General features: G+C 38.1%; 6 protein-coding genes and 1 non-coding gene across 7 annotated transcripts; 3 read left to right on the forward strand and 4 right to left on the reverse strand.

Annotated features, from left to right (window-relative positions):
* Positions 1–8003: 8003 nt before the first annotated feature.
* Positions 8004–12765, reverse strand: LOC134654212 (F-actin-capping protein subunit beta). Its single transcript, XM_063509679.1, has 5 exons — positions 12630–12765; positions 12124–12508; positions 10187–10386; positions 8804–8915; positions 8004–8148 (listed from the first exon to the last, which is right to left on the reverse strand). The coding sequence occupies exons 1-5, from the start codon at positions 12630–12632 to the stop codon at positions 8021–8023; spliced, it is 828 nt and encodes a 275-aa protein (XP_063365749.1). The 5' UTR covers positions 12633–12765; the 3' UTR covers positions 8004–8020.
* Positions 12766–163757: 150992 nt separating this feature from the next.
* Positions 163758–356763, forward strand: LOC134654187 (atypical protein kinase C). Its single transcript, XM_063509639.1, has 12 exons — positions 163758–163942; positions 185597–186236; positions 341847–341897; positions 344601–344686; positions 345185–345384; positions 346245–346395; positions 346752–346972; positions 347556–347736; positions 348191–348403; positions 351658–351825; positions 353634–353749; positions 356632–356763. The coding sequence occupies exons 2-12, from the start codon at positions 185663–185665 to the stop codon at positions 356717–356719; spliced, it is 2049 nt and encodes a 682-aa protein (XP_063365709.1). The 5' UTR covers positions 163758–163942; positions 185597–185662; the 3' UTR covers positions 356720–356763.
* On the forward strand, positions 205141–205213 carry Trnav-cac (transfer RNA valine (anticodon CAC)). The gene has a single exon. It is a non-coding gene; the product is annotated as a tRNA-Val (tRNA).
* A 10523-nt stretch (positions 356764–367286) lies between the features above and the next one.
* Positions 367287–384403, reverse strand: LOC134654191 (inositol-3-phosphate synthase). Its single transcript, XM_063509646.1, has 12 exons — positions 384094–384403; positions 383557–383729; positions 382958–383070; positions 381265–381422; positions 378782–378883; positions 377769–377800; positions 374148–374268; positions 373388–373538; positions 371444–371644; positions 370398–370574; positions 368341–368516; positions 367287–367414 (listed from the first exon to the last, which is right to left on the reverse strand). Exons 1-12 carry the CDS (start codon positions 384211–384213, stop codon positions 367313–367315), a joined length of 1626 nt encoding a protein of 541 aa, XP_063365716.1. The 5' UTR covers positions 384214–384403; the 3' UTR covers positions 367287–367312.
* A 1366-nt stretch (positions 384404–385769) lies between these two features.
* On the forward strand, positions 385770–428447 carry LOC134654232 (uncharacterized). Its single transcript, XM_063509702.1, has 14 exons — positions 385770–386081; positions 386391–386584; positions 387091–387388; positions 400199–400388; positions 402500–402648; positions 403621–403633; positions 411282–411383; positions 413255–413375; positions 414674–414806; positions 415338–415516; positions 421703–421848; positions 423942–424100; positions 426535–426582; positions 427883–428447. Exons 2-14 carry the CDS (start codon positions 386391–386393, stop codon positions 428338–428340), a joined length of 2190 nt encoding a protein of 729 aa, XP_063365772.1. The 5' UTR covers positions 385770–386081; the 3' UTR covers positions 428341–428447.
* Positions 428448–434853: 6406 nt separating this feature from the next.
* LOC134654162 (H/ACA ribonucleoprotein complex non-core subunit NAF1) lies at positions 434854–444581 on the reverse strand. Its single transcript, XM_063509608.1, has 6 exons — positions 443988–444581; positions 442216–442376; positions 440798–440904; positions 438463–438599; positions 436888–437049; positions 434854–435321 (listed from the first exon to the last, which is right to left on the reverse strand). The coding sequence occupies exons 1-6, from the start codon at positions 444365–444367 to the stop codon at positions 434961–434963; spliced, it is 1308 nt and encodes a 435-aa protein (XP_063365678.1). The 5' UTR covers positions 444368–444581; the 3' UTR covers positions 434854–434960.
* Positions 444582–445124: 543 nt separating this feature from the next.
* LOC134654363 (zinc finger protein 14-like) lies at positions 445125–462596 on the reverse strand. Its single transcript, XM_063509827.1, has 14 exons — positions 462456–462596; positions 461948–462122; positions 461309–461434; positions 460717–460854; positions 460090–460455; positions 459107–459259; positions 454622–454759; positions 453478–453608; positions 452138–452354; positions 450727–450872; positions 449715–449883; positions 447748–447873; positions 445903–446097; positions 445125–445286 (listed from the first exon to the last, which is right to left on the reverse strand). The coding sequence occupies exons 1-14, from the start codon at positions 462539–462541 to the stop codon at positions 445164–445166; spliced, it is 2289 nt and encodes a 762-aa protein (XP_063365897.1). The 5' UTR covers positions 462542–462596; the 3' UTR covers positions 445125–445163.
* Between the last annotated feature and the right edge of the window lie 1242 nt (positions 462597–463838).

Raw genomic sequence — 463838 nt, forward strand, 5'->3', positions numbered from 1 at the left:
AATTATAGTGGTAGGGGGCTTTGGACCTTGGGCAGGAGAGAAGGTCGCAATAATTTTAGGGTAGCATCGAGAAGATTGATCGAGAATAAATTCAATAAGCGCGCGATACTCGTAATTTATACGTAACAAACATAATAATGCCCAACAGTGGTGCTTTCCTGACTGTATTGTTTTAACCTTTTCGACGCCGCGTCAAACACAAAAGCTGTCACGCTGACGCCACGTCACCGAAGTGTCAAAACTGAAATTGAACTTTATGCATATGCACGTAGGTCTATGTTGCTCTGTGATATGTGACCGATTAATCGGTAAAATGAACCTACGGTGCGGATATATCGGTCATTGGCGTCCAAAAGGTTAATCTATCTTACCTACTGCGTAGCCAATGTCTGTTATAATTATTTTTATATAAATATTATATTGTTTAAATTAAAGGCTGAGCCATGTTTGGTTGACGGTAAACTGGGGTTACTTTGAATGGAAACATATTGATCATAATTTTTACCTATTTAAACTAATATAAGGAATTGGTTTCTGAACGCTTTCATCATGCAATGCAAATGCAACACGTCGGAAGGGTACGGTGGGCGCAGTGGCGTAACTAGGGGGGGGCTGGGGGGGGCACGTGCCCCGGGCGCCGTCCAAGGGGGGGCGCCAAAATGGGCAAAAGACCTCCCATAGAAAATGGACCAGCCGAAATGTAGGAAACAGTCAAATTTACACTGATGTGATCAGTATTTGCACTGATAACATGAAATAGCGATGGGGAAGTGACCCCATAAAATAATAGTAGAAATAAGAAAAGAGGATTTTTGTAAAGAGTTACTAATTTGGAAGCTTTCCACCTCAGTTCCTTTGACCAGCGACTCTGACAAATTATGACTACTAAGTATCACATTCTTGACCTTTTAAAAAAACGTAGGGTCTAGCATTTTCTAAAATAACCAAAAGTCCTTGAAATCGCTTGTATTTTTATTTATTTAGGTAAGGGCAACATCTAAGCTTGACATGCTTGAACGTAAAAATTTGTTTTATTTTCCCAACTCAGCCAAGTGAGGATGCTGATTTTTTTTTAGCAACTGCGCCGTTTGTGAAGGATTATGTTACAAAAAGAATATTCAAAAAAGTTCAATAGTTTTTTTAAATAAATAATGGTTGCGATGACGGCCGAAAGGATTGCTTCACCCCGGAATTTCTCAACAAAAGTTAAAAGTAATAAAATTAAAAATCATAATTCGAAAACTACGAAAAGTCGGCTAACATACATATTCTGATAGCCCACAGCGTGAGGAATCTAAAAAAAATTTTTGGACGGCAAGGTTTGGACCAACCTGTATAACACATGCCGTGCTAACATCGCTCGTTCTGTGATACTAGAATGCCGTGAAAAACCTGTGTCAGGTATTGAGAGCATTCTATCCAGAGTTTCGGTGTGAGATCGGGAGAATTTAGTCCAATTCAATCCCACCAAGGCTCAATTTTGCGCGTTTACCGCTAAGAAAACCTCATCTTTCATGTCAGGGAGTATTGGGAGCCTCGGTGTTGACATGTCCATCAGTGACGTCCAATAATTTCGTAGCCACCTTGCTGCGCTCGTATCCAAAAAACTCGGTGTGCTCAATAAAGGGAGGCGATACTTTACTCTGGGGCAGACAGATCCATAGGCGGTGGGGCAAGGTGAGGCAGTTGTCCCACCCTGGTCTCTGACCATAAGATAAGAATCTCTATTTCAACCGTACCCTGTTACAACGTCCCCAGCCTCCCCTACTTCTGCCCCACCCCTTAAAAAATGCTGCGTACGACCATGAACAGATCCCATATAATGAGTACTGCTGTCACCTTTGGGCAGGAGCACCTAGATGCCACCTTGGTCCCTTCAAATCAGTCCAAAGGCTCGCTATAAATAGTCTACGATCCCAAACTTACAAGCGATATTGAATCTTCAAGTCTAAGGAGATCTCCAAAAAAGAAGCGTATAAGTTTTAAAATGGTCGGCAACGCGCATGTAACGCCCCTGGAATGTAGACGTCCATAGGATGCGGTGACCGCTTACCATCAGGTGAGTCGTAAGCTTGTTAGCCACCGATGGACTAAAAAACCACTTATTTGTCTAAATCAAAAGTAAACTTTAATAAGTAAAAAGTAACCCTTTCGTTAGTTCATTTCGTTTGGGGGGGGGGGGGGGCGCAAATTTGGTGCCTGCCCCGGGCGCCATATCCTCTAGCTACGCCACTGGGTGGGCGAGTCACAACACACGCAGTGCTAAAGTGTCATTCTATGGAACTTGCTAACTATGTAAACAATAGTCACTAATAAATTCATATTTTTTGACAGTTTCAATATGGCGGTTTGTGTAAATAGTTAGCAAGTTCCATAGAACGTTCACTTTAGTTGTGTGCATGCACAGTTGGGCATGTGATTCGGCTTCGGCAGAGGGGAAACAGTGCGAATGCACACTCCCTTCCTGGTCTAGCTCGAAATTTATTATTTTTAAATACTAAGGTTGCCCACCATATACAATTCTTAAGCATGCATTTTGAAATAGACTCCGTTTCTCAAATATCGATGATCAGTGTTTCCCGGCGATTCAAAGTAACCCCAATGAACGTCCTAAAGTTATTCAAATTATGTCGTTAGAATATTTTATTGTGATTAATACTTATCTTTAATTAAGTTTCGTATTAACTACAAATTATGATATTTTTGGATGTTCTATAAGTCTACTATTTAACTCAGGCGGTTGGTAAAAAAGTTGTGGGATGTTTTTCTAGTCTAGTAGAAAAAAGATATGTAGCAGTTATTTGAGATTAAAACTAGTTTATTGACCGAAGCGTTAGCGAAGGTCTCCGTTTTAACTCGGGCATTTTGCTTTCGTATGACCGGATGTTCTTTCCTACAGGTCATTGCCAACCGACTCAGTTAAACGGTAGTAAAAAATATAACGTCTGTAAATACAAAGTAGACAATAAATGTTTTGTTTTGTACTGTCGTTTCTTTTTCAAGGACATCTGTCCAGGTTTTTCTAACCCTTTAATCGGTCATGGCATTAAGAGATTAATAAGTAGGTACATACAATTCCCACCGAGAGGGCAGAGTCGGAGCGCATTTCACATTTGGGGCATTCTCTATGAAAAGGGACCTTATTGTCGATGGCGCTTACGCCGCTCAGCGTCGCGCGGCGTTGTATTTAAATCGGAGCATCGCTAATAGTGGCGTATGCGCCATCGATAATAAGGTCCCTTTTCATAGATAACGTCACATTTGTACGGGCTTCTCGCGGACGCGGACGAACTCCTTCGCTTCTGCCATGTATATGGAATCCAGCCGATCGGTGGGAATCGTACATTACCGGCGTCATAACTCACTACTCGTAAGGGCTCATTTAGACGGTGCGGAACTCGCATGCGAGTTTCATTACATTGCATCATTTGATCAGTCGGCTGAATTGTGGTAACCTCAGTGTTCCGCAATGTATTATGTAACTAAAAACGTATACGAGTTCGCGCGCCGTCTAAATGAGCCCTAATGTGTTGGTTGGCCGTTCGATAGTAGTCACGCTCCCAGATTCTTACGCCATTTAGGGTTCTAGCTAAATTGGACATTCCATAGCGTAAGTATGGAACAACCAATTTAGCCATGACCGTAAATGGCGTAACAATCCCGTGTGGTGACTGTACATTGTGCAACGAGGGGGGAAAGTGAAATATTGGAAACGAGGGTGTTAATTCACGACATCCCATCATGATGCCCTAATATAGGGGCTTTGAAACAAATTCAACCACTCTATTTTCAAGTAAATATTTGTTTTATTTCGAGAGGCCAATATGATAATTAGTGTATTAAATCGCAACATAAAAGAAATGGTTATTTGTTACAATAATAAATTTATTTCAATAATAATAATATTGAATCTCTTATAGTTACAAAGAATAAAATACTATTAGAATGTCAGTCTGGACTTGAACAAATACTTACAAATCTTACAATCATTCAATGATTTTTAAATGCATTATTTCAATTATTAAATGCGAAATGAACATTGTTTTATATAATTTACATCCAAACCAACATCCTGCTTTAAATAAAAAAAACTAAGCTATAAAAATGCTAAGTAAATCGAGATGGATGACATATTGGGTGAAGTTTAACTAATTTACATCAAATTATTATATACATGTAAAACATAAACTCGACAGTCATTGTGTTCTTAATTTAGATTTTTACAGTATATTTAAATAACTATTTTTATATATTACGAATTACATCTTGAAATATGGACTAATATTTTTCAAAGCACCATTGTGGTTGCATTGAACTAACACCGCTGCTAGTTTTCTTTATTTATAAATATATTATAGCATTGAAGTAATATGTTATTAATAGAACATTCTGATGACAATATTAGAAACAAGGTCTCCTCAGTTTAGCGTTCCGAAAATACCACGTTTTAATATGATTCATGAAATTTTAGGGTTATTCCCAACTAATGGGAATAACCCAAATTGTATAACTTGTAATACTAGCTAAAAGCTGTATTAGCTATTAACCCTTCGTATGTTTAAGCACTGATCTGTTCGAACGAATTTAAACCTATTGTATTAAACAATGGATTTAAATTCGTGCGCACTGATCAGTGCTTAGACATACGAAGGGTTAAAGACTTTCGCTTTTCTTATTCTAATTAATGTATTACTTCAATGCATCGTAAATTACGATAATAGCTAACAAGTTTCGAGCAGTAACCTTGTGCAGTCTAGGATTAGTAAGAAGAGAAATGTTGAGTTTAGATTGTTTGTAACTGCTACGGGAGACTTTTGAGCTTGTCCTAACGTCGTTGTTAATATCTACTATTAATTCACCCAGTATCCACCTCACCTGGAACAATAGTTACTTGTTATTGAAATAGTAAAACCGCCCACAATCTTTCTGCTTTGCCTTAGGGTAGGGCGTCCGTAAGCGAACGCTAAGGGCTCATTTAGACGGCGCGCGAACTCGTATACGATTTTAGTTACATTGCGGACCATTGTGGTTACATCAATTCAGCCGACCGATCAAATGACGCAATGTAATGCTAATGAAACTCGCATGCGAGTTCTAGTACCGTCTAAATGACGCTAGCGGACGCCCTTAAGGTTGATTGGTAGAGAATGCCATAAGGCACGTATTCAGAGCAGATAGAATTTAGTACCTGTATCACCAGTCAGCGTAAAAATAGGGCTTCTATTAGCCCGCCCGCAATTTTCACTAAGTATATTCATTAGTTAGAGGGACAGGTAATCATTTCTCTCGCGGGCGAAATACTGTCTCGCCACTCCTGTGCTAGGCCTACAGACCAGGGGCCCGTTTCTCCAAAGCTTGTAACTTGTAATACAAGCGGATGTCACTTTATGACAGCTGTTAGAAAGGGGCTTTCGGCACATAATAAATAATAGTACGATACCTTGTGCAGTCGTATTTGCGTCATTTGACACATGACACTGACAACAGCAATAGAACGTAAAATATCTTGCACATCGAAATCACAAAGGAAGATAATTGCACTGCGAACGTTTACGTTTTACGTCTTTTTTTTAAATTTAGGGTTGGCCGGACACCACCGTTATGAATCGTTATGAATCGGTAGTCGTCTAAGTAAATCGATATAAATTTTTCATTTTAGGTCGCGACAATTCAATTCAATTCAATGTTTTATTCATAAAATAATCATTATCAACTTTTTAATCATTATTAAATCTAGGTAAATGTTGTTATAAATCATTCATATTACAATAGTTATTCGATATTTATAACAAATGATTATTAAATTTATTATATCGTCTTATTATTACTTATTAACCATATAATTCTAGCTTTATTTAAATCTCAAATAAAAATTCATTAAACATCACAATTCGATACCTCAGTCTAGGTGCCATCCAATCGTAATCGCTTGCTGTGACAATCGATTTGGGTTAGTTACATCTCTATATACGTCAGTCATAATGTGTCAAAAGACGCAAATAAAAATAATTCCAGTATAGGTACAGAAGACTCACTCTAACAAAACGCGTCTGTTACGATCAGGACAGATATGCGCCACGCGCGGCTTATGGCTAGCCACATGGTATAATAATATACAACCTAATGTACTCCGCCTGGTACTTTCTTCCGACCACGTGACTGACAAACCTACGTCATCATGCGACAGCGCTATATAATCTTAGAATAAATTCCAGAGACCGTGAGTTCAAGTCTCACCCAAGACAGTAATTTTTCCACTTTTAAATTTATTCTAAGCTTAATAGCATCGTTCGCAGACGTTTCTGCTTGTTAAAAATTAAAATTAGCGCTATATAATAATATGCAATAGCGCTATATAAAGTGGCAATGTTATTGTGACGTAGGCTTGTGTCACTCTGGGAAGCGAAGGCCATGTTTTATTAGACTATATTAGCTAGCCATCAAAATTGGTGTGGAACGGATGTACTTTTAGCTACCTGTAGCAAAGCGACGAAATCGCGGAGTGAGCCACGCCTGCTTTCGGTTGGATTACAAGTTACAAGCTTTTGAGAGACGGGCCCCAGACTATAATATACAGGGTGCTTTCTGTAACAGGAGCAATAAATTAAACTGTAGGATGTACTCCTCAAACTGACCAACATTTGTTCAGCAACTTTTAAAAACAACTCATGTTTTGATTTTTTATTACACTTTTAAGTTTATTCTAAGACGCAATGTATTGCAAATTTTGTTATGTTTAAAGCGTGACAAGCAACGTCAAACACACTGATGTCAGCGTACATTGAAGGCAATATTTATTTTGTATGAAAAAGAGGAAGTCTAAAGGATTCATAATTTCGCTGTCGCTGAATAAATGTTGCTCAGTTTGAGGAGTACAGCCTTTAGTTTAATTTATTGCTCCTGTTACAGGAAGCACCCTGTAGATAGACGTTTGTTTGGTGCGATCTGTATGGTTTTGGAACTTACTCGGCGGGCAGTCAGTCGGCGCGGCCCTGGTGCCGGCGCTGCAGCGCGACGGCCAGGTCGTGGCGCAGCGCCTGCGTGCGCCGCTCCACCTCCGCGGGCACCACGGACCGGAGCCCGTTCACTATGTCCTTGGTGTTGTCAGTACTCACTCGGCGGGCAGTCAGTCGGCGCGGCCCTGGTGCCGGCGCTGCAGCGCGACGGCCAGGTCGTGGCGCAGCGCCTGCGTGCGCCGCTCCACCTCCGCGGGCACCACGGACCGGAGCCCGTTCACTATGTCCTTGGTGTTGTCAGTACTCACTCGGCGGGCAGTCAGTCGGCGCGGCCCTGGTGCCGGCGCTGCAGCGCGACGGCCAGGTCGTGGCGCAGCGCCTGCGTGCGCCGCTCCACCTCCGCGGGCACCACGGACCGGAGCCCGTTCACTATGTCCTTGGTGTTGTCAGTACTCACTCGGCGGGCAGTCAGTCGGCGCGGCCCTGGTGCCGGCGCTGCAGCGCGACGGCCAGGTCGTGGCGCAGCGCCTGCGTGCGCCGCTCCACCTCCGCGGGCACCACGGACCGGAGCCCGTTCACTATGTCCTTGGTGTTGTCAGTACTCACTCGGCGGGCAGTCAGTCGGCGCGGCCCTGGTGCCGGCGCTGCAGCGCGACGGCCAGGTCGTGGCGCAGCGCCTGCGTGCGCCGCTCCACCTCCGCGGGCACCACGGACCGGAGCCCGTTCACTATGTCCTTGGTGTTGTCAGTACTCACTCGGCGGGCAGTCAGTCGGCGCGGCCCTGGTGCCGGCGCTGCAGCGCGACGGCCAGGTCGTGGCGCAGCGCCTGCGTGCGCCGCTCCACCTCCGCGGGCACCACGGACCGGAGCCCGTTCACTATGTCCTTGGTGTTGTCAGTACTCACTCGGCGGGCAGTCAGTCGGCGCGGCCCTGGTGCCGGCGCTGCAGCGCGACGGCCAGGTCGTGGCGCAGCGCCTGCGTGCGCCGCTCCACCTCCGCGGGCACCACGGACCGGAGCCCGTTCACTATGTCCTTGGTGTTGTCAGTACTCACTCGGCGGGCAGTCAGTCGGCGCGGCCCTGGTGCCGGCGCTGCAGCGCGACGGCCAGGTCGTGGCGCAGCGCCTGCGTGCGCCGCTCCACCTCCGCGGGCACCACGGACCGGAGCCCGTTCACTATGTCCTTGGTTTTACCTGGAAACACGATAATTGTGTTGGCAACTATCAAAGGTTTGCATAGGCGCCATCATAGCTTTCCCCTCTTTCTATTAAAAAAATACAAAAATTTGACACAATTCTAGGGACCGACAGGGCAAGCTATGATGGCGCCATCTGCTAAATACATCGACCGGCCAACCCCATTGTGTGATACAAGAAGTGTCTACCGCAAATCACATTCGACGTGTTGCCTCTGTCGCAATTGTAAATTCGTACGTAAGTATGACAGGGAGGCAACACGTCGAACGTGGTTTGCGGTAAAGTCTATTTTTTTATTCGGTAGACTAAAATGACATTTCATAGTATGAACATCATGTGTTATTTCATACTATGAAATGCCATTTTAGTCTATCGATTAAAAAATAGACTAGGCCCTCTGAACGTGTGTTGATATCGTAAAACAAGATCGAATTCGAGCTTTTCCGCCGGAATATCGCACGTTTTACAACTTTTATACCTACAAGGAAATTAAACGAATTGTCCACATGTACAGTCAGCTGCAAAGATAAAAGGCCCCCCCCTGCATAGACGTTTGTATGCAGGGGGGTACCTATTCTCTGCAGCTGACCGTACCTACTCATACAATAGGCCTAGAAGATATGACAGTAATATAAAAGTGAGTAAATCTTACCGAAATAAATGTCATTGAGGGTATTTCTGATTTTGTTCTCCATGTCCTCGACCATGCGGCCGATGTTGGCTATGTGCGGGGTCACGTCGCTTACCGCCGAATCTTGCTCCGCCTAAAATAAATATAAACTTTTACGAATCTATATCGCCAATTCGCATCCTGGACCCAAACAAAATGTACGAAAATAGCAGTATTTTCTACAGTTAATCATAACCATGAACAACAGGAAAATAAGGGAAATGCGTGTGTAACAAAAATTGTATTGGGACCTAACTTCTAAGTTTGTATATTTATTGCTCAATAGCCGAGTTCAGAGAGAGCCAGCCGCCTCGCAAAAAAAAGTTGTTGCGCGAATCATCACAATCAGTGTAGATTTGCCTGGGCCAGGCGTGGCTCACGATTTTGTCGCGTCGCTACATACATAAGTACATGCGGTCCACACCAATTTTAGTTTCTAGCCATAGTAGTTGCCGCGCACCGCTACGGAACGGATGCCTCCTCACGCTTGCGCCACCTAGCGGTCATATCTGTCGTAATAGACGCGTTTTGTTAGAGAGTGAATCTTCTGTACCTAGTACTATTATTTATTTTGTGTCTAGGCCAAATACGCGCGGCCGCAAAGCCTTGGCCTTAATAACGCATAAACAACTAACCGGGTTGGTTGAAATTTGTAACACATATAGTGTAAAACCTGAAGTTAGATATGAAAACCCTATATCCCAAAATGTATTTTCCTTATATATAAGGGAAATACAGAAAATTCGAAATGAAATAATACGCCAAAAGATGAAACAAGAACAAATGAAGTTTAATAATAATAAATATCGATCGATCGCAGCGCCGGGCCGTGCTCGTTGACATCACCATCCCCCATGATGAGAATCTCGTGAAAGCCGAGAAGGACAAGTCAAGTAAGTACCTAGACTTGGCTCACGAGATAACCGCCATGTGGGATGTTGATTCGACGATCATTGTCCCGATAGTTGTTTCAGCGAACGGTCTAATAGCGAAGAGTCTCGACCAACATCTTGAGAGACTCTCGCTAGGTGGTTGGATCAAGGGCCAGATGCAGAAGGCGGTGATCTTGGACACGGCGCGGATAGTCCGTCGGTTCCTCTCTCTGCAGCCCTGACCACCGGCAGCTTGGGCCTTGCCCCGCTGCTGGCGGCACCCTAGGTTAGGTTTTTTTATAATATGTTTATAAGTATTTTGTATTGTTTTTGTAAGTGTTTTTGTATTTTATTTTTATATCCATATTATAAATTAACCTAACTTAAGATGATAAATAAATAAAGAGAATAATAAATATCCCAAAATGTATCTCCTAAAATTCGAATTCGAAGTCTACAGAAGAGATAGAGTGACCAAATAATGCAAGCCCACCTGTCTAGTAAGACTTCCACCGAGGTTCATTGTCCCGCTGCCTTCCTTGTTGGTCTGTAGCCAAAGCATGGCAGTGGACGTTAGCTTGTAATGCGCATTGCGACCGGAGCTCTTCTCAACCACCTCCACAACGTGTATGGAGTCCCAGCAACCTTTGATTTTCTGTGAGCCGTCTCCGGCTTTCTTTATCAATATTACTCCTGAAATTAAAAGGATATGTCAATGGGATCCACACGGAAAGAGCTGTCTCTCAGGGTTGTATTGCTATTTGATTGAATATATGACTAGTAATATTTCAATATATGACTGGTAACATAAGGTAGCTTTTAAAATAGGAAAAGCTCTATGAAACATATTAAACTATGTCACACTATATTAATGAAGTGATAAGGATAGTTTTGCCTTCAAACTGAGTCAGTGGTTAATACAGTTACTGTATGAGGAAAACATAGTTTGTTTTTGAATTGCTAGAATTCAGTTACTCAAAAATCCTCAATATGCTCAATTTATTATTAATTATAAATATTTACTATTATTTCTGCCCTGCTTATCGCAAACGCAGTACTTTGTATAAGGGTTTTCATGCAAGTATTGCACCCGCGATAAGCAGGGCAGATTTGCCAACCAACAAAATATATAAAGTATAATTTTTTTGTTGGTTAAATATTAGATTTTAAAAACTAGTGCAATGAAGATGTGTTTTATTACACTTTAAACTCTCGCGTTTTGTACACATATTTAATTACACAAACGGGTCTAACGCGATATAATTTCATTGTTTTTACCTTTAATTCCGACGTTTCAGCTGAGTTGCACCAGCTGTGGTCACGGAAAAACTGACGTCTCAACAAATGTCAACGGAGATATTAATAAAAAAGCACCAAACTACCCGAAATTAGTTAATAAAAATGTTCGGGGTAGACAAAGAAATTGCAGCTACCCATCAAAGTTTAATGTTTATTGTCCACGGCACGACACACAACACACACACATTAAACTTTGACGGGTAGCTGCAATTTCTCTGTCTACCCCGAACATTTTTATTAACTAATTTCGGGTAGTTTGGTGCTGTTTTATTAATATCTCCATTGAGATTTGTTGAGACGTCAGTCTTTCCGTGACCACAGCTGGTGCAACTCAGCTGAAACGTCGGAATTAAAGGTAAAAACAATGAAATTATATCACGTTAGACCCGTTTGTGTAATTAAATATGTGTTTTGACAATAAAGAATTTGTAATGCTTCAGTGAATCAACAATTTCTTTTCTTCTGTCTTATCAGCCAGGGCAAAGTAGCACAAGTTGTTAGAAAAATTGTAGTGCCGCGGCAGCGGCCGGCGAAGCGCCAGAACCGACTTTTTTATAATAATAACATTTTACAAGTCCCAGCTCCCTTTAAAACATCAATCTTTGGTCACGTCTAACTCGGCCATTTTTAATTTTAGAGAAAAGTTTATTAAGAAAAAAGTGATTATTTCATCAAAATCTTGTAAATTATTCTAAGTGTTTTGAAACCCCTATGTTTTTTCATTTTCTCAAAAAAAAATCTTAGTCCCAGAAACGGCCCCCCTTTGGTACAGTCTGACCGAATGTACAGGCAGCTGCTACGTGCACATCAATGTCCACTTGTGTTTAGTAGTCTACAAAGTGTTCATCAAGTTTGTTTTTAAAAGAGTGTATCAAGGGTGCACTGATCACTGGGCGATGTATGGTGACAAATAAATGTTAATTCAGCACCCTTGTACATGTTTCTGTAATTTAATTTAAATTTGGCTTTGAATATAAACTGCTCAAATGTCAAATGTTGAGTAGGTATTTTTTTTAATGAATGCTCCACTATTATAAAAGCTCACTAGTCATAACAATGCTTTGTTTTTAGCAGGTACATTCTCATCAATACAAGCTTCCATTTTTTTATCAGCAAAGTTACAATACAAACCTGCAAAACCATGGTCCATGTCCCACAAATATACTGAGCTCACACCACCTTCAAAATACATTTCTCGGTACTGGTCGAACGCGTGATTGGCGTCGATTTCTAGCTTTCTTAGTCTTTCTGATGGCATAGAGCCATCCTCTAGAGGAGGGTCGTACGTATTCGACCACGGCGACCTGTACGAGTCACCGTCCCTGTTGTAATCGCAGAGCAAATAGTCCTTTCCGTTGCTACGGTCTTTAGCAATCTTCAATGGCTGATCCACGGAAGACAGAAGGTCCTCACATAAACTTGGCACGAGATCTATTAAATCTGTTAAATTCTTCTCAATCTGCTGAGGCGGCAGCCTCCGCATCAAGTCCAAAGCACAATCCATTTGCTGCTCCGTCTGAAACAACCGAAACGATAAACGATCTGGCGAGCCTTCGCTAAATCCAGGCATTAGTCATCACAACAAAACTATTAAATTTGACCTATTTACAAAAGTAATTAAGCAAAACATGTCTCACCATCGTAAACTTATTTTTTACAGAAATCAACAACTAAAATAAAATAACAAAAAATACCAATGCACTTTGGAAATGTTCAATTACAAAAATTACCAAACCAAACCCAAAAGACTCCAATCCAATTGATTGACAGTAAACTACGTAATGTTTTTTTTTGGTACCGTAACCGCAACTAGTTCAAGCTAATTTTAACGAATCAGCGAACGACTAAATTGACAGCAGTACTTTTGAATGGTTGATTTCATTTATAATATATGAAGTGCTAGAAATGAGAATAGGCTTATGATTCGTTTAGAAATAAGGACTCGTGATTAGAAATATTAAAATATGACATTCTTCTCTCTAAATTTCTAATAAAAATAACACTTGAACGTTATTTGTATGTATGTTATGCATGGAAAAAGAGATAAACATTAGTTTTTGGATCAATAAATCTAACGAAAGCCTCAATTTCAAAAGTAATAGATTGTAAATCATCATACGATAATAAGCTGGCAATACTTTGTGCCAACAGGCCGGTATATCTCTTCCTGTCGCACTCTATTATAGTAGCCCTGGTGAAAAAGAGACAATTGCGGGACTGAATTACAGTTTTTATGTTTCTATTGTTGCCTACCTGCAACTTCCCATGGAATGTCAGGAAGTAGCGGTGTGTCAGTTGCAAATGTCAAACTTTTGTTGATGTTTTATAACTGGAATTAATTGATAAAGTTCTGTGAGCTTCTTCCTTTTAGTAAATCTTCAATGAGACTGTAATCCCACACATCATTTCACTTCAGTGCCTTATTCGTGTTCATATAACGCATCTTTAAAGGTTATATCGCGTAAGTATCAAAGTGATTCATGTTATGGGAATGTTTGTCAGGTTATTATGGTAAAGTAGCTATTATAATTGTCGAAACAGGAAGCGAAGCGTGAATGGGCACTTATTGTATAACCACCAACAAACAAATAATGCAATTTTATTATGTTAATACCTGTAGAAGGTAGGTAATGAAGCCTTACAGTAGGCCTTATTAGAAAGTGCATAATACTTGCATTTTATAAAATATACGTTATCGTAAGTATGTCTTAAAGAAATAACTTAATCATCTATCCCTGCACCCAGGTTAAGCATCACCTTATAAGTATATTACGGGCTAAATTTTGAAGTGTTTATTCTGATACACTTACGTGTGAGGTTAATTATGTTTTTACAGCCTCTAAGTGTGATAAAACTTGTATAGCTGACATAATTATAGTATGTAATGTCAGTACCTACTTAGCTATTACACCAGTACTATTAGCACCAGTAGACCAGGATACATAGAGGAAATGTAACACACTGTTTAGGTCTAGCACTGCAGGACATTCAAGGTCTTCCTTATAATCCTAGGCATCTAAGAGGAATGGGCCAAGTAGGCTTGCATTAGACTTTACATTTAAATTGCCAAATCTTTCAGATAATGGGCACTTTCCTGGGGATAATACAATAGTTAATAATTTGGGTAAATTTTACTAAGGCTTTTACTATAAGGTCAATTGGAGTAAGTGTGGCATACGGGTTAGTGTCGCTGACCTTCAAATTGGGGCCAGTTTACACATTGACAGTGTTTATTACGTTTGTACATTAGCTATTAGCTACTTGTGTCTAGTGGAAAATGTATGAACTCTCAATAAACAATAATTAATGTGTAAACAGGCCAAGTGAACCCTGGCCACACTTACCCGTATGCCACACATCCATATTGACCTTATAGCATTTAAGAAGTAAAAACTAAAAAGTTTGAACATGCCAGCATGACAATTATTCTAAAATTATTTCACGACTCTAACTCATACCTAATAAGATTTTTGACTTAAACCTCTAATTGCAAATGACAAATAATAAACAAAGGCAACTTTTTACATAAAAACTTCATTAATTTCCAGATAACCCGGTGGTTGTGTAATGATGCCGACCCAAATGGTGAACCAGGACAACCACGATAATGATGTGAAGGTGAAGACAGTGTATAACGGCGATGTGATGATCACGTACATCAACCATAGCATCACGCTGGACGATTTTACGCAGGAGATGGTTGCTATCTGCCGCTTTACACCTGATCAGGTACACAATCAATTTCAGTCCTTATAGAAGGTTAAAGATAAAATAGTAGATAATACTATATGTTTATGATGATGTAACATTGCTTGCATAATATGGCTAAAATGGATGTAACTTCAATAGTCTGCCCGCTGATAGGCGGGGGGGGGGGGGGGTTATAAAATAAATCAATCACAATTATAACCATAATAATTAAATTATGTATATTTCAAGATCAACTAAACATCATTATAAAATAATATTGACACAGAATGACTTCTGGCCCCCCTTGGCGGACGCCAATGTCAGGACTCATGATTAACTTTTTGATGATTAGTGTTTGACTTAGGTAGGGTAGGTCACAAGGTGGCAAAGTGGCATTCAAACACGCACAATGCCTGTAGCTTAGACCTGAAGGTAACCTTATCAACCACTAAGCGTATAATTCTATAAACAATCTGAGTCAAAGTGACAGACGTTTGTAACACAAGACAGCAAGGTCAGTAGATTCATATTTTACATAATACTTATTTCCATTTATGTAAGTACATATCCATAAAAACTATAAATTCTGCAGGTGTTCAATGATTAATGCTCATTAGCCATCTGTAGTAACTATTAACACTCTGACACTTAGGGTTGTCAACTGCATGAAATTATTTTTTACATAAGTAACAAAGGGAACAGTCGAAAAAATATGGACATAATGCGTATCATCGGTTGGTCTACACTTGTAAGTTTTACTTACATACATTAGACGAATTTATTTGGTAGGATAAGACAGTGATACTTATCTCTCTTTTTTTTTTAAATATAGTTGTAGACTATTTCTTATTAAACTTTCCTTTTATCAACATATGGAATTGACGATGACGCTAAAATCTTGCTTTGTCTGATTGAACATACTGTAGTAGGTATTGAACACAAAACAAGTAGAATGGCGATGCGAGCAGGGTACGTGTCGCCGCGGGGTTTTGAGCAAACGCTCGCATGCTACTCGCCCGCGCTGACCGAAAATGAAGTAAACATGCCTTTTTGCGCCACAATAACGTTCAGATTAAGAAGCCAGACGTCAAATCTGTTTAAAGGAGGCGTATCCATTCACCACGCACACAAGGCGCTAGTTAGTTTTTACTACCGTTGCGCGAGTGTTAGTAAATGTGGAGAGGAACGAGCGGCGACACCGGTTCCGATACTAACTGTGAGCGATAGCCATTCTAACCTCTTTAATATGTTCTGTGGTATTGAAACATCTACGATAAGCATGAAAATCCAAAAATGGCAATGATTCATAATTATAATTTATAACCTACTCTGTGTATACATGGGATATTACTATACCATATCTCTCGGTTCACAGTTTGCCACTTCACAATATTTTTGTTTCCTCTCCACACATCGTGCATTGCTAATATCTGAAACAATCTGTATGCATTATGCATATAATCGGTCCAGTAATGACGGAGGTATGGAGAAACATACAACCGAATTCATAACCTCCTCCTTTTAGCTTTTGAGATTTGGAAATCGGTTAAAAAGTTGCCATCCCTGCACACTGTCATGTGCGAGTGTGCGTAAAGCCTTGTCTCGTTGTGTTATCATTGTTTACATGCGTTAGCGCATGTGTGTTTAACTGATACTTTTGTGTTCACAATGCTGTTCCACTTTAAAAGTTATAACCTGAATGAAATAAACATACGTGAGAACAGCTAAACTGGGATAAACTGGGCTGTAACCGCGAAAATTGAAATTCGCAGATTGTGGGGATCTTTCTCTTTTACTCCAATGATGGCGTAATAAGAGTGACAGTGAAAGATGCCCGCAATTTGCGAATTTCGGTTTTCTTATGTGATAGAACATTTTTTGCTACGGGCCACCGTTTTTTAAGAGTTATTTACGAAAAACTATAAAAAGCATATAAAAAGGGATCTTAAAACCCTCCCCTACCCGTTAGCTTCACCCCCACCCCCCGGTATTTTTAGTATCTTGTTTAATACACCATTACCTACATCCATGCTAAAATTGGCTTACACATGTATTATTTCCGCTGTAATTCCTTCGTTTGGTGGCCTATATATGAAAAAATATTTTCTAGATTCACCTACTATTTACTATTTAATCTCATATCTCGTTGAATAAACGAAAATTTATGGGCCTGATGTGTTTCATGCATGAGATTACTTTTGAGGTCACGTTATTAGGGTTCCGTACCTCAAAAGGAAAAAAACGGAACCCTTATAGGATTACTCGTGCGTCTGTCTGTCCGACCATTCGCCCCCCTTTATCCGTATGTGTATCTGTAAATGTATGTGTTCTTGGTTTCAAAGTCGGTACCTAAGTTCCAGACAAACTGTAATTGTTGCACCTTACAACAGTACAATAATAAAACCCGTTATTTATCCAGCTTATTGTTCATTTTTAATGTACGACGCGCCCTGGAGGGCACTATGGCGGCGAGTAAATCATAGTGATGGAGCGTCTGAACTGAATCACGGCACACACATCTTTGCCAGTATTGATGGGCTCGTTATACAGGCTAATATTGTTTTGTTTGATAATAATATGCACTTTGAAAGGTGAATATATAGGTATAGGTCATACTGAACAACTATGCGAAACATTAATTAGGTCTTCATACAAAAAAATACGATGTTTTCTCTGAAATAGTTGATTATTCGCGGTTTCGGGGTTGGTCCAATGCTAAAAGTTGATCAGTATGAAAGTTGTATAAAACTTCAATCCTCAGAGTTAGACGTACAACTTATTGTATAGTTGTTAATCCATTAAAGTACCTAAAGCATTTTTGAGAATATAGATTTACAGTTTAAAATATGTCTCACGAAAGTTTAATATCGAATATAGATTTGAATTAAAATCGAAGCGAAGCGGAGCTTGCCAATGAATGCTGACTTACCTTTTTAAAAATCCAGGCTATAAAGTTTTAATGAAGTTAAATTACTGACTGCAGCATATATATTTACCGTGACCTCTGCGTATTGGGAACGCGATTTCATGTTGTTGAAAATATTTTAAAACTGCGCCGAAAATTCCCACATTAATTATTGAGGGGATTACGAATCTGTAAATTCTGAAGTATCATGAAAAGGCTTTAAGTCTTTATAAAGCTGGGGAGCTTTAGTGTGCCAGTTGTTTTAAAACCATAGATTTATGTTTTTTATTGATTTTTTAAATTTTTTTTACTATTATATTTAACACTAGCGACCCGCCCCGGCTTCACACGGGTTAACAAATTATACATAAACCTTCCTCTTGAATCACTCTATCTATTAAAAAAACCGCATCAAAATCCGTTGCGTAGTTTTAAAGATGTAAGCATACATACAGACAGCGGGAAATGACTTTGTTTTATACTATGTAGTGACTTTCAATTTGTTCATCAGGTGTTCACCATGAAATGGGTGGATGAAGAAGGCGACCCCTGCACCATCTCCACCCAACTCGAGCTGGACGAGGCGCTGCGGCTGTACGAGCTAAACCGGGACTCGGAGCTGACTGTACACGGTGAGTCGACCTTATCACATACACGTTAAGGTCTATAATGGTTCACCAAGTGGTCGGACGAGTTAGTCGGCCCGAATTTATAAGAAAGCTCTGGACTGTCTTGTTACCCAACAGTCCTGATGTATTAAGTAGTACTGTACGAGCTGAATCGGGACTGAGAGCTGACTGTACACGGTGAGTCGACCTTATCACATACACGTTAAGGTCTATAATGGTTCACCAAGTGGTCGGACGAGTTAGTCGGCCCGAATTTATAAGAAAGCTCTGGACTGTCTTGTTACCCAACAGTCCTGATGTATTAAGTAGTACTGTACGAGCTGAATCGGGACTGAGAGCTGACTGTACACGGTGAGTCGACCTTATCACATACACGTTAAGGTCTATAATGGTTCACCAAGTGGTTGGACGAGTTAGTCGGCCAGAATTTATAAGAAAACTCTGGACTGTCCTATTATCTAACTGTCCAACTGTGTATATAAAGTCGCGTCAACAACATTTGGAACACGTCGCCCGATGAGCAACTTCTGCTGCTGACTATACATGAATTAATATATAATGAGACTGAGTCGACCTTATCACATACACGTTAAGGTCTATAACGGTTCACCAAGTGTTCGGACGAGTTACTCGACATAAGAAAACTCTGGACTGTCCTATTACCTACCCAACTGTCCATGTATTAAGTAGTACCCAATAACAAAGCCGCAAATTTGACAGGCTGGCAGCTGAAGTTGATATACCTGAGTACAATTAGCAATAGAAGTTGCTAAGCGAGCGAGGTGTTCAATATTACCTTGACACGCTGTTATTTTCTTATGGTACGTTTACACGCTTGGCAAATCTCGACAAGCTTCCACAAACACAAGCGTGTGAACGGGGTTGTTTGGCTTGGCTTGCGTGAGCTTGCAAGAGCTTGTCGCGATCTGGGCTAGTGTCGGTTTTTGGAGACAGATCAAAGGGAGCTTGCTGCAAGCGCTTGCGACATTTTTACACGTTGGCGCGTGTTTAGTGTTTACTTAGAGCAATTGGCGACACATCTTCAACGTCGACGTCTGCCATGCTTGCTTGTCCGGAACACAGTAACGCACTCGCAAGCATGTAAATGGCATCCAAGCGTTTGTAAAGGCTTGAAGCTTGTACACGCTTGCCAAGCCTCGGCAAGCGTGTAAACGTACCATTAACAATAAAGTCGCGTCAAGATCTTTGGAACACCTCGCCCGCTTAGCAACTTCTGTTGCTTACTGTACATGAATTGAATGCTACTGCGCTTTAAGATTGTGTACTACTTTACACACCAGTTAGGATAGTTAAGAAGGTAATAGGATAGTCTAGAGTTTTCTTATGAGTTCGGGTAGGTAAGGTGTATATTTCAGACCTGAATTCCTTTCAAAAAAACTAGACGACATTTCTAGAAGGACGTATAACTTACAGTTACGTAAAGCCACATTTGTGACATTAAAATTCTTACTTCAGCTCACGGCGGCTCACGTATACCGCGAATGAATAATTTATACCCAAATAGATCACTACGGCACTCGGTTCCTTCCATTCCTTTTTGTCCTAAAAACTGCGGTGTTATTTTGATTGCCTACCGAGCAGGGGCTACTATACTTCCAAATTATTTCTATCGTCAAGACCGTATGAGGAATGTCCATATCCAATGCCGCACCAGTGGTATATATAACTCAGTCGGTTCGCCACTACTCTGAGCCGTAATTGTGTAAGTGAGAAAGGAACTTGTGCACTAGGGAGGTACAATATGATTCGTGACGTCACAGTGGGAACTATGTACATAAGATCTATTAATTAGCTACTTTGTACCACGTACCAAGGTGCAAGACGTGAGATACGTTGTTAATAAACTAGAAAGAAGTTGGGTTGGGTTGGGCACATGGGCAGAGTGATGGTCAAATTTAACGGAGTGATTGTCGCTTTCTGATGAAAAGTTAGTTTTAGTTTTAAGTTTATCACGAATAAAATACGTTTTTCTGATTCTGATTCTGAAAAGAAAGCTCGATCGATCTCGATGTCATTCATTGCATTTGGAAGATAACGGGTAAAAAAATCTCAAATTTTACATAGCAACTGAGGATTCAAAATACCTAAAGCCAATTTCTCGCGAATTCATGGCTCCAATATGACGTATATTTGCCTCGTGAACAGTGGCTGAGGGTTGAAAAAGCGCCTTGTATATTTTTATTTATTTAGAAATTTAAATCAGGCAACAAGGCCCATATTACAAATACCTTACAGACTAAAATAATATATATATGCATTTTATAAACTTAAAAACTAAAGACAATTTCGGAGACAAAACGGCGTGGCTCCGTTGAATCGTCTGGTCTTTGTCGGATTCGGCATTTTGCCTCAGAACCTCCGAAACACGACACCCTTCGGCCAGAAGTATAGTGTTCCTGTCTTTTACTAAACACTATTTCGGAGACAAAACGGCGTGGCTCCGTTGAATCGTCTGGTCTTGTGTCGGATTCGGCATTTTGCCTCAGAACCTCCGAAACACGACACTCTTCGGCCAGAAGTATAGTGTTCCTGTCTTTTACTGGTCTGCCTGAGACTTCGACTCGCTCAACGCTTACATATTTGCAATTCAAGCCTTGACTTTGGCTCCATTGCCAAAATAATGCGACGAGCTTAATTCTAAACCTTTATTATTTGCTTCGGTCCGACGCTAATGTTTAAAGCACCGCGAAATAGACAATTCAAAACTTAAGGGGCTTTGAATTGAAGTGTATTTTATATTTAATAAGGCTATGTTTAAAATGTCATTCAATAGAACTTGCTAACTATGTAAACAAAAGTTACTAGTTAACTGACATTCAGTGTCAATTTTAGTATGGCGGTTTGTTTACATAGTTAGCAAGTTCTATTGAATGACAGTTTAAATAGTAGATGACTCTTGCGCTTTGCATAGCTCAAGAGTAAATTGTATGGGGTATTACCTATGAAAAGGGACCTTATTGTCGATGGCGCTTACGCCGCACGGCATTGTATTTATATCGGAGCATCGTTAATAATGGCGTAACCGCCATCGACAATAAGGTCCCTTTTTATAGATAACGTCACATATAACTTCTCGTCTTTGGAGAAAACTAAGCATAACTAGTATTAATTATTGGCCGCGACCAATGTCTAGGTTTACAATTACTACAACTACATACTTACTTTCCAAGGTTCCTTAAAAAATTTAGAAGTGTTTTGGGGCTAGACCACTAGCGGTAAGACGTGCGACTTGAAACTTTAGGTCTCGGGTTCGATCCCCGGCGCGAAACTTAATTACGAAATTTTACATTCTTTACCAACCGCTTTTCGATAAAGAACAACATCGTGAGAATGAGAAAACTGGAGTGATTAGTGACTAGTGAGTAATAATAATGTACGTTATGTACATATTGGGTCGCATAATAATTGATTGTCCTAATGTAATGTTACGCATAAAACTCTTTTCACATAATTGTTATTGTGCTGAAACTATTAACATTTCTGAAAAATTATAAAAGAAACCTAACCTAACTTACCCTGTTCTATACAAGTTACACAACATGCAAAATATTTTCGTAAATACTTTCTGTTTCAGCTATCAAATTATGCGAAAAGAGTTTTATGCGTAACATTACATTATGACAATCAATTATTATGCGACGAGATACGACCCCGAAAAAACACATGGCAGCCTTTTTGAAGTGAAAACTTCTTTAGCGGCGCTGTGCACTTTTTGTGATGGGGAAAAAATGTTAAACTCGCGAGAGCGTAAGACGTAAGACGGACACGTGACCTGATCGAAAAACTGTTCATTATTGATTTAAATGCCATCTAGTGAGTTTCCCTCTAACTAGTACTTATATAACTCGACTACTAACAGTGATGTGCTTAGGGGTTTCAAGTAATGCGACAAAATAACGCTAGATGGCGTTAACCTCAATTATACATAGTGCTGCAGACATTTTGCACTAGTCATTGAGTTTTCACTTCTGCCGGCACTCCCTGAGTGCATCCCGTTGTTTTTTTATTATTGTTGTAGTAATTTGTGGGACAAAAGCTGCACCGGCCCCTTATCGAGCTCGTGCTCCACTTATCGGCAGCATTTCCTTCTGCTGCCCGGCACTACCTACATTTTGGAGAGACGAGTTATTAATAGAGACCGGGGTCCCGTTGTGTCCCATAAACTTTAAGTCATACATTATGACTTAAAACTTTGTATGTCATATTATCATTAGTCATAAATCTGAAACCGTTAACATTTCAGGATTTCCGTTAGGTTATCCTATAGATAGGTTAGGTTAGGTTTGTTTTATGGCAATCCTGAAAAGTGACGCGTTTCTGAACCAAATGAATTATGACTAACGAAAATACGGGCAAACAATACATTATAGCTTAAAATTATTTGGGAAACAATAGAGACCCATAGTAAAGACCGTCACTCTTGAGTAGAGCTGCGTACTTTGGTGTAAGGTGCATAGGTACCACTTTAGGTGCAAAGACATGAATATAGTTACAGTTGATCAATCTTTTTAGGGTTCCGTAGCCAAATGGCAAAAAACGGAACCCTTATAGATTCGTCATGTCTGTCTGTCTGTCTGTCTGTCCGTCTGTCCGTCTGTCTGTCCGTCCGTATGTCACAGCCACTTTTCTCCGAAACTATAAGAACTATACTATTGAAACTTGGTAAATAGATGTATTCTGTGAACCGCATTAAGATTTTCACACAAAAATAGAAAAAAAACAATAAATTATTGGGGTTCCCCATACTTCGAACTGAAACTCAAAAATTTTTTTTTCATCAAACCCATACGTGTGGGGTATCTATGGATAGGTCTTCAAAAATGATATTGAGGTTTCTAATATCATTTTTTTCTAAACTGAATAGTTTGCGCGAGAGACACTTCCAAAGTGGTAAAATGTGTGTTCCCCCCCCTGTAACTTCTAAAATAAGAGAATGATAAAACTAAAAAAAATATATGATGTACATTACCATGTAAACTTCCACCGAAAATTGGTTTGAACGAGATCTAGTAAGTAGTTTTTTTTTATACGTCATAAATCGCCTAAATACGGAACCCTTCATGGGCGAGTCCGACTCGCACTTGGCCGCTTTTTTGCTTCGCCCTACAGGTGTGTTACCTATCAGATATTAGGATGGGATTTAACAAACTTTTTTAGGACGCCAAAATGGGGCGTTGTGACATAAAAAGTGGTGTGATGCACTGAATTCCTTACTTTACAAGCATGTATTCTAATCAGATTTAAAGACAAGCGGACAGGCTCTTTTTTACCCCGATTTTTTTTATTAAACCGAATCATTACAAATACATATACGGACTAGCTAGAAGACAAAATACATACTATAACAATGTTTTGAGCATTTTTTTGTTAATAAATCTTGCTATTTGACTAGGAGTTCCTAAAAAATTGGCATCTATCATAAAGTAAGTATAGTATAGAGTAATCGGCCCATACAAGCCTCGCTTAGTTCCACAAAAATTCAAGAGATGTCACTCAGAGCACCATTGGGCCTAAATATATATTTGTGTTATTTCAAATCTTGCCAATTTTTAAATTAACATGTATAGTTCTAATTTATTTAGCATATTACAACAAAAACCTTTTAAAACATCCATTTACACATAGTAAATCGACGCAGAAAAAAATAAATAAATAATGGCATGAACTATTCTAAGCGCCATCTATCGCATTACTAGACAGTTAGTTTCTTGCCGTTGTAACACACTAAATAGCTCGATTGTTTGAGAAAGACTATCAATAGATGTCACTGTAGTAAATCCTCATACTTTATGATCATATCACAGACAACATATCAACATTATTAAGTAATAAATAATATAATTTTTCTCAAAAATGGACGGCAAAGTCGACGTTGCCGGTTAAAAAATAGGTCGCGAAGTGTGTAGTTTATGGTCATTCTAAAAATTAAAAAGTTAAAAACATTGCAGTCTCGATTTCGGGACTGCAATGTTGCATACAAATTCCATTATTAAACGAGTTCCAAACTTTTTAAAACTTTAAATGGCCATATCAAATGAAGGCATAGGTCCATTAAACAGCCAAACAGATGATCAGCACTTATTATTAATATAATGTTGGTACCGCGACTATTTAGGTGTCTCAAATACGTTGGCGTATTTTCAGCAGAAAAATACACTTCTATTTTTTTTAAAGGTGGCAAGCAAATCTTTTTAATGGTTTTACTTTTCTCTGTGAAAATTAGAACGTTGCTTCTGTAAAATATCTCTTGCACCATTTTTGAGAAAAGCACTATATATGACTCGGCTGGAAGGCTACTTGCTGGCTTCGGATTCAATTAAACGGACTCCCAAGGTCGTCCGTTTAAAACGAATCCTCAGCTTGCAAGTAGCTACTTCCGAACCTCGACAATAATGTACTATTGTTCTTAGAAACGTGATAATAATTAAAATATATTAAACCTACATGGTATCATCAGCCACACTGTTAAGTGTTAACTGTACCGATGTACAGTTAGGAGTGTTGCTGTTTGTATATTAATTTACTTAACCTTACGCATTACAAAATTGTCCTCATATAGCTATACATATATTTTAGGACAGTCTTACACTAATCGACCTACTTGGTAACAAAACATTGTAAATTCTTGAGCAGTTTGAATAGCAGGGCAGGTGACAAAAACTTGCTCAAAAGCATAGAAGGTAGCATCCTATAGAAGTGGTGTACGCGTGCCTCCGTGAGGGACAAAACATATAAATTCGACCAATCATAGCGTCGCATTGCGCCGCTATGATTGGTCGAATTTATTTGTTATGGTGGGCAACAAATGAATTCGACCAATCACGGTGGTCAATTTACGGTGGGGAATAAAACAAGATGTGAGACTGTGACAAGGACAAACAATAATAGCGCTTTCGCTGCTACTCCTACTGAAAGATACATAAGACTATCCCGTTCTGACAGTTATCCCCTGCTTCTATTCATGCTCAAAAGAGAAGAGACATCCGACATTTAAAAAAATATCCCTATATGTATGAAAGCAATAATACAATGTGTAAATGTAAATACATACATATCTTATATTTTATGATCATATCAAAGCTGGAAGTCCTAGGTTCGGATCCCCCTAAAAGTGTATTAATATGGTGTCCCATTTGTCCCCGCCGCCATACAAGAGGTGTGGACAGATGGGAATAGATATAGACCATTAATATATACACACACAATTAAAAAACAAATAAATGTCCTATGAGGATTTGAACCCAGGACCTCCTACTTCATAGGCAGAACAGGGTCACTGTCACTACTGACTAGCTAGGAGGCCGTAGAAATAATATACAATTTATATATATTTAAATTAAGTACAGTCAGCGTCGTATAGTAGGTCGCATCCAAAGTATTCAAATAGTTCAGTACGCCATACAAATAATATGGTGTACCGAACTATTTGAATACTTTGGATGCTACCTACTATATGACGCTGACTGTACTTATATAACAATTAACAAATCAGACTGGTAGCCACAGTTTAATGGCTAATCTAGGATTAAAACTTTTTAGTGGCTTGCCATTATGTTCAAAACATTTAGCTTCATGCTACATCAAATATTTAAGTTTACCGCCATTGCCCGCCAACATTGAACAAATTGGTTGTTAGTGGGTAGACAAAATAAAGTCACTATCATGTTAAACATTGAATTTATTAATTGTATTTTATTATTTTTAAGAGAATCTTCATAGCATGTGTCTGTCCGTTGAAACAGGAATCAATCTCAACCATCTTCCACTCAAAATATTTTACTTGTCGTACAGTCGCCATCAGATATATCGGAGCGGCCAAGGCGCTCACAAATATCTGAACACGCCTCTATTGTCAGGGCGTTAGAGTGCGTGTTCAGATATTGTGAACACCTTGGCCGTTCCGATATATCTGATGGCGACTGTACAGAGATGCATTGACTATTTCATCTTCACTCTCTTGTTGCATACATTGTAACTTCTAGTGGCTAGAGGCTGGGTCCTGAAATCAGAAACATATTTTTTATATATAAAATGTAATAATATCACAATAAAGTTTAATACACATTGCCTTCACATTGGAGTCTGTTTGCAAACACTAACCATTGTATAGATTTAGACCAAGAAAAGTATGCAGCGATATTGATCGCCTGCGCAGTACATGTGTTATTTTAAATGTCAAACATCTTTGAAATTATGACGTACCTTTCTTCTTTCTTGCTCTAACTCTAAATACTTTGGAATCTTTTGCTTGCTCGGGTATCAATATTAGCATGGGGGGTTAAAATAAAACTTGACAATAGTTATTAGTGGGCAAGGGGGCAAAGCAGTTGTTTAACCGCTCATGCTAATGTTGATTCCAGGGCAAGCAGAAGATTTGAACTATGAGCGTAGCGAGTGGTTCGAGAAGTGGAATCTTGAGCGTTGTGAGAATTCAAGGCACGAGGGTTAAACAAACATTGCCACCTAATGAAACACAGAATTTATCACCATGCCAACGCAGGGAAAATACCAACTATAAAATACCAAAAAAATCAAATCCACATGAACATTATAAAGAATTTATAATTCAAAATCATCATTTAAAAGTAAATTCTACCAGCTAACATAAGGAAACTCAAAATTTAGATCTGATTACTTTGCCCCACATGTGGGAAAAATGCCATTTTCTCATTAGTATTTGAACAATCAAGGGGGCCTTTACCAGTTGGTGTGGTGATAAATTATTTAATTAACCTTTGTATTCAAAACAAACTTACCTGAAGTGTTATTTTTTTATCATTTATTGGCAAACAGTAGACACTGTCAGATTAATATGTAGGTTTTACCATTAGTAGTGTTCCGTTACTACATCGGCAATTCACGTCATCATCACAGGTCTTTTCGTCTATTGCAGACGATTTATGCATTGCTGTTTAGACAACGGGTTTGGTGATTGTGGAGGCCGATGCGTGAGCGGCACGACCTCCCACATTTTGGGCACATGTCACGCTTAGCACAGTCTTTAAAGCGCCACATCGGTCTTCCAACTTTCCTTTTAGCATACCTACGCAACTGCACCAAGCAAGACACGTCTAGGTATTCTATTCACGTACTTGTACTATAGTTCAAATGAAGCTATAATATGAAATTAATAAGTTTGTATAAACAGAAACAGCAAAGGCAACAAACGCGGTGCCGCTTTGTGGCGACTTGACTATTTGACAGTTTATTTTTAGTGTTGCCGTTGAAAGTTCTTTCTTGTCCCTAAATAGAGCTTTTATGATTTATTATTATACAATATTATTAGTTCAAATAAAATATGATATTCCAAAAGACTACAAATAATATTATATAGTACTTAAATTCCAAAATAATGATAATTATGCCTCAGTGTCCATTTCTGAGGGCCTACCGCGAACCACGTTCGACGTGTTGCCTCTCTGTCGCACTTGTAAATTCGTACGTAAGTGTGACAGGGAGGCAACACGTCGAACGTGGTTCGCGGTAGGCCCTCAGCTGTTTTAAGGAACAGGCGTATAACATTACCCTGAAGTAGGGGACTAATTTTAAAATAGCAATAATCATTACTTGATGCCGTTTTTGACGTTTCTGTGCACGCTGTTGTCTGTCTATACTTATAGGTCACATAATTAGTGATACAAACACCTGCCTGGTCAATATACGCAAAATTAGATATATTTATTCTAATTATAACAGAAAAAGTTTATTAAAACAAACATTAAATGCTTTTGTATAATAATTTCAGGTTTGATAGGTACGGGTTTTGCCATGGGAGAAGTTGAAAAGGAACGTTATGAAAACATATCTTTGTATGTATAGGTACTAAGATGGTACAAATCATGTACAAATCTGTTGCTTAAAAATAAAAGCACGACGCGACGTTGCCAAACTGCTATGAGTTACTGCGAAGCGAGTCCAGTTTAACTCGACAACGTCGCATCGTATTGTTACAATAGGGTATTTTCGTACTAGTCAAATCAGTTACTTTTTTATAGTTATTGAAATGCAACTTGTATCGTAAATTTTTAGAAGGCACGATAAGAGTGAATTGAGCATGAATTGAGGTATTTTATCTCATTAGGATCGAAAGAGCTCGTGAATTTGAGTACAAATAACACAAAAGTGGCAAAAAAGATCACAATATAAAAAGCGGCCAAGTGCGAGTCGGACTCGCCCATGAAGGGTTCCGTATTTAGGCGATTTATGACGTATAAAAAAAAATACTTACTAGATCTCGTTTAAACCAATTTTCGGTGGAAGTTTACATGGTAATGTACATCATATATTTTTTTTAGTTTTATCATTCTCTTATTTTAGAAGTTACAGGGGGGGGGACACACATTTTACCACTTTGGAAGTGTCTCTCGCGCAAACTATTCAGTTTAGAAGAAAATGATATTAGAAACCTCAATATCATTTTTGAAGACCTATCCATAGATACCCCACACGTATGGGTTTGATGAAAAAAAATTTTTTGAGTTTCAGTTCGAAGTATGGGGAACCCCAAAAATTTATTGTTTTTTTTTTCTATTTTTGTGTGAAAATCTTAATGCGGTTTACAGAATACATCTACTTACCAAGTTTCAACAGTATAGTTCTTATAGTTTCGGAGAAAAGTGGCTGTGACATACGGACGGACAGACAGACGGACAGACGGACAGACAGACAGACAGACATGACGAATCTATAAGGGTTCCGTTTTTTTCCATTTGGCTACGGAACCCTAAAAATGGCAAAAAATAGTAGTTTTCGATATAAGTGCGAGAAGTATGTCATTTTGCACGAGTACCGAGCTTTCGATTTTTCCGGTAATATACTGAGGGGCTACCGCCAAAACCGAAATTCGCAAATTGCGGGGATCTTTCTCTTTTACTCCAATGCAGGCGTAATTAGAGTGACAGAGAAAAATGCCCGCAATTTGCGAAATTCGATTTTCGCGGTTATAGCCCTGTCACTTACAACGGATGCCTTTGCGTTGATATCTGGTGGCGTTAAATTAACTCCAAAATCGTCTGAATCACTCATTTTTATTTAATAACTTATGCTTTCTTGGCAATTACTTACAAACATAAATCACTTTAAATGTTGAATAAAAAAGGCGGGAAGGGAATAAAAAAAGATTTACTTTTAATTGCCATTTTTTTCAATGTGGATTCTGTTGTCACTGTTGTCAGCATTATGCCAATTGAAGAGAAATTGTATTATTAAAATTAATAAAATTAATTTTCAGAACATATAATTATACATGGTCAACCAGATCTTGACAGTAGAAAAAGGCGGCAAATTTGAAAAATGTAGGCGCGAAAGGATATCGTCCCATAGAAAATTTGAATTTCGCGCCTTTATTTTACTGACAAGATTTGGTTGACCAGCTATATGTAAAAAAACATGAATCTTTTGTTATTTCATTATATTGATATATATCTAATTAATTACATTTATATTAAGTGTATAAAGTGTATTGTACGAACGTCAGCTTCATTCTGTCGCGCGTTGTTCAAGTAATACTATTGGGTCTCGAATAATACTCCTTTATGCCCAATCGCGCGTTGTTCAGGTGGGTCATTTATAAGCGGGTCTCGCATAATACTCATTTATTTAAAATGTATCAATCAGATTACTTTTTAGCACTAGTGTAAAAAAATCAAACTTTACGCACGATTTGCAGCTACAAAAACTAAACTTTTTGAGCAATTGGATTAAAAAAATATAAAGAAACGCTCAAGTACCAGTGGCATGGTGGCATATAGACGGACTTACGCCAGTAGTAATGTCTAATCCTTTTGCCATGCACCAATGGTAGCATGCGCAAAATTATTATGACAGGTATTTATTTTCAGCCGGTTTAAATAGTTTCGGCAAGACTTATGTAGCATTCTTATAATATATAAATATTATCATCACCACAGTATCGTTTTCCGAAATTACTTTATGGTTATACCGTTTGGCTACGCTATTTCTCTGTACCCTGCCTCTCCCTTCCCTCCCTGTACTCCTTAAGTGCCCGAACTCTCTTTACTCATACTGAAAGATACATAAGACTATCCTGTTCGGTCATTTCCTTCCACCCCTCATGCTTGATGCTTGATCCAGTTTTAAACTAGATTCATGATTTATTCAATACGCTATAAAGCGACATCTGTTGATTACTTCTAATCGTTGGCAACGACATATGTCTACTAACTTTCAATGAAGACGTATAGATGTCGTTAGGAATTCTATGATTTGGATGTGACACAGCGCCATCTTGTATCCATGATAGGCAACAGTGCATTTTCAGTGACGCCATCTGGTAATGATGCGCTTTTAGGCGGTCACATTTGAATGTATGGGATAGCAGCGTCTGTATATATGTAGTCTGTGCATCTATCAACGTTATTTCTATTTTTCTCTTGTTCGGTACACTGTAGTCTTTACTACTGGCTGGTCTCTGATTTTCGCTATAAAACCCTTATCTGCCCGCATTGCGAATCCGGTTGGCAGCCATTTCCATATTCAGATTGGTCCGTCGACGTTATTCCAGTTTTTTTCGTGCTCGTTCGACGCGGATTTAGTTTGAGTTATAGCATTGTTTCTATTTTCAACAGTACTGTCAGCGTCAAATAGATGGTGACAGCCGACGTGGCCAAATATATCCTAACATATTGTGATAGGTACCAAAATTAATATGTGTTATGGCATAGGTGTGTTGCAGTATTTTTGCTATTCTAATTCTTCTCTGCCTATAACACATCTTTCCAAACTAAATATTTTAACTATTTCAGCATGTTAGTACATTAGAATTCTTGTCTATGAATTTAGACACAGTAGTGTAGTAGACAAAATACATTAATTAGGTGTTCGCTCCTGTCACCTTTGCGGTCTTGGGAGAGTTGGTAGTGAACAACGGGATTTATTTACAAGTTCCAAGTTTCCAACCTCGGCCTGCATGTAGCGACATTAAATTAAATTCAAATTCATTTAATACCAATGTCTTTCTAGTGTTATCGCGGCTTTTACCACGGCTCATGGGAGCCTGAGGTCCACTTGACAACTAAACCGATTGCACCGACTTTGACAGGACAATGTGTGGACATTTTACGTGTGTCAGTCTTTCAGTGTGCAAGGAAGACAAGGAAAACAAAATCACACAAAAGTTCAGCGATTTTGTAACTCCGACAGAAAGTAATTAGTTCGCAGGCCGTAAGTATTAAACGAATAGCCGTAAGCAACACAGATCCCACTCACCAGGCCACGTATTCAATTAACGGAATGGGAATCGGAATCGCTCATAACGCTCACAAAGTTAATTAAAATATCCCTAATTGCGCAGTGACATCGCCGGAATTATCTTGTTTGGGCGCCAAAACGCACAATGTTCGTGTTTTGTTTGAATAAGGTTTGTTTGAAGCAAGTTTTGCTGCGACTGTATTTAACTTTATTGGACAAAATACAAACATAATGTACAAATGGCGGACTGCCTAATGGCATTCTCTGCCAGTCAACCATCGAGCTACACAGTGACATGTAAAAATGGCGCAAGGAGAAAAGCAAATAGTTATTTTTTACCCACCTGTCGTAGCAAAAAACTAGTAGATTCCATACAAGAGTGATATGTTAGAAAGAGTCATATTGCTAAACCCTACTAGCCATTCATCCTTTTAGACGTGACAACTGAGGATTGACTGACAGCAATAATGAACATGTTCTAGATGTGTTTTTTTTTTTTCAAGGAAATAAAAACGTGAAAAGTATAAATCTGGTCTTCTGTTTAATATCTTATCCAGAGGATATGTTAAAGGTGCTTTGGGATAATTTCGAAACCGGGATAATTTTGAAAATTGCTAATATCTACTAAACTAGAAGCACTTTGTACTGTAGCAACAGTAAAGCAAGATGCCTTGGTAAGCGTTGCAGTACCGTGTTGGCAAAGTGAAGTTCTTCGAGTTTAGACTATTCAAAATTATCCCGTTGTCGAACTCATCCCAATGCACCTTTATGTACTTTTGCGCATTGATTTCAAAGAAAAGCCTTTCCAAGCTGTTGAGGTGAAACGTAAATTAAAATATCCGTAATTACCCGACAGTCGCAGCCCCAAACTCGGCCGGTTCCAAAGCCGCAGTGTTTGTACTTTATTAGGACAAGTTTCGCTGTTTGCATGCAAGTTTGTCCGCTTCTGTTTTATTTGCAGTTGCCAACTTGGAAGTAAAGGGTAACTCACGATACATCGTACCGTGCCACGTACAGCGAGCTGCAAAATAGCATAGACGTTATGAACGAATTCGTTCATAAATTGGGAATGTAATTTTTCGGTTGTGTACACAGTTCGGCGCTCGGTCACCTAATTCAGCCCATAAGTAGAGATGGGCCGAATATTTGGTAATTATTCGGTATTCGGAATATGCGGCTAGTTTATTGTTCAGTTAAAGTCACAGACAAGACATCCTCTAGACTAAGCATAGTAACGCTACCTCCTCTGCCACAAATATACGGTAGTTTTATTCCATCTTCGAGTCAAGTGTCAGAATCCCCTGCCGTGATTGGTCCGTGTCTTTGAACGGACCAATCACGGCACGCGATTCGCTCACCTCGTCCCCCGCACCCCAGTATTTTTGGTATCATCGGTTTCATGAAATAATTGCTCTAAACTCCGTCTAGAGGATTCCTAGTCTATGGTTAAAGTGCTGGATAATCGCTTAACTCGTAACAAAAATTATACTAGGTGGAATCGACCCCGTGCCGTAGTAAATCTATTTATAGTACCAGAGGATTGCAAGTTTAAGATGGGAGTACACTCTTTTCTTCAATGTTTGAAGTTCGTATGGGTCGGGAAATACCGCGGGCGACAATCCATTCCACAGTTTAGCTGCGGAGGTATCATGGTCGCGTTTTCATCGCCTGTCACCATGCCTGTCACGTTCTAAAAAGTATGTAAGTGCAAAAGTGACGCATGACACGACAGGCGATAAAAACTTGACCATGTAACCGCTGCTGGTCGGGACAGAAAGTTTCCGGAGATATGAACAGTTAAGGACTGCCAAGTGCCAACCATCTTGTCATGTGTTAACGAGCTAAGATTTAATCTTTTGAAAACCGCCCCAACATAAGCGGCTCGGTCGCGGACTATTCTCGGTACTAGCGTCCTTAAATCCGCAGATGCGGTTGCACGGAGTAACAGCTACAATAACGGTGATAACGCGACTGAATACACGCTTAAAACCGGCCGTTTGTTTCCTCTAAATCCTGTTCAGGGTTACCAAATGCACAGGCAATATCCTGTCAAAATCCCGGACCGTGTCCTGTTCAAACCACTTAAAACAATGCAGCAATAAATGTTTATCAAAAGACCTAAGCGACTTTTTCATAAAGAAGGCCAGGGGGACGCAAAAAGCGTTACATACAGATAACCAAAATACGTGGATTTTCTAGGTTTCTGACCGAGACAAAATTTAAAGAGTATTGAGGAAAAAGAATGTCATCAAGCCAAGGGCGGCAAAAACGTACTGTTGTGGTAAATATTTATCTCATACATTTGGTTCTATAAAAATATTGGATGCCCCACACTATTTAAAATTCTCTCCGCACTAATGTAAACATAATTTATTTTAAGAATAATACAGTATTAATGAATTAATAATAACTGTAAATTAAATTACATGGTATACATCTTCATTATTTCACTCCTTTCGAAAATCGCAATGCGGTCTTGTCAAATGAGCAAAACAAATGGTAAATATTTATCTCCTACATTTGGTTCTATAAAAATATTGGATGCCCCACACTATTTAAAATTCTCTCCGCACTAATGTAAACATAATTTATTTTAAGAATAATACAGTATTAATGAATTAATAATAACTGTAAATTAAATTACATGGTATTACTCGTATATCTTCATTATTTCACTCCTTTCGAAAATCGCAATGCGGTCTTGTCAAATGAGCAAAACTCCAGAAAAATGATATAAGTATGAAAAATGTTATATTCCAAGTTTTAGGAACCCTGCACTAGTGCTGAAAATAGAAACAAAGGTATTACTCAAACTGAATCCGCGTTGGACGTGACTGAATGCAAAAATTTCATTTTAATTTCACAAACCTTCAGCATTTTTGTCATAAAATTTAGTCACCTTTTACCTTAAAGTTTTCCGACCTGACCTACATTGGTATAGGTACATTATAATGTATTGTGAAATTAATCAATAATATTTTATAAATAATACATTGCTGACCTAGTTTATGATATTAAAAATAAGACTAAAATAATAATTTCACGCAACTTGGGCTAAAACAAACTTTTGGCAGATGATAAAATAAGATTCTGTAGCTAAAACGATATTAATTAGAACAATAAATTGTATATAAGGTTCTGGCAAAGTTCTCGGTAGTCCTCGTAGTTCTAGCGAAAGAATAGATATTTTCGCAGTGATTTATACCACTTTGTTAGGAGTTTGTATTTGTACTCGTACGTAAATTACGTTTTGTTCTTTGGGATTTAAGTAAAAATAGCGCTACTTACCTAAGTATCAAACTATATTCAGCAAGCAATCTTTTTTTCTCAAATACCCGCAGATATACGAGTATGTACAGGTATCGTCTATACCTATGTCATGTGTATGTAACAAACTACTCTGATCAGAAGAGGGATTACCTGCCTTGTGTCACTAAATAGCCTCGTCTGCTTTTTCCTTCTTATATCACTCACGGCCGGTAAACGTTGTTTCCCGGGTTTTAAAGACATAATTTGTGTCATTTATTGGAAAATGTTGTCATACCTACTTTGCAATATCTGATTCAAATATACCCATACATTTTTCGGCTTCACGCTATCATGACTCGTATGAATATCATTACTTACAAATCCTATTTCTTTCCTGTTTGCTTTTCGTCTTAATTCAACTGAACGTTCAATATGTAGGGCAAATGTTTGTTCGAGTTAGTGGGTATTGCGATTAATCATTGATGGCCATCGATATAGCTCAGAGAATTCCTGCTTCGCACTGCTAAATTGTGGAATGAACTGTCGCCTACGGTATCCCGGACCGACATGACCTTCAAACCTCCAAGAAAAGAGCGTTCTCTCATTTAAAAGGCCGGCAAAGTACTTACAACCCCTCTGGTGTCGCGGGTGTCCAATGTGTCCATGGACGACGGTAATTGCTTACCATCAGGCATTCGTCTGCTCGTTTACCTTCTTTATTATAAAAAAAAAAACAGACTTATGTGGTACTTATTGCTCGTAGAACCGGCTTATTTTAAATATTTCTTTTTTTTTGTAAATAAAAGTTTCGTTTATTAAAGCTTTTGACAAAGTTTCTTGTGTTTTAAAGTTTATGTTTTCGGTTTTAGGTAAGTAAAGCACTGGTTCGATTCTACAACTAAAGGATGACAACACATATAGTAGTAAGTATCTTATTATAATCATTATTTACGACAATATCAAAACAACAACCTTTATTTTCACCACACCAGCTAGTAAAGGCTCTCTTTCTCATGTTAAAACCGATGAGAAAGTTGCATTTTATCCACAAGAGTGGCAAAGTAATTAGATGATAATTTTGAGCTGTTTACTCATGTTGATTCCTCATGCAACATGAGGCTCATGTCAATTTTAGCATCTTTCGCTTACTCAGATATATATTAACACGAAGGACAAAACAACAACTTTGTCCGCTTATAAAACAAATAACTAATTTCACGCGCTGGCAAATAATGGACCTAATACCTAATACTTTCCGTCCTATACATTACCTAATAGCGCTAGGCGTCGGCAACTGATTGATAATTATTATCTCGGTTTGAGAAATTGCGACTAGCGAGGCTTGTTCTGATTGTAATAACTGGTTATGAGGTCGATCTGGATTTGTTGATGGATAATGGCAGCTATTAACAGTGACATTTTTGATTGAAGACAACTGACAGATCAAAAACAAATCTAGACCAGATTTTTTATGGATTGGTAAGGATATTATCTGTCAGCTGTTAACAGAGACAGATCATATCAACTCCTGGTCGGGTTGACAGCTGATAGTTCATATAAAAAAGAAAGATCATCTTTATAACCAGTTATTGCAATCAGAATAACCCTCTTTACTTGCCGACATTGTTTTCCCTAATGTATCGATAGCGATGTTTGATGTCGTTAAAGATCTGTAATTTTTTTTCATTACGAGTAGATATGTGATGTTTTACTATGCAAACTTTGTAGCTTAGTCCTAATAAACAAATCATGTGGGTAAATTATAACGCAATCCACGATAATACATATAATCAACGTATGTAGGTACTTACCTACTTTTCGGGTAGGTTTGTTTTGGTAAAAATATTTGACCCGAAAACAATACATTGATTGATCTTCTCATCATAATTTACGAGTAGCGTCTAAATATCTTTTCTGGAACACGCTATAAAAACCTAATAAAGTTTGTTTAGACCTACTATGTTCGTCCTAATTCCAATAATATTGCATGCAAGTTTCAACCTTACTCCAAAGACATAAGTTCAACGAAGTGTGTAGAAGGCCGGGCAACGGCCGCGCGGGCGCAGCTCCCGTCGTGTGACGTCACGTCGCCAATTTCATCTCATCATAAAAATTACGATCCGGTGTGCACTCGATATGATTACTGGCGACCAATCGCCGTAAATGTGACGATGTTGTTTCATATGGTTCGAGAGCTGGGATTTGACGGAAAACAAACTGGGATACCTACGGTTACATAGAAAGAACAAAAAGTAACTTTTACATGTCTATTTTACAAGCATAGTTGTTTTATTACTTTTTTCATGTTTTATTGTATTGTTAAGAGAAGTATCAGCGATAAATCAATAACAACAACCATGACATGACTAATTAAACTGCAGTAAATATATATGTACCTAGGTACAATAAGAATAGGTACGTAATACTTATGAAGTTTATAGCTTCAGTTGAAGCGTAGGTAATGTTTTCACCTTTTTCACTTCGACACATGTCGGAAAGTGAATTAAACGTTAACAATGGCGACAAACGCTGCTATTGTACACATTCTGAGCAGATAACACAGATATACCAACTTACCACCTTTATACTTGTATCCAGATTTCGCAACGAGACCATAGCCTCGGCTAAGTTATGTAAATTTTTAAAGCATCATAATTTGGTTCATTGTTCGCGCACCGATGATTGTCACCGCCGCGCGGGAAACAGTGGCGTCGAGAAAACCGGCGCGCGCGCGCGTGTACTAACCGCGCGCCGTTCCAAATACGAAAGTCGAATTTCGAAATGTCCGCGCGCACCGGTGAACGGAACGGTGGTGTTGTGGACCGGCCTCGCCACTGGCAAAGGTCGTTTAGGTGGTTATGTGTTTGTTTTTGTTTGCTGCTAATGATAATGATAACGTGTGACCCACATTCGGAGGTTCTTTCGAATTTCGCAGTGTACTCGTACGTGTTTGCTGCGGGCCGTGCATCCAATTTGTATCTGCGAAATCAGAGCGATACGGGTTTGATAGCAAATAAAGGATTGTTGTGTTCGGGAGAAATGATATGAATTTGCGTGAGCGGAATAGGATAGAGAATGAGCGCAATGAGACCGGCCTTCGCGAAAAAGTGCAAAAAACTAATGTGAACGTCCACTGCTTTTGTCAGAACGTGTCTGCGGCTAACAACAAAGAAGTTAAACTAGTAACTATTAAAAAAAACACTTGCTGACGGCATTCTTACAATATAACAGATGGAATCTTCACTGCAAATTTGGTTAGAACGTAATAACAATGCAATATCGCGCCCGAGCTTTATATGATTAGTTTATTGTTCAGTTTCAATCTAAATTCGACTTTAACTCTAAAGGGATAGAGATGTAATTCGGTAGAAGCTTTAAGCATTTAGCTAGGCCAATATCCTCCCTTCGGAGCAACCTTGATCTCAGTACGCGGAATATTTGATATGATTCATTTAATGTATATAATTGTAACTACCTTATTTGCATGTATAAAGTTGTAGGTTACATGAGGTGCTTATTTGCGAAGAGTAATGAACCTTACTGTTTTTTTTTCAAGCAGTTTTCTTAACTATTGCCATTTATGTATATAGGTACGTTAATCCAAAGTGTAATACGTTTTCAACTTTTCATACATCACCACTCAATGTGCACAGGCGTTTTTTAGTTGTTAACTCGTGCCTCGCGTAAATAACTCTGTAAAACTAAAAAAAAAAGTAGCAATGCGGCGCCCCTTATAAAGAACTCATTTTAAGTACTAGCCCACTTGGCACAGTGTATAATCACGTACGATATTATTTTCTGAGCCCCCGTAGTGTTGCAGACATTTTTATTCTGCACATTCGCACGTTATTTTTTGCTTATAAAATTGGCCGTCACGCTTAACGGCCAGCTACTTAAGATTTAAGTTTTATTAGACATCTTTTAGGTTTTAAAGCATTTATTTCTCCTACTTAATAACTCCTTTAAGTAGGAGAAATAAACAAAATGCTTTTTTCTACTCCAGCACTTAAATGTGTCAATGAAATGACTGACAGTGATATCTAAAGCAATGTCATTTGAATGCTTTGTCTATAGGCTCATAAGATGACTGCTAGCAGTCATCTTATGAGTATAATACAACTGCTTTATTTTTTTGAAAGATACAAGTTCCGATCATCTTGATTGAAAGAGGTATGTTTTCATTTACAATAATAACTCTTTTTTTTTTAAAATAATAACTCAATTTTTTTTAAATAATAACTCTTTTTTTTTTAATAATAACTCTTTTTTTTTAATAATAACTCTTTTTGCTGCAGCTGTCATAGAAAAAGTAATGTATGCAACAGCTCATAATTGGTTCTTAAAATTCAAGGGTTTTTTTTTTTTTTTTTGCTGCAGCTGTCATAGAAAAAGTAATGTATGCAACAGCTCATAATTGGTTCTTAAAATTCAAGGGTTTTTTTTTTTTTTTTGCTGCAGCTGTCATAGAAAAAGTAATGTATGCAACAGCTCATAATTGGTTCTTAAAATTCTCGGGTCTTTTTTTACAAAACTCGACTACGTCTCGTTTTGTAACTTCGACCCTTGAATTTTAAGAACCCTTATTATATCACTGTTGCATAAACTACTATAGAGTCCCCTAAACTACCTACTACGTCAGACATGACCATACATCGGGGTTTTCGGTGCGGGAATGATTTCCTGTATTTATAACTGTGTTTATTGTAAAATAATTACCAAACTATGAATTAAACGTAGGTAGTAAGGTCCAAATGTGCTTAGAAATGTTAAATTAGTATCGTTTTTTACAGTTTTTACCTGTTATTTGGCTAGTGTAAAACATTCCCGCACCGAAAACCCCGATGTATAAACATGACATGATCTTGTCTTGGTAGTTCTGAATAATCAAAGGTTAAATATGGTTAAGTGTTGATGAACAAACTGCCGAAGAGTTCCAAAGGGGTAATAGGATTTAGTAAATTTATTATTGTTTTATTTTATGTACAGTCAAGTGTAAAAATATACACACACATCATACTCAAAAAATATGTCCCATAGTTCTTATGTCAGCGAATTAAGAACTACCTATGCCCCATGTTTTTGAGTAAGTTACATGGACCCATATTTTTACACTTGACTGTAAGTACCTGTTATTGTATGTTATTACCTACTCTATGTGCAACTCGATCGCACTTATACATAAGCATGGGTGAGTGATATCAAATTAACACCAATTAAGTAGGACAAAAGAGCTGGCAGCTTCCTCGCTCAGCGAATAAGCGTTGCAATTCAGCGAGGAAATGCTGCCAGTATCTTTGGTACTATGCCCCAGGGACCTTTTTAGATATAGAATTTTAGTAGTAGTTTTAGTTTAGTAGGTAGTTTAAATTTTATTTAGGTTTCTTTATTGATACTTATGTTGTTGTTCAATAAAGATCCCTAATAATATAAGTAATATTAAAAGTTCGAATTGGAATCCCAGTCCCAGAGTTTTTCACGTCTAAATATGATATTTGTATGACTAACTAGCGACCCGCCCCGGATTCGCACGGGTTAACAAATTATGTATAAACCTTCCTCTTGAATCACTCTATCTATTAAAAAAGCGGCCAAGTGCGAGTCGGACTCGCCCATGAAGGGTTCCGTATTCCGTATCAGTTCCGTAGGCGATTTATGACGTATAAAAAAAAAACTACTTACTAGATCTCGTTCAAACCAATTTTCGGTGGAAGTTTACATGGTAATGTACATCATATATTTTTTTTAGTTTTATCATTCTCTTATTTTAGAAGTTACAGGGGGGGGGGGACACATTTTACCACTTTGGAAGTGTCTCTCGCGCAAACTATTCAGTTTAGAAAAAAATGATATTAGAAACCTCAATATAATTTTTGAAGACCTATCCATAGATACCCCACACGTATGGGTTTGATGAAAAAAAATTTTTTGAGTTTCAGTTCGAAGTATGGGGAACCCCAAAAATTTATTGTTTTTGTGTGAAAATCTTAATGCGGTTCACAGAATACATCTACTTACCAAGTTTCAACAGTATGGTTCTTATAGTTTCGGAGAAAAGTGGCTGTGACATACGGACGGACAGACAGACAGACAGACAGACATGACGAATCTATAAGGGTTCCGTTTTTTGCCATTTGGCTATGGAACCCTAAAAACCGCATCAAAATCAGTTGCGTAGTGTTAAAGATCTAAGCATACAGACAGACAGACAGACAGGGAAGCGACTTTGTTTTATACCATGTAGTGATAATTAGATACCTACCTATAAATACTACACTTAAGTTTAATTATTGCATCCGCGTCAAAATAATAGATCTCAACATGTACTTAATTGTATTTAAATTTAATTTAGTCATCTTTTGTTTCTCGTAATATATTCATTGTCATTTTTTAGGGTTCCGTACCCAAAGGGTAAAAACGGGACCCTATTACTAAGACTCCGCTGTCCGTCCGTCCGTCCGTCCGTCCGTCCGTGAACCGTGATAGCTAGACAGTTGAAATTTTCACAGATGATGTATTTCTGTTGCCGCTATAACAACAAATACTAAAAACAGAATAAAATAAAGATTTAAGTGGGGCTTAAGTTAAGCAACGTCGGGCGGGGTCAGTACTTGGATGGGTGACCGTTTTTTTGCTTGTTTTTTTGCTTGTTTTGCTCTATTTTTTGTTGATGGTGCGGAACCCTCCGTGCGCGAGTCCGACTCGCACTTGGCCGGTTTTTTATTTAATTCGCTGCGTTCATTATATTGTTCTCTAGACCATTTCAAAGCTTATTCTGAGGCATTTACATACATATAGCTTAAGATAAGGTATCATCAAGCCCATTAGTGACATTTACGATTCAATTTTCTATTAGGCATTTGAAGTTGAAGGCTACAAACCACTAAATTATAGCTGTATTATAAAATCGCTCGATAGAAAATCGAATCCAAATTATCACGAATCCGTATCATGCCTCGACATAAATTGTAAGTTACACTTGATATGTTACGCCACATTCTTCAACGGTTCGATAGAGAACTATAAAATTTATATAACCTTATAATATTTAGTTTCAATTTTTTTTCCTTAACACTCTTTAAACATACAGGAAAATGATAATCTAAATCACATATCGTTTTGTTGTATGTTTTGTTCCTTATACGGAACATTGAAATGGTCGTCGCTAACGCGCAAAAATATCAAGGACTAAAAAGTTAGATGATAATTAAGATTCTGGCTAGACTTATGGCGTGAATCTTGTTTGATTTCTAGATGTTTACAATTCACCAACCTATATGCTATCTGCATGACCTGCTGATGAGATCATGCTATTACATATTGATTTTTGATTTTATACATAACTAGTTTCCCGCCTCGGCTTAGCACGGGTTAACAAATTATACACCTAAACCTTACTCAAGAATCACTCTATCGATATGTGAAAACAGTTCAGTAGTTTTTGAGTTTATCGCTAACATACAGACAGACGCGGCGGGGGACTTTGTTTACAAGTTGTAGTGATAACATGATGTCTGTCTGACAGTCTCTAATAGTAGTTTATGCAACAGTGATATAATAAGGGTCGGGTCTTTTTTTACAAAACTCGACTACGTCTCGTTTTGTAACTTCGACCCTTGAATTTTAAGAACCAATTATGAGCTGTTGCATACATTACTTTTTCTATGACAGCTGCAGCAAAAAAAAAAAAAAAGAGTTATTATTAAAAAAAAAGAGTTATTATTAAAAAAAAAAGTTATTATTTAAAAAAAATTGAGTTATTATTTAAAAAAAAAGAGTTATTATTTAAAAAAAAAAAGAGTTATTATTGTAAATGAAAACATACCTCTTTCAATCAAGATGATCGGAACTTGTATCTTTAAAAAAAATAAAGCAGTTGTATTATACTCATAAGATGACTGCTAGCAGTCATCTTATGAGCCTATAGACAAAGCATTCAAATGACATTGCTTTAGATATCACTGTCAGTCATTTAATTGACACATTTAAGTGCTGGAGTAGAAAAAGTACTTTTTTAAATTTAAGATACCCCTTAATATTTAAAATTAGAAACGATTAAATTGCAAAATGACTGATTTTTGTTCAAAACTTGTTATTCAATTCGCAAACGAGAAAAAAATGTTTTTACTATAACTTCGCAAAAAATGTCTTTCCCAAATCTTTTACCAGTCGCCAAAAAAAACGGTGTTCGTCTCTGGAAAATATTGAAGTTGAAAACATTAAAAGAAAACCAGGAGTGTTTATTCAGAACTTAAACGCGATTCCAAACTCGCAAGTATACTCGAAGACGAAGTTTTCAGATAGTGACAATTGTTATCGCTTAGCGAATCGAAGGCTAAATAAAAACCAGTATATTTAAGCCTTCGAACTATCCCGTACTCTTACCACGAGTCACTGACAGTGTCAATAATGACATATTATTCACTAGCGTGTGCGTAACTTTCTTTCTATGCATCTCGCTCGTACGGTATAATATTCTATTTATGTTAAATAGCTGGGAGACCGAGCTTTGCTCGGAAAACATATAAAATCTCAAAAATTTGCGTTTTCCCACAGATAAGACCTAGCTAGATCGATTTTACGCCCCCGAAAGCCCCCATATACCAAATTTCATCGAAATCGTTAGAGCCGATTCCGAGATCCCCGAAATATATATAAATAAATAAATAAATATACAAGAATTGCTCGTTTAATGGTATTAGATAGATAGATAGGTAGATAGATGATAGATGATATAGTTAAGGCTTAACCTTAAGTATATCATTCTATTCTATTTATACAATTGTTTATTAGCAAGTGTAATTGGTGTACTGTAACCGTTCTTGTGGAATTAAATCAATTAAATCACCTTACAGACAAACATACATACATATATATTCGCCCGCGCCAGGCTCACTCCGCGATTTCGTCGCTTTGCTACAGGTAGCTAAAAGTACATCCGTTCCGCCCCAATTTTGGGGAAAGCCATAAGCCGCGCGTGGCGCTGTCGCCACCTAGCGGCCAAATCTGTGCTGATCGTAACAGACGCGTTTTGTTAGAGAGTGAGTCTTCTGTACCTAGTACTATTATTTATTCTGTGCCCGCGCTCGTCGACCAATGGGAACAAGATCTAGAGTCTTGCCTTGGAACCGCTGTTTATTTGCCTTGCCTTCGCTAGGGAATCGTGTAAATAGCAAAAGTTGTTATTTAAAGAATGAAATATAGGTTCTATCTAGAATTACAAGCTGGTTTGGATTTTGTAATCATATGTAACTAATGTATCAAAGAAAACAGAAATACGTACGATTATTGTAACCAAACACTCAACTGGTTTCCTTTTACTAATAAATTAAATTACTTATACAAATAAGCTACGGTGAACTTTAAGGCGAGGTACCCATCAGTGGCGGCGCGTCCATAAAAGCCGATTCCCACCGGCTTGCCTGTTTTGGACGTTTGAGCAGAGTTGTAAAGGAAATATGTAAGCCTAATTAGCCTCGGCTTGCCTATGGATATGTTTGACGCGCCGCCATTGGTACCCATATTTAGAATTGTCAAAGTTATATAATATACTCATGGACAAATTTAGAAAAAGAGGTGCCGACCCTACATAATGTGGGCAGGAAGAAGAAGATAAGGGTAAATATAGAAAAACGCAAAAAAAGGTTTAATTAAGTACTGGATTACAGTAATTTAATAATTAGTAATTAACTTTTTTTTGCGTTCCTCTAAATTTGTGTTTGTTTGTGTGTATTTTTGGTAACATTTCTTTTAAATTGACATGTTTAAGAAAGTATTTGACTGTAGACTTAGTCGAACTCCGAGCACCGTTGCGATTAATCACTAAAATTAACAAACCTATATATTTACTTTAAAAAAAAACATACTGTAACGTGCAAATTGCAGTTCCAATTTTAAAATGACGCCCAACGGCTTCATCTTACCGTATCTCACGTGAGACAACAATATCGCATTACATGCGTTCATTATCGGCGACTTGACACGTTTCGTAATGGACTTTCACTCAAGGCCGAAATAACCTATTATTGCATACATACCACGGATTACTTACCGCTAGATTGAGTATGTGTCTCGAATTCATTACGCAAAGGCCCTCGTGTGCTTACTAAAATGTGTAATCATTAACGACCAGTTACATCCGTGTATGATTTGTTAACTTGCGCAAAATTTAACCAATAAAGTATCCAAGCCCTCTCGCATGAGGCCTGTGCCCAGTAGTGGGCTGTATACCTATAGGCTTAATTATAATATTATTACTATTTCAAAAAGCTAGCAGACCAGAGACCACAGAACAAGTAGAATGGCGATGCGAGCAGGGTACGTGTCGCCGCCGGTTATGAGCAAACGCTCGCATGCTAGTACTCCCCGCGCTGACCGAAAAACGTAAACATGCCTTTTGCGCCACAATAACGTTCAGATTAAGAAGCCAGACATCAAATCTGTCTAAAGGAGGCGTATCCATTCACCAGGCACACAAGTTTTTACTACCATTGCGCGAGAAATGTGGAAATGTGGAGAGGAACGAGCGGCGACACCGGTTCCGATACTAACTGCGCGCGATAGCCGTTCTAACCTCTTTAATATGTTCTGTGCCAGAGACTTTAAAAAATCTCGCTTTTTCTCAAACATAATATTGTTTTTTTTGTACACTTCAGTATGTGTATAACGTAACCTAGAATTCACTGAGCTTTTAACCCACACGGCAGACTAATACTTCTGCGGATTAGTCAGGAATAAACACAGGACTTTGCTGTGTAAAGAAAGATTTTATTTTTTATTTATTTAGAACATAATGAGTCATAATGCGCTGATACTTACATTCTAATGTATAACATCTATTATGTACGTGCATTTTTAGCAAATAAATATTTGAACTTTTGAACTTTGTATAATCAATCAATCAATCAATAATCATTTATTTCAAATAACAAAGATTCATAATACATGGTTAGTAACATAATAAATATCTAACTTATTGTCTACGTTAGTATTCTTATATCTAAGGTATTTGTACATTAATAACTAAATACATACTCCATTGCAACAGTGCGCACATCACTCGACTACTTGAGCATAGTTAGTGATGTGCAAACTGCAGCAATGCCGTATAAAAGGACAATCAATCCAGCTTAATAATATGCAGCTTCGATTAAATGGCGCATCGCGGCGCAGTTCCTATAGTCATGCTTGTTATGAAAAAAAGCGGCCAAGTGCGAGTCGGACTCGCCCATGAAGGGTTCCGTATTTAGGCGATTTATGACGTATAAAAAAAAAACTACTTACTAGATCTCGTTCAAACCAATTTTCGGTGGAAGTTTACATGGTAATGTACATCATATATTTTTTTTAGTTTTATCATTCTCTTATTTTAGAAGTTACGGGGGGGGGGGGGGGGGGGACACACATTTTACCACTTTGGAAGTGTCTCTCGCGCAAACTATTCAGTTTAGAAAAAAATGATATTAGAAACCTCAATATCATTTTTGAAGACCTATCCATAGATACCCCACACGTATGGGTTTGATGAAAAAAAAAAATTTGAGTTTCAGTTCGAAGTATGGGGAACCTCAAAAATTTATTGTTTTTTTTCTATTTTTGTGTGAAAATCTTAATGCGGTTCACAGAATACATCTACTTACCAAGTTTCAACAGTATAGTTCTTATAGTTTCGGAGAAAAGTGGCTGTGACATACGGACGGACAGACGGACAGACGGACAGACGGACAGACAGACAGACATGACGAATCTATAAGGGTTCCGTTTTTTGCCATTTGGCTACGGAACCCTAAAAAGCTGCACTTTTGGAGGAAAGCAAGCCGCTTTGCACGATGATAGTGGATGCCCATTAAAACATTTTTTTTCGAGGAACCCGTAATTTCGTCCCTTAGAGGCCGAGGTGAAGCGAGGTCTGTTAAAAACAGAAAAAAAATCCTACCAGTTTCACGGATCATCCAATTTCGTTAAATTTGGTGTCAATTGAAAGAAAATTACATTCTTAATTATAAAAAAAATAAAAACAAAATATTATTAAAGAAAAATAGTGTGAAAAGATTGAAAACCTATTTTTTCCTTTTACGGTTTATTTGTGCAAATAGTGTCTTCCACATTGAATAATGTTTAGAAAAAGTACTATACCATAAAATTAAACACATTTTTCATCATATACTGAAAACCGCATCAAAATCGGTTAAGCAGTTTATGAGATCCATGTTTCAGAAGTTGGCTTAGTTTTATTTATTTATTTTATAGACCAAGAAGCATGTAAATCATAGTAAATTTTAAGTATTTTGTGGGTATTTACTTTATCTATTTTAAAAATATGTGTATATATTCACAAAAAACTGGACAAGTGCGAGTCGGACTCGCGCACGAAAGGTTCCGTACCATTACGCAAAGACGGCAAAAAATGTACGTTTGTTGTATGGGAGCCCCACTTAAATATTTATTTTATTCTATTTTTAGTATTTGTTGTTATAGCGGCAACAGAAATACATCATGTGTGAAAATTTCATTTGCCTAGCTATCACGGTTCATGAGATACAGTCGGATGTTTACCAGTTCTGTTCCGTTTGGACAGACGGACGGACAGACGGACAAACGGACAGCGGAGTCTTAGTAATAGGGTCCCGTTTTTACCCTTTGATTACGGAACCCTGAAAAGGTCTATTCGCCTTCATTCGTACTTAGCTCACATGGTACGCTGCACGCAACGTATGTTTGTGAAGTGCAGCTTGAGTTGAGGGAAGGTTAGTTACAAGTTTGTTCTTTAAGTACTGTAAAAAACCGTTCTGTGCTCTGCATGTGCATAATACAATTTAATAAAATGGTTTCTAGGGAACCAAATAAGCTTACTTAGGTATAAAGGCAGGAGGTACTTCAGAATGCTACTGGACGCTGGACGTATTGGAGTCTCAGGGCCTAAATAGGGCTGACGGAAAAAGGCCAGATTGTTTGACACTGCTGAAAACGCAGCCCCGTTTGGGATGCGACGTGTGTAAGTACACTTGCCCCTTCACACCTACCACAGGCCGCGTCGGAGCAGCCGCCGAAAATACAGCAAAACTTAAACGAGCGAAATATTCTAATTCTAATTTGGAGCCTGCCTACGAATTTGTACATAGGTACCAGTAGCCGTAGAGACAAGCGGCTCTTAGTGTGCTGAGGCAAAAAAAAAAACTATCAATAAGTTAGGACAATGATGCCTACGTGAAAAAAGGGGCGACCCCAGGTCCGGCGCATATTTAGTGTAAGACACGTCGTTAGCCACACAGCGAAGCAACGCGAGCAGCGTTATAGGCACAAGCTCATCGGAACCATCTACCGCAAAAGTACTGCAAGTTCCCGGCCCTAATTCTGCATCCAAAAAGGAGTCAAACAGGATGATCGACCCACTATCTCCAAAGCTGTTTACCTCTTGCCTACAGGAAATCGTCCAGAAGCTGGTGGCTAAATGGGAAACAATGGGCATTGACGTCGGCGAAATAAGGTTGAAAAACCTGCGTTCTTCCGATGGCATAGTCTTGTTTTCCCACACTGCACCTCATTTAGAGAAAATGTTAGACCTTAGACCACCAAGTCTTGAAGTCGGATTCGAAATGAACACGACAAAAACCCAGTTAATGGTCAATGGAGTGAAACGTAGGGTCACGGTAGATGGGCAGGATATACAATTTTGTTGACGAATACACCTGCATGGGCCAGATAGAATCATTCGATAATATGCAGTCCAAGGAAATCGATCGACGCATCGAAAACGCCTGGAAGACCTTCTGGTCCACGAAGGGCCATCTTCCACTGGCATCAAAACACAAACACTTCAACATGTGTATCCTTGCTTATCCTAACAACCTACAGCGCATAAACTTGGTCATTAACAGAAGCCCAATAATAGTCCCAACTCAAGAATATGACAGTAATAAAAATAGCCATGTAAATAAAACTTAGCCAAATTTGAAAACTTGAATCTCATAAACGGCTTAACCGATTTTGATGCGGTTTTCAATATACGATAAGAAATAAGTTTGATTTTATCATTTAGTGCTTTTTGTAGACTTTTTCTATATGGAACACACTATTTGCAAAAATAAAGTGTAAAAGGAAAAAATAAGTTTTCAATTTTTTATACATTATTTTTGTATTGACATATTTTGTTTTAATTTTTTTGACGATAAAGAAAGTCATTTTCTTACAATTGATACCAAATTTAACGAAATCGGATGATCTGTAAAATTTGTAGGATTTTTTTTTCTGTTTATAACAGACCTCGCTTCACCTCGGCTCCTAAGGGACGAAATTACCGGTTCTTCGAAAAAAATCGTTTTATTGAGCCTCCACTATCATCGTGCAAAGCGGCTTGCTTTCCTCTCAAAATGCAGCTTTCGGGCAAAAAAGCTTCATAACCAGTAAGACTACTAAATTATAGTCGACAAACGCCCTGAATGAGTCTTTGTTTATATTTCATAAGCGACATCTATATAGGGTAATCTTCGATCCACGGTACATTCGACCGGCACTGCATCACTCTCCCACCTTCACCCGATCGTATAAGGATGAAAGTGACAGCACTTTCAACATCTGTCCAAGAGAAAGTGATCTTTAAATATGGCTCGCTGTCGTGCGAATTAATTCTTTGTTGAAGTGAAAACTTCTTTAGCGGCGCTGTGCACTTTTTGAGGTGGGGAAAAATGTTAAACTCGCGACAGATCACGTGACCGTAAGACGGTCACGTGACCGTAAGACGGACACGTGACCTGATCGAAATGTCATTGAGTTTTTCTTTATTGATTTAAATGCCATCTAGTGAGTTTCCCTCTAACTGGTATAAATATAAGTCGAGTACTAACAGTGATGGGCTTAGGGGTTTCAAGTAATGCGACGAAATAACGCTAGGTGGCGTTAACCTCAATTATACATAGTGCTGCAGACATTTTGCACAAGTCATTGAGTTTTCACTTCCGCCGGCACTCCCGGAGTGCAACCCGTTGTTTTTTTTATTCGAGTTTGAATAGTAACAAGACTAACAAGGATTTCACCTTAAGATTTACGATTACATTTTATCGTGATATGAATTCGTCTTTTCTTATTTCCCTTGTGGATAGAGAGTGGGCCCGATTAGGATTTTGTAATAGACATCTATTAGATATCTTTTAGACATCGCCAAGATACGATAACGATATGTTCAAGATATAACCTGTCAAATTTGACATTTCCGCGATTCTGGAGATACTCTTGAACGTTTCCACAAGATTAATTACTTAGAGATCTAATTCACATCTAATAGATATCTAACACGATCTATCGTAAAAGTGACATTGGTCGCCCGAATTGCGCTGCAAAAGAGAACTAGTTGAAATCTAAACTATAACGTATCTAGAATGGATCTAGTACGTGTCGTCTCTTGTGAATATCTTGAAGTTCGAATACGGCAGTATGGCGACAGATCTTTTGTTAGCGTTATCGGTTTTATTGCGTTGTGTTTTGGGTCGTATAAGGAGTACTTTATTTTGTACAATGAGCTGATTTTTTCTTTAATGATAAAAGATAATGTAAAAGCTTCTTATTTAATTTGACAAAATTAATTACAAATACAGGGTGGTCCAAACCTTGACTTCCAAAAATTTTTTTTAGATTCCTCACGTCGTGGGCTATCAGAATATACCCCATGTATGTTAGCCGATTTTTCGTAGTTTTCGAGTTATGATTTTTTAAACTTTTAACTTTTGTTATGAAATTCCCCCTTCCATAAAAAATTTACCCTTCCATAGAAAATGGACCACAACCAAAATGTATGAAAACCAAAATTTTTTTCGTGATTTCGGGGTTGGTCCCATAGTAAAATTTGCTCAGTATAATCCCAAAACCTCCCTGGCAACGGGAATGCGGTTATTTTTTAGCCACCCTGTATGGGAACCCCGGAATTTCATAATAAAAGTTAAAAGTTTAAAAAAACATAACTCAAAAACTACGAAAAATCGGCTAACATACATGAGGTATATTCTGATAGCCCACGACGTGAGGAAACTAAAAAAAAATTTTGGACGTCAAGGTTTGGACCACCCGTATAGTATGTTGATTCGGTAAAATCCTCCAGTAATTAAGGGCTCTTAGTTCAGATTTTACCGTTGTTGTTGTTGTTGTTGTTAATACCTACTAACCCATTTAGTTTTAGTATCTTAGTTTTTAGTATATAGTAGTTTAGTTTTACTGTTTGTTTAAGTACTAACAAAACAATGCTATGGACCTAAAAGTAGTCTGAAAATAAACGCATTTTATTTATTTTTATTTATTAATGCTCCAGAGCTTCTTAAATGTTAAAGTTTTAATCTTAGGACGAGGTAAACAGATCAATCAAAGGTTCGCAAACTGTTGGGAGTCATGAATGTCAATGACATGACATAGCGTAAAAGTTGTAAAGTGGCATTCTATGGAACTTGCCAACTATGTAAACAAACCGCCATATTAAAATTGTCTCTGAATGTCAATTTACTAGTGACTTTTGTTTAAATAGTTAGCAAGTACCATATAATGACACTCTAAATCGCACGGCCATATCATTGACCCCCATTTGACCCCCTCAGGGTTCAATTTGTACACTGAAAATTTAATTAAAATCCTCCGTACAACTTGTAAAATGATTTGCGTTTATTTCGCGTCGAATACACACTGTATTATATGTCACATTCAATATCTTAACATGTCGAGATCAATATTCGACTCAAATATCGTCCACGGTCACTAACAACAACAACTGACCATTGGTGAATCTTATCTGTTTGCTATAAGGTTGAAAATCAGTTGACAATGTGGACGGTACATTAGAATAACTGCCAAAACATAACAAGGACACTTCGCAACTAAATCAGCGTACAGTTAGCTCAGATAACATCGGAACATATACCATGACCCTTGAGTATTCTGATTGTAATGATATTTCTGGTTCAGGTTAATGACACTTTTCACACTGACAAATCATATCATATATGTATATATATGTATAATGATGTACATATGTGTAAGGCCCTTGTCGGCCTCATCCATTATATTCCTGCAAGCTTTACAAGATTGTCGGCCCACCTCAAGAGAGGCCTGCGAGGCCTACCCATGCATTATACCTAACTACAATCACGAAATAATAATTCATAAATATAATCAGCCAATATACGATCCATTTACGCTAATAAAAAATGGCTTGACAACTACTCTAAAATAATTGCGTCCTAGCTTTTATTGCAAACCTCTATTATATAGATAATAAGAGCGTGTGTTGTATGTAGGCCCTATTGCCATGTTAATGAACTGGACTGTACTCGCCTTGGTCAATTGCCTTCAATTATCTCTACCAATGAAGAGTGTTGTAGTTAAATGGATACATTAGTCACAAGTATTATTCTTCATACTTGTATGAGAAGAGATGGTGACGTCATGGGTTTTTGTGATTTGAGACCTTAAAGTTATAGAGCTAAAGTTGATATTGATGAAAGCATATCAACTTCAGCTGAGCAAGTTTGAATATCAGTTCAAACTGATATCTTATTTGAAAAATATTAGGTTGAATTTCCTTTAACAATCTCCTGAAACGTTGCTAAGAAATTGCAATATTAGTGCAGCATTTATGATAATAAATGTCTGGTAGTTTACCTATAGCATATGCAATCGTATTGGCTACTGGTATTCAAATAAGTGACGTTTTGCGCTAGGAATACGGTATTGTTTTGAACGTGAAAATATGTGACGTAGCAGTGTTATCACTAATATTCATTTGATGCTGGGTTATGGTATTATTACTGTAGTTTTATTTCAATTACTTTATATGTAGGCACCTATTTGCGTATTAAATTCAGAAGTTTATGGGTTTTTTGGCATTTTCAATTTAAATTATTCCTACCTCATGTCTAATTGATACTAAGATATCTCAGTGAATAGTCTGGACAGTGTGAACGATGTTTGTGTTGTTAAAAGTAAACCCATGGCCATTATTCATAAACGTCTGTCAAAACAACGGTTTGTTACGTTGATAATCTGTTGTCCCTATAAGTCTTTTTGACATTTCTGTTTTTTGGAAAGGACACAAAAGAAGAACAAAATGGATGCTACTTCAATTCTACAGACAAAACGAATTAGCCTGCTAGACTGCAAAAATATGTGTAGAATAAACAGCAATTCAGAGAAATTAATAGCACTATCGTCCCATTCGTTACAAAAAAAATATGGGCCTAAATCCCGAGTGCAGGAAACGCGTTATTAATGAGTCGGTGAGTGCCAGATTTTTTTGGCGAGCGCCAGGTACCGATAGGCTGCGGAAACAATAAATTTGATGTAGTGCCGAGAGCGGTGATCAATTTGTGTAACGCGATATTGGTTTGAGTAACACTTAGAACTAACGCTTTGTCTTCTAGAGGCAAAATAGGCACAGAGAAACCCAAATTTCTAAAGTGTTGGTCGAGATTATGAAAAGCGAATGGTTCAAAACCAAACCAAATTTTGACATTGAATCCAAAATTTAGCTACCTTCCAGCGTCTCTGTGAAATACACACGCGATAGATGAAAATATAAACACCATAAAGTGATTCCATGTCATAAAATATTATAGAACTATTGTAAGTAGTAGTCGTGTGAAATATGTTGGGAGTTTTAGCGAGAACCATAAAAAGGCAGTCTGCGCGAAGTTCAACCGTCTGGCATCGATTGTACCTACGGTGGGCGTCAAAGATATCTTCCCAATTTTGCACTTTATCCCATTGCAATAAGACCCATGACACCTATGTATACATATTTTTGCTGTCGACTGTAAAACACATATACAATTTGGTTGGCAAACAAGTCGCTGTGTATATAATATAAGAGTGATTAGCGAGTAACGATGCTAATACACTAAGTGCTGTTACAGCATACAGACTATACAGTAGCTACCCGATGTTATAGCTGACATTTCTGGATAAATGGCACGAAAACAGAATTCGACGAATTAAGTCGGTATGAGCCATAACTCACAGAATTAGCATTAATTATTTAAAAAAATATATGATACGTAAATGCCGATTCAGAGTTAACAAATTGTTATCGATGTTATTGGCATCTCGCGCGCACCAATAAGTGAGCGAGATATAAGGGCGCAATAAGTGCCCAAGCTGTCGGTAGTCAGGGAAGAGGAACCCACAGCTATAGGTACGCGCCGTGTCCATGATTATCTACCGTTTTCTGCATCTGATCGAGCCACCTAGCGAGAGTCTCTAAACTAATTTAAATTATTATTAATATTTATTCGTGAGTAGGTACTGTTTCTTGTTTGTTTACCGTGATTCTTGTCAGTTATAATTCTACTCGTATTTACTCCATACACACTTAAAGCCTGACTTGTTGCCGGCTGCTTATTTATTCAGAGAGATTATAACGTATACGGCCGAATGAGAAATATTTAAAGCTAAGTGACTTGTGAATTTAACAAAAACAATATTAAAGGACCATGGGCAACTTTGTATGGAGCCTGGACCCAACGCCAACAGAAATGAGAGTAAGGTCATTAGATAGGTATTTCTATGTACTTCATTTTGTTCTATGGGCACCAAGCGGAATTCCATTGCAGAACTGATATATTGGTATTTTAGCCAAAATGTCCTTATTACCTAGGCAATAGAGTCCAAGTGAAGGTGAACCTAGAAACAAAAATTAGTAGTAATGTAATAACAGATAGACTTAAGTACATAGTTTACACAATTGTTAAAATTAGATTTATGTATCTTTCTCCTCGTTAACTTGCATGACATACAATGTACATCTGGTCTCCCGCGATAAAGGCCTAGCCTAGTGCGGGGACTCGTGCGGGGACAACTCTTACCAGTAACTCGTGTTGTAACCACTGTTGTATCCTTTCCGTGCAATAAAATATATTTTTATCTTATCTTATCTTAAGTAAGTAAATTAATTGCTCCAGGGTAGATGTTCGCGAATGATTTGCCGAGCTCGCCCGGCGGCGGTGGACTCTATTGCCTAGGGTAATAAGGGTGACGACATTTTGACTAAAATACCAATATCTCAGTTCTGCAATGGAATTCCGCTTGGTGCCCATAGAACGAAATGAAGTACAGAGAAATACCTATCTAATGACCTAACTCTCATTTCTGTTGGCGTTGGGTCCAGGCTCCATACAAAGTTGCCCATGGTCCTCTGTTGGTTTCGGGACCATTTTGACGCATAGTCCTTAATAACAATGTAATTTATTCATGTCGAACATATTATTTTGTTAAGAAATATAAATTGATATTTCGCATACCTATTTAAGGAACAGTGTTAAGATTAGTTAATAAAATAGAATGTTGCTGGGAAGCTTGGCGAATGGCACTTGAGTTTTGTGAGCATCTTCATACAAATAACTGATGATAATGATGATGAAATCATTGTTTAAAACTGCATAGTCAAAATAAATCTAAGAAACGTCGCTATCGCTCCAACCGGCGTCAAACCGTTTACAATAGTTAGCAATAATTATATTAATGATAACTTTCCTAGTCATATTTTATGTCGAAAACTTGTAGAATGTAGGTTTAGTTAAGCTCGTTGTTCATTTGACCTTTCGATGTGTATTCGGTTACCAAGTCCCTAATAAATTAAAAAATACTTGGTCATAAATGTTGCAATACGAATTTATCACATTTACGATTCAACGTTACGACATATGAGCGAATACGTACTGTCGTATTCGAACTTCAAGATATTCACAAGAGACGACACGTAGATCCATTCTAGATACGTTATAGTTTAGATATCAACTAGTTCACTTTTGCAGCGCAATTCGGGCAACCAATGTCACTTTTACGTTAGATAGAGTTAGATATCTATTAGATGTGAATTGGATCTCTAAATCATATCTCCAGAATCGCGCAAATGTCAAATTTGACAGGTTAGATCTTAAACATATCGTTATCGTATCTTGGTGATGTCTAAAAGATATCTAATAGATGTCTATTTCATAATCCGAATCGGGCCCGTAAGCTCGTATCGAGCAAAAAGCTTCCGCCGTTGACTATAAACGTTTCGTGTGCGAATTTATAGAGTAATCGAAAAATTGTGTTTGAATCCAGGGTACAGCCGTGGCCTTAGTGCGAGCGGGCTGACAAGTTGAAATATTGGTTATCGAGAATCCAAGCCAAATATATCGAGAAAGAACTAAGGTTATTCCGCTAAAATTTGACGGTGGAAAATGTATAGAATGTCTTTACTTGTTTTGGTACGGAAAATGTCCTAATTATTTCCTTGTTATTTCTATTACGCAGATTCTTTAAAATATTTGTAGAGGATAATTGACAATGAAGTCAGGTATAAACGGATGTTTGATCACAAATATTTGGCCAATTGGTATTAAATTATAGCCAAATGCTTGGCTTCCTCGGAGGTACCGGCTAAAAACCACAAAAGAACATATGTTCATCAAGGCCTGTGACAAAGCAGCTACGATCGGGTTAAGATCGTATCAAAAAACTTTTCATAAGGGCAGCGCACCGCCAGACGCTGTGGAGATACCTACAGCATATCACAGATGTTATAACGATATTGATTCGCCTGTAGTCTTAGCACAGGCACCTGTGCAGCTGTGCTAGCCGGCCGTGGCGTAAACACTAATCGCTGTCGCTGTAACGTGTCCTATATGTGACCGTGTTTTGTTTATGCATTTCATCTAGAATCCCCAACGCTGTCATCGCATAAAATTGATTCTGTTCCATGGCATTCGTGTTAGCTACAAGCGTTAACTGTCAATTGTTTTTTCATGGAGCTGGAGGAGGACTTTTATTCAAATTGAATATTTGTTTAGTTAATAATTAATTTCTTGTTACTTTTTGTCCTGTTAGCCAGGCGACAATAGTAGCACAGTTTGTTACAACTGTTGTACCACTTTATACTATCGTGTTTGGTTGATAGTCCAAGGATTTATAACTAGGTACCTACTACAAAAATGCATGATTAATTAATTTAAATGCCATAAAACCAGGATGTAAAGAGTGACCCAGCAGACCGTAACCATGGCAACGAGTCACAAGAAAAAGTTGATTCACTAATATATAATTCAAAATGTCCTTCCTCTGTTTTTTCATTTATTTATAAGTGGATTTCACCCAATCGAGTTATAATTTCCGAATAAGTCCTCAAACGAAATACGTACGAGTATACGGGCGAGCGTCAATTTGAGATGAGGGGACACAAATTAGTGGTGACATACGGGAAAAACAACTCAACTGAACTGGGACCTGGGACATTGGGAATTATATAATCATTCTACGTAATATGGTTGTCTGTACCTAAAAATACGCGATTTAATCTTTTTACTGTAATTGAGCAAACGGATTATATCGGAGCGGCCAAATTGTGCACAAGTATCTGAACGAAGAACATTATCAAGACTTTAAAGTGTATGATAAGATATTTTTGCGTCGCTTGGACGCTCTGGTATATCTGATGGCGACTGAATTTAGTAACTTTGTCATTGTGAGAGTCCCTAAAACAATTAACAATTTTTCATTTTTTAAATACAAAGGGAGATTAGGGAGACTTCTTTTAGGCTGAAAAATAAAGATCGAGAAAGACTAGATTCACCATCGTATTTAAGTTAGATTTAAGATTTTAGATATTTTCACTCGTAAGTGTGTAAGTTAAGTGCTAGATGAACGAATATTTTATGTTGTAGGTACATGAACATAATCATGCTACAGCTACACGCACTATTCAATAAATACAATAATTACTATTCGATTTATAAATATTATAGAAAACCCGGTATTAAACAAAAGTATTTTTATTTAAATCAACAAACTGAAGTCATATAGGTATTTTAGAGGAATAAAAAACTTATATCTCTGAAACGTGTCCTTTCTGTAGCTCCCCAGCAAAGTACATACACATTTTGTGGGAATCAGAAAACTTAGTAGATAGTACATACACGTATGTTAAACAAGATTAGGGCAAAAAGCCGGTGGCCGGCGTAAGCCACTGCATAATGGACGTAGGTACACCGCGCCTTCGGTCGCGGTCCTACTATATGTCTGTCTACTCTTAGTTTATTGACTAATGATTCGGTAAAATTCTGCTTAAAAAACCGTTTTAAAACGAATGTAGTATAATACCGGGGGTTGCTTCAGGGGTACGGTGGAGAACGGTAGCGTGCTATCACCTTCACCATACCCGAAGGTATCGCATGCTAGATTCGTTTCAAAACGGTATTAATTAGTTTTGTTTTCCCCATACATTGGAACATAATTTGAACGAATCATTTGTGTGATGATGTGTACGTGTACAGATTTCGTATTGTATCTTCTTCATGAAAAAAAAATGACGCAGCCAAGGGCGTGAAGCGCGTGGTATAGACATTAAAAGCGTTGATGACGGTCAACGTGCCAAAAATGTTATCTATCGTGGGCTCAATTTTCATACTGTTTACTGCCAAATAAATCATGTGTGTAGCACAGTTCTGCGCAAACTTTATTTAGAAAGAAGCTTAAATAGCAGAATCTGATCTATTAATCTTGTAGGATTGAGCTTAACCCTAGTTACTTCCACGATTAAGGCAGGATACAATAATTGTACAACTAGTAGTAAATACACCACGACAAGGTCAGACATTGTGAAAAAACAATACGCATTGTGCGATAAATCGCATACCCATAAAGCAAATATGTTCAGTACGGCGGAACAAAACAGCCCGTATGAAACAAATACATTTACATTTATTTCCGCGCCGCGCGTCATAAGCCCTCGGTAGCGGAAAACTTCCCTACGGAAACCTACGGCCGAAAAGGACAATGCTTATAAGAAGTCATAGCGGTACGATACCGAGCTTTCAGTGTTAAAAGTGACATTTCTGCCACCAAAAAACGTCAGTTTTGACACTGACAGAACGGTATCGTATCGCTGTGACTTCTTATAAGCTTGTTCGAATTCTTAGATATTTAAGCGGAATGCGGAAGACTTGAACCATAATTCGAAATCAAATTGATCATTGCTCATCTGGGGAAGACCGTTTAAGTGATTCATGGCGGGTGTCTTTGGATTCATTTGTGGAAATTCTAATTAATATTAGAAAGTTGGGCAAGGCTCCTTGGCCCACCTATCAAACCTACCTACTCTTCACCAAAATTTGATTTCAAAATATTTACGTCCATATTTAGAATGGATAAAAGAACTACTTACATAATCGTCTTCAGTCTATTCTAGTTCACTACTGGGGGCCTAACCATAAAAATCGTTGATAGACAACGCCAATCGAAATTTAAATGTTGTATGAAAATATTTAGTCTTTTCGTACTATCATCCCGATTCAATTATACTTTTTGTTGGACGTTTGTCGATGTCCAATTGTCATCTTGGCTAGATCATTTGGACTTCTCGTCTTACTCCAATGAGCACGATCCTCGGATACTACTCTCATCCAGATCTTGCAAGCCATTTTGTGTAGACTGTCAATCAAAATAATAGTAGTTCAACATTGCTATCGACTATAATATAACACTCTATACCACGATATTATTCTAAGATATTCATAGTCTCATTCGATATTTTGGATTAAACTGAATAATTCATAGCACATTCTGTTATAACAAGGACGGCAGGCTTGTTAGCGAATTATCTTTACTATTAGTGCGTTTACATCAGTCTAAACTAAAAGCTGACTTGTAAACAATTAAAAATCGTTTGGTTATTTAAGAGACACACGACCCTATCCGCTCCCATAAAAATCTAAGTTTCGTTTTCATTGTAAAACGACGATTACGTAAATGTTTATGCCAATTTTCATGTAATTTAAGATTGTATGGGAGCGGTTTTTTGGCGGCGGGTTTCTGTGACTCTTCATTTTACCTAAAAACACATTACATTTTGGTTCGATGTTCCATAGTAACGCCGTCACCTGCGGTATTCCAAAACAGTCCACGTATGTTTTTGCATTACTAACGACATCGGAGTGCAGTGTTAAAAATTAATTGTGCATTAATTTTCGCTGTTGGGACGAGAACAAGGAAAATGGAAGCTATTTGTTAGTATTATAAATTTATCTATGATTGTTCTAATTATAAAATGGTGGTGCCTCTTTAACTTTGCTCACCCGTTACCATCAAGATGTTCTCTCTTTGACTCCCCAATCCAAGTGAACGAGTCTGCACAACTGTCCGTTTAACTCCCACTTACCCCTACCACTTGCTAACTCAAGTGTTGCCAGGTAAGTCATTAAACATTACCCATTACCCTAATATTAAATTCAGGTATGTTCAGAAAGTTGCCAAGTAAAATTCATATTTGCTTACACTTTTTGATATAATTACCAAAAATCATGACATTCGGCCATCCTACTTCGTGCATGACTCCGGCGCACGAAACTCAATTTAAGGTTGAAAAGAAAATAGCTAAGAAAGCGCCTTTAGAAACACTTATAAAACATTTCTTATACACTGAAATAAATCGTACCTACTCCATGAAATTCCTCTGAGATCGAAATGCTTATTCAGCTTCTTATACCTAGTTGTAAACAATAACATTAAATGTGTAAACTTTGTTTTAAATCAATATGTTTGAGCTCGCGTCTATCATGACATTCGGCCTTCAGTTCTTTCCTTTCTTTATGTTTACTGTCAATTGCATATGTTTAGCTTTATGAGAATTTGACTTGTAGTTAATTATTTACTTGATGTTTACTACGTGTCTTACAAACGCTTAAAACATTTTTCATCATACAGCGATATAAGTTTATGCAATAAATAGATTTTATTCAATGAATTCGATAGTCTTCAAGTAAAATATGATATTGTACCTTTAAAAGTTTAAATTTTAATATTATGAACACAAACTATTTTTTTTATTGTATTTCTCTGAAACAGACCTGACAAATAAATCAGATTTTGGTACCTCTCTAGGAAGAAACTTGGCCTGTTACAATCCCCTTTATGCTTTATAGTATCAACGAGTATGTATGTACTAGGGTACTCTTGAGTGTAAATCCATATTGGTATGTTTATTTCCGAATAGGTACCCAAAAAAAAAATGGGATAAAAACAATTCTCAAACTTACAAAAGCGTAGCTGCTACATTTATAGTAAAAAAAATGTTTTCATTATTTATCGTTTATGATTTTTAACTGTAATACTATTTTCAGCTCGTACGTTACAGGTCTTTAGCTATTGGTGTTACTTAAGATATACATATTTTCTTTATTTTATTAGCATATAACCTTGCTAACCTGTTTCCGAATATTAAACTCAAAGTCGACAGAAACACTTGAGACAGGTTTCAGTAGCAAAACGCAGACTTTATCAATTTTATCATGCATAATTGTAGATTTTTATTTTTGCAAATAATATTAAATAATTGTATAATGTCCAATATTTTGATGCATTTTCTAAATTTCAAAGTCTATTTGACACCCAATATATCTAATAATTTACCAGTTTTTCTTGAAGATTTATTTTATTTCATCTATTGTAACAGAAATAAATCAACTGGTCGGACCAAACGGAAGATTTGCATTTTGTACACACCCTTTTGATATCATTCGTTACAGCAGTCTTCTAAAGATGGCAATTTAATCAAAGTAAGCTTTCCAAAAAAAAAACATGTTTCTTCACACACTTTCAATATTATTTCTCACAGCAATCATGCAAAGATAGCAGATTTTTCAAATCAATGCAAACATTTCTGACGAAACCAATCTTATTGGTGCAATTGGTTTCTTCTTTCATACTAACTTAATTGATTTTAAGTACCTATCTATAGTGCATATAAAGCCATTTATGGCAATTATAATATTCAACTCTATTGACAGTATTAAAATTCAATTTGAAGTAAACAATTTTATGTGACATACATTTTTTAAGCGTACCGACATATGTTAAGTACCTAATCAATAACCGTTTCAATATTATTTTATTACCTCTGTTAAGATGAACTTCAAAATGTAAGTGTTTCATTAATAAATAAATGAACAAACGACACAATGACACGAAATTAACTTTTTGAAAATAGAACGTAAATAATACAGAAACTAGATATTAAAAGCGGAAATGTGGAAAGTCATGTGATATACCAACTACAACTTATGAAAATTATGAATTTTGAATTACATTTTTTTTTTATCCTGATCCTGATACGAATGAAACATCACAATCATAACTTTGAATACGAGAGAGATAGGATGGTTTTAATTTTGGATGTCTCGATCATTGATGTATATGTTACCCTATATAACCCTTTCTAGATATGCTAGAACAGTTATTAACAACTACTAATGCTATCCCATCATTTAGATAAACTATTCTTCTAGACACTGTTTTTTAAATCGATTAACAAATCAATAATAATCAAGCAGAGTATGTTTAGAGTTAGACACTGGCATAAATACGACTAATCTCACAATTCGCATAATTTAAAAGCAAATCAGTTACTGAAATCACGCATAGGCAATGAATGTTACCTATTTCATGTCTCTAACCAAAATCTAAGTCAAATACCTAATTCAAATATTATTTTTTTAATTTACGACTATACATGTACTTTATTATTTCTATGCTTCAAACATATTATTACGTATCTAGAGGCTGTAGCTCTAAACTTCTTCACAAACTCAGCCATTTCTACAATTTCGCTTTTATAACGTGATTTGTAACTGTATATAACCCTAAATATTCTTCATATAGACGTACAGACAACTAAAAATAAAATACCTTTTGACATTGATATCTAATTTACTAGAGCTTTTTTTTCATTTGGATATTCTAAGTTTCAAAAATAAACTCGCATCAAACTTTCAATCATAGAGAAAGTACATTTTTATTTCAAAATATTTCGAGACCGCATGTAACGATACTTAAATACTATTTTGTAAGAGAGGAAATCAAGCCCAACCCCTACATGACACCAAACTCGATCGCACCTTATCGTCATCGAGATCACCACTAATACTTACATCAAGACCTCTGAGTCAATTGCATATAGGTAACTCTCTCAATTTAATAATCCTGCTAGCTATAAAGCTATAATCGTATCAAACTTCACAAAGATCAGAATAACGTTGTATGTATAGGTATTAGGTACCAAAGTTATTGCGGAACAGATACTAAAAAATGTTCCTTATGTTTCCATAGGTAACGCAACTTAAAGAAAAAAAAAACAACTGCATACAGTATAAACGGGCTGCACCCAGGGAGCGCCAGCAGCGAAAACTCAATGACCAGTGCAAAATGACAATTGTCTCAATTGAGGCCAACGCCATCCAGCGTTATTACGTCTCATCACTTGAAACCCCCAAACACATCGCTGTCAGTACTCGAGCCATACCAGTACCAGCTAGAGGGAAAGTCACCAGATGGCATTCAATTCAAATCAACAAAGAAGAACTCAATGACATTGTAACAGTCCCTCGACCAGGCCACGTGCCCGTCCCACGTTTTACGAATCTTACGTCTTACGCTCTCGCGAGTTTAACATTTTTTTTTTTCATCACAAAAAATGCTCGGCGCCGCCAAAGAAGTTTTTACTTTAAAAATTACATTCATTATCACCACTAATTTTGAAACGACTATTTCGTAATGTTAAAAAAAAATGTTTACTTATAGTTAGTTTTTGAACATTTACTGCTTCATAGTTCATTAAAATGGGTTTGAAATATTTTAACTACCACTCACTTATGGCATGTACATATACTAATTTAATTTATACAATAAGTTATTGCCAATTGCGTTAGTGTGAAAAATTCTAAATCAAACAGTTTTCTGACATCAATCAGTCAACTATAGCTTCAAAAAGATCATTGTATTTAATATTCAACACAGATATTATTTTATTGAATTCATTTCATAGTCAAAATATATTCATTAGAAAAACCCGATGAGGTAAAAACCAACTACTCTTTTCAATCTTCCGCCAATGACAAGAGTTCTCTGGTATAAAAAAAATATTCTCTGACCTTTGTTATAAAGTTAGCACAAATGTGACATTTTAACTAACTCTGTAAATTTTCATTGACCCCATTTCACAATTCATTCAACAATTCTCAGTCACCTTGACCCCTCACTGCTATTTGAGCAGGTCAAAACCAATATCAACTTCCTTTGATGCTTTCAACGTTTCTCGTATCTCGTTTGTTCCACCTCGTACTCCAGCACATGATCATTTCAATACATTTAATATGACTTTGCAAAACACGTTAATGAAAACATAACTACATTTCCGTGCAAACAGATCACTCGCACAAGACAGGGATCAAAAAATCAACTCCGAACTCATCCTATTAGACTGACCAAGTCATATGGTTGGTAAAGTTTTACTTGTCATTAACTTCTGTCCTTTTTAAGAGAATTACTCCCATACTGTTCTTAATGTTATTTCAATTTGTTCATTATGTTGAAACTATTTGCAGTATCTCTCATTAACCACGTCGACATTTTAAAAGAGGAATAAGACATTAACATTTATTGCGCAACCCGATCGAAATAATACACGTACTTATCCGTGAAATATTTAAAATACTTGAAATGTAAGTACTCAAACCCTTTTCATGTCTTTACATTACAACCTTCCAGACTCAGTCTTACATAGATTCAAAATGCTTGTTATCACAAAAACACAACAAGAACTACCAGAATATTAATAAAAAAATCTGTGGAGCTGTCGCTAGTACAACATAAATCCTCTGCACTCTCACGATATCTATGCCTACTTTTTTCCACTATAAACATTTTAACATGATCTGCAATAAATGATCAACATTAGCATGTCAGATCCACATCAGTTTATTTTTTAACTTTCAATAACGTACACGCGCGCTATACTATGTATTTTACTTGTTCCAAACATCTCTAAATTTTCAAATTTAAATAAAAAGTCATCTTCATCAGACGCATACCCGCGTTACACAAAACGAAACTCCAATAACGCATGCTTAAGTAGTACAAATGACGCACTTTCGTGTCATATAGAACTTAACCTCAATGACGCCCCAACGTCAAAAAATCAGCTTCAATGACGTCTCCACGTCATACAAAACAACATCAATGACGCCACAACGTCACACAAATGACAATGCCATGTCATACAAGTGACGCTTCCACGTCACACAAATGACGCCTCCACGTCACACACAAATGACACCTCCATGTCATACAAATGACGCCTCCACGTCACACAAAAGACGCCTCCACGTCACACAAAAGACGCCTCCACGTCACACAAAAGACGCCTCCACGTCACACAAAAGACGCCTCCACGTCACACAAAAGACGCCTCCACGTCACACAAAAGACGCCTCCACGTCACACAAAAGACGCCTCCACGTCACACAAAAGACGCCTCCACGTCACATAAAAGACGCCTCCACGTCAAACACAAAAGACGCCTCCACGTCACACAAAAGACGCCTCCGCGTCACACAAAAGACGCCTCCACGTCACACAAAAGACGCCTCCACGTCACACAAAAGACGCCTCCACGTCACACAAAAGACGCCTCCACGTCACACAAAAGACGCCTCCACGTCACACAAAAGACGCCTTCACGTCAAACACAAATGACACAAGCTGGCCTAGCCAAGGTTACATTCGCTATCGCTTCGACAACGAAACGCTTTGTGTCTCTCTATCACTCTTCCATATTAGTGCGACAGTGACAGTTGCGTTTCGATCGCTACGAAGCGTAAGCGATTGGCATTTTGGCTACGCGGCAAGCTCATATTAACGTCGATTTAAAGTATCAGGATCCCTGTGCTATTGTTATCTTACTAATGTCATATTTATTTCGTAAATGCACTGCATTGCACAATACTACTTATACGGTACTCATTTAAATTAATTGTAATGATTATATTGTATCATAAAATATTATTAGTTTGCATATGACAAAAAAAAATCAAATAGGCTTTAACCGAGAGGAACAAAGTACCGTTGTCACTAAAAATTGCTGGACAAAAACTATAGGTTATAGTTAATCAGTTCAGTTTCAATGAACAAGGCTTATTCCGTCCCAATTAACCGCGATATGCTACACATGTACTATATTTTATGAAATAAATAAGACATAATTCAATAGCACAAATTTCCGATCACTGATCACCAGCACAAGCCCACACATCAATCTGTAAAACACAAAAAGATCAAAATAATAGGCATTTCAAATATGTACTTATCTACTCATAAATGTATCAATTTTCTTACGACGTTGCAATTTGATGACAATAATTTTGATCATTTATAGTAGATAATAGGTACATATAAAACAATAATCTGTGCTAAATAGCCATTAAATCGACGGGTACATAACTATTAACTTATGAACTCATTCCAAAATCAAAAGTCTGCCGCTTTAATACTAATACAATAATTATAATTTCATTGTAGGTAGATGTCGTAATAGCAACCGACTAAAATAATTGTACCATTCAAATGATATCGAAAATTATGGTTATATTCCAAATACTTTTGCAAAGAACACGTACCTAGATCAGATACTCTAATTACTCATCCATCTAAGAGTATATAATTAAATATATAACTTTTTACCGTTAGCAAAATGTAGGTTACCTACCTTCATTAAAACAAACCAAACTAAACTCAACACTTTTACAATGAATTGATGTAAAATTTTACTTTGTCGCTGATTATACAACTACCACTCATGTATAATAAAACTACCTTATATTTTTTTTTTGCATTAAAATATCTTGATAATTTAAAACAACACTACAAAGCAACAATGTAAAGAAAGTCTAAGCTTCTTACAGCTACAAAACTGCATTCGAAACACATAAACTACTCGAGGTTTATAAAATCAATCCATTATGTAGGTACTTAGGTACCTACTATTGAAATAAAATAAAGACAACTTACGTTTTTATTCTACCGATCGAATCTAAAAATCTTATTGTGGGTTAGTGGTACGTTAACACTTCTGAAATATTATAAATTTATCTATGATTGTTCTAATTATAAAATGGTGGTGCCTCTTTAACTTTGCTCACCCGTTACCATCAAGATGTTCTCTCTTTGACTCCCCAATCCAAGTGAACGAGTCTGCACAACTGTCCGTTTAACTCCCACTTACCCCTACCACTTGCTAACTCAAGTGTTGCCAGGTAAGTCATTAAACATTACCCATTACCCTAATATTAAATTCAGGTATGTTCAGAAAGTTGCCAAGTAAAATTCATATTTGCTTACACTTTTTGATATAATTACCAAAAATCATGACATTAGCTATGTCATTTCTGTCTGGTATAGAAACTTTGTTTGAAAACAAACTAGACAAAATTGTAATGTAGAATAGACTGTGATAGCGAAACTTATTCTGACCACGTGAATTCGAACGTGTTTTAATGTGAATTCAATAACCAGAGTTGGATATAAAAACAATAGTAAAGTCTGTTCGGAAAGAGAAGAGTCGTGGAATGTATTGGGTTCCATACATTCCACGACTTTTCTCTTTCCGCACATACTCTACCTAATCAATTTCTTTTTTTTTTTATTTGGAATAGTACCTAATAGTTACATTTGGTATAAAATTTCTATACAATTAACTAATTTCATGCTCTTGGTTGCAGACATTTGTCAATTTGCACATTTTGTTTCAAATAGGCTACACACACAGCCTACAAATATGTCTTAATTATAAATGCATTAGGTTGTGTATCAACCTATAGTACAAGAAACGGCAATGAATGCATGTTTCAAGCTGACAAATAACTACAATTTTAACTGAAAAATAAATGTAGTTCTATCTTAAGATGACAATCGTCAAGATTCACTTATTATCCTTTATCTTTTAGTTACTAGAATACACAGTTCAGTAAAGGATATAGGGTATTCTTTATTCAGAATCATTTCAGAATAAATGAAAATGGCTGTTCGCATTTCCCCGGGGAAATTTCCATTTACCCGCGATAGTGTTGCATAATTTTCTAGTTGTAGTTGACACTGCAGACCGGGCTGAGATTATGCGAAACTCATGACACAAGTAGCCTCTGTATTCTACTTACCTAATACTCTGAAAAAAGTTTGTGTATAAAGTGAGCTGTGGTGTCTAAAGAGCCCCGCCGGTAGTGTTTTGTTTTTAACTCAAACCCTGTTGGTTAAAACTTTTTTAGTATTAGTTAAGGTTATGCGTCTTTTCTGCGGACATCATAAAATAGGTGGACTTTAAAACCTGTTTTTCTTACTTTATCCTTACGGGCATGTTTACACTTTTTACTTCTTACAAGTCGTATAACGAAAGTTTTAGGAAAATGTATCCAAACCGTTAACTTTTAATGTCCACCAGAAAACCGGTTTCCTCGAACGTTTTTGAGCCAAGTGCCGTTTTTCCTGCGTCCACATATTCGCGTTCGCTATTCGCCTTATCAACTGCCTTGCGATTAGTTGCATACGTTAATGCGGCAATGTTACGTTCCTTTTAAAAGACATTACCTACATTTTGAACTCGACAAGTCAATGTGCTTGTTATAAGAAGTTTCGTACATTCGCTCTTTGGTATCAATATAGGTACGTTCCAATTGGCATTCAACCGTTATAAAAATCAGACCCCGATATTTATTTTTGGTTGTAGTTTTCTGAAACCGTTCGTAACACGTTTAGTTATCGATACTGGTAAATATGAATCACTGCCCTTGGCCACATGAACAATGAAATGATTAGCCGAATTACGTATACGCCGCTAATAGATTTATGGCAGAATTTTCCAGCACTAAATTCTCTAGCTCTACTAAAAAAGGGCACAAGTCTCGCGCAGCGCACGTCAAAAAGGGCATAAATTTTCTACAAGTTATATGGAACCTGTGCCATTTTTTACCTGATCTGTGCGAGACTTGTGCCCTTCTTCATTAGAACTGTATTATAGCCGATATGTCATGCTTAGGTACGTCCAGCTCAGTACTTAGCCATTAATCATCGTAGTTAAAGTCAAATGATTGATTGCAATTGGAAATAATGACAGCGAGTCATTGTAATAATCTGATATGTCCATTACTTAGTGTTTGTGAATTAATGAAAAATTTGCTTTTTCTCAGATATTATGGATTAAAAAACCGTATCAAAGAATTAAAGGTAATATTGAGAGAAGCAGGAAAATACATTTTAATATCAAATGTGTTAGAAAACAGAAAGGACTTTTGTTGACCATTTTAAATATTTTAATGACAGCTAACTTTTAACCAAAACAAAAAAGTTTTTCTACATTACACGACATTAGCAATGTCAAGCTGTTAAAACTATCTCTAATACTGATCCCGGACAAAGGAAAACTGAAAATTTCGAATTTAATTTTAAACATTAGCCAAAGTCCCAAATCCTATTAAATACTGCACCATCTAAATAGATCTTGGTCCCGATTCAGATTTAAAAACTTGTTACGGTTTTGACCAAATTTTGATACGACTTCGAAAACGCTCACATTGATTAGTGCATGCGAAATGAAGTGAAACTCGTGCGTGAGACGCGCGCCAATCACCAAAGGTCGTATCAAAACCAGTTCAGAACCATAACACGCTGTCAAATCAGAATCGATCTTCAGGTTTTACGGCATTAAACAGGACTGACAAGTGACGTCACGGTATAACCTCAAACGACGTATCTAAGGCAACGAGATTCAGTCGATTAGCATCGAGGGAGAACTTTGACAGAGACGGATGGCGTGGCGCCGAATCACATCTTGCCAGGGTTGCCATTGTCACCTAGCAAAAAGTCCCTGATATTGGGTCAAACTAGTATGTACTGGGTATGGCAGTACTATATACTTTGGGATTTGTACATTGAAAAAATAATTATCCAAACTATAATGAGTTTACAATTACAATTAGAAAACATAACAGAAAAAGAAAAGAAAGAATAGGTATTCTTTATTGGCACACTTCAGTAAAAGATACAGTTTAAAGAAAAACAGTTGATTAATAAAAGGTTAAACCTGGACTATGGTTACCAGTACAATTTGACACTGGGTTAACCCCGGGTTAGTGGGTTGGTGCAAGTGGCCCTAAAGAACAGAACTTAAGTAATAAGGAAATAAATTTTGATCAATATCCTAAAATCGATTTTGTTGTTACAAACCGACATAATGGCCGGTGTATTTAACACATAGTCTCAACTTTTGTGTAAGTAGGTAGTAACAAGATATGTGGTTACGATACGATACGATTTTTTATTGATAAAAAATATTTTTTGCTATGCAAGTATTTATTTCAGGTGCATTTTACATACTAATTAAGTTATCACTTTATAGTAGAGATTGGCCCGGACAAATAACTGTTTTCTCTTTTCATATATCGCTGCAGCTGACTGTACTAGTCAAGCTAATGGGAAATTTCAATAATTCCATCAAGATCTTACTTTTACCTAAATAACATTGCAACCTAAATATTTGTACACAGACTTCACGGTGGAATATAATGGAACTTGCATTAAATACATTTCATACAAATAAATACATTTCATTTCAACCTTACAGCCATTCTTTCTTCTCACTGTAGCGAGAAAATTAAACACGCCAGGATTCCCTTCACAAATTCACATCGATTTAAGGCAGTTATACCAACGCTATCGCTCCTCTAACAAGCTCAGTCTTATTAAACCAGAATTGGGAAACTTCAATCCTACATACTACTTCTAAAACCTCCTTTTCAATATCCCTCCCTTTTTACTTTAAACCTTATCACCTAAGAGTAAGGTTTGTGGTTCTGTAACCTTTCTAGTGATATAAGAGGTTGTGTAGGTTATGTCCTCTTGCCTCCGGGCCTCAGTCACGGCGAAACGATCTCATTTAGATCCTTATGTAATCTCATTATGTTCACCTTAGAGTTCTGAAGATTTTGCGTTCTCGTATCAGTCCATACAGACGGAAAGAATTATCGTGTGTTTTCATGTGGCTTTTCGGCGTGTTTGTTTTGTACGAGTATTTGGATTTAGGTTTCTACGGTTTTCAAATTTTCTGGAATATGTAATTAAAATAAATACAAGTATCAAAAACATATTTTTTTATACCTAAAGAAACCTTTAAATTAAGCGAACTTACTCTTACTCACTGAATTTAAAGGTTTTTTTATATATTAGGTACAGTGAAATAGAAAAATGTTATATACCTAACTTTAATCAGATTCGTCTTAGCAATCCTATTCCACCGTAATTCAGCAGTCTTTGTTTTGTTATTCAATTTGAAAATGCCAGCTATGATTTATGGGCGAAGCAATCCCGTCATCTGATTTAATATTAAAATTACGAATGTAAATTGAACTGCACAAAAAAGCGAATTGTTTCACCGCCATTTTATTTATTCAGAGCTGTCGCGTCCGTAGTCGCAAAGAATACGCGGTCACCAGAATATTCTATACGCTTGAATAATGCTCAGACTGTTGTTGCCTTTACCCTATCGCCTTAGTCAAACCAGTTTAAGTTTGACCCTTGAGTAACACTTTTTCATGATCCAGAAGACGAAGGCTGGCATTACGCAGACTGACATAAACTTGAACTTGCCGCATCATAATACCACCTATTATGTCAAAGATTTCTTTTGGCTTGCTGCAGGATGTATTTAATTTCTGACAATGGAGGAATGACGAAAGATTTTCTACCGCCACTTGTCGTCACATAAATATGTATCAGAATTATGGATTGTTTTTCTTAAAACACAGAATAGCCCAATAAGTTATACATGAATGAAAAAAATACGGTTTTCCTGGATTCACACAGGTTTCATGGCAGGGAGTATGATACACGGCTTGCAATACCTAATATTAGCAGTGGCAACGTAAACTTGTGTCACCATAGTGACAGTCATGTCCAAGACTGCCATGCCCGGCGCACTTATGGTACCATTTTATGTGTATATAAAGTTCATATTTAGACTAGATTGAGGCGATGCACTCGGTGAAAGTGAACAGCCTTGATCCTATAAAGAATGCACCCGCATACCCACAACAGGCAGGCTCAAAATGCAATATCGCACTCCACGGATATCTGAACACAAAAGATATGGTTTATTTCATATAAGTAGAGAAGATGTTTGCTTTTTTCAGAAATAACATAAAATAAAATTTAAATTTAAAAATAAAATAAACAAACTTTTAAAATTAGGTATGTCTGATTATTGATTCGTTATTAGGAAAGGTTTAGGCTGTCTTTCCATTGAGGCGGAGATGAGAGGAGCTGAGAATCAATCAATAGAATTGTTTATAATCCAGCAGAGCGGAGAAGATTTGGATTACAACCAATGCTATTGGTCGATTCCCGCACGTCTCCTCTTATCTCCGCCTTAGTGAAAAAGCAGCCGAAATATGTCACTAACCACATTTTCGTAATGTTATAATGCGGTCGCCTCACGCTTCTGATTAAATACCACAGGCGCAATTTTTATTTGGTATGAAATGATGAGCAGCATATCACCAACGTTCTCCTTCGACGCCATAACCTACCCCTCCTACCTTCCAATATTGGCTTTAGGCTGCATAGCCGGCTGATTATAACTATCCCTCCCCCATCCCAGAGCGTATCACTCCCCTAAAATTTCGTCCCCTGGTATGCCGGCTGGTCCGGAGCAGGCATGTCCCCGACTGGGTGTGGCGCATTCTTGTCTTGTCTTGGTATACAGAGGTACGGTAGACGGCACATCTCAAACATAAAACCACCTAACTCATGTGTTACCCACAGTGAAGGAATGCAGTGATGGAATATCTTAAAAGTGTGAACACGCTGAAAACGGTGAAAATGCTCGTGCTATCCAACATATTCCGCGGCCAACCGCAAAAAATGGCGCACGATATTACCCTAGAGAAATCCGTGGAGCCGAAATTATCACATTCATTCCGAGTCAAACAACGGACAAAAACCATAGAGAACATCTCGAACGAGACGGACGCAAAAAGCGTGAGACAGTTTTCTATAAGCGTAGACGCGATAGCTACTCATACAGCTGAAAGCAAAGTGATATGTAGTGCCAAAGGTTTGTTAGAAACAAATTTAGACGATTTGTTTGACGATGAGTGGGGGACGAAGAGTTTGGGCGCCAGTGAGCCAGCTTTAAGTTATAGTGATGGGAAATGCAGTGTTCGTGAGTCGATGTCGGAGGATAGTGAGGATAGTGACAGTGACTGTTTGGATGAAGTGGTTCGGGAGCAGCGGCGGTGCATGGGCGCGCGCCGGTTCGGCCATTTGCTGAGGAGGGTTATATCACGAAACGGTGAGTTTTGTTACGTTAGATATCCTGTCATCATATATCAAACTTTTTAATGTTATAAAAGTAAAGTGCCATTGGCATTTATTTAATATGTTAATGAGCGGACATCCTGATGTCATGTCATCTGGTTGTTGTGAACTCTGATCAAGTTCAAGTAACTATAATCAACGTGTAAGTTACCAAAGTCAATTATTTAAAATCTATCATCACACCACTAATTTTCGTTATTTAAAAAATACGGTTATTTTTTCAACGACGTCTCTAAACAACAAAATGGACATCGCAATTCGCAAATGTAGACACCGCTCCATACCTCTACAACCGGAACAAGGATTGCATGACTGTCATTTCTATTACACACTCGTTGGACAATTGCGACAATCCTCTACTTCCTGGCCACTAGTAATGTACCTACTATAACACTATAGTAGGTAACATTCGCACGCATATAGTTATGTGGGTCACATAAAACAGTGCAGGATGTATAAATAGGCATTGCGAGATATATTTATACGTCCGCGAAAAGTCGGTTAGGGGACAAGCAATTAACATTAACTTTACTTTTTTAAAGTTTTATTTCTTTGACGGCCGTTCTTTGACATTAAACCTTGCTTAAGATAACTTAAGGTTTAATGTACAATGCAGTTATGGTAGGCATAAGCCGTTATGAAAATGCAATCCTAATTAATCTGAGCTCGCAATGCGTACGAGTTCTTATAGGTACTGACCGGGTGCGCACCTTAAATGGTTTGTTTGATTGAACTAATTTCAACTACTTTCGGTCCTCTATATCAGGGGTCAGTTCCAGTGGGTTCCCGAGCTAAGGCAGGTTAATACTTTGTAGAACCAGTGTAGGGAAGATCTCTGATTACACTTATTTAATAAGGACCTTGAGGTAGCGTGTTATTGGTTTATCATGTAGCACATATTAAAAACGCCGGCACATTCAAAATAATAGACGCCTTAACTAGGTTAAATAAATATTTAGCTTGTCTCCCATTTGAGGATCTTTCTGTAAACTTGGGACGTTAAAGATATGCCGTAACATTAATAATTTAAACAATATATCTATTAACACTGATTTAAACTTTCACGATTTTTACACATTATTAAATTGTACAATTGTTGTTGTTGTATTGTATTGTTGTGTTGTGTGTTGTACTTAGATACGCGATTAAGTCCCGTTGTACAATTTAATAATATATCTATTGTCAAGAAATCGCTTTACGTACCCTCAAATTGTCAAAAATACGGTAGTACGGTACTTACACTGATGATCCCATAACTTCCGTTTTCATCAAATTTTGTATAGAACAAACAAGATAATCTTTGACAACGTTTATGGGTTGTGTAATAAATCTTTATAGGATACAGGATACTATTTAATTTACCTAATCGGAAATACGATACCATCGATACTATGCCATTATGTGACGGTATTTGGTTACATCACTAAATATGTAACCATATTAATTGTCCTACATCGATTCAGATTTATAGCTAACATTTGTAATAGTTAAACGGACAATTTTAGCATACTAATTAATATCATAATAAATTACTTTATGTTTTGTCATTTAAACCAGTTAAGTAAGGAGTTATTCCCTAAACATTCCTAACTTCAGAACATCAAGGAAAACGATCTTCCTTTAGGAAGATATCTCAAATTAAATTAATGCCAGTGATTACAAAGTTTAAACTCTTGGAGTTCAAATTTTAAAAATAAGATCTTGATTGTGGTATGGCATTACTTTAAGAGCTTTTCTATTAATCACTCTTTTTGACTCCCTACCATCCCCATGATCTTTGTGATAGTTTTCCCAAAAAAGTCAAAATTATCTCACGCGCACCTTTATCCAGGTTTTAGTCGCTACAGTTGTCGGTACTGGAGAATCGAATGATAAAAATGCGTCATCTTCCATAGAACAAGTGCAAGTCCAAGATGCCACTGTCACGACATCCAAAAAGTTAATTAAGCAGCAACGCTTCACTTCCACACCAATGTGTGGAAGTGAAGCAATCTCCACAACATGATAGCCAAGATAAACCAATACGGATTACGGTATTGCCAGAAAGTATATGGTGTATACTACCAGGGGGAATGCGAAGTTTACCCATCTCATCATCATTATTGCAAGCGATAAACATATTCGCGGTTACGGCCTAGCCTTATCTACTCGTCTCAATTACTGTCAATATAATCACGTGGCGAAACTAGTTGTCGGTAATCGACTCTCGCCTGTTTAGTGACATAGAAAGCCAGTCGTCGTGTCTAGCGACATCGATGCTTTGACGAAAAGACTTAAGCGGCGTAGTTTAATTTCACGACGACTGTATGCCATTACGTTGTGGTCGTCAAAAGGCACTCAAATAATAGTACTTCTAGTTACTCTTTAGGTATATAGTTATCTGTATGGTGGCAAGAAAGGTTTACACAGCTCCCGAGTATGTACTGTAGGTATATTGGTTGTGTGGCCACTGGCCACCGCTGACACCATTGAAGTAACAAGTGGCCATTTGCTGAGTTGTCAATTTACAATAGGCATTAGGTATGGTAGGTACGATAAGATGATATAAATACCTACCATAACATAGGGTGGTAGCTCTCGCTCTAGCGGACAGCTGCCTCTTACTCTTGGTAGTCGTAACAAAACAGTGATGCTCACAATGAACCAAACACTCCCAAAAAGCCTACCATTATGTTACCGTTGAAATATGGAAGCCACTTTATAAGCTCCACAAAATTAGTCTAATTTGTACAATGTCGACACCGACGACGCATATAAACGACTTGTTTTGATGCAAAATGTCACTTACAACATTTCACGCTCGGATCGGTGGTATGATAACGCACGTCAAGGCGATATGTGGAACGTTGTTTGACAACCGATACACCGATCAAGAAGGCAGTTTGTTTAATTGAAAAATTTCCCGTATGAAAAGAAATATTTGAATGATTGAAAATTTGTAAATTCCTCAATAAATATATGTACAAGCTTTTCCGAGAGGATCCTTATAAATATATCGTTATATTTCATTATTTTGTGTGATAGTGGGTATACCTAACAGTATTCTATTGCATATAACGGTTTTGGTAGTATTTGGTTAGCATGAAAGCCTCATTAAAAAATACGGAATTACAGACCTCTAAACAGGACGATTTTGAGAGGTGTATCCGCAACAGTGAGCGCACCTCGCTGAAGATTAATAGATGGTTATCTACTAGACTGGTGTGATTACACCACCTGTTAAAGACTCTCTTGATTGTTCAAAAACTGACGAGAAAGTTGCATTTTATCCACATGTGTGGCAAAGTAATCAAATGCAAATGTTGAGTTGTTTCCTCTTCTTGCAGTTGGATTATAGGCTTTGGTTCCAGAGAAACAAGGTAAAATCACTTGAAACGATTTATTTCACATAGACCGATGCACATACAAGAATACTTGTTCGCCATGTTCTCTCAACGAAACGCATAGAAAGAGGCGCCATCTCTTGGTGGCAATATTGAAACCTAAAACTAGACAAATAGGTATTTGTGTGGCCAGTGTTTAATTTTCTAATTATTTCAACACTCCCACTAAAATTTAACACTCTAAAATAACAATAAGAACTGTTCAACCAAACCAGTATAGCAAAAATATAAACATCAGTCTGGTTTAGTTCAACACTTTAAAAGGACCAAAAAAAACTTAACTAGACAAAATGTTATCTCTTAGATAGGTAAAAGTTTGAGTGGGCAAAGCTTTTGTTAAAATATCTGCTAATTGACTTTTACTTGGTATATAATTAATTTTAATTATGCCCAGCTCTACTTTTTCCCTTATGAAGTTATATTTTACATCAATATGTTTTGTTCTCTTATGATAAACAGGATTATTAATAAGCTTAATTGCTGATTGATTATCAACATGTAACACGACATGGTCAATTTTTTCACCCAATTCTGTCACAAGAAGCTTCAGCCACAGAATCTCCTTTGCGGCTTCACAAGCTGCGACAAATTCTGCCTCGGTTGTGGAGAGAGAAATGGTTTTTTGTTTTTGACTAGACCACGTTATTGGACCATTATTCATTTTAAATATATATCCTGTAGTTGACTTGCGTGTATCTACGTCACTTGCATAATCAGAGTCTGAAAAACCAACAAGATCTTCACTTTCTCCATACTTTATACACAAATCCTGAGTGTTGATCAGATATCTAATTATGCGTTTAACAGCGTTTACATGCTGTTGATTTGGATTATTTACATATCTGCTTAGTACATTCACAGCGTATGAAATGTCAGGCCTCGAGACTGAACACAAAAACAACAAGGAGCCTATAGCTTCCCTATATGGAAAATCCACAGTATTTTCATCTATATTTTTAGTTATAATCACATTAACATCTGCAGGGGTACTAACCGGATTTGCAGAGCTCATACAAAACTTATCAATTATTTGCCTAATATACTCTTTTTGATGAATACATATACAGTCATCAGTTCTTTCAATTTCCATGCCAACAAAGTATTTCAAATTTAATTCTTTAATTTTGAAAGCTTGCTTTAAATAGTTTATTATTTCTTGTATAATCTTTTTGTTGGAGGAAATTACAAGGGCATCATCAACATAAATGATTAGAAACACTTTAATCCCATTAAAAATCCCTATATATATACAATTATCTGCCTGCGATTGTACAAATCCATATTTAGTTAAGAAATGGGTAAACCTTTTGTTCCAGCAACGAGAGGCCTGCTTCAGACCATACAGAGATTTATTTAATTTTAATACATATTTTTTATTTAATGGAACACCGTCAGGAATTTCTATAAAAATATCTTCATCAAGGTACCCATTAAGGAAAGCAGTTTTTACATCAAATTGCTGAATTTCTAATTTATATTTTGCTGCAATAGACAGAAGTATTCTAATAGAGTCATACCTTGTTGTCGGAGAGAATATTTCCTGATAGTCTACATCTTTGATCTGGTTAAATCCTCGAGCACACAAACGAGCCTTATAACGTGTTTGATCATTTTCAGTTTTCTTTATAGCAAAAACCCATTTTGTAGTTAGAGTGCGTTGACCGGACCTTTCAACTGGACTCCATGTATTATTTTCTTTGTGTGCCGACAGTTCTTCTTTAATAGCTTCTGACCATTCTTTTCTTTGCGGGCTCTGCAAGGCTTCAGCATATGTTTGAGGCAATGACAGCTCGACGAAATTAGCTTCCAAGTTTCTGTTATTTCGTGGTCTTAGAAGTATATCTCTACGTGGCACGAGTTCTATGTCTTCAGACTGCTCATACGTTTGATCATCACTGTTACAACTTAGTATGCTGTCTGACCCTGATGTAGAGGCTTCTACCAGTGTATCATCCACTAGACTTACTTCCTCTTCAGTCTCATCACAGTTCTTCTCTTCACTATCATCCTCAAGACACATTTGCACTATATTTTTTCTTATTTCTGGTACTTGATTCTCATCAAATATGACATTTCTAGATATTTTTACTGTCTTTGTATTTATGTCATACATTCTGTAGTTGGTGTTATCATAACCAACTAATATCATTTTCTCACTCTTCTTTTCCAGCTTCGTTCTTAACTGATCGGGAATATGGACATAGCCGACACTACCAAATACCTTCACATGGCCTAGCTGAGGTTTGGTGCCATTCCACAGCTCGAATGGTGTTTTCATTGGAGTTTGGCTAGAGGATGTTCTGTTTAATATGTACACTGCACAGTTTACAGCTTCTGCCCATAGATTTAGTGGCACATCTCTTGCGTACAGCATTGAACGAGCAGCTTGAACAATTGTACGTAGCTCGCGTTCGGCCCGACCGTTCTGTTGAGATGTGTAGGGGGCAGTGCGCTCATGAACTATCCCCTCCTTGTCCATATAATCTTGAAGAACTTTATTTACATACTCTCCACCATTATCAGTATGCAAATATCTAACACTGTGCATGTATTTATTTTTCACAATATTATTATACTTCTTGAACATTTCTATGACATCACTTTTATTTTTAATGAAATATACATGCCTGTAACTTGTAGCTGCATCTTTGAATAACACAAAGTATCTCATTCCTTGGACTGAAGTGTGGCTCATGGGTCCACAGACATCGCTGTATACTAAGTCACCAGGCTGTAGTTCTCCTCTTACAGATTTGTGAAATGGAAACTTGCATTGTTTCCCATATGCACATGCCTCACAAACAAAGTCAGTTTTTTCATTGTCTTTTATTTTTAGACCTTCAACAACACTATTCGCACACATTGTTTTAATTTCTTTTAGATTAATATGACATAAGCGTTCATGCCACTTTTTAATGTCATTTTGGTCTTTTAGCACTAAATTACAAGTCTCTGGAACCACTGTTTTTATATTTAACACATATAAATTATTTTCTGTGATTTTAGCGCTCATAACTACTTGATTGTCTTTATAAATTAACGCACTCAAGTTTTTCTTTATAATAGTGTAAGATTTTCTTATTATCACACCCTCAGAAAATAAGTTTCTATGAAAACTTGGTACATACAGCACACCTTGCAGTTCACTATTCTCCCACTGTCCATTGACAAGTCTGTTTATTAACACTTTGCCGATACCACACACTTCGACAGTTTGTTTGTTTCCTAATGTCAATGATTTCTGGTCGCACTCATAAAGTTCAGAGAAGTAGTCCTTCCTATAAGTAATGTGAGCCGATGACCCACTGTCTAAGATCCAAGTGTTTTCTTCCGCATGAAAAGAGCTATCTTCTATATTAAATGCCATCATGTCTGTAGCTTCCTTCTGCGATTTCCCATTCTTGGATTTTCTTGGAAAGCGACACTCTTTTGAAAAATGACCCCGCTTTCCACAATTATAACATTCAAAACGATGTTTTGAGTTTCTATTTTGGTTTGTACCACTCCCAGATGATTGTGACTGATTTTGTGACGGTATATCTCGATTCTGTTTAGGTTGATTCTTCCATGACTTCCCAGCTACTAGAAGAGCTGTCTCTTGTTCTTCTACAGATGCCAAGCTTGCTTCTTCATCTAATAGACGAGCGGTTAAGTTATTAAGAGTTTGTTTATCAGAAGATAATGACATCCAGGCTTGACGCAGCGATCTATATTTAAGAGGCAGTGTCCCAAGTATTTTGGTAATTATTGCCATATCGCTAACAGTTTCGCCGCTTTCTTTCAATTGTTTTGCTAAGGTCTCCACTTTCGAAATATGTTGTGCCACACTATCACCCGGTGACATTTTATACTGATAAAACTTCTCGTGGATTAACATTTTGCAAAGTTCACTCTTTTGTTCATAAATTGATTCAAGTTTTGACATAATTTCTGAAGCAGTTTCGCAGTTTTCTATGAGTGTAATTTGCTTGAAGTCCATCGAAGACGTAATTATATACATGGCCATGCCATCATTTTTTAACCACTCCTTCAACTCCTTGGATTCTGTAGTTGGTTTTGGAGTTGAAATGTCGATCCCCTTCGCCTTTAATGCACATTTGACTTGAAATCTCCATTGTCTAAAGTTATTTCCGTCAAACTTTTCCAAATTCGTTGACCTCATGGGATCCATTTTGAGGTTATGTCGCTGATAATGAGTAACACTTTTTGGAACTTTTCTTTGTAGTTTTCTTCGGTTTTTCTATTTTCAGAGTTTCCTGGGCCCATAACCAGTTGGATTATAGGCTTTGGTTCCAGAGAAACAAGGTAAAATCACTTGAAACGATTTATTTCACATAGACCGATGCACATACAAGAATACTTGTTCGCCATGTTCTCTCAACGAAACGCATAGAAAGAGGCGCCATCTCTTGGTGGCAATATTGAAACCTAAAACTAGACAAATAGGTATTTGTGTGGCCAGTGTTTAATTTTCTAATTATTTCAACACTTGCTACGCTCGTGGTTTATTTAATTTTGGAATCATTCGCTTGATCAATAGCACGAGAGGTTAAACAACAACTTTGCCCCCTTGTAAAACAATAGTTATTTTACAAGGGGGCAAAGTTGTTGTTTAACCGCTCGTGCTAATATTGATACCCAAAGCACGTGTTTCAAAGCACGAGGGTTAAACAAAATTTGCCCCCGAGTGAAACACAAAATTTTTCACCACACCAACCCGAAGCAAATATTAAATGAAAAATATCAAACAAAATCAAACCAAATCAAATCCAAATGAATGTTATTAAATATTTATCATCCAAAATCATCATTTAAAAGTAAATTCTACCAGCAAACATAGGAAAACAACTCAAAATTGGCATTTGATTACTTTGCTTCACATGTGAATAAAATGCAACTTTGCTATCAGTTTTTGAAGTGCAAAGTTAGCCTTTCCGAGCTGGTGTGGTGAAAAAAACTATAATTACTTACAAAGTATTTAACGACAAACACTGAATACATTTACTTCCATAACAAGACCGTACCGCTTGAAATTGTGCAATAGCGTAAAAATAAAAAAGTGCAAGTACAGTATGAAGCTACTGACACGAAATGGGATTGGCTATAAAATAAGTGTGCCGCGTCGAATCGTGGCCGGTCGTTTTATTGTTTCCAATTGGTTCCGCTAACGATGCATACAAAATTTAAAGATGTTTATATAATTCATGCTTTTATAAATAAACTGGCGTCCCGCCCCGGTTTCGCACGGGTTAACAAATTATACTTAAACCTTCCTCTTGAATCACTCTATTTAAAAAAAAGCGGCCAAGTGCGAGTCGGACTCGCCCATGAAGGGTTCCGTATTTAGGCGATTTATGACGTATAAAAAAAACTACTTACTAGATCTCGTTCAAACCAATTTTCGATGGAAGTTTACATGGTAATGTACATCATATATTTTTTTTTAGTTTTATCATTCTCTTATTTTAGAAGTTACAGGGGGGACACACATTTTACCACTTTGGAAGTGTCTCTCGCGCAAACTATTCAGTTTAGAAAAAAATGATATTAGAAACCTCAATATCATTTTTGAAGACCTATCCATAGATACCCCACACGTATAGGTTTGATGAAAAAAAAATTTTTGAGTTTCAGTTCGAAGTATGGGAAACCCCAAAAATTTATTGTTTTTTTTTCTATTTTTGTGTGAAAATCTTAATGCGGTTCACAGAATACATCTACTTACCAAGTTTCAACAGTATAGTTCTTATAGTTTCGGAGAAAAGTGGCTGTGACATACGGACGGACAGACAGACAGACATGACGAATCTATAAGGGTTCCGTTTTTTCATACGGACGGACAGACAGACGGACGGACAGACAGACAGACATGACGAATCTATAAGGGTTCCGTTTTTTGCCATTTGGCTACGGAACCCTAAAAACGCATCAAAATCCGTTGCGTAGTTTTAAAGATCTAAGCATACATAGGGACAGACAGCGGGAAGCGACTTTGTTTTAATACTATGTGGTGATAACTCAACGTTTACACTTACAGGAAGTCAATAAATAATTTTAGCTGTTTACTCGCTCCACAGTTCCAGGCAGTGACATACTGACTGAAGTTTATATTTAATCACTGTTGCGCTTAATATTTAATCACCGAATGAACATTTTGAAAAGTAGTTGATTTCATTTCGTGCTCAAAATTACGTATTTGGCCAGGTATTGATGATGACTACCGCGCCGGCAAAATTTTCTATGTATGTATGGCGAATGGGCATAGGGTGACTGCTATTGGCCACTACATACTATTGATCACTCTTAACAATAAGACTTATTTTGGCTTGTTTCTTTTTAATTTATTAGGAAAGGCCAATTACTATGTACCACTACCTATAGCAGTCACCCTATATACCCTCAGCTCGCTGCTTAGACTTGGCCGACTGCAAGGCTATTAGGATAAAACTGAGATTCATTGAGAAAACATTAAAACTTACAATAAACATTAACTTCACTTTTATAACCGTCAGTACAAAATCATGACCAATGTAAACTTGCTAATCGACTCACATGTGCTACCACATCCCGGCCCGTTCTGTGACGTCATTAGTGAGCCGATCGGAGTTCACCGTAACGAGTTGAATCAGAGCGCGAGAAATTTGTCGCAAATGGAGGCAAACACGGCTCTGGTAACACAGACTGACGAGGCGACGTTATCGCGGCCATTTTATATTTATACTATAGGAAATTCATAGTAGTGTCTAGGTTTTAGGTTTGAACTTTTTACTTATAACTGCCGATATTTGACAACATCTTGACCAATATAAATTTGCTAATCGACTCACATGTGTAAGCATCACAGTAATGAGTATCCTGTACGTGGCCTTATACTGGTGAAACCGTGTAGTATGCGCCCGGCTTTATAATCTGTGGTTGTTGTGTTTATGACTATGTTTAGTTTTTTATGGAGAACTGTCACATATGTTTTTCGGAGGGAATACGATTGTGTTACTGGAGATACATGAATAAGCTCATCAAAACAAGAGTAATTAATAAAACTGCATTAATATTCATAGAAATTGAAGTTTGATTTTATACATGTGCTACCACATCCCGGTCCGTTCTCTGACGTCATTATAGTGAGCCGATCGGAGATCACCGTAACGAGTGGAATCAGAGCGCGAGCCATTTGTCGCAATTAGAGACAAACACGGCTCAGCCGGGCTAGCACATGATTGGCGCCACAGTATCCCGCGGCGAGATAGACTACCCGTCCCTCTTTTATTAACATAGAAAAAGACGCCGCGAGATATTGTCGCGCCAATCAATGTGCTAGGGGTGCTGGTAACACCTGGGTAACACAGACTGACGAGGCGACGTTATCGCGGCCATTTTATACTATAGAAAATTCATAGTATGTATGTACTTATGTAGTAGGCTAGACGTAACCTAACAAGCACGTTACGCGCAGGGAAGACGAAGCCATGGAGAGGCTTGTTGTTCAGGGCAGAGTGGGTGGCACAAGACCCAAATTGCGGCGCCCAATGCGATGGACCGACCAAGTTAAAAATCTCAACGGGTCACCTTTAAATCTGTGCGTGCGGAATGCAGGAAATAGGGAAGCATGACGGGAAATAACGAAAACGGCCGTACAACGACCCCAATGTCGTGGTCCTGCTCTGACAAGAGTATCCGACTGAGAAGAAGAACCTAACAAGCACCGGCACCGCACCGCCGGCGGCACCGACTTGTACAGAACAAAGTGAGGCAGAATCATTATAAACGTCATTATTATTTTCATAGAATTTTGACACATATGATGACATGACCACACTTTGTCGTTGCAAATACCACGCAGAGCTTGGTCCGACTTTATATACATTTTAGGTTTGACATTTTAGCACATGAAAGTAAAATTAAGTAAACATCTCATAGACTAGGAATCCTCTAGACGGAGTTTAGAGCAATTATTTCATGAAACCGATGCTGCCAAAAATACTGGGGTGCGGGGGACGAGGTGAGCGAGTCCCGTGCCGTGATTGGTCCGTTTAAAGACACGGACGTCACACAAAGACACTCTGACTCGAAAATGGAGTAAAACTACCGTATATTTGTGGCAGAGGGGGTAGCGCTACTGTGCTCAGTCTAGAAGATGTCTTGTCGGTGAAACATCTTGTATCATTGATCCAAATTTAAAACGAGTTGATTGCTTCGGCTCACTGATTTAAGTTTTTGGTTGCCTTCTTCTCATTTTTAAGAATTAAAGATAGGGCAATGTACAATGTCCATTAATACGCGTTAGTCATACTTTTTACGTGGTCATTGGCAAACCGACTTTCGTAATAAGTTCTCATATAAGTTGCAATAATTTTTATACCTCATAAAGTTTTATCGCAGTTCTTCAGAAGTCGGTCGTCGTAAATTTATAAGTTAATAATAGTCGCTGAACAAGACGTCCGATAAGAATCTCTCTAGATACTCCCGAGATGCTGATTCTGATTTCACAATTTGATATAGTTTTCATATTGATACTACCTTGAGCAGTGTTAGGTATCCTGGGTCTCCAGGTATCTCACGTGCACCAATAAGTGCGAGCGAAACGCCCAGTCTTTTATGCAACTTTAAGGAACTCGAGCCTTCGGATAAAAACTTCGTGAAAAAATTTTTAGGTTTTATCTAAATGAACACTAAGGAAATAGGCGTTATTGAATGATGTGTGTAGTGTGTACCTTACCCTTGAATTTCATGTGAAGACACACACACATGCGTTTTCACAATTTTTTATAAATTCTCGAAAGAAAGAGATTTATACATTTTTAATAATCTAAGTGAGATTTTTAGTGCGCTTACCTATAAGGGGGAATAAAATATATGTAAGTATCAAATTGTTAAAAGAGAATCGCCCTGCCAAGTTTCCTTATAGAAGCAAGTTTTACAAGCGAAATATTCCAAATTGAGGCGAAATTTCCGTATTTCTAATTCCATGCCGTTGCCTCTCGACTCGAGCAGGAATTCTGTGGAACCTCTGAAATCCCCGGAAAACCAGTCTCCTCTTAGAATAAAATTATTTTCTAGTGCACTATCGACTTGGCATGTTTATCTATGAAGTAATAACCTTATTCCGTGTAAAGGTTGCAAGACAGTGATGTTAAAACAGTACTATCATGCAGAATTAAACTGTTAAAGTTGTCTGTTATGTTATTTATAGACTACCGTCGGCCGTAAGGGATGAAATGACGAAATTGAGAATTGATTGAATTGAATGAATGCAGATATAATCAGTTTTATTTTCTCTTTCAATTGGCATAATATTTAACGACCCGATACTTTGCATGTTCCTTAGACCCTCGAAAAAAAACTGATTGAACCAAACTTTCTAACGGATTATACGAGTACCGTCGAAACGTTGATACTCTCACTGACGTAACTTTCATTAGCTTCATGCACCCTTTTACATCTCAGTTCTATAGCTGCAAAGCACATTTCGTTTGTGCTTTTATTTGCCTCTCTATCGCTCTTCCCCATTCGAGTGATAGAGAGACCAAAAGACTGTTTCGATTCACAATAGTCCTTAGAACATTACCGTCCTAGTTACGTCATATGCTCTAGACTGCACTTGCGACTTGCGTGTTTACCTACCACATGAACCTTCGGTTGTCTGGCCTGTGCCGCAGCGATCGTACGACGACCCTAGTTTTTGTGGTGTCGGTGCACGGCACAACCTACAAAAACTTTACTTGCAGACACATTTTATTATTAAACTGGAAATAAAAAAATTTAAACGTTTTAAATAGGTTAGTTAAAGTGTAAATTCCGAGAATGATCCAATTGTTCAGCTTAGTATTTTTAAACTTTTTCAACTAAATGCGGCTTGCATAACAACTTAGGCCCTGTCTGGATTCGATTGATTGACTGAGCGATAAAACTTTTTTTAATCCTTAATTGCTAATTGGGCATAGGCAGACCAAACGAGATGCACCAAATCGTGATGAGTGGTAGAACAAAAAGGAGTCCACTGCCCAGCAGTAGGACTTAAAATGGTCCATAGAAAAAAAAAACAAGTTTAAAATGAAAAAAGTGTGTCCATAAACGGTATAAAACCCATAACTAACTTAAATAATTTAGAAAAGTAAGCAAAACGAATACCTAATACGCACATAATCCAGTCACGTTTTGTCAGGTCAGTCACGATATTTGAATTATACGCCTAAATAAATAAATAAAAAATCATATTAAAAAAAATAAGAATCGTCAATTTAAAACTTGCTAGTTTGCACTATTCACAAGTTTAAAACCAATTTCGCCACTGTTCGCATATCCACTGCGAACCGATCTCACTTGGGAAGTTAATGTGCTCACACTCCCAACTCACACCCAGATCCAGAGAGACCTAGGTAGTCTGGATTAGAACTGGAATATGCCATTTTAGTATTTAAAAGTAGGCGGGATATGCATTACCGGCGGAGGCTGTGAGCATTATTAGATGAATTAGCAAACATGCTGGATTCCTGTTTATGGTCTAAGTTTTTGTTAGGCGGGACTAGCCCCCTTATTCATTCGACTTTACAAGCCTCAATTATTTAATCTTTAGTTCATTATTTCATTTATTTGTTAATTAAGTGATTTTCATAACATAAATATTTTTGTAACAAACATGATAATCAGAAAGCGTCTGTAATCATCAAACGCTTGTTTGATGAGTGCTTTTGCTAGTTGTCAGCCGACGATATACCTACATTTATTGTGATACCTACACGAAACTTTCCCATAACGCATGTTGGTAATCGTTCCTGGCACTCCCGAGTCCCGACACGGCCGGCCGCACGGGCGCGGCCAAATGGCCCGTATATTCATGTCTTTGTGAAAGTATTATTATGTTGCGTATTTGTAATGATAATGGCTGGTTTAATGGCGAAATTGGGACGGCTTAGCATGTTATCATTAATTTATTTTGTACATTGAAAACGATGCTAATATTGCTTCGTATACGGCGGTATGACATAAAAACAAAATCCCTAACATTTTAAATTATTGGACATATTTATGTTGCACAGTTTGATGGCATTCATTTTACACTTTTCGTAACAAGGCAGCAGTCATTTCGATGACGTCATTACTAAGTCGACTGTCTCCGACAATACTGTCTTAGCATTTTGGGTTCTAGTACCCTAAAAACATACACCAACGTCACCAACAGTAAAGTAGTTGCGCAGTTGTTTTATAGTAGGAAATACATACTTTTTTTTTAAACTGATTAGTCGCATCGCACGCAGCCTAGTTTTCTTAAATTAATACATGTACAGTATATAATATACGAAACTAGTGGGTCTGTAAGCAGCACACCACGCAAACCCCCCAAGGACCCGTAATTTTGAAAATTTCCCAAAGCCTGAATCGACAAACATATGTGTAATTATTGAACCAGCTCACCAAATTTCACAAGAATCGGTTGAAAAATGCGATTTGTAGACTAGAACATCCGGACATATGAAAGAAATGTTGCTCAAGCAGAAACGGAGACTTTCACTTTTGTTCGGTCAATAAAGCCGTTGGCTTTATTTATATTGTTTCAATTAACTAATACGGTTTTAGTATTATTCAGATGCGAAAAGATGGGAATTTCCCGCCCTTGCATATATACAGATAATCCCACAGGATAAGTTAATAGTGAAGCGGAATATATGTAGGTACTTAGTTCAAAAATAACTAACCTTCGGTATTGCGTTGCAGATCTAGTCGAAACAAAACTACTTGCAGTCCGTGAAATTGCTGCGGTCTCACGAGACCGGTAGTATGGAAGTATAGGCACCCCAGTCAATGAAGCTTGAATCTTAACCTGAATGTTTGTTATTTATTTATTACACGAAAGAAAACTGGACTTACGGCCTTTAGACAATCTAAGTACCAGTCAATTTTAAGCGAAAGCAGATTTTGCTACTAACGTGCGAGAACAAAAAAAGTTTACGATCTTGAGTTAGAACTAAAAATACATTTTCACCTCAGCAGCTCGAACAAGGGTACTTTGTTACTTAAAAACAGTGAGCAAAATCGCATTTTGCTCACTGAGTGAGACAAAATGAACAAAATGCGATTTTGCTCACTGTTTTTAAGTAGCAAAGTACCCTTGTTCGAGCTGCTGAGGTGAAAACTTAATTGTTTGTATATCTTAAGAAAACAAGAGTTGAAGAGTTAAGTGATGAAGAAGGATTACATTTTTCAAGTTGTCTAATAGGTATGTTCTCACTGCTCAGGTGAAAAATGTTGTGTACTACACGAGATCATAGTTATTTACATCTCGTGCGCTTTTGAGTCCCTTACCACGCTCAAGATTCTAAATTAGATTCACTCGCTACGCTCATGAATCTATTATAGAATCTTTCGCTTGCGCGGGACTCAAAATAAACACTCGAAGAAATATCAAACTTTGATCTCTTGTTGTACAAATAACTATTCTTATTTTTGGCAACGTTAACATCGTTTGACGCACGGGTTCATATATAAACAACAAGTTTTTTGAGCATATAATTTTTTTCATGATACCAATATCCTGACAATACAGAATTATGGAACAGAATATACAGAATTAAAAATGTGTTTTTATCGCTTGTCGCTCAGTTTGGTTTACCACCAGTACCACCACTCAGAGGTAGGCTAAAGTTATTATTATTATAGCATTTTCATACCGAATGTCACAGTTTTCGACGATCGTCGTTCCGTCGCCTTCGTTGCGTACAAGAGACGTACGTAACGACGGCGACGTGGAAAGACAGCCTTAAGCAATTAAAACTGTCATTCGGTATGAAAATGCTCTTCATATCTCATCTCCGCTTATCTCCGTCTCAGTGGAAAGGCCTTGAAAACCTTAGTGTCGATTTGTCGAGATCACCAAACAACCTGAAAGGATATTTTACCTTTTAGTGCTGTGATGCAAAGACCATTAATTCCGACCTGGAAGGTAATCATGTCCTCATTGACTAGATTACGCTCTCTGAAAGCCATCGCAGTTTTAATGTAAACTGCACGTTTGTTCTCCTTATAATGTTTGCGCTAGCTGTGTCTAGTCTAGACAATATTTACGGAATATAATATGTAGACCTGGGAATATTTCGAGTCCGGATAATTTCCTGCACCAGGGAGTTCTTTATTGCGAATTCGGTGCTTTCGTCTACGAAGTGGATCTAATTATATAGCAACAGCAAGACAATAATGTATGCAAATTTACTTCTGTATTGTATGTGTTATTGTGTATGTTGGTGGTTCCGAGAGCACAGTTTCAGTTTGAGGTTTGTTTAGTTAGTATGACATTAATTTGACATTTCAAATTAATTATCATACCGCGGTATTCGGAAAACAAGATCCGTTCTAGAGAAGAGAACGATACGATATGTACTAGATACCTGGTAGTTTAGATTTCAACCAGATATCTTTTGCAGCTCAATTCGGGCAATCAATGTCACTTTTACGTTAAATTATCATATTAAGATCGTTTCAAAATCATTTTGAGATCTAAAAATACATAACGAACGAGACGTTTTAGACATTGTGGAAATCGTTCAAGAGTATCTCCAGAATCGCGGAAATGTGTCAAATTTGACAGGTTAGATCTTAAAAATATCGTTGTCGTATCTTGGTGATGTCTAATAGATATCTAATAGATGTCTAGTTCAAAATCCGAATCGGGCCCATAGTCATAGCGTACGGAATGGAACAACGCGAGATTATCAAGAGTTAAACTAGTATAGCTTAAATTATCATTTAAAAAGGACGAAGCGTGTTGCGGATATCATCATTGGTTGGTTTGGGACTTGGGACGAAGCATGTTGCTAGGTTGCATTTGTGGCCACCGGAAGAAGCCTAAACCTTACATAAAAAAACCGGCCAAGTACGAGTCGGACTCGCGCACGGAGGGTTCCGCACCATCAACAAAAAATAGAGCAAAATAATCGTGTTTGTTGTATGGGAGCCCCCTTAAATATTTATTTTATTTTATTTTGAGTATTTGTTGTTATAGCGGCAACAGAGATACATCATTTGTGAAAATTTCAACTTCAACGTCAAATTTCTGGTGACAGACGGACGGACGGACAGCGAAGTCTTAGTAATAGGGTCACGTTTTTTACCCTTTGGGTACGGAACCCTAAAAATGACTATTTTAAGGTTTTGTTCTGTTCATTTAAATGTTGCATGGGCCATATTTATAAATATTATAATGATTTATGTTTTTATTAATAAATGTGTTTATTATTTATTATTATGATTTAGCACTTTGGTGGTGCACTGTTTAGGAGTTTTAGAGGAACCTCGACACGAAAGAAGAAGAAGAAGCACTTTGGTGATGCCAGAATCTAGAATCTGTCACTGCGATTTTTTTTACTTCAGGATCACTATCAGCCATTGTACATTTTTCACAGCCAGACAAGAGGGTTTGTTGTATTTCTGTGTCTATCGTCTATAACTACATAATACAAACATAGCTGAATTTGTAGCTTTCATTTACGTAGCAATAGTACAAAATGGCACCCTAACCTAAAGCGAACCCGAATCCAACGCGTTCTATCCCAAAACAATAACTATAACAAATACATTCCAACCGTCCTCTCCACATTTGAAATATCGAATTCCTGCCAATAATTTCCTCCATTGTTACCCTGCGATCGATTCACGATGTAATTGGAAGCGTCTTTGGCAATCACCCTACTATACCGCAAGAATGGCACGCTCTGGAATAATCCTTAATACCTCATGTTAAGGTTTAGCTGGTTGTATTAGGAATATTAGGATGTCATCTTGGGACACAAAATATACTGAGACAGTGGCGCAATGATACAAATACGTTGTTAATATTGAAAGTTTAACTATTATTACTACTACTACTACTACTATTATATAACTAATAAGAACTTTTATTTTTACAAATTATGCTACGGAACCTAATATAAAGGAGGAATACTTCTTTGAGCTAGTGAGGTGGAAGGTTGGATAGTCGAAATCCAGTACTTACTGTGAGAGAGAAGAGAGTCAAGGTCTATCGACATTTTAGTGCCGCTATCCGCGGATCAATAGTGGAGTTATAATACTAGGGCACAGATTGGAATATTTCTAAATAAATAAAAAATGTTTCTTATAAGATAATTAAGAAATATGTCCATCTGTTTTATATTATACTTATTTGAGTAATACATAAATAAATAAATTATCACTTAGTTCTTTCTCACTTTTCTTTTTCTCACTTTCACAAGAAAGACGAAACCATGGCAACAGCGAGCTTACATTAGACCTATAAGCGGCATTAAAACCAATACCGTTTCTGATTTATTACCTTGATTCATTAAAATCGGTGCGGCGCACCTACTGCGTCTATACGCACTGTTGAAATGTGCCGACGCGGAACCAATACTGTCTATTTGCAGTGCCGACTATTTACCTATGAATTAAGTGTATTGGAAGTAGATTAATGTCAAATTTGTGGTGTGCTGCTGAGCGTTGATTAATCAACAAGTTTATGTATGCATGGTTTGTTATTAATTATTTACTATGTTGTAATTACAGTTATTCGGCTTAAATAAGTAAAGTTAATAACCATCAAAATAAGTTTAATTTTTGAAGTGAAAACTTCTTTAGCGGCGCTGTGCACTTTTTGTGATGGGGAAAAAATGTTAAACTCGCGACAGGTCACGTGACCGACAGATTCGAGACATTGAAAATTCGTGACCTGATCGAAAAACTGTTACAACGTCATTGAGTTTTCACTTCTGCCGGCACTCCCTTTTTTTTGTATACTTATATTAGCATTTTGTGCAAAATCTATTTACCAGCACTACGCAAAGTCCAATTTCTAAATAGCTCTGTATCTTTTGTTATCTTATATAATTATATTTTGTCATTTTATATCTTACTTATAATTATATTGATTAAATGCAAAAAGTTCTACTTGTTCTATTCTTACCCTGCATTCACTCGTCTTCCAAACCTGATCACCTTCTCATATACGAGCACTATTGTCACACCTATGACTTATGAATATTTAGCATCATACACGGGAGCAAATTGAGTGTGGCATCACCGATATCAGGTTAGCGACCACAACTCCATTACCGGAAACAAGCTGCATGCCGTACATTCTGGCTTAAACTTTCCTATATCCGCTAAAGGACGTTATCGTGATTGCATGTTTTAATTTTGTGCATTTTGTCGTGGGTGGTTCTTATATTGTGACTTTATAAACGAGTACAATGTTACCAACGTTTTGAACAGCATAGATCGCTTGGATATGATTGATATTAATTATGTATGACACCGATACACGCTTGCTAATTGTAATCCGGAGCAAGTATAGTCTCTCTCTTCGCTTATCAAACTCTCTTTTCTACCCATAAGTTGCGCGGAACGTTCATAGTACTCTCTTTAGGGTTCCGTACCCAAAGGGTAAAAACGGGACCCTATTACTAAGACTCCGCTGTCCGTCCGTCCGTCCATCCGTCTGTCACCAGGCTGTATCTCACGAACCGTGATAGCTAGACAGTTCAAATTTTGACAGATGATGTATTTCTGTTGCCGCTATAACAACAAATACTAAAAACAGAATAAAATAAAGATTTAAGTGGGGCTCCCATACAACAAACGTGATTTTTGACCGAAGTTAAGCAACGTCGGGCGGGGTCAGTACCTACTTGGATGGGTGACCGTTTCTTTGCTTGTTTTTTGTTGATGGTGCGGAACCCTCCGTGCGCGTGAAACTGACTTAAGATATCAACACAAAATGAAAATCGGCCTCCTTATTTTCAAACGGTTTAACATTTTCCGTGCAGCTCATTTATTTATCGTATGGCATTATACACTGTGTTATTAAGCTCATGAAGAGAAGAAAAACCAAATCAGCTTTGCCTTACTACGAATATTTTATACGCGCCGCCGCGGCTACCTATATCTATCATCACTTTCCATACCAAACAATACTTCAATCACATGTCGTCCAGTTTCCCAAAATAATTTGGCAGATATTTTTACATTTTCGAACCCCACCCAACCTAGTCTGTCGTCACATTCGTCATATCGTCTAGCCATTACTCCTCGTAAAGCGACCATCCATTCTATGGTATCATCGCGTTCCATAACAATCGGGAACTCGATTCGATTAGTCAATTAAGGCTCGCTTAGCAAGAATTAAGTTGTTGCTCAATTCGTTATGCGGCTAGAGACGGGCGACGAAACATCGATAAACACCTAGATCTATTTAAAAAACGTTCTAATTTTTATTAGTAACTCGTTTGATTAAATTGTGAATAAATAGAATAGAAACGTCAACGTTTTTAATGTACCACTCGCCTGATTAACTTTCACCCGTTTATGTTATAAATTTACTCGTTGGAAGATCTTGTGCAGATAATATGACACTGCAAATTCAGGGTTCTAGCTTTAGCCAGCACAAAATTACAGGACGTCGAAAATGGCCTGAACCGCTTCGAGAAAAGGATGGTACGGCCATCCCTCTTTGTTTTGCTCGACTTGGCGGGGGCGCTGCCGTGCCCCCAGATGTAAGTATTTAGTTGTATGTAACATTAATGTGTGATTTAAACCCTCAAAAGTAAAAAATATATATTAAAATCATCAAACATCACGAGCACTAGTCGCTAGTCAGATTAAATCGGAGGGGCGATATCGACCTTGTCGCAATAAAATGTATTTCAGCCCTGATTTATAACCCACGATAAATACAAGTTATGGAATTAATGCTTATTGCAAATCGACGTTTCAGATGCTTTTAGGTTAAGTCGTTTTCTGGATTGAGCTTTTTATATTAGCTATTTGATTGATACTATTTCGTAGCAATAAACGAGTGAGCGACTATTACAATAAGTATTAGGTAAGTGTATTTAGTGGCAATGGTATAATTATAAACTATTGACTAACTTATCAACGAAATTTGAGCAAACTTCAAGTAACTTAAAGTTTCTCTACGTATATTGTAACATACACATTACTAAAACAATGAAGTTTACATCGTTGAATAATTTTACGCTTTAGACTCGGTAATACCGTAACTGTGAAACTATTCAATGTTAGTATGTCAGTAATTCAGTCATTAATGTATGTTAGTAATTGAAATTGTCTCACACCAGTTTAAATTCGAAGTTTACATCGCTCATTTATTCAAAATAAAATTAATGTGCTCAAATTCTCGCAAAACCTTTTTTACAAAGTGTAAGAAAAAACATGACCCTTGATATCATCGCTAACGAAATTGCCATAATGCCCCTATCTAACATATTTTTTACAACCCAATCAGCCCGAAGCCATTTGTAACCCTAGCCTTAGCCCTTTGATCCTCGGTTAGACAAAGCCTAAGTAGCCTGTATGCCCTATTCTCTTTGTTGCGCGAACGCGGGCGTGTCAAATTCACCAGGAATCTAGTGTTACATGCCTTGGAGAATGACCCAACCACCTTTCTCGGATCATACTTAGTTTACCTTATGAGATATTTTAGGGTTCTGTATCTAATATGTATATTAATTAATTAATATCATCGACTAGCTGGAAGTAATTGTAAGACACGCATGAAATTGCTATATTTTAAGCTCGTTGTAAGTGAACTTTTGTTCTTTATGAGTAATAAATAAATCTTTAAACCCAATATGAAAATATCTAAACCTCTGTCTGTCCGTATGTCAGAGCCATTTTTCTTTCTGCTTTTCTTCATTTGAATGTAAGTTGGAACATTTTGTGAACCCGTGTATTTTGTGAATCATTACTTTAGACCTTAGAGGCTACATACTACATACTTTAGAGGCTAAAAATAGTTTTACAAGGTGGATTACATGGTGTATTATCCATACATGTGTTTCCTAATCCCATGATCTTGAATGAATCCCGTGTTCGTTAAGTGAGTGCGATGGCACCCTGGTATCGGCAGCCTAGATTCAGACAATAGTCGCCATCTTTGAATAGTTACGCTGAGTGCTCGATTGTGTGACCGAAAATTACTCCAAGTGATAGTTTGAGTGATTGCTTCTGAATAGCCATTAGAAAATATTTGTGAGTTATTTTAATTATATGAAATTAAACATATAATAATAGTAACCCAATATATAGATGTTCATACTTTTTGGAGGCAAGTTTTATAATGTTTAAAGTTGTATAGGTACAAAATAAAAAAAATACCAAGGTAACCCGGGCCAAAGTGTTTGTATACTTAATATATGTGTCCTCAAAATAATAGAAATCAAAATATTTTAATAATATGAATTGTTTCCTAATTGAAAGTCAGATTCTGATATTTTTACACGTAAAATTGGAAGATAAACGGTAGTCTCAAATAATAGTTAGTCTTGCAATAATGACAGTAAGTGTACGTTGGATTTGATGTCAACATATATATTCCAAGGACGCATATAGCATTATTTTCTACTCAACTTCCAAGACACAAGGACATTATTATTGTCCATTTTCAAGTCATTTTGGTAGCAACTTGTGTTTGTTTATGTTTAACGTGTTCATTCAAGCACGCAACAGTAATCCCCTTTTTACCACACGGTAACAAAGCACGCTCTCCATATCAATAGCGTATTATAATATCTAAATACGCCTGTTAATCGCCTCCTTTGTGCCTAAGTGAACTAAGGAACAATTCCCATTAAGCTGTGACCAATTATAACTTTCACTGCCGTTTAATATTGTCTTATCTCGCATTGTACTTTAAAGGATCTGTTTTAGATATTGTTTTTTAATTAATTTTGTAATTATAACTTTGCTTTATTGGACTTTTGTTGCTGTGACACGTTAACGTATTTTTTCTACTCCCGTACTTTTATTTGTCATTTAAAGGGTCGTGCACACACCTTTAAAACCCTACCTTATAGTTGTCAAGACAAGTCTTTAGTCTATTCCCCAAAAAAGAATTTGTGCATACACGCAGTATCTTTGGCGATTTTACGATACTTCGTGTAATGGCCACTTAAAAAATATTGAATTAAATACAGTGTTGCCAACCTTATTTTAAATGTCATATCTGACAAATAAGTGAACCATCGACATGTTTTTTTTTTAATTTTATTCATTCATTCATTCTTTTCCCGCCCGTACCCTCCATTTTTGCTACTTCTTGAATTAAAAATATTTGTTTTTACAATTTTATTTCAAAGTAAGTGCTTGGTCGTAGAAAAAGTATTGTATGCAACGTTGTTTAACTGAGTCAAAAAATACTCGTGGCGTCTTTATTAACAATTTTCGGCTTCGCCTCAAATTGTTACTCACGCCACTCGCCTTTTTTGACCTCTCTTAAACAACGGTTGCATAAAATACTATAATGGTTTTGTTGTTGGTTTCAGGTAAGTCCACAGGAGAAAGGATGCCATTATACAAATGAAGGTTGAAAATGTAAGTCCCTAGTTAGCACCTATTCATGACAGCGGCGCCGCCACATAAGTTGTATGACAGTAAACATATATTATGGGCCCGATTCGGATTTTGAAATAGACATCTACTAGATATCTTTTAGACGTCACCAAGATACCATAACGATATGTTTAAGATGTAACCTGTCAAATTTGACATTTCTGCGATTCTGGAGATACTCTTGAACGATTTCCACAAGATATGACTTAGAGATCCAAATCACATCTAATAGATATCTAACACTATCTAACGTAAAAGTGACATTGGTTGCCCGAATTGAGCTGCAAAAGAGAACTAGTAGAAATCTAAACTATAACGTATCTAGAATGAATCTAGTACGTGTCGTCTCTTGTGAATATCTTGAAGTTCGAATACGGCAGTATCAGCGCGATTCGGGAAATGAATTAGAGACTCACTACACTAGATATGACATAGTAAAGATATGTGACGTTCCACCGCAAAAGGTACCTTATGGCGGCTGGCGCTTACGCTATTATTAACGCCGCTCCAATATTCAGCCGGGGCAATGGTACCTTTTGCCGTGGAACGTCACATATCTATACTATTTCATATCTAGTGAATCTCAAAATCATTTCCCGAATCGGGCCGATAGTCTATTTTTTTACAAAGATAGATCTGTCTTATTGTATGAAAATACAATCCCACGATTTTTTTTGGTTTTTACACGACCACAATTAACATTGTCGTCGTTTAAAAAAAAAGCGGCCAAGTGCGAGTCGGACTCGCCCATGAAGGGTTCCATATTTAGGCGATTTATGACGTATAAAAAAAAACTACTTACTAGATCTCGTTCAAACCAATTTTCGGTGGAAGTTTACATGGTAATGTACATCATATATTTTTTTTAGTTTTATCATTCTCTTATTTTAGAAGTTACAGGGGGGGGGGGGGGACACACATTTTACCACTTTGGAAGTATCTCTCGCGCAAACTATTCAGTTTAGAAAAAAATGATATTAGAAACCTCAATATCATTTTTGAAGACCTATCCATAGATACCCCACACGTATGGGTTTGATGAAAAATAATTTTTGAGTTTCAGTTCGAAGTATGGGGAACCCCAAAAATTTATTGTTTTTTTTATATTCTTGTGTGAAAATCTTAATGCGGTTCACAGAATACATCTACTTACCAAGTTTCAACAGTATAGTTCTTATAGTTTCGGAGAAAAGTGGCTGTGACATACGGACGGACAGACAGACGGACAGACGGACAGACGGACAGACGGACAGACGGACAGACAGACAGACATGACGAATCTTATAGATTCGTCATGTCTGTCTGTCTGTCTGTCTGTGGGTTCCGTTTTTTGCCATTTGGCTACGGAACCCTAAAAACAGAAACAAAAAAAAACTTCGGTTAAAGTTTTTCAAACGCTTCGCTTATTATAAAGCTATTGTAATCCTCGATAGGCTATATGGGTTGGAAACAAAAGGCATCCCGATCCTAGGCCGCCTCAATTATCTGGCGATCCCAATGGAGCGCGATTTATCACGAGCGTAACGAACGATGTGCTGTCGTCCACATGTTTAATTGACTATTTTTAAACCTACTCAAAAGGCATAAGGTCCACCAATACACACATTCAATGCCAGCGCGTGCTACGCGCTACGAGCGTAGCCAATTGGCTACGCTCCTAGTTTTTCCCATGTTATTACATGGGAAAAACTGTATGTAGCGAAAAGCGACAACGGACTGAGCACCCGCCTGGCGGGCTGCTGGCAGTGAATGCGTTAAGAGTGTTGCTGTTAGTTTTTACTTCATTACGTTGTACTGTCGGTATCAAGCACATGTTTTTGTGCTACCAAATATATGACGAAAATGTAACGATAGTAACATTGAAACGTTTTAAATATGCGAGAAAAACATGTCAAACATGCACGTCACGATCACGACTGAAAACAGATTGAAACGATTAATCCCACGGGAGTTTTAAATAAAATACTCATATTGGTAAGTAATACCTACGTTAATTTCAAGATATTAATAATAGCTTCCAATTCAAATTACGACTTCCATAGCCTTTCGCGTTTTTGAAGTGAAAACTTCTTTAGCGGCGCTGGGCACTTTTTGAGGTGGGGAAGAAATGATAAACTCGAAACAGCGTAATGCGATCACGTGACCGTAAGGGGCGTAAGGTTTAGATGGCCACTCATAATGTAGATGGCATTTAAATCAATAAAGAAAAACTCAATGTTATTTGACATTTATGTTGCGGACTCCTTTTCAAGACTCTTTACCTATGTTCAAATAATTTGACGTTGTCATGGCAGTATGTAAATAAACATGTCAATGAAAAAGTGTGATCTTATTTGAGAATGATAATAATACATAATAAATAAATAGAATACCTCCGCTAAACGTATGTATCGTGTTACCGGGCGTCGGTAACATAGTGAGGTGAGTTTTCACTTCTATCGGCACTCCCGAAGTGCAACCGTTGTTGCTTGTTATTCTTACAGTAGGTAATTGAGTATGCACCAGACGCCTTTAATCCCGTCCTTACTAATTAAATGGCCGCCACGATTTAAATTGTTAATGTACACGTTTTACTGATTTAACTGCAATTAGCATGGGTGATATTCCTAAAGCTTACTTAACGAATTAATTCAGTTGAGCTAGTATGCGAGATTCAAAACTATGATCGTGTTGTGTGATTCTTGGGATTAGTTGCCAAGCGGACTCCAGGCTCCCATGAGCCGTAGCAAAACCCGAGACAACACGAAGATCATGATGATTACTGGCAATTTAAGTAGCTTACGTATCTTTCGCCCTCTCCTATTTCCCATTAGATAAGATAAGGTCAAATTCGGAGGTAAAAAAATCGGAATCTTATACCTTTAAACAAGCAATTCTTTTTTATTTATTTACATTTCGGGGATCTCGGGAACGACTCTAACGATTTCGATGAAAATTTTTTTCGGGGGCGTAGAATTGATCTGGCTAGGTCTTATTTCTGGGAAAACGCTGATTTTTGAGTTTTTACGTGTTTTCCGAACAAAGCTCGGTCTCCCAGATATTTACACTAATACTGGCTTGCTTGAGGCTGTGCGCTCTACCAGCGATAGGGAATACATAACAGGTGGGAATTAGTTTGGATAATGGCGACCATTTGGTGGAGCTTGTAACGGTGCACGTTTTTGTTAATGTGGCTTTTAAAAATTTACGTGCCTTTATTAGCTTCTCGACTTAGTGCAAAAAAGGGTCCTAATTTAAATGCTAAATTAACTTTATGCTCATTTTAACCGGGACTATGAAATATATCTACTGAACGTTTGTATGCACGGTATGGAATTAGAATCCCGATAAGAGCAAATACTTGCCTGATAAGCATACAAGTGATGTTTGTTCTTGCATAAAGACGGTTCCTTTACTTTATGTACCTATAATGCAGTATAAGTTTAGCTGCGTTTTCTATAAATGTTTAAGACTGTGATCAATTATTCATATAGAATTATAGGTATTAGCAATAGCACGAGAATCAATGCCATTTTTACCTCGCACCTTTTCGCCTCCTTGGTTCCTATCTTTTTTGCAAAATACGTAAATTCAATATCTGTCCAAGACTTAAATTTTTCATTAACGACTAACGCTTTTTCATTTACATTTTATGCCTAAACAGTTTAACATAACCAGCGCTAAGTAATATTAAAATTACCGCCACCGTGCAGTCGTAAAACGGTTTTATAACTTGTACGGTTTAGTTTTAAGCTGTTTTTATGCCAGTTTCATTAAGGAAAGCCTAATTAACCGCCGCAGTTCATTCTTGCAGTTTCACGTTTATTCCATGAACATCAAGAAATAAAAAAATAATAAGAGAAATATCCGATCGGATAAGGAACACAGAGCTGCGCTCCAAAACTGGTATCGCAGATGTGGGTGTGAAGGCCGCCAAGCTCAAGTGGGATTGGGCGGGACATATCTGTCGGATGCACCCGGACAGATGGGCCAAAATAGCGACCGACTGGGCACCACAGATCACCCGAGGCAGAGGCAGACCAAAAATGAGATGGCGAAACGACCTGGACTCATTCTGTGGCGACTGGCGGGAACATGCACAAAGCCGTGACGAGTGGCGAAAGACAGGGGAGGCCTTTGCCCAGCAGTGGGACACAATATAGGCTATACAAAAAAAAAGAGATATATTTGTGATTGAACTTGAAATTCAAAATTTATAATTTATTCATTAAATCTAGATCCTATATAAGCACGTTTACGAAATAACGCCAATCCAATACGCCTGTACCTACCTATTTATATAACACCTATATGGACTCCGGTCTGGTAGGTAGGGAGAGCAGTGTATCCTAGGAACATCTCAGTGACATTTACAACCATTATCTACAGGGACGCTGTAAAATCGCGGAGCGAAGTACCTCGTAAATCCACTGTAAAAGATAAACCTTGAGTACTAAAGTTTCAGACGCCATGTGAAATGGTAGTTGCCAGTACAAATATTATGCAGCTAAGTTTTGTTTATATTTCTAAGTTATTTCACAGTTCTAGTTCTACCCTGATACCAACATTAGTAAAATAGTCATTTCCAATCATTCGAAAAAATCTCACTCAATTCTCGTGTGTCGTTTCACACAACCTCTGACTGATACTTTTAAGCATCTACCAAAAAAGAAAAATTAAATTATGTCCAATTAAAAAAAAAAAAACTATAAAACACTTTAAACTCTCGCGTTTTGTACACATATTTAATTACACAACACACATACACATACATACACATCCATACATACATATTACACATGCATACATACATACATATAATGTACATATTTTATTTCATATTTATTTATATCGCGGTAGACCCGTTTGTGTAATTAAAAATGCGTATAAACATTTTGCGTGCTTAATCCCAAATTTGTCACGAGCCCACACAATTTCACATTCACATACACATTTAGAAAATTTTATTAAACCTCCGAGATAAACCAGCGCCGGCCATTTTTTTTACTCTCATAACTCATTTGAGTAAGGTCATTATTCAGCTCTGAATCACGTGAATACTCGCGGACCAGGCCGCAGCCACAGACTGCCCGGATATTACGTTTGTAATGAAAATATCGTAAGGATACATTGTAACGTCGACCCGTGTGTCGCGCATTTTTTGTATTTTTAGGTTTATATCGTGTCACAGATACGATATAAATCGAGTTTTATAGGTTATGAGTTTTTTAGGAAACTGCAGGCTAATTACATACCAGGCCATACGTCATACGTCAGGATTTTCAGGATTTTGGCCGGGATTGCGGGAGGATTTGGCGGATGTCAGGGGTGTTAGAAACCTTAACTAACCACTTAGAAGCTAGTTAATAATTCAGAGTTGGGCAGAGGAAAGGGAAGGTTATGCTACCTATTACTAGACACACGTATGGATTTGGAATAGCAAGATTTTTTGGCTGAGGTCCGGACATTTTTATCAAGATATTCAATTTTTTCATATGGCAATCCTAATTATATGAGTTAAGATAGTTGACATGCATGGGTGACAGGTCGTGACGTTGCCACTAATTACATAAATATACACAAAATGGATATATGATCGCAATGTTACATTCTGTCAAGTGGCTAATACTCTCTTTTCAATCAAATATTTTCGTTACTACAATATTTTAATACTTTGTCTCACTCTCTAGCCGCTTAAAGATGTCAAAAAAAGTTAGCTTTCAATTTCACTTTTTTCTCGCTCATTAGCATACCGGACAGAGGTTCCCGACAAAGTAAAAGCGTTTCTACGTCAACTGAAACCGTGACAAACAAACAATAGAACAAATTAAAAGTACCTACCAATTGTGTGAAGAAAAAACGGGAAGCTCAAACAAGCCGGGAAATGGCACAATCGACTTTCACGGCGTTTCCCTCTTATATCAAGTTCGGAAAGTAATAATATGCTTTTGAATGTGATAATTTTGTTCTGTAAACGGCGCAGAGCGCCACTTGGCCTTTGTGAGGCACGATTGTTCAGCCGGCTTTGTCCCTTACTCGTTTTAATTATTATGCATTTTAGATTGAGCAGGTAGTCCATTATATTTTACGCTACCGTTCTAGCTTTAAAATGGGGCAATTGGGACATCACCCAAGTAACACACAAGCAGGATAATAGAGTAAAATTATCATCTTATTCAAATTAAGATTGCATACATTTTGTGTATAAGCGGTGGAAATGACTAAATTCGGAATAAAAAAATATGTGGGCCTATATACCAATTTATGCTGAATACATTTTGTATAGTATCGGTTTTGCGTATTAAAGCTGAATAATACTTATTTCTTACACGGTTAGTCAGACATTATTCAGCTTAAAGCATTTGTGGTTACTAATAGCTGCATAATAGCAGCATTAGCAGCAATAAGCTGTGTATATTCTGTGTTGTGATATATTAAGCAGACAATATTAAGAAAAATGTGATAGTGGCTACTAAATGCTGAAAAGAAGCGTCGGTGGAGACTTTTAACTGTACAAAAGCGGTTGTAGTTTCTGTTTTAAAGCTAGTTTTTGAATAAAGGTTGACGCTATTACTGGAAGCTGTAATGAAATCCACTTCTTATTTGTTATTCAGTAGCTGCATATATGGTTTAAATGTGGCACTTATAGACATAACGTCTGAATAATAAATACTAGAACAACATTTATACTTAAGTTATAGCGATTTTAGTACACATGTACTATCTTTTCTCGCTAAAAGCTGCAAAATGAATGCAATGAGAAGCGCTATTCAAACTACTGCTTAGTATCAACAAGTGCGCGGTGGAGAGGGTTCCGTAGCTTTATACACGGTGCTACTTGAGCCAGATTGCCTTGAGCTTGAGCTTGTTTTTTTTTTAATTTTGAACGCATCGTGCGTATTTATTCTTAAATCCGATAATTATTAAAAAAAATCGAGGTTTAATTTTCTTAACAGTTCTCTTCGATTAGTAATTTTACACAAGATACTTTGTCGTTTTAGTGACGTAGAATAATTGCTAGCTACCATAGTAAAAACTGTTAACTGACCAATGTTTCTCATCAAACTAGTGAGGATCGATGTGGTTTTTACTATTTGTGTATAGAACCCTAATAGGCTTTAAGATTGAGAAAACAATTACTATTATACTGATGTTATTCAAAACTTGTTGTTCTAAAACCATTATTATCTAAAATGTAGCTTAGTAACGCGACTAATGTGAATGCTTATTCAGAAATTTAGTACAATAATAGCTGTGGCAGCAGCTTATATTCAGCACAGTCGGACGCCATTACGGTTGCTCATATTCTAACCTCTACAATTAAATAGGAATTCAAAATGAACTGAAAAACCCATTTATATTCATTTATAAAACTAGTTTTATCGTAGCATAACTTGTTAAAGTACATTTTCTATCACTAAAACATCTACACACCGCAAAAAAATTACAAATTTAAAAGTGGACTAGTACAATTTCTATATTTACTTTTTAAACAGTGCATCATTTACGCGGCGCTTTAAATTTTTAAATAAAATGTATATATATATTTACAGTAAAGTCGCATGCGCAATGAAATTGAAGTTATGTAAACATCAAATCAATATCAATATGTCCTCTTTATTTTGTATTCACTTCAGAAACTACACTTTGACACGAGTTCACAAATTAAAATGGAAGACAAATCATTGATTAAACACACATTTTCTGTATTTTAGTGCTTATATCTGAATATATTTTCTGTAAAAATGCACTTTTGAACCAAAAGTTGAATAACGTGTAAATAACTGATTCATTGTGTACAAAGCTGGATAACTTTGGTTTAAAAGCGGAATAGAAGCTTTCTACAGCCTCTATACAAGTGTTATTCCGCTGATTCACCACTATGCACACATTATACAGCTATTACATTGCTGTTATTCAGTTGTAAGCGGTTTAATTTGTGCCCAAATCTTCTGTATAACGTCTGTAACAGCGCTGTTGCAGACATTATGCAGCTACCTTATTCAGCTTACAGTACGGCATGCTCTATTATTCAAACAATATTCAGCTGCCTTGTGTTACTTGGGCATACTCTCCAAAAGGATAGTAGTAATAGTAAGTAACATACGCAATCAACATATCAGACTTCGATTTTGAATAATTATACGGTTTAGACTCACTTGTCTTAAGTCACTCGCGCGACATGTTTCGGAGAGCCTATAGGTCTCCTTTCTCAAGCACTAACAGTGCGAGCAGCGTTCACGACGGCCGTGTATCGCATTATAGACATCTTAGTTCCTATTGCCTAGAAAAGATATTCAGATTTGTTATAATACTTCTAATATTAGTATTAGCCTCACAGCAATCCAATTACGGATAGAATGTTCAGTAGGAGCTTGTAAAACTGCGGGCCGCGGTACTTCTGCATATCTGATGCGAATACTAGGGTTGGCAGGCCTCTTCATAGTTTCTTTAGTGTTTCGTAACTAAATGACTTTTGGACCAAACAGAACGTAACTTTTAAGTATTTAAGATATTATGCTTTCACTGAATAGTTAGCGGAAGAAATTAATTGTATTTTGACTTCTTTGATTTAATTGAATTAACCGTGTCCATTACACTTCGGACGCTTCGCCGCTCGCGCTTAACAGGGTTCAATATTATCCGCTTATATATATATATGGTTGATGATTTAGAGGAGTAGAACTTGACAATTAGCGTGATGCCGCACCTTGTTAATATAAATTTAAATATTCTCTTCGAGGAATGTTACATCGCATGAGCAACGAGCAAAAGGGTTCAGCCCTACGCCCCATAGTAAGACAAAGCGCCTACTTTACCCCAGTATAACATTCAATTAGTATTCAGCACGCGTTGCAAACTATTCACGATATCGCCGAGGGCTTGTTACAGCAAAAACTGACAGACGCACGTTACGTGCAAGCTTTTGATCCGTCTCGTACTTGAAACTACATATCCAACTTTTATTCTGAGGTTTTAAGTTTAGTTTATGGTCTACTAGCGACCCGCCCCGGCTCCGCACGTGTTAACAAATCATACATAAACCTTCCTCTTGAATCACTATATCTATATAAAAAAAACGCATCAAAATCCGTTGCGTAGTTTTAAAGATCTAAGCATACATACAGACAGACAGACAGCGGGAAACGACTTTGTTTTATACTATGTAGTGATAAATTGTATATACAGATGTCTATATCAATGAAAAAACTGTTTATTCAGAGACCATACTTTTATATCCGCAACGCAGGCTTCGTCAGGTAAACACAAATTTACAATCAGCTACAGACATCGTCACAAAAAACTACAGCGATAAAATCCGCAACAGGCTTCGTCAACTCACTTACTCTAAAAACACACATTAATAAGAAACAAAAAAAAACTAAGTGTGAACATTGAACAACTCTGGTCAACGTGGGGTTCGATCTTTGGATTGCCGGCCCAACGCCCAATTCCGCCAGCTGACCATCCGTCATTCACAGTTAATTTTAAGATTGTAATCGTGATACGTCATTAGTGGTTTTGTGGTAATGGAAACAAGCGTTGGCACAGCTGCCATATGCTAGCCGGGTACCGCAGTTATGGATGCTTGTTACTCTAGAAGTGTTAGATGACATGAGCATGGTGACTATTTAAAACCGTGTACTTGTACTCTCATTTTAAAAATCGTGTATTCTGCTAGTAAATGTCTGCCAAGTTTTAGCGAGACCTTATGCATCCCAGCTTCTAATGCAACGCCATTTTCTGGTCTAGTTCTAGTTAAAGCCATCTCCGAAATTTCGGAGTTAAGACAGCGACGGCTAAGTCGCAGGCTCCCTTTTAATTAAAGCCTCTTTGAGGCTCCAAAAAGCTCTATGCAATACGGGGAACCCGCATATTTTGTAATTACTTTTATGCAACGATGCATCGTGTTCAGCTGAAAGCATTTTGTGAATATGCATAAGATAATGTAGAAAAAATTGACAAGATAATGTTTGTACATAGTGGCGTCACGAATCCGCCGCCACAAAGACGCTAAGAAAGAAAATAGAGCGAGTAGAAGTTTTGGATGTAAAACTTGTACTTGCTTTAATTTCTTTGTATTACAATTTATATCAGCAGTATAATAAAATAATATCTTAGAAAAACTCGAAAATGTGCGTTTTTCCAGAGATAAGACCTAGCTAGGTCGATTTTTCGCCCCCGAAAACCCCCATATAGCAAATTTCATCGAAATCGTTAGAGCCGTTTCCGAGATCGCCGAAATATATATATATATATAAATAAATAAATAAATAAATAAACAAGAATTGCTCGTTTAAAGGTATTAAATAACTGTAGGTATACCTACACACATGTTTAATTAAAAATTCGTCGTTGTTTCCAAAACAAACTAAAATACATTAGTTAGTGAGGGTTAGAATATACGGGTAGATACATAAATATAACTTGAACAAATACATTTCCATTCCATAATTTTCCTATTTGCGAAAGTCCCGATATCCTGTTTGATTTTCATAATAGAAACTTAACTTTTATCTAAGTAACCATACATATTCATATGCATGAGATACGAGGTGCTCTCATTTGCATACATGGATATAAAAGTACGGGCCGGAACCGGGATTTCCTCTACTTTAGCTCCCGGAAAAATCCGGTGAGAGATAATACCATTATCTCACATTTCTCTCCAATTTAGAAGAACATTCAAAATGAAGAGAAAAATGTATGGTTATTTCAGCTCAATTTTTGAAGCTATTACAACTCGTACATATAGTTTAAATTACGGATACGCTTATTGAATTATTATAAATATTTAGCCTCTAAAATATTGTAGGAAAATGTTTTTTTTTAATGTCGTCGTTGTCACGTCAAATTCACACTATACAATTCATTAAAAACTACGAGTACCTAACTTAAGTTACAAATGTGGAAGTAATAAATCTTAGAATATCATTACTTTTAAAAAATCTTGAATTTCATTGAGTACAGTATAATTTTCTACAAAACAAGCTAAATCTTTTAGTTTATAATGTCATATTGTTTTCAACAATAATTATGATGATATCTATCTGTCAATTTATTATTGCCTAAACTTACTGAGCTGTCATTGTGAAGTAAAATTTATCGTACCAGGGCCGAAAAACTTTTCACTCTTGTCTATAATGATCAATGGTAGTTTTGTAGACTGACAGTTTATGTTATGATCGGATAGATGATTAATCGATTTTATAAAATGTTAGTGGTCATTTGTTTTTTTTTAGGTTTGATTTCGTTACTATTGTTGTTGTTTTGCATATATCTTATCTTATACCTATAAACGAGCAATTCTTGTTTATTTATTTATATATATATATTTCGGGGATCTCGGGAGCAAATTTCATCGAAATCGTTAGAGCCGTTTTCTAACGATTTCGATGAAATTTGCTATATGGGAGTTTTCGGGGGCGAAAAATCGATCTAGCTATTAGGTCGTATCTTTGGGAAAACGCTAATTTTTGAGTTTTTATACGTCTCCCAGATATTAATAGTTTAACACTTAAAAATAGTGAAAATGTATAGTAAATTGAGTGTTTACTACACCGACCTGTAGGACAATAAAGTATAAAGCCCTTGCTAATTATCAGATGCATGACTATTATAACCTACATTTATTAACTTAAAATATGAACGAGATTGTCATCAAAGCCCAAAACGTAAATGAAGACTATCTCAAAACCTCATTCCAGTTTAAACTCCTAAATCATTACCTAACTTTAGACCCAGTATGTTCCTAGGACAATTCCCAACTCTGGAATTACTAAAATACGTCCCCATATTTTAGACCGGCAAGTCCGACAACTAGCCGCGCCGGCCCTGCAGTACTATAAATATCTAGTATTTAGTGCGTACTCGGTATATTCAGTTCCAAGTATGATTAAATTTTCACATACCAGGTATTTATAATCCGTTCTTAGTAATTAGTTGTGGTGTGATTTATATTTTGGGGGCTGCTTTGAAATATTTATCTGTTTTGTGAACTCACTGAATGTTTCAGTAGTGGTTGTTTGGTGTTGGAGTGAGTTATGTTAGTGTGGTGTGGTGGTTAAGGTTACACTTAGAACCTTTTATCATTGTCAACACGACTACCTGTCCTGAATATTTATTTTTTTATTCGCCTACGTGTGACAGTTTACTTGAAACATGTTTTTATAATGTTTTATCTACTTTTTAAGTATAACCTTTTTATGTAAATAATGCACAAATGTTAGTTTTTTTTTCTGATTGATAAATATATATGTCGTCTATGTTTAAATCGTCAGAAAGTGTTAATCGTGTTATAAGAGTTCCAATTTGATGATCAAATTATCTTAAAGTCATCGTATCTAAATAAACATATTACTGTCTGCTTGCCCTAACTAGATTACTGTCATGTGTGCGCTATGCACATAATATTCCCATTGAATTAATATCAGATTGTTATAGAACATTCGTTTCTGAATAAGTTCCGAGACCTGAGGATGCTATCAGATCAGCAACTAATCACTGCTTCCCGATCACGCCGTGCATGCTCACTGGTTGTTGTTGCGATCGAGTCTCACTCGGACAAACCAGAATAACCTGATCTCGAGATCTTTAACGATCAATGCATAATACGTAGTAGAACCAGTGGGGAGACACTCCCCCTTTTGGGCAAACTCGGCTCCATTCGGCTCAGCATTGCTCCGAGCAATTATTAGGGTTGGCACCACTCGGAGTCCTTTTGCGTGCACGACCACAGATAAAATAAAGGCTTGAATTTTGATAACCCTAAATAGCCTAAAGGGATAGTGCCATACATTAGAAAGGGATAGCATGATTCGTCCCTGAATCGCTGTCAGACTTCGGTTTTGTAGGAAGTGTCCTTACTGTATACTATTATTTATTCTGTATCTGTATACTACTATTATTTACTATATCGTGCGCCCTCATCCTCCTCTTCCTCAGGCAGTCACTATTGACAGAGTGGTTGTGGTTGTATGATGAGACGTACCTATCTATTGTAGATAACCCAGCCGTCGCAATGCGCCTCCACTTGCCACGGTCTTTAGCGTTACGGAAACATTTGACTGTGTTGGTCTGTGTCGCAGCTTTTATCAGGTCTGTCCGACGCGTAGGTGCCCGACCTCGTGATCGCTTGCCTTCCACTTTCCACTCGTCCTTAGACGACAAGTGGGTCCATGGACTGTTGGTTTCGTGTAAAACATTGATTTAAACAAATGTATGGCGTTGTATGTGGTGTCATGCACGCCCGGAGCGTGCGTTTAGTGTTATACTGGTTTTGTTAAAAGTTTGTCTTAGTGAGGGATGGGAATGATGTTCCAACGCGCGAGTGATAGTCGGTAATTAGGTCACCGGACAAGCATTATACAATTAGGACTGACCAGATAGATCGGGATGCTTAGTTCGCTAACGACAGGTGCTCATCAGGACTTATTGTTCATCATCTGATGGGATATAACATTTTTGACCTAGTTAAACTTTCGTGTGGCAAGATGTCAGGGAACAATCAAATAAGGCAAACAAAACGGTCAAATAATTCATTATCATTCCGACGATTCTATAATTATGTAGGTACACCTGAAGGGTTATTTCAATGTTTGGTTAGGATGGCTTAGTTTAAATTCTATCCTATCAAATTGTATTATCAGTGCGTGTTCTTTTTAAAGTACAGCTAAATATATGAGAGCGAGTGAAGTATACTCGGATCTATACTGTATTTTAGTTGCTGAATGCAACAGATGAAAACTTGTATAATATATGCTTTTAACTACTAGATACTTCGAACATGTAAACCATATAAATAACGCTAAACTACGGATCCTTACGGTCCAAGCATGATTTAATATCTGCCTCAAAGCTGGAACTCCTTTGGTTGGGATGTACCTGAATTCATCAGACGGGCACAGACTGCATCGGGACACCTCAAATTACAGCTATTACGGCCACGGAGATATTATGCTAAGACATGTCGGCTAGGCTGCAACTATTCTGTTGGAGGCTGTTAGTATGATGGAGGTAAATCTTACTAAGCAAGTCAAATGCGCCAGCGCCACGCATTTTAAATACATATAGTTTCATTACGTGATATTTACGGTTGCATTTTACAAGACGTACTTACTACACTATTGGTGCAAGGCATCGTCATTTCTTGAAACCTAACTTGGATACACCCAGCGCAATTGTCCGCAGAATCCTGGCTCCCTCCGGAACGCAGAAAGTCACGTTTCTGGTGTATCACATATCCAGATCAAATTCACCTCCTGAACAGATCAGAATACGCCTCCTGGGCTAATACAAGTTACAAGTGCAAGTCCAAGTAATACAAGTTACAAGTGGAAGTCCCTTTCTAACAATAGCTGTCAAAAAGTGACATCCGCTTGTATTACAAGTTACAAGCTTTTGAGAAACGGGCCCCTGGTGTCCCGATGGCCCGCTCGCTCGGAGTCTGCAGTGGCGCAGCCGCCCCGTAGCCTGCGACGGCGGCGTGGGCGGTGCACCTGATTACGCTCCGACTGTGCTGGCTCTAATCAAGCCGCATTATTTTACACGGTCCCGGCGCGGAGACTTTTGCGACGCTCCGATAGACTTGCGACTACGACGGCGATAAAGAAAATTATGAATACTTCTGCACTTTTAAATCTGCCGTTTAAGAGGTTTAAAAGGCTTTCGTCCCGAGTCATCGTCGAGTTTTATGACCTGGGTATGAATAAATCTTTGCTTTGCGACACATTGCAAATGCTTCTCCCAAGAATCCTGTCAAGTCCGTTTGTCGTGCTATCAATGCATATCGCAAAACGTCTTCTATACATATAATAAAGCTGAAGAGGGTCGAAAGTCTGTACATGGAAGATATTCGAAAAAAAGTTGGTTGGGGATACTTAGAATCGATAACAGAACACGTTCCAACAGTTTTTAGAATTTTTGTCTGTTTGTCTGTTTGTCTGTTTATCTGTTTATTTGACCGCGCATCACGTGAAAACGGCTGAACGGATTTTGATGCAAACTTTACTAATCTGTCAAGAAACTCCCTGGCCCTATTTTAGGCTAGAAAAATTCAACCCCTAAAAGGGGGGTGGCCACTACACTCAATTAAGTTATGTTTGCACCTGAATCTTATGGCGCTAACTTAAGAAAGTGGTGTAAACTTTTTTTTTGTGTAGGTATGTACTTTGTAAAAAAACAACATTTTTCTTAGTCAATGTCAAACGTCTTTGCAAATACATATTAAATCACATTTATAGACGGGTCTATCGCGGGTTTATTGACAATAATTAACATTATGTGAAGTGGGTGGTTTAAAATATGATGTCTACCCCAAACTTTTTCATACACTTTTCGTCGGGTAGTTGCACAAATCTCTGTTTTGACATTTTGTTGGGACATCAGTTAGCCGCGACCATGACCAGTGAAACCTGTGTCGAAACGTCGGTAAATAAAGGTAATAAAATAAATTTCGAGATAGGCCCGTCTATAAATGTGAGTTAATATGTGTTCGAAACGCGAAAGTTTTTAAATTTTAAATAGGTATTAAGTCTTTGTAAATGTCAAACAATTTGGGACTTGCATTTTAAACGCATTACCATACCTTTCCGAAAAAAAACGAATTTTTCGCGAAATTCTCGCAACGTATTGAGGTTACAAGGTAGCACGGTCTCAGGAATCTGAGGAAGAATCGGAGACGTTCACGCAGTGCGAAGAGCGGTTGACCGCTCAGCGGATTCGCACGACAGACGCGCTCGACGGTAAGTACTGTGGTGCATCAGCGGATACTGGAGAGCCCAGCACACACATTAACCTACATTAATACTATTGTTCTGTGTTTAAGCACTGACAGCCTGGACGCTTCGGCCTTCCGCCCTACGCGGAGCTCGGCCTTCGGCCTTCGCACTTAGACACTTATACTATTGTTCTGTGATTAAGCACTGACATCCAGGACGCTTCGGGCCTTCGGCCCTACGAGGAGCTCGGCCTTCGGCTTTCGCATTAGATATCCACACCAAAATTCAACCATTGCGGCGGTGTCCCTGACATAGCCTCTCTCAATTTTTTCTATCAAAAAAATTCGCGCTCGCTACGCTCGCGTTTTTAACTTTTAAAGTTAAGCCTACTTTGATAAAGGTGGCATTCTGGGCACCCTACCGAGCGACTACTACTACGACGGACGCTTCGGGCCTTCGGCCCTAAGCGGAGCTCGGCCTTCGGCTTTCGCATTTAGACACTGATACCATTGTTCTGTGATTAAGCACTGACATCCTGGACGCTTCGGGCCTTCGGCCCTACATGGAGCTCGGCCTTCGGCTTTCGCATTAGATATCCACACCAAAATTTCACGTAAACCACTGCGGCTATGTCCATGACATAGCCTCTCTAATTTTTTTTGTATAAAAAAAAAATTCGCGCTCGCTACGCTCGCGTTTTTAATACGATTTTAAGGGTTAAGCCCACTTTGATAAAGGTGGCATTCTGGGCACCCTACCGAGCGACTACTACTACGACTTAAGCATTGACATTCTGGACGCTTCGGGCCTTCGACCCTACATGAAGCTCGGCCTTCAGCTTTCGCATTAGATATCCACACCAAAATTTCACGTAAACCACTGCGGCTATGTCCCTGACATAGCATCTCTAATTTTTTTTCTATCAAAAAAAATTCGCGCTCGCTACGCTCGCGTTTTTAATACGATTTTAAAGGTTAAGTCTAATTTGATAAAGGTGGCATTCTGGGCACCCTACCGAGCGACTACTACTACGACTTAAGCACTGACATCCTGGACGCTTCGGGCCTTTGGCCCTACGCGGAGTTCGGCCTTCGGCCTTCGCATTTAGACACTGATACTATTGTTCTGTGCTTAAGCACTGACAGCCTGGAAGCTTCGGGCCTTCGGCCCTACATGGAGCTCGGCCTTCGGCTTTCGCGTTAGATATCCACACCAACGTTTCACGTAAACCATTGCGGCTGTGTCCCTGACAACATTTCTCTCATCTCTCAATTTTTTTTTTATCAAAAAAAAATTCGCGCTCACTACGCTCGCGTTTTTAACTTTTAAAGTTAAGCCTACTTTGATAAAGGTGGCATTCTGGGCACCCTACCAAGCGACTACAACTTAGGCCAATTTATAATTAAACATTTTTTTACACTCTTAAAAGTAATCCCCGGTACATACATATATGTAGATATTTAGTTATGCATACATAAACAACTGTAAATAAAGTGTAAATACTCGGCCTCAAGTTTTTGATATCTATAATATTCTCCTTTCCTCTAATCTTACTTCTAACTAATATAATATTAGACCTAAATTCGAAAGTTTGTTAGGAAGTATGGATTTCTATGTGTATAATTCTTAATTTTTCATGCTCAGAATGATTTGACTGGAGGACAGAATTGGATGATATTTGCCATGGACATGATTTGGATAGGTACAGTCAAGAACGTAAAAATACAAAAGTAGTACTGTATTGTCCGTTATACACCTACTATAACTCTGTGTCGTTTAAATCACGTCTAATATTGGAATAAGGGCGAAAAAAAACTATTGGTTTTGAAGTGTAGTTTTGTTTAGTGGTAAGTACCTACCTATTAATTGTAAAATATTTTATCTGGACTTCAGTCCCCTAATCGTATCCATCTGTCAACTTTACTTCAAGTTCCGCCTCCAGGGGAAAGAGAAATTAGGGATGAATTAGCTTACTGACACAGACCGAATTCCACGCGGGCGGAGCCGCGGGCACAGCTAGTTATTAATATGTCGGAACCTAGGTTTTGAGTAAATCTGTGAATTTTGGCGACTTATATTTTACGCTGCATGCAAGTAATGTTATGGCCTAACTTTATGATGCATTGGTCAAAAAAAGTCGGGTTTCAGCGGAGACAGCACGGTATCTTCCAACCTCCACTTATACCGAGACTATTTTATAACTTCCATGAAACTTCAATGGCCGCTATTAATAAAAAGTTGGATGGATAAAATAATGGCGGCGAGGTTTAGCTGCTAAACTAACGGCTGGATGAATCGTGCAATTACTTTCGAACTTGCTTGTTAACTACTTTTTGCGTTGCGGATATTCTTTCCCTACCTACCCTACATTTTGTAGTCCCGTAGAGGCGTTTGTATATGCATATCACTACATAGTATAAAACAAAGTCGCCTCCCGCTGTCTGTCTGTCCCTATGTATGCTTAGGTCTTTAAAACTACGCAACGGATTTTGATGTCGTTTTTTTTTATAGATTGAGTGATTCAATAGGAAGGTTTATGTATAATTTGTTAACCCGTACGAAGCCGGGGCCGGTCGCTAGTTATGTATAAATAGAGCTAGGTATAGTACATTGCTGAAGAGGCTAGAAAGTCACTAATAGGTGGACGAGGTAGGTTTAGGGCCGGTCCGTCGTTCTTTGTTTACTAGACTCTGTTTGTCCTAAATCTTTACTTATGTATTCCAAGTTGGAATTTCCAACAACATAATATGCATAGCAACTAGCTTCCAAATGCTTTAATCCATTAGAATTATTAGAAGTTTCCCAGAACATAACACGCTATTATTAGAAAGAACATAAGTCGCCGCAGCACGCCACTCTGAAATTCAATACCCCTAAATGGTACTCTGGCGAATACGCCCGCTGGTGCATTTTTGGTTCAGAGCGCGGCATAAATTCGATGTTAGTAATGCATGCGGTCTCACGCGAACGTCATTCGCATTGCCGTATTGGAGACGTTTTATACTCGTGTTTATTTTGTTTTAAGTTAGAATGGTTTACGTAAACGCGACTAAAGTTAAAAAAGCATTCTTTATTGACCCTTTCACCGCCAAAGACGTCAAATGACGCGCGCGGTTACGGCCCAATACAACCTTCGTGCATTCGGACAAGGTTCACGATGACGCGCCGCGCACGATAGGGGTGGCGTTCAAAGTCGAATTAAATACCTTCTTATTTAGTGACTCTGTCTACCCTATTTCGTTCTGAAAATTCTTACGTTTAATTCCTTAAAATCATTCACCAAAAAAATATGTTACGTTAGAACCTATTAACCTAATCACACTCACCGCTAATCACAACACATTGTCACTTTAGGCCTCTACGCAACACTGTCACTACGTAGCGTTATCATGCTATCGACTAAGACGTAACGCTACGAGCGTAGAATATAGCAGTGAATGAGTGAAGCCTGCACAAATTTCCTGCTAGATAAATACTATGCCTTAGCCCGTTGCATTGTGAGTAAACTTTAAACAAACAAAAAAACACATTTTTAAATACCTTTGTTTGTTTTCAGACTGAAGCAAGTGAAATAAAATCTTGTAAAAACCACAAAGCTTTGTTTAAAACTAGAACCTAAGCTAACACAGACGGTCATTGTTAACTTCAACATTTATCTTTTTACCGACTGTTTGTGTAAAGAAAAGTTTGATTCCTTTGTTTCGTCGGATCGATTCGCTAGAAAAGTTTACACTTTGAAAACTCGGTGAATGCACACGATATATTTCTGTAGCTGAATTTTGACGGTTTAGACTTTAGACGAATTAATTTAAAAAATACATTTATTCTCAAGTTAATAGTATAGCTTGCGGACGTTTCTGCTAAAACAAAACAAATGCATGAATTAAACTCATAAGGATTACTCGTATCATTGATGTTTTAGATTTTGTGACATTTTATTATTTTATTTTTCTTATTTTGAATTTTATTGCTGATTTTTAAATCAGCATTTTAGGGAAACCCCGCAAAAATTTTAATTATTATCAAATCAAGTTTAGTACGTTTAGTGTAATAAAAGTTGCTTTTATAATAGAAATAAAGAAAACGTCGAAATCCTCTTAGAAGTCACAACTGAATTTTCAACTACCTACGTTTCAACACGTTATTATTATCTTAAAAGGATAATCCTGGCCATTCTTTTCTAAGGGCAAAATGAAATAAGCAATTTAAAAAAAGTTCAGCAAAAACAGAAAATCGATCATGCCAATAAAAGCGACAACGTGTACCTATAATATGTTTTAGATAGATTCTAATATTGAACAAACCAAAACTAATTGGAAGAAATAAATTAGGTTATACTAACAAAGCAAAAACTGGTCACGTTCCAATACAAAAACGTCAAATTTGATGTCCATATAATTGACAACGCATTATATATATATATGTAACTATAACGAAACGAGTGACAGCTAAAATATTCGGGTTTTGCACGAATATTCGTATTGGGTAATTTTATTGTCACAGTGTTTTTATTCCAAACAAATTGTGGCGAAATTGCCGAATGTAGGTTTAAATTACTTATCAGACTATAACAAAGTGTAGGATTAGAAAAAGATTCAATCAATTAGGTACATACTTAATTAGAATGTGTTTTGCATTCTATCATAGTTCAATAACAGACCTACCTTGCTACCGTTTTTATTTATGATATACATAGATACCGTTTTTATTTAGATACTTTTTGTTGTTATAAAATTCCGATATTAGGTAATGGACCAGCTTTAGCTTGGGCAAAGTTTTCTTATGTCCGGCTGTTCTCTTCACATAACCACTTCTCGAGTAATTTTGTGAGCGGGTTCATTTTTTTCAGTTTTCGGTTCAGTTTTTGGTAATTAGAATAGTGGAGCCAGGGGTGTTCGTGTGGTCTAAAACTCGCAGAGACACGATCCACTTTAGTTGCATTGCATCTGTTTTCAGTATGGTCGACGAAGCTATTCAGAATGATTATGTTTACCAATTTTCATTATTTTAGTTTTTCATTTAAAACTCATTTACACATAAATATTTACATCTAACAAAATAGTGAGATATACCTATCGTCCAATTTAAACCGTTTGCTACTGCCAAAACAGAAATCTGATATCAGATCGTATTTTATTCTCACTTTGCCAAACATCAGTTGAAAGATATAGCCCAGTAAAGTTTGGCACCGCTTTGCAACGAATCGCTTGGCCGACTCCGAAATTCTGGAATTCCACTTATTTGAGGAGGCGTCATGGCGTTCCGTTTCAATTCTAAATTCAAAACTGTGTTTGGTTTATAGATAGGTAGGTACTTTGAAGGAGTCCTATTGAAAACATCAGAGCGTTGCTCATTTCATAATTTAAATGAATTATGTTTTTGAGTTTTAGGTACATACCACTGATTTTGTGTTTATTTTTAATTGAAGTTAAACTTAAATTCAGTTTAAGATTTAATGTACAAAATTCTGTGAGCTCTGTTTAAAATACATAATTAAATCTGTATATCATATCATATGCATCCTCTAGCAGATCAGTGGTCTGTAAAAAGAGTATTTGTTTTCATTATATTCCAATCTTTATTTTGATAAATAGAAATTGTATTTGTCTTGGCTAGTTTAGTGTTGTGGACGGTTACTATAAGCTGTTCTAATTTCATAATTATTCGGGGGTTCTGAACTTTGTTAAATAAGAAATAACACATTTCACTTCGTCTTTGGCACTTGTCGGGAAAGTCAAAGTAGATCACGAAGTAATAATTCCGCAGTCCAATTTCTCGGCAAACTTTAGGTATATGTTACGTTGTGGTTGTGGCCCATTATTGCTAATAGTAATAAGCACTTGGCATGCGCCGCGCGATGTGTCGCGTGGTCTAGCGCCGTTCTACGCCACTTGGCTTATGGTTGTAACTGCACTTTCAACCTGATTAAAACATTTGAGTACCTAAACAATTTTTGCCTACAGTTCGTCTGTTTTCTTCCAATTGAATGACTAATCAACTGATTTCAATAACTTGGGTCCTATTTTTAAACACAATACTATTGGTTCAGAGCTGCATCTATACCTCTCAGGCCCTAAAATACCGTTTCTCTCAATTGAACCAGTGACTAGACTGGTTCTATTGGACACATTTCAGTATACATATTTATTAGAAGGGTACGGTTTCTCGTGTTGTCGGAAGACTATGATTCATTTTTATGACAAAAAGTCTATTTTATTAGACCTTAATTTGATGTATAGCCTCTTAGGCCGTGAGGCTTGAAGTAATAAGTACTATTGGTATGACTGTGAAGTCATACCCATAGTACTTATTACTTCAATGTTATTTAAAACATTATTAATTGGAACAGAGTTCCATTTATTTTTTATCGTTCAATTTTAAACCAAAATAAATTAAACCATATTTACTTCCTTATTGATTTCAAATTCAAGTGGCATTTTGTTTGTATGGTGGGCCTTAGGAAGATACGGGAGACCAGAATGTACTAGATAAAATTCAGCATACCTACATATTGTATAGATATGATATCGTAGCATACCGATGCTGCACTAGTCTGGCGCAGTCAGCACATAAATCATTTCGCCGCACCAAACCACCGCCGAGTACCACACGGATCAATTACCGTAGAACGTTCGTATTATCCAGATACGAGCATGATTAATTATTATCACACAAACCGTTCACTACTCTTTGATTGTGCGTACCTATACAACTAAAATAATTTTATCCCAGTTCTGCATACGTGTAAGATAGGTAGCAACGCTCCATTAGCCGCTCTTGCAGTCGGCACCATACATCATTTCGACTTACCAAACCAGTGCCTAGACCCACACTCGTACGCATCAATTACCCTAGAATGTTCGTATTCTTGTGTCTTGAGATACGAGTATGATTGTTTTTTGATAATTATCACAACAATTTTAAGTAACTAGACACATTGATTTTATGTAGCCGTGGGGTATAGGTATATAATGATCTATTGTACCCACGTATTAGATACGGTCAGATCAGATGGCAATCACTCGCATGAGCCGGGGCGCAGCAAAAAGCTGAGACAACGCTAAGAAGAAGAATACATAACCTACCCATTTCTTAGATGCCTCAAACTAAACTAACTACATACTTTAACAGTAGGACAAGAAACGCATATTATGAATAACATTGAGAGCAGAGTAATACGATAAGATTCACACACATTCAGCGTAATATATCCAATAATCGCATATAAACTGCATCCGTAGCGATCGTATAAATCATATCGGCGCGACCACAAAAGGCGACCTATTTGGAACCCGACCAGACATCGACCGTTAAAAATTTCATTATAGAATTTAAAAGCGATGGAATTGATAAGCCCCAGTGGAAGATTTTAAAATAGGAATGTACTTTTTTTGAAGGCAAAGCAATTAAAATAGTATTTTATGCAACCGTTGTTTAAGAGGGGTCAAAAAAGGCGAGTGGCGTGAGTAACAATTTGAGGCGAAGCCGAAAATTGTTAATAAAGACACCACGAGTATTTTTTGACTCAGTTAAACAACGTTGCATACAATACTTTTTCTACGACCAAGCACTTACTTTGAAAAAAAATTGTAAATTTAACAAATATTTTTCATTCAACAAAAATAATACTTAATAAGTGGAATCATATAGGACATATATGTAGGTAAACAAACCAAACCCGGCCACCGCGCCCCGCGCCCCACGGCCGACTGGTCAGCGACACCTTGTAACTCATGAGGCCCTGGTACTTGCTCTTAGTTATAGTGTGTCAAAGGACTGTCTTATTTCAAACATAGACTGAGATAATCATACTATCTTTGTCTTACACTAGTACTAGCACCCAAAATAATAGGATAAAAATAGTTTTTTTTTGTTCCTATTTACTGACAAATTGGTTTGACCAACTATAAATTATAATTTTGGAGTTTTTTTTCTCGATTTTGGCCAACCGCGCCCCGCGCCCCACGGCCGGTTGGTCAGCGACACCTTCTTGTAACTCATGAGGCCCTGGTACTTGCTCTTAGTTAAATTACAATTTTGGATAGTTTTTTTCCCGATTTTGGCCGCAGTAGCCTATGGAGACTAACAAGCAACGCTAAGCGGTGTTCGTAGTCTATGGATCTTGCTTTACGGGTGTCACACAAATGCACTTAGTACTCATCTGTCAGAGATGACAATTAAAATAAGGTTGGCAACAATGTATTTCATACAATATTTTTTAAGTGGTGATTACACGAAGTATCGTAAAAGTACCAACAAGATACTGCGTGTATGCACAAATACTTTTTTGGGGAATAGACTAAAGACTTGTCTTGACAACTATAACATAGGGGTTTAAAGGTGTGTGTACGACCTTTTAAATGACAAATAAAGGTACGGGAGTAGAAAAAAGATAGTTAAGTGTTCTTTTGTTTTTTGGCTGTGTTAGTTTTTAAACTGAAGTTAATAATTGAAACACACCGTTGCATACCAATTCAATCACAATGTAATACTTAGATATTTAAATCAATAACGAATCCAGTACAGCATCAATCATTTTTGCATTTACCTACTGTGATTTGATCCTGTAATAAAATGTTTTAACCACTTTTAAACAAAAATATTAAAGTGGTTAAAACATTTTAACGGATGCCCAGTTGGAAACTTGCAAAAATTGCGAAACGTGGAAAATCTTCGGAAATATCTCGTATTTTTTAATGGGATTCGAAATTTTCCATTTCCAAAATGAAAGTTTTCCGCGAACTTTTCAAACTTTTCTGAAAATTTCCGCTTCAACCGCCGAAAAATCAAACTTCGGTCTACGCCGTGCCCTGTAGCTAGTTCAAGAGCCCTTTCAGACACGCTATCAGATAGGGCGGGAAAATAAACATGATAACGATCTTAAAGAGCAATATTATGATGCCAAGCGACGCTTAAAGTTAACTTGTCTGGAATTAATCGCTTCTGAAGATCAAACTGTTTCGTTTTAGAGGGGTACACTGTTTGGTATTTAAAAAAGTTTGGGGGTTCCAAACGTACATTTTATTGGTATTTAAAAGTTGCAAATAAAGAAAGTTGAAATGGAGATATTTATAAGGAATACAATAAACTAAATATGAGTACCTACTGAATGTGAGAATGAAAGAATTTATCCGGTATGTCAATATTCGGATAGTCATAAGGACTGAAAAAATAATTATGTTTTCGTTGAGGCTTTCAATTGAAAGGCAGGTTCAATCTCCTGCCCGTATCCATGCGTTTTCTAAACTAACCTATCACCGCAATAAAATCATGAAGTACGCTTTAGCTATTCAAAATACTCCGTGAAACCTAACATAATTTTAACGTAAACCGACATCCGTACTTTAGTACTTGACTGTGTAAATATTAGTGTCCGACCGAAGGTTCGGTTTCGGTTTCGGCCAGTTACGGCCAAAAAATCATGTTTCGGCTGTAGTTTCGGTTTCGGCCAAAAAACGGCCGAACCTTTCGGCCGGGCCGAAACTTACGAAATGGTACTTCGGACAAAGACCAAAAGTTGGGGAATAAGTAGGACAACAATATTAATACCTACATATACTGATTCATGTATAATTAGGTACAGACATTAATTGGTTTATTATAAAACACAATTCCACTAATGAGGGCGCCACTGGACGGTTGACGCAGTCTTAAGAGGCTGTCAATACATAAGTGAATGAGATAGCACTGTCGCATGTTACTGGGCCCTGGGCAAGATAATAATAAGAAAACTAGCCTCACTTTTTACCTCAATTTACCATTGGTTTGTGTTCCACATGTCCTCTACTTCAGCTTAGCCTTTGGCCTCGCTGCGCCATGCTCGGCCTGCGGTCTCGCTTTTGAATCCAATGGACATTGGTTGGAGTCTGTGCTCAACTACTTATCCTGAAGCCTTAAGCACGGCTAGGGCTTTGACTTCGCATGAAAGTTCGCCTCAATGGGGCACTTCGGACTTTTCGGCCCAGGTGAAGATCGGTACCCGGCCTTGCGATATTGTTAACAAAAAATTTCGCGCTCGCTGCGCTCGCGTTTTTGGTTGACCCTGTGTCTACATGTTAGCTTGACTGGTGAATGAATAGAGTTAGACCAAGAAAATTCTGCAATGATTTTGATAGTATACGGAGTGCAACTAGTGCAAATGTTATTTATACGTCATAATTTCATAGAAGTTTTGACGTTTAAAATAACACTTGCACTGCGTGTGTTATCAACTTATCAAAATCATTGCAGAATTATCTTGGTCTAACTCTAGTAATTTTCATAAAAAACTGCTTAAGTAACATCAATTTCAAGGACATTGGGTGTTGACAGCCCCATAATATGTGTGTAAAAGCGGTTTTATAACATTTTTTCAACGATTTTAACAAGTCTACAAAAGTTTCGGTTTCGGTTTCGGCCGAAACTAGAGCCAAAGCCGAACATTCGGTTTCGGTTTCGGTTTCGGCAAAAAAACATGTTTCGGTCGGACACTAGTAAATATACAAAAAGTCCCATCCGAGTGGGGCTCGATCTCGCCGTATTTTCTCGTCGATATGAAATATGTAGCGCCGCCTCTGACTGTACTTACCCTTAGGGGCAGAACACATGATGCATCAGTTTTTAAGTCTCACGGAAAGGCCGTCAAAATAAAAAAAAATAAAAAAATAAAAATCGTTTATTTCAGATCTTAAAAACCCATATTTCATTTACAAAATAAAAATAAATCAAAAATAAAATAAAATTTAAATAAAATTTAAAACAAAAAGCCGCTCTCATATAATCAAATTACGCTCCTATTTTAAAAGTACATGCTTAAAATATGCTTTTCGTTAATTTACATAATTATTGTCATAGAGAAATATAGTAAGACAAGAGAGCTCACTCCATACATCAATTTTGGTACCATAAAAACTATTATTTTCATAGTCGACATCTAGCACCGAGTAGCGGAATTATCAGTACTGCTACTTGACAATAGATGTATCACCGACCGGAAAGTCTTATTGGTCTAAGAGCTAGCCACGGAAATAGGTATGCAATTTATAGAGCAACGAAATCCCTCTAGTTAGTATGCCATACTATAATTATTAATTAATCCGGGCGCCTGGCAGCTGTCTAGCGGTGGGTGTGGGAGTGGATGGGCAACAAAGTGGTTGTAAAATCAATTGAAGGTGTGCAATTTATAGAGCTCTGTGTTTGGTGTGATATAATAGCTAATTATGTATTTAATTCAAATATAACAATGCCAGGCGTTTTATTTGGAGAAAAAGTAGTGCCAGGTGATGAAAATACACAATCACTTTGTGCGCCTGCTGGAAGTACTCACAATTGCTTTACGCATAGATTGTGAGTCAGGTTCAATTTGCTCGTGATCTTCCTACAGGCGCACAAGTAATTGTGTATTTTTATCACCTGGCACTACTTTTCCCCCAAATAAAACGCCTGGCATTGTTATATTTGAATTAAATACATAATTAGCTATTATATCACACCAAACACAGAGCTCTATAAATTGCACATCTTCAATTGATTTTACAACCACTTTGTTGCCCATCCACTCCGCTAGACAGCTGCCAGGCGCCCGGATTAATTAATAATTATAGTATGGCATACTAACTAGAGGGATTTCGATGCTCTATAAATTGCATACCTATTGCCGTGGCTAGCTCTACGGCTATATGTTGTTGAGCATTAGACTTTCCGGTAGGTGCTACATCTATTGTCAAGTAGCAGTACTGATAATTCCGCTACTCGATGCTAGATGTCGGCTATGAAAATAATAGTCTTTTTGGTACCAAAACTGATGTATGGAGTGAGCAATTTATGTATTTTTTTCTCTATGATATTGTATACTGGCCATGAACATTTACTCGTACGTTACATATATCTATACCTACATTACAATTCTGAACATCTTTCTCGTTACATTCAGATTCAGATATTTAAAGCGGCTCAATCGACCTTCAATTCAACTGAGTGACGGTGGTAGACTGATAGTAATTTACCTTTAATTGTGTCGAATTAAATTATTTTGTTTGTCTCGTTTGATTTTGTTTTTCATTGTTGGTATACTAACATTTTGTTTTATGTTACCTATTTGTACCTAAACTAACAATTTTAAGGGCAATATTCGGTCTGTGTGTTTTACCCCTACCTTTTATATTCGGCATCTGCACCCCAGCGCCATTGGCTTAGCAGATCGCAACTTTTACCGTATTGCTTTTAGGAATAAAACTTGTCGGTTCTTACGAGTTTGGCTAAGGCTTTGGCTGGCTTTTTCGGTGGGTAGGCATAGAAACTCAAACACACATCATCATATATTAATATTTATTTTAAATAGTAAAAGTATATTTTATTGCCTAAATTTTGAATTTAATTAATGACTTGTTGATCAGTCCTACCTACCAGCAGTTATCTTCTTCCATCTCACTTTCTTTGATTAAATAACACTGTTACTAGTTTTGTTAACTGTCACTTCACCACAAAATTACAATGGAATCCATCAAGACCTCAATAGCGGAGTTGGGAGCCTCATTCAACGCAAGGATGGCAGAGTTTCAGGGCCAGATTGAGAAGGCTAACCCGGAGAGTCCCACAGTGTCATCTGTTGCTGCACAGTTCAGTGCTTTCCGAGCATTTATACTGAAGGCTATCGAGACCCTGCAGCAACAGGTTGAGTTCCTGATCCAGCAAGTGGACAGCATGGAGATGCGGTCCAGGCGCAAGATCCTACTATTTCATGGGGTGGCAGAGGCGGACAACGAGGACTCTTCAGCGCGGATTCTGGACCTGCTAAAGGTGCATCTCAAAATAGATTTGATTGCTGACAAGATTGCTCGAAGTCACCGTTTGGGTCGTCCACGTAGCAATAAGACCAGATGCATTCTGGTAGAGTTCAGAAACCTTTCTGACCGCAATGCCATCTGGGCTGCAAAAACTGCTTTGAAAGGGACTGGTGTCGTCATCTCCGAATTCCTGACCAAGCCGCGGCACGACGTCTTCATGATGGCCAGGGAGCGTTTCGGAGTTCGAAACTGCTACACGCGAGAAGGCAGCGTGTTCGTCCTGGTCGGGGATGGCGATCGTCGCTGTGTTACATCTCGAGCCGACCTCGACAAGATCCAGGTCACACAACCGCCTAAAGCCGGGCCTGCTGCTGGAGTTGACGGTGCAGTCGGGCTTGCGATAGATCAACAACCAGGTGAGCCGGGCAAGAGGTCGAGAAAACCGGCAAATCGTTATTAATATATTTTTCTATAAATGTCTTGTTTTAACTTCTGTCCTTGGTCGTGTAATCTTTTGTAATGTATTATACCCTCGTCTATTGTTTATGTACCTAACGAATTCCTCAAATTAGTCGGTTTATATCTATTTTTGCTGTTAACTTCACTTCAATTTAATTAGATTAACCATAACAAACTGTCAATGTCACTTACTTGTAGGACTGACGTGTGACGCTTGAATGATCAGTGTTACCAGTGTTATAATTACGTTCCGTTTTTGCTAAGTATATTTTTAATTTTTGTGCTAAAAATTGTATAAGATACTGCTGGCGGGTAGCCGGATTTTCAAAAGTAGTATTTTAAGCGTTATATATTTATTTATAATAATAATAATTATTTTTATTTATTTATAAAAGGTAATGTCCTGTATGTCTATCAATGATCAAAGTGATCTTAGCGATTTTGTTTCTGTTTCATCTAACGATAGTTTTCATAGTCTTCCTCCCTCTCTTTATGACCAACTCAACCAACAACTTTCTGACTTTCCAAAAAACTTTAATATTGTACACTTCAACGCGCAAAGCATCCCCGCTCATTTCAATGACTTTTTATTAACTTTCGAGGACAGCAAGATCGATGCTATTCTTGTGTCCGAGTCTTGGCTCAAGCCTTGCTTACCCTCCACCAGTTACTCCCTTCCTGGTTTTTGTCTCGTACGCAATGATCGCTCTGGCAGGGGCGGTGGTGGGGTTGCGATCTATCTACGTTCGCACATTCCGTATTCCATTGTGGGCATGTCCACTGAATCATTATCTTCTGATGCCGCAGAGTATTTATTTCTTGAATTGAGCTTATCTCACTCTAAAATTCTTCTCGGTGTTTTTTACTCACCCTCTCTGCACGTTAACTATTTTGCTTCTTTTGAGAAATTTCTGGAGGACCTAATGCCATCTTACGATCATCATATTATAATGGGCGATTTCAACACGTGCTTGCTCAAAAATGATTTTCGCTCTAATTCTCTCAAAGCACTTGTTGAGGCCTGTAATATGGTTATCTTGCCGTCAGGTCCAACACATTATTTTCCAAATTGTTCTCCATCGCTTCTAGATCTCGCCCTCGTTTCTTCCCCCGATCATGTTGGGGGATTTACTCAATTTTGTGCTGATGCTTTTTCCTACCACGATTTGTTATTTCTATCTTATAAAATTCGTCCACCTAAACATAAGCCGAAAGTTCTTCTGCAGCGCAATTTTGGTAGGATGAGTCTCGATAAGCTCCGTGAAGATGCCTTGCTTATTGACTGGAGCTCGATACTGCTTTCTGGTAGGGTTAATGATAAGGTGGCTCTCTTTAACGATACCTTAATTAAGCTTTATGATATACACGCTCCTATACGCCCAGTCAAGATGAAGCACGTCCCCGCCCCCTGGCTTACCGAAGACATCAGGCGTCTTATAGCTAGGAAAAACTTGGCCAAATCGAAGTGTAAGGGGAACCCCTGTGAAAAGAATAAAGCTAGGTACCATGCTCTTCGAAATAGATGCAGTACTGTGTGTCGTGATGCCCAAAGGCGTCACTTTCACAGTGCAGTAGAGAATGGGGAGCCAGCTAAAGTCTGGAAGTTCCTAAGGTCAGTAGGAGTTGGGAAGTCTTCTCAAACTTCCGTTAGCAAACATCTAGACTTACTTCAGCTTAACCAACACTTCTCAACTTCTGCTACCTTCTCCGGGCCAGTTAAAACTAAAACTCTCGACCATCTTTCAAGTTTCTCTGCTCCTGACTATCCTCCTTTTGCACTTACTCAATTGACTGAGGGAGATGTTAAGAAAAACGTATTAGCCATTTCGTCCAATGCCGTAGGAGTTGATAGTATTAGCCGGAAAATGATTCTTCCTCTTCTTGATTTATTGGTCCCTATCATTACTCATATCCTTAATAGCTCTATTTCCTCTGGCATTTTTCCTTCTGCTTGGAAAGATGCTGATATCATCCCCCTTCCCAAAAAGTCCAATCCATCTTCTTTCTCAGACTATAGACCCATATCTATTCTTCCTTTTCTCTCTAAGGTTCTTGAGCGGCTGGTACATCAGCAGCTTACGTCCTTCTTAAACAGGTATGAGCTCATGAATCCTTACCAGTCTGGTTTTCGTTCCGGTCACAGTACAGTCACAGCCCTTGTCAAGATTACTGATGATATTCGGGCCGGAATGGACAACCGTAGACTCACTGTACTATCGCTGTTAGATTTCAGCAATGCATTTAACACAGTTGATTTTGATGTTTTACTTGGCGTAATGCGTTCTCTTAACATTTCTCCTTCAGTCATTGATTGGTTTCATAGCTATCTTGAAGGCCGTCGGCAACGCGTGAAAGTAGATTCCTCTTGTTCTTCGTGGTGCAGCACGTTGGCCGGTGTACCGCAAGGCGGCGTGTTGTCTCCTCTCCTATTTTCAATATTTATTAATAAAATTACTAGTGATATTTCCTCTTCATACCACCTCTATGCCGACGACCTCCAAATTTACTCGCAGTGTGCAATTAGTGATCTCTCTCAAACTATTAGCTCCACGAACCGGGACTTGGAATCCATCTCCAGTTGGAGTAAATGCTATGGACTGAAAGTGAATCCGGTTAAAACGCAGGCCATAATTTTAGGTAGTCCTCAACTCACCTCTCGGATTGACTTGCACAGCTTACCAGCCATAGTGTTTGATGGCGTCCAGGTTCCTTATTCGAGTCAAGTAAAGAATCTCGGTATTCTAATAGATCGTACACTTTCGTGGATACCACAGATCAGTGAGACCAGTAGGAAATTGTTTGCTTCCTTGGGGTCACTTCGTAGAGTTCGTAACTTTTTGCCGCTTGCCACCAAAATTGCGCTTGCACAATCTCTTCTTCTTCCCATACTAGATTACGCCGATATTTGTTACCTGGATATTACGGAGGACCAGCTAAACAAACTAGAACGATTACAAAATGCTTGTATTAGATTCATATATGGCCTGCGCAAATTTGACCACGTCTCGGAATTTCGAACCAAGCTCAGGTGGTTGCCAATTCGTCTGCGTCGCAACTCTCACATTCTCACCCTTCTTTATAACATTCTCTTCAACCCCACTACCCCCCCTTACCTTAAAGAACGTTTTAAATATCTCTCTTCTGCGCGGTGTGCGGAGAAGCATCTCCTTGCTCCTCCTTCTTCTTCTTCTAAATTTTATAATACCTCCTTCACTTTTCGGGCTGTTCGATTGTGGAATGCTTTGCCGTCGGATATAAGATGCGCCAAATCCCTTTCCATATTTAAAAATCTTTTAAAATCCCATTACCTGTCACTGCCTTAATTTGCTTTTATTTATTTATGTATGTGTATATATATATATATATATATATGTATTTTATATATTTATTGTATTTACTTAAAATAATTCTTCAATATATCTTTTTATATTTATTCTTGATATGTGAGGCTATTCTATTAGTACTCTACGTAATCTCGTATCAGCACTACCCGTTCATTGTTGTAAGTTATTGGTTTCCTGCTACCCAAAGGTTGTCTGGAAGAGATCGCTTTTGAGCGATAAGACCGCCTGTTGTTACCTAATGTAATGTCTGTTCTTTCTCTGTATTCTTTTTCATCATGTGGTGCACAATAAAGAATATATTATTATTATTCTCTTTATTTACTTGAACTCTCTAGGCTAGGTGATTTATAATATGAATATAAAAGTAAAATATAAAAACACTTACAAAACAATAAAAAATACATATAAACACATTATAAAAAACCTAACCTAGGGTGCCGCCAGCAGCGGGGCAAGGCCCAAGCTGCCGGTGGTCAGGGCCGCAGAGAGAGGAACCGGCGGACTATCCGCGCCGTGTCCAAGATCACCGCCTTCTGCATCTGGCCCTTGATCCAACCACCTAGCGAGAGTCTCTCAAGATGTTGGTCGAGAGTTATTATTATTATTATTATTTTTATTAAGTGTGACTAAGTTGGTGGCGTAAACTGTGTCGTGTTTGGTTTAGGATAAACATGTATTTTAAAATAGTATCATGGCTGTTTAATTAAGGTTAGTCGGATGGTATATTCAAAGATAACAAATACATCGATTTACCGTAAAACCACCCAAAGCTATAGTCCCAAAGCTGCCAACTATAGTTCAAAATTAACTTGAACATCTTCGTTCACGTGTGACTATTATTTGTGGCAAAATATGTTTATAAATGGAGGAAAAACGCAGATAAAACCAACTTACGCATTGGACTTGAAGAACATAGTTGTAATAGCGACACTTATCCGTATTGACCTTACCAACTTTCCATTTTCAAAATGCTACACTGAGCTAACATGATGGTCGCTATTAAAAAAAAGTAGAAACACTCCATCGAACTAACGTTTCCCCGTCGGCTCTCGTAACCCGTCTGAAAAAACAGCTGAACGCGTTTAAATCCCCGACGCTAAACTAAATGGATGGACGGCGATGCACTCCGCACGTTTAAGTGCACTCGCATATGTTCACTGGTACAGTTTCATGTTAGGATATTGGCTATCGGGTTTGGTTAAACCAGTTTATTAATTTTTTACAGGGAGTTTACTAATGTTTGTAAACTCCCTGTACACACAAAATACAAAACTTCTACTTTTTTTGTAACAATTTTAGCAACGAAAACTATTACCAGACGAGAAATATATGTTACTTTAATATTGATGCCAAGTTACATGTAATTTAAGCATGTCGTTTTAAAACAAGAGAGTACTTCTGTTGTATGAGAGCGGCTTTTTGGTGAATGGTTCGTGTGACTACTAATAACATTGTATGTCGACCGTTTTTAACGAAAGTCTATAAGTACTTATAGTTAAACTCTTATTTAAATTTGTCGCTGTGTCATAGTTAAACCATTATCGACTTCTGAACTTCGGATTACTTAATGATAGTTTCTTAAATTCCATCAGGTTTTAAAATAGATGACAGAGTGCCTTTCAGTATTTGATAATGACGGTGGTTTGGTTGCAAAATGAGACTAAATTTTCTTATGACCGATGGCATACCATATCGCAATTGAAGCTGAACGTGTTTTTTGTTCCAAAGTTCAAGGAGTAAGAGAGAGGTGTTTTAAAAATATAGAGCATTAAAAATATTCCTTAGGTACTTAGAGCTACCTATATGTGACGTTCCACGGGAAAAGGTACCTTATGGCACTTGGCGCTTACGTCGCATAGCACCGCAATTGTATTGGAGCGGCGTTAATAATAGCGTAGGCGCCAACCGCCATAAGGTACCTTTACCCGACGTCACATATATTGGCGAAGTTCGTAATACAAAATCCAACAAAATACAACAACAAGAACCCAAAGTAGGTATCTTTACATATGCAACAGACTTGGACATAGTTTAAAGGACGCGCTAATTTATCAGAGCTTTACAAAACTACGCCCCCTAGCGACAAAAAGTTGGCGCAGTCGCGGCGACAAATTCGCACTGTCCTCAACAACCTTACTCAAACCAAATGTCGTATGTCAATGCGACGTTTAAAGCGGTTAAGTTTGGGACTTGGAAGATTCGACAGTTCTGAGACCAAATGGCGTTATTAGGTGAGAGATTCTTGGGAGTTAATATGTAGTGTTTAAAGTTCGGGTGTTTACTGAGCAGGCTGCATCTAAGATAGGTTAACAACAGTTTGGTTAAAGTTAGGTTCCAACGTAAGGTTCTACCACGATGATGACATACAAGAGTACGATCGGTTAAGTCTATTTTTTTAATGTATATTTGAAATATTTCATAGGCAATGCAATAAAAAACAGTTGATGTTGACATAATGGATTACAAAATTGTAATGTCTAAGAGGTGTCACGGAATAGGCAATGAACTGCCATATTCGAACTTTAAGATACGTCAAATACTAGATATTGAAACGATATGGATTGGATATGTCAGTGTCAAACAAGTGTCAATAATGACGTTTCTTCAAACAATCACGTCACTTTTGACACTTGTTTGACACTGACATATCCAATCCATTGTATTGATCTAGTTCTGTGGTATTGATCTAGTTCAAAATCGGAATCGGGCCCATGGCTATCATTAAAGCATCGTTAATACGGCCCCATTACATGACGTCTGTGCTCCCAGCCCTTCCCACTGCACTGCTCACTGCCTTGCCTACTCGTGCAAACTTTAATTCACAACTTTACCTAGAACTAGAACTTAACCGTTAAAATCTGTGCGGTGTGAAGAGCCGTGGAATATAAGGGAGCCCATACATTTTACGACTCTTCTCTTTCCGCACAGACTCTACCTATTATTCATGCTGCATAAGTAATCGCCTACGTTGGAATAAGTAACCTTATTTACATTTTTGATGCTTCACAAAACTTTAAGTTGTTAGAGAAGTGAATTTCCTAAATTGACTCGACCGGCATCGAACCCGGAACCGGCCAGCAATCAGCTCAATTGCCAGCGATCGTCATGTTTGAACTACCCTTAAATACTGAGACCGTAGACTATATAATACTTGAACAGATATACACGTGTATGTAACTCTTATTTACTGATACCTAACATTTATCGGTTGAGTTGATATTTTTCACCACACCAGCGGGCTCAGCACGGTTCCATTTTTATCGACTATCACTATGCCCGTCACTTTCGCACTTACATACTTGAGAACGTGACAGGCATGGTGATAAACGATAAAAATGCTACCGTGCTACTAGGGCAGCTCGTAAAGACGCTTTTCATTGTTATAAAACTTAATAAAAAGGTTAATTTGTGACGTTCCACGGGAAAAGGTACCTTATGGCACTTGGCGCTTACGTAGCATAGCACCGCAATTGTATTGGAGCGGCGTTAATAATAGCGTAGGCGTCAACCGCCATAAGGTACCTTTACCCGTGGGACGTCACATTTTATCCAAAAGAGTGGCGAAGTTGAAGTAGAGAATTGTCTTTTGAGTAATGATATTGAATGATAAATATTCAATGACGTTTATTTGGATTTCATTAGTAATATTTTCAGTTAGTATATATTCTCCTCTTTCCTCGACTCGAGTTGATGTGGTGAAAATTATATGTTTTACTCGGTTGCAAAGTTTGTTTAACTCTCATGCATTGAAACCAACAGTATCAACATTAGCGCGAGAAGTTAAACATCAACTTTGCCCCCTTGCGAAACCAATAACTTTTTCTACTTACCCAAATGTCTATTGGTTTATCCCTTATAAGACAGAACTCCAGAATTGCGTTTAATTATGTCCGCCACCGCGCGGTAATAGGGTATTAGACTGTATTAATAATAAATGATTTTACACCATGCACGAAATAAAGCACCAGAAGTGTAATAGAGAAACGTACGAGCAGTAATTTTTAGACAGAATTTATATTTTAAAACCCGTATAAAACTATTAAGAGTAGGTTATTTGATCGTGACCTCACATGCTATAGTGTTTCATAAAAATTCCATAGTAGTAAAATCGTTTTGACAGTTCGAAAAAAGAAACTCATTTGACTTGGTAGTTGTCAAATACCCTATTATTGATGTATTTTTAGTGGCGTATCTACTATAGTATTTTTTAATCTGTGTAAAGAGTGCGGCCAGCACTTGTGCCGTTTGCTTTCCTGTTTTGCCGACGAACACATTTAAATCGAATATAAACCTAGTTGCACCGAGATAAGGTCTACTATTTAACTGTTGAATTCGTCTTGGTTTTGTTGCTACAATTTGTGGGATTGCTGTGAGAAGTTTTGGCTTCGGTCCTTTTGATTTAAAATTGTTATTTTATTTGAAAAAAAAAAAATGCTTGGAGGAAAAGTCATACTACCCTCCTTTCCGCGGTTACAACTCATCACTACATAGTATGAAACATAGTCGCTTCCCGCTGTCTGTCTCTCTGTATGTATTCTTAGATCTTTAACACTACGCAACGGATTTTGATGCTGTTTTTTTTTTAATAGATAGAGTGATTCAAGAGGAAGGTTTATGTATAATTTGTTAACCTGTGCGAAGACGGGGCGGGTCGCTAGTGTAGCATAAAGATTAGCCTTGGTGTATCTTACCTGCTATGTCTGCAGGAAAGATGCGAACAATTTAAGCATAAAATTAAATGGGTAGAAAAATGAGGTGATTTCTTTACATGCCGATCTTATAGTTCGTTTTTTTAGCATTAGAAAGAAGTTGAAAGAAGGTAAGCGAGTTTGACATGTCTTTTAATTGAAAATCAATTTTTAAAAACCAATAACTATTACTTATGAAAGCAGAAGACTATAAAAGATCGTATTAGATTCATAATTGTTACATATTTACCGTAACTTATTTTTAAAATGTGTTTTTCAATTAAAAGACACATCAAGATTGTTTACCTTATTTCTAATGCTAAAAAAACGAACTATAGTTCAGATAAATGTTACTTATCCGCTGATCAAAGATAGATATGGCAATGTTCTGTCTGTTATTTTAATATAATGTTATTAATCTAGCTTGTTGTTTAGTGAAAACCGTATCAAACATTACCTAAAATGCGTACGTTAATTAATTACCTATAAGGTCTAAAACTTGAACATATTTAGCTGTCTTTTGATAAAATATGTTTACATACACCAACACATCCACCACAATACTATAAATTATCATCCTCTGAATATAACTTGGAACTAATAACTAGAACTCTATTTCCTTTCTCTCCATTCATGTGCAAACAATCGTTCCGCAGACATTCATTATTGTTATAGCTTATTCCAATGTTTATTACACTGGCACTAGTTTAAAAGCTATGTTTAATAGTTTGGCTCGTAGAAGGCGAGGTAACTTGTTTTTTTTTACATTTAAACCCAGTAGTCGCGGAGATAAAGAGGGGGGGGGGGGGATGGGACAGAAAGACAGACAGACGCACGAGTGACCCTATAAGGGTTCCGTTTTTTCCTTTTGAGGTACGGAACCCTAAAAAAGTGACCAATCGAAAGCCAGTGGCTTCAGTAGCACTGTTGTAGTACGTAATAGATTCGTTTAGGATAAGTGTAAGCGCGTCCTGGGGCCCGTTTCTCAAAAGCTTGTAACTTGTAATATGTTCAAGCGGATGTCACTTTTTGACTTCCACTTGTATTACAAGTTACAAGCTATTGAGTAACGGACCCCTGTGCCCTGTTTATCAAAATAACTTGTAATACTGGTGTAAGTCCCTTTCTAACAAAAGCTGTCAAAAAGGGACTTCCACTTGTATTACAACTTACAAGCTTTTGATAAACAGGGCACAGCTCGCATTAGAGTTGGTCAAAGGCGCCTAGCATTTCAAAGATTGCATTGAGAATTTGGGACGGGTACCGCCGTGGCCTAGAGGCCGTAGTGAAGATACCGGTTCGTACTAAGTATATGACATCTACTTATTTCAGTTTATAATTTATAAGTACTTAGTGTGATTAGGTAGGACAACATGTTTTATTTAATGAAATATAATTTTTCCCTAGTTCAATTAATTAATATTTCAGAATGTTTTTCGTTGTCGCCTACATATTGTAAATGGTGTCAAATGTCAAATAACAATCCAGAATTGGTACCGTTCCCGCACAAAAACAATGACAGCGATTAATTCCCTAAAATTATCCTGAAGGCTATTCTCTTCGCTTACCAAACACGCCGCTTCAGCCAACCAAGTATTAATTTAGTATTACACCTCTTACAGTAATCCAGTAAACTGGTCCAAGCTAAGATGACAATCTGAAATAAATGTCTAATACTAAGAAAAATTGACCCAGACCTCCAGTGCCCCAGGCTGGAATCGAACTAGCGTCCTCTGCTATCGCGACAGATGACAATTGTTGATATAAAACCCCAATCGAACCTTAATAAATGTATGGACAATGGACATGGTCACATGATTTTCCTACATTATTGGTACATTATTAGCCCTTCTGGTAAAAATATAGGTTTTTAATTGAGTCAAAAGCTCTTTAAACGATGACAATACAGTCCCAGGATTATCCACTATCCGTCATATCGATCCGCAGACAGATCGGCAACCTCTATTGAAATGAATTCATTAGTCAGAGAGAGGCGTAATATTTTACCGGATGAATAGAAGAAATTATTTCGCATTGGGGCCAAGCATTCATCAAATGGGACGGGGAATTAGAGACAAACGAAAAGAGACTTAAAGGGTTTAGAATAAGATTTGAATTAGTGTTTGGCTAGCATTGAATTGGGTTTAATGCCTTATTTTGTTAACGTTTGACGTTTTTAAGAGGATTCGCGTTAAGAGGCCTTAGTCGATTTTGTTTGTAGCTAAAATCGGTGCAACTGTTAATATTATTAACTGTAACCTAATTTAAAGTCACGGCACTGACCGGGCGAGCCGAAGTGTTTATAAAATAATTATGCTGGAAGCTAAGTTTAAGTAGTGACAGACTGAAAATTGATTCGAACTTACAATATAATGTTAGTCTGATTTCATTTTGACATCATTCGACAGTGCATTTGACTGCGATTAAGTAGAAAATTACAAGTCCGATTTTAATGCGTGTTTTACTGATGTATAACGGCGTTATTCATAAACGTCTGCTAAGTTAATCAGCTGAAGGTCGTCGTTTGTCCCTCTCTATGGCATAACAACAGATAGGGACAAACGACGATCATCAACTGATTAAGTCAGCAGACGTTTATGAATAATGTCATAAATGTTTATGTAAGGTTATAGTTCAAATATAGAACTTCAATTTTATGTTGAAAAGTTATTGGCACTCATAACCACATTTCAACAAAATCGACATGGTGTTTTGGTATGCGGCCTCTTAAATTATGAACACATTTATTAAAAGCCATTTAATTGAATGCTCTATTATCATCGGATCGTTAACGCCATTTTGTTGCGGTTTAACTTATTTGCTGAATACGAAATAAATGAACGACAAATATAGGTTTTATTTTATGTGTGCATTTAATTAACTACGCAATTAATTACTTAGCTACTCGTACGGAATTAAAATGTTTCTGTGTATTGTACACTAGTATTTACGGCTATAATAAAAGTGCCAACGATATCGTGTCCATTTAGCTCAACTTTTGAAAAACTAAAAGAATACCTATAGATACTTAACAGGGTATTATGTATGCTTTCATTTGGAATGTATAAGTGGTATAACTGTAGTTTTTTTTAATTAGGTAAGTTTAATTTTCCTTCATTCGATAGTTGTTTTACCTTATTTTTAAGCAAAGAAAATCTGCTTTTTATACCTAAAAAATATCGTAAAAATATACCCAGTTCAGTTCTATTTATCCGAAATATATTTTAACACTGGAAGTTGTGAACCGGCTTTGTGAATACAACACGATTTTCCAATATTTCAGTTTAATTTGATTTGTCAAGCTGCGGGTTAAATTTAACTGTGTCAACGTGTGGCGTGGCAATGCTTTTACGCGTTTGTCAGTCCTAATTTAGTTATGTTTGGTAATAGCATAAGGCCCACTTGCACCATCCCACTAACCCGGGGTTAAGCGGTTAACCTGGTACTGGTAACCATGGTAACTCCATGTTTAACCGGTTAACCCCGGGTTAGTGGAATGGTGCAAGTGGGCCTAAGTAGTCTAATATAGGTACCTATAGCTTATGCCGGCGTGACGTCCACTGTGTAGAAGTAGGATTTTTATCTACCACTTACATAATAAAATTGAACCCTCTGTCCTTCTATTTTAAGGGATGATTTCCGGGATAAAACTATCACATGCCCTTTCCTAGGATTCAGACATTCTCCTATTTATAAATCGGTTCAGCAGTTAAAGCGTGAAGAGATTACAGATAGACTGACAGACAAACAGTGTTACTCTCGCATTTTATAACATAAGTATTATTTCATTATTTATTTTTTTATGCACTAGGTCTTCACGACTACATATGCACTGGAAAAACTTATACTCAAGTTAAATATATGTAAATATGTAGGCAACTAGAACTAGCCTTTGTTGCGCGCAACATCTTTTGCAGTAACATGCACTTGTAATACGAACTAGAGTTTATAGGCCTGTGCTACTTTGTACACTTGGGACCGAAAGATATTATCAACTATTTGTGCCGACGGAAAGTTTCCTAAATTGCGAAATTTTTCAAGAAATTTTCAATTTCCAAAATGAAAGTTTCCTTTGCATTCTGTGAAAATCTCTTTTTAAAATTTCGAGAGCTTTTCCAACTTTGGAGAACTTTCCGCACCTTGGTCATCTGTATTATCAACTCCTGGCCAGGTGAAGATTTGCTTTAATAATTTTATCGCTGCCGATATCTTGTAAAGTAGTTAGGGGAGATTTATTATGAAGCCACGTTAACTGCAGCTGACACTCCTTCTGTAGCTGACTTCTAATCCGTGAAGAGTGGAGTCCCAAAACAAATTAATCTTATTTTGACATTGTACTTTGTGTAAATTTCAAAGGCCGCTCTAGTGGCTCCAGTTGATCAATTTGTAGAACTTGACAAAAACAAAAATAAACTAAATCGTTTTCAAAAACAGCAGCAAATTGACTTGACTTTGTTCTTTATCCGCGGTTCGTTCAGTTGTTTTAATTATGTATATTATGCACAACAAAATGCAGGTTGTTGATGTGTTTTTAATGGTGTTTACGTTACATTGCGTGTTAAACGGTTACACACAATGTGGCCTAAGTACAGGTGTATGTTTATGCTATTTCATGGCTTAAGTTTTTAACAATTAGCTGTAGAATCCAGTGAATAGAAATGCCCACGTTGGTCGCTCTTAATATTGGGCATGGGAGGTATTATTTGTTATTAGCGTCCCGTGCAATGTAGTAAGAAATAATTATACCACGAGTGTAAAGTTCGTGATATAATTTTTTTTGTTATTTTCCAGGTTAAATCTTCAAAAGGCAAATCTTCCAAATTAATTTCTCTTTTGTTTTTTTTAGATAGTTAAAAACTAAACAGAACTATCAAGTGCCAAAAACCATCAACACTTGCGAGTACAAGCAACTACGAGACAATTATCGCGTCAGGCATGCCTCGTGCTTCGGCGCCTCACAATGCCTGTAATTGCCCCATCGGGTTTTAGGGTTGACAAAATAGAGCTTTGTTCACGCCACGCTGTCTCTTACGTAACGATTACAAATAGGTGTATCTACCTAAGAATACAGCTTGCAGTCGTAACATTGTCTTGAGTATGAATAAATAAAGTACCTAGTATGGAACATTCTTACTTGTCCCATAGTAAATAAATTCAATAAAGTTATTATTCTGGATACATATTTATTATATTATAAATAGGTAAATGTAGGTAAATACATAAACACACCAATACATGCTTACCAGCATAAGCAGCATTTTATAAGCAGCTCATGCTGAATACTCATGTATTTAGACATTCAATTCAATTATTTTGCAAACTAAAATTATGCTCATAAGCATACCCACAGGAAAGTTATATATTTTTTATTAATAATTGACTTTTTAGGAATATGTTCATGATTACAAAGTATTTTGTCTTATTTAAGCTGACCTACTTCTCTGCAAATATTTTAAAACTACGAGTACCCTGCTCTTTTCAACGTTATCATTAAGTCACCGTAAACGTAATATTTCTCCTCCCCTTTCAATTACCTGTTATGTAACACCATCATTATTTTTGGGCGTGAGCCACCCCTACGTTGTAAAGTGCTCTCATTTCCCTGTCGAAACCGCCACTTAATACTCTCGTCTTTTTGCAGGTAAGTGACTCGCCGCACACTCGACGTGCCTCGCAAGCCGGTAAGTTGCCGAATCTAAGTCTGACCGCACGAGAGTGAGTAGTACAGTCGCCGTCAGATATATGGGAGCGGCCAAGGTGCTCAAAAATATCTGAACACGCACTCTAACGCCTTGACAACAGACACACCTTGACCGCTCCGATATATCTGCATGATGGCGACTGTACAAAAGGTAATGTATACACGTTTCTCTTATCTTTGATCTTAGGGTTCCGTACCCAAAGGGTAAAAACGGGACCCTATTATTAAGACTCCGCGCGCTGTCTGGCTGTAATTTATGAATCGTGATAGCTAGACAGTTGACATTTTCACAGATGATATAAGGTAAACGTACTGGTGCTCGACGCGGTCCCAGTGCATGTCATCTTGAAACTTAAGTCATTGTCAATAGAGGTGACAGCAGGGTGTCATCTATTGGGCATTAGCATGTCGACCTTATTTCCGTTTTCCGCTATAACAACAAATAAATTATTTTATTTCACCTATTTTATGGATAGAATGGAACATACCAAAACAAATTCATAAAATATTAAACAACTACTGTAATTTCACCAAAACTTTAAAAGCAGAAATTCTCCGAACCGAAAACCTCACAATTCGCATTTCACCATTTAGCAAACCGCTCTATTTCAGGCTTCCATTTCAATATCCACAAATCCACACACATATTGAGAAGACATGTTTACAATTCATCTGGGAACCTCGATCTAAAATATTCCGCGTTGGATTACTAACGCTGAGCATTCATCGCTTCTAGCGAAAATGTTTCAACTAATTTTTTTAAAGTTTGACTTTTAACACTGGGCATACTGCTGTAGGCCTCAGCCTCACTATTAGCCCATCATCATTATCAGCCTGTCAGTCCACTGCTGGACTGCTGGGCGTCTTGGCACGCCGCTGACCTCGGCCCTCAGCTCTCCACCAACAACTGCCTGCTACCTTCCGGATATCATCGCCACCTAGTGACAGTACTTCTTTATATTATATACGCCAGATTGAGAAGCACCAGAGACAAATAAATATCAAATCTAGAAAATATTTTAAAAATATAAAGGTCGCTCCTAGTAAAGTATACATCATTTTATTTATAATGTCATACTATCAAAACTATTCCCGTAAAGACGTGTCTTGATTAGGTACATAAGTCTCGTCTAGACAGCGTACGACTTTAGTGACTTTTGAACTCTTATTGAATAAAAGAATTCGAAATTAGAACACACAAAAATCTCCCTGAGAGTTTTTGTACAAATGACGAGTGCTCTAAAATATGCCCGGGCCAAAAGACACTCTGAATGCTGAATCCGTTTCGGAGTGGAAACTTCGTCGGCCGCCGTCTGCCCTAGTTATGTGTCGGGTTAACTTATATTTTTCATAAATATTGCCGGCAGATTTTTGAAGTGAAAACTTCTTTAGCGGCGCTGTGCACTTTTTGAGGTGGGGAAAAAATGTTAAACTCGCGAGAGATCACGTGATCGTAAGACGTATCTGATCGAAAAACTGTTACATGTCAAATGTCATTGAGTTTTGCTTTATTGATATAAATGCCATCTAATGTGTTTTGCTCTAACTGGTATTAATATAACTCGAGTACTAACAGTGATGTGCTTAGGGGTTTCAAGTAATGCGACGAAATAACGGTAGATGGCGTTAACCTCAATTATACATAGTGCATTTTGCACTAGTCATTGAGTTTTCACTTCTGCCCTCCCTGAGTGCAACCCGTTGTTTTTTTTTATTTAAGTAATCACTTCGCCTAATAGTGATAAACCGGACACCATGTACCATAAGCATTAACTTATATCTAGGCGGTAGTTTATATCAGGCAGAAACGTCGCGAGTCACCAGAAGTATGCTGGTAAGCCTCCGCAGCTAAGTACTAGCAGCGATTGGACCGGTTGGTGTTCCAGTCACAGGTTCGAGTCTTGCCAGAGGTGGTGATTTTATCCTTTAATTTAAAAAAATGTCGGTATTGTCCTTTTCGGGAGGTCCCGGGTGCGAATCCTGGTAAGGGCATTTATTTGTGTGTTAAAATATTTGTTTCCGCGTTATGGATGTTTTCTATGTTTACATTATAAAGTACTAGCGACCCGCCCCGGCTTCGCACGGGTTAACAAATTATACATAAACCTTCCTCTTGAATCACTCTATCTACTAATAAAAACCGCATCGAAATCCGTTGCGTAGTTTTAAAGATTTAAGCAGACAGACAGACAGCGGGAAGCGACTTTGTTTTATACTATGTAGTGATAGTGTGCATATTATGTGCCCACTTCGAACATTATTGCCGCTTCTCTTGACCGCAATAAATATTGCCGAGAATGTCACATCACTATTGAAGCCCGCCTTTAATAATATTTTCATCTGTGAACTTGCCCTATTGTTTTACTTACTGCTTGACTTTATATTAAGCAAGTGGTATTAAATCTAGACTGTAGTAAAATGATCTCAGTTTTTTAGTAAAGCTCAACTTCTATACGTAATTATGTAGGAAACTAATCGCCGTATAATTTTGGTGTATTCAAATAATAGTCTCACTTAATCTAAGAATATCTGGGAGACCGAGCTATGCACGGAAAACATTTAAATACGCAAAAATACGCGATTTCCCAGAGATAAGGCTAGGCCTAGATCGATTTTTCGCCCCGGAAAACCCTCATATATAGCAAATTTCCGAGCCGTTTCCGAGATCCCCGAAATATTATACAAGAATTGCTCGTTTAAAGATAAGATATTATCATTTTTAAATCTGAAAAGGTCCGCGATAAATTACTGCCATTTAATAAATTTAACGGTAAGGTATAAAGTCGCTACTCGCTAATGTGACTCGTGTGAATTTTAAAATATTCAATTACAATTAAAAAAGGGTCTAAAGGTTACGTTGATTGGACTACTAACCCGACTCCCCAGCGCAAATTACGTAACCTTGTCATGTATGAAAACAAAAACACATGATACTTTCACTCGCCTAATTTAAATTTAACCTCAAAAATGTTCAAAGTATTCAACATTAGTCTTTATTCGTTTGTGTTAAGGGCCAGGGGTTGGGAACCTGTGGTGATGGAGAAGTTTTAATGAGAGCGGTCACAAGAGCGGTTAATTGCAACAGAAGCCGCGCTCTGAAGTTGTGCGGTGTAGGGATGCTTCGGTTATTTTTTGGCGTCGATATCAGGGGTTTTTTGACGATTCAGGTAACGTAGGATCATTTTTACCTACGTACTGTGTATATCGGGGCGGCCAAGGTGTTCACAATATCTGAACACGCACTCTAACGCCCTGACAACAGAGGCGTGTTCAGATATTTGTGAGCGCTTTAGCCGCTCCGATATATCTGATGTACTGTCGTGTGTACAAGTAGGTCTGTAAGTATTCTTGATGCAAGCACCGGTGTGCGTGCGTACTTACGTATAAATATTGGACAGGCAGCATTAATGTGTAACCTTTGTACTGTTATTAATAAAAAATCTGTTAATCTTTCAAGATGTTGGATACATCAGGGATTTTTCATACCATAAAACTGATACAGCAACAGGCTGGTAGGTACTTGTCGATACTAAATGCATTCATGTAATAAACGCTATAAACAAAATAAGGGACAACGAATGTCCTAATCGGGCGTAAAACACATTTTTACTCAGCTGTCTTTATAATCACAACATACCGTCATTTTCCCCACATTGACATACATCAAGTATGAAAGTTTATGTGGAAATACATCCCTTTTATACGGCCACAATAACTTTTTGCGGTTTGGTCATGAATAAATCAAGTGCAATCCGTTTTGTTTCGAGTTTATTTAGCTGTGAGTATGTAGAGAATTACGTACGGAATTGGTGAATAAATTCAAAAATAGATTTCAAAACAGATTCTAGACCAAAATATGTACGAGTTTGAAACTAGGAAAATTACTCATGAATAGCAAATTAGGTTTTGACTGTTGTTGTATAAATTAGTATAGGTAATTGATGTCACAATTAGTACGAATCGTCGTGAGTCTAAAAAGTTCAACATAGTTGCGAGTTGACTAGCCCTGGAAACCCACACTGGAGCGATATACTAGATACATAGATGCATACTGGAGTAATTCCTAGATGGAGCTTAAAGCTGCCCTTCCACTGAGGAAGATGAGCGGGAGACATGTGAGAATCAACCAATAGCATTGGTTGTAATCCACATCTCTTCTTCGCTCCACTAGATTGCAACCAACGCTATTGGTTGATTCCAGTACGTTTCCTCTCATCTCCGCATTAACCTCTTACAAACATCTGTTAAATTTTGTCTCTTTCTAACAAATAGAAATGTCTAAATGACGAATAGCGACAAACGATTATCAACAATTTGTAAGATTTGGCAGACGTTAATGAATAACGCCATTACTCTTGGGGTAACAACTGCCACCACCCTATCTAACGTTACGATTTATCGCGAACATCCGAAGATAGATCCTTTGCTTTAACTTCTGGACAAATCGCGTAAGACCAGATAAAATAATGTTTTAGGTACTAATATTTGACCACAAGTCTCCCTAAGTCCCTACATTCTCCATGATGCGGATTCTATCCGAGGTGTTCTGTTTGTGAAAAGCCTGCAGCACGTACGTTTGCGGCATGCAGCTTTTTCCCCGCATCCGTCATTGTCAAACTCTTACACGGCTTTGCTTTCCTGGTGCAAAAACCGTGGCGATATGCAATATGCGGCCGGCTCAGGCCCATGTTTGCGGAGCTCCGTTGCACATTAGTTATAGTTCTACATATACGTTGATTTTGTCCGGCAAATAAGTACCTAAGTAAGCCGTTTAAAAAATGTATTGTAGGACAGCGATTGCATTACGTTTCAAATCCTCTGGAGACATGATAGACGCGGTTGTCTAGATGATAAGAATGTGAAGAATGTCATAATTCGAATGACCCCCTTTCCTCCTACGTCATGCTACCATCATCCGATGTCCAGAAAAAAATTGAAATGACGTAATTTATGAATAGCCCCTTATTATCATGTCGATAATCGCGTGCGTCATACGCCCACGGATTATTTAAAAGTTGATAAAAAATCAAGGAGATGGAATACTGCTGTATCGGTACCATGTACCGTTTGCAAGTATTATCTAATCACACAAATCTTGAAACGTACTGGTATACATACACACTATACACAAAAGGCCCTGCACCAATGTTACGCGATCCTTTGTCACGATTCCCTCCGCTTGTCTTCACAATGCAATCTATCCAGTTGAAAGCGGATCTCATCACAATCCGTCCACATTCATACCATTTGATCGAACGGCAACATATCCATAGGCTTTTGTCTTATATGGCAGCTCGGGAATGCAATGGACCCCGATGGCAATTAAAACGGGCTTTGAGGTTGCATTCGGACTGGTGGCTAAGAGCTGGCCCCAGAAAAGGGCATCATTTAATTAATACATATAATAAAAAAATGTAATGTCGTGGAACACTCGGTTGAAACTAAGTTTCGCCTAGCCCCCATCCGCTAACCGTCCGATAAGGAACTTCGTTCCAATAAAAATTTAGCCAATATGCGTCCCTCTCTTGGGCACAGGCCTCCTCTTATGCGCGAGAGAGCTTGAGTTACTTATAGTTCCCATGCTAGCCCAATGCGGGTTAGAAACTTCACATACACGGTTGAATTTCTTCGCGGATTTATACAGGTTGTTGAATTAATAGTACATCTAAATTTTTCTACTCTCAAACTGTATTTGAGCATTTTCAGTTAACTGTGTACCATTAACGGCCGGTTAGCAATCGTCACTAAACTGACGGTCAGTGTCAAATCCCATACATACTCGTATTGTCAGGAATGTGACGGTTAGATGTTACTGAAACACGACTTAAGTCGCGCTGTAAAGTACTAAGTTAAAATTGAATTGCCCATTTACGACACATTGTAAAAGAAAATGCCGAAGACCGTGCGAAACAGAGTTGTCGAAAAGGTACTGAGGATTGCAGAGTCGTTTTTAAATTAATATAATATCTGATAAACAGCTGTCAGATGCGCGGATTAAGAAAGTTACTAGAGGGGATACGGTACGTTTACGTTAATCTCAAAATTATCCATCTTTGCCGGGGCTAACTCTCCGACTATGAGGACATGTTCCGAGGTTTACCGAATGGTATAGATTTCGTTTTCATATGGGTGGACGTATGAATGCTGAAATTATCGGCGTCTCATGGGTGCGAATGGTCAAATCGTCAGGTGACAAGCAAAAATCACTAATTACTATAAAATATTTAAACAAAAATCAACCTTCTTTTCGTACTAATATGGTTCACTATGGCTATGAACTTGTGGAGGTACTTAGTGACTTTTGCTTGTCACCTGACGAAATATCAACAAGAAGTAACGCACAGCATAAGCAATTGTCATTAGTAATTAATCTGAGACAGTTCATTGTTTAATACACATTGACATATTTGAAACAATCAATTTCATTACCAATTGTCAATCATTTCCCATTCTCATCGCGCAAACAGAAGACTGTTGCAATCCAATTGCAATTGTTTATCCATTAGAATTACTAAGTGCACTGTTAGTACAAAAGCAGCCTTAACCAGACATTATATGGCTGAAAATAGTTATACGTTTTAGACGTAGCACTCGCATGTGTGTTTAACTATAGAAACATACCTTATTGTGAAGTGATAGGGTTTAAAGTGGAGTAGGGCCATTACACGTGCCACACTGCACGTGCCTGGAACGGTTGACTGCAAACTTAAATGGACTGAGCTGACCGCTTGCGGAACAATTCACAACTTCATCTGCCGTTCTATGCGGGTGTAGGTAATAGCTAGTTCTGGACAGTATTTACAAGCTTATTCAACTGCTTATGAGGAAAGCCGAAAAAAATGAGAAAGGTGAACGAAATTTTGAATGAAAATTTGTGCATAATTTCAGAAAAAAAAGAGAAAGAATGTATGTTAAGACCAATATACGTAATGACCTTGGGTTTAATAGTAAGTATTAAAGTGGCGAGATATAAAGTACTACGGGTATTTTATGGGTATCAATATTCGATATTAAACTTTCGTGAGACATATTTTAAACTGTTTATACGACAACGGTTTCACTCACTTGGGGCCCGAAGGGCCCGAAACATGTCGTCAATGGCGACTAAAAATTCAAGTGAGTGAAACCGTTGTCGTATAAACGGGTATTAATATTCTTTAAAAAAACTCCTTCAGTAAATTTTCTGACACTGTAGAAGTTTTCGTCTTTAGAATTATATTTCCGTGGTTTGCTTTTGCTTGAATAGAACTTGGTTTTAAAATATTATTCACTACCCGTCCCTTTCTAATCAAAACAGCAAAAGATGCGTAGTATATTTCGCGCGCGAGATCAGTATCTCGCGCCACTTCGGGGCGCACTCGTGCTAAGCATACATCCCGTTCTTTTCGTATTTTTGACTGCCGAGCGCTGCTAATATTTTTGTAGAACAGATTGTGATAAATTATACAGTGTGTAAATCCAATACGGGCGAATATTTAAACGGTGGTTAGCATAGGACCTAAGAAGTATATTGAGATAGATTTTGCTTAGAAATGCAATGAAATTTTTAACCATACAAAATAATTCGGCCCGCAATGTAATAAGTACACCACACAAGTTACGTAATGTCATGTCATCTTGTTTCTTATTGTTTGCAGTACATTGCTGGTCGTTAAATGTAGAAAATAATAACTACGGGGGCGAAATCCTGACATCGGCACCTAAATGTGACTTGTTTGCTTGGAGATGGGCGACTGTATGCCGTGAATGTCTAAGGTTCTGCGAGTTGATGGATGACAGGCTTTCTAACTTGTGTTTAATCTATTTGTTTTTTTTGTGTTGTATTTAGAGTAAGAAAAAAAATTCAATCCCCGATACGATTTTTTTTAAACTGTCTTCTCTGAAGGTTCCTTCCTTGTAGGCCTTAATTTGCACACGCTTCTCCGCTGCCTGTTATTCGAAAGTTTAATAATACCGTTGTGTACAGATAATTATGAATAATTTCGCTCAGTAACTTCTCCTGCAAATGTTCATATATAACATCTATGCTACCGAGAGAAGTTTCTGCAGGTAAAGGCAAATTTGTCTGTCAGAGTGTTTCGGACAGGATCTTTTACACTTTACTGAGTTCCGCTGTTCTGAAAATGTATGTACATGCATTAGACATGTTATTCTCTGGGCAATGCATTGCACAGTCGGCGGTTATATGCACGACTGGCCACCTTAAACGTACAGATTAAAATTTACGACATTGCACACTTTTTAGGGTTCCGTAGCCAAATGGCAAAAAACGGAACCCTTATAGATTCGTCATGTCTGTCTGTCTGTCTGTCTGTCTGTCTGTCTGTCCGTCTGTCTGTCCGTCCGTATGTCACAGCCACTTTTCTCCGAAACTATAAGAACTATACTGTTGAAACTTGCTAAGTAGATGTATTCTGTGAACCGCATTAAGATTTTCACACAAAAATAGAAAAAAAACAATAAATTTTTGGGGTTCCCCATACTTCGAACTGAAACTCAAAAATTTTTTTTTCATCAAACCCATACGTGTGGGGTATCTATGGATAGGTCTTCAAAAATGATATTGGGGTTTCTAATATCATTTTTTTCTAAACTGAATAGTTTGCGCGAGAGACACTTCCAAAGTGGTAAAATGTGTGTCCCCCCCCCCCCTAACTTCTAAAATAAGAGAATGATAAAACTAAAAAAAATATATGATGTACATTACCATGTAAACTTCCACCGAAAATTGGTTTGAACGAGATCTAGCAAGTAGTTTTTTTTTAATACGTCATAAATCGCCTAAATACGGAACCCTTCATGGGCGAGTCCGACTCGCACTTGGCCGCTTTTTTAAATATGTGGTATAGTCTCCTTAACAGAACTAAATGTGATCAGAATCACCGGCAATACCTTGCAGAAGGTTGAGTAGTTTAGATATTTATTTATCTATAGCTGTCGTTGGTTTAGTGGAAAATTGGAAATAACTATTTGACCGATAATTAATGATGAACAAGTATCCGCAGGCTAAATGGACACGAGATTGGCCTATATCTGGCGGTCTAGCATGAGTTTCGTTCTCGCGCGCGACTCCATACATCTGGCGCGACTTCAAATATGTCAGATCAGAGTCAGATGCGATTATTTTAAGGGGCACATATAATATCACCGGTTGTTTATCACTGATCCGGTAAGACAAAACAAAAGTGGTCTATACAAGCCAATGCGGTCAGTGCTATCAACCGAAATCCCCTACCAAAACATTCTGTTTATCACCGACTTTACCGCTTAAAAGAGTCGTAAAATTAGGTCCCTGATTTAGTCTGCCTGATGAGTACACAAACATCAGTACCATTCCAAACTTCCGGCAACTAGGGCAACTTGATCGCTAGGGGTTATTACGAAGTATGCTTGTAGTTATTTTTAGGGTTCCGTACCCAAAGGGTAAAAACGAGACCCTATTACTAAGACTCCGCTGTCCGTCCGTCCGGCCGTCCGTCCGTCCGTCCGTCTGTCACCAGGCTGTATCTCACGAACCGTGATAGCTAGACAGTTGAAATTTTCACAGATGATGTATTTCTCTTGCCGCTATAACAACAAATACTAAAAACAGAATAAAATAAAGATTTAAGTGGGGCTCCCATACAACAAACGTGATTTTTGACCGAAGTTAAGCAACGTCGGGCGGGGTCAGTACTTGGATGGGTGACCGTTTTTTTGCTTGTTTTGCTCTATTTTTTGTTGATGGTGCGGAACCCTCCGTGCGCGAGTCCGACTTGCACTTGGCCGGTTTTTTAACCTTCAGTACTTGTCTACTGCTGTGTACATACATAGATGTGTCTGTCTCGTTTTACATCACACTCAGACCAATCAACATCGAGACCATTTCTTATCACCTGTCTACAGAACCGTGGCGTTGTCATCGAACATATTAACACGATTTGCCAAGTTCCGTTTATTTATTACTGTTAATTTTAGAACATTTAGAAATAAACATTAATGACTCGTTCGTTGTAGCTTCAATACTAGTACACGGCTTTGAATAACCTCGCATTTACTTTAAAAGAGAATAATTACTGTTCATAAAAACCTAAAGACAAGCAATCCTCAGAGGTGCCATCATATTTCAGTAGCATCAGGTGTTAAGCCCGTTCATAATTATGACTCAACCAACCCCCCACCATAACTCTACCTCTCCTCATTACGTACCAGTTTCATTAACAAGGTTCAACATAATCTGGTTGTTCGAGTTCGTTAGCTAGTCCCGAGAGACGATGAAGGCAATCCTAAAGAGTTTTTCATCTATTCACTAGTTCACCGGCTATTCATTTTGCACTTTAACGCGATGGCAAAAGTGTTGGCGTGAAATCGCAAGAGCTGTCTTGATTATACAGTTCATACTGGTATTTATATTAAAGTTGGGGATCTTTTTACTGAGTTGGCTCGGTTTATAACTTTTGTAAGTTGAAAATCCTTTGAGAGAAGTTTTTAATTTATAGATATAGGTACTTACTTAAACCGTTGACATATAGCACTTGTTAATATAGTTGTATTTATAGTCGTATATGTATACCTACTAAAGCTTTGTGTTGGTATCGAGTAATGGGTATTAGACAAATCTTTTTAGCTTTTTGAAAGCAGTTTTTTTTAATCTTGCCGTTTCATAGTCTTAGACAAAACAAAATATTATCGTGATTGAAAAACATGATGCCTCTCTAGAAAAAATCAAGTGATTTAAATTTGAAACGCTGCTTTTAGTTGTGTAAATCGCAAATTTCTGTTTGACTAATTTGGTACTGCATAATTTAGTGCCAGCATCGACGGGTAGATATTTACGCTTAATGTATTGTGAATGATTTATCCGCGCTTAGCAAAGCAATCGGATAAAAAATATCGGCACAGACGAATTTTTCTTTACCTACCGCTTTGCGAGTTAACGAACGATGGTCCAAACGTAATATAATCTCGGATTATCTTCCAGACGAAAAGTCAACTGAGGGATGCTTTTTAAATATGCCCTTAAAGCCCTTAAGCTTTTTGCCTTAAAACTTTTGTAAGGTGCAGTTCCTTTGGTGTTTAATCCTGTTTAATGCCGCCTTTTATTTGCCGCTTGCCGCACAAGTGGGCAAAGTAAATGTTTGGAAAAAAATGTGGAAACGTAACTCGGCCCGTGTAAAGAAGTGTGGTTTCCTTGTGTTGGGCCAACACTGTTGGTGTTTCTTATTACGAGTCGTTACATGCGGGTTTTGTTTATTTTCGGGTCTGGATTTTGCTTTATTTTTATAAATATTCAAGAATCATTTATATTGTTATGTCAAATACATATTTAATGGTTTTTTTTTTGCGATACAAAAGCTTAGTTTTATTGGAACGCTGATTTTGAGTCCCGGGCATGCGAAAGATTTTATAATAGAATCACAAGCGTACCCAGTGATTTGAAAAATATAATGTTTAATGTAGTTAGAGACTTAATACGTACAAATAAAATAATAAGTGCAAATAACTTTGGTCACCGTGTGGCAGCAACCTGCTCCCTTCGAGAATAATTCGATGGAAAAATATTAATGTTACATTGTAAAAAGTTTTTTTTTATATATATTCAAGGTCTCTCTGTAAGAAAATTGGAATTATCTATTCAAAAACTAGGTTTTCCGAAACATGTCACGGGCAGTGTAAAAATACATAAAGATATCCGTCCCTATCTAATTAAAAAAAAGAGCAGATGCAGCAATGTGGCTAAAATATATTTTTTAAAGAGTTTTATTTTATTCTTTCTAATCTCTACAATACTTTAGACTAAAAATCAGGTCGAAGGATTTTCATTCAGCCAGTACAAAGCGGATTGTCAACCCTTTTCTTGCGGATAAAGCCAATCTCCTCGTTTCTAACGGCGCAATGATAACGTGGTCAGTACTTTACATACGGTTCTGTAGGTACTAAGAGCTAGGACTATTTTTTAAGACTTAAAAGTAACATAAAACAGAATACAACTAATAACAAAAAACAAAAATGCTAAAGTTACATGTTCAATAACAGATTTATTATATGTAATGGATTACTAATATGGAAAGAAATAAAATGGTTATCCAAATCATTTTTACTATTTAATAAAATATGATCAAAGAAAACAATGTAAGCGGATACAGTTACTCTTACTTAACTTAATTAATTGCATTCTCATATTCCTTAAAGGAAGTAAATGTGTATATCGTCACCTTGTGTCCATAAAACACTTACTTAGTTTGTGGCTAGCGGCCCAGTTCGAAAAATACGTGTCAAAAGTGACATTTCTTCAACCAAAAATGTTGGGCCGTAAGTAGATCTGTTTAAAATTGACCCCAAATATTGAAGTAAAACCCTGTTTATGTAAAATAAATATCTATTGATTAATTGCTAGTTGGTACCTACTACTTCTAACCCTAGCTCCTGGACTACTTGGACAATGCGAGTGCGCAGTTAGCCGCCGCAAGGAAATGGACGACGTTATGCAATCTTGGTTCATTTCGTATGGACCACGTAATCACAACATCAAGTATTTTAGTCTGACAACATTTTGTCTGGACAAAACGCTGTATTCAAACTATTATTTAAGTAAGTAATAAAATCTGGAGAGGAAAGGACACACAAATATACTGTTATATTTGTACGGTATATACAGGGTGGCCAAAAAGTCGTGGATCAAACGAAACAGGGAGATAAAGGAGGTAATTTCCAACAAAAAATCTTTCTACAGCATGGCCATAACTTCATTGCACGAAAAGTTATGATTTTTTTAATGAAACTACCGAGTTTTTTTACAATTTACACAATAAAAAAATAAATTTATTAAAAGCAATAAAACAAAAGATGTTGTATTGTGACTACATATCAATAATATGTATCAATACTACAAAAAGTGTATTCATTGAAGAAAAAACAAAAATTCATAACTTTTCGTGCAATGAAGTTATGGCCATGCTGTAGAAAGATTTTTTGTTGGAAACTACCTCCTTTATCTCCCTGTTTCGTTTGATCCACGACTTTTTGGCCACCCTGTATATACTAGGTAGCAGTGAATCCGAGGTAAATTATCGAGGGTTCCCTAAAGTTGGTGCTTGCGTACTTTAAACACTTCGTAGTTTGTTTCTTGTAGACCTAACTTGAAATGTTTATAGTTTAGACTTTAGATCTATACGAGTACTTACAGTTCAGCGTGTCTAGAACCTCTTTATCATTGTATACATATTTCTGAGAAATGTTTAATAAGTGTTTTTATTTGTTAAGTTACTTTTACTCATTCTTAGGTTTATTTTAGTTTATAATTTGTATGTTTAATCAGTTAACTACCTATATTTTTGAAGTGTTTTAACCTAAATTAAGGTTAAAAACTAACATTTAATTCATAAATATTTTTCTTGTAACAAAACACATCTATTATATTTATTTCTATACTATTCTATTCTATTTGTAAATAATACTGTAGTGGTTGGTTTCGAGTTGTATTACATTGTATCCTGTGGGTTATGTTTCAACGTTGTCTCTCAAATCTCAAGAATTGCAACATAATAACTTTATTGTCACCGACGCGGAAATATCAATTTCTAACTTTTATTCCACCCTAATAAAAGCGGTACTTTAAGCTTACTATTTTATATGGCGGTCCATCTAGAGCTATAAAATGAAGTGTAGTATCCAGTATATTGCATTAAAACATTGATGACTGCAGTAATCTAAGCAAACCTCATATTTCCTTCCACACTTCACTCCAATCTCAACCATATTCCGCTGCTTGAAAGACTAAATTTATTTAGAGAAATCTTTTTATAAAGACTTTTTCAAAGTTACCCTCGAGACCGTAGCCGTGGCTACGGCGTAGCACCTACGTGCTACGCGTGGCATTCGTAGCACGTCTACGGCCGCTTAGGAGCAATCGTTGCTGAATTTATATAGGATCGATCGGCTTAATATCTATTTATGTTTCAATAGAGGGTTTTGGTTTAAAGTTCGGTAGAGTTACTGAGCTTGAAGCTCAATTTCTTATAGTTTAGACACGTACCTAAGACTAAGTAAGACACCTAAGTACGTTTTTGCTTTTGCGATATTACTTCAGAATAGTAGAGCCAAAGAGATTGATTGTAGAGAGGTAAATACTAAAAAAGAAACAACGGGTTGCACTCCGGGAGTGCCGGCAGAAGTGAAAACTCAATGACGTGCAAAATGTCTGTATAATTGAGGTTAACGCCATCTAGCGTCATTTCGTCGCATTACTTGAAACCCCTAAGCACATCACTGTTAGTACTCGAGTTATATTAATACCAGTTAGAGCGAAACTCGCTAGATCAATAAAGAAAAACTCAATGACATTGTTCGATCAGGTCACGTGTTTGACATCCAAAACAGATGGTGCTGTACTGCGCCATATGTTTTGCGGTCTCTGAATTGTCAGACGTCAACTTTTGACAATCAAAGTTACCGCAAAATGTATGGACCCGTCAGCCGTCAGCGCCATCTCGTTTACCTGTCAAATTCGAAGCACGAAATTGTCTTTTTACGCATCTTACTCAATGTAACTTTGGTAGAACTGAATGAAAGCTATGATGTATTGCATACAGGATGATTCAGGAGACGTGAGCAGGATCAAGCCTACGCATACAGTAAGTTATAAACAACTGTTTCGTACCAGTATTTATGGGATTAACTTTAATTTATTTTAATACTGTTTAAAAAAATGTTTTAATTTATTTACGACATTTATGGTCACCCTCTTTGATATATCCATAACAAGTGTCAAACTGAATGTCATCGGAGTCCGGTTACTTTTGAAAAATTGTATCTCACTCAAGTGTGACATTTTATTTTCTTCATATTCAAAGTGCTGTCATAACGCTTAAAAAGGTTTTATCTTTGCTAATTAAATGTTGTAAGGTATCCATGATTGTAGATAATGAAATTTGTCGTTACCAAAAAGTATAACAACATAAAAAAAGCGTGATTGTTTTACTTAAATTTTGTGGTGAACGATACTTTTACATTTACTGATTGTGTAGGCTTAGTCCTGCTCACGTCTCATGAATCACCCTGTATTGTTGCTAATTCTTTTTTTCCCAACCGCGCGGCGTCAAGAAGGGTAATTTAAAAATAAACATGCTTGATCATCATCTTCCTCGCGTTGTCCCGGCATTTTGCCACGGCTCATGGGAGCCTGGAGTCTGCTTGGCAACTAATCCAAATTGAATGTGAAGTGAGCTTTAATATTAAACAACAGGCCAAATCCCATGTCAAGAACCATCGCCCACCCTGTTAACTGACAACTCGTAAACCTTATTACAAGAGGCATAAGGTCCACCGATGGACAGTTAAGAGTGTTGCTGTTTGTATTCGCAGCGTCTGTTTAATCTTCCCTGTTTTTGTTTAGCCGCTGAAATTTGCAGATTATCGTCTCATCTTGTAATGTTAGTTTTAGTATTAAGAGCAATTCTGGGTTAACAAATGGTGGTCTAGTTATATTTAAGTTAACAAATGTTATGGTAAATATCGGCCTCTTAGCTTTAACAGAAGAATTTAAGAAATAGGTTCAGCTATCCGATGGACTTGTTCTGTGGATTGCCACCTATCAGAATTAACTATATATAATTTACCAAAGCTCTTCATAACAAAAGTTCTGCATTCATCATCATCATCATCATATCAGCCTTTTATCGCCCACTGCTGAGCATAGGCCTCTCTTCGAGTACGCCACTTGTCCCGGTCCTGAGCCATTTTGATTTGAATTTATCTGTTACTTATTTCTTCCCTTATTGATCGACATCTATCTATATATATAAATGCAAGTGTCCTGACTGACTGACTGACTGACTGACTGACTGACTGATTCATCAACGCAGAGCCGAAACTACAAAAGCTAGAAAATTGAAATTTGCACACTAGATTGCATTTGTAAAGTGTACAAGAGATAAGAAGCGATTTTGAAAAATTCAACCCCCAAGGGGGTTAAAAAGGGGATGAAAGGTTGTATGGGGTTCAAGTTTTAGTTTAAGCTAGAAATTTGAAACTTTGTGAAAATGTATTATATTAAAAAACAAGAAAACTAATTTCAGCGTTTTCGAAAATTCATCCCCCAAGGTGGTGAAAAAGGGGTTGAAAGTTTGTATGGAGATCAAATATTTTTGTGAGTGTGTGACTTTAAACTTTGTATATGGGTATATTATTATAAGATAGGAAAAGTAATTTCAGCGTTTTTGAAAATTCATCCCCTAACAGGGTTAAAAAGGGGTTGAAAGTTTGAATCCATTACAAATGCTTTGAAACTTCTTAGAAAGGCATAATAGCCGATTACAAAAAAAAGTAATTGCGACGTTTTAGGAAATTCAACCCCTAAGGGGGTAAAAAAGGGGATGAAACTTTGTCTTGGGGTGCAAATTTTATTTTAAGCTAGGACCTTGAAACTTTGCAAAAAGGTATTAAATTAAAAAACAAGAAAACTAATTTCAGCGTTTTTAAAAATTCATCCCCCGAGGTGGTGAAAATGGGGTTGAAAGTTTGTACGGAGATCAAATATTATTGAGAGTGCGGGACTTGAGTCTTTGTATAAAGCCATATCATTAAAACTCAAGAAAAGTAATTTCAGCGTTTTTAAAAATTCATCCCTTAAAAGGGTTAAAAAGGGGATGAAAGGTTGTATGGGGTTCAAGATTTATTTTAAGCTAGGAATTTGAAACTCTGTAAAAATGTATTATATTAAAAAATAAGAAAACTAATTTCAGCGTTTTTGAAAATTCATCCCCCAAGGTGGTAAAAAAGGGGTTGAAAGTTTGTATGGAGATCAAATATTTTTGTGAGTGTGTGACTTTAAACTTTGTATATGGATATATTATTATAGGACAGGAAAAGTAATTTCAGCGTTTTTGAAAATTCATCCCTTAACAGGGTTAAAAAGGGGTTGGAAGTTTGAATCCATTACAAATGCTTTGAAACTTCTTAGAAACGCATAATAGCCGATTACAAAAAAAAGTAATTGCGACGTTTTAGAAAATTCAACCCTTAGGGGTTAAAAAGGGTATGAAACTTTGTCTTGGGGTGCAAATTTTATTTTAAGCTAGGACCTTGAAACTTTTGCAAAAAGGTATTAAATTAAAAAACAAAGAAAACTAATTTCAGCGTTTTTAAAAATTCATCCCCCGAGGTGGTGAAAAAGGGGTTGAAAGTTTGTACGGAGATCAAATATTATTGAGAGTGCGGGACTTGAGTCTTTGTATAAAGCCATATTTATTAAAACTCAAGAAAAGTAATTTCAGCGTTTTTAAAAATTCATCCCTTAAAAGGGTTAAAAAGGGGATGAAAAGTTGTATGGGGTTCAAGATTTATTTTAAGCTAGGAATTTGAAACTCTGTAAAAATGTATTATATTAAAAAATAAGAAAACTAATTTCAGCGTTTTCGAAAATTCATCCCCCAAGGTGGTGAAAAAGGGGTTGAAAATTTGTATGGAGATCAAATATTTTTGTGAGTGTGTGACTTTAAACTTTGTATATGGGTATATTATTATAAGACAGGAAAAGTGATTTCAGCGTTTTTAAAAATTTATCCCCTAACAGGGTTAAAAAGGGGTTGAAAGTTTAAATCCATTACAAATGCTTTGAAACCTTTTAGAAAGGCATAATATCCGATTGCAAAAAAAAGGGATTGCGACGTTTTAGGAAATTCAACTCCTAAGGGAGTAAAAAAGGGGATGAAACTTTGTCTTGGGGTGCAAATTTTATTTTAAGCTAAGACCTTGAAACTTCGCAAAAAGGTATTAAATTAAAAAACAACAAAACAAACTTCAGTGTTTTTAAAAATTCATCCCCCGAGTTGGTGAAAAAGGGGTTGAAAGTTTGTACGGAGATCAAATATTTTTTGGATTGCGGGACTTGAATCTTTGTATAAAGCCATATTATTAATTCTCAAGAAAAGTCATTTCAGCGTTTTCAAAAATTCAGCCCTTAAAAGGGTTAAAAACGGGGTTGAAAGATTGTATAGGGTTTATATTTTATTTTAACCTACGAATTTGTAACTTCGTAAAAAGTTATTTCATTAAAAGAGAAGAAAACCATTGTTAGCGTTTTTCAAAATTCAACATTTAAGGTGGTGAAAAAGGGGTTGAAAATTTGTATGGAGGTCAATATTTTTTGTAAGTACGGGACTTGAATCTTTGTATACTGACATATTATTAGAATACGAGAAAAGTAATTTCAGCGTTTTTAAAAATTCATACCCTATAAGGGTCCAAAAGGGGTTGAAATTTTGTATAGGGTTCAAATTTTATTTAAAGCTAGGAACTTGAAACTTCGTAGAAAGGTATTCTATTAAAAAACAAAAAAACCTATTCAGCGTTTTTAAAAATTCATCCCCCGTGGAGGTGAAAAAGGGGTTGAAAGTTTGTATGGAGATCAAATATTTTTGAGAGTGCGAGACTTAAATCTTTGTATAAAGCCATAGTATTAGAACACAAGAAAACTTATTTCGGCGTTTTTAAAAATTCATCCCATAACAGGGTTAAAAAGGGGTTGAAAGATTGTATAGGTTATAATTTTATTTAAAGCTAGGAACTTGAAGCTTTGTAAAAAGGTATTTTATTAAGAGAAAAGAAAACTAATTTTAGAGTTTTTGATAATTCATCCCCCAAGGTGGTGAAGGGGGTCGAAAATTTGTATGGAACCCAAATATTTATCGGAGTGCGGGACTTTAATCGTTGTATAAAGGCATATTATTACAATACAAGAAAAGTAATTTCAGCGTTTTTAAAAATTCATCCCCTAAAAGTTTAAACAGGGGTTGAGAGTTGGTAGAGGGTTCAAATTTTATTTAAAGCTAGGAACTTCAAACTTCGTAAATAGGTAGTTAGGTAGTAGGTTTTATTACATAGTGGACTTGAAAATCTTCTGGCGGTTGAGAAAGATTATATCGAGATTATCGAGAACAATTTTATTCAGTTAGGGGCTTGAAACTTCGTAGCCAGGTTGTGAAAGACAAATCTCATGCGTTGTATACTTAATAATTAACAAATGAATAACCGTCCCTACTGCTATCTTTTGCTGCATAATGTTCTAAGCTAATGTAGAATTTATAACCACCAATATACAAATCCACGCGTACGAAGTCGCGGGCAACAGCTAGTGAGACTATAAACGTTTGTAATTCCACCCTTTAACGTATTTTAAAATAAAATACTAGTAAGTGTAATAGTTTTCTGGTGTACATTTTCAATTGAATTCTAACCCTGCCACGCTCCGGGCGGATAGTTCGCTTATTTGTGGTGCTATCGACAGCGCGGCGAAGTGTTGACGCTCGAATACTGTCCGCTGTTTCAATATTTCGTTGTACCTGCATTTAGGTGGCTTATAATATGCTGTTATATTTAAACTTATACAGGTTGGAACATTTCTAATAACTAAGCTGAAAGAATAGTGTTATCTAAGTGATCTACTGCCGTATTCGAACTTCAATATATTCAAGAGACGACACGTACTAGATCCATTCTAGATACGTTATAGTTTAGATTTCAACTAGTTCCCTTTTGCAGCGCAATTCGGACAACCAATGTCACTTTTACGATAGATCGTGTTAGATATCTATTAGATGTGAATTAGATCTCTAAGTAATATCTTGTGGAAATCGTTCAAGAGTATCTCCAGAATCGCGGAAATGTCAAATTTGACAGGTTAGATCTTAAACATATCGTTATCGTATCTTGGCGATGTCTACAAGATATCTAATAGATGTCTATTACAAAATCCGAATCGGGCCCCTACAATCGAGTTATTTTAATCGTAAAGGTGGATTAAAAAGAAAAACAAAATCATTACAATGAAATATTTTTATATTAGTGACAACCCTACAAAGTTATTTGCGTTTTAAATTGACACATGTCATAATATGTCATTCAATAGTATCTACTTGCTAGGGTTAAAACATAAAGATTTTTGTTCTGGTGTTTAACAAACTGTATCTCAAAAACGGTTAGAAATAACGTGATCAATTAAGTAATTCCCCGCGTAAAATAATTCCTTCATTCTGTTCTACCCGATATTTATGTACAATTAAATACTTTACAAACCGTACAGCTTTTTAAAGAGCTTATTTTGTTTTTATATTAAGTAGGTACTTTTATTCTCTATTTTCTAAATTCAAGTTATGTTATACTGTGACATATTTGTACGCTTAACTTAAGCATTGGTATGTAGCATATTAGTTGGATCCTGAGCCACAGAATAAATAATAGTACTAAGCACAGATATGGCCGCTAGGTGGCGACAGCGCCACGCGCGGCTTATGGCTTTCCCCAAAATTGGGGCCGAACGGATGTACTTTTAGCTACCTGTAGCAAAGCGACGAAATCGCGAAGTGAGCCACGCCCGCCTGAGCGCGATAATGTATTCCTGTGGCCAGCGACAGTATCTAATTGTGTGTTAATACCATCTGCTATTTTTATTTAAATGTTTTATTGTAGGTAGTCTGCACTTAAATAGCTATAAATTCAGGTAAATTTCACAAAAAATTATACATTAATTTGTTACTACAGACGAGTTCTTTTGAAATAAATGAAGGACATGTCATAACTTTTTAGGGTTCCGTACCCAAAGGGTAAAAACGGGACCCTATTACTAAGACTCCGCTGTCCGTCCGTCCGTCCGTCCGTCTGTCACCAGGCTGTATCTCACAAACCGTGATTGAAATTTTCACAGATGATTGTATTTCTGTTGCCGCTATAACAACAAATACTAAAAACAGAATAAAATAAAGATTTAAGTGGGGCTCCCATACAACAAACGTGATTTTTGACCGAAGTTAAGCAACGTCGGGCGGGGTCAGTACTTGGATGGGTGACCGTTTTTTTGCTTGTTTTGCTCTATTTTTTGTTGATGGTGCGGAACCCTCCGTGCACGAGTCCGACTCGCACTTGGCCGGTTTTTTTCGCTAAACTTCTATCCGACATTTCTTGCTGTCAATACGTGTATAAATGTTGGAACAAGTACGTGTTGTGTCACTCCTTATACGTATAAAATTCCCTGAACGCGGCACAATTTATTCCCGGGCCTTTAGTTTTCTCTCGAATAAGTATTTTACTCTCTTCTCTGTTCGATTGTTGATATGAAATGAAAGTTTCTGTACTTTTTTCATTTCTCATGCTCTGAAAGAGGGTCATTGTTGTTCTAAAAGGTGTGCAGAAAGTGATACGTTTCTGCACTAGAGCATTTAACTTTCCAGGTACAATTTTTTATTCCTTTTTTTTACGATAAACAATTGAAATATGGTTTTAAATGGATTTGTTACACAATTTCCATTCTGACTTTTAACACCCCGTTACATAAATAACTCTTCTTTTACATAAATTGTTAATTGAAAGTACCCTCGAGAAACAATATACAAATTTATATTCAGTCATGTTTTTAAAAATCACATAAATTTTATTTTCCTCGTATTCGAAATGAAAAGTAGAGTGTTTAACTCGGGTGAAAGGCATCATTTCAGCCTCGGTCTATTGGCGTTGTCACTCCGTTCGAGCACCAAACTATCTCGGCGGAAATGAGTGCCTTTCACCCCTTGGTTAACAATCTACTATTAAAATCAAGTATGTTATGTTAATGTTCATGCCACGTTTCATGTAATTTAAGCGTGTCGTTTTAAAATGACAGCGTTAAATACTTCGACTGTATGGAGATCGCTATTTCGCAATTTTTTAGCTGAACTCCTGATCGGTTACATTTAGGGTTGCCAGATGGTCGGGATTTGGCGGGATTCTCCCGATTATTAGCATGGGTTCCCGATTCCCGACAAAGTGAAAACTGTCCCGAAAAACAGCTTCACGTTATAAAATAATAATTTCAAGTTCCTAACTGTCGTCGAGCGAGCGAGCGACCTGCGTCGACGTCAGCGCGACATGGCGAGATTGGGCATGGGAGAACAGCTGACGTAGTGCCAATAATGTAAAATATCGTTGTTTTTAATGCAATTCTTTAATTTGAATGTTTTTTTTTCCCGACTTAAGTCCCAAAATCCCGAAAAATTTATATTTTTTCCCGATAATAGCGCCTTTCAATCTGGCAACCCTAGTTACATTGCGCACTATAAAATGTCTATAAACTGTCGTGTCGAATGTTGCTTCTCCGTGTTGTGTCACTGTAACAAATGTCCTGAGACACAATATATTCCCGGGGCCAGCGACGGCATTTATAAACGTGTGAATACCATCTGCTATTTGTTTCCAGTGCCGTTATGTGAGCGGACTGTTTGTTATATTGTAGAGGCTTTTTATGACACAATGCTATGCAGTAATTCTTTAAAAGCGGTTTAGACTCTCGCGCGAGCCACGAGACGAGCCGCGAGCCGAGCCACGAGACGAGAGTGTAAGCGGTGGGCTCGCGGCTCGTCTCGTGGCTCGCAAGCTCGTCGAGCTAATATAATTTAAACACTAACGACACGGCATAAGGTTTATAACCGAATGACAAGCCGAACGCGAGTGTAAGCGGTGGACTCGCGTTTCGTGGCGCTGCTCGCGGTTCGTCTCGTGGCTCGCGCGAGAGTCTAAATCGACTATTATAGCCATCGTCAAACAACAACAAATTAAACGGACTATAATATATACAGATTATTACACATAGTATGTAACAACAGAGACGTTAAACAACAGTACGGCTACCATCAGTTTGGCACTGACATAGACGCCACCGAGAACGTAATTTACTTTCTATACATCTCGCTCGTACTCGCATATTAGTGCGAACGAGATGTTAAGAAAGTAAAGTACGTTCTCGATAGCGTATATGTCCGTTTTGACACTGTCAGTGACTCATGGTATGGGCTCAAGAGGTAATGATTGATTCACGGTAGTTTTTGTTGAATATCTATGAACCTATTTAGAATAGAATAGAATAGAATAGAGTAATTTTTTATTCGTAAACACACAGACAAAAGACATACATAGAAATAACAAAGTGAAAAATAAAGTGTCACGAAATGGCCCCAAAATAATATATATATATATTTCAATTTATAAAATAGCTTCGCGTTATGTAGTTGCTTACGGACAACAAAAGAAAACGTACTCCCATCTTAGCCGGAAACGCACTTGCATCGCCCATGGTGTGCAGGTGTCTATGGGCGATGGTAATTGCTTACCGTCAGGCGATCGTCTGTTCGTTTGCATCCTATATCACGAAAAAAAAACACAGCTCAAAAGCCATTGAAAGTTTTGAAACATAATATGTTCTTTAAATATTTTAGAACTCCATTAATGCAGGATTTTTGGAATTCCATCCCTAGGTAGACGAAAATCGGGTTGAAAGTTTTTGACGACTTTTAAGCGGATGACGCTAATAATAAAAAATGTAACGGAATTTTCAGTGCACGGGCCCAACTCACGTTCAGCTGACTTTTAACTCGGATGCCAGAATTAAAATGTTTTTCGTAACTCCGACTCGAATCCGAAACAATTAACGAATTGACTCCAAATTACAAACTTTGATACCCTGCCAACTTCACAATTTGTTTAATTTTATTGGAGTTCCGTAACAGGTTTATGCTAGGAATTAATATTTTAGCCTGATTTGGCTAGCATAATACCCACCATTGGAGAAAAACCTTAGAGTTAATATAAAAACAACGAGTTTTAACCATACATATATCTTCCATCTACCATCTATCGTAATCTTATAGCCAGATACATCCATGGTCGGCAACACACTATTATACCTACTTAAGAACTTCTAAAAATAATGATTCGTCACGTGTATAATGATTCGAACTGTTTGAGTTCAATATTGTATGTATTTTGTGTAGTATAATCGTCGGCAATCTAATATTAGGGTTAGTCTTTGGTAAATTGTTAATGGCGTTATTCATAAACGGCTGCTAACTTAATCAGTTAATGATCGTCGTTTGTCCCTATCTGACGTTATGCCATAGAGAGGGACAAACGACGATCATCAGCTGATTAACTTAGCAGACGTTTATGAATAAGGGGTTAGTGTATAACGTCCTGATATTGCACAAATGCACATGTATAAACAATCAGTGAGGATCAAGTTTAAACGTGAACGCATACTATTCGTCCTACTGATAAAACGTGTGACACTACACCGAACTCTACCATTTCCTCTAGTCGTGAACACCGAGCTTATAGCAGATATGTCATAACCAAATAACGAGCTAACCCACATATCGGCAGCAAATGTGACAAAATCGAACAGAGATCGCGCAAACTAACCGCAGCCAATTTCAGCGGCAATCGGCGGAAACGTCATAATCATATGATAGGTGCGCAGTGCGCCCACCTGTCGGGGCGCTTGCGTCGTTGTGTCGTCACACGAGCACGCCCGAGCGACCCCGAGCACGAACGATTGATCCGGCCGAGGCCTCCACAGCTTAGATGCTACTCACAAAAACTATCCAGACAAAATGATCTGAAATTTCCAAAAGGATCAGACTGTTGTATACCTAAATACACCGAGCGCGCGCTCGCCTCTTATCCAGTTCTTAATCCAAGATAAATATTACATCAATCGGGGGTGTCGCAGGACGCAGGCGCGGGCGGCTCGTCGGCCCAGTCCCGCACCGGCCGCGCCGCTGGCCGCACGTCGCGCGACACGGCCGCGACACGCGCCTCACCTACACAGACACAGCCACGTGTGTCCAACACATTGCGTAAGAACGCGTCTCCTTTGACACCGATAAAACAAATCACTATCACTCGGTACAAATGTGTGTAAAATTTGTAAATAGTGCGAGGTTAGAACGCCCCGCCCGCGCTTTAACCCTAGCAACGCGAGTGCTGGTTGACCTTAAAAGATTTCGGTTTGTTTATGAGTCAGGTATCGCATTAAAAGCAGCCCTCGCTGAAACTTGAGGGTTAATGTTGCGAACAGAGGCCAATATATAAGCCGCCTTTAATATTGTAAGCTAAACGTTTTAGTATGTTCTAAAGAGCCCGGGCGCTGCGAAACTTATTAGCTTAATAATTGTATTTCTACCTTCATCAGCTAAAAATAACCTAGAATACCTAGAAAAACCTAAAAATACCTAGGTACAAACGCAAATGTGAGTACATATATAGAAATATTTAGCCCTTAATGTTTTACAGCTACAGAATTTTCCTAAATTTAACGAAGTTTTGGAATGACCTTTATTCTTATTAGGTACGTTATAGTATAACAAAAATGATATTCTTATGTTTTCCCTTATATAAGTGTTTAGATATATCTTTTTTTTTAGAGAAAATTGTAAAGGCAGTTTAAGCCTTAATTCCACGGAACAAAGTCGTATTTCCAACTACAACTTTCAAAGAAACGCTAAAATAATATTTCCGCAATTTTTATATTCCAAACAGGCTCAAGTTTTTTTTTAATCGCGTCTAATGACTTTCCCTAATTAACGTAGCCTGACGTTTAAGTAATGGGGCCTTCTGGGGAAACGTTGGCGCCTAATTTTTTTAAGGGGCGCTAATTTTACATGTTTCTGTAGACAGCTTTGACAGCTCGGTTGTAAATGGTTCTTGACCTTAAAAGAATTACCCCCACATTCAATTAGGAACCTATTTCCAAGGTAACAAAAACAAAAAAAAACATACGGCTATTATTTTTAATAACGAGCCGATGCCAACTGTTAAGATGATGTAGTTTTATATTTTAAATCATGTGGGTGTAATATAGGTAGGTATTCGGCATTATTTTAGAAAAATATTTACGCCAGCCTCTTTAACCTCTTATGTAACCGAAATAGAATACGTTTTGCATATTTTATACTAACAACCTGACCCATTTCATCAATTACTCAATATTTTATATTTATTTATCCATCCTTTTGTTCTCCGTTTTATATTAATTTAAATTTTGGCCCAGTATTTTATTATATAAAGACAAATTATATTCATTTTTGGCGGATAAGCCGCAAGCCATTCATATTTTGATAAAAAAAAAAAAAAAAATTATGTCTACTATAATATAAAATAAACTGTTTATGTTAACTATAATATATTAGGCTCCTATGTTGAATAGCAAAACAGTATCTACGAAGTCTGAAAATGCGTCTAGGGGCTCGATTCGGATTTTGAAATAGACGTCTGTTAGATATCTTTAAGACATCGCCAAGATACCATAACGATATGTTTAAGATTTAACCTGTCAAATTTGTCATTTCCGCGATTCTGGAGATACTCTTGAACGATTTCCACAAGATATTACTTAGAGATCTAATTCACATCTAATAGATATCTAACACGATTTATCGTAAAAGTAACATTGGTTGCCCGAATTGCGCTGCAAAAGAGAACTAGTTGAAATCTAAACTATAACGTATCTAGAATGGATCTAGTACGTGTCGTCTCTTGTGAATAACTTGAAGTTCGAATACGGCAGTAGCTATTTTCTACGCTATTCGTAGCACATGCTACGAAACTTGCTACGCCGTAGCCTCGTAGCACAGCTGTAAACAAGGTACTTGTAGTACAAATGATACTCTACGATATGGGCGGGAGATATCTTGAAGGTATCGTGTTGAGTTCTTGGTTTTAAACGATATAAATAATAAATAAATAAATAAATATCATAGGACATTATTACACAAATTGACTAAGCCCCACGGTAAGCTCAAGAAAGCTTGTGTTGTGGGTACTCAGACAACGATATATATAATATACAAATACTTAAATACATAGAAAACAACCAAGACTCAGGAACAAATATCTGTGCTCACACAAATAAATGCCCTTACTGGGATTCGAACCCAGGACCGCGGCTTCACAGGCAGGGTCACTACCCACTAGGCCAGACCGGTCGTCACCGGATATATTCGGCTGTATTCGAACTTTAAGATACGTCAAATACTAGAGATTGAAACGATATGGATTGGATATGTCAGTGTCAAAAGCGACGCGTTTGTTTGAAGAAACGTCACTTTTGACACTTGTTTGACACTGACATATACATTCCATATCGTTTCAATCTCCAGTATTTGACGCATCTTAAAGTTCGAATACAGCCGATTACGACTGGTCTGGCCTAGTGGGTAGTGACCCTGCCTGTTAAGCCGCGGTCCTGGGTTCGAATCCTGGTAAGGGCATTTATTTGTGTGATTAACACAGATATTTGTTCCTGAGTCTTGGGTGTTTCCTATGTATTTATGTATTTGTATATTATATATATCGTTGTCTGAGTACCCACAACACAAGCCTTCTTGAGCTTACTGTGGGTCTTATAGTCAATCTGTGTAAGATTGTCCTATAATATTTATTTATATATTTATTATTTATATGCTTACATATTGTTCTAAATATGGTAATGTATGTAATAGAATACGCTCCACTCATCAGCATGGTTTTCTAAGTAGTCGCCGCTTAACACATTAACTGCCAGCGACTCGCTAGGGGAGTTCACTGTTCGTAGGCGCTTTTCGCTACATACGGTTTTTCCCGTGTTATCGGCTACGCTCGTAGCGCGTAGCTCGCGCTGGCACTGAATGTGTTAAGAAGTTTTATTAATCTTATCTTAATAAATGAAATATCTCCTATAATTTTAATGATTAATATTTAGAAATTAATCATTACCAATAATAGGGTTCTTACTTATTTTTCAGTATTAACTATGAAAATCTAACAGTAATTTCATTTTAATTAATATGCTTGTACGGCTACCATCAGTTTGGCACTGACATAAACGCCGTCGAGAACGTATTTTACTTTCTAATTTCTATACATCTCGCTTGTACTCGCATATTAGTGCAAACGAGATGTATAGAAACACTGACTTAATATAAAAGAAATAGACACACAAAGCAGAACAAAAACGTCAAGAAATGTGGATCCCAATGACGTTTCGCACCATTTGCATTGATGATAAAAACGCTTACGTAAATTTTGAGTCAAGATAAATGTTTCGTACAGAAAAGAGCTTAATGTCGTAAGCATTAAGTGTTAAATTTGCAAACATAAGTACCAACACTGTAAAAAATTTTAGTCCGATGGCACTAAACGTAACGTATTTACGTGAAACAACGTCAAACGAGAATAATGAACGAATGGAGTCACTTTGGTACACTTTAATATGTATTACTGTACAGGAAAACCAATTGAAGTAATAAATAAAACAAATTTAATTTAATCGGGAGCTCAAATAAAATTAATTCGTGGTTCAAATAAAAACAAATTAAATTTTTAATTCGTAAGTATACGTCTTTAAATGCTAATTTCCTTGAAATAAATTCTACTTATTAAATAACTGTGTATTTAAGATCTACATTTACTCATAGCACGGGTGCACGGGGACATTTAGGTACTGATTGGATTTTTTTTATAAAGTCTAAAAGTATAAAAAAAATCCTGTGGTTGTCACTGTGTGCAGACAGGTTTTGCATTTACAGTTAGTCGATATAAGCCCTTATTGGTGGTGTATATGTCGGAAACAGGGAAATGGGCCGAACACACAAGTGCCGTTTTGCCTTGTTTAAAACTGCATCACCCCTATCTCTTGCTATAATTAAATAGCAGTCCACTTTGCACGTCGCACAGGTTTTCTTGGAAATCTTGAATTTAAACATAATATTATTCCTTATGAATTCCATATAAAAATATAAAAAAATATTGACCTCACATCGACTCATTAGATTTTTGTTCCTTGACATCCCTTCTTTGGTACTAACAAATTAATTTATTCAAAACCATAAAATTACCACCAGATTACATAAATTATGTAATGCTATCCAAAGAACTAACCGAAACAAATACATTCCATCCTTTTTCCTTGTTTTATCATTGTTATTTTTACATATTTTAACGGCACATTTCGTAATTGTTGACAATTTCACATTTGAGCGTTTCAAACAAGACTAAACGAAAAAGTAACGCATGATCTGTTTTGACATTACTTTTGTGGGGCCATTTTTGGCGGCTGATTGGGTATCCAGTTCTTTATACTACATCAATGTATAGAAAGCAAATTACGTTCTCGATAGCGTAAATGTCAGTTTTTACACTGTCAGTGACTCATGGTACGGGCTCTGTAGTTAAGTGTTAAAGTGAAAAAAAAATACGCGTCGACTTGAGAACCTCCTCCGTTTTTTCCGTCGGTTAAAAAATACAACACACATCACTACAGTTTGAATCGTTTTAGTACCATCGTCCATACAGTTAACTGAGAATTTGTAAATCCTATTACAAAAAACATAAGGTGTACATTAGGTCAGTAAGAGTGTTGCTGACCTAATAGTACCTGTTAAATATATGACACACAAAATGCCGTGTAGTACATATGCGAAAATTACCTTTAACTCCGTGAATTTCATCGTAAATCAACAAATTGCCTTAAAATTCCTTTTGAACATAATCACGCGTGATCCCCGTAAGCCTCCTCGCGGCGCAGAAATCACACACTCTTTGATCTCCTAATTAATTATAGCCTCAAACGTTTCCTTTCGAAACGATCATATGTGACGTTATCTATGAAAAGGGACCTTATTGTCGATGGCGCTTAACCATTATTAACGATGCTCCCATATAAATACAATGCCGCGCGACGCTGTGCGGCGTAAGCGCCATCGACATAAGGTCCCTTTTCATAGATAATGCCCCATATAACAACCTGTACCCCCGGTGTAAATTTCATTCGATAGCGTGACGGACGTACGCGTTTACGTTAAGTCTCATTTTGTATGGGATTTTGAGTTTCCAAAACGTCCCGCTTGGCGCGTGTTCGAAATCCCATACAAAATGACACTTGAGGCGAAACAGGAGCCGAGATTTAAATATTTGAAGACGTGGCCTACGATGTAGCGAGCCTGCCCAGAAGGTGCCTGTTAACCCTTGATTTGAAGCTTGCCGGGTTATATGAGCTCGGAAATATAGACGCCGGCAAGGAACCGCTTCTTTTTTTACCGCGCTGAAAAATCCGAATTAAAGTGCGAGTATAACCTTTTGTATCATCTAAATTTGTGAATAACAAGGCACTATCAAACCATTATTTACTCAGCCGCGAGATAACGAGTTTAGTCGGGATCCCCATCGAGAACTTTAATTTCGAATATCACGCAGCGCGACCCGTGTCATACTTATATTATTACTGCATACGTTATTTCTAGTAACCGTTCATTTGCCTATAAATACTTCAGCGTGATTTACAGCCAGCAGATTGCTCTTTCACTTGCTCTATGGGCAACAAATCATAGATGGTATCAACTGACAGGGATAATATAGTTGGCTGTAATAAAATAGGAGCCTTCCGCCTGTGCGTATATCTTTGTTTAATCGATTATTTTGTTTTGTATGAACTTCGATAGAATTTTCTGCATGTTATTTTTGAGAATAGTAACTTTTTTCTAGGAAAAGGGTCCAAAATGTGCATAAAAGCGTGTGAAAGAGTAAAAAAACGCTTGCGTGGAAAAAACTTCAAAATAACACAGTCACATATATAATATATGCACTTATTCCACAGTGAAAGTACACACTCGTGCGAGTGCGTTAATTACAAGACGAATAGGAAACCCACTGATTATTCTTCGTTCAAACAATCGCTTGCGCTATTCGACCCAGCGAGTAAAATGCAAACGATATAGTTCAATATAGGTATTTGGCGTAGTGAGCTCTGACGTCTGTCATAGTCTTTCATCCCAAACGGGCGTTACATCTGTACCATTGCAGAAGGCTTAGGGCCACCCCACATCTAGCGTCTTTCGAGCGTCGGCGTCTACAACTCTATGGCCGCTGCTCGACGCAACGTCGACGCAAAGTACTGCGCAGCGACGTCATTTTCCATAGCGCTGACCAGACGCCGGTAGACGCCGACGCTCGAAAGACGCTATATGTGGGGTGGCCCTTATAACAATCTAGCCAAAGGGCTAATTTAGACGGTGCGAGAACTCGCATGCGAGTTTCATTACATTGCGTTATTTGGTCGGTCGGTTGAATAGTTGTAACTTCAATGGTCCGCAATGTAACTAAAATTGCATGCGAGTCTAAATGCCCTACAAGTAAGTTAAGCTACTATCAAGTATACAGACTATCGTTATGTTTTATTCAACTTTACGAGATCCCAGTGCCGCTTCCGCCACTCCCGTAATTCTAAAGGCATAATTCTATAAGTGGCCATTAGAGCAAGGCTCATTTCCTGCCCAAAATAACTCCTATACGCTCCCGCTTGTTATTACGTGAACTTGTGTTCATGTTAAGAAAGCTAGTAAATGTACAGGTCTTTTGTCTTTAACTGAGGCGTGTCTTAATGCACTTATGAGTGCCAATTAACAACTACTGAGTTAGCAGCGGCACTAGTGCCTTTGTCTCTAGCAGAACCGTTTAGAAACTACTAAAAACTTATGTCATAATGTTTTTCCCCGGTAAGGGTTATTTTATAACACTAATGATGATTCCACACATACTGTTATACATTTAACATTGTGTGACAGGGACTACATAATAAAACACTATCAATCCTAATTACGTTGTCCATCTCACACGATGGAATAAAACTTTATATAACGGCCAGTGTTGGACCACCATTTCTTTCGCCCGCGATTTCGTCTGCGTAAATATCTCTACGATTTGTTCTCAGTCGGTATCTAAGGGCCCGATTCGGATTTTGTATTAGACATCTATTAGATATCTTGTAGACATCGCCAAGATACGATAACGATATGTTTAAGACCTAACCTGTCAAATTGGACATTTCCGCGATTCTGGAGATACTCTTGAACGATTTCCACAAAATATTACTTAGAGATCTAATTCGCATCTAATAGATATCTAACACGATCTATCGTAAAAGTGACATTGGTTGCCCGAATTGCGCTGCAAAAGAGAACTAGTTGAAATCTAAACTATAACGTATCTAGAATGGATCTAGTACGTGTCGTCCCTTGTGAATATCTTGAAGTTCGAATACGGCGGTATGTAACGAGACTGTTTTGTATATAGACTAATATTATAATTTACTTATGTACAGTCTAAAGTTTTAATTTATGACCCATTTTGTACCCTGTCACAGTGAAAATAGTTTAAGGTCTCTAGCGACTTTCATATTGATTGTCACTGTGACAAGGTTAGAAATGGGCCATGAATTAATACTTTTAACCGTACATAACTCCTAAAGACATCATGGCACGTAAAACTAGTGGCTCTGTGAGCCGTGGATCTCGCGATAAGCTTCGTAGCCTTTTTTTTATATTTACGTTGAGACATTATCACAGTTGCGGGTTCGCCTATTAGTTTTAAGTGCCATACCTAGACCCTACTGGCACTTAAGTCTTATTCCAATTTTCACCATTTTGAACATTTTCCAAACAAAGAAACGAGAGAAACATTATAGCTAACTACCGAACCTGATGGTCACAAAATTTCATGAGAATCGGTTGAAAAATCCGACCTGCAGAGGAGAACATCCGGACATACGAAAGCATTTTTGCCCAAGCTGCAACGGAGACCTTCGCTAACGCTCGGTCAACAAAAACAATATACTTATAACCCATAACTTAGACGTTGAAAACCGACGTCGTGACTAAACCCTACCGCTGAGCAGTGGCCTGTCAGTGCAAGTAGTAATTTGTGAGCCCATTTAAGGCCGTTCATTTTCCGAGCCTTAATACTGCCGTTGACCCCTAGTTAACCCTGCACGCTCCACTGTGGCTCACGTTTAGTTTAAGCCGAGAAAAATAACGTTGAATGAATCTTAGAAGTTACTAGAGATTTTTACAAACAAGGGCGGGCTATTTTTCCGTTTACGTCGTTTTTAGGGTCCCGTACCCAAAGGGTAAAAACGTGACCGACACGTATACCTAGGTAGATTTATAGATCGCATCGTGTGTCGTCTAGACTTTATTAGTCAGGATAAGAATTTTTACCCGTATAGGCATTGAAAGCCCTCAGTATTGATTCCATTTCCCTTTCATATATCTCTAGAGAGTTATGGCTCTCGTTAAGTTAACGAAATACGTTTGGTTCGTCCATAAATATAAAATATTGTTCGCTATCCCGCCGGCTTTTGTTGCGCAGCATTTCGGGAAATAATTACTTGTGTTATGGACGCAAATAAGGAGGATCTTAGTCTGCTAGAAATAACATAAAATTGGAAGAAAAAATGCAAGAAAAAATAAAAATCATGATTTTTTTTCTATAGTGCGAAAGTTGTATTATCAGGTTTAAAATCGATGAAGTTATTGGAGAGTAGCCTCAAGATTGCTATTTATAGTTTTTGGCAACCGTACGATCTACAAAAAGGAAGCAATTTAAAAAGTTACTAAGTCGCAACACTATCCAATTCCCACACAGAATCTGTTGCGTTCATGAAACTGAACAAAGACAATTTTCAGTTTAAATTTTTATGGCAGAAATGGACAGATACTCGACAAAGGAAGTGTTAAATCTGTTCAAAGGACTGAGACACACTTATTGGTGCCTGTCTCACAACTGTGGGAATTTAATTTCACCTCCGCTCGCAACGGATGCCTTACGAACTAAAGGACTTAAGTGCCGCAGTATTTGTATTATAATACGTCACATTGTATTAAGAGGGAGTTATCCCTAGTGAAAGGTCGTAAGCGTACCGGTACTTGTATTAAAATATGTCCTTTAGTCGAATAAGAGATGTACGATTGCAGCTTCGATTGCATTCTTACGGGAATACTCATTCAAGTAGCGGAGTCGATTCCCTGCCCTTTTGTAAAGAGTTTTATCTTGATTGGAAGTACGATAATTGAATCATGGTAACGTAGAAAAATTAAACTATTTTGTGGTTAGTTCAAAAATAGCTCTTTCATTATTAACGAGTCCTTAAATAACGTAAATATATTGAAATGCGCTCCAAAAGGTAAAATACCGAGGGTATTCGACATAACTTCGTGAAAAGACCAAATATATCTCGAGGAATATCTCATCCTTTCTTTCGAGGGCCAACTGTGTGACAACCCTCTTCGGGGCTTTCAGTATTACCTGAAGTTTGACAACTGAAGGGCCCGAAGGGAAAGGTAGCTTCAAGATGGTATGTGTTGTATAATGAGTTTGAGTAGACGTTTTCACAGAGTTTTATTTGATTTTGCGTTGAAGGGTAATCACGAAAGTTTGAGCAGACGTCCATTTCCCTGATGATGTTTGGTCCATTTTATCATCGGGTTTGCAGCAATAGTGTTCTCAATAATGTGTATTAAAATTTGGCGCACAATATTCCTTCAAACAGCATTTTCATGTCGAAAAATCGCATTAAAAACTCCAGCGCCTTTTCAATAAAAACAAAACTCGGTATTTGCTTCGTCATAATTGATGTATAGCTTATGATAGTTTTATAGGGCTCATTTAGACGGGGCGAGAACTCGCATGCGAGTTTCATTACATTGCGTCATTTGATCGGTCGGCTGCATTGATGTAACCTCAATGGTCCGCAATGTAACTAAAATCGTATACGAGTTCGCGCGCCGCCTAAATGAGCCCTTAGTGTGCAAGTTTTCCGTCGAATGCAATATAAAAGCGAAAATGCCAAAGTTACTAAATTATTAACCATAACCAAATCCTCTTTCAATACCACAATTCACAAAAGTTCGGTTAAACATTGAAGTGTATTCGTTTTCGGTTCGTGGCCACTTAAGAACAGATTGACCTATTTAAAGCACCTGCCGTTCGTACCTGGAACGTACTATGAGCAGGCTCGTAGGGGAGTCTTTGGCGTTTTAAGGGTTGGGTTACACTTTCGGAGCACGCAACCACATCTTGAGTCATTGAGTCGCGGAGGGGAAAGTAATATATGTTCTTGCGGTAGATGGCGGTACGGGGTTCTGTAGGTATAAGATTTAGGACGTTTTCACGGGGATAATAGAGTACAATTAAATATTTACGATAATATAATAAAAAAATAAAAAAAATAATGCCTCTTGTTTTTGAATGTAATGGTTTGTAGTTAGGAGACTTGAGAATAGCTTGAAGCCTTTTCTTGGCAATTTATTAAATGTAACACATTAAATATGTAAGTATATCGTCTACTATTTTTTTTTTTGCATTTGTTGCTTTGTGATGGCTATTTACAGCGTACGTTCGTGGTTCAAAATTAAATAGTAAATTCGTAATTTTTTTCGGGGTCTAGTGTAAGCTATTGTGATAAACAACTACTAAAATATTTAAATTAATAACGTCACAAATATAATAACAACAATGATTTCACCTAATGCCTAAACCTAGATCATGCTGAGACGTACATTGCGATAGCATTAAATCGGCAATATCTTCTTAATTCGATTAAACCCAAGGCTTATCGAATTCGAAAAACTATTGCCGCATAGTTTTAATTTATTAAATAGTAATTTCATCTTGCGTGCACTAAAACTTTCTGACACCAGACACCAGACACCAGATTACACAATTTATTTTGCGTTTTGCGGAGCAGCAGTTGCTTAATGCAATTTAAAGGTGATGCAGTAAGATACACCCTGTAGGTATTGTCAATATAGATGACATTAATACGGGATACATTAGTAAATCGACAGCTTAAGGTGACGGTAGAGGTGGGTAAATTTTCAGATTCTGTCAATTTACCCCATTTCACACACAAGCGCACTTCACGCACACTACCTCACTTTACTGGGACAGGTCACTGACCCATCAAGTTTTTTTTAAGATAGCGTTTTGAGTTTAGTGGCCTCCTTTTAGGAAAAGCGTTCCATTGAAAGAAGAAAGAGAAACAATACATTTAATCTTGCTTTCCTTGTCTGTTCATGTCACACGTGACGTATTTAAATTCTAATAATTCATTTGGTTGTTGACAATTTTCTACATTATGGCTTTGTCGAGATACGCGTTTTCTAAAGTTAAACCGAATAAAACCAGATGTCATTAAGTCAGATGTAAAATTTTATTTACTACTCTATACGACTTTTCATAAGGCTCAAAATCAATTAAATGAGAATTTAAATAAATAAAGTTCCGGCAGGGTGCAAAATTTAATTAAGGCGGACAAAATAAAATTTGAAAATATATGGAAACAGTGTTGGCTAATGTACCCCTTTTGTTTCACTATTAAAATAATACAATTAAAATAAAAAATATTATACCGGTATTCCACCGGTATTATTTCAGTGCTGAAGCGATTATCTTCGATCGTAGCCTTGATAATGTAGGTGTTGATAGTTACTTACGGCGGTAGGAGCGGCAATGAACCCCGTGCAGAGTAGAACGTGAGGTGCGTTGGGATAAGTGCACATATCTACTTATAATTCTTTGGCTGGTTGGTAACCCTCTATATTTTATTTTTTGTTTTACTGTTATTAGGTTAAGGGAGTTTTAGGGAGTGAAAAAAAAATGATTTTCGTTTTATGCGCTCGCGTGATTGCCGATGGATTATAATTAGACAAAAGAACTTGTTTTTCACGCATCGAATGTAGATCCCTATGACACTTCCTCCAAGTCTTCTCCAATAATGTTTATACCGTATTTTAATTACCTACCTTAAATGTTACATTTCTAAATATTTTTTTTGTGCTATACATACTTCAAAAAAATCGCTGGAGCGTGCGAATTGCAATTCCGGCTCGTACCAATGAGTTTTTCGGAACTTATGTACGAAATATCATTTGATATTTACCAGTCGCTTTTCGGTGAAGGAAAACATCGTGAGAAAACCGGACTAATCCCAATAAGAGCCTAGTTTACCCCCTATGGGTTGGAAGGTCAGATGGCAGTCGCTTTCATAAAAATTAGTGCCCACGCCAATTTATGGGATTAATTGCCAAGCGGACCCCAGGCTTCCATGAGCCGTGTCAAAATGCCGGGACAACGCGAGGAAGATGATGATGATGTGACACATACTTCCAAAAAAATCTACAAATATTTTACGTGACAACTGCTTATAAGTAAATATTATGTAGGTACACTTATAAAGTATAAAGTAGAAAATATCTTATAGGTACATAATATAAAAACCGATCATGTACGAGTAGGATTCACTATGGGTTCCACAGTTACACATTTTTATTGCATATTTTTTGTTTAAGACCAACTCACCTATTATAGGACATAGGTCTTCCATTAATCTTTTGGCGTTGAACTATTTTTTGTATATGTATTTATGTAATACAATTCTGAGTTAGGTTATGGTACATTTTTGCTCACCTACTTATAATTATGTATTATATCTGATATGTCACATGATACCAAAAATCGCCGCAAAGTTAAAAGTTCATTTATTTACGTTACTCATCTTCGGATCACCGACTTACTACTTCCTTACTTGACATATGTGTACTAAATTTCAATTGAACTAGTCCAGTAGTTACGGTGAAAATTGGCTTTAACAAAATGGCAGACACACGAGTGATCTTATAAGGGAGATTATTTTCCTTGAGTGAATGGTATGCATTTACCCCAATGCACCTCACGTTCCACGCGGCGCGGCGTAATCTGGCCCCTATTTCACCACGGTGACAGGTACGACAAAACATCGCTGTTATTGACGCCATAGGCATCCATGGACTACAGTTACCGCTAACACTGATTTAAACTTTCACGATTTTTACACATTATTAAATTGTACAACGGAACCGCAAAACGTTCAAGCGGATAAACAAGACCAAGTGCGGGTAGTTCGAAAAACTCGCGCGGTTAGAAGATGCTGATGTCAACTTAAGCCAGTCTTCTCCGAGACCACGGGGACAACGCCGTCCTCGAAACGTCGGAGGTAAATCTTAAAACTTAGATACGCGATTAAGTCCCGTTGTACAATTTAATAATACAGTTACCGCTTACCATCGGGCGGGCCGTATTCGTGTTTGCCACCGTCATTGTACCTATTATTAAAAAAAAACTTTATTATATCGGATAAAACAGACATTTCTCTCGCAAAAAAATCTTGTGACAATTGTCACAAGATTTTTCAAAGAATTTTCGGTAAGTCTTGACAGGAAATGAGTTCTGTGTCGCAATTTCGATACAGTTGCCGTGTTTCTTGTGACAATTGTCATTAGCTTCGCAAAATAAGAATTTTTTAGTGGCAATATAATGGAGTTTATTTATTTATTAAAATGTTGGTGGCAAACAAGCACATCGCCCGTCCGATGGTAAGCGGTTACCGTAGCCTATGGAGGCCTGTGACGTCAGCAACAGTGATGTCGACAACTGTCGCACCTGTCACCGTGGTCGTGGTGAAATAGGGGCCAGTAAGTACCTAATAATCGCAGTGATCTTAAGTGTCACAGACCCTACTGGCGCTTAAGTCCTTTTTGAGACAGTTTCTGCCTATTTTAAATTGTTCAAAAAAAAAAGAAACCGAATAATTATATCGGACTACCGAATTTTCACGAGAATCAGTTGAGAAATGTGATATGCAAAGGAGAAGAATTCGGACATACGAAAGCATTTTTGCCCAAGTTGAAACGGAGACCTTCGCCAACGCTCGGTCAATGATGGTTTAGGTAGAGCTAGCTGCAGAGAAAAGGTACCACCCCTGCATACAATTATCTATCTGGTCGGACCTTTTCTCTGCAGCTGACTGTACACCTATAAAAATGGTTGTCCCTGCTGTAATTTTATACCGGTACCGTACTTTGTATTTCAACCGGTATAGTTTTACCTTCAAAACGAACCGGTATTGATAAATAATAACGGTACTGACGGCGCAACGCCAGCGTACCTTTGTAAACAGGTGCGCCGGGTCGAACATCACGCCACCTGCACCACCTGCGCCTCCATCGCGTCATCCCCACTACCCTCCAGTAGACTTGTTTGCACAAGGTTATAAAATTTGGTACGCAGGTAAAAAAGGGTCAGTATGGCGGTGGCTTCGGCCCGACGCACTTGTACTTAGCTTGTTTGTGTTTTGTGAAATGAAATTAAGTGTAAGTGAAAGTGATCAATAAAATCGATTAATTTGTCAAAGTAATTCCTGGTTTTCTTATCGCAATGGCAACCCCTACTAAGACTCCGCCTACATCAGAAGTGACGGATCCACCTCCACAAACGCCTGTTAATAACACGGATGGTAGTTTACTTACCATGTTTTCTGCCGGAATTGAAATGATTCTCAAAAAAATATCTGATAATATGACTGCTGCCCCTACTGTGGATACACGGACCAGGTTGTTGCCTTTTGATCCAGACACAACAGATGCTGATATAGAAAACTGGTGTACACTGAGTGAGATAATCATCCAAAAAAGGAAACTTGAAGGAGTGGATTTGATCTTGGCTCTTACGCACTCTCTGAAGGGCCGAGCTGCTACGTGCCTTACTAAAATTAAACCGGATGAGCTCTCCTGGACTACCATCAAAGAAATGTTGATATCGGCATTTGCGAAACCAATGATGATGCAAGACTATTTCGACCAAGTAATAAAATTTCGACTAAAAGACAAAGAGAGTCCAGCTGAAGCAGGTGCGCGTCTCTGGCAACTTATGGAGAAAATACCTGATGCTGACTTACCTGAGAAGGTTCTTACTGGATTTGCCATCTCCATCTTATCTCAGTGTGATGACAAAATTCGTCGGGAGCTGAATTCAGTCGTGATAAATAAGAAGAATCAATTGTTTCGCATTCTACGTGGATTTACTCTGAAGCGAAAATTTGAAGAACCACCCAGTCTTGATAATGACTCAAAGAGACAACGCCTATCTACACCATTTCGCGGCGTATGTCACTTTTGCGGAAGAATAGGTCACCGTGGTAGTGAATGCAGAGATAAACAGCGCCTCGTGTCTAAAAATCAACCTTTATCCAATAAAACGGAACCTAAATCTACTACAACGTGCTACATCTGCAATGAACCTGGACACGTGGCCACCGCTTGTCCTATGCGTTGGAAGAAGAAAGAAGACTCCACAGCCAGCACCAGCGGCGCTGGCAGCAGACAGGTTAACCTGTGTTCGAGGACGGCGCGAGGTGTGTTACAGATAAGTGGTTTACAATTACCTTTTATGTTTGATTCTGGTGCAGAATGTAGCCTTGCAAAAAAAAGTATTAGCCATCTTCTTAAAGGTGAAAAGTTTCATGAACCCTATGTTTTCAATAGTGTAGGTCCCAATAATTTTATATGTTCGTTACAAATCAAATGCCCGACGGTTGTAGGAGATACTAAATTAGATGTTACATATTATATTCTGCCAGACGAATACTTAAGCGAAGATTTGTTGTTAGGTCGTGACATTGTGAAGGAGGGAGTTTCGGTTGAAATTACAGAAGATAATCTAATCATTTCCAAATCCAAAAATGTAAACACTTGTTCTAAATCCGAATCTTTTGACGTGTCATCGATTGATACAGACCTTACAGGTGAAGAAAAAGAGCATTTAATAAAAATACTAACCAAGTATTCTTCAAATTTCATCCAAAAGTTTCCCTCCTCTCGTGTTACGACAGGTGAACTTAAAATTGATTTACTAGACCCTAACAAAACCGTGCACAGGCGACCATATAGACTATCTCCAACTGAATCTGAGATTGTAAATAACAAAGTCCAAGAGTTATTAGATGCAGGCATCATTCGCGAGAGTTCTTCACCATACGCTAGCCCAATTTTATTAGTGAAAAAAAAGGATGGTTCAGAACGCTTAGTTGTTGATTACAGGGAACTCAATAGTAATACTCGTTCAGATAGTTACCCCTTACCAATAATTAGTGACCAAATAGACAAATTGAATGGAGCTCATTATTTTTCGACCATAGATATGGCATCTGGTTTTCATCAGATCAAAGTGCATCAGGATTCTATAGACAAAATTTCATTTGTAACACCCTCGGGGCAGTATTCGTGGTTAGCTATGCCATTTGGGCTCAGAAATGCGTCCCAAGTTTTTCAAAGAGCTATTAATACGGCCCTAAAGCCTCTTAATGATGACAGCATTTTGGTTTATATGGATGATGTCCTTGCTGCTTCGAAAACTGTTCAAGAGGGATTAGCTCGCCTTGATAAATTGCTTGATACTTTATCTAAAGCTGGGTTTTCTTTTAACTTCAAAAAATGTTCATTCATGAAAAAGAAAATAGACTATCTAGGTTTTGTTGTATCAGCAGGAGAGGTCAGGCCAAACCCTCGTAAAATTGAAGCCCTCAAAAATGTTCGCCCCCCGAAAACCGCTACGCAAGTTAGACAGTTTATTGGGTTAGCTACGTACTTCCGCCGTTTCATTCCCAACTTCTCAAAAATCATGAAACCGCTATACCCTCTCACGGCCATCAATAAAGGGAAAATAACGTGGAGCGAAGAGTATGACAAAATTCACAAAAAAATTGTTGATCATTTAATAAACGAACCTGTATTAAAGATTTTTGATCCCTTGTTGCCCATTGAGCTCCATACTGACGCTAGTAGTGACGGATATGGTGCTATTCTCATTCAGAAGGAAAATAATGTTCCCCATGTGGTAGCTTATTACAGTCAAAAAACTACTGATGCAGAGAGTCGCTACCACTCTTACGAGTTAGAAACATTAGCGGTCGTCAAATCGATTGAGCATTTTAGGCATTATCTATATGGTCGTAAGTTCACAGTCTTCACAGATTGCAATGCACTAAAGTCCTCACATACAAAAAAGGATTTAACTCCAAGAGTTCACAGGTGGTGGGCTGTATTGCAATCATATGATTTTGATATAGTCTATAAAGAGGGAAAAACCATGGCCCACGCAGACTTTCTTTCTCGCAACCCTGTTGAAAAGTGTGAGTTAAAAGCGTGTCTTACAAAATCAAATCGAGTGAAAATTGTGAACTTATCTGAACTAGAAACTGGCTGGTTATCTGTAGAGCAATTACGAGACTCTGAAATATCTGATATTATGTCTAAATTACGAGCAAACGAACTTCCCCCTGATGTGACACATACCTATGATATCCGGCAGGGTATCTTATTCCGAAAAATTGAGCGAGGTAAAATCACAAAATGGCTACCGATTCTGCCACGTTCATTGATTTGGTCTGTCATTAACCTGGTTCATAACGAAATAAAACATCTCGGTTTTGAAAAAACCCTTGACAAGTTATACGATCTCTATTGGTTCCAAAACATGTCAAAATTCGTGAAAAAATTTGTTGAGTCATGTGTAGTTTGTAAAGCATCCAAGGGTTCCTCAGGAGCCCAACAAGTCCGTTTGCACCCAATCCCAAAATTAGCTATACCTTGGCACACAATCCATCTCGACTTGACTGGTAAACTTAGCGGGAAAAGCGAGCGTAAGGAGTATTGCTCTGTCATCATAGATGCCTTTACCAAGTATGTTATTCTTGAACACACCGCAACTTTGAACTCTACAGACGCTATCAATGCTATCAAAAATTCTGTACATTTATTTGGCGCTCCGAAGCGAATAATTGCCGATAGGGGTAGATCTTACGACAACATCAATTTTAAAAACTTTTGCAAAGATAACAATATTGAACTTCATCTCATAGCAACCGGTGCTAGTCGAGCTAACGGACAAGTTGAAAGGGTTATGCGAACTCTTAAAAGTCTGCTTACTATAGTAGAATGTGATTCCGAAGTCCGATGGCAGGACCAACTGGGAGAAATCCAATTAGCTTTAAATAGCACCCGTTGCAGAGTCACAGGTTACACGCCCTTAGAATTAATGTTTGGAATCCAAGCTAATTCCTTAGATCTTTCAAAAATATCGATGAACTTAAATGACACTTCGAGAATTGATTTAGATTCAGCTAGGTTGAATGCATCAACGAATATTCAGAAACAATCGCACACTGATACCATTCGATTTAATAGAGGAAAAGCTCAAGTACGGCCCTTTTCGGTAGGAGATTTTGTTTTTGCAAAATGTGAAGAAAGGCATCAAACTAAATTGGACCGCAAATATAAGGGACCTTTTAAAGTCACTGCTGTTTTAGATAATGATAGGTATGAGTTGATGCACATTAATGGAACGAATAGGGTTTTTAAGTATTCCCACGAAAAATTACGGGAAGTACCTCGTGGGCTGCCGGGCTTAATAGAAGTTGCAGAAAATCTTGGTCATGATGACGTGACGGCGGTCAATGAGTGTAACGATATTGAAGTTCATGAAACTTGCCCGATGCAAGATAATTTTGCAGTTAATAGTAATAGTGACAAAATGTCTGCTCATCCCAGCACATTAACAATCGATACTGATGATATTTTACAAAGTCGTAATTATTCCCGCTCATCCTCAGAGGAGTCTGTACAGTGTGAGCCTTCTCTTGTAATCACAGATGCTATGGTACATAGGGAAACGTAAAAAAAAAAGAGTGTTATGTAAAAAAATTAAATAAAAAAAGGGGTATAAAAAATGTTTGTAAGAAAAGGGGGTAAATTAGCTAAAGGGGCTAACTTAGTCCGGGCTAGCAAATTCCGGGCCAGTTTGAACAAACTGAAGGGATGCTGCAGGATCAATGTTGATCGGACCAGTGGTAGCAACCCTGAAGAGTCAGTCGACTGGGCCAGGCTTGCACTGGAGGGCCGAGAAGGCTGGACCAGTTACATATCTCTGCGTGAAAGTCTTCTTAGATCGATCGTTATTACATAAATAAAAAAAAAAACACATATTAATAAAGTTACTGTGTCAGGATGGGCGAACGTTAACTTAAGTTATTCTTTCCCAGATGAGTAAAGGTGAACGTACGAAGACGTACGCCTGTCAGCATGGCCGTGACGGCGCAACGCCAGCGTACCTTTGTAAACAGGTGCGCCGGGTCGAACATCACGCCACCTGCACCACCTGCGCCTCCATCGCGTCATCCCCACTACCCTCCAGTAGACTTGTTTGCACAAGGTTATAAAATTTGGTACGCAGGTAAAAAAGGGTCAGTATGGCGGTGGCTTCGGCCCGACGCACTTGTACTTAGCTTGTTTGTGTTTTGTGAAATGAAATTAAGTGTAAGTGAAAGTGATCAATAAAATCGATTAATTTGTCAAAGTAATTCCTGGTTTTCTTATCGCAATGGCAACCCCTACTAAGACTCCGCCTACAGTACCATACCGCTTATACCGTAAAGAAAGCATGATGCAGTCTCTGCTTTGCACAATTATTGTGTGGACAAAATTCTTATAATCACCGAAACATACATACCTACGCACATAATGTCATTGAAATAAAACATTGTTATTTTATAGTAAATTTATATAATACTCGATATATACACATAACAATAACCAGACCGCAGCGGTATTAGCCTGTAAGCTTCATCTCTTGTCTCCAAATCCGCAAAAACTAGTTAGTACTAAATGCTGGTCTTGCTGTTATTTTATTCTTGAAGATTATGGCTTGTTTCTTGATTATTGAGAACAGCACGTAATCGCACACATATAGACGGAACGAACGGCAACAAAGTAGGTGTAGACACTAAGACTTTCAGGTATTAAACGAATTACGCTTCGTATTAATAGGTAAGTAATATTTAAATGAATATATAATATTCTCTAACGTAAATACAAGATTACAATTGACATCAAATGTCATTGACGTACAGAAGTCATATACTTTTTTTTAATGACGCAAAATTGATACCAGCATAATGAAAATCAATCCCAATCAGTAAAACGAGTCTTTAAACTTTTTTCATTTTAAGCGGGTTTTGAAGGAACAAGTTACTTAAATTCAATTGTAATCGTATTGTTTTAGGATAGTTTACTGCTGTTTTCGATCGTTACGACCTGTAAATAACAACAAATCAAATTTTAAATAAATTAATTTACCCTATTTTTTGAAATACAATTTATCTACTGGTATACATTTTCGTATGCGTATATGATGAAATGTCTAAATAATGTCAAAAACGAGCTACGACGAAGTACACGTCTGCTTCGATCCAAGGCCAGCGGCCATCTGACTCGAAGAAGAATTTTGAGTGATGTCGTCAATGTATGGAAATTGTACGAAAGTTTACATTTGGGATTGAATTTCTGTGTTGTATTTGTGAGTAAAAATATAAGTAGATAATAATTTGTTAGTTTAGTTATCTAGCTTTCAAAATCACACAACAACTCAATTACTGTTAAAGGCAAAACTGTAATGCGTGTTGCTCAAACGGAACTCCATATTTTGATTTTTGGATACTTTTAGTGTCGATTTGTAGAGAATTACAGCAAATAAAAAATATTATGCCGTGAAGAGCCGGTACACGGCTTCTTCGTGAACAAATTTACGTATAATTTAATGCAGTTATTAAACATTTCTTGAACAAATTGATTGCACAAAGTGAGCTCTAAATCGAAAACGTCATATACCGTCCCCTTAAAGATATCACATAATAGGTAGGGCTCATTTAGACGGCGCGCGAACTCGTATAGGATTTTAGTTACATTGCGGACTCTTGAGGTTACAACAATTCAGCCGACCGATCAAATGACGCAAAGTAATGAAACTCGCATGCGAGTTCTCGCACCGTCTAAATGAGCCCTTTTAACGTTGGCGCTCCACGCACGTCGCACAGCATAGAGCCAATACTCGTGCGCCGGGATAATCGGTTTCACGAACATTCACGACCAGGCATTGAAATACGCGTTGCGGAAAATCGTTATAGGCGATAATTTTGGCTTAGTTCCTTTCCATTGCTCGCGACATAATTTGTTTCATTGCACATCAAACGGGCGTGGTGTCTAGTATCGCGATTCCGCCTCATTACCCTCAATGTCACGAAGGGTTTATATAACTCTTGCCCAAAACATAACAATTTGTAATTTTCCCCATTCGGGTTTTTCCGTGATATTGGGTTGGTCTTAATGGGGTTAATTTTCGTTGCTGGTGTCACATTAATTTTAATGTTGCATGAGTTACTTATTAAGCAGAACGTTTTGACACGACACTTAAGACTTACACGATTTCAAACTAAGGCAAGTTTTATGTACCTAGGTATAAAATGGTAACTAGCACAAACTCTCAACAGAGTTAACAAGCTGAGAAAATCTCATTAGCATACGTACAAAGATGGATCCAACAGAAAGATTAATGTTCTATCCATCAAGTACATTCGTTCCGTGATGTATGCGCGGCCGGTCTACATTTGTCCAGCGTGCTGCTCATAAACTTGTGCCCACTGCCCCTATTTATCGCTATTTATCAGCCAAGTTTCCATCTCATTTACCGCCTGCCGACTGGCCTCGAATACTCCCGAATAAACCCGAATTAGCAAAACGACGCGACACCGCGATCCTATCTACGCAATGAGGTATGAAATGAAACTCGCTGGTCTAAATACGACGAATAAATGTTTAGAAATGTACATTTTTAGCTAAATATTTGTGCACGTGCGGCCACGATGCTTTGTCTCGGCGTCGGCGTCAAAGGAGATTAGGTTCGTTTACACAATTGTCGCCCCCTCGGCACGCGACCTGGGCTCGGATTACGACACTCCGACACACTAAAACCCACTCCACGCTGTGTCACTCTAGGATCAACGGTCTTCCGAGTGTTTATAACTGTGATTGTATTAGTGCGGTGAACTAACCTATATAAAAATGGCGTGGGGATATTGGTCGGCGTCGTCGGTGATGCCCGATCGCGGGCGCAGCCCACGCCGCGCTGGGACTTCCGCTTCACACGCTCATCCTAATCCACCGACCGCGCGGGAAGTGTTAGAGACGCACGATGAAAGCATCATCCACACGGCATCTACGTCACGGGATAGTCGCGAGCACTCCGCGTCGCCGCATTCTTCATCGAACGGCGGACACTCGCACCACCAACATGAGGTGCGGCACGCGGTGCCGGCGAGCGCGCTGTTCGGAGAGAGCTACGAGATGTCGCGGCGGCCATCTTTGGATCTCGGCTCGGTGCGAAGCGCGTTAGGTTCCTGTGGAGGTGGAGGCACGTTAAGCGCGGGATCCACATTAACGCGCGGGGGCACGCTCGCCGATTATCTACCGCCCGCGCCATGCCCGCACCACCACCGCGTCTACGTCGACCACCACAAACACTATGAGCAACCCATTCAGCCCGTGCACGTGGGAGTGGCGCACCATTCCCACTCGCACGCCTCCAGCCGCCACCACACCGATGACGAGGACGACCTCGAGCCGGCCTATGCTACAGGTACGTTGACATTCTATTTCCTTGCTTGTTACGTAACCTATACCACCTTTTACTAGCTCGCCGACTCTGTAAATTACGCGAAAACAAATCAAATCATTGATGATATAGAATCGATTCGATTGCTCGTTTCTGCTTGACTGGTTCCTATCATTTATAACGTTGTGAACTCCCGAGTTTGCTTTTTCCGTCGGAAATTTCTTATTTTACCGCTTGGAACTATTTTCTGAAAAGATATGCCTTGTAAAACGAAATGGTATTGCGGGCAGCGGTCGGCGTATTTTTGCCGATTTGCAGCTACAATTTCGCTATGATTTTGTCACCTCGTGTGTGTTCTGGAAAAATTGTGAAACTTATTAGTTATTTTATTAGAGCAATTCGCTCGTTCAATGCAAGGTACTTTAATGGCGAATATACAAACTATTGTAATTAAATTAAATTTGAAGGTTGAGATATTTTAAATCAAGAGGTGTATCAATCAGAATACGCCAACGTGTTCAAGTTTTTCGATATGACATATTCATAAAAAAACGTTTATAATTTATAAAATATATCTAGTATAAGCACTTTGGCAGTCCAAGCACTAATTTCAACAAACATAAATTAAATTACAAACAGCTATTTACTGTAAATACGACGGTTAAAAACATAAAACTTAGTTTAAGTTCTTTAAAATTTCGTCGAATTGAGAGTTAATACCTAATTTGCGTATCAAAAAGCACTTAAACTTTGTAAATATGCTCTGGAGTAACATTATTACGAAGGCTATTTGAGTTAAATAAAACTTTGGTCTGGCGTTTACAGTCACGCAATAAAAACTAAGCATAACGAGTTAAAATTCAGCGGAATCTTGAAAGGGTACCTATGTTAAACAGTAACAACAGCTAAATGCAGAATTAGGTCTGAAAGGTTAATATCGTGTCGTATGCAAAAGCCTAGACATGCCTAGACCGATTAGTCGCATGTGTTTTGTTACGTTTATATCTTACAATTAGTAGATTACAATTACGAGTATATAATCTCTATTCTTTTTCACAAAGCATATATTCGTAAATGACTTGCAAATTTGACGTGTAAATCGTGTCATATACGTAATAAAAATGCGAGTCACTTTCAGACCACGCAAAATGGTCGGTTTCGTATTTTCATGCAATACTTGCGTGTTTCTTGCGTGACCCTTTTTCAACGACTATCTATCATAGCCTGCTGACATACAGAAGGACAGACGGACAGCTGAGGCTTAGATATAGCTGTTTGTCACCCTTCGGGTGTTCTAAAAAAGGGGTGACCCCGGGCAAAACAAACGCTTAGCAGCAAGTGTAGTCATTATAACGACATTGTGTAAAGTAGGGCGTGTGAACTCCACCCGCCGGCACGTCGATGGCTCGATTAATAGCACTTGTTGTTATTGTCAGTAGGTCGATTTATAACTTTAATGTAATAAAGTGTTTCAATACAATTTTTATTTAAAAAATGCGGCATTGTAAACTGCCGGCCGATAGATAACTTAATGTAGTTTATGAATTAAACTATTTGAACGGATGAGATCGCTTATTTAAAATACATCCTAACTTTCCTAACCCTTTGCAGTATACCTACAAGGTATCAAATCGATACGAAGTTGGTTTAAATTGACTTACTACAGTGTCAGTTGGTATTTTACTTATTTATAGGTAGTTAGGTACAAGTGAAACTAATAAAAATGTCTTGATAAATGTAGCAAATGTGTGATGAACCCAATAGGGCATACGCGTATTCAGATAGATATTTCTTGTTATCAATTTGAAACACAACAATATCACACGTGAACGTTTTTGATAATAAGACATTATTATATTTGTCGAGGACGAAATAGGTTTTATATGATTATACCTTTTTGTCTATTAATATTTGTCACGTTTTTTATAAAATACTTTTGTTTTTTAGTTGTCAGTAAAATGCTCTGTGTGAATGCCGGCTTTTTCGTTGCTCCCGTATTTTAGCTATCGAATTGTGTAAATTGTCCTGGATTCCGGGACATTTTGGTCCTTCGCGGAACATGATCACGCGTTCTAAAACGAAACAGCTGAGCACACCAGCAAAAAGTGCTGGCAAGACGCGCTCGGACTCAGGAGCGTTGGCTGCGGGTGGGGCCGGCCGGTCCTCGAGATTGGACACCGTTTCGGCCGGTGCCACTGTTATGCCCGCACCCCACGTTTTCAAAGGTCCCGAGGAGCCCGGAGCGTCGGCTGCGGGTGGGTCCGGTCAGCCCACAAAGTTGGACACCGTTACGACCGGTACCACTGATACGCCCGCACCCTACGTCTCCAAAGGCCCCGAGGCCCCCGAGACGCCTCGCCAGTGTCGTGTAAATAGTGCGGAACACATTAATCTTGTTTCTCCCAGTAACAGGTCGCGTGTGTCGTCTTCTCGTTCATCAGCCACAATAAAGGCACTGAGGTTGAACGAGAAGGCCCAATTGGCGCGTCGCAGCCTGGAGCGTGAACAGCAGCTATTTGAACGTGAGCAGGCGCTACTGCAACTACAACGCGACCAGGAGGTCGCACGCCAGCGGCTTGACTTCGAACGTAAGCTCTTCGAACAAGCTAAGCAAGTGGAAGAGCTCGAAATAGAGGCAAGACTGGCAACCCAAGAAGTGGATGGACGATCCAACACTCATACGGTCAGTCAATCTTATTCACGTACTGCATCGTGGGTCCGCGACGTCAGCCATAGTGGCTCTCGTCCCGCTGACAACAACGCCGATGCGGCCCTAATAAATATTCCGCCTACGGGCGCAGACTCTACTACGGTTCACGTTCGCGAGAGAAACTTAGGTTTAGAACCTTGTTATATACAACAAAATAATGTAAACAACTGTATCAACCCATATTTCTCTCAAGAACGAGATACCACACGTCAAAAGCCTAACACAAATGATATGATTGCGTCGCATCGCAATCATGATAATTCAGTGGTACGTCATAATCCTGAAAATCATGAAATGCATCGCGATGTCTACAGAAAACCTGTGACATTTCAAATACCAATAAATGACAATTCAAATTTATTGCAAACCTCTACGAGCAATAATAATAAGGTATTGACATCAATGCCGTTGCTTGACAACTCAAATAACAAAGGATGTCAGTTACCGTCAAATCGGCCCGAGCCTTATTTTATTTCTCAAAGGTGCTCGCATAAATTACAGCTTACTCCTTTTAGCGGTAAGACAACAGAATGGTTAATGCTTAAACGTATTTACCGCGATACTCAACATTTGTTTACGCCTACAGAAAATCTTGTGCGTTTGAGCGGTGCGCTGCGCGGCCAGGCCCTGGAGAGTGTGTCGTCGTTGCTGTACACGGCGGAGCGGCCCGAGCAAGTGCTCGACGTGCTGGAGCAGACGTTCGCACTCCCTGAAATGATCGTGCTACACGAGATTACTCTCGTGCGGAATCTCCCAAAGCTAAGCTTTGATCAAAAAGACCTTAACAACATTGCTTGTAGATTGCGCAATTGTATAGCAGTAATTAGAAACTTAGATCAGATAGAGCATATTTATTCGGTAGAGCTGTTTCATAGTGTGTTAGCCAAACTGACACCGATATTGTACAGTCAGTGGAAAGAATTTGCGTACAAAAGTGACCGATCTGTGCCTAAAATTCAATTACTGTCTGAGTTTCTTGATATTGAGGCTATAAAACACAATCGTTACGGTTTAGTACCTGATTACGCCCGACGACCTGGCACTGTTATGCCTGATTTAGGTAGGCGGTCTGGCACATTTATGCCAGAGTTAGGTAGGCAAACCGGCACCTTTACTTCAGGTTTAGGTAGGCGAAATGGTGCCATTATTTCAGAGTCAGGTAGGCGACATGGTACAGTCGGCAACAATAATTTTGGACACAAACCTACACAAAGTGAAAACATACATGTGACATCTGTCCGTAACACAAATAGCGAACTATGTCGTTACTGTAACAATAAACATAAACTTACGGAGTGTGAGGAATTTAAGTCGCTAACTTTAGATGACAAATGGATTTGGTTGCGTGAAGCAAAGATATGTTCTAAGTGTCTGGTATCTAAATCACATCGGTGGAAGTCATGCAGAATCGGTCGATGTGGTGTCGACGGGTGCGAGCGTTTTCATCACCCATTGCTACATTCAGCAGCGACGCCTCACGTAGTCAATGCTGCCAGAGAGTCTCCGTCTTCCTCCTACGATGTTATTGAACACAAAAACATTGATAAAACTGTTACAATTTCTAACGTCACTGGATCACACTCAAACGATGAAATGTCAAGTCCAGAATCTCAAGTGTTTTTAAGAGTCATTCCGGTTGAAATAAGTGGACCTCATGGAAAATATGACACATATGCGTTACTTGATGATGGTTCCATGTCAACTATGATCGACTGGGAGGTGGCACGCCACATTGGAGCGACTGGCCCCATGCAGTCAATCAAAGTTGACGGAGCCTGTGGAATGTCAGTACACAGACCCATCCAACATGTTAGCTTTTCTATAAAAGGTAAACAATGTTCTGAAACATTCACGGTTAACAACGCTAAGGCCGTAAACTCGTTGTCACTGTTCACACAAACTGTCAACCAAGGCGACATTACGAAATATTCACACTTGGCTGATTTAGCGGACGTTCTTTCAATATCGGAAGCTACACCTAAAGTCTTGCTTGGTGCAGAACATTGGTACCTCACTATCTGCCGCGAGCTTAGGGAAGGTGCCCAAACCGATCCGATTGCCACACGTACAGTTTTAGGTTGGGTATTACACGGCAAATCCAACATTTGGTCTAAACCCGTCTATTTTATAAATCACATTTCAAGCAAAAATAGTGCTAGTGACACCACCATGGACGAACTTGTGAAAGATTATTTTCGCCTTGATGCCATAGGTATTTCTAAGTCTGAAAATGTGTACTCTAATGAAGATAAACACGCTTTAGAGGTTTTAGAATCCACGGCCAAACGTTTGCCATCAGGTAGGTTCGAAGCAGGTCTATTATGGCGTGATGATATTCCAAACACACCTGACAGTTATCCTCAAGCGCTTTCAAGGTTCTACGGTTTGGAAAGGCGCATGGCTCGAGAGTCTAACCTCAAAAAAGATTATTGTGCCTTTATCGATAACATGATGTCAAAAGGTTACACTGAAGAGTGTCCAAAGGAAACATACCATGATAAAATAAACACAAGCGTTACACACAAATGTTTACGTTGGTATTTACCCCATTTTCCTGTAATACACCCTCAAAAACGAAAACTGCGCGTAGTCCATGACGCAGCCGCAAAGACTTCGGGAGTCAGTTTGAATTCACTCCTGCTCCCGGGGCCTGATCTCCTGCAATCACTGCTACACATATTGTTCCGTTTTCGTGAAGGTCATGTTGCAATGACAGCTGACGTGAAAGAAATGTTTCCACAAATTAGGATTAGGCAGGAAGATCGTGACGCTTTACGTTTTCTTTGGAGGAATGACCCTCACTGTCAATTAAAAGAATACAGAATGACTTCCGTTATCTTCGGTGCTGTATGCAGCCCCTGTACTGCTTTATACATAAAAAATCGTAACGCTCAGGAATTGCAAAGGTCTTACCCGGCCGCCGCAAAGGCTATTGTTCGTGATCATTACATGGATGATTATTTAGGAAGTCTTGACAGTGTCCAAGAAGCTGCGCAACTTGCAGCTGACATAGTAACAGTTCACAAAGCGGCAGGCATGGAGATGCGTGGTTGGGTCTCTAACGTACCCGCTGCACTTGCGGCGGTACCAGAAAACTTACGAGCTCCTTCCTGTAGTTGAAGATATACATGTAGGGCCTGAAGCTTTTGTTAGAACTTTAGGACTTATATGGCATCCAAAGAGCGATACCTTTAGTTTTCGTACTGGTTCTCCCATACCTGACCAAGGCAAATTAACAAAACGAAAGGTATTGTCTTACCTGATGTGCGTGTACGACCCCCTCGGTCTCTTGACTCTTCTGGTTATTCAAGGTCGTATTTTATTCCAGCAGACATGGCGAACTGGTATTGATTGGGACACTGAGCTGCAATCACATGCCGTTCAAAAGTGGCGAGCTTGGTCTCAACAACTTGCTACGATTACATGCATCAAAATTCCGCGCTGGTACAGATGTGGGTTTCCAGATGATATCATTCGTGACAGACAGCTCCATATGTTTGCAGACGCCAGCGAGGAGGCATACGCGTGCGTCGCATATTGGCGCTTTACATTAACGAGCGGTTCCGTAAAGCTGTCTCTCATTGGTGGAAAGGCCCGACTGAGTCCTTTGAAACCTACGTCTATACCACGACTTGAACTCCAAGCTAGCCTGATAGCCTCCCGCTTCGCCAATACGGTATGCATCGGTCACGATATAAAACCCGATGCGATCTACTTTTGGTATGATTCGACCACAGTACTCAGTTGGATCCGTAGTGATGCACGGACATTCAAACCATTTGTCGCGAACCGTGTAGGAGAAATCACCGAAATCACCAAAGTTACCAACTGGAAATACGTCCCAAGTGGTTTGAATGGAGCGGATGACGCGACTAGATTAAAAGATCGTGACGTCGATTTATCACGGTGGTTCTCTGGACCGGATTTCTTGTTACTGCCGCTCAGTGAATGGCCCAAAGAACCATCGACACCTGAAACTACATCCGTCTTGGAGGAGTTAAAATCCTCTAAAACGCATGTAGGACTCGTCAATCTGGACAAACCTTCATCGGTTGTGCCAGATCCCTCACGTTTTAGTGAATGGTTGCGCCTGGTTCGTACAACTGCACGTATATTTCAGTGCATCGATAAGTTCCGTTCCCTTTTGGCACATGACAATCCAAATTCCAAAACCAAAACTAACCCTTCTTCTAAGCTTCCACCACTGTCCGCCGTAGAGATGCAGAAGGCCGAAATTGCCATTCTTCGTCAGACGCAGATCGATTTTTTCGGCGAAGAATTTGCCTTGCTTCGAGAAGCTAAGCCCTTGCCCAAGTCGAGCAAATTGAATCCTCTCTGCCCGATTATTGATGAAGATGGCCTCCTCAGACTGGACAGTCGTATAAAGCACATGAAGAACGTTGACTATGCCACTACATCACCCATTATTCTTGATGGCCGTCACCCAGCTGTTCGTCTACTCATAAGGCACTACCACGTCGAAGCTGCACACGCCTTCAACGAGCTGGTGATTAACGAACTTAAACAAAGATTTTGGATACTTCGATGCCGTAGCGAAGTGCGCATGGTTGCCCGAAAATGTGCCTACTGTTTAAAGCGAAAGGCAACGCCCCACATCCCACCAACTGGCGACATACCAGATGTGCGCCTAGAGCACCACAAACGTCCATTCACAAACACCGGACTAGATTATTTCGGCCCGGTAGAAGTAACAATCGGCCGACGTCGGGAAAAGCGATGGATAGCCCTATTTACGTGCATGACTACGCGAGCAGCGCACCTGGAAATTGTAGCAAGTCTATCAGCAAATTCTGCAATAATGAGCATACGTCGCTTTACTGCACGTCGAGGACTTCCGAATAAGATACTTTCCGATAACGGAACATCCTTTGTTGGAGCCAACAGACAGCTGTGCGAATTTTACAGCGACGCCGTGCAAGACTTTGCTGCCAATAAACACATAGAATGGTGCTTCATTCCTCCGGCGTCACCATTCATGGGTGGTTGTTGGGAGAGACTTGTTAAGACAGTTAAGACAGCACTCCTTGTGACTCTAAAAGAAAGGGCTCCCAGAGAGGAACTACTCCATACTCTTCTCCTAGAGGCAGAGGCGCTAGTAAACTCTCGGCCATTAACCTACGTTACTGAGAACAGAGAGTATGAAAGCCTGACTCCGTCCCATTTCTTGATAGGTACCTCTTCACCGCAGCAGCTACCGGCCGTTTTAGACGATGGTGTATTTTCGTCAAGAAAGGAGTGGCAAAAGGTTCTACGACTGTCCGAGCACTTTTGGACCAGGTGGCTTAAAGAATACCTGCCCAGTCTAAAGCCGAGAAGAAACGACGGAAGGCAGTGTCACAATTTAAAATTAGACGACGTCGTCCTCGTAGTTGACCCTGACCTGCCTAGAGGTGTCTGGCCTATAGGCCGTATAGTGGAAGTGTTCCCGGGCAGAGATGGAATTGTAAGAGTGGCTGACGTGGCGACCAAAGGGGGCATATTAAGGAGGCCCGCCAGAAAGCTAGCTCGACTGAACGAAGAATTTGTGTAGCTTTGCTACACGGGGGGGATGATGTCGAGGACGAAATAGGTTTTATATGATTATACCTTTTTGTCTATTAATATTTGTCACGTTTTTTATAAAATACTTTTGTTTTTTAGTTGTCAGTAAAATGCTCTGTGTGAATGCCGGCTTTTTCGTTGCTCCCGTATTTTAGCTATCGAATTGTGTAAATTGTCCTGGATTCCGGGACAATATTACTACTCTACGGCGTAGCAAACGTAGGATTGGTTAGGTTAGACATGAAGACCGTGGATCTTGTCCATCACACAAAGATAAGACAGGAAAGGACAGATGAGTGATTTGATGACAATACAATTTTCCCGATGAATTTAAAAAGCATAAAAAAGCTTTAGAGAAAACAACGCTCCTATCAGGCCTCTCAATTTATGTAGCGACTCTTCGTCGTGCTGTCAGTGGAACAAAACAAAAGCGAAAGCATCCTCGACCTCAGTTCCTCTTAACGACCAAATCCCTTATAATGAACTGATGAATGAATAGACCGACCTGCAGCGAATGTAATTACTCGTCCCATTCACCCGCTCACTCGCGAGTGAAGGTCCGGGGCTTTGTTGCAATCGCTATCCGAGACTCGAAATCCCAGGCTAACCAGTTTATAGGCGTGCACCGATTAAGCATAATTGTAAGAGCGTTTTCACATTATCCGATCCGATATATATCGGATGATCGATGACCTTTGAAAAAAAAACCAGCTACTTGAGGAGTGCCCTTTCTATCTATCTAGTCATTTTATTTTTGCATTAACGCTTTCTTTTGAACAACGAACAATAATTAAATGAATAAATAAATGTAAAAATGTAAGGCATTAAGTCCGCCATTGTTTTTGAGTTTTGTGTAATAAACTTATAAAATAAATTGATAAAAAGGTACCTTTTATTATTTTTGCTTGTGAAAACGCTCTTATGTGTTTGAGATAATAGTGTGCGTGCACGGCTCCATCATTTTAGCGCACGCGTACATACACGTCTATGTATACGCAGCCACTTCAATAGGCCTCGTTACACTGGCACCTCTGACCGTTCGACGACAAGCAACCGTAACACAGGGCCAGCGCAGCGCTCGTCCGGAAATATCGTCCCATTTTAAACTGAATGTAGCCGTATTCTTGCTTTTAGCATAAAAAAGAACTTTTTATTTTTTCACGTTGAAACACTTACGTGGTTTTAAATTAGTGTTTTTTACGTTCGTGCCCGGGAATATTTTACTATGTATGCAGTTTAAGCTTTTTGCTAGCACGTGCTGCAGGATTAATTATTTTAAAGCACGCACATTTCACAGTTTTGTCCGTCTTGGACTGAGTTTGGCGCCATTTTGAACGCGAAGAATCCTCAACCCCCGCTTCCCCACTTTCCCACAGTTTCAGTATCGGGTAAGCAAATACAATCAAGGTGTTTTGTGTTTTCATGCCCATTGCGACAAGAACCTACCTACCTACGGCTTACGCTCTCGTATAAAGTATATGTAGGTACCAATGATGTAACTTACAAACTTACAAATTATGTGTTGACCATCTTGCCACAAACTATTTAAAAAGTTAATAAATATTTCAAGCTATACTTCTCAATCTCTTCTGAGTGTCTTGTAAATGAATCATCAAAGTGTTTTCGAGTTTATTGGTTTTGTGTTCAATTAAAATGTTATTTTACCTAAAACGCAAGTTAAAATCACCTAACTATGTCTGAGGGCAAAGTAAAAGCATAGATAGAGATACCTAATACCTACGACACAAAGGCACCTCGCATCGCGACACGGCCGCCCCTACGGCCTAGATTCGTTCACTCATTCACCCATTCACCTAACAGATTATAAATAAAAGTGCAGCGACGTGCGACTTACACGGTTTAAAAGCCGTTTGACGTTTAAATGATAAGCTTGAACTTTTTGCGAGTGAATTGAATGAATGTCGGTGTCATTTGAAAAAGATGGATATTTAATAAATGATATGTTTTGGCGGTATTTATTACAGGAATTTAATATTTTATGACAAATAGGTAGTACTTATGAATTTACAACGGGACAAGTATTTACTTCATTGCAATCTGCATTTGCAAATGTCAGCAAAAACACCAGTGAAAAGACCTACTAGCCTTTTATAAAATTAAGGTTTAATGTATAATAATTATAGATTTAATTACATGTAATAAGTTCGTGTGTTAAAAAAATTAAACTGCCTCCTGTAGCGTTATGTTATTAAAAAGCGTGTAGCGTGCTTATCCAAAAACACCCTCCGCAAACTCACATGTTCTCATCACGTTTGGTGAACACGCGACCTTTCTGCGTTGTTGTAAAGTCCAATTCCGCGCAAAATTAAATTCATGTTACGACTAAATGAAAGTTACCGTTTATAGTTAAATTAATCTTAGTGGGCCATTAACATGAACTTGTCACTGGACTACTTCTGTCTGTACTTGGTTTTTAGGTAGTTTAAGGCGCTTGTAAAATATGAATAAAGTAAGTTATGAACTGAAAGCACGGCCGTATGATAGGTACTATAAAGATAACCAGAACCAGGGCCCTTGGTTTGTGTTAGTTAATGTTAGGTTTTTGTTTTTACCCCTTTTGATAAATGCCACGGCATTTGTAATTGCGTGGCACATGATTTAATCACTTTGAAAGATTTGTACTGTAATAAGCCGAATTCTTCCAAGATTGTATACAATTTACATTTACCATAATGTTTGTTTAAGCATTTTAAACTGCCGAGCACGGATTGAAAATTAAGACGCCTGATGAAAGTTTTTTTATTGGTTGTAATGTACAGTGACGCTCCGTGACTGTTACGCCATTTAGTGGACATTCCATAGCGTAAGTAGGAACAACCAATTTTGCCGGGACCCTAAATGGCGTAACAATCCCCTGTGGTGACTGTACATAATGGAAATAACTAATACTTAATTATAAATAAAGTAACTCATTTTGAGCTCGTTTATTCCCGTATGGCATAATTTATTCCCGGTGATTTATTTGTGCAACTGACCATCCTTTCACCCGACGGGGTCAACCAACTACGACATTGCCAATGTGCCTTTCTTTGTGACCTTTACATAAACTTGCGCTTTGCGCTAATATTGCCTCGAAATAAATTACACTTTTCTAGACATTTATTCGGGACTATTTTTTTAGAAGATATGAATCAAGTATTTAAGATCGTTTAATTTAAAATTTAAAGTGCTTTCCCCTTTAAGCGAGAAAGAATCTTGACAAATAGTAGGTATAATTTCCCGAGCCGAAGCGAGTAGCTGTCGGCCGGTTTATTCAATCCACCCCTATAATATTTCATCGTTAGGGGTGGCGCGTAAATAATTAGGTAAATATAACATTTCATTTTAAGGCTTTTTATGGGTTTGGGTGTAAGGGTTTATGAATTGGTGGTTGATATACGTTTATGGGTTACAGCAATTACTGAAAGGGTTCACTGCACTGCCCCATATTTAATTTGATTTTTTTTATCTGTTATGATATGCGCAGAATCAGGTTTTTCTATATACTAATCTTATTTCAAAAGTCAACTTCGCTCTCATATAAATATTGACTGGTTTTATAGACCCAGAATAAAAACAACTAATTACAACAAGTATAATTATAAAGAAGTCCAATATTTTCTGATTCAAAATGTTCTCTTCTCCCGATGATATTTCAAATTTTCTTATAAATATCATATTTAATCTGTAGTGAGTCATAGTCATACTACAATATACGTGTAAATACATGAGTTAAACAATAAAATTGGCTTAATAATAATAAAAACTATATAATTCGATTTCACAATTAATCTATATCCTGTGAAAATAAATACGTTTTCATTGTTTTCAAGTGCATTATGTTATTACACATGCTATTGCTCACGATGTTATTCAGCGGGCTATAAAATTCAACTTCACGTCGCCAGTACTCCGGTACTCGACCTAATTCGACATCGGCCATTAAGGGCTCCCAATTATTGCATAAACATCGATTTCTTGACTCCAAGATACTCCCTCGTACAAAATTACAAAGTTTGTAAAGAACGTATACAGGGTGCTTCCTGTAACAGGAGCAATAAATTAAACTAAAGTTTGTACTCCTCAAACTGACCAACATTTGTTCAGCAACTTTTGAAAATAACTCATGTTTTGATTTTTATTACACTTTTAAGTTTATTCTAAGACGCAATGTATCGCAAATTTTGTTATGTTTAAAGCGTGACAAGCAATGTCAAACACACTGATGTCAGCGTACATTGAAGGCAATATTTATTTTGTATGAAAAAGAGGAATTCTAAAGGATTTATAATTTTTAAAAGTTGCTGAACAAATGTTGGTCAGTTTGAGGAGTACAGCTTTTAGTTTAATTTATTGCTCCTGTTACAGGAAGCACCCTGTATATTTAAAAAAAGAGTATATCTTAAGACAGCCAATTTATCATATCGGACGTTTACTCGTATGTTAGTTATGTATACGTTAGTTATATAGTAATAGTATGAATGTGGAATACCAAAAAGCCAGACAGATTCCACGGCACTGACAAAGAACGATATTATCTGTCGTATTGAAGATAAAATTTAGTGAAGTGATCAATTCAGAACGCACCCTTATCGACCTTCGTTAATTAACGTCGCACCGCCGTGAAAATATTTAACGAATCCCATTCATTCGTTCCTTCTATAAAATAAACGAGACTTAGCACAGCCCTGCGCCTCAGTAATTGTTAATGCCCCAAAGAAAAACGATCGCAATCAACGCCCTAGAATAATTTGAATATCGAAAACGTCCCCGATTCACCTTAACGACCGCGTTGAAAAATCTTGATTTTAATGAAAATAACAAGTTGAAGAGTAATTACTATTTCCGGGAATAAAATGTCCGGTTGATTGAGCAGAGCGTTACAGAGCGATTTCCACCTTTTATGTCTTGAGTTTGAGCTGAAATTTGAATACCGTGACACTGTATTGATATAAGCTTAATTTGAACCTTAAAAGTTAGCTTTAGAGTTGAAATTGGAATGTATTGGTTTAATTTGATACTTGTTGCTAGTCGATGGTATCTGCTATTGACTGAGCTGATACGTATCAGTGTCCACGCTCGCACCTCCCGGCCGAAGACGGCCGAAGCCCTGATGTTATCTTCGGGTATTTCCGTCGAGTGCGGTCGACTTCCTAACTCCCTCCTAATTTACGGTAACTTGATTTGCGACACACAGCCTTCGGTGTAATATATAGGGTCATATAGAAGCTGATAGTGTCGTGGCTGTTACCTCGTACGTAAAATCAAATTAAGAGTTATGAAACAGAAATAGCTCCATGCCTGTTTTCTTTTCCGTTTATTGTTATTACCTAAGAAATGTATAAAAGAGATCGTAGACTCATGACTGGTTGTTTTTTGGAGTGATTAAACACAATTCCTACCCGTGACACAGACTCCAAATTCACCGTAAATTGTGTACTTATAGCTAATTTACGCAGAGTAAATATAATCGAGACTGCCATAAATTACTCTGATCAAAAGGGGTTCTTTGAACGCTTTCTTAAATAACTTTCGTGTTCAGGTAAATCGTTGTACGAATTTCGAGGAGATTAAAAAAGTTTTGCCTTTGTTCAGTCATTTATATACATAGCTAAAAAACGTATGTTTTACTCGATGCTTATGTGAATATATGTGTATGATTTATCATTTTAATTATACATAGTACAAAACTATAATAAATTAAAGTATATATTACACGAAGAAGCTTAAACTACGCTTATTACGTGTTTAAAGACTTTAAAGCTTTAAAGTGTTATTCTATAGTGATTTAAATTGTATTTTTTTTCCTTATTTTCTCGTAATGCATGTTAATTATAAGATGTAATTATTTTTGAAAAGATGTGTCCCGCCGAGTTTGTTGCCGGTCCCATAATGGGATACCCTCCTCCAATTGAGGGGGGATTTAAATCTTCTCGGGGCAGAGGTGTAGGGTTGGAGCCGGTCTACCTAGCTTTATTTGACGTTCATAAGCGCATTGTAATTATGCCTACTTGAATAAACTATCTTTTATCTTTTATCTTTTTATCTTTTATGTCTAAATTTGTTACATAACAAATTAAACACCACAGATGGCCAGCATCAAGCTACCCGTAAGGTGACATGGAGCCCGATTCAGATTAAAACAACTTGTTTCGATGTTGATTTTATTTCGATTTGACCTTGACAGTCGAAATGAACATGCGAAATGAAGTGAAAGTTTTAGATAAGGTACTTCATGAGGTTAGAATGAGTAGGCGCCTTCCTACTATATTTAAAATATTCACATCAAACTCCATATCATATACCTCACGTAACACCAATCCCTCCCCGATGTCGAAGAATCGAGACCAGAATTCTTATTCCGCCGCCGAGGTAAACTCGGGCCACGTCGAGAGAATATGCAAATTTGAGCGAGTGGGGCCTTACTTGCGATAATATTGTCTCCAATACTTCCAAGTGTTGCACCGTTTAGTATGATGTAGTTTCGAGACAAACTTGAATTATGACGGCGGTTTTAGTAGCCAAAGTTTTAAAGCACGATAATAAATAATAACTTTCTGAATAGATGTTTCCCCAAAGTATGATGCGGTATTTGTGCCATGTAAAAGCATAAGCATAATACGTTGTGACTGGTTATAATTTTTTGCCATTTTAGTTCCTTCAGAGAGCACAAATGAATCTTTATTTCCTTTTTATTTTTAATTATTTTTCTAGATTGGTCAGTTACAGTCCTACATTTCAAAGATAATTTTGTATGTTATGGCATAATAAAGTCATTAAAAGTGTAAATTGACTAACATTTAAGAATTATTAAAAACAATAATTACTATTAACTGGTCCATAAAAAGTCAAGTGAAATACCAATTTGTCTCACCCAGAAAATACGGGATATTTTTCTTCCTAGCGATAAAAACTCGGCGCTCAGGTACCTTCGAGCGTAGCGGCATTGAGTGGTTGGATATGCAAATGTGAGCGCGACTAGGGCCCTTGCCGCCCGATAATATTACCCTTCAAATGTTTCTACTAAGTTTGGTTCAAACTATAAACTTTATTGCAAGTTTCCGCGCGGATTATTGAACAGGTGTTGAGAATGTTGAGATAGTATGCAAATATAATACTTATGTCTCGCCGCTTTCATGATATTTAATTTGAATTAGCCGTTTAGAGAAATTAGTTGTTCAAACTGTTTAAAGTGGTATTCTTTGGTTAACATTACTAATATCATAATTCGTTGCTGCATAACTATAGCGGTGCATGCCGTATATCGTCGCTATACTTACTCAACTTCATATCTGCAGCAATCATTTGATGGAAATGTCGCTTTTCTTTCATTCGGAATACGGGTGTTTTTGTCATCAAATGAGTGTTGCAGATAAGAGGTTGAGTAAGTATAGCGGCGATATGATTGTTCTTCGTTTTCATTCGACGATCTGTGTCTTTCTGATAAGTGTGAGAAAGATTGAAGCTTTATCCCATAGGCTAATTAGAGTTATCGATCTGTTTCCAATTTGATACTGATCTGCCAGCGTGAAAAGTGACATGTCTTCAACTAAAAACGTCACTTGACACAGAGATCAGTATCATATCGTGTTGGTGGATGATGAAAAGTCGATTTTATTATGAGAAAACTGTGTATTTTCAACTTAAATTAAAACTTAAATTATTACAGAGCGATGTTAACCGTGGGAGTAGATGAGAAGAAGAGAATGAGTGAGTCGATAAATGGATACAGGCATAAAACCATTCCGTCATATATATGGTTGCGTTCAGAAACATATCGGAAACAGATTGAATAACTAAAACTCGAATTGGCCAATATGTTTAAGCTTAAATTGTAAAATAACTCTAATTTTACACATATAAAGATCTTATTAACGATATATGTTTTGATTTCAGGTAAGTCCTTACGCCACGAATCCCGTTGTGAAGTTATCTCTCAGGTATTACAAATAGATTTAATTAATTTCTTATTCTTCCGATAAAATGATTATCAGCCACGCATTCGCCTCGTGTATTCGATTTGAAGCATACTTATTTACATCCTAGGTCTGTAATGTAGCATTCTAGCCCCGTTTCACAACTCAATCTTGCTTAGCTACACGTTTTACTGCCCACGGCCTGGAATAAAAGCGAAGGGCCATTCAAATTCAGTCTTCGTAGCCGCTAAACCGGTAATTGTTTATCCAACGAATTGCCTTCGACTTAAGGTGGAGTGTCGGGTCGTACCGGTATAGGTACGTTTAAGGATATAGTTCTGAATGGTTAGTTTCAGTGTTATGAGTAATATAAGGATTACAAGTAAACTAAACTCAAACATTGTTGGCTTTGCTTGAACATTAAACTTAAAAATGTTTTTCTTATAAAACCTGAGAGATCCACATGAGTTATTCGTTGAAATTTTGGCAGATTTTTATAAAACGGGAAAAACGTGGAATTTTAGTCACGACGAGCCTCCTAAAACACTCCAAGAGCTTGGATTTTTAATGAAGGCCGCTTCCTGTGTAATATATTCAAAACTGAATTTTACCTGTGAAATATACCCGGATTCACTAGACTCAAATTGTTACTCGTTTCGATCTCAAATTTTATATCAGTTTTTGGTAAACTTAGTGAACCATTAACAATCAGCGAATAAATAACGTAATTTCTAATCTGTAGGTGATCTCAGTTTGTTTCACTCACCAGTAAGCAATGGGCCTTAATCTAGATATTCTTGCCACGTCCGCACGAGATTGGCCCGTAAAGGCGCGACGTGGCCCTCCTGTCTAATTATAATCTGTTAATTGCAATCAAGCGGCGACCCGGGAGTCATTTGCTAATTGCAATCGAGCCGTTAACTGGATGGATTTTGAAATAACCAGTTTTCGAAGATTTTCGTTATTGGCGCCCAACGTGGGGCTTATCTTACCTATGCTATGGCAGGCATGGCTCACTCCGCGATTTCGTCGCTTTGCTACAGGTAGCTAAAAGTACATCCGTTCCACACCAATTTTGGTGGCTAGCCATAAGCCGCGCGTGGCGCTGTCGCCACCTAGCGGCCATATCTGTGCTGATCGTAACAGACGCGTTTTATTAGAGAGTGAGTCTTCTGTACCGAGTACTATTATTTATTCTGTGGCTATGGCTAAATTAAATTAGAAATAGGTACTTACATATTTATGTAAATTATTAATATTGTACTTCGTTAAGCGTCTTAGTGTTATTAAAAAAGTACAGGAATGAGCTTACATAGAATATTCGGCGCGCGATTGTCAAATATGATTAAATACATTAAACATATATTCAGATCGTAATAGCTTGCTATTATTTTTTATTGCTGATAGGTCATTATTGACATTTACTACCTGACTTTTAAAACGTAAACATTGATCAATTGTATTCAACTAAACAGGTTAACGTACCTAAATATGTTAACGAGTTTTTTAGAATTCTTCATTTGCATTTTTTCTGTAACACGAATTTGGCTGAAAGTAACTTTTGTTTTTTGTTCTTGTTAATGTGCTCTAATAACCCGTTAATAGTACTATTAGCACTTAAGCGATGACTCGGGTCGCTTGCTAATTGATCGCATTTGTTAACCAGACCGATCCGGAAATAACTAGTTTTGGGTGGTTCTGTACAAGTGGCGCCCAACTTGGGACTCCGTTGATAAGTTAGGCGAAGATTAATTAAAATAGTTTGATAGCAAAATACGACACGAGGGTATTTTAAGGATTGACTACACTGAACTTAAGAGACGATTACGCACATTCTTACTGTAAATCTTAACAAGGGCCCACTATCTAGACGGACGGATGGACGGGCGGACAGCGAAGTCTTGGTAATAGGGTCCCGTATTTTATCCTTTGGGTACGGAACCCTAAAAAAAAAAAAAAAACGTTAAATTCCTCCTTACGTCATAAAACTATGAATCATTTACATATCATTCATGAAAAGTTGTTCGTGTAGTATAATCTTCATGAATATTTTTAATGCACGCTGTCATCTCATCCAAAATTGATAAACCGACATACTGCAAATCCTGCCTCAAATCATACCCAACAGCCGACCGTTTAATAATTCAGCATCCTAAATATATCCCGTAAGATATCGCATGTATCAGTCTGCCCGCTCGTCAACCTTATTCCGTTGAATTAAAGTGTTCCAGTGGTCAGTGAATGTTAGTAGGCCGAGGCTGGGGTAACAAATTACCCGGCTGTTAGGTACACGGCCGATGTATGTACACTGGGCTGGTGTCTGTGAGGAGAGATAGCCGGTTTACTTGCGCGTCAATTGCATGTCGGCCATGGAGAGTGATCGTTGCTGCAAGGAAATGTGATGTTGAAATATTTGAGCTTTTCCTGGCTTGTTTGTTTGCTGGGACTTATCTACTAGTTTCATTGATTGTGATTGTGATTTCAGGTATTAAACCTAAGATTTTGTGGAGTTTACAATTTTATTGCATCAAGCAGAATAAAAGCGATTAGCTAACCGATTTTATTATATTTTAGATAAGTGATAAGCTAGGTAGCTACTTATTATATTTCTTATCAGTTATCATATGCGACTGTCAGCAAAATTAATCCCACATACTATATAATGAATTGAATGGCCGGTACACGACTCGCACTACGTAATACGTAGATAGTGGTGCCAAATTCGTACCGCTATAACTAAGTTTCCGTAGTGTAGCGGTTATCACGTGTGCTTCACACGCACAAGGCCCCCGGTTCGATCCCGGGCGGAAACAGCAAATTTATCTTTTTGCTTTTTTTTAATTTGATGAAGATCAATTATGGTTCTTTTCTCAAATTCTTATATCTTGTCCCACCGGCATAATTATAAGGATCGACAGACATGGCCACGACTAACAAGGGGCGGTAATCTGCGATACGTGCGTCACTTCTGAAAGCTTTTCAATGTTAAGGCTTATCTGCTGGCCCGTGCTAAGTGGGATAGTAAACTAGTGTGTGCTTATATTATGAACCTTTTGAATACCTGTGGGAGCGGCGGTGTGGTAGGGGATTATTAGTTAGTGTAAGGCCTGAGTGGACGCTCGAAGCGGAGCGTTCGGCGGGGCGTGCAGCGTGGCGTCGAGCTCCCAAGTGATTTGAGCGGCGTGCACTAAGTCCGCTCCCATACGTTTGCATTTGTTTAACATGCACGCCGCACGCCCCGCCCCGCTGCACGCCCAACTCGCGCGTCCACTCAGGCCTTACACTTAAACTTGCACTTTAAGTTCACTACCAGCCACCTGCTAGGTGGGTTCTCTGTCCGTAGTCGCTTTTCACTACACACGATTTTTACAATGACATAGTATCGGCTACGCTTGTAGCGTGTAGCTCGATCACGCTTGCATTGAATGTTAACGCATTCACTGGCAGCAACCCGCCAGGGGGGTGCATTATCCGTAATCGCTTTTCGGTACATACGGTTTTTACCATGTTATCGGCTAGCCTATGAAGCCTGCCTAAATCCCTCCGCAAAATCCTAATCACCCTATATAGGTCACACGTACAATATTGAGAAGGTTTGACACCCGCTAACTCACGAATAAGTGACAACTGGGTCGGGTCATTCTGTATAAACTATACGTGTGTGTTGTGGGTGCCGCTCGACCTCCACGGGCTTTGGAGGTCAGAGTTTCTTGTACAGCTTTTTGTGAAACTTAGGCTTAAATGATACATGAGGGCGCTTCGAACTTTCTAATGTCATGTTTTTTTTTGTCTTTTTGCACCATTCGCATGTGCATCTCAGTCATGGGTCGGTACTTATGCAGTGTTTTGCATGCATTCAATAGAGGATGTCCGCATCTGTTGAATATATCGTCAGGTGACAAGCAAAAGTCACTAAGTACCACCACTAGTTCATAGCCATAGTGAACCATATTAGTACGAAAAGAAGGTTGATTTTTGTTTAAATATTTTATAGTAATTAGTGATTTTTGCTTGTCACCTGACGATATAGGGGATCAGGCTTAGAAACCTCGCTTCGTGACAACAATTTTAGTATGGTCCAAATTTTTGTCAAGTTTGAGTGTTAACCTAAAATCTTAAAAAATGCAGTTCGAGACAATTAACGTCTAGGACAAAAATCGAAACTGTAATAAAAGCTTAGACAAAAATCCCGGCCCAAAATTGAATTTGACTGATTTCGGCTCTGTAACATTTGTCACATAGCTTGGGTATGGTGACAGCTGTCATCTCCATACAATTTAAAACTTTAAAACGCCAATTTATATTAAAATTACCGATGACCCAAAGTACTTATGTGAAAAATTGGTAGGTACTTAAACAAATTCTTCCCATGCAAACATTTTTTTTCCTTTACGCCGATAATCGCATCCATTATACGCCTGCGGTGATTATTATACTATTTAATGTAGTTATGTTATAATCCCTTTGTAAGTCGTAGTTAACGTAATCATATTATTGTGTGTAGGGTGACCATTGTTCCGCAGTGACTGCGCGGGACACGTCCCGGTATTAACTGGGGGTTTGGCCGCAGGCCAACAATGTGCAGGTGATTCATGCATTATATTACTAGCTAAATATATTCTTGTATATGTTCTAGCAAGCCCTATGACTTTTGCAAATTAAAGTACGTAGTTTATTAAAAGACGTTTGGTAAATAAGAGATAAATTTGAAACCTTTCAGTTACAAATTGTATCTTAAAAACGTTACTTTCTGATGTAAAGTGAATATTAATTGTGGCCTATGTTACGCAATGATAACTATCGTCGGGGCCAAGGGAACAAAAATATCTTAACATGAACTTTAAGGTAAGAAAGGTAATGTTCAGGTATTTTGAACACCTGGGCCCCTTCGATATATCTGATGGCAACCGTGCAACTTCTTCCTCGCGTTTAGTGATGGGTAGGACATAAATTTAAAATGAGTTTGTATGAGTACCTCATTTTCTAAAATGAGGTGTTACAATGTCTTACTTCAAATGAGGTGAGGTACTAGCATATTTTCAGCGTCAACTGTTCCATTAATTCCAAGGTTTGTAGTTCGGCAGTTGACAGTGTGGATCATTACTCGTTTCTTCATTTGAGACATTTGAGTTTTGAGTGTCGGCGAGCAGGCGAGCACCTAGCGCCTCGCGCGATCCAGGGACTCTGTTGCGAGTTGTGAGGAGTGTATGAGTTTTGAGGATCGCGAGACTCGCGAGTGAATTTGAACGGATAAGAGTTTTTTGAAATTTGAAGTGTGTGAATGATTTGTGTGGCAAGAGGTGTTTGTGATGCGCGCGAGTCTTCTTCTTCTTCCTCTCCTGGTCCCATTATTTGGGGTCGGGTCTCCTCACTGTCCTGCGCCAAGTCCTACGATCTTGGGTTGTCTGTTGGGGCACCTGGGCTTTCTTGAGGTCTCTTTCTATACTAGTCCACCAGGTATATGGCGGTCGGCCGCTGCCTCTTGCGGCCTCTGGTAGATTGAGGGCTACTTGTACTACGTGATCGTTTTCCCGTCGTTTAACGTGGCCATACCAACGAAGGCGGTTTTCAGTAAGTTTGTCTGCGATTGGTGCAACCTTGAAGCTACCGCGTATATATTCAATACGGATTTTGTCTAGCCGGGTTATGCGCGCGAGTAAATGAGTAAAATGAATAGAGGAGTGAAGTAAGACATTTTTGCGGTACGAAGTACTGCGACAAATTAACAAAATGAGTGGTACAAATGAGGTGCCTCACGCGAGTCGCGTTGTCCCTGCATTTTGGCCACGGCTCATGGGAGCCTGGGGTCCGCTTGGCAACTAATCCCAGGAATTGGCGTAGGCACTAGTTTGATGGCAACCGTGCAACAACGTCGTAAAGTTGACACATGTCAGTATCCCACCGTAACCGGATTTTGTGCCGAAACGGAAACTAAACACTACTGAAAATACGGCTCAGCCGAAGGATTCGGCAGTTCTCGGCCGAAATATGATTTTTATACCCCAACCGTAACTACGATCGGACACTAACAAATGCCCAACCATTAAACACGTCGGTACACTAAGCTAACAATACGCATTACTAACCGTTAACGATCCTTATAATCGATATGACTGAATTATCGGTTAGCCGTAATGGGCACTCTGACCGAATACTGTCATTATCCATGCTAACCTGTTAGTCGATAACGAAGACAAGAACATCGGTAAGACTGTCAGTCTCGCTCGTCACGTTCGTAAATATGGATGATGGACCTGCGCCACGCGTGGCTCACTCCGCGATTTCGTCGCGTCGCTACGAGTATATGCGGCCCACACCAATCTTGGTGGCTAGCCATAGTAGTTGCCGTACTCGCTACGGAACGGCGCCTGCTCGCGCTTGCGCCACCTGGCGATCATATCTGTCGTAATAGACGCGTTTTCTTAGAGAATGAATCTTCTGTACCCAGTACATTCTGCCGCAATATGAGAAACTGCGACATTTCTAAGCTTAAGTATTTATATCCCATTCGCCAATATACTACCTATCCATCTTGCTTTTGTACTAAAATAACAGATCAGTTGGATGAATTGGGGCAAACTGGGATGTAAAAAAATTACGCTTTAATATGACACCATCTAGAATAGAACAGAAACGCAACTTAATATGGAGACCACCACCAATAATGACTGATTAATACGTAAGCCTCTTTCTATAGTCCTTTAAAAAAAAGTGACGTTCGCTTATTGTTGTCGTTATCACCCGCGATAATATACACCATACGTCCGCAGTCTATTTTATTCACCTGTCCCTGTTCGATACTAAGTTAATAATCTGTTAGTATTCGATATTCCATTTTTCCGCCGTAAGTTGTTCAAACATTGGGTACGAAGAGCTCTATTTACATGGATACAACCTCCACCCTTCCGGGTGAGGGTACACTGAGTGTGTTTTCTAATCTTAGATAACGTCGTGAAAATGCTGATCAGTGCTTGCTAGTAGTTTGGGTAAGATGGCTCTGTAACGATATTTTTTACCTTTTTCAGAGTTCCGTACCTCTAAAGGGGCTATTCATAAATTACGTCATTTCAAATTAGGGGGGGGGGGTCTGGACATCGGATGATATTAGCATGACGTAGGAATAAACGGGGTCATTCGAAGCGTGATTTTGGATGATTTCAGGGGGGGGGGGTCAAAAATCGTCAAATATAGATGACGTAATTTATGAACAGCCCCAAAGGAAAAACCGGAACGCTTAGGTATAGGATCACTCGTCACTGCGTCCGTCTGTCCGACCTGTTTTTTTTTATACGGCCTATCCCGAAATCGCGCAAAAAAATCAGCTATTTCATAACATAAAACATCAATGTATGATTCGCCTAAATGTGAACACTTGTACCAACCTAAACTCACTTGTATGCTTCGACATAGCACAGAATATACGAATAATCTCGACGTGGGGAAATTGAAAGCAACTAGCAAGGTTGTAATTACTGCAAACAAATACCAAAACGATTAGTTTAATAATTACGTCAAATAAACCTGTGTGCCCGTCACCTAAATATAAACATACATGACACATGACAAATATTGTATATATGTTATGATACGCAAGCAAATAAAGTAGATGGCTTCACGTTTAATAGCTGTAATATGTCACTATACGTGTTTTCACTTCACTTAGGCTACTGGAGTGTGTACGCTGATATATGTTGTTAAATGGTATGTACTTAGTGATATATAGGGTAAACATCTATTGATTTCTCTCGAGCGAAATCAGAATGATGTATAGTCTAAATACAGAGTGATTTAAGAGACGATCAAGAATCAATTTTAGTTGTCGTTTAATTTTAGTTTTGTGTTTACTGTCTCTATTTAGAAAAGTATTCCAGGGTGGCAGATACTTTTAGTGCGTTGTTGCATCCGCTACTTCTGATGCTGACTGTACTTAGCGGACAGAACCCCGGAAGCCTACTTGGCCATTTGGCCAACCTCTCTAATATTTACGCTAACGCGCCACACGCCCGCCTGATCCCAGCATTCCGCCCGACACAAACTCACACAAGGTTAAACTGAGTGAAAATATACCTTTGAAATAAAACTTTACGCTATATACAATTAGGCTAACACATATTTTAAGCACAACCAAGGTAATAATTGAAATCAATAATTAGTTGAAATGAAATATTTATTTCAGATAAAATCACCTTACATCATACGCGACTATGGGTAATTAACTAATTACACTAATTACAATAGCTATGTCTGTAGATGGTCAGATGACTTAGATGATAAACTGAAATAAATGTCTTATACTAAGAAAAAGTGACCAAGGCCTCCAGTGCCCCAGGCTGGAATCGAACCAGCGTCAGCGACTTAGATAATGATGACTAATATGTTACTGAAGCGTAAGCTGAGAGATCTCTATACGGCTACCACCAGTTTGACATTGACATATTCGCTAGCGTGTGCATAACTTACTTTCTATTCTATGCATTTCGCTTGTAGTTGAATATTAGTGGGAGCGAGATGCATGCATGCATAGAAAATTACGCAGACGTTAACGAATATGTCAGTTTGACACTGCTATATAAAATCCGTATATAAATATATATATAAATCCGTAAATATTTCACCTGCTTGACAGATTTATATAAATGTAACTCCAGAAAAAAGCTTTCACTGAGATACTAAAAATGGTGTATCAGATAAAGATAAAGTTTATTCCATCTCCTTGGCTTTGTCCTCTTTTTAATCTTAAATCCTGGACACAAGAAGTGGGTTTAATGCCGAAGTTGTATATAACAATACGGTCGGCGACAAAAATAATAAGTTAACATTTTGGACCTTATTGCGTTGTAATTAAGGCTAAAATTGTATACTATATCTGTCGCCAGCCGTACGAGTGCGGAATATAGCGCGTTAAGGTAAATATTAAAAAGATCCTGGCTGAGTGCTGTAGGCTTTTAGGGTTCCGGCGGTGTCGATACTCAAATTTAAAAGTTTGAAATCGAAAAAAAATAGACGGTCCTGGTTTTTCGTGACATTGTAGCATTGTTAACTTATAAGTAGGTAGCAACATCTACTTAAAAGGGAGAGGTAACTCTATAAAGTATTTACAGAATATGAAAAAAAAGCTACAACGGTTGCATTCCGGGAGTGCCGATAGAAGTGAAAACTCACCTCACCATGTTACCGACGCCCGGTAACACGATACATACGTTTAGCGGAGGTATTCTATTTATTTATTATATATTATTATCATCCTCAAATAAGATCACACTTTTTCATTGACATGTTTATTTACATACTGCCATGACAACGTCAAATTATTTGGACATAGGTAAAGAGTCTTGAAAAGGAGTCCGCAACATAAATGTCAAATAACATTGAGTTTTTCTTTATTGATTTAAATGCCATCTAAATTATGAGTGGCCACCTTACGCCCCTTACGGTCACGTGATCGCCTTACGCTGTCTCGAGTTTATCATTTTTTCCCCATCTCAAAAAGTGCCCAGTGCCGCTAAAGAAGTTTTTACTTTAAAAAATCACGTGCCCAATAGCCACAGTTCTTATATTCGTTTTCCATCAAAATCAATGAGCGAAAACGGAGACAACGGACTGCTGAGGGGACCGGAGTAAAGTGGAATTCCACTCTTATTCAGTGGAAGAACTTGTATACATTTCATGCACCTGACTGCGTTCCGCTCGCAGTGGATTACTTCTTTTTAACAAGCTTTTATTAGGTCGACCTGTATGTAACTAACTATGTAATGGAATCTAAGGTAACTAATTTAACCATCTTCCAAGGATCGTAGTCAGTCAGTCAGCGATAAAAGCTTGTACCAAAAATTAAATTTTTGCAAAAAACTTATTTTAACAAGCTTTTATTAGGTCGACCTGTATGTAACTATGTAATGGAATCTAAGGTAACTAATTTAACCATCTTCCAAGGATCGTAGCGTCATGAAAATTGGCAGCTGTATGTAGTTCTGATGACAATACAATAATATGGTACTGTCGAACTGATCTGATGATGGAGACGGGAGGTGGCCATAGGAACTCTGTGATGAAACAACGCAACCTAATTGTGTTAGGGGTTTTTAGAATTGTCTCGATGAGTATTAGTTGTCTGTCGTAAGAAAAGTACAGTCAAAGATAAAAGCTTGTACCAAAAATGAAATTTTTGCCAAAAACTTATTTACACTTAACAGATCTAGTTAAGGTACTTCTGAAACTTCATCATAAATTATTTCATTCACATCATTCAAATTATTATTAGACCATCACCAATCATTCTGAAATCCGTTAAATTTTAAATACGGAACCCGAAGCAATTACCGAACGCGCCCTACCGCCCGACGCGGGGCGAACAAATCTCGGCGGACCGAAGTTAAATAAAGGGGTAAATGTATGTAAATTCGGCACACTCGTGAAATTGAGGTGCCCGTCGCGTAATAAAACTACGTCAAGACGTGCACGGATCTGCTTAATAAGAAAAGTTGGAAAAGGTAGGACACAGTGTTTCTGTTAGGTTCTTTCGAGGTCTTCGGGTTTATTTGGAAAGTTATTTTGTGGGAGAACAGAATGACAGTTGGTATTAGATTCTAGGTTGTTATGATAAATTGGTGTAATGGTTAGGCTAAGCAAACTTTGAGTAACTGTGTCATATTTACATATAATTGAAAGAAAAAGTTGGCACTTCTATCGAAGATAGTTAAAAGCTGGTGTGCTATAATGATTTTATCAAACACATTAGTAAGAAATTTGGTTATATGCACAAACGTGGATTAAAATTACTATGTACCTATGACCCAGCCACTTTTTGAAAAATCATAAAAATACTCGATTTCAAACGACCATATCTATGGCCAGTTTTGCTAGTCATTAACATTATAAAGAGAAAGTTCACTGCTTGTATTGTTAAATTATAAATGAATCTTAATAAATCTAAAAAATATATAGGAGCTATATTGGCGGGTAGTGTATAGATATCATTATGCATCTCGAAGACACGAGATACTTTTCAACCGACGAGCTTCCCTTGGCCGCGATAAACTTATTCAAAAGCAGCTCAAAAGCTTTCTTCACTGGACAATGAGCTTACGTATATTGGCTGAAAGTTCAGCGCGCCGGGCGGTTTCTCAGCTCGGACACTTTGACGGTTCTCTGCGGAAAAAAGCGAACTTTGCTTTTAAGCGTGAACTTTTGATATACAGGGTGGCCAACTTAGAGGTATACAACTTTTTTTTGCCGCATTGCATGAAAATTAGTTTGTGTAGATACGGAAAATTTATTATGGAGCGTTTTACGACGGAACAACGTGTTTTAATCATTAAAAACAATAGAAACATTAAAAATAACGTTTCCCGGTCGATTAATTTCGAGAAACGGTGACATTGACTGGCCCCCAAGATCACCTGATTTAACAGCTCCTGACTTTTTTCTGTGGGGCTATCTAAAGGGTAGTGTCTATGCTAATAGGCCAACGAACCTTCAGCAATTAAAACAAAACATTCGAAACACTGTCGCTGAGATAACGCCAGAAATGTGTGAAAAAGTGATGAAAAGGGTTCGCATCTGCCATGCTGCTAGAGGTGGACATTTGTCTGACATTATTTTCCATGTGTAATTGCTGACCCTACATATTATATTTAACAAGGAATACTTAATATTTTTATATGTTTTATAGAATAAAATTTCAAAAATAAAGTGTATACCTCTTATTTGGCCACCCTGTAGGATAGCTGGTATTGCTCGGTATTTTATAAGGGCGGAGACGCTTTTGTGAACATCTTGGCATGTCGTTGCAATATTTTTTTCAATAATTCATAACTTACGTGTCGTTTACGTGTTATCTGGGCTATAGAAACATTGACTGTACGGCTACCATCAGTTTGGCACTGACATAAACGCCGTTGAGAACGTAATTTACTTTCTATACATCTCACTCGTACTCGCATATTAGTGCAAACGAGATGTATAGAAAGTAAAGTACGTTCTCGATAGCGTAAATGTCAGTTTTTACACTGTCAGTGACTCATGGTACGGGCTCTGAGATATAAAATAGAACCATTTACATATAGCCGTATTACGTCCGACTAAATGTACCTATTTTAGCAAGTTGGTCACATCGTTATCTGATTTGCTGTCGTCGTTTATAATAATATCTTGGGATCTTTGTGGTTTTTTTTAAATAAAATAGCACTAGTGATCGCCTGGCCACCCATCTATTCTTATGAGAAAAAGAGAAGACGATAAATATAACACACACGCCAATAACGACCAACGTCTTACCATTTTATCTAGGTATGGAAAAAACCAACAAGTTAGACCAAACGCGACATCAAATGTACGAGTAAAAGACTTTTTTCTATAAAAATAAAACGCTATTCACTAAAAAGAGAACGCAGTAACGAGTCAGCCTAGATTTTACTGTAACAAAACGATGTAACTTAATATAAAACTCCTTTCTCTTATGTCCTCTTAACACGGAGAAGCATTGTGGGTTGTCGGCTCCATGCGCCGCTTTCGACTATAGAGATATTATGAGATATTGTAGGAAGGGATGTGCGATAATTAAAAATATTTTTCTCGTGTCCGTGAGGGGAATGACGCGTTTGTTCGCTTTGGAAAATATTTTTACGTTGGGTTAAATTAAATTCAGTTGTGGTCGTAAGCCAGAGACTTAAAATCATTTTAGGTGTCTATTTTGGATATGCGTAACCAGGAAATACTTTAACACTACTTTCATACCCAGAGTAGGTACGTCAATTTCATTTTTTTACTTATGATATAGGAGGCAAACGAGCAGACGGATCACCTGATGGTAAGCGATTACTGCCGCCCATGGACACATTGACTTTCTTTATTTTGTGTTTAATAAAGTTTCAATTTCAAATCCTTAATTTCAGGTTTATACCCATAATTACATAATATAGCATGAAATACAAACAAAACAAAAAATTGTTAATGATTAAATAGTCACAAAATAATAATAAAAACGAACACAAATGAAAATGTCATGTCAAAATGTGTGTGTTGTGTTTACGCCATCGCATGATTATTATGACATTGCTCACACGTAGCTCTTGCTGGCTGTGAATGTGCTAACTATAAGACACTTGTATCAAAACATATTTGTAAATGTTTTGTGGGATACGCCCTGTGTTATTTAGCACCTAAGTCCAGCCTAATGCTAGGCTACATTTGAGCGCTAATGGTCCATTGTCATATTAATCGGCAGCTTAGCACCAACAAGTACACACTCGGCCTGTATTGTCAGAGTTGGTTCTTTGTGCCGCGTAATGGCCATTTAACCGCGAAACGGGGCTATTACATGTGGGAGTGTACTGGAACTTGGACGGAACGTGAATGGTTATTTATGGGTTAAATATGGTGTATTTGTTGTCATTACACTCGGTATTAAGTGAATACGAGCATATGCCAGCGAATAACCATGATCGCAAATTTTGCCTATGTGTGAAGTGGGGAATCTAAAAGCGATGACTGCTCGCTGTAATATAAATTGTTAATAACTAGAATATGAAATAAACAGTCACCTACTTAGGCAGTACTCAAGGCTGGATCTGAATGTCTTCAGCATTTGCGGTTCACAATTCTTGAGCCACCCGCGGCTGACCCCATCACCCTTACGCCCCCTGGGTTGTGGCGGCACTCGTACCAACCATTGGATAGGTAAACAACTAATGGGTACTTTTCCAGTTAGTAACCCAGGGACTACTTCAAAAGTATAAAAAAGCATGAGCTTTAAGTATCACGTATGTTTTGATTGATGATTTTCTTATTAGACCCGCGTCTTGCTAAATAAGCCTAAATAGTTTGCTATTACATTAATCGAAAGCAAACATCATAAATGAGCCTGCATATTTACCAGCACCTGCACACATGCACACAATGGCCGTAAATGTGTGTACACTGTTTGCACACAGTGTATCGATTAACCTAGTAAGCTTGAACGAAGGTCTTGACAAGTTGCTGTACTTATATGGATATTTAGAGTTCTTAAGGGTCGGCAACGCTTAAGTGGCTCCTGTGATGTTGCTTATGTCCATGGGCGACGATGACCGCTTCCCATCAGGCGGCTCGTCTGCTCGTTTGCTGACATGTCACATAATTTAAAAAAAAACTAAGTGAAAAGGTATTTTATTAATTAAGTACACATCGGTTTTAGATGTAAATTGACCTATCATAAACTAAACCTAATTTTACTGGGTAGCATTTAACCTTCATCTTTCACTGAATTAAATATGTTGACTTTCACAACCTGACTAGATGTCTTTTCTTACGAATAAGGCGACTGTTTTCACTAGAAGTAAAATTTGCAAATGATTCTTACGCAAAACGATAAATACCATAATGTAGTAATATTTTCAGCTTAATGGAGTTTTATAACAAACTTGTACTCAGTTAGAAACTTGTTCGATCTACGTATGCTAACGTGACATAAAATACTACTCGGAAAGCAAAGACTTGCATCCGGATCTGACATCCGTGTAACTATAAACTAACGTGCTCATCTGACAGTAAAGGTAAACAGGAACTTGATATCATGTCGGGAACATGCCTCATGCGTCTGAACTTTTCTAACGCCTACCCTAATTAACTGCTCCCTTTTACCGTTATAAATATATTTTCAGTTCATACTTTTTTCTATCTGACCAGATGGTACAATATTTTCTATTTTTATCCTAGGCCATGGTATGGTATACTATGGACCTTCCTAAAAAACTAAGACCATACTTATTTTCTACTAATAATGATAAGCTGTTGTTTTCATAAACCTAAATAAGTACGTAAGTTACGTTACAGCGTTTTTTCTCGTCTTACGATCGAAAAAGCTCAAGACTATATGTAGTAATAACAAAATTCAACGTTAAATAAAGTGATTTGACTCTAGTTTTTACTGTATATCCAAATTTTTAAGCCCTCTCTGCTGACTTGAAACGAAGTTTGAAACTATGAATTTGAGTCATGTTTTATTTGACGCTACATGTAAATACTCATTTCATTAGAATTCGAAACACGTCGCAACGAATTTTCAATTTACACTGAATTTATTGGAATGTGAATAAGTTATTAAGCAATGTTTAGATTAAATTGTACAATCATTCATTTGAAACGTTGACTGACGAACCAAATATGGAATTAGCAATCAGTTACTTAGTTAATTCAAATGTTCAATATTTTAGTTGGTACACGTGTTTGTATGGTATTGGTTTGTAAGATAGTCATGTGTTTACAACATTAACGCTACGTCTTACGTAGGCGAACAACGCGCGAACGCGGCGCGCCGCGCCGCGCCACTTCGCGTCTAATGCCGGAACCACACTTCGCTATGCGTTATTTGTTATGCGACTACGCTGTATTCGCTCAAATATTTGTTATGTGAGCGAACAACAAACACGGCATCCACACTTCGTGCCGGTGTGCCAAACTTGGTGCCGGTGTGCCAAACATATGTGGTGCGTTTTTGACTTTGAACAAACACGACCGCCGTAAGCGAGTGAATTAGTGAACGAAGTGTGGGCAGTCGAGACGCATATTCGGCTTATTCGTGTCCTTTGAAGTGTGTCAAAAAACCGACAGGTGGACGGATAGGCGTATTTGCTATTCGCGCTTATGCGTTATGCGGGCAAATATAGCAAATATAGACGAATCAACCCTCCACACTTCGTCGTATGCGGCCGAATAACGCGCATAACAAATAACGCATAGCGAAGTGTGGTTCCGGCATAAATCGCTCACGTACGAGTAGGACATACCTATACGTATCAACGGTTTGTTTCATCCTCGCCGCACCGCGCCGCGCCGCGCCGCCGCCTCGCCGCGTTCGCGCGTTGTTCGCCTACGTAAGCCCTAGCGTAACATTTAAGTCATTTTATAGACTTAAATTTATGATTACTGTTTGCGCTAATAAAAGGAGTAATTCTATATTTGCCAAACTCCTTTTGGACGTTGATTTGCCAATAGAGAAGAATGAATTCAAATCTCCGACTTGACTAGATTAAGTAAACTTAAACCGTTACAGCATTGTCGATCTTTCTAGCACAGAAAATGCTTAGCAATACATGTAAATGTATGGAAGTACACGTCTCTATAGTACCAGCATACAAATGACTTATTTCCAAACCAAACACGATTAGCTGCTACTGTTTGCGGACTGCGACCGGCCATGCGAGGCCAAGATAAAGGAATATGTGATCAGACTTTACAAAAAGACGTATATCATCAGTAAACTTCATTCTAAATGCAACTTTAAGGATTCTAGACGAAGGTCCAGTTTTTAAGCGATTATAATATGAAGACAAGTGCTTCGGAAAGTCTTTCGTGCTATGGAGATATCTATGTATTAACAAAACAAGATTTCCTGAATATAGTGTCTAGACTTTACACTAGTGTGATTAATAGTAGTTTATGCAACAGTGATATAATAAGGGTTCTTAAAATTCAAGGGTCGAAGTTACAAAACGAGACGTAGTCGAGTTTTGTAAAAAAAGACCCGAGAATTTTAAGAACCAATTATGAGCTGTTGCATACATTACTTTTTCTATGACAGCTGCAGCAAAAAAAAAAAAAAAAAAAAAAAAAAAAAAAAAAAAAAAAAAAAAAAAAAAAAAATGAGAGTTATTATTAAAAACAAGAGTTATTATTAAAAAAAAAGAGTTATTATTAAAAAAAAGAGTTATTATTAAAAAAAAGAGTTATTATTTTAAAAAAAAAAGAGTTATTATTTAAAAAAAAAAAGAGTTATTATTGTAAATGAAAACATACCTCTTTCAATCAAGATGATCGGAACTTGTATCTTTAAAAAAAATAAAGCAGTTGTATTATACTCATAAGATGACTGCTAGCAGTCATCTTATGAGCCTATAGACAAAGCATTCAAATGACATTGCTTTAGATATCACTGTCAGTCATTTAATTGACACATTTAAGTGCTGGAGTAGAAAAAAGATATTTTATAACTATGACATCGATTTCATGCAAATAGACAGCTTAAGACCGCTTTTGCACTAGAAAGAGTCGTTTCTCCTGATACTATGTGCTAGTTTTCTAAAAAAAGGCGTTCAAGAAATATCATCTCCTGTATAAGACGATAAATTGCAAGCCCCTGCGCTTTTTACGGTTTGCGGTTTAAGAGTAATTAAAATAACGACGCCACAATTTTCCACAAAAATATTAACGGCAAGCATTTGTCATGAAATAAACCTAATTTCCCTAGGATTTTTCACCGCTAAAAACTCCAAAGTGCATTTATCTACACATTAAGCCACGGTCTGACTTGATTTAAATTCAAACACTTAAATCTCTCCTGAAGACTACTTCAGTGGAAGAGTAAAATTTCTCTCCACTCTGACACCTCTTTGAGGGATTTTAAAAAGACCTTTAATGCTGTCTCCTTTGGACGTTTTGCCAAGGAAATGTCCTGATGTATTTCAACTGTTGAACTGTTGAAGCAAAAAGACGGGGCTTTTACAAAGGGGTTCTGTTTATGAATACCGAAGCGCGATTTGTTATCATAATTGACAAGACATGGGTGGCAGTGTGCGAAATAACAGAATCATTTTTGTATTGTTATTTTTTAAGCAATTAGACAATCTCCATTGTATGTTGAAATGTATATATTGTGCGATTATTTACATCTAGTACCTACTTCTATTGATTATACATAGAGATATATATTCTAAACCATGCTTGTAAATATGTTCACATTTCACATTACTCAAATACTATTTAAGCGTACCTTTCATAATTGTCTTAATTTTTGGATATTTTTCAATGAAATGAAATTTATCTATTTTTATCAATCCTACAGAAAAATAACTATCCAAACAACTACAGCTAAATGAAATCTTAAGACTTCTAAATCTGCTCTGATATCTTCAATAAATGACTTTTAGGAACATTTCTTTTTCGAACAATTCGGACACATCTATTTATTTGAAATATGCTTGAATGAAATTGAATTTTCCTCTCGAACACCGTCACAAAGGCTTGAAATACTGTGCCGTGTGACGGGGGCGGTGGGCCAGAAGTAACGCCCTTTCACTTCGGGTGCAGCCGAGATGTTTATTACGTTGGCAACGCGTTTCGTTACGTGTTCAATCTATCCCCCTGCCACTTTTGTTTGTAGCTGCTTGGCTCGGTTTTCATTGCGGCTTTATCAGTTTTATGTAGGCACCTAATATTTGATCGAGCGTTAGCGAAGATCTTAAACGGAGACTTTGGCAAATTAATGCTTTTGTATGTCTGGATGTTCTCTGCAACTCATATTTCTCAACTGATTCTTGTGAAATTTTGTGAGTAGGTTTGATAGTTAGATATAATGTTTTTATCGTTTCGTTTTTGGAGAATTCTAAGTGGCGAAAATTCACATAAAAGGCTTAAACTTTTGCTTATGCGACAGTAGGGTCTATGGCGCTTAAGACCATTGTAAGTAGGGTTGCCAGATGGTCGGGATTTAGCGGGATTCTCCCGATTTTAGCATGTGCTCCCGATTCCCGACAAAGTAAAAATTGTCCCGAAAAACAGCTTCACGTTATAAAACAATAATTAAGCTGATATAGTGCCAATAATGTAAAATATCGTTGTTTTTAATACAATAACTTTTTTTTCCCGACTTAAGTCCCAAAATCCCGAAAAATAGATATTTTTTCCCGATAATAGCGTCTTTCGATCTGGCAACCCTAATTGTAAGTTAGCTGTGATAATGACTCATTGAGTATTTTTTATGTTTACATTTTTTAGGCTTGTTGCGAGGCCTACAGCTCACAGAGCCACTAGTTTTAAATAAACACGTATGTGTCCAGTCCACTTTGATAGTAACGGTTGGCTCTCATACACGTCGACAATAACAATGTTAAATGTGCGGCCGACGACCTAGTGTACGAGTAAAGACGCCATAATTATTATAATCTTAGTTGTACTGTTCAATAAGGTACACAGGGTGGGTTTAATGCTAGAAGCCTTTTTTTACCTGTTAACTATGAGGCAAAAGTGGCGAAACAGGTATAACATATTTAGGTACAGGGAATATGTATAATGGATAATAATTGGATATATATCATGCTTTATCTCATAGTGTATATAATTGCTTTCGCATCGCCAGTCGCTGTTTCACGTCATGTCAATTGCAGTGCACAAGCTGTAGGTATTATGATAACAAGGTGTTGACCGCTGTATCCAATATACGTTCAATAATTCAGTCTGAATTCACTGCGTTCTATTGGGTTGAAGTGTTTGAAAAGTCTGCATAGTTGATGTGGTATCGATGGTGTGAAGATTTTATAAGAGTTAATACTTGAAGTGTTATGAGGACCTAATATTGATTAATAATTGACCTCAAGTCGAGTAGGTATGTGAATGAAGCATTATGCCCCATATAATACTGTAGTAATTGGGCAGTCCGTCTTTATTTCGCGCGAGCTACGCATTACGAGCGTGGCCAATCGGTAAGACAGATCAGTCTTACCGATTGACTTACATATTTTTAAGGCTAATGAAAAAATCGGAGGGTGTCGGGAAAACATGGCTTGATCATATCACGTGATTTGCCATTTTGGTCGCACTTGGCTGTGTGTATCTGACCTGCTAGCATAAGTTGCGTTATAGCGCGCGACTCCATACATCTAGCGCGACTTCAAGTATGGACTCGCGCTGCGCGCATCAGAACGCAACCCATGCTAGACCGCCTGATTGATTGACATCTCTCTCTACTCACTCGTGAACAACACAGATCCACGTCTACACGATCCACTGAGCGAAATGAGCGAAAGAGATATATATCTCCGCGAGCGAAAGATATGAATCAATCTTTTAAACTCGGTGAAACGTTTTGCGCATCTCTAAAAAAACACAAAATAAATTTAAAGAGTCGCTAACCACTCCGAAAACCAAACACTTCACTGTAAAATGTATATGCTTCGGCAAACGTGAATGAAAAACAATGTCCACGTGACACCTATTGTCCGCGCCGCCCACAAATATGCTTTGACGCATTTCCTGCAAAAAGTAAAACATACTCCACCGCGCTCCTCATAAAGCCCACCGAGTGCCTACACGAATTTCTCATTCAACTTTCTTTATTCAAAATAATTTAAAGCATTCGTGAAATACACGCGAAACATGCCAGGTTTTGAATGGCGCACGTTGAAATTTAACAAGAAATTTCAGTTGAAATGATTGGTGTGGGTTTCGAGGAAAAATTGGGGTTATTACTGTAGCAATCTTGGGGAGTAGGTTTTTAAGTAATTCGAGGAAGCTTCTTGTATGAGCTTTCGTGGAATTTGAGCAGCAGTCGAACGTAAAGAATATGAGCAGTCTGGGGGAATATGCGTTCCGCGACTTCGTCTTTTGCTTTGACACTTAAAATCAATAAATAGGACCACTTAATGATTAATCTTTATACAAAGCCGTTTTGTATTGCTATTGGATATATAATATGTGTTAAGGTTTTTATATTAAGTACCTAAAATGTGTGCTTAGTACCTAACGCAACTCTGCAACTTTGTTTTTTTTTTCTCTTCGTCAGTCAAATCCAAAATGCCTTATAATTTTGTGTGTCTGTCTGTCTTTCACACTGGTACTTGATAGAAAAAGGTAAGTTTCACGTTGGCATTTTTAATGTTATGAAGGTAAATATATTGAGCGTCTCTTTTTCACCATTTTGACAGGTAACTTTCCGTCTCTCACCGCTGCGACATCGACAAGTCGCTTCAATATTCCCGCTTGATCGATATCACTCATAACTGAGCATTAACGTCATTATTTACCGTCGTAAGTGCCATGATTGATGCCCGTTTTTCTGTTACAGGTAAGCGACCCCGCGGTGGTACTGAAATAAGGTAAAACACCGATAAAAGATGGAGGTTTTCGGTTAAAATGTGGGTTCCGTTCATTTTGAAATGCTACACTGAATTTGGTAGCCAATTTTCGTATCAGGCCGTATTCGAACAATGCTGATAAAATGTCACAACGCTACGATACGTTTTTGGTTAAAGAAATGTCACTTCACTTCACTCTTTTGTCTATGGCTACCGCGCATTTAAGCACAATTCTGCCAAAATCGAGTAACGAGCTTCGCACGGCTGACAAGAGGGTAGGTTACAAGAGTACCGAAAGACAACATGAAAGTGGGTAATACCTGGAACAAAATACGACATACACAATTTAACATTTACCACCACCAAATTAGAACCAATTTGTCGGAACGTTGAAATAAATAGATATGTTTCATATGTATATATATATCTCTAACTTGGACATTTATAGATTTATGTTGTTTTTAGCCATGAATTTGCTTACGACGCACATAAGTTTTTTATTATTAGTTAGATATAAAAGGGAAGCCATGTTAGTAGGCAACGGCACATTAAGTTTCGGTAGATTAGAATATAGATCGGGGGGTTTGTTGTTAAGCGGACAATTAAAGAAAATATGGTCGATATTACCAACCTCGTTACCACAATCGCACATGGGAGAATCTTTCTTTTTAAATTCATATAACTGCTCGGACGAACAGACGCGACCTAACCTAAGTCTAATGATAATACTAGTGTGTCTTTTGGAAAGAGATCTATTTTTGAAGAACCATGGACGGGATGGGATAGATGGTTGAATTTCTGAAAAGAAGCATTTCTTAGCCCGGGACCAGCGGAGGGACCACTTTTTCCTCGTGTAGTTAAAAGGGATACTCAGAACATCCGGTGGGTATATTTTGAAGAAGGAGTCATCGCCATCAAGGACAGCCTCTTTGGCTGCTTTGTCCGCCCTCTCATTACCTACTATTCCCGAGTGGCTAGGGATCCAAACAAAAACTACTTCCAATCCCGCTGAATGGCATTTATACGTATAATTTTTTAGTTGGCAAATAAGGTAGTTGCATGCAAATTTCTTAAAAGGGCGAAGCGAAATGGATTGGAGCGCACTAAGGCAGTCTGAGAAAATAGCAGATTTGGGAAGCTTATGTGTAAGGATGTATTCTAGGGCTTTTAAGAGGGCCAAGCATTCACCGGAAAATACAGATGCTTCGGGAGGAAGTTTAAATTTTGCCATGATGTGAGAATTTGCAAGGAGGAAGGCCGCTCCCACGCAGCCCTGGTCCGTTAATTTAGAAGCATCAGTGAAGAAGAGCCGGTAAGCTGGGAAGCGAGTGTGAACAAATTTAGAAAAAATTGAATTAGCCGATGTAGATCCTTTCTCGATGCCAATATTGGTTATCACTGTGGGAGAATGAGTGAGAGCTTCGAAAGGAACGGTGTACATAGGGAGAGAAGAAGATTTCATAATGGGAGGTCTGAGGGCAGTTAGTCTCTCCAGGCTGCGAACTAAGTTAGGCTTTTCTTTATTGTGCCAGTATGCTTTACTAGTACAGTATAATTGAAGAAGACGCAGTTTTGGGAGGAGAGGGTGGGAGGAAAGGGCAGAAATTCCAAATAAAAAGCGGTCTGCGAGGAGTTGTCGTCTTAGATCTAACGGGGGATTTTTGACACTGACAGTTCGGTATCGTATTGCTGTGACATCTTACTTACTACTGATTTCATCTTCTTATTTTCATCTGATGACTGAACTAGTTTCTAACTTGATAAAAATCTTTTTAGGCTGTAGGAAGTGTTCCCGTTTTCACGTTTCAGCTTAGGAATTAGGAACTCGCTTCAAACGCCTTCCACACTAAGGTCAATACTTCTTTCCGATTTAACAAATGAAAAGTGGTCCAACCAAAAAAGACCTCTCGAGTATCAGTACATTCTTACAATTATTCTGAACCAAAAAAAATCTAAGCAGAGTTTGAAAAGCCTAATCAGCATATCCTTACTATCAATTCCTAAAGCTAACTGAAAACATGGTTTTTCTACGAGACCTTAGCTGCTGTATTTAGGTGCTGGTGGAACTAAGAAGGTTTTTTCAGTAACCTATGCGTGGGACCCTACGCGCGGCAACATACATCATACGGATGCTTGACCTTTTCCGATAATGAAGAGTTCACGTCATCCATTACTCTGTGACTTGCATCTTCGCAACGTATGTTACCCGTAGGTCATTAAACTAGAGGTCTATTCGAATATGCAAATTACACTGATTTAAACTTTCACGATTTTTACACATTAAATATTAAATTGTACAACGCCTAGTGCGCAAAACGTTCAAGCGGATAAACAAGACCAAGTGCGGGTAGTTTGAAAAACTCGCGCGGTTAGAAGATACTGATGTCAACTTAAGCCAGTCTTCTCCGAGACCACGGGGACAACGCCGTCCTCGAAACGTCGGAGGTAAATCTTAAAACTTAGATACGCGATTAAGTCCCGTTGTACAATTTAATAATATTCAAATTGTCAAGTTAATCTCGTTTTGTCATTGCCCTGGTACCTTGGCATTGGCGCGACCGGGAACCTATTTCAGATTTAAGAACTTGAACCGTAGTTTCAAAACCGTTCAAACCCAGTTCAAAACCGTAGTGAACTGGTATTGATACGACTTTGACGATCGTCTTAGTGACAGGCGTATATCTCACACACGGCTTTCACTTCATTTTGCATGCACCAATCAGCGTGAGCGATCTTCAAGGTCGTATCAAAATAAGATCGAAATTGTAACAATTTGATAAATCTGAAACAGGCTCAAAGTTGGTTAACGTTTAGTCACATAACGTTGTAGATGTGTTTATAAAATTATATGGTCACATAATACAATTATTTGCGAAATAAATGTGATAAATGCATGATTATTATTTTTTATTAGGTCAATCTATAGGTACATTGTCAAACTGTGGTTTTCATCAACAGATAGAGTATAATACGTTAAGTTAAGGTCTGATTGATATATGACGATTATCTATCTATATATATAAATGCAAGTGTCCTGACTGACTGACTGACTGACTGATTCATCAACGCAGAGCCGAAACTACAAAAGCTAGAAAGTTGAAATTTGCACACTAGGTTGCATTTGTAAAGTGTACAAGAGATAAGAAGCGATTTTGAAAAATTCAACCCCTAAGGGGGTTAAAAAGGGGATGAAAGGTTGTATGGGGTTCAAGTTTTAGTTTAAGCTAGGAATTTGAAACTTTGTGAAAATGTATTATATTAAAAAACAAGAAAACTAATTTCAGCGTTTTAGAAAATTCATCCCCCAAGGTGGTGAAAAAGGGGTTGAAAGTTTGTATGGAGATCAAATATTTTTGTGAGTGTGGGACTTGAAACTTTGTATATGGGTATATTATTATAAGACAAGAAAAGTAATTTCAGCGTTTTTGAAAATTCATCACCTAACAGGGTTAAAAAGGGGTTGAAAGTTTGAATCCATTACAAATGCTTTGAAACTTCTTAGAAAGGCATAATAGCCGATTACAAAAAAAAGTAATTGCGACGTTTTAGGAAATTCAACCCCTAAGGGGGTAAAAAAAGGGATGAAACTTTTTCTTGGGGTCCAAATTTTATTTTAAGCTAGGACCTTGAAACTTTGCAAAAAGGTATTAAATTAAAAAACAAGAAAACTAATTTCAGCATTTTTAAAAATTCATCCCCCGAGGTGGTGAAAAAGGGGTTGAAAGTTTGTACAGAGATCAAATATTATTGAGAGTGCGGGGCTTGAGTCTTTGTATAAAGCCATATTATTAAAACTTAAGAAAAGTCATTTCAGCGTTTTTAAAAATTCATCCCTTAAAAGGGTTAAAAAGGGGATGAAAGGTCGTATGCGGTTCAAGATTTACTTTAAGCTAGGAATTTGAAACTTTGTGAAAATGTATTATATTAAAAAACAAGAAAACTAATTTCAGCGTTTTAGAAAATTCATCCCCCAAGGTGGTGAAAAAGGGGTTGAAAGTTTGTATGGAGATCAAATATTTTTGTGAGTGTGGGACTTGAAACTTTGTATATGGGTATATTATTATAAGACAAGAAAAGTAATTTCAGCGTTTTTGAAAATTCATCACCTAACAGGGTTAAAAAGGGGTTGAAAGTTTGAATCCATTACAAATGCTTTGAAACTTCTTAGAAAGGCATAATAGCCGATTACAAAAAAAAGTAATTGCGACGTTTTAGGAAATTCAACCCCTAAGGGGGTAAAAAAAGGGATGAAACTTTTTCTTGGGGTCCAAATTTTATTTTAAGCTAGGACCTTGAAACTTTGCAAAAAGGTATTAAATTAAAAAACAAGAAAACTAATTTCAGCATTTTTAAAAATTCATCCCCCGAGGTGGTGAAAAAGGGGTTGAAAGTTTGTACAGAGATCAAATATTATTGAGAGTGCGGGGCTTGAGTCTTTGTATAAAGCCATATTATTAAAACTTATGAAAAGTCATTTCAGCGTTTTTAAAAATTCATCCCTTAAAAGGGTTAAAAAGGGGATGAAAGGTCGTATGGGGTTCAAGATTTATTTTAAGCTAGGAATTTGAAACTTTGTGAAAATGTATTATATTAAAAAATAAGAAAACTAATTTCAGCGTTTTCGAAAATTCATCCCCCAAGGTGGTGAAAAACTTGTAATTTTATATAAATATCGATTATCCCATGTATCACAACAATGCTTAACGTAAAATGTATCCACGAATGTCGTGTCGGTACAAACCCGATAGGGTTTCACGGCACTTTTATGTTTGATTTATTATAAGATTTTAGTATAGAATAAAAAAAAAAAAGGAGTTGAAAGTTTGTATGGAGATCAAATATTTTTGTGAGTGTGTGACTTTAAACTTTGTATATGGGTATATTATTATAAGACAGGAAAAGTAATTTCAGCGTTTTTGAAAATTCATCCCCTAACAGGGTTAAAAAGGGGTTGAAAGTTTGAATCCATTACAAATGCTTTGAAACTTTTTAGAAAGGCATAATAGCCGATTGCAAAAAAAAGGAATTGGGACGTTTTAGGAAATTCAACCCCTAAGGGGGTAAAAAAGGGGATGAAACTATGTCTTGGGGTGCAAATTTTATTTTAAGCTAGGACCTTGAAACTTCGCAAATAGGTATTAAATTAAAAAACAACAAAACAAATTTCAGTGTTTTTAAAAATTCATCCCCCGAGGTGGTGAAAAAGGGGTTGAAAATTTGTACGGAGATCAAATATTTTTTAGAGTGCGGGACTTGAATCTTTGTATAAAGCCATATTATTAATTCTCAAGAAAAGTAATTTCAGCGTTTTCAAAAATTCATCCCTTAAAAAGGTTAAAAAGGGGTTGAAAGATTGTATAGGGTTTAAATTTTATTTTAAGCTACGAATTTGTAACTTCGTAAAAAGTTATTTCATTAAAAGAGAAGAAAACTAATGTTAGCGTTTTTCAAAATTCAACATTTAAGGTGGTGAAAAAGGGGTTGAAAATTTGTATGGAGGTCAATATTTTTTGTAAGTACGGGACTTGAATCTTTGTATAATGACATAATTATTATTATAATACGAGAAAAGTAATTACAGCGTTTTTAAAAATTCATACCCTATAAGGGTCCAAAAGGGGTTGAAAGTTTGTATAGGGTTCAAATTTTATTTAAAGCTAGGAACTTGAAACTTCGTAAAAGGTATTTTATTAAAAAACAAAAAAAACCTATTCAGCGTTTTTAAAAAATTATCCCCCGAGGAGGTGAAAAAGGGGTTGAAAGTTTGTATGGAGATCAAATATTTTTGAGAGTGCGAGACTTAAATCTTTGTATAAAGCCATAGTATTAGAACACAAGAAAACTTATTTCAGCGTTTTTAAAAATTCATCCCATAACAGGGTTAAAAAGGGGTTGAAAGATTGTATAGGTTATAATTTTATTTGAAGCTAGGAACTTGAAGTTTCGTAAAAAAATATTTTATTAAGAGAAAAGAAAACTAATTTCAGAGTCTTTGATAATTCATCCCCCAAGGTGGTGAAGGGGGTCGAAAATTTGTATGGAACCCAAATATTTATTGGAGTGCGGGACTTGAATCGTTGTATAAAGGCATATTATTACAATACAAGAAAAGTAATTTCAGCGTTTTTAAAAATTCATCCCCTAAAAGTTTAAACAGGGGTTGAGAGCTGGTAGAGGGTTTAAATTTTATTTAAAGCTAGGAACTTCAAACTTCGTAAATAGGTAGTTAGGTAGTAGGTTTTATTAAATAGTGGACTTGAAAATCTTCTGGGGGTTGAGAGAGATTATATCGAGATTATCGAGAACAATTTTATTCAGTTAGGGGCTTGAAACTTCGTAGCCAGGTTGTGAAAGACAAATCTCATGCGTTGTATAATAATTAACAAATGATTAACCGTCCCTACTGCTATCTTTTGCTGCATAATGTTCTAAGCTAATGTAGAATTTATAACCACCAATATACAAATCCACGCGTACGAAGTCGCGGGCAACAGCTAGTTAGTATATATACATTGCTCTCGCGAGAAGCCGGGTTGGGTCCATACTGTCCATAGTATAAAGCACACTTCATACAAATAAATCGGCAGATACAGTAGAAATACTTACACGTAAAATTGATAAAGAAGTTAGGTAGGTACAATTGCATATTTAAAAATAATATTGCTCAAATAATTTGAGTGAGCATGCACTTTCGTGCAATAAGCGAACTCACTACGTATTCTGGCACAGTCGCCGGTTAAGTGCTGAACCGCTCTTCACTATTACACCACACTGCCTATAATCCAGTATAAGGTGATCTCCTATTACTCGCAGTTCTCAGGAATCTACGGGTCAAGTTATACGAGGAACTAGCTCGGGCGAGACAAAATCTTGTGCGAATTAGGTATTCGTTTCATTTTGCTAAAGCTTTTTGGCATTCGCCCGGTTTTTATGCCGGCTGTAAACTCGTACGACTGCGTACACATGATACAGGCTTGTTTAAATTAGATTATGTGATGTTTTTTAAACTAGGTCAGTTTTAGGTACAAGTTGCTGACTGTGAACTAAGGATAAAATTTCTCAGGGTTAGAATAAAGTTTTTAGACAGACGTTTGTTTAACTTAACATTTTACTGAAACAGAAGTTTGGTCTTAAAAATGCTGGTTGTTTCGCACCTTGTATTATGTTTTTCAGTACATATGGTGACTTTACCGCTCCGAATTCTAATCGGACACAGTGAAAACAGTTTTCTTTGCTATTCCGTGTCAGTTACACACCAGCCAAGCCATACGAGTTATTTCCTCACGTCGAATAACTCTTTCAATACAGCCGTATCACCGTATCCAGTAAACACTCGGACTGATAGAGTATCGTTGCCGGAATGTAATCAAGGCGGGCAGGGTGCCAGCACCCATACTGGAATAAAGGAATTATGCAGTAAAAGGTACGGTTATGATCTGGGATAAGAGGGAGGAGTTACTGCCTTTTAGCCTTTAGTTAAAGGTTTTTTGGTCGTAGCGCTGTCTGAGAGCCAAATTGAAATCTCATTAGCTCGATCCACTTCTAATAGCTATTACTTTCGAAAGCGGAGCACTTCGGTCGAAGGACAGAAAGACGCTGTTGTAGAAAAAACAAAGAAGATTGATATCCATGTTCTAGAAGACCCAGCTTAAAGAGGCCTGAAAAGGCAAAAAACTAATTAATAATTAATTCTTATAGATACGTAGTTCTTTCATCAATGCGTATACCTACGATTTTTAGTTAATATTACGCATCAATAGGCGCTATAGTGCTCATATATGCTAGGTATACCTAGTGGTGCGTGTTTATCATCGTATATTGGTATCAAACTCGTATTTTAAACTTCTGGATACCTTCTTGTACATATTTCAATACTCAGAAATTATACAACTATGGTCAAAGTGAGACAATATCTCCTTCAGGGTTGGCAGCACTTATTATTAATAGGTAGCGCAAATGAGTTTGCGAATCGCCCGCGGCCGCGCCTAATTGAGCCGCGCCTTTGTCTCAAAAAGTATACTTTGCGGTAGGATCAGAGAAAAAGCCCCTTTTATAATTACTGCGTATCGTCTGGAGATTGCTCTCCATGGCGATACCGGCCGTTCAATCGATGAGAGCAATTTATAAAATTGGAGTCTTTAAAAATACCTATGTCTCCTACAATCGAGACGAAGGAAACGACATCTTGTACTTAGTTTAAAAAAAAAAACAAGTCGTTTGGAATGATGTTAACAATTACAAAAACATGAACAGAGACTCTAACGCGAAAATCGATATGCTCGAATATGCAAGTGCCATAGAGAGACCAATAATGGAATTTCTATTTTCGTTTTTAGCGGTAGACCCTCTAGTACTATACACTTAAAAAGTGTTTCGTAGATTTCGGGTGCTATTTAAATAGCATCTTTTAGCACCTAATGAGCTAAGTTAGTTCCACAATCTAAGAAATCAGCTGCTTAACAATCGATCACGTTCGACAAGAAAAAAACGAAACCTTACATTCTTATCAGTCGCATGAATGCACGACAGCGAGTGATAACAGCTAAGGTGCTCGAAACTTTTAAAGTACCGCGTGCAGCTTTTTAAAATCTAGTGCAAAGTAATTAAAGAAAACCAAAGTCTGATCTATTTAGTGCTCTTGCTAGCAGTTTTATAAAGTACGTTACACACAAGCCACTTAATAATGCGCGCAGCACATCGTTCATGCCCGTGGCTGCCCGTATTTTAAGTATTTTATCGCCCATAATGACCGGCTATTATTAATTTCATCGCTCCGAGTAACGGTCTAAACTTTTAACTTACGAGCACTTTGCTAGTTGGCGAGATAAAGTGAGCGTCTATCGGCTACAGGATGGGTCGCTTAGCGTTGACATTTATAGTCGACCGTAAGACAGACACGTGACCTGATCGAAAAACTTACAATGTCATTGAGTTTTTTGTATTGATTTAAATGTCATCTAGTGAGTTTCCATCTAACTGGTATTAATATAACTCGAGTACTAACAGTGATGTGCTTAGGGGTTTCAAGTAATGCGACGAAATAACGCTAGATGGCGTTAACCTCAATTATACATAGTGCTGCAGACATTTTGCAATAGTGATTGAGTTTTTACTACTCCCAGCACTCCCGGAGTGCAACCCGTTTTTTTTTCTCTGTACCTACTGTACCATTTAGGTTTAGGTTTAAAGATATTTATTCTCATAAAAGACATACTAGTCACTTAGACGAGAACAGAGCAAAGTAAAACTAATCCTATCTACGGTAGCATACAAAGTCGCTCGAGAGGTACACGCTCACGCAACTATTTTTTTAAGGTGGGTTAAATTGTGTTGCGATAATTTAGTTTTAAACGCATGGAATGAACCTGTCCTTTACTATTTAAATTTTCTTAGTACGACTCAGCGAAGCTCGAACGCGCGTAATGCCAAAAAAATTAAAAAAAAAAACAAACGCGGGGATTGCGTGTGAACTCGAAAGCTGCACAAAGGCCACAAAGTATAGTGTTAACATCTCGCTTACCCCAAACACCCAACAGACGAAAGATCAAGGCATAATCGCCTCCAATACGTTCTCGCTCGGTAAACAACGGAAGATCAAAAACAAATTGGCGCGCCAGCCTAAAACAGCTAGGGCTGTTTCAATACACCAAGTCATTTAAGCCGTTTTCGGCTTGATGCTTAGAAATTGCCCATCCTTTCGTGATGTAAGTCGCTTGCGGGAATTCCGTCGTTTTTAAATGACTGATTACGGAATTTCGGTCGAATTTGCCTTTTAATTTGCGTTCGTGGCGGGTTTTTTGGGGAATTACTAGGGCATTATGTTTAAGTAGGTATTTTATAAGAACATCAGTATATTCTCATACATAATGCTCTACCAAAAGGAATGCACACCGGTAAAAATAAAATTGGAACTTATTGGTAAGCCGGTAAATTGCCCGTATTTCTCATATTAAATATTTACCGGTTGCATTCCGAAGACTTATCGTTCATCAGCTATGAGTACCTATTTTAAAAACCAATATTTAACATTGTTGGTATACAATTCAAAATTGTATAACATTGATAAAGCATTTCCTCATTATTTTCCTGCAATACAATGAGATAATTATTTCATGAGGCAAAAATCATTCCTTTAAAAAATATGAGGTCCTAGTACATACGCGCGTTGTCCGTACTTGACAAAATTTTATTGACTTCACATATCCCAAAAAAATATTCATAATCCGTTTAGTCCGTCTCTTGTATAACCAGGACTTCATTTGTGCTATAAATAAACCCTTCATCCCAATTCACGATTACAAAGCCCACACGGGAGTTACACATTAAAACAACAACCTCATTATTTAACGCCTCCTTTAGACCGTTATCATTTGTTTTCTTTGCACTCTGCGAAATAGACCCGTTTTCATTTTCCTAATGGCATCACTCGGCCTGCAATTATTTTAATTCACGCCCGGTTTTTAAACGCCTAAATTACATACCTAGCACATCCTTTTGTAGGTATTTATCTATGTTTTAAACACTAAGTGTAAGGCCTGAGTGGACGCTCGAAGCAGAGCGTTCGGCGGAGCGTGCAGCGTGGCGTCGAACTCCCAAGGGATTTGAGCAGCGAGCACTAAGGTCGCTCGTATACGCTTGCATTTGTTTAACATGCACGCCGCACGCCCCGCCCCGCTGCACGCCCAACTCAAGCGTCCACTCAGGCCTTTCAGTAATGAATAGCGCATGATATGAGGACACAATCTGAATGCGTATATACATAATTGGATACGTTACCATCACAATCGAAATTACATGAATTTCGCGCCTCAACCATGCAACCATGCATGGCTTAACACAAGAGCACCGTGTCAGAATCTTGCCCGCGAGATAGACTACCCGTCTCCGTGTAACTGTATTTATTAGAGAGAGACGACGTAGTCTATCTCGTGGGTGTTATTGCATCATATCTGCATGGTCGGAGATCGCATATAACGAGGCAGTACCGGCATAGATAAGTTTGGAAAAAAGCAACAACGGTTGCACTCCGGGAGTGCCGATAGAAGTGAAAACTCACCTCACTATGTTACCAACGCCCGGTAACACGATACATACGTTTAGCGGAGGTATTCTATTTATTTATTATTATCATTCTCAAATAAGATCACACTTTTTCATTGACATGTTTATTTACATACTGCCATGACAACGTCAAATTATTTGAACATAGGTAAAGAGTCTTGAAAAGGAGTCCGCAACATAAATGTCAAATAACATTGAGTTTTTCTTTATTGATTTAAATGCCATTTAAATTATGAGTGGCCACCTTACGGGGCTTACGGTCACGTGATCGCCTTACGCCCCTTACGGTCACGTGATCGCCTTACGCTGTCTCGAGTTTATCATTTTTTTCCCACCTCAAAAAGTGCCCAGCGCCGCTAAAGAAGTTTTCACTTCAAAAAGGTTACAAGAGAGACCATTATAAATCATACACTAGCCCTTAGGAATTGACTTAAGCCTATGATGCATGTTATCTCGTCAGTGTTAAGTATACTGCTATACCCTTACAGGGTTCATGTGGAACTGTACTAAGTACTGTACTATGATCCAGTGGTCGTGGGTTCAAGTCCCACCCAAGACAGTGAATTTTTCCACTTTTAATATTTCGAAGCTTAATAGCATCGTTCGGAGACGTTCCTGCTTAATACAAAATTCATTCTGTACTAAGTAGTTTTTAAGAACTGTATACTAATATGACACAAACAATTCTGATTCTGATTCGCACTTATACTGGTCCAACGCGCAACGCTCAGCAACCGTCGCGAACAGCAACCAAGATAAGGCGTTTTGTTTGCCCCAACAGGTGTCGCTGGCGCCGTCGTTTTGATACAGCCTGAATAGTTCCCCCTATCGGGCCATTGTGCTGTAAGATAAAACCGCGGCCCTTTCACTCGCCGGCGATTCGTCGGGCAAACAAACGCTTTAGAAGCCTTCCCGTGTAATGTCCCTTTAATATTTCGCAAATGCCTTTGAGGATGTTTTTTGAGAAAATTTCTGGCTTGAAAAAGAAATGTAAATTTGTTTATTGTGGGGGTGACGGGTGTTTTGAGCGCGGCTGATAGTGATTGCCTTAAGAGGCCGGTATCGATTTTAGTCGCAAAAATGTAAAATTGATAGATTTAGTCGATGAAATTGTACACCTTTTGTTACGTAATAGAAATAACAAGTTGTACGGGTATCTATTAGCACGTCTTCTTATCTTGCACTTTCACAGATCATTTTTTTGAAAACAGACTCACTAAATTAGTAATGATTTTTTTTCTGATGGACGTTTAGGTAAACGCGCGTAAAGCACTGATTTTGTCGATCTTATTTGTAAATTTCGTGAAGTTTGGACTGCTAAAAATGGTAGTTTTGTATTACACATATCCTGTACTCCACCTTTAATAGACTACATTTTTGTTATATGATATTGAACAAAAGTAAATTAAAGTTAGACGAAATCAATTTTCACCAGAAATTACTTCAAAACAAGTGACAATTTTTCGTGAAAATCTACTTAATTTCAACGTAATTTTGATACTTTAACAATCTACAACATTTCCTGAAACTGTTCTTATACATCATTTTGTATAATTTACCACTATATTTTTTGATGAATTTTTAAATCTGCCTCTACTTGTCATATATTGCCGGTGACGCACGCTCGGGACCTCATTATTAAAAGGCAAGATGAGAAGACGTGCTAATAGAAACTAATACTTGTTATTTAGATATTACGTAACAAAAGGTGTACTATTTCAACGACTAAATCTATCAATTTTACATTTTCGCTCTAAAATCGTTAACGGGCTCTTAAGATTGCTGGCAGGTGCGGTTGTAGACGGTCTACGCCGTAGCGGTGCTACGAACGTAGCGTATTGTGTCTAGCAAACTGGGGGCTTGTATACCTACTTGAGTGTTATTCAGAGCTTACAATTTGTTAAAGTTTTAATATTCTCTGTCTGATACGACTTTGACACGCACAAAGTGGTGATTGAAGAATGTATACACTAAAACTAGTAACTACTCTTAGGCTATATTGGTTTAGCATGCAATGATATCATAATATCGCCACGAATAATAAAAAAAACCAGCCAAGTGCGAGTCGGACTCGCGCACGGAGGGTTCCGCACCATCAACAAAAAATTGAGCAAAACAAGCAAAAAAACGGTCACCCATCCAAGTACTGACCACGCCCGACGTTGCTTAACTTCGGTCAAAAATCACGTTTGTTGTATGGGAGCCCCACTTAAATCTTTATTTTATTCTGTTTTTAGTATTTGTTGTTATAGCGGCAACAGAAATACATCATCTGTGAAAATTTCAACTGTGTAGCTATCACGGTTCGTGAGATACAGCCTGGTGACAGACGGACGGACGGATGGACGGACGGACGGACGGACAGCGGAGTCTTAGTAATAGGGTCCCGTTTTTACCCTTTGGGTACGGAACCCTAAAAAGAAGCGGCCAAGTGCGAGTCGGACTCGCCCATGAAGGGTTCCGTATTTAGGGGATTTATGACGTATTAAAAAAAAACTACTTACTAGATCTTGTTCAAACCTTTTTTCGGTGGAAGTTTGCATGGTAATGTACATCATATATTCTTTTTTTAGTTTTATCATTCTCTTATTTTAGAAGTTACAGGGGGGGGGGACACATTTTACCACTTTGGAAGTGTCTCTCGCACAAACTATTCAGTTTAGAAAAAAATGATATTAGAAACCTCAATATCATTTTTGAAGACCTATCCATAGATACCCCACACGTATGGGTTTGATGAAAAATTTTTTTTTCAGTTTCAGTTCTAAGTATGGGGAACCCCCAAAAAATTTTTTTTTTCTATTTTTGTGTGAAAATCTTAATGCGGTTCACAGAATACATCTACTTACCAAGTTTCAACAGTATAGGTCTTATAGTTTCGGAAAAAAGTGGCTGTGACATACGGACGGACAGATGGACAGACAGACAGACAGACAGACATGACGAATCTATAAGGGTTCCGTTTTTTGCCATTTGGCTACGGAACCCTAAAAATGAAGACGGATAGTCACTCAATGAATTCAGACGCCGAACCCACTATCAAATGGACCCAAAAATGTATGAATAGGTAATAGCCAGCTATTTATTTTGAGATAAAACGAATACTTTTAAAAGGTATTTTACCTTAATCTGCCGTTTTTCCCGCCTGACCCTAATAAATTATGTGTACCGTCATGCTCCTCGCCTTAATATTGCTTCTTTTATATTTCCTGCGATATATTTTTATACTACCTAAGATGTTTCACGTCTTTACTCAGTTAACAGAGTAGTAGCAATACAAGTTGTTATTTAACTTGCAATGTTCATATGAAAATATCTAAAGAACTATCAGACCAATTCGAACATACGTACACTGACGTCAGGATGATATTTGAATGTACGTCTCGCCTGCGCCAGTACATATACGGACAAGTACCAGAGAAATGCACGAAAATCGAATGACATTGTTCATTTATTTTAAACTAGCGACCCGCCCCGGCTTCGCACGGGTTAACAAATTTCAAAGTCAAAGTCAAAGTCAAAAATATCTTTATTCATGTAGGCCTAGCAACAAGCACTTATGAATCGTAACATACTTATAAATTATCTTAAGCTAATTATCAGAGCAATTTATTGATGTTATTATTCCATAATAATATTGGATTATTATACAAATCAAATTTAACACAAGTATAAGAATTTCACAAAAGGATCGTCAAACATGAAAAAAAAATTGTATAAAAAATACTAGTCTAGAATGTTTCTAGAATAAAATCTAAATGTCAAATAAATAAATAAAAAACACAAAAGAAGTACAAACATCGGAATATTCGGAATATCAATTTCCTCATCATTAATCAAATATACCTAATATATAAATAATCATTTCGAATAACAATTAATCCCACGTTGTTTTATCATTCATGTAGTCTTGTGTGGTATAATACGCTTTAGATATAAGTTTACGCTTTACATAATTCTTAAATTTATTAATAGATAATTCAGTAATATGGTTTGGAAGTTTATTATAATTATACATAAACCTTCCTCTTGAATCACTCTATTAAAAAAACCGCATCATAATCCGTTGCGTAGTTTTAAAGATCTAAGCATGCATAGGGACAGACAGGCAGCGGGAAACAACTTTGTTTTATACTATGTAGTGACAAGGATCAAAGTTGACGTGTATTTTTAATGGAGCGGCAATTGTAATTAGCACGATCGCCGACTGGCAAACCCGCTCATTAATACCAAGGCCTTAATTCAGGGGCTATTTCAAATGGCATTTTAACCACAGGGGACATGGCGCAGTGAGCTCGGAAAGAGTCACAAATAACACTTGCAACTTTCTGTCTCTCTGCGTTGTTTTTTGTAGGTACCGTAAAACGGGGTGAGTCGGTTTCGCGGTGAGAGGTGGGTTATGAATGGGGAGAGAAGGTTTGAGAAGGGGGTGAGAAGGGATTTTAAGGCTATTGCTACAAAAATAATGTATTCCAATTTAAAATGGAGCTATAGTAATACGCATAATAAAAAAAAATCGATCCAACAATCTTCCAAAATCACCTTTGTATGAAAACCCCTCTCACCCCAAATACGAGGCACTACGGGGTGAGGTGGGTTTTCCACTTTATCGTCAATGTTATGAAATGGAACTACCCAAAATAAAATAAAAACTAAAATACAAACGTCCGGAACACTTATTATATACCTACACCATTCAGTTTTCATATGTAAAAATAAAATGTTATCGAGGTTTGAATTTCAGTTTTGACTCTACTCACCCCATTTTACGGTATTCAAGAATGAACGCATTACTGAATTTACACTTAAGTCGTATTTACCAATACATTTTCAACCAGCATTAGATCTCGTCGTAATTTTAGTTATTATCTTAACCGCACATCCTGTTCACAAAATGTAGTATTTCACCTTTAACGCTTAAGTGTAAGGCCTGAGTGGACTCTCGAAGCGGAGCGTTCGGCGGGGCGTGTAGCGTGGCGTCGAGCTCCCAAGGGATTTGAGCAGCGTGCACTAAGGCCGCTCCTATACGCTTGCATTTGTTTAACATGCACACCGCACGCCCCGCCCCGCTGCACGCCCAACTCGAGCGTCCACTCAGGCCTTACACTAAGGGCACTAAGGCCCAAACTGCTGTACGCGCGTCGCACGGGCTGTCAAAACCTGCCCGGATTCCGTGTTCGCGGTCCAAATGATCCCAGCGATGTGTTAAATGCGCCGGCCGTGTTAACGCAGTTAGTGGGCCCCAATGCGAGATTTTGGAGAATATTCTAGATATGATCGTTAGTTATAACGTGTGCTTGGAAAATGAGCTATATGCTGGGTGAATAGCGCTTAGTTTTCCGGTGTGTGTGATGCGCACATGCTACTTTTTCCGACTGTGGATGTATTCAAATGACTCAGTGCATCGTTATCCCCTTATAACGCATCATTAGCGACATATAATATTGAATTAATGTTTAAACTTCTAAAACTAATAACATCATTCCACATCGGAATCCTGTAACATTCCAAAATTCTGTTATCGAAAGAAAACCAAAAAAAAAAGATCAATTAATCGTCCTAGCTCACGCTGACCTAAGTACCTTACCTAAATAATATTTCCAAATCTATTTTGTAACATCATAAATCTATGCACGATTGCATATATGTGATATGAGTTTCGACATAAATTGTTCAAAAATGATTACACGTAGGTATACTAAATATCATCAGGATAAATTCAAGTATCTATTGATTCGAAAAATTTACAAGCCTATTCGAAATTGCCCTTTTCATTCAATTAACAAATGTATAATAAATCTACAGGCTCTTTGCTGCCCCAAGTCACGGCACTTTTTGCCGCAACTGAAGAAGGGTTGACAGATGTTTCCGAAACTGGTTTCGTAATCCAGGCGAAGTGTTAATCGCAGACAGGCCCGTTAACGACTTAGCGGGCTAGTTAGATTTAAATTAAAATTCACATTTTATTTATTTATCGTATGTCGTTACAGTTACTGGAGTTAAATTAAATTATTAATATTATTCTAGAGATTGAGGTTTACACTCTTTTGATACTCGATGGCCCGACTTAACTGAGGTTCGTGATGTCTTTAATCTATCCCTTGAATTTGGCGAACTGTTTCGATACTTTAGCACCACTTACGCTACTGTTGCTACAATGCTTCTAGTTTAGTAGATATTCTATTTTCAAAATAACTCCGCTTTCGAAGTTAGCCCAATGCACCTTAATCATTCTGTTTCCATTGGTATACAGGGTAGTTTTTGCACAAATTTAAGGAGAACTAAATAAATCACTGCTTCCTTCCACGTCCGAAGTGTATGTCCGCAGCGCATATCCTTCCGCTTTCTCAGCTTCTTTTTCCACTGTTTTCGTATTTGAGCTGTACCTATAAGTACGCCCTACCTATAAAAAAAGTCTATGAATCCATTTAATTGCAGCATTGCAGAGTTTAACTTGTTTTTGAAAATATTCAGACATAGACGTCAAATTGCACACAAAAATTTCATTGTTGCGTTACAAATATAATAGTAAAAGTGGTTAAGTGTTTTTTTTTATCCGAAGGATTAAAACAACAAACATTTGCTCTACTGTTCTATATCTGTTCTGCGGTATGAGGATCCGTGGGTTTTATTGTTATCCTTTTACTGCGGAAATTTTATATGTCCCCGGTAATTTAAAATGCTTAGCAATATTAATTTTTAACGCTCCCTTCAAATATTATTCAAATTGTGCCTTTGTGGGGTTCTTTCACAAGTGACTTCGCCACTGATGAGTTTGTAATCGCACCGGCAAGGGATTTGCTTTTCTTATTTTTTTAGCTACTGAGTCAAAAGATTATTTTTAGTATTTTACCCGAATACCTATATTAGACATTTTGATTTTTATGTTCAGTCGGTTGGATACAAATCCGTATCAAAAATAGGCATCTGCCAATCTCAAACTTAACGTAAACATGTACTAAACATATTTAAGTTTTTCTGCCTGCTGCAGTATGTAAAAAAATGAAATGATCTATTTTCGTACTAGGGTCGATCAACTTTTTCATGTCATGGAGAAAGATTTTTTTCAAAAAAATAATCCTTTTAAATATCTTTATTTTTTAAACATTTCGCGTACAAGAACAATTAAAGTTTTGTATGCGATTACGGGCCGCGCACAAAATTTATTATTTTGACAACTTTTGGTGTTAAATATGTTGTGCTGACTCAAAACGTGTCCCCTGGGTTACCCGGGATTTATTAAATCAAACTTCATTTAATCGAAATATTTATTCGTCTATTATACAAAAGAACATAAACTCTTTGCTTCTGTTAACTTAAAAATAAAGAGATCCTTTTTGGTTTTCCTTAAAATCAACTAATAGTGTCTCCTGAGTCACTTATGTCGTAAAATGTACGAAAAGTTTTTATATTACTCAAATACCGCAACCATGCATATTCTACCTATCTGAATAATAATGTTAATGTTACGAAATAATCAAAAAATTATAATTAAAAACATCTATTAATCACTCTCCTCCAGAAAAATGCAAAACATGCCTAAATTTTTTTGGGACATCGTAGTTTTCCCAGAGACAAATTTAGTTATCCAAGAGACATTTTTGGTTCCTCCAGAGACAGATTCAGTGACTCAAGAGACATTCTGTCATTCTGTTTTCACATTTTAACTTATCAGTAAGTCTAATCAGTCTAAAAACACTCAGAAATCAAAACAATTAAACAAAAATCAAAGTAAATGATTCTCAGCTATCGGTACAATCAACATCAAAAATATAGTGACAGCCAAAGTGGCTAAAGAAAAGCTCGCCTCATCCAAATTATTTCAAATACACAGTTTTTAAAAGGAATAAACAATAACATAAAGACTTAATAATATAAAGACATAATTAGAAAACCATCAATAAACAAGTATAATATTTCAACTACGTGTCGTTTTTCGAGCAACAAATTCAGTATCATTTGTTAGATGTATTTTTAAGTCTAATCAGTCTGAATCTCTTAATACAAACAGTCTTAAATAACTAATTATACTTTAATCAATCGAAAGAGATCAAGAAATAGGTAATAATCATCACTACATCATTTTTATAAAATATCAATAGGAGCATTAAATTCAAAATATTGTTGGCGCGGTTTTATTTTTACAGTCGGTTCCGGAAGAATTTTCAAAATGTCGGTATAATCAATGCAACTTTTGGATCCAATCGAAATATCTGGCACTTTTTTACATTTCTTAAAAATGTAACACTGATGTCCCCATCATCATCCAAATCATCAACCTTGCAGACATACCTGTAAAATTTTCCTTTGGTGGCATGCACATTTACAAGTAAAAAATCTCCACTGGTCGGTCTTCTTTATTTTGTTGCCCCCTTGTTGAAGTTGACGGTTGCTCTTCATCGTCATAAATGGCATCATAGAACGTAGAGCTACGAGGTCCGCATAAATCGGTTATATTTATATCTAAAGTTGATGCTGCGCTGTTTATTATCAGGCTTAATGGCAAATCATCATCAGATTCGGATTCAGGCCTATCCCCTTCTCTGACATGATCAATAGAGCAGTTAGAATCTCTAACATTTGCATTCTTGTTCGCGATTGGGTAATAGGTTTTAGGACTGAAACATTGACAAAAGCCTGTTTTGTGTGGCCTCAATCGGTGTTTGTACATTCTTTTTGTTCCTAAGGTACCGTTTTCTATATTTTTCAGCTAACCGTTTCAAGTTTTTATTTTCTTTTTGTAGCCTTAAATTATCCCGATACAATTTCGTTCGGTCCCTTTTTACTTTTTTACGTCCTCTTTTCTTCCTTTCTTCTTGATTCTTCTTCTTAATAATATTATCTACACCTCGGTTATGGTTGGCTACTATTGGTTCAATGACTTGAACAACTTGCATGTCTAAGGGTGCCAATGGTGGGATGTTTTCTTGCATGTCTCGGATGCGAATGTTGTCTTGTAGGTTTACCGGCTGTGGTATATTCTCTTGCACGTGTAACGGAGAACTTGGTGGCGTGTTATCCAGGATGCGGTTGAGGACCTGCCGTTTCTCTCTTAGATTTCTCTTTTTCAGTTTCCATATGACTTTTGCGTTGTAATGCTCCTTGGGTGTCAAATCTTTAACTAATCTTTTCTTTGCATGATAGTTCTCTCTCTTCTTTCTTTTATACTCTTCATATTTTTCAGGATCCCTTTTCAGTTTCTCCTTGTAACGTCGTTGTTTTTCCGACGCAGTTAATGGTGCCATTGTAGCTGTTAATAGAAAATAAGCAAGCTGATATACATGCAAGTAAAGTTATTACATACTAAACGCTAATAAAACACACCACAATATAAGTTTAACCACAACTGTTAAATTTAACATTTTGTAATTTACGTGGTTTATATTGATTATAAAGTAAAAGAATTGGAAACAGTGCAGAGAAAGGAATTAAAACTATACGTATTTATTATTAGTGAAAAGTCGTATTCTTAAAAAGTCTTACATTTTAACAAAAATTCTTTATTGACTATTTTCTCTGAACCGAGTCCTTTACTTTAAAAATAAACCTCATGATGATAAAACCTTAAAGCATTTTTTAATGTTACGTTTTAACTTTAGAAGTGCACTTCAGCATATCAAGGAAGTATCGCAAAACGGGAAGACGGAAAAAAATAAATTAAGTTTTTAATCCACTTCCGCTCATAAGCAAAGAGACATAGTAATAATTTATTACTAATTTAGATTAAAAAGTTAATATATCCATGAAAAAAAGCAAATTTATCAAAACGTATTGATAAAGTCTCCTGAGTCACCATCACCGTCTCTTGGGTCACCAGAAAAGTGACCCGGGGGAACGGTGACCCAGAAGACAATTAAAGTCAAATCAATAATTTTAGTTATTATTCACACAAATATTTCAAAAAAGTATATTGTTAGACCATTTTAGACCTAAGTAGGATCTATTAAGCTTCAAAATAATATAAAAAGACAAAATTACTTACGAAATATCACAGTAAGTCAGCGGACCGACAATTAACACATCTTGTCTCACTTCGAACCACGGACGAAATGGCCGGCGAATAAGAAAGTAACCGTAATGGTGGACCTTGTCACGTGATACTTAGATCGGCTGCCTATTGGCTGGGCGATACAGTGTCATAACCTTGAGCCTTCGTTGCGTTTGTAATGTTTGGTAAGTTAGGGGACTTAAAAATGAATCATTGTTTCGGGACGTTAAAAGAACTTTTTTTTTTAATAAATCTACGAATTCTAGCGAAATTTTAGCATCGAAATTTTAAATTAGATGTTAATACCTTTTTAATTAAGCGTTAATAGTGTATATGGTGGAGTACTTTTTTTACACTGTTAAGTAAAAACCGAAGCCGACATGCGATTGGGACATACTTTTTTTGTATGGGAGTCGAAAATTATCTCCTAGGTCACCAAAAAAAAAATTATTTAAAAAGAATTCTTTCAGTATTTAAGTTCTAGTTTGAATGATTATTTGGTTAATTTACTATAATATACCAGATAAATTTAAAAACTATTACGATTTGTAAGATTTGAATTTTTATTTGGTTGGGACACGATATGACATAAAAAAGTTGATCGACCCACTAAGCGAGTGAAGATCTCAGAACGTATTCTCGTACTAAGTGTCCCTTTCTTTCATTTTGCATATCTCAATAGAATTTCACGTCAACTGTATTGAAAGTAATTGACTAAGTTTAAAGCGGAAAAGGACAAAATTAGGTCAGAAAGTTAGCTCGTTGGGTTATCATTTTGGGCCAGTTGATGACGTTTTGGTAAACTGCTGTAAATGGAATGAAATCGATTTCACTTGACAAATGGGTAGATATAACTTGTCCAAAAGTGGGCATATATACTATTATAGTAGGGATTTAGGGAAGTCCAATCCGCTGTTTACCTACATAGTTATATACACTAATGACCTTTACTATATTTTCACTCCCTCTCTCTCTTCCAAGCTATATATACCACATGGTGATGGGGTCAGCCACGGGTCAGATTTCCGTGTCTTTCGCTTCCACTTCGCCCTATCCTCGATTCCGCTTTCAGATACTTTACTATATTTCCACTAATTTGATAAATAAAAGTAAAAAGCGGCCAAGTGCGAGTCGGACTCGCCCATGAAGGGTTCCGTATTTAGGCGATTTAAGACGTATAAAAAAAACTACTTACTAGATCTCGTTCAAACTAATTTTCGGTGGAAGTTTACATGGTAATGTACATCATATATTTTTTTTAGTTTTATCATTCTCTTATTTTAGAAGTTACAGGGGGGGGGGGGACACATTTTACCACTTTGGAAGTGTCTCTCGCGCAAACTATTCAGTTTAGAAAAAAATGATATTAGAAACCTCAATATCATTTTTGAAGACCTATCCATAGATACCCCACACGTATGGGTTTGATGAAAAAAAAATTTTTGAGTTTCAGTTCGAAGTATGGGGAACCCCAAAATTTTATTGTTTTTTTCTATTTTTGTGTGAAAATCTTAATGCGGTTCACAGAATACATCTACTTACCAAGTTTCAACAGTATAGTTCTTATAGTTTCGGAGAAAAGTGGCTGTGACATACGGACGGACAGACAGACGGACAGACGGACAGACAGACAGACAGACAGACAGACATGACGAATCTATAAGGGTTCCGTTTTTTGCCATTTGGCTACGGAACCCTAAAAAGTAAATGACATTTATTGTCGCAAAACATACAGTAACAAAAAAAACAACGGGTTGCACTCCGGGAGTGCTGGCAGAAGTGAAAACTCAATGACATTGTAACAGTTTTTCAATCAGGTCACGTGTCCGTCTTACGAATTTTCAATCCGTCGAATCTGTCAGTCACGTGATCTGTCGCCAGTTTAACATTTTTTCCCCACCTCAAAAAGGGCATAGCGCCGTTAAAGAAGTTTTCGCTTAAAAAACAAACAAAGAAAAAGAAAAAACTAAATCAACTCTAATAAATCAACTTATAAAGATAAAAAAAAGTGTTCCAGTGTAAAAATATTTCTAAATTATCTCTTTGTTTATCATCTTACTTGAAGCCATATTTACCAGTCTAACAGGACAATATTAATGTTAATGCAGTTCCATTGTTTTCTTGTAATGCCCTAATGGGTTAGAAGTACACTTTTATGTGAAATCTCGAGAGTGTTGTAAAGTAGCTACGTAAGTGGCATTCACATTGTTTTCTTGGAAAATGTCAGAGTAACTTAATACGATATACTGCCGTATTCGAACTTCAAGATATTCACAAGAGACGACACGTACTAGATCCATTCTAGATACGTTATAGTTTAGATTTCAACTAGTTCTCTTTTGCAGCGCAATTCGGGCAACCAATGTCACTTTTACGATAGATCGTGTTAGATAAATATCTATTAGATGTGAATTAGATCTCTAAGTAATATCTTGTGGAAATCGTTCAAGAGTAACTCCAGAATCGCAGAAATGTCAAATTTGACAGGATAGATCTTAAAGATATCGTTATCGTATCTTGTCGATGTCTAAAAGATATCTAATAGATGTCTATTACAAAATCCGAATCGGGGTCATAAACAATCCTTTTTAAATATGCTTTTTAAATATATTTTCGAGTCAGTTTTGACAATGCACGGAAAACAAAGTTTTTAGTACAAACAGCAATACTGTTAACTGTACATCTACAAAAGGCATAAGGTCCACCGATGTAGTTAACAGTGTGTGCGATGGGACCAAGGATAGGTGAAAGTAAATATGGGGTGTTTTGTTATATGTACCTCTTGACTACAATGATGGCCTCTATGACAGTTCCTTCAAGTATCTGTTCGTAGGGCTTTATTTAAAAAATAATAGAAGAAATGTGTTTCTATCGCATTTTTATTACATATGTACATAAATATAACGTTTCTAAAAAAATGTGTTAATGTTCCAAAAATTGTCTACTTGTACAAAAAATTTACGTGACAGCTTTTAAGTAGGTATATATGTATATCCCGTAACCGTTACGGAGTGCTAATTTACAATGCTGTTCGCCCAGTGATCGCCACGTCACGTTTCCTTATGAATGCTATATCTATAAAGTTAATCTATAGGTAGTGTACATACCTAGAGGTTAACATTAAGGCACTATTACACCGCAGACGACGTCACTATCCACGCAGCGTTATGTAAAAAGGCCGATTAGGATGAAAAATGTCGCTGCGGGCGACGTGTAGTGCGACTAGTAGACGAAGAGCTAGCCCCAGATAATGGTCAACAAACTGTTTAGACAGCAACGGTTCCACTCACTTGAAACTTTAGTCGCTATTGGCGACATGTTTCGGGCCCGTCAGGGGTCCTTCTTCAGGCTCAAGTCCTCGCAGGCGTATTTTAAGCAATAATGCGCTATTTTATTTATTTCAATGATAAAGACCTGCCGATAATGGAGACAACCTCGGCACTTTTCACGTACTTTGGCCTCCACCGCTGTACAACTGTTAGATGCCTGGATCTAATAATAAGAATTATGTCCGATTTTTTATCCTACAACCCAGTATTTAGTCCTTCGCATTCACCACATTAAATTCCATCAACTCTCAATAGTCTCTTACACCCTAGCCGGCGGACAAGGTCAGCATCCGCTCGGTGTACTATCCCTTACATCGCATTAAAGTGTCAAAATGGCATCTACGTGTTGGTTTCGGCTCCGCTCATATACATGTCCGTAACACCATTGTACCGTGATTGGTAAAAGATAGTGTCACTAGACTTATACAGACCGGGATATTAACCGTTATTACCTTTAGTATTGTTTTCGATCCCGGTCTATATACGTCTAGTGAAGCTAACCGTGAATCATTCCAAACTGTAAAAAATAGTGTAACAAACGAACTAGACAGACTTCGTTGCCCTAAAAATCGTAGGCAATTTTACTGGGCTAGCTCTTAGTGTATAATGCTCAACCTCGGCTCAACGCGCGGACCATTAACCCGTACTGCTAATGTCACATTGCATTATACGAGAACCTCTGTTCGTGTTCGTAGATCGCGGAAAAATAACGACTCGTGTGACAAGACTAAGTGTAAAATTATGTTATTCACGAATATTATCACGAATGTATGCTTATATACGAGTACATTTATAGTTACCACTATTGCTAATGACGTAAGGTTAAGGATGACATGTTCTGGGGCAGTGACCTAGTGACGAGCTCTTGGACTTCTGTCTACTTTAGCTGTCTGATACTGATAAATTTTTCATTTTTTTTTCTCCCAAGTGTTGGTTTTTAAAACAAAAAAGATATTTTACATATCATAAAACAGATCTCAAGAGTTCGGGCATGACTTAACTTTTCCTTTATCAAAAAATCTACCTCAACAAACAGTAACATTAACTCTGAATACTTAAGAAATTAGCCATATATTTTCTCAATAAAAAAACTTCTCCCCGTTCCGCCATGTTTATCTTATCTTATCTTTCTCCTCAATCTTTTGTGCTCAACTGTTAAGTGTCTCGGATGTGCGCAAGTTTTTTAATTTCCTCCAACTCGGACCGTGGAGTGGGGAACTTTGATTAAATAACGTTGCCAACTTTTTTATGGCTTTTAATAACCGATATTTTGTTCGATACACTGGCGTAGCAACATTTTATGTTCGACCTTTCAACGTTTATTTTACTTTGTAAATAAGTTACATTTTATTTCTGTCAACTTTGTACTAACGCTGAATCGCAAAACTGCACTCTTGAGTCGTCCCACGCAGCAGGTATAAATTATAAAATACCCTTAATTTTAGTCATTTAAATATCACAATTATTTTTCGTGCGTGCACAACGTTTCGCAAACAGGTCTATGATCAAACAAATCTATAGCTACGTTTACAAACATAATCTCATCGCGTTCCCGTTCGTCAAACAGATAAGTTGAGCAAATCTTACAATGATCATTTATCCTTATTGAAATACAAACTATATAACAAGGCATCAAGGTCCTATTTCCATTACACAGCATGACTGTTTCATAAAACAAGCCTCCAAAACCAATCAATATATCTTTTGGCTGCACAAATACATCCATGGAGAGTGACGCGTCCGCCTCTTTGCTGTACTGTTCTACCAACTTATCCGACTTTCGGATCAAGCGATAACAGCTTTTATACTAACGGGTTAAGAACTTTTTGATGTCAGTGATAAGGTTGTACGTGTGGGCGCAAAAACGCCACGCCAGCGGGCGAAGTTAGGCGTTTATTGTAGTTGTACGTAATGGATGTCTGATGTTACGTAGGTATACATGCGGGGATGTTCTTGTATTCTTTGGGATGTTGTTTACCTATGTTGTATGCTTTCGTGAATGGTATAGTGTCAAATCAGTGTGAAATCGATGAACATTAGGGTGTTTTGGTGGATAGCCTCGCAAAAAAATTGGTGCCAAACTGCCAAGGTCTACATTTTTTTTGGCTCGTGTCTCTATTTTGACCCGTTCCAGTGCCAAATAATTGTCCATGATTGTACTTGGATTGTTATCGTGTTATCTCGTCCACCACTCGGTTATCCTAAGCATGACATTATAAAGATTTTTCAGTAAAAGTAATATTCAAGCAGACTCGAGTTGAGAGCCCTCTTGCCACTTATTTAAGCTTTTCTCCTCTGTTCTCAATATAGGGTAAACTTGGTGTTTGTCAGCATTCTTCAATTATGAACATAATCAATCTTGTTTCAAGGCTTCTGTAGTGACATTTTGCTAAAACCTTATAAGCTCTTTTAGCTCTTAAAAGACAATAAAGTAAGTAAACAAAACTTTGCTTTAGGTCTTTTGTTAAAAAAGCGTACATTTGATTTAAATTAAGGAACGTACGCGCATTAAATTATTTCATGTGGTAAAGATTACTTATGGCGATATTACTGTTTAAACCCAAAAAATCCAATTTTACTTAGGTACTTACTTATAAATGTTTAGAACCTTTGGTGAAGGACGTATCTGGTTTGAATGAAAGTAGAATACTTTTTATTACATAGCGACTTTTTGTTACTTTACATAAGCGGATTGGGTTTAAATAATTATAGGTGGCAGAGTTTTATAGAAATAATCAGCTTAAAGATTTAATTTGTATAAGTAATAACAGTGCTTATAAGCTAATTTAAGTACCTACCTTAAATATATTAAATATACACTACTTAAGTATAAATTAGAGATGCCACGAATATTCGGCAACTATTCGGTATTCGGCCTATTCGGCCACTTTGCCGAATATTCGGTATTCGACTGAATGTTGCCCACTATTCGGCCGAATAGCGAATATCTTTTGCCCCTACCTAAAAAGAAAAATTACACAAAAAAATTTGGTATATTTAAAATGTATTATTGGAAAGTTGTTAAATAGGAAGACCCTTTTTTGAGCATTTGTTGATTACGAAATATTTTATTTTTATCATGGGTCTAATCTGATTGACTCTAACTACATTCATTAGTTATATGTTTTACATAAAATATATCTTAGCAAACGTTGTTAACGTTGTGCTTTGTTGGCAAACAGTTTTCATAATAATTGTGACTCACAATGTTCGCATTCCAGGCCGAATATTCGGTCGCCGAATATTCGGCATTCGGCCGAGAGAGTTGCCGAATATTCGGTATTCGGCCAAAACCACTATTCGGGGCATCTCTAGTATAAATGATACATCGTATTTTTTACCAACGATAATACAGACAATAGGATCTTTGACTACATATACTTAATGAGGCTCTAATAATTAGTACCTACTGTTTCTATTTATTGTCGTGTCACTAAATAATGCCCTATTTATTCGCAGGTTTGCACTTTGAGCGATGGCGTAGTTTGCGCTCATCCGTATTTTAACCAAATAAGATTGATTTAACAACTAAATAGAAATTAGTTGCCCATGAAATCCATACTAATATTATAAATGCGAAAGTGTGTCTGTCTGTCTGTCTGTATGTCTGCCTGTCTGTCTGTCTGTCTGTGTGTCTGTCTGTCTTTCTGTCTGTCTGTTTGTAGCCTCTTCATGCTTAAACCGCTGAACTGATTTTGTTAAAATTTGGTATAGAGAGAATTTGCGTCCCGGGGAAGGACATAGGGTAGTTTTTATCCCATAAGCCGTCCTTTAAGGGGGTGGAAAGGGGGGTGGAAGTTTGTACGGGGAATCGATGAAAAGCATATTGGATAAAAAATAAGCTACCCAAATTACTAAATCCACGCAGACGAAGTCGTGGGCAAAAGCTAGTACCTATATATTTCGAATTTTTAGGTGTAAATGATTAGGTGCTTTAGTTTTTTTTTTATAGCCGGCGGCATTGATGCGATAACACAAGCTTGACCAATGACGAGAAGTATTGTGAATGTTGTCGGTTTAGACTCGGGAATTGTATCTTAAACCGTAACATACGGCCCTGATGGTGAATATGAAAAGATATGTAAATAACAGACTGGTGTTTTTTTAGAATGAGTTAGTAGGCGATAAAGCTTATTTTATTGCTGAACCTTTACATGTTCAAATCTACTTCTTAAAAGCTGTACGATAAAAGCATTCCTGAAACGTGGTACGTATTTCGTGATCTATTATAACTCCCGTTTTCCAGAACATTTTGATCCCTTTATGACACTCCTGACTTCGGGCAAACTCGGCTCCGTTCGGCTCAGCATTGCTCCGAGCAATTATTAGGGTTGACACAGCTTGACGTCCCTTTGACGACCACAGATAAGATAATCATTTGAATTTTGACAACCCTAAATAGCCGAAAGGGATAGTGCCATAATTACGTTAGAAAGGGATATCATGATTCGTCCCTGAATCGCTGTCAAACTTCGGTTTTGTAGGTTTTGCGTCGTGATTGTATACCCAGCTTTACCGTAGATCCGAATCCGCGCGGCAAACAGGCTGTCACCCGTGCCAAATAGCCGATGGCCCAATGGGCGGGTAATGCGGTATTTTGCATTGATGCCGCAGTGCGCATGCATCGATAGCGTACTGCGCCGCGGCACCGGCCCTGGGTCACCGCGATGGTCTTTAAACTGGACGCCAATCCGAACATACATTTTAACATCAAAATGGTGTCTAAATGATGTCACACGTGACACAGTGACACGACACTTTGAAACCAATTCGCAAGCCACCGTGTCCCGCCGGCTCATTCCGCACAAAATGGCTTCCACTCGGTTCATTTGGCTCCTGGACGGCCGCAGTGTCGCAATAAATCACTCAGGACTTTTAGTTACTCGCGCACGAGGATTTCTCAATGTCTCTGGAATAGCTCGGCTGACACAACGCAGCGACAGAGTGCCTACGAATTGAAAAATATCTAAGGCGATCTAGATTATGTTTGTAAAATCCGAGCACATCTCCTTTTTATGTTGCTTAGTGATCTGAGACTGGCTAAAATGATACAGATTATAACATAATGTATACTGTACCATGTGACAACTTAAACGAATACCTAACTATTGCTCTACCAGCTTTTTCTCTTAATATGCTTATGTCAAATTGATGCAGGTTCCCTTCAATTTCGATACGAATGCATTTTTAGGATAAAAAAGTGACTACTTATCTTCGCAAGTCCTCACCTATTTGTACAAGTAGAAATTCAACTCAAGTTTTGAACTCATTACTTATATAAATAAAAGAAAGTTCCAAATTCAAATACACAACAATCGGCCTGGGTCGTACGAGGTACGAGGTTAAAAGAGTCACATTTGCTCTGTCTAGATCTGTAAGCAAACAAATCTAGACAACAAAGCCGAGCTCGCCCCGTAATACTGGTAATACCATAGGTAATCGCATCAGCGGCCGCAAAATGAAATTTTTTACTCGACGGCTTAATGAAAAACACGGATTAAAACATAATTACGGCCCCAGCCGACATCAATCATGCCGTGATTCGCTGTCTATAGGTTATTTAAACTGTTCATTGGTTAATGTTGGCTTTTTGTCGTTATAACTACATTGTTTTTACTGACGCGAAAACGTGACAACGCGTATCGCGTACCGTACACGTGCCTATATTGACAAACTGATTTTCGCGACGCGAATGTAACAACTAGCTTTTGATAATAGTTGTTGTCGCGGTTACGTTGTGGCATGCTTTAGCTAAAACAATGCTTTACTAATATATTAGTGCCTTTTATATGTAGGTAAAGGGAAATGACATAATAGACTCTAATTAGTCAGTCTATTCTGTTCTACAGAGTTTGAAAAGTGTGTAGATAAAAACACATATCTCACTCTCCGTTTTGGATCTATAGACTGCCTATGTTCTTGCAATAAAATTATTGATTGATTGTACATGGCGACTCGACTATGACGATTTAATAAATTAATTAATGATAGGGTAGGCAGGGGTGAAGTCTCAACTTTAAATTACGAAGCTGATTGATGATTGATTGAGACTTTGATTATTACGGAGATTATTGATGATGAATTCGTGGAAATACAGACGACGGTACAGAATTCCCGACTTGGTTGTTGAACTAAATGGTGCGGAACGCTTTGCGCGCCAGGATGCACAGGTTCTAGATCCGGATGATTACCTGCAAGACGTCTAGGAGATTGTTTTCCATGACGAAAAGGATATATCGGATGAAAACACACCAAGGATATAAGAAAGAATTAAACCGTCACCCCTAGTACGAATTCTTTGTTTCTGAAAGTAATTAATACAGTAACGTAAGTACCTAACTACATATAAGTTGATGCTCTTAATTGACAGTTGCATTCTAGCTCTTTTGCGAGAACTACGAGTAAATGAATGAACTATTCCTTTTTCTGGATTATAAATATGTCAGACATATTTGAGACAGTATACTACATTGAATTGATAAAAAAGTTAAAGTCGCAGATGCAAGACTCTTTTTTCTACTGTATCTTATTTACAAACGCTCAACTTTTGTAGAGGCTATGTGTACATCACCGCTATCTCCACCAAAACGACCATAACACGCCCTAATACAACAAAACCCTTCATATAAACCCGAATCTTTTTATTCAATTTTAAATTTATGTATTCGGTCCCAATGCGGCGCTCGCGTAAACCCGCGATTGGGTGTTTTTACGAGTCCGGATTTACGATTGGTGGATGTGCCGTGTTGTCGTACAGTGCAGTAACCGTGCCTGTATAGTGCAGCGTAAAGATGTCAGGCGAATGGATAGTAAAGCGTTTACTGTCGAAGTTCTGTGGCATACTTTGTGTGGTTATGTGTGTAGACGTGTTGTAAACGAGCTTCGGTTCTGAAATTGTTAAGACATATGTTATGTTACTTATATTCCACATTCTATTAGAAACTTTCATTGATTAACAAAAGGTTTCAAATTAAAAAACTAAACAACTGCGTCCGTTGGGAGGGCTAGTTCTGCCTGAACATTTTGGGGATTTTTTTGTTCAAGTACAGAAAGAAGATAAATTAATTTGTGGTTTTCAACCAGAACTTTGATGAAACCTCGCAGTTTTAAAACATTCGTCATTCGTTTGAGAATTTACCAAACTTTCGATACGGTCCAAACTACGTCAAGTAATTTGGGGTCAAAAGTTGAGGTCCCTCTAATGTAAAAAACTTTTCTAACAAGTACGGCCGTTTGTAACTTCCGACTCCAATTTTTTCGACAATTAGCATCTCATGATTGTATTATATTAAGTATACACTAAAATAAATGTTTGTATACTACAAATAAAAATTAAACGCCCGCGCCTATACATGTACGGACAAGTATGAGCGAAATGCAAGAGATAACTATATAACGTGATTCCAACATCATTTTGATGTCAATGGTAGTTCGAATTGACCTGTGTGTGTTTCACCGGCCAACAGGCCAACGGGTCAGTTTATAACAACAAAGTCGGTTTTATTAGGATATTGTTCAAAATTGATTTCTCTATTGAGTACTTCGTATTACTCAGTGAGTTCCGCTAATTATTTTGTTCAGTGTAAGTACTTTTTAGTACTGAACACTACACTACAATACTCATTTACATTACAATATCCATTACCCTGATTACTCCCCGGTAACTTGATCTGCTGCATTGCTTGCCTAATACAATTACGCAGTAATTCGCATGTCTTGGCCTAATTACGATGTAGTAATTGATATCCGCCCCATTAATCTCGTTTTAATTAAATTTGCGCGGCCAAATATGGAACAGAGATAATTCGGTTATGTTTATTAGCGTTAAGTAAAGTCCATCTTGATAATTAAGTGTATTTTGGAACGGAAGAGACGTGAAAAGATTGTAGAACACCAATTGTATTGGTCTATATAAGTTTGGGTTCATAGGTACCTACGTATTATTAAGTATTGTGACGAAACGGGCCGAAATCGCGTATACTGACTTTTATTTACTTGCCCTAAGGTTTATTTTACACAAACACCTTTACATGTATTACAAGAAGCAAATGCAAGTGTAAAACAAGTTAATAACAATATTTTTTTTAAATTTTTCCTTAAATTTTAAATGTAAAGTTAAATAAAACACTTGAATAAAGGTTTTATACTGCCGTATCACGCGCCTGGGAGCGGTATAACTGATTCGCTTCTACTGAACACGGTGCTATCTTTCATCTGTCGGCCCAGATTAGACGCGGGGTCCTGTCCTAGCTCAATCTCGTTTGACAGATGATAGATGGCGTTAACTTGTTTCTAGGTCAGCTGGCGACTTGGCAAAAATACTGAATATTTGGAGGGATCCCACATAAATCGATTCTTGTACTATGTACTTTAGTAATTTAGACGTAGGAAAAAATAGGAATCGTTATCACTATCAGCATCTACTGCATTGGCATTCTGGCAATTAGTAGGCTCCAAAGGTCGTCAAAATTAATTCCGTATGTTAATACTGATTTATACACAGACATCACAGTACCTACAGGTTATTTTTAACAAAGAAAATTGGTAGGTATAGAAATAACAGCAAATACTTTTCCTGTGAACGAAAATCTAAATGAAATGTACCATTAGTTAACATATACACATAAGTAGATATGTATATCGCCTAGAATATAAGCTTTGCTTGTAATATTGTCCTCAAATGTACCCGTTTCTTTTAAATTGCTTAACTTCATTTGCAAGAAACTACCAGTTCATAGTCGTGAAAGTTGTCAGGCGCCTCGGTGGCACTCAAAGTGTTAACAAGATTAATGACACAACTATGTTTTAACTACGTTGTTTTATTTCCAGGTAAGACCACTCGCCGCAACCCAGTTTGATGGCTATCGCAGAAGGTAACAATCTCATAAACGAACTAGCAAGCCGATTCGAATGTGGACAGGAAACCGATATTAGAATGATATTGGAATCATATCAACTTTAAATAAATGTCATATACTAAGAAAAAGTGACCAAGGCCTCCAGTGCCCCAGGCTGGAATCGAACCAGCGTTCTCTGCTATCGCGGCAGGTGCCTGTGCCATTCGGCCACTGGGCCACAGCGGCATAGGTCGATTTTTTCCAAGTATATGCACTACTTACTGAAGGTTTATGGCGCCCCCTGGCCACCTCTAAGGTAGAACAGTATGGTTCGACCTTCTAACTGAATCATCTCAGGTGATACCGAGCGAGAGAGATGGCGCTGCCAATCAATGTATTGTGTTGGAGGCCTTGGTCACTTTTTCTTAGTATATGACATTTATTTAAAGTTTATAATTTATATAGTCTCTATAATCTCTAGTGTCTACTTGAAATAAACACAAATTAAAATATTTTCTGAAAATAATTTAATTTGTTCTAATACATGGAATCATATCAGTTTGCTGTAATTCGCGCGTTGATTTCGCTCTGCCTTGTCTGAACTTGTATTAGTGCGAGCGAGACGCCTGTCTCCAGTTTGATGGCTATCGCAGAAGGTAACAATTTTCATTAACTTACTGCAAAACTCGGGAACTAGCAGGCCGATTCGACCGTGGACAGGAAACCTATATTAGAATGATATTGGAATCATATCAGTTCGCTGTCATTCGCGCGTTGATTTCGCTCTGCCTTGTCTGAACTTGTATTAGTGCGAGCGAGACGCCTGTCTCCAGTTTGATGGCCATCGCAGAAGGTAACAATTTTCATTAACTTACTGCAAAACTCTGGAACTAGCAGGCCGATTCGACCGTGGACAGGAAACCGATATTAGAATGATATTGGAATCATATCAGTTCGCTGTCATTCGCGCGTTGATTTCGCTCTGCCTTGTCTGAACTTGTATTAGTGCGAGCGAGACGCCTGTCTCCAGTTTGATGCCTATCACAGAAGGTAACAATTTGATTAACTCACTGCAGAACTTGACGGGAACTGGTACGCAGAATGACCCGGCTGGAACCAGTAAAGGCAGGAAATAATCGGTTCAAGTGCTACGGTCAAAGGAAAACTTCCAGCTGCACAGTAGATAGATTTGAAAAAAAAGGAATGAAACGAAGTTAATCTTGATTATATATTGAAATATTATAAAATAAAAATAAAAAATCCTTAAGGCTCATTTAGACGGTGCGAGAACTCGCATGCGAGTTTCATTACATTGCGGGTTTTGATCGGTCGGTTGAATTGGAGGTAACCAACAGTCCGCCATGTAACTAAAATCGCATGCGAGTTCGCGCGCCGTCTAAATCAGCCCTTATACTCAATTATTGTTCATTGCCTATTTGCCTCACAAAACTGCGGCACAGTTTCACTCGGGCCAATCCGAACGTACGCTGACATCAGAATGACATCTAAATGTCATCATAAATCATCATCATTCTGATGATAGTATATTTACGAATTGGACTGTATATACACATACAGGCCATGTATACGTAACTATGTATAACTAATGTATCTGACAACCAAAGCTACGAGTACATCTGCTACGCCGTAGCTCGTAGCAGTATTTTCTCTGCTTCATTGCGGCGTTCTAACTTCAATATTACTCGCAATGCATCTTGCCTGTGGGCCCGATTCGGATTTTGTAATAGATATCTATTAGACATCGCCAAGATACGATAACGATATGTTTAAGATCTAACCTGTCAAATTTGACATTTCCGCGATTCTGGAGATACTTTTGAACGATTTCCACAAGATATTACTTAGAGATCTAATTCACATCTAATAGATATCTAACACGATCTATCGTAAAAGTGACATTGCCCAGTTGCCCGAATTGCGCTGCAAAAGAGAACTAGTTGAAATCTAAACTATAACGATCTAGAATGGATCTAGTACGTGTCGTCTCTTGTGAATATCTTGAAGTTCGAATACGGCAGTGTATGTAAAACTGGTGCCCTACAAGTTTTTGTACGCCATTAGGCAGGGTAAGTGTATAGTGCTACACATATTTGTTGCCACTGTAATCAGTTTGACATAAACTCACAAATAAATACACTTTCAACTTTGATCTTTGGACTTATTCTTCAACCAAAAATGTCACTTTTAACACTGACAGATCATTATCATATCGGAAACAGAGCGAATTAGGCATTTCTAAATCCATTACCTACGTGTTCTTTATTTAAGTAAATTATTTACAACGGCTACTGTTAACAGTCTTGTAGGCGACGGAACCTACCAACCTTTGTGCTGCGCGCGTGCTGGCAGCCTGACTGATACGGATGCCACGGCCAGCGCGCGTCTTTTGTTTATATGTATAAGTTTTTTCTCTGTCAATGAGCGACAAATGTTTCTTTTGCACATCTGTTGTAATTTTATGTGTAAATAGCTCGTTATTTGTATGTATATTGTGTTTTTCCGTGTCATTGTGTATATAGATTGTATTATATACTGTACAGCCAAGTTTTACGTGTTTTTCATTCACCATCGGCGGCCCGACAGCGTACAAGTGGTCACTTCGAACCGGGTTGGAACCACGCATGCTGCTATGGTGAATACGCAATGTGCTACGCGTAAAGAACGAAGAAGGTGCAGTATATAGCACAATCAACGTCTACACTGCAGTCTCAGGTACAGATTTAAGATATGACTTTAGAAGTTATCATTAGCGGTCGGGCGGAACGACTGCCGTCGTCTCATCATGCGAGCGACGTTACTCCGCCGCCGTTACCACCAAACTGTTCGAGTGACTCTAAAGCATCATCTGTACTAGCCAGACGAAGACGGCTGCAATTGGAGGCAGCTAAGGAAAAGGCAAGAATACAAATAGCGCTTATTGACAAGCAGCTAGAGGTGGATTTAGCTGAACTAGATGCGAAATACAGTCCACTCAAGTCACGCACGCGCTCTGCTAGCCAAGGATGGCTCGACCAGCCGCAGCGGGAACAACTGGAGGTGCAGTCAGACCACGATACTGGTAACAAAACGGTCGGGCTGCGCCAATCGGCGGCTGCCGCCGTCACTCCCGCCGCCGGCACTGATGTGTCGTTCTTGAACGCGTGTAACATTTTGGCCGCCGCCTCTACACTGACCAACGAGAACCATTCTGACCACAACTGCATTAATACGGCCAGGGTGCGACAGTCGCCGGCTAGCGCCGACTCGCACGCCGACACTGATGGGTCGCGTTTAAGCACGTTCAGCGCGCCGGGTGCCGTCTCTATGAACTACAACAAGGAACAGTTTGGCCACGAATGTTATTACACGGCCAGACTGTACCAGTCGCCGGCTGCTACGCCTCTGCACATTGACAACGAATCTGTGTCCGAGTTATCGCTCGGCAACCACGAGCTCACCGACTACGCTGAGCTTTGCAGCCACGCGGACAGCGTGGGGATTCGCTACACCTTTAATACTTATGAACAAATGTGTGACACTACAGTGACTAATGTAAATATGTTAAGTGTAAATAATGAAACTTCAAGTGTACATAATAAGACATGTAGCGTCAGCGAACTGAATTTTCTTGTGCCAAATGTACTTGAACTAAATTGTGGCGAAAACTCTCTTGTCGGACAGCTCGCGCACAAATGTAATCCGTCAGTGCACTCAGAAGGACGTTTGGCTACATCTTGTGAACATTCGGCTGCTCATACGCTTCGGGACTGGTGTAAGCACAGCGTGATGAGCGCTTCGCAGGGCCGTGAGGACCTAACCATGTCGTACTCGACACTACTCGAGTTGACCGCACTTGAATACTGTCCACAGATGAAGCGGGTTCCACCAGACAGACCTCCTTGTGACACATGCGGTGCTATGTTGAGGATTACCCAGTGAAAAGTATACGACTTGGTAACGCACACCGTTCGGCGATATTTCTCTTTGGTCTTGAGTGCTGTACCAGCACTAGGGTGGGGAATGTAGGCGACGGAACCTACCAACCTTTGTGCTGCGCGCGTGCTGGCAGCCTGACTGATACGGATGCCACGGCCAGCGCGCGTCTTTTGTTTATATGTATAAGTTTTTTCTTTGTCAATGAGCGACAAATGTTTCTTTTGCACATCTGTTGTAATTTTATGTGTAAATAGCTCGTTATTTGTATGTATATTGTGTTTTTCCGTGTCATTGTGTATATAGATTGTATTATATACTGTACAGCCAAGTTTTACGTGTTTTTCATTCACCATCGGCGGCCCGACAGCGTACAAGTCTATTTACTGTGATTGCAGACCGAACAGCGCCGTGTTCGATTACCAATTTAATATTCTGAAAACATTTTATAATTTAATATTGAAATAGCAATTTATTAATTATCTTCGTTGAAAACTTTATTACATAATCAACGCGACGTATATATGATGATTATATTATACTCGCCTGTTATAAGAGTTATGTAGGTATTTATTTAAACATTATTCCACAAACAGAAATGTACAAATGGTGGACTAATGCCAAAAGGCATTCTCTACCAGTCAACCATTGGGTTAAACAGAAACCCATATTATTTGTATATTACTGTATTTTTTGAATAGGTACACAATTTCTGTCCATTTTACATAAAAGTATACCGAATTCCTCTGAAGTCCCATTTCGACACCCCTGACATACTTTTGCAGAGTATGTAGGACTTATGTATGTAAGTTTATATGTATATTGCTGAACCGTATCCCGCGAAGTAATCCCTTCTTAGTGAATGCTAAGTCTTAAGACAAGTTTACTCATACCGGCTGCCACACAATCGGAAGCGTAATATCACACACGTGGTACACACAGACTGCAAGCTGCAAAAGTGCAGGTGGGTTCACATATAAGTGTAGCCCATATATATTTCGTTTCGTACATCTATCAGTACGTACGGTATCGGTACGTATTTAAAGATTTTCCTAGTATTTTGCGCTAGGCTACATATTACAACAACTAGTAAAAGCTGCACATGCGGCCTGGAGAAAAGCACGGAATAGTTTAATCAATTATCACCATTATCATTCCACGCAAACGAAGTTGCGGGTAGAAGCTAATCAATGAATATAAAAATAATTCTACTTTATCGATTAATTTATCTGTTTCCGCTAGTCAATGGTTGTCGGGAAGAGATCGCTTTTTTGCCATAAGACCGCATGTTGTCTGCCTCTACCTTTAATCATTATAGAGTATTCTATCTATAATGAATGTATGCTTGAATGCCCATTCATCGCCGTAAACAAGTCGCCCCTTTTGTATGACAAGCGACATCGAGACAAGCGTGTTAACTTAGTATCCCTGCTTCGAGTTACTAGTTCTTGCGGTTAAGTGAAAAGGCTCGTACAGTCTCAGTTTCACTTTTAGGCAAACAATAATGGAAGGATTATTCTTGCGGACTTTCCGCATTTTCGTGCGAATATCGTACGTGTGTGAGACACCTATATTGGAATCTAAATATTTTTTGCTTCAGAATGTATGTTACTGTGTTTCTCTTTGTGTGTGACATTTTAAGAGATGCATTCGGACTTAATTGACTTCAATTGTATTTAACTTTGAAATCACTCGCAACTCTTCTTTCTTCAACCAGAAACTGACACATAATATCCAGATCAATATCCTTCTTTTACAAAAACCTGCTATTATAATCAGAATATGCCTCTTGGTATGTTGATACGAACGAGGTGCACTGCGGATGATGTGACAATGACATTAATTCCTATAGTTAGAACGTCACTATTCTTTGTTTTTTGAATAAATACATAATGCTTCAGAACCTAGTTAAGGTTTCAAAACTTACAAAGCATCAAACTGGTTAACTGAATTTGTTTGCGCAATACAAAAATTGAAACCAAAGATAACAAACAGTTGAGAGATAACACAAAAGCCACTAAGCTGACAGCATTAATTTCTTTGACAAGCGACTGAGCCCCAACGTAAATTCAGTGCCAAAACAAAGACTACTGCGAAATCAGTAATCAAGGCCGGATGCTGGGCAAAAAGAAACATTTGACGCTTCTTATTGCTCTAGCAACGTCATATCTAAAACATTCCATAATTGAAAACACAACCTAGCGTGTACAACATAAAGTTCTAAATTCAGTGTAACGGTTTGTAGAGATGTGACGTTGATGGTGAATGAGTTACTCGTTAGGTTATCTGTGGGCATTAGTGAGGTCCGCCGGCATTCTAAAATGAAAGAATTCTTTTGTATGGTTTAGTCTGTGGCCATCGCTATCATTAGCTTCTATTTGAGTTCGTTTTAAAATAATAACAAACTGGGGGCCCGATTCGGATTTTGAAATAAACATCTATAAGATATCTTTTAGACATCTCCAAGATACGATAACGATATTTTTAAGATCTAACCTGTCAAATTTGACATTTGCGCGATTCTGGAGATACTATTGAACTATTTCCACAAGATATGGCTTAGAGATCCAATTCACATCTATTAGATATCTAATTCTTTCTAACGTAAAAGTGACATTGGTTGCCCGAATTGCGCTGCAAAAGAGAACTAGTTAAAATCTAAACTATAACGTATCTAGAATAGATCTAGTACGTGTCGTCTCTTGTGAATATCTTGAAGTTCGAATACGGCAGTATGTCTTGCTAGTCAACGGATTCTGCAAACAAATGTACAGTCGAGTTCACAAACTTATTTGCAAGCCAACGTTCCAAAAATATATGTACACGACCTTATTGTCAGTGTCTTACAGGCGTGTAGATATATTTTTGAAACGTTGGCTTGTAAAGATGTTTGTGAACTGTACCTTAGGATGCAGAAGTTTAACGGCGTTATTCATAAACGTCTTCTAAGTTAATCAGCTGGTGATCATCGTTTGTCCCTCTCTATGGCATAACGACAGACAGGGACAAACGACGACCATCAACTGATTAAGTTAGCAGCCGTTTATGAATAACGCCATAAGGCTTTATATCGACTGACAGGACTTGAAACGTATTGATTTATCTCTACCTTAAAATTGTACCAAATAGTTCGAGAATTAAGTGTTATATGCATGTCGACAAGTAGGTATTGCCGTGCATTTGTTAGCCTTCTTTACTCATTAATATTTGCTTAGTAATTTATTGACCAGGCAGGTTAATAAAATACGGGGGTAAGTATTTTATTCACCTGCCTGGTCAATAAATTACTAAGCAAATATTATTAATGAACGCCCTACGAACCTCAATTAGCTAATAATCGTTTGTCTTTATCTGTCATTTTGACTTATGTATTTGTAAGAAAGGGATAAAACGTAATTTAACTAAATTTGGCTCGTAAAGTTTTATGGATAAGGGGGTTAGTGTGTAATTTAACATACTAGTATCTGGGAGACCGAGCTTTGCTCGAAAAACATATAAAAACTCAAAAATGCGCGTTTTCCCAGATATAAAACCTAGCTAGATCGATTTTTCGCCCCCGAAAACCCCCATATAGGAAATTTCATCGAAATCGTTAGAGCCGTTCCCGAGATCCCTGAAATATATATACATATACCTAAATAAATAAATAAATATGCAAGAATTGCTCGTTTAAAGGTATTAGATTTTACTAAGAACTTTGCCTGTCATATAAAGTGAAGAAATATTTTAGAAGACACTGATGCCGTTAGACATTGGCCTCATTGAGTTAATTTAAATTATGTTTCTGTCTATTCGAATAGTTCGTAACATTCAACTAATTTGCCTGATGGATCTAACTCCCACAGTAGTTTGGACATTAATTTGAAAACTTTCCATTTATTAGCATATTGCGTTTGAAACAATAAAAACTGGCCACTTCAAAATCCATTACCGTTCCGAAGCACCTACACTGAACAACAATAAAAATGGGCCACTTTCCATTCATTTTTCATATATGGGGACCCGTTTTCATTGCCTTCGTGTGTACAAATTAGTTCAGTTACACTAGTACACTCAGATTCAATCTACCGCGCCGGACCGGACAAAGTACAGTTAATTCACTTTTAAATCAACTTCGGAGTGGGATTAGTTTTTGATTAGTCCGCCCATAGACTAGGAATCCTCTAGACTGAGCATAGTAACGCTACCCCCTCTGCCACTTATACGGTAGTTTTACTCCATCTTCGAGTCAATCCCGTGCCGTGATTGGTCCGTGTCTTTGAACGGACCAATCACGGCACGGGATTCGCTCACCTCGTCCCCCCGCACCCCCGTTTTTGGCAGCATCGGTTTCATGAAATAATTGCTCTAAACTCCGTCTAGAGGATTCCTAGTCTATGAGTCCGCCCGGCGAACAATTCAGTTTGTTGGTGCCCCTAATAATTAATAATGGAACAGGAACGTTGCGCGTTGTTTTGCTTGTAATGTTCTTCATATGAATTTGAGGAATTATAGAGAACAAGGAGGATTGGAAAAGGAGACGGGAGGCCTTTGCCCAGCAGTGGGACACACCCATAGCCTAATTTAAAAAAAATAGAGAACAAATAAAAAAACCGAGGTATCTGACGAGGTAATTGAGGTAAAACGTTAAAACCCAGGACTTATCTTCCGTCGCAAGTTTCGCGCCACTGCTATATCTTTTGTTCCCTTCTAATTTCCTGATCTTACGTGCCCTCTTAAGCGAAGTGTCAGTTACAATGTCGCGTTGACCTGATCCCGATGAAAATAATAGCTTCATTTAAGCCAATAGTTACAACACATAACTTTCGAAAATAAAAAAAAAGCTGAAGGAACTCTTATAATCCATACATTTAAAAGCAAATCTTAGAGTGAAAGTTCACTCAATCCTGTGGGGCCATAAATTATGATCGGCATAAAAAAATGGCGTCACACACTCGGTGCTATCGCGTCGTCTTGGTGAAGTATGGCCAGTCATTTCACTTGTTACTTTGCGGAGAGATATCTTATTTGTACAGAAGTTTCTTTAGGTGCTTTTGTTTGCTGTTTGTGGTTGGCATGTAGGTACAAAAACACATTTAGTAATTTAAACGGAGGTAGGTACTGTCCGACCGAAATCTTCATGTAAGGCTCGGCGCGGCCGAAAATTTCGTCAGTATTTTGACCGAAATTCAAACTTCGGCTGAAACACGATTTTTATGCCGAACTTGTGTCCGACTGATATTTCGATACGTGGAACCAACAACTTTTATAGGTACCACGCATAATGATAAGAGCTACCCTATGGCTACCTACCCTTACTTATTTATTTATGAGTTGTACGGGAGGTTTGGTATATAATTATATCCAGAACGTACCGGTGGAACGTCTAATTGTGTTAGATATCACATAATTATTATCGCACAGCCGTAGCTTTATGAATAGGCCCCGACGGACCTCAACATAAGCACATGAACAATAGTATCAGACCTAGTCCTACGTGGTGACGTTACATAACTGGAAACGAGATCAGGCAATCTCGCCCCGAAATGTCTTATCTCAGCGGTACCCTAAAAAGCGTTAGAATTGCCGACGCTTCTATACCAAAATGAGCGTACGTGTTGTACACGGCTATGGACTTAGTTTGTTTTAAAACGGAGCCAAGACGAGTCGTCACGTATTCACGACGCGCCTGATTTAGATTTAATGGGTAACATTACTTTTGCTGTTCTACCTTGCCGTTCTTTAGGTACATATGTATTACTTACCTGTAGTATTTTATAGTTACGTGTAAAACCATAAAGTCAATTGAAAAGAGTCCATAACTGAGCTCCCGCTTTTTAATAACTAACGAGAAAACCATTATTGGTTTATGGTGTTAGAGAAATAATGATAGGTATTTAATTTTATATTGTACAGTAATACAAACCGTATTAGAATAAACGTGAACACAGTTAACTGAGAATTCAAATTAAGAGTCATATGAGCCCGCTGCCAAAAAGCCGTCCTCATACGATCGAAGTTACGCTCTCATTTTAAAACGACATACTTAAATTACAAGAAAGCTAAAAAAGACTAAGGGCTCATTTAGACGGTGCGAGAACTAGCATGCATGTTTTATTATTTAAGTACATTGCGTTTTTTGGTCGGTCGGCGGAATTGTTGTAACGTTGTGTGTGGCGGAGTTCGAGTGCCGTCTAAATGAGCCCTAAAGGAGGCAGTTAGCAACCTGAAGACACTGCTAGGTTTCGTGGAGGAGCTGGGGTGGCTAGTGTACTACCTTGTTTTTCAAAATAAGCACAATGGTTGACGATTTGCGGAAAATGACCAGTGTCATTAACTTATTACATGAAACGTGGCATGAACAATTGAACATTTAAGTATCTATTCCTTGTACTAGCTTTAGTTGGTAAATATTATTATTTTACTTACAAAGAAAATAGAGCTAGTACAAGTTCTGTGTGTACAACTTCTACTCGCTTTAATTTCTTTGTACTTATTACAATTTCTAGCAACGAAAACTAATACCACGCATAGAATTGTAATATATGTTATTTGAACGTTCATGATAAATTTAATGCTGTTTTAGAATGTCGTTTTAAATTGAGAGTGTAATAGGGTATTTTCCTACTAGTCAAATCAGTTTCTTTTTTAGAACTGTCAAAACGATTTGCTAATATGGAATTTACATGAAACATTACATCGTGACGTCACGGTCACCTCACCAACTTTTTATATTTCTATCCGATTTATTAAATAGAACTTGTGTTCAAAAAAAACTGCTATCTATGTTTTTCTAATAATTATCCGGTGCTTTATTTCATGCATGGTGTGAAATAGTTTATTTTAAATACAGGAAAATACCCTATTTCAATTGTATTGCGGCGGCTAGGTCCGCGTGACTCTTATGATTGCCGTTAGTACAAAAGAAAAACACTAGGATTTTACATGTAGAATCTCCAATTAATTCATTCCTAAACCGACAAACAGCCAAAGGAAACCAATAAATAATAAAATGCGTCTATTTGTGCAAATAGGACGACCAATATTGGATGCATTGGTCTGGTCGGATCCTAATGAAATGGTACGTCACAAAGGCCGGATGTGAGGAATAGAGCGGCTAATACAAATCACGCAATATCTATTCTGGCGATGGTACAGTTAGCATCAAATAGTAATTTAGTTGAGAAAGTAGCTGAACATATCGAAATACATTACCATAGGAGTGAGTAGGGACGTATTACATTTTGTACTATGTGTTACACCTATATACAGTGTGTAAGTCTAATACGGGCAATAAATTAAACCAGATATAGAATTTACCCGTCTTATCATTAATTAAGATGTTTTTTTAAGTTACACTTAATTATGACCCCGTGATTAATTTTTTCCACATGTAACGAGCAGCGATGTACTGTAAACATTAAGAAACAGAAGATGATAATTACATTACGAGATACGAGCTTTTTATAGTAACTGCCAACAAGCGTTGACAAATACTTAAAAAGCTCGTATCCCGTAACGTGTGTGGTGTATTACATTGCGGGCCGAATAATTTTGTATGGTTAAAATTTCAATGCATTTCTAAGTAAAATCTATCTCAATATACTTTTTAGGTCCTATGCTAACCACCGTTTAAATATTCGCCCGTATTGGATTTACACACTGTATTATATCTTATCTTATATCTTATATTCAGCTGCAGAGATGTACCCCTCCTGTTTAGAGGTTTGTATGCGGGGGGGAGGAGTCATAAGGTCACGTAAATATATTTTTGGAACGTCGGCTTGTAAAGATGTTTGTGAACTCGACCGTACCCGCCTCAATATTTTGAAATTGTATTATGTGGACATGTATTGTGTATATGTACAATAAAGTAATCAATCAACACTACTACTACTACTAATCAATTGACTAAATAAATGCGGATCTGGAAAGTATATCTACTTGGGCTGATAAAAATGGATTATTACTGAATGGATTATTACCGCACGGGTATTTGGTTGCAGATTACCGGATCTAGTCTGTACCTATGTGTACAATACTTTATGTTATTGTAGGCCGTTTTCTATCCCCCATCTGATATCATACTGCATATACACTAACAGGCACCACACTTTTACACAATCCGTAGCTAATTATTATTTGATAGGCAAGTTTCTAAATATTTTTGTATTATTAATTTTTACTCGATAATCTGTCCGTGATCTGGGTTCTAGCAGAATTATCAGTGCTTCACCCGAAAGAGTGGAACGTATTACTGAGCCAGAACCCTTTTGTTTTGCTGCAACGCACACAGCACATTTATTGATACATCTTGTTCCTGATTTTAGTTTTAGTTTGATATTGTTATATATTGTTTCTGTTTTTTCTGTCAATGTGTGTATTGTGGCAAGCTAATAAATGGTTTATCTATCTATCTATTTATCTATCTACTACTGAAGCTCAAATAACACTGGTCCGCGCCACAGAGCGTAAATAAATGAGTACCACTAGACAATGCATTGGTCTATTATCCGAACCCAACACAACCGTGAAACGTACACTTTCAAATTAGTCTGTGGCATCACTAAAACGCGACCACTACATTGGTATTTTTATACCCATACGCTCATCTTCTACTGCGGCAGAGCCAAACAGGGATGCCAGGAGAGAGGAAGTGAATTATCGTATTCGAGTGTCAAAATTATCGTACCGATAAAAAAATATTGTACGAGTGTCATATAACATTGCTCCTAAAATGCAAAATTAGCTTATAGTCGTATGTCCTTGTCCAATATATATTTACAGAAAACACTATTTTCGTATAAATTGTGCAAAAATCAGTTTCAAAGTTGAGCATTTCTGTGATAGTTCCTAACGGTATAGCGTATGTTTTGACATGTTTGACCTAATTGAGGCTTATTTCTACTTTTTTTTGTGAAAGTGTCACATTTTGCTTCAAATACTACACTTTTTTGGTGGCATCGTCAAAGGCTTGAAAGCATCGTAATTCATTGGATCGCCTATCCTACCGAAGCCCACATTATCGTACATATACGATAATTATCGTACGCCTGGAGCCGACTCAGATCAAAACCTACTAACTTTACCGTATTTTCAGGGACATTATGACCTTTCTATCAATGTGAGATTAAATCTGAACCGCTTAATCACCGGACCGCGATACTAATATCGTCCGATTCGCGCTTGTTCGCGATTATCCCAGCTAATTGGTTGATTGTCATGTTGGTGCAGTTGAATTGACTTGCGTGGTGCAGGACGCCCGCGTGTTTTAGACGTTGAAGCTGCCAAGTGACAGTGACACGTGTCACGAACATTATAGGACTTGCATATAGTTAGGATGCTACACCAGTTGTTGTGCTGTGCTCCTGTGCGTTTCTCCAGAAACTTCCTGCCTCGCACTTAAAAACACTGTCGTTACTTAAACACTGCTATGTCCTACATTTCGAGTATAAAATCATTCTGAAAATATGGTTATTTCGAAGTTTTTGCAACAAACCGGTTCCGGGCCGTGCTTGCCGCATCGCTGTAAGTATTAAAATAATATACATTTACTATCTCATATAATAATACACATTATTATTCAAACGGCAGCGCACCGGCGCAAATCGCTGTAACTTGAACTGTTTTGCTATAATCTAACTTCTCCTTGCGTAAATAGTAGGTCTTACCTGGCCCGCCGGTACTCCTGTACTTTACTGTAAGTAAAACGACGTTGTTTCGTTGCATACTATCTAGATTCTAGGGGCCCGATTCGGATTTTGTAATAGACATCTATTAGATATCTTTTAGACATCGCCAAGATACGATAACGATATGTTTAAGATCTAACCTGTCAAATTTGACATTTCCGCGATTCTGGAGATACTCTTGAACGATTTCCACAAGATATTACTTAGAGATCTAATTCACATCTAATAGATATCTAACACGATCTATCGTAAAAGTGACATTGGTTGCCCGAATTGCGCTGCAAAAGAGAACTAGTTGAAATCTAAACTATAACGTATCTAGAATGGATCTCGTACGTGTCGTCTCTTGTGAATATCTTGAAGTTCGAATACGGCAGTAGAACATTTATTTATTTAATCGTATGACATCTATATAGGCTACGCAGTACGCAGCCAGCCGATCGCGTAGAGGCGATTATAGATCCACGGTTGGTGTCCCGTATAGGTTTATTTAAGGTTTATCTTAAATAAATAAAGCCCTTCTTGTATGTAGTTGTGTAGGTTTCTTGATTGTTCTATAAATATCTACTAAACTGTATGTGGGTGCTTACATAAAGCTTATCCGTTACATAACCCGTATACTGCTATTAATTGCGGGTCATCTGGCTCCCACTAAGCCGGTAAGCCGGCGGCGCAGGCAGGGTTAAGATATGGCCGCTACGCCCTTCGCATCAGGATCTAGTGTTTATAAGTTTACTTTATCCTGGAGTCGGGAACAATACTGACTATATTGAGTCATAAATATGTGTTAGTAACCAGACGTGGGTATATAAACTATAATGGAATAACTAAACTAGTACCTACAGGCCAATGCGAACGTACACTGACATCAAAATGATATCTGGATTATAGTTTGTCAAAGGACTGTCTCATTTCAAACATAGAGATAATCATACTATGTTTGTCTTACACTAGTACTAGCACCCAAAAGAAAAGGATGAGTATAGTTTTTTTTGTTCTTATTTACTGACAAATTGGTTTGACCAACTATAATTATGTCATTTAGCTGTCGCGCGTCTCGATCGATACGGGCAAGTACGAGTGAAATGAACGATAACTGGATGACAGTCATTCTGATGACAATGTACGGTGTTCGAATTGGCCTGCTAGTCAAATATCGCAAATAAAATGCCGCGATAAAATTGCATTCGTGTTTAAACATTTACAGGCCAATTAAAGTCATTGTTAAATCGATATCGACGTTATTATTACGCAATAACAACATTTTCACAGATAAACTGTTGTTACAAAGTTATCTTTGTAGTGGCCATAATTTGTTTTTGGACGCGTCATAGAGGGCTTTTCATACGTGTGTAATAAACTTCGCTACTCAATATCGAGTGTCACCCCTTTGTATATTTTTTAATCGACGCGATGGCTTCACAACGTGGCCAGGGCAGTTACTTACGTTTACCAGCTTACGTCACCAATATAACCTAGGCCCCAGACGGCGCCTACTTGCCATGAGAAGCCTGGTCAATTTACAGTGGGGACGAAATGTTTTGTGAACAACCAGTATTGGAAAATTGACTTGTGCTTGGCTTGAGCCTTTGTGCTGAACTTGCTCATAAATGTGCAACAGGCTTAGGGCTGTCATATTCATTCGCTAATATAGTTTATCCCTTGGCTAAACCAGTATAAAAGTACTCTCTGATTATGGTAAGGTAAGGTAACTGATCTCGAGTTCATATTACATTGGTTGTCAAGAATATTCGACTCGAGAACCAATCAGAATGCAGAAACAGGCTCAACTGAGCAGCGGGCAAATAAACAAGTTCGTCAAAGAGGTAAACGCTTTTTCACGGAGAATTCGGGAAATCTTTGTTTTTGTGACGTCACGGTTTTGTCCGGGTTCGGTTGGAGGCGAAAAAACAAGACTTATTGTTTGCCCTGGCCTTTCTATTCTTTGACGTCAGCCATTTGAATTAAAATTCAAGATCTTCATTATTTAATTGTGCGGAGCGACCCTGGAAAATGCCTTGAGACGCGCATCTTACAATTCTACAGTGACTATTATTTTTAATTTTTGGACTAAATCTAGTTTAAGTAGGTAGGGTAGGGTAAGCGAGGTAGGTAGGTCGGGTTTAATCGTATGATATCACTACATAGTATAAAACAAAACAAAGTCGCTTCCCTGTCTGTCTGTCTGTATGTATGCTTAGATCTTTAAAACTACGCAACGGATTTTGAAGCGGTTTTTTAATAGATAAAGTGATTCAAGAGGAAGGTTTATGTATAATTTGTTAACCCGTGCGAAGCCGGGGCGGGTCGCTAGTAATACAATAGGTAACAATCAATCAATCAATCATATCAGCCTTTTATCGCCCACCGCTGAGCATAGGCCTCTCTTCGAGATAGGTAACAGATACAGAGAACTCATAAATCTAACTCCAGAGAAGCAATTCACTTGAGGGCTTCAGTCCGGGGGGCCTGCAGTATATCGAGTAGATGGGCACTCTTGGAAAATATGTTGGATACTCTGCTCCTCGGCACCACAGTGACAGGCAGGCTCCACCCAGCTGTGAAGATATTTGTATAAGTCGGGCTCAGCGACCATGGCCGGTGCACAATCTATTACCAAATTGAGCACTCGACAGGTTTTCTGTTCGTAGTGCCTTTCCTTTACAAAGCGGGAAAACGCCGGGATCGGCTACGAGCGTAATATAGAGCTACGAAAACGGCAGTGAATCTGTTAAGGCTCCACCATGTCGGCCTCGCCTCGGCAGTTTAATTTTTACTTAGCAATAATAATTAATAACACGCAGCCAGGCCGTAATTAATCATAATAATTTCATGTTACCAAATGCTAGGTCTATATAGTAAAGCGGAAAACTCATATACAGCAATTTCGGTTTTACAATACAAAATTTCTACTCGATCTATTTTTGAAGTGAAAACTTCTTTAGCGGCGCTGTGCACTTTTTGTGATGGGGAAAAAATGTTAAACTCGCGAGAGGTAAGATTCGTAAGACGTAAGACGGACACGTGACCTGATCGAAAAACTTACAATGTCATTGAATTTTTCTTTATTGATTTAAATGCTATCTAGTGAGTTTCCCTCTAACTGGTATTAATATAACTCGAGTACTAACAGTGATGTGCCTAAGCACACCCCTAAGGGTTTCAAGTAATGCGACGAAATAACGCTAGATGGCGTTAACCTCAATTATACATAGTGCAGCAGACATTTTGTAATAGTCATTGAGTTTTCACTTCTGCCGGCACTCCCGAAGTGCAACCCGTTGTTTTTTTTATAACAATTTTAGTGGGTAAACCACAGTTATAGTGGGTAAAAATTGCAGAATTATGTTGTGTAAATGTTCATGCCAAGTTCATATAATTTAAGCTTGTCGTTATAAACCGTCTGTATACTTTTTAGGCCCCTCGATTTACAATCGCCTGCCTAGTTCGATAAGAGATGCAACTTCCACCTCGGCATTCAAGGTTCGGCTTAAGAAGTGGTTGACGCAGGAGGCATTCTACTCATACGACGAGTTTTTTAGCCAGCCGATTAGTGAGTAGGTAATTTTGAACATCTCATGCAACCAATGGCAGAAACTGGCCGAAGACCGACCCATGTGGCGTCGTGCTATTCATGATGGTCAATCCAAGCACGACGATGCCTGGTTTTCCTTATTAAAAGAAAAACGCATGAGGCGCCACGAGCAGGCCTCCAACCCCCGCCCACCTGGGGGAGCATACACCTGCTGCGTGTGTGGTCGAGGGATCCTCTCTCGTATAGGGCTTTACAGCCACGAACACAAGTGTCGTAACCGGGATGCTGCTTAAACATCTGACACAGATGGTAAAGGCCTATTATTATTATTCATTTATTTATCTTTCCTCTTACGTTAGGTTATTTATAATATGAATATAAAAGTAAAATATAAAAACACTTACAAAACAATAAAAAATACATATAAACACATTATAAAAAACCTAACCTAGAATGCCGCCGGCAGCGGGGCAGGGCCCAAGCTACCGGTGGTCAGGGCCGCATTATATTATTATTATTATTATTCCTTTATTTATTTATCTTCTCTAAGCTAGGGTTTTTTACAATATGAATATAAAAGTAAAATATAAAAACACTTACAAAACAATAAAAAATACATATAAACACATTATAAAAAAACCTAACCTAGGGTGCCGCCGGCAGCGGGGCAGGGCCCAAGCTACCGGTGGTCAGGGCCGCAGAGAGAGGAACCGGCGGACTATCCGCGCCGTGTCCAAGATCACCGCCTTCTGCATCTGGCCCTTGATCCAACCACCTAGCGAGAGTCTCTCTTTATTATTATTATTATTAATTGTTAAAAAAATTAATGAAATAGCCGATTTAATAATTCAAATTAATAAAATTTATATTCTATTGAATACGTAATATTGTACCTACTTGACATGTAACAATTGTTATTAATAAACAAATTTCATTTCAATTTCATTTCATTTCATTTCAATTTCATTTCATTTCATTTCATTAAAATGAGAGTGAACTTCGATTGTATGGCGGCGGCTAGGTTCGTGTGACTCTTGAGGATAAAGTATATTCTCGGATTGTATTTTCTATTTGACGACCCGGGTTATTTTCGTTCTAGACTTGTGCTATTTTCGGCAAGTGGCACAACACAAACAGGAACAACTTAAGCACTCAGACTCGCCGACATAACAGATTCAGCAAACGTCAAACTTGTGGAAGTGATCGTTTAATAATTACTAGGGATGCAACCGGTCTTTAGCTCGCTGGTACATGCGATCGATTTTTAAATATTCGGTATACGGTTAAAAGTTGTAAATATGGGTACAATATATACGTGTATAGTGTGGGGAATGAGAAAAGTCGTGGAATGTATTGGGCCCCATACATTTCACGACTCTTCTCTTTCCGCAGACTCTATATAAAACATTTCTTGTAATTTATACGATAATGGTAGACGAAAATAAATAAATAAAGTTTCCGTATAAAGCACCTAAAGAGGCAGAGGTCAGCCACGCTCGATGTCAGGTGTCATTACTGTCACTGTGTACAATTTTCTTTAGTATTCGATCACGTTGTATCGAAATCGAAGTTGTTTGCATGTGATCCAGGGATGTTGCGAATATCCGCATCCGCGGATGTGAGCCTATAAAAATCCGCATCCACTTCCGCGGATGTAAAAAAATCGGCATCCGCAACATCCCTGCTGTGATCTGCAGCTACAACTTGACATAAAAGGTCCCGACTCCCTAGTTCTGCGGTCTTCTAGATTATTCTAGACTCTGTGTTATCTGGAATGAAGTATTTTCTGTTTATCAGCGCTTTAACTTTTTGAACATGACTGAATCCCGTGTCCGGTATCGGTATCTAACCGAATCACTATCATCTCTAATTCCGTGCAAGATGTTGCTGGCCATCGATCATTCAAACGCGATCCGTCAATGCCGAGATTGGGAACAAATCGAGTTGGAGGTGCTGAACTTACTCTATATTCCCAAGTCAACCATCATGAATAACTAGCCTCAAGAGAACCAGTGTATTCGTGGCCTTTAGATGCGTAACCATTATGTGTAACTGGCGATCAAATTTATACTACTTATAGTACGAAAGTTGAATGAATTTGCGGCATCGGCCGATTGGAGCTGGCGGTCATAATTAGCAAGTTATGAGCGACGTTTTGATTTATTTCGGTTGGGTCTATGTTCCAAATTTACCATGAATGATTAATGAAAATATGTACTTATCTTCCTTCTTAATGGAAGTTTAAACTTCTTCTTGGTGCACTTTTTCAGTAAAAAAACAGGTTTTAGGTATTTATGGATATACAGCGGGCTTAACACTCTCCAGTATCTTGATGCGCGCGAAATAGACTCACCATCGTTTTCTAACATTATTAATTAGAGAGGGACGGGTACGATATTTCGCGTCCGAGATACTGTCGGGCCCTCCTGTGCTAGCCTACTGATTTCTAAAAATAAAGTAGGTTACTTTCATTTTTCTTCAGTTCACTTCACTGTAACCGATGTCGATCAGTTTCGCAATGAGGCCGCATTAACCAATCTCCCGACATGTGTTTCTCGACCGCACCCGAGCCTCCCCGACGATCTCCCAGCATTTCTAATGAACAAATAAAGCGGGGTGATTAGTAACCAACGTCGGACTGATGGATTGAGTGCCCGAAACCGCGCGTTTTTTCTACCAAATATGTATTCTATTTGGTGAATATATGACCAGCAATAGCTGAGCTTAAATTAAAGTTCGTGCGTCCATTTATCGTGGTAGATTGGAGGTAGTTTCTTGTTGTTATTCTGTCACAGCAGCCAAATGTTGTAATATGGTCTATTAACACAAGTTGATATCCCATAAAAAAGACAAAAAACATGCTTGTTTAATTTAAGAGGGGTGGTTTAAATTTCAAAATGAACCAGGAAAACGTAACCATAACTATGGCAACGAGTGATGAAAAAGTTTATATACCTACCTTATAATCTTATTTAAGAAATCAATCAATGTCAATACTACACAATGTCAGATATTCTCTAATAAAAACATTATATTACCACTGTAGCCATTAGTGTGCCTTCAAGTAAATAAAAAGAGTTGGTGGTGTGTATCTAAGCACTAATGAGAGTAATTAGTTAATAAGCGTGTAGGCGATCAGCGTGATGGACGAGCGGGCGCGTCAAAATAAACACGGATCCATTATTTTTTACCACAAGACTTTTTTGGTGTATTACACGACGGCCACGCAGATTACCAGAGGAAACATATCAGATAATCAGCTTACGCGCGCACCCCAGCTGCATACATTGCCATTATTAGTAGCTCGGTACTACTTACAGGGCTAGCGTGCCTTGGTATTTGGTATGTTTGTGTTGGTGTGTAAAAATCTGTGACATCCCTACTGTGTTTTTGTGCGGTGTCGGTATTTACGCAAACATCAAAGGCGTCGGTACACTATTACTTTTTACACTGTGATATTACTCTACTGCGTCTCAAAACTTACAAGCATCTAGGTATCTAAATAATAAGAACTAGACGCAAACTCGAACGGCGTAAGTTAGCACAAGCACTAAAAGTTTCCAACAGTCTTTGACAACCGCAAATTTAATCTTAGTTCCCCTACTGCCTAATCCGTATGCGGTTAATACGTTACCTGGTGCAGGGAAATTCGGCTTGTTCTAACTGGGCTTAGATAGTTTACGTTGGGAATCTGCATGCGAAATGATAGGAAACAGCTATGTACGTATAATTAACTAATTAGAATAGAATAGAAATAATTTTATTCATGAGCACAAACACAAAATAGAATATTATACATAACAGAGAAACATAAAAGGATAAGGTACCACGAAATGGTCTCACCTCAGCACGTTGCTAGCGACTTCCAGCGCTGATCTTCCGATGAGACCATCCGGTGAAACAATCACGACAGAACAGAAAAGACAAAGACAGCAATAAGATAAAAATACATTACATTATAAATTACTATGTAATTACAATTACGAGTGACTATAGTCGTTGTTAGTTAAGAAGTAAATTTTGACAGTTATGAATTGACCCTTATATTTTTGCGAAGCAAAGTTTGATTACCATTCCCATTTCATCCTGATACATATATGAGATTATGAGACATTGCCATTTACATAATTTGTTTATATATATTTTTATAAAGGTGTGATATCCGCTAGCAATGCGATTTTTTTACAGTAATTTAATAAACTCAAGAGGGTTTGTATTTATAACTAGCGACCCGCCCCGGCTTCGCATGGATTAACAAATTATACACCTAAACCTACCTTAAGAATCGCTGTATTGATAGGTGAAAATGAAAATCCGTTCAGTAGTTTTTGAGCTTATCGCGAACATAAAGAAAGACGCGGCTGCCCCTGCAGTTCTATAAGGTGTAGTGATACCAAACAATCTCGCTAATTTCGATAAAAGCACCGCTCCAACAATTCTTGAAGTTCATAAAGCCACCTTAAAGCTGTAAGCCCGCCTAGAGCACTAGAAACTTCGGCGCCGCACTCGATAAGTGCACTACATGCACTTAACGTTATGCTTGCTACTATACTGATTACATTCTGGGGCGTGCTTAAACTTGCCGCTTGTTTTTAAGTTTGAGAAAACAAGAAGGAGATCAGTGCGCTGTATCTAGATAGAAATATGGGTACAAAAACATTCAGTTTGGCCCACAAATACCTATACGTTTACGTTGTTTTTTTGAAGTGAAAACTTCTTTAGCGGCGCTGTGCACTTTTTGAGGTGGGGAAAAAATGTTAAACTCGCGGGAGATCACGTGACCGTAAGACGATCACGTGACCGTAAGACGGACCTGTTAGTTACATGTAATGTCATTGAGTGTTTCTTTATTGATTTAAATGCCATCTAGTGAGTTTCGCTCTAACTGGTATTAATATAACTCGAGAACTAACAGTGATATGCTTAGGGGTTTCAAGTAATGCGTCGAAATAACGCTAGATGGCGTTAACCTCAATTATACATAGTGCGCAGACATTTTGCACTAGTCATTGAGTTTTCACTTCTGCCGGCACTCCGTGAGTGCAACCCGTTGCTTTTTTTACTGCGGCATATTGTTGATATGTTTAACAAACGTTTGCATTTGTGTCTCATAGCTCATACTATACGTGATATATGTGAGTGACTGCCGAAAAACTGTGTCTACCCGTCGATTGATTTTTACAACACCTATTGTAAGATTTTTCACGATTTTTAGGGTTCCGTACCCAAAGGGTAAAAACGGGACCCTATTACTAAGACTCCGCTGTCCGTCCGTCCGTCCGTCCGTCTGTCACCAGGCTGTATATCACGAACCGTGATAGCTAGACAGTTGAAATTTTCACAAATGATGTATTTCTGTTGCCGCTATAACAACAAATACTAAATAAAACAGAATAAAATAAAGATTTAAGTGGGGCTCCCATACAACAAACGTGATTTTTGACCGAAGTTAAGCAACGTCGGGCGGGGTCAGTACTTGGATGGGTGACCGTTTTATTGTTGCTTGTTTTGTCTATTTTTGTTGATGGTGCGGAACCCGCCGTGCGCGAGTCCGACTCGCACTTAGCCGGTTTTTGTATAGACCATAACAGGCCAACATACAACGAAATCAACTCAAGATTTCTTAATAATAATTAGCTATTTCAAAATGTAGAAGTAGGTACAGCCAGTAGCAATAGTTGCTAAGCGGTTGAGGTGTTCAAAATGATCTTGACGCGACTTTATTGTTAAGAGAATAAGAGCGCGTCGAGCGCGCGCGTTGCACGAATTAATTACGAATAATTTTTACTTCGAAATTCCATTGTTTTTTCAACGAACAAAGACAAAACAAAACCTACCATGCATAAATTAATTTCAATTTCATACCAATTTGCTTTATTTCAGTTCGCTCTAATTAATACATTACCGCAGTGTCAGCTGTCTCTTTGTTATTATAATTTGGGCTTTGTCTAAGTTGAAATATGTGTGTTTATCGTGTAAACTGTAACTAGGGTAAACAGACACATCGGTCCCTCGGGCGATTTGCGTCGTTTCATCAATTTTAGCAAATTATAATCGGATTATAATAGGATTTAATTAAACTAGAGCAAATTAAATTTTTTATACAATTTTTTTTTTCATGATTGACGATCCTTTTGTGAAATTCTTAAATTTGTGTTAAATTTGATTTGTATAATAATATTAATAATCCAATATTATTATGGAATAATAACATCAATAAATTGCTCTGATAATTAGCTTAAGATAATTTATAAGTATGTTACGATTCATAAGTGCTTGTTACTAGGCCTAAATGAATAAAGTATATTTTGACCCTGCACCAGTGGGTATAACAAATGAGTGATAGGCAAGGGAGTACCTAAGTATAAAACTGAAACATTAAAGTTAGGTAATAAATTAAAATATAATATCTGGGTGACCGAGCTTCGCTCGGAAAACATATAAAAACTCGAAAATGCGCGTTTTCCCAGAGATAAGACCTAGCTAGATCGATTTCTCGCCCCCGAAAACCCCCATATAGTAAATTTAATCGAAATCGTTAGAGCCGTTTCCGAGATCCCCGAAATATATATATATATATATATAGATATAGATATATATATATATATATATAAATAAATAAATATATAAATAAACAAGAATTGCTCGTTTAAAGGTATTACAAAAATTGCTCATTTAAAGGTATATTAGATATATGTATGTCAGACACTAAAGAAAAAAAGTGACCAAGCCCTCCAGTGACGGAGACCGGATCCAGCTTAGTCACTTTTTCTTTAGTATATGACATATTTTTCAGTTTATAATTTAAAGATGAATGTGAACTTGAAAAAAATACAAATCAAAATGTTTTATTTCTTCCCAAAGTTGTTTAGGGTTAGGTACTCCAAAAGGGTGTCTATAATTAGGGTTGAAAGCTACGCATATCGTGCGTTAACGTACTAAAATTCAACGCTTACTAGATACTATTATTAAAGGAGTTATAGTTTATGTGAAGCATGTGTTTCAACTATCATTATGGCCAAAATATTCGGACTCGGAACTCAAGAGTTCTTAATAATCCTGCGAATTCCAATAGTCTCTCGACAATCATTTAAAACTCCGATCTGTACCTTATTTAATAAAACATCTGATTCCACATTGAACGGAAGCAGAATGTAGGTATTTATTTGGGTTTTTAATTTGCATTCCTTGCCATTGTCCCATTCATCCAGTATCCCATTGGTTTTTTGTTCAATAGCCCAAATGCCGGGGCTTTATAGACCGCCGCATTTCAAAACGCTCCTGTTTTTGAAAACGGCAAGCCGTAATGTAATACGGCGGAATATACGATCCGACTGCGACATATACATATACGCTAATGAAACCCGCGGGTTTCTCTTTTCGGGTTATTTTTTAATGTTAGAGAAGTCAGTTTTTCGTCTTATTAGTAAGTCTCTTATTATTTATTACATGCGTACAGTCACGCTCTGTGTTTGTTACGCCATTTAGGGTTCTAACAAAATTGGACATACCATGATACCATGATAGTATCTTCCATACCCTAAATGGCGTAACAATCCCGTGTGGTGACTGTAACATGGCGAAACTAATAATTATAATTTTGCTATATTCGCTACGGAAGCTGATGTGGAAAAACAATGTGATGTGTATAATGCATTTTGCTTAAATCGCGTGTGTGCAAAATGTTTGATTGGGTATATCGTCATGGGGCAAGAACTCTCGTATTTGTACACGTATGTGGCTCAGACAGAGACGGGAAGAGCTTCGCTCCTTCTCTACCGACCTTCTGTAAGTATGTGTACAAACGCATGATTTAGAAGCGACGAAAGAGCATGTAGAGGGGTTGACTTCTTCACATTGGCCTTAGAATTGAATAGAAGAATAGAAGATGCTTTATTCAAAAACGCTTAATTTAAAGTTAACTAATAACACTGACATAGATTGGTTATAAAGCGTTCCTGAAATGGTCTCCACTCAGCTTCATGTCAAGGAACCTTTGAAGTCCCCGACGCTGGTCTTCCGTGGAAAGCCTTCCGTGGCCTTAACTGTTTTAATAATTATATCAGCACAAACAGAACAGTGGGATTAAAGTAAATTTAACCCAAACTGAAACCCTTTGAAAGATATGAAGTATACGTTGCGTGGCAAACAGAGCGGCTTGATACACAATAGCCTGTGACTGCCGCGATTTTCATTAAATGCCCGCCGTGCATTATTATGCAAATGCAGAAACGCAGCGCCGGCGGCGCGGCGCCGGTTATGCGCGCGCGGTGCCACTGTCAGCGGGCACTATGGGAAATTGGAAACATACGGTAAAAAAGTTTTTAGTGAAAATTTACATTATTAATACAAGCTTTCGTGTACTTTTCTTTCTTTTATGTGATATATCATTATTTTCATGATTGACATTGTTTTTTTTTGCTGATATTTAATTTAACAATTTAATTTAAGTAGGTTAAGTTAGGAATACTTTACACTAAGATTTGCTTGCTGTATAGTCAGTTAAGAAAGATGGGACTTGAAAGTGTATATTTTACAGAAAGAACTTGTATATAACCTTTTTTAACGCAAATAAATGAAAAAAATAAAATAAAAATAACAGGCAACTAATAGTCATCGAGAAAATTCTAGCAATTCCGTGTTCATCATCTGATCAGCTCGATGGTACCATAATATTACATTGTCACCCTACTTACATAATTATTTATGTGTGAAGTTTCAGCTCAATCGCATAATATGAAGTGGGTCTAATTAACTTGCAAGATTTGATTACAGACCGACACAATCGGCTGCAACTTGGCGACCTTCCTCCATTTAGTGTAATCCCTAAACTTCTCTTACATATTCTAATCATCTTTATTTTTCACTAGGCTTAATTCTTCATTTTTTCTCTCGTAGGATCCGCCACATCATAATTTTTGCAGCTATCATTTATTCTCAACCGTCAGATTTTGCAAAACCTTAAGAAGTTATCATGTTTGATACAAACTGATATAAATATTGTGCTCCGCTCGCACAGGGCTCCCGCCCCGTGATATAATAACGTCAGACCTCCGGTTTATGAAAATCCGCACCCAAAGCGCTCCGCGAGATCCCTTACCTTTTCGCTCCTTTTTTAGCTTACAGTCTTGCTAACATTTCACCCACATACTTGCAAATTGCTTTTACAATGTTATTCATTTGCATATATGGCATTATATCTATGTGGGATAAAAGTACATTTTACTTGATTTATTTAAATAAGCAAAACTAATTTTAAAGGATATTTAAACACCTTAACGCACCATTCAAGTCGTTCTCCCCGCCCCTTTCGCACCTCTTGTCATCCTTCTCTCTCCCTTACGTTCCGTTTCACGCTATCCTTTCACGTTGCATTCCTACATCTATTTCTCTTAATAAAAATTTCTGTTTTCTCCTTATGTGCAATAATTAGTCCGTATACCCATTTTCACTATACAACATCATATTTTACAATCGCGTTTGTGGAGTCTTATTCAGATTGTAAAAAATGGTTTTGAATTTGATCCGGGTTTGTGATGGATAAAAGATGTCAGTGTCAAAAAACATTTCTGGTTGAAACGTCACTTATGACACTATCTGTGCTCATCACACAAATAAATACCTTAACCGGGGTTCGAATCCTGGGTCCAGGACCATCGGCTTCATGGGCACTATCAACTAGGCTAACTGTCGTATTCGAACTTCAATTAGATTTCAACTAGTTCTATTTTGCAGCGCAATTCGGGCAACCAATGTCACTTTTACGATAGATCGTGTTAGATATCTATTAGATGTGAATTAGATCTCTAAGTAATATCTTGTGGAAATCGTTCGAGAGTATCTCCAGAATCGCGGAAATGTCAAATTTGACAGGTTAGATCTTAAACATATCGTTATCGTATCTTGGCGATGTCTAAAAGATATCTAATAGATGTCTATTACAAAATCCGAATCGGGCCCTAAGTTACGCGTAAAGGTCACTACCAACTAGGCCAGACCGGTTTTATATTCACAAACAACAAGGAACGGCGCTACAGATGTACTACACAATTGTTTTTTATCGTAATTTTTCGGAAACATTCGTATTTGTCATGCTACACTTCAGTCAACCTCAGTACTTTTTGTACCGAGACTGATTGAATACCATGTTAAAAAAAAACTGCCAAGTGCGAGTCGGACTCGCGCACAGAGGGTTCCGCACCATCAACAAAAAATAGAGCAAAACAAGCAAAAAAACGGTCACCCATCCAAGTACTGACTGTTAAAGGTCAAGTCGTGGACCATGGGGTCCAAATAAGTAAATAAATGAATTAAAATCCAAAATGTGCGTACTAAACGAAAGATATAATTTTCCAAGAAGACAGTTGACAGGACAACTTTTTAAATGTTGCTATACAGACTAAAACTCCATTCTGCAACATATTCCGCCAACAGAAAATAACATAACTAGGCACAAATCAATACCTTATTCAATATTAAATCACATTTTACATTAGCTTCTTGTATACTTGTATTACATAGATCAATATCTAGAGTGGACTGTAATCTTTTAAGGTTTGTGAAATTGTAATTAATATAACTCTTACTAAAAACTAATAAGTTGCTATGTAAGCAAGTTCACAAGATTGCTATGAAAGTAGTTATGAAACAGTATGTAAAAAACATAATATAAGACACATTTTATAGAACTAAATGAACATCTTATAAATTCTATGCGACCAGCATCAACACATAGTACATGACTACCTACTTACAGCTATAAATTAAGTATCAGTTCAATTTAGTAGGACAATTAGCCATAGTACTTAAATAAAATATTAAAATACAATGTTATAACATTTTTTAACACTACCTATTCATCTAAAGGCAGTATACACACTTTAGTAATAGAAGTTGTATGAACTTTACCATTAGCCTTTTTTACTTCTAAGGCTCTTATCTTCCCATCCTGACCTGGAAAAACCTTGGTAACCCTAGCCATAGGCCAAGTCATAGGTGGAGTATCTATTTCACGCAAGATAACTAGAGCACCTATTTTAATATTAGGCAATACCGTCTTCCATTTAGGACGGTTTTGTAAGACATTTAGGTATTGTTTAGACCAGTATCGCCAAAAATGCTGCTGCAGAGCAGTACATTTTCGCCAAAATTTCAATCTATTATCAGGTAAGTTCGTGATATCCTGTTCAGGATAGCAAGTTAAGGGCGCACCGGTTAAGAAGTGCCCAGGTGTTAAATAGGAGAGGTCCTCAACGTCTGATGACATTGGCGTTAAAGGCCTCGAGTTCAAAATGCTCTCAATTTGAACAAGTGCCGTGTACAACAATTCATATGTTAAAACATGTGAGCCCAACATTCTTTTCAAATGATATTTAACACTTTTTACTGCGGCCTCCCATAGACCACCAAACACCGGAGAGTAACTCGGTATGAAATGGAATGTTGTTCCCAATTTTGCACTTACATTTTGAACATTAATTTGATGACATTTATTATTATTTAATTTATATAGCTCAGACAACTGAGTACTAGCCGACTTAAAAGTAGCGGCATTATCACAATAGACCTCTGTTGGAACATTAAAACATAACATAACATAACACTTTTAAATGTTGCTATACAGACTAAAACTCCATTCTGCAACACTGACCTCGCCCGACGTTGCTTAACTTCGGTCAAAAATCACGTTTGTTGTATGGGAGCCCCACTTAAATCTTTATTTTATTCTGTTTTTAGTATTTGTTGTTATAGCGGCAACAGAAATACATCCTCTGTGAAAATTTCAACTGTCTAGCTATCACGGTTCGTGAGATACAGCCTGGTGACAGACGGACGGACGGACGGACGGACAGCGGAGTCTTAGTAATAGGGTCCCGTTTTTACCCTTTGGGTACGGAACCCTAAAAAGAACAAAAAGTAGCAAGACACGTTCGTACGTTTCCATGAAAATACGATGGAAAATAATTATGCACTACATCTGTGAAAGCAATACCTTCCCCTTGTGACCGATTCAGACCTCGCTGCCCGGATTACGGCAAACATACATTGTATTAATTACACTTATAATGGCGTACGAAGGGCAGAGTAATTACGTCTTTGCAGAGGCCTGTTTGAATCAGTTGAAATTTGGATTACTTCCGTAATTAGGATGACAATGCAATAATATGCTAACATGGAGCTGATCTGATGACGCAGCAAACGGAACTCCTCAATGGAAAAACCAAAACACATCGAGCCCTACAGGGTGTCATGTTGTACACGATTCTATGCAATAGGTTAAGATACAATGTGATATGCAATAAAGATTATGAGTATGAGTATGAGTATGAGCTTAGTCTTATAAGAAAGTTCTCAAGAAGGACTTAATGGAAATGCAAATGAGAAGAACTACAGTCAGCAATAAAAGTGTGTATCAATAAATAGTTTTTGAGGATAAACTTTGTTTTAAACTGCAATCTTACAGTTGACATACACGTCCAAATCTCATAGTTGACCTACTCCACACGTCAGATGACGGACCTAGGCCACGGCATAGAGAATATTCTAGCGCCATTATCTATGCTCAGCCAATAATTGCTTTCATGAATGTCAAATTGAGACGCAGGCTTGCAAACTAATCGCTATGTGAGATACTGTGTTTCAAATACAGCAGCCTAAGGGCCCGATTCGGATTTTGAAATAGACATCTACTAGATATCTTTTAGACGTCACCAAGATATTTTTAGGATCTAACCTGTCACTTTTGACATTTCCGCGATTCTGGAGATACTCTTGAACGATTTCTACAAGATATGACTTAGAGATCCAATTCACATCTAATAGATATCTAACTCTATCTAACGTAAAAGTGACATTGGTTGCCCGAATTGAGCTGCAAAAGAGAACTAGTTGAAATCTAAACTATAACGTATCTAGAATGGATCTAGTACGTGTCGTCTCTTGTGAATATCTTGAAGTTCGAATACGGCAGTAAGTTGCTTTAGTTATAGGAGCTCATTTGTCATATACCTAATTTTAAGTTAGTCGGCTGTGTAAAGATTTTTCGGTGCGCCTAATTCAGTTCAGATCAGGCTTCGTGCGACCAGAGGGCTGGCGACTATTTCGCACAGCGTATAAGTATCAGCAATTCAGCATAGCGTAAAATATGGCCTGACTTCTGAGCACCTTATCCGTTGACGGAGATTTAGTCCAAATATGTTACCTGTACTTTAAGTAGGTGGGTACATAGGAATTTTTATAACGTTTGTTTATTTCCTCGTTGTTAATAAACGTTTACATTATTTTATGTAATGACATAACCGACACCTTGAGACACGAATATGAATAGCCTTTAGCCTTTCTCCCCCGTTGACTTAGTATGTCACATACACATGTATGGGAAAACAGTAACATTTGTATAGAACGTAAAGTTATATATTCAGCATACGGCAACCTGAAACCATAGCCTAACATCTTGAACACGAGACTTTTATAATATCAACAATGAACAGTCGTAAACCAGAACACAGTGTTATAATTATTGCTACTGTCTACGTTTTAGGCGTTATTCGATGTACCCGATATAACTCGTTCTATCTTTCATTTGAATGTGCGTGCGAAAGAGTAAGCAATATCGCTTTATTCGCTTGTTGTCGTTTATTTAAACTATTATTACACATGTAGAAGATGTTGCCGGGAACATATGAAATAGTGTGCTCTTGGAATTTAAGCTCTAATGTAATGGAATAAAGTCGGAAAAGAAAGACGTGGCCTTTAGAGCTCGTTAAGAATTAGATAGCTGTTGTTGTTTTACGAGTGTATATTCTATTTGTTGTATCTGCTATATATATTTGGCTTTTCCATATAAATTAGCGGCATCACATCAGCCGGAACGGAATGTATGAAACAGCCAAATTTTTGCGATATCGGCATTGGTCCCATATTAAAAGTTGTTCAGATTACTAGTTACTTTCATTTGCTACGTAGCGGCTACGAATGTGATCAGCCACCGGTCATCCGCTACGGCGTAGCGTAGCGGCGTAGCCCGCCATAATTTCCCCCGGCTACGGCAACGTTGATTGAGGAGTCCCGAGGCGCGGACACTATTCATGGGATTATGATTATACGCGTTCATAGTTAAATCGGGAACCAAATATGTATTAATGATTCTTATGTGTACCTAACAGCCATATTCGAACTTTAAGATACGTCAAATATAAGATATTGAAACGATATTAATCGGATATGTCAGTGTCAAACAAGTGTCAAAAGTGACGGTTTTCACATTTGACACTTGTTTGACACTAACATATCTTAAAGTTCGAATATGGCTGTATGGCAGTGGTTCCTAAACTTTTCAGTCCGGTCACCCCTATGACTAACTAGGGAACCTGACCCCAACCCCCTTTACCTCTCCTCCCAATGGTAATAAAAAATAAAACGTGTACGTTTGTTGTATAGTTATATTAGGTTAGCATATTACCCCCGTAAAATACCAGTTTTACCCCCACAGGGGTAATTACCCCCAGGTTAGGAACCACTGCTGTAAGGCCTCAGTCAATGAGAATATTTTGTTTATCTATACCCGTTTTTAAGGTAACAAAATAAACATCACATGACTGTATATCTTAAGGCTAGGCGAATAGGTCTGTAGTTTCAAAATTAATTCGGCAAGTAAGCATTGATGCCTTAAGGGCTCTTATACAAGACAATACAACATAGGATTTCATCTCTCTGCAGCGAACTCTATGGCATCAACAGCCTCACAACTGTACTTCGTTTTTTTAGCATTTGAAAGAAGGTAAACGATCTTGACATGTCTTTTAATTGAAAAACGCTTTTTAAAAATCAGTAACTTATAAGACTTATGAAAGCAGAAGAATGTAAATGATCGTATTAGATTCATAATTGTTACATATTTGCCGTGACTTATTTTTAAAACATGTTTTTAAATTAAAAGACACATCAAGATTGTTGACCTTTTTTCTAATGCTAAAAAAAACTAACTATAGTGATCGACTGAAGTTCCAGTTTCAATTTAGATTTCGGCAGGTTTCAGCATAAAAACGATTTTGCAAGCAGCCGAAGATTCGGTTTCGGCCAAAAAACTGCCGAACTGTTCGGCAGCGCCGAAACTTCCAACAATGTACTTTCGCATCGCGTTCGGCTATTTTTCTATAATGATAAGTGAGTTCTAATTAGTCTTTCTTAATTAGAATAGGTGACTAGGCGTGACCCGGCACGTACTTGGCCGGTCCTTTTATACCACTTGCAGGAACTGTACGGTTACCATCAGTTTGTCACTGACATAAACGCCGTCGAGAACGTAATTTACTTTCTATACGTCTCGCTCGCACTCGCATATTCGTGCAAACGGGATGTATAGAAAGTAAATTACGTTCTCGACGGCGTTTATGTCAGTGACAAACTGATGGTAACCGTACTGGTGTTTCGTTGTGCGTATGTCTGAGAAGAAAGCTCACAGATTTTACAACGATTTTAACACGATATCAAAACCGAACCTTTGGTCTCGGCAAATAATCCGGTTTCTGTCGAGCGTAGCTCACAGCCCGCCCCCGCTCGCGTATGTAAAAATGTAAATGCACCCTTTACGCAATATTGGGTTCACTTACCGACCCACATCCATCATACGGACGACGGTCGTCGAACATATTATTTAGTTTATGGTAAAGGGCATTTTCGTATTGCTTTTTTACAACTTGTGGCATTGCGATCTAGCGACCTTCGCCAAGGAGGAGTTTTGGCCGAAGGGTGTCAAATAATATTTTGTATAGTGTGTAATAATATTGTAATGCCAACATTTTTTATTGTTGTTCGTACCACTCTTTATTGTTATCATTACAAAGAGGATGTTAGACAACAGAGAACGTATCTAGTTAAGAGTGAAATTTCGAGTAAGTAATGGGTAGTGAAAATCCGCTAAAAGGTACGAGACAATCTAGTACCTATAAATGAATTATATAAGGTGGACCACGCAAAGATTTTGTAATACACAATTTTATTATTGGTGTCACGTCACTAGACGATGGTGAACAGAATTAATAAATATTGTAAACATCGCAATAATTGAAAAGTGTTGTAAGCTAAATACATATTTTTCACCACACCAACTCGGAAAGGCTTACTTTGCACTTCAAAAACCGATAGCAAAGTTCCATTTTATTCACATGTGAGGCAAAGTAATCAAATGCAAATTTGAGTTGTTTTCTTATGTTTTCTTGTAGACTTCACTTTTAAATGATGATTTTGGATTGGATTTTGTTTGATATTTTACATTTAATATTTGCTTCGGGTTGGTGTGGTGAAAAATTTTGTGTTTCACTCGGGGGCAAATTTTGTTTAACCCTCGTGCTTTGAAACCCTCGCAACGCTCAAGATTCCATTTTCTGGAATCTTTCGCTTACTCGGGTATCAATATAGCACGAGCGTTAAACAACAACTTTGCCCCCTTGTAAAACAAATAACTATTACGCTGTTACTATTAGAACTGATATCAGAGTTTTCGTGTAGTACTAGAATATTCTAATATTGTCAAAAATATGAGTCTGTTAACTGTGCTGTTAACCATGGTGTGAAGTCGGTGAAATGAGAAGTGGCGCTGACTGTCACAAACACACGTAATCTTATGGAATGTCACACATTCATGCTAGCTTGCAAGCGGCAGCCGTTGGAACTGTTTTTACTCCATAAGATTTGCCAGCCTTGCACCTAGCGAATACATACGTTGTTCGCTTAATGCCTACGTGCCTAGACTTAGCCTTGTTTCTTCCAGACGTCTGCAGACAACGACTCGACTTGAGCTTTTTATAGTCGCATAAACACCGGCTCACGGCCATTATAAATGGCGGCAGACATTAAAATGCGTCTCGTTATAATGGAAGTCTTGTTTATGACGCGCACTGTTTTACGGTCATCATCTAGATGGCGTTACACAGATCTTATTTAAGGGCAAATTAAATTTAAATCTTTGCGAGCAATTTTAATATACCTCATAGTATTTGTACATAATGTACATGTTCTACAAATGAGACGAATCTAATTTCACAGCATACATTCCAATCCGTGAAGACCGTGTCAAAGAATGAGACATTTATACATAGGTACATAGTACTACATACTTGGACATTTATACATAGGTACTACATACTTGGATAACCTTCTTTCGACAGACGGGTAAAAAGTTTAAAATACACGGGAGAGGCCGATTCGAACTTACGAGTTGTACCTTAGGTAAGACATTATACCTAGAAAGATCTTAGTTCTGTACCGTAAATTAAAAAAAACCGTAGTCGTATTTTTTTTCGTTTAATATAGCCCGTATTACTCGGTAGTTATGTATGTACATATTACAATCGTATTGCAAGGTATCCCTAAATTCCGCCGTATGAGTAATGTGTCCACAAATAAGTTGCGTTGTGTCCAGTCCCGGCCGGTTCCGGTGTCCGGCGTATGATGCATGATGTTTGGCCACCCTAGCGATACGATACTTTCACATATATGTATTTACTGAAACTATTGTTTTTAGTTTGTGTTGGAGGATGCTAACCTAGTATTGTGGGTATACAGTTAACAGCTATATTCGAACTTTAAGATACGTCAAATACTGGAGATTGAAACGATATGGAATGGATATGTCAGTGTCAAACAAGTGCCAAAGTGACGTTTCTTCAAACAAACGCGTCACTTCTGACACTTGTTTGACACTGACATATCCAATCCATATCATTTCAATCTCTAGTATTTGACGTATCTTAAAGTTCGAATATGGCTGTAGAGTCACTATTTTTTCATGCGAAGTGATCAGTTTTCATTGTTCGTAAACGAGGGACTACCAGTGCCCTGTTTATCAAAAGCTGTCAAAAAGAGACTTCCACTTGTATTACAAGTTACAAGTTTTGATAAACAGGGCACAGGTATATAACACTTTGTTGAATTCAGGGTTCCGTACCCGGACAAAATTACGTAGTAAGGGTGAATGGTGCGCTAATGACGCATTCGCCAAATGTGGTTGAACCTTTATAGACATAACTAGAAACGAGGATACTCCCATCTTACATGCCGGCAACGCACTTGCGATGCCTCTGGTCTTGCAGGTGTCCATGGGCGGTATCTACATACTTGTTTGACTTAAAACACTCTAAAATATTAAGTATAGTAAGATCTCCATCGTTACACACAGCAACACTCCTATATGTATGTACATCTGTGGACCTTATTACAAGAGGCATAGGGTCCACCGATGTACAGTTAACAGTGTGGGCGATGGTACTCGTATTTTTAAAATGTTTATCTCGACTTCCATAATATCTTGAAAGCCAATAACATAATTTTATTTTCTTTCTACGTTTTCAAGTAATTCTAGTTGCATTTTCTAAGTATAATTCAAAATTACTTAATAGGTAAGGTTTTTCTTACCAAGTTATTCATTTAACATTAAATCTATATGAACAAAATAATATAACAACATTTCTTTACGTCTAAACAAATATAGACTCATTAATTCCAGCATTTCACAAGACGTAAGAGAAAATCGTCATTTATCCTCATTACCCTCGACTCCATCTGGAAGGATCCGCAGAACGGATCTATATCTGAATCCCTAAAATCGTTTCTCCTATCTTTGCATTCCCTAATATTGTTTGTCATAATGATCAGCGGGCTCAGCACGGTTCCATTTTTATCGACTATCACTATGGCCGTCACTTTCGCACTTACATACTTGTTAGAACGTGACAGGCATGGTGATAAACGATAAAAATGCGACCGTGCTACTAGGGCAGTTGTCCTAACACTAAAAACCCTAATTTTGGTTTCCCTAATTATTGATTGCTTATCCTAATGTTATTAAGCTAATTTTCTTTTTTGCGAGGGTCGCAGTTCTAACCTAACCTAACCCACTTTTGTGGCAGTAAGTTCTAAAACCTAACCATTTTTCAGAACCTTACATTATGGAAAATAATCGTTATGACAATTGATCGTTAGAGCATGTGCCCATTAGGACAAACCAGTTAGGGCAAGTGACTTTAGGACAAACGTTGTTAGGGATTCAGAATGACACCCGCAGAACTGCCGCGTGGCACTAATATGCTGTACATAGCCCACACTGTTAACTGTACATTGGTGGACCTTATGCCTTTTGTAATAAGGTCCACATAATATGTACAGTTAGGAGGTTAGGTGTGTTGCTGTTTGTACTTTGATGCCATGCATATTAATGGGGGAAATCATTTAGATACTACATTTATGAATACACGACGGAACGAGTGCGAGATTAGGGGGACCAGAGGATATACTATAGAGTATTTTGCCTATCGAGTTGTGAATGCCTTCTTCTTGTTCGGGGATATACTAGGTACTATATAGAGTATTTGGCGTATCGAGGCTAAGTACCTCCTTGTTTCAAAGATTTTATTAAACCCACAATCCCACATGGTACGCAGTCATAAATAGACGCGTTTTTTAAAGAACATGTAAAAAGTGCGTGAATGGGAATGGGGATCTAAAAGCCATGATCACCCTTGATATTTTATAACACGCTCAAAAATGAAGATCATCAGTAGGTATGAGTTTGTGAGTTTAAGCTCTTTATGAGTTTTTGCTTAGTTCGTCGATAACAGTACTCGTACCATCTGACAGTGTCAAAACGGACATATACGCTAACGTCTACGTAATTTACTTTCTATACATCTCGCTCCCACTAATATGTGAGTACGAGCGAGATGCATAGAAAGTCATTTACGTTCTCGATGCGTTTATGTCAGTGCCAAACTGGTGGTAGCCACGCTGAATGCATTACAGTACAAATACTCCTAAATAAAATACGTTCCTCGAGTATTAATACCAGCGTTCCTTGAATCTGCAATTCAAACGCATTAGCGGCGCTCGAGCGGGCCGGATTGCCGCCGGAATATTTTATAACACGCTCAAAAATTAAGACCATCGAGTATGGCTTGTTTGGGAATCTTATACTAAGTCGAACAGCTGGTACTTGTGTGGAATTGTTTACACGTGAACGCATAACGAGTAAAAGAGAACGGTTAAAAGTGGCCCTTTTGTGTTAAACTTTTTGAGCTTACGTGGGACTTAGTCAATCTGTGTAAGAATGTCCTATAATATTTATTTATTTATTTAATTTTGACACACATATCAAGTAAGTATTTGTCTGTTTAAGACCGGTTTAAGACTGTTTAAGAAAAAGAAAAACAGAAACTGAAATGGACAAACCAAGAAAAAATGAGCAAGAAATGAAAATAAATCAAAATCAAATAATTATAATAAATAACAAATTGAGTCTATACAAAGATAAGATAATATAGCCAAGATAAGATAATTATAAATGCAAACAATAATAACTATTAATTATTGCCTTGCAGGGTATTTTACGTAGGTACGTATGTACATATATATCTGCGCCTATAAAGAACAATTGTATACCTACTAGATACTTATTCGTGATTTGTACTATTGTTCTGTGTTAAGCACTGACATACCTGGACGCTTCGGGCCTTAGGCCCTACGCGGAACTCGGCCATCGGCCTTCGCATTCAAAGGTAAAGTTGGATTGCTCCACGATACCCACGCAGAAAGCTCTCCAAACTTACCTGTCGGACTTTACAATTGTCAACATTTAAGCTTCTTATACAAGGGCTAGTTTCGGAAACTAGAGACCCGAGCTATGACCGTGTCTAATAGTTCAGTGGAACTCGAACTATTTGTAGGAGCTCGAACTCCCATTGAAGTAAACAGGGATCCCGTAAACGTTCTTAGCATACGATTCAACTGCTCGAACAGACCATGAGGCCAATTCAAACCTAACATTTTAATGTCTTAATTAATGATGTCATTTACCTACTTTGTTATTATTCGCGCGTGCACGCTCCTACTTACAAATACAAATACAAATAATTTATTGAGAAAAGTATAGTACAGTGGTTGCTCTTAAAGACTAAGAATTTATAAAGACAAGTGATTTACAAATGCCTGAACTAGGATTCCCTGTGTTTCAGGCAGCGAAGGACAATATTAACTATTTATTAATTATTCACTTAATTATAAACTATAAGTAGTACACAATATAAGTCTTATTACCTAAACAAAAAAGTAGGTTCTTAAGTATTAAATATCAGAATACAGTAGGCAGTAGGTAATCATTTTACGACTATTAGTAAGTTCTCTGTATCATCGTACGTCATTTTTTGAAAGGCGCGTCGTAGAGTATTCTTGCAACAAGCATAGCTAAGTGGGTATAAGTCTAGTGTTGCATTTAACCTGTTGTACAAAAATGGGCCCAAAAAGACAAAGAATCTAGATGAAAATACGTATTTTCTTTGTACGGTTTGCATGCATATAATATCTTTGCGCCTTTTATTTCTATAATCAGTGTTGAAAGAAGTTCTGGCGTGCTGCTTTAGTACTGTGCTTAATATATATAATTGACGAACAGTTAGTACTTCACATGATTTATAAAGGAGGTCAGTAGGGTATAGGAATGGGCGGGAAGTGGCTACCTTTAATAAGGCTCTTTGAGCTCTTTCTAGGGTTAGTAGTGTAGTTTTAGCTGTGCCACCCCAAGACGAGATGCAGTAAGTTAGTATCGATTGACATAGCGCAAAGTATACTTGTTTGATTAAATTTGAATCAGCGATTGAACGAAGTTTTTTAAATATAAACATTAACTTTCGAACTCTATTGCACAATGCTTCAATGTGATATTTAAAAGAGAGGGTTTCGTCTATCATGACTCCCAAATACTTGATTTTGTCAGTAATAGCTAGAGAATAGCTAGAGAGAGCTTGTCCGTACCTACATGTATTGGGGCAAGCAAGAAGCAAGGGTGAATAAGAACGAAATTACATCATTTTGTGTCAAAATTTTGTTTGATTGGCCTCCTTGAGCTCTTAGAATGACATTCGGGTTTTAGAAAAATGACTGCGGGTATCGACATGGCACACGAATTTGATACTGTTATTTTGCTTTCTTAATTACTCACAAAACTTTTTTACTAACCGTAAAAATATAAGTAAAGAAATGCAAAAAAAAACATAAAAGTCACGTTTCAACGCATTCGAACTCAATCGCAATATGCTTTTAAGGATAAGCTCCCTTAAAATAAATTTTACAGCTGGGTCAATATAGCAAATATAGGAGCAGTTTCCAAGCTGTATATTTCAGAGGCCAAAGTTGCGCCATAAATCAAAGACAACTGTAAAACCTCAGGGAAGGTCGACATTAGGGGACAAAAGACGCGCGACGGACGGCTGGCTAACTAAAGGTACGGAGGCCGATTTTGTTTTTTTAGGGTTCCGTACCCAAAGGGTAAAAACGGGACCCTATTACTAAGACTCCGCTGTCCGTCCGTCCGTCCGTCCGTCCGTCCGTCTGTCACCAGGCTGTATCTCACGAACCGTGATAGCTAGACAGTTGAAATTTTCACACATGATGTATTTCTGTTGCCGCTATAACAACAAATACTAAATTTTTGCTTGTTTTGCTCTATTTTTTGTTGATGGTGCGGAACTCTCCGTGCGCGAGTCCGACTCGCACTTGGCCGGTTTTTTAATATATTTATTTAGGAAATAAAAAGATTTATTTCGAATAATTAGATTAACAAATTGATTAAATATACAAATTATAAACTAAAATAAACCTAAGAATGAGTCAAACTAACTTAACAAATAAAATATTACCCCCCACTCTGATTGTCCCCCGGATCAAATGTGCCAAAAATACTGGCGGCATTACCCCGCTGAATGGCCAGTGATATTTTGTTTTAATACTTTGTTTTTTTTATGATGTAGGAGACAAACGAGCAGACGTATCGCCTGATGGTAAGCAATTACCAATGGCCATGAAGAGGGTTAAAAATGCGTCGCCGGACTCTAAGAAGGGAGTAGGCTCATTTCTTAAAAATCGTATCAGTCTGGCAATACCGCGGGGGCGACAGTTCATTCCACATTTTAGCTGTGCGAGAAAAGAAGTTTCTGGAGAAACACAGAGTCCTCAACTGTGGTGGTGGTGGTGTGGTGGAAACCCTGATCTAACTGGTGAAGATGAAATGTTGTCGCGTGTAGATAAAGTTTTATATCTTACAATATGTTTACGTCTTATTTGGCTACGACATGGAGTCGTGTCCTCTGGCATCTCACGTGTACTAATAAGTGCGAGCTAGATGCTATAAGAAACTCCTGATTGCATTTCGCGAAGCAATCAGCGTTCGTATCAAATTGTTAAGGCCGTGCATCGAAAAATAACAGGATCTTAGAAAGGTGGCAGTGGCTAGCCCCGGAAACAAACAGTAGTGATTTTCGGATATATGTTTCTTGACTATATGATAAGACATTTCGTAGTAGTCGAAACACGAATGCTTAAAATTTTCTCGATAGAAAATAAATCCAAACTTACGTGTTCATTTTTCGGTTTTAGCTTCGTGCAACTAGAAAACACATCCATATCCAGCACAATCCACCTTACAGCAAAGGTTTTCATCTCGTCTTAACTTTCAAAGAACTAAATATTAACTTATTATCCTTTACCGATGGATTTATTATCGATTTTTGATTTTATGAATTCAACAGCAAACGCCCATTTTACGCAGTTCGGTTTCTCTTTCTGTCATGCGTCAAAGTCATAAATGCATCCTTTATGCCAGTAATGTTAGATGGCCGTCGTGCCTCAAAGAGGTAAGACCTATGTCACTTCGCGCAGCGCTCCGAATTACGTAAAATTTTAATATCCAATAAACGTTGAGTCGTAACTCCATTGAGTAGTAACGGAATCGGAGGTAAACCTATGATGGTGCCTTCTTACAGGCCTATACGTTACGCATGTGTGCGTGTTTGCTTAGCTACGTCATGCTACGTCGAAATCTATACTCTTTGTCAGTTACAACGGGTTAGGAAATTTCGACAGATATTGAAATGTATCGGTAGCTGTTTGGTATTTAGCCATCAGAATCTAACCGTAACTTTTTGCTTTATTTTTGTTTGAAAATAAAATATCTATAAGAATATATTTTTTGCTTTTTTTCTATTGTAATGATAAAAATAAATCTAGTATGTTTCATGCTCAAATAATTTAAAATAATTGAATAAATATTAAAAACTAATTGATATTATTCGTTTTAATTATTATATTATTAAGTTTGTTTGAATAAAATATTTTATTTCAATAATACGAAAAGTTATTATATTTAAGTACCACTAAAAAAGGTCTCTACTTACAAAAACTCACTTGCACGGGCCGGGGTTCGAACCCGTGACCTCCGGTTTGAAAGTCGCACGCCACTACAATTTCACATAAGTAATTTACAATGACATGTGATACCGTGGGAAAAGTGAATATTACAATGTACTGTGTTACTATCATTTTATAGTTTATTTTGGCTTGACAAGGAGGAATGAGAAAAACGTGCAGAGCGAGAGGATTAAATCTCAGTGTCCCTTTCTTAAAGTAGCCAATCCTAATTATGACATCTGTTTTGATATTAATTCTTTGAACATAATTTGTCGATGTTCTTTTTTATATCATCGAGAAAGATTTTTATTAAAAAAATGTGTTGAATTTATATGTTTTATTTATGTTTTTTTGGCATAAATTTCATTACTTTTGACAAATTTTGATTGTGATGACAAACGATTTGATGTGATGTGTGAAACGAACCATGTGATCAACGATTTATCTAATAAAACTTCATTTAGTCGAAAAAAATTGTTGTCTACTACCGGGTGGAAAAAAATTATGGGCCCTGGAGGGAAAGTGCCTTAAAACCTTAAGTTTGCTCATTTTACTTAAATGAAACATTATTGTTTTTTAAAGAAACAACTGCATTCAAAGATTTTTGAAGTGAAAACTTCTTTAGCGGCGCTAGGCACTTTATGAGGTGGGGAAAAAATGATAAACTCGAGACAGCGTAAGGCGATCATGTGACCGTAAGGTTTAGATGGCATTTAAATCAATAAAGAAAAACTCAATGACATTACATGAAAAAGGTTATAATCTTGTACGGGCTGAAATACGAGGATCTCACAGTATTATAACTTTATATCACTCAAATATAATTCAATAAAGCTACATCTTGATGAAATCGCTAATAAAAGTGAACTCTAGTACTGGTGAATAAAACTCAAAATATCATGACCAAATATATTTAGACGCGAGGTCTGCAAGGTAACTTTACAATTTCTATTCGAATTTTAAACAATTAACGCTATAAATTTGAATTTCGAATTTTAAACAAGCTCACTGACCAGCAATTTCGGAACCAAAAGTTTTCAATAGAAAGGAGGATGGGTCAATTATACATAGTGCTGCAGACATTTTGGACTAGTCATTGAGTTTTCACTTCTGTCGGCACTCCCGGAATGCAACACGTTGTTTTTTTTTAAATTCGCTTAGTCGCGCCTGGGAATCGAACCTACTTTTTCCACACTGTATAAAAGAACACAAATGCTTTTCTTCTGGTAACTTAAATGTTCTATCTATCTTGGTGATATGTCAATGCAATCAAATAATCTGAAAAAATAATAATAACCCAATTTATGAATTCCGTTCCTTCAGAAAAATGCGAAATGTACGTACAATTTTTAGGGATATCGTACTTTTCCCAGAGACAAATTTAGTTGGCTAAGACACATTTTCACTGATTTGGGGTCTGTACTAAAAATCTAACATAATATGATAAGGACTTAATCGTTTTAAGCTCAAGAGTGAGTTTTTCTAAAGCTTTTTCTAAAAATTATGTCTTTATTAACGTTAGGAGTGCACTGCAGCATGTTAAATGTATGCCAAAATGTCAAGGGAGAGAACAATAAATTAAGTTTAAATTCCACTTCCACTCATCAGCAAAGTGATATAAGTATATCAGCAGTTTAAAGTTATTTTTTATATCACAAAATTAGCGCATCAAAAAAATCAAAGTGCATAGAAAAAAAGTCTCCTGAGTCATAATAAAATTGATGTCTCTTGGGTCACCAGAAAAGTCACCAGGGAGAACGATGACCCAAATCACATTTAAAAGAAAATGTAAATTTTGTGTACTACCTACGAACATTTTTCAAAAAACTATGTTTTTATAACATATTAGACCCAGGATAGATCTAATACCTCTTTTCGTACCCCGGATAAAATGGTCGGCGACTAAAAAAGTAACTGAAACGTTACGTTATTAGGTTCACGATGCCGCGTTGTACCCTTGCCTTCGTTGCGATATGTTTGGTAAGTCAGGAGACTTAAAAAATGAGCCATGATTTTGGGACATATTAACAAATATTTTTTTGAATATATGTATATTAATTTTAGCGGACTTTAATAATTTACCAGTTAAATTAGATGTAAATACCTTTTTAGTTAATCGTTAATATGATATATTAGTAGCAGTAAAACACTTTATTGTACAAAAAGACACATAAAACATGAAAAAAAACACATCCTTCGTATATGGTAGAATATATTTTTCACACTTATAAGTAAAAACCAAAACCGATACGCGATTGGGATACGCTCTTTTTGTATGGGATAAAAAAAAATTCTCCTGGGTCACCAAGAAAAATCGACATATTAAAATAATTCAGTTCGTTTTTAAGTTCTAGTCAGATTGACTTTTTGGTTATTTGAGATAAATTACAATAACGCTTAGATTTGAAAAACATGATTTTCTATTTTGTTGCGATCGACCCGGGTAATAAAAATACGGCGAATTTGAACTTTTGTTTGTTGTCGTTGTAAAATGTATTAAAAAATAATGTAGGCACCCCTGACAATTGAAATTCAAAATTATCCAGAAAAAGCGGCCAAGTGCGAGTCGGACTCGCCCATGAAGGGTTCCGTATTTAGGGGATTTATGACGTATTAAAAAAAAACTACTTACTAGATCTTGTTCAAACCAATTTTCGGTGGAAGTTTGCATGGTAATGTACATCATATATTTTTTTTAGTTTTATCATTCTCTTATTTTAGAAGTTACAGGGGGGGGACACACACATTTTACCACTTTGGAAGTGTCTCTTGAGTTTCAGTTGTTCTAAGTATGGGAAACCCCCAAAAAAAAAATTTTTTTTTCTATTTTTGTGTGAAAATATAATGCGGTTCACAGAATACATCTACTTACCAAGTTTCAACAGTATAGTTCTTATAGTTTCGGAAAAAAGTGACTGTGACAGACAGACATGACGAATCTATAAGGGTTCCGTTTTTTGCCATTTGGCTACGGAACCCTAAAAATGACTGTTTCAAAAAGGCACCCTGTATTCCTTACATACCTAAATAATCTCTTATTCAATAAAACATATAATTACTAAACACTGTGATTTATTTCAAATAAATGCAAATCGATCGGATAAAAGATATTAATACCTACCTATACAACAATGAATACGAGTACAGTCAGCTGCAATAATATGTTACACACCGAAGGCCGTTTTGCGGTAGATCATGTTAGATCTTATTTGTAGAGCCATAAGAGCGTGTCACATATTTTTGCGGCCGTCGAAGAGTAACATATTATTGCAGGTGACTGTACCTATGAAAAATTCGAGGGTTAAAAAGCATTTCAACCAAAGCATTTATAATAATAACGACCATGGCCGCCTGCAACCCCAGGGTTATTGTAACCCCATAACAATAAGGTTGAAATTTGCATTTAGTGACCGCAAAGTCAGGTGAGCGTAATCAAGTAAATCTGTTTTCATCATATTTTATCAAAAATAATCTCTTTTCTGTTCTTGTGCTATTTTCTTATTATCAATACTCTTAACTTATATGCTATATACGCTGCTGCTTCTATGATGTTAACATCTTCCAAAACAACAATAAATATGCAGGTTTATGAATTAATTATTTTATTGTTTGCTATTATGAACAAGTAACAACGCCATCTGTTTCAATTTTTTCCGAATTTAAGTTTCTGGCCGACCGCAGCGACCACGTATAATGGTAGTTAACTTCTGTAACGTTAGATGGTGCTAAAAGGTCACACAAACTTCACGTGCGGCGCGAAGCGTTTCCATGTGTGCGTGTTAGCGGGGAGGGAAGAACTAGCGGGCGTGGTTTACGAAGCGCCAGACGCGGCTGCAGTAGGCCCTTAAAACAGAATCGATCTCAAGTTTTTGTTCACATATTTGCATTCCCCCAGTGCCAAATGTGACCCATTTTGATTAACTGGCGGAGGGTAATTATTTATTGTGTGTGAGTATGTGTGTGTTTTAGTAATTAGGCAGCTATAGGTGGGGTGTCTAGATTTTCTTTTTAGGCAAGCATAAGCTTTTAAATAAAATGCTCAAATACACTCAAGTGAAATGAAAATGGATATTTTTCAATTGAATTACGTCTATCAAAGTGATTTGATATTTTTGCTTTTGAGCTTTATACATACTTGTACAAGTAAAAGCGCTATCAGAGCAACACCTGTTCGCGACGGGTACGTTACACCTGCCAGGCCTGTGGTCGTGTTTGCCGCTCCCGTATTGGCTTACATAGCCACGACAAACCTGACATTGTTTTCAATAGTCTGTAATAGACTGTAAGGCCAATGATGATGACAAGTAAAATCCACACCTTTTTCTGGACCAGATATTCATCTCGCAATGTATGGTAAAGGGTTGAAAATCCCCCTGCATATAGTAAACTAGGCCGTAAGAAGATTTGGAAGAGAAAATTTGAAATGCTAATTGCGGCCACCCATCCGTCGACGGACCTAAGTAAACGTTGCTTCACCCGCGCGGTCGCCTACCCACTGTGCGATTGAAATATGTCTCAGTGGAATATACACTTGTATGGAACATACAAGGTTCACTTCTTTGATTTATTGGTTCTTATAACAAAAAACTATATTATGTCAATATCTTTTAATCAGCGAACGAGGAACAAAAAAATTGCCTAGGAACCACTAATCCATTAAGGGCTCATTCAGACAGCGTGCGAACTCGTATACGATTTTAGTTGCATTACGGACCATTGAGGTTACATCATTTCAGCCGACCGATCAAATAACGCAATTTAATGAAACTCGCATGCGAGTTCTTGCACCGTCTAAAATTCTAAATGAGCCCTCGACCGACACGTGATAATAACCGCGTTTGTGGTTGTGAATACTTTGACAAAGTGTTTAATAACTTAACAGAGTTTAATAGTAACATATTTACTTAACGTGGAAATAGACTGAAATGACACCACCCTCTGTCACCAAAAATAACAAGGGACAAATCATACCTACTTCACATATTCACTACGAAACCTGAATCCTGTTTGGACATCGTCAAAACCAGAGCTTTACGTACTTGTATAAAATAAGATCGTATAATGTATACAAGTCTCGTACACTTGTTACCTTTTTCTTTTGAACAAGTCCATATGTTGAAGCTGAAGTGACCCAACCGAGAAAATATCTATTTTAGTGCTTATGCTATGCTTCTAGGAATAAGCAATATATTTGCGTGATAAATATTTAAGATCAGACTCAGGTACGAAAGTGTCGTAAAGAAAGAAGCGGACACCAGAAGGCCAATTCGAACTTATATTTTGATATCTAGTGATGTCATTTTGTTATCATTAGAACGTGCATTTCGCTCGTGCTTGACCGTACATGTATTGGAGCGAGCGAGACACAGGGGCTAATGATTACAAGTGCATTATAAATCGTATCCTGATTATCTATTGATTCGTTATTTCGAAAGCGAAATCATGAAACATTTGGATTTTCTACGACGTTCTACGACGAAACGTGCATTACATGTCTGCTTTCTTAAACGAAAACGCGCCAGAATCGTATTTTTTTTATAAATCACCTCTTTTCATCCATGTTTGAACGATCAAAAGGGCTTGAACGGTCTTCCTGCAAAATTGCAATCTGTCAAAGCTTTGAAGCCGCGTAAAAAACTAGTTGGAACTTGTTCGCGTTTGTTGCTTAACTGAGCTGAAAATAAGTAAATATCCGCTTGACGCAAGACGAATTTAATGCTAAACGGCCATATTCGAACTTTAAGATACGTCAAATACTAGAGATTGAAACGATATGGATTGGATATGTCAGTGTCAAACAAGTGTCAAAAGTGACGCGTTTGTTTGAAGAAACGTCACTTTTGACACTTATTGACACTGACATATCCATTCCATATCGTTTCAATCTCTAGTATTTGACGTACGTCTGACGGCTGTCAGACGATTGAAGGTGACGGCCCTATTCGAACAATGCTTATAATATAAGTAGTCACAGCAGTACGATACCGATCTGTGTGTGACTCTGTGTTTCCAAGGAAATTTATTCCAAAGGTTTTGGTTGAAGAAGGATAGTTGCCTGGAAAATGGAATGAAATGGAATGATTCAAATGATAGAATTCCGAAATGTTCTCCTAGTTCTTCTTAAATCATGTGCTGCAAATGAGTTTTGCCATCTTTTGGTTATTAAGCGTGAAAGATGTAGGTATATTAATGATAAACTTTTTTTTATTTCAGGTAAGCAACATGATTCGGAATTACCACCTCATTGATCCACGACTTGTAAGTTTTGAAAACTCTTTTTGTAGATATGATAAACATTTTAGTACCTACGTATGCCTAGCCACAATGTTTTAAAGAAATAGACTTAAGGTCAACCGAGGTAAATGAGTCACTTGAAGAGGTTTAAAGATTTCTTCTAAACCGAACATTTTAGAACTATTGCAACCCTCTCTGTTTGAAGTGTGGTCACTGAAGTTTTAATGCAGATGGCTATAATAAGTTATAAAATGTTGTGTTTCGAAGATATCTTCAAATGGCGCATTTACCACAAGAGACGCATTTACCTCGGTTGACCTTAAGACCGCTTAAATGTACCAAAACGTAAGGTTAGCGGACTGGAAAACACAAAAAGCTGTATTAATGAGATACGGTGGGTGATTATATCTTGAAATCTATGTTTAATAAAGCAAATAATTTACACAATCACATATTGTTTCTGAATTCAATACTTCCAATAATGATTTGGTGGCACTTCTGATATTTCACAGACAATCTTTTACATTGTAGATCCGTGGTCCTAAATAAATGTACTTACCTAAGTAAGGTTCAATCCTAATCCACTAACACTAGTACAAAAACACTACGTCACTCGCTACGCATCTCCGCAAGGGTTGGTTCGATTGATAAAGACGGCCCCCTTTCCCACGGCCTTGGTGTTATCGCGAAAGTAGGCCACAGATAGAACATGTGTAGATTCGCGTTCGATTCAGTCTGCGCCGCGGTTATATGACGGTTTGATCGCTACCGGTCTCTGGTGCTTGTCGGTTTATTTGAACTAATTTTATAAACTTTATAAAGGTTTTTTAGTGTTAGTGAAAATTGGTTTGAGCTACAGAGGGTATAATTAAAAGTGAAGTTCAGTAAATACATCATTGCTACCGGTTTACGTTAAATTTTGGATAAAAGTAATGCGCCAGAGCTGCGCGTCACAGATTAATGTCGTTTTTTAAAGTTTTTAGTAAGAAAGAAAGTAGACCAATTATAATACATATATTGAGTACCTACCTAAGACTGATTTCCATAATACGTGTGCCTCAATAGTTTGTTAATTTGGAAACCGTTATTATTATTTTTCCATTGTATAGTCCCGATGCGGTGGCAATCATTATTTTTAGAGTAATATTAATAATTACTTATCAATATTATGTATATGATTCATGATGCACATATTATTAATTTATACATTTAAATTGTACAACAAACTCTCCTAGCACACAGTTAATACCGTAACTACGTATAGGCTAGATAATCCGGAAACGGCAAATAGTTAACCGTGTGGAACGCCGGACCACACCGGATGCCGGACCGCGCCGGACGCGCGCCTTCGGACTGTAATTATGGCTGAGTGTACGCGACAACCCGGCCTTTAGAATTGTAAACACTAGCTTATTATCTTAGTTTCTTAATTTATTTACTTAAAATAATATTTCTCAAGCTTTTACGCAAGTATGTTTTTATATTGTTAATATGACAATGAAATTCACAATGTTAACGTCGCAACCGAAGATACTCACTACACAGGAGGTCGATTCTAACTTAACAATATGATATGGTTTTGATATGACCTTGAAAATCGTCTTGGTGCGCATCTCACGCACGACTTTCAATTCATTTCACATGCACCAACCAGCGCGAGCGATCTTCAAGGCCGTATCAATATAAGATCAAAACCCAATTCATATAAATTATCTTCTCCAAGGGCGACACTTAAATATTTAGTTATCAAAAATAAATATTACAAAAATATGATACCTGTAAAATAAACGTGAAATTTATAGCAGTGCTAGTAAATCGTTTCAAAACTATCAAAATGGTGCGTCAACGGCCAAGGCAGGATCGAGACTGTTTGCTGACACTGTTGGTGATACTATGTGATGAAACGGACGCCAAGAAGAGGATCAAAAAAGGTAATTTTCAGAACTGTTTTCGGAATTTTCGATTTGTATTTCAAGATTTGTTGAATAACAATCCTTACGATTTATAGCAACTTATTACAAGTTGAGTCAAGATCGTCCCCCAATCTTCTTTTAGGTCGATCACTCCTTTATGACTCCCACAGCATATTATTTATAACTAATAATAGCAAGATAAAATTAAACCTTGGTTTTCTAATCTTCTAAATTAGGACACTGAACTCAAACAATAAGTGTTATCATTTCATTTATACGCTAGGTATCAATAAATATTTAGTGTGACATAGATATTTTCAATGTGAGACTGATTAAAACCTTTCAGGATACATAGTTTAGTTACACATTTCAGAGTAGAATCTGTTTTACACACTGGTTTAAAATTGTATCTTCTAATTTGTCATTTAAGAAAACAAAATTATGAAATATTCGTTATCGCACACTATACAGAGGCATTATTGCACAAACTCTTACTTTCAAGTATTCTTTAGCTAGGATGCATACTAGAATAGAAAATAGTATTAACATACCAATCCACACGTGTTCACGCCACTCTCTAAGAATGAAAACCGCTTTATGCTCCGAACATCCTAAAAGCCAAGCCTAATTGTTAAAAAAACCAAACTCACGTGACCTGACTCACTATACCTACTTACCTCTTTCTACTTTTAAAGTTTTCATGATAAATTGTTGATTGATCGCCCAAAAAACCTATAACTGTTGCGGATTACTAGAATTCGTGAAAACACAACCTAGCAGGTGCAGTATCACACCTAATTGTTGTGGCGCTTATCAATGCGATACCGCACACCTGATAACGGCAGTCTATAGCCACGCCACGCCATATTTACCCGCCAGTGAAAACACGGCTTAAAATATTAAAAACAAAACCGGGTCGCGTTCTATATTTGAATTTTATTAAAAACGTTCTTCGGATTCGTGTAGCGCAATTTGAATTTGCAATTGTTTTAGTGATGTGAAATGTTTTGTTTATCGATAAGGCGTGTACAAGACCATGTGACTAATATTTGATTACATCGTTACAAACTTTGAACATGTGCAAGGACGTTACAAAGTAAATCAGAATGAGATCGTTTTGGTCGGAGTTGTTGACGGCGGTGGCGACGCATCCCTTGAGTGCAGTACCTGGGGATTTCCTGGCGATGTATGACACCGTCCTTGATGATGACGATGACGATGATTGTTAGTATTATTTTCGGTACTTATTATCGTTAATTCTTCATGGGCCTTTGGGCGCGCTCTAGCTAACTTAACAAACGTTTCAGTAAAGAAGAGTTGCTGTGACCTGTGACAACTGTCCGTGTCCAGGAACTATAGCTTATTTATTGTCATTAATTAGAAATGCTACAAAGTATATTTTGATAAAAAAAATTTAAACACACTTATGTACAACACAATTTGTATATGTGAGGCATTATCTGAGTGCATCACCAGCTTATCATCGATCGATCACCGCTATATGAATACATGTAGGTACTGTATTGGGGTACAAATGAAAAAACGAATGCATCGTTCATTTTTTCGAGTTTAATAAATTTTGTAGGGAATGGAGTAGTTAAAGTAAATTATTTTCGAATGCGGAAATATTTATTCTTGATTTTAGTGAAGCTGTGTTATTGTTAATGCTTTATGCCGACCAAATAAATAATAACACTTCCTTTAACTACGTTGCCGATGCCGTTATAGGCAGGCATTTTATTATGTCACGTTCCATTTGAAGGTCTAAGCTCAGTGCCAAACTAGCGGGTCCTAACCAAACAAGAGGTTCCGCGGACGCGGCGAGTCAACAAAGGTCTAATAAAATCTTCCCAGCGTATTGACAATCTTGCAAAAGAGACAACCTGACTGCTCTAAAAGTTATCCCTGAGAGCGCGGTCTCGTGAGGGGAAAACATCACATAACAAAATGGTTTAGGTAAGTTGAAAACATTTTTGTAGTTATCGATATTTTTTCCGTGGAACAACACTAAGTACTCACACAAGAGCATAGGAATGTGGGCACGAACTAATTGCTGAATGGAGTCAAGTCGGAATATTCGTATTATAGTATGAATTCTTCAATTGGTGGTATTTTCATTCCATTTATTTTATTGCAATCTAACAGCTTCTTATCTTGCCTCGCGTCAATATGAAAAGTATTATTGATAGCATAATCTATAGGAGTGTTTTAGTTTCAAGCTCCGCCGCACATTCTATCAACTCTAGTATCTGTTTGCACGGGCAGCAAATAATATTTTCTTCTAAAGAAAAGTGATATTTTCTTCACTGAAATTATTCTTTAGATGATCATGTCGTTTCAAAAGCAAGTAATATTCATCCAATCGATAGCTTTTGTCCTTTTTGCACAATAAAGCGGGGACATTTTATACGGACAAATCCCTCAGAAGCATCCCCGAAACACAATGCCACCTGTTATTAAATGTTCACGCACGACCGAATTGTTTTAGCGGACAAAAGACAATCGAATTACATGCTCACCTTCGCGGACGGACTTGCGCAAACGCTATCGTTATCAGTCCAATGCGTCTTATCTATGAGGAGAGATAGTGGCCAGCCAACTACCCACGCAATGTACCTGCTCCATACAGTGCCAGCCGCAGCACAGATGAGGCAGTGTCATCTTGCTGTCTTATCGATGTATTGAAATCACGCGCCAACGCTATTGTATATTATCTTATCGAAGAAGGAATGTGAACGGTGCGAACGTCAGTTTGAAAATTAATAAAAATGTTTTTTTCGGAGCCGTAGTGTTGTGAAAGTGTCGATATGCATTTGTCTTGGACAGAGGCGATGAAGGAGTGCGCGTGGAAGTCTTGGTACTGTGGCCTGGAATTGTGCAACACTTTCGCCACCGCTCGCCATCTCCTGGCGCAGCCCTATCCCATTTTGGAAGTGGTGAGCTCCGCTCCGTCTCATACGAGCCAGTGTTGGTATTCAATATTGCTTTATTGTACCTTTTTTCTTCTTGGATTAGCTCTTATAGCAGTAAGTGTAATTTAAGTAGTCCGCAAATTTATAAATGGAATAAACTTTTCTTGACTTTATGTGTTATAGGCATTTACTTCTAAACGCTTGGTGACCCCCGGCAAAAAAACATTTTCTTGAGTGGTCGTGGTCCCATATCTTAGAAGTTAGAACCAAGGTTAAGAACTAACTGTTCTAAAGCAATAAAATCCTTTGCTTTGACGTCATGATTATTTATAGTTAACAGTTCCGCATATTCTCTCCCATAATATGCAAACTAACCATAAAACTGAGTCATCTGTAGATTACTATTATCATCTGATTGATTTAATTTACGATGATAAAGATAAAACCTAATATATTTTCTATTTCATATCGTTTGTAATAGTTATAGCGCTAATACAAAGTGGCAAACACATAATAGCTTCTTTTATACCAACTTATCTTCAATCGTATTTTAATAATGTGCTTCTTCGATCATAAATTGCTTAAGTGCTTTAAATAATATGCATATTGCATACCCAGCATTAAGACGAAGCTAAAAAAAGGATCGAATATTTTTCGTGTACCTATCCCTCCTATTTTTGAAAACTTCTTTAATCCGAGCAATAATATATTGCACCATCACTCCTTCTAGGGAATGCTCCCGGGAGTGAGATTGTTTTCGAGCAAATATATATTAATGCTCCCGGGAGTAAGATTGTATGGTGAATCGCGGGAATTCCCGGTTTTGGGACTGATTTTGTATTAAAAAAAACCGGCCAAGTGCGAGTCGGACTCGCGCACGGAGGGTTCCGCACCATCAACAAAAAAATAGAGCAAAACAAGCAAAAAAATGGTCACCCATCCAAGTACTGACCCCGCCAGACGTTGCTTAACTTCGGTCAAAAATCACGTTTGTTGTATGGGAGCCCCACTTAAATCTTTATTTTATTCTGTTTTTAGTATTTGTTGTTATAGCGGCAACAGAAATACATCATCTGTGAAAATTTCAACTGTCTAGCTATCACGGTTCGTGAGATACAGCCTGGTGACAGACGGACGGACGGACGGAGGGACAGCGGAGTCTTAGTAATAGGGTCCCGTTTTTATCCTTTGGGTACGGAACCCTAAAAACCAACACCAGGCGCACACCCTTCCTAGCCTAGCTCCTTCGCACCATTATTAATAAATAACATAATTCCTTATCGATAAATTTACGCAGCCCTAGTAGCCATGGTCCATGAACGAGATCTAAAGAGTACATTCTCGTGCTTAATCTCCGTGTTAGTAGTAACGTCTGTTTTTTTCCGGAGACAGATAAAGTTTATCTCGTCTACGACGTTTACTACTGAAGCAATTTGGCAGAAGCGTTTCAGATCGATCGGACATTTTTCAAGGTCGTAAGGTAACTAGATAGTTGAAATGGGACATAATATACACAACTTGCTTTTTTTTGTAGATACAACTTTTCTTTTAAGGCAAAAAAATCACAAAAGGAAGAAAAGTTCAGGCAACACCAAAAAGAAGATTGGTATTGATACTCAATTACGTTTTGAACATGTGGCCCACGTTGAACGAAAATTGGACTAAAACTGGGTGGTTTACAGTAATGGTTTTCCATTTTCACATATCTACTGGTTGTTATACTCGTATGTAGTGGAACAGAAATGCAATGGAAATCCGACGCCTGGATGTCCAATGATGGAACAAGGGAAGTAGAATTATATGCATACTGTGCTTACTCCAAAAGTTTGAAACTTTCGCGTTTGGAATATGTATTACCTAAATGTCCTAAATCATAACACAAGAATAATTAATACAACTGTGATGCATGGGTGGTAAAATTTGTGATACCTACCCCCATCTATCTTTTTAGTGACTTTTAGTCGGGTAGTTACACAAATCTCTATTTTGACATTTTGCTGGGACATATCCGCGAACAAGACCAGCGTAACTTGCTTAGAGACTCCGGAAATAATCGGAAATAAAGGTAAACAAAATAAACTCGCGACAGCGCTAAAAAATACGATTGAATATTTGAAAGCACTATTGACGTTTTCGACATCGAATGTCATAGACATAAAATGTCATTCTGTGGAACTTGTCGTCCACATGGCAGCCAACATGTTGACCGCTAAGCTCCTCGATGAGTGAGTTAATATACACATTAAAAAGCGAGGGTGACGTCAGCCCCCCCTGCACCGCACTCCAGCCTATACCAGTCAGAGTATGTACCTGCCCATCTAACAGCGTTGACCTGATTTCCATACCAGTGTTTGAAAATTTGTATGAACTCCCACGGAACATTAATTTCCTTGAGTTTTTTCCACAAGATATCGTATGAAACCAGGTCAAACGCCTTCGACAGGTCAAGGAAACAGGCATAGATAGGAGTTTCTCGATCTGTATAGTATCTGACGACATGCTTTAAACACAAGATGGCACTTTCGGTGGAAAGTCCGGGCCGAAACCCAAATTGGTTGTCATGCAGCTGCAGGTGTTGTTGCAATCGTGCGTCCAGCATGCCGTCAAAGACTTTAGCTATGATAGTGGCCAGGGATATCGGCCTGTAAAGTGTCATTCAATAGAACTTGCGAACTATGTAAACAAAACTTGCTAGTAATTTGACATTCAGTGTCAATTTTAGTATGGCGGTTTGTTTACATAGTTAGCAATTTCTATTGAATGACATTTTAGTTACTAGTATTGGACAGATCTCCCGTCTTATTTTTCACAATAGGCACCACTACCGTGCGTATGAGCTCAGGCGGTAAATATGAGTGGCTTACACAGAGGGTATAGAGCATAGCAAGTGTTCTTGCGAGGTGGGGACCCGCGAACTGGAGGTGCTCGACGCTGAGACCATCATGACCCGGAGATTTTCCTTTTGACATAGATTTTATCACTTGTCTGACTTCAGACGCAGTAAAACTTGTTCCCAATATGTCACCATGATTCTCAGCGTCGAGCGTCCCAGCAGTCGGCCCTAAAGGTGACGTAACCTTAAAACAATCTTTAAAAATATTAGCTATGCCTCTTGGGTCACTAACCCCCCCCACGCTCACCGGAAGGCCAGGTTTACTATTTAACTTCTCTGTACATTTCCAAAACGCACGAAAATCATGACTTGTATGATGAGCAGCTAAGATGTCCATTTTGATCTGATCTTGGTGGTTTTGACACCACCTTAATCGGGACTTAAAAATCTTCCTACTCTCACACATTTGATTGAATACGGTACCTGAGGGGGGCTTTCCGGGCAATATCCATGTTTGGAACTTTATACGAGCATCAGTATGGGCTTGGCTAACGTGCTTATTCCAGCCGACTATCTGCTTTTTCTTCCTACGCCTGCTTACAATTCGACTGGCTACAGCAGATTCACACAAGGCAGACACGATGTCAGTATACATGGTATAATTATTTTTAAATGTTCAGATTTATGACATTTATGATCGGAACATTCCCTTAGGGCCGCCGGGAAGTCAATGAGTCTTAGTTTATTATGACATTCTTGCCTATACCTATCAATTTGTTCTTGATTTCTAACCCCCCATAACACCTTATTATCCAAAAGATTATGACTAGTTATTTTTGGCATTAGTACATCTAGCTGACACTCTAATATCAAGGGAAAATGGTCCGACCATTGTACATCATACTTAACATACACCTTGATAATAGAACTTAAACAAGATTCCGTCACTACAGCATGGTCCAACCACCTCCTACACCCGTGCACGTCACTAATAAACGTGTAGGTATCCGAGTCCAAACCTAATTTCTCCACATCAACACAACTCCATCTCTGTTCGTCACAAAAACTCATCAGTTCACTATAAAAAGGTTCGGAAGGATGAGCGTTAAAATCTCCCAAAATATATGCCGAGTCAATATTATTATTGTCTATTAAAGAACTCACCGCGCTTAGACAGTCTGTGAAATCGGGAAGATTACTCGTGTTGTCCGTGGGCATATAAACACTCACCACTAAAAACTGCCTATCTTTTGACTCCACTTTGATAGCGCATATACGCGGATTATCGCACTGTATCACATTCACGTTAGTAAAGACGCTCGACCGCCACAGAAGCGCCACTCCTCCGTACGGCCTACCACGCAACATACCGGCCGATGTGTCCACCGCTGAGGTACCCGTGGCGGAGAAATCACCATCTATGCAGCTCAGGTATGGTAATTCGTCAGGAAGGAGCCATGTCTCCTGTAAGGCTACTATGTCACAAGACTCACAAGACTGGCACAACCATTTTATACTATCTATTGATCGCTTAACGTTCTTACAATTATAACTTGCCATTCTTATAGTCCTTAGTCATTCGTATAGTCAGCATTAAATAGATAGTGCCAGCTAAAGTGGCTAAATATATTGCCTTTGTGGTAACAAAGCAGGAATAAGTAGGTATATGTTGCGATATATTTATTCCACTTTAACTGTCACTATCTATTGGATTTACACCACTTTTATGTTTTTAATCTATCTATTTACGAGCGCTAACTCGTCAATTTTAAATGATCCCATAAATAAGCCCTCAATCGTAAAATAATGCAAATACTTTGCAATAATATGAAGTTAAATAATGGCACAAAATAATGAAACGGAAACGCGGCGACAGCCGGCGCGAACAGCGATATTGTATTTTAAACCATTCCCCAATTAAAATTTAATGCCGTATATTTTATTTGAAGGAGACAAGTGAATAATTAAGACTCATGTCTGGTCAATGTCATTGCTCGGTGTGAAATGTCTGTTAACCTTTCGCGGCTTAGTATTGTTATAAATCATGAATTCAAACCTCGAACTTGCCGATTTCAATCACAAGAAAAACTTTATTATTTTAAGTACCTATAAAAATACAACAATATTAATTAAAAATTTAGTCAGGATCCTAAACAACCATTTATGACAGCCAATTATTTAGGTACAAAAAAATCTAAGTCAATTAAATCATATCCATGTCTATCTTGGTTTATAAATAAAATATCCATTGAAATACAGTAATTTTATACATCTTGCGTTTGCGTCAAATCCGGTAGTTCTGATTTTTTGCAGACTTGTTTATGATGTTGGCCCAATGAATAATCCAAGTTTGTGACCTCGAGCGCCGAACGCAACTTTGTCAAAAATCGAAAAATCCGCGAAAATTTCAGTTTATTTTTAGTTTTGGGTGATTCTAACTCTAAAGGACTAGTTTTTGATAGTACCTTCCTTAGACGTTTTTAAAGAAGGCTAAATTTGCTACAATACGAGACTAGAACTGTCTCTGTAGATTGAATAGTTTCCGAGATAAAGGCTTTCAAAATGTAGATTTTTTTTAAATTGAGTTCGAATGCTAAATGAGTGCAATGAGTATGCACTTTTGACTCAGGCGATGCCGCTTGGCACGATTGTTCCTAAGGTCAAACAAAGCTGATTTGGGCCAGTAGCTACGAGATCGTACCGTGCCTACGCCCCAAAAAGGGAGGGGAAAGGGTCGGATCCCCAGGTCCAATCAAAGCTATATTTCTTCCTGCTCTTAGCAACTAGGGCAAGTTATATATCATTTTCATATAATTTAGGGATCAAAACATTTTATTCATGCTTTTAAAACGCCAAGTTAAGTGCTTTTTTTAAGATTTTTAACTTTTGACTTTGGCCATAATTATATTTCTATGGAAATCGTCATTCAATCCGCATCATATTTTTACAAAAAAATGTATGCATGCCTGCATTGAAATGATACTTTCTAGAATAAGAAAGCCCTATGTACATACATTTAAAAATTTTACGATTCGGGGCGTTAACCCTTTTAACGCCACGCCTTTCCTGCTGGTCATCGTGAATCTTGTCGGAAAATTCGGAATGTACGAAGGGATGGGCTGAAGCCGCGCGCGTCTGTTGACGTCTTTCGGTTAAGAATCTTTTGTCCCAGTGGCCATTGGCTCTACAGTACAAAGATTATTAGTCCTTATTATAATTGTCTCTGGTTCAACTCAATCCGGCCCGCGTGCAGCGGTGCGTTCCAATTATAACTTTTGTGAGTTTTTTTATTGCAAATTGCTTTCGCGTTGTTTTTCTAGGTGAGATTTAATTAACGAACTTGATTTTTCTACCTCTATTTCGAATTTCTTAAAATTATCTCAATTTTTAATGAAAATGCAATTGAAAGTTTACTTGGACTTTACATTATATGTACTAAGTACTAAGGAAAGCTATCAGTTTCAAAAACACGGGTAGATTGTACTAAATAGGTATAGTATGCCACTATAGATTTCAGTAAAATTTTCTTGTGGCCTTCAAAGGTTCGTCTAATACAACAACAACAAATACATTTAACAAGTTTTTAGAAGGAACATCATCAAATAACTTAAAAAAAACATGAGTGTAATCAGTCTGTGGACGATCTTCTGGTCCCATCTTTTATTTCACATACGAGTATTACGGTTGTTTGTCACGTACTCGACTCGTAGTCGATTAAAACATTCCATTGGAGGTGTCATGTCGTGAGAAACCGGCATAGGGTCTTTCCTTTGTCGCTGAAGAAAAATGGATTCGCAGCCTGGATTGGTTGACGGGAAAGTGGCTTTTTAACCTTTGTGAAAGCTTTTAAGTTTGATATTAGCGTATTTTTAGTAGTAACGTGAAAAATTATCGTGGGATGAAAAACAAAATAAAATTTAAATGTCTCGAAGGAAGTGTGTGTTGAAAAACATTGTGTGTGCCACGAATTACGAACTCGTGTTATTTAAGCCTTCGGCTTCGGGCTTCAATTTACACTCGTTCGTAAATTCTTGTTTACCTCATTTAATACACAATATACTATTTCATTTCAATAGTTCGTATAACATTAATCAAGAGCAATGAAAGGACTTTATACGGAAAATAATAGTTTCCTGAATGAATTGTTTTTGTTTTAATTGAAATACAAGTGATTATTGCAACAATCAACTATTTACTGTACGTCACAAGTAGTTCAATAAAAACAGTTTAAACATTGTAAATAATTTCGTTAATTTTTGTTAAGTACTCCGGCTTAATTTGTAATTGTTTGCCAACGCGCCGCAGACAAACAGCGCGTTTGCTTCATCAGTGCGAATTTAATTGTACTGTTTAACTGATCGGTCGTAGACCTTATTACAATGAGACAAGGTGTACTATGGTCTGTTCGGCAGGCCTAAGCAGAATACATACAATTGTCTTTAAAAAAACTGCTTTTTAGGGTTCCGTACCCAAAGGGTAAAAACGGGACCCTATTACTAAGACTCCGCTGTCCGTCCGTCCGTCCGTCCGTCTGTCACCAGGCTATATCTCACGAACCGTGATAGCTAGACAGTTGAAATTTTCACAGATGATGTATTTCTGTTGCCGCTATAACAACAAATACTAATAGAAACAGAATAAAATAAAGATTTAAGTGGGGCTCCCATACAACAAACGTGATTTTTGACCGAAGTTAAGCAACGTCGGGCGGGGTCAGTACTTGGATGGGTGACCGTTTTTTTTGCTTGTTTTGCTCTATTTTTTGTTGATGGTGCGGAACCCTCCGTGCGCGAGTCCGACTCGCACTTGGCCGGTTTTTTTGTATTTTCTATATCTTCTCTCCCAAGCGCATCTTTCGGTAAAATAAACATTTCAAAAATATGTATAGGTACTTTTTAAAATAACGTCAATTTTAAAATCCAACTATTCATTTTTGATTGTTTTATGCTAAATTCAAACGTTTGAACATACACACTTACGCATATATATTATTTATTAAGTTATCCCGGTTTAATTCGTGATTGTTTGCGGAGGCGCCGCGCCGCAGACAAACGGCGCGTTTGCTTCATTAGTGCGAATAATAGTTAAGGCCGTGCATCGAAAAATAACAGGATCTTAGAAACGTGGCAGTGGCTAGCCCCGGAAACAAACAGTAGTGATTTTCGGATATATGTTTCTTGACTATATGATAAGTGATTTCGTAGTAGTCGAAACACGAATGCTTAAAATTTTCTCGATAGAAAATAAATCCAAACTTACGTGTTCATTTTTCGGTTTTAGTTTCGTGCAACTAGAAAACACATCCATATCCAGCACAATCCACCTTACAGCAAAGGTTTTCATCTCGTCTTAACTTTCAAAGAACTAAATATTAACTTATTATCCTTTACCGATGGATTTATTATCGATTTTTGATTTCATGAATTCAACAGCAAACGCCCATTTTACGCAGTTCGGTTTCTCTTTCTGTCATGCGTCAAAGTCATAAATGCATCCTTTATGCCAGTAATGTTAGATGGCCGTCGTGCCTCAAAGAGGTAAGACCTATGTCACTTCGCGCAGCGCTCCGAATTACGTAAAATTTTAATATCCAATAAACGTTGAGTCGTAACTCCATTGAGTAGTAACGGAATCGGAGGTAAACCTATGATGGTGCCTTCTTACAGGCCTATATGTTACGCATGTGTGCGTGTTTGCTTAGCTACGTCATGCTACGTCGAAATCTATACTCTTTGTCAGTTACAACGGGTTAGGAAATTTCGACAGATATTGAAATGTATCGGTAGCTGTTTGGTATATAGCCATCAGAATCTAACCGTAACTTTTTGCTTTATTTTTGTTTGAAAATAAAATATCTATAAGAATATATTTTTTGCTTTTTTTCTATTGTAATGATAAAAATAAATCTAGTATGTTTCATGCTCAAATAATTTAAAATAATTGAATAAATATTATAAACTAATTGATATTATTCGTTTTAATTATTATATTATTAAGTTTGTTTGAATAAAATATTTTATTTCAATAATACGAAAAGTTATTATATTTAAGTACCACTAAAAAAAGTCCCTACTTACAAAAACTCACTTGCACGGGCCGGGGTTCGAACCCGTGACCTCCGGTTTGAAAGTCGCACGCCACTACAATTTCACATAAGTAATTTACAATGACATGATACCGTGGAAAAAGTGAATATTACAATGTACTGTGTTACTATCATTTTATAGTTTATTTTGGCTTGACAAGGAGGAATGAGAAAAACGTGCAGAGCGAGAGGATTAAATCTCTCTGTCCCTTTCTTAAAGTAGCCAATCCTAATTATGACATCTGTTTTGATATTAATTCTTTGAACATAATTTGTCGATGTTCTTTTTTATATCATCGAGAAAGATTTTTATTAAAAAAATGTGTTGAATTTATATGTTTTATTTATGTTTTTTTGGCATAAATTTCATTACTTTTGACAAATTTTGATTGTGATGACAAACGATTTGATGTGAAACGATTTATCTAATAAAACTTCATTTAGTCGAAAAAAATAGTTGTCTACTACCGGGTGGAAAAAAATTATGGGCCCTGGAGGGAAAGTGCCTTAAAACCTTAAGTTTGCTCATTTTACTTAAATGAAACATTATTGTTTTTTAAAGAAACAACTGCATTCAAAGATTTTTGAAGTGAAAACTTCTTTAGCGGCGCTAGGCACTTTTTGAGGTGGGGAAAAAATGATAAACTCGAGACAGTGTAAGGCGATCATGTGACCGTAAGGTTTAGATGGCATTTAAATCAATAAAGAAAAACTCAATGACATTACATGAAAAAGGTTATAATCTTGTACGGGCTGAAATACGAGGATCTCACAGTATTATAACTTTATATCACTCAAATATAATTCAATAAAGCTACATCTTGATGAAATCGCTAATAAAAGTGAACTCTAGTACTGGTGAATAAAACTCAAAATATCATGACCAAATATATTTAGATGCGAGGTCTGCAAGGTAACTTTACAATTTCTATTCGAATTTTAAACAATTAACGCTATGAATTTGAATTTCGAATTTTAAACAAGCTCACTGACCAGCAATTTCGGAACCAAAAGTTTTCAATAGAAAGGAGGATGGGTCATTTATACATAGTGCTGCAGACATTTTGGACTAGTCATTGAGTTTTCACTTCTGTCGGCACTCCCGGAATGCAACACGTTGTTTTTTTTTTTAAATTCGCTTAGTCGCGCCCGGGAATCGAACCTACTTTTTCCACACTGTATAAAAGAACACAAATGCTTTTCTTCTGGTAACTTAAATGTTCTATCTATCTTGGTGATATGTCAATGCAATCAAATAATCTGAAAAAAAAATAATAACCCAATTTATGAATTCCGTTCCTTCAGAAAAATGCGAAATGTACGTACAATTTTTAGGGATATCGTACTTTTCCCAGAGACAAATTTAGTTGGCTAAGACACATTTTCACTGATTTGGGGTCTGTACTAAAAATCTAACATAATATGATAAGGACTTAATCGTTTTAAGCTCAAGAGTGAGTTTTCCTAAAGCTTTTTCTAAAAATTATGTCTTTATTAACGTTAGGAGTGCACTGCAGCATGTCAAATGTATGCCAAAATGTCAAGGGAGAGAACAATAAATTAAGTTTAAATTCCACTTCCACTCATCAGCAAAGTGATATAAGTATATCAGCAGTTTAAAGTTATTTTAGATTACAAAATTAGCGCATCAAAAAAATCAAAGTGCATAGAAAAAAAGTCTCCTGAGTCATAATAAAATTGATGTCTCTTGGGTCACCAGAAAAGTCACCAGGGAGAACGATGACCCAAATCACATTTAAAAGAAAATGTAAATTTTGTGTACTACCTACGAACATTTTTCAAAAAACTATGTTTTTATAACATATTAGACCCAGGATAGATCTAATACCTCTTTTCGTACCCCGGATAAAATGGTCGGCGACTAAAAAAGTAACTGAAACGTTACGTTATTAGGTTCACGATGCCGCGTTGTACCCTTGCCTTCGTTGCGATATGTTTGGTAAGTCAGGAGACTTAAAAAATGAGCCATGATTTTGGGACATATTAACAAATATTTTTTTGAATATATATTAATTTTAGCGGACTTTAATAATTTACCAGTTAAATTAGATGTAAATACCTTTTTAGTTAATCGTTAATATGATATATTAGTAGCAGTAAAACACTTTATTGTACAAAAAGACACATAAAACATGAAAAAACACACATCCTTCGTATATGGTAGAATATATTTTTCACACTTATAAGTAAAAACCAAAACCGATACGCGATTGGGATACGCTCTTTTTGTATGGGATAAAAAAAAATCTCCTGGGTCACCAAGAAAAATCGACATATTAAAATAATTCAGTTCGTTTTTAAGTTCTAATCAGATTGACTTTTTGGTTATTTGAGATAAATTACAATAACGCTTAGATTTGAAAAACATGATTTTCTATTTTGTTGCGATCGACCCGGGTAATAAAAATACGGCGAAGTTGTACTTTTGTTTGTTGTCGTTGTAAAATGTATTAAAAAATAATGTAGGCTCCCCTGACAATTGAAATTCAAAATTATCCAGAAAAAGCGGCCAAGTGCGAGTCGGACTCGCCCATGAAGGGTTCCGTATTTAGGGGATTTATGACGTATTAAAAAAAAAACTACTTACTAGATCTTGTTCAAACCAATTTTCGGTGGAAGTTTGCATGGTAATGTACATCATATATTTTTTTTAGTTTTATCATTCTCTTATTTTAGAAGTTACAGGGGGGGGGGGGGACACACATTTTACCACTTTGGAAGTGTCTCTCGCGCAAACTATTCAGTTTAGAAAAAAAATATGTTAGAAACCTCAATATCATTTTTAAGACCTATCCATAGATACCCCACACGTATGGGTTTGATGAAAAAAAATTTTTTGAGTTTCAGTTGTTCTAAGTATGGGGAACCCCAAAAAAAAATTTTTTTTTCTATTTTTGTGTGAAAATATAATGCGGTTCACAGAATACATCTACTTACCAAGTTTCAACAGTATAGTTCTTATAGTTTCGGAAAAAAGTGGCTGTGACATACGGACGGACAGACGGACAGACAGACAGACAGACATGACGAATCTATAAGGGTTCCGTATTTTGCCATTTGGCTACGGAACCCTAAAAATGAGTGTTTCAAAAAGGCACCCTGTATTCCTTACATAACTAAATAATCTCTTATTCAATAAAACATATAATTACTAAACACTGTGATTTATTTCAAATAAATGCAAATCGATCGGATAAAAGATATTAATACCTACCTATACAACAATGAATACGAGTACAGTCAGCTGCAATAATATGTTACACACCGAAGGCCGTTTTGCGGTAGATCATGTTAGATCTTATTTGTAGAGCCATAAGAGCGTGTCACATATTTTTGCGGCCGTCGAAGAGTAACATATTATTGCAGGTGACTGTACCTATGAAAAATTCGAGGGTTAAAAAGTATTTCAACCAAAGCATTTATAATAATAACGACTATGGACGCCTGCAACCCCAGGGGTATTGTAACCCCATAACAATAAGGTTGAAATTTGCATTTAGTGACCGCAAAGTCAGGTGAGCGTAATCAAGTAAATCTGTTTTCATCATATTTTATCAAAAATAATCTCTTTTCTGTTCTTGTGCTATTTTCTTATTATCAATACTCTTAACTTATATGCTATATACGCTGCTGCTTCTATGCTGTTAACGTCTTCCAAAACAACAATAAATATGCAGGTTTATGAATTAATTATTTTATTGTTTGCTATTATGAACAAGTAACAACGCCATCTGTTTCAATTTTTTCCGAATTTAAGTTTCTGGCCGACCGCAGCGACCGCGTATAATGGTAGTTAACTTCTGTAACGTTAGATGGTGCTAAAAGGTCACACAAACTTCACGTGGGGCGCGAAGCGTTTCCATGTGTGCGTGTTAGCGGGGAGGGAAGAACTAGCGGGCGTGGTTTACGAAGCGCCAGACGCGGCTGCAGTAGGCCCTTAATTGTACGCTCGGTAGCGCAGCGCCGAGTCTGGAACTTGAGGAATGCTTTCGTTGGCTAACCAGTTTTCATTAGATTCTTGTCCCTTTGTTTTCATTACAATTTTCAGTTTAGAGCTTCAGTGGAATATTAGTTTTGTACTAGCAAATACTACTACTAATACTAAAAGTGATAGGTATCTTTTTGTCATCGTGCATTTTTCTCGTACTTATCCGTACATATATTGGCGCGAGCGAAAGACGCACGATAACTTTAGTTTATTACATCGTTCAGATATTTTGATGTTGTGATGAAAGCTAAGATTACATGAGGTTTTGTCCTATTTCGTTTTACAGTGAGGTTTCGTCCTTGTTGCGACGTCTTGTCCTGTGTTTCTGAGTCAAATAGCCCTCGTGAAACCAAAACTTCACCGTCACAACACTTCAACATTTTTACCTCTATAGAAGAAGTAGAAGTTTGTTCCCACGTAGCGGGAAAAAGCTGCTACAAGCTACGCCGTAGCGCACGTAGTTCTTTTTGAGATAGGTATTTTTAATCGTCCCTCAAAAAAACGGCCTTCAAAATATCAAACATTATAATATGATATCATTTTAATAATTCGGTAATTAATCCATAGTTGTCATTCCACGAACGAGTTATTATCAAATTAAGTTGTGATTTATAAAGTTCAAATAGGTTTCTCTACATTTAATATCGAGTTCGGTCCAGCCCGGCATTCGACTGAGAACGTAAATATTTACCGATTCGCACTTCACCGTACAAATTAAATAACTATTGTCATCGCAATTGTATAAAACGTACCTACGAATATTTTTAATGAAAAACTTCACTTGGGTGCGCACTTCGCAATCGAATTAAATATTCGATTATTGTGAACCATTGTCAAAATATCGACACCTCGGATTCCAATTTCAGATGAAACATTTAATACTCGAACTGTTGAAATTAAATTATCATTATTATCAATAATCGTCATAACTGTTATCTATTCGAATTTCGAATCGGTCCATTGCTCCGGCTTCCATGCGGGTTTTATTAAATAACTAGCTGGTGCCCGCGACTTCGTACGCGTGGATTTGTATATTGGTGGTTATAAATTCTACATTAGCTTAGAACATTATGCAGCAAAAGATAGCAGTAGGGACGGTTATTCATTTGTTAATTATTAAGTATACAACGCATGAGATTTGTCTTTCACAACCTGGCTACGAAGTTTCAAGCCCCTAACTGAATAAAATTGTTCTCGATAATCTCGATATAATCTCTCTCAACCCCCAGAAGATATTCAAGTTCACTATTTAATAAAACCTACTACCTAACTACCTATTTACGAAGTTTGAAGTTCCTAGCTTTAAATAAAATTTGAACCCTCTACCAACTTTCAACCCCTGTTTAAACTTTTAGGGGATGAATTTTTAAAAACGCTGAAATTACTTTTCTTGTATTGTAATAATATGCCTTTATACAACGATTAAAGTCCCGCACTCCGATAAATATTTCGGTTCCATACAAATTTTCGACCCCCTTCACCACCTTGGGGGATGAATTATCAAAAACTCTAAAATTAGTTTTCTTTTCTCTTAATAAATTACCTTTTTACGTAGCTTCAAGTTCCTAGCTTTAAATAAAATTATAACCTATACAATCTTTCAACCCCTTTTTAACCCTGTTATGGGATGAATTTTTAAAAACGCCGAAATAAGTTTTCTTGTGTTCTAATACTATGGCTTTATACAAAGATTTAAGTCCCGCACTCTCAATAATATTTGATCTCCGTACAAACTTTCAACCCCCTTTTCACCACCTCGGGGGATGAATTTTTAAAAACGCTGAAATTAGTTTTCTTGTTTTTTAATTTAATACCTTTTTGCAAAGTTTCAAGGTCCTAGCTTAAAATAAAATTTGCACCCCAAGACAAAGTTTCATCCCCTTTTTTACCCCCTTAGGGGTTGAATTTCCTACAACGTCGCAATTACTTTTTTTTGTAATCGGCTATTATGCCTTTCTAAGAAGTTTCAAAGCATTTGTAATGGATTCAAACTTTCAACCCCTTTTTAACCCTGTTAAAGGATGAATTTTCAAAAACGCTGAAATTACTTTTCCTGTCTTATAATAATATACCCATATACAAAGTTTAAAGTCACACACTCACAAAAATATTTGATCTCCATACAAACTTTCAACCCCTTTTTCACCACCTTGGGGGATGAATTTTCGAAAACGCTGAAATTAGTTTTCTTGTTTTTTAATATAATACATTTTCACACAGTTTCAAATTTCTAGCTTAAACTAAAACTTGAACCCCATACAACTTTTCATCCCCTTTTTAACCCCCTTAGGGGTTGAATTTTTCAAAATCGCTTCTTATCTCTTGTACACTTTACAAATGCAACCTAGTGTGCAAATTTCAACTTTCTAGCTTTTGTAGTTTCGGCTCTGCGTTGATGAATCAGTCAGTCAGTCAGTCAGTCAGTCAGTCAGGACACTTGCATTTATATATATAGATTACACTTAATTATTGTTTGTTAAATGAAATTTTGGTTTGTTCCTGTAATTACGAGTAGTTTCCATTTGCAACAGTTGTTTATGTTATTATTTAATTAATTAAACCGTAACGAGTGTTTATTTTTTTTAATATTTACAGTATTTCTGTGTAATCAGGATGGAATTTTTACATTAAAAAGGTAGTCATTTGGTCGCACTTATTGAAAGGTACTCACGAGATATTGAGTAGGCACTAAGTTAGTACTGTAACTACTGTGGTAGATACCTACTACTATTAGTATGGTATGTATATAGCTATGTGTTAATTCCGCCGTAGTCCGAATTTAGATATAATTCCTATACTTTTTTATTAATTCTACATGATGACTCTGACATCATTGTAATTATATTTATTCTTACTTATATTTAGTTACACAAAATATTTTTGTAGCAATTTCTGTAGTTTTGATACCTATGTTAATTACAAATTTGGTGAAATATAGGCGTGTCGTGTCGCGCTTACACATTATACTTAACTCTATTATTAATTAATTTGCTTAATGTATTTGTATACCAAAAACCGGCACTGCGGTATCCATTATCCCACTGTACCATTAAACGTGAAATTGTACATACAATGCAACTTGAAAAGTTTCGGTAAAACACGCAACTCGCAGTTACCGGCGTTCGGTAAAGTTGGGTTAGCGCTCCGGTTAATTAAAGTTATTGTCATGGCCAGGGAAAGAGTTGCCAACTACTATCAGCGAAGTTTACCTGCACCCGTGTTCCTGACGCTTGACGAACGCTGGAGAGAGGACTAACGCAAAATTTTAGTTTTTTTAGGGTTCCGTACCCGGGTAAAAACGGAACCCTCTTACTAGGACTCCACTTTCCGTCCGTCTGTCTGTCTGTCACCAGGCTGTGTCTCAAGAACCGTGATAGAACCGTCGTCGTCGTGAACCGTGACAGTTGAAATTTTCACAGATGATGTATTTCTATTGCCGCTATAACAACAAATACTAAAAACCGAATAAAATAAATATTTAAGTGGAGCTCCCATACAACAAACGTCACTTTTTTGCCGTTTTTTGCGCGAGTCCGACTCGCACTTGGCCGGTTTTTTTATTGAAAGGTTAAAGTAGGCTCGATAGAAAAAAATACGTATGGCTTTATGATGTGACCTATGGTTGGATGAGTAGATGTATCTCGTCTATTGTAATCGGAGATATCTCTTGACTATACGTATCGTAACTATTGACAGTCTGCCGTATTCGAACTTCAAGATATTCACAAGAGACGACACGTACTAGATCCATTCTAGATACGTTATAGTTTAGATTTCAACTAGTTCTCTATTGCAGCGCAATTCGGGCAACCAATGTCACTTTTACGATAGATCGTGTTAGATATCTATTAGATGTGAATTAAGTAATATCTTGTGGAAATCGTTCAAGAGTATCTCCAGAATCGCGGAAATGTCAAATTTGACAGGTTAGATCTTAAACATATCGTTATCGTATCTTGGCGATGTCTAAAAGATATCTAATAGATACAAAATCCGAATCGGGACCAGTGTCAAAACGATGCAATGTCGCCCCCTGCAGCGGACTGCGGGCCGCGGAAATAATATGCAATGTTCTAACCGAGCGGAAACTTGCAGCTTCTCATTTACGATTGAGATTTATAGAAAGGCCTGAGCGGACTTGTTAAAGAGCGCTCGGGGCTTATTGCACACTAATTATTGCAATTTTTCTTATCCTTCTAACTAAACTTTGTTTGTCAAGAGCGCTATCTCTAATTATTGCAATTGTTCTTATTTCCTTCTAATGAAACTTTATTTGACGCTATAATAATTAGTGTTTTTTAGAATAAATATAACTTCTTCAGTTTTCACTAACTGAATAATATTTTCAAAAGTCCAATAGTGCAGTTGACGACATCGTTTCAGCAAATGCCGCTGAAACTACGAGCATGTCTAAAATCAATGTACTTCCCAGTTTCCAAAGTTAGAGCAGGGGGGTGTCACTCCGCAGTTTAGGCACATTTGGCCGGCGCGCCCATCCGACAGGCGTATAGCAGTGGGCTGCCGCTCGGCGCGACGATAGTCGTGTCACGTGGCGCTCGCGCAAAATTGAAAATACACAATGGCTTCGAAACTTACTTCCGCGAGAATCAGACATGCTATCTCCGGATAAAAAATGTATGTTTTCTCAAAAATGGACGGCAAAGTCGACGTTGCCGGTTAAAAAATAGGTCGCGAAGTGCGTAGTTTATGGTCATTCAAAAAATTAAAAAGCTAAAAAACATTGCAGTCTCGATTTCGGGACTGCAATGTCGCATACAAATTCCATTATTTAACGAGTTCCAAACTTTTTAAAACTTCAAATGGCCATATCAAATGAAGGCATAGGTCCCTTAAACAGCCAAACAGATGATCAGCACTAATTATTATAAAGCCTATAACAGACTATCGCACCGCACCGCGACGTTGGAGCGTCGCACCCATTAGTGAGAGCGAGAAACAGATATCTCTTTCTCGCTCTCACTTATGGGTGCGACGCCCCAAGGTCGTGGTGCGGTGCGATAGTCTGTTACAGGCTTAATGTTGGTACCGCGACTATTTAGGTGTCTCAAATAGGTTGGCGTATTTTCAGCAGAAAAATACACTTCTTTGTTTTTTAAAAGGCGGCAAGCTAATTTTTTTAATGGTTGTATTTTTTTCTGTGAAAATTAATGGGAAATTAGAACGTTGCTTCTGTAAGTTCTGTAAAATGTTTCTATTTCTTGCACCATTTTTGAGAAAAGCACTATATATGACTTGGCTGGAAGGCTACTTGCTGGCTCCTCCCAAGGTCGTCCGTTTAAAACGAATCCTCAGCCTGCAAGTAGCTACTTCCGAACCTCGACAATAATGTACTATTACATAATCAACGTTTGTAATTCCTACATATTTATCTTAAAAATAATAAATCAGTGGGTATAAAGTCTATTTTTTTTATTCGGTAGACTAAAATGACATTTCATAGTCTGAAATGACACATGATGTTCATACTATGAAATGTCATTTCAGTCTACCGAATAAAAAAATTGACTTTAGGTATAAAAACTTGTCAAGTGATAACCCCGTGCCGACACTCACAGCTTGGTCATAAAACTGAGGCGCGCAAAGGAGATTCACGGTTCGTGCGCGGTTATAAGTTTCAATTTTGCTTGCAGGCGGCGATATAGGTGTAATTTTATACCTAAATCTGACTTTTGTGAAGGAGTGAATTTTCTGTACGGTAGTACTATTAGTTATTCTGTGGTTAGAGTCTGTGCGGAAAGAGAAGAGTCGTGAAATGTGTTGGGTCCCATACATTCCACGACTCTTCTCTTTCCGCACAGACTCTACGCGTAAATTCGCTACTTTACATAATTTTTTCTGCGAACTATTTCCATATTTATTGTTTGTTAAGTTAATCTCTCTTGATATGGTCACTGATGAATTACTGACAAATATTTGGCATTGTTGAGCCATTTAGTGTTCTAGCTAAATTGGACATTCCATTGCGTACATATTGAACAACCAATTAAGCTTAAATAGCTCAACAATCACGGAGCGTGACTGTACTAATTATTTATGTCACCCTTACTTAACATTATACTTGGCATTGTTCACTCTACGAATCACTACATTGTATAAAACAAACTGCCGTATTCGAACTTCAAGATATTCACAAGAGACGACACGTACTAGATCCATTCTAGATACGTTATAGTTTAGATTTCAACTAGTTCTCTTTTGCAGCGCAATTCGGGCAACCAATGTCACTTTTACGATAGATCGTGTTAGATAAATATCTATTAGATGTGAATTAGATCTCCAAGTAATATCTTGTGGAAATCGTTCAAGAGTATCTCCAGAATCGCGGAAATGTCAAATGTGACAGGTTAGATCTTAAACATATCGCTATCGTATCTTGGCGATGTCTAAAAGATATCTAATAGATGTCTATTACAAAATCCGAATCGGGCCCAAAGTCGCTTCCCGCTGTCTGTCCCTATATATGCTTAGTTAGATCTTTAAAACTACGCAACAGATTTTGATGCGTTTTTTTAACAGATAGAGTGATTCAAGAGGAAGTTTTATGTATAATTTGTTAACCCGTGCGAAGCCGGGGCGGATCGCTAGTAATTTGTAAATTGTATAAAATGTTATCCTACATAAAGCACCCTGTGTCCACAGTTACGCTAACTAACCGCGTCGGCTAGTTAGATATCTGTTTGTCATGTAATATAATTTAGTGGTTCATTATGGGCGGACTTGGCACCCCGGCCAAGCGGCACGGGCCTTGCAGCCAAGTACTGTTTACTCGGACTGTATTTGTTTACTATATGTTAATGTGATTCCTGGTTCAATTGTTGGCTAGTTAGTAAGCCTGTTTGTTGTATAATGTAATTATGGAAGTAAATAGTTAGCTAATTGTAACCACTGATTGACAACTGATCATATTACTGGTCGCCTCTTAAGAGATGGCACGAGATTTGGTCTGGTCTTGTTTTGAAAAACGTACGGCTCTGTCAAATTTTGGTCTCGTTTAGATAACCTTTTTGTATCAAGAACTTTTTCTTCAAAAATACTAATTTTCCGTATTGTGATTGTTGGTCAGACATATTAAAGCAGTGTAGATGAATGAATATGGTACTTGTAACATCAGAGCTGAAATATCGGGATTTTGTTGATATAACCCGTGATTGGTTATTATTTTGAATGTATAATGTGTCGTGCCTTGAACTCGTTATAAGATGACATTCTGTTAACCAAACGAAACGAAATACACCTAGTTCTAAACATTTTTATCCTTTTAGAACGTCCCTACCTATTATTTCCTTCAATACAAACTCGTTCTTTCAGCTCACAAGATTTTCCTTATTTTTAACTTAAAATAACAATATATTTAAGTAACCTGAATAGCTTGTAATCTTCACAATTCTACCTCTACGTAAATTACATTCCCTCTTCGTAATATATTGTATCTAACCTTTTCCTTTACAATTGAAAAGCTGAACATAACAAGAAACTAAATAAAGAACCGCATTGTTTCCTAACAAGCTTACCTCTGACTCTAACAATATGTTAGCCCGGGGCCGAAAAGTTGTACTAACATATGGTATTAGTGTAACATACGGCCTTTTGAGCTCTCAGTGCTGGCCGATAAGATCTCGGCCTAATGGAATCGGGCAAGAAATAGAGGCGCCTTCAGACGATGCTTAAAGTGAAACAGTCGTTGAACTAGATTAGTAGGTACGAGTTTAATTATAGTTATGGTTTTACGTGCCTTGGAGTTATCTACCTGTATTGAGGTACAGTTGTGTCCCGTTCGTAAACAATGAAAGCGAGAACTACATTACCTATAAGTATCATTCCTATTAGTATTCTGTTATAATTTAATCTCAGTGGTGGAAGAATAGAATCTTCGATGCTACACATAATAACGTTTTATTTTATCCTTGTTTGAGTGGTATACTCGTAGTCACAGAACATATTAAAGAGGTTAGAACGGCTATCGCGCGCAGTTAGTATCGGAACCGGTGTCGCCGCTCGTTCCTCTCCACATTTCCACATTTTTCGCGCAACGGTAGTAAAAACTTGTGTGCCTGGTGAATGGATACGCCTCCTTTAGACAGATTTGATGTCTGGCTTCTTAATCTGAACGTTATTGTGGCGCAAAAGGCATGTTTACGTTTATCGGTCAGCGCGGGCGAGTACTAGCATGCGAGCGTTTGCTCATAACCGGCGGCGACACGTACCCTGCTCGCATCGCCATTCTACTTGTTCTGTGCTCGTAGTAGTATCTACGGTGTTTTTTTAGGCGCTCACTGCAAAAAAATCCGGCCAAGTACGAGGCGGACTCGCGTTCCAAGGGTTCCGTCCATTAAGTCCGACTCACACTTGACTGCATATTTCTAATAGGTTTTCCTGTCATCTATAGGTAAAGAACTATTTTGTGTATTTTTTTCAAAATTTTAGACCCAGTAGTTTTGGAGATAAAGGGGGGGAATGGTCGAACAGACAGACAGACGCACGAGTGATCTTATAAGGGTTCCGTTTGAGGTACGGAACCCTAAAAACGCAAAATGTTATGTTGATGTTACCAAACTATAGACTAATATAATAATGCGTGCAATATAATAATGCGTTTAGGATGCTGATGGGTCTGCCTCGGTACTGCAGTGCGTCGGGGATGTTCGCCGATGCCCGTACGGATGACTTTTACGCTATTATGCGTAAAAGAGCGGCATCCCTATTGCATAGAGTGCAGGGCAGCACCAACAGTCTCCTAAGCGCATTTGTCGACAGAGTAGACTGCCCACTGATGAGGCGTTGGAATCAGTTGCACGAACCCAACGCATCATCAAAATAAATAGTATTAAGTAGTTTTAGGTATTTATTATTTTACATATTGTACACTAACATAGATATAGGTAGTTAAATTGTATATTTTGTACTAACACTATGGGTTATATGCCTGAAATAAACGATTTCAATTTCAAATTTCAATTTCAATAATTATTTAGTTATAAGCGGTAAAAATGAGATCCTCGCTACCAATAAGTATGATTTATATTTTTTTGCAATTTAGGTAGTTTCAGTGGTGCGATAATTTTATCATCATCGATTCTTGATTACGTAAAGATGGACTGGACATACTCACCAATTTTGAAAGTCATAATTATCACCGTGTTCCGTGATACTTATTATTTATTAAAACCAATTTAAATCTTAATACATACTAGCACAATCGAAATAGGACAAAGTTCGAAAACTCTAGAACAATCCTGAAAAAGTACGTTCATAAAACATAGTATACATACGATCTGCAACATTTATGCACGCTACCGAGTGTGTCGACTAGGCTTAGGCCTAAACAACGATTTGGTAATAGATTTTCTTTAACTAGTTTTGTTTGCAAGTTTCCCCGTTAAAGTTGCCTAAGCGCTGATCAATTTTTCGATTCGTGATTGGATTTTTCGTGGATGTAATTGAAACTTTTGGTGTTAACGTAACTGTTTTGTACGATTAAGCCATTGCCCTATTTTCTATATCACGTGAAGAAATTAGAAAAGGCTGTTCGGAAGGGTATAAATAAAGGGTGTGCCAAAAGTACTTAAGAGGCAACAGGAGTGGTCATTTCTCCATACAAACGTACTCGGCTGTTTCCTCCGTGGGTTTTGAAGCTAGAGCAATGATTTTTTTCAACACAGATTAATATTGTCAATATCCGTGTCGGACCGTTTTGTTTTTTTTGATATTTTTGTTTTTTAAGGCGCTAGAGTCTTTCAAAAATGGCCAAAATGGCCTAATTGACTATGCCGCAATGAGAAGCGTGTTATTCAAAACTGATATCAATTAGCCAAAAAAGCAAAACGGTCCGACACAGATAATTTCATAATCATTTAGATTTCCAAATTTGGTTACGATTGGTTAAGTTTTGGAGGAGGAAACAGTCGAGTACGAAACCTCGATTTTTGAGATTTTTACGCAGGATTTTTCGCCTTGTCCTTATCGCACTAGTTTTAGGAGCCGCTTCCGTTAGCGAGACGGGTATATTTACCTAAAATATTTAAATCTCAGCCCCTGTTTCGTCTTAAACTTACACCCTATACTAGGTATAACCCCTTAATGATTAACACTCCTCGCCTAGCGTATTTGGGCATTTTCATTTTAATTTGTACTTTAAAGCGCGAGGTAAGTCGTGTTTCAGTAACTTCTAACCGTCACATTCCTGACATGGGATTTGACACTGACCGTCAGTTTTGTGACGATTGCTAACCGGCCGTTAATGGTACACAGTTAAATGAAAATGACCATTTATTTGACGCATCTATACATTTATTATATACCTATCCAGAATTAGGAGTTACTTGACAGCAGTTTGAAATAGTTATTTACGATACAAGTGCGGAAAAGAGGAAATTCGAAACGAGTGGCGATAAATTAAAACACGACCGAAGAGAGTGTTTTAAATCGACACGAGTTGCGAATTACCTATTCGCACGTGTATCGTACAACGTTCTACAGTACATATGGCCCTTTAAACTTTTGACATACACACGAAAAGTGCTATTTTACGCACTAGTGCGGGAAAATAGGGCCATATGTACTGTAAAATATTTTTTATTTTTATCAGACGTATTTTTGTAAAAATGTGATAGTGATGATACGGAGTTTCATAAATAAAACTTTAAGTTATAAATAGTATTCGATTCATTCGATAAAGCGACAAACTTGTGACGCATATGCCCGCAAATGTCAGATTATAATTTTCTAAATTTGTATACGAATGTAGAGATTCAGACTTTTATCCTTAAAGTAGTACATTTCATAGTTTCCTGTTAAGATGGAACACATGGGGTCATTGCGTTAGTTTCCGTCAATGCTCTATGTAGTTTTCGTCCACTTGACGGATTAGCAAATAATATATTTCATTTTTAATTTGCTACTTACGAAATATCATTTTGATGTAGATAGATATATATTGTTTAGACATTAAGGATTTCAATAAGTCCAAATGTAGGTTTATAATGTTTATATTCAAATTTCGTCAAGTGGACGAAAACTACAGCTGGACGATAACTAGCGTAATGACCCTATATGACTACATAGTCCAGGAAATCGTGTAGGAAACAGGAAGTGCACAGGAAATTGTTTACCGAGGAGTTATGGCCCACGCGGGGCTCGCGCACAGCATGGCTTCCTATTATTGACGTAATTAATTACGAGTATGTTGCACCGAGGATCTTGAGTGGACAGCGCATGGGGGCAGCTAGTGAAGTAGTGGGAAGTTATTTATACAGGGTGCCATTTGAGTCGTGATCAGTAATATGTTTTTCTAACTCCATAAACAACGAGCAATTTAATGCTCTTACTAAAATCAGACAAGTTTTTTTTTTTTTGTTTATTTTTTGTCATTTATTTTACTTTTACAAGTGGCAATGTGGTATTTAAAAAGCTTTGTAAAATATTTCAAATGAAAAATTAAATAAATTTTATTTCTAACTGGGACAAATGACAAAATTGATGTCAATGACAGATCCGATTCCAAGAGGCGATTCAATTTACTAATTTAAATATCTTAATAAGCCGTTGTAATATCCTAAATCCACTTATAAAAGTAAAATAAATGACAAAAAATAAACAAAAAATATAAAAAATCTTGTCTGATTTTAGTAAGAGTAAGGGCATTAAATTGCTTGTTGTTTATGGAGTTAGAAAAACATATTACTGATCACGACTCAAATGGCACCCTGTATACTGCTAATGGCAATTGTTAAGGAAAAATTGTGTTCTCTGTTATTTTAATGACGTTGTTACTTCCACAGTTTCACTGAAATTATGCCTAGGTCGAAATTAATCAAGTTGTGCAGTGCCTAGTGTGCATTGTGCAATATAATATCAGTTTATTTATACAAGACTAGAGTAATTTTAGTAAAAAAATCTAATAATAGGTTGTAGACAGTCATAGTTTGTCGTGGGCGGCACTTTCACCTGTACTGAGAGCCTTGAGAAAAAAAACAAATCAAACAGTCGGTCAAACATCGACAACAACGTACTTCATGCGGCACTTACATTGGAATTCATAAAGTAAGTATGTATTCTAAATACTTTATTATGGGCGTGCAGCGGGGCGGGGCGTGCAGCATGTTAAACAAATGCAAACGTATAGTAGCGGCGTTAGTGGCGTTAGTGCACGCTGCTCAAATCCCTTGTGAGTCCGACGCCACGCTGCATGCCCCGCCGAACGCTCCGCTCCGAGCGTCCACTCAGGCCTTACACTAAAGTCAAACTTTTTTAGGTATATATTTTTTATTATACTTTTCGGCACAATGAGCATAAACGAAATAAGGCCTTATATCCGTCCTTACCCATACAGAAGTGACAATACGGTAAACTTCATCATAACCTTGTTATGATTTACTAACAATAAAAGCTCTTATCCTCAATAGTATCTACAAATTCAATATGCATATGGAATAGAAAATACTGTCGAAATATCCGGATAAAAAAACAACATATACCTACATATAGGTACCTACATGTAGTGTTTGTCATCGGGATAGCACGTAAGGCAATCCAGAGTTATTGGGCAAATGTTTACGTGCGGAGATAAATCATAACGTATAAATATAGTAGTGGCTATATGTAGTGGAGCACGCAGAGCGCTAGGAAAAAAATTGTTAACAAAATATCTATTCGTTGTATAAAAATATAAATCCGTAACCCGTGTAGGTACATTAAGCTAATTAGAAATCCCAGGTAAGAAATGTTTATTTTGAGGCTAAGCCACGATGTTCGACCACCGTAAATATTCAAGGAAATACGAAAACTGTCGTTTTCAATATCGCTACTCCCATAGATAAACTCAATCCCTCTACCCTTCAGACCTTCCCTCCATTCTGTCGCGATGTATTAAAACTTTAAAAGGTAAAATAGATGTAAATCCACCCGGGGATGGACAAAGGGCCCGTGTCAATCCAATCTCGAGGGGAAACCGGTACGCGCGCCGCAGATCCGAATAAACAATAGTCATTCACAGTTGTCTATTTAATTAGACATCTTTTATTAACAAGGACGTGCTTGAAAAGTCTACAGTCTGACTTTCACTGGTAGAATTCATATGAATAACATGTAATTTGTAGTTAAACGGGGGACAGACGAGTCACAGTTCAAACTTGTTGTACCATATATAACTTATTACTTACTTACTTACTGTGGCTCCCATTGCTGGGAAAAACCCTCCCCTTTTTTCTGCCACTCGTCACGGTTTGATACATGCTGCCAGTCGCTGCAAAATGCGCCGTAGTCGTCCCGCCATCTCTTTTTTGGCCTGCCTCTGCGCCGGTTAACCTGCGGCGTCCATTCGGTCCATGGATGCCTAGGTTATCTTATTAAATATTGCGTTTTAGTATAAGTGCATTTTCACTTAACTGTGTTCCATTAACGGCCGGTTAGCGATTGTCACAAAACTGACGGTCAGTGTCAAATCCTCTACATGTTGTCATGAATGTGACGGTTAGTAGACGTTACTGAAACGACGCGACGTAAGTCGCGCTTTAAAGTACAAATTAAAATGAAAATGCCCATGTACATTTGATCTCTTATTTAAATTCGAAAATGATTTTGAGCTACCCCTACTAAAAAGTTTTGCGTTTGACTGTACTTTCTATTCATTCACGTTTTTAAAAGGCAACCTTTCCCTTGCAATTTGTATGGGGTCCGCAGGTTGTTTATTGAGGAGTTTCGAGTCAAACTTCAGGGAATCCGGTGGACGCGGCATGAATAAATTGACAACTTCGCAAAAAGCGGATAAATTCAAATGCTGAGTAAAGTTTGTTTTTTAGCCTGTAGCGGTAATAAGACGTGTTTCTAACGTGGGGTACATTTTTCGGGCATGTGTTCAAAATTAACTTTGAAAACAAGGTGGATTCAAACTTAACCGAAGACACAAAATCGGTCCGTTAAAAGTGCTTAGGTACTCGGCTCCAGAATTTATTCCAAAATTCGAATTTTTAAATTATTATGCCGAGTTAAAGTATACCATCAGTATTATCATGTTGTAATTAAATGACGTTGCGACATAGTTTTAATGTCTAAAAACTGTTGGACCACAATAACCCAGCGAGGAAGCAAAGTAAGCACATTTTACGGTAAGTATCTAATTCTTGTAAGTCACAATACTTACTCGGATTTAGAAATTTTGCATAACACAGGAGAATATTTCGGAAAAAACTAATAGGTACCTACATCAAAAGCATAAATGTATTGCCACAAGCTAGGCTTATCACAAGACTCCCCTATCAGGCTGACAATAAGTAAAACTAACCAACTATCATTCCTTATTATTACGTTCCTTGCAAGATAGGTTATACATACGGCTTTAGTTTCACAAATAGAGCAATTACGGTTACCTGAGTTTCACGAGAAGATAATATCAGCAGTGTGCATAAACTAACAGATATGTCCAAAGTTTTGGGCAACCAGGCAAACAGATTCCTATTTCCTCAAATGAGCTTAGATAACTAGGAATGTATTCTAAGTTTGTATTGGTAAACTTTTCTGCTGACTTTGATTGCTAAAATTAAGGTAGTATGTACTTGTTTTTGCCTGGAACAAAAATTACATTTAAGGTACTCGTATTGTGTTGCGGACACATCAAATTCAATAATAATTAATTTCGGAAACTGAAGAATAACTTATTGTTTTTAATCTCCTCGATGAGACAAAATGTTAAGGAACAACCCGTAAAAATGTTCCAATTTTGTAATTTTATGACCGCATTGTATAAGTACACCAGAACACGAGAACATACCAAACGTATTTAAAAAGTAGCCAATACGAGGAAACGAGCGAAGTTTCATTCTAGATAAGCGAGTACCGGCAACCAAGTTCAATATTTGTTTTCAAAGAGTTTACTGAACGGTATAAACATATTTGCACGACGTTTGATTTTCGTATTCTCCCAATAACTTTTATCCGGTGTATTTTAAATTTATTGCTATTACTTAGAAATGACACGAATGGCGGTAAAAAAGTCAATTCTTCCTTTTACACCGGGGACACTGAAGGCAACCGCTTTTCCTGCGCTGCAGCCAATAAGAGCGCCGCGTTTGAAATAGGAAGGGTAAATCGAAGACGTTCTCTATTTAAACTGACCTTTTTGCCGTTGGGAACGGACGCTTGTTTAATTAAATTGATTGTAAGCACTAAGCAGATGCTTGCATAGACTTCTTAATATTTGTAATAGGGCAATTTTTTCCGTTTTATCGGTAGATCGGTATTTGAACACCGAGAAACCAAAATGGTATTGGCCTTGTCTAGAAAGCTGACAACAGTGACAACCTTCGTTCGAAACGACCATTGAATTTTTCAATCTTGAACCAGTTTGTCTTTGCGAGTTACCAAAGCTTTTAGAGGTATATTTGTTAGTGTACGAGAAATTTCTGAACATTTTACAATATATTTGATAGCAGTGCCGACATCGGTGAAATTGCCAGTACAAAAATTATAAACGGCTTAAGCGTTTTGCGTCATAACTCGGGAAAACCGATTTTCCCATAAATGAAACCTAGTTGGAGCAATTTCTTTTATAACGCGCCTATACCTACCTATTCATGGGTATTTCAAAATTAGGTTTTAATTTAATAGGGTATATTTGATTTTCCTTGTTTGTTTTTTAGATTCTCATCCACCTTGCACAAACGAATTAAAAGCCAAATATGAAATAAAACACTCCGCCGCAATCGCATTATGCTTATAATAATGACTTTATATTTAATTAATGTAATAAGTAAAAAAATGCAACTAAAACTTCTATAAAACGTAACCTAAAAATTGCATAGCATAGCATCCAAAAAATGCGTTTATTGAGTAATGTTATTAACATCACACTCGCTTTGTATGCAATTCAATATGTCTAAACTTGGCCGCCATTCCCTATGAAATCCAATAAGAATAAACACACTCGTAATTGAAGCCAAGTTCTCAAATGTTTTCTTTTTCCTCCAAAAGAATGAAAGAAAGCACTTAATGCAATTTTGGAATACAAAGTTTTTCTTTGTTGGCGAGCTGGATAGCCCGTCCACTCAGCATGTTGTTATAGTGACTTGAAGAGCGCTGGCGAATCGAAAGTTCCAACAAACCAGGTAAGGCGCATCGGGAAACTTTGAAAACGGGAATATTTGAAAATGGCTACACCAGAAGCACTTCATACTTTAGCAACACTTACGCTACAGCTACGCTTATCGTGGCATCTTGTTTACTGTTCCAAGAATATAAAATACTTCTACTTTAACCCTTTGTAAGGCATAAAGTTGTCAGAAATTATGCAAAAGTGAACCCTATCACATTGAAACAAAGTTCGGCTTCTTGTCGACCGCCATCTTGGTCACATCGGGTCGTGATTAATTTCTTTGTTTTTGCCCATTAATGTTGTTTAAAGTGTAATACTGATAGCTTATTATACAGTAAACTAATATGGAAGTGTGCGGATAATGAAGAATTAATCTTGATACGAGTTTAATCGCCATTCTGGCGTCAACGCCAGGTAGCCCCACGTGGCCCTTGTAAAGTCCAGCTATCGCCTTACAAGAGCTCATAATACAACCGAACAACGTCGTGCTCTACGAGCATTTGGTATTTCTACCTCTAACCGTGGCTGGCTAGAGCCCTAGAGGCCATAATTTTATAGTTTTATATACCGTACACTGGCTGAAGTTTATTTATTACAAATAATATTAATTCGATCCCACGAGGGATCCACTTCGACGTTGGCGAAATCATCGACAGTATCGATGGAGCCATATTACCCAAAGATTGATTGAAACAAAGTTCAAAATTATGTGGGAAATCCCTCTGTCTTATAAAGGCTTAAAGATAGCAGGCATGCGGCGAACAATTGAGTTTTATACCACTGAACTTTTTTTTTTTTTACTTATACAGTTAATGATCAGGGTCACATAAAACTGGCGCCCAAAACCTGAACTCGACCGCGCTCTGCATTCGGGCTTAATGACAGCCTAGCTAGTGCATTACTTGAATCGAGATTAGAATGTTTTTAAAAGTCTCGCATTTCGCTTGGGAGCGCTTGTTAGTTTTGTTTTTGCTTTTTAAAACCTTGGCAGTTATTCCATTCCAATTAAAATGCTGATTACGGAAACTGTAAGTACCAACTTAAACGAATGCTATGCGTTTCCCAGGAGGATGTTTGGTATTTGGTATATATATTTCCCTCGAAGAATATAATACGTTAATTTAAATGTGATGCAGCTAAATATTTGTATAAAACGAAATCATCTCGATAAAGAAAATCGTAAAGTACAGTATACTTCAACGTTGCCTATGCAATGAACAAAATCTTTCTTCCGTGATTAACCCCTTGATATTGACCGAATTTTTATATATGTAGTTGTAGTTTCTGCAATTTTTTTCGACAAAGATTATAGCGCAACCGAAGTTTGAACCAACGATTTATGACCCCCACGCACATATGAATGTTTAATAGGAATTACATTGTAGTGAACAATCTTTGCCAACGTATTTTCTCGAAAACGTTCGTATTTGTCGTCATACTTCAGGCAACCTCAGTACTTTCGTGCAGGTTCGTGCGTTTCCGTGAAAATACGATGGTGAAGGATTATTCACTACATCTATACATATAGACGACTGTTTGATAGAGAATCCCTGTGTTTTTAAAGGCAGGCGATGCTTGGCATGGTAGGCAAAGTTGAGCAAGTAGTCGAAACTCCAGACGTTCAATTTGCCTATTTTTTCGTCGACGTACTATTTAAAAGTCCGGAACTTAGTGAAAAAGCTTTGAATTCCTCGTAGGATTCGTAATGGAATGACGAATGAACTTTCAAAGGATTCCGACGAACCTATAGCATTCCGTATTCAGAATGCTTTCAGTTATTTCCATTTTTAAACAGAGCGGTTGTGGAGCAAACATGAAACTCCATTAAAACAGTTATTCCAAAAAGTACTCTGTCTGTAGTTTACTCCCAATATTCAATATTTCCAGAAGGCCTTTCAAAATCTAACTCTTTATCGCCTTTCAAATTTAAACTTTAATAACGACGTACTAGGTCACATTTGGAACTGCTTCATTATAAAGGAGCTTGCGAAAGTAAACGACTGTTTGCGCGTGAAGTTTGTTTGTGTGAGAATGTTTTCGGAACTATCGTCCAAATGAAGACTAGTTAGAAAAAAGTTCCTGCTACAAATTGGAAATTGATGTTTGATTGTGCGCTTGTTTTCATTGGCTGCGCGCTGCGAAAATATTTCCCGGTGGTGGATTTTTAAAATAGGATGCAATTTAAAAATGGAACATTTCGTTAAAGAGATAGCGAGATTTATTCGAAATTGGAAATTGCTGTTTGAGTTGTTCATTTGTTTTCAATATGAATGCAGGGACGTGATCGGAATTTTGAAAACGGTTTCAACATTGTTTTTGAATACTTTTTATTGGAAAATGAACGTTTACTTAAGGCATGTGCACACCGGATAGACATGCAGGTGCACCTGCACTAAAATGTTGGAGCCGTGGACGCACACGTCACGAATGTTATTTTTAAACGTTTTTTACCTATTGGTAAATAAAATTTATTTAATGTAAGTCTGTGCACACCGGGTGCGTATGTGTAGACGTACACTAAAATGTTGGAGCCGTGCACGCACACGTCACGGATGTGCCGTCTCTCATAAAGATCTGTAGATTACAACCCGTTCGTGCACGTCTACGCACACGCATCCGCTGTGACAGGCATTTAACTGTAGACAAGTATAGAAGTATAATATGTCAAACTTGTATCAAAATCTTTACTTTCGTCAATCGATTACAACTGTCCAACTGTCAACGTCGTGAATTCTCATCTAAGAGTCGGCATTTAGCATGTGACACCCATAAAACCCGTACAGCAAATTGGAAGTCCGCTTGCTTTCAGATGTGCCGTTTACTTGTATACAACCGACGTATAAAATATCTTCAAGTAACATTGTGGACCAATAACTCCATTTATTTACCTATCTGGTATATGATGCGCTTACTTAGTTTATAACATCAATACAACTCAATTTGAGACGACAGACCATTTTTCCACAAGTCTAACCTATACTTCTATTTTCCTAAAATTCTTCAACGTTCCCACCCCTCGGCCAGAAAAAGGATTACACTCCAGAGTATTAAATCACCAAGACAAATACCCGGGTCAACACTTCCCTTTAAAATGTAAACACTAAACACAACAGACCAGCGTCGGCTTCTATTTTTAAAGGCACCGGGACGGAATCTCTTCTTTCCGGACAGAATGCAATTTCGGCCGGAAATAAACGGGATTGCTGGACGTTTGTGCGCTTTTGTTGTTTTAAACTAATCATTACTGGACTAGAGAGCTGAGGGCTGTATTTTTCTGTTTGTTGTGAAATTAGAAACCATAAATAAAATGACGCTTTGTACTACTTTTTTAAACTATTGTTGTTGTATCTGTCACCGTAAAATTGTAAATACTCATGATATTATAATCTCGCTAGTTACATTGTAAACTGACGGTAGGGAGATTATAATCTAACCTTTTTTTTTTGTTTTGTTAAGGAGGGGAAAAATAACCTTAGTTTATAATCTAACGTAGATTATAAACTAACGGGTTCACAATCTTACGGTGTCATATCCACAATATTTTCGGAATTGAGCGAACGCATTTTTTTTATAGTGAAAGTTAAAATGATGAGCGAAAATCTTGAAAGTAAAAACTATATTCGTATAATATAATTTTTGCTTGCCTGTTACATCTACAGGTTGAAAAATGTTTAGTAGTCTTTTAACTAGTTTTTGACGTGATAACGTCTTATCAATCGATGAACACCGGTAGCATGCACGAAAAAGTGTCACGTTGTGGACAGATCTCCATGGTAACGCATTAAAAGTATGCAATTTTTCATCAATGTTTTCTTGTGACGTTATCACGCAAAATTATGGTCCATAAACCGACTTTACAGACAACCATATTTTTTTGTAAAATGGTAATGTTTATGCTATATGGTAATGTTAAACGCTACAATGGAAATGTTTTGTTTGTTGCAGTGTTCCCGAATGTGCCGCCGGCGCCGGGCATGTCTTGCGCGGGAGAAGACCGTAAGTCACAACTATGTATTTCTGTTTAACGTTCGTACTCGATAAGGGAGGGAGGCCCAAAGCGGGTGAGCTAACGGAAAAGGACTAAAAGGATTTTTTTTTGATACTATGTACCAATTTTATTTTATTCGAGAGAAGAATCATCGAACTTCAACATAAGACAAAAAGGGCCGTGTTTTTTTGTGCCTAATGATTATTTATTAAATATAAATAAATACCCCTCAAAACCCTAAATAGCACGAATTTTTTGGTGTTGTCCTTGAATTTTGGGATATCGAGGTTTCTAATACTGTATATGGGTAGTTATTTCATCTTAAGTCCAAATAATAACATTATAAAATAAAAATTAAAAGTAAGCGAAAATGAAACAATTTTTTTTTAATAAAAGTACAAATCTATCCAGATTTGATTACTCACACTCAGTGAGAAAATCGTGCCACCAAATCAATAAAAAGGCAATGTTTCTTGAGTTCGTTTGTCACCCGACAAATAGCAGCCAATTTCATTACTATTGGCAAACAGAAAATGTTGCCCATTCTCTCTCTATGAGTATCTCGGAAGAATAAGATAAAAATAGACACACTTGATTTAAAATAAAAAATAAAATATATATTTATTTCGAAGAACAGACTTCATAGTTGTTAGTAACAAACAGTAAAATTAAAACAAATAAATTAAACTTAAAGCTAAAGGTTAGTATTAGTATTAGGTATAAGTAGGTATAGGGAGGTAGGTTTAATGTCAAGACCTAAAACTATTCTTAAGTTAAGATAATGTGGGAACATGGAGACTATCCCAGTGCCTTGCTATATGACAATCTAGCCTATTAGCCACCAGACTAATTTATTTAAAAACACATAATATAATTCAACGATTTAAGCTCTAGTTCTAAAAATGTTAAAAAAGGTTTGAATAGTTATTTTCGATACAAGTGCGAAAAAGAGGAAATTCGAAACGAGTGGCAATAAATTAACACGACCGAAGGGAGTGTTTTAAATCGACACGAGTTGCGAATTACCTATTCGCACGTGTATCGAACAACGTTTTACAGTACATATGGCACTTTAAAGTTTCGACATACGCACGAAAAGTGCTATTTTACGCACTAGTGCGGAAAAGTAGCCCCATATGTCCTGTAAATTATATTTTGTGTGTTATCGTCGCTTATGGAATCCCCGCTAGGAGCTTAGCCTTCTATATAATCCATATTTACTTAGCATAACAAAATGTTGCCTTTATATAACCATAACATCCACATCATTTCTGCTTCCGTGAACGTAAATAAGTTCATTTCAAAATTACGTTATTAAAATTTTACCCTGTAAAGACTCATGATACAATAGCCTGGCTAACCGAGCGCAACGTCAATTGAGCTTTTTAGGCGACGTCATCACCATGTAAAAGCTGGCATGGTAATGACCAAACTATGAGCGAGTTAAAAACCCTTTAAAAATTTTATAACCTCGTCTCGCTCGTTCGAAAGTTTAAAAGTAAAGAGTGAAAGAGTCCTTTGAATTTCGTTTTTTCGGCACAGAAGCCCGGGGGTTCCGCCGGAGACCCGTTGAGCCGACGTAAATAATATATTATCTGTTAAGTGTAGTTTGCGCGGAAAATAGTTATGAGATTGAGTTGCTGCTTAAAATTGTGGTCAGTTTTCGCGTTCTACGTGAATTGATAGAAAGGATTTCCAAAGAAGTTCCCATTATAAGTATGATTTTATCGCAGATAACAACAAAATCTTATTTTGTATAATATACTTATGTATTAATTATTTAAATAATTTTTTCAACAGAAAAGTTGCGTTTTTGGATTAAGACATGATGCTAGCTAGATTATAAACCACCAATCCAAACAACAAACCACTAATCGCTACTGCATATCTGTGATATCTCCCTACTTCCGAAAGATATTTCTTATAAATAAATCGCTTGCCTCACTAAATTCGCTTTAAACCGATAAGATAGTAACGATAACGTTCATCGAATCGACATGCCACTCCGATGTCTTGTACCGGCGACATCGCCAAACATCTGGCAGGTGCTTTATTTGATTTACAATTTTTCATTTCTACACTATACAAAGTGTCATTACCGTTGTAAAATGGCAATCGTGTCATTACCGTGCAAGAATTACAAGTGACAATCGCGACGGTGCATCGTCATCGTGTAGCAAAGTGTGAAATGGTGTAAGATTGATGACAGGGTAGTGGAGGAGGTGTGGTGGCCTAATTTGGGTGGAAATGGCAATCGGATGGTCGTTAATTGTAACTGGCCCGGGGGAGCTCTTGTTAGCGCATATGTGTTGGTAATGACGAGGCCGTGCTTTGATCGCATGAAATCGTTAAGTGTTTGTGGAACGAGTGAATTGAAAGTTATTTCGCTTTTTTAGTTAACTAAAAGTGAAAATGTAATAGTCATTGCGATAGCTTCAAGAATATGAGTTTTTTTTTAATTTTCGTGAATTAATGGAGTGTTTTTGTAGAAATATCTAAAATACTACAACAAATAATACAAAACGCCATTCAAATGGCGTTTTGTATTATTTGTTTGCCAAAAAGCCATTTGAAGACTCACTGAATACGGTCAGAATTTTCAAGCGACGATGTTTGTTTACACAATGTTAATCTAATTTAAACTAACGTGTATGACAAATCTTAATTTCTTATATTATCAATCTTAACAATATATTTTTGTTAATTTCCAGGCAGCATATACAGGCGCGGCGCCCGGCGGTGGCGGAAGCTTTACCGCGTCAACGGCCACATCTTCCAGGCCAAGAGATTTAATAGAGTAAGTTGTCCAGCAACGGCTCGTTTTCTGGCCCGCCAGCTTTGCTCCCACTTTGTTGCACAGCTGCCGTTGATAACGGATTCAATTTACAGTTGTCTGAACTGGTTGAAAGTGGAAACTTTTTTGTTAGTAAGTTGGAAGTGCTTTGAATCAAAGAGTTGTAATTTTTTTACGTAACCGTTTTGTAGTAAGAACTTAAGGGGAGTCATTAAATGGGAAATAATTATTCCTTTTACAAGAATTCTAGAACATGTTATTCATAATATTTAAGGCCCTATCCGACAGAAAACATAAAACTTGGCAATACGTATTGGTTATTCAAGGCGAAAAAAAAAGAAAGAGGAAACAAGTCGTCATGTGCTAATTAAAAAACTATATGTGGCTTTCAATTGTCTTTCTTAAATTGGATTGCGTAAACTTGTCTTTTATCCGATATACCTAGTACAAGTAGGTATATATACTCGTATATTCAGTTTTTAACTTAACTTCCCTTTCCAGCGCGCCTTCTGTGCCTTTTGCCAGGACCGCATCTGGGGCCTGGGCCGCCAGGGCTTCAAGTGCATCCAATGCAAGCTGCTGGTGCACAAGAAGTGCCACAAGCTCGTGCAGAAACCCTGCTCCAGCGAGCATGTCGACCCTATTGAAATAAAGGATGACGCCAATGGGGAGAGCACGCTCGGCCGCGCTTCGTCCGTCAGGTGAGTCAGCCAAGAAGTATCAGTGTGTCGAATGTGGCCGTACATTTGCTGCAAAGATTGGCTATATCAGTCACCTGAGAGCGCACCAGCGACGCTCTCGGCGGTAGATAGCAGTCGCTGTGGCCGAAAACGGCTAGGAGATGATGATGATGATGATGATGATGATAATGATGATCAGTGTACCTCATGTCGTTTCCCATACGGCAATGCGTGTAAAGCCGATGTGGGCTTAGTGGGTAGGGCGTCTCCCCTTTTTCTCGCTAAGAGAAAGGAATGAGAGATGGGAGACCCACATAACCCCCGACGCCTCTCACAGGGGGTATGCGTCACCGCATTACCGCATCGTTAAATATGGGAATTCTTCCAAAATCTTTAGAAAATACTCCACCGAGACGCATCTTACTTACTCAGCATTGTAACGACGTTAGTACTCGTAAGTAGACTTAAGTTAAAATAACATAACGTCACTTTCACGTGCTTCGTTCACTTTTATTGGCTTGCTGGAGCTACAGTATTTTTGTTTTTCATATTAACTTGAGTTGAGCTTTCTGGATATCGAAAGATTATAAATTAGCTTTAACAGAAGCTTCATGGATAAAGACATCGCGTTAGCTGGTATTTTTAAACCTTCATCTAGGTACATTTTCGAAAAGTTTAAGGGTAGGCATTTAAATTCACCAAACACGCTTTATTGTGATACTTATAAACCCTTTCCATTGAGGGTCGTCTACCAAGCGTGTCAGAAGAAGGTGGTGTACAATGTCTTCTAACAAACTATGCTACTATTGTATCTTGGCTGACCGGACAGAATAACAACAAGAAGTAGTTCATCCACCCTTAACTGAAACTTTTTCGTCCAGGTCTCGAGCAGACCCGGAGCCTCCGCTGCCGGACACGCCGCCAGCGCCGGCGCCGGCGGTGCGCGAGGACCTGGAGCCGGGCTCGCAGCGCCAGTACTCGCTCGACGACTTCGAGCTGATCCGAGTCATCGGACGCGGCTCTTACGCCAAGGTAAGCGCCACTGATCATGGAAAAATCATCCCGTAGGTACTTTACGTTTAACTAAAATATGAATAATTCAAGCAATCGATGGTCCAGTCTTCATTATATAAATGTTTAGTCGAAAATTATAATACGCTCTGCACGTTTCAAAAAAAACTCCAGTGCGGACTAGAAGTTTGATGCGATGTTGATCAATGGATTATCAAAAATTTTAGAGGTAGCATACAGGTCAAGGTCAGTAGTTGAAATTGTTTCGTCTCATATTTTTAATTTACTTTAAGCCAACTCGTCCTGGTAGAAAATGTTCGCGACAGTGTTAGTTTCTTTACATCTTAGACATGAAATCCAAAATGTACATTCCCCAGGTGCTGATGGTAGAACTGAAGCGGACGAAACGCGTGTACGCGATGAAGGTGATCAAGAAGGCCCTTGTCACGGACGACGAGGACATCGACTGGGTGCAGACCGAGAAGCACGTGTTCGAGACTGCCTCCAACCACCCGTTCCTCGTGGGGCTGCACTCCTGCTTCCAGACTCCTAGTAGACTGTTCTTCGTCATCGAGTTTGTGCGCGGCGGAGATCTTATGTGAGTACACTGAAGCACGTGTTCGAGCGGAGGAGATCTAATGTGAGTACACTGAAGCACGTGTTCGAGACTGCCTCCAACCATGTTCCTCGTGGGGCTGCACTCCTGCTTCCAGACTCCTAGTAGACTGTTCTTCGTCATCGAGTTTGTGCGCGGCGGAGATCTAATGTGAGTACACTGAAGCACATGTTGTAACGGCCTCAAACAGTCTATTCCTTGTGGGTCTGTATTCCTACTTCCTAACTCCAAGCAGACTGTTCATCGGCGATCTAATATAAGTTCTTTACGGTTTGATTCCCAACGAATCTCTTAACTCAATACATTTCTGTAGGCGTTTTATGTGCCACTCGAAGAATACTTACATCTGACAAACTCAGTCGAAAGCCTTACTAAAATCGGTGTCTTTGAGACCAAGTTCGGCCTGGCCAGTCACATGCGAGCCCATAATAGGCGTAATCCATAATTACTGAGGTCGCCGTCATCGAAATCGATGAGGACTATAATATAATATATAAAATCGGTGTCAATAATGTCAATGTCTTGACTGCTGTCAGTGGCAGTGACAGAAATGGTCTCGTTCCAGGTTCCACATGCAGCGGCAGCGGCGGCTGCCCGAGGAGCACGCGCGGTTCTACGCCGCCGAGATCTCGCTCGCGTTACACTTCCTGCACGAGCGCGGGGTCATCTACCGCGACCTGAAGCTGGACAACGTGCTGCTCGACCACGAGGGACACATCAAGCTCACCGACTACGGCATGTGCAAGGTCAGACTTTATTATATACATATATCTTTTAATCTATCTGTCACTAGAAACATCCTGAAGTCATCTTACCGCGGCCGAGCTGATATCGCAATGTCTTTGAGAAACGTACATGAAATCCCTAGAATTCTGTTGACTTGTTTTCTGGTTAAAACTAGGGTTTGCAATCCGGATCCGAAATGTATGAAATTATCCGGATCCGCGGATCTTCCCATACATTTCAGATCCGTCGTGCAAGCCCTAGTTAAAACTGTTTTTCTTACTCTTTATTGTAGCCTGTTCCTCGTTGATAGATTCGCTTTAGCAACTTGAGGCAAAATTTTAGCGACTGCTATCTGATCTGGTACTTACGATATTTTCCTTCATTCAAAAGCGACCGGTAAGTATCACCAACCCAACCTAGCCCTTCCAAAACAATTAGAGTAGCCTTTTATTAACCGTTTATATAAAATGCCAGGAGGGTGTCCGCCCTGGCGACACGACGTCCACCTTCTGCGGGACGCCCAACTACATCGCGCCGGAGATCCTGCGCGGCGAGGAGTATGGCTTTAGCGTCGACTGGTGGGCCCTAGGGGTCCTCACCTACGAGATGCTAGCTGGAAGGAGCCCCTTCGACATCGCGCAGGCCGCCGACAACCCCGACCAGAACACTGAGGACTACCTCTTCCAGGTGAGACTGTTGACCCTGGTGGCTCTAGGGGTGCTGACGTACGAGATGTTAGCTGGAAGGAGCCCCTTCGACATCGCGCAGGCCGACAACCCCGACCAGAACACCGAGGACTACCTCTTCCAGGTGAGACTCTTGGCCCTGGTGGCTCTAGGGGTGCTGACGTACCAGATGTTAGCTGGAAGGAGCCCCTTCGACATCGCGCAGGCCGCCGACAACCCCGACCAGAACACTGAGGACTATCTCTTCCAGGTGAGACTGTTGACCCTATTGGCTCTAGGGGTATGACGTAGTGACGTACGAGATGTTAGCTGGAAGGAGCCCCTTCGACATCGCGCAGGCCGCCGACAACCCCGACCAGAACACTGAGGACTACCTCTTCCAGGTGAGACTGTGACCCTGGTGGCTCTAGGGGTGGTGATGTACGAGTTGTTAGCTGGAAGGAGTCCCTTCGATATCGCGCAGGCCGACAACCCCGACCAGAACACTGAGGACTACCTCTTCCAGGTGAGACTGTTGACCCTATTGGCTCTAGGGGTATGACGTAGTGACGTACGAGATGTTAGCTGGAAGGAGCCCCTTCGACATCGCGCAGGCCGACAACCCCGACCAGAACACTGAAGACTACCTCTTCCAAGTGAGACTGTTGACCCTGGTGGCTCTAGGGGTGCTGACGTAGTGACGTACGAGATGCTAGGTGGAAGGAGCCCCTTATATCGCGCAGGCCGACAACCCCGACCAGAACACTGAGGACTACCTCTTCCAGGTGAGACTGTTGACCCTGGTGGCTCTAGGGGTGGTGACGTAGTGACGTACGAGATGTTAGCTGGAAGGAGCCCCTTCGACATCGCGCAGGCCGCCGACAACCCCGACCAGAACACTGAGGACTACCTCTTCCAGGTGAGACTGTTGACCCTGGTGGCTCTAGGGTGTTGACGTATGAGATGTTCGCTAAAAGGAGTACCTTCGATAACGCGCAATGTGATGCACATCTGAAAAATGCACAGAGCTTACGATTGGACTGTATTTATGAGAGAGACAGTGTCATGACTGACGAAATTCTGATACCAGAATACTGACAACCTGACAAGTAATGTTAGTGCGTCTGCATTCGACAAATTGGTTAATTTGGGAAAGCCAAATTAATAAGGATCGTCAAGTCAACTAATGAGTTGCTTCTTATTTTTTACCCTATACAAATACGTCCGATTGGCTAAATCTAGTCTTTCAACCTACCCTCGAGTTGGATATGTCCATGTCCACTTGAAAGATGGGAGTCATAGATTGATAACACAATAGAGTTTCGAGGCTTCAATAAGTCTTTCTTATTATTTAACCCACTCATCCTTAACAATCTACTAGTTTAGGTAGCCTAGTCGGGTTGCAAGATAGGAATCGTGGACACTAATACATAACATCAACGTTTTAATTAATGAAAAAAAGTTTATTGTATAAATTTAGACATACAATAAATCACGTCCCTGTGTCCTGATCTAGGAAACCCTGTGTTACAGGACCCAGTTTCGTTACTTATACTAGTTTCTTAATCTATATATTGGTAGGTACAAATTGTACAGAGTTACACTGTGTGTGTGTGTGTGTGTGTGTTAGTGTGTATATTTATGATAAGGAAGTATTATTTCAATGTTATTATTATAAAATGTATATCTATGTAAGTATTGTAAATATTTAATTAATTATTTTAACACGTTTAGGAGGAGTTCAGTGTCGTGGTAATCTAGTTGAGTAAGCCAATTAGTTAAATACCGTTTGCTAGGAGGTCTCTTTATGGGATGTAGTTTGCAGAATGATTTCATTACTAGAGCTGAAATGAAGGGGTGAAATCTTTGGGCAAATTTTGTACGCGTTTTTGTGGTTTTCCAGCGCTGACGGCGTCTTGTGTCTGCTTCAAAAATCTTGTCATGCAGTTTTCCATAATTGTACATGATTTTTCTAAGACACAATTGGCGAACCGAGAGAACATTGGCAAGCGTGTATAGTTCTTTAGTACTGTATCGTGATGGTTTCCGGTAAATAACTTTGAGAAGAGACCGTTGAGCTCTTTCTAAAGTAATGAGGTGCGTCTTTGCCGCCCCTCCCCACACTGAATTGCAGTAGCATAGCAATTGATATGTTCCACTGCAGAGATGTACAAAATGGTTTAAAAAAAGCATTTAAATACAAAATGCAAAATACTTTTCAGATTTACTATTTCAAATGCAAAATACCAAATAGTTTTGCGTTTTGTATTTTAAATGCTAAATGCAAAATAGGTATTTTCAAAATACTTTTTCAAAATAAAATACCTTTTGACCAAATCTCAGATATTTTTATTTATTTTAGGTATTTATCATGAGAATAGCCATAGAATAGATAATGTTCGTCATTTTCGTTTCACATTGACACTAGTCAGACATAATAGCCAGTTTAGACTCTCGTGGCTCGCAAGCTCATCGAGCTAATATAATTTAAACACTAACGGCACGGCATAAGGTTTATAACCGAATGACAAGCCGAATGCGAGTGTGTCGAGGCGAGCCACGAGACGCGCCGCGAGCCGAGCCGCGAATCTAAACGGCTATAAGGCGCGCACTCTGACCAAAGAAAAACCGGCCAAGTGCGAGTCGGACTCGCGCACGGAGGGTTCCGCACCATCAACAAAAAATAGAGCAAAACAAGCAAAAAAACGGTCACCCATCCAAGTACTGACCCCGCCCGACGTTGCTTAACTTCGGTCAAAAATCACGTTTGTTGTATGGGAGCCCCACTTAAATCTTGATTTTATTCTGTTTTTAGTATTTGTTGTTATAGCGGCAACAGAAATACATCATCTGTGAAGATTTCAACTGTCTAGCTAACACGGTTCGTGAGATACAGCCTGGTGACAGACGGACGGACGGACGGACAGCGGAGTCTTAGTAATAGGGTCCCGTTTTTACCCTTTGGGTACGGAACCCTAAAAAAAGGGCGCGCATGGCTAGCAGACGCCTCTATCGGTCAAATTCGGCAATACAAGCGTCATTCGTTCATTTCATTTTGTTTGACTGGTAATGTTGGCTAAACTTAATCACAAAGTATTTTGCATTTTGAAATGAATATTAAAAATGCAAAATACATCTCGAAAAGTATTTCAAATAAAATACAAAATGTTTTTTACTAAAAGGCATTTAAATGCAAAATACAAAATAGGTATTTTGCATTTTGTATTTGCATTTTAAATAGAAGTATTTCAAATAAATCACATCTCTGTGTTCCAGGTGATCCTAGAGAAGACGATCCGTATCCCCCGCTCGCTGTCCGTGAAGGCCGCGTCGGTCCTGAAGGGCTTCCTCAACAAGAGCCCCTCGGAGCGGCTCGGCTGCGGCGAGAGCGGCTTCATGGACATCGTGCAGCATCCCTTCTTCAAGAGCATCGAGTGGGAGATGGTAAGCAGCGTTTAAGAGCCAACAGGAGTGGTCATTTCTCCATACAAACGTACTCGACTGTTTCCTCCGTGGGTTTTGAAACTGGAGCAATTATTTTTTCAACACAGATTAATATTGTCAATATCTGTGTCGGACCGTTTTGCTTTTTTTGATATTTTTGCTTTTTAAGCCGCTAGAGCCCTTCAAAAATGGCCAAAATGGCCTAATTGACTATGCCGCAATGAGAGGCGTGCTATTCCAAACTGATATCAATTAGTCAAAAAAGCAAAACGGTCCGACACAGATAATGTCATAATCATTTAGATTTCCAGATTTGGTTACGATTGGTTAAGTTTTGGTGGAGGAAACAGTCGAGTACAAAACCTCGATTTTTGAGATTTTTACGCAGGATTTTTCGCCTTGTCCTTGTCGCATTAGTTTTAGGAGCCGCTTCCATTAGCGAGACGGGTATATTTACCTAAAATATTTAAATCTTAGCTCCTGTTGGCTCTTAACACATTCATTGCCACCCAGCCAAACAAGACATCCGCGCCAGGCCACAAAAATTTCTTCATTTATATAATAGTACATTATTGTCGAGGTTCGGAAGTAGCTACTTGCAGGCTGAGGATTCATTTTAAACGGACGACCTTGGAAGTCCGTTTAATTGAATCCGAAGCCAGCAAGTAGCCTTCCAGCCGAGTCATATATAGTGCTTTTCTCAAAAATGGTGCAAGAAATATAAATATTTTACAGAAGCAACGTTCTAATTTTCACAAAAAAAGGTAAAACCATTAAAAAGATTTGCTTGCCGCAATTAAAAAAAAATACGCCAACGTATTTGAGACACCTAAATAGTCGCGGTACCAACATTATAATAATAAGTGCTGATCATCTGTTTGGCTGTTTAATGGACCTATGCCTTCATTTGATATGGCCATTTAAAGTTTTAAAAAGTTTGGAACTCGTTAAATAATGGAATTTGTATGCAACATTGTAGTCCCGAAATCGAGACTGCAATGTTTTTAACTTTTTAATTTTTTGAATGACCATAAACTACGCACTTCGTGACCTATTTTTTAACCGGCAACGTCGACTTTGCCGTCCATTTTTGAGAAAAGTACTTTATAGTAGTACCACGATCCTGACTATCAGGTCGTCCGTCCTGGGAACGAAATCATAAAATACCCGATAGTCGGGGTTTCGGCACTGAATGTGCTAAAGTACATGGTCTGTCCGTGGATATAACGCACGTGGACCGCAAGAGGGCATCAGATTTTGTGTCCAAGTTTACACGGGGCTAAGATTCGTAAAGTGGTTAAGGGAGACCTAATAGTATGTATAATGAAACCTCGTGGACTTCAGCTGCCCAAACACATAGATAAAGAAATGGTAATTTCTCTCGATTGAGGATTATAATAAATAAGGTATTATCTTGATTGTAGTTAACTATAAAGTGGTGGGTTATCGCCATTATACGTCAAATAATGGTGGCCAGACCCCACCCGCCAGTGACGTAGACGACAGCCTTGGCCAGAAGTATTGAAGACAAAACCTTATAAAAAAGATAAAACCTTAATACGTCTGACGAAGGCATATTATGCTCGGCATGTTCAGTTCTTAATTTTTTAACGGTCCATACAAAATAACCTCAGCAGAGTAATAGATTCGTATCTAACGGCGTTATTCATAAAAGTCTGCTAATTAAGTTAATCAGCTGATTATCGTTTGTCCCTCTCTAAGACATAACGACAGATAGAGCAAACGACGATCAGCAACTGATAGTTAGCAGCCGTTTATGAATAACGCCAATAATGTTTGTGTTTCAGCTGGAGCAGAAGCAGGTGGTGCCGCCGTTCAAGCCGCGGCTGGAAGGCGAGCGTGACCTCGCCAACTTCCCGCCAGAGTTCACCGACGAGCCCGTGCACCTCACGCCCGACAACGAGTCAGTACTACATGAACACGCGGGTCCACACAGAACGAGCGGTCTCACGAGGCAATTTCCGAGCGAGACAGCTCGGTCTTTGTAGACGTGCCTCGGCCGCATTGCCTCACCCGAGACACATCTCCACTGGCCGAGCTTCGCGCGGCAATTTCCGAGCGAGCCGCCACGCGAGTAAATAGCAGCATTAGCAGCTCGGTCTATGTAGAGGTGCCTCGGCCGCATTGCCTCACCCGAGACTCGTCTCCACCGACCGAGCTGCGTTGCGCGGCAATTTCCGAACGAGCCGCCACGCGAGTAAATAGCAGCATTAGCAGCTCGGTCTATGTAGAGGTGCCTCGGCCGCATTGCCTCACCCGAGACTCGTCTCCGTAAGACCGAGTTGCTTCGCGCGGCAATTTCCGAACGAGCCGCCTCAAGAGGAAATAGCAGCATTAGCAGCTCGGTCTATGTAGACGTGCCTCGGCCGCATTGCCTCACCCGAGACACGTCTCCATCTACCGAGCTGCTTCGCGCGGCAATTTCCGAGCGAGCCGCCTCAAGAGGAAATAGCAGCATTAGCAGCTCGGTCTATGTAGAGGTGCCTCGGCCGCATTGCCTCACCCGAGACACGTCTCCATCTACCGAGCTGCTTCGCGCGGCAATTTCCGAACGAGCCGCCTCAAGAGGAAATAGCAGCATTAGCAGCTCGGTCTATGTAGACGTGTCTCGGCCACATTACCTCGGGCGAGGCACGTCTCCACTCACCAAGCTGCTTCGCGCGACAATTTCCGAACGAGCCGCCTCAAGAGGAAATAGCAGCATTAGCAGCTCGGTCTATGTAGACGTGCCTCTGCCGCATTGCCTCGCATGAGACACGTCTCCACCGACCGAGCTGCTTCGCGCGGCAATTTCCTCTCGAGGCCGCTCGTTCTATTTGGACCCGCTTATAAAGGAATACACACGTAGACTACTTTACTTCTTAATTAATTGCCGTATAAAAATAACTTAGTAAAAAAAACTAAAACGACAAGTAACATACTTTCTAGCACAATATTAACCGGTTTATATTGACGATCGTAGTTAACCGGTTAAACGTATTCCGGTTATTACTAGTACTACAAAGCTCAACCTTTCCTGCTCGCGTCATTCACCATCATGGTCTAATAAAACATGGTCTTCTCTTCCCAGAGTGTCACTTGCCTACGTCACAATAACATTGCCACTTTATTTCAACATAACATGTTACATGGGTACATTATATCTATGGTTAATAAGTTAAAATATTTCTTTATAATTTTATAATTTTCATTTATTTGTATTTTATCTTAAATTTTACAATAACACGTCATTTTTAATTATTCGTTAGCAATATCTTCCGATTCACGAAAGAAATTTCAGACGTTCGGGTAATTCTGTTTACACTACTGGCAACACAGGATAGCGCTGTCACATTTGACAATCCGCCATTTTGTCCCTGACCGTCATCCTTGTCGAACGCGTGTTAATTGTTATTTCCTTCTCGCTCAGTGTCAGCAGTCGCAGTGTTTTCCAAACTTTTCACGTCGTAAGCTTGGTAATTAATGTTTTGTTACGAAAATGGTTGGCTGTTCTATTCGGAACTGTAAGAGTAGGGGTGAAAAGGGCAGTATAGATTTGTTTTATTTTACTATGTTTCTACATGAATAACTTAAAATTAATGCCGTTAAAATAATTTTCACCGTTGGTTAAAATTCTCCCACATTTTAAAGTTTGAGAACCTGTAAACAGCATGATGACGTAGGCAAGTGACAGTTAGGTCATTCGCGAATCTCGGAAGAGAGTACCAGGCGGAGTATATTATTATACCATGTTCACCATCAAATGTCATCTCATAAGACACTAAGAACTAATTTATCTTGACTAGGCAGAGTATAGCATTGAAATAAGTTCGACTCCCTAAAGCTTATGCTGATCTCTCAACCTCAATAAAGTATACACACCATGGAGACAACCAAAATATTCATGCCCAACTTTTAGAAATCTTCATTGTTATCCGAATTACGGTTATAGTCTGTCAAGCAGGAAATGTCAGTAGCAATGTAAATTAAGCAAACTAAAGTATGGTATCCCTACTATCCCAAGGAAACGAACAAAAAGCAGCAATGTACTTCGAACAACGATGAAAATGTAAACAAAACAGTTCCACAGATAAGATATAAAAGACACGCGATTTTCGAACGATTCAAACGTAGTTTTGCTAACCCGCGACTTTTCAAACTTGCCGCCTTTTTCTACAAGATTTGCTTGACCAAGAACAGTTTTCTTTTTCTGACTATATTATTATTGTTCAAATGTGATTGACTAGCTTTGGATTCCTCCGAAAACGGTGCCGTGATATTACGGCCGCTATATAGCGTTGACTGACGTCACTAGAACGTTGTCTATGTAAACAAGATGGCGCGGTTTCCTAGACGGTGTTACGTTACGTTGACTGTCAACGTAACGTAAGATGACGGCCGTCATGACCTTGTCGATAGTTTCGTGAACGTTTTATTAGATAGCGGTGACGCCATTTTGAATAAATGACACGAGACTTGAATAAATGATTCCGTACTACGATTATTTTCCTCTTCTGATGATATTTCATCCTCCAAGTAAATTATAGATGATCAAGCAAATCTTGTCAGTAGGAAAAGGCGCGAAATTCAAATTTTCTATGGGACGTTACCCCACCGCGCCTACATTTTTCAAATTTGCCGCTTTGACCTTGGTGGCTGACGGTGTGTTACGACGCCGTGGTACTTTCCACATGTCGCCACCGTAAAGACGGCCGTCTTTTGCGGCCGCTATATGACGGCCGTTATATGACGGCACCGTTTTCGGAGGAATCCAAAGCTTAACGCACACAATTGTTATGTTCACAGCAACGTGATCGCGGACATCGACCAATCAGAGTTCGAAGGCTTCGAATACGTGAACCCGCTCCTCATGTCCCTCGAGGACTGCGTGTGACACCACGCTTGCCTGCTGCACCCCTACCACGATCCCGCCATGGTAAATACTACCTTACACTGTAGAGATAAGGCTCACAACACATCGACCAGAGTTCGAGGCCTCGAGTACGTGAACCCGCTCCTCATGTCCCTCGAGGACTGCGTGTGACACCACGCTTGCCTGCTGCACCCCTACCACGACCCCGCCATGGTAAATACTACCTTACCACTGTAGAGATAAGGCTCACAACACATCCATTGAGTATTTAATACGTTGACTGTACAATTGTACAAATACGCTGATACGGTTTTGGTTTGTAGGTACCTGTCTTAACCTGTAGCGTCCCACCGCCCTAATACCAGTACTGGTGTCAGAGCGACGTACACGCAGCTGCAAAAGTGCATACCCACTTTATGAATAAAATAAATAAAATAAATAAAATATGTCTTTCTAACTCCATAAACAACGAGCAATTTAATGCCCCTACTCTTACTAAAATCAGACGAGATTTTTTTATTTTTTGTTTATTTTTTGTAATTTATTTTACTTTTATGGATATTACAACGGCTTATTAAGATATTTAAATTAGTAAATTGAATCGCCTCTTTGAATCGGAACTGTCATTGACATCAATTTTGTCATTTGTCCCAGTTAGAAATAAAATTTACTTAATTTTTCATTTGAAATATCTTACAAAGCTGTTTAAATACCACATTGCCACTTGTAAAAGTAAAATAAATTACAAAAAATAAACAAAAAAATAAAAAAATCTTGTCTGATTTTAGTAAGAGTAGGGGCATTAAATTGCTAGTTGTTTATGGAGTTAGAAAAACATATTACTGATCACGACTCAAATGTCACCCTGTATTTCGGGGATCTCGGAAACGGCTCTAACGATTTCGATGAAATTTGGTATATGGGGGTTTTCGGGGGCGAAACATTGATCTAGCTAGGTTTTATCTCTGGGAAAACGCTAATTTTTGAGATTTTATATGTTTTCCGAGCTTTGCTCGGTCTCCCAGATAGGTATTATACATAAAGTGGGTATACACTTTTGTAGAGATCTTGCCCTATAACGGTCTTCCCAGTAATTAATTTTATATGTCTTCTCCACATTGACCATAATATTTATTGTTATATTTGACGACTGGTCTGGCCTAGTGGGTAGTGACCCTGCTTGTGAAGCCGCGGTCCTGGGTTCGAATCCCGGTAAGGGCATTTATTTGTGTGATCAGCACAGATATTTGTTCCCGAGTCCTGGGTGTTTTCTATGTATTTATGTATTTGTAAGTATATTATATATATCGTTGTCTGAGTACCCACAACACAAGCCTTCTTCAGCTTACTGTGGGACTTAGTCAATCTGTGTAAGAATGTCCTATTGGCAAGGTGCGAGGTCGGTGGAGGGGGAAGTGGCGCTGATCGTCACAAACACAGGTAATCTTATGGAATGTCCGACATTAGTACTAGCGGCAGCCGCTTGAACTAATTTTACTCCATAAGATTTAACGTAGAAAGTCCGCCAAAATGAGGGCAGCACCAGTCGTGCACCTAGCGAATAATATTTATTTATTTGTTGTCGCAGGTTCAAATCCTGGCTCGTACCAATGAGTTATTCGGAACTTATGTACGAAATATCATTTGATATTTACCACTAGCTTTTCGGTGAAGGAAAACATCGTGAGGAAACCTGCATACATCTGCGAAGAAATTCAAAGGTGTATGTGAAGTCCCCAATCCGCATTGGGCTAGCGTGGGGACTATAGCCCGAGCCCTCTCGCGCATGAGAGGAGGCCTGTGCCCAGCAGTGGGACGTATATAGGCTCAATTTATTATTATTATATTCCTTTATTTATCTTTCCTCTTACGTTAGGTTATTTATAATATGAATATAAAAGTAAAATATACAAACACTTACAAAACAATAAAAAATACATATAAACACATTATAAAAAACCTAACCTAGAATGCCGCCGGCAGCGGGGCAGGGCCCAAGCTACCGGTGGTCAGGGCCGCAGAGAGAGGAACCGGCGGACTATCCGCGCCGTGTCCAAGATCACCGCCTTCTGCATCTGGCCCTTGATCCAACCACCTAGCGAGAGTCTCTCAAGATGTTGGTCGAGACTCTTCGCTATTAGACCGTTCGCTGAAACAACTATCGGGACAATGATCGTCGAATCAACATCCCACATGGCGGTTATCTCTTGAGCCAAGTCTAGGTACAATTATTATATTATTATTATTTGTTGTCAGGCGTTCGGTTACGGCGAGTCGTCCTCGTCGGACTACGACTCGGTGTGCTCGTCGCTGCCGCCGCGCAAGCCCACGCTGCTGCAGCACATGTTCTGTCTGCCGCTCAACTGACCCCGCCACGACTAACCGGTTACGACTCCAACCGGTTACACCTACCAATTAACCGGTTTCGAGTTTTGGTTGTAGCTTTTTATTAGGTCTGCCACTCAACTAACCCCGCCACGACTAACCGGTTACACGTACCAATTAACCGGTTTCGAGTTTTGGTTTTAGCTTTTTATTTCTGCAGCACATGTTCGATCTGCCGCTCAACTGACAACGCCACGACTAACCGGTTTACACGTACCAATTAACCGGTTTCGAGTTTTGGTTGTAGCTTTTTATTCGGTCTGCAAATCAACTGACCCCGCCACGACTAACCGGTTACACATACCAATTAACCGGTTTCTAGTTTTCGTTATAGTTTTTCTTGCAATTTTAAATTGTAACTGTCTAAGATAACTTTGTATCGAACACACAAATGACTGATGACATTTACCACAGTTAGTCATTGCAAATGCCATGCAGAGTTAGCTTGGTCAGACTTCGAATTTGACATTTCAATGTTGTAAATTGCTTGTAAAAGGTTCTGAATAGTACCGGCAAAGAGTTATTAATAGTAGAAGAGGTATATAGTCTATTAAAATGCGTGCCTTGAATTCGACTACATTACGCGGTTATTCTCTTTGTCAAATCTTACCACAAAAAATTTGACGCCGTACAGCGTCATGAGTCATCTTTAACTGTCAAACTTGGAGGCACAATTTTAGCTTAGACTTTATATGTCTTATCCTATTAAAGCATCTTTGGTACTGTGGCCCGTTTCTCAAAAGCTTGTAACTTGTAATACACGTGGAAGTCCCTTTCTAATAAAAGCTGTCAAAAAGTGACATCCGCTTGTATTACAAGTTACAAGCTTTTGAGAAACGGGCCTCTGGAATGACATGCTTCCATTTACATTAGATGAAAAATCGTGGCACCTTGCATTTGCAAAAAGTGATTGTTTAGTACTTAAAATTATTATAACAGAATTATTTTAACCGGTTGCAAGCCTCGATGGAAAGTGAATTTTGAAATAAATCATTGTTGAATAACAAGTCAAAATTAAGGTATGAATAAGTTAAAGTGACAATTGTTATACCAAACAAAAATTATACAAACGTCACATTAAAGTGTGGCGAAGGCTATGCTTAAGGCTAAGCTGGTCAAAGTTAGAACTTGGAATCGACTTTATTTGTATTTTGAAGAATAGGGGAGTACAGCGGACAAAGGCTTGCCTTGTTATATGATACGGTTCGAATGTAAGGTCAATTGTAAAACATGATAAGCGACGTTTCTTCAAGTCTAATGTTAAAATCACTGGCTGTTACAGACTGAAGTGAAAAAAATATAACTTAAACGATTTCTGAATTTATCTAAAATTATATAAAAATGTAAAGCTTTAGATTAGATATTACTTGTGTTCACGATTATTTGTTTACCTCAGAGTTTAAAGTATGTTTTTGCGGTTCCGTGACCCGAAGAGTATAAATAGAATGTGTTTACATAAGCACTTAGCTCCAAAAACAATAATAAGTATAAATCTGTCTAAATAATCTAAAATGTGTCTAATTTTTGGAGCTAACTGTATATATGTAAATATTAAACGTAGTAAACAGATCTGAATTCTACATCTCTTCGAAAGGAATTGATGGGAGTTGACACAGACACTGTTCTGGTGGTTGGTGCTCGAATTCTACGTCTGTAACTAGATAACCCTTCAACATTCAGGTAGCAGCGGGTGGCGTCACACAGTTTTCCTATTATATTATAATAAATCTTAGATCACTTCGAATTAAGCCCGAAGCCACTTCGGGCTGAAAAACGCTTCTTATGTACATAAAATTATCTCTATGTATACAAAACGTATAAATATTTATAGTTATAAATATTTTTGAAACTATTCTAATGTCTCTTCGCGTACGCGAACACCGAGCTACATCGCGGTGTCTACCATCTATATATGTTTCTTGAGCAATAATATATTGTAGTTATATATCTATATGGGGACAGGTGATAATGCTCAATGAATGGCACGTAAGGAATTAAAAGTAGATAAAAATATCGCCCTTTAAATGCAGGCGCGTATTTTAGCCCTTCTCCAATATTAGTGTTTTCCCTAGATGCCTAGTTTAAGCTAGAGTCTTGCTACGATTCTTTGCGGGGAGTCTCGCGTGGCGTGTACTGTATAGAAATCCTTGTATCGTTAACACCTCTCAGAGAACAATCGAATGTAAACCTTGTCTATATGAGTGTATGGACTGTAATCGCTACCTGCCGTAGTAAGCCGAGTGTACATAAGTCACGCTTTATTCCTATTATACTGTAAATTAATGTATCCATTCCCTACCGTAGCTTCCGTTGTCGTTCATAGCTAACACCACTCGTTTAGGTAGCCAACGAATTTTATAAAATATTATATATGTAATTATAAATATTGAGCACTGATACAAACTCGTGTACATTAACAAAATAAAAATATTAAAAAATACAATCGGTTATAAAAATATTATAACAAATTATTGTTAAAGTAGAAGGAAAGACTTATTATATAATGATATGGTTACGTATATGGTAATTATTGGGGCGTATGCCGGTGTCCACGGACTATTCTAAATAACGTAGTATCTATTAGACATTTTGCACCGATATTCTAGTGATCACGCTCTTGGCTCGGCGACTACCTTAACTGATTAGAATGCCGAATTCTAAAACATATTTTAACTAACCCCTAACTAAACAAGTGTTACACCAAGAAACATATGGCATAACCTACAAGAACAGTTATTGCTTTATTTCTATCGTGAATCCAACAAAATGTTTAGCAAAAATAAACTATGCAGATTCGGATGAAATATTAAACTATAAAATGAGCCAAATATTTTGCGGTGTAATGATAAGGTACCTTTTAAATGTAGAGTAAATTATATTTTGTCTGCATTCCATTTCTTCTAAGTGTTGCCACTGCCGCCCAGAATGTTAAACTTCTATGTTATCGTTGGTATCAATGGATTTTATAATTGAAGTTTAATTTCTTTGATTATTATAAAAAATATCAAGCTGCATGAATGTGGTACAACTCCGTTATTAGAAGTGTAATTTCAACAGCTGTTAGACTGACGCTTGACGCTGGCAAGTCAGCCATATTTGGCGCGTTTTCGCTTATTGGTAGGTAGTTGATAGGTACATTTATTCGTTGCTTTTCATATTTTACTAGGGTATTCAAACCAATGATTATTAACCGGTTAATTTTAATAACCGGTAATTTACCGGTTTCGATTATTTACATTTTACCATGTGTTGCGTGACGGGCGCTTTGCGTTGTCGAACCCGCGCGGGGTTTTGTATTATTTTAAGTATTTAACTATTATTAAGCTGTATTTTGGTACTATTAACTCTATTTTAAGCGTAATTAGTTAACATTCCAATGTCTGACTTTATATTTGTTTGTGCGACATGGTGACACGCATGGATCAAGTTCCAATTTATCTTTTTATACGGTTTAATAGGTTCTAATAAAATGTTGAGATTATTGTATATCTTTTTAGAACTTTGTTCTCGTTCGTTTAATCAAATTAAGTTTGAAATATATCTAAATATTCCTGTATCATACTAACCGCATGACAAATGACATTTAAATCACTGTTAATTATAAAAGGAATTGTTGAACACTTTATTGATATGTTAAAGTCGCCGTTTAGAACAAATTATGTATCTTAGTTTTAAGTTTTAGTTGTATGTCGATACATCCGATGTATGGAGCTTTATGTAGTATGGTTTACATATTGGATGTGTGTACGAACACCGAGCGAGTGAAGAGTCTCTGTCGACTGGATACCTAACTTGGGATACTGTACTATTCTGTGCTTAATTGAAAATAAAGAAAGATTAATCTGACTTGCGACTTGTTAATTCAACAGATATAACGATTAACGATTTATCTGAAATCGACTATTCATCATCTGGGGCCTGTTTCTCAAAAGCTTGTAACTTGTAATACAAGCGGAGGTCACTTTTTGACAACTTTTTTTAGAAAGGGACTTCCACTTGTATTAGAAGTTATAAGCTTTTGAGAAACGGGCCCCTGGCATCATTGGTGGTGTCGTCATCGTCTTTACGAAGTAAATAAACAAGAATTGCTCGTTTAATTATACAAATATCTGGGTGACCGAGCTTCGCTCGGAAAACATAAAAAAACTCGAAAATGCGCGTTTTCCCAGAGATAGGACCTAGCTAGATCGATTTTTCGCCCCCAAAAACCCCCATATAGCAAATTTCATCGAAATCGTTAGAGCCGTTTCCGAGATCCCCGAAATATATATATATATTATATATATATATATACGAAAACGAGCAATTCTTGTTTATTTATATATATACATATATATATAATAATAATTGCTCGTTTAAAGGTATTAGAATATAAGTGAATGGTTCACTTGACTTAAAACAAACCTTATTCATTAGTATTCTAAGTAAATATAAATGAAACCCAATGTCCAATCACAAAATAAATTTATTATATTTGATAATAACGTAGACATTGCGGGACAGGTCGATACATCTACACAATATAGGATAAGCTCTATTACCCTCTATAAATACATAAAAATATTTTCAAGCCTAGCTGTGCTTTTTAGTTCTCTTATGACTATAAAGGATGACTCGCGTTATAACGGTCCGGGTCCGGGCCTAGGCGCCTGACACTCAGTTTTATAAAAAAGCATCACGTGATGACCAGTCATCCGTCATAGAAAACGAAGTGTCGGATGCCTCGACCCGCACCCAGACCGTTCTAAGGTGAGTCATCCTTAACCCTTTGACCGCCACAGACGGCTGTGGACGTCACCGGAGTCTTGCCAACCACGACCACAGCCGTCAACTTCGCCAATGCAATAGAGACCTACGCGGGACTCCGCAAAGTTCAATTTCGCTTAGATAATCGAGATCGCCTGGTGTCCGCGGCACGGCATATTCCTTCGCCGTCTGGCGTTCAAAGGGTTAACGGAGATTAATTTTGATGTCGAGATATTTTCCAATATAAGATGATACACGTATGGTTATGATAAACTTTCATAAGTACGTAAGTAGAACGTGCAATATTTAGACATGAGTACAGTCGCCATTAGATATATCGGAGCGGCCAAGGTGCTCAAAAATATCTGGACACGCACTCTAACGCCTTGGCCTTGGCAATAGAGGCGTGTTCAGATATTTGTGAGCACCTTAGCCGCTCCGATATATTTGATGGCGACTGTACATGAATTTTAGTGCACGAACATGACAAAAAACATATTTAGTGTCCAAAACACTAAAAACAAAAAATAGGTTTAAATTAGTGGTCCGTACTTTCCATATTATCTTACTTACAGAAAAACCATGTCATTATTTAGTAGTTCTAGTACGGTCACTTCTGAAAATATCCATACGGACAAAGTGCCAAAAATATGTATATGACACCGTAAGATTGTGAACCCGTTAGTTTATAATCTAACGTAGGTTAGGTTAGGTTAGATTATAATGTCCCTACCGTCAGTTTATAATGTAACTAGCGAGATTATAATATGACGAGTGTTTACAATTTTACGGTGACATATACACTACCTTAATATATGGGCAATAAGGTCGTGTATACATTACATAGATACATACATATTTTTGGCACTTTGTTCGTATCGATATTGCTAGACGTGCCTGTACCAGTAGCAGAACAAGCACTAAAGTTAGTTTTTTTTAGCAATACATAGAAAGAAGGTAAGCGATCTTGAAATGTCTTTTTATTAAAAATCACCATTGAAAAATAAGTCACAGCAAACATGTTAGTATTATACATCATATACGATCTTTGACATTCTTTTGCTTTCATAATTATGTAATATAAACAAATATAAACGAATTTTTTAAATCGTTTTTCAATATAAAAAAAATACACGTCAAGATTGTTTACCTTCTTTCTAATGCTGAAAAAAACGAACTAAGTAAGTTTTCGCGCTACTAAATTAGTGTAATTATGTATTAACACTGATAAACTAGTTAAACTACGCATGATCAAGATAACAGCCATTGACATCACAAAATTCACAAATATAGAAAACTAAAATAATATTTACAGTACATAATGGTGCTACTTTCTCGCACTAATGCGGGAATGAACCGGTGAATGAACACTTTCCGTACCTATGTCGAAAGTTTAAAGGACCATATGTACTGTAAAACGTTTTACGATACACGTGCGAAAAGGCAATTCGCAACTCGTGTCGATTTAAAACACTCCCTTCGGTCCATTTATCTCCACCTGTTGCCAATTTCCTACTTTTCGCCCTTGCAATATGTAATATTATATTGCAATAATATTGCATCATATTATGATGTTAATACTGCAAGTGCAAGTCTTATCAAATACTGATTCTATGAGATTGATCATTCGAATTTCTACTATTAACTACTAAAAAAGATTGATAAAGAAATACATGGACTATAAATGCGAAAATACTGGTCTTTTGTATTTTTAAGTAGGTTTTATATGAATTATATTAACCAATAGAGATATCGTGTCACAATATTCATAAAACTACTGCAATAGAAGCCAAACACAATCTTTGAAAACGTAAAGAGTAACTAATCACTATTGTGTAGGTACATATTTATTATAATAATGGAATGGAGTGATACTAAGATGATTTTGTGAAAATTTATGTTTACATACATAACCGCCATGTACAGTCAGCAGCAGAAGTCGCTAAGCGGGCGAGATGTTCAAAATTACCTTGACGCGCTCTTATTCTCTTAACAATAAAGTCGCGTCAAGACCATTTTGAACACCTCGCCCGCTTAGCAACTATTGCTGCTGACTGTTATGTACAGCAGCGAAATACAAAAAGACGAAAGATTGATGTGTTTTAGAAGTTAATAACAATGTTCAGTTTGATTACTTGCTATCACTGACAATCCAACCTCTAGACTGAGCTTAGGCCAATTCTTTCATGAAACCGATGCTGCCACAAATACGGGGGTGCGGGGGGACGAGGTGAGCGAATCCCGTGACGTGATTGGTCCGTTCAAAGACACGGACCAATCACGGCACGGGATTGACTCGAAGATGGAGTAACGCTACCGTATGTGTGGCAGAGGGGGTAGCGCGACTATGCTATGTCTAGAGGTTGGATTGTCTGTGCTTGCTATACTCGTCAAAATCGTAAATACCTATGTGTAATTTTGACACTCGATTTTAGTAAATTCATCAAAAGTACCACATATTCACTCAAGAGTCAAGACACAGCACAGACTCTTCACAAGACATTGATCAAATTTGGTCGTTGATATTAACACATTCAGTGCCAGCGACTCGCTAGGGGAATTCACTGTTCGTAGGCGCTTTTCGCTACATACGGTTTTTCCCGTGTTATCGGCTACGCTCGTAGCGCGTAGCTCGCGCTGAATATGTTAATGAAAGGTGTAAATAAATTCAGAAACCAAAAGTAATAAATAAATTTTATAGATGCGAGAATTAACTACAATTAACTACACGCCCGTCAACAAGTGTATAAGTTAGAAGAATTACCACAACCTTCAAATAAATACAACAACAACAATTCTAAACATCATATAATTTAATTCGCCGCTAACAAGCTGTGGAGTTAAGTACAAACTTTAAAAATAACTAGTGAGTTCCTAGAGATTTTCCACAAAATTTTATATTTCACTAAGAAAAAGCAGAATTTCAGAATAAAAATCAATAAAACCACATTGCATTTACCCCTATGACTATTTCCTGCAGGATTGTAATGAAAATAGGTATAATTCTTAAAAATCTGGCAGTTTGAATCTAGATAGCCGTTAAGACAATTAGGTGTGACACAAAGTTATATTTGTGCTCTACAGATTACAATTGCTCCGATTAATTAACTAGTTTTAAGACTCAAGCAATATTTCTTTCTTTCTTTCGTCATGAAACGCCGTGCATCCGCCACGCTTTCACCTATTCAAAGACATGGACGACTAAAAATGGCCTAAAGCGCGGTCTAGATTAGCAAGAACTTGCAAGCAATTTACATTACATTGCGGTATCTGATCAAACTTTTGAATGTAGTTTACCTTTATAGTCGGCAATGTAACGTAAATCGCATGCAAGTTCTTTCTGGTCTTTAAGTCTCACTTAAAACGAGTACGCTGTCGAAAAGGCCGTAAATAAATAAGTTAATATTCGTCGTCCATAACTTCGCGGGCGATAGAAATATTGTTTAAGCTTATTTGCTTACTGGGGTATATACCTCTTTTTTTTTACTTATCACCATTCGTGTGGGCGATTTTTTGCTTTTTGGAAGGCGGCGCCCTGCTCGCGAACATGCGGCCGCTGCGGAGGTCAGACATCAGGAACGGGACCTGGAGCGACAATTATTGTTGGTTATAATCAGAGATCGGACAAATTTGCGACATTGCTCGCAATAATGTGGACATGACTCCAAAATTGATTAAATAATTAATCATTTAATTAATTTCTTACCTGAGGTTTAATTTTGATTCCTAATCAATAAAAAACACAAAGATTTCTTATAATGTAAATTTATAAAAGAAATTAATCAGTATGTTTTCCAAATTTTCTGTAGGTACTCATTTTTTTATATCAATAATATATTTAAGTGCTATTTATTGAGGAAAAAAATTAAATCTCAAGTAAAAAATTAATTAAATGATTAATTATTTAATAAATTTCGGAGTCTTGTCCACATTATTGCGAGCAATGTCGCAAATTTGTCCGATCTCTGGTTATAATGACGTCTACGGTGCTCAGTTTTTGGTCGGTTATCATGTTTGTATAAGGTCAGGCCTGTGATCGTGTTTGCCGCTCCCGTATTGGCTTACATAGCCATGAAAAACGTTGTCGCCCTACCTGACACTGTTTCAATAGACTTTAAGGCCGATGATGATAATGTATACTCTGAAAAGCTTATATTTGGCTCTAAAATACTGTTGCTACGAGTACTAAAATGGCATATTACTATACACGGTGGCTAAAAAATAACTGCATTCCCGTTGCCAGGGAGGTTTTGGCATTATACTGGACAACTTTTACTGTAAGACCAACCCCGAAATCGCGACAAAAAAATTTACCCGCCCATAGAAAATGGACCAGCCCAAAATGTATGAAACAGTCAATTTTTTTTTCGCGATCGCGTTGCTCAGTATAATCCGAAAACCTCCCTGGCAACGGCAATGCAGTTATTTCTTTCCAACCTGTATACCTGTGTATGTGTGTGTGTGTGTGCGCAAGCGCGTGCGTGTGCGTGTGTGTGTACTAGTCATGTCACCTTGTGCTCTAGTTGCAGATGGTGTAGCGGCGGCAGGCCTAGCGCGGCGCGCATGATGTTCTCTAGCGCGGCGCGCTGCTTGAACAGGGCGTTCACCACGGGCGCCCCCGCCGGCACCACCGGCGCCTTAAGCAGGTACGAGAGGGACGACAGCACGCAGTGGAGACCCGACCATTCTGGGAATATAACAACATTCTCTCAAAATTTACATACATGTCAAATACTAATAAAAACCGGCCAAGTGCGAGTCGGACTCGCGCACGGAGGGTGATGGTGTCAACAAAAAATAGAGCAAAACAAGCAAAAAAAACGGTCACCCACCCAAGTACTGACCCCGCCCGACGTTGCTTAACTTCGGTCAAAAATCACGTTTGTTGTATGGGAGCCCCACTTAAATCTTTATTTTATTCTGTTTTTAGTATTTGTTGTTATAGCGGCAACAGGGATACATCATCTGTGAAAATTTCAATTGTCTAGCTATCACGGTCTAGCTTCAGCAGGTACGACAGCGACGACAGCACGCAGTGGAGACCCGACCATTCTGGGAATATAACAACATTCTCTCAAAATTTACATACATGTCAAATACTAATAAAAACCGGCCAAGTGCGAGTCGGACTCGCGCACGGAGGGTGATGGTGTCAACAAAAAATAGAGCAAAACAAGCAAAAAAAACGGTCACCCATCCAAGTACCGCCCGACGTTGCTTAACTTCGGTCAAAAATCACGTTTGTTGTATGGGAGCCCCACTTAAATCTTTATTTTATTCTGTTTTTATTAGTATTTGTTGTTATAGCGGCAACAGAGATACATCATCTGTGAAAATTTCAACTGTCTAGCTATCACGGTTCGTGAAATACAGCCTGGTGACAGACGGACGGACGGACGGACAGCGGAGTCTTAGTAATAGGGTCCCGTTTTTACCCTTTGGGTACGTAACCCTAAAAAAAAGTTACAAAGCCTTCCAGGCGGTCTAGCATGAGTTGCGTTCTCGCGCGCTACTCCGTACTTCCGACTTCAAGTATGGACTCGCGCGCGAGAACGCAACTCATGCTAGACCGCCAGGATTCGCAACGAGGAATGTGTTCATAAGAACTGATAGAAATTGTCTACTAGAGCTGCGCTGATCGTAGGTAAATGAAGTGATTTCTCTTAACGAACACATCCCTCGTTACACATACATACTCGCAGCCTTATATTGTTTCTAATCACTATCACTACATAGTATAAAACAAAGCCGCTTCCCGCTGTCTATCCCCATGTATGCTTAGATCTTTAAAACTACGCAACGGATTTTGATGCGGTTTTTTTTTTTAAATAGAGTGATCAAGAGGATGGTTTATGTATAATTTCTTAACCCGTGCGAATCCGAAGCGGGTCGCTAGTTAGAATTATAAGTGTAAGGATATGAAACTTAGCCTCTACCGCAAGTATTTTTTTCAAACATTTTTCTCGTACGCGGATCAACGTTCGCCGGAAGAGAAGTTAAAGAGTACTAGAAGTTAACTGTGTGCGTTAAGCTTTGGATTCCTCCGAAAACGGTGCCGTTATATGACGGCCGTCATATAGCGGCCGCAAAAGACGGCCGTCTTTACGGTGGCGACATGTGGAAAGTACCACGGCGTCATAACACACCGTCAGCCACCAAGGTCAAAGCGGCAAATTTGAAAAATGTAGGCGCGATACGATAACGTCCCATAGAAAATTTGAATTTCGCGCCTTTTCCTACTGACAAGATTTACTTGATCATCTATAATTTACTTTGAGGATGAAATATCATCAGAAGAGGAAAATAATCGTAGTACGGAATCATTTATTCAAATCTCGTGTCATTTATTCCAAAATGGCGTCACCGCTATCTAATAAAACGTTCACGAAACTATCGACACCGTCATGACGGCCGTCATCTTAAGTTACGTTGCCAATCAACGTAACGTAACGCCGTCTAGGAAACCGCGCCATCTTGTTTACATAGACAACGTTCTAGTGACGTCAGTCAACGCTATATAGCGGCCGTAATATGACGGCACCGTTTTCGGAGGAATCCAAAGCTTTACCGTCAGTCCCCTGCCTGCGCAGGGACAGCCTGGAAAACAGCTCGGCCAGCAGCGCCAAGTCCAAGATCAGCGGCACCGCCAGCAGCGAGTCCTCGCACGTGTTGTGCACCGCGATGGTGTTGGTGCCGTGGAGAAGGATCTCGGAGGTGTACTCGTCCATCGCGCGTTTTGAATCGCCTGTTAAGATAATGGTGATGAAGAATATATAAATGTGTCATAATGTTCGTTCGCTTCTGGTTCCATTCGCTAACCGTCCACTCGTCACAAAATATCCCTTCTTTTAATGACTGTGAAATGGTTTTGGGTATAGAAAGTGAAATTAAAAGCAAACAGATTTAGTCACGACTGTATATAGAATTCTGGTGAACACATTAGTCAAGAAACTTAACTATTTTTCTAAGTGTCAACAACAAAAATCGAAGAGGAATAAAAAGGGACGTTTTACAAAAGGGATATTTTAGAAATGAGACTAAGTTTTTAGACGAGACATTTTAGTACTGGTCATATTGACCACTTACCGACATATGGTACATATTTGATGACCACATGGTCGGGCTTCTCTCCCGGCTTGTACATCATGCTGTTGCTCCCCACTAGTTTGGAAAATTTCCTATATTTCTTATGAGATTTTCTGCTGCCATAAGTGTACTTACCGACATATGGCACATGACCACCACATGGCCGGGCTTCTCCCCCGGCTTGTACATCATGCTGTTGCTCCCCACTAGTTTGGAAAATTTCCTATATTTCTTATGAGATTTTCTGCTGCCATAAGTGTACTTACCGACATATGGCACATGACCACCACATGGCCGGGCTTCTCCCCCGGCTTGTACATCATGCTGTTGCTCCCCACTAGTTTGGAAAATTTCCTATATTTCTTATGAGATTTTCTGCTGCCATAAGTGTACTTACCGACATATGGCACATGACCACCACATGGCCGGGCTTCTCCCCCGGCTTGTACATCATGCTGTTGCTCCCCACTAGTTTGGAAAATTTCCTATATTTCTTATGAGATTTTCTGCTGCCATAAGTGTACTTACCGACATATGGCACATATTTGATCACCACCACATGGTCGGGTTTCTCTCCCGGCTTGTACATCATGCTGTTGCTCTCGACCATGTCGTCGACCACGTTGGACTTGGAGATCTCTTTGGAGCGGAACTGCTTGGCCGAGGACAGGTTCTTGCCATCGTTGTTGCCGAGGTGGTTGTAGCTGACGATAGATACCGGTTTTAGACCTGAAAGTTAAAGTCTACGTATGAATTGGAGACATTTGTTTGAGTACTTTAGAGTTGTGCCCTATAGTACATTACATACCTAGGGAGGTGAATTCGTGAATGTACCAGATCGCAGGTGTTTGTGGCCCGAACCGAAGGTGAGGGCCATAAATATGCGATCTGGGGCTTTAAGAATTACCGCCCGTGGTTTGTCTAAAGTTTTACGTCTTGCCTTGGCCAGGAAGCCCGCTACGCGAGGAGAAAATCCCACTTACGGGCCTAGGGTGACGTAATTTTTTTTTTTCATGTATCGTCAACAAATTGAAGCGATAATTGTCGTCCATAGACATAAGCAACATTAAAGAAGCCACGATGCCGACCTCTGAAAACCCTGAATACTCGTTTCTTGATGAACTCCATGTCATGTTATAGCGCAAAGTTAAGTTATAAGTATGTAACCTTTCACAATATTTTAATTGTTGCATTTTTTTGAGAATTAGGTACTTTAATCTGAATATTTTGCCCAGAGTAAGTCTACAAGACTTGAGTCTGCCTTGAGGTAGGTATGTTATACTTGGAACCTGCGGGTGATGGGTCGGGAGTTCCATCACTCGCCTGAAGAGGTTTCGAGCTGGAAGACCCTCGTGTTCCGAGGTGTCTTCAGCGGAGTAAGCTGCTAGAGCAGCCCCATATGGTGAGCTCGCAAGAGCATCGCCGACGGGGTATCGGAGGTCTACAATAGAGTTCCCGAAACCCCGCCTACAAAGCGCGCGGCGGAACACCCCAGGGGGTTTAGTCCGTGGAACTGTTATATATAACTGTTTATAATAATAATTATGATGCACGATCGCATGGTCATTATAAGAGATAGCTTTAAGTCATTATAATTAAGTTAGATTTAAGTTATATTGCAGTGCCCTACAGGGTTTCATAGCTGAACCAATAAAATGTACCAACCTGTATAACCTATGAAAGCAATAAACACACTGATTACTGATCACTGAAGTCGGACATACCCACAGGGCTTCTCCCGGGCCAGTGGGATCCATAAGGGATTCCCCCTGGGGTCATAAAAAAAAAAAAAAAAAAGTATGTTATACTGACCGGCGGACACTAGGAAGTCGACCAGCACGGACTTGAGCTTGGTCTGCCCGGACTTGAAATCGTCGCCGGCAACAAACACTCCGTTTTTCTACAAGTAAGCTTGTTTACTGACCGGCGGACACTAGGACGTCGACCAGCACGGACTTGAGCTTGGTCTGCCCGGACTTGAAGTCGTCACCGGCAACGAACACTCCGTTTTTCTACAAGTAAGCTTGTTTACTGACCGGCGGACACTAGGAAGTCGACCAGCACGGACTTGAGCTTGGTCTGTCCTGACTTGAAGTCGTCACACCCACGAACACTGTTTCCCTACAGGTAAGCTTGTTTACTGACCGGCGGACACTAGGAAGTCGACCAGCACGGACTTGAGCTTGGTCTGTCCTGACTTGAAGTCGTCACACCCACGAACACTGTTTCCCTACAGGTAAGCTTGTTTACTGACCGGCGGACACTAGGAAGTCGACCAGCACGGACTTGAGCTTGGTCTGCCCGGACTTGAAGTCGTCACACCCACGAACACTGTTTCCCTACAGGTAAGCTTGTTTACTGACCGGCGGACACTAGGAAGTCGACCAGCACGGACTTGAGCTTGGTCTGCCCGGACTTGAAGTCGTCACACCCACGAACACTGTTTCCCTACAGGTAAGCTTGTTTACTGACCGGCGGACACTAGGAAGTCGACCAGCACGGACTTGAGCTTGGTCTGCCCGGACTTGAAATCGTCACCGGCAACAAACACTCCGTTTTTCTCCGCGCGTTCCACGACGCCTTCAACTAGTGTGTTCTGCGGGGAGCCGTTGATGTAACAACACTGAAAAAAGGCAAATAATCAAATTCCGCTTATTTTGTTTAGTTGTTGGTGTATGAGCCAAAAACGGAGGCATTTATCTACTTTAAAATTGTGTCATATATTTTTAACTATCTCATCCTTAGGCTGTTGAGAAGGGAAAGTAAAACCTTAAGGGGCCCACAGATTACCAGTTCGCCGGACGATATCAGCCTGTCAGTTGTTCAGAACTGTCACCTTTTGCGTTTAACTGACAGGCATAGAAGGTAGCATCCTATAGAAGTGGTCTACGCGTGCCTCCGTGAGGGACAAAACATATAAATTCGACCAATCACAGCGTCGCAATTGCGACGCATTGCGACGCTACGATTGGTCGAATTTATTTGTTATGGCGGGCAACAAATGAATTCGACCAATCACGGTGGTCAATTAACGGTGGGGAATAAAACAAGATGTGAGACTGTGACAAGGACAAACAATAATAGCGCTTTCGCTGCTACTCCTACTGAAAGATACATAAGACTATCCCGTTCTGTCAGTTATCCCCACCACTCATGCCCAATCCAGTTATACTAGATTCATGCTGACAGGCTGATATCGTCCGGCAGACTGGTAATCAGTGGGCCCCTTTACCCCTTCGTCGATGGCGGCTAGTGCAAAGATGGTGGATGGCGAGATTTCAGGCTCGTTGTTCCGCAGAGCTTTCTCGATATTGTCCGACGTGTCGTGCACACCCGGTTTCACCTCGCAGAATCTGGGCAAACGCGAAAATGGTATAAGTTTAAGCACTTAAAAATAACCACATACGTCCCACTGGTGGGCACTGGCGTCTTCTAATTGTATAAGAGGCTTCAACGATAGGCCAATGCGGGTCGACGAGCAGAATAAAACGCCAATGTTTGACAAATAGTTACCATAAATGTATGGACCTTCTACATCAGCTGCCAAATTTGAAACATCAAAATTTCGTACGCGCGTCTTTAGTTGGTGCAAAAACTTGTATGTGATTATTCGTTAGGTTAGCTTCGTCATCAGAACTATCGGAGCGGCCAAGGCGCGCACAAATATCTAAACACGCCTCTATTGTCAAGGCGTTAGAGTGCATGTTCAGATATTTTTGAGCACCTCGGCCGCTCTGATTATATCTGATGGCGACTGTACATTGCTTTTGCTTGCATACAAGTTATTGCAGCAAAATGGGGCTTCTAGCTGTCTTTATATAAGATTAATGTGTATACGCATCATAGTTAACATCAAAATACCCTCTAGCTGTAAACCACATTTCATTCGACTCCGTGTATTAACCTTCCCTTCATTATATATATTAGAAACAAATTTGTACGTAAAAATATTAACCTCTATGAATCCAATACAAATCCTCGCCGAAATCATGATTTAGCCTTACCGGAACCCAAAATAGAGATGTTTAAAAAAAGTCCATACTACAGGTCTATCCACATATATAATAGCATTCCCAGACAAATTAAATCAGAAGAAAATTATAATACATTTGTTAATAAATTAAAACAACTACTTATAAATAAAGCCTACTATTCAATAGCCGAATTTTTGGAGGAATAACAATCTTATGTCCATACTTTCACAATTTACATGGTCTATTTTTCATAATCTTGCAAATATATCTAAGACCTAATTAGAGTAATTGTTGGTTTATGTAATGCAATTTTTTTTTTATATAAACTACGACCATTTATTGTAATAAGACTTTAGTATAAGATTAAAACTAATTGCTATACCCTGTCCGGGTTCATGTTCACATATGTGTACCTTGTATACTTATAATGTTGTACATGATTGCAATGATTAAATGATTAAATGATTAATGAAATCTCATCCGATCTCATATAAGGTGGATATTAACGTTTCTCTCGCTCTAACAATTACGCTGTCCCTGTCTAAACCAGGGATGTTGCGAACATCCGCATCCGCAACCGCGGAACTTCCGCATTATTTTCAACATCCGCATCTGCATCCGCATCCGCATAAAATCGATGCGGAGCTTATGCGGATGCGGATGTCAAACAAGTCGGTACAAAAACGTCTTAGCGGCGACGTAAGTGCTAGGTAATTTCGTCATTACCTATAACGAAATCGTCTAGATCCAGAAAAGTCGGCCAAGTTACTGTTTATTAAATATAACGCACCTATATTCTTGCTCAAATACTAAATGTTAATAAAAAAATACTAAAAATGTAATATTTGACGTTTTCTAAGTACCTAATATTGACATCCGCATCTGCATCCGCAACATCCCTGGTCTAAACAAAGGAACCGTAAGCTTATTATTCGTTCATTAATTCCATTATCCATTAAACCACTAGCCCGAGCTATAATTTTCGAAGCGGCGTTCATTAAATTGGCTGTGCCGGCGAACGCGGGCAATTATCTTAATGCTATGTTATTGAGCGGGCTTCAACGGCAGTCTGCCTGTAGCATGTGCATGTCTTGGTGCATGTTTTTTTACATCAAACGATCTTGTAAATAAATTTATCATCCTTCTGTTTTTTTTCTTCGGCTTGTATAAAAATCATCGTCGACCTAACCTAACCTAACTTTTATGAGACAGAAACATGTGCGCGAAGGTTAATGAATTTGCCGTATTATAATAGTTATTATCAAAGATTCTTTGATAAGTAAAGTGTATGAAAAAAAATGTGTTGGAAAGCTGACGTAGATGGCGTGTTTTGTGGGATGGTCAACTTTTGGCAACCAGAGTTACCGCATAATACACGGAGCGTACAAAACGTTTTCATAAGTCATCCAAACAGATAATCTACCTCTGTTTGCACTAACATGATGCATAACCTGATAAGCTTTAACAATCTCTCATAATTCTCTTACTAACCAACGTCAAATTAGATTGTGATTTTCAAAAATATACCATATCTAAACTACATAAAGTCGATTTCCGACAAGCATCACTCGTTATCTAAATCTAAGAAGTTTAACGGTCCGCTTCATCAATGCATGTTGAACACGTTTTTTTACAATACGCCATAGTCGCCATACTTTGCTTAAAAATGTCGTATTTTAATAATAAATTGTTGTCACTTAAGCTGTTACTTTTCTGAGACAATTTACGCGTCACGTCTAACCTTGCCACACTAAACTCACTGTAAAATATACCTTATTTAGATGTAATAGAGTTTACTATGTAAGTTGACGCGTGTACAGTCTGGTTTTTTTCGTCGCAGGTTAACGCCCGACTAGGCTATTATTATTTTTCGCACGTGCATGTTGTCATTGATACCTACTGAAATACGGTCACAGCAGTTTTTTGACACTACATTCCTTGAAATAGATTGAAATAGAAAAATTCGTACAATGTTAGTAGGTAGCTAGGTAGCCCCATTTAGTATTTTTAATAATTTTATGTTTATCGAAATATTTTCAGATTAGCTCAAATCTCGAAACAGGTAAAAACGGATGCCTCTTGAATCTTTTTATTGGAAAAAAAATTGTGTATTACAAGTTATAATACTTCATACAAACAGTTCTTAAGAATAGCCCTGGGCAGGAATGAAAACAGGCTTATAAAAAAACCTTTTTTTTTTTTAATTTAATTTATTTTATTTTATAATATTTATAATAATTGTACATCACATCCTATTTGCCAAAGGCCAAAGGCAAAGAGATAGAAATATATTATTTCTTTAGCCAGTAATAATTATTTGTAGGTAACAGAAATCACCGTCATTTTGCGCGTAATGCATGAATTTAGTACCCGGTAACGCAAACACAGTTTATTGCAAGGCAATTTCTACGTATCTCGACCGACATATACACGTCATTCCTTAGCGTGCAATTCTAAAACATCTTATGGTATAGCAGTGAGAATAATAAAAGAGTCATTATGGTATGCAGTGTTGTGAGTATGGCGTGATGCGAGACGTAGATATACGTCATATCTAGGCGGTGTAACCACGCTAATTCGGCAGACTTGATTCTTTGCCAAATATGATAATGTCTATGGGAATGAGAAAAGTGATTTTCTTCTAACGTTGGTATTAATTAAGTCATTAATTATAAATAGTCATTAAATTAAAAGTAGTTTACTAAATTAGCTTTCAAAATGGGCTCTTTTAATCATATTCATAATTATTAGCGTCGCGATTAATCATTCGAGTAGGGCAGTATGGGGCCGGAGCGAGCGACATCGCGACAGCGCGATGAGCATAGTCTGGCCAAGGTATAAGGTAAGTACTTGAGACTGTCCCCTGAAACTTGACTCACCTCTCGGTGTTGGCGGTCCACAGCACGATGACCTTATCCAGCCTCTGGCGATCCTTGAAGACCTTAATATCGGCGAGTATTAGGAGGTACTACTAGTATTTCCACCCCTTCCCCTCGCCTCTATAAGGTAAGTATTTGAGATTGTCCCCTGGAACTTGACTCACCTCTCGGTGTGGGCGGTCCACAGCACGATCACCTTTTCCAGCCTCTGGGGATCCTTCAAGTCCTTGATGCCGGCGCGTGTTGGGAGGTACTGCTGGTATTTCCTCCCCTTCCCCACGCCTCTATAAGGTAAGTACTTGAGACTGTCCCCGGGAACTTGACTCACCTCTCGGTGTTGGGGGCCACAGCACGATCACCTTTTCCAGCCTCTGGGGATCCTTCAAGTCCTTGATGCCGGCGCGTGTTGGGAGGTACTGCTGGTATTTCCTCCCCTTCCCCACGCCTCTATAAGGTAAGTACTTGAGACTGTCCCCTGGAACTTGACTCACCTCTCGGTGTTGGCGGTCCACAGCACGATCACCTTATCCAGCCTCTGGCGATCCTTGAAGTCCTTGATGCCGGCGCGTGTTGGGAGGTACTGCTGGTATTTCCTCCCCTTCCCCACGCCTCTATAAGGTAAGTACTTGAGACTGTCCCCTGGAACTTGACTCACCTCTCGGTGTTGGCGGTCCACAGCACGATCACCTTTTCCAGCCTCTGGCGATCCTTCAAGTCCTTGATGCCGGCGCGTGTTGGAAGGTACTGCTCGTATTTCTTCCCCCTGCTCTCCTTAAGGTAAGTACCAACTTGAGATTGTCCCCTGGAACTTGACTCACCTCTCGGTGTTGGCGGTCCACAGCACGATCACCTTTTCCAGCCTCTGGCGATCCTTCAAGTCCTTGATGCCGGCGCGTGTTGGAAGGTACTGCTCGTATTTCTTTCCCCTCCTCTCCTTAAGGTTTGTACCTACTTGAGATTGTCCCCTGGAACTTGACTCACCTCTCGGTGTTGGCGGTCCACAGCACGATCACCTTATCCAGCTTTTGGCGATCCTTGAAGTCCTTGATGTCGGCGCGGATCTGGAGGTACTGCTCGTATTTGGTGCCGCGGATGAGGTGGGTCGCGCGGTCCGCCTGAATGAACAATCTTTGATTGTAAGAGGTCCTATGAAGTGTTTAAAAGAGCTGACTTAAACACAAATTCAGATAACGATATGCAATTTGATTTACATAATGATGATGATATGATATGACATTAGGTATCTTATAAATTACCGGGAGTCGAATAAAGAATGGACAATCTTCTGACCACCGACGGGGCTGACTTAGACTGGACCAAAAATGGGCTAAGAGGTTTAGTAAAAGTTGTGTGGTTTTCAAGATAAGTAATCGAACTTTTTTTTAATGGCACCCTACTTCACAAACATAACTTTATTTGTAAAGATGTAAATAGGTTGTGTACCATTTTAGAAACAGTATTCGATAATGATTCGTTAAACTACTAAAAAAGCGAAACTTGTCAAATCAAAAAACCTTGAAATTTCTGTAACGTAATTTATGGAAGACCCCTAATATCTACAAAAAGATTACAACTGGGAAATCTCAACTATCATTTGATATGTACACATAACATCAATAAAGCAGGAAATCTAAGACAAATCGCGATCACCTCAGTAACCAGACGCCGAAACCAGACACCTGTTTTATAAACCAACAACTACGGAAGATTCGAGATCGCATTCATCGCAAATGTTGAATGTAGCTGAATTTGTAAACTTTAATACCCGCGTCGTGTCACGTGTTGGCAGCGTGTAAATAGTGCTTACTTTTAAGGTTACATGGCAATGGAACCAGCCACCTGTTTAATAAACTAGCAACTACGGAAGATTCGAGATCGCATTCATCGCAAGTGTTGAATGTAGCTGAATTTGTAAACTTTTGTAACCTTCCGCTTCTTTCGCGTCACGTGGCGGCAGCGTGTAAACAGTGCTGACTTTTAAGGTTACATAGCAATGGAGTTCACATGAAACCCGTTGAATGAGATTCATGAACCAGTGAACCAGTAATTGTTTTAAAATTTAGCATCCTGTATCTTGGACCTATAAAGGTTTATCGCCTTTATTCGCCCCACAGTCGCCCAAAAATGGCTGCTAAAGTTCGGCTTGCGCCGTGTCTCGTAGCTCCACATCGGAACATGCCACTTTTGGCCCTTTATTAAATACGCCGCTGCCTGAAACCGGACGTAGTTTTCTGAAGACTCTTAAGGGAAGCCTAGACCACCTCAACAACTAGATGGAACTTCGTCAACTAGCGTTCAACACACGTAATTGCTCCCGTACTAAATTAGTAACGAACCGCGACCGTTTATTTCAGTTCAAAATATCTAGGTAAAATTTAAGTTTTACGAGGTCTGTTGTCATTCTATTTCTTTAGTGTATAAGTAAAAACTTATATCTCTTATTTATTTATTTTTTCTTCGTAAATATAAGCAACGAAATACATTAGGGTAGCGATAATAGGATTAAGTATTAAGCTCTAATCCAGTTAAAAGAGGACTGGATCAAATTACAATTTACGTCTATGTCTATCTAACAAGTTTGTATAACTCAATAATCATTAGACATAACATTAATATCGATTTCATCATGCGACAGTAATTCCACAATAGAACAATGGTTAATAAAATTTACGATTTTAAATATTTATAACAGAACAAACCATGGAATGCCTCGCACAGACCATGTGATACCAAAGCGTTTAAGAAGACCACACAGTTCCTCTTTCACTGGTTAAATATTACGCTACGAGCCGCATTACTCAGTACCTACACTATTTTATACTAAAACAACTCGTGTTTTATTGATTTAATACTAACATAATTTACTTGCGTAGGTACAGTCGACGTCAAAGATATGTTTACATTTCTCGTCTTATTACAAAGGAGTAAGATGCAAAAGTTTAAACATATTTTTGACGTCGACTATATACATAGTTCGTTTATGTGGACGTGTCGCTTACTCATGACTCTCAAGAGCGGCCCAGAACCTATTGAATATGGAATCGGCAATGCGGCTGCTTGCTGGTAACTTCAAGTATTACAGACTCCATTTAAAACAGCAATGAAAACTTAGAAACCACTCTTTTTCATTGCTCTTGCGAGTGATTGCTTACGTGTCTGATGCCGCGAACTGAAATCCAGCTCCAGGGTTCGAAAGGATAATTATCAATGATAGTTATCTTGATCATTATCGTGATGTTTATGCCTGATAATTATCGATTTGATAATAATCTAAAATATAAAAAACGTCCCAATCATATTTTTTTACTGTTAAAGATTCAAAGAAAATAAATATAGCACTATCCATGCCTGGGATATTTATCCGATATTTATCGGATAATTATCGCGATAATTATCAATGACTATAATTGTCTGAATAATTTCGAGCCCCGTTCAGCGCCATACGCCGCTTGCGTCCAGTCCTCGGCCTGTGTGTGTGTGTAATCTGTGGGTTTACCTGGTTAGCCGCAATAAAGTCAGGGTCATATATAGCAGGGCGCGGCTTCATGGCGGCCATCTCCTTCCTCAGCTTCTGCTGCAGGTCGTAGTCTATGACCTTGGCTCGCACCATGGACTCGGCCAGGTTTAGGGGGCTGATATCCCAGCCATCGATCGCTAAAACAATACCGGGATATTCACATTCGTACATTCGAAGAGTTAGACCAAGAAATGTCTGTAACGATTTAGACGGGGTTCGAAAGGATAATTATCAATAATAGTTATCTTGATAATTATCGCTATTTTTATGCCTGCCAATTATCGACTTGATACTAACCTAATAAAATTTGTAAAAAAATAGCAAAAAACGTCCAATTATTTTTTACTATCAAAGAATTTAAAGAAAATAAATAAAGCACCTGAGATAATTATCCGATATTTATCGGATGATTATCAAAGACTATAATTATCTGGATAATTTCGAACCCTGGATTTAGATAGCGCAAGAATTATTTTAAACGTCAAACTTCTATGAAATTATGACTAGTTATGTCTTGGTCTTACTCTAAATTGCCGGAGCCACGGACCTGTAGGTATAACAGACATATTCAGAATGTAGAGTGCAGACGGGCTCGCAAATGCGTACCTACGGCGGGTAGGTGTGGTGTGACAGAGAGAACACTACGTACTCGCGACTCGCGTACAGCGAGTTGATTTTACTATAGTTTCATTAGTGTGTTAAGTGTGGTAGTGTGTATAGTCGTTCATGACAAGGAAACTTTGAACAGGAAGTAATATAATAACAAGTATTCTAAAATGGCTTAAACTAATGAACCGAGATAAGCTTAATTTACTGTGGTATTCCCAAGAACTAGTCTAGGTTATAGGTACCTATACTTACACATAATCATACAATTTTAGTCTTAAGGAAAATATCAGGTCATGGACGTATAATTAAATTAAATGCTTGTTCTAAAAACTTTTTTCATTTAAACTTTTTTTAACCAGACAATATCCAACTATCCGACAACCATCTATGAAATCCATCCATCTCACAACAGTCTACAAAATTATACACCATAACAGAAACAGGTTGTTCCGTTTCAAACGTATGCTAAAATGTCATTCAATAGAACTTGCTAACTATGTAAACAAACCGCCATACTAAAATTGACACTGAATGTCAAATTACTAGTAAGTTTTGTTTACATAGTTCGCAAGTTCTATTGAATGACACTTTACAAGGATTAGGTTTATGTTGCTGCTCTCTACCAAGACCCATGCTTTATTTACCACTAGATTTTGCCCGCGACTTCGTCTGCGAGGAGTTAGTAATTTGGGCAGCTTATTTTAACCCAACTTTTTATCGAATTCCCATACAACTTTCCACCCCCCTTCTCACCCCCTTAAAGGGTGGTGTCTGGGATAAAAACTACCCTATGTCGTTCCCCGGGACTCAAACTATCTCCATACCAAATTACAACTAAATCGGTTCAGCGGTTTAAACGTGAAGAGGTAACAGACAGACAGACACACTTTCGCATTTATAATATTAGTATGGTATGGATGGATTGTATACTTTATGTAGAGATAGTTGTCCCCCCCTGCAAACACATTTCTATGCAGGAGGGTCAGTTATCTCTGCAGCTGATTGTACTTGGAAGTAAAATTAAGGTCTCTATTTCAAAAATGCAAATGTTTTTAGCACTCACCCAAGTCATCAGGATGCACCATGGGTAACAAGTGCGACATCGGCACATAGACATCATGACCCTTCTCATCCATGCCCAGTCTGACTGTGGATGCCTGAGTGATAGATCCCAACCTAAAAACAAATAAATCAATACTTACTGAAAGTATACAAAGACCAGTAGTAGAGTAGTTCATGTACTCTTTTTTTTTGTCTCTGAAAAGGTTCATAGTATTTTTGTGTATTTGATAGTTAACCCTCTCAATTAACAGAAACAACATCAAAATGTACTTTTATCAGACTATAGACGGCATGACAAAATTAAAAATGTAAAATAATAATAATAAATAAATAATAATTTAGCCTACATACGTCCCACTGCTGGGCACAGGCCTCCTCTCATGCGCGAGAGGGCTTGGGCTATAGTCCCCACGCTAGCCCAATGTGGATTGGGGACTTAAAAGTGATTGGGAGTAAATTAAAAGTAAATATTTTCGACATTAAAAACAAGCCAAAACCATATTTTAGCATGTTATCATATTGATTAGTATTGTGTGTGCAATTATCATTAAATAACATTTCTGTTTTTCTTATTAGACATCCCTATAAATAAACCCTCACCAATTAGACTGCATAGTTCCATTCTTCGTGTTCCAAGACAGCTGATGCCTATTGGCCAACACGGCTGCAGTGAATGTTGATCCGTTGTTGCCACCCCAACCAACCAGCATGATGCCCAGTTTACCCACCTTCCGCCCAGTGCGGAGGCATAGTGATGTTTTAAATGGTTTTGCCTGTTAAAATACAGAAAAATTTATAATAGCAGGAGTGTACCAACTTACTACACACTACAACATATTCTGAAGGTTTACGCTATATATTTTAATTAGTCGAAAAATGTGGGAAATATGAATAAGTACTTGGATAGACAAGTTCAAAATATAGACACTGGAACTAAATTCACCATGTAATTAATTGACTTCATAGTACAGCTATAACTCGTACATAATTGTATACGCTGTGCATATCACCGGTCATAAATACAGACTAACCACGCATTCCACGGCCAAGGGCATAGATCTATTAACATCGCACTAGGAAAATATCCCGATCAATACACCCACCGGCTGAACCGGCGTAACCAGGATAAACACTTACCACTAAGTCGTCGCCCTTCTTCGTCACCAGAGTTTCTTCATAATCATAATCGGCGAGAATATAATCATCCGTATACTTTACATTTGGGCTGGAAACCAGCAGATTTGAAGATCTTTCCATAACGACTAGAAAATCGCTTACGGTTACTATTTCAATTATTAATAATTTAGTATATCTTCAAATCCGAGAGTCCTATATTACACGTTAATGGGAGCTGTTCTTCGATTAACGATTCGTATGCACAAATTTATTTGAAATCGTGTTTAAATCAAGAAATCACTGAGCTAACCGTCCGTCTTCGTCGATGAACGAGTTGAAACTAACCACAGACAAGACTAGCGAATTGAAATATGACAATTGACAACTTGTCAGATGAGGCAAGTGAACGAATGGCAGGTTACCTTGTCTATGGTAATAATCGATAGATTTTTTTGCGATTTTTGAATACCGATATACCGATACTCGATAGACATTGACTGTACGAGTATGACAGTTTTAAAATTTGGTATGGTCAACATTGTCAAGTGTCAACCGTTGATATCAATTAGCGCTAAAACTTTACTTAATTTACATGTTGTATTTCGACATTATAAACAGTAAGTATTGATCAGAGACAAGTCCAATGATTTAATAAATGATTATTTAAAAATTTTTACTTATTTCAAACACAACAGAAAAACTTTAAGACTTCCTTATAAAGAAAGACTACTCTCGAACGAAGTAATTACAAAAAGTTCATGTTGTATACATTGTAGTTAGTACAAGTAAAATGCCCTATTCGTGTAATTACCATTACTTGTATGTGTGTAGTTTACTTTGTTGTGTGCTTCCTTTTTCTTCATGTTGATGTGTGGGGTATCTTAATACATTGTATCGTTACGTAGTACCAAGTATTAATATAGAACCGCTAGTTTTTGATTAAGGACGTTAGAGAACGAAAATTCATGATATTTTTTTCTGATTTTGACTTAAATGTGTACTTTTAAATTACTATTTAACATAAAACAATGCTTAAAAAACTTTTGACTCATTCACACATCACAGCGGGTAGGTAGGAATGTGTGCATAATGTGCATCACCACTTAGAATTAGCACCTTTAAAATTCTTCACCCCCACATCTACAAACACCAAGGCAAATAGCTACGTATATTTGTAACATAAATAATTTAATATTCATGCAACCGCTCATGCGCCCTTCTCTTTCAACTCGAGAGATATAAATAATATAATATAACTCCAGACCGACTACATACTTATACATCTTATACAGTAATAAAACATTGTTCGTTCGAATGGATCTATAATATAAACGAATGTATAGAATCTAATAAAAAGAAGAATAACAATCCGCCTATTCTCAGGTCTTTATATGTGTGCGTGCTGTGAAAAGAGATTGAAGTACTTTTTTTACACACATACTTCCCACTAACGATGTAATTTAAGGAAGGAAGCTAGGGGCCCATGTTGGGTTGAAATGTATACAAACGAGTAAAAATAGTAAAATGTTGTTTTATCTTAAAATAATGTCTACATATTTCAAATAAATGTGTACTTAATAAATAACACGGTGCATTATTGCACTTTTACTGTAATTACTCAAGCCAATACGAACTGGTTTTTTTTTTACTTTTTTTTCAAATCACTACAACAAAAACAAATGTGTACTTGTATCCAGAAACAAATTTTTATTACAAGATCAAAGTATAATAATAATTCGTCTTAGAATGTGTGCGTGTAGTCTACAAAATTAAAGTTGTGTATATTAATTACGGTATAATAAAGCATGCGGGGGGCGAGGGGGCGCGCCGCGCTCTCATATTCCGTATATTGATTGTGTGCGAGGGGGCCGGGGCAAGGAGGGGGCCACGGCGTGCCCCACTCTGTTATTTTACGACACGGCTTTCTGTGTAACATAATTTTATTTAATTTTGTGAAATGTGTCGGTGTTATTTGTGAAAAATCGGGAAGTCGGAAGTGTGAATTCGAGGTAAGACACCGGTAACGTGTTGATTTGTGTCAAAAATTCCGTACATGTTGAATAAAATATAAAAGATATTTTATATAGCTATAAATTCCCTCGGCGGCGCGTACCTACAATATATTACACTGTCATACCGCGTACGTATAGTGTTTTTTACGGGCATCGTTCTAAAAATAAGTTGTAATAATTATAATTTTATGTAGCGGTCGCAGCAGAGTCGGTTTACTGTCGATTTATTCATCATACGCTGGTAGGAATAAATCGTGTGGTGTGGTGATTTATCGGTGTCGTGATTGGAGTGTTTGTGGTGTCCAGATGCAGGGGCTGGTGAGCGACAAGACGTTCCACCTCAAGTGGAACAACCACCTGCAGAACCTGAGCCAGCTCTTCACGACCATCTACTCGTCGTCGGCGCTAGCCGACGTGACCCTGTCCTGCCGGGATGGCACGCTCAAGGCTCACAAGCTTGTTCTTTCCGCCTGCAGTCCTTACTTTGAACAAATCTTCAGGTAACCACACTTTTAATATTCCATATTTAAAATGTACAAACGAAAAATGCCATGTTCATTTCAGAATTTAATCTGTTTCATTTGCTCACAATGACATCATTATTTTTTACAGACAGTAGCTCTGTTTTGCCACTAGCACGCCAATTAAATATAATTTTGTGAACTCATTCTAATCTTTCAAGATGTTTTAGTCACTTATTTTTACATCATATTTATTTTTAGAATTATGTGTTGAAGATTTTTGTTACATAAATGTTCGAATATCTGCATGAATGTAAATGTGACTTATCTTATGATAAGCAATAAAATAATTATTTTTACAAAGTAATTTTGTGATAAATTTCGTGATAATAATTTATTTGGGTAGTCATGAAGTCAAGAAAAACAAGTTTATATTTTAATGATTCATTTTATTGTTATATTTTCCTTATTTATAAATTAAGATAATTTTTTTTTAATCACCATGCTTACATAGAACAAGATGGTAACATGTTATTTTTCTCTAGGGACAATCCATGTCAGCATCCAATTGTTATCCTCAAAGGGATTCCATTCTCGGAGATCAACCTTCTGGTGGAGTTCATGTACAAAGGATCGGTGGATGTCCAAGAATTGGATCTACAGTCGCTCATGCACACGGCCTCCGAGCTGGAGATCAGAGGGCTGGCATATGAGGCTCGGGACAATGCTGCGCAACTGTTGAATGTGAACTTGGAGTACCCGACATACTCGCAGACACAAGTGCCTCAGCCACAACCACAGGCGTTCTCCCAGGCCCGCACTGATGTTGAGCGGCTTAAGCAGGTAAGATCTTTATATTGTGACTGAAAAACTTCAAATAGTCAAACCAAGCTAACTTTGCACCCGACTTTCATGTGACAAAGCCATAATAAAAAGTTGAAGTAATAAACTTCATATTTTCACATAAATTTGATACTTACGCTGACACTTCCACATAATGTCAGTACAAAGTCTGTGCAGAGTTAATTTTATCTCACTCTAGAAATCACAGCTTTAAGTTATCTTTTATGGTTTCTAGTCGATTATGCTTTTCCATTGTTAAATAAATTATTAGGATAATAAAAGCAAGGTAGTTTTGTAAAATTGTAAGATATCAAGTATATAGGTGATGTCCTTTTTGACATTGAGATTTCATAAATGGTTAAAATGTTCCTATTACATGTAGGTAAGTGAGGTAATATTTCCATTTACTATTTTAATTACTAATTATAATACACTCATGGACAAATTATAGAGGAACACAAAAAAAAAAGTTAAATGACTATTTTTGAAATTACTTTAAGTGCTGTAATCCAGTTATTTATTTTTTTGCGTTCCTCTAAATTTGTCCATGAGTGTAGTTGTTAGTATCAAAATATATACCTAGGGCTTCTTTTAAAAATAAAATTTATAATCTCAAATAAAAAATAGAACTGAAATGTTTCCTTAACCTTAGCCTTGATAAACAATATTTATGTAGGTAGGTATTTATTAAACTAGACAAATCTTAAAACAAAGCATGACCGACTTGAAGGTCATAATTAGTTAATAATTATTGTAATAATACCACCTTATTAACAAGTATTTTAATAATATTTAATAGCTTTGTGGCTAGGTTATAAATGCCTAAATTTTTAAACAATACTTCCTTTGATAATTTATCTCGAAGTTTCTACTTAATTTCTAAAAATAGTAAAAAACACGTATCGCACACTTATGAAACGTGTAACATTCTATTGTATATACTTACACGTTTTCTATCTCAGATAATTGTACGGTTTTCAATAAGATAATAACTATTTCAACAATTACATCAAAGCAATTAGGTGAGGTTAATTAAAATTTGCATATAATTATAGCAGTGCAGTCAAAGTAAAATTTTCCAATTTTGTTAATTAGTTGCATGATTTTAGTTTACATTAAAATATTATCTGGCAGTTTTAAATATACAAATGTAATAGCATATTTTATCTTGAAAATTAAGAAGTGATAGAAAAGTGATACTTCGTAAAATCTACTGGGTAAATGTAGTCATAATAATTGTGATCTGTCGGCATCCGCATCCCCACTGGAATGTTTTATCTGTTACGAGAAAAGTGAAGTGGCGTCATGAAAAAAAGTGACTAAGTTTATTCAAGTAGGTGTCCATGCATTCTTTTATTGTTATAGGTATTCGTCATTTGTTAAATTGTTATTCGTCACAGCCGGTTTCGGACCCTTGAGCGTGTAACTTTTTAAAAAATAAAAATCATGTTTACCTAAAATCGTACTTTTTATTAGTATTCTTGACTGTGGACAACAAAAAAATTATATTATACCAAAAATCTTTTAAATCACGTAAATACCATTTGTTTATTCTGTTTAAGAATTACTTATACAGTTGTATGTACGTGTTGGCGCCTCTTTTTAAGTAAGAAATACCTGTGTTAAGAGGCACCGCTCTTCTTTAATTGGTAAGTGCTCAAGATTGTAGGTATGTACAATAAAATAAGGATAAATTCAACGGAAAAAAACCCTGTACGTGCACCATAGGTACCTACCCAATAAACAAATGACGAAAATATCTGATGGTACGCGCGTCACAGTTTGTGGGTATACTTTGAATATAGTGAGATTTTACAGAGTAACAATGCCTATTATGGGGCCATGAATCTACAAGGAAAGGGTAATGTCCCTATTTTATAATTATAATACTTACTTCGGCTTATCATGTGTTCTATAGATGATGAAGAAAAAGATTAGTCACGCCAGAATTACCTATGTTTACTTAAATTCACGTCACGCGTTGAATCATTTGAGGAAGATTTTGGAATTGTAAAAGTACCTACTAGGTACATATGTAATTATTCTATTTTAAACCTATTTTCTTTAATTTAAATCGTTCATTTTTACGTAACTCAACTCGAATAATCTATTCCATAAATTTGTTTTTATTATAATTTAAATTTATTTTATTAAAATTAAGTAAGACACCTATATTTTATAATTTTGTATACTAAACCATATCTTTTTAGTCTTACGTATTAATATTTTTTTGTAATGTTAAGCGGAAAATTACACTAATCGAATGATTTATTCCAATTGTTTCTATTAAAAAGTGTTATAAACGCGTCAATTTTATGATTTTCATGCATTATATCAATTGCAGTACTCGCGCAGTTATAGCCATATTTTTTACGATGATATAAATAAAATAGATTTGTGTTTACGTCCCGTTTATTTAAAATAATGCTAGAGTTCGTAAAATGGGCCTGGGGTTTATGTTAATACAAACACGCCCCGTGCTTCGTGGTTAAAAATAGATTCCTGCCGTCGAATTAAGCTGTTTAACACTGAAAATGGAAACGATAAATTCTCAGTAGTTAACACTAATACGAGGAGAATCAGGAACAGGATTTTTTGTTTTCTTGTTCCTTAATTCCGTAATTTGACTACTCGTTAATCAACTACAATTTTACCTGCAAAATTTAAAAAATAATTGAACAACTATATATGATTGTATGTATAAATGAAATAAATGAAATAGACTTATCCTACCGTATCCGTATCGTCATCGTCGTCGGCGTAGACGTATCGTATCGTAGACGTCCTGTAATATTTATTTATTGATTTATCGCCTTTATTTCTTAATTTTATTATGTATATACATATTAACTTCTGTAACTTTAAGAAAACACTAAAACTGCGACATATATACATTTATTTACCTCTGTAATACGAATTTTGAATTGTTTTTCACTCTGTAACTTGAAATTAGTAATAAATCGGACAAGAACTTATAAAAAAAGTTGATGCGATACCTTTTGGACTTACCTATCCCAACTCCAAAAAACCAAAACCAAAAAAACCAAAAGTCCAAAACTAGTCAACATGTTTTTTTGCTATTTCCCTTGAGATTAATTTCTGTCGTGTTCCACTGTAATAGCTTTATGTAACATAGTCAAGTCCTCAGGTGCTATTTACAAGTACGTATGTACATGCAAATTAGATAAGTACATAACGCATCACTTATAAATAAGTAGGTATAGAGATAAAATGTTAAATATGAATATTTATCAACCCGTACCTGTTTTATTTAAAATTGCCTTATCGAAAAGGTCTCCATTAAAAGGGCAAACTTTTAAATTAATTATGAATGGCCTTGCGTCGCAAATAAACTTTCGGTCTTGTACTTGTTGGAATGCATAAAATCAAATATGAATAAATTTTACTTAATTAATATAGGTTTATTAAGTCAGATAAAACATTGACCATAAGGTTAGAAAAAAAGCGGTCAAGTGCGAGTTGGACTCGCCCATGAAGGGTTCCGTATTTAGGGGATTTATGACGTATTAAAAAAAACTACTTACTAATCTTGTTCAAACCAATTTTCGGTGGAAGTTAGCATGGTAATGTACATCATATATATTTTTTAGTTTTATCATTCTCTTATTTTAGAAGTTCCAGGGGGGAGGGGGGGGCACATTTTACCACTTTGGAAGTGTCTTTCGCGCAAACTATTCAGTTTAGAAAAAAAATATATTAGAAATCTCAATGTCATTTTTGAAGACCTATCCATAGATACCCCACACGTATGGGTTTGATGAAAAATTTTTTTTTTAGTTTCAGTTCTACGAGGGGTATTCAAAATATTCTCGGTATGAGAATGAAAACAAACAAGTACGAAAAGTTTGATATTTTTATTTTTCAATATACTCCCCCCCTATGTTCATACACTTAAAAGATCGATCAATTATTTTTTTTAATCCCTCGTAAAAATATTTTTTATCTTTCGTGTAAAAATGCTCCTCCACTGCCGCCTTCAATGCTTCATCGTCAGAAAATTTATTTCCACGCAGATCCTTTTTAAGATTGGGGAGCAAAAAGAAGTCGCTGGGGGCTAAGTCCGGACTATACGGTGGGTGAGTAACAGTTTTAAACCCACGTTCAACAATAGCTGCCTTGGCAATATGAGCAGTATGGACGGGGGCGTTGTCATGCAGAAGCAGAATACCTTTGGTTAACTTTCCTCGCCTCTTTTCTTTAATTACATCCTTTAATTGACGTAGAATGTTAGCGTAGTACTGTCCTGTGATATTTACACCTTTTTCTTTATAATCGATTAGTAATACTCCTTCACAATCCCAAAATATCGTGGCCATGACCTTGCCAGCTGAAGGGATGACCTTCAACTTCTTGGGATGAGCTGAACCCTTAATGTGCCACTGCATGGACTCTTGTTTACTCTCTGGGTCATAATGATGAACCCAGGTTTCATCTCCAGTAACTATTCTTTGCAGCACCTCATCAGGATTTTCACCGCACAGGTCAATAAAATCGGAACAACAAGCTACACGCATGTCTTTTTGAAGCCGAGTCAGCATTCGCGGAACCCATCTTGCACTTACTTTTGACATATTAAGATGGTCATGTATAATATCATGTACGGTACCAATAGAGAGATTGGTTACTTGTGCTATAGATTTTACCTTCACTCGACCATCTTCCAATATAAGTTTTTCCACTTTATCAATATTTTCTTGTGAAGTAGCTACTACAGGCCGGCCAGGTCTAGGGTCATCTTCAATACTCTCCCTTCCGCGTTTAAACTCGCTTGACCACTTTTGAATGGTAGATAAAGAAGGAGCAGACTCACGGTAAACACAATCCATTTCCTCTTTTATGGTTTTTTGATTTTTACCCTGTTTTGTCAAGAATTTTATCACGCATCGATGTTCTAATTTAGTTAACATTGTCAATTCGCACAGGATGTTCATGTTTGTTCAGCAATTGCAGAAAAACAAAAGACTATCTCGGTTCGAATTATACTTTTTTTTAATGTCAATGAATAAACCTTAGCGGCCAGTAACGAAAGAAATTTTAGAAGAGGTCGTAAGATATCAATACCGAGAATATTTTGAACGCCCCTCGTAAGTATGGGGAACCCCCAAATTTTTTTTTCTATTTTTGTGTGAAAATCTTAATGCGGTTCACAGAATACATCTACTTACCAAGTTTCAACAGTATAGTTCTTATAGTTTCGGAAAAAAGTGGTTGTGGCTGGACAGACATGACGAATCCATAAGGGTTCCGTTTTTTGCCATTTGGCTACGGAACCCTAAAAAGATACGTTACATAGAAAAGACTGTAAAAAAACCTAGAGCGACTACGTTTAAAAAAAAGTAAATTTAAAAATACCATTGGATATGAAGCAAAAGCCACGTTTACGCGCAGCATTAAAATTATTTTTCGAATATTATGAGTGAAAAACTTTTTTTTTTTATACCTAACGGGTGATGATAGTGATTATGCAGTACAGGATGGCAAAAAAATATTTGAAATATTATCTTTGTCTAGTATTTAATATAATCTACATTTATTATTTATGTGCCTAGTCATGTACCTACAAAATTAATTATTATCGCAGTAGGTAGATAAAACGTCATATGTACATTCTGAGCAAACTAAACTACATGAATTATAAAACTTAATTTTGAGCATACACGATTAAGGTGGAGGTGGGGTCTAGGTGTGACTGTGACTAATATATTGCACAATGGCGTTGAGTTGATCTATTGATTGACTGAACAACTATATTGTTACTGGCTGATCAAGTGATCACAACGCGTAGGTTAAGTGATTTAATGCCGTAACACACGTGGCTGTATTTGCTCAAATATTCGTGTTGCATCTCTTTCTAACGGCAAACGAATGTGGCGCAGGCATATAAAGCGATAGTAAATCATAAAGTGAAGTTTTGTTTTGACATGATTGTGTCTCGCAAAGCTTTATAATGATTTTATGGAATATGGATAAAGATATTTAAAATTAGTAAGTCCCAAAATTGGTAAAATATTCTTTGTATATATTATGTGCAACTTCTGTATAAATATGCACATATTCCGCCTTCGCCTGTCATCACATAAGAGCAGATCAGGCGTGGGTCAAACGAAAACTTTAGCAAATATGTAATGAATTTATTTTTATAAGGAAAAATAATGTTAAATAATATATTTGCAAATTAGTTACGTCATTACCTCAAAAAAGCGCGCTCTATTCTTTTTTTAACAATTGGCGGATATATTGATATGTAAAAACTTTGTAAAAATAAAACAATCAAATTTAGAACCTTTTGTTGAAGTCTGTTTACGAGTCAAACAATGTATCTGGCCGGAGGTTCTAGACAATTAAAACAAGTGAAAGGTGAAGGAACCGGTGCAATTATTTACCTATACCTTCGACATTTGAACTTGGAACTGAACATTTGCACTACTTTAGACGACACACATATCGTACGTCACTAATTTGCATGAAATTATAGGTATTAAGTAGGAAAGAAGATGTAGAAAGTGAAATCTAATTCTAAATTCATTAGAAATTATAAAAAACAAGAGCTTAAATATGGATTAATTAATATGATTGCGCCTGTGAAACTATATTTCAATCCCATAGTTATCTTGTCATATTCAATGAATTTGCATGCGATACCGTACCTATTCAGTCACTGACTAGATTTATCGGCCTAATAAGTAAGTGCATGTTTTTACAGATATTGTATTGTTTACTTATCAACGGTTCACGTACGCGAGTTACTTTTCGTACCTACGGAAAAATAATTTTAGTCTCTCAAAGTTGGTATCCCTCGTGCCTATGTATTGTGCACTTTAATGCCTAGAAAGTGTTCTGTATTGCAACCTCGCAAGCTGCCCACACATTTTAAAACATATAGCCCAATCATGCTGCCTAGTGATATACCTACTTATGAACTAGCGCCTAATGACGTCACGCATAATGAACTCAAATATTTTTTTCCATAAACAAATGACGTGTGGTTTTTAAGATCGATTTTTTATTACATTTATTTGCGGAAATTTACGTATTAAAAAAACCTTTGCTAATGCTGTCGAGGACGGTTAAATCTAATTAGAAGGCAAGGTTGTTTTTTTTATTAGTAATTTTAATTTTGTGAGTACTTTTTAAACAAATTTTGTTTTACCCACATCGGTAGGTATAAGTAATTAGTTGGGTATTCGCGGATATTTTTCTATCAATCACATACAAGATGTCACTCCAAAGTGTCAGTTGTTGCTATTTTACTACGCGTATTTTCACGTGTTCTGTCAGGGGTGTAAAAAGTTACTTCAGCGATTCGGAAAAAATCGAATCGCTATTTTTATGCCAACCAACTACTTGAATAAAAATATAAATAAAAAGTCTATAGGTTAATATTAGGTTATAGGTGTAATAGGTTTTATTGTATGCTGGTTCTGATATTTATTTCATAAATACATACCTACGTTACCTTTGCATACCTATGTTTCGTCTTAAGAGGCGGTTCTTTAGTAAAAATGGCGTCCCAAGTAATGTCAATTTAAAATTATTCTCATATTCAATAGATCCGCCTGACAGAAAAAACATGTTTATTGTTGGGGGTCTTTTGACAGGTGACAGCTGTCAATAGATATAAATATTAAATAAATGTAAAATATTTAAAATATCCTTATTTTTATTTGTAATATTAATATGTGACGTAGGTTACTGCTTGAAGTCATATTAAAATCGATATTTATTGCGCATTTACGATATCCAAGCCTCCTTTTTATGATGGAGGCTACAGACATTTAGATTTTATTTATACAGGTTGTTTCTTCAAGCCCAAAATCGCGAAATAAAATTGGCTATTTCATACATTTTGGCTGTCTGACCTTGGCATTTTCTATGGGAGTTTTATTTTGCGATTTCGTTCTCCTAGTAATAGTTGCTCAATATGACCTATACAGCCTGTATATTCAGCCTGTATATTCAGCCTGAAAATTATTGCAGGCGACTAAATAAACACCCAAAAAGCTATAAATCTTGAAGGAACAATGACGATTTTTTTTTTCTTTTTTCGAGTATAATCTTTTTTTTATAAATCGATGTTAGGTATATGCTAATTTGCAAAAAAACATTTAAATTAACATAATTGTTATCCAAACATTTATAAAGTAGGCACACGGTATTATCGCGGTATTAAAAACAAAATGTAAAATTCAAGATAAATATGTTATTTAGATAAGTCCACGTTCAGATATTTAAAATTTAAAAATATTAATAACAAGTACGCTAAGCCACAAGAGAAGTTACACCTTTTCAATAGGATCGCTTTTCGCTTACATATCTAAACAAATCTATAACCGCACACTATACCAGCGGCTGCTAGTACTAGATAAGTGTATTTTTCTTTGATACCTTTATTTAAGCAATATCACGTTTTTAATGTTTGCAATTACGTCACATTAAAATGGTACTCTGTACTTAATTTGAAAGTGTTTTTATGAGTCATTAAATTCAATCGACTCGATCGATATGAACCGGCTAGTTGGCGAGTGCCGACGTTTATTTCAATTTGCTGCATTTAATCTTTGCATTTAAATTGAATATGTCTAATATACCTACATAAAAAACGAATAGGGTATGTATACTAAACTAAATGCATATTTTAAGTAATATTTTGGATGCGAGTAAAGTAGTAAACTAAGAGCCATGATTTAGCCCCCATGAAAATTCGACTGCATATTGGTTGTAAACCAGTGGTTCCCAAAGCTGTCTGGGCTAACAAAAACTGCCAAATTCGGAACCCACGTCTTGGTCGTCTTAAATATGGTGCATGAAATATGTATTATTTGTACCGGATGTTAACCCGATCGGTCGGCATGTCGCCTTTTGTTTCAGGGCCCACTCAAATTTCGCTCGTGCTCGTGACCCACCAATGGGTCGCGACCCATAGTTTGGGAAATGCTGGTGTAATCTATTTTTTGAAATATATAGGTACTTAGGATTTACTTTGTTAGTCACTCAGTCGCACTCGCAACTCTATTTTGTGTCTAGACTAGACTAAATTAGACGAAATATTACCCTGAACCCTGAAGTACGTTAACGAGTTTCTTGGTCATATAATTTATCATATTATGCAGAAGACTCCATCGTTCACACGGTTAACCGCCAATTTGCAAACCTTATTCCAATTAAATAAGGTCCATAATCGATGGGAAGTTATGTGTTGCTGTTAGTTCTCATACGTTACGAAAAAAACCGGCCAAGTGCGAGTCGGACTCGCGCATGGAGGGTTCCGCACCATCAACAAAAAATAGAGCAAAATAAGCAAAAAAAACGGTCACCCATCCAAGTACTGACCCCGCCCGACGTTGCTTAACTTCGGTCAAAAATCACGTTTGTTGTATGGGAGCCAGAGATGTACAAAATGGTTTTAAAAAAGCATTTAAATACAAAATGCAAAATACTTTTCAGATTTACTATTTCAAATGCAAAATACCAAATAGTTTTGCGTTTTGTATTTCAAATGCTAAATGCAAAATAGGTATTTTCAAAATACTTTTTCAAAATAAAATACCTTTTGACCAAATCTCAGATATTTTTATTTATTTTAGGTATTTATCATGAGAAATAGAGACACAATGCCGAGCCGAACAAAAACGTCTAATAACATGGCATGGCACCTTATGCATGACATTTTGGTCATATTTATCAGTACGCGTATCAATAAATTCTGTTATGTTATTAATAATAGACCGTCGGTTCCTCTCTCTGCGGCCCTGACCACCGGCAGCTTGGGCCTTGCCCCGATGCTGGCGGCACCCTAGGTTAGGTTTTTTATAATGTGTTTATAATATTTTTTATATTGTTTTTTAAGTGTTTTTATATTTTAATTTTATATACATATTGTCAATCCGGAGGTCGCGGGTTCAAATCCTGGCTCGTACCAATGAGTTTTTCGGAACTTATGTACGAAATATCATTTGATATTTACCACTAGCTTTTCGGTGAAGGAAAACATCGTGAGGAAACCTGCATACATTTGCGAAGAAATTCAAAGGTGTATGTGAAGTCCCCAATCCGCATTGGGCTAGCGTGGGGACTATAGCCCGAGCCCTCTCGCGCATGAGAGGAGGCCTGTGCCCAGCAGTGGGACGTATATAGGCTCAAATTATTATTTTATTATTATTATACATATTGTAAAAAAACAACCTAAGAGAAATAAATAAAGGAAATAATACTCACTTAAAATAATGTAAAAAACTAGACTAACGAAAAGAGAGCCATGGCTCCATTTTGTGACTTGTGTGGCCATTTATTTCGGTTGATTGTGCATCTAGTTCTTATTTTATTTTTATTACACTTTTCTTTTATTAATAACAACTGGACTGGTATTGTTAAAAAGTGAAAAAAAACATCAGTTTTTATTTATTACGCTTTTTAACAATACCAGGGGGGCGATTTTTGAATTTCGATCGCTCGATTTCGTCACTCGAAAATCGGTGGAAAACGGCGAGATGCTGATTTTTGAAATACGAGCGATATAAATTGTGAATTTAGTGGTATTGACCACTCGTTTTTGATTCTATTAGTAGAATTTACATGCCTAGTAGTGGAGATATTACTGAACGAAATACACGAAATCGAGCGGTCGAATTTCAAAAATCGGCCCCCTGGCGCTGGCGCCAGGCGCTAGCAGGCGCCTCTATCGGACAAATTCGGCAACAAGCGTCATTCGTTCATTTCATTTTGTTTGACTGGTAATGTTGGCTAAACTTAATCACAAAGTATTTTGCATTTTGAAATGAATATTAAAAATGCAAAATACGTCTCGAAAAGTATTTCAAATAAAATACAAAATGGTTTTTACTAAAAGGCATTTAAATGCAAAATACAAAATAGGTATTTTGCATTTTGTATTTGCATTTTAAATAGAAGTATTTCAAATAAATCGCATCTCTGATGGGAGCCCCACTTAAATCTTTATTTTATTCTGTTTTTAGTATTTGTTGTTATAGCGGCAACAGAAATACATCATCTGTGAAAATTTCAACTGTCTAGCTATCACGGTTCGTGAGATACAGCCTGGTGACAGACGGACGGACGGACGGACGGACGGACGGACGGACAGCGGAGTCTTAGTAATAGGGTCCCGTTTTTACCCTTTGGGTACGGAACCCTAAAAAGACATCCAACTAGGGAACAAATCAAATTATTTTATCAAATACTAGCGACCAACCCCGGCTTCGCACGGGTTAACAAATTATACATAAACCATCATCAAAATCCGTTGCGTAGTTTTAAAGATCTAAGCATACATAGGGACAGACAGCGAGAAACGACTTTGTTTTATACTATGTAGTGATTTTGATATGTGTGTGTTAAGCAGTCCACCGGTGGACTTGGTCACTTTTTGGTGTATGATATTTATTTCAGTTTATGAAAAGAGACATTACACTAAAGTAATTCCGCCATCAGATCTGACCCTTCTTTCTACCTTAACGTATTTTTTGTATCGTCAAAACCTCCGTAAAAGAAAGGTAATTTAAACTTGCATGAGATGAAATATGGATGAGTAACCTTACACAAGGCTGAATATGGATGAAATATGAGAGTAGGGGAAGACCCTGGAAATTGAAAATGTACTGCTTAACCTAGAATGATGCGCATTCCACACGTAAAACAAAGAAAAGGGACGGATGGTAAGAAAATATTGCAAATAATAGAAAAACATTGAATACCCTAATTGGTAGGTAATGAAAAACATTATTCATAAACGCGCTACAAACCTCAATTAGCTAATAATCGTTTGTCCTTATCTGTCATTTTGACTTATTTATTTGTAAGAAAGGGGTAAAACATAATTTAACTAAATCAGGCCCGTAAAGTTTTATGAATAAGGGGCTAAATAAATAGGGTTTTTTACACAGTACAAAGAGGTGTCCGACGATGTTTCTACCTCTTAAATTAGACGTTATTTTCGTGTATTATATTGTATTGTTATTTTTGTTATCTTTGACTAAATAATTTCGCTTTACATTTATATTAGCATCATATGAAGTCTCATGAATTTATCTCGTATATCGTGACAGAGCAAACGTCACTTTTTAACACCGCTTGATATAAATAGGAGACTGACGCTTTGTCCTGTCATTATAACTCAAAAATATAAGCATCATATGACCGCCTGTTTATATTTTTTTATTCACAATATACCTACAGTTCTTAGAATCCGGTTTCATTACAATGTATGTATGTAATTAATTGATTCTCGTGTTAGTTTGTCATAAACAACCCAAATAAATGCAATTAAGGGTGTGTTATTGCTGTTTACGATGTTAAATGTTAGTTTTATTGTCAGACCATTCATATAAGGTAAATATTATTTCCATACGCATACGTCTGTTTCAAGATAGGTGTGAATTACTTATTTAAATAAAAATTATTCTCATAAAATATCTTTTGCGATTTGTTTATATAAAATTTGCAAAAAACATGTTTCACCTACCGCTTGTGGATGCTAAGCACACACTTTGTTATAAATAACAGCTTTCCAGTTCTTTATTCTATATCAATGTTTCCAGTCCAAAAAATATATAATTTTGTCACCACACCAGCTGGTAAAGGCTCCCATGATCGTTCAAAAACGAATGAGAAAGTTGGATTTTATCCACGTGTGTGGCAAAGTAATCGAAAGCAAATTTTGAGTCGTTTCCTTATGTTGGCTGGTAGAATTGATTGCTTCCCATCAGACGGCTCGTTTGCGGACTATCACATAAAAAGGACGAAATATCCATTAACAGTATCTTTCCTCCCCAGATCCACATGTACCAACAATCCATGATGCGTTCGGAAGAGATCCGGCGCCGCCGCCGCGACGACAACCCTGGTACGCATACGGCGGTCAACAACATACTCGCCGCCGCGGCTAGAGAGATGGAGGAGGCGAGACACGCGACCAGGGGCAACGAGAGGGTTGTGGCTAGCATACAGACCGAGCTGGAGCATGGTAAGTAGCAACATGGCTGTATACACATCAGACCTTATGTATCAACAATCCAAAGAGATCCGGCGCGGCTGCGACAACAACCCTGGTACGCACACGGCGGTCAACAACATACTCGCCGCCGCCGCTAGAGAGATGGAGGAGGCGAGACAAGTGACCAGAGGCAACGAGAGGGTTGTGGCCAGCATACAGACCGAGCTGGAGCATGGTAAGTAGCAACATGTCTGTATGTGTATACACATCAGACCTTATGTATCAACAATCCATGATGCGTTCAGAAGAGATCCGTCGCTGCCTCGACAACCCTGGTTCGCGATGCGGCCCTGGTACGGCGGTCAACAACATACTCGCCGCCGCCGCTAGAGAGATGCTGGAGGCGAGACATGCGACCAGGGGCAACGAGAGGGTTGTGGCTAGCATACAGACCGAGCTGGAGCATGGTAAGTAGCAACATGGCTGTATACACATCAGACCTTATGTATCAACAATCCATGATGCGTTCAGAAGAGATCCGTCGCTGCCTCGACAACCCTGGTTCGCATGCGGCCCTGGTACGGCGGTCAACAACATACTCGCCGCCGCCGCTAGAGAGATGCTGGAGGCGAGACATGCGACCAGGGGCAACGAGAGGGTTGTAGCCAGCATACAGACCGAGCTGGTGCATGGACAGCATGGTAAGTAGCAACATGTCTGTATACGCCATCAAACCACATGTATCAGCAATCCATGATGCGTTCAGAAGAGATCCGTCGCTGCCTCGACAAGCCTTGGACGCATACGGCGGTCAACAACATACTCGCCGCCGCGGCTCAGCATGAACATGGTGAGTGGCAACCCTAATTGAATGCAATACGCGCCTGTTTTAGAGAAATAGAAGAGGCTCGGCTTGTGCCTCGGGGCGAAGATGTGGCCAGCATACAGCTCCTTTCTCGAAGGTTTGAAGTCGTATCAGTCTGAAAATACAACAGGCGACAGTGCATTCCACGGTTTAGCTGAACGAGGCACAAAGTTTCTGGAGAGACGCACAGTTGAGGACTGACAACCATCTAGGTATTCTAGGCGATGAAGCCGTCTTCATGGAAACGTTGTCACTTCTTATGTAATCGTACGTAAGAAGTTGTGTCCAGTTTCTTAGCTAAATAAAAGATAAAACCCTAAAGACGCCTTGGTATATCGCAGAAGCTACTTGCGTATTTCGCGGAAGTGATTTGGTTTAATGTTACAACTTACAACGTAACTTTATCAATCACTCGACACCAGTAGGCTGGTTTATATTTAACTGGAATAGTTATTTTTAAATTTACAAGCATAACGTAGCTACACATATAAAGTGTCATTCTATGGAACTTGCTAATTATGTAAACAAACCGCCATATTGAAATTGTCTCTGAATGATTATTTTACTAGTGACTTTTGTTTACATAGCTACCAAGTTCCATATAATGACACCATAACTCCTTATTTATTAAATATTGACAGTCCAAAAAAACTTTTTAACTGCTATCCTTAAAAAAGGAGATTTTCTGGACTTCTTCTTTATCTATTATTTTTTACGATATATTCCCTGTTTTTAAACCAATTTTTTTTCTAAATATAATGATGAATTAACACAGGATTGTCTGAAGACATTTACTTTTCTTTTATAGTCAGAATCTTTGTAAAGTAATATTTGACTTGTGATATATAGCTAATACAGTTAAAGTCTTATATAATAATAATTATAAAGCTCTGTGTTTGTCCTATTGGCTTACAAATGTTTTTTTTTTTATTACAGTAAAATCTCAGTAATCCGGCACTAATGCGGACACAAGAGAGCCGGATTACTGGAAGTTAGAGCAAATCTGCATATTATTGATGTGTTCTAAAGAACCTATGTCGTAGAAATAATTTTACTAAATACTAAATTCAAAGATAATTCTACTCTTATCTGGAATTTAGCCATTTGTGAAGAGATTGTAGGGCGAAAATGTAAGCGCACATAGTAAACTAGGACATAGAATGATCATTTGTACTTATCACAGTATTAGTGTCGGATTACTGGGTATACCGGACCATCGAAGTGCCGGATTATCGAGATTTCACTGTATATGTTGTAACGGCCCGTCCCTCCCCAGCCGCCGCGACGTCGACCCCCGACAAGCAGGAGGACGAGAGGCCGAAGAAGCGCACCTCCATCCTGTCTCCCGATGACGACAAGTTGCGCGCCAAGAAGAAAATGACCGTCCGCTTCCAAGACGACAAGACTGACGAACGCCCTAACAAGGTTCATTCGCCGGGTGAGTTGTGTCATAGAGAAATAAAGACAAGAGTGCTCACTCCATACATCAGTTCAGACTATTACTTTCAGTGTCTACATCTAGCATCGAGTAGCGGAACTATCAGTACTGCTACTTGACAATAGATGTAGCACCGACCGGAAAGTCTTATCTCAACAGCATAAAGAGTTTCCGGTCGGTGCTACATCTATTGTCAAGTAGCAGTACTGATAGTTCCGCTACTCGATGCTAGATGCTAATAGTCTTTTTGGTACTAAAACTGATGTATGGAGTGAGCACTCTATGTATTTTTTTCTCTATGGTTGTGTCAAACGTTCTCTGATATTTTCCTGAATCCAGTTAAAATACTACTGGATCAGGCATGAGGGGTGGGGGGAAATGACCGAACGGGATAGTCTTATGCATCTTTCGGTAAGAGTAGCAGCGAAAGCGCTATTATTGTTTGTCCTTGTCACAGTCGCACATTTTTTTATTCCTTACCATGAATTTGGATTATAGTGGGCAACAAATAAATTCGACCAATCATAGTGTCGCATTGCCTATGTTTTGTCCCTCACGGACGCACGCGTATACCACATCTATTAGGATCCTACCATCTATGGTTATTTTAAATCCTGCCGTAAAATGTATACCGTTTGAGGCTAAGATGATGATGAGATGACTGTCCGCTTCTGAAACGACAAGACTGAAAATGAAAATGATGAAAATGAAAGTTTATTGGTAACAATGGTTACAAGTCTGTTTAAGTCTATTTTTAACCTACATACACAAACATGGTAAGTTAGGATTTTTTACAGACAAATTCACAATTTGGAAATTCATTACGTATACATTTATATAATTATATTACATTCATTTTACTATATATATAAGATTCATTATTGTCTATATGTGTTTCATTGAAATTAATAATTATTTAATTTATCATTATATTAATAAGCGCAGAACGCCCTAACAAGGTTAATTCGCCGGGTGAGTTGTGTGAAACGATCTCTGTTACTTAAAATCCTGCAGTCAAATGTAGACTGTTTGCGGCTAAGGAGATGACTGCTCGCTTCTAAAACGACAAGACTGACGAACGCCGTAACAAGGTTAATTCGCCGGGTGAGTTGTGTCAAATGTTCTTTGTTTTGTTTTATAATCTGGTTGCCACACGTATCGGCCTGTCAGTTAGAACAAAAAGTTGACAGTTCCGAACAACTGACAGGCCGATACCGTCCGGCGGATTGTTAATCAGTGGGCCCCTTAAGACCCCCCCTTTTTATTTTTTAAAGAGGGGAAATGCTTTATGCATACCACCCGGCGCGGGGACGAGCCGGGATGGTTATGTGGGACTCCCTTTTGTGGGCTAATGAGACCCCAGGTTTACCCACTAAAACCCCTCTGTTGCCGCCTCGCTGCTATACGGCGAGGTCCCAGGAATGCCGAAGTACTCTTCCGCAACCTTGCCAGCCTTAAGACCCCCCTACACTAGCATCTCCCGAAGGTCGGCGTCTAGTCAACTCTATGGCTGCTTCTCGAACAACCATTCTAAAAAAAAAAATGTACCGATAAGCAAAGACCCGTTACGTCCGTAAAAATAATGTTTTTACCTTTGTTTGTATTATAAATAATATAATAATTCCAAAGAATTCTACAACGCATTCATAAATTCGTTGAATTCACGTCAACTTGACTAAAAGAGTAAATAATTTACTTTAAATATTTGCTTTTGACGTATGTTAAATGTACGAATACACAACATGGACATTTATTTAACATATCGATTTTTTTGATGTTGTTCAATTTGAGAAAAAATATTCTCAAGGTAAAACTGTTAATAATATAAATTTATTTCCATTGGCGTTTTGTATAATTTGGCATTTTCAATGTTATACCGTTTCGCTAATGACTCTATGTAATATTCCTGACTCAAAGTTAAGGTGTTGTCTTGTTCGTAGTTATATTCAATATCTATACCAATATATTTCTTAACTTTGCCTAAATCCTTCATTTTAAACTTGTCACATAATTTATTCTTTATATCCTTTATGATATTTACATCTTTACAGCAAATCAGCAAATCATCAACAAACAATAGAATGTAAACGTCGTAATCGTTTTCCTTTTTGAAATATAAACAGTAATCATATTTACTCCTTTGAAAATCTAGTTCAGTCAGACAATTGTTAAAACATTCATACCAAGCGCGTGGACTTTCTTTCAAACCATATAACGATTTATTTAACCTATAAACCTTTTCGCTGTCACATTCATAACCCATTGGTTGTTTTACATAAACTTCTGAAATTACCTTACCATTAAGGAATGCTGTCTCTACATCCATCTGGTGGATTTCTAAAGACTTTTGACAACAAAATGACAATAAAAGCTTTAAAGTTGGCATTTTAGCCACAGGAGAATAAGTATCATCAACACAATCAGTTTGTTGAAAACCTCTAACCACTAACCTTGCTTTGTATTCAGTATCACTCTTCTTTCTGTAGACCCACTTCACATCAATTACCTTTTTATCTTCTGGCTTACCAACAAGTGTCCATGTTTTATTTTTTACCAAGCTGTTCATCTCGCGATCCATAGCTGCCTTCCATTTGTCAGCATTCGTGCAGGTTATCGCCTCCTGAAAATTTTCTGGGGTCATAGCATCACAATAGTTTACACTAATACAATAATAGCCAAATTCATCATCAAATCGTCTTGGTGGCTTAACTTTTCTTTTTTGTCTCTCTTCGTTTTCATCATCATGTACATCAATAGTGTTTACATTATCCATATTATGGTCTTCTGGTATGTAGTTTGTATTCTTTCCCGTTTGTAACGTCTTTTCTGGTGTATAGAAAAAAATTGGAAAAATCGGAATTGAATGAAGATATAAAGTATAGAAATTTAATAGGCGCATTGTTGTATATCAGCTCTGGCACTAGACCAGACATTTCTTTTAGTGTTAATTACTTGAGTCGTTTTCAGAATTGCTGTGATGAGACACATTTTAGTTATGCGTTGAGAGTATTAAAGTATTTATATTTAACTAAAAGCCTTAAGCTAAAATATTATAAAAATGATAGTGCTGACATCTTAGATTGCTTTGTTGACTCAGATTGGGCAGGCGATACAATTGATAGGAAATCTACTACTGGATACGTTATTAGATTGTTTGGAAATATAATCTTGTGGAAATCAAAGAAGCAGAACTCTGTTACAAAGTCATCTACTTTTGCCGAATATGTAGCTCTGTCTGATGCAGTAACTGAAATAAATTTTCTAACGTGTTTAATTAATGAAGTGTTTATAAAAATGAGTCAATCTGTCAAAATATACGAGGATAACTCTGGCGCTGTAGCCATTGCCAAATATGGAAATTTTACAAAGAATTCTAAACATATAGAGGTTCACTTTCATTATGTTCATGAAAACTGCAAAGAAGGAAAAATTGAAGTTGTTAAGATTGAGTCTGAGAATAATGTTTCAGACATATTAACTAAGGCTCTTGGAAATGTGAAATTTATTAAATTTAGAGATATTTTAAATATAAAGTTATAGACAAAGACATGTATAAGGTTAGGATAGGTTACTTTATACAACTTATTAATTATAATATTTGTATTGTGCTTTCTCAAAGTGGTATAATTTAAATAGTTATGTTCCTAGTCGTTTTGTTGCCATACGTGTAAATGTAAGGAGGCGTGTTAATAATATAATGTACATTTACATTGGCAACAATCCTATTTGCGTTTATTCTTGTCTTTGGTTTTCGAATTCAAATATCGTTCTTCTTGTTTTTCCTGTATTTGTCAAGCAAAATATGTTTCCCTTTATTATTATGTTTTTACCTAAATAAATCTATAAAAGATGATATTACAAGTTTAATTCAGTATATTTATAAAAACAATCTAAAATAATAACTTACCTACTTATCACATCGATAAAATGAGACTTAATGCATTTCTGTAACTCTTAAGGTGATTATTTTTAAATTTAAAAAAGTAATATGTAATTTAAGAGCATTAACTTACGTTCTGCCATTTTGCACATTACAAGTGGCATTACATTTTTAAAAATAATTCCGAAACAAAAATAAATTAACGGTTTTTAAGTGGCCCGCCGGCAATAAAACCGTTGAAATATATTTTATTGGAATAAAAATATATTTTAAAGTTTTTATGATTCTCATGCATATGTATGACGGTCTCGAGGCTTGGTAAAAATTCGATACCTGCGGATAAAAATAATCTTATTTTTTGTAATATTTACACATATCAGACCATAAGTATATTCTGTGTGGTTTTTGGGTAGGCGTGGTCACAGAGTTCTTTTATAATAAGTACTTCTTTTATTTTTTGTGAAATTTTCAAAAAAAAAATCCGAAATCTTTAATATTCACCTATTATTTTCTATTATCGTACCGTCTGATAGTCATCAGATACCACATAAAATATGACAGATTAGCGCCATCTAGTTCACCTGTCAAGCACGATCTTTTTTTACATTCTAATTCTAAATTCCCCGTTAAAGCAGTACGTTTTTAATCAAAATCTATTCTTGGCGAAGATCGAAGCGATTTAAAGGTCAATCCATTTATTTTTAAACCGAGAAAAGGTAAGCATTGCCCGTAGCAATTTCCAATAATTTAACTTTCTCTTGGTATTTATTTAATGGCATTCTTTACCACATAAGTTACTTTACGCGAGATAGATTGAGGCCGATTTTTGGTACTTATATTCGATTAGATTTCCTATCGCGAACATTATTAAATTTACCACGAAACCATTTAGTGAAGTGCCAAACTAGGGAAGTAAAGGCTTCGGCACACAGGCGCGTTTTCTGGGCGGGGCGTGAGCGCGGCGTGAGCATTTTGTATGTAAAAGCGGCGCGCCCCGCTCACGCCGCGCCCGGAAAACGCGCCTGTGTGACGAAGCCTTAAATAGTTACACACGTTATGATTAAATCTGTGTTTTTTTAAGTACACTAGCCCTCAGATATATCGGAGCGGCCAAGGTGTTCAGAATATCTGAACACGCACTCTAACGCCTTGACAATACAGCGCCTTGGGCGCTCTGATATATCTGATGACTCGTAAAATGTTTATTTCGTATTGTAAACAAGTGGCATTCAGACAATAGTTATTTGTACAACAAAGTTTGATATTTCTTCGAGTGCTTATTTTGAGTCCCGTGCAAGCGAAAGATTCTATAGTAGATTCACGAGCGTAGCGATTGAATCTAATTTAGAATCTTGAGCGTAGTAAGGGACTCAAAAGCGCACGAGATGTAAATAACTTTGATCTCGTGTAGTTCATAAAACTTTTCACCTCAGCAGTAAGAACATTTAGACAACTCGAAAAATGTAATCCTTCTTCATCACTTACCTATTTAGTCATGTTTCTTAAGATATACTAACAATTAAGTATAATTACCGCAATCAAACACAAAAACAAACAAACAAACGTAGTAAATTTCAGTAAAATAGGTAATATATGAAAACAACGACCATCAATTGATTGACATTTGAATCGGCAACTTTTTTTTTGTAAAAAAAAAAACATTGTAAGATACGGTCCGAATTACGGATACTTACTATTTGTAAACTATTGTAGAGATTCTTAAAAGTATAATTATTTATTTTACGTGATATACTGTGTATTTTTTGAGTTCATTATTTTAATCGTACAATAAATTACGTAAAATATAGTGTTTTTATCAGTTTTTATCAAATCTGAAACTTTATTTTCATTAATTACATATTAAGAATTCATACTTGTATGTGTTTTGGAACGATGCGTTCTGACGGTTTTCGGGGGTCTATTATAAACCGTCAATATACCGTTGAATGTCGTTTGAAATATTTTTTGTCTCTTTCTTTTTGCTAACGACGTGAATGGGACAGAGATAATAAAATCCAAGTATTTCGAACTTGTATTAGACCCCGCATGTTGAAATGACATTTGAATATTAAGGTCACTTGAATGTCATTTTGTCTCACTCAGTGAGCAAAATGCGATTTTGCTCACTGTTTTTAAGTAGCAAAGTACCCTTGTTCGAGCTGCTGAGGTGAAAAATCAATTATGTGTCATTTAGGGCTCATTTAGACGGTGCGAGAACTCGCATGCGAGTTTCATTACATTGCTTTATTTGATCGGTCGGCTGAATTGATGTCACCTCAATGGTTCGCAATGTAACTAAAATCGTATACGAGTTCGTGCGCCGTCTAAATGAGCCCTTAACAACCACTCACAAGCGATTTATTTCAATTATGTATGAGAAATATTACACTTAACCACTCCAAGATACAAGTTTCTTCATTGAAATAAACCGTCCCGTGTCCCTATATCTTACTTTCCTTTTGTTTATATATGTAACTTATTTCAATTACATACCTCATTTTATTACTTTGGAGAATAGTTTTTTTTTACCATCTCTAAGACCAGACTTACCGAAACATATCTAGTCGAGAAGTCAAGACCTCATGAAAATCTCAACACAACTCTATTGTCAAGGTATTAAAGTGCATTTCCAGATATCACTGTGTATTACAGAGTACAGTAGGTACTTTAAACTCATATTTTATTGCGTTATTTACCGGACTGTTTTCGCAGAGTTTCGAACAACAAACAAAAAGTTCCTCATATTATGTTCGCAAAATTTTTCAGTTAAAATAATAAAGCTGGATGTAGTTAAATTGAGTTTAAAATAAACAAGCCTAAGTACAATGTGGGTGATTGTGTTCTCGGGAGGAAATGACGCTAAATGATGCTGTCTCGGCGCCATTGTTGCTCAAATTGATGGTTGCATGAGGAAACGTATTATTTTACGTCAGAGTTTAATCCTTGTATTTGCTTTTGTGAAACTTCGTGGTGAGATGTACTCGTATTTAAGTTGGACGGTTTGATTGAGTACTGGCATTTCAAAAATGCTACTAATTTTGATGGTGATTATGAATGAATTAATGAAATCTTTATTTCTGGCAACTAGTGGCCCATATATAAATACCTTAAAACAAGCATATATATTATAAAAATAGAAACTAAACATTAAAAATCACATCATGATTGCGATGCATTACGCAACCTTGCAGTGTCAAGGAGCGGAACCGCCGAAACTTGACACCCTTCGGCCAAAACTCCTTGGTGAAGGTCGCTAGGTGTTCAGTCGGAACGGTCACCACAAACGAATTAAAATCCTGAATCCTGGATTGGATTGTATCCTGGATTTTGTATTAAAGAGAATCTCTAGTTAGCGCCTATCGGCCCAATCTTAATGTTTTTGTAACAAATACTTAGGGATATCCACTTATAGTTTCGATCTAGGTACAAGTTTGGGATACATATTGATATTACACTATTGTAGCTATTTCCTGAGAAAACATGGTATTTCATACATGCACTAAATCACAGTCGCTAATCGAGTTTACGTATTCACGTTTTAAAGAAGTTTTTATTCATTACACCTTTAACCGTAATAAAAAGATTATTCAATGTAAAGATGTTTTTTTGCTCAAACCACTTCAATATAATTAGATTTATAGTCCAATTTTACTCATGTTAATAGTATTTTATGCAACCGTTGTTTAAGAGAGGTCAAAAAAGACGAGTGGCGTGAGTAACAATTTGAGGCGAAGCCGAAAATTGTTAATGAAGACGCCACGAGTATTTTTTGACTCAGTTAAACAACGTTGCATACAATACTTTTTCTACGACCAAGCACTTATTTTGAAATAAAATTGTATTAACAAATATTTTTCATTCAAGAAGTCGCAAAGAATGGAGGGTACGGGCGGGAAAAGAATGAATGAAAAAAAAATTACCGATTAATTTTGTAAAACCCAAAAGACTTATATAAAAACTATTTGTTTCTATGCATTTGCCGTAAATGTAAATAATTATTAGTCTTATGTTTACTTTACAATCATGAGAGTGTTTACAATTAGTCGAGCGGTGACAAATGTTGTTTATATCAATGTTTATGTTCGTTTAAATAGAACTGTAACTCCCAAGTATATGTATTAGGTATTCATTTTAGGCAAACGGCATTTGTGGCAATGGTTTTTTTACAGCTGCTATACCTGGTGGGGCAGTACTATCGCTGTATCGTCTTGTATAAAACTAAAGAGAACAGTGCCCTGTTTATCTAAAGTTTAATAAAATACAAAAGGAAGTCCCTTTTTGACAGCTTTTGTTAGAAAGGGACTTCCACTTGTATTACAAGTTACAAGCTTTTGATAAACAGGGCACAGATAGTATAGAAGGGTCCTGTCATAGTAAATTTTGTAGTCACCGTAAAGTTACTGCCATCTGTCGACACGATTAAAACTCAAAATAAAAAAATGGATATATACATATGTATAAATGATTTTATTATTATTTTATCATTTTGACCCATGTTCGTTCACTGATGTGTTAAAATTGTTAAATATCAAATGGTGTCGTCAACGCCATCTAGCCGAGCATAGGCCAAAGGTGTGTGCGCCATCTATCCGAGAATGACTTTTTCTTGATTTCCGAGGCACGTTTTTTCCTTAGACTTTATTCATCTTATACGGAGTTACATATATGTCTTTGATAAAACTAACAAATGAGGCCATAAGTCCTAAGATAAAAGCACTAAACATGCATCATTGTCAACAGGGGCAGCCTCCAACCAGGACGACCCGAAGCCGGGCGGCATCAAAGTAGTGCAGCTATCCGCTCTGCAGAAACCAACCAACAACGAGCATGACGATTCTGATGGTGAGTATTCTCTGATGTATAATATCCGTAATGCTTTGGTTTCCTCCGATAGCGGTGCCGTCATATAGCGGCCGTCTCCATACAAATACTACGACACCCATATTTAGCCGTATTATTTAGTATGGAGACGGCCGCTATATGACGGCACCGCTATCGGGGGAAACCAAAGCTTAACAGTCCACACAGCACGAGACGCCTCGCGAGGAAATTGCCGCGCGGAGCAGCTCGGTCGGTGGAGGGTTGCCTCGCCCAGGGGGCTCAGCACGGTTCCATTTTTATCGACTATCACTATGCCCGTCACTTTCGCACTTACATACTTGTTAGAACGTGACAGGCATGGTGATAAACGATAAAAATGCGACCGTGCTACTAGGGCAGGGTTCGAAATTATCCAGATAGTTATAGTCTGTGATAATTATGCGATAAATATCGGATAATTATCCCAAGTATGGATATTCTTTGATAGTAAAAAATAATTCTACGGGCATTTTTTTATATTTTAGGTTTAAAATTTTAGGTTATTATCAAATCGATAATTATCAGGCATAAAAATCACGATAATTATCAAGATAACTATCATTGATAATTATCCTTTCGAACCCTGGCCTCGCCCGAGGCAAGGTACACAGACTGAGCTGCTTCGCGCGGCAGTTTCCTTACGAGGCGGCTCGTTCTGTGTGGACCCGCCTCATTGTGTACAAATTCTAATTGTTTTCCCAATGGCTGTTATTTGTGGTGGGCGGTACTAGGAGGCTTTTTGAATCCCCCTACCACGAACAACAAACGTAACACACAAGTTTTTTATAGTAGTTTATGCAACACTGATATAATAAGGGTTCTTAAAATTCAAGGGTCGAAGTTACAAAACGAGACGTAGTCGAGTTTTGTAAAAAAAGACCCGAGAATTTTAAGAACCAATTATGAGCTGTTGCATACATTACTTTTTCTATGACAGCTGCAAAAAAAAAAAAAAAAAAAAGTTATTATTGAGAAAAAAGAGTTATTGTTAAAAAAAAAGAGTTATTGTTAAAAAAAAAAGAGTTATTATTTAAAAAAAATTGAGTTATTATTTAAAAAAAAAAGAGTTATTATTTAAAAAAAAAAAGATATTATTGTAAATGAAAACATACCTCTTTCAATCAAGATGATCGGAACTTGTATCTTTAAAAAAAATAAAGCAGTTGTATTATACTCATAAGATGACTGCTAGCAGTCATCTTATGAGCCTATAGACAAAGCATTCAAATGACATTGCTTTAGATATCACTGTCAGTCATTTAATTGACACATTTAAGTGCTGGAGTAGAAAAAAGATTTAATAGATGCGAATAAAGAAACTATATTTGATAACGGGTTTTGATTCAAATTCAATATATTGTTCTTTATTTGTAGGATTGTACCTCTCGAAAACGTTAAAATGTTAAAGGCCTCTAAATTCGCGGCGTTTTGATCTTATACATGTATTTGCTACTTTATTTTTTATTCCATATTTAAATAAAATATTCGCTTAAGCTTTGGTTTCCTCCGAAAGCGGTGCCGTCATATAGCGGCGGTCTCCATACAAATACTACGACATCCATATTTAGCCGTATTATTTAGTATGGAGACGACCGCTATATGACGGCACCGCTATCCTAGGAAAACCGATCTTAAGGCAAGTAAACTCTATACTCGGTCAACCAGATCTTGACAGTAGAAAAAGGCGGCAAATTTGAAAAATGTAGGCGCGAAAGGATTTCGTCCCATAGAAAATTTGAATTTCGCGCCTTTTTTCACTGACAAGATTTGGTTGACCAGCTAATTATAGCTGGTCAACCAAATTGGTTGGTTAAATTATATGTATAATTAATACATATAATTTGATTTTCCAGAGAAAGCCAAGAACATGGATGATGACGAAGAGACAGATTCGAGCGGCTCCATGTCGGACTCCAACGCCAACGAGTGCGAGGAGGGGCGCCGCCCTCACGTCTGCGACATTTGTGATCTCAGGTAATGTAACTCTTAATACATTCCTAATGCAGTAGCTAAACGCGGCCGTCGGGCTCGGCTAGTATTCGGAAGCTTTTTCTTAAGCACCGATAGGAGCGCTCCACATACTTTGTATCGCGGCCAATTAGAGGCACCTAAATTTAAACCACCTTTTGTACTATTGAAATTATGCAAATCACTCTCTCATCAGCCTTCATACAATAACTACACCACTTCTACATTTAACCGTTTTGGCAAGAACCCTTGTAAACCAGTACCTTTGGAAGATTATATCAGTTCACTAAGAATTGAAGTTTTTTATTTGCGTCGTCGAGCTCCTGACCTGCACGGCGGCTACAGGTAACCTTTCAACATACAAATAGGAACAGGCCCCGTAGACAACATGCCAATCGCTAACGCTACGTAGCGATCGAAACGCAACTGTCACTGTCACACTAATATGGTAGTGATAGAGACAAAGCGATTCGATGGCGAAGCGCAAGCGAATGTCACCTTGACTAGGCCGCCTGTGTTGATAAATTTCTTCTCAAATAAGTTCGGTTCGAATAGACGAAGCTCACGAGATTGACGATTTTTTAAGAAAAGTAGTATCACAATTCAATAGTGTTTGAATGGAACAGGCATCGGCAGCCTTGTGTTACTAAAGGACTTTTGCGCTCGGCCGTTTATGTCACAAACAATTTGTCATACATCCTCAGCTTTTGTATTATTGAATGAACTATATTTCATCAAAAGAGTTTGATGCAAATAGTAGTTTATGCAACAGTGATATAATAAGGGTTCTTAAAATTCAAGGGTCGAAGTTACAAAACGAGACGTAGTCGAGTTTTGTAAAAAAAGACCCGAGAATTTTAAGAACCAATTATGAGCTGTTGCATACATTACTTTTTCTATGACAGCTGCACCCGACACAAAACAGTTGAGACTAAGAAAATGTGTTACTTTGTATGAATTATTATGCACACAGCAAAAAAAAAATATTGTAAATGAAAACACCTCTTTCAATCAAGATGATCGGAAGTTGAATCTTTAAAAAAAATAAAGCAGTTGTATTATACTCATAAGATGACTGCTAGCAGTCATCTTATGAGCCTATAGACAAATCATTCAAATGACATTGCTTTAGATATCACTGTCAGTCATTTAATTGACACATTTAAGTGCTGGAGTAGAAAAATAAAGTAATGAACTCATCTTTAGTCTATTCAAAAGTCGCACGACCTCATACCTCTCGCGCGTCTTGACAGGTGGGGCAAGTTCTATTATGTAACCGTTTCATAATTGTAATTTCCTTGCAGATTCCAGCGATCATCCCACCTGTCCCGGCACCGGCTGACGCACACCGGCGAGAGGCCCTTCACGTGCGGCGGCTGCGGCCGCTCGTTCGCGCGCTCCGACAAGCTGCGCGTACACACCAAGATCTGCGAGCGGGTACCGTACACACTATACACGGCGATCATTACACATTTAGTTATTAGCGACGCGCCCCGGCTTCGCACGGGTTAACAAATTATACATAAACCTTCGTCTTGAATCACTATCTATTTAAAAAAACCCGCTTCAAAATCCGTTGCGTAGTTTTAAAGATCTAAGCATACATAGGGACAGACAGACAGACAGCGGCAAGCGACTTTGTTTTATACTATGTAGTGATATGAACGGGTCTACCGCGATAGAATTTCATTATTTTTACTTTAAATCCAGTTTGCACCAGATGCAGGGACGGATGACAGATAAAACGTCTGATTTAATATATAAATAGGTTGTCCATCGCCATTCAACGTAGTGACGCGATTAGTATGATGGGTAAAAATTAGTGCCTACGCCAATTCTTGGGATTTATAGCCAAACGGACCCCAGGTTTCCATGAGCCGTGGCAAAAGGACAACGCAAGGAAGATGATGATGATTGACACTTATTGAATAAATAATTTGACACTAATACCCACATTTCCCATTCCAGGAAGACCCAACCGTCGACATGGCCAACGAGTCCGCCACGACCAAGCGCGAGAACAACTCTGAAGTGATGTCCGGCATGGTGCGCACCACGCACCGGGAGTCCGGACACCTCGTGTTCACGCCCAGCGGTGACGTCATGCTGCCGCCCCGGGCTGCCACCAACCCCGTGGTGCTCAACAGGTAAATACTGTCCCGGGAGACTCAACCGTCGACATGGCCAACGAGTCCGCCACGACCAAGCGCGAGAACAACTCTGAAGTGATGTCCGGCATGGTGCGCACCACGCACCGGGAGTCCGGACACCTCGTGTTCACGCCCAGCGGTGACGTCATGCTGCCGCCCCGGGCTGCCACCAACCCCGTGGTGCTCAACAGGTAAATACTGTCCCGGGAGACCCAACCGTCGACATGGCCAACGAGTCCGCCACGACCAAGCGCGAGAACAACTCTGAAGTGATGTCCGGCATGGTGCGCACCACGCACCGGGAGTCCGGACACCTCGTGTTCACGCCCAGCGGTGACGTCATGCTGCCGCCCCGGGCTGCCACCAACCCCGTGGTGCTCAACAGGTAAATACTGTCCCGGAACACCCAACCGTCGACATGGCCAACGAGTCCGCCACGACCAAGCGCCAGAACAACTCTGAAGTGATGTCCGGCATGGTGCGCACCACGCACCGGGAGTCCGGACACCTCGTGTTCACGCCCAGCGGTGACGTCATGCTGCCGCCCCGGGCTGCCACCAACCCCGTGGTGCTCAACAGGTAAATACTGTCCCGGGAGACCCAACCGTTGACATGGCCAACGAGTCCGCCACGACCAAGCGCGAGAACAACTCTGAAGTGATGTCCGGCATGGTGCGCACCACGCACCGGGAGTCCGGACACCTCGTGTTCACGCCCAGCGGTGACGTCATGCTGCCGCCCCGGGCTGCCACCAACCCCGTGGTGCTCAACAGGTAAATACTGTCCCGGGAGACCCAACCGTCGACATGGCCAACGAGTCCGCCACGACCAAGCGCGAGAACAACTCTGAAGTGATGTCCGGCATGGTGCGCACCACGCACCGGGAGTCCGGACACCTCGTGTTCACGCCCAGCGGTGACGTCATGCTGCCGCCCCGGGCTGCCACCAACCCCGTGGTGCTCAACAGGTAAATACTGTCCCGGGAGACCCAACCGTCGACATGGCCAACGAGTCCGCCACGACCAAGCGCGAGAACAACTCTGAAGTGATGTCCGGCATGGTGCGCACCACGCACCGGGAGTCCGGACACCTCGTGTTCACGCCCAGCGGTGACGTCATGCTGCCGCCCCGGGCTGCCACCAACCCCGTGGTGCTCAACAGGTAAATACTGTCCCGGGAGACCCAACCGTCGACATGGCCAACGAGTCCGCCACGACCAAGCGCGAGAACAACTCTGAAGTGATGTCCGGCATGGTGCGCACCACGCACCGGGAGTCCGGACACCTCGTGTTCACGCCCAGCGGTGACGTCATGCTGCCGCCCCGGGCTGCCACCAACCCCGTCGTGCTCAACAGGTAAATACTGTCCCGGAACACCCAACCGTCGACATGGCCAACGAGTCCACCGCGACCAAGCGCGAGAACAACTCTGAAGTGATGTCCGGCATGGTGCGCACCACGCACCGAGAGTCCGGACACCTCGTGTTCACGCCCTGCGGTGACGTCATGCTGCCGCCCCGGGCTGCCTCCAACCCCGTCGTGCTCAACAGGTAAATACTGACCCGGAACACCCAACCGTCGACATGGCCAACGAGTCCGCCACGACCAAGCGCGAGAACAACTCTGAAGTGATGTCCGGCATGGTGCGCACCACGCACCGAGAGTCCGGACACCTCGTGTTCACGCCCAGCGGTGACGTCATGCTGCCGCCCCGGGCTGCCTCCAACCCCGTCGTGCTCAACAGGTAAATACTGTCCCGGGAGACCCAACCGTCGACATGGCCAACGAGTCCGCCACGACCAAGCGCGAGAACAACTCTGAAGTGATGTCCGGCATGGTGCGCACCACGCACCGGGAGTCCGGACACCTCGTGTTCACGCCCAGCGGTGACGTCATGCTGCCGCCCCGGGCTGCCACCAACCCCGTGGTGCTCAACAGGTAAATACTGTCCCGGGAGACCCAACCGTCGACATGGCCAACGAGTCCGCCACGACCAAGCGCGAGAACAACTCTGAAGTGATGTCCGGCATGGTGCGCACCACGCACCGGGAGTCCGGACACCTCGTGTTCACGCCCAGCGGTGACGTCATGCTGCCGCCCCGGGCTGCCACCAACCCCGTCGTGCTCAACAGGTAAATACTGTCCCGGAACACCCAACCGTCGACATGGCCAACGAGTCCGCCACGACCAAGCGCGAGAACAACTCTGAAGTGATGTCCGGCATGGTGCGCACCACGCACCGGGAGTCCGGACACCTCGTGTTCACGCCCAGCGGTGACGTCATGCTGCCGCCCCGGGCTGCCACCAACCCCGTGGTGCTCAACAGGTAAATACTGTCCCGGGAGACCCAACCGTCGACATGGCCAACGAGTCCGCCACGACCAAGCGCGAGAACAACTCTGAAGTGATGTCCGGCATGGTGCGCACCACGCACCGGGAGTCCGGACACCTCGTGTTCACGCCCAGCGGTGACGTCATGCTGCCGCCCCGGGCTGCCACCAACCCCGTCGTGCTCAACAGGTAAATACTGTCCCGGAACACCCAACCGTCGACATGGCCAACGAGTCCGCCACGACCAAGCGCGAGAACAACTCTGAAGTGATGTCCGGCATGGTGCGCACCACGCACCGGGAGTCCGGACACCTCGTGTTCACGCCCAGCGGTGACGTCATGCTGCCGCCCCGGGCTGCCACCAACCCCGTGGTGCTCAACAGGTAAATACTGTCCCGGAACACCCAACCGTCGACATGGCCAACGAGTCCGCCACGACCAAGCGCCAGAACAACTCTGAAGTGATGTCCGGCATGGTGCGCACCACGCACCGGGAGTCCGGACACCTCGTGTTCACGCCCAGCGGTGACGTCATGCTGCCGCCCCGGGCTGCCACCAACCCTGTGCTCAACAGGTAAATACTGCCCTCCCGGAAAACCTGGGGCACGTTTCTCAAAAGCTTGTAGATATGTCAGTAGCAATGTAAAGCAAATGAAAGTATGGTATCCCTAAACGAACAAAAAGCAGCAATGTACATCGAACATCGATGAAATGTAAACAAAACAGTTCCACAGATTACTTACTTAATTAAACTGATTAAAGTAGATAAGATGATTACCATAATATTTAAAAACTGAAGTATATACCTACTGGGTCAAGTGGTTGTTGGTTAAGCTAAAATACGCCTATACTGGAGCATATACTTTTATATCGAAATCTGCCATTATGTACACAGAATTTAAAAACTTTTGTATGTAAAAATCCAAGATACTTATTGTGGAAAAATAGTCTAAAAGCTCGCGAGGAACCCGATGCTGTATACACAGATATTGTCCGTCTTGATCGTTATTTAAATCATTGGTATGAGTAATAAAATTGGTTCCACAGATAAGATATAAATGACACGCGATTTTCGAATAATTCAAACGTAGTGTTGCTAAGCCGCGCTTTTTGAAATTTGTCGCCTTTTTGCTGCTGACAAAATTTGCTTGACCAAGTATAACTTGTAATACAAGCGGATGTCACTTTTTGACAGCTTTTTATGGAAAGGGACTTCCACTTGTATTAAATACAAGTTACAAGCTTTTGAGAAACGGGCCGCTGACATGGCCATGACTTAGGGTGGTATTCCACCTGTCCAATACCACCTTTAATGAGATCAACTCGGAAGGGATGTACGGTGTGATGGTGCGCGCCAAATACCGTGAATACCGTGAATAGTATTTATTAAGTTTGGTTTATATATGTGTTCATTTTTTTCCACAATCAAGAGTAATCACTAATCACTCCATACATACAAATTATGAAATGTTAAAGAGATTTTTTGTTATGAAGTTAGTGTGATAAACAGAATTGGTAATATCACAATGGAGGCAACTCCTCATAATGAGTTTTTGTTGATATTATAATAGTAACTAATCTGAAGATTACAAATAGCAACTGATCTGGTACAAAATAAAATTATTGTTGATATTACACCGGTTATGACGCTGATGGTCCTGCCATTACTTTGCAAGCCGGAGCGAACTGTTTGAAATGTTGTGTTTCGTTCCCACCTTACCGCCGCTCGCCGCCGCGGGTTATTCAGACAGAAAAACGTTACGGGGGAGAGGGGGGGGGGGGAGGAAAGGAGAGAGGAAAAATGTCAAAAAATTGCGTTACGTAATACTTGAACGCTCCCTCGGAATAAAAATTCCCAGTAGTTACCACTAAACCGAGTTGGTGGTAACTACTGGGAAAAATTATTCCCAGTAGTTACCAGTGGTAAAAGGTGGGAAAAAAATTCCCAGTAGTTACCACTGGTAACAACTTGATGGTAACTAGTGGGAATAACCCGCCGCCGCCGCCGCGCGACGTTTACGCTGGGCCGTGATAGTGATAACGGATTGTACTTGTGTGTTTAAGCGACGTATATAGCGATCAAGATAGCTTAGTTGTCACTGTTGTCAGATTTATTATTAGTTGTTTTAATTTTATTCATCATCCTTCTTAGGCTAGGGTTTTTATAATATGAATATAAAAGTAAAATATAAAAACACTAAAACAATAAAAAATACATATAAACACATTATAAAAAAACCTATTTTCTTTTTAAAGAATCAAATACAGCTAAGTACTCACAATGACGACAACATTTAAACATAACAAAATACAACCAAAATTCTTCTTAATACATATTGAAGATAAAGTTAAGCTGATAATTTTCCCGCCGTCTCCATGACTGTTTTAGTTGGGTATTGAATTCATTTATTCTATGTACCTAAATGATACGTTTGTAAGTAGTTGATAGAAAATAAAGAGGCTTTTTATTATTATTATTTATTATTGAATGAATGAATGAAATCGTTTATTTCAGGCAACTAGTGGCCCATACATAAATACCTTAAAACTAGCATACATAGTATAAAAATATAACTAAACACTAAAAAACACATTAGGCGGACCCCGGGTCCTCGCGCCCCGCGCGGGGGCACAGCTGGGATTGACGCCAGGATGATGATGATGATGACTAAAAAACACATTATGATTGCGATGCATTACGCAACCCCGCAGTGTCAGGGAACCGGCCGCATTGACTGGTCAGCTGCCTGTTAGCTATAGTCACAAAACAGATACAGTACAGAAATCAATCTACATACAAAGTGCGCTCGAGCAACGCACACATAGACACTGCTCACGGACACGATATCTCGGACCGGTTGGGACCAGTGCGAGCGCGAGTGCCATCCGCTTGAGGCACGCGTCTGTGAACTTTTTTGTGCAATAATGGAGAAACAAAAAAAAAGTTATTATAACTGTTCAGTGGACGGTTGTTTAAATTCAACATTAAATGGTGAATGGTCGTTTTTTAAGCTACCAGTGGTTTCAGAGAGGTAAGTAGGTATCTGCTTGTATTTCGATGGTTCGTTTTAACGTTAAACAGACAGTTAGGTATGTAGGTAAGCACCCCGCCCAGCCACTACTAGATACGAGTGCCACTACCACGATAGTTTTTTGTGCATAAGTCATAGTTGACAACCCTAGAGCGACCGCCGAGCGTAGGTATGAAAAGTGAAGTACATACATGTGATTGACTTCTGTACCACAGTATACTAAGAACAGTAGTGAATCTAAGGCCGCTCGGCAAGTTATTTACCTACTCTTGCGTTGGCGCTTAGGGTTGTCACTTTTATTTTTAGTTAAATATTATTTGTGTATTATGAGTAGCACTAGGTTTCTATTTATATAATATAATGAAATGTTCTATCCATTCAGAAATGAGGTATAAATTAAGGCCGGTAAGAGCAGGCAAATGCGAGCGTACTCGAATGGGCGCGATCTCAGTCGCGGTACAGCCCGCACTGCCGCCACCGTATTCCCCCTATATTATGCGAATGTGTGCGTGGCAGCGCGTGCGTACACGGCGCCCGGCGCGCACGCACACATTCAAGCCGGCAGCGGCACATTTCTATGAAGATTCACTACTGTTCTTGTACTGTGTCTGTACTGTATCTGTTTTGTGCTATAGTTTCCGCAATGTCAGTAGAGTAAAGCTTTGGTTTCCTCCGAAAGCGGTGCCGTCATATAGCGGCCGTCTCCATACAAATACTACGACATCCATATTTAGCCGTATTATTTAGTATGGAGACGGCCGCTATATGACGGCACCGCTATCCTAGGAAAACCGAACTTTAGCAATGTTCAGTTGTTCCAGCACGCTGGAGCCGGTGAAGCACGAGCTGGCGGCGGGTGATCTGCTCGAGCCGCCGCGCCGCGGCCGCGGCCGCCCGCGCAAGACGCCGCTGCCGCTCACGCCCAAGATCAAGAAAAAGCGCGGCCGCCCGCCCAAGACCTCACTAGGTTACTATTCTTATATATTACCATAGAGAAATATAGTAAGACAAGAGTGCTCACTGGGTCTCTATTGTTTCCCAAATAGTTTTAAGCCATAATGCATTGTTTGCCCGAATTTTCGTTAGTCATAATTCATTTGGTTCAGAAACGCGTCACTTTTCAGGATTGCCATAAAACAAACCTAACATAACCTAACCTATCTATAGGATAACCTAACGAAAATCCTGAAATGTTAACGGTTTCAGTTTTATGACTAATGATAATATGACAAACAATACTAATGTATTGTTTGTATTGTTTGTTATGTATTGTTGTTTGGGGTCCCGTTGTTTCCCATATAGTTTTAAGTCATAATTGACTTAAAACTATATGGGAAACAATGGGACCCCAGTGCTCACTCAGTTCAGACTATTCATTTCAGTGTCTACATCTAGCGTCGAGTAGCGGTACTATCAGTACTACTACTTGACAATAGATGTAGCACCGACCGGAAAGTCTTAAGCTTTGGTTTCCTCCGATAGCGGTGCCGTCATATAACGGCCGTCTCCATACTAAATAATACGGCTAAATATGGGTGTCGTAGTATTTGTATGGAGACGGCCGCTATATGACGGCACCGCTATCGGAGGAAACCAAAGCATTATCTCAACAGCATAAGACTTTCCGGTCGGTGCTACATCTATTGTCAAGTAGCAGTACTGATAGTTCCGCTACTCGATGCTAGGTGCTAATAGTCTATTTGGTACTAAAACTGATGTATGGAGTGAACACTATGTATTTTTTTCTCTATGATATTACTAGCTTTTGCCCGCAACTTCGTCCGCGTGGTGTTAGTAATTTGGGTAGCTTATTTTTGATCCAATCTGCTTTTTATCGATTCCCCGTACAAACTTCCACCCCCTTAAAGGATGACTTCTGGGATAAACTATCTCTATACCAAATTTCAACTAAATCAGGAAGAGGTAACAGACAGACAGACACACTTTCGCATTTATAATATTAGTATGGATTAAACTATTAATACTGGACAGGAATGGAATCCATTGGCATCAAAAAAAAAAGTTTGCCAAAAATGACCTTTTTCTCGCCTCCCTGTATTATTTTTTCGAAAATCTGTAAACGCCAATCTACATTAATTTGAAAATGAGGGAAGGTCCTCTTAGACCATTTTCGCGTGGCAGCACGGGATCTGGTAGCTGCCTTGACTGACCCAATAAGAAAATCCACTCTATACTATATCAAATCCCCACAGCACCCCAGAACCGGTGAAGAACATTATTTGGGGCATTATCTATGAAAAGGGACCTTGTTGTCGATGGCGCTTACGCCGCACAGCGTCGCGCGGCATTGTATTTATATCGGAGCATCGTTAATAATGGCGTAAGCGCCATCAACAATAAGGTCCCATTTCATAGATAACGTCACATATTACATAGACCGAAGTGCTTCATGTGGTAATTGTGGTAATTCTGTGTGGTCCTATTGGTTTAAAAAGTCTAAAAGACTTTCTTTGTTAAATTTCGTAGGAGCCCGTAAAACTACGCCCCATCTCAATATCGCTTTGCATTTAACATGAATATTCTGTTGTAACTACAGTTCCGAATCTTTCTTATCTTTAACAACCATTGTTATAAATCACTTGATTTTGCAAGCCGTTTTGCAAAGAAACTGCGTCGTAATGCGGCTCGATCTGTAAAGATGTGCTTTTTCCTTTCTGTATCTTAGAGAGGCACAATTACACAAACATAGTTTTGACACCGGTCTGGCCTAGTGGGTAGTGACCCTGCCTATGAAGCCGCGGTCCTGGGTTCGAATCCCAGTAAGGGCATTTATTTGTGTGATGAGCACAGATATTTGTTCCTGAGTCATGGTTGTTTTCTATGTATTTAAGTATTTGTATAATTATATATATCGTTGTCTGAGTACCCACAACACAAGCTTTCTTGAGCTTACCGTGGGGCTTAGTCAATTTGTGTAATAATGTCCTTAAATATTTATATATTAAAAAAAAAATAGTTGCCTCGCGCGGCAATTTCCTCCCGAGGCATTTTCCGTGCAGACGCTTCTATTAACATTTTTAACCTGCCTTTTGAACGTAGACCTGGAGGGCTGCGTGCTAACGGGTGGCACGGTGCTCGGCAACGCGCACAACCTGAGCAGCCTGAGCATGTCTGCGGCGCTGCCGGCCGGGCAGCAGCTGCTGCTCAAGCGCAAGCGCGGCCGCCCGCCCAAGAACTACCTGCTGCCCGCGCGCACCGGTAAGTGTCTGTCTTGTTAGAACCACAGCCTAAACGCATGCTTACGTCACAAAGGAAGCTTAATAAAATAAATAAATAAAATAAAATAAAATTAAAAAAGCTTATACTATAATCAAAGAGAATTTAAAATAGAGGCGGATTATCAAAGCAAATTATGTAGTCACAGTAAATTTACTGCCATCTTTTGACAGAAGATTAAAACTGTTAGAACGCCATTTGAGTTTGATCCTTATTCTTTCATTGATATGTGTTAATTTGTAAATATTTAAACTCACGCCATCTTCTCGCCAGTAGGCCAAAAGTATGGTGCAATCTTTTCGGGCGATGGCGCAATAACCTTTGGCCTGCATAGTTGTGGTCAATATACGAGTACGTCAAATTGAGTTAAAACATTTTCTGTAATATTCAGAGAGCAAAATGGGGATTACATTTGTATGTAAAAGCGGTCACGTGTCATCATCCACTTCCGTCTTATGTATTTAAATAGGGATGGTCGAATCGGCTTCTTTTCAAATAACGTTTTAAAAAAAAACATTTTTTTAAAAAACGATAACTAAAATATGAAATGCTTGCGGACGGCATCACGACAGAATACTTACACTATTTGATTTGATTGCAGTGAAGACGTAAGCCTGTGTCACCGATTACATTAAAACAAAGATTAAGACCAAATTAAGTTTTATAAACAGACTGATTAAAATTATGTAGATTTGTTAAGATGATAATAATGTTAATTAAGTGTATAAATAAGTAAAAATGTTGATATTTTTATTCCTTGTTGTATTAAGAAGAATTTGGTTGTTTTTGTTATGTTGAAAATTTGTCGTCATTGTGAGTTGATTACTTAGCTGTATATGTTGTTGATTCTTTAAAAAGAAAATGTTTATTTTTTCTTATGCTTTGTTTTATTTTTCAATTCTTTTTATCCCAGTGGATTTTAAATGTAGGTAATATTATCACGAACATTAAAATACTTTCAGTCATTGATATATTTAATTATTTTGTTAAAAATTAAACACACTTAGGCATTATATAGAGTATCACTTAAACTACATAAAATTCTCGCGACGTAACGAATCTGTTGCAATAAATATGAAAAACTATAGTCACGGTGAAACAAAATATTAAATACACAAAAAGTACTGACGCCAGAAATGTAAAGCGTTGAATCATTAGATCATTACTGTTTTTATTCGATGACTAAGTCTATAAGTTAATAAGTGTGTAAAAGGCATGTGATCGTTTTTTTGCCTTTGCATTATGCTTTTGTTACGCTTCACACTATTTCCATTGTGGTTCATAGATTATAAAGATTTACGTTTGGTATAGCATATTTATATAAGCATTTTGGTTGGCGTCCCGTATTTTTAATGTATTTTATGACTATCTGTTGGCGAGTAAAAACCTATGAGAGACAATATACTGTCGAAGCAATTTTCTTAAAAAATTAACTATTTACATAATAATAGGTATGCCTCGGATGATAAAATTAATTAATTTTATCACCAAATAGGCTTCAAAACAAAAAATAACTTTCAAACATTGCATTATAACTTATACATAAGTTATAACCGACGTAACCTTTGCTCTATAGTTCGTTTTTTTTTAGCATTAGAAAGAACTTTAAAGAAGATAAGCGATTTTGACATGTCTTTTAATTGAAAAACACTTTTTAAAAATCAATAACTATTACTTATGAAAGCAGAAGACTATAAAAGATCGTATTAGATTCATAATTGTTACATATTTACCGTAATTTATTTTTAAAATGTGTTTTTCAATTAAAAGACACATCAAGATTGTTTACCTTATTTCTAATGCAAAAAAAAACGAACTATAAGTTTAAATGTGATTTTTGTCATGTTTATATATCACCGCCATTTGTTTTTTGACGAATCAATTAAACACTATCTTCGCGATACCATTTTGACTTTGCGTTTAACATAATCAAATGCAGTACACTCATGTGAACGTCTGTCTTCGTCCTATTGTTTTACTCGCCGATAGATAAGCGCAATGTGTGTGCCAAAAGTATTAAAGTACCAGCTTTTATACTCGTATTTTAATTGTACATATTATTCAATTATCAGCTAAAAGTCCTAAAAAAAATCGATTGTTTAGAAAGCTTCATAATTTAAGTTACAAAACAAAATGTGAATATCCGTGATTTTGTTATGAACTTATGAATCTTCCTAAATGAAACCAACTCCAAGCGTTTTATGACTTAACGCTGCAAACTGCATAAAAAATAACCTAATGATTTCTTGATGAGGTTCCTGATCCCAAAGCATTTGTCTCACTCTTCCAAGTTTATAAGAGAGGGACAGATTCTTCTTGTCGAAGATAAACTTCATTTGGTTCTTACAAGATAAAAATATTTTCCTAATTTCCTTACAAGGTGTGCCAAGCTAATCAGCATATATCCCTTCCCTAGGTACCGACTTACCGATGCAGTACAACATAATGGACTTGAATAAGATTTGTTAGTATTCACACGTTTTAGCATGGCCTGTCTAACACGAACTTTCCTGTATATGCTATTTATAAAGGTGTCGTTAATCAAATGTAAATCTAATGGTGTTTAGAATAGAGTTGATATTTCGAAGCAGAAGTTTGGAACAAACAAAACTGAAGTTTAAACAAGTTTTGAAATACTTATCAACTCTAATTTCTTTGCGTGGGCTAGTTAGGGTACGACTACGGAGAAGATGCCTAATTCTCTTTTAAACACTACAAATTGACTGAAATATGTGTGAGATTACTTCGTATTGGTTGTAAAAAAAGTGTGCGAGTCAAAGAAAAGTAGCAATTACACTGAGTGGCATACACAAAAGTATTAGAACACGCTCTAATAGGCGGGTACACACGGAACGAGCCGCCTCGCGAAAAAAATTGCCGCGCGAGGCAACTCGGTCCGTGTAGACCTGCTTCGGGCGGAGCAATAGCACTCGCGGCCGCAATGCCTCGGGCGAGGCAGGTCTATACAGATCGAGCTGCCTCGCGTGGCATTTTCCTCGCGAGGCGGCTCTGTGTAGACCTGCCTAATGAAACTGCTATTTCGACGATACTGTGAGTTTAGCACGGGAACGCCGCGATAGTATCTCGCGGCCAACCCTACTCATTGTGCAACTATAATTATCTATTAAATTATATTTCAGTAACGACATTCTTTATAATAGCTCCCTGTGGTAATGAGGTACTAATCGGTATTTCTAACAAAAATATAAACGGTATGACATTATTAACACTTTTCCAAATTATAAAACGCCTGCATAACGGTAAGTATTAGTATTAACATATATCCGCTTTGCTATGTCATACTAACTATAAAACGCAATTGCAATACTATGGTCCGCTGTTATATAGGGTTCATCAGTAAATCATAGACAAATAGTAGAATGCGTAAATATCTACTTCAGTTTCAAATTTGTGGTTTTAATATTCGCCACTCTTATGCGCACCACACACGGGCTGAAAATATCAGAAATTGAACACCGGAATGTTGTCTATAGCACCTGTTTTTTTTGTATGGTGATTGAATTTTTCACAAATTAGGCACTGGCTTAAATGTGAAAATTTCGGCTCTCATTTTTTGTTTTAAAATAAACGATAAATTTCGTTAAAGTTTGTTAATATTCTATTTTTAAATCTTTACATTTCATTGCTGTCTATGTCTGGCCGATCCTTTATGACACCTGTAGTTTTGTAATTGCGTCTAAAGTAGATAGGCAATGTAGTATAACTCAAACCCGACACAAATCTAAAAGCACCTTTTTTTCCAGACGGCCGTCCCAACGAGAACTACAACGCAACCAACCTGCCCTTCGGAGACTTTTCCTATCTGACCGAAATGATGTACAACCCGGCCCTCGCCGCCTACGGATACGGAGTCACCAGCGTCGACCCCGACCGCAACGTGGACCAGGATCAGACGGTCAGTGAAACCTCACATGACCGCACCATAGACGTATCAGACTCATCCTCAGACGAAGAGGACACTTCAAGAGTGGAACCAGAAGAAAACGTACCGTCGGTCGGCGTTGAAACGCAAATCATGACCGTCGGCGACTGTCAGATCGTCAAACTCCCGCCTAATAATGAGGAGCCGAACAAGGAAGACAAGTTGGAACAGGTACAGGACAATACTATCGTTCCGGCTTCGACCCCCAGCTCGGTCACAATCACGCCGATAACTACGGTGGGAGACTGCACTATAAGACCGGTAGAGAATAACACTTAAGTGCGATAATTAAGCGATGAAAATAGGTACAGAATACCTGTTTTTGTTGCTTTTAGCGGAGAAGGATGAATGTTGACTGCAAATCAAGACACAAAGCAATTTTAACAAAATTGTTGAAGCGTCGCTTAACCTTTGGTGGTAAAAAATCGTGGGTTCAAATTTCGTAGAGAAGAAAAATTCGCTCGAAAAAAAAGGTCATGAAAAATTCTAAAGTGATGTTATGAGTTATTTCGAGACTTTGTGTGTATTAGCAATTTAGCAGTCATTATTACCCTTCTCTGTTACTCTGTACGCTTACTGTTCTGCTGTTATAAGCGGCTTATTGCGGTGGCGTCACAGTAGCCTAGCTCTTTCTTTTGCGGCCAGTAAGAGAGGGACGCCATACTCGGCTAGTGTGATTAAAGTGATGCTCGAAAGATATGGACGAAATGTAAACATTACACCTCAAAATTATAACCTCAAATTTACTTTCGTGTTAACTTTTATTGTGTCATAACTGTAGTAGGTACGTGAAGATAATCAATTTAAATTGTTATTTTAATCGATGTCAAACTGATTTAAATACAATAACTTCAAAATCAAGAACAATATGAAATAACAATGCTTGAATATGACCCAAGCATATTAATAGGAGCAGGATCATTCAAAAATAGCTTGTTTACATTTTTGTCTACTTCTTTGAACGCCATTTTACATAGAATTTTCGTCGGCAAGTCTTCCCACATCACAATATGTACGACTTAATTCCTCTGATGCCGCCGCAATGACGATTAAAAAAAAAAGAAAAATGACTGTCGTAATCTGCATTTAGATTGGTGGTGAAATCATTTATTTTCCTGAAATTATGAACCGTTGTAAGCTTTACATGATTAACCGTGATACTCAGTTAGAATCGGCCGTTTTCGTGAACAAAGTCACAATCTAGCAATGTTCTACATGACGATTATGATGGTGCCTCGGGCCCTGGGTCATACAACTTACTTAGTACTAAAGAATACTTGTATAGTCGCCATCAGATCTATCGGAGCGGCCAAGGTGCTCAAAAATGTCTGAACATGCACTTTAAAAATATATACACTTTTTTTTTTACCGTAATCTGTTGAATTAACGTACAAAAGTGTTTAGGTACATATTTTTGAATTCAATGTATTACACTACTATAGTATCCTACACCAGGCGTGTCTCACTCCGCGATTTCGTCGCTTTGCTACAGGTAGCTAAAAGTTCATCCGTTCCGGCCCCAATTTTGGGGAAAGCCATAAGCCGCGCGTGGCGCTGTCGCCACCTAGCGGCCATATATGTGCTGATCGTAACAGATGCGTTTTGTTAGAGAGTGAGTCTTCTGTTCTTACTACTAAAATTATTTATTCTGTGCCTAACATGACAATAGTCATCTGACACTGTCTTCATTAATGTGAATTATTCATCGTCATCATCATGAATTATTAGTGTCAGTTAACAATTTAGTTTCCGAAAAAAAAAACAATTTGCAAATTAAATGTAAACGTTTAAAATTTACATATATAAGGGAAGTTGTATGACTCTGGGTTAGTACTTAGCTGTTAAAAGTACATGGGACACATAGTTTTAGGATTAGTTGTAGAATAATGAGTTTATATAATAAATGCATTATTTTTCTAAATTAAATACGGCATTCACATCACAATAGAAACCGGCTCTGAAGAAGTGTTCTTAAAATTCATAAGTATTAAGATAGAAATTTAATAATAGACTGTTTACTTATTGAACTCAACTTAAAAACAACCTTACTTCATTAAGCGTAAGGTTCACATTTGAAAACAAGCGTTCAGAATGTAAGCAGTAAAAAAGTAGGTCTACCTCGATCCATGTCACTTCAGAATCTTAACAGTGTTATATACCCACCGCAATAATTATATATAAGTACCTATACATGGCTAATGATTATTCATGTAGAACATTGTACACAAGCAAAGTTATGTACAGAATATTTTGCGAATATCTACATAGAGGCAGCGTATTTACTACATATGTTATAGAAGTATATACCCAATGTTTATATACAAGATGTGCACTAATGTTGCCTTGGATGTTTTCTTTTCGATGATTCTTCCATGTATGTCAGTACTGAAAGGCTATCTTACCATTTATTGTGGTAGAATTAGTACCATTTCATTAAAAAAATCAAATCAACTTACATAATATTTAACTACAGGCCCCGTAGCCATGCCACTCGCTAACGCTCCGTAGCGATCGGAACACAACTGTCGCTGTCACACTAACATGGAAGAGTGATAGAGACACCAAGCGATTCGATGGCGAAGCGCAAGCGATTGTCACCTTGGCTAGGCCGCCAGATTATTATGATATTAAAGTTAAAGACTTCATCCTTAAATACCGAAGGGGTAGCCACGTGTCTAAGCTTATGTTATTATTTCCCAATATTTCCTGGGGCTTTAAAAGTGGATTAGCTATAGTTATTCCACATTAGCGTTTCTAGTATCTCTCTTATTTGATTAAGACTACGGCGTCTGCCTTCCCTATCCTATAACAAGCTCTGTGAATACTAGTACTGTAGAAGTAGTGTCTTAGATAAAACTTATTCTAAATATTAACTCAACAACACCACACGAACAAGTGATACGATGTTAAGTCTAACTGGGGCACTATTTGATTTGAAAAAGTTATTGGTGACATGGCAATTTAATGCTACTTTTGGATTTAATGGTCGTAACATCGCCTATTTCAACAGTAGTGATATGTTATCCAAGTCGCCGTTTGCCACTTAGTCAAGTTAAATTGGACCCCAAAACATTATTGTACGGATATTGTAATAACATATATTTCTTTAATCGTTTTGCCTGTAAAAGCAATGAGTAACGTATCGTAGTCTTTATATAATGATATATAACGCAATATAGTGTAATGACCGACATGACAGCTAGCGCCTACTGTCAAACAGTGACGGCGACATTTATTTTGGATAGAACAAATCGTACCGTAGTACCTTACTTGTGCGGACTGTGGAATCGTAAGTACGCTTTATATCTGTCAACGTGTTCGCATTTAATGTCGATGTCTTAAAAGTATTATAACTCACTACTTTGGATTTTCGATCATTATTTTCATAACTGTACAGTAGAATAGTTCCTAACATGTAATCGATGCAAAATTATAACCCTCGACTAGAGTAGATGAGTAAATTTATTTGAAATCAATTATGTTTTAGTTTTAAGATCTAATTTTTATAATCGATCAAACTATCGTAATTTTAGTACCTAATTTACAATTAGTGATATGTCGAATTGTTTAGGATCGCTCGCCGATGCATTAAGTTTACGGAAGACTGCTCTGATGTTTTCTATTAAAGTTAGTTTTCGCTTTTACAGTTGACTGATTTACTGAAATCATTTGGCCTTCAAGAGGCATTTAACATGAGTCTCAGACGGCAAGCTAAACTTATCGAGATCATTTAATATAGGGATCTGTATTTTTATAATAAACCTTAGGTAACTTTTAATTTATTGTCATCCGCAAATGTAACGTATCCCATGCCATAGTGTACTGACGTCTGAAATTCGTATTAGCTATTATAATGGCCTTATTGGCAATTTGTGTTGTCGTTAAGTTTTAAGTGTTGTACGGCCGCTGTTAGCTTGACCTTGAACGATACTGTCATGACAATGTGTCATTTACATACATTTAGGTCTAGAATGCCTGAGCTTCTAACACACTAACTTGACAATTGTCACCTGACACTGGCAATTTGCTATCAGTGACTCACTAAATACGTGTCAATTTCTTGAGTTCTGAAATAATTTCGTTTGAAGGATATTGTCATGACAATTGTCAGATAGGTATTGTATCACAGGCGGCGAGCTTCTCTGAAGCTAGTTGTGAAATCGCATTGACGCATTTATACCGCGTGTATTCAATGTTTGCGAGCACTGGCAAATGGAGATACAAAGGAATAGCAGCTTTATCGAATGTTTTATGAACAGGCCTGTGCACACCGGACGCGTGTGCGTAGACGTGCTCGTTGTAATATACAGATCCTTATGAGAGACGGCACACCGCTTGCGTGAGCTGTGCGTGCGATGCTTAAACATTTTAGCGCACGTTACGCACACGCAGCCGTCGTGCTCTGGCCTTTAACACATTCAGTGCCGAAAACCCGACTATCGGGTATTTTATGATTTCGTTCCCAAGCCGGACGACCCGATAGTCGGGATCGTGGTACTACAGCTTTATAGGACGAAATGTTTGTGGCCTGGCGCGGATGTCTTGTTTGGCCGGGTGGCAATGAATGTGTTAAGGTATCTGGCAGGTTAAGGTCAACAGTCGTATCTCTGTTTGTGCCAATGTGACATTTTTATCTCAATATCGTTTAGTTGCTAACGTATGATTATTTTTTACGTTGATTTATGTACGACTTGAAACTTATACTTATGAGAAAGCTTGCTAATGAATAGGTACATTATGTATATGTTTGAGCCCCATTCATTTATCGCATACATCTTCTTTATTGGAATGTGTGTAATTTATTCATTAGTAAGTTCGTGTTTAGTTATTATTTTTAAATGTTTAGTGTAGAAATCGAATCACAAGTGAAATCATGTTAGAGTTTATTTACGATGGCAAAATAAAATTATACATGTAACGGTTGAGGTCTCTACTTTATGATAAATATTACCCCAAATGATGCGTTGATGACCTCAAATTAATTAGTATACAAAATTAATCGATAAATCGTCGTGTGATGGACTTTGTTCGATATATCGATCGTTACTGATTAATTACTTTGATTGTGTAACACTAAAAACAAGTATACAAATATGAATAAGATTCCCAAAAACTCATAATTCACCTTTTAGACACTATTGTATGGCTCTTAGTTGAAGATATTCGAAGTGCAGTTTGCTACAGGTAGCTAAAAGTACATCCGTTCGGCCCCAATTTTGGGGAAAGCCATAAGCCGCGCGTGGCGCTGTCGCCACCTAGCGGCCATATCTGAGCTGATCGTAACAGACGCGTTTTGTTAGAGAGTGTCTTCTGTACTTAGTACTATTATTTATTCTGTGGCTAAAGTGACAAAAAATATCACAACACATTTTTATCGTTATAATTTTATAAAATTATGTTGCAGTTTAGTTGCTTGATGCTGAATGGCTGACTCTAAATATACAGTCGCCATCAGATATATCGGAGCGGGCGAGGTGCTCAAAAACATCTGAACGTGCACTCTAACGCCTTGACAATAGAGGCGTGTTCAGATATTTGTGAGCACCTCGCCCTCTCCGATATACCTATCGGATGGCGACTTTTGCAGCTAAATAAACCACCATCTAGTAGAGACCTCATATCACCCGTCCAGACATTCACGCGGATAGTTCTATTATGTTAGCTCCTAATCTACTGGGCGAAGCTATTTAGTTATACGTTGAATGATTATATTCCTGTATGTGAAATGTTTACATTTTACGTTGTGATCATGCGAGTGCAAAATTATTTTGTTTAGTAACCATAGTTGGTTCGTAACGGGCAGCAGACATAATTGTTTGGTTCTGCATAGTCCATGAGCAGTATTTTTTAGATTTAATCTTTATTATATGAACCTCTTTTTATTATTTTAACAATTATGAAATTCAATCGTTAGTTACTTTCTAACAATGAAATATTTAATAAAGAAATTACAAAATTAAGTGGAGTTTTAATTATACAACTTATATCAGTTGAAATAAATCTAAACGAATCAGTACCTAGTGTTCCGACTGTTCTAAATCATTATTAAAATTGACAGATATATTTTACGTAATCTCGTAACTGTATAGTATAGTGTATAATCGGTAACTGAAGCAACTGTGCGGATGAAACCCTCAAAATAAAGATTTATGTCAAGAGAATTACCTATGTACAAACACTTCGTTCGCATAGCTACTTCTATCGCCGACTGTACTCTTCCATTTCAGTTTAACACAAAAGCTGTCACGCTGACGCCACGTCACCGAAGTATCAAAACTGAAATTGAACTTTATACATATGCACGTAGGTCGGGTTGGTCGCGGACTGTCTAGAACACAAAATGACTAGTGTAATATTTTGCCTATATTCCTTTTAGTCTACATCGCAAACGGTCTAGAACACAAAATGACTACAATTATTTAGACCTTTATTTACCTACATTTCGTCGGTTTATCTTTACGTTAGCGATGTCGACGGAGCCCCGCTGCCGCGGGGCTCCTATTTCTGTGCGATTTGGCCTTCGGCCATTTGAAGATACCTAACGAACCTAACCTACCTATATGTGGTCATTTTGTGTTTTAGACCGTTTGCGATGTAGACTAAAAGAGATATAGGCAAAATATTACACTAGTCATTTTGTGTTCTAGACAGTCCGAGATCAAAGCCGTAGGTCTATGTTGCTCTGTGATATGTGACCGATTAATCGGTCTTTGGCATTGAACCTACGTTGCGGATATATCGGTCATTGGCGTCCAAAAGGTTAAAATAGACGATAACAAATAAAAATCAAACTTCCTTACCACAGTATATTTATTTCATATAAATATAGATTTTTTTGGATAACCACACTTTGTATTAGAAGTACAACTATACTAATTATTATTATACGTAACATGCATCTAAGTGCCCGGAGGGGGGGGCGGGCCGTTCATCCACTGCGGGTGGTTCCCGCAGAAGTTGGCTCCGAATATGGGCACCGCGGGGCGGAATGGGGGCATCATCGGGGGCATGGGGGGCATCCGAGGCGAACCCCCAAACTGGAAAGCGTTAGGCATGAACGGAGGGGGGGTGGCGGGGTTAAACGGGGGCGGGTAGGGAGGGGCGAAGGGGGGGAGGAAGTCGGTGGGGGGCGCGCGGTTGGTGGGCCAGGGGCGCGCGGCGCGGGGGTGGGGGAGGGGACGCCGCGAGGCGGAGAAGGGGTTGCGGCCGCGGGACGGGCCGCTGCCGAAGCGGCTGCTGGATTCTGACGGTCTTTGGTTCCTGAAAAAGACAGATAAGCATGAGAAACAATATTTTCACCTCAGCAGCTCGAACAAGGGTACTTTGCTACTTAAAAACAGTGAGCAAATGCGATTTTGCTCACTGTTTTTAAGTAACAAAGTACTCTTGTTCGATCTGCTGAGGTGAAAATTTAATTGTTGGTATATCTTAAGAAAACATGAGTGAATAGAGGTAAGTGATGAAGAAGGAATACATTTTTCGGGTTCTCTAATATGTTCTCACTGCTGAGGTGAAAAATGTTGTGATCAAAGTTATTTACATCTCGTGCGCTTTTGAGTCCCTTACTACGCTCAAGATTCTATAGAATCTTTCGCTTGCACGGGACTCAAAATAAGCACTCGAAGAAATATCAAACTTTGATCACTTGTTGTACAAATAACTATTTTGGATAACCGAAACGGCTAGTAGCGAGATATAACATTAACAATACATTTTCCTTTTCCGGGATAAAGTTTGTTGCTCGATTTCTTGGTACGGGCCGATTTGAAGATACTTTTTCTGCTTCACAGTTATCATCACGTCAAGATCTTTGGATGGTATCCTATAGAAATCGAGGGAACAATTCAAACATGGCGCATCTACGAGTATATTGATTTTTGTAACTCATGCATCTGATCCGGTTCGGAAGGCATCATTTTAGAGGGTTTTTTTTTATAATTATTATTAATCATTTGAACGAGGCCTATGTGAACCTTGTCGGAATGCACGAAGGTTGATATTGGGCTGCAGCTGCGCGCGTCAGTTGACGTCTTTGGCGGTCAAAGGATCATTGACGTATATATATCTCAGGACTGGCCTTACGGGCAATAAGAATGGGGCATGAACGGAGCCAGTACAGCAGTGTGACACCGCTACAACGCGATTGGTTGATGAGTTCGCATCACGCGCGCGCTTGGTCGCAACTAGTTGCGTTAGACTGCACGATTGGCTCGAATTCGTGAGTGACACCGCTGAACTAGTACCATTTTTAGGGTTCCGTACCCAAAGGGTAAAAACGGGACCCTATTACTAAGACTCCGCTGTCCGTCCGTCCGTCTGTCACCAGGCTGTATCTCACGAACCGTGATAGCTAGACAGTTGAAATTTTCACAGATGATGCATTTCTGTTGCCGCTATAACAACAAATACTAAAAACAGAATAAAATAAAGATTTAAGTGGGGCTCCCATACAACAAACGTGATTTTTGACCGAAGTTAAGCTACGTCGGGCGGGGTCAGTACTTGGATGGGTGACCGTATTTTTGCTTGTTTTTTCATTGCTTGTTTTGCTCTATTTTTTGTTGATGGTGCGGAACCCTCCGTGCGCGAGTCCGACTCGCACTTGGCCGGTTTTTAGTGCACTTAAGGCCAGTCCTGAGATATAAGACAATGGTTAAGATTCTTAAGGCCCACTAGCACCGTTCCACTAGCCCAGGGTTAACCGGTTAAACCTGAAGTTACCATGGTTACCAGTACAATTTGACACTGGGTTGACGGTTTAACCTCTTAACCCCGGGTTAGTGGGATGGTGCAATTGGCCCTAAGAGTATTAATATGTCAAGGCACCTGGGTTTGCGCTTAGACGTCTCGCCATCAGATTCCTCTGGCTTCTGTTTCTGTTCCTTGCCGGCTTTCTTAGCTCTCCTCTCTTCCTCATCGTCGGAATACTCCACTTGGTGCGATGGAGGCTCCACGTCGTTTAGCCAGGACGCGTCCGAGCCTTTTACTCTAAGAAATATATATTGTATTAATATTCATACTGAATACTACATTACAATCGCATTACTATACTAAAGACCAAATTAAAACAAACTCGTCACTTCTTGTCGCTTTCCGTCATACTCATACTCGTTTATTCATAAAGCCAATTTACATGTCAAATAAATTATACACTTACACTTAAACTTAAAATTATATATACAATCAATCGAAAATTAAAACAAAGCTTATTTACATGTCGAATTAAAATTGGAAAACGTTTAAAATTAAAATTGAGGTAGGCTAAAGTGCTCGATCGACGAATCACAAAAACGTAACGAGATTCCTATTGGCTAATGATGAAATTCCAAAGCACTTAAGCTTTGGTTTCCTTCGATAGCGGTGCCGTCACATAAGATCGGTTTTCCTAGGATAGCGGTGCCGTCATATAGCGGCCGTCTCCATACTAAATAATACGGCTAAATATGGATGTCGTAGTATTTGTATGGAGACGGCCGCTATATGACGGCACCGCTTTCGGAGGAAACCAAAGCTATAGCGGCCGTCTCCATACAAATACGACGACATCCATATTTAGCCGTATTATTTAGTATGGAGACGGCCGCTATATGACGGCACCGCTATCCTAGGAAAACCGATCTTTACGTCGCCGCTGAGACGTTCCTGTGCCGACCTGTTCCACATCCGCATTAAGCTCCGCATCGATTTTATGCGGATGTGGATACGGATGTAAAAAATAATGCCGAAGTTCCGCGGTTGCGGATGCGAATTTCGCAACATCCATCGCGAATGATCAATCTCCCAAACAAAATTTGGATGTCGCACCTTCTACTCTCAAAGTTGGGTTACCGGAATATAGTCGCAGAATAAGTCCCTAATAGTATTATCATACAGAACGGCCACGCACCGCCCCGACTCGAATTACCTCGCCCCGCGACATGAATCTGGCGGACTTCTGGTGTACTCTCAGTAAAGCGACTTACCCACACATACACAATGACGCGTGTACAGACGTGCCGTGCACACATATAAACGCGAATGATTTTTGATGTATGGCGTGTCCGCCCTGTGGTATAGTTGTCAGTCTGTACCTTTACTTATTATTTCGAGTTACCTGTCCGGAAGAATATTGATCTTAATCCTTACTCAAAGGTAAATAGATCATGCAAATGCTTCATAGGCAGGGTCACTACGGACGTAATTAAGTGCCACTCTTTGTAGATACTTTTCATCCAAAAAGTTTCTTAGCTTCGAAACCCTTTTGACTTAGGGCTCATTTAGACGGCGCGCGAACTCGTTAACGATTTCAGTTACATTGCGGACCATTGAGGTTACATCAATTCAGCCGACCGATCAAATGACGCAATGTAATGAAACTCGCATGCGAGTTCTCGCACCGTCTAAATGAGCTATTATACTCACTTCATAAGCTCCGTGAGGAACACATAGCTGGTGTGCTGGCTGGCGGGTGCGATGAACACGTCCGCGCCGGCCTGCACGCCGCGCTCGCGCACGTGCTCCTGCGAGTTGAAGCGCACGCAGTAGTGGGGTTCTGTTACCTGTCAAAAGAAATATAGAAGAATTAGTTTGAGTAACAAAATTCGGTAATAGGGATGATGACACATGTTGAATTTTATAACAGAATCTAGTAAAATAGATAGCAAACGAGCAATTTATCACAATAATGTGGATATTAAAATAAAATATTGAAAAATTACAATAATACAGGACCAGAAAGTTTCAAAATTTAAGTTTTTTTTTAACTTCCAAAAACGATAAAAGTATATATATATTCCTTACATTTCATCCAAAAAAATATTATATAGCAACTATATATTTCTTGTTTGGTCCATACTACAAGATGGGCTCCCAGAGACCTTGACGTCACGTTCCCTTGCCGTTTTGTTTAGGGCGTTTCGCGAGTGAAGTGCGACTGTCGGCCTTTGACTACAATTTCTGACTTTTGTGTTACTTTAATGCAATGGGTCCCATATAGACATTTGATCCTAAAAACAAACCCGATCGATTAATACCATAAATGAAAATTAGTCATGTAGCCTATTATAAGGATTTGGCTATTGCACCATTAGATAAAGCATCATTATCGGTAAAATTTCGTGGCTGGTCTGGATTTTATGCCAGATTCGATCGTCTTTCGTTTATGTGGAACAAGATTAACCGGTAAAATTAAAAATATCAAAGGTCTGAGTTTAACAGGTAGGTTTAATCGTTATTTGTTTAATTATAATTCCTCGAAAACCATAAAATTTTGTTCCCTAATGTCAAAATCGATGTTGCTGCCAGGATTTTTCTCCTAGTAACGCAGTCAGCAGTAATATCGCGCTGCAATATTGATGCAGTAATGCTGGTGCAGTCTCAATCCGAATGCTACCTTAACGCGATAACCTGGCGTGTCCAAGGGCAGCCTGTATCTGGGAGGATTTCGCAGAACGACAAAAACAAGGTCAGTCACATTCGCTGATTTCCGAGTATCGATTTGCCTAATTTATATTCTTGGTCGATTGATTCTTCAGGCCAGTGGTTCTTAACCGGTGGTCCCAAGTTATACACAAAACATACATTTGGTGGTTTTAGTAACTAAACAAAAAGTGTGACAGCGAATCACGAATCGGCCGAACGCGCCCGAACAAAACATGTTACCAAGGCAATAACTTGAAAATTCAATGTGTTTCTCTTTTCCCAGTGTTCCTAGCACAATTGACGTTATATAGTGTTATCAAGCTTGATTTTACTTAATTGGTGGCATGGAATTAAGAAGACCTACTAATCAGTTTTGAACGAAGTACCTGTGACATTATATATATATTTATTATTTTTAACCATATTGCGATAATACTCGTAATAGTAATACTTTATTTTTATTCAACTGGTTAAAGAGTACTGTTCATACAACCGATCATAAAATTACACTGCGTATAAACTTTATGACCTTCATATATTTTTTCAATAGCCCTCCCTCGCCTGCTCCGACATAATTTCAAAGGAAAATACAAACAAGTCAATAAAAGGCCTTTTGTACCAAGGTCACGGGCTGAGGCAGACATCGCATGCTAAAACTGTTTGCTCCATAAATAAATTAAACGGCGGTTACCCACGAGCGTATCTTATTTACGAAAAAACATACAGACCAGCGGGCTCAGCACGGTTCCATTTTTGTCGACTATCACTATGCCCGTCACTTTCGCACTTACATACTTGTTAGAACGTGACAGGCATGGTGATAAACGATAAAAATGCGACCGTGCTACTAGGGCTGCAATAATATGTTACTCTTCGAAGGCCACAAAACTATGTGACACGCTCTTATGACTCTAAAAATAAGATCGCGTCAGATATTTTTGCGGTCTTGGAAGAGTAACATATTATTGCAGGTGACTGTACAGCAATACATTACGATAAATTAAAAAATTAAAAATATAATAAAATCCTTTAAATCATCATTGAGTTAGCAGAATAACACAAAATTGAAATCATATGTGGCTTTTTATCAGAGAAGAGTTCTTATTATTTCCAGCAGAAAAGGGTCCTTATGCAGGTTTTTAACCCCTTTCTGATGGAAAAGTCCATATGCAAATGTAGCATAAGGACCCTTTTCTCATGGAAAGTCACATATGTTTATGGAATAAAGGCAAAACTATTGATTCGCCTCTCGGTCCCTGCAGTGGGGTAATCTTAGGTAGCTCAGTTGGTAGCGCGATGGGCCGGTACCCCAGAATGGCGAGAGTAGAGCACTCACCGGTCCGAAGACGTCGAAGACCTTGCCGAGGGCTTTAGCGCCGTTATCCAGGAATAAAACACTGTCCAGGTCCACCGCAGGGGTCTCAGGAAACGCCCGCACTATAACTGAACAAACAAACACATTCCTTAAGCTAAAGTAAGCAACATCTAAAATAAAAGCGTTGGTGGCCTAGCGGTAAGAGCGTTTCAATCCGGAGGTCGCGGGTTCAAACCCCGGCTCGTACCAGTGAATGAGTTTTTCGGAACTTATCTACGAAATATCATTTGATATTCACCAGTTGCTTTTCGATGAAGGAAAACATCGTGAGGAAACCGAATTAATCCCAATAAGAACTAGTTTCCCCTCTGGGTTGGAAGGTCAGATGGCAGTTGCTTTCGTAAAAAACACATAAGGTAAACTCCATGGGGTAACAAGATATCACTCATATCTTAATCTGACACGTTCGAGTAACTACAAAAATCCCCTCTTGGGCTCCCCTACCATAAATATGAATTGTCCTATATATCAGTCGCTCGTGTCCTCATTTCATATTTGTATAAATGATGAGACGATAAGTACTTAGGTTGTGTGTCAATTTAGATGGCATGCGACAGGCTTATTTAAGTCAAGGTCGTCAAATCTGTGGCGCTCCGAGATTCCGAGAAAATCAAACGCGTGACAACGGATTAAAGTCGCATCAGCGAGACCCTGTTCTTTCAATGTGTATTCCTAAGGTAATAACTATCACGGAGCTAAGCCTCGGACGGACAGACAGACGGACATGACGCAACTTAAGGGTTCCTAGTTGACTACGGAACCCTAATAAAAAGGGTTGGCTCCCGCGCGCGCCTCCTTAAGTACGAGGCCATGGGCAAGGGGCCGTTTCGCTCAGGTTATCTACGCCACTGTCTAGAGCCGGCAGGCAGATGGACAAAATACCTACAGAATACATGGAAATATCGTTATCTCCCTCTCTATTGCACTTGCTTATTGGAGAGAGGCAAGCAACAACAACAAGGTTCAGTTTGAAAGTGAAACTCACCTAGCTAATCTTAAGTCGGAGATTATTCGACTTATTTTGTTCCATAACGAGGAGCTTCAACGGGAGCACGCGGATGGACACAGACGAAACATGTCGAACAATCTTCTACTTCAAATACATAGTGACCCATTCTAGGGTCATTGCGCTATTTTTCGCCCATGCTCTTCTAGTTGTCGTCCACTTGAGGGATTAGCTAATAATTTTTAATTTGCTACTTGCGAAATACCATTTTTATGTAGATAGATATATTGTTTAGACATTAAGGATTGCAAGAATTTCAAATTTGTGCAGCAATGCAGGTTTATATTAAAATATCGTCCAGTGGACGAAAACTAGTACAATGACCCTATTTAATATGCATGTGTCTCACGGAACATTTAGTATTAAAACTTACCTAATCTATCTACAATGCTTGCTACGGTGCCGATCTTGGTCATCTCCTGAGCCGGCAGGCTGATGGCCAGATCTTCAATTGGCGGCAGGTCGTCTAGCCCGAGCTCGCCCTGCACGCGCGGAGGCTCTGCTTTCTCCGCACGAGGCGTTTCTGTCTCATCACTGGTACAAGACAAGAAATAGAAGTATAATGCAACAAATTACTGATTCTTCTGTGATGAAAACAATCAGAATTTGTATTGTGTGCATAGATTTTGACATGAAATAGTTACACAACTTTATGCAACACATGATTTGCTAGTTGTTGCACAATATTACAGTAATTACAGATATTAATAAGTTTCTATCAACTATTCAATTAAAATGGGATTTCCCGGACACATTATGTAAATATAACTTGCTCTCAATCTTAATATCATTATTAATTTGATCTTATTGAGTTTTTAAGTAGAAGTCTAGGAAAATAGTTCAATACTTATGTCAAAATTGTTGTAGCACTTTGATACCAAAACAAACTGACATAGATAGTAAAAGTTGTTTGAAAACCCCCAAATGGGCTAAGACAATGTTTGAAAACCCCCAAAGTAAAAAAAAAGCGGCCAAGTGCGAGTCGGACTCGCCCATGAAGGGTTCCGTATTTAGGCGATTTATGACGTATTAAAAAAAAACTACTTGCTAGATCTCGTTCAAACCAATTTTCGGTGGAAGTTTACATGGTAATGTACATCATATATTTTTTTTAGTTTTATCATTCTCTTATTTTAGAAGTTAGGGGGGGGGGACACACATTTTACCACTTTGGAAGTGTCTCTCGCGCAAACTATTCAGTTTAGAAAAAAATTATATTAGAAACCTCAATATCATTTTTGAAGACCTATCCATAGATACCCCACACATATGGGTTTGATGAAAAAAAAAATTTTGAATTTCAGTTCGAAGTATGGGGAACCCCAAAAATTTATTGTTTTTTTTTCTATTTTTGTGTGAAAATCTTAATGCGGTTCACAGAATACATCTACTTACCAAGTTTCAACAGTATAGTTCTTATAGTTTCGGAGAAAAGTGGCTGTGACATACGGACGGACAGACAGACGGACAGACAGACAGACATGACGAATCTATAAGGGTTCCGTTTTTTGCCATTTGGCTACGGAACCCTAAAAAGGGCTAAGGCAAAGGTTGAGAGGATGGTGTGATGGTGAAAAGTGACCGTTACATCAATTGCAACATCCGTTAACAATACCCTAGTATCCTGCTGATTTGTGGAGGATATAAGCACTTTAGATTAGCCACAAGAACCGCTGTTCAAAGAATTGACCCTAAGTTATTACATTTCTCTACGATAGAAGACTTCATAAGTTACACATGTTATTGTGGAATACATATTGTAAATATCATTACCATAGCGGTAAGAATACACACGCAACAATGAATATTTATGGTAACAATTTAAGAAAATTGTAAGCATGCTTAAAAACTCATGGTAAACATTAAGTCAAGGTCACTTTTTTTCTTTAAATGGCCTCTTTAATAGCTACAGTATGTTAAAAGCACTCTCATGCTTCACCATGACCTAGCCATAACATACACATGACCTTTTGATCTAACAAGTCTTGCATATCTTAAAACCTTCCATTTTTAATAGGTTATGAACACTGACCAATGAGCTGTTAACATGCTTATTTATGTTTACATACCATTATCTTCTCACAATAAAACAACTGATTAAAGAGAATACCGATTACTGCGTAATTATCACTTATTCAAGCCTACCTGCTCGACAACTCTTCAAGGATATCCTTCACAGAGTCCACATCACTGTCGCTCGAATCGCTAGACGAATCTGAATCAGAATCACTGTCCTCACGGTATTCCGTCACCTCATACTCCACTACACCACTCTCCGAACTGTCTATGATCATGTGCCTGGACTTCTCCACCTCCTCGCGTGCTGAAGGCCGCGACAACGGACCATGAGCGCAAGCATTTATAATATTATTTTTCAACACCATTTCACTTAGTTCTGCGGCATCTGAATCGTTCGTGTTATTAGACCGAGTCTCTGTATCGTCGGAGTCGGAATCCGAGGTGCCGTATTCGGCTATTAAACTTAACGACACATTTTTATTATTGCTTTCATTGAGATTTTCCATTGTGACGACTGGTGCGTGAATCCGCGTGCACCAAATAAAACGTTCTACCTAGTCTAAATTATATTTAACACACAGTTTCAAACTCTTGTAACAGGAACTGCTATTAACTAATTCTATATCAAATATTTCTCAAGAGAAACTAAAAAAAATATTCTACAGAAAAACAGGAAAATGCACGAAAATGGTGTTTAGCGAAGTGACAATTCACGTTTTTAAAAAGTCAAGGTAGCCATGTTGCCATGTGTAAAATAATAAAAGCTGTTTGAGTTTAATTTAAAAACACTTGCGATTGTTTGATCTATCGATTACATAAAATAAAACTCGATTATTAATTTAAATTCGATTTTAATATTTTTACTGGTCTAGAGACAAAAAAGGCTTTCATGGATCCCGGGGATTGGGATAGGTTTTTTTTATACTACGTCGGTGGCAAACAAGCATACCCCGCCTGATGGTAAGCAGTCACCGTAGCCTATGGACCGTGGACGCCTGCAACTTCAGAGGTGTTACATGCGCGTTACCAACCCTTTAAAAACCTGTACACTCCTTTTTTGAAGAACCCTATACTAGACCCTCAGGAAAACCTCGGCATAGCTCATATAATATGTATACTCTACAGCACAGCACCGGCAGGGCGTTACGATACTCTATGTATATATATAAAGTTTAAATGTAATGGATGACATCACAGAAAAATAAAGCTCTTTTTTTATTTTCTACTAATGATAAAACAATGATTTCTATTATTTATTTTTTATTTCATATAATGAATATCACTCTCATCCAGCTTGTTATTCTACTTCCTCGGCGGGTGCGGCAACTTGTAGTGCACGGTCCGCACGTGCAGGTTCATGCTGGTCGAGTATTTGAACTTCTTGCCGCACATGGAACACTCGTATGGAGTTACACCGGTGTGTACCTGCAAAAAGAAAAGGCGCTATATTGGTAAAAAAAATGCAGTTTTCTTAGAATTAGGCAGAAAACGAATAAAAAAAATGGCGTTGATTGGCCTAAATTTTTTCCATTGTGTAACAAAAGTTAGTTAATTTAGTGATTCATTGATAATTTCAGTTTCGTTATACAAGTGAACCAATTAAATTGTATACTAATTAAATCCATAATACTATACTATACTTAACTACAAACATTTTGGTGTCTTAAATCTATAGAAAAAAAAAACAGTCATCTGGTATCGGCCATCGGTATAATTTATTATATTGTGCAACGAGAGTTACACAATAGAATAAATTGGCACATAAATTCATGCTTAAATATGGCATTTAGGAATAATTATCGTTACCCCGTTACACTATTTAATAACACTGTCTCGACTATTTTTATTTTATTTATTTATTTAAACCAGGGGTCTCCAAAACTTTTAAACCTGAGGGCCATACTGCGCCTCAGAATTTTCGCGCGGGCCACCGTCGGCGCCGATGGGGGGGGGGGGGGGACACCTGGAGCCTGGCTCCCGCGGCCCGGGATTTGGAGAGCCCTGAACAAAGATTTCTGGCTAAACAAGCCAAAGAGCATACCCTTTCGTGTCTATCAAGGTTCGCCCTCTGTTTAAAGGCCCTCGGACACAGCGGGCAGCGGTGCGGGCGCGCGGGCGCGTGCGAGGCGGCGTGGCGCGCCAGCGCGTGCTTGTCCCACAGCACGCGCGGGCAGCGCGGACACGGGACCGACGGCGCGCCGTGACGGAGCACGTGCAGCGACAGCTTTGTCGAGTTCTGATACAGGGTGGCCAAATAAGAGGTATACACTTTATTTTTGAAATTTTATTCTATAAAACATAAAAAATATTAAGTATTCCTTGTTAAATATAATATGTAGGGTCAGCAATTACACATGGAAAATAATGTCAGACAAATGTCCACCTCTAGCAGCATAGCAGATGCGAACCCTTTTCATCGCGTTTTTCATCACTTTTTCACACATTTCTGGCGTTATCTCAGCGACAATGTTTCGAATATTTTGTTTTAATTGCTGAAGGTTCGTTGGCCTATTAGCATAGACACGTCCCTTTAGATAGCCCCACAGAAAAAAGTCAGGAGCTGTTAAATCAGGCGATCTTGGGGGCCAGTCAATGTCACCGTTTCTCGAAATTAATCGACGGGAAAACGTTATTTTTAATGTTTCTATTGTTTTTAATGATTAAAACACGTTGTTCCGTCGTAAAACGCTCCATAATAAATTTGCCGTATCTACACAAACTAATTTTCATGCAATAACTGTCATATTAACCGCCAAAATAAAATGGCAGCAAAAAAAAGTTGTATACCTCTAAGTTGGCCACCCTGTAGAACAAAGGTACTCATTTAGATAGATGGTCAAGCAGATCTTGTCAGTAGAAAAAGGCGGCAAATTTGAAAAATGTAGGCGCGAAGGGATATCGTCCCACAGAAAATTTGAATATCGCGCCTTTTTCTACTGTCAAGGTTTGTTTGACCATCTATATTACATAAAGCACACATACACAGGACAGGACAATAAGATGAAAGAAATAGGGTAAACAGAAAATAATTAAAACGGCAAAATAAAGATAAAATAATATTAAGATAATTTGGGGCTCAGTCAAATATTTCGCGTTCCAAAATGCGTTACCAAAAAAATTTGAGAACCGCTGTTATTATGGTCAATCATTTTTGTAAATCGTTTACAAATGATGAATAGAAATGGGTAGATTAAACACTCAGGGAGTGCCGGCAGAAGTGAAAACTCAATCACTATTGCAAAATGTCTGCAGCACTATGTATAATTGAGGTTAACGCCATCTAGCGTTATTTCGTCAAGAGGGAAACTCACTAGATGGCATTTAAATCAATAAAGAAAAACTTAATGACATTGAAGTAACAGATTTCCGATCTAACGTCTTACGGTCACGTGACACTTGTTACGAGTTTAACATTTTTCCCCATCACAAAAAGTGCACAGCGCCGCTAAAGAAGTTTTCGCTTCAAAAAATAGGCATTTCAAAAGAATTAAAGACCGTTACACAGTGGAACCTTTGAAACTACCAAACAACTTACATTGTCGACAGTGGCCAGTGTTTTTTTTAACAGCTCGTTAAACATGTGAAATGTTAAGTTCACAAATTGCGGGAATTTATTTTAGTCACTCTAATTACGCCTTCATTGGAGTAAAAATGAAAACCCCGCAATTTGCGAATTGCAGTTTTCGCGGTAGCCCCTCAGAGCACAAAAATTTGATTTGCGATTAAATAGGCGTATCTGTTTAATTGAGGAGTGTCTTTTCAAAAGGGTTTATTTTTTTCTTAGCGGTACTTCTAGAACCTTGCTCAAGAAAACTTAAGGTCCAATTTAGAAATAGATTCCCAGAAAAAATAAACCCTTTTGAAAAGACACTCCTCAATTATTCACCTGGAAGCCTTTCCCGCAAGTGTCGCAGACAGCAGTCACTACGGGCCGGTAGGTGGCGCGCTGCGCGGGGTGCGTTACGCGAACATGGCGCCAATGTTCCGCACGATTGGACACAACAGTCTCGCACTGCAAAAATAGGTAATTTAGTTATGCACAACTCTTACCAGTAACTCGTGTTGTAACCAAGTGCGAGTCGGACTCGCCCATGAAGGGTTCCGTATTTAGGCGATTTATGACGTATTAAAAAAAAACTACTTGCTAGATCTCGTTCAAACCAATTTTCGGTGGAAGTTTACATGGTAATGTACATCATATATTTTTTTTAGTTTTATCATTCTCTTATTTTAGAAGTTACGGGGGGGGGACACACATTTTACCACTTTGGAAGTGTCTCTCGCGCAAACTATTCAGTTTAGAAAAAAATGATATTAGAAACCTCAATATCATTTTTGAAGACCTATCCATAGATACCCCACACGTATGGGTTTGATGAAAAAAAAAATTTTGAGTTTCAGTTCGAAGTATGGGGAACCCCAAAAATTTATTGTTTTTTTTCTATTTTTGTATGAAAATCTTAATGCGGTTCACAGAATACATCTACTTACCAAGTTTCAACAGTATAGTTCTTATAGTTTCGGAGAAAAGTGGCTGTGACATACGGACGGACAGACGGACAGACGGACAGACGGGCAGACGGACAGACAGACAGACATGACGAATCTATAAGGGTTCCGTTTTTTGCCATTTGGCTACGGAACCCTAATAGTGAGCTAAATCGCATTTTGCTCACTGAGTGAGACAAAATGAGCAAAATGCGATTTTGCTCACTCAGTGAGCAAAATGCGATTTGGCTCACTGTTTTTAAGTAGCAAAGTACCCTTGTTCGAGCTGCTAAGGTGAAAACTTAATTGTTGGTATATCTTAAGAAAACATGAGTGAATAGAGGTAAGTGATGAAGAAGGAATACATTTTACAGTACATATGGGGCTACTTTTCCGCACTAGTGCGTAAAATAGCACTTTTCGTGCGTATGTCGAAACTTTAAAGTGCCATATGTACTGTAAAACGTTGTTCGATACACGTGCGAATAGGTAATTCGCAACTCGTGTCGATTTAAAACACTCCCTTCGGTCGTGTTTTAATTTATCGCCACTCGTTTCGAATTTCCTCTTTTTCGCACTTGTATCGAAAATAACTATTTCGGGTTCTCTAATATGTTCTCACTGCTGAGGTGAAAAGTTTTGTGAACTACACGAGATCAAAGTTATTTACATCTCGTGCGCTTTTGAGTCCCTTACTACGCTCAAGATTCTAAATTAGATTCACTCGCTACGCTCGTGAATCTAGTATAGAATCTTTCGCTTGCACGGGACTCAAAATAAGCACTCGAAGAAATATCAAACTTTGATCTCTTGTTGTACAAATAACTATTTATCTCTTATCTCTTAAAAAATGAAGTTTTATGAAAAATGGTTTCAAGGGCCACTCTTTTATAGAGTTTGCACGACCGATCTGAAATGTATGGGAATATCCGCTGATCCGGATCCAGATCCGGATAATTGCATACATTTCGGATCCGGAATGCAAACCTTAAATATGCTAATCAAATGCCACAAAATTGTTTTTTTTTAATCAGTAACTAAGGTGAACGTACTTGTGCTGGACATGCTTATGCCCAATAGATGACACCCTGCTGTCACCTCTATTTACAATGACTTAAGTTTCAAACTGACATATACTGGTACCGCGTCGAGCACCAGTACGTTTACCTTATTACTTATATGTACATATTTGCCGTGACTTATTTTTCAAAAGTGTTTGTCAATAAAAATACACGTCAAAATTGTTTACCTTTTTTCTAATGCTAAAAAAACGAACTATACGACTAAACTACGAGTAAGCTTTTCTACTACTAGAAAAGGTATTTAGGTGAAGACCTAAATACCTTTTCAATTGGTCACACTCACATGATCACACTTCGTCGGATAAGAGTCTCCTGGCAGACTCCAGCTGGTTTTCTTCTTGGTCCTTCTGTGCTCTGCTCTTCTGTGCTCTATTAGCGCCTTTAGCGTCGGAAACTCTGTACCGCACTTATTGCAAGTGGTTTTTAGGCTCTGTTCTTGCGGTGTTGTGTCACTAAAAAGAATTTTCAAAATCGGTCCAGAAATGACGGAGATATGGAGTAACAAACATTTAAAAAAAAACATACAACCGAAATGATAACCTCCTTTTGAGATTTGGAAGTCGATTAAAAATACACGATATATCGAAATACATTTTATGATAAATTCGTATTTCCTATTAAGGATTTCTTTTATTGAGCCTTCATTCGTCTACAGATTAAGATCATTTTATGTATCGAAAATGAGTCGTCGATTTATAAGTACAGTGGGCCAAGAAAGTGGTCTACCAGTTTTGACAAAAGTTTCTGCGAGATCTAACCATCGCTAAGGTTGACAATGATGTACAACTTGACGTACGTGTGTCGACCTTGTTGTCTCATGACGTTCAAACGAACCTCAACCGTAGGGTGGTAGACCAATTTCTTGGCCCACTGTACCTAACTTTCGTTGCATATATCAATAAATAGTCAAACATTAAGTCACATTTATAGACGGGTCTAACGCGAAATTTATTCACATACCTTTATTTACCGACGTTTCGACACAGGTTTCACTGGTCATGGTCGCGGCTAACCAGTGACCATGACCATAACCATGACCAGTAAAGCCTGTGTGGAAACGTCGGTAAATAAAGGTATGTGAATAAATTTCGCGTTGGACCCGTCTATAAATGTGAGTTAATATGTGTTCAAAACGCGAAAGTTTTAAATATTATAAGGGGGTAAGTATCGAACGTATGACTAAGTTTCGTTACATAATGGAGTCAATTAAATTAGTTAATTAGTCATCGAATTAAATGTCTAACTCCCGTTGTACATTGGAATCAATTAAATAGTGGATGAATTACAGCTCTTACCATAGATTAGTTTTCTTCTTGTGTTGATTGGACGTGAGTATATGCACTCGACGCGCCCCTTCCGACTCGAAGTTGAGCTCGCACTGATCACATCTGTATTTCGGATTGTTTTCAGACTCCTGTAACAATAAGCTCATATGTGAATAATAGGGAAATTAGATTAATTAAATTATATTAAATAATCATTTATTTCAGGCATTTACAACTCATATTTGCAAGTAACATACAAAATCAAAATTAATGTTAAGACTTACAACTAGGTATAATAAAATCTAGCATGCAAAATAACAAAGTACAGCGAGGTGCAAAATTGTATGGAGAAATAATGAATGAATTCATTGACAAAGTCGCCATGCACTTCTACAAAAACCGGATGATAGGCTACCAAACGAAGGAAAAACAGGGGAAATCATTGACGTATAATATCTAAGGACGGGCTAATGGGGCACTAAACATCGTACTAGTTCAGCGGTGCTACCCACGAATTCCAGCCAATCGTGCAGTCTAACGCGACTAGTTGCGACCAATAGCGCGCGTAATGCGAACTCGTCAACCAATCGCGCGCGTGATGCGAACTCATCAACCAATCGCGTTGTAGCGATTTCACACCGCTGTACTGGCCCCTGTCATGCCTCATTATTATTGCCCGTAAAGTCAGTCCCTAGATAGTCAATGGGGGAAATAATTCGTGTATTTATGAGCGAATTTTGGCATCGTTGCAGATAAAGGTTACATAACATACTGAAAGTACTGATGGATAGGGGGTGAGATAACGGGTAGGAGTGGGTTTAAAGGTCCCTTTTTAGGGTTCCGTACCCAAAGGGTAAAAACGGGACCCTATTACTAAGATTCCGCTGTTCGTCCGTCCGTCCGTCTGTCACCAGGCTGTATCTCAAAAACCGTGATAGCTAGACAGTTGAAATTTTCACAGATGATGTATTTCTGTTGCCGCTATAACAACAAATACATACTAAAAACAGAATAAAATAAAGATTTAAGTGGGGCTCCCATACAACAAACGTGATTTTTGACCGAAGTTAAGCAATGTCCGGCGGGGTCAGTACTAGGATGGGTGACCGTTTTTTGTCTTGTTTTGCTCTATTTTTTGTTGATGGTGCGGAACCCTCCGTGCGCGAGTCCGACTCGCACTTGGCCGGTTTTTACTTATAAACGGTGGCCCGTAGCAAAATTGATTACTACGCGAAAATGATGAGATATACGCTTGTAAATGGTTGACACCGGTTCATACCCAATCAAGGTAAATTATACTGATTCCAGGTGTGCGGCAAAGCAGTTCTATATTCATACAGGCGGATCACAGCTACACTCATCCGCAAAGAGAATATGTCCAACCTGTGGCATTGACGGACATAACAAACTTACCGGGACCATATAGTACGTATGTACTCACAGCACCCTGAACGTCTCGATGGACAGTGTTGGCGTGCAGCCGCAGCCCCCGCGCGCTGGCGCAGGCGCGGCCGCAGCGCGCGCACGCGTGCGCGCCGGCGTGCGCGCGCGCGTGCGCGCCCAGCGCCGACGCATGCGCGGTGGAGTACGAGCAGTGCGCGCGCTCGCATTTGTACACGTAGCCCGAGTGCCACAAGTGATGCTTCTTCGCCACGCCGCTGGATTCAAAAGTGGTTCATATTCGCTAGGTGCACGACTGGTGCTGCCCTCATTTTGGCAGACTTTCTACGTTAAATCTTATGGAGTAAAATTAGTTCAAGCGGCTGCCGCTAGTACTAATGGCGGCCATTCCATAAGATTACCTGTGTTTGTGACGATCAGCGCCACTTCCCCCTCCACCGACTTCGCACCTTGCCAATAAGGTGCAAGGGGGCCGAATCGAAATATCTTCCATGTTTTACATTATTAACTAGAGTGCCACATATGTCCAGATAGCGAAAAAGATGTGTGTTGTGTGTGACTCTAATGAATAATGAAAAACATGTAGGCTAAAGGTTTTAATTATTTACTTGGGTAATAATTGAACCATAATTTGCTTTTCAGTACATGTGTTCGTTTGTCTGTCATTTTCATTTGTCTACTCTCAATCGCTCAAAGGTTGACTGGAAGAGATCCCTTATAGGGATAAGTTCGCCTTTGTACATTGTATACTTTCTTTTAATTGTATCTTAACCTGTCTTATGTACAATAAAGTGTTTACATACATACATACATACATGGAAGATATTTCGATTAGTTTTAATTATCCCGCAATCTAAATTACCCCCCTGCACCTTAGTCGCTATCAAATACCGACTCCTGTTCTGAATGTAAGGGACTTACACTTTTGTATATAAGCGTTTTACTCTTTAACCAAGATCAAGCGATCAGGCACGCAGGTTTTAGCGCTGTATTTTCGACCTACGGCCGAACCATTTACATTGTAACAAGTGTAGGAAAATTTTCGTTACCCAAAGGAATCATGGAATTCAACGGAAGTCCAGATGAAAAGTTACTTCAAATGTAGCAATTCACAAGGCACGGAGCTGAAGCCAGTTTTTTTATTTATAATTTTAGTTATTGTAATTAGTTGTAGTTTTTAATTTTAGTTTATAATTTTTTTCTTATATTACTTGTATTTAATATACTAGAATTAGACTAACATGGAATTTATATGAAACATTACATCGTGACGTCACGGTCAACTCACCTACTCTTTATATTTATATCCGATTTATTGAATAGAACTTGTATTCTTTAACATTCTGATTAAATGAAAAGATAAATAGTTAATACACTTACACATTGTTGAAGGCCTTCGGACATAATTTGCAGTAGAATTTCTTGGCATGAGCGCGATTGGCGTGCGAGCGCGCTACCACCTCGCTCTTGAAACGCACCTTGCATACGGGACACTCGGCGCTCCCTCGGCTCTAGGAACATGAACATTTTTTTGTTATTTAAGTGTATTTCATTACGATAAAATACACTTGCACCTGCAATAATAGGGGATATTACTGCAATGTTCTGCCGCCAGAGTGCAGCACTAGCACCCATCGTAAACCATAGAGTAGCGTATATACATACTTTTTGACAAGTTTTCACAAACAATAAAATATGACATTGATACATCAAGACGGTTTGTTTACAAAGGGCGGGAAACGCGAAAATCGAAACTCAGCTATCTGCCTCTTTATCGCTCGAACACGCAAGAGCGATAGAGAGGTTAGATAACAACATTTCGACTCTCGTTTGCGGTAGACTCTCATATTGTGAGTGATTGTGGTAGTGGCGCCCTCTACGCAGAGTTTCGCGTTATATTCCCTATTAAACATATGTATGTATGTAGTAATCAAATATTCGTTACACAAATGAGTAGATAAATTATAAAATAAATAAATAAATCCTTTATTCCAGACAACAACGATCCATAGGTATGTATAAAAGACATTTATTCGTGCCGGTCACAAAACATGTAACAAATATGTGATATTCAGTTTCTATTTGCAAGTTTGGCTCACAATAATTGGCTCTGCAATGCTATTTAAAAAGTTAAACAAATATTTCATAGCTGTTGGAATTCCTTATACGGTCAGCTGCAGAGAAAAGGTACCATCCCTGCATAGAAGTTTGTATGCAGGGATGGCACCTTTTCTCTGCAGCTGGCTGTACCTATAAATAAATATGTGCAGACAAACGAAATAAGAATTAATACACCAATATACAGGAGAGTCTCGAACTCGTCTATGGCATGCATATTGGTGTGTAACCTCGTAAGCTACAGTATTGAAGCTACGGTAGGTTAGTTGAAGATAGCGGTTGCGCTTGGATCCCACAAGGAAATTGAAACTTGACTATGGCGGCGGTACATTAACTATTCCCTTTAATTTTAAATGAAATTTAGGTACCAACTCAAAGAGAATAAAATCACTACATAGGTACTTACGGGATCATGGCTCTGTGTATGCAGTTTATAGCTATTTTGATATGCAAACGTTTTCGAGCATATGTGACATTTAAACGATTCTCCACTAAATTCCTTGTTCTCTTTTGATTTGCTCCATTCTTCTATTTGTTGTTCTAACTACAAAGAAACAATATATCGTTTTAAAATTAAATATATTTGTTAGTGAGATTGAACTATTTTTCGACAAGATAGATACAGTTAAGCCATCGTGCAGACTTCCCGAGCAAATTACCTTGACAGTAGGTACAGACGGTAGGTACAGTCACCTGCAATAATATGTTACTTTGAAGGCCGCAAAAATATGTAACACGCTCTTATGACTCTACAAATAAAATTGTGTCAGATATTTTTGCGGCCTTCGTTGTGTAACATATTATTGCAGGTGACTGTACACAAAGTAACCACAGTGCACAGGAATCGAAATTTCAAAATCGTCTATTTCCCTCTCCATCGCTCTTGCTCTAGAGTATTAGAGAGGCACATAGATGACCAGTAGTGATTCACGGTGGTTAGTTCTGCTGTTAAAAAAATACTGAAATATGTATTTTTGTCCAGTTAGTTAAGAGCCCATCAAAGTGCACACTAGCGCCACTGATTATTTAAATTTCACGAAAGATATTTAAAAAAAAGGGGGCCGCTACGTACTGTATCTTGTATTAAAGTACTTTACAGTACATATGGGGCTACTTTTCCGCACTAGTGCGTAAAATAGCACTTTACGTGCGTATTATATATGTGCGTATAGTAATTATGTGAAGCTATACCGTCTTTTATGTAACATACGAGCACAAAATGCTGTGTCTCACAGCTAAGTGTTATCACTATTTTAATATTAATATAGGCCGGTAGCTTGAACATGTCATGCTCGCTTAAAAGTCTTTGCTTACGGTGGCGTCGTTGATCGGGTCGCCACTTTCCCGAATGAAGGTTGAGGGAGGCGATGGCTGAGATACGCGTCGTACTCGTGAACGGGTGCTGTTTGTGGAGACGGGTCTGTTTAAGCTAACACGAATATATTTAGTAACTTTATTTTTTAATTTAATTGCAGTGAGACGCCTCATTCGGTTCTCGTATGTTTTTTTTTTCTCGTAATGTGTTAATCATACAGGATTGTGACTCTTGGAGACCCTATACATCTCTAAGGATAATTTGATAAACTATGTTATTTTTTAGTTCTGACACTTAGAGACATTTACACCTCTAAATAAGTTTAGATTTTTTTTCCATGTATCTGTTTTGTTTTTATTTTAATATTATTATTATAGTTTTTTTATGTAATTCGACATTAAGAGACCTTATACATCTCTATGTAATTGTATTACGTTAGTTTGATTTGGTAGTTGTAGTTGTATTTAATAATTGTTGATGTATAATTATTATTATTTTGCTTTTATGTAAATTCAATGTTGACGTGTAAAAGTGCCCTTGTGGCCTATTTGCTGAATAAATGTTGAAGTTGAAGTTGAAGTATGTCGAAACTTTAAAGTGCCATATGTACTGTAAAACGTTGTTCGATACACGTGCGAATAGGTAATTCGCAACTCGTGTCGATTTAAAACACTCCCTTCGGTCGTGTTTTAATTTATCGCCACTCGTTTCGAATTTCCTCTTTTTCGCACTTGTATCGAAAATAACTATTTTGAATACTTCAAACTAGTTTCTATGTTGCTGGATTCGTCAATCTATGCGTCCAAAGTTAAAACGGCCGTTTTTGTTTTGAGTTCATAGATTGACGAATCATAAACGATTGACGAAACATAAAAACTAGTTTGATGTAGCCAAAAGGTACTTTTCTCAAAAATGGACGGCAAAGTCGACGATGCCGGTTAGAAAATAGGTCGCGAAGTGCGTAGTTTATGGTCATTCAAAAAATTAAAAAGTTAAAAACATTGCAGTCTCGATTTCGGGACTGCAATGTTGCATACAAATTCCATTATTTAACGAGTTCCAAACTTTTTAAAACTTTAAATGGCCATATCAAATTAGACGTGTGCGCCGATTAAAAAATGATCGGCGGCGGCGTTTGCCAAAAAATCGGCGGCGGCGGCGTGTTTTCGGCGTGAAATCGGCGTGACCTTGACTTTCAGGTTTTTTAAGAAAAATCATTAATTTGTCGTTTTTCTTGAAAATTTGATTAATCCAGTGAACTACGTAATCTACGTATAGTTTTAAATAGGTTGTGAGTAAAATAGGGTTTGTTAACGACTATAGGATAGGTATAATAAGCACTGATTTTCCTAGTAACTGGCTTGCATTAAGAGGTCACCTGGTCCCAATGACTTTCGATCCGATCGGTATCTCTCTGTAACTTCGTTTTCTCATGCTTTCCATAGCTTATCTTCAAACATCCTTGAAATTTGCTTGACATAGTGGACTGCCTATGGCTTCCCTTTAATGGTTTTCTTGTCGTACAAGCACCAGGCTCACCGAGACGTATCTTCTTCTTTCTCGTCTTATCATTGCTGAGGATCGCGACTACAAGTAATTTGTCTCCATTTCGTAAGGTTATAAGCCGTGTGGACTGCACGGTACAGACTGCCGCCAGCCATCGACCATCTCATACATCATGCTCCACTCCGAGTACGTTTGCCATTTATTCGGCCTAAATTCATATCTTTCTCCACATCATGCGTTGGAAACTTCATAATATAATATCATAGTACCACCAAGTCGCGATATTGAGCATGAGCTCTCTCAGAATTAAGGGGTTTCTTCTTCTTGCTGTCCTAATTATAAGCAGCCGTCTTCACCAACACCATATCTTACAGCACGTCACACATTTTGAGGCCCCACGTTTCGGTACCATATTGGAATATTGATACTACGAGAACTCGTACCAACCGAGTGCGTCGGTAACTCAGAGTACGTTTGTTCTGTCTGCTACCATTGTTCGTACTTTGGTCTTAGAATGGTTGGTTGGTACTCATCATCTTCTTCGCGTTGTCCCGGCATTTTGCCACGGCTCGTGGGAGCCTGGGGTCCGCTTGGCAACTAATCCCAGTAATTGGCGTGGGCACTAGTTTTTACGAAAACGACTGCCATCTGACTTTCCAACCCAGAGGGTAAACTAGGCCCGTATTGGGATTAGTCCGGTTTCCTCACGATGTTTTCCTTCACCGAAAAGCGACTGGTAAATATCATATGATATTTCGTACATAAGTTCCTCCGGATTGCAAGTCGCACGCTCTTACCGCTAGGCCACCAGCGCTTCTGAATGGTTGGTTGGTACTATTAAATAGATTAATATCCCATGTTACGGTTAACATGGGATATTAATCTATTATATTTATTTATTTGTCATAATACGGTTATTATGACAAATAAAATATTGATTGATTAATCTTAAGACCTCTCTAAACCTTTCAACTTGAATTTTCTGTAGAAAAGCCGACATTTCGATGTATTTCTTGTTGTTATTCCATGGTCCAGTCAACAATTGTACAAGCAAGGATGATGATCGCAACATTAGCTAGTTAGTTTAGAATGTGAATACACAATTAACAGGAAAAAATAGTAGTTCCTACATTGCTCCCTCATCTTTATTAACGCTGAACACTGAGGATTACTCAGTTACTTTAATCCGCGTGTCCAATAGTTTGTGCACCTGGCTATTCTGTTTCATTTAATAAATAATTAATATATATTTGACAAATATAACATATATTATACAAAAAAAGACAAATTGTAATCCAAATATCTAGCTAGAATAGTTTATTAACAACACTCAAGGTCACGCCGATTTCACGCCGATCATTTATCGGCGGCGGCGGCGTGGCAAAAAAGCCCGGCGGCGGCGGCGCGCCGGCGCGGCGCACACGTCTATATCAAATGAAGGCATAGGTCCCTTAAACAGCCAAACAGGTGATCAGCACTTATTATTATAAAGCCTGTAACAGACTATCGCACCGCACCGCGACCTTGGAGCGTCGCACCCATAAGTGAGAGCGAGAAACAGATATCTCTTTCTCGCTCTCACTTATGGGTGCGACGCTCCAAGGTCGCGATGCGGTGCGATAGTCTGTTACAGGCTTAATGTTGGTACCGCGACTATTTAGGTGTCTCAAATAGGTTGGCGTATTTTCAGCAGAAAAATACACTTCTTTTTTTTTTAAAGGCGGCAAGCAAATCTTTTTAATGATTGTACTTTTTCTGTGAAAATTAGAACGTTGCTTCTGTAAAATATTTATATTTCTTGCACCATTTTTGAGAAAAGCACTATATATGACTCGGCTGGAAGGCTACTTGCTGGCTTCGGATTCAATTAAACGGACTCCCAAGGTCGTCCGTTTAAAACGAATCCTCAGCCTGCAAGTAGCTACTTCCGAACCTCGACAATAATGTACTATTAATACAAGATACAGTACGTAGCGGCCCCCTTTTTTTTTAAATATCTTTCGTGAAATTTAAATAATCACGATAATTTAGCAGTGGCGCTAGTGTGCACGTTGATGGGCTCTTAAGTACCTTCAAAAAACTAATATCAAAATACTGCAGCATGTTGCGTTCGTCAGGCGTCAGCCTTGTCAGCACAGTTGCTCTGGCCGTGTATTTCACACGTGCTCTCTTTCGTTCGGGCACCTGCTCTTTCCATCCTGTTACAAGGCTAACTTTGGGTACCTGTTGATAATAAATAAATAAAAATATAAATCAATATCATGGGTCAATCTTTACACAAATCTACCAAGTCACAGTAAAGCTTTGGATTCCTCCGAAAACGGTGCCGTCATATTACGGCCGCTATATAGCGTTGACTGACGTCACTAGAACGTTGTCTATGTAAACAAGATGGCGCGGTTTCCTAGACGGCGTTACGTTACGTTGATTGTCAACGTAACGTAAGATGACGGCCGTCATGACGGTGTCGATAGTTTCGTGAACGTTTTATTAGATAGCGGTGACGCCATTTTGAATAAATGACACGAGATTTGAATAAATGATTCCGTACTACGATTATTTTCCTCTTCTGATGATATTTCATCCTCCAAGTAAATTATAGATGATCAAGCAAATCTTGTCAGTAGGAAAAGGCGCGAAATTCAAATTTTCTATGGGATGTTATCCCATCGCGCCTACATTTTTCAAATTTGCCGCTTTGACCTTGGTGGATGACGGTGTGTTACGACGCCGTGGTACTTTCCACATGTCGCCACCGTAAAGACGGCCGTCTTTTGCGGCCGCTATATGACGGCCGTCATATGACGGCACCGTTTTCGGAGGAATCCAAAGCTTAAGCTCAATATAGCCTGTGTTGTGGGTACTATACGACGATACATAATATATAATATATGACACCATAAGATTGTGAACCCGTTAGTTTACAATCTAACGTAGTTTAGTTTAGTTTATAATCTCCCTACCGTCAGTTTATAATTCAACTAGCGAGATTATAAACTGACGAGTGTTTACAATTTTACTATACCTACGCAATAAAGTTTTAAAAAACATACTTGATCCAATGTTTCTTTTTCTGGTTCAGATTTAACTTCATCATCTAAACTCAACTCAGTAGAATTACTGAATGCATCATCAAAAGGATCTGATCTACTATCATCTTTCAAGTTTCTGCCTTCAATGACATCCTCATTCAGAGCTTCAGCATTTTCACTATCTTTAACACCTTCAGGATTTATCATTAAATTTATAACTTCTAAGTAACTGTCATCTGTTCCAAGTTTATTTCCAGTGTGACTTTCATTGTTTTCCAAATTATGGCTCTGTTTGAATTCATCTATCGTTTTAATTTCCTGTATGCTTAATGGCGACGACAAGTTTAGCTCCTTGCGATTCTTTGTTTTAATAAGGTTTATTGTGATCTGAAATTTTAAGTGTTATTATAAAATAGGATAAAAAAAGTACATAAGCACTTTAATTCGGATGCAATTTAGTTGTGTAAGAATCCTTTGTGTAAAGGAAACTACTTCATATAAATGCTTATTTGCTACACAATGGAACTATCAAATTCTAGACCAGTCAACGCTCAATCCAGAGTCCAGACGTTGACTATGTACAAATAGAAATAAATTAAAGAGTGATCCTTACATACATCAATGATTAATTTGGAGAAAAAAGTTTACCTTTCCGTATTGTGCAAAAATGTCAAGCAAAGTAGCTTGTACGGTCAGGCTCTTTTCCAGCAACTTGTAGCATTTTTTCAGGTGAGCAGCACACTCATAGCAAATAAACTGTGGGAGACCTTCTATATTGTAGTTTTCCTGAAAACATTTACCAACTTGATAAAACTTCATTTGGATCAATAAATAGATACTTGTTTTATCCATTCAAATAAAAAAAACATAGTCAATTATAGGTGAACCAGGATCTATTGAGGGTGCGCCATGTTGCGGAATTTCACTGGAACTAATTTTTTCATACTACACTGAATTGTCACCCTATACATGAGAATAACAGCGCCCTCTTGACAATTATCATATATTACTGTTCAGGCTATACAATCTGGTTTATTCCATCATGACACAAAACAGAATGGAACTCCACTCGATTTCAAACTATCTGTATAAATTATGTGACAGTATATTGTTACAAAATTGAATAATTGAAACTGTATATAATTATATAAACAAACACCTAAGGTCAATAATTTTGAAAAGCGCCTAATCATCTTTGTATGGTTTGATAATGCAAGCAAGCAATAAATACGATACTTACATTATACCCTACTAAGGACTCCAAGTATAACCGGTGCACTCCATCCTGAAGGCTGTGCAGGCGCACCTCCGTGGCCAGACAAAACCTGCAGACTTCCACATCTGACGCCTCAAAGTTGGAGTTGGCCTATGCATTCAAATATATTTTTTTAAATTATATATTGTAAAATACATAAGTTCCGAAAAACTCATTGGTACGAGCCGTGAATCTAGTATTAAACTGGATTGGGCATGGGATGGGGATATATATATATATTTCGGGGATCTCGGAAACGGCTCTAACGATTTCGATGAAATTTACTATATGGGGGTTTTTGGGGGCGAAAAATCGATATAGCTAGGTCTTATCTCTGGAAAAACGCGCATTTTCGAGTTTTTATATGTTTTCCGAGCGAAGCTCGGTCACCCAGATATTATTGATTATGGTGGGCAACAAATAAATTCGACCAATCATAGTGTCGCATTGCGTATGTTTTGTCCCTCACAGTGGCACGCGTATACCACTTCTATAGGATGCTACCTTCTATGGTACGAGCCAGGATTTGAACCCGCGACCTCCAGATTGCAAGTTGCACATTCTTACCGCTATGCCACCAGCGCTTTCTATGTCTTTACTATATTATTTACGACACCAACTTACAGGTAAATCTTTTACAGGTACTGCATCATCCTTAATCCTTATCCTCCGTCCATCGTGGTTTATCTGCTCATAGCTGAAGTGTCCGCTGCAAATGCGGGCATAGGCCGGTGGAGCCCAGTCTGGCCTCCCAATAGCTTTTAGCCACTTTTGTTTGAGTTCTATATTTGACGGGAAGCTGAAAATTGTATTATAGAAATAACTGGTTGTATAAGTAAATTAAGGGTTTGTAAAAAGGGTTGTCCATGTTTTTGTCAATTTAAATTACTATATATAACAATTGTTTGTCATATATATCACCATTTTCCATATGTATATGAATGACCATTTTCTTCGCGTAATGGATACAATTAGCACTATAAGTAGGTACTTTATTTATCTTGTACAACACAAACAAAAACCATTATATTTTGATACTCGAGGATTACATCTTTGCAAAGAATCTCTTACATTATAAACTTAATGGTGTAAAATGTATATAAAAAAAGGAAAATAAGCTTTTTATATTTACGCGTGAAACGATGTCACATCATTGGGGTCTTTCTTCTTGTTGCTGCTGTTGTTACTGCAACCTTTGACACAACAGTAGGCTACCATTATTGAACAAACAAATGAAGCCCTACAGGCAGCAACAGTTTGTTTGTTTTTATTTATATATTTATATATATATAAATAATTAAAACAAAACACTCAGAACTCGGAAAGAAATTGGATTAAAATTTCGGTCACAAATGTCAAATATGAACAGGGCTGCCAGTACATACATACAGTACAACTTTTTGATTATACGATCCAGTGCCTGTAATTATACGAAATTCGATTGCATTATACGAGAACACAATTAAAAAAAAAACTATTAATATTAAATCGATATTTTAAAAATTGGGGTCTTACCGCGAAAACCGAAATTTGCAAATTGTGGGGGTCTTTCTCTTTTACTCCAATGAAGGCGTCTTGTAATCTTCGATTTTTGCAATTATAGCCCTGACGTTGACATACGGTTCCATTAAATTGTATAACAGTATCGACACACTGTTTTTTGAAGTATTGTCAGTAGTTTGACATCGGTGTTTTTTTTCGTATACAATTATACCGATTGACCATTTCGTATACGTGATGTATACGAAACAAATTCCATTATACGAATTTCGTATCCAATTCTACGATCTGGCAGCCCTGAATATGAAAATAAGGAGTACGTTCAGAAATGATAAAAGTTGTTTATGTTTTTAGGTATGATATGAGACATATAAACTGAATTAATTGAGAAAAATATATTTTTTTCAATGTGAAAAAACATGCAAAGCACTAAAAAAGTACATTTCACACGTTCCATTGTGTTACGAAAATTTCATTTCATCATTAACCCACCGTTATCTATGTAACGGAAATATAGTTGGTCAAACCAAATTTCTCAGATATACTCATCCTTTTCTTTTGGGTGTATTAGTGTATGACAAGAATTTATGTATAATTCAAGCTTGTATTCCAAAATAAAATAAAACACTAAAATTCAGCGTAACATTTATTCGTAACATACAAAACGATATAAACGACTATGGTAAATAAGTAGGTACACTAAACTGAAGCAAAAAATATAAAATGCTAATTCTATACCAGTGTGACTCTGGTTATTTGTATAATCATGATTAAATTCAATTTTTTACTTTTTTTTTCGTAAGTGTACTACTTAAATATCAGAGGTCGGCGGGGGTGAGCTATTTTCCTTATAATATGACGTAAGACATGTCAAATTATAAGGTAAATATAGCTCAGCAAAGGGTGAGCTATTTTCCTTATAATATGACGTAAGACATGTCAAATTATAAGGTAAATAGCTCACCCCCGCCGACCTCTGCTAAATATAGTACGAATTGAATTTGAGCTCTCATAA

This window comes from Cydia amplana, chromosome 14 (genome assembly GCF_948474715.1).
Source record: "Cydia amplana chromosome 14, ilCydAmpl1.1, whole genome shotgun sequence".
Taxonomy (NCBI): Eukaryota; Metazoa; Arthropoda; class Insecta; order Lepidoptera; family Tortricidae; genus Cydia; species Cydia amplana.

What these genes read in the sequence shown, in the direction of transcription:
- LOC134654212 (XM_063509679.1), bottom strand. An exon ending in CATGGACCATGGTTTTGCAG is followed by an intron (nt 10,387 to 12,123) that starts GTTTGTATTGTA and finishes TTTTAATTTCAG; the next exon opens with GAGTAATATTGATAAAGAAA. An exon ending in CCTCAATGACATTTATTTCG is followed by an intron (nt 8,149 to 8,803) that starts GTAAGATTTACT and finishes TCGTGTTTCCAG; the next exon opens with GTAAAACCAAGGACATAGTG.
- LOC134654187 (XM_063509639.1), top strand. Translation starts at nt 185,663, where the DNA reads ATGGCGTGGGGATATTGGTCGGCGTCGTCGGTGATGCCCGATCGCGGG. An exon ending in CGAGCCGGCCTATGCTACAG is followed by an intron (nt 186,237 to 341,846) that starts GTACGTTGACAT and finishes TGTTTGTTGCAG; the next exon opens with TGTTCCCGAATGTGCCGCCG. An exon ending in AGAGCATCGAGTGGGAGATG is followed by an intron (nt 351,826 to 353,633) that starts GTAAGCAGCGTT and finishes TTTGTGTTTCAG; the next exon opens with CTGGAGCAGAAGCAGGTGGT.
- LOC134654191 (XM_063509646.1), bottom strand. Translation starts at nt 384,213, where the DNA reads ATGGAAAGATCTTCAAATCTGCTGGTTTCCAGCCCAAATGTAAAGTAT. An exon ending in CGACTTCCTAGTGTCCGCCG is followed by an intron (nt 371,645 to 373,387) that starts GTCAGTAAACAA and finishes TTTAACTTTCAG; the next exon opens with GTCTAAAACCGGTATCTATC. An exon ending in CAAATATGTGCCATATGTCG is followed by an intron (nt 370,575 to 371,443) that starts GTAAGTACACTT and finishes TTATCTTAACAG; the next exon opens with GCGATTCAAAACGCGCGATG.
- LOC134654232 (XM_063509702.1), top strand. Translation starts at nt 386,391, where the DNA reads ATGCAGGGGCTGGTGAGCGACAAGACGTTCCACCTCAAGTGGAACAAC. An exon ending in TACTTTGAACAAATCTTCAG is followed by an intron (nt 386,585 to 387,090) that starts GTAACCACACTT and finishes ATTTTTCTCTAG; the next exon opens with GGACAATCCATGTCAGCATC. An exon ending in CGAGCATGACGATTCTGATG is followed by an intron (nt 411,384 to 413,254) that starts GTGAGTATTCTC and finishes TTGATTTTCCAG; the next exon opens with AGAAAGCCAAGAACATGGAT.
- LOC134654162 (XM_063509608.1), bottom strand. Translation starts at nt 444,367, where the DNA reads ATGGAAAATCTCAATGAAAGCAATAATAAAAATGTGTCGTTAAGTTTA. An exon ending in TTCCTCACGGAGCTTATGAA is followed by an intron (nt 437,050 to 438,462) that starts GTGAGTATAATA and finishes TATATTTCTTAG; the next exon opens with AGTAAAAGGCTCGGACGCGT. An exon ending in ACGTCTAAGCGCAAACCCAG is followed by an intron (nt 435,322 to 436,887) that starts GTGCCTTGACAT and finishes TGTCTTTTTCAG; the next exon opens with GAACCAAAGACCGTCAGAAT.
- LOC134654363 (XM_063509827.1), bottom strand. Translation starts at nt 462,541, where the DNA reads ATGGTAGCCTACTGTTGTGTCAAAGGTTGCAGTAACAACAGCAGCAAC. An exon ending in ATACACAGAGCCATGATCCC is followed by an intron (nt 453,609 to 454,621) that starts GTAAGTACCTAT and finishes TCATGTTCCTAG; the next exon opens with AGCCGAGGGAGCGCCGAGTG. An exon ending in ACCTTGATAGACACGAAAGG is followed by an intron (nt 445,287 to 445,902) that starts GTATGCTCTTTG and finishes TTCTTTTTGCAG; the next exon opens with GTACACACCGGTGTAACTCC.